At 38.6% G+C, this 576,716-nt stretch overlaps 1 protein-coding gene and 1 pseudogene across 4 annotated transcripts; one reads left to right on the forward strand and one right to left on the reverse strand.

Annotated features, from left to right (window-relative positions):
* Positions 1 to 19,034: 19,034 nt before the first annotated feature.
* CNTNAP4 (contactin associated protein family member 4) lies at positions 19,035 to 288,654 on the forward strand. Of its 4 annotated transcripts, none has more exons than XM_053608592.1 (24): positions 19,035 to 19,063; positions 69,660 to 69,770; positions 113,661 to 113,854; positions 169,439 to 169,586; positions 185,181 to 185,384; positions 185,976 to 186,160; positions 186,907 to 187,050; positions 189,247 to 189,508; positions 196,487 to 196,636; positions 205,212 to 205,383; positions 212,776 to 212,882; positions 216,951 to 217,070; positions 225,716 to 225,913; positions 228,214 to 228,370; positions 232,612 to 232,739; positions 250,314 to 250,484; positions 251,518 to 251,736; positions 262,803 to 263,042; positions 265,227 to 265,451; positions 266,800 to 266,933; positions 267,737 to 267,824; positions 280,768 to 280,986; positions 281,323 to 281,394; positions 283,752 to 288,654. In XM_053608592.1, exons 3-24 carry the CDS (start codon positions 113,729 to 113,731, stop codon positions 283,943 to 283,945), a joined length of 3,663 nt encoding a protein of 1,220 aa, XP_053464567.1. In that variant the 5' UTR covers positions 19,035 to 19,063; positions 69,660 to 69,770; positions 113,661 to 113,728; the 3' UTR covers positions 283,946 to 288,654. The 4 variants fall into 4 exon arrangements, with proteins under 4 accessions (XP_053464567.1, XP_053464559.1, XP_053464576.1 ...); XM_053608584.1 differs by lacking the exon at positions 19,035 to 19,063 and adding an exon at positions 21,696 to 22,048; XM_053608601.1 differs by lacking the exons at positions 19,035 to 19,063; positions 113,661 to 113,854 and having other exon boundaries at positions 69,717 to 69,770.
* A 26,954-nt stretch (positions 288,655 to 315,608) lies between these two features.
* On the reverse strand, positions 315,609 to 316,190 carry LOC128579785 (rRNA-processing protein FCF1 homolog; annotated as a pseudogene).
* Positions 316,191 to 576,716: the final 260,526 nt, after the last annotated feature.

The following is a 576,716-nucleotide window of genomic DNA, read 5'->3' on the forward strand; positions in this document are numbered from 1 at the left end:
GAGAGTTAAAGGACAGAAATTTAGCAAATAACCTGGTGGATTAGATCTGCACCAAGAGAGAAGGTTGAAGAATGCACATCAACCCCCTGAGGTGAGCTACGACCCCAAGGATACAAACAAAAGTGTATGGTCCTACAAAATCCATCACCAAGCAGACGGGAGTCCCCTCCCCCATGAGAATGGCTCAGAGTGCCTCACAAACAAACGAGCAGAGTTCAAAGGTCCTCCGAATACAATCCACGGGAGAGACCCTCTAAAAACTGGACCTACCTCCCCTCTAGGGTGCCATGGCGTTCTCCTGCCAGGCGTAAAAACTGAATAAAACTGTATATATTCTCTACCTTCAATTCTGAGCTCCTAGCACTCCCCTCCACTCTCACTCTGAGGTCTGGAGACCTGTCCCCAAGGAGTCCAGATTCTTGGGTGATTTGTCAAGGGGCGTAGACAGGGTCTAGAGTGCAGCCTGTCAGTGCTGATTCTGCAGCACGGGAGTGAGGCAACGATGGTCGCCTGAGAGGGAACCACACTGGAGCAGCGATGCCCCGAGGTGCAGAGCAGGAGCCATTTTTGGCAACAATAGGGCTCACTCCTGGATATTCTGAAGCCACACCCACTGTCTCCCTGGGCAACCAGAGGAGGCCGGGCATCTTCTCAGGTGGCAACCACTTGGGAACAGATCTGGGATGGAAACACAGGCTCCCTGAGTAAAGGGTTTGCCTGAGGCAGTACTGGCCTGGGTGGAGCACAGGGACTAGAAAACACACGTGCAGAGCTGGGAAAAACCCAGGGCGAGGCTGACCCAGAGGACCACTTTACTGAGTCTAAGACGCACCCGGCCCTCAGGGGATTGTCAACCTAAAGACAAGGGAAGGCAGGAGGCTAGAACTGACAGCTAACCAAATACAAACCTGTAGGAGCAAAGACAGGACCTGAGGCACAGGCTCTGGGAACTCAAAACAGCTTCTCTTCTGCAGGGGAATTTAGCAGGGACAGAAACAATTTCCCGCAAAGCTGTTCTGTTCTGTTCTGCCAGTAACATCAATCAGGGGTGGGGCTGGAACTGAGTGAACACCCCCCAGCCTCCATCAAGCTCCCGAGGTTGTCAGGCCTGACAACCCCTGCTGGATAGAGGCAGAGCACAGTGGCCTGGCTGAGCAGATATAGATTTCCTTGAGATTCAGGCAGGTGCAAACTCCTAGAGTATCTGTTCACTAGAGGCAACTGGGTCACAGCCCTGTAGGGCTATCAGTGATTGGTTTGACAGAGGTACAAGGTGGGGATGGAGGCATCAACCTTCCCAGACTAATTTATTTGCTGGGTGGGTCCTCCTGACTTCACGGAGCACCGGAGCAAGTCATATCTGAGTTGACACCAGACCCCTGTGATCCTGTTGCCAGAAACCTTTTAAACTCTCCCACCTGAGACAGGTGCTGACTGAGAAAATTGATTTGGACCTTTGAAACTGAGCCAATCACATGAGGAGTATTCAAGTGGTGCCCTGGGTGCGTGGTTGTAAGAAAGTTTGATTTTCCTTTTCCAATGTTTCCTGTGGGGGGCAGGGTGACTTTATTGCTGGTATTTCTCCACAGCTGAGACTTCAACCCAGAGTAACTGTCTCACTAGGGTGGAACAGAGATCAGCTGAAAACAAGAAAGAACCACTTAGCCCAACCACACCAGACAGGTCCCCAGGTTCTCAGCCATAGCACTGTATGGGTCCTCGACAAAGCTCCAGGGGGAAAATCAAACGGTGTAAAACAATCATGGGGCGGAATCAGTGGAAAAACTCTGGTAACAAAAATAACCAGAATAGATCAACTCGCCCAAGGAAAGATATGGCAGATGTAACTGACGATCCCATTCATAAACAGCTGGCCAAGATGACAGAAATCGAATTCAGAATTTGGATTGCAAACAAGATTAATAGAATGGAGGAAAATTTGGAATTAGAAGTTCAAGGAGCAATTCAAAAGTCGGAATGAGAAATTTGAGGAGAAATTCAAAAGTTGTCTCAAGAATTTAACAAATTAAAACACAAAACCACCAAAGATTTTGATGCACTGAAGGAAGAATTTGCAGCCCTCAAAGATCTGAAAAATTCAGTAGAATACCTCAGTAACAGAGTGGAGCAAGCAGAAGAAATGATTTGTGACATTGAAGACAAAGCCTTTGATCGCTCCCAAACACTCAAAGAGGAAGAGAAATGGAGAGAAAAAATGGATCATTCTCTCAGAGAACTCTGGGATAATTCGAAGAAGGCTAATATCCACCTCATTGGAATCCCTGAAAGTGATGAAGTAACTTCACATGTCACAGAGGCCCTTCTCCATGAAATTATGAAAGAGAATTTTCCAGACATGCCAAGAGATTCTGAAATTCAGATAGCAGACAGATTCAGAACCCCAGCACGACTCAACCTGAATAAGACATCCCCTAGGCATATCATAATTAACTTCACTAAAGTTAATATGAAGGAAAAAATTCTGAAAACAGCCAGACACAAGAAATCCATTACCTACAAAGGGAAGAATATTAGAATGACTGCTGATCTCTGTGCTGAAACTTTTCAAGCCAGAAGAGGGTGGTCGACTTTTAATCTCCTAAAGCAAAATGACTTTCAATCCCGGATCCTGTATCCAGGTAAACTGAGTTTCATTTATGATGGAGAAAGTAAATACTTTAATGACATTCATATGTTGAAGAAATTAGCCATAACCAAACAAGCTCTTCAGGATATTCTCAGACCTATCCTCCATAATGACCAGCCCAATTCTCTACCGTAAAAGTAAACTCACTCAGAAACTTTTGATCAAACTCCAACTTCCACAGTGCCAAAAGGATTAAAAATGTCCACTGGACTTTTGAAAAACTCGATACCCAAAATTTTACCAGACTTATCAATATTCTGCATTAATGTGAACGGCTTAAACTGTCCTGTAAAGAGGCATAGGTTAGCTGACTGGATACAAAAACTCAGGCCAGATATTTGCTGCATACAAGAGGCACATCTTACCTTAAAAGATAAATATAGACTCAGGGTGAAAGGATGGTCGTCCATATTTCAGGGAAATGGTATTTAGAAAAAAGAAAGTGTTGCAATTCTATTTGCAGATACAATAGGCTTTAAACTAACAAAAGTAAGGAAGGATAAGAATGGTCACCTCATATTTGTTAAGGGTAATACTCAATATGATGAGATTTCAATTATTAATATCTATGCACCCAACCAGAATGCACCTCAATTTATAAGAGAAACTCTAACAGACATGAGCAACTTGATTTCCTCCAGCTCCCTAATAGTTGGAGATTTCAACACTCCTTTGGAAGTGTTGGATAGATCCTCCAATAAGAAACTGAGCAAAGAAATTTTAGATTTAAACCTAACCATCCAACATTTGGATTTAGCAGACATCTACAGAACATTTCATCCCGAAAAAACTGAATACACATACTTCTCATCATCACATGGAACATACTCCAAAATCGATCACGTCTTAGGTCACAAGTCTAACCTCAGTAAATTTAAAGGTAGAAATTATTCCTTGCATCTTCTCGGACCACCATGGAATAAAAGTTGAACTCAGTAACAACAGGAATCTGCATTATCATACAAAAACATGCAAGTTAAATAACCTTATGCTGAATGATAGCTGGGTTAGAGATGAGATTAAGAAGGAAATTGCCAAATTTTTGGAACAAAACGACAATGAAGACACAAATTATCAGAACCTCTGGGATACCACAAAGGCAGTCTTAAGAGGGAAATTTATAGTACTGCAAGCCTTCCTCAAGAGAACGGAAAGAGAGTAAGTTAACAACCTAATAGGATATCTCAAGCAACTGGAAAAGGAAGAACATTCCAACCCCAAACCCAGTAGAAGGAAAGAAATAACCAAAATTAGAGCAGAATTAAATGAAAGTGAAAACAAAAGAATTATACAACAGATCAATAAATCAAAAAGTTGGTTTTTTGAAAAGGTCAACAAAATACATAAACCTTTGGTTAACCTAACCAGGAAAAAAAGAGTAAAATCTCTAATCTCATCAATCAGAAACGACAAAGATGAAATTACAACAGACTCCTCAGAAATTCAAAAAATCCGTAATGAACATTACAAGAAACTTTATTGTCAGAAATATGAAAATCTGAAGGAAATTGACCAATACTTGGAAGCACGTCACCTTCCAAGACTTAGCCAGAATCAAGTGGAAATGTTGAACAGGCCGATATCAAGTTCTGAAATAGCATCAACCATACAAAATCTTCCTTAAAAGAAAAGCCTGGGACCAGATGGCTTCATGACAGAATTCTACCAAACCTTTAAAGTGGAAATAGTACCTATATTACTGAACCTGTTCCAAAATGTAGAAAAAGAAGGAAGACTACTCAACACGTTCTATGAAGCAAACATCACCCTGATCCCCAAACCAAGAAAAGACACAACAAGAAAAGAAAAGTATAGACCAATATCACTAATGAATGTAGATGCAAAAATATTCAACAAGATCCTAACAAACAGAATCCAGCAACACATCAAAGAAATTATGCATCATGACCAAGTTGGTTTTATCCCTGGGTTTCAAGGCTGGTTCAATATACGTAAACCTATAATACAGCACATAAACAAATTAAAACCAAAGACCATATGATTCTCTCGATTGATGCAGAAAAAGCTTTGATAATATCCAGCATCCCTTCATAATCAGAACACTTAAGAAAATTGGTGTAGAAGGGACATTTCTTAAACGGATAGAGGCCATCTACAGCAAACTCACAGCCAATATCGTATTGAATGGAGTTAAATTGAAATCATTTCCACTCAGATCAAGAACCAGACAAGGCTGCCCATTGTCTCCACTGCTTTTTAAAATTATAATGGAAGTTTTAGCCACAGCAATTAGGGAAGAAAAGGCAATCAAGGGTATCCATACAGGGTCAGAAGAGATCAAACTTTGGCTCTTCGCAGATGATATGATTGTATATCTGGAAAACACCAGGGATTCTACTACAAAACTCTTAGAAGTGATTAAGGAATACAGCAGTGTCTCAGGTTACAAAATCAACATTCATAAATTGGTAGCCTTTATATATACCAACAATAGTCAAGCTGAAAAAACGGTTAAGGACTCTATTCCATTCACAGTAGTGCCAAAGAAGATGAAATATTTGTGAGTTTAACAAAGGATGTGAAAGATCTCTATAAAGAGAGCTATGAAACTCTAAGAAAAGAAATAGCTGAAAGTGTTAACAAATGGAAATACATACCATGCTCATGGCTGGGAAGAATCAACATTGTTAAAATGTCCATATTACCGAAAGCAATATACAATTTTAATGCAATCCCCTTTAAAGCTCCACTATCATACTTTAAAGATCTTGAAAAAATAGTATTTCTTTTTATATGGAATCTGAAAAAACCTCCAATAGCCAAGACATTACCTGGAAATAAAAAAAAAGCAGGAGGAATCACGCTACTGGACCTCAGACTATACTATAAATTGATAGTGATCAAAACAGTATGGTACTGGCACAAAAACAGAGAGGTAGATGTATGGAACAGAATAGAGAATCAAGAAATGAACCCAGCTACTTAACGTTATTTGATCTTTGACAAGCCAATTAAAAACATTCAGTGGGGAAAAGATTCCCTGTTTAACAAATGATGGTGTGGGTGAACTGGCTGGCAACCTGTAGAAGACTGAAACTGGACCCACACCTTTCACAATTAATTAAGATAGACTCTCACTGGATTAAAGACTTAAACTTAAGACATGAAACTATAAAAATACTAGAAGAGAGTGCAGGGAAAACTCTTGAAGAAATCGGTCTGTGTGAGTATTTTATGAGGAGGACCCCCGGGGCAATTGAAGCAGCTTCAAAAATACACTACTGGGACCTGATCGAACTAGAAAGCTTCTGCACAGCCAAGAACACAGTAACTAAAGCAAGCAAACAGCCATCAGAATGGGAGAAGACATTTGCCAGTTATGTCTCTGAAAAGGGTTTAATAACCAGAATCCACAGAGAACTCAAACGTATAAGCAAGAAAAGAACAAGTGATCCCATCGCAGGCTGGGCAAGGGACTTAAAGAGAAACTTCTCTGAAGAAGACAGGCGCACAGCCTACAGACATATGAAAAAAATCCTCATCATCTTTAATCATCAGAGAAATGCAAATCAAAACTACTTTGAGATATCATCTAACTCCAGTAAGATCAGCCCATATTACAAAATCCCAAGACCAGAGATATTGGCGTGGATGTGGAGAAAAGGGAACACTTCTGCACTGCTGTGGGAATGCAAATTAATACCTTCCTTTTGGAAAGATGTTTGGAGAACACTTAGAGATCTAAAAGTAGACCTGCCATTCAATCCTATAATTCCTCTACTAGGCATATACCCAGAAGACCAAAAATCACATTATAACAAATATATTTGTATCAGAATGTTTATTGCAGCCCAATTCATAATTGCTAAGTCATGGAAAAAGCCCAAGTGCCCATCGATCCACGAATGGATCAATAAACTGTGGTATATGTACACCATGGAATATTATACAGCCTTAAAGAAAGATGGAGACTTTACCTCTTTTATGTTTACATGGATGAAGCTGGAACATATTCTTCTTAGTAAAGTATCTCAAGAATGAAAGAAAAGGTATCCAATGTACTCAGCCCTACTATGAAACTAATTTATGGCTTTGACATGAAAGCTATAACCCAGTTATAACCTAAGAATAGGGGGAAGAGGAAAGGGAGGGGAGGGTAGGGGTGGTGGGTGGAGGGAGGGTGATTGGTGGGATCTTACAAGGGTACATGCGAAACTTAGTAAATGTAGAATGTAAACGTCTTAACAGAATAACTAAGAAAATGCCAGGGAGTCTATGTTAACCAGTGTGATGAAAATGTGTCAAATGGTCTATAAAACCAGTGTATGGTGCCCCATGATCTCATTAATGTACACAGCTATGATTTAATAATAAAAAAAAAATAACATGTTCATTGATATAAAAAAAAAAGAAAATGAATGAACTACTTACCAAGGGCAACAGGACAAAATATATTATTCTTAGTTAACATGCTGTTAAGTGAAAATTTGAAACACCAGACTGTGTTCAGTATGGTTTGTTTTATAACTTCAAAAACAAGAGGGCAAAAGGAATGTTGGTATTCCTTATATTTACAATTTTATATTCATCACTTTTTGAAAATTAAGAAATAAAAATTAATGACCGTCATACATAAACTCTTGTTGATGGAGAATTACGAACCAAAGATTATGACTGATCCCATTTTACGTATCAGATAAAAGAAGAAACTAAAGGTCAAGAAAGTTAGTTTATGTGTCCTATGTGGTACAAACAGAAAGGTGGAGAGACTGACGTTATTCGTCCCTTCACCATGTCCGTGTGCCACAGAGAGCTGTGGACAGGAAAGAGGAGCTCTTCAAGATCACTTTGCATGCAGGTTCCAAAATCATGGCAGGTGCTCGTCCCTGGCAGCTATTTAGTGTTACCGTTCTCTAAGACCCACAGGTTTAACTTCCATAAGAATGATTTGTGTGCTTTAACTTTTTTTTTTTTTTGCAGTTTTTGACAGGGCCAGTTTTGAACCCGCCCCTTCCGGTATATGGGGCCGGTGCTCTTTGAGCCACAGGCGCCGCCCTCCTGTAACATCTTTATAGCTTCCATTGGAAAATTAATAAGAGAACAGATAATGCCAAAATGCACAGAAGTAGTGACATTTTTATATATTTGGAATAAACCGAGAGCAAATTCTACATGCATTCTCCCTTGTGCTTTGATTCAAACATCTTTAAAGCTTTTTCATAACATTTTTACTTTATCAGAGTTGAAAGGAGCATTGGAGATCATCTATTCAAATCTTCTTATTTCACAGATAAAGTTCCCAAGGTTACAACGTTCATAGTCCAGCCTGGACACAAGGTCACTTCTTCTGGTATCTAAATTCTGAGGCGGTTTCCAGCCCTGGTCCAGTGACCTGAGAGATTTCTGTCATTCTGGACAGAATAATGCTTTTAGAAGCTACTTAAGAAAGAGAAAGTGAATGCCAAATATTCTAGTGTATTCCTCACAGGGGAGATAACTGTACCACAAATTTATTTTGCTTCTATAAAGTGCAGTCTTAGTGGAACTTGGCAGCTGCTCCACTGAGCCAATGCCCTGTGCTTCAGGTAAACTCTCTTAAAACTTAGGGAGGTCAGGAATATAATTAGTGGGAACTACTACGAAACATGGAAACGTGTTGAGTTCTTGCTTGTTTTTTAAATAGGGAAAAGTTTAAAATGTTTTGTTGATACTTGAAAAGAGATGCTGCCTTTCATGAAAATCCAAATTAGATTGAACTTCAACTTCTTAACGAAAATTTCTTATTCCTATTAATAGCAAGCCCTTTGAAGGCTATTCCACCCAAGAAACATCAGCTTTTCAAATTTCCATTTTAGACTTTCCTATAAACAAAGTCATTTCCTCTCTCTGGAAATATCTTCCCCTGCCCAGATAGTGACTGCCTAACATTCAAAGTGCAGTTTTTTTAACCTCCTCTGATTTCCCAACTGATCGTACGTCTTTCTCAGACTCAGACTGAGTCCACCTCGTTTTTGCTTGATGACTGTACTCACTACAACAGAACTTGCTTGCGAGTTGCTCACATACAGGCCCCCTGCTGCCTGTGAGTCCCGGCCCCCAAGGCAGGTACTCTGGCAAATGCTCACAGTGATAAGACAATCTAAGAGCCTGAGCTGCTTTTTTTGCCTCTCCTGTTCCACCCTGTATCGTAGGAGTCTGGAAACTTGTAAACTACATTTTCCAGAACACTGTACCCTGTAGTCCCTGGTGGGTCCAGCTACCAGGGAGTAGAAAAGTGGGGGGAAGTGGCTGCTTCCTTGGATTTTCTTGTAGGAGGAGCACAGGACTGCCAGCAGTGCTGGAGGCTGCAGTGACCGTGGACTGGCTGGGGAAGGCAGTGCTCTGGGCGTCTGCTCAGGCAGCTCGGTTCAACCTGTGGATCCTGGGAGCACAGGGCTCTGGGCTCTGGGTAACATTGCTGACACCTTTGCTTCTCCAGTACAAGGATGGCAATGTCTTCCTGCAGTTACTAGTCTTTGAATAATCTTCCCTTCTGGTCCCATGGCCCTTTCAATACCCATCTAAAACAATTCTGTATTATGTTCCCTGTGTTTGAAATTCATGGAATGGTTCTGCTTATCCATATTTGAACCTAGTGCAATAGTGTAATGTTGAATACAAAATGAGGAATTAAAAAATAATTTGGATGAGAAAAGTCCTTATTCACTAACGATGACTCCAGGTCTACAATTATAAGACTTTGTAGAGACACAAAATTCTCAACAGCAAAACAGCTATTAAAAAATTTATTATTTATAAAATTAGGCCCCTTTCAACTGCCATTCTTGCTTAACACCTGCACAGATCCCCTCACTCCTGTGTCAGGTCATTTCTTAAGTTAGTTCATTGTTGAGTATAAGATCTTAACATTATATATACACAGAAAATTAAATGCAAATTTATTTCAAATCTCAAAAGATAATGATTTGAATATCAAAAGATTAAGAAAGGCCCTTGGAAAAATTGATTAAGACCAAATGTACTTTTGCCAAATTTACCTTTTGTATTTATGTTGTTAAAGTCATACAGATCCAAATAATGTCTCATCAAGTTGTCATATAAATTTGTCAGAAAAATAATGAAAAGATGAAAACAAGACTCAGCATGGTCTGGATAGTTTAATGACTACAAATTCTTCAACTCCCAGTGTATACCTCTCTCTGTTACATGAGGCTGCTGCTCTTCTCATCCTGATGTAGACTCTGTTTCTCCATCCTTGTAAATCTGGGCTGGACTTGTAACTTGAGGAATAGAATGCAGTGGCATAGGTATCCACACCTACCCTTCTGCCCAAAGTCCTCAACCAATTAATCAGTTGACCAATTAATCAGTTGAATAGAATGCAATGCATAGAATGCATACATAGTATGACCAGAGATTAGGTTTCAAAAATATACCTTCATCATCCTTGACCATTGCCAGGAAGGCCACTATGTAAAAGAGACAGCCCAGCCACGTCAGGGAGACCCGAAGTGCTACTTATGGCACCCAACCACCGAATGCGAGAGAGAGGATTTGGATTTTCTAGTCCAGTTAACCATCAGAAGTATGAGAAATAATAAATCATTGAATAATAAATCATGACATTTTGAGGTGATTTTTGTTCAGCAAAATTTGATTGAAATAAAATACTTGCTTTCATTTGAGAGTATTTTAATAACCAGTGAAGAATTATAATGAAAAGAAGATTCAGCATGAGATAAATTGTTTAATGGCTATACATTCTTCCCATCACCGTGTACAAGGACTGTGCTGAAAGTATCCAGCCATGTAATGTGAATAATACTATTAACAGTGTCTAGTTATACATTCTGGACAGCACTTGTATACCTCTTTTTGCACCATGACATTGCAAATTCAGTTCTCATACTGAAGTCAAATCCCTTTTTCCATCTAGCAAGTTATAAGCACAGCTCATATTTAAGAAGAGGGGGAAACAGATTACATTTTAGTATGAGAACCAAGTGAAATATGCAAATGTATAGTGTCATGAGATATTTTCAAGGGAATCTATGAATTTCTTAAAATTTCCCTTTATCTGTTTAATTAAATTTAGAGAGTCACTGATTAAAATGAGTCAAGTACAGAGACAGTATCTATAAAACTACATCTCCAGGATCTGACGTCCTTGAAATACTGCTAAATATATAACTATATATAAGGATATAGATATACATATATCTGTGATTATATAGATATGTAATGTAACAGATATATGCAGTGTTTCACTGTTATAAGAAGTAAAGAGTTAAGCAGAAGCACAACCATATGAAATAGAATAAGTAATAACGCTAATCTGACAGTGGACCTGTATTCACTGGTATTTAAATAGAGGTTTTTCATTTATTAAGTTTCAAATTTAATCTGAACATTCAATGAAGTAAAATAATTTTGGAAAGATGTAGTTGAAAATGCTCACACTGTTTTGTGAGTAGTTCTTTCAATGAAGTAAGTATCAATATAATGGATTTCAATAATATAAAGTTTCAGTGCTAAAATTGACCTGGGGTGACATCATTCAAAAATATAACAAATACACATAGTACTACAGGAACTCAAAAAGGTCAAATTTAACATTACACCACACTGACCTCTTGCAAATAAAGTGTAAGGGTGAGCATATTAAACATTCCATTTGGACTAAATTTAGTGACATCAATACATTTATCATTATAATTATTAGTGCACTTGAAAGTTTTAAAAAAAATTTTCTTGGGTTTATTTTTACACTAATGATGGGATCCATTTATCAAATCCTCATGTATTATAGGACCCAGGCAGATGCTTAGCATTAATTATTCTCAAGTAATATTCACAGCCAACCTGAAAGGGTTGTGGAAATACAAAGGGTTAGAAAGAGTCAATGATTTGCCGCAGTGGGTGAAAGGAACTAAAATTCAGGGCTCTTGCTCTTGCTCTCATTTTCTTCACCATCTTTCCTCACCTTGATTACAGTTTTCTCTAAATCTTAATTACAGTTATTTTTGTTCTATTTTTTGCTCTTATTTTGTTAGATTTTTAAATTTTTTACGTCTAAGCCACTTAATTTTAAAATTCGAACCAGAGTGTATGCACTAGTTAGGCTTTTTTTATTTACTAATTTAATTTGCAAGTAAAAATTATATATGTTTTTCATGTACAGCATGATGTTTTAGAATAATTAAATCAAACCAATTAACATATACATAGTGGACTAGTTAAGCCGATTAACATATATATTACCTCACAAATTGTCAGCTTTTCATGGTAAGAACACTTTTAAAAAATTTTATTTTTAGAGACAGGGTCTTACTCTCACCCAGGCTGGAATGCAGTGGCACAATCATAGCCCACGGTAGCCTCAAACTCCTGGGATCAAGCAATCCTCTCACTCAGCCTCCTGAGTAGCTGAGACTACAGGCAGGTGCTACCATATCTGGTTAATTTTTAAAAACAATTTTTGTAAAGACGGGGATCTTGCCATGTTCATTCCCAGGCTCATCTCAAATGTCTGGCTTCAAATGCTCCTCCTGGCTCAGCCTCTCAAAGTGCTGGGATTACAGGAATTAAGCACCATGCTTAGACAAGAACACTGAAAATCTGCCCTCTGAGTGGTTTTTAAGAATACAATACAATTGTTATTAATTACAGTCACCCTATTGCATAATTGATCTCTTAAATTTATTCTGCCTAACTAAAGTTTTGTTTCCTTTGACCAACATTTCCCTTCCCAATGTCCCCCCAGCCTCTGATAAACACCATTCTACTCTCTCCATGAGTTCAGCTTCTTTAGATTCCAAATAAGTGAAATCACGTGGTATTTGTCTTTCTGTGCTTGACATATTTCATGTAACATAATATCTTTCAGGCTCATTGTAAATTCCAGGATTTCCTTCTATTTAAGACTAAATAGTATTGTGTATATATGCCACATTTAAAAAAAATCCTTTATTTGTTGTTGGTTACTTCAACAAATGAAGGGTTGATTCTGTATCATAGCTGTTGTGAATAAACTGCAGTGAACATGGGGAGTGTGTGCACCAGTTTGTGTTCAGAGGACTATTCATTGTAAGCTCTTAAGAAGTTACCCCTTGTGTAATTTTTTACTTTTATTTATCACCTTAGTGAGAGTATTCGACACCACCAAAAGACTAACTATGGGTAGTCCAGGTGTTTTATTTCAGTCAATTGAGTTTACTTTTCATCCATAAAGATCAAAGAGATGTTTTTTCTCTTTCGAGACTTTACAATCTGAAATTTTAATGTGCGTAATTTCAGTAACTTTGGGAGGAAGCTTGCTATTAAATACTTTTCATGAAACTTTGGCATATTATAAAACTTTACCCAGCTTTGCAAACATCTAGTGCAGCACTTTCTGCTGTAATGGAATTGTTCTATATCTGCTTTATTTAATGTGGTAACTACTGGCCACATGTACTATTAATATTATTTTTTGGAGACAGAATCTCACTCTGTTGCCTTGGGTAGAGTGCTGTGGCATCATAGCTCACAGCAACCTCAAACTCTTGGGCTCAAACAATCCTCTTGCCTCAGCCTCCTGAGTAGCTTGACTCCCGGCACCTGACACAACACCTGGCCAAGTTTTTCTATTTTCAGTAGATACAGGGTCTCTTGCTCGGTCTGGTCTCAGACTCCTGAGCTTAGGCAATCCACCTGCCTCGGCATCACAGAGTGCTAGGATTACAGGTGTAAGCCACCATGCCCGGCCCACATGTGCTATTAACAAGCACTTGAAATACGGCCAGAAGGAATGAACAGTTGACTCTAATTTTTATATGGCTAGGGGCTACCATATTGAATGGTGGGTCAAGTTGTAATGACTTCATGCTTATGTCCACCTGATAAGGCTGACTCCACAGCCTATAACTGAGAAGTACTTGGGACATGGAAAATGACCTAAAAAACTTAGGTGAACCCTGTAACTACACTCTTTCTTCCCCTGCTACTGTAAAAATGACACCATTACCATGTTAGCAAAAGTAACAACCAGTTTTACTTACAGGAGATTAACCCCTTACTCTTCTATAACAGTAGTTTTCTACTGGAGAGTTGGAGAATTGCTCCCTTAAGGCAACATATGCTGCAAGGCATGAAACTTGCTGTGTATTGTGGCTCTGAAGATCTAGGTAGTAGGTGGATTTGATTTTCCTGGACCTGCCTGAGGCCAAAATTGTTTCTGCTTCATTATTCTGAGAAATGGAAACTTTCCACGAGGCAGTTTGAAGTTGTAAAACATAAATGCTGGTAGATATGAAAAATTTTCAGTGTTCTTATCTACTAAATTCTTTGTTTTGTACAGTAACCGTGTTCCCTTAAGCTTAAATCACTTCACTATAAAGACATCACAAATCTAAGCATGATATTTTCTAATACTATGCATCCCTACTGGGAGAAGCTTTTTGTATCAGGGAAGTGGAATTCTGAATGCTGCAGTCACAGGCTTTCACAGAGACAAGACTGTATAGGAGGCACATCTGTCTTGGACACTCTAATTATCCCTTTCTTCATAGCCCTAATCCCTCACCACACTCTACCCTAGGTCCCTTTGTGATTTTTTTATTTTTTTGTCCAGCCCTCTTGAACCAGATAATCTTTGCCCTCGCATAAATCATGGTCAGTTCCTAGGAAAATGGCTGAAATTCCTGAGCTTCAGACAAGGTTTGATCTAAGACAATCTCCCCCTTTCAAGTGCATTTGAATTTTAAGCATATTATTATCTCTGTTTAAGGAGTTAAGTGTTTTGTTTTATGCCAAATATATTTTTTAAAATTTGATGAAATCAAAGATTATTTTCTCACTCCTGAAATCTCACCCTAATTTTATGTACCTGTTGTTCTTATGTGTAAAGTTTAACCCTTGATTTAGGGTCAGACTTACTTTCTATATCAAAGAAGCATCTAAATCAAGAATGATCACATACAGAAACCTGTTTCTCAGTGAATATGGGTGTTCTGATGCCTCGTGATGTTGAATTGGAGAGTAGTGCACTCACATTGTGCTGACCTTAAAGAAACATTGAAGCAAATTGTTTTTTAAAAGACAAATTGTTTTTAATGGTTTTAGACAAAATGTTAAACTCTGTGTTCTCCTCTTCTAACCTCCCATTTCAGCAAAGGCAGTGAAAACTCTTCATATTGTATCATCTTATGGATAAATATAAGTATATGAAACTGTCATTTTTAATACGTCCACTCAATGTAGAGGAACAGGTATCCAATTTATCCTCTTAATTGAACCAACCAAAATAAATAGACCCAAAATACATAAAACAATGAGTTTTAAGGTACCAGATACAAGTGACAGGGGACAATGATCCCTGAAGGATGAGGACCCACCAATGTGATCCCTGTGGTTGCCTGGCTCACAGCCTATGCAAAGTTTCCAGACCTGGTGTGGGGAGCAGGGTGGGTTTTATGAATTGAGGAGATGGATCTGAGAGTTTGGCAGCTATAATTCATTGAAGAGAGTACAAAGAGAGGAGAGAAGGGACTTGCACAGAGAGGATACCTTGTACATGTGTGGAGGGTCCCTCTTGAGCATTCAGCAACATGCTAATCGGCATGTGTATCTGAAGAGCCTGTCTGATACTAGGAACAAGCATTAAAAACTATTAGGGAAGACTCTTGTTACCTTCACAAGGGTGAGAATTGTGTTTATTCCTGACAGCCAGACAATAAAAAATTCGTAATTTACAGGGAATTAGATAGAATACTCAGAAAAGTCTTGCCTTAGTGGAGAGGAATAATTAGCCCTAGGTTAAGGATTACCTTATAACCACCTAAAAAATTATGAAAGCAAAATCTAAATAGGTAAAATTATTTTTAAATACCTGTAGACCAGAGAAAAACTCAAAATTTACAGGAATACAAGAATCTAGCAATCAATATCATAGATTTCACATGGTGTCTGGTGTCCAATTATATATTACTAGGCATGCAAAGATGAATAAAATGCAGCCCATAATGAAGATGATAATCAAAAGTAGTCTAATTTTATTTTTGTAATCCAACACAGATGCTAGAATGAGCAAATAAGGACATTAACTCAATATAATTTTGTTCTATAGGCTAAAAAGTTTAAGTAGTACCAAGGAAGAAATAAAAAGGATGTGAATTGAGATTTTAAAGCTATGAGTTAGAATACCTGAGATGAAAAATACTCTGGATGTAACAACATATTAAATATGGCAGTCCAAGGTGTTAGTAAACTTGTATATATGTAAATATGTATACCTATTTTATATGTATGTGTTCATATACACACAAACATACACATGTATGTGTATAATTTGTTTAGTTAAGCAAAAATTACAAAGTTTCTTTAATAATAAGGGAAAAAGGAAATAAATTTGCAATTCCATATAACAAACTGCACATCTTTTTCATTATTACTGTATTTCTAAGGAGAATATCCAGTATTACCTATAATTTTTATCCTAATTTGCTAAGCAAATTTTTATTATGGCAGAGTTGTGTCAAGTGAGATGTTAATAGCAAAAGCGTTCTGCTAAAGTTTTGGGTGTTTGTAAAGTTGCAAAACTCAATATATGTGTTATTATCGAAGTCATCAATTACACTATCTGTAGCACACTGATTAAAAAAGGAAAATAAAACAGTAGCACTTAGGGCAATATACAATGAAAATGTACTCATGTTACAGAGTGTCAAATCCCTTAAGTAAAAATGCAATAAAGAAATAAATACTATTCATAATATATTAACCTTACAAAGGTTCAAACCCTACAGTGACTATTTTTGTATGTTTACTGGCCAGAGTATACAAAACATTATTTATACTATTCAGAATAAATATATTTGAGAGGGATTTTGACAAAAAAATTACAACTTTATTATATTTTAGTTTTAAAAAAATATCAATCTGGGGGAGTGACATTGGCAAGATGTGGAATAGAAAACCTCAGGTGCTCCTGCACTCATGGGGACATCAACTTAACAACAGTACATGCCCAATTGCATCTATGTAAAATCTAAAAACCAGGTAAGAATATCCTGTACCCCAGGCAAGCATGAGGCCAACTGTATGGATTCCTGGTAGGAAAATTCATTCCCTAGCACCCTTCCCCTGGTACAGTGCAGTGTGGTTAGTAGAAACTCTCAACCTCTCTTGGGCAAGATAAGTAGATGAGTGAAATGTACATTCAACATCCTGTCTTTTCATGGGTGTGCCTGTGGAACTGATTTCTACAGGGAGCTCGGTTGGGGCTGCTGAGAACCAAGGTCATCAACATGGTTTTTCTACCACCAAAGTCTGCAGTACCACACAAAGACACGAGGAGGGAGCTTCTGAGTAGGAACTGGTAGACCTCTTTAATGAGGTGACACGCACAAGCCCAGAGGAGAGCATGTCCTCAGGAAAGGCTCGAAAGGGCTCCAGAGTCTCTAGCCTGTCTGAATGTTGAAAGTCTTCCCTATACAAAACTGGATCACAAAGACTGAGCGAGATGGCTGGTTTTTGCCTATATCTTAACAGGAGATAAGGAAGCATGCAAAAAAGCAGTGGGAAATGTTAGTTCTTCGGAAATCAACTCTAAAGAAACAGAGATACCTGAATTGCCAGCCAAAGAATTAAAAATAATTTTCAACAATGAAATTAGGAAAACACTCTATGAACCAAATGAGAATATCTACAAAGGGAAGAACTATGAAGGAGAACTGAACAGAGATACTGGAAGTGAAAGGATATAATAGCTGAGTTGAAAAATTCACCAGAAGGACTCAGCAGCAGACTTGACCAGTGGAAGGAAGAACCAGTGGATTTGAAGACAGTGCATTCAAAATTACTGGAGCAGAGGACTAAAAAGAAGAAAAATGAAGAAAAATAAAGACACTGAGAGATTTATGGGACACCATCAACAGAAGTATTTGAAATGAAGAAAGAGAAGAAGAGAAGAAGCAGAGCAATTACTTGAAGAAAGAGTGATCTTAAACTTCCCAAGTCTAAAGGAGAAATGGACACACAAATTCTAGTGTTTAAAGAACTCCATCTAGGTTAACTCTGGAGAGGTATCACCAAAAGACATAATAAAATGTTGAAAATTACAAAGAGAGAACTTAGAAAGAAATAAGAGAAAAACGATTCATTATATAAAAGAGAGCTCCCATTACATCATCAGCACATTTCTCACAGAAACCCTGTAGGCAAGAAGGAAGTGGGCTGCTACCTATAAGGTACTGGAAGAGAAATACTGCCAACTGAGAGTGCTATAACCAGCAAAACTGTCCTTTTGAAAAGGAAAAATAAATCAAATCTTTGCCAGAGAAGCATCTGAGGGAATTTGTCACAACCAGATCTACCTTAAAAAAAAATGCTGAAGGGACTTTTTCAAGTTTAAGTGAAAGGATGGTAAGTAGCAACAGGAAACCATATAAAAATATAATGCTCTCTGCTAAGGGTAAATATATGGCATTATGCATGTATATGATGCTATAGTATTGTAACATCAAATAATTTTTCAAAAAATTTTGATTACTTTTTGATTCTTAAAAAGGCAGAATCACAAGGGAATTTAGAAAATGTCTGGAGATGAATGACACAACATTCCCAAATTTGTGGGATACAGTAAAAGCAGTACAGAAAAGATTCGTAGTGGCAAACACATTAAAAAAATAAGAAAAAAACTTGGGTGGCGCCTGTGGCTCAGTGAGTAGGATGCCAGCCCCATATACCAAGGGTGGTGTGTTCAAACACGGCCCCAGCCAAACTGCAACAAAAAAAAAATAGCCGGGTGTTGTGGCGGGAGCCTGTAGTCCCAGCTACTCGGGAGGCTGAGGCAAGAGAATCACCTAAGCCCAAGAGCTGGAGGTTGCTGTGAGCTGTGATGCCACTGCACTCTACTGAGGGTGACAAAGTGAGACTCTGTCTCTAAAAAAAAAAAAAAAGAAAGAAAAAAATTCAAATTAACAACTTTACACCTCAAGGAACTAGAAAAAGAAGAACAAACTAAACCAACATTTAGCTGAAGGAAGGAAATAAGAATTAGAGCAGAGATAAATGAAATAGAATAAAAAATAGACAAAAATCATTAAAACCAACAGTTGATTTTTTGAGAACATCAACAAAATTGACAAATCCTTATCAAGACTAACAGAGAAAAAAGAAGACCCAAATAACTAAAATTACAAATGAAAGAGGAGATGTTATAATTGTCACAGATTAAAAGGACACAAAGGAATTCCGTGTAAATCTCTTTCAAGTCTGTGGATGTGACAGTGTTCCATTCTGACCTGGTGATTCTTTTCTGGTTTAACCTACAGTTGAGGATCCTTCATGTATCAGGGTGATGAAACTTACAGCTTTCTGGCAAGTTGTACCAAGAGGACATTGCAAGCCAGATTTACCAGTTCCAACATTTTGCTTTGATATACAGTGCTGTCTCAGTCAGCGTCTGACCCACAGGTATGCAGATGCCAACCCCTAAGCACCAGCAGTTGTTTCTTTCACTTGGTGGAAAATATAACCACAAAAACAAACACAGGGAGAAGTGATTCAAAGAGTCTGAATCAGCAATATAGAAATGTGCAAAATTTATTTTCTGTACTTTCTGATTTTGTCCCTTATTTTTTCTGATGTTAGGCACAACCCTGGTAGGAGTGGAGAGATGAACACAAGTCTTGATGACCGACTCTTTTCTGTCACCAGTGGGTGATGCCTTCTGGCAAATTGTGATTCCTCTCCTCATCAGAGTGAGAGCTGAGGGAGCTGTAGCATTAGAATGATTACAAAGCAACATTGATTGTGTGCCTGCAAGGGATGTTCATTTTATAGGTCATTGTCTCAGCCAGGAGGTTGATCCTGTGCTTATCCTTGGTGTGCAGATGAGGAAACTGAGCATTAGGGATGCTTACCCAGCTGCGGTTGCCTGGGAGCGTGCAGCTGGTGGATGATGGAGCGGGGTAGACGCTGAACTGGACTGCCTGCTTAAACAGTTCTAATGCAGAGATCTAAGGCTAGGAAGTAATCGAGGGTCACTGTGTGTTAGGCACTTAGTAATTGTCACACAATGACTCTTTGGTCATTATTCTCTTATTTTTAAAAATAAATAAAACAGGCCGGGCATGTTTTAATTGCCTCTAATTCCAGCACCCAGCACTCTGGGAGGCCAAGGAGGGTAGACTGCTTGAGCTCAGGAGTTCAAGATGAACCTGAGCAAGAGCAAGACCCTGTCTCTAAAAAAAAAAAATGCATGAAACAAAAGGCCAGTATTATCAAGTTGTTTAATCAAGACAACAATAAAAGCCGAGTTCATACCTAGGCTTCTGTGTTGAGCATGTCCACACTCTCTCCACTGTTTGACCTGTCCCTGTCACCATTTCCCACCCGCAGCCACCAGTCAGGGGCAGGGCGTGCAGGCTGTCTTCTGGAGAGCCTGGAATTATTCCTAGGCACAATGTTTTCCTCAAAGGATCGCTATCAAATATAATTATTTAATTCAGTAACAAATGCCATATAGTATGTGTTCAATAAAATTTAAGATGCTTCAATGATTATTTAACATCAATTATTAGTTTAAATCTACTTTTGCTCAACCTGTTATAATTGAGAAGAATCAGGAATGTAGGTCTAGGAATACAGAGTAAAGACTCAAGCCTTGACTTTTCTCTGCTGCATTTTTCTAGGGCCTCAGGATTTTGCTACTACTGACGGGTCAGGGAAAAGTATACTCTTGATCTGAGGGGCATTGAGTCCTAGGGTATGAGCAATAAAGCTTGAGTCAGAAAAACAAAGCTCAGTCCTCAGCATTTGCTTACTAACTCTATGACCTCTTCAAATCATTTAAATTCCCTGTGTTTGTTTTCTCACCTATAAACTGGGAAAAACAAAAATATCCAATTGTTTTGTTTGCAGGCATGAGCCAAGCAAGTATATTTGGCTCTTACGGTCTGCTGTCATCCTCCCACCCCCGTTCATTCATTCCATGGCAAGGTTGTTGGTGCTAAAGGCTATGTTTCTTCCAATTTTTAGTCACCGAGAAAAATTTCCATTTTTATAAAATCGAACGCATTATCAGTAAAAATGTTGCCTTTATTTTAAATAGATTATTTATCCTCTATAACACCATGTGATGTGCGTCTTGTTAAGTGATGTTAATGCTATTATTTAAATATTTTAATGCCCCATTCAAGAACTATTAGTATCTATGCATGGATCAGCCATTAGAAGAGCAATTTTTCTGTAATCAATGATCTTCTGAATTCAACTTTATATTCCTTTCTCCTTTAAACTATTTAAATTATATCTCAACATTGTTTGGCGTTGGTGTGAACATTTGCGTGTATGTATGTGTGTAGGGTCCCTTTCTTCCATTTTCTATCATTTTCCATTTTGGGCCTTTGGGAATTGTTATTAAATAATTTGATTGTAGAATGTTACTGGATATGCATGGCATGATGCATTAATTAAAATAAATCTATCCAAAGACTTTCATTTGTGGATTTGTACTCCTAAAGCACTAAAATAAGAAATGTTTATTTGTTGCAGACTATTACCAGATGATTTTAAATACCTGCCAAGCAGGATGCAGGTTCCCATGTGAGGAATTTCCATAATAAAATCTAGCACCTTAGCTAAAGAGGATAGTTTTACAGAAACAGAGAAAAAACAATAGCAAGTATTTCCCCTGTGGATAGTTTTAGCTATGATCTATCAATGTAGCTTATTTATTTCTGTCTTATTTTGTGCTTTTGTTTGGAAACGTAATGCAATTTTACCTGGATGCACTCCTGGATAATCAGGAATAGCTCAGTATGTTGGCTGGCTCTGCCAGAGGCAAGACCTCCACTGCCTCAGCCCTCCCCGCACCCACCTCTCCAGCAGACAGAAAAGGGTTAAGGACTGTTGAGAAATAGAGGCGAGGGGAGGGAGCCCCCTGGAAGCCATCCCATGATCAGGAGGCCGTTTGTCCGGCTCTCATCACCTGCTCGGGCACAGCACAGCGCGTGGTGCAGCTCGCTGCACTGCTGTGTGTTTGGAAGGAGGGATGCTGCTGTCAATTTCTGGGACCGCTGCTGCGAGGAGTGGGCGTGGCTTTGGCGGTGTGGATGCTTGTTAGGAAAGATGCTGAGTGCTTTTCCGTGAGGAGTCAGGGCTGGGTGTGTAAGAGAGAGGGAGGGAGAAAGAGAGGGAGGGGGAGAGAGAGAGAAGAGGGAAAGAGAAAAGACAGAGGGAGGGAAGGAGAGAGAGACAGAGAGACTTAGAGGTGCTGAAAACCCAGACAGATCTGGGAGAGGACTGAGAACAGACCTGGAGCGCCCAGAGAACCTCTCGAGATCTTTTGGGGGAGCCTAATAAATGTGAACATGAGGTCTGTCACTGGAGCTGTCCTTAAGATGCTACTTCTGTTATCTACTCAAAATTGGAACAGAGTCGAAGCTGGGAATTCCTGTAAGTATACAGCAAATGATTTAAAACTTGTAAGGGGGCTCTCTGTAAAACTTTGATTCTGTCATTTTTATGATTATTATTTGCGACTGGAATTGCTGCAGAGCATATTGCTATAAATGAAGCATCGTTCAAAATTCTGCCAATATGACTGGCTTACTGTTGTCTTTCCTCTGGGTCTGGTCAAAATAGGCAAAGTATCATTTCTCCTTTTGTATAGGAGTAGAATCTTACTCTCTTGTCTTTGAATATTCATTAAGCAGGCTTAAGTTCTCGTAAAACAGCAGATTAGCATCTTAACCAGGGAATAGTCTCAAATGTCTTCTTTTTTCCTTTTTGAAGGATTATTGAATTTTAGTGGAATTATGTCAAACAGAAAAACAATAGGCAGACGGACTTGACATTATGCTGCATAAGCTTAGATTTCTGAAGTTTGCGATTTGGCAGAACAGTAGCTGGCTGTATCTTTAAAATGATGCAGGCTAATAACTGAAATGTACTGCAGACTTCAGGAGCAGCAGAACTGTTGGAGGCAAACCTCAGTATTAACAGCTGTGTTTCCAGTGCTGAGGAAATAAGTCTTAGAGCCTTCATGAAAGAGGGGCTGGTTTCTACATTCTGCTTAAGGGAAAACCATTCAGGTGATCTTTCAAAAGTAGTATTCTGTAGTGGTTGAATTGTTTAACTTCATAGATTTATGATTGAATATAATCAAGTTTGGGAAGATTTATTACAACCTTATTTCTAATTTAAATATCATCCAAAATAACTTGGTGGACTCCATTCATCTACACTTTTTTAGAGAAAGAAAAAAGTTTTAAAAGTTACAATTCACTAAATGAAAGAAATTTCCCTTCCCAATGAATGATAAACAAGTTTAGCAAATACAAATTTTTATATCTTTCTTGGATTTTAAAGGACTGGGAGGACTTTAAAACAGGGCTGTGAGGCCTGTCCAGAAATTTATGTCACTTTTGTGTCTCAGGTTTAGTTTGGGAAGAAGCAGGTCAGTAGTGAGACTTTTGCTAGGGGTTCTGATGTAGGAAACGTGAACTTACTAGCAAAAGCCAAACGTTCTTTCACACAGCATGGATGCTGCAATTCTGTGTTTCCGTTTAAAATGAGCTCCTTTAATGTCGTGCTGTATCTATCATTCCGAAAAGAAGAGAACTTCATTCCTGGTGGTGCACTGTATTTAAGATTCAGTTTTAATTTGGGCTTATGAAAATCTCATAAGTCAATAAGATTTGCATAATTTCACTCAGTGAAAATCTTGGAATTTTGTAATGTAGCACTTTGCAAACATTGCAACAAGCAACAACAATACAGATGCCTACATGCAAACCAAGTTTTGTAGAAAAGGCTTAAGTAAGTCATCTTCCAACTACTGAAGTTCAACCAAAAAGAAAGGCACTAGAGGTCACTCTTACAATGTAAAGCACATCACCCCGAGCATCCTTCCTTAAGAAAAGCAGAGCTTACATCTGGCCTGCACTCAGTCCTGGCTTTCCAAATGCTACCTCTAGTTGGATTTATAACATGTTAATGTAATTAACTGGGCTACTAGTTGTTCATGTTTGTTTGTTTTATTGAAGCCTAGTAAAAAGCATAAGATGAAGACCAACTTGAAATAGCTTTCTTTTGTAATGTGTCTTCTCAGGAGAGGGAAGGTGAGCTGCTGTGGAGATCTGAGCAAAGTCTGTCCTGACTGGGCTGCTTGCTGACCCTTAAAATTTCAGTTCTTATTCTCCATTCATTCAGCTTTGCTTTGTTTAAGAAGTCGTTTAATGCCCTTCTAATCATTTGATGAACTTACAGAAACTATAAAAATTTAAATCATAAGGAACATTTATATATTGAAGTTGGAGTTCTTGGTTACCATGCATACATGTCAAAAGTTGACTGTTGAAGTGTCAAAAATGTAATTAAATGGCCTTATGTAATTAAAGTTGCAGTTAATGATTTCTTGTTTATATTTTGACAGTATGATTTGTAGCAGTATATATAAAAGAAAATATTTTATTTCCTGATTTTTATTTTATTCCTCAATATCTAGATAGTATCTTTTTTTTTTTGAAAAAGGAAGATATACTTGTAACCAAGCCATGGTTGAAAGTATTTCACATGTTTTATCTTTTTTGAAAAAACAAATATTTTTTCCCCAGCAAGGTTGGAATTTGGTTATGGACCAAGCAATCGTCAACCAGCATAAGCATTTTTGAAGCATTGTAATCAGTCCAATAATCAGGGTAGGACTTTATATTAACAAAAACTGAATCAATTTTGAATACCAATACTAAAATTGGGAAGGGATAGATAGAAATAAAGAAAATGAAAGGTCTGTCTTTCAGGGGAACACAAAGACTTTTTCCCTTTATTTACAGAAGATGCACCAGAAGCAAATCCTGCATCCACTGAGTCAGCCCAAGGCTGCCAGTGTGGAAGCTGTCGAGGGACAGAACTCTGTAAACCCAGGACAGCTCAGGGATTAGGCAGACTGTAATTAAAAGGATTCTATGCAAACACATACATATGCACATGCAGGCTCGCATGCATGTATAGTTCCTGTGTGTATATAAACATGTATAACCTCCTAGACTCATGTGCTTGCGTGCTTTGTTGGCCGTGTTAAGGACCCGTATGTCTAAAGATGAAATACGTTGAATGGGGAGCATTCTCTGCCTACTGGTGCCTGTGTGACATTTCACAGGTACTGAACCAGCCCCACTTCTTTTCTCTCTGTTTTGCTCCAGAGGAATTTGTTATTATATTGAGGTGTCCTTTTCATGAAAGTTGAGAGACAGATTCTTGTAGAAAGGCTTGCTCTTTGAGAACTGTACCGGCTGTTGTTGGTTCCTTTACTTGGTACCGAGAGGTAGCCACTGAAAGGGAGGCATCTCATAATCGCTCTTAGGAATCTACAGTCTCTGAATGTTCAGACATTCTTGAGGGAAGGGTCAACTCACCAGAAAAGAAGGAACAGGGGTAAGTACTAAGGCTAGGAAGAGTTTTGCCTTTATTTTTACTCTTGAGGTCGTGTGGTGGGGCTTTCTAGCCTCAGGTAGTCTGAGCCTTACTCTGAGAATAATTAACGCTCACCACGCAGCTTACCAATGATTTAATTAGAATTTAACTTCTCACTGTGTTCTTTCTTTTCTTTAATTGAAATAAAGGAAAGAAAGATGTATGTACTTCGACTCCCATTTCTAATAGCAGTGTTGCTTTATTGTCATTCTTTTGGTGTGTTCTTCCCACTTTTTCACATGAATCCCAAATAATGTCTGATGAGGGCACCTTCTAGCTCTAGGATAAGATAGCTCATGGGCTAATACGGCATCAAATTCCCATAATACTTAGTTCTAATTCAAAGAAATAAATATAATTATTGTCTTATGGAATTAATTTTGGAATTTATATCGCATATGAACAATTTTTATATTGGAGTTAATCTGTATATCAAGATTAAATTGGCTTACTTTTTTAATGAAAATGGATTAATACAATTATATAGCATCAACTATAAGATGATGTACTATTTAACTCAGAGTTTGGCAAACTATGGCCCATAGCTGAATCTGGCCTGTTGCCTGTGTTTGTATGGTCCATGAGGTAAGAATAATTTTTCCATTTTTAATTGGAAAAAATTAAAAGAAGGATTTTTCATAGTGCAAAATAATTGTATGAAACTCAAATTTTAGTCATCCATTCATATTAGTAGGCCTGTATGACAAAAATTTTACTCTTTTATTAGTATTACATTTCAAATGTTATCAGTAAAATTTTGTTAAAATTGTTTTCCTTCTTGTTCTATAACTACCATGCCTACACAATATTCTTTACTATCTAGCCCTTTACAATAGAAGTTAGTTGGCCCTTGACTTGAATAATATACGATATGATATGGTGAGACACAGGTAGTGTATAAATTACTCTGTTCTCATAAAATTTAGTCTTAATTATTTAGCATACAGATACATCACTGTAGAGTTATGGTACTGAAGGTAATGCCATTATTACCAGGACCTGTAACAGAGAAGATCTTTGAGTTAGTATTTTTCTTATTTTCTTTTTCGTTTTTTTTGCAGTTTTTGGCCGGGGCTGGGTTTGAACTCGCCACCTCCGGTATATGGGGCCGGCGCCCTACTCCTTTGAGCCACAGGTGCTGCCGTCTTGTTTTCTTTTTAAAGACTTTATTCACGTGTTTTAATATCTCAGTTGGTATGAATTATTTGTAATTATTTGTAAAGTTTCCACAGTGTTGGTTACTAAGAGGGCATATTTAATCTCAGGTAATTCTATCTGTATAAGATGTTCAATAAAGTACATAAGTAATTCCATCTTACATATTTTGAATAAAATTTTTGCTGATATTTTACATTTTCCTCAGTGTAAAATATTCTACTCTATACCAGTCAGATTTTGATATACAGACTACCATTTGGAATCGCTGATTACATGAAGGAAACATTCTGTTTTTTTTTTTTTTTTTGTACTTTATTAAAAGTTTTTTAGTTGCCTTTACAAGACATTTTTTAACATTCCCAGTTACTGTGAGGGTACATACAATTGGGTGACAGTGATTGTGTTTGTAAGGTGAGGTGTCAGTTGTGGTTGCGTCCCTCACCCAGGAAATGTGCCGTACACCTGCGCATTGTTCTCACCAGAGAGGAACCCACCGACCCCGTCACAGCTCCCCCCTTCTTGGATCTAACTGAGTTGTTCTCTCAGCATGCTCACACGACGGAAACATTCTTAACAGAAGAGTGATATTGCCCCTGTGACTTTTTTTTTTTTTTTTTTTTTTGTGGTTTTTGGCCGGGGCTGGGTTTGAACCCACCACCTCCGGTATATGGGGCCATTGCCCTACTCCTTTGAGCTACAGGCGCCACCCCCCTATGACTTTTTAAGAGGCAACTTTCTTGAATCATTGGAAAGTTGATTTTCATGTAAATACTGTCCATTACCTGTGGCTCAGTGAGTAGGGCGCCGGCCCCATATGCCGAGGGTGGCGGGTTCAGGCCCAGCCCCGGCCAAACTGCAACAACAAAAAAATAGCCGGGCGTTGTGGCGGGCGCCTGTAGTCCCAGCTACTCGGGAGGCTGAGGCAAGAGAATCGCGTAAGCCCAGGAGTTGGAGGTTGCTGTGAGCTGTGTGAGGCCATGGCACTCTACCGAGGGCCATAAAGTGAGACTCTGTCTCTACAAAAAAAAAAAAGAAAAAAAAAAAAAGAATTCAAAATAATTAAGTGCCTTTCACCCACCTATATACCATTATAATTAATTTTATGCAAATGCCTTGTCCATTTGGAATTGTATTTACTTTTTTGATTTCCAGGAATAGATCTTTGGTCTCATTTTATTTATGTTACACTGTTTACTGCAGTTTAAAAAAATGAATTTAAAATCCGATTGGGTAAATATTTAAAAAAGCATTTTCTTTGAAATTCTACTGTAGCATTATTTTCAAAATAAATGGCCATTTGTTAAAATAGTTTATTTTTCATAACACTGTTTTTAATGGTTCACTTCTAAATAAAGATTTGTATGTCTCATCAAAACACTTTCAAACTAAAGAAAACTTAGGCCAGTGTCAGAACTTAACTGGTGACTGACTCTGGGTGTAAACAAGAATTGTGACAAGATTTCATGGCCCTCTGTTAAGTAGTTGATTAGAAATGATGAAGTTGGCATTGTGTGGCTTTGATTTTTTTTTTATTTTATCATGGAATATCAGTCACGTTTACCAATACTCATTTTTGTAAATTTAATACTATGTTTAGAATTCAAATCTTTTATAACTCAGATAATCAATATTGGAGCCTCAATACTGTAAAGTAATGAATCATTTGACCTTCACTTGAAGAAGTCCTTCACTATTCTTTTTAAAACCTTTTCCTTTCCTCCATGGTAATTAAAAGTTTATGGAATGTTCTTGTCCCTGAAGGCAGTAGGAAGAGTAAGAAAAAAATGTATCCAACTTTGTTACATAAATCTTAGATATGCATATTCAGATTGGTAGCTGAGTATGTGAGTGTTTCTGGTGAAATATTAAATAATAAAGACTTTGCTGTGATTTGTTTCAATGGCCTAGGGTTTCAATTATTGCTTATAGCGTATTTTTTCATTTTTATTGACTCATAAATTTTGGACTCAACTTATTTAGAATTTATCTACAATCATTGCCGTTTTTCAAGTTAACTAGTACAGTAGGGAAGAGTGGATAGGAGATGTATCTTGAAGTAGCCAGTCATGAGATGAGGGGAGCTGTGTTACTGCTGGTGCCTGTGGTAGGGTGAATTCTTATAGAATATGTCCATGATTGTTTCAATGGGTATTTTAGTTAGAAATGTTTAGGAATTTTCTTAAACAGACATCTTCAAGAACAGGTCTTGAATTTTAGCATCAAATGCTAAGACCAGTTTGATTTTAGTCACTTAGAAAAGAGAAATATCAGAAAGAAATAAACATCCCAAGCTACATGCAGAAAACATTATGAAACTTTTGAGACCCTCTGGTTATCACTAAAAATCCTTTTTAAGGGAAGAATTAACTCATGAAAACCCCAATTAACTGAAAATACTGGAATAAAACAATTTATTTCTAATATTTTTATTTTGTTTTGTTTTTTGAGACAGAGTCTTGCTATATTGCCTTGGGTAGAGTGCAGTGGCCTGATCATAACTCACTGCAACCTTGAACTCCTGGGCTCAAGTGTTCTTCCTTCCTCAGCCTCCTGAGTTGCTCGGACTACAGGTGCCTCCACCACACTTGGCTAATTTTTTATAGAGTTGGGGGTCTCATTCTTGCTTAGGCTGGTGTCAAATTCCTGACCTGAGCCTCCCAGAATGCTAGGATTACAGGCATGAGTCACTGTGCGTGGGCAAATTTACCCTTAAGATTGACATTGTAATTTAAAGACTTTGAGGTTTAAGAAAAAGTTTAAAATTTTTTTGAGAATTAATAAATAGTTTATCTATAATTCTAAGTTATAATCAATTATATTTCTAAATAACAAATATATCACTGACCATTCAGATTGTCTTCTTAATTACTTTTTTGAGAAATCTTTGGTGTCTGAGATTTCAACATGTTACTTTCTAGGGTAAGTTCTAAGGCTGTAGCCGTTTGAGTGCTTCACCTAGGGGTGCACACATGACTTATGTATGGTACGTGTATTTATTTGACTTCTGAAACTAGGCTTTCTTCTTTTTAATTTATGATTTAAGCTTTTTTAGAGTGCTGGCTACTTCAGGGGCCTAGTGGCTCTATGTTAGTAAAGACCAAATCTGGTATGTTCTGTGTACAAACAAAGAAACTTTTGTTTCCTAATTGACTTTTGGAGTATACAATTCTGTCAAAGTACCTCTTGGCAGGGTCTTCACATCTGTGGTACCTGAAACTACAGAATTGTGTGATGATGAAGAATGTACACAATCCACTGTACGTTCTCATTATTTCTTCAGTTTGCCTGTGGACCATGTGTATTTGGGGGAGGAAGAGTGTGTAATTGAGGTTTCTTTTTTTTCCTTTCAATGAACTTTCATCATGGTTCATGGAAAAGTGGTACTCTGGTAATAAAATTGGGGAAATGGCATAACAGGAGGTAAAAAAGAGCCTGTTTATGTTACAGTTAATGAGTCATTCCAGTGTAATAATTGGAAAAGTGAGTGAAGCCTGAAAACATTTGACATTTTAAGTAGTTCAGAATTAGTAACTATAAAATTTTTTAATGCCATAAGTGTTTAATAGAACAGGGATGAAATTTATCTCTACGGTTTTTAAATCACAAAGGAAAAAAATGGTATGATATTATCAGTTGGCCTATAGCTCTAATTACTTTTTTTATTAAGTACCTCTCATTACTTGGCAGTGCTCTAGAATAAGATATTAAGTCCTTCTAAATTGTAAAAGACATATTTGTTTCTGTAACCATTTTGTTCCTACGAGCAATTACGGTACTCACAAATGGGGTCATAGGTTTATATTAGTTTAAAGCAGCAGGTAAATAAATAAATTCACCTGCCTTCCTAAATTACATTTATTGTATAATTTTTAGAAAAAATTATAACTTGTAATTTTGGTACTTAACTCTGCAGATATAACTTATAGAGTTTTTTTAAATGTCCTTTGAGTAAGGACACTGATGAACACTCCTAGGAACTGGTTGTAAGCTTTGGAATTGGTAGTTGCCCAGATGACCTTGAATGGATATTTGATTCCCTTGGGCCATACAGAGATCCCCATGTTTTCCCGTCAGTATAAATCAGTTGCTTTTGCTACACCAGACCCCACAGGGGGATTTCTTAGAAGATTTGAGAAAGCTAAATTTCTGGGCTAAGAGCTTTGCGCTGAAAGATTGGAGACATATTCAGATCTTCAAGACTTATCTTTAGTTTTTAAGACATTAACATGTGTTTGTGTTTTAAAGTTCATTGATCAGCAGATGACCAAGGAGAAGAAAGAAGATAAACTAAAAATAGTTTGCAAAGGAAATGAGTTGCTGAAATGAAATTACCATTGTGTGTGTATTTAGGAAGATACTGTGAGTGGGCTTTTGAGGACAGGCCATATTGGTAGGGGAAATGGAAAACCTTGCCCCTTGGTGGCACCTTTTGAATGAAGTAATGCTAGAACATAGCATAAGGTTGTTTCTTATTTGCTGTACATACCAAGACAGTCTCCAGTGTGCTTTCAGAACAGTATGTGTGATTAAACATTCTCAAGAGGTTTTCTTGGATCAAGTTCAAATTCATCCCAAACAGGGAACAATGTTGATTTTTCGTAATTTAAAAGTTCTTTGTTTTCTAGGATAAGATAGGAAGACATCAGGACCCCCAACATTTAATTCAGCTTCTTTTCAGACCCTGTGGGTGGTAGTCTTTCTGAACATGGCCATGAAGGCAGACTATGGCAGGAGAGATTTTGACTTGTAAACCACTAGATAAATTTGAAGCATAATTCAGCTCTCGAAGACAATGCAGTAAAGTGATACTGGTACCCCGAGAAGGGCCCTGTAAACAAAAGTTTAACACTTTCCACATCATTCACTTTTATCTCTTGATTTTGGGCTGATTTCAAACAAAAAGAATCTCTCTTCGAGGCAGAAAGCTGCATGAATGGTTAGTGATCCTCATAATTAAGGATTTATAATACATATTTACATTTGCCATGTTTTAGATGTTTAGGACTTAATTAAAAGAACATTGCTAAAATAAAAGCAATTCTTTCTAAATTGGTGATGAGGGAATTCTGTGTGCAAGGTTATAAAGCTGCTCATTAGACTCTTTTGTTCCAGAGTGTGTATGATTTCTGTGCTTATTTGAAATGCTATACTTTAGCATGGTGTCCGTATTACAATCCATGCACCTGTACAGTGTCACAACACAACCTCTTATATAGCATAAGATGTGCAGTCTTTCATAAAACAAACAAAAAATAGAGATAATGTGGGAAAAGAGCTAGGATAGGTATAAGAAAGCAAAGAGCAAATACTGAAAAGAACATTTGGTTACTTAAACTCACAGCATCGTTTATGACAAAATGAAACATGATAAAATAAAACATTTCATTGTCACATATCTCCTAGAGGAATAGAAAAGTAGGCTAATAAAATATGATCCAGAAAGTTGGGTATCAAAAAATCAAATGGTGATCTCAATAATGTGCTATGCCTAACATGTAAAATTGGTTCAAACTCGTTTTTTACTTGTTCTCCTTATAAATGACCACACTCATTTCTTGGAAGCCTCGCTGTGTGCTGGCCTATGGAGTGGTTTCTCTACCTGTGTGTAACTGCAACATGAAACAGATTAGCATGGAAGAATGTAGGTAGCCTCATTAATCACCGAAACATTCTCTAGAGAAGATGCCAAGAAGTTCTCTATTTTTCTGAGTTAGCAAAATCGAGCCTCCTGTGATCATTTTCCGCTTTCATTTTCCTGGATAGGAGGATGATCTGGCTGTGACATCTGTCATGTTAGCGATGGCCAGGGTTGGTTTGGCTAGTTCAGCTGACGAGACAGCTGTTCCCTTTTTCTTTTTTTCTTCCTTATTGCTCCCTGTGACTCCCATTCCCTTAATTCCATGTCATGCAGTATTTTTAACTACTACACGTATTCTTGTATTACTAGGTGAGCCTGACATAATACATTATATATTTAATCATGTTAAGGTTTTTTATTTAAAAGAAATACATAGCAAGTTCTGCCTTGCAGCTATATTTCATTGTTAGGCATTTTCAACATTAAGTTCAGACTTATTTGCATACCAAACAGATGCCTTCCTACTCTGCATTTGCTGATCTTTCTACTTCTTTCTGTCTTCACTGCTTTCTCTTCCTCAAAATAAATCTCGGTGCCTCCAGTGCCATCTAGCCTCCATCTTTTGGCCTTTACATCTGTCATTCCCTTTACTTGGATTACCCTCAAATACTTGCCTCGGAATCTGCCTGGAAAAATGACTACTCATCTCCGTCCTCTCTGTGGATTCTTACCACCTCCATGTTCTTCATTCTTTAGCTGGAATTCTACAGCAGTTCAAGTGTTGCTCGACTCCTGCTCTGATCATAGAGTCCCAAAATGGACTTTTAAGAAAGTTTCTTTTATGAAATTATAAAATCTTTGAAAGGCAAAAGTATTATTCTAATCACTTCTGTATCTGTAACCCTTAGCACAGTGTCTAGAATAAAGAGGCTACTTGGTAAATGTGGTAAGAATACATCAATGGATAGTTTGCCTTTTTTTTTTTTAGTGCAACATTAAAAACAGGAGATGAACAGAATCAGGCTAGACAAATTGGAGCACTGTGTTATTTTAATGATTAAAGAAGTCATTTTTATTTAGAAGACTTTTCATTTTTTGCTGTACTTCTAAAACTTTGACTTTATATTTCTCTCCATTCCAGTTGGTTAGGTTGAGTCCTTTATTCTAGTCTGTCGTTACCTGTTGTGATGCATATTCTCTGAGCCCACCTATTCTTGCTGTTTCTTCACTGTTTCTCTTCACACACCCCTTGCCTTTTTTTATTTATGGCAAATGTAATTTGATAGGCCACTATATCAAATTATTTTAGATTGAGCATTCTCAATGGATGGGCAAATAACAACAACAAAAATACATTATGATTATAAAGTTAGAATAGCACCTGCCACTTCCAGCCCATTTTTGTGTTTTTCCATCTCTGTTAACACCCTGCCTGATCATCTGCCGTTTGGAATGGTACCGCTGGGTAATCTCCACCTTCCGGAAGAAGACACTTTTCACTCCTTCATCCATCTTGGACTTCAGTTCCTCTGTATTGGCCTTTATTTTCCATTTTCCTGTTTAAAGACCTTCTTTACCAAGAGTAGAAGAAAAATAAAATTCTTTCTTTATTTTTTTTCATCAAAATAGCAACATTATTCAGTGTGTACCACAGTTTTCTTGCCCTTCTTTTGCCTGTAAGCATAGCCAAGATATTTTCATTGCTGTTAGCACATTTCACCAGCCTTAATGAGTTATAAGCTTTTATTTTCTTCTATTACACATTCTTTTGAAAATATTTTTCCTGAGTAACTCCACTTTTTTTGATTCCTGTGACGTTTCTTCCTTCTCATAGAATGTATTTGTGATTTTTATTGTTAGAATGTTATAGTTCATAGCTTTCCATATATGTTATTAATAATAACATATCTTATTAATAATGACAAGTATTCATTTTGCACTGGGCTCTGTGGACTCTAAGGAGGTGGAGCATGCCCTTTTACATTTCCTTCTTGCACAGGCCTGATGTTATCATGACTACTTTATAAACTAGGAAATCTAAGATGCCGAGTAAGGAGGACTAGAGCTGAGACTTGGACCCAAGGGTGATGACTCAAATTATTTGAAGTGGAATATCCCCATCTTATCCGTGAACCTTTGAAATCACCTCCCATGGTTGTTGGAACCCACACATGCCCATCCTCAGGGTTCTCTCTGTGGCCTGATAAATTCTAAGGTCATACTTCTTCCTTCTTTCAAGGGTTCTGTTGCTTTTGTTTTAACAAGTTCTTCATTACTAGGCAAAGTGAAGTGGCAGACATAAATGTAATATTTCCTTCTCTGCATTAACACTAATTTTCTTGTTTCCTGGTTTCCAAAGACCTATTCACTCCCCCTGAATTCTTTCTCTGAGTTAACAGTCCTAAGAACAGCATGTAAGGGGGTGAAATAGCCTCCATCACAAAGAAATGTCAGCTCCTTTCTGCAAGACGGCTGCACTGCCTGCCCAGGCGCTCTGGGTGTGACACTGGTCTCCTAGGGCTGACATAACAAAATACCAAAGACGAAGGCTTAAACAACAGAAATTTATTTTTTTTACAATTTTGTAAACTACAAGTCCAAATCAAGGTGTAGTCAGGGTTGGGTTCTGCTGAGGCCTCTCCTACTGGCTTGCAGACAGCCTTATTGGCACCTGACCTTTCTCCTGTGCACGTTGTCACTTACACTTCTTATAAAGACACCAGTCCCACTGCATTAGGGACCTACCCTCACGACCTTACTTAACCCTAATTGAGGCCTTCTTAAGGCCTTCTTGATAAATATAGTCACATTAGGGTTTCAACACGTAAATTTTAGGGGGACATAATTGAGTCCATAACAAGTGCTCTCAGTGTGGTGACTGCCTAAATAAAGTGACATTGTTCTTGGTATTTGGAAGAAATCTTCTAAATTCAACAGCTGATACAGTGCTTTTATCTTTTGAAACTTAATTGAGTAAAGTCAGTTCCCCTGCTCAGTGCCATGGTCAGGGTCACTGGCATGATGTGCTCATCCATCAGCTACCCCCACCTTGTTGACAGGGGCTACTACCACTCCCCGTCCCTGCTCCTCTGCTTTCCTTTTACTTGTACCCAGTGTTCTGTAGCTGCCTCCACAACCCAAGAGTCTCTGATACCAAGTAGAGGTATGTATCTTAATGATACCAAAAAAATGCCATTCCATCATTTCCTAACAGTTTCCTATCTTTGAAGTAAGTCATCTCTTTTGAGTGCATGATTCTGTTCCAAATTCTTCTTCCAACATGTCTTAGAGATACATAGCATGATAATTTACCACCCTTTATTAAAATCTCTGCTTTATTTATCACCGCCATTTCCATAGTTGTTGTCACAAGTATTATCTTCTTCCCCTCCAAATTACTTGCTTCTTTGTGAGACTGAGCTACAGTCTCGTGATCTGCTCTGTTTTTCCTATGTTCTCCCCAAAAGCTGATCATGCAGTTTGTGTTATATGCCACTTTCCCCTTTCCTAAACCGTAAATCTCAGAGCCCACGGTTTCCTCCTCCTTTGTCTTCTGATATACACTGTACAACTAGCCCAGAACACACAAATAGAAAATGAATAAGACAAGCAATCAACAGCCTGGTAACTTTTTAACAGTCAATTTAAAATTTGTCATCTGATTTTAAATTTGTAGAATGCCCTCCAAGTACTGGGAACTGGGACAGATGCTCGCCACACATTATGTCACTCAGTCTTCACTCGGCATCTGTTAAATCTTTTCTCGTGCGCGCATTTTCCCGTCCTCTCCAGTGCACTTCTCTTGGGGCTAAAGAGTCTTTGTATTTATCTTTTTAAAGGCTTCCTACTACGTAGTAACCCATCAAGTGGATGTGCTCTTATTTAAACATGCTTCTATTTTGAACCAACTGGTTTGTTGATTTATTTTTGAATTCTCTTAGTCTATCAGTGTCTGCTTCTAGGACATGGCTCCCTTAAGATTCTTGTAATTATCTAACATCACAGTATCTTAAGCTGTTTGCAAATGTCAATGTCATGAACGGTTCAGTGTCATTGTCCCACTTTATCTTGCAAAAATCCAAATTTCTTTTGGAAAGAGAAATGTAAAGTCACAGCTGTGTCCTTCTACTCTTCCCCTTCCTGCTCAAGAATTTATAGCACTTAAGATGGTTCTGTGTCCCTTCTAGCAGTATCTTTGGTTCAAACATGGATCAGAGGCGGTGGGTAGAGACTGTCATGTTTGGCAGGTCTCAGAAGTGCATCTGTCGCCCTCTAGGAAACCTCCTCACCTATCAGTTGGTCTTGTCAGTTATATGCCCAGCCATCTCTCTGGCCCTTGGTGGCACCACCCATCTTCCCTGCATGTATCCTTCTTGGGAGCCTGGTGCCTGTGGCCTCTGACAGGCTGCTGCAAATGCAGGTTTCTTTGTCACCCTCAGCTGAGAGCCTTCTCCAGAAGTCGTGAGTCACTATTCATGCGACGGACCTCCTCACGCTGTATCACTCCTTCCTTGCTACTCATTTTGATTTCCTTCTGGAATCATAGAGCTTTCTGTCTTCTTTATTGAAAGTCTTTTCCATCTCTTTCGAGAAAAAATTCAAAATTTTTAGAAAAAAGATTGGAATTTCTTACTACTTTTGCTTCCTCCTTAATCTGGGAAGGCAGCCTATGTTTAATGAACATCAAAATGAAAAAGAGGACCCTTCAGATTTAGAATTTTGAATGAGAACTGTTTCCACTGCTAAACAGCCCTGATACTACTTGAGCCAGTCTCCTGAAGGGTAGATAGGATTCTGTGTGATATCTGATGTGCCTTTGAGTGGGGTTACTCATTAATTCTAACCACTTTCTAAGAAAGAAAACTATCAGAGACGCCCAGGGCATGTTGTGCCTGGTGCTTTCTTTGACTGTTTAACCCCGATGCATCCAGCCCAGTTCTCTTTATAGTTGTGCCTGAAGCTCTTAATATTTCTGTCTCACTACTCACAAGCAATACACTATGTATTTTTTTATTTTTTATTTTTTTAAGATTTTTAGGCCTTCATTTTTCTTCACTCACTCTGAAAGAATTAATTCAGTAAATGTTAATACACTGTATCTTTAAATATTTGCTTTACCAAAGCAATGAGGTTATCATTTTCATAGTATTTTCTTTAATACAACAATAGGTTTGAGCTGTTTTGCTGGTTTCCTTCCTGGCTTTTCATTTGTGTACCTATTACATAAGTAAGAAAAAAATTAAGAGCAAGTGATATCATAGGGCATTAATTATTTGGTTCTAAAATGAAATTCTCTTTTAATTGTAAAATAGAATTTTTAGGTGGACTTCTATGACTTTGCATTTAAGGCATTCCCTTACAAATTGTTCCTTCAGAACTCTCCAGCTATTTCCTTAGAACTAGTTGAATATTGTTGAAAATAAATACATTTAATCACACAGTTCATAGGTAAAATACCTGGTGAAATATTACAGTAGAACGGCTTATTCCTAGAGTTGTGAATCATTGCATCCCTTAGAACAGTGTGTTTGTTTTAATTAAAGGACACGACTGATGCTCAGGACTGAGTGTAGCATTTCTGTGGGGCGGTTTGCACTGAGAATTGAGTTCAGCTTTTCTCTTCATGTTCTGTAGTCATTTCAGGTAATCAGGTCAGTCAGGCAACTGTCTACCCCACTGCCATTCAGGGGCTTTTCAGATTTTCTAAGCAAGATGATAATGTGATATCCAGAAAAAGAAGTGTCAGAAATTTTGGAGGGGCGGGGCTAAGGAAATAATTCTATTCTGCCTGTGAAGCTGCTGTACGTGAGCTTCTGTTGGAAGTCAGAGTATTGAGGTGAAGTCATAAATGCTTAACAATCCGTGCCATTCAGTAGCCCAAAGTCAAATGAAGAAAATGGAAAAACATGCCTTAAATTAACTCTGATGTGCCTAAAAAGCCAACTGTAATCCATACTTTACTTCAATATTAATTCTTCTTTTTTTTTTTTTTTTTGTAGAGACAGAGTCTCACTTTACTGCCCTCGGTAGAGTGCCGTGGTGTCACATGGCTCACAGCAACCTCCAGCTCTTGGGCTTAAGTGATTCTCTTGCCTCAGCCTCCCAAGCAGCTGGGACTACAGGCACCCGCCACAATGCCCAGCTATTTTTTTGTTGCAGTTCGCCGGGGCTGGGTTTGAACCCACCACCCTCGGTATATGGGGCCGGCACCCTACTCACTGAGCCACAGGTTTTTTTTCTTTTTAGTTTTTGGCCAGGGCTGGGTTTGAACCTGCCACCTCCGGTATATGGGGCCGGTGCTCTACACCTTTGAGCCACAGGCACCACCCACAATATTAATTCTTGATCTAATACCATTCTGATTTATTTGGTAACCTACGTGTTTCTTCTCATTTCTTTTAAAAATTGTTCAATGGCCAGTACTGTTACTAGAATTGATATCAGAGGAGTCTGTTTCCTGCCTGGCTATGAATTGATAGTTTGAAAATACATCCCTAAGAATTATGCTGGGTGAGCATGCTGGGTGAGTATGTTCCAATGAGCACTATAATAGCATGCTTTGGGACTTCGGTTATTTTTTGGTAGATGTCAGTGATTCAGAGAATTACACTAAGAAAGAAAGAAAGAAAGAAAGACTGTGTTATAACAATTTTTAGTGGAATATATTTTACATTCCCTGATTGTTTTTGATTTTGTAGGAATAATCACTCTTCTCTATGTTGAACTTTTGTTCATTTGGTCCTAACTTTTATAGTTTCTAAGGCTTATTGGGATTTTGTCTTACTCTGCTCACTTCATCCATTTATTCACTCAGCGAGGATTTAGCGGGCCTCCACGGCGTGGTGTCTGTCATTACACAAGTCTTCAGCATTAGTGGTTTTGAAATGTTATAATGGTCTGAATCAGTAACTTCTTGCCAGCAATTGAGAACATAAGTTTTGACTCTGAGATCCGCAGCGCTTTATGTTCATCCTTCATGCCTAAGGTTTTCCTTTTTTTTTAATTGAAGTGTATGGCATTGCTCAGAGTGCTTATGGGGCCCAGTGTAATTGCAGGCAGTGTGCTCAGAGGGTGTTTTACCCAGCTCTTCACCAGCTCACCCAGGCTGAAAGCTCAGCTTTGTCCCTTCCTGGTTCTGTGGAAAGCACAGCACAGTGTGATCAGCACGATGAGAGCTGAGAGAGGCACACGAGACACTGGGTGGCCGCAGGCAGAGCACCAGGGCGGGCGGTGGGAGTCAGTGGGAACTGTTTATGGAAGGTTGGACAGGAGGGCCAGAGAGGAGAGAGGAGGGAAGCTTGTGCCAGCCGGAACAAAAGCACGAGGCATCTGAATATACCACAAATAGTTCAGAAAGACAGGAGATGAAGATGAAAATTGCCAGAAGTGCCTCGGTCATGAGGAGTAATCCTGTATGTAAAGCTAAGAACTAAGCATTTTACCCAGAATCTCAAGGAGTCATTTAAATATCATAAGTATTATGTGTATACACATGATATTGATTAGTTTTGCATTTTATAAAGGTAAACTCTTGATAGTGTGAAAGATGAGAATGGTAAGGGAAAGAGATTGTAGTCTAACTTGGGAACCTAGATACTAGATAATGAGTTGGTGAATTAACTCATGTAAAAAGTATTAAGAAGTACAGATAACTGAGTCAGTGACAGGGTCAACAAAGAGTGGGCAACAGACGACCCCACATGAGCACGTGGGACTGACAGAAGGCTATGGCTACTGAAAGAAGAGATACACATCTGAGGGCTGGTACGTTTGAGCGGGTGGCTTTTGATTTTGTTGTATCGTCCGAAAAACGGAATATGCTTTCTATATGTAACTGCTTTCCTTCTGAATAAGAGATTTTAAATATTGTATTTTTGTAAATTCTCTTCTGAAACTTCTGTACAAAGAATAATTATTATTTAAAATTTGTTTGAGGTTGTATGTGATAAATGTGATATTTTAGGAAGAATTATTCCATTGATGATGCCTTGGTAAAATCTTCCTGAAATAAGGCTTACATAGAATAGATTCTGGCATCACGTGTTGTTGCATTTTGAAGACATCTCTTGTTTTGGCATGAGCAAGAATCTATGCTGAATGGAGGGTTTCATAGGCAGTTGCTCCCCATCACTGAACGCTGTGGTGTTGTCCTGTCTCCCAGTCTGCCCATCTGGCTTAAATAGTAAAGATTAAATACTTGACCATTGTGACAAAAGACTGAATTCCTATAGCTGAGTTGTTTAAATGCTTCAGGCCAAATGTAATTAGGGCTGACATATTTATCATTGGATGTGCAGAAAGAGACTTGGAAAAAATGGAAAACAAAAGTTGTTTAAAATTTTACAATGTGTTCTTCAACTTATATTCAGTTTAACTAAACAAACATTTATCAAGAGAAGGAGAGAAAAAAAATGGTACAGTTAGTTCATCCTGATGGTGCAATTTGTACTATTTTTGGAAATACCACACCACATTGAATCTATTTCTTTTTCTGTATTAAGGATCCAGCAGCCAAAGGTGAATGCTATTGAATTATTGACCATATTTGATACCCCAAGCATTGAGAAGAGCTCAGGTAATTGCTCCTCCAGAGAGCTTTAATTCTCCATAGTGTTCTGTAGCATTATATAATCTTGTGAGACTTAAAAATCTGTGGCAGGCAACATTTGAGGCTTCTGGTTGCTCTCCATTGGCAACCGTTACATTTTAAAATATGCCCTTGGACATACCCAGCTGTGAAGAAAAACCCAGAAGGCTTTTATTCAACAAAGTTATAAAGAAATAACCTTTACTAATTTATAAGTGAACTCAGAGAACTTATGAAAAATAAGAGGGAAATGTCTTTTTTCAAAAGAGTTTTAGCATTTTGAACATCAGAATTTCAAGTACAACAAAACCAACTAGTGCTTAGAAAGCTGTTTTAATTGATGATACTATTTAGCAAACTCTTTTTGCCATTTATATTTCAACATTGTAAAACACTATTATTTATTTAAATTTTGCATAAACCAGCAAACATATAATCAAAATCCTCTTAGCTAGGATTTGAACCCTACCAATATAAATTCTTTGCATCACAGAGTACTTGAGATGTTGAATAAATTCAAAGACAATTATAGTAGAACCTCACTAAGTTGACCATGCAAGGGCCTGTAGCAAACTGGTCAACATACGAAGTGGTCAGCATAAGGAACGAGGCCTTCTGTACATTGAGTATATATGGTGCATGTCCAGTCTATGAAAATTAACTCAATTAAGATAGTGGTCACGGGCAGTGCCTGTGGCTCACTATATGGGGTGCTGGCCCCATATACCGAGGGTGGTGGGTTCGAACCCGGCCCTGGCCAGTTAAAATACCAGTGAGAATTGCAACAACAAAAAATATAGCCAGGCGTGTGGCAGGCCCTGTAGTCCCAGCTACTCGGGAGACTGAGGCAAGAGAATTGCTTAAGCCCAAGAGTTGGAGGTTGCTGTGAGCTGTAACGTCATGGCACTCTACCAAGGGTGACAAAGTGAAACTCTGTCTGAAAAAACAAAACAAACAAATAAAAAAAGATAGTTGGTCATGTAGGGAGGTGGTCTGCTACTGTATTTTTATTTATTTTTGTTCTACTATAATAATATATTTAACTTATGTTATAGTTCTTAATTTAAAAAAAGAACTGTTCTTTCCAATGTGCATATTATGAGTTGATTTATAGTGAAAATTAAATCCCTAGTACTGAGAAATAAAATAATTTTATTTGATTTAGTTGATTTTATTTGATTCTAATTATCACTAATTTCCCACCCCCCCCAAGTTCATTGAAATACATATTTTCAGACTATGAGGTAATCTGTTATCTTTGAAATTTGTCACAATTTACTACACAAAAAGAAGCCCAGATAATCTTTCACTTTGCTATTGGTTATATGTTAATCCTTTAGCATGCTGTTTTCAGGCTGCTTTATCCAATAACCTCCCAAAACTTCTCCTTTTAGATTTTATTCATCATCTACAGAATAGAAAAACTTCCGTTAAAACTTTTATTTTTTTTATTCATTAACTAAGACCTGAGTGTGAAATCATCTCTGCTCCTTCCCCTAGTTCATTAACTAAGATCTGAGTGGGAAGTCATCTCTGCTCCTCTGCCCCTTCCCCTCCTTTTCTTGATCTGAAATGTGTCATCGTTTTCTGATCACCCATAGTCAGAAACCCTAAGAGAAACTTTCCTTTCCCTTCTGCCTCCACCTATCTCTATTCACCTAGTCACGTGCTTTCTTTACAGTATCCCCATTGCCTCCACTACACACATAAGCCCAGAATTTTAATGCACTAATTACTGTGCAAGAGTGTTACATGGGGTGATGTGAGGACAAGGAGGACACTTAAGTCTAAGGAGGTTAGCCCATGGGTTTTCGTCTGGAGGCCACTGGTCTCCACAGTGGCTCAGAGCAGTGAACCTGAACAACACTGTTAGTTTAATCAAAATGTAAGAATGAAAAAGTAATACTCCTGAAGCAGCCATATGAAGGGTCGATTGGGTGGGAGAGAGTAAAATTGAAGATAAGTTTAGAATTAACGCTTCTGATTTTAAGGATGGCAATTAGATGGATTGGACTACCCTGTTTGTGTGTGTGAATGTTGTGTGTCTATGTGTGAACGTGTGTATGTGCATGTGGGGTGGGGGGAGCACGTAACATTGATATTTATTATCCAGGCATCTCACTTACCCTACATCATGTCCACAAAGACAGTGTCCTCAAATAATTGCTCAAATAACTCTTCAAAAGTTAGTATCTGATAAACCAGTTTAGCGTATGGTTTGTATCTTTAGAAAGCTATTTTAACTGATGATTCAATTCAGCTAATTCTTTTTTGGCTATTTAGATTTCAGCATATAGAACACTATTATTTAACTTAACTTTTGCTTAAAGACAAAAAAGTCTATTAAAAACCACCTTCACACCACACTCTTATTTAATTTATGTAATGAACCAAAAAAATGTGTGTGTAGTAGGGATGTAATTGGCAACAGGGAGTTGGGCAGGGACAGGTGGGGCACGGATGATGGGCCAGAAGCAGTGGGAGTGAACCTCTGGGGAGTTGGGCAGGGGCAGGTGGGGCACAGATGATGGGCCAGAAGCAGTGGGAGTGAACCTCTGGGGAGTTGGGCAGGGGCAGGTGGGGCACGGATGATGGGCCAGAAGCAGTGGGAGTGAACCTCTGGGGAGTTGGGCAGGGGCAGGTGGGGCACGGATGATGGGCCAGAAGCAGTGGGAGTGAACCTCTGGGGAGTTGGGCAGGGGCAGGTGGGGCACGGATGATGGGCCAGAAGCAGTGGGAGTGAACCTCTGGGGAGTTGGGCAGGGGCAGGTGGGGCACGGATGATGGGCCAGAAGCAGTGGGAGTGAACCTCTGGGGAGTTGGGCAGGGGCAGGTGGGGCACGGATGATGGGCCAGAAGCAGTGGGAGTGAACCTCTGGGGAGTTGGGCAGGGGCAGGTGGGGCACGGATGATGGGCCAGAAGCAGTGGGAGTGAACCTCTGGGGAGTTGGGCAGGGGCAGGTGGGGCACGGATGATGGGCCAGAAGCAGTGGGAGTGAACCTCTGGGGAGTTGGGCAGGGGCAGGTGGGGCACGGATGATGGGCCAGAAGCAGTGGGAGTGAACCTCTGGGGAGTTGGGCAGGGGCAGGTGGGGCACGGATGATGGGCCAGAAGCAGTGGGAGTGAACCTCTGGGGAGTTGGGCAGGGGCAGGTGGGGCACGGATGATGGGCCAGAAGCAGTGGGAGTGAACCTCTGGGGAGTTGGGCAGGGGCAGGTGGGGCACGGATGATGGGCCAGAAGCAGTGGGAGTGAACCTCTGGGGAGTTGGGCAGGGGCAGGTGGGGCACGGATGATGGGCCAGAAGCAGTGGGAGTGAACCTCTGGGGAGTTGGGCAGGGGCAGGTGGGGCACGGATGATGGGCCAGAAGCAGTGGGAGTGAACCTCTGGGGAGTTGGGCAGGGGCAGGTGGGGCACGGATGATGGGCCAGAAGCAGTGGGAGTGAACCTCTGGGGAGTTGGGCAGGGGCAGGTGGGGCACGGATGATGGGCCAGAAGCAGTGGGAGGGAGCCTCTGGTGCCAGCCACGCTTGCTCCTTGCTTGGTTATGAAAGCAAACACAATAATCTTAGCTAATGAAATGGCAACATTCTGTATCTAATCTCATGTTATTGCCCAGAGAAGCTTACTGTTTCTAGTTGGCTTGATTATTTCCCCTTAGTGAGAAATAGCTGTTTATTAAAATAGCTTTATGGGCTTTCCTATTAAAATGCATTTATTTGGGCTGGCAGGACAACAGTCATTAATTAAAAGTACAGATGTTGAATGGGGAAGAAAATAAGCCCAAAATCTTAGCAAGAAATTTAAATATTCTGACCTTCAGTTTCCCTTCTAGAAAATAAAGGTAATACTTTTTTCACAGGTTGCTGTGAGGATTTAACACGGCTGGGCTGTTGCATGCAAAACATGTAACTGTTACCATTACTTGCATTTTTCTCAGTGAAAACATCATTCATACATTGGTATGCATCAGTTCATCCTGCTAATGCCTTCACTGCTAAACATGATGTCAGTTTACAGACTAAAACTGTGACTTAAGTCAGGGAAGAACCTGGATGTCAAAGAGGGGGTGTCTTTCATAATAGAGTGTCTGGACAGTTAACAAGGAAACACTTGGCTAGCTGAGGAGCATTTTGTAGGAACTATGTGACAGGGATAACTTATCAACGTAAAGACAAAGTAAAAACGATACAACAGTCTTCCTCATTCCAGGGAAGTGTAATTAAGAGTAGTATATAAAAAAATAGCACCAAAAAAAAAGAACATTTTTGAATGAGACTGTTAGCCTCATCTTTGCCTATGAGAATTAATCATTTTCAAGCCTGGTGTTTTAATAAACAAAATGACATATAGCAGCTACTTTTAGTATCATCATCATATTAAAAGATTTAGGGATGTTTTTAAAATAATGATTTTAAATTCTGAAGTCAAATGATAAATATTAAAAAAAAAGTTTTAAATTGTGTTTTGAGGCCAAAAGTGGATCAAAATGTATACTTTCTATTTTAACATAAAATAACCAGGCAAGATGGTGGGTACCTATAAAGTCCCAGCTACTTGGGAGGCTAACATAGGAGGATTGCTTAAGCCCAGGTGTCTGAGGCCAGCCTGGGCAACATAGTGAGACCCTATCTTTAAAAAAAAAAAAACTAAACAAAAACTAAAATAACTTATGATCTAATTGAAGACATAGTACATATCTCTAAGACAACATTAATAATTAATAACAAGCACCACACATACTCAGTTCTTAATTAGAGCCAGTAGATTAACACATGTTCATTCCAGAGAAAAACTCAATTAAATTCAAGTAAGGGAGAGGGAGAAAAGGGGATGGGTAAACTCCACCCAAAGGGTCCATCACAAGGGGGTAATGCACACTCTCTGGGTGAAGGGAACCACTGCACCCTGGACTTTAACCTTACAAAAGAAAACTGTGTAACCTAATTGTGTGTACCCCTATATTCCAAAATTTAAAAAAATAATGGTATTGGCCAATAATACGTGAACTCATATATGCTGAAATACCTGGAAGTAAATGAGTTACCAATACTTGGTTTAGTTACAAAAGAATGTTATCAGGACCTTGGGAGAGTTACAAAAGTTTTAAAGAGATAATGGACCTGGAAACGTTAAGGGCACACCCTATGATCTTATCGGAGGCTTCAGGTCCTCTCTCGGCTCACATATTTGTCAGCAGAATTCATTTTCCTGCAGCTAAGATCTCTCTTGCTTGCTCACAGTCAACCTGGGTCATTCTCAGGCAGGTCCTGGAGGCTGCCCATGTGGCTTTCTCTACAGCATGGCAAGTAGGAGAAATTGACTCATACTTTGAGTTCCTGGTATTGCTGACCTTTAGACCTTGTGGAGGGCTCCCTGGATTACATCAGCCCACCAAGGATAATCAGTAGCCCTTTTAAGTAACTAAAAGTCAACTCACTTTAAGACCATAATTAATTAATTACATCTGCAAAATTCCTTGTGTCATAAAATGTAACATCACAGGACTGACATCCCTTCGTGTTCACAAGTACTGTCTGTGTTCAGGGGAAGTGGGTTATACCAGGTCTGTAACAAGGACCTGGAATCATGGAGGCCATTGTAGAATTCTGCCTCCTGAGGGGCTCACACGTCTGTCTATCTTTCTAGCAGAGAGGAGTCTATTCCATGATGCTTCTTATGTTTAGGGAGAGCAGGAGCTGGGAATATCTCAGCATCATTGTAATACTGGCCTTGTCGGAAAGGGAGTGGTTCCAGGGGAGCTGGACAGGGTCAGTTCTGCCATTGAGCAAACGGGCACCCACTCAGCCAGCTTTTAGCTAAGTTTCCAGAAGCAATGGAAGTGAACCTCTGAGGCCAGCCACACTTATCTGTCCCTTGATTATGAAATCAAACACAATAATCTTAGCTAATGAAATGGAAATATCTTCCACCTAATCTCATGTTATTGCCCAGAGAAGCTTATTGTTTCTAGTTGGCTTGATTTTTCCCCCCTTAGTGAGAAATAGCTGTTTATTAAAATAGCTTTATGGGCTTTCCTATTAAAATGCATTTATCTGCAGAAAAATTCCTTATCACTGTGAAATATTTCAGTCTTCATTTTTAAGTGTGATATTGTGAAGTACAAATAACTCTCAAAATAATTTAGTAATAAAATGGAGTATTTGTTCACTGATGTTGAAATCTCATATAATACGACTAGAATAAGAATTGAATTGAAGCTTACCCAATTTTCCCTCCAGGAATCAAAGTCTAAATGGCAATTTCAGGTAGAACATATCAGTTAATGGAAATAGCATGTACTTAGGAGGACGTCTTGGCTGTGCTTTGTGTACTTGTGGCTCAGTCGGCAGGGTGTGAAGGTTCTCACCGCAACACCGAAGGTGTCCACATGAAGAGCTGCCCATGTCTTCTGAATTCATTTCCATCTTCCTCACAAACTCTGGCTGCTTATTTCTGCATCATATGCAGCTTAAAATTGGATTTTTATTTTTCTGGATTAAATGAAACAACTCTAAAGCTTGATGGACACAGAAAAATGTGGACTTCTGGAACATTAAAAATTGTTCCATAATAGGAAGTAAATACATCATAAGGGCAGTTTTACTTTCTGTGTAGGTAATAATTCTGTAAAATCCCCTCTTTTAAGAGGAAGGATAACAGTGTGGTTAGGGGTGTTGAGTGCTGTCCTTTCCTTTTCCTTCTTGAGGAATAATTCTTATAAGATTTTGTAGGTGATATCTAACTGAATTTTATATAATTCCAAATCTTGATCCTGTAGCTCAAAGAAGTAGGGCACCAGCCCCATATATCAGAGGTGGCAGGTTCAAACCTGGCCCTGGCTGAAAACTGAGAAAAAAAAAATTAAAATAATAAACACTTGAAGTAGAAACCGGAAACACTCAGTATAGTACCGTACATGGGTACCAAGTGCTCTTTTATCTGCTGACTCAATTCTCAGAAGTCCCTGTTTACCTTAGAATATAGATCATTATCCACATTTAGAGATGGTGGAAGCCAGTTTAAATGAAATGCCTAAGATCAGGTAGTAACTTGTAGGGGCAGCCCTTGAACCCAGGGAGGATGGTTCTGGAAGCGGTACTTTTAATCACGGTGCTTCGCTGTATTCTGGCTTCTGTGCGCAGTGACAGGTAACATGATGCTGACTTTCTAGATGTTTTCCCTCACAAAGGGAGACCCAGACCACCAGAGAAGTGCCAGACTGGAAGCCTGTTCAAGCTCTGGAGGGACTTTGTAGTGGGGTGGGAGGGGTAGGAACTCTCAGAGGAGGTGTCAGAAAGAAGGGGTTACTTAGGACTGAGCTTGGGGCATCCCCAGAGCCCCCAAAGGAAGGAAGAATGTTGCTGAGCTACATGCATTGAGGAGGGATTGGGTTATTCTTCCCAGTGACTTCGTGAATGGCACAGTCTTATCTCTCTCAAAGTATAATTACACGTGTGAATTCCATTGTTAACTCAAAAGCTACCTCAAAACCTGAAGTCTAATCGTTAAAGTAATATGTGTGTGTCGCTATATCAGCCTTCAACACTGTACTTGACAAATCAGTCATCAATAAAATCTAAAAAGAAAATTGCTTGCTTCTGCACCTGGAGTTTGACAATGATGGTAAGCAGAATAATGGTCTCTCAAGGATGTCCACAGCTGAAGTCAGAGAATCATGTAGTTTGTAACATCAACCTCAGTTCTTGGGGATTCATCCAAGTTGTAATACAATCAGTTGTCTGTTCCTTTTATTGTTGAGCAGTATTCTGTGATATGCACGTAGCACAGTTGTTTAGGTGTGGACCACTATGAGAATCTGTGTACAGCTGGATGTGGTGGTTCACACCTGTCATCCCAGCACTCTGGGAGGCCAAGGTGGGTGGATTGCTTGAGCTCAGGAGTTTGAGACCAGCCTGAGCAAGAGCAAGACCCCATCTCTGGGAAAAAAAAAAAAAAAAAAAAACTAGCTGGGTATTGTGACGGGTGCCTCTAGTCCCAGCTAGTCAGGAGGCTGAGGCAAGAGGATCACTTGAGCCCAAGAGTTTGAGGTTGCTTTGAGCTATGACGCCATGGCACTTCACCAAGGGAGACAAAGAAAGACTCTGTCTCAAAAAAAAAAAAAAAAAAAAAAAGAGGAAAGAAAGAAAATTTGTGTACAGGTTTTTGTGTGAACATAAATTTTAATTTCTCTGGAATCAGTGCCCAAGAGTACAATCTCTGTGTCAGATGGCAGTTGCATGTTTAGTTTCATGACAAATTACTAAATTGTTTTCCTCTAAATTTGTGAATTGATTTTTGTGTATTTGAGAAAAGTGACTACAGAATTTTTAAAAAATTTTCCCTGTATCTGTGATAATTTCCTAATTTAATTCCAATTTTACATATTTATACTGTCTACATATTTTGCTTCCTAAGAATAATGTTTTTGTGTGTGGGTTTTTTTTTTTTGTTGTTTGTTTGTTTTGTTTTGGTGTAATTCATTGTGTTTTTTCCCTAAAGCAAGACTTGAATTTATTTATTTTATTGTTATTGTGTTTTCTAATTGACTGGCTTTCATTTTTACCAATTCCTTCCTGTGTTTCCTATGTTTATGTCATTGTTTTTTCTAGGTTGAGTGCTTATTTATTTTCATTGCCTATGTTTAATAAAGTATTTAAGGCTTTTGAATTTAGCCTCTAAATTCCTCCTCTTTAGTTTAGTGTCATTACTGGGCCATGCCTGACCATGGAAAGTGGGTTGACCTGGTTTAGTAGCAGGGAATAAACAGTGAGATTCCAAGGCTGCTGGTAAGACAAAGCCCACTATTCTTAATGGGGTCGTCAACTTTCATTTTGAAGCAGTTCGTTGGTCTCGCTTCTCCTTCTGAGCAATGGTTTTCTTTTATAATTATTTTCCACTGCCTATCAACAGTGCGTTCTTAAGGGCCACTGTGAAATATATCCTTTCCTGACCTCTCTGATTTTTATAAAATGAACAAACAGACAAAATCCTAAGTCCTGAAACTTTTTGGCCTCAGGGCCTAGTTTCATGGAAGACAATATTTCCACAGACTGAGGTGGGGAAGATGGTTTTGGAATGATTCGTGTGCATTATTACTAAATTTCTATTATTACATTGTGATATATAATGAAATAATTATCTAAGTTATAATGCAAAAGCAGTGGGAGCCTTAGCTTGTCTTCCTGCAACTAGACGGTTCCTTCTTGGAGTGATGGGAGATAGTGACAGATGAGGCTTTTCTTGCCCACCGCTCACCGCCTGCTGTGTGGTTTGGTTCCTGTTAGGCAAACGACTGGTACCAGCAATGTTGAAAGCATAATGTGAGAGAAATCTGAGTGGTGCTCAAGTCAGGGGATTTGGATGTGGGATGTCTGAGGCAGGAGTCAAGATTATTCTCATACCTCTAGTGACTGGTACAGTGCTTGATAGGAATATATATATATTTTTTATTAAATCATACCTGTGTACATTAATGTGGTCATGGGGCACCATACACTGGTTTTATAGACTGTTTGACACATTTTCATCCCACTGGTTAATGTAGCCTTCCTGGCATTTTCTTAGTTATTGTGTTAAGACATTTACATTCTACATTTACTAAGTTTTACATATGCCCTTGTAAGATGCACCGCAGGTGTAATCCCATCAATCACCCTCCCTCCTCCCACTACCCCCCTCCCTCCCCTCCCTTCCCCCTTCCCCCTATTCTTAGGTTGTAACTGGGTTATAGCTTTCATGCGAAAGCCATAAATTAGTTTCGTAGTAGGGCTGAGTACATTGGATACTTTTTCTTCCATCCTTGAGACATTTCGTTAAGAAGAATATGTTCCAGCTCCATCCATGTAAACATGAGAGGTAAAGTCTCCATCTTTCTTTAAGGCTGCATAATATTCCATGGTGTACACATACCACAATTTATTAATCCATTCGTGGATCGATGGGCACTTGGGTTTTTTCCATGACTTAGCAATTATGAATTGGGCTGCAATAAACATTCTGGTACAAATATCTTTGTTATGATGTGATTTTTGGTCTTCTGGGTATATGCCTAGTAGAGGAATTATAGGATTGAATGGCAGATCTATTTTTAGACCTCTAAGTGTTCTCCAAACATCTTTCCAAAAGGAATGTATTAATTTGCATTCCCACCAGCAGTGTAGAAGTGTTCCCTTTTCTCCACATCCAGGCCAACATCTCTGGTCTTGGGATTTTGTAATATGGGCTGATCTTACTAGAGGTAGATGATATCTCAAAGTAGTTTTGATTTGCATTTCTCTGATGATTAAAGATGATGAGGATTTTTTCATATGTCTGTAGGCCGTGCGCCTGTCTTCTTCAGAGAAGTTTCTCTTCATGTCCCTTGCCCAGCCTGCGATGGGATCACTTGTTCTTCTCTTGCTTATATGTTTGAGTTCTCTATGGATTCTGGTTATTAAACCTTTGTTGGAGACATAACCTGCAAATATCTTCTCCCACTCTGATGGCTGTTTGCTTGCTTTGTTTACTGTGTTCTTGGCTGTGCAGAAGCTTTTTAGTTTGATCAGGTCCCAGTAGTGTATTTTTGAAGCTGCTTCAATTGCCCCGGGGGTCCTCCTCATAAAATACTCGCCCAGGCCTATTTCTTCAAGGGTTTTCCCTGCACTCTCTTCTAGTATTTTTATAGTTTCATGTCTTAAGTTTAAATCTTTAATCCAGTGAGAGTCTATCTTAGTTAATGGTGAAAGGTGTGGGTCCAGATTCAGTCTTGTACAGGTTGCCAGCCAGTTCACCCAGCACCATTTGTTTTTTTTTTCCTTTTTTTTTTTTTTTATTGTTGGGGATTCATTGAGGGTACAGTAAGCCAGGTTACACTGATTGCAATTGTTAGGTAAAGTCCCTCTTGCAATCATGTCTTGCCCCCATAAAGTGTGACACACACCAAGGCCCCACCCACCTTCCTCCTTCCCTCTTTGTTTCCCCCCCATAACCATAATTGTCATTAATTGTCCTCATATCAAAACTGAGTACATAGGATTCATGCTTCTCCATTCTTGTGATGCTTTACTAAGAATAATGTCTTCCACGTCCATCCAGGTTAATACGAAGGATGTAAAGTCTCCATTTTTTTTAATGGCTGAATTAAAAAGTTTTCCATGGTATACATATATCACAGCTTGGTAATCCATTCCTGGGTTGGTGGGCATTTAGGCTGTTTCCACATTTTGGCGATTGTAAATTGAGCTGCAATAAACAGTCTAGTACAAGTGTCCTTATGATAAAAGGATTTCTTTCCTTCTGACCATTTGTTAAATAGGGAATCTTTTCCCCACTGAATGTTTTTAATTGGCTTGTCAAAGATCAAATAACGGTAAGTAGCTGGATTCATCTCTTGGTTCTCTATTCTGTTCCAGACATCTACTTTTTTGTTTTTGTGCCCGTACTATGCTGTTTTCATCACTATCGATTTATAGTATAGTCTGAGGTCTGGTAGTGTGATTCCTCCTGCTTTGTTTTTATTTCTGAGTAATGTCTTGGCTATTCGAGGTTTTTTTCTGATTCCATATAAAACCAAGTATTATTTTTTTAAGATCTTTAAAGTATGATAGTGGAGCTTTAATAGGGATTGCATTAAAATTGTATATTGCTTTGGGTAGTATGGACATTTTAACAATGTTGATTCTTCCCAGCCATGAGCATGGTATGGTTTTCCATTTGTTAACATTTTCAGCTATTTCTTTTCGTAAGAGTTTCATAGTTCTCTTTATAGAGATCTTTCACGTCCTTTGTTAGATAAACTCCCAAATATTGCATCTTCTTTGGCACTACTGTGAATGGAATAGAGTCCTTAACTGTTTTTTCAGCTTGACTATTGTTGGTATATATAAAGGCTACCGATTTATGAATGTTGATTTAGTAACCTGAGATGCTGCTGTATTCCTTGATTACTTCTAAGAGTTTTGTAGTAGAATCCCTGGTGTTTTCCAGATATACAATCATATAATCTGCGAAGAGCCAAAGTTTGATCTCTTCTCACCCTATATGGATACCCTGGGTCTCCTTTTCTTCCCTAATTGCGATGGCTAAAACTTCCATTACAATGTTAAAGAGCAGTGGAGACAATGGGCAGCCGTGTCTGATTCCTGATCTGAGTGGAAATGATTTCAATTTAACTCCTTTCAATACGATATTGGCTGTGGGTTTGCTATAGATGGCCTCTATCAGTTTAAGAAGCCAGTAGGGCGCCGGCCCCATATGCCGAGGGTGGCGGGTTCAAACCTGGCCCCGGCCAAACTGCACCCAAAAAATAGCCGGGCATTGTGGCAGGCGCCTGTAGTCCCAACTACTCGGGAGGCTGAGGCAGGAGAATTGCTTAAGCCCAGGAGTTGGAGGTTGCCGTGAGCTGTGTGAGGCCACAGCACTCTACCGAGGGCCATAAAGTGAGACTCTGTCTCTAAAAAAAAAAAAAAAGAAATGTCCCTTCTATACCAATTTTCTTCCTTGCTTTTTTTTTTTTTTTTTTTTTTTTTTGTAGAGACAAAGTCTCACTTTATGGCCCTCGGTAGAGTGCCGTGGCCTCACACAGCTCACAGCAACCTCCAACTCCTGGGCTTAAGTGATTCTCTTGCCTCAGCCTCCCGAGTAGCTGGGATTACAGGCGCCCGCCACAACGCCCAGCTATTTTTTGGTTGCAGTTTGGCCGGGGCCGGGCTTGAACCCGCCACCCTCGGTATATGGGGCCGGCGCCCTACTGACTGAGCCACAGGCGCCGCCCTATAAAACAAAGTTTTTTGTTTTTTTTTGTAGAGACAGAGTCTCACTTTATGGCCCTCGGTAGAGTGCCGTGGCCTCACACAGCTCAGAGCAACCTCCAACTCCTGGGCTGAAGCAATTCTCTTGCCTCAGCCTTCCGAGTAGCTGAGACTACAGGCGCCCGCCAGAGCTATTTTTTGGTTTGCAGTTCAGCCGGGGCCGGGTTTGAACCCGCCACCCTCCGTATATGGGGCCGGCGCCTTACCGACTGAGCCACAGGCGCCGCCCTATACCAATTTTCTTAAGTGTTCTGATCATGCTGGATATTATTCAAAGCTTTTTCTGCATCAGTTGAGATATTTGTTTTTTAATTTATTTATGTGCCTAATTATACTTATAGATTGATGGATATTGAACCAGTCTTGAGTCCCTGGGATAAAACCGAGTTGGTCATGATGCATAATTTATTTGATATGGTGCTGGATTCTGTTTGTTAGGATCTTGTTGAATATTTTTGCATCTATATTCATTAGTGATATTTGTGTATAATTTTCTTTTCTTGTTTGGTCTTTTCCTGGTTTTGGGATCAGGGTGATGTTTACTTCATAGAACGTGTTGGATGGTCTTCCTTCTTTTTCTACATTTTGGAATAGGTTAAGTAATATAGGTACTAATTCCTCTTTAAAGGTTTGGAAGAATTCTGACATGAAGCCATCTGGTCCCGGGCTTTTCTTTTTAGGGAGGTTTTGTATGGATGATGCTATTTCAGAACTTGATATGGGCCTGTTCAACATTTCCACTTGATTCTGGCTAAGTCTTGGAAGGTGGTGTGCTTTCAAGTATTAGTCACTTTCTTTCAGATTTTCGTATTTCTGAGAATAAAGTTTCTTATAATATTCATTAAGGATTTTTTGTATTTCTGTGGAGTCTGTTATTTTGTCTTTGTCTTTATGATTGATGAGATTAGAGATTTTACTCTTTTTTTCCTGGTTAGGTTACCCAAAGGTTTATGTATTTTATTGACCTTTTCTAAAAACCAACTTTTTGATTTATTGATCTGTTGTGTAATTCTTTTGTTTTCCATTTCATTTAATTCTGCTCTAATTTTAGTTATTTCTTTCCTTCTACTGGGTTTGGGGTTGGAACGTTCTTCCTTTTCCAGTTGCTTGAGATGTCCCATTAAGTTATTAACTTCCTCTCTTTCTGTTCTCCTGAGGAAGGCTTGCAGTACTATAAATTTCCCTCTTAGGACTGCCTTTGCGGTATCCCAGAGGTTCTGATAATTCGTGTCTTCATTGTGATTTTGTTCCAAAAATTTGGCAAGTTCCTCTTAATCTCATCCCTGACCCAGTTATCATTAAGCATAAGGTCATTTAACTTTCACGTTTTTGTATGAGTCTGCAGGTTCCTGTTGTTACTGAGCTCAACTTTTATTCCATGGTGGTCCGAGAAGATGCAAGGAATAATTTCTATCCTTTAAATTTACTGAGGTTAGACTTGTGACCTAAGATGTGATCAATTTTGGAGTATGTTCTGTGGGCTGATGAGAAGTATGTGTATTCAGTTTTTTGGGGACGAAATGTTCTGTAGATATCTGCTAAATCCAAATGTTGGATGGTTAGGTTTAAATCTAAAATTTCTTTCCTCAGCTTCTTATTGGAGGATCAATCCAACACTGCCAAAGGAGTGTTGAAATCCCTGACTATTATGGAGCTGGAGGAAATCAGGTTGCTCATGTCTGTTAGAGTTTCTCTTATAAATTGAGTTGCATTGGTTGGGTGCATAGATATTAATAATGAAAATCTCATCATATTGATTATCACCTTTAACAAATATGAAGTGACCATTCTTATCCTTCCTTACTTTTGTTGGTTTAAAGCCTATTGTATGTGCAAATAAAATTGCCACACCTGCTTTTTTCTGGTTACCATTTGCCTGAAATATGGATGACCATCCTTTCACCCTGAGTCTATATTTGTCTTTTAAGGTAAGATGTGACTCTTTTATGCAGCAAATATTTGGCCTGAGTTTTTGTATCCAGTCAGCTAACCTGTGCCTCTTCACAGGACAGTTTAAGCCGTTCACATTAATGGAGAATATTGGTAAGTCTGATAAAATTTTGGGTATTGAGTTTTTCAAAAGTCCAGTGGACAAATATTTTTAATCCTTTCACCACTGTGGAAGTTGGAGTTTGCTCAAAAGTTTCTGAGTGAGTTTACTTTTGTGGTAGAAGATTGGGCTGGTCATTATGGAGGATAGGTCTGAGAATATCCTGAAGAGCTGGTTTGGTTATGGCAAATTTCTTCAACATATGAATGTCATTAAAGTATTTAATTTCTCCATCATAAATGAAAGTCAGTTTAGCTGGATACAGGATCCGGGGTTGAATGTTATTTTGCTTTAGGAGATTAAAAGTCAATGTCCACCCTCTTCTGGCTTCAAAAGTTTCAGCAGAGAGATCAGCAGTCATTCTAATATTCTTCCCTTTGTAGGTAATGGCTTTCTTATGTCTGGCTGCTTTCAGAATTTTCTCCTTCATATTAACTTTAGTGAAGTTAATTGTGATATGCCTGGGGGATGTCTTATTCTGATTGAGTCGTGCTGGGTTTCTGAAACTGTCTGCTATCTGAATTTCAGAATCTCTTGGCATGTCTGGAAAATTCTCTTTCATAATTTCATGGAGAAGGTCCTCTGTGCCTAGCGAGGCCACTTCATCACTTTCAGGGATTCCAGTGAGGTGGATATTAGCCTTCTTCGAGTTATCCCAAAGCTCTCTGAGAGAATGATCCATTTTTGCTCTCCATTTCTCTTCCTCTTTGAGAGTTTTGGAGCGTTCAAAGGCTTCATCTTCAATGTCAGATATCCTTTCTTTTGCTTGCTCCACTATGTTACTGAGGGATTCGACTGTATTTTTCAAATCTTAGAGGGCTGCAAATTATTGCTTCATTGCATCAAAATCTTTGGTGGTTTTGTCTTTAAATTAGTTAAATTCTTGAAACAACTTTTGAATTTCTCCTCAAATTTCTAATTCCGACTTTTGAATTGCTGCTCGAATTTCTAATTCCAAATTTTCTTCCATTTTATTAATCTTGTTTGCAATCCACAGTCTTTATTATTTCTGACATCTTGGCCAGCTGTTTATGAATGGGATCTTCAGTTACATCTGCCATATCTTTTCCTTTGGTGGGGTTGATCTATTCTTGTTATTCATGTTTACCAGAGTTTTTCCGCGGATTCTGCCCCATGATTGTTTTACTCTGTTTGATTTTTCCCCTGGAGCTTTGTTGAGTACCCATACAGTGCAATGTCCTGAGAAACTGGGTACCCGTTTGGTGTGGTGGGGCTAAGTGGTTCTATCTTGTTTTCAGCTGGTCTCTGTTCGACCCTAGTGAGACAGTTACTCTGGTTGAAGTCTCAGCTGTGGAGAAATACCAGAAATTATGTCACCCCGTCCCGACAGGCAACAATTCGAAAAGGAAAATCAAACCTTCCTACAACCACACACCTAGGGCATCACATGAATAGTCCTCGGGCGATTGACTCAGTTGAAAAGGTCTAAATTAATTGTTTTAGTCAGCACCTGTCTCAGGTGCGAGAGTTTAAAAGGTCTCTGGCAACTGGATCACAGCAGTCTGGTGACTACTCTGATATGGCTTGTGATAGGAATATTTTTTTTGCACAAGTATTCCAAATTAATTTGTCACAATAACTTATTTTTCAAGGTGGCGTATTAAAGACAGGTATATGATTAATGCGTTATAAGAACACATTTTTCTGTGCTCAGTACTGTTGGGAAGTAGAATATAAAAAGGGATGAATTATTTAGCATGCCTATTCTTTAATGTTTAAATATTGTATATATGTTGCTATAGCATGCAGTGGTGCTTTGTGTTGAAGCACCATTTTCAGACCCGGGAGCTATCAGAGCAAGAATTTGAGGACAGGCCTGTCTGGACCCAAAGACTTTGTTTTTATAATACTGTTTCATAATACTTTATCATTTCTTAAATAGATCATTAAAAAAGAGGTGAATGTTTCATTATAATAAATTATGTACACACCCAGAGCCTAAGAACAACAAAAATACTTCACTGAATAATAAAAACAATGTGAACAAAATTAAAGATGGACATCAGAGGAAAAGAATTAAAAAGAAATGTTTGGCCGACAATATATACAATATTATAATTGATTTATATTATGTTTCTAAGGAAAAATGGAGGGTAATTACAGACAGTTTGCAGAAACTGAGAATGGATAACAACATATGGAAAACATTGACTGTGTTAGTCAAAGTGATGATGTGAACACAAAGCAGTTACAGTTTTGTTCACTTGTCAAATGGGAAAATCTAGCTGAGGTGTGTGATGAAATGAGTGGAGAATAAATTGATACTATCATTCTAGGAAATAATGCCTGTATATTTTGGCATCCTCAGATATAGTTTAAAAATTACCTTTTGATGAGGTAATTTTGATCACTAATTCTCTTGAATATCTGTAAGATATTCTTTTGTTATGCCTGATATCAGATTAGAGACGTGGTGTAACATGTGGCCACATTATCTGTCAATAAAAGTCCGCAACATGCGTAGGTTTCTAGAGCTCTGATGCTCCCTTTACATTTAAAAAAATTATTTCTTTTACCCCTTCATCTTTGATTGGCTTTGGTGGATTTTCAGGTGTTAATATCTGGACTTTAAATAGTTGTTATTAAACCTCTAAAATCAGTCAGCCTCTGGCGGTTCTGTCATTAAAAGTTAACTGCCTTCCCATTAATCCGTTAATTGTGAAGATTAATTGGGAAAATATTCAAATTAAGGCTATAACTTGGAACACATAAGCCACTGTTTGGCCCCAAATGAAAGTTTACCTCCGTAGGCCTGATGCACACCTGTAGTCCTAGCGTTGTGGGAGGCCAGGTGGTGGATTGCTTGAGCACAGGAGTGAGCTTGAGACGAGCTGAGGCCAGCTTGAGTAAGAGTGAGACTCCATCTCTACTAAAAATAGAAAAATCACCCAGGTTTGGTGGTGCATGCCTGTAGTCTCAGTTACTTGTGAGGCTGAGGCAGGATGATCGCTTGAGCACAAGATTTGAGGTTGCTGTGAGTTCTGATAATGCCATGACACTCTACCCAGGAGGACATCTGTCTCCAAAAAAAAAAAAAAAAAAGTAAAAAAAGAAAGGAAGGAAGAAAAAGAAAAAACGAAAAAAGAAAGTAATTTCTTTTACTTTAAGAAAAGATGTTAAGATCTTATTAACATCACAGAGCATTAACAGTTATATTTATAATGTGTTCACCCATGGCTTACATAGGAGAAAATGCATAGAAACATAGCAGTTGCTGCCTAAATGAATTACATGACAACTGGAAATCATCCCTGTCTTTAGGTGAGCTCCAGGGGACATACTGATAGGGATTTGCTTATTTTAAATTGCAGCAGTGTGTTCTTTTTTAGATTGAAGTCACTGAATGACAGACTTAGGATCTCATGTTTGTCTTATTTAATATATCTAAAACTAGTATCTGGAAGTAAATGTTAATTTTCATGTTAAAGTCAAATTGATACTTAAAGAACCAAAGAATTTAGGAGTAGGCTACACTCAGTGGTATTTAATTGAGTTGAAATGTTACTTTTAGTAATGATGAGAGAATGAGAGATGAAACCAGGGTAGGCCCGCATTTTGTCACCTGCTCTTATGAAAATTACATTTTATTCAAGGTATATTGTCACATTCTCTAAAACTTACTTACTTACTTTTTTTTTTTTTCTCACCAGAATATGAGTGTATTGCAGCTGCCTTCACACACTGTCAGTTGAGACAGCTACATAGGGAGAGAGGGGTAGGATTAGATACCATAAGCATTTCTTCAGTCTTTAAACAGCCCCTATTAAACAGTATGAAGAACATAAAGACATTATGAAAGTAACAAAACTCTCCATGGGATAGGAATTAATTTTCAGCTCTTTAATAGTGGCTTCCAAACTAGGAAGGTTCTGGCTGTGAGGCATAGTCCTGGGACGTTTTGCATCTCCCCAGGTGTGCTTCTACTGTAAAGCTGGGGTGAGTCACTACAGGTGCATCCTCCACAGAGGAGACAAACTGAACTTTCTGGGTGAAAACTTGCCTTCTACACAATATTTTTTGATGTATGTGAACAATTCCATATCTAGATTTGTTGATGATTTCCAATTTTCACTGGATGGCAATTTTAACAATACAGATTTTAATAAAACATTTTGTTCAAGGAAATAGATTTCTTGAAGGAATGCCATTCCTTAATCCTCAGTCAGTCAATGGAATATTTGGACTAGGTCTCTCAGTAAACTGTTTCTAGTTTCCATGTTTTTGTATGAGTATGCAGATTCCTGTTGTTACTGAGTTCAACTTTTATTTCATGATGATCAGAGAAAATACAAGGAATGATTTCTATTCTTTTAAATTTGCTGAGGTTAGTCTTGTGACCTAAGATGTGATCAGTTTTGGAGGATGATCCATGGGCTGATGGGAAGAATATATATTCAGTTTTGTTAGGATGGAATGTTCTGTAGATGTCTGCTAAATGCAAATGTTGAATGGTTAAATTTAAGTCTAAAATTTCTTTGCTTAGCTTCTTATTGGAAGATCTATCCAACACTGCCAAAGGGGTGTCAAAATCTCTGAGTATTATGGTGCTGGAGGAAATCACATTGCTAAATCACATTGTATGTTAGAGACTCTCTTATAAACTGAGGCTTGTCTGGTTGGGTGCATAAATGTTGATAATTGAAATCTCATCATGTTGAGTGTTGCCCTTAACAAATATGAAGTGACCAATGATCCTTATCTTTCCTACTTTTGCTGGTTTAAAGCCTCTTGTATCTGTGAATAAAATTGCAACACCTGCTTTTTTCTGCTTTCCATTTGCCTGAATTATAGATGACCATCCGTCACCCTGAGTCTATGTTTATCTTGTAAGGTAAGATGAGATTCTTGAATACAGCAGATGTCTGGCCTGAGTTTTTATATCCAGTCAGCCAACCTGTGTCTCTTTAGAGGATAATTTAAGCCATTCACGTTAATTGAGAGTATTGATAAGCCAGATAGTATTTTGGGTATTGAGTTTTTTGAAAGTCCAGTGGACATTTTTAATCTTTTTGCCACTGTTGAAGTTGGAATTTGATCAAATGTTTCCGAGTGAGTTAAGTTTGGTGGTGGAGGATTATGCTGTTCATTGTGGAGGATAGGTCTGAGAATATCCTGGAGAGCTGGTTTAGTTATGGCACATTTCTTCAACATTTGCATGTCATTAAAGTATTGAATGTCTTCATCATAGATGAAACTCAGTTTAGCTGGATACAGGATCCTGGGTTGAAAGTTATTTTGTTTAAGGAGATTAAAGGTCGATGACCACTCTCTTCTAGCTTGAAAGGTTTCAGCAGAGAGATCTGTAGTTGTTCTGATGTTCTTCCCTTGTAGGTTATGGTTTTCTTATGTCTGGCTGCTTGCAGAATTGTCTCCTTCATAACTTTGGCGAAGCTAATTATAAAGTGTCTATGAGAATTTTTATTTGGGTTGAGTCATGCCGGTGTTCTGAAACTGTCTGCTATCTGAATTTCAGAATCTCTTGGCATGTCTGGAAAATTCTCTTTGATTATCTCATGAAGTAAAGTATCTGTATCCTTTGCAGCAACCTCATCACCTTCAGGAATTCCTATAAGGCGAATATTAGAGCTCTTCGAATTATCCCAGAGGTCTCTGAGAGAATGATGCATTTTTGTTCTCCACTTTTTTTCCTTTTTGAGTGTTTGGGAGCTTTCAAAAGCTTTGTCTTCAATGGCAGAGATTGTTTCTTCTGCCTGTTCCATTCTGTTACTGACGGGTTTTATTTCTCAGATCTTTGAGGGCTCCACGTTCTTGCCTCAATATATCAAAATCTTTGGTCATTTTGTCTTTGAATTCATTGAATTCTTGAGATATCTTTAGAATTACTCCTTGAAATTCTAATTCCATCTTTACCTCCATTCTGTTGATCTTATTTGCTATCCAAATTCTGAACTCAATTTCTGACATCTCAGCCATTTGTTTATGAATGGGATCTTGTTCTGTGTCTGCCATATCGTTCCTTGGGGGAGTTGATCTACTCTGATTATGCATGTTGCCAGAGTTTTCCCGCTGATTCTGCCTCATGATTGTTTTTCACCGTTGGCTAGATGGGCAGGTAAGGTGAAATTGGAGTGGGAGTTCCTGGAGCTGTTGTTAACCAGCCCTTTGTCAAGGATCTGGGACTGGTGACTGCAGCTTTTTCCCCTATAGCTTTGCAAAGGACCCGTACAGTATTATAGTCTGAGGCTTAGGAAACCTGCTTGGTGTGGTGGGGTGAGGTGGCTCTGTCTTGTATTTAGCTGGTTCTTGTCTGATCCTAGTGGATCAGTGACTCGGGTGAAGTCTTAGCTGTGGATAAATATAAGCAACTAAGATATCCCATCCCCCACAGACAAAATCTGGAAGAGGAAAATCAATCCTTCCTGTTACCACACAACTGGGGTGCCACCCAAACCAATTGACCCAATCAGTATGAACTCTCAAGTGGGAGAGTTTGAAAGGTCTCCAGCAACTAGATGGCTGAGGCCTAGTGGCTGTTCAAATTTCGCTCGCTCAGTGCTCTGTGGAGTCAGAAAGGCCTGCCTGATAACAGAGTTGGACTAGGGGGCTGTGTCTCTTTCTCCACTTTGCTCCCCTTTCATGCCCAGTCAGTGGTGACCCCACAGGACTGAGGTCCTGCTCCCTCCAATAAGCAGATATGCTGGGGCTTTGCACCTGTCAGAGTCAAAGGAAGGTCAATGCCCCTGAGCCCGGCCACTACCATCTGCCACAAGCTGGCTGATGGAGCTGAGGCCTGCCTGCCTCGGGTACTCAGTAGCCACTGGCAAGTGTTCCATGTGGACTCAGTCTAATCATGAGGGTAACAAGTCAGCAAATGCTTTTCTCCCTCAGCACCCACACCTTTTCCCCTGCTGCTCTGCAGCTCCTGTATCCCTATAGAGTGATTTCTGGTTTCTTCTGTCAGTCCTCAGAGTTGGGGAGGTGTCTCTCCAAGATTAGACCCCAGTGGAATTGCTCTGTTGTTGCTGAATCTTCATGGGAAGTGACCCTGCACAGCTACAAGGTGATTGCCACATCCAGGGAGTTCTGGCTGTAGGAGCAGCTCTGGGAGCATAGGGCACACGGATCCAGCAGCAAGGTGGGGGATGCTGCACACGGTTCTGTCAGTGCCTGGACCCTGATGACTTTGGCAAGGAGAGATCTGGGCTCAAGACTCTGGCCGGGTGGGACACCGCGTGGAGGCTCCCTCAGGGTGGAGTGGGGCGGGGCAGGGGACTCTCGGCTTTAGCAGCGTGGGACCCTAGGCTCTGGCTGGGCAGAGCTCAATGTGCTTGGTTGGGCAGAGCAGGAGGCACTGCTCATGAGCCTCCTCCCACAGTCTCTGCAGGGGTTAGGCTTCTGGTTTGTCAGGCAAGTTGGGAAAGGTGGACTATAAGTTCAGAATGGCAGGGCAAACAGTTCAATTTTTCTGCCTGGCAAGAGAGTGAACAGGGTTACAACAGGGTCGCTCTGGGGAAGTAGGCCCCACTTCCTACAGCTCTCACCCATGGGGTGAGACAAAGGTCCTCAGTTCACTGCTCGCCTGTTGAAAACCTGCAGGAGCAAACGAAGAGAAAAAGGAAATAAAAGAAACACACACACACAACTTTCTTGGGGAGGGGATGGACACTTTTCCTTTGGGATGAATTTTGTACCTGAAGTTTGCTTACTTGGAGTCGCAGCTTACTTCAGCTGAGGTGACCTGCAGTTATCACTCTTCTCTCTCGGCTCGGCTCCCAGTCTTCAGCTTAGTTGGGTACTTTCTGGACATTATCCTTCCTTCTGGATGGGAGCTTCTGTTGGAGGCTGGCTCCAGTCAGCCATCTTGCCCCTCCCCTCTTCAGTAAACTCTTTCTGACAGGAATAAGATTCCGATGTTTCTAAAAGCTCCCTCTAAATGATCCCAATCCTGCCTCTAGTAGTGAATGGGAATTTTTGAATATTTTCAGCATATTTGCATTCCATTCCATTCCATCCCATCCATTATATCCCATCCATTCCATCCATCCCATTCCATTCTCCAATGCATATTCTTGTGGGGAATTTGATTTATTAACAGGCATGCAAATGATTTTTGGCAAGTCTTCCAAATAATAGATAAAATGTTTATTCAGTGGCAACTAAACTGAATGCTGCTAAAAAATCAGCCCTATTTTTTTCTAAGTATATTTTAGGTCACCAATACTTGTTTCAACAATGTACTAGCTCAAAATAGGCAATCTGGCACCATAAGGCCTGAGTTTAAACGCTGTTTCTACCACCTATTAGCCATGTTTCATTGGGTAAATTATTTAATTATTGTGCTCCTTTTTCCTCAATTGATCCCAGAGTTAATAGTATCAAATAGTATAGGAAACTGGGAGTGATGACTCATGTCCGTAATCTTAGCACTTTGAGAGGCTGAAGCTGAGGATTGCTTGAGGCTGGAATTCAAGATCAACCTGATTAAGAGTGAAATCCTATCTCTCAAAAAAATATTAAAAAAAAAAAAGGAAAAATTGGTTAAATGTGCTGGTGCACGCCTGCAGTCCTAGCTACTCAGGAGGCAGGATGGCTTGAGCCCAGGAGTTGGAGGTTGCTCTGAACTATGATCACATTGTTGCACTCAAGCTCTGGGTAACAGAGTGAGACCATGTTTCAAAGAAAAGAAAGTACAGAATATTTTTCAGGATCAAATGAATTAATACGTGTAAAGCACTGAGAACATAAGCACCCAATAACGTACATCTGTTATCTTAGTACAAGTGGTGTTGCACACAGTTTAACAGAAGTGAATTACTTTTATTAAAAAACTGAGCAGCTTTTACTTGCTTATGAGAATTATGTATTAAGGCCTTTTAAAATTAAATTACTTTCTATCAATCTATTAAAATAGCTTGCATCTTTATTTGTAAGAGGCTATTGAGTCATTTTATGTGTACAATTTGCCAGAGAACTAATTTGTCATTGTCTTCTTAATGACAATGGTAAATTTTTCTCTCATATGAAGAGTAAATGGTGACTTTTCTGAGATTTTGATTCAAAAGGTATACATTTGTGTATGTGTGTATGTGTATGAAAGTGACCGAACCATTTTATTTTCTGATTACAGATATTCTAACAGAATTAATTAAACCTCTTTAGAGGTAATCAGTGTATAGGAAATTTTTAACCAAAAAAAGACTAATCTATAGTTTACTATTTCCAACTGCTGTCAAGGTGTCAAGGTTAATGTCTAAATTATAGTATGACTGAAAAAGTCAAATAAAATGTAATATAATTTTGGATAAGCAGAGAGTAATGGGAGTGATGTTCATTTCTTCTCTAAAAAAAAGGGAACAATAATTAACCCAATATGCCTTCCTATCATCTTTAATTGTACAAGCTTCTATAAAATGTTTGGTGATTGTATTATTAAATTTCATGAATAGAGTTTTCGTGTTATTTGTTCTGTGCCCCTTTAACCAGAATGTTACCTGTGGTCCAGTGGGGAAGAGACCAGAAAAAACCGACAATTTAACATAGAATTTAATTAAAAAATACAATTATGTTTTGAGCTGAAATGTTATTTCAGATTTGCAAAGCACCTTAAGTGACTACATGTTTATCTGTATTTGCATCTGAAAATTAACTATGAGCAAGAGCTAATAATCATTGATTTGTAGGAGGAATCTGGAAGGTTCTAGCTTGAGAGATTACTTCAGGAGACTAGTTTGCTGGGTTGAGGCCAGAATAGTGTTTCTGAATCTTGGAGCTATTGAAATTTGAGACCAGATCATTTTGGTCATGAAGGGCTACCCTGTGCATTATTAAATGTTTAATATCATCTTTGGACTTAACCCACTAGATCCAGAAGTAACTCCTTCCCAGTTGTAGTGACTGAAATGTCTTCAGATACAGCTAATGTTTCCATCTGTATGTGTATGTGTGTGTGTGTATATATGCACAAAATTACGTCTGGTTGAGAACGTCTGAGCTGGAATCTGGTCCTTAACTTTGCAAATTAAGAAACTGTCTTTTTCTTGGGCAATATCCACTTTACTGCAGACTCATTATTGTTGTTTGTGGTCCCTTTCCTCTGGTGTCAAGGCTATTGAAGGTCAAATAAATAGCAAGACAAACCTGAAACTGGAATACACAACTCCTTGAGGGATGGCTTATTTATGCCATTATGATGTCTAAAAAATTCCTGTACTCCAAAGCTGCAGAAATAAAAATTATAGTCATAGTGTTCTTACATTCTGAACTCTGGACCCCAACTTGCTTTGTGAATATCATGGTTTTTTATTTTTATTTATTTATTTTATTAAATCATAGCTGTGTACATTAATGCGATCATGGGGCACCATGCACTGTTTTTATAGAACATTTGACACATTTTCATCACACTGGTTAACATACCCTTCCTGGCATTTTCTTAGTTATTGTGTTAAGACATTTACATTCTACATTTACTAAGTTTCACCTATACCCTTGTAAGATGCACCACAGGTGTAATCCAACCAATCGCTCTCCCTTTGCCCCCCTCCTTCCCCTCCCTCTCCTCCTTCCCCATATACTTAGGTTATAACTGGGTTATAGCTTTCATGTGAAATCCATAAATTAGTTTTATAGTAGGGCTCAGTACATTGGATACTTTTTCTTCCATTCTTGAGATACGAATATCATGGTTTTACCACAATGACCAAATTAATCAAAGTCTGCGCTTCAACAACCTCATCCGTAAGATAACAATATTAGTACATCAACAAGGTAGGGGTAAAGATTAGTTACTCTGTGTGGAATTATTATTTTTTTATTTTTTTATTTTTTAAAGTTTGAACACAAAGAAATAAATTTTATTTCTTTTTTTTTTTATTGTTGGGGATTCATTGAAGGTACAATAAGCCAGCTTACACTGATTGCAATTGTTAGGTAAAGTCCCTTTTGCAATCATGTCTTGCCCCCATAAAGTGTGACACACACCAAGGCCCCACCCACCTCCCTCCTTCCCTCTTTCTGTTTCCCCCCCCATAACCATAATTGTCATTAATTGTCCTCATATCAAAATTGAGTACATAGGATTCATGCTTCTCCATTCTTGTGATGCTTCCATCATTTCTTTCATTGTTTTGTTCATGTGTATTCTAAATTCCCTTTCTGTCATTCCTAACATTTCTTTATAGGTGGAATCATTTGCAGTAGCTACCTCATGGTCCCTTGGCGGGGTTGTTCTGGACTGGTTCTTCATGTTGCCTGGAGTTTTCTGCTGATTCTTCCTCATGAGTGATTTCTTTTATCTGTTTCCTTGCCCTAATTTTCCTTTCACTTCCTCTTGCTCTTTAAGTTCTCGTGCCTGTGGACTAAGGGTTACAGGACCAGAAGGGTGAGAAGGTTGAAGAGCAAAGAAGGGATGAAAGAAAGGAGGACCGAGTGATAAGAAAAAAAAAAAGAAAAATAGAGAAAGGAGAGGGGGTGGGTATAAGGAATATTGACAAAAAGAAGAGAGGCACAGAAAGAGGGAGACAGAGCAATATAGTGTACAGTAGTGTACTTTGATACAACCTTAAAAAAAAAACCCACCTTCTGGGGGTGCCCAGTTGGGTGGTTCCCTTGAGGTCAGCAGCTCTTTGCTAACCTGATCAGACACAGTACCCCACCTCCACCAAATAGAGAGGAAAGACAAAAATGCTATAAATCAAACCAAAACAAGGAAACAGAAAACTTTACAGGATAGAATTGGATTGAAAAACCAAATAATAGCGGTAGAAACACTAACAAAAATGAAGTTCTAATTATTGAAATAGGCAGCAATGGGAAATTATAATTAAACTAGAAAAATTGAGAAAGAAAAAGGATCTGTATGGAAAAGGTTGAACTTAAAAAACAAAGCAACAATCAAGAACATCAAAATAAACAAAAAAAACAACCAAACCAAAAAAAAACACAACCAAAAACAAAGCAGTATGTATATGTTATTGAGTATTGTCTGGGCAACACGTGGTCTTCTGGGGTATGAGATGTTAATCACAGCTCTGATACGACTGGAGGCTGCTAGTTTCTCAAACCCCAGCAGGTAGACACCCTAAATGTCTCTTCAGCCCACTTAAAAGGCACTTTGAACTTGTTCATTGGCTGAGCAGAAGCTTTCCCAGGGAAGTGCTTGTCGCTGGAATCACTGCTGAAGTGGCTATCCACTTACCCTGTGTGCCAAAACTGGTCTCTCTCTGCCCCCGAGGGTTAGGGCTGCAAGGCGGCTCAGACCCCGCCCTTAGGCTACTTGGTCGCTGGGTTACCAGCTCCCACCCAATTCCAGCTCTGCGACCCTGAGGGCGGAGCTTGCCGTGGCAGATGGCTCACAATGGCTGCCTGTAACCCAGACCCAAACACTATTAGCTCCGTCTGACTCAGTGGCTCAGACTGGGACCCTAGACAAAGGCCAAAGTTCTCCACACTCCCGCTCAGGCTCTCCCCAAGGCAGTTCAGCTAAGTGCCAAGTCCAAAGACACCAAAACAGTTCACAGGTAAGGCCTTTCTGGTTTGCAGTCTCTCTGCTACTGAACTTACAGTTGCGGGCGGGTTTAGACGGATTGAACACTCGCGACCACTTGCCGGTTTTCCACTGTTTTAGTCCTCCTCTTGGGGTCCCGAAGTCTCTTGCTGACTCCCTGTATCCTCTCAGGGGTGATGATAGGCAGATCCCACCAGCCAGAGATGCCTGGAGTCCTATCTCCCCAGACTCACGGTGCCCAGATGCAAGGAAGCTGTTACTCGGCTGCCGTCTTGCTCCACCTTCTCTGTGTGGAATTATTATAAGTTCTCAGCATGGAGTATTTTCTACATATGTGTTATTTATTTTGTACAGGAATCACTAAAATGTTTTATTACAAAATAGACATAGAGTAAGTTATAGGGTAATGTATATATTTATAGTAAATGACCATGAAAAATAATGTCTTATAACCCCAAGGCCAACAACTAGAACTTTATAAAATGTCATGCAGTTCCTATGTCCCTCTCCCCACACATGGAAATAAGTATTCCTTCTTTTATTTTAATTCCATACTTTTAAAGTTAAAAGTGAAGAATATTGATTCTCAATTTATAATTGGCAAAAACAAATGAACAATAAATATATGCTCTCTAGAGTGACTGCACTAGAGAGGCACTTTACATCCAAAATATCGATTGGAGTCTGCATAATTAATTGTGAATTGCAGTTAAACACCCTTTTCGTCACACACCTGCATACTGATAATGATTTAAAAATCTCTATAGTTCGAGTAAATAACCACCCACACATTCTCTCTCCCCCATATATGTCATGCACTCATTTGTGTGTGCAGACACACACACACACACACACACACACCAGTAGTTTATGGAGCACTGTAAAGCATTCTGGTTGTTGTCTGCAGTAAGTATCAGGGTACTATATATTCTATTATAACTTGATTTTTTTCTCAAACATTTGGCTGTTAGGAGCCAACCATTTTGTTTTGTGTTGGTGTGGTTATTTGTACTGTTGTAAATAATCATATTGTGATAAGTGCTAAAGTTGATCTCTTCTTTGGTCATTGGATGTATGGGTTGTTAATAGTTTTTTGACACTCTAAGCGATGTTGCTAGAAACTACATGTTTCTTGGTGCACAAATGCGCATTTCTCTAGCCCAGTACTTTTTTCTTTTCATGGGACGCAAAGCATCCTAGTATTTTTATATTGCCCTTGGGTGAGAAGACAGATCTCCTTGGAGCCAGTGGTTTATCATAGAGAGGCTTTCACTAGGAGGACCTGTGTATCACGAAAACTGGTAATATGTGGGTATGTGAAAGTGCAAATATACAACTAATGCCAGCATTCTCTGGATGGTCTGATGTTACTAAACATATGTCTTGCTGATCTACTGTTTATGAATTGTACCTGTTGCTGTCCTGACTTACATTTCTTTCTCCTGATAAGTTTGAGCATCAATTTATATAGGTTGTGTGCTGTGGAGTCTCTGGTTGTACCGTGTACCATTTCTTTCTGGTGCATTTTCTGATTTAAAGGTGGTTTTTGTTTTCCTTTATTTGGAATGCTAATGTATACTTGTTTCTGTATTTTGGAAGTACTTCCTAAATTTTGTGGTTTCCCTTTTTATTTTGTGTTGTCTTTGGAAACACTAAGTTCTTAATTTTAATATAGTTAGATTTATAAATCTTTTAATGATGAGGTATAATAAACTTTTTTTTACCTAGGATATTTTGTTATTTTATGGCATCTGTGATGCTTCTTTTTTGTTTCTATAGTTTCTTCTTATTAAAATTACTAGACTTGCAATAGAAAACTGTATGTAAGTAATGGGCATATTTTCAGAGATCCTAGATTCTAGTTTTTGATGTTTTATTTGTTTGTTGATTCCTGTTAGCACTGTACTCACCCTGATGTGGCATTTTTCCTCCTGCCAGACGATTGTGATGAGCCTCTTGTGTCTGCCTTGCCTCCAGCGTCATTCAGTAGTTCTTCGGAGCTTTCTAGCAGTCATGGTCCAGGATTTGCAAGGCTAAATCGAAGAGATGGTAAGTCTGTTTTTTTTTTTTTTTTTTCCTCTGAATGTTTCCTGACAAATCTCACTGGTTTTCCATTCTCCTTTAATAACATTATGTAAGTTACACATCATAAAAGGAAATACATTTCTAAATAAGCAAATAGCTAAAAATTCATAGATATATATGACATCTAGTTTATGTTTAGAATGGCAAAGAGATATATTCTATTTGAAAATCCTATATCATCATTTCAAAGTTTAAAGATTTGAATTCCTTCAATCTGGCAAGCTTTTTGCATATCTTATAAAAGCAAATTTTCTACAATAATATGTAATCGTTATACATGTAGTAGTGATGAATACTTAATTGGCTTAATTCTTAATACTTAATTCTATTTCAAATTAAGCAAAGAAGTTTGCAAGAAGTAATTTAAAAAGATGCTAGTTGCTCAAAACTAATAATTCTTCAATTTATTTAATTCCCAAAGTGGTGGGCATTATTTTCTTGCCTGTAGAGGAATGGGAGCGTAATGAGGCTTTCATACTCCATTAGATTTGAAACAGTTCATAGTGTTTCCTACCTCTCAGGTAGGTTGTGTTTGATCCCTTGAATATGTTTAAAGGAAAGTGAAGATAATTAGATAGCAACTCGAGGTGGAAATAAGAAAGACTTTGAAAACACTTTGTATCAATGTGGTCACTTTTTACAATGTGGGAAAAACTATCTGCCCTGAGGGAAACAGGCTAGACGACAGAGCTACCACAGAAAACACACTAACAACCATGAAAGATAGATACTGAGATCACATATTATTATGTTATTTTATATTATTAAAATCATGCTTCGCCCATTTATCGTCCTCTTCTTTCAAGCCACATCAGTCAGCTGTTTATTTCAGTGTTACTCCCTGATGTGCTGTTTTTTAATGTTTGAGCACAATGAACGTTGGACATGGCCAATAGTGTGTGTGTGTGTGTGTGTCTGTCTGGCCATCTGTCACACATTATGTCATAGATAGTTGTAATTACAGTGCAGATGTTTGTGTAACACCTTGACATAATTTTATTTTAAAACTTCAACTCATATTACTTGAAATGTCCACTAATGTGTGCTTCTCGAATGAAGATGTTAATAGAGAGTAAGAACTGAGATTCTTGTATCAAATGGGAAATTGGGGAGTACTTGAATGTATTCGTACAGAAAATGCTAGTTTAATTCCTTTTAAGTGCCTTATAGTGAAAGCTACTAGTCACGCCAGACCATCTCTCCCTAATTTATAATTCTGAATTCCCTTATTGAGAAGTGGGCTCTCTCTTGGCTTCTCTGAGGGCCGGTTCAGATCCTGCCCCGGGGGCTCTCTGAGCTGGAATGCTGTTGTCACACCCTGATCTTAGAGTCAGGTTTCCATCTTGTACTTCTTTTTAAAGTAGGGCAGAGTCTAACATGTAACATCACTTCATTTGAATAAAAGAAGATTTTATAGAATGTAGTCCACTGAAAGAGACAATATTTAATGTACCTATTTATTTTGTTTGTTCAGGTTCAATAAATCACAAAAAATATGTTATTAAGTGGATCAAATCATATTTTTCATTAATTTATATATTCATCAAGAGCCTCCATCACTGGGGCTCATTTTCATTCTTAATTCATTTCTATGGCTCTTGGTAAAACACATTATCAAACTTCATGAATCTCATTTGCATGTTAATGAAACTGAGAAACAAAACAGGACCATTTTAATTATCTTTTGCTGGTTGTCAACCCACTTGATTACATTTTTCTTTTTTATTTAGTTTTTCTTTTTTCCCTACTGATTACACGCAGTTTTCACAAAGGAACATCCAATTCTGATTGATTTATTAAAGGCTATAGTTTGTTTCTAGTATTGAAATATTCCTTATAGTATTTTGATCAGGTTTGGAAATGACATTAAGCCAAGTTAGCAGGTCATATATAAAGAAACTAAACCAGCAAATAAATACCCTAGAATCCCAGTCCAGATACGGTGACTTCTTTACTTAAAGTCAAAGAATGGATAGAAAGAAAATGAGGGAATTACTCACTCGTTTTCCATCCGTAGACTACAAGTGCTGTGGGCAAGACCATGAAAATGACTCGGGGCCCAGGAGTCAGGGAAGAGAATCAGGAAAACGCTACTCTTAACCAGTGATTCTATTTATACTGGTAGGGAGGAAGACACAAGTCACTTTTTTTGAGGTCTACTAATTTAATTCTGCTACATGAGTGCTGCTGTGGGTTGAATTGTGTCCTCCAAAAGGATATGTTTGAGTCCAAACCCAGATACCTGTGAATAGGACCTTATTTAAACACAGGGTCTTGTTAGATGTCATCGAGTTGAGTTACATTAGATTGGGGTGGGCCCTACATCTACTGACTGAAGTCCTTACAAGGCAAGTGAGATTTGGGGATACCCAGACACACAGAGGATACAGAGAGAAGACCACGTGGAGATGGAAGCAGAAACTGGAGTCTTGCAGCTACAGACCAAGAAATGTCAAGGACCAGAAGCAGGGAAGAGGGTGCAGAGGATTCTCCTCTAAAGCCCTCAGAGGGCCTCGAACACCTCCCAGCCTCACATCTAGCCAGAATGAGAGAATTAATTGCTCTTCTTTTAAGTTGCCTGGTTTGTGATACTTCTTATGGTGGCCCTAGGAAATTAAAATAAGTGCCATTGGGTAAATGACTTCTTTTTTATTTAATGATACACCAGAGGACTGTTTAAATCATTTTCAAGAACGAATGATACACTACCTTTGTGCTGTAAAGATCCATATCAGTTTGAACCTGACAGATTTCATGGCTCAGAGAAATATCATCCAAATTTAATTCTAGACAACACAAACAAAACCCAATTGCTGCTAATATTGGTAATATGATGGAATCAACTATCTCTCATTTTTAAGTAATATTTTTATTGCTGGAGTTCGAGTACAGTTTGAATTTTAATGGACAACTTAAAGTGAAGAATATGTTGATATTTGCTATTTTTAATGCACAGTTCAAATGGGTTTAGTGTGTCATTTGATAGTCTAAATGTATTCTTAGGACAGAATATAAAGAAGTGTCATCTTGTAGAACTGTTCTTGAGGTTTTAATTTCATCCAAATGAAAGTCTTTATTTTCACATACTTAGGAAATCTTGGAAATAGATTGTTGCAAAGCAAAACACTTGTATATACAAGTAAAATCATACAACATCAAACAAAATTATCTCCATAATAAAATGAAATGCTTTATGTGTGAGTATAAATGTGTCTACACACATTTATTTAATTACATAGAAGATTGTATTGCTTCCAGAGCTGACAAATACTGTGAGTTTCTCTCAATGTATTCTGGAAGGTCAGAATATTTCGTCTTGCTAAAAAGTGGAATATTTATCTATATTTTCTAAACTACAACTGCACACTTCTACTCCAAATACTTTTTAAGCAATGTTTTCTCCATAGCTACGAAATTTACTCTTAAAATCTAAAAGCATCTGTCTGCAGAGAAATTAACTTGCTTGGTTAATTGACAGACATTATGCCTCTAATAAGAATAATTATGGCTGAGCATGGTGGCTCATGTCTGTAGTCCCTGCACTTTGGAAGACTGAGGTGGGACGATAGCTTGAGGCCAGGAATTTGAGACCAGCTTAAGCAACACATATCACTACAAAAATTTAAAAAAATTTATCCAGACAGAGTGGTATGAGCCCATAGTCCCAGCTATTCTGGAGACTGAGTAGGATCAAGTGAGCCTAGAAATCCACGGCTCCAATGAGCTCTGATCATGCACTGCATCACTCCAGCCTGTGTAAGAGTGAGATCCTATCTCTAAAAAAATTAATAATAGTTATAAAATTCTATACGTACTTGTTTGACAGTTCTTATTGTCCTAAATTATTGTGCTTATTTGCATACAACTATTACGTTTGAATAAAATGCCCAAGCTCCATTTCCAAGGCACGCATGTTGCATGTCAGTGCGTAGGAGGACAGATCCCCAGAGACAGGTAATAGGTGCTTCTGTTGAGGTGGATGCTTCCTGGTAGTAGACATGTTATATAAAATACCTCATAATACTTATATTTTAAAAATCATATGGCTAATGTATGTAATAAACAGTACTTTCTGTTTAGAGAATGAGAGAGAACTTTTGTATAGGACTAAAAAGTCTCCTGCCTTTGGAAAGGGGAGCCTCCCTGGCACAGCTGGTGGGATTTGGAAATGTGCCTGAGAGGTGCTGTGACTGGGTTGGGGTGAAGGAGCTTCTGACTGAGATGGCTGCATCCGGGATGTACTGAACATGTGAAGTTTGTTGGAGAAGAAAAGATGCTACCAATTTATTTCCTTCTTTGCCGAATGCTTTTCCATCACCTTGGTAACTGAGGTGCCAAGTACGACCCTGCCACTTGAGTTGCCAGCATCCCCTGTCTTCCTGCTGATGGAGGTCTATGCCCTCATTTAGCTCCAGGATTGGACTCTATCTTCAATCCAAAGATGTACAGTCTTAACATTGAGATGGAAGTGCTGAAACCTGCCTCAGCCCTGAGTAGTCACCCCTGTAGTCATAGAAGACGAGCTTCCTGGACACGCCTGAACTTCAAGTCCTCCACTCTGCTTCATGCTTGAGTCTTTTGGGCTCTCTCCCGTGGGTCATAACATTTTAGGTGTTAGATATGTCTGGGATCAGTTCACTGTTCTTGGGTTTTAATTATTGCTACCTCTTCCTCCCTTAAGGATGGACAAGATATTTAAACTCTGTGCTTTAATTTCCTATTGGAAGAATAGGGATAATAGTGAGATAGTATTGGCCTTCTGAAGATGACTAAAAGGCTACATGAATTACAGATGGTGTGGTCACAGGAGTTACAAACACATAAATGTTAACCAGTTTCAAAGTGTGTCCTGCCAACTAACCCTGTTTTAGCCGACCTCACAGAACCAAATATATATACAAAGAAAATGAATTTATACAAAGAAAATCTCAGGGAATCTAGGCCCTATTTTACTATGTATAATGTGTACTTTTTGTCTAAATTTTTCAGAGAAAAATAAGGATGTGCAGTATACACGAGTAGTAATAATTCCATATCTGTGCTGATGCATTGAAAGTGTAACTCTGGAAAACAATAATATCTGTAGGCAAAATAACACCCTGGAATATGACAATCAGTTCTGTTGAACTTATGATGACCTTGCAATAAAAGCCCATGTTATATAAAGTGCAAAAGCAATCACAGCAGACTTGAAAACCCAACTTGTTGTGATACCTGATAGACTAACCAGCCAACTGCACCCTCTGATGTGTCAGTAAACAAGCCCTTTAATGGGAGTGGATGTCATGGATGTAATCAGCTGATAATAATTTAACACCTACAAGCAGAATCAAAAAAGCATTCATTGCCCAGGTTTGTGACAGGGTCCTCAGATCGTGAAATGTTGTCAAGAAGAAAGTGGTTGTGCAATTGGGGAGGCTGAGGCAAAGAATCACCTAAGCCCAGGAGCTGAAGGTTGCTGTGAGCTGTGATGCCACGACACTCTACCAAGGGCGATAAAGTGAGACTCTGTCTCTACAAAAACATAAGTAAATAAAAAAATAATGCGGCATCCCCAATGCAATGGATGGAACTGAGGGTGATGAAATTTATGGAGATGAGGAAAGTGACTCTTCAGAAGATTCGAGTAATTAAGAAATTGGAGAAGATGATACTTCTGATGTTGACAGTGCTGAAGAGCACTTCCCCTTCTGCGATGCATAAATATCATAAATTTGCTACTGATACATCACATTTCTTATACCTTGTATCTGTTCTTATTCTTTGTACCAAATTTCTTATACCAAAATATGTTAAAAGATAAATGCTAAAATTACTTTATGATATAAAAAACAAGCACCTAAATGTAAACAAGTGGAAATTTGATTTAAAGAATTAAAATGAAAGGTTTATTTTCTGTAGTTTGGGCTAAAGATGTATCTGCATACTATCTACAAGATGTATCTGCATACTATCTACAAGATGTATCTGCATACTATCTACAGAAAAATATAGTAACTATGCCAGGAAGAGCCACTTTATTCCTGATTAATTATAAAGCAAAATAAAGTCAAAGATTTATAGTTATATTTTACATGTTTATTATTAGATTGAAGTAAAGTTAAAACATTCTCCTATGTTTTAGTTGAAGTTTGTGAACTAGAGTGATATGATGCTTTTATTTCCAATATTTTACTTTTTCTTGTTTTGTTTTAGAAACTGGAAATTGGTTTATGAAATTAAGATAAAAACCTTACTAAGAGATTAATGTTTTCATTAAGGTTTGGAAAATGAAGTTCCAGATCTACTTTGTGATCAGGGGTGTGTCACTTGTGCTAATAGGTTATGTTTTGTCTATTGGCCTTGAGAAGGTGAAATAGCAATGAGTGAAGATTTACATATTTATTTTTTATTTTTTTTTATTTTTTTATTGTTGGGGATTCATTGAGGGTACAATAAGCCAGGTTACACTGATTGCAATTGTTAGGTAAAGTCCCTCTTGCAATCATGTCTTGCCCTCATAAAGTGTGACACACACTAAGGCCCTACCCTCCTCCCTCCGTCCATCTTCCTGCTTCCCACCCCCATAACCTTAATTGTCATTAATTGTCCTCATATCAAAATTGAGTACATAGGATTCATGCTTCTCCATTCTTGTGATGCTTTACTAAGAATGATGTCTTCCACTTCCATCCAGGTTAATACGAAGGATGTAAAGTCTCCATTTTTTTTAATGGCTGAATAGTATTCCACGGTATACATATACCACAGCTTGTTAATCCATTCCTGGGTTGGTGGGCATTTAGGCTGTTTCCACATTTTGGCGATTGTAAATGGAGCTGCAATAAACACTCTAGTACAAGTGTCCTTATGGTAAAAGGATTTTTTTCCTTCTGGGTAGATGCCTAGTAATGGGATTACAGGATCAAATGGGAGGTCTATCTTGAGTGCTTTGAGGTTTTTCCATACTTCCTTCCAGAAAGGTTGTACTAGTTTGCAGTCCCACCAGCAGTGTAAAAGTGTTCCCTTCTCTCCACATTCACGCCAGCATCTACAGTTTTGAGATTTTGTGATGTGGGTCATTCTTACTGGGGTGAGATGATATCTCAGGGTTGTTTTGATTTGCATTTCTCTAATATATAGAGATGATGAACATTTTTTCATGTGTTAGCCATTCATCTGTCATCTTTAGAGAAGGTTCTATTCATGTCTCTTGCCCATTGATATATGGGGTTGTTGGCTTTTTTTCATGTGGATTAATTGAGCTCTCTATAAATCCTAGTTATCAAGTTTTTGTCTGATTGAAAATATGCAAATATCCTTTCCCATTGTGTAGGTTGTCTCTTTGCTTTGGTTATTGTCTCCTTAGCTGTACAGAAGCTTTTCAGTTTAATGAAGTCCCATTTGTTTATTTTTGTTGTTGTTGCAGTTGCCATGGCAGTCTTCTTCATGAAGTCTTTCCCCAGGCCAATATCTTCCAGTGTTTTTCCTATGCTTTCTTTGAGGATTTTTATTGTTTCATGCCTTAAATTTAAGTCCTTTATCCATCTTGAATCAATTTTTGTGAGTGGGGAAAGGTATGGGTCCAGTTTCAGTCTTTTACATGTAGACATCCAGTTCTCCCAACACCATTTATTGAATAGGGAGTTTTTCCCCCAAGGTATGTTCTTGTTTGGTTTATCAAAGATTAGGTGGTTGTAAGATGTTAGTTTCATTTCTTGGTTTTCAATTCGATTCCAAGTGTCTATGTCTGTTTTTGTGCCAGTACCATGCTGTCTTGAGCACTATGGCTTTGTAGTACAGACTAAAATCTGGTATGCTGATACCCCCAGCTTTATTTTTATTACTAAGAACTGCCTTCGCTATACAGGTTTTTTTCCGGTTCCATACAAAACGCAGAATCATTTTCTCTAAATCTTGAAAGTACGATGTTGGTATTTTGATAGGAATGGCATTGAATAGGTAGATTGCTTTGGGAAGTATAGACATTTTAACAATGTTGATTCTTCCCATCCATGAGCATGGTATATTCTTCCATTTGTTAATATCCTCTGCTATTTCCTTTCTGAAGATTTCATAATTTTCTTTATAGAGGTCCTTTACCTCCTTCGTTAGGTATATTCCTAGGTATTTCATTTTCTTTGAAACTATGGTGAAGGGAGTTGTGTCCTTAATTAGCTTCTCATCTTGACTGTTATTGGTGTATACAAAGGCTACTGACTTGTGGACATTGATTTTGTATCCTGAAACATTACTGTATTTTTTGATGACTTCTAGGAGTCTTGTGGTTGAGTCTTTGGGGTTCTCTAAGTATAAGATCATGTCGTCAGCAAAGAGGGAAAGTTTGACCTTCTCTGCTCCCATTTGGATTCCATTTATTTCCTTGTCTTGCCTAATTGTATTGGCTAGAACTTCCAGCACCATGTTGAATAGTAAAGGTGACAGAGGACAACCTTGTCTGGTTCCAGTTCTAAGAGGAAAAGCTTTCAGTTTTACTCCATTCAGTAAAATATTGGCTGTGGGTTTGTCATAGATAGCTTCAATCAGTTTTAGAAATGTGCCACCTATGCCTATACTCTTCAGTGTTCTAATTAGAAAAGGATGCTGGATTTTATCCAATGCTTTTTCTGCATCTATTGAGAGGATCATGTGATCTTTATTTTTGCCTCTGTTAATATGGTGGATAATGTTTATGGACTTGTGTATGTTAAACCAGCCTTGCATCCCTGGGATGAAGCCTACTTGATCATGATGAATGACTTTTTTGATGAAAAGCTGTAATCTATTGGCTATGATTTTGTTGCGGATTTTTGCTTCTATATTCATGAGTGAGATTGGTCTGAAATTCTCCTTTTTGTTTGGGTCTTTGGTTAGGGTGATGTTTGCTTCATAGAATGTGTTGGGGAGGATTCCTTCTTCCTCAATTTTTTGGAATAATTTCTGCAGTACAGGAATAAACTCTTCCTTGAAGGTTTGATAGAATTCTGGTGTGAAGCCATCTGGACCAGGGCATTTTTTGATTGGAAGATTTTTTATTGTTTCTTTGATCTCAGTGCTTGAAATTGGTCTGTTCAGGAGCTCTATTTCTTTCTGGCTAAGTCTAGGGAGAAGGTGTGATTCCAAATATTGATCCATTTCCTTCACATTGTCAAATATCTGGGCATTGAGTTTCTGGTAGTATTCAGAGATGATCTCTTGTATCTCTGTGGGATCAGTTGTTATTTCCCCTTTATCATTTCTGATAGAGGTTACTAGAGATTTTACTTTTCTATTTCTCGTTAGTCTGGCCAATGGTTTATCAATTTTATTTATTTTTTGAAAAAACCAACTGCTTGTTTCATTAATTTTCTGAATGATTCTTTTGTTTTCAATTTCATTGATCTCTGATTTGATTTTGGATATTTCTTTTCTTCTACTGAGTAGGCTTAGGTTGTTCTTCTTTTTCGAATTCCATAAAATGGCTTGTGAGATTGTTGATGCGCTCTCTTTCTGTTTTTCGAATGTAGGCATCTAAAGCGATGAATTTTCCTCTCAAAACTGCTTTTGCAGATTCCCACAGATTTTGGAAGCTTGTGTCTTCATTGTTGTTATGCTCAAGGAAGTTAATGATTTCCTGTTTTATTTCTTCCTGCACCTTCTGTTATTCAACAGAAGATTTTTTAATTTCCATGCCTTTGTGTGGGGTCGAGCGTTTTTGTTAGAGTAAGTTCCACCTTTAGTGCTTTATGGTCTAAGAAGACACAAGGTAAAATTTCAATTCTTTTGATTCTGTTGATTTTGTTTTGTGTCCCAGGATATGATCAATTTTGGAGAATGTTCCATGGGGTGATGAGAAGAATGTATATTCTTTATCTTTGGGATGGAGTGTTCTATATGCGTCTATCAAGCACAGTTGTTCTAGGGTCTCATTTAAGTCTCTTATATCCTTGTTTAATTTCTGTTTAGAGGATCTGTCCAGCTCTGTAAGAGGAGTGTTAAGGTCCCCTGTTATGATGGTATTATCAGATATCATATTGCTCAGACTGAGTAAGGTCTGTTTCAAGAATCTGGGAGCATTTAAATTGGGTGCATAGATATTTAGAATTGAAATGTCTTCTTGTTGTATTTTTCCCTTGACCAATATAAAGTGACCATCTTTGTCTTTTTTGACTTTAGTTGCTTTAAATCCACATGTATCTGAAAATAAGATTGCAACTCCTCTTTTCTTCTGAATTCCATTTGCCTGAAAAATTGTCTTCCAACCCTTGACTCGGAGCTTTAATTTGTCTTTTGAAGGCAGGTGTGTTTCTTGCAGACAGCAAATGGATGGCTTGTGTTTTTTAATCCAGTCAACCAATCTATGACTCTTCAGTGGGGAATTCAAGCCATTAACATCTATTGAGATAATTGATAAGTGTGGTAGTATTCTATTCGTCTTATTTTGTGAGAGTCCATTGCTTAGCTTTATCTTTTGCATCAGTGTGGAGGTTAGGTTCTGTCCTTTAATTTCTGAGTTCTTACTTTGCTGCTGATCCATTGTGGTGGTCAGTGTGCAGCACAGGTTGAAGTATTTCCTGTAGAGCTGGTCTTGTTGTGGCAAAGTTCCTCAAAGTTTGTATATCCGTAAATGATTTGATTTCTCCATCAATTTTGAAGCTTAGCTTAGCAGGGTACAGAATTCTGGGCTGGAAATTGTTCTGTTTAAGTAGATTAAAGGTAGATGACCATTGTCTTCTTGGTTGGAAAGTTTCATTAGAGAAGTCTGCGGTCACTCTGATGGATTTGCCCCTGTAGGTCAACTGGCGCTTACTCCTGGCAGCTTGCAGAATCTTTTCTTTTGTCTTGACTTTGGACAGGTTCATCACAATGTGTCTTGGAGAAGCTCGGTTAGAGTTTAGGCAACCTGAGGTCTGATATCCTCTGAAAGGAGTGTGTCAGAATCTTTGGTGATATTTGGGAAATTTTCTTTTATAATATTCTCTAGTATGGCTTCCATTCCTCTGGGGCATTCTTCTTCGCCTTCTGGAATTCCTATAACTCATATGTTGGAACGCTTCATAAAGTCCCATAATTCTGACAGTGAATGTTCCACTTTCTCTCTCTTCTTTTCTGCCTCTTTTACTATCTGAGTTATCTCCAGAACTTTGTCTTCTACCTCTGAAATTCTTTCTTCTGCATGGTCTAACCTGTTGGTGATACTTTCCATTGCATCTTTAAGTTCCCTAATTGACTGTTTCAGTTCCTTCAGCTCTGCTGTATCCTTTTTATATTCTTCATATTGTTCATCTGTTATTCGATTCTGTTTTTGGATTTCCTTTTGGTTATTTTCTACTTTATTAGCAGTTTCCTTCATTGTTTCCATCATTTCTTTCATTGTTTTCATCATGTGCATTCTAAATTCCCTTTATGTAATTCCTAACATTTCTTTATAGGTGGAATTTTCTGTAGTAGCTACCTCCTTGTCCCTTGGCGGGGTTGTTCTGGACTGGTTCTTCATGTTGCCTGGAGTTTTCTGCTGATTCTTCCTCATGAGTGATTTCTTTTATCTGTTTCCTTGCCCTAATTTTCCTTTTACTTCCTCTTGCTCTTTAAGTTCTCGTGCCTGTGGACTAAGGGTTAGATGAGTCCTTTTGGTACAGGACCGGAAGGGTGAGAAGGTTGAAGAGCAAGAAAGGGATGATAGAAAGGAGGACCAAGTGAAAAGAAAAAAAAAAAATAGAGAAAGGAGAGGGAGTGGGTAAAAGGAATGTTGACAAAAAGAAGAGAGGCACAGAATGTGGGAGACAGAGCAATATAGGTGTACAGTAGGGTACTTTGACACAACCTGAAAAAAAAAAACACCTTCTCGGGGTGCCCAGTTGGGTGATTCCCTTGAGGTCAGCAGCTCTTTGCTAACCTGATCAGACACAGTACCCCACCTCCACCAAGTAGAGAGGAAAGAGAAAAATACTATGAATCAGACCAAAACAAGCAAACAGAAAACTTTAGGGGATAATATTGGGTGGAAAACCAAATAATAGCAGTAGAAACACTAGCAAAAATGAAGTTCTAGTTATTAAAAAAGGCAGCAATGGGAAATTATAATTAAACTAGAAAAATTGAGAAAGAAAAAAGATCTGTATGGAAAAGATTAAAATTAAAAAACAAAACAACATCAACAACATCAAAATAAACAAAAAGACAACCAAAACAAAAAACAAAAAAACAAAACACAACCAAAAACAAAGCAGTATGTATATGTTGTTGAATATTGTCTGTGCAACACGTGGTCTTCTCGGGTATGAGATGTTAATCACAGTTCTAATATGATTGGAGGCTGCTGATTTCTCAAACCCCAGCACGTAGACACCCTAAATCTCTCTTCAGCCCACTTAAAAGGCACTTTGAACTTGTAAACTTGCTGAGCAGAAGCTTTCCCAGGAGAGTGCTTGTCACTGGAATCATTGCTGAAGTGGCTATCCCCTTACCCAGTGTGCCAAAACTGGTCTCACTTTGCCCTTGAGGGTTAGGGCTGCAAGGCGGCTCAGACCCCACCCTTAGGCTACTCGTCGCTGGGTTACCAGCTCACACCCGATTCTAGCTCTGCGACCCTGAGGGCGGAGCTTGCCGGGGCAGATTGCTCACAATGGCTCCCTGTGGCCCACAGCCAAACACTGTTAGCTCTGTCTGGCTCAGTGGCTCAGACTGGGGCCCTAGACAATGGCCAAAGTTCTCTGCATTCCCGGTCAGACTCTCCCCAAGGCAGTTCAACTGGGTGCCAAGTCCACAGACACCAGAACAGTTCACAGGTAATGCCTTTCCGGTTTGCTGTCTCGCTGCTACTGAACTTACAGTTGCAGGCAGGTTTAGACTGATTGAATACACGCAACCGCTTGCCGTTTTTCCACTGTTTTAGTCCTCCTCTTGGGGTCCAGAAGTCTCTCGCTGACTCTCTGTATCCTCACAGGGGTGATGATAGGCAGATCCCACCATCCAGAGATGCCTGGAGTCCTATCTCCCTGGACTCACGGTGCCCAGATGCAAGGAAGCTGTTACTCGGCCACCATCTTGATCTCCTCCCCCAAACTTTAAAGATTTACATATTTTATTTCTCAATATGCTTATCATCTTATGCTCCTTAAAGCTGAGGAGAGTCTGTCACACTTGTGAGTTTAACACAGAATCCTGTTATTCTTATTTTGACACATTTGATTTAACGCCGGGGCTGACTGCCCACCTGTCTTGTGGTTCCCCGTTAACTTTAGATGTCGCTCTTCCTCCTTGGTCCCTTCCTTAAGGATGAGCTACACCCTCATCTGATCTCTTGCCAAGGACTTGGTGCTCCCCTTGACTGCCCTTGGCACACACTCTTCAGCTTCAAATAATTCTGATAATGTTATTTCCTGTGAGTGTACCAAGTAGCCAATCCTAAACAATGTATAGTGATAAAAATTGCTGGTTTGGCAATCAGGAAAACTAGATTATAATACTAAATTATGAATGGTCTTGCGGGACTGTCATTACTTTTCTTTTTCGTTTATTTCCTATAAAAGTATGGGGTTGGATTTGAGGATCTCTAAACCCTATGACAATGTGCTCTTTTTATGTGTAATATTTGTTAGGCAATGTATCTATCTTTTCCTTCTAATTCACCCTAGTCACAGAAATCTTGAAAGCATGTGAATGAGAGGGAAGTTGGAGTCCCTTCAATAAGAAGCTAAGCAGAGTACTTCAAGGCAGATTATCCCTCTCCATCTCCTTAAGTGAGAAGACATAGAATGCCCCTGATGTAGGAAATGTCTTCAACTTTTGTAAGATACGGGAATTCAAGTTGTAGACATAAGACTATTGAAATGGATAAAATGGCTCAAATTTGATCAGTTAAGATGTATTCATAAAACTAAAAATTATTACCAATACATAACTTGCGTTTCTTTGAGTGTACATCGAACATTTTTCACAGGGCTGAGTAGGAGCATTTCACATGTAGGTGCAGTGAATAAACAGTGTGTTAAATAATCAAGAGGTGTCTTGGGTTGAGTTCTCCTAGAAGCACATCTAGAGGCAGTGATTGAGGTGCAAATGATTTATTTAAACTACAGCTGCCTGGAGAAAACAGTAGGGTGTAGAGGAAGCAGGGGAAGGAAAGGGAAGAAGACACCAAATAATTTCAGAAATCGCAGGCACTGACTTATCTCCAGCAAACTCTCCATGATATATTTTACCTAATACTTTGTCTTACCTCAGGGTAAAGGTGCTGAGTCTAGAACAGTGTCTGGTTATCTGAATGATTAATTTAGAAAAGCTAGTATCTTATCTTAGGCCTCTGTGTCAAAATACCAATGACTGGGTGGCTTGAGCAATGGGTATTTATTTCTCACAGTTCTAGAGGCTGGGAAGTACAAGATCAAGATGAATCTGGTGGTAGATTCGGCATCTTGGGAGGACCCTCTTGCTGCCTTCCTGAGGGCTGTCTTCTTGATTTGTGCTGGAATGGCCTCTCCTGGGTGTGTGACTATGAAAAAAATAAATCACTGTTTCCTTTTGTATAAGGGCACTATTCATATCATGAGTATCCCACCCTTACGACATAATCCAAACCTAATCACCTCCCAAAGGCATCATCTCTAGACACCATCAAATTGGGGGTTAGGGCTTCAACATGTGAATTTTTATGGAGATGTAAACCCTCAGAACATATTAATTAGCTACATGTCTAGAAACTAGTCAACCATCAAGAAGGTGTTAATTTCTTGAAGCATTTGAGAGAAATCAGACATTCAGCCTTCAGCTGCAATGATCCTGGAGTGAGCCTGATATTATATCCATCACATAACAAAGCTTCAAAATATATAAAGAAAAATAGACAGAAGTTACAGTAAAAACAGTAAAAAATATACATAGAAATGCCAAATATAGTGGGTTTATTTTTAATGTATTTCTCTCTGTAGCTTATTGAACAAGTAGGCAAAAAAATCAGTGAAAATTGAGATAGATGATTGAATAGCCAAGTTAACAACTTTGAAAGTACACCATGGAGTACTATTCAGCCATTAAAAAGGCAGGGAGTTTGTATCTTTTGTATTAACCTGGATAGAGGTGAAGAATATCCTTCTTAGTAAAGTATCACGAGAATGGTAAAACAAGCATTTTAACACTCAATACTAATATGAAACCGGTAGATAAACAACTATATGCCCACAGGAGAGAAAAACACAATTAAATTCAAGCAGGGAGGGGAGAGGGAGAAGGTAGAGGAGAAGAGGGAGGAGGATTGGTGCGCTCTCACCAAATGGGCACATTTGGGTGAAGGGCTCCACTACAACTTGAACTTTACCTAATAAATGCAAACAATGTAATCTAATCTTTGTACTCTCATATGAATCTGAAATTTAGCAAAAATTTACCAAAAAAAAAAAAAACTTTGAAAAAAATAGGTAAATATGTAATTTACATTTACGTAATGTATAGCATATCTCCAACAGCTGTGCAGTACACGTTCTTATCAAGTGTACCTAGCAAATTTATCTAAATTTATTCTGGGCCATAGAAAGTGTTTTGACAAATCTCAGAGGATTGAAATCATACAGAGTAAGTGCCCTGGCTACAGTGCAACTAAGCTAGAAATCATTAATTAAAAAATACTTAAAAAGCCAGAAAGGTGTAGAATTTAATTAATATACTGCTCAAGAAGAAGTCTCAATGGAAATTAGAAAACACTTTAACTCAGTGATAACAAAATACGATAAATCAAATTGTGAGATGCAGATTAGGCCCTAATTGATAGCCTTAATTGCAAATATTACAAAAGAAAGAAGGCTAAATATGAATGATGCATCCAAGTATTCATCTCAAGAAATTAGAAAAGAATAATCAATTAAACCAAAAGGAAAGGAAAGAAAGGAAAAAAAACCCAAAGTGCATTAATTAATGAAATAGCAAACAAACATGTAATACAAAATTGTAAGGAGCTGTTTTAAAAAACTTCCTGCTGATAATTTTGAGAAAATCTAAATGAATTGAAAAAATGATGAAAAATGCACCTACCTATAAAATTGTACTCAAGAAATAAAAAAGAAAATTATTCTTCTGCCTATAAAAGATAAATCTATAATTAAAATGTTTCAACAAAGAAAACTCCAGGCTAACATAACTTCAAATGTGAATGTTTGGAAGCAAACACCTTTAAGGAAGATATGACTCTAATCTTACAAGTTCCTTCTCACAGAAAAGAAAAACAGTCAAAATACTCCTTAACTCCTTCTAGGAGGCCAGCATAACCTTGATACCAAACCCTGTCAAGAACAAACAAGAAAGGAAAATTAAAAGCCACTCACTGTCATGAATACAAATGCAAAAATACTCTAAACAAAATATTAGCATACATGTGTGAATGGCCTCAGGCCTCGGCCTCTTAATGAGAATACTCCCTCTGGCTGTGTTCGGAATGCTTGGTGGGTTGAAAAACCCAAAGAAAGAAGAAACGATGAAAGCTGGGGCTTAAAGCTTCCCTGCCTGATGCCTTGGCATAAGCAGCCCATGCACCTGCCCCAGTGGGGAAGGAGGAGAGCTCAGGAATGGGAGCAGCTTTGGATATACTCCTAGAAGAGGAACTGCAGGATCAAAGGGCGGGTCTACATTTAGATCCCTGAGTGTTCTCCAAACTTCCTTCCAAAAGGAGCGTACTAGCTTGTATTCCCACCAGCAGTGCAGAAGTGTTGCCTTTTCTCCACATCCATGCCAGCATCTGTAGTTTGGGGATTTTGTGATGTGGGCTACTCTTACTGGAGTTAGATGGTATCTCAGAGTAGTTCTGGTTTGCATTTCTCTGATGATTAAAACTATGTTGAGTAGTGAAAGCTATGTTGATTGGTAGGATGTAAGCACTCCAATTCGTACAAGTAATCAACATATCAAATCCCGTAATGGCATAAATATATTTATGATCTATGTACAAATGACTTAAAAAAAAAAAAAGAATGGGAGCAGCTACCAGGGAAAACCTTTTTTTTTTGGTCTTGTTCACTTGTACTGGAGACTATTAAAATTAAAGATGTGCTGTTGTGTATTAGATACTAAAATTTTCTGAGCCTCACCTCTTTCTCCAGCCAATGTTGTGATGACTAAGACCAGCTTCCCACAGGTGTAACAGGATCTCATCTTGGGCTGCACCACCTACCTGGAGCTTCCTGCCTCGTGGCTCCCCTGATACTGAGGGACAGTCTGCCCCTGGGAGCCCACTGGGCATCATTGTGGTGGTGACAGAGGGGGAGGATCGCCTGCCTGTGAGGCTAACCCTGCCAACAGAAAATGGGAACTGACAGTAAAAGCTTCCCACTTTTGTGGTTAGGATAGAAAGGCCAAGGTGCAGCTTGGAGGGTGCAGCAGGAATGTATGTGGGGTTGGATCCCAGTAGCCTGTAGCATCATCCGGGTCAAATCCCAGCTTTAATTTGGCCTTCCTTCCTTCTTTTACACCCTCCTGCAGGCCAGGCCTGTCCTGTAGGATCACTTCTTTTATTAAGTGCTTAAACTTTTGCCTCAAAGGCACACTTCTCATCACCCAATAAAGTAGAACACAATGCTTACTGATTCTGTTCAGAGGAATTCCAAATAATTTATGTCAGTCCTCCCCCTTCAAGGAAATAGAGCATAAATCTCCACCTCTGAAGTGCGAGAGTATATAGCCACTGCCTTTCAAATTTTAGCTTATGAGAAAAATTTTATTCAGTAGAGAAGTCTAACAAACATGACCTCATCCAGGAGATGGAAGTTAACATCATCACTGATGAACTGTACTGATAGTGTGTACCCTTGATTTAACGTGATGAAAATAGCATTTTACCACTGTGGTCATGATGTCAAAAACCTCTGTGAAAAACATCAGGTATACCTGAAGGGAAGGAAGAACATTCTACACAACACCTGAGCAGCCTTTCCTCACACTGTCACGGTTATCAAAAAACAAGGGAAGTCTGAGAGCTGTCATAGCCAAGAGGAGCCTGATGTGCCCACGGTGACTAAATGTCATATGATTTACACTACTACATGTTAAGTCATAAAATGTAACATGATATGCACTTTATGGGATCCTGGAAAAGAAAAAGGACGTTTGTTAAAAATAAAGGATGTTGAGTCTAAATAAAGTATGGGGTTCAGTTAATAACAATATGCCAATATTTAATCCATGTAGTTGTGACAAATCTACCATACTCAAGTTACGATATTAATAATAGGTAAGACTGTATGTAGGGTACACGAGATCTCTGTAATATTTGCAACTTTTCTATAACTGTAAAGTTTTTGTAAAATAGAAAGCTGATTAAAAGTATGTCTATATACTTTGGCTTTATCAATAAGGAATACAAAGTGAACTCATGGAAATATGAAACGAATTTGTGTGTATGTAACAAAACATGGTAAAAACACATTTGAGGAAGAGAAAAGGGAATAAAAAAATGCAAAGCAAAATAAATGTGGACTGAATGTCATTTTATAGTTTGTGTGATAGGTGTTGGGCAGCCATAATTATCAAAAATTTCAGGAGGTCTGTGAAGTAAACATCAGAGCCTCGGTAGAGGAGTTTGCGTTTTCTCTCTGGTTCTCTCTGTTAGCTAGATTCTGAGGATGGTGCCATGGAAAGAATTGTTTTCTCTGGCAATAGTTATCCTTTCCATTTGTTTACAACTTTACTTTTCATTGTTTTATAATTTGCAATCTGTCCCATGCATTATCTCGCTTGATTTTAACTGTAACCCTTTTAACTGTCTGCAGACGTAGTCCCATGAGAAAGGCGTGGACAAATTACATGATTCTATAAGGTCTTCCCTTGGTTTCTCCTCAAATAGGGCAAAGATTTTATCTCTCAGTGGAAATTTAGTTATTAGCCTTAACTGTTTAATAATTTAAGTGGAAAGCTAGCTTAAAACCACATGTAAGTAATTTAAGGATTATTTGTTGTTTTTCTGCTGCCTTTTCTTTGGTCCTATATGAATGTTTATGAATATGTTTTCTAATGCCCAGCTAATACTCTACAGTGGTTGAACAGATAACTTGATAAGTTCAAGGAAAACAATAGCGAACCATCCAAAAACTGTTCACAGATTAAACTAAAAGGTAATTTTGAATTGGTTACCTTTAGCACTACAGCTTCACTTAGCTGCCCCATCTTTGCTTAATTATCATACTAATTATCGTGTATTCTGTAGAGTTGCTCTTTTTCTGTGAGCACTACATGACGTCAAGTCTATGGCTACTAGTACAAAGAAGTACAGAACTCATTGATACAGAAAAACACAAATGTAATAGAAATGTAAGAAATGGAAATTCAAACCAGTTATCATAAATATTAGGAGTGAAACAACTTCAGGCAAATGACTAAAAGTAGGGTATGTGAATATTTGAATTTTGTGATTTCATATAAGCATCTAAATAATAAAAGTGCTTGGTGGATCTGTAAAAACTGGACTTTATTAAATGAGTGATTGATTCATTCAAATTTTTAAAAATTGAGGTGAAATTCACACATATAAACATAACCGTAGTAAATGTACTGGCCAATGGCATTTAGTACTTTCACAGTATTGTGCAGTCACTAATCTGGCACCAGAATATGTTCAATTAATTTTTTTATGGTCTACCATTTTGAATCCATTCTTATTTATTTTTCTGTGTTTTTTTTTTTTTTTTTTTTTCCTTTTTTTTTTTTTTGTAGAGACAGAGTCTCACTTTGCCGCCTGTAGAGTGCCATGATGTCACATGGCTCACAGCAACCTCCAGCTTTTGGGCTTACGTGTTTCTCTTGCCTCAGCCTCCTGAGCAGCTGGGACTACAGGCTCCAGCCACAACACCCGGCTATTTTTTGGTTGCAGTTTGGCTGAGGCCGGGTTTGAACCCGCTACCCTCGGTATATGGGGCTGGCACCCTACTCACTGAGCCATAGGCACCACCCTTTTTTTTCTTTTTTTAGTTTTTTCTTAGTGATTACCCTGGGTATTACAAGTAATCTCTTAAATTTGTAATAACAGCTTTTAATTAATATTTTTTAACATCAGTGGTATACAAAAAGCTCTGCTCCCATATAACTTTGTGTCTCCTTTTTTTATGCATGGTTTTCAATCACATAGATTTGTAATTATTGTTTTATGCATTTTCCTTTTAAATCTTATTATAAAAAGAAAAATTACAAACAAAAATAACACTTCCCTTTGTGTTTATCTATATAGTCACCATACCCATATCCTTTATTTCTTCATATGGTTTTGTGCTATTATCTGGTACCCTTTCTTTTCCACCCAAAGGACTCCCATTACCATTTCTTGACAGGTAGGTCTACCAGTGACAAGCTCCCTCAGCTTTGTTTATCTAAATGCCATACCTTTCTTGAATTCTAGAAAGATAGCTTTGCCAGATTTAGAACCCTTGATGGATAGTTTTTTTTCTTCCAGCACTTTAAATGTCATTCCACTGCTTTGTGACCACTGTGGTTTCTGCTGAGAAATCAGCTGTTCATCTTACTGAGGCTCTCCTGCATGTGAAATCTTTCCTGATGCTTTTAAGATTTTCTCTTTGTCTTTCACTTTCAGCAGTTTGATTATAATGTGTCTCAGTGGGAAACTTTTTATATTTATCCTTCTTGGTATTTGTTGAACTTCTGGATGTCTTGATTGACACCTTTTATGAAATCTGAGAAGTTTCTGCGATGATCTCTTTTTCTCTGATATTTCACTCTTCTTAATTTTTTTATTCATACATAATAGATGGATGTATCATTTTTTTTAATATTCTTTCTCCCCCCTTTTTTTCCTCTCCTATCTTTCTGAGATCCCTATTATGCATTTGTCCATATGCCTGATAGTATCCCATAGATCTATTAGATTCCATTCATTTTTCCCCCCCAGCCTTTACCTTCATGTCATGTTTGGGGTCTTCTGATGGTCCTAGTTAGCCAGAATCCCTAGGGTGAACTGTTTTGCTTTAGTTTTAATTTAGTTCAAATGGTGAGTCTTAGACACCATGTGATGCTCCAGCAGTTTATTCTGGCAGTTCTCTACCAGACGCAAAGTGGAAGCAGATTGGTGGTTGGGCCAGATACAGTGAAGGGGTCAGATGACCCACCAAAAGGAAGGTCTCCATTTGAGATCATTCTCAGAGTTTAGGAGATCTTTTCACCTTTTTTATACTTGTGTTCAGCCCAGATCAGTTATCATATATTTCTTTCACAAGGGGAGTTTCAGCAATTCTTGTAAGAATAATCTTTGTTTTAAGGTATAAATTGAATCTGCACTGAAGTGGTCCTGTCTCCTGGAAATCCCTAGGCCATGGTTGAAAATCCTTAGGCCAGGTTGCATCATATTGCTAAGTGACATATAGTTCAGGTTTTGTGGGATTGAGGGGGGGGAACCTTATGACTAATACTGATCTTATAGTCATGACATGTCTCTTATAGCAGTGGTCCCAGCCTTTTTGGAACCACTGACAGGTTTCATAAAAGGTAATTTTTCCACAGAGTAGGGTGAGGAGAGTGTTAGATTCTAATAAGGCATACATAAGCTAGAACCCTCACACGTGCAATTTACAGTAGGGTTCATGCTCCTTTGAGAATCTATCACTGTTGCTGATGTGACAGGAGGTGGAACAAGGCAAGTGATAGGAGTGGCTGTAAGGACAGATGAGGCCTTGGCTGCTTGTCTGCCACTCTCCTCCTGCTGTGTGGCCCTGTTCCCAACAGGCTACAGAGTGGTACTGGTCCATGGCCTGGGGTTTGGGGATCTCCTCAAAATGGATAGTCTCAGTTAACCCATTTTCACATCCACTGCTTCTTTCTTCTCTCTGCTCAAATCTGCTGTTGAAATTCTCTAGTGAATTTTATTTCAGTTGTACTTTGCAGCTCTAGAATGTCTTTTTTGTTCCTTTTCATAATTTATATCTCTTTATTGATATTCTTTATTTGTTGAGACTTCATTCTCCTTTGTTCCTTTAGCTCTTTGTTCATGGTTTTCTTTAGCTCTTTGAGCATATTTAAGAGAGTTTATTTAAAGTCCTTGTCTAGTAGGTTCAATGTCTTTGCTTATTCAGGGACAATTCTATTAATTTCTTCTGTACATTGGCTAAACTGTTTTCTTTCTTTGCATGCATCATTTTTTGTTGTTATTGAAAACTGGACATTTAAAATATTATAGTACAGTAATTCTGGAAATCAGCTTATTTCTTTCCCTGCAAAAAGTTTGTTTTTGTTGCTTGTGGGTAGTTGTTTGTTTTTTATTGACTTTTTAATTTTTACTTTTTAAAAAAAGACTAGTATTTGTCATGTGTGGTCTATGAGGTCCATATTCTTTTAGCTTGTGACTACCAAGTATTTTGAGAAAAATTTCCTCAAACATCTTGGGGGAAAAACCAAAATGAAAGAAAATAAAACCTTCTCCAACTTTTTGCAGATTTGCTTTGTATTGGGGCACTACGTAGCCAGACCATAAAATCTCTGCCTTATCTTTCACTTCATGCTCCCAGTCATAATCCTCCAAATTATGTTCCCTCTTAATCCTCCAAATTATTTCTCTTATGAAAGAGCAGACTCTGCCAAGACTTTCAAGTTTTCAACCAAAACCTTGATGATAAAATAGAATTTTTCTGAATAAAGCACAAAATAGTGTTTTAAAGTATGTTACAGTTTTTTTTCTGTAACAGAAAGGCCTAGAACTATATAGGTTTCAGAGTGGCATGCCTAATAACAATAACACATCTTATTAATGTTGTGCTTGGGGAAAAAAGTAGAATATACTGTTTATAAAATTCATCTGTCAAAAGACAGTCAAAAGCCATGTATTTTTTAGTGGCTCTAGATATAGAAGAGTCAGTATTATGAGTAATGTTAGTAGGCATCTGCTTTATTCAATATAGGAACTACTTTTTTAATAAGTTTTAATGCTGTTCTTGTCTATATGAGAGCAGAACTCTCAACCTTTCAATCTGGTTAGCCTTAGTGACCCATGCTGTAGACGAAATCGCTTCGTAGTATCTTAGATCATTCAGTATGCTATGTTGTAGACTGGAAAATGGTATGGATTCAGACTGAGGCAGAGCTCAGTAGGTAGCAGAAGCTTTATTCACAGAGGAGAGTTGGCAGATGGTTACATGTCACTACGTTACTGTCTTAACAAACTGAGGTCACTGGGAGTTGTGGGTGAGTTTTGCAGTTGTATTGTGTGAAGTGGTTTTGCTTTTCTGCATAAACATATGCTGGTTGATATTGTGAAACATGAGTACATAAAGTTCTGAAATGAAGGATGAGATGAAAACATTTTAAATGACAACAGTAATTACTTCCGAGGCTGCCTCTATGTGTGGGATGATTTAGGCAGTAGAAGTGGACATAATATCCCTGCCCGCCTTCATTTCTACCTAGGTCAGATAGCCATGAGTCACCCAATGCTTCAGAGAAAGAAGATCACTGCACAGCTGGGGAAGAAAGCTCAGTGGATACCCTTAAGGTTCAAAACAGAAAAGACCCGAAAAGGGAAATGCTGAAGGAATCCCTTTTATCCCTCTTCTACTGAGGGGATGAGAGGACCTTTTGGAAAAGTTGGAAGAGGGTCAGATTTGAACAAGCAAGTGTGAAGAATCATCTACTCTGAAGCCATGTCTTCAAATAAGTCCATAGCAGTCGAGTCTACAGAAGCCTTTCTTCACATTTAGGTGTCTGAATGTGAAAGATGTACTCAGAGTGGATGCTTTAGAGAGGACACTGCCCACCCTAAGAGAAGTTATGAAATCATCCTGTTGCTGCATTGTAGAGACTCATGTGGCAAAGACTCTGCATGAACTGTGGATGGTATGTGAGGAGAGCTAAGAGCTACTATGAGCACCTCGAGGCACAAGAGCTGTGAGACATTAGAATGTCACAACCAGGTCCACCCAGGAACCTGTAGCTGATCAGTACAGAGCAGAGAGGAAGTTGCCTGACCACTGAGACCCATTCACTGTCCAGGCAGAAGACCAAGAAGTGGGCCCCCTTGTCCTTGTCCCCAGGTCGACAGGAAGGTACACAGATCCTTGTGGGCATTTTGAAGCCGAAGGTGACATAAATATAATTCTGACTTGACTGAGCAATCCATGAACTGGACTGAGTTCCTCTGAAATGATTACGTTGATTTTCTACATGAGAGAGATTAGGAGTTTGAAACAGAAAATTGGATTGAGTTAGAAAAAAATTGCATTTTTCACACTTGTGGGTGTAACTGAGAAATTCATAACTGCAGTATGATTCTAACTGCTTTGCTTAAGTAGCTTATCTCAGAGATATGGAGAATATTCTAGCAGCTCATGAAAGCCTACGGTGATCATCTCTCTGCAGCTCAGTATTATTAGGCTGGTAGCTTGAAATATGCTATGGAAGGAGTGTTTACACCACAGGAATTGACAAGTGCTATAAGGCAGGACTTCCCCCACTTGCTAGCACATCATGGACCTGAACTTGTCACTGGTGAAAAATACACGATGATATTGGAAAAAAGAGATTAGGTTTTCTTTGAAAAATTGGACCGTGATGCAAAAGACCTGAAGCAAGGAGTTTGATGTGCTCCCATTGCTTGATTGTTTGTTGCTTTTAAAAAAAACCTATCAATATGTTATTCACAATGAACATCTAAGTTCTTTAGCATATCTTAAAAAACTTATTTCCAGGTCATACACCGAGTTTACACATGGATTATATATATATATTTTCCTGTATATGCACACAATACACATGTACACACATATATTTCAAGTTAAAACATTTAAGCCTCCACCTTTTGAGCTGACGTGGTTATTGATTAGGTGTTTGATTTTATGTTTAAAGAAGACTATTTCTCCATTCAATATCTATCTTTCATTCAAAATATCCAAAAGTCTCTAATAGAGCCACAGAACCTAATGTTTCTCTCAGAGACTGGTCAATACAAATGAATAGATTTTTTTATTTATTAAATACCAAAACTGAGAACTTTAATTTACTTTCGAAGCCACCCACACAGATCAAACTGTTCACAATCAAGCTGGATGTAGCCTAAAGATTGCAAGTTCTGTATTGTCTGTTCATGAAACAATATGAAATCATGACAGCTAGTATCAGTGATCTTATATTAATTTATTTAAAATTGGCCATCAACATGTGTGCCAAATGCACATACTCCATCATCGCTGGATGCTAAAAATTTGTTAGGTTTCCTTGGCTTCAAGCGAGTAACTTCCCACACTCTGGCTCCACTCTCCTTTCTCGCCTTAATGGCCACTGCCCTGTTCATGCTCCCTTTGCTCCTGCCAGTCCAATTACTACGATTCTGAAAAATGTGTGTTGCGTTGGTTTGCCCTCATGTCATTCCTCTGCTTGGAAGGCTCCAGCCCTTCATTTCATCCTTTCAGATCCCACCCCAGAACCTAAATGAAATGTTCTCCTTCCCCAGTCTCTCATCCTGTTGTGCTTGTTTGTTTCAGTCCCTCACGTAACACGTGTCTCTTGATGATGGGCCATCTTCTTTCCTGAAAGATGAACTCCAGATGGAAGCCACATCACATGAAGAACAGCTCTGGAGTCAGACTGTGTTCGGGGTTTGCCTTCCATCTGGAGCCTTTCCCAAGTGACTGTACATTCTTTGGGCTCATTTTCTTCATATTTAAAAAGGGAAAAAATAACAGTTGTCATCAAATAAGCCTATCATGAAAATCCAGGAAGTCAGGGCAGTGAAGCATTTCATATGTTGTAGAATACATAGGTGGTGTCTGTTTACAGCCAGCAGACCCAGAGTCATTCCTAGCATTTCTTTTGATTATGTATATGTTGATGAATATATTGATCACATTTTGATTCGGGTTTTTAGGATGTAAATGGCAAGAGTGATGGTGTTTAGAATGATATTGATAATCCCTTGAATACAGTAGCTTTCTTTGTCTGAAATCTGTGTGTGATCTGGCCCTGGAAACCATAATCAAGTCTCTGAGATGAGAGAGATAAGTTCTGTATTTTTTGCTCTGAAAGGTGGCATTTAGGTATTCTTTAAAATGTGGTCACATGGTCTTTTATAATTTTCTAGTATCCGGTGTTGCCCAGAGGTCACCGAACATCCATAATTTTTATTAAGAATTAGAAATGCCTTTAATATCTTAGCTACATCCCCATTCAGTTTCTTAGCTACCTCTCTATTCAATATATAACATCTCATTTCTGCCTCCTTCATATTTCTAAAAGGTATTTGGATAGTTTCTAACTTTTTTTTAGATTCCTTAAAAATATAAACTTCAAATACCTTGTAATCTAAACACAAACCACATTAAATTACATTTTGAGGTATTTAGTTTTAAGACACTGTATTACATCAATATTCAGCAAATATTAATTCATTCATTGGAATTCAAAACATATTTCAGGCACTCCTAAAAGATTGATGGGAATTAATCAAAAATATTTCTTATAAAAGAAATGACAAAAAGAATTTAAGATCCTTTGAAATGTCGGCTTTGCTCATTACAAAGGTCTGTCATTTTACTTTGTTACTGGAAACGCAAGCTCTTATAGCCTTTCAAACTTCTGAAGTCATCTCAAATTCTAACTGATTTATTTCAAATGCTCTGAGTTTGACCAGAATAGAACAGTAATAGCTCAACTAATGAGAAACCTAACTTTTATGTTTGACTAATTCACAAGTTTTAGTCAAATTGCATTCAAATATGACAATGGCATTCTTACATGGGATTTGATTCTTAATTGTTAATGAACAAGTATCAATAAACTGTCTTCTTTCATATTGCAGAGTTCTTATATGTAACAAGCTAGATTATGGAAAAGGTGGTGTTTGAACTACAGCTGGGAGAGAGGGAGGAAGTCGCTGAGTGAGTGAGAGGCATAGCAGCACATAAAATTCAAATGAAATTATGGAGAATGGGAACAGGTTTCACAGAAAAATGCAGTTTTCTGAAGCTCCAGTGTCACATTGGGGTTCTATTAAATACTTTGCCCAAAAAGATGCCTTTTGTAATCTATAGAAAGATTACTCAATCTGTTTTCACCAAAACAACACTGGGAACAGTGGTGAGAAAAGATGAGCTGTCTAAGGGACACATGGCCTGTCAGGCAGGGACACAGTTTCCTGTCATCTTCTCCAAAGCCGAGCTCCACGGGCCTAAAGTTGCCCCCATGGTCTAAAGCAGATCACTCCATAGAACTCTAAATCTTGGTGCTTGCTTCAGGCTTCCTGTTGCTTCAGTTTTTCATTTTTTAATTTTCCCTTCTACTAATGACTTTTTACTTTCAGCACAATACTGCAGAATATTTTCCAGACTATCACCCTTGACTTTGCCTTTTTCCTTCCCAACATCTAATAGTGCCTGCAACACCTGATTTCTGTGGACTGTCCACAACTCCCCAGATCCGGCCGATTGTACCTCACTCAGCCTCCCAAGTGCTTCTGTGGTTTCGTTCTTTATCACTCGGTGCAGCTTGGGGAGGAGCTTTAGAGGTGCCCAGAGCTGTTCTAGCAGGCGACCACGAGGAAGGCAGAGACCTTCTACTGTGTTCACCTTCATGGTGAACACAAGCTACGAGAACATTAACCCAATTCAAGCCTCAAAATTTCTAACTCTGATTAGTACAACAACTCCCAAATTACTCTTTCTTTTTGCTATAATTTGACCGAGATTTTACTTCACTGGCAATTGGCAGTTTGCTCATTTCTTAGACTCCTGTAGGCATCCTAATTTTTCTTCCTTCAATGTCTGGAACATCCTTTATAGTTCTTAATATTGGCCTCTCCTTACCATTCCCATCCCATCTCTCTTCATACAGGCTGATCTATTCTTTGCTTCAACTATTTTGGATAATTTGCAGTCCTCAAGCATGAAAAGGCAAACTCTGGAAATGAAACGCCGTTATTCCTTCTTGCCCTCCCAGGAATTCCTGTGAATCCTTCAGATTCCGATTTCAGTGTGTGTGCCAGCTCTCCCTGGATGTCTTCCCTGGCCCTGGGTCATGGGCCTCTTCTCTGTGCCAGCTTACAATCTTAGGTTTGTTATCTCACTTATCGTGAATCTAATTTTCTCAGGTAAACATGTAGTATAGCATCTTTTATTTCAAGATGGTGTCCCGCTGAAATGTACACTCTCAGTGAAAAGACAATTAAGTAGAGAAATTATTATGTTTTAACTGAGTGGTTGAAATGATAAGGGCTCAAACTAAGGTAGGGATAAAGAAAAGGAAAGAGCTACAATAAAAATCACTTTGAAGTAACACGGACCAGATTTGGCAATTTCAATACAGTGTTATTGAATAGGAATTATTAAAAAAGATTTTGAAAAAAAAAAAAAAGATTTTGAGGTTTTTAGTCTGCATGAACGGAAGGTTAGAATTCTATGGCCATCTAGTTTTGACAGAAAGTAAAGTGTCCAGTTTTGAAATGCTGAAATATCTATAGGGCAACCATGAATAGATGTATAGGAAGCATCCAGAATGTAGGATACAGATTTCAAAGGAAAATCAGAGCTAGGAAAAAAGATTTAACCTTCATTAGTCAAAGAAACATTATAGCCACAGGCACGAGAATGGCAGTTCACTGAGAATAGGAAGTAAAAGGACAAGAGAGTTGTGTTAGCTTTTTAGCAAAAGTAAACAAAAGGCGCTCTAGGAAAGATGTTGCAAAACGCTGGTCAGGGAAGTTGGGGAAAAGAAAAAAAACAAGAAGTTACAGCATCACATGGAGCCAAAAAGGGGGAGCTTGCCTTAGTGATAGAGTTTGGTCCTGGTTTCTCGTCTATACACATTTCCCATTGGGTTTTCTTTCAGGTCATTTATTGACTTAGATGGATATTTGACAGATACAGGATGTCAGCATAGCAGAAGCAAAAACTGCTGTTCTTTTGTTTTGAAAATATCATCTCTCAAGAATCATGTAAATCAGAAATTCATGATTGAAACTACTTGTAGATCATTTGGGAATTCCTCTAAATACAATATCCCTGCTGTCATATTGTCCCTCCCATTTCTATAGAAAGGAGAGTAAAATGCTAGGAAGATTGCATCCAAGCTTGAATGTAATTTTACAAAAGAATAGATTTAAAGATTTCACAAAGGGCAATTATGACACAATAGTCTTCTCCTCAGTTGTGCATCTGTTGAAGGGAAAATTGATTCCATTAAATGAAAACATAAATTTCTTGACATTTATGGCTGACTATTGAGCTTGACTGACTGAAAATACTATATTTATATTTCTTAAAATTATAAATTGCTAATTTCTTAAATTAAAAACTAAAATTCTGAACCCTGAAGGTACATTTCAAGCAACAACAAACTGACTTTTATTTTATTATTCTTAAGTAACTGTAGGTTAGACATTTTCAGAGAACAGGTATAATAAAAGCAGTAACAGCTGCAATGCAGTAATTCATGCTGGTAATTGATTCTCCATTTTGCTTATCAGAAGTATTTGCTTTCTATAATTATTGTAGCCCTCGTCGTGAACACGCGTGGAGATGCTTCTGCTGGGATTCTGCTTTTCAGCTGCAACATTCTCCTCTGTGGTAGTGGCATGCGGGAAAATGCAGGGGTGTGGATGAGATTCATAGTATTGTCAGAGCAATTTGAAATTGGCTAGGCAGAAGCACAGCCTTTTTTTGTTTTTGTTTTTTTTTTGTCCATCTTTTCTGATCCAGAAAATGTTTGCATTAACTCTCGTTCCCAGCTGGAAGCACTACTTTATTATGACTCAATGGATCAATATACACTGGGAACCATGAACTACGATGGGTGGCCTGACAATCGTATGAAAGGCCTCGTTGGTTTGAGTGGAAATGAGGTTGCATTGTGAGACTTTCTTTTTATCACAAAGGACAATTTAGAACTTTCCATTATACATTACAAATAGAAATAAGATGGAGATTAAACAGAGCAAAATAATGTTTTTTCTTTTTTTCTGTCTTCTGCTTACACTTCTTCATCTTTCTCATCTTAGCAAACTTGATCACGCCCCCTCAGAACGCTGGCTGATCTTGATCTTGGCAAAACCAGAGAAATATTTGTCTACTTTTTCTAATACCAAATAATTAGTGGCACATAATTTGAAGAAAGTTTTATTTCTTAGTTTAGGCGATACAAAGACAAATACAAGTTTATAACCATAGGTTAAAGTCAGATTAACAGTCAGCTACCAATGAGGGGGTCAGAGACTGTTTTTGAGGTCTCTGACCCCTGCGATTGGTATTAGACTGTTTAATAAATAAAGGAAAAGTGCCTAGATTGAAAAAATCACTCACTGGTGGCTTGTTAAATTTGCTTACATTTACATTTTTCACAATTTTAACACAGTATAATATAAAAAAATCAAATATGTTGAAACTTGACTTATTTAATGAAGTATAACAATCATTTGAAACACATCTAATAATCAAGGATAATTAAAAAAATCTAAGTATATTAGTCCTTGACAAAACTGATCATAATTTTGACATAAGCCTCATAATAATACATTTTTTCACTACATTTTTCATACAATTATAACTCTTGTGTGTTCCTCTCATTTATTCATAGGCCAGGAACCAGATGGAACTGGCTGGGGTGCATGGATGTTATAGGAAGCAATTCATTGTGTCTGCAAAAGGATCTGAGAATTGAAAGCATTTGTAGAATTAAATGTATGTACAGGGGAATAGTGTACCTGCTGCCTTCAAACTCCGAATTCTATTTGCATACCACTTCCTCGTTCTATTGTAGAGCATATCTGTTAAAGCCAGTAGGTAATATATATATTTATGCTATCTCTGTCTAGTTGGTACTAAAGATTGTTGTGATCTGCAAATGAACGTGGAGTGATTCTACTCTTGAGTGTGAACATGACTGTGTCAATGCTGTACGTATGGGAAAATGCTTTGTGAATCAGATCCATTAATCCTGGTTGACCACCTATATATGCATATAAATAGCCATTGTTATTGATAATCTACATACAATTTTATAAAATCATAATTTGTAAAATGCATAATTGGCAGCTAAAGGACATTAGGCACTCATATAAAATGCTTATAGCTATGCTATGAACACCACGTATCTCATAGTAGTATTACAGTACATTAATCATTTGGATCTGAAATACTGGTTGATGTAATTTTCTCAGGACAGTTTCAAATTCCTGAGTCTGAAGGTTAGGTTAGTAGTTGAGGAATAACATGAAAACAACCCATATTTTTCAGTGTTGTCAAACTTTAGCAGTTGTGAATATTGTTAAGGTGGAAGAGATCACATTTTTTATTCAGTCCAGAGACTGTTTCTCATATATGACTGTGTATTAGAGCACCTCAAAATCCCCAGGCTCTGCTGGGTACCAAAGAGAGGATACGCTTTTGATTGTGTCAGTCCCTTCCAGATAAATGCTCAGAATTTCTGATTTTCCAACCTTTCTTATAAACTACACTTTCCCCAAATGGCAGTTGGTATGTGAAGAGCTTAGATGATGTCTTGACACAGTTGGATGGGGGCTTCCCTGGCAAATGTTGGTTGTTGTGCCAGTGACCACCACAAGATTGTTGGTTGGATCCTTGTGCTCAAGAGAGTGATCTCTGCTGAGTGTGGTTGAGTTTTGCTGACAGTGGGTATGTGTTCACATACATGTTAACCATCACCTTTTAGCGGCTGGGACTCATGATATTTCTTGTTGCTATTCTGATTCCCTCAATCTTCGGTTTTATTTATTTATTTAATTTTTTTAAGGCAAATGTGTAACAAAGTTTATTGAGGTTGAGAAAGGTAAGTTTACAGTGTAAGAAAGTTTACAAAGCAGGATATGTTTGCCACAGATAGTAAACGCGCCTGCATTGCCAGGGTGATTAGGCAGAGAGGTAAAGAGGCAAGGATAATGGTGCCACCAGGCTCAGGCCTACCTCCTGGTTCAGAGTCACCTTGGGACCAGGGTCTTACTGCGTAGGCAGACCTCCATGAGCCTTTCTGAGAGCCTACAGAGGAGTGTGCATCACATGATACTTAGTCTTAAGGCTGCTCTAGGTCACCTTTAAGACTTTATTGTACCTGTTCCTTGGCTAAAGAGTCTTCTACATCATTTTGCAGTTGGCACGCTAAGTTCTGATTGGTAGATTGGTAGGGTGGGCTCTCCTCGCCAGGTGTGAGCAATCACTTGGGACAGAATTAAGATGGGTGGCACTGAGATGGGGCCCTGGGTGTTCTCACCTTGTCCTCCTTCCCCGGGAGACCTGTTTCCTAACTTACTACCTAACATTTCTTCACTCTCTAGAGGCCCAAATCATTGAGCAGGGGCCATCAATCAATCTGGCTGCTTCCTGCTGAAAGAAGTTGAAGATTTTTATTAGCGGGGGCTTTGGTGGGTTCTCTAGGGGACTTCGGTATATGCCTTCAGTAGATTGCTGTAGTAGGTCCAAGGAGCGGGTAGGCCCTGGGACTGATAGAAAATGTAGGACCATTTGTAGATCGAAGGCTTCCAGATGAATGAAATAAATTTAGTTAGAAAATTTATGAGAATCAGTCTCAATATCAGAATTCCCAGGATGCAAAGTAATGGGGTGACTGAGATAATTATTTTAGACATCCACCAAGACCTAGGAGTCTTGCCTCGTATCTGAAGATTGGAGGCAGACTCCAGGATGGCACTGACGCTGTCTGAACCTGTTCTGACTTGTCAACATAGAAGCAGCACTGTTCCTTTAACAACAAGCAGATACCCCCTTCTGCTACAGTTTGTGGCTTTCTTTTAGCTAATGCTGCAGTCCTCAGTCCCTGGGCCACACACTGGGACCAGTCCATGGCCTACTAGGAACCATGTGCACAGCAGGAAGTAAGTGGTGGGTTGGGGGGGAGGGGTGAGTAAAGCTTCATCTGTATTTACAGCCACACCCCATCACTGGCATCACCACCTGAGCCTCCCCTCCTGTCATATCAGCCAAGGTATTAGATTCTCATAGGAAGGTGAACCCTTCTGTGAATTGCATGTGTGAGGGATCTGGGTTGCTCACTCCTTATGAGAATCTAATTCACCCTCTCCCTGTACTCTCCACCCCCTAGTCTATGGAAAAATTGTCTTCCATGAAACAATTTGGTCCTTGGTGCCAAAATGGTTGGGGACTGCCCAACTAATGGATGAAGCAGTTGTGCAGTAGCCTTTGAGCCTCGCCACTACCATAAAGAACCCCCCGGCTGCCTCCCAGCCAGACCCTCATTCACTGCTAAGCATTGCTCTTGAGCTTTTTTCTCTTACACTTTGACTATGGGATTGTTAGATTCCCAGGAAATATGATTCATTGGGTAGAAAAATGAAAAACACATAGTTTAAATAAAAACAAAACAATTCTTCTCGTGAAGAAATATTGGATGGAAATAAACAGATAAAGAAGACTTCATTCAAAAGTATTGCATCAGAGGTCAGCACTTCTGCAAGAAGGGAAAAACGATTGAACTCAATTACTCTGAAATAATACCACGGAAGCACTGGGCTGAGCTAGTGGAAATATACTGAGGACGTTATGAGGAAAGTTGGCCATGTGATCGGGCCATCTGTGTTTGCTAATTGCAGCTTATGTAAGTTTAGGCTCCTTCCCTCCTACAGAGACTTGAGGACAGGGGCCCTATCTTTCTTATGATTACATCTCAAAGGGGTGTCTCTCAGGTCCTTGAGAAAGACATCCTGGACTGTAAAACTGGCAAAAGGCTGGATGAAGATTTATACTTCTAGGGGCAGAGAAAGAATTTACAATTACAAATTTTATAAAGCAAATGCTCTGAAAAAAAGAAGGTCAGGAGCTTACATTCAGGAAGAAATTTGTCTCAAGTTTAGTCAAGCTGAGGAGAATGTTAAGGCTGTCATGGTCACATGCATCACTAATAATTTTTTCCTTTGCCTATGAAATAAAAATTACCACAATTGTCTACAAGCCAGGAAGCAAGCCCTCGCCTGCAATCAAATCAACTAGCACCTTGATCTTGGACTCTTCAGCCTCCAGAGCTGTGAACAATAAATTCTGTTGTATATAAAAAAAAAAGGTATAAATCATGTAATTAAATAGGGTGTGTGTAGTCAAGACTGAGTTGAGCAAATACTTAAGCCCAGAGATAAACAGATCTCATTAAGTGGGAACATAATGTTATGCTAATATGTTTTATTATTTTTACAAATTAGGAAAATATTAAATGATTTAATCAATCAAATGCCTGAAGTTGGTTTTGCACTTTCTACCTTTTTGATACACTATGCCCTAGTAATGCTGGCTTTTCCAACCATTAAGTGGAAATGATGTCTGTTGAGTACAGGAGAGTGACTTCAGTTTGTTGACCCAGAAGGAATGATACGAGGATATTTGGCTCATGACAGCTTATCATCTCAGTCTGGCTAGAGAAGATAAAAAAAAAAAAAAAAAGGTAAAAAAGCGAAAAACGTTTTTTAAACCTCTGGGATATTGCCAGTGGGCTCTGTCTGATGCATGATGTCATTTACTGAAATGACCTGCCTTCCTGTAATAGATCTAAATCGAAACTTTAAAAAATATTATAATGGGCTTAGAAAGAAAAACATGGGCAGGTTCTGATTGTCATCTGAATTTCTAAAGATCATGTGCTAAAAATCATTTTTCCAAAACTACATGTTTGAATGAAATGAAACTTGCTGTGGTGGAAGAAATAATTAAGGCAAAGAATTTGATATCTTTTTGCAACTTTATTTTAGCTTTCCAGCGGAAATTTGGCTGTTATAAAATTTGCAAATCAAATATACAAATCAAAATGCCCAGACAGAGAAAGGCTGTAAATGGTTACTTTTCAAACCACTGAATTATTAAAGATTTCAGAAATGTTCCATCTGGCAATACAAGAAGAGGGCTGAAAGTCAGTGTAGCAGTTTGCTGTGAGGGAAAATTGATTGGCAGCACAGAACTGAAACTAAGAGAATTTACTGAGGTGTTAGTAATTTAGAACCTTGCTGGGAGATGAAGTGAAAAAGCATCTCTTTTTCATTGTATCAAAAATTCCAAAACAAAGCAATAAATACATCTTGGAAATGTAGTTTATAATTGATTAAACTGTGTAACTGTGAGGCAATTGGTAGTCCATGTGTACGGGTATCTCAGCTGAGTGCCTGGAATTTCTGTCTGAGAACTCTGGAGAAAATACTGCCTAGCAAAGAAAAATGTTCTATGCTTTTATTTAGTTTGATTCTAGGGCCAGTTTTTCTGCTAGTTGGCATGAATTTGGTAACAAATTTGTTCCAATCTTTTATGCAACAAATAATTTACTTAATACCTATTATGTGTCAGACAGTGTCCTAGATACTGGTGCTATCAGTGAACAAAACAGGTGAAAATCCTGGTTCTTAACAGAGATTATATTCTAATGGAGTTTGATGGAATAAACAACAAATAATAATCAGTAAGAAAATCATATGCTATGTGAAAAGATGGCACTTTCTGTCAAAAAAAAATGAAAAAGTGGTTCAGCATGACAGATGGGAGCGGGATTGCTGGGTGAAAGGAATTTTAAATAGGGGCGGTCAGGAGGTACTAGACTCTTTGAGAAGGTAAGGTTCAAGTAAAGACTTAGAGGCAGCAAAGATGAAGTCTGGGGTATCTCAGAGAAGAGCATTCTAGAAGAAAGAATAGCTTTATTAGCTTCTGGAAAATATAATTGAGCCAGCTGAGCACACACTGTCCTGTAATCCAGTCATCTATTATGAGGGGTGGAGTCACATGTTACCCATGTAACTTGAAGGACTTTGAATGGACAGGAAGAAATAAAAACTGGGCAGGTACCAAAAGTTAACTGTGGGGTACCATCTCCACAACTTCTGGTCAATATCTCTTTCATAGATAACTCTGACATATATGTAAAATTACATGCAAATTTTGCAGGTTATGAGGAAAAGAGAAGAAATGTAAACTATACATTATTTAGAAAAAAGTGTATTTAACTCATCATATAAAATTTTAGGCTGCTGCTCAAACTTGAGGTCAACCAAAGACAAATTCTCATACGTTTTAAACTATTAATGGTAGTACTTTTATTCTAAAATTAGATTATATTTGTAAATAAGATTAACGACTCATGGAGATGCATTTGCAGTTGTGTTTATATGTTCTTTAACAAAGAGTTCCTTTTCATTCTGGAAAGCTTGATGACATATGCTGACATATTTTGTATCCCTATATATTTTGAACATATCTGAGTAAAGTATTTATCTCAGATTATAAAAAAAGAATAGCTTTATAAAGTTCTTGAGATGAAGAAATGACTGATGTTTAGTTCCTTCCAAAAACCACAAGGAGGCCGGGCACAGCGGCTCATGGCTATAATCCTAGCACTCTGGGAGGTCAAGGTGGGTGAATCGCCTGAGCTCAGGAGTTTGAGACCGGCCTGAGCAAGAGCAAGACCCTCATCTCTACTAAAAATAGAAAAACTAGCGAGTGTTGTGGTGGGTACCTATAGTCCCAGCCTCGGGAGGCTGAGGCAAGAGGATCACTTGAGGATCTAACCAGGGAGACAGAGTGAGACTCCATCTCAAAACAAACAAACATAAGGAGGCCATTGTTAATGGATGGGAGTAAGCTGGAGAGAAGAAAGGAATGGAAGCTGAGATGGTGTGGGAGTGGTGAAGGGGCAGGTCATTTGGACCTGGATGTTGTTTTAATAAGAACTTTGTCTTACACTCTTGTGAAGCTGAGAATTATTGCAGTACTTTTGAGCACAGGGATGATATTTTACACCTATTGTGTAGAGAATAGAGTCTCAGAGAGCAGAGGTAGAAAGAGGGAGACTTATTAGATGACTATAGCAAGTATCCAGGGCTTGAATAGTATAATTGGAATAAAATAAATGTTATGAAGATGGAGCAACAGCAGGATTCTTGAGAATAAAATAGCACCAACAGTGTCTTATGGTGCTTTGGTGGGGTGGTAGAGAAAGAAAGGAGTCAGACAAGACTCCAGTTCATTTTTTATCCTGAGAAACCAGAAAAATAGAATTGTCATAAATGGAGCTGGGGAAAAGTAGGATTTGGGGAAAGAATAGAAGATCAGTTTTGGAAATGTTAGAGATATCATGAGGAAAGTAGACTATACAGGTGTGAGGTTTAGGAAAGGGGTATGAGAAGACACATAAACGTAAAGAAGCGTGACACAGAGGTCATGTTTAAATCTACTAGTATAAGGGCAAGAGACATCACCAACGAGTGAGTGCAGAAAGCAGAGAAGCAGGACAGAAGACTGAGACTAGACATGCTCAACGTTGAAAGATGATAAGAGGTCATAGGAGGGACCAAGAAAGTGGAAAGAAAGTTGAGAGAATGTGCTTTTGCAGAAGCCAAGTGAGTAAAGTACTACATATCCAGGCACTGGGAGTGATCAGAAATATTGCCTATCATCAGTAGGTCATGTGATAGGAAGATACAGCTAGACCACTGGAGTTAGCAATGCTGTGTTCGTTGGTGACTTTGACAAGACAAGCTTCGGTTGAGTGGTACAGGGTGAAAGTCTGCTTGGAGTTGACCTAAGACAGAATGGGGTGGGAAAAACCAGAGAGTGATATGCACATTTATTTGAAAAATATTTATATAGAGTGGGGTAAAGAAAAGTTTTTTCTTTTCTACCTTTTCAAATGGGAGAAATAAGAGCATGCTGATATAACTGTATGCTGTTGGGAATCAACCCTCAAAGAGAAAATAAAAATAATGAAGTGGGAGAGAGAGAAGAATGGCTGAAGCAGTGAGCCCAGAATAGGACCAGAGCACATAGGAGGGACTAACTAGTGGCTTATGTAACTCGGAAGCACAGCAGCTGCCCTGCCGCACAGCTGGACGCCGTTCCGGACCGTGTCCTCAGAGCTCGGTCTTTCTCTCCACTCTGCCTCTCCGTGTGCCAGCTCCACTCCGGCAGGCTTTCCACAACAACAGCTCCCTCCATGTGATGCTTACCTCTGTCTGCTCAGCATTCACGGCAGAAATGAGTCTCTTCTCCACTCGTCCCAACAGAATCCTGGCATTGCTTCACTGTCATGGCTGGAGGTCACCGGCCCAATCCCTGAAACATATTGCAGTGATCAGGGTGGAAGGTGCCAAGATTCAGGAGCTAACATGAGAAAGACCAGCAGCAACACACACAGAATCATGTTTTCTTCCAGCAAAAAGAATGAAGCTGGTAAAAATACAAAGCTATGAAAAGGCTCTAAATGGTGGCCCGAGGACACTGCACACCATTTAAGGGAGCCAAGCCAATATTGGCACCATGTTCTTCCTATTTCTTAACATTATTATAATTTAGTGTCAGGATCAAAATGATCCAGGCTAACTTGAAACTCTTGGGGAAATCTGGATGAAATCACATTTGGAAAAAAGTAATTATCTCAGAGGGAAACTTGCCTATGACAATTCTAATTAAGCCAATTATTTTCTAGAAATTTAGATATCCTAATGATGGCTAGAACTCACTCAATTACATTCATTTGTGTTTTGTGTCCTTGAATATCTGTGTCCTTCTGTATTTTGAAATCTCGAGGAAGAAATGTGAATTCCCCTTTTTATGTAGTTCCTGCTTGAATAAAGTCGACACATCACCAGGTGACCACTTAGAATGGCTGTCAGGCCGTTTTTTAATATTACTGGGGGATAGAGGTGATTCTTATCTACATTTTAAGGCTCCGACCAGGAGTATTTTCTTTTCATTGTTTTCCCTTCACTTCCCTAAAATTGTAAGATGCATCTCCATGTACTAAATATTGGCGATATTTAATGGATGAAATATATAAGTCTTGAACAAAACTGAGCTGGCCAGTCTATTTATAAAAAAACACACACACTAAATAAATGATTTGAATATATTTTTGTGATGAAATATACCTCTATGAGGCAATGATAGTTGTAAATACTCCAGGGGTAAAGATTGAAAATGGGGTAATTTTAAAAGTGACATCCTCATGCAGAATAATATAGTTTTAAAAGTAATTTCTCACCTATGCTAAAGTAATATGCATAATATTGGTAAAATTTACTTAGCCTCTGTAAATATTTTTAAGTTTTATTTGAAAAGAAGAGATATTAAAAAATATTTCCTCTAGTTAGATAATTTTAATGATTAAGCTAATCCGTGCATACAATTTTTGGTAGTGTGCACTTGGCAGTGGACAATTTTTACTTTTTGTTCCTTATAATTCATAGCAACATAATATTATAGAAGCAAGTTCCATAGACACCTGATACTTAAAAGTGGTAGGGAACAGATAAAAGAGATTCTGTTCTGTGGTCATTCAGTCACTAAAGTTTTTCAAAGCTCAACTTTTGCTGTGCTCACAATTCTTTTCTTTGGAGTCAACAGCAATAATAATTGTTTTACAGTTCAAAAAGTTAACTATTATATACTTTCATGCTTGTGGAATTTGAAAGATATTAATAGGCACTTAACAAGCTTTTAAAATTTAATTCTCATAACAATACTATCGCATTTGAGAGTCATGGATGGGGTGGATTTTTTATTTTTAAATGTGAGTTTTTAGGCTATAATATGACGAGTTAAGAAATGTTTCTACTTGAAAAAATTATGACATTATTATGCAAGTCTCAGTATCAAGGTCAAGACAGGGGAGAAAATAGGAAAAGGAAAAGTGCAATAGGAGGAAGAAAAGGAATTGGTGGGGCAAGACTCTTGTTTTTGTTTTGTGGGTTAAGTATCTAACTGTGGAATGGATGGGGTTATGAGAAAGCGAGTCTTCAGTATCATGGGTATTGGTTACTGTGACATGGGATACACTGATATATTAAAAGCACATGAAGGACAAGTAGAGAAAAGGCTTAGTTAATAGCAAAATAAAGAATTCATTATATTTTATTTTGTAGCAATTCAGACTTCACGATTTGCTGGAGTTAGCCATAGCTTTCTCCATTACAAAAGTAAGTATGACAGAAGCGTGTCTCCAGAAGGGGGCGCGGCTCGGCATGGCTTACGGCTGGTGGAGTCTAACCCCAGCTGCAGCTGCGTTTGCTTCTCGTGTCTCTCTGGTCCCTCCTGTCACCCAGGCTGCCATACCAGTGTCTACTAAGGTCGGTAGCTATCTCTCATCCGTCTCTCTCTCTTGTATATTTTCCATATTACTCTTTAGCATGTGTCTTAAAATTAGAATGAGCGTAACACTCCGTCACTCACTTACACCGTGTGTGTCTGCAGAGCTGCACAGATCAAAACTCAGTAGGGACATTTGGATTCCCTGTGGCCAACTTATCTTGCTGAAATTACTCGGTAAAGCCTAGGAGCATCTGAATTTCCATTTCTTTATCAGTGTACCTCGTTAATGATATAGCTTAATTTGCATACCAGTAGTACCTTTTCACCACAGGTAAGAAATTGAAATGTTCAAGGTCAATTAACTGCGAATGTTTCAAGTCGGCTGTGCAGCCGTCACTGTGAGCGATGCTGGGAAGAGGAGCGGTCAGTGAAGGGTTCCTCTTGCGATGGGAATTGATAATCCAATTTTAACTCCCTGGAATCATACTGATTCTTTTCTCTTGCTGTGCCTCTGTCGCATGTTCGCTTTTTAAATACTGGTCTATAAAGATGTGCCAAAATGCAAGAGGAATACTGTGAAATTCCAGATTTAAAAAACAGATCCTCATTACTGTCTTTGGACTCTTATGATGAACTGGAAAGAGTAAGAAGCAAAATAATCAGTATTTCCTCAGAGGTATCAGCTGATGTAAGATAATATTCTGAAGGTAGAACTTCCCGGTTGAGATGGTGGCTGGCTGAGGGCACTTCATCACCCTTTCCTAATTGTACATTGTGAAGAAAGATAAAGCTGCAGAGAAATACGCAGCTGCAGCAATAAGAGGACTGAGAATGCTTGGTTAGCATCAGACCACAGAAGACGTCTGACTTCGAAAGTTTTGACTGGCCCTTGGGGGGGATGGGGGAAAATAGTGAGATTAGATAGGTCAGTGGAGGGAAATGTTGACCCACCACCACCTCCGTCACATACCTGTGCTTCAAAGCCATGGTCCATGTTAACCAAAGGGAGGCAAGTTGGCCCTACTGCCTGGAAACTCAATCCTGAGGTTCCCTGATCCCCACTGGCGCCATCTTTTCTGCACTCACTGGGAACTCCCAATTCCCACGTAGGCATCCAGACAATCTGAGAGGTCCTGCTATGTCCTGTTGCAGAACACTGTTCTTGCCTGCTGTAGAGAGGACAACAAGGTGTTCAGACTCTCTGTATCTAAGTCACCCATCTACTAAATAAATTGCTTTGACAACTCATTAACAGTTCCTTCAGAGTGCCTGACAAAAGAACTGACTTGCTCAATAAATATCAAGTACGACTACGATAGAATAAGTAGTAGGATGAGGGCAGAGGGGTGGGTGGTGCATCATCACAGCCTGAGAAATGAAGTATGGGAGAAGCATTGACCCAGACTTAAAAGTAGTGCTGTGGAAGCAGCGCCCACTGAGAGGTCAAGAGCTCTCTGCGGTATTTGTGGCAGGGTACTGTATAAGTGTACTTCAGAATATTCATGAGCAATTCCAGGTAGATAACAGGCTGCAAGGGCCCCTTGTAGACAGCAGAGCTATGCTAAAAAAAATGACACCAAGACACCCCAAATTTAGCCAGCTCCCTAAAGCCCTTTCGTACAAAATAAGCATATGAGACTACTCTGTTCTAAACAAGGTAGATGATGTTGGTGACCAAAGAAATTCCATCCCAAACCACAGGTGCTTCATTGGGAAATATAGAGAAAATTGAAAGTAGAAACACATGAAGAAAATGTAGCAGTATGTAAAAATACTCTGCATCCACAGAGAGGGAGAACATTTGTACTTTTGATGTATGGAGTGAAAGACACTCGTGAACAATGGTTCATTTTAAGAAAAAAAAAAATTGAAAAGATATCTAGTTCTCATGGTAACATAGTAGGTAATGGGAATCATCAATGGGAATGTAAGCAGTAGTTAGTGTGCTGCCATTAAGAGAGGACACTGTTGTCATATAATTTCTTTTTAAATGCCATCTTGACCCGGTTTGGAGGTCCCGCTAGAGCTGGTCAGTTCCCCTTTGTTGAGTGCCTGATTATGTCCATCTGTCAGCCACTTCCTTTATTAGACTCTTTAGTGTATCGTTTCTGGGGCCACGTGCCAGCCCACCAGGGGCATTCCTTATGCCCCAGAGCCTGCTAGTGAAACTATTCAGATTACCCATTTCATAAAGAGCCCTAAAACCCAGCTAGCTGACCCTACCCCACTTGCCAAACAAGTCCCCTCTTGTAGATACTCTGTTACTCTGTCCTGGTGCAGTCTCCTGTGTGACCCTAACTGGCAGCCTTCTCTTTTTTGTAGTTGTAAGTAACAAAGAGTTTTGTTTTTCATTATCAGAGTGTCACTGTGCTGTGTTCCACCATCGAAGGATCTTTAAATCTTAGAAAACACCTGTCCACACAGGTGTGTCCCTCTCGGACTCAACGCTGGCACACGCCCCACTGTAACAGAAACATTTACTGAGCATCACTTTGAACGAAGGCTTGTACTCAAGTTTTCATAAAATAGGTCACAGATGTCAACAATATTCCTGGAATTAAAACTATATAAAAGTAATGATAATCTCTTCTAAAATTTTAGACCTTATTCTCAGAGCCTTAAGATGAGTGGCAAAAGAATAGGGAAAGAAAACATATGCTAACATTCTTCTTTGGGATGGTTTGAAATAGATTTTGCATTTTAATAAATATTGAATATGAGATAAATATGAATTCAAGAATTTCTTTGTTTTCGCAGTGTTAGTCCCTACTTCATGGCTTTTATAACGATGATGTCTTGCTTACATTATCAGTAAGGCAATATTACTTAAAATAAACGAATTCCCCAAATTATTATGTTAAGCTAAAAGAATGAACCAGCTTAAGATACACAGGAGTTACATGGGTAATATTCTCGTGTGTGCTGGATAAAATAACACACAGCCAATTCTGCCCTCCCTGTGCTTCCTTGAACATACAAGTACATCAGGCTTCCATTTCCCCTTCCTAGTGCTCAAGCATAACTGACTCGGGAGTGTTTTCCCCTCCCCCATCTTCTTCCTTCACCAACTTCCTCCCCCTAGAATGGGCCCACGGTGTGTTGGTAAACTGGCTAGGGTGTAGGTGAGTGCTTATTTGCACAGTTTGTAATTTCCATGGTTTAAATACTCCCACTTGGCTAATCACAAAGATGGTTTTGTTTAATAACTTGCTTATAAAATTGAAAATTTAACAGTTGTCTCTCACATATGGTTGTAAAGCACCTCCAGCCCATCACCAGATGGAACGCTCCATCTTTATCAAGCTGTTGGTCCTTGCACATATCTTACCATTACCGTTACCTTTCAGACATGCTTTCAACCTCTGTCCCTCCCATAAGACTGTAAACATCTTGAAGGTAAGGACTATTCCTTGACTTTCTTTGTTTTCGCAGCCTAACAATGCATTTCCTTGTCCAAATGTGATCAGAAATGGTTTTCCAGTTCCACCACATTGTGCAGCTGTCCCCTTAATCCAGTCCTGCTGAGTGGGGTTGAAGGCCGAACCACTGCTCAGTCAGGCAGGAGGGTAGAAGACGTGCCAGTTCCAAGTGTTGATTCGCACGTTCATTTGTCAAATTGAGCACTTCAAAACATTTGGGGAGACCCTTAGTTCTTCCCAGTATCAGCCGGCTATAAACCCTAAAAATGAACATCATTATTAATACCATAGATTTCATCCATTTACACTAAATTCTTGCTTTTCTATGTTTTTCTACAATCATAAGAAATCTTATTATTTGGAAATTGGACTTAAATCTGTGACAGAAATATGGCTTTACTGACATTTCTACTTCTCTAGCATAGATTTTTAACTAACTCTCCTTTCCCAATTTTCTCCTGTTTCCATTTTTACAAAAGGAGCCGGTGGCTGGTCTCCACTTGTGTCAAACAAGTACCAGTGGTTGCAGATTGACCTTGGAGAGAGAATGGAGGTCACTGCCGTGGCCACCCAAGGGGGCTATGGGAGCTCCAACTGGGTAACCAGCTACCTCCTGATGTTCAGTGACAGTGGCAGGAACTGGAAGCAGTATCAGCAAGAGGACAGCATCTGGGTATGTTCTTTGCCAAAAGTCATAGCCTTTTAGAAAAAGAAGTGCAGTCAGTGTTACGTCTTGTTTACTAATCTCTTAAATGAAGTGGAAATACAGAGCCTTCAGAACGACTTTGAGAACATTTTCAAAGAGAAACTATAGTAAATATTTGTTTTCTAATATGTTTTATGGTAAATTTATAAAAATACTAAAGGTAAATTTATTTTACAGAGGCCTCATAAAGTGAAAAAAAGTCCTACTAGTCCATTAGATGGTGTGGGAGTTTAAGAAATAAAAGTCTCATATTAAAAAAATTTACATGTTGCTCAAGAATATGGTAGTTTTGCATTGTGTTTATTTAAAGTTAGCAAAAAAAAGTTCATTCCTTTTATTTCCTCTCATGATTCTGAGATTTCCAAAACATTCTCTGGTATATGGAGGTTTTCACATATAATATTTGGATTTATGTGTGTGTATAAATTCATATGAACATACACATACGTGTGCTTTATATATAAACCTTCCTCTACTCTCTTTAAAGTATGTGGGTGAAATGCTGTGGGTTGTAAGCAGTGGTGCAGCACCTGTGAGAGAGGGACAGGGAATTGGGCAGTTTGTAATAAAGCGGGCGGCATTTGTTGCTGACTGATTGAATATAATCACTGGATGGAAGACGGAAGCTAAAGAAAGTTTGCTTGATGGCAAAAAAAGGACTCCTTTCTGAGTGTATGGCTGTATTTGTTTGCATCTTATGTGGTCCAGGGACAACACATTGCAATCAAAGACCTATTTTTTTTTTTTTCTTCCTCTGGCCGAGCTGCCAGAACCAAAGAAAATGAGTAACTTAATGAAGCATCGTTCTTAGCACACAGATAATTTGGAAGCCTATTTGGGCACATAATGATAATTTTCTTTGACCAGTCAATTGCCTCTTTTTTGAAACTTCTTAGAACTCTGTTGTACACTTTAAACTCATTGAGGAAATGGACTGTGATTTACTCACCTTTGGGTCTCTAAAGCTTTTGAAGGCCATTTAGTCCATGTTTATGGCGAACAACAGTGAGCCTGGAAGAAGCATACTGCCTATAAAAATTTTTAAGAAAACCTTAAAATCCTGTTTAAAATCCAGAGCAAGTTGAAGGGAGAAGAAAAACAACGCTGGGTATTACGGTTGAGTTAATTCCATGAAAACCATTCAAACTAGGGATGAAATAAACAGTAATTATGAACCAATAACAATGAAAGCTTAATGAGGTATTTATTTTAACTAGGAGTTTGGATTATCTTGACTCTTTTTTAAATTAAATATTGGATTTTAAACTACGTGAGTAGTGGCTAATGCATGCTAGTATTTAGCTATGTTGATTAAAATGTATGTTTTTGACACTTTTTAAAGTGATAAATCAACCATGAAAATTATTGTTTTTCTGATCATAGGCTTGGAGAAAGCCCACCTAGGCGTTGCTATTTACCTTTCTTGCTTACTCCTGTGAAAGTGGAGGTGCTCAGGGTGAGATGGTGGAGTGATGGGTATACTGACTAATCCAAAGCAATAAAATAAAGACATGGCGTCTATCACAGTCCCCTTAAGTTAACAATGGTTTTTGAGACTATGCTGTAAATTGTTTCCCCTCTTAAACATGAGCGCTCTGTAAATAAAGATTGTGCCTTCCAGCGGTTCATCTCAGCATCCTGTGTGTAACAGCACCTGGCATGTTAAACTTATTGAATGAATGAGTGAATGAGTGAATGAGTGAGTGTATTTTCTTGTAAGATACTCTGCTGATCGCGCTAACTGAGAGTGACTCCCTCTTGCCTTCATCTGCTCTTCCTGTTAGCACATTGATGTTGTGTGAGTTTAATATACTTGAAGTTTGGATGGCATATTTTTCTCTCATCTAAAATTTTGACCCTTTTTTTTAATAAGAGAATTTTTATGTTTTTCATCTTAATATTCCTGGCGTCCAACATCCTGTGTGGCATGTGACTTTTGCTGAATTAGTGAAATACATGTAACCAATCAATGGATGAATAGATTTGAGTGTATTGATCTCCTAATCTGTGCCTTTGTACAAATATCTAGGAGCTGTTAAAAGAATTCAAGCAAATACAGAGATAATGGTAGACAATCTCTCAAAGAAGTAGGGTTTATGTAGATCCTGAAGAAAGCGTTATAATTTAAATTATGGAGGATTAAAGAAGCTATTTCATGAAGCTGGAAGCGTGCCAACAGAACAGAAGCACGGACATTAGAGATATCCAGAGATATGGTTTCCTAGGTAACTAGTGAGACTGTTGGTCAGCTTAGACTGTTAAATTTGGGAAGGACTGAATGATAATTCTGGCTATGGTAGCAAAAGTTGGTAGATAATTTTGAATGTTAAGATCAAAATTAAGACTAGTGCAATAGTACCATGACCACATGTAACACAGGTAAGTGATGGTATTGGTAAAACAATACCAAATTCTTAAATCTCTGTATCTCTGTGTGTGTATATACATATGTAACGAATCATTACAAAACACGTGCGCATGCGTGTGTGTGTGTGTGTGTGTGTGTAGTAAATATTTCCTGTTCATCCCAGGTAGGCTGCATAGTTCCATTCTACTACATAGTCACTTCAGTTCCACTTTGACTTTTCCACCTGGAAGACCAAAGATCACTTCAATTTAATTAAAAAAATTTTTTTTCTTTTTTCGAGACAGAGTCTCACTCTGTTGCCATGGGTAGAGTGCCATGGCATCATTGTAGCTCCCAGCAACATCAAACTCCCAGGTTCAAGTGATCCTCTTGTCTCAGCCTCTAAGTAGCTGAGACTACACATATGTGACCCAATGCCCGGCTAGTGTTTTCTATTTTTAGTAGAGGCTGGGTTTCACTGTTGCTCAGGCTGGTCTCTAAGTCCTGAGCTCAAATAATCCAACCGCCTCTGCCTCCCATAGTGCTAGGATTATAGGCATGAGCCACTGCACCCAACCCAATTTAATTTTTTTTTTTAGCCCAAAGAAACAATTTCTAATTAATATACATAGTAAGGAATTTAATCCTTCATTACATTTTATAAATATGCATTTCCTAACCTTTTTGCACCCAGTTTCAGTAGATACCATGCAGTACCTCCCAGTTAGACTAAGCATGTCAATTTCCTTTAAATAGCTTCATAATCTGCTCTAGATGATACAAATAAATCTATAAAAGAGAGTTAGGAAACACATAAGGCATTATACAAGGATGTGATAGGGAAAGAAAAGACGAGTGTTACTGGTTTAGAAATAAACACAAGACAAACAATCAACACAGGTTGAAATGCTGTAGGGAAAATTCTTCATTTTCCCTTCTTGTGATCTCATGTCAAGCACCAGAGAGAGAACAGTGACTTCTGTATACCTGAAGGAATTAATAAAATGCTCTGCTGCTACTTACAAATAATCTTTAAGAAGAAAAACAAGCTATTTTATTTATAATCTATATATGAAATTTAGTAGAAGTGTAACCTTGAAAGATATATGATTTTTTAAAAAATTACACATTAAAGCATTTATCCAGAATAAAATTTATAGTCTAGTAAAATGTAATTTATACAGAGTACTCTGCTGGATGGCAAATAAATATTTTATGAAAATTTAGAAAATGCAAGCCACTAAAATTGTTCCTCTCAAATTGAAGACAAAATAAAATCTCACAGAATGTATGATAAAAAGACTCTTTTTAGGCAGTTTATTGTAAGTGGTGGAGAAAGTAAATGTAAGGTGTAATTTTCACTCATTTAAGAACAAGTGCTGAAATAACATGAATCCAGCATCTTAGAAATTATTTTAAGTAGAAAATCTTATGCAGCAACTTTATGGCCAAATTCTCCAAATTCGCTCTGATAAATGCCCAAGATTCATTTTTGCAGTGCAGATTACTAGGCAAGGAATGGGACGATACCAGTCTTATAAATTGACCAAAATTACTGTTAAACAAGAATAGTTTGCTTTTTCATAAATGCGCTTCATTGGAACTTGATTTTTCAAACAAAATCCTTTATTGGTTTTCTGAAGTTAGTATATCTTTGCTTTTGTTTTTTTTTTTTTAATTTTTTTATTAAATCATAACTGTATACAATGATATGATTATGGGGCATCATACACTCACTTCATAAACCATTTGACACATTTTTATCACAGTGGTTAACATAGCCTTTCCGGCGTTATCTCAGTTACTGTGCCAAAACATTTACATTCTACATTTACCAAGTTTGCTTTTGTTTTTTAAGTAGAAGGTTGGCTTAAAACCCTGGGTTTGGCTGGTGAAAGACAGGGAGACCCTGTGACTTAGAATAGGCAATTTGATGGAAGAATACCACTTATCACAAAATATTCAGGTCATTGTTATCACTGTGAATGACTGAATTGTCAACCCTATAAGCCAGACAAGGTATAGAAACACCACCTGCAAAGATTTTAACATGCATTTGTTTCAAGTCAAGTAAAGAAGGGCCTGGAGACTTCAGTAGAAAACCCAGGACACAGGGTCCATGCTGCAATCTAGGTAGACTCCTTGCAAAGGGCATTTTCTCCAGCTCTTTTCCTATCTTAAGCCCTTGTTCTGGTGACCTAAGCCTACAAGCAGCATTTATGGTGGTATAAAGTGGAGCAGTGCTAATGCTGTGTGTGTCAACATGTCAAATTGTCAAGCTAATGCATTGCAACGCTTGCCTCAGTACTTGGCAAATGCCTAGAGAGTGCCTGAAGCTGCTTCTACCTTCCAGGACAATGATCCCCAAAAGGTATTTTTAATTAAAGTCCACATAATTAGTCTATACCTTCAGGAAGTTTCCTGTTCGTATTTCTGTTTAACTATGAGTTCTCTACCTTTTGAAAATGATTAACCCAGCAGTACATGGTTAAAAAGTAGCTTTTTTTTTTTTTTTTATTCTGGTAAGAAAACTTAACTTGAAATCTACCCTCTCAACAAATTTTGTAATGCACAATACAGTATTGTTAATTATAGGCACAGTGTTGTACAGCAAATCTCTAGGACTTAATTATTTTGCTTAACTGGAACATTATATCCATTGAGTAGCAACTCCCCATTTCACATTTTCATGGCTCCCAACAACCACCATTCTGCTCTCTGCTCCTCTGTGACCATTTTAGACACAGTCACCTCATGTGAATGGTAATGTGGACTGTTTGTGACTGGCTTATTTCACTTATTATCACATCCTCAGAGTCCGTTCATGTTGTGCTTGTATGGCAGAATTTTCTTACTTTTGAAAGGCTGAGTAGCATTCCATCCTATGATTATGCCACATTTTCTTTATCCATGCATCTGTGGACATTTTGTTTCTTTATCCATGCATCTGTGGACATTTAGTTTGTTTCTATACCTTGGCTATTGCAGATACGTTGCAATGAATAGGAGAGTGCAAATACCACGTTGAGATCCTGAATTCAATTCCTATGGATGAATACCTGGGATTAGCATTTATGGATCACATAGTATTTCTGTTTTTAATTTTTTGAGGAACTCCCATACTGCATACATACTGTTTTCTACAGTGGTTGCACCATTTTGCATCCCTATCAACAGTGTTCTAGGGTTCCAACTTCTTCACAGTTTCATTAATACTTCGTACTTTTGGATTTTTTGTTTTTTGTTTAATAATAGACACGCTAAAATAGGTGTGATGTAAGGTCTCATTGTGATTTTGATTTGCATTTCTCCGATGATTAGCAATGTTGAGTATCTTTTCATATACCTGTTGGCTCTTTGTGTATCTTCTTTGGAGAAATTTCTGCTCATTTGCCCATTTTAGAATCAGGTGACTTGTTATTTTTGCTATTGAGTTAAAGGATTTCTTTATATTTCTTTATTTCTTTTACTATGTTATTATTATTTCATATATTTCCTTTCTGTATACTAACAATGAACTATCCAAGAAGGAAACTTAAAAAATAACCCATTTACAATAGCATCAAAAACAAATAAATGCTTAGAATAAACTTAGCTATTGCTGGGGGAGAAGGGCAAAAGATCTGAGCTCTGAAAGTACAAAACATTGCTGAAAGAAACTAAAGAAAAGTCCAAGTCAATGGGAACAGTTTCTGTGTTAATAGATTAGAAGACTTAATATTGTTAAAATATCCATACTACTTAAAACAATCTATAGATTCATGCAATCCCTATAAAAATCTCAAAGACATTTTGTTATATAAATATAAAAAAAATCCTAAAACTCCTGTGGAACTACAGGAGACTCCAAATAGCTGAAATAATCTTGAGAAGGAAGAATAAGGCTGGAGTCATCACACATCTGGATTTCAAAATGTATTACAAAGCTATAGTAAATAAAAGAGTATGATGCTGGCATACAGACATATAGAGTAACAACAGAACAGAACAGCGCTCCCCACATGGCTGTGGTCAACTGTCCTTCCATGAGGACATCAAGAATACACGAAGAGGCAAGGATTGTCTCTCCAAAGAATGGTGCTGGAAAACTAGATATCCACATACAAAACAGTAAGATTGGACCCTTATCTTATACCATGTACTTAAAAATCAACTCAAAATGAACTAAAGACTTAAACATAAAACTTGAAACTATAAAAATGCTAGAAGAAAACCTGTGGAGAAACCTTCATGACATTGGTCATGTATTGAATGACTTTTTTTTTTTTTTGATACATCACTTTTTTTTTTTTTTTTGTGGTTTTTGGCCTGGGCTAGGTTTGAACCGGCGACCTCTGGCATATGGGACCGGCGCCCTACTCCTTGAGCCACAGGCACCACCGATACATCACTTAAAGCACAGATACCATAGAAACTACACAAAGAAATAGAAAATACATCAAAATAAAAACTTTTTGCATATCAAAAGAAACAGTTTTTCACTTATAATGTGAGAAAATATTTGGGAACCATATAGCTGATAAACATTTATTCAAAAATATTTGGGCTTTTTAATATTACTCATCAATTACAGGTTATGTTGTTATTACACTTTAGTGGACATTAGAATTCTGATGCTTAGAGAGAATGTCTAGAGGCATAAGCTCAGGTATTGGGATTTTTAAAATATTCCCAGTGATTCCAATTTGCTGCAAACTATGGGGAACATTGGGTTGCTTGATAAACTTGACATCCAGGTGTAGATTCTTAGTTGAGTACAAGACAAACCAACAGGATATTGATTTATCTTAGATCCAGTATACTCCTGTACATTCCTTTAGTTAATGTTACGAGAAGGATCTGGCAAAGGTGAAGGCCAGGAACAGAAGTCATAGACTAGATATTAAGCCAATCTCCCAGTCACAGAGACTTAATACACTTATTATCTAAAGCTGTGCTATTCATTAAGATAGCCACATGCCATGTAGGGGCATTAAAGTTTGAAATTAATTAAGATAAAATTAAATTAAAAATAAAGCTCTTCAGTTTATACTGGTCACATTTGAAATGTACAATAGCTATGTTCGATTAGTAGTTACTGTAGTAAACAAAGGAATTATAAAACATTTCCATCATCATAGGAAATTCTATTATATAGTGCAGGTACAAAACATTTTTTTTTTTTTTATTGTTGGGGATTCATTGAGGGTACAATAAGCCGGGTTACACTGATTGCAATTGTTAGGTAAAGTCCCTCTTACAATCATGTCTTGCCCCCATAAAGTGTGACACACACCAAGGCCCCACCCCCCTCCCTCCTTCCCTCTTTCTGCTTCCCCCCCCATAACCTTAATTGTCATTAATTGTCCTCATATCAAAATTGAGTACATAGGATTCATGCTTCTCCATTCTTGTGATGCTTTACTAAGAATAATGTCTTCCACTTCCATCCAGGTTAATATGAAGGATGTAAAGTCTCCATTTTTTAAAAAACATTCTAAAAAATTAATAACAAAATAAAAACTTAACTTTTTTTTTTTAAAAAGGTGTTATGTAAACAAGAAGTTCATAGAAAAAAATGATGTATAAATATATAAAAGTGTCTTCAACCTCATTTAATAAAATTGATATGACACTTCTCAAAAGATGGAAATGAATGAAAATGTTTGAAACTGTAGTATTATTTATTATTTTCTCAATTGTGCTGTACAACAAAATAACATGTTTTTTAAAGTTATTCATTTAATGCGATGATTTTTCTTTAAAATTGTTAACTCCTACGTCAAACCCAGTGTATTATGGGTACTACTGTTTAACACAAGGTGGGATTTTTGGAGAAACAGAAACGATTGTATATATAACATGCGAATTGGCTCATGCAGTTGTAGAGACAGCTAAGTTCTACCATCTGCTGTCTGCAAGCTGGAGAACCAGGAGAACTGGTGGCATAATTTAGTCTGGGTCTGAGGACTCAGTACCAGGAGCTCAGATGTCTGAAGGCAAGAGAAGGTGGATGCTTCAGCTCACGAAGAGAGGGGGAGAGAGAGAATTTGACTTTCTTCTCACTTTTGCTTCATTCTGTCCTTCAATGGGTGGATGGATTTATACTCATCTACAATGGTGAAGGCTGTTCTTCTTTATTCACCCTACCAATTCAGATAATTATTTCTGGAAACACCCTCCCAGACATACCCGGATATAATATTTTATCTGCTTATCTGGGCATCCCTTAGCCTAGTCAAGTTGACACAGGAAATTAACCATTACTTAAATAATGGATATCTTCTACTTGTTATGTGAGAATATCTTGAAACATCTATTTATAGTATATAGAATATTGTGTTTATCAATACGAAGCATCATATTTCAATTTTAATTTTAGTGTTAGTGTAGATATATATATATATTTATATTTACATAATGTTCAGGTAGCATGCATGTGTGCAGCATGTCACCTAATCTTTGATCATATTATAACATAATAGGACCAAAAAAACCCCCAAACCTCAGTCCTGGTCCTCAATTGTCCTCTTGAGTCAATGCCTAGTCAGGAAAACAGAAATCATCCCAGGGATGTGAGACTGGGAAGTCATTATAGGAAATTGGTTACAGGTGATGGAAAAGCTGAGCAGTCACATGTGAGATGATGAGGCCACTCAGAACTTAGCGACAGTGAGAAAATACTATAACTCCTAGAGCTAAGCATAATGAGAAGATGCTATTTCCAGAGCTTAGAGGCTGGCATTGTCCAGCTGAAGGGAGAACTACAGCAAGCACTTGCCAGTAGGGGATTATGGTGGCAGGGAGTCCACTGGGAGCTACAGCCTTGTAAATGCCTCAGCCACTACCAAGAAGCTGCCAGAGGCAGGGCAGAGTGGGAAGACCTGCCCTGGCTGCTCCCTTCCATTCACCTGCAGATCTCTTTCAAGTGCCCATCTGGAAGCTCCTTAACACAGGAGCCTGGGATACTCTGTCCAATTCACTCAGCCCTCCTGCGTTTCCGATAAGAGCAGGGGTAGGGTGATAATATAGTTCCAGGACAGCCCTAAGAAGGTAGATTGCTAAGGACAAAGTGCCTTTATGAGCTTCTTTTATTATTATTATTATTTTTGCTTATAGAATGACCATATAGGTTGAAAGGTACTTAATGAGTGATCTCTTATGCTCTTTGAGTTTTAAAATAGCATGCTTCCTCATGAACTGGAAAAGAAGATAGATCAATATTTTGATACTGAGAAAATGGAGATTGAAAGGGCTAAGTGCCCTCCACGGGTGGTGGCTCAGGCCTGTAATCCTAGCACTCTGGGAGGCCGAGGTGAGCGAACTGTTGAGCTCAAGAGTTCCAGACTATGCTAGAGTGATATGAGATGCCACCTCTACTAAAAGTAGAAAAATTAGCAGGGCATTGTGATGGGCCTTGTAATCCAAGCTACTCTGGAAGCTGAAGTATAACGATCACATAAACCCAAAGAATTTGAGGTTGTAGGAGGCGCCTGTGGCTCAAGGAGTAGGGCGCTGGCCCCATATACCAGGGGTGGCGGGTTCAAGCCTGGCCCCAGCCAAAACTGCCAAAAAAAAAAAAAAAAAAGAATTTGAGGTTGCTGTGAGCTATGATGACATTAGGACACTCCGAGCCACAGTGTGTGACTCTGTCTCGAAAGAAAGAAAGAAAGCCTAAGTTCACGATAACTAGTGCCACACCACATTTGTAAGGTTTTACATTAGCTCTCTCCTGCTGCTAATGTTCAGGAGTATGCAAAACTAACAAAAACAGACATCCAGCGTACTGAAAGAAGGGAATCCATGAAGACTGTACCATCTGAGGTCATTTTTTACATATACTCTAAATAAATAGAATGATGATATCTGTAATACATTATGGATTCAATCCTTTTTTGTTTATCAAAATGTATATTGTAGTTCAAAGCATAGATTTGCTTTCTATGTGGGAAAAATAGCACTGCTGTTTCCTCTTCATTACACATTTTGCAGATGAGCACCAAGGCTCATTGCAAAGAACTGAGAGGAACAGTCTATATGTGGCTTAAAACGTATCTGTTGTTGATTCTGGGATGGGATTGCTACACACACTTTATGTGAAAAGAACATCACATTACTAGGTTTTATTGAAACATTTTGCTTGGCTGGCAGACCTGATGGCTTTGTCCAAATCCAAACCTGACTTATTTCATTTACAGTTTCCTTGTACACCCACATCTCCAGTCTCATATTCTCAATTCTTGCTCCTACGACATGCATCAAAGTTTCTTGTATTTGCAGGCCTTTAATCCAGGCTGTGCTCTTCATTGATCTATGGCATGCCTGCCAAACAACAGAATTAAGCTGCTTGCTGTCCTATCTCACTCCTACCACCCACTTGCCATCACTTTTCTCATGTTCACGTAACCATCTCTAGGGTCTTCCTTCCAGGGATGTCTGTGATGATGTTATTCCCCGGAGTCTCTTTGGATTGCTTTGCAGGGTTTGTATAACTTTAATCAACTAAATTTCAAACTCATCCAACTATTTTTCTTTTTTTTTTTTTTTTTTATTGTTGGGGATTCATTGAGGGTACAATAAGCCAGTTACACTGATTGCAATTGTTAGGTAAAGTCCCTCTTGCAATCATGTCTTGCCCCCATAAAGTGTGACACACACTAAGGCCCCACCCTCCTCCCTCCATCCCTCTTTCTGCTTCCCCTCCCCATAACCTTAATTGTCATTAATTGTCCTCATATCAAGATTGAGTACATAGGATTCATGCTTCTCCATTTTTGTGATGCTTTACTAAGAATAATGTCTTCCACGTCCATCCAGGTTAATACGAAGGATGTAAAGTCTCCATTTTTTTTAATGGCTGAATAGTATTCCATGGTATACATATACCACAGCTTGTTAATTCATTCCTGGGTTGGTGGGCATTTATCATCCAACTATTTTTCATTTCATTTTACTTATACGTTTCAAATTATATCTTTGACATACATAAATACCCGGTGCTATTGGCTAAAATGCATACTATATATACTGTCTTTATTTAAAAGTATGCCCATTTTTAAAATTAAGTCTGTGAATTTCTGGAGATAGAAATTCATACTTGTTGCTAATGTAGTTCAGAGTGGTTATTAATAATGCTGTCGTAGCTGCTGGATCACACTGTGCATGACTGTGTAAGGTACTGAGATGCTGAGAGCACGCATCTGCTATTTTGTATAGATAGCCAAAGAAACACTCTTAGTCTTAACAACGGGGACTTCAGTTCATGACTTCGTGTATCCGTATCCAAATTGCCTTGATGAGTCAAACCTCTAAGTTGGCGTTGTGTGAAATTTTTCTCTTTGTATCATCACTTGAATCTTACTCCTTTCAGAAATGTTCACAAAGAATAATACTTTGGGTTATGCAAAAGAGCTCTGCTCTAGAAAAGATTCCAGCATTAGGGCAGTGGTCCAGGCGTAGTTATGACTGTGGAAGGAGGACAACAGGAAGCCAGAATACTAGGATGTAGCCTACAGAGCTGTGTTTACAAATTAGAGAGAGAGGCAGTTCAAAGTGAAGCATCTTTGACTGGTATCTGGAAAATGAAATTTTTACTTGGCTTTGAATCCCCCTCTTCCATTTCTATTTCTTCTTATTATTATTAATTTCTCACACTGAAAGTTTATCTCCCTTTTGGAACCTTGAACATTTTAAGTGCTTAATAATAGGATTCTTTTTCAATAAGAGAGAGAGAAGAGAAAAATCGCTGGAGCAGTGAAAAGACACCCTCAGGGGACAATTGCTTTATTATAATATGTCAGAGTCATCATGAATGGGGAGTAGGCAGGGGGATATCAGTTTCAGGAGAAAAATATTGTATTTATTTTAGCACGTTTGTGGAAAGTTGCAGAAAATTATTCCAACAGCTTCAAAGCTATTATGATAATAGTAGTTCCATCTTTATACTGTACATTAAAATAATAAACAGAAAAAAATTCAGTATGTCACTTTGGAAATAGCTTTTTGATCCTTAAATCAGAATAAAAGTGTGAATTAATTAAGCTCACAGTGGTATTTCTGGTTACTTTAAAAATCTTCATGTCAAAGATGATAGGTAAATATTGAAATTTCTCTAAATTACAAAGAAATTGGTCTGTCCAGTTTCCTTGTTCCCACAAAACCAAACCTTCTGGTGGCATGTACATATAAACATTGAATTTCCATATAGACTATTCTGACTTTCTTGGTTTGTGTGTTTTAAAAATTCTTAGCTTTTGCTTTCATATGAAAGCTACAACCCAGTTATAACCTAAGAATTTGGGGAATGGAGAGAGGGAGGGGAGGGAGGGGGGAGGATGGGCGGAGGGAGGGCGATAGATGGGTTTACACCTGCATCTTACAGGTGCATCTTACAAGGGTACATGTGAAACTTAGTAAATGTAGAATATAACTGTCTTAACATAATAACTAAGAAAATTCCAGGAAGGCCATATTAACCAGTGTGATGAAAATGTGTCAAACTGTTTATAACACCAATGTATGGTGCCCCACGATCGCATTAATGTACTCAGCTATGATTTAAAATTTAAAAAAAAAAGAAAAATTCTTTTTTTTTTTTTATTGTTGGGGATTCATTGAGGGTACAATAAGCCAGTTACACTGATTGCAATTGTTAGGTAAAGTCCCTCTTGCAATCATGTCTTGCCCCCATAAAGTGTGACACACACTAAGGCCCCACCCCCCTCCCGCCATCCCTCTTTCTGCTTCCCCCCCCATAACCTTAATTGTCATTAATTGTCCTCATATCAAGATGGAGTACATAGGATTCATGCTTCTCCATTCTTGTGATGCTTTACTAAGAATAATGTCTTCCATGTCCATCCAGGTTAATACGAAGGATGTAAAGTCTCCATTTTTTTTAATGGCTGAATAGTATTCCATGGTATACATATACCACAGCTTGTTAATCCATTCCTGGGTTGGTGGGCATTTAGGCTGTTTCCACATTTTGGCGACTGTAAATTGAGCTGCAGTAAACAGTCTAGTACAAGTGTCCTTATGATAAAAGGATTTTTTTCCTTCTGGGTAGATGCCCAGTAATGGGATTGCTGGATCAAATGGGAGGTCTAGCTTGAATACTTTGAGGTTTCTCCATACTTCCTTCCAGAAAGGTTGTACTAGTTTGCAGTCCCACCAGCAGTGTAAAAGTGTTCCCTTCTCTCCATATCCATGCCAGCATCTGCAGTTTTGAGATTTTGTGATGGGGGCCATTCTCACTGGGGTGAGATGATATCTCAGGGTTGTTTTGATTTGCATTTCTCTAATATATAGAGATGATGAACATTTTTTCATGTGTTTGTTAGCCATTCGTCTGTCATCTTTAGAGAAAGTTCTATTCATGTCTCTTGCCCATTGATATATGGGATTGTTGGCTTTTATGTGGATTAATTTGAGTTCTCTATAGATCCTAGTTATCAAGCTTTTGTCTGATTGAAAATATGCAAATATCCTTTCCCATTGTGTAGGTTGTCTCTTTTCTTTGGTTATTGTCTCCTTAGCTGTACAGAAGCTTTTCAGTTTAATGAAGTCCCATTTGTTTATTTTTGTTGTTGTTGCAATTGCCATGGCAGTCTTCTTCATGAAGTCTTCCCCCAGGCCAATATCTTCCAGTGTTTTTCCTATGCTTTCTTGGAGGATTTTTATTGTTTCATGCCTTAAATTTAAGTCCTTTATCCATCTTGAATCAATTTTTGTGAGTGGGGAAAGGTGTGGGTCGAGTTTCAGTCTTTTACATGTAGACATCCAGTTCTCCCAACACCATTTATTGAATAGGGAGTCTTTCCCCCAAGGTATGTTCTTGTTTGGTTTATCAAAGATTAGGTGGTTGTAAGATGTTAGTTTCATTTCTCGGTTTTCAATTCGATTCCAAGTGTCTATGTCTCTGTTTTTGTGCCAGTACCATGCTGTCTTGAGCACTATGGCTTTGTAGTACAGACTAAAATCTGGTATGCTGTTGCCCCCAGCTTTATTTTTATTACTAAGAACTTCCTTAGCTATACGGGGTTTTTTCCGGTTCCATACAAAACACAGAATCATTTTTTCCAAATCTTGAAAGTACCATGTAGGTACTTTGATAGGAATGGCATTGAATAGGTAGATTGCTTTGGGAAGTATAGACATTTTAACAATGTTGATTCTTCCCATCCATGAGCATGGTATATTCTTCCATTTGTTAATATCCTCTGCTATTTCCTTTCTGAGGATTTCATAGTTTTCTTTATAGAGGTCCTTCACCTCCTTCGTTAGGCATATTCCTAGGTATTTCATTTTCTTTGAAACTATGGTGAAGGGAGTTGTGTCCTTAATTAGCTTCTCATCTTGACTGTTATTGGTGTACACAAAGGCTACTGACTTGTGGACATTGATTTTATATCCTGAAACATCCTGTATTTTTTGATGACTTCTAGGAGTCTTGTGGTTGAGTCTTTGGGGTTCTCTAAGTATAAGATCATGTCGTCAGCAAAGAGGGAGAGTTTGACCTTCTCTGCTTCCATTTGGATTCCCTTTATTTCCTTGTCTTGCCGAATTGTATTGGCTAGAACTTCCAGCACTATGTTGAATAGTAAAGGTGAAAGAGGACACCTTGTCTGGTTCCAGTTCTAAGAGGAAAAGCTTTCAGTTTTACTCCATTCAGTAAAATATTGGCTGTGGGTTTGTCATAGATAGCTTCAATCAGTTTTAGAAATGTGCCACCTATGCCTATACTCTTCAGTGTTCTAATTAGAAAAGGATGCTGGATTTTATCAAATGCTTTTTCTACATCTATTGAGAGGATCATGTGATCTTTATTTTTGCCTCTGTTAATATGGTGGATAATGTTTATGGACTTGCGTATGTTAAACCAGCCATGCATCCTTGGGATGAAACCTACTTGATCATGATAAATGGCTTTTTTGATGATAAGCTGTAATCTATTGGCTAGGATTTTGTTGAGAATTTTTCCATCTATATTCATGAGTGAGATTGGTCTGAAATTCTCCTTTTTGTTTGGGTCTTTTCCTGGTTTTGGTATCAGGGTGATGTTTGCTTCATAGAATGTGTTGGGGAAGATTCCTTCTTCCTCAATTTTTTGGAATAATTTCTGCAGTACAGGAATAAGCTCTTCCTTGAAGGTTTGATAGAATTCTAGAGTGAAGCCATCTGGACCAGGGCATTTTTTGGTTGGAAGCTTTTTTATTGTTTCTTTGATCTCAGTGCTTGAAATTGGTCTGTTCAGGAGGTCTATTTCTTCCTGGCTAAGTCTAGGAAGAGGGTGTGATTCCAAATATTGATCCATTTCCTTCACATTGTCAAATATCTGGGCATAGAGTTTCTGGTAGTATTCAGAGATGGTCTCTTGTATCTCTGTGGGATCAGTTGTTATTTCCCCTTTATCGTTTCTGATTGAGGTTACTAGAGATTTTACTTTTCTATTTCTAGTTAGTCTGGCCAATGGTTTATGTATTTTATTTATTTTTTCAAAAAACCAACTCCTTGTTTCATTAATTTTCTGAATGATTCTTTTGTTTTCAATTTCATTGATCTCTGATTTGATTTTGGATATTTCTTTTCTTCTACTGAGTTTAGGCTTAGATTGTTCTTCTTTTTCCAATTCCTATAAGATCTCTTGTGAGATTGTTGATGTGCTCTCTTTCTGTTTTTCGAATGCAGGCATCTAAAGCGATGAATTTTCCTCTCAAAACTGCTTTTGCAGTATCCCACAGGTTTTGGTAGCTTGTGTCTTCATTGTTGTTATGCTCAAGGAAGTTAATGATTTCCTGTTTTATTTCTTCCTGCACCCATCTGTTATTCAACAGAAGATTGTTTAATTTCCATGCCTTTGGGTGGGGTCGAGCATTTTTGTTAGAGTTGAGTTCCACCTTTAGTGCCTTATGGTCTGAGAAGATACAAGGTAAAATTTCAATTCTTTTGATTCTGTTGATATTTGTTTTGTGTCCCAGGATATGATCAATTTTGGAGAATGTTCCATGGGGTGATGAGAAGAATGTATATTCTTTATCTTTGGGGTGAAGTGTTCTATATGCGTCTATCAAGCACAGTTGTTCTAGGGTCTCATTTAAATCTCTTATATCTTTGTTTAATCTCTGTTTAGAGGATCTGTCCAGCTCTGTAAGAGGAGTGTTAAAGTCCCCTGTTATGATGGTATTATCAGATATCATATTGCTCAGACTGAGTAAGGTCTGCTTCAAGAATCTGGGAGCATTTAAATTGGGTGCATAAATATTTAGAATTGAAATGTCTTCTTGTTGTAGTTTTCCCTTGACCAATATAAAGTGACCGTCTTTGTCTTTTTTGACTTTAGTTGCTTTAAATCCACATGTATTGGAGAATAAGATTGCAACTCTTCTTTTCTTCTGAATTCCATTTGCCTGAAAAATTGTCTTCCAACCCTTGACTCGGAACTTTAATTTGTCTTTTGAAGCCAGATGTGTTTCTTGCAGACAGCAAATGGATGGCTTGTGTTTTTTAATCCAGTTAGCCAATCTATGTCTCTTCAGTGGGGAATTCAAGGCATGAACATTTATTGAGATAATTGATAATTGTGATAGTATTCTATTCGTCTTATTTGGTGAGAGTCCATTGCTTAGTTATATCTTTTGCATCAGTGTGGAGGTTAGGTTCTGTCCTTTGATTTCTGAGTTCTTTCTTTGCTGCTGATCCATTGTGGTGGTCAGTGTGCAGAACAGGTTAAAGTATTTCCTGTAGAGCTGGTCTTGTTGTGGCAAATTTCCTCAATGTTTGTATATCCGTAAATGATTTGATTTCTCCGTCAATTTTGAAGCTTAGCTTAGGAGGGTACAGAATTCTGGGCTGAAAATTTTTCTGTTTAAGTATATTAAAGGTAGATGACCATTGTCTTCTTGCTTGGAAAGTTTCATTAGAGAAGTCTGCAGTCACTCTGATGGATTTGCCCCTGTAGGTCAACTGGCACTTACGCCTGGCAGCTTGCAGAATCTTTTCTTTTGTCTTGACTTTGGACAGGTTCATCACAATGTGTTTTGGAGAAGCTTGGTTAGAGTTGAGGCGACCTGGGGTCCGATAGCCCTCTGAAAGCAGTGTGTCAGAATCTTTGGTGATGTTTGGGAAATTTTCTTTTATAATATTCTCTAGTATGGCTTCCATTCCTCTGGGGCATTCTTCTTCCCCTTCTGGAATTTCTATAACTCGTATGTTGGAACGCTTCATAAAATCCCATAATTCTGACATTGAACGTTCTGCTTTCTCTCTCTTCTTTTCTGCCTCTTTTACTGTCTGAGTTATCTCAAGAACTTTGTCTTCTACCTCTAAAATTCTTTCTTCTGCATGGTCTAACCTGTTGCTGATATTTTCCATTGCATCTTTAAGTTCCCTAATTGACTGTTTCAGTTCCTTCAGCTCTGCTATATCCTTTTTATATTCTTCATATCGTTCATCTCTTATTTGATTCTGTTTTTGGATTTCCTTTTGGTTATTTACCACTTTATTAGCAATTTCCTTCATTGTTTCCATCATTTCTTTCATTGTTTTCAACATGTGTATTCTAAATTCCTTTTCTGTCATTCCTAACATTTCTTTACAGGTGGAATCATCTGCAGTAGCTACCTCATGGTCCCTTGGTGGGGTTGTTCTAGACTGGTTCTTCATGTTGGCTGGAGTTTTCTGGTGATTCTTCCTCATGAGTGATTTCTTTTATCTGTTTCCTTGCCCTAATTTTCCTTTCACTTCCTCTTGCTCTTTAAGTTCTTGTCCCTGTGGACTAAGGGTTATAGGACCAGAAGGGTGAGAAGGTTGAAGAGCAAAAAATGGATCAAAGAAAGGAGGACCAAGTGATAAGATAAAAAAGAAAGATAGAGAAAAGAGAGGGGGTGGGTATAAGGAATATTGACAAAAAGAAGAGAGGCACAGAAAGAGGGAGACAGGGCAATATAGGTGTACAGTAGGGTACTTTGACACAACCTTAAAAAAACCCCACCTTCTGGAGGTGCCCATTTGGGTGGTTCCCTTGAGGTCAGCAGCTCTTTCCTAACCTGATCAGACACAGTACCCCACCTCCACCAAATAGAGAGGAAAGACAAAAATGCTATAAATTAAACCAAAACAAGCAAACAGAAAACTTTGCAGGGATAAAATTGGGTGAAAAACCAAATGATAGTGGTAGAAACACTAACAAAAATGAAGTTCTAGTTATTAAAAAAGGCAGCAATGGGAAATTATAATTAAACTAGAAAAATTGAGAAAGAAAAAGGATCTGTATGGAAAAGATTGAAATTAAAAAACAAAAGAACATCAACAACGTCAAAATAAACAAAAAAAACAACCAAACAAAAAAAAAAGAAAAAAATACACAACCAAAAACAAAGCAGGTTGTATATGTTATTGAATGTTCTCTGGGCAACACGTGGTCTTCTGGGGTATGAGATGTTAATCACAGTTCTTATACGACTGGAGGCTGCTGATTTCTCAAACCCCAGCAGGTAGACACCCTAAATCTCTCTTCAGCCCACCTAAAAGGCACTTTGAACTTGTAAACTTGCTGAGCAGAAGCTTTCCCAGCTTTCTCGCTGGAATCACTGCTGAAGTGGCTATCCACTTACCCAGTGTGCCAAAACGGGTCTCACTCTGCCCCTGAGGGTTAGGGCTGCAAGGCGGCTCAGACCCCACCCTTAGGCTACTTGGTTGCTGGGTTAACAGCTCCCACCCGTTTCTAGCTCTGCGACCCTGAGGGCGGAGCTTGCCGGGGCAGATCACTGACAATGGTTCTGTGTGACCCACTGCCAAACACTATTAGCTCTTTCTGGCTCAGTGGCTCAGACTGGGGCCCTAGACAACGGCCAAAGTTCTCCGCACTCCCACTCAGGCCCTCCCCAAGGCAGTTCAACTCAGTGCCAAGTCCAAGGACACCAAAACAGTTCACAGGTAAGGCCTTTCTGGTTTGCAGTCTCTCTGCTACTGAACTTACAGTTGCGGGCGGGTTTAGATGGATTGAACACACGCGACCACTTGCCGGTTTTCCACTGTTTTAGTCCTCCTCTTGGGGTCCAGAAGTCTCTCGCTGACTCCCTGTATCCTCATAGGAGTGATGATAGGCAGATCCCACCAGCCAGAGATGCCTGGAGTCCTATCTCCCCAGACTCACGGTGCCCAGATGTAAGGAAGCTGTTACTCGGCCGCCATCTTGCTCCGCCTCCAAAAGAAAAATTCTTAGGCTTTGAATATATATAATCCAGTTGAGCTAAATAAGCATATACTGGCTACTCAGTGTTGGCACAATTTTTTTCAAAAGAAATTGTCACCAACAAGGAACTACATTTTATGTGATTTAAACAGGTATAGAGTCATGAAATCAATTCCTTCTATCTCATCTCATCCTACTTTGAACATTGCCCAGGGATTTGCATTGGAGTCTTTTGTCACATGGGAAACTTCAGCAGCACTTTATGCTCGACCACACCAGAGAACCTGTGAATTATCCTCTTTTCTCCTCCGTGGAACTCACCAAACCTGGGGTTCCAAATTGGAAGCAGAGAATCTGGGGGCAAGGGCAGTGGATGCCACCTGCTTACTCTCTCGTTTTCTGTAGGCAGGTTTGCAGTGGCTTTGTGGAAATAGTGAACCTGCTTTTGCTATCTGAGGCAAAAGTGACTTGAATAGTCGTGTTGCCAAATGTAGTTCAGATAAAGGACTGGATAAAAAGGAGGAGATGGAAGACTATGGATAAAAGTTAAAGATGTCATCTCTGTTATCAGATGGCATGCCTTCAAATGCAGGCTCCATCGCATGTAAGAGAGACAAGTTGATAGATTTGAAGGAATTGGCTCATGCAATTGATGCAAGTGTGGACCCAGTTCAGCTGCAAAGGTGGTCGACTGTGGCTCAAGCAAAATTGTTTTTGTCTCCCTGTAAAGTGAGTGTGGCAGTGGTGTACACCTGAAAAACTTTCTGTGAAAGTCAAATACAAAGGAAGATGAGGATGAGGGCAAGAAAGAGAAGGAGTAGAGAGAGGGGAAGGAGGCCGTGAAAGAGGGGACGGTGAGGACCAGAGAGGACCAGAGAGGAGGAGGGAGGGGACAAAAGAAAGAAGGAAGGAGGGAAAATGGAGGGGGAAAAGAGAATGAAAAGTAAGAAAGAATAAAAAAATGGAAAGAAATTTTCTCCAATTGAATACAAAAAAGAAAACTCATGCAAAATTATTAGTAGATTCAAGGTTAGCAGTAGTTCAGCTAAAAGGTCAGAGTAAATGCCTCACTGACGGTTTTTGGAAAGCAAACACGGTACAAAATGGAAAAGAGGAAACGGCAAATACTACTCCCAGACTACGAAGCCTTTTCTGCGTGTTATCCTACATTTCCTTTTTCCAGAAGAAGAAACTGAAGTTCTCAGCAGTCAAAGCCTGAATATAATGTGGTTTCAGAGAGCAGTTGACGGAGCAAGAGTAGCCAGATCATAGTTGGCTTTGAAGAGACGTCATGAAAGAAGAAGGAAAACAGAAAGGACAGGTTTGAACTTGAGTCCGTGGAAAGTGCCCTTCATGTGCCCACATATTTACTTAGACCAAAGAGGAAGAAGTGAAAATTATGCCTGTTTGGAAAAGAAAGCCCACGTAAGACTGAGAACCTAGCCTTGAATGGATGACCATGAACAGGTGCCTGTGTGCACTTCAGTGTGGTTTTCCTCAGATGTATGCAACTGTCCATGGCAGAGATGCTTAGGTTACAGGGTTGGAATCCACAGGGATACTGGGGCAGGAGAGTGCATAGGACTGGCCAGAGTGTGGAGAAAGGAAGAGCCACAGAGTCAGTGCCATGTCGGGAAGAAAGGGATGTCAGGGAGGGTGGAGTTGATGGGGGATTGTATTAGTGAGGATCCTAGAGAAACAGAACCAACAAAATAACAGAGTTAAACTTTAAGGAATTGGCTTATGCAATTGATGAGCAATTGTGGAACCTTGGCATGTCCAAAATCTGCAAGGTAGACTGTCAGTCAGGAGACCTAGGGAAGAGTTGCAGTTCAAATGCAAAGGTGATCTTTTTCCTCTTCTTCTGGGAAGACTGGCCTTTTCTTCTATTAGGACATTCAACTAATTAGACAAGGTCTATCCACATTATGAAAAGTAATCTTATAAAAACAAAACAGGAGGAATCACACTACCAGACCTCAGACTTTACTACAAATCGATAGTGATCAAAACAGCATGGTATTGGCACAAAAACAGAGAAGTAGATATCTGGAATAGAATAGAGAACCAAGAGATGAATCCAGCTACTTACCGCTATTTGATTTTTGACAAGCCAATTAAAAACATTCAGTGGGGAAAAGATTCCCTATTTAACAAATGGTGCTGGGTGAACTGGCTGGCAACCTGCAGAAGACTGAAATTGGACCCACACCTTTCACCATTAACTAAGATAGACTCTCATTGGATTAAAGATTTAACCTTAAGACATGAAACTATAAAAATACTAGACGAGAATGCAGGGAAAACCCTTGAAGAAATTGGTCTGGGTGAGTATTTCATGAGGAGAACCCCCCGGGCAATTGAAGCAGCTTCAAAAATACACTACTGGGACTTGATCAAACTAAAAAGCTTCTGCACAGCTAAGAACACAGTAAGCAGAGCAAGCAGACAGCCCTCAGAATGGGAGAAGATATTTGCAGGGTATAACTCTGACAAAGGTTTAATAACCAGAATCCACAGAGAACTCAAACGCATCAGCAAGAAAAAAACAAGGGATCCCATCGCAGGCTGGGCAAGGGATTTGAAGAGAAACTTCTCTGAAGAAGACAGGCGCACGGCCTTCAGACATATGAAAAAATGCTCATCATCTTTAATCATCAGAGAAATGCAAATCAAAACTACTTTGAGATATCATCTAACTCCAATGAGACTAGCCTATATCACAAAATCTCAAGACCAGAGATGTTGGCGTGGATGCGGAGAAAAGGGAACACTTCTGCACTGCTGGTGGGAATGCAAATTAATACATTCCTTTTGGAAAGATATATGGAGAACACTCAGAGATCTAAAAATAGATCTGCCATTCAATCCTGTAATTCCTCTGCTGGGCATATACCCAGAAGACCAAAAATCACAACATAACAAAGATATTTGTACCAGAATGTTTATTGCAGCCCAATTCATAATAGCTAAGTCATGGAAAAAGCCCAAGTGCCCATCGATCCACGAATGGATTAATAAATTGTGGTATATGTATACCATGGAATACTATGCAGCCTTAAAGAAAGATGGAGACTTTACCTCTTTCATGTTTACATGGATGGAGCTGGAACATATTCTTCTTAGTAAAGTATCCCAAGAATGGAAGAAAAAGTACCCAATGTACACAGCCCTATTATGAAACTAATTTGGGACTCTCACATGAAAGCTATAACCCAGCTACAACTTAACAATAGGGGGAAGTGGGAAAGGGGGTGGGTGGGTAGAGGGAGGGGAATCGGTGGGATCACACCTGTGGTGCATATTACAGGGGTATTTGCGAAACTTGGTAAATGTAGAATGTAAATGTTTTGGCACAGTAACTGAGATAACGCCAGAAAGGCTATGTTAACCACTGTGATAAAAATGTGTCAAATGGTTTATGAAGTGAGTGTATGATGCCCCATAATCATATCATTGTATACAGTTATGATTTAATAAAAAAATTAAAAAAAAAAAAAAAGAAAAGTAATCTTTTCTCATCATCTGTTTGAGTGTTTATCGCATCTAACAATTTCTTCACAGAAATATTGAAGAATAAGTTTGACCAAATGTATGGGAATCACAGCCTCACCCAGTTAACACATGAAATTAAACCATGACAAAGATGGAAGATGTCAAAGCAAGAGTGTAGTTATTGAAGCTGGAAAACAAATGTAAACAGGGAGGACGGAAGTGAGAGAGTTGGAAAGAGCTAGTGGTCTATGACTGAAGAGTAGAGTGTCCACATTTCCAGTTTCAAAGGTGGTACAATGCTAGGAAATGGTTAAGGACCAAGGTGGGGGCAGGGAAGAGGTGAAGAGGAGTATGCCCAGGGTATTTTACAGCTCACCCACAAGGATATTGAAGCAGGGAGTTACTGAGAAGGTGGCAATGAGTGTGAGGAAATGCCCTGCAGTTTGGGGGAAACCCCTGCCTGGAGGGGCATGGTTTGCTGTAACCAGCTGACTGTCATGAAAAAGGAGAGGAAATATTTTCTTTCTCTTCCTTTTTTTTTTTTCTCTCATTGACTTATTTTTACAAGGAAGAAAGAGAAATTGTCTGTCATCGACAAAAGTTCTATAAAAATGCTTACTGACTTCATAGAAATGGAGCCGGTGAGAAAAGTGAGCCAACTGCGCTTTAGAGCCCAGAGAATTCCTTTGGATTTCAGGCGAGCTGGAGTGACAGTGCTTGTGGCTTCATACGAAGCCTTTTCTGTGTGTTATCCTTTTTCCGGAAGAAGAAACTGAAGTTCTCAGGAGTCAAATACCTCTGGTTACCAATCAGGAACTGCTGGAGTCTGAATGAGAAACCCAGGCTACCCAGATCCAGAGATCAAACCCTCAATTCACATTCTGTGGCAATGTTGAGAGAGTCCTTTGTCTAATGAGGGCCTGAGATGGCCCCCAACATGTTTTTAGAAGAAAGGGAAGGCAGCAGAGGGAGAAGAGGCAAGGTACGTAGAAGTATTTGGTTTGGAAGAGGACAGACTAGGCGCCCTTTCTGAGTAGGACCAGGGTGGGGATGGCACGGGCTACCCCTGACCTCGTGGCCCTGGGTGCTCTGTGCATAGTGAGTGCTGTGGATGCAGCGCTGGCCACGGCCCTGCTTTCTAGATGTGTCTCACCTGCTTTCCTCAGGGTCCCCTACCGAACACGACTCCTCAATGACTTTGTGCTTCCATGCAGGACTGAGGGGACAGCCAACCACGGCCATTCTTACCAAGGGTCAGCCACAAGGAGGTCAGTGCTCCAGATGTGGGTTTGCAAAACCCGAGGAGCCTGAGTCATCCTTACGTGGTGACAGGAGCTTCACCTGTGAGAGGGCTTCAGTTCTGTGCCCCGGTGTACAAGTCTTTTGGTCTGTGACTTTAAAAGCTCAAAATATGATTGAGTCTCAGTTTCTTCATCTGTAAACTCAGGGCCCCTGGTTGTGTAAGACCTTTAAGGTCACCCCGGACTTAGAAGTTCCACACTCATGAGATGCCTTTCACTCTGCATCTTAAAGGTCTTACATAACCAGAGGCCCTGAGTTTAATTATACCATTACTTCAGGGATTATGGGATCTGGTTAAATCTGAGCCCTATGTTCCGGTCCTAGCAAATCCTTCCAATTCACAGAACTATGTGGAAGGTGGGAGGAAAGAATCCAGGAGGATCATAGCTTGGGCAGTGGATGTGGAGGCCTCCAGGGAAGTCACACATGCTGAGAGACAGCGAGGTTAACAGGGACTCCTGTACCTTACCTCGGCTCGCCACAGGCTAGAGAGTGGAGAATTTTACTCTATTAATTCTTACTCCATTTGTAATTTTCTCTTTAATCCAAATTTAAGTTGTAAAATTTGTTTTCTCATTTAATCTTCCTTTGGAGTTCAGAGTTGGTGTTGGTTTTACTTTCTACCTTTTTTCCCTTTGGGATTTAGTGGAGTCAAATCAAAAATAAAGCATGCTGTTTCTTACCAAGTTTGTCTTAACATTACCATTCCGCTTTGTGCGTGACAGCCAGAGACCATTGCATAATTACTCCAGTGCTATTTGTGATTCATCTGAGATATGTCCATTAATCACATCCCCCCTCCCCGATGGAATTAGTGATTAAACAAGCTGTGACACCATTTTTTGAGTTACTTTCTCTCTTCTCCTTCTGCTAGTTTGGTGCACATATCAGCTTTAACCTCTACTGACTGACCTTAGCTGGTTCTGAACAGGACAATGGTCCTCATCTTTTCTCCAAATTGATTCACAGACCTGTCATGCTCTGGCTTCCTGTTCTGCATTTGGGTTCATGCTATGTGAAGCATTTCTCTTCTCTTAAGTTCAGGTTTTAGAAGCTGTGCATCTCTGGATAACCAGATTTTTAATGCAAGGGTTTCTCTTTATAGACGTATTCCTGATGACCAAAATAAATAGAAGAGGAATGATAAAATTAGAATATCACCATTTTGTAAATTCCAATAAAATAACGCATGCAGGCAATATTGGTGATGGCTAACATACAAAAACAGAGGCAACCACGTATTATATACTTCTTGATAAAAGCATATAATATGTCCTGTAAAGGATTCCTGTTAAAGACTGAAAACTAAGTCAAATCAAACCTAAAGTCTACTAGCTTCTGAGAAATAGAGGAACAGAAGAACATATCATAGGGAAACAACCAGCAAACTGTGGGAAACCTTATTGGACAAATGGCCTGCTGTCTTCCCTAGACAAATTGAGAGAAAATGAAAGGTAGGCATCCACAAGCACAAAGAGGATTAAGAGAAACTTACGGGCATTTTGGAAATCCTGATTTGAACAATTCTGATACACGTGCATATGCACATCCACTCCACACAGGACGCTGGTAATGTTACAGAACTAGTGTGAAATTTTAGGTGTTACAATCAAATTGTGCTTTTGTTGAAAAATGTATCCTTATCCCTTAAAGATGTATTTTGAGATATTTATGCATGAAATAATACGATGTCTGGGACTGGATTTAAAATAATCTAGTAGTAGGAAAAATAAACAGCAAGTAGCTGAGGGGTAGGTAAGATAAAATTGGCCCTCAGTTAACAGCCTTTTAAACCTGGAAGAATTTGAGCTTTTGATTCTATTCTTTCCAGGTGTAAGTTGAAAACAATAAAGATTTTAATGGAAGATATGTATTTTCACGTTTTAAAATTTTAGGAAAAATTCTCCATTTTAGGCGATAATTTTCCCTGCAGTAATTTAAGGCTGACAGTAATGAACAGCCGAGGATCAAGCTGATCAAAGTATTGAGGTTAATGTGAAATTGGTTACTTTAACCTGGGCTTAGAGGAGGCTGTCCAGACCGCATGAGGACCCAGCCAGTTCTGAGAGAGGGCCATGTGGCTCTGGTAACTGCCTTTTCACCTTCTCACATGTGGTGAGGGTGGGATGGAGTTGGGCTGCTGAGTACATGAATCTCTCTGGTACCTACCTTGAAATAGAGTAGATTTCCCCTGCACACAGGAGCAGCCTTAGTAGGTGATTGGAGCTGTTCATGTCAGCCGTGCTTCATAATGACCTCTAGGTCATCACTGGCATCTGTCCAGGCTTTAAAATTACTTCCTCAAGCCCACATGATAACAGATGTCAAACGAGATTTTATTTTGTTACAGTTAATCGGTATTTATATTTATACTTGTTTTTTTCCTCTAAAATATCTAATATAAGGTACAATTAGAAAATAGGAACAAGGCAAATCCATCTCTCAATAAATGAGCTGTATCTGAAGGATGTATTTACATTTTTTTAAAAAACAACTATTTCGCTGTTCAACCACCTATAATATGTTTTAGAGAAAATAGCCTGAAGCATAAATACAGTGAACATATGCATAAGAATGATTCTGACACCTGACAGGTGCAACTTACAAAGTATGAAACAGTTTGCATGATAGGAACATAATTATAAATATTTAAAGATTTTTTTATCAAATTATAATATAGCATATTGATTTGCCTTGATGCTTACCCTAGATTTTTCTAGATTTACTTAAAGCAGTTAAGAATTCTATGGTGAATATAGCTGATTCTCATTATCCCCGATACTTATGTTTTATAATGTCTCAACTGTTGGACCATGGCTATGCTCTACCATCTCAAGAGTTTATGATATTGGCACTGTCTAGACACTGTTTTATATTTATGATAAATGTACCTTGATTTGTTATTATAGCATTTTGATTTTATCTAAAAACTTGGAAAATACAGAGAAAATATAAAAATGAACAGAACAATACAATTTTGCTTTGTGTCAAAATTATTATTTAGGCCTGGAATAGTAGCTCGCACCCGTAATCATAATATCTGGGAGGCCAATGCAGGAGGATCACTTGAGATCAGGAGTTCAAGACCAGCTTGAGTAAAAAAGAAATCCTGTCTCTACCAAAAGTAGAAAAAAATCAGCTAGGTGTGATGGTTGGCACATACCTTTAGTCCCAGCTTCTCAAGAAGCTGAGGCAGGAGGATCCTTTGAGCCCAGGAGTTTGAGGTTGCTGTGAGCTATGATGATGCCACTGAACTCTAGCCAGGTTGACAGAGCAAGATTCTTTCTCAAAATAATTAAAAAAGAATACTGTTTATGGGCAGCGCCTGGGGCTTAAAGGAGTAGGGCTCTGGCCCCAAAGGTGGCAGGTTCAGACCTGGCTCTGGCCAAAAACTGCAAAAAAAACCCCAAAACAGAAAAGAATACTGTTTATATGTAGGAATATTTTTTTCAGTCCTTTCCTCACTTTTAAATGAATTAAGATTATAATTAGTATTGCACGTAGATGTGTGTATGTATGTATATAAAAAGAGAGAAGGAGAGAGAGAGAGAGGGGATTCTCATTATTTCAGATAGTTAGTTATATTCTATAACGTTCCTGTGAACCCTGAATTAGGGAGCACCGTACCTTATTCCTAGGTTAAATACATGTGTGGTTAGATTCCTATGATCACCAGTGGCTTGTCTTATGTGTCTCTGTTTATAGAGCCCTTATTTGGTATGTATTGTTGATTTACTGACATTGAACTCATGGCCAATGACACTGTAACTCATGACTATTCAAACACAAGCTCCTTCCATTCTGTTACTTTCTCCTGAAGGTCCATCTCACCCTTCCTGTGCTCGGGAACCCCAGGTAGCACTTCCGCACTGTGTTTGGGGGCCATTTTGCATAGAGGAGTCTCCAGGAAAAGTGCAAAAATGCAAGAAGTATATACATAATACTAAACAGACCGTGAAAAGGACACACCTTTAGAGTATGAGAGTTGAAGCAGGAGGCAGAATGTTGCCTTGTTTGAATTTAGTTGGGAACATGTGCCTTGGGCAGTTCAAATTTTCTCTTGCTGTGGGCGTGTCCACAAATGACCACAAAAGAACCTTGAGTACTGATTTTGAGGTTACGAATAAACTTTAGCTAATAGGCAAATTCACAAATACAGAATCTGTGAATAATGAGGATTGATGTAATTTTCTATTTGCCTAAAAAATACTATATGGGTCACTAGCTCTGATTTGTTCTTTGTACAACTTTTATAATCTATTTGCAGAACTAGCCTCAGGCAAAATAGTAAAATGAGCAAATTTTTTATCTTGGAAACTGCTTTTTTCCTTCTCAGTGGTGTACTTTTTTTTTTTTTAATTCAATTTATGCTTGCTCTCAGGAGTTAATAAGACTAAAATTTAAATAGAAGCTTCCAAAGATAAGAATCATGTCTGTCTTATTTCCATTGATTTTCCAGAGCCTAACTTAGTGCTGAAAACATGGTAAGGTGCTCAGAAAATATTTAGACAAAATAAATGAATCCTTGTCATTAGTAATATGCAGTCCTACTGTAGGACCTTACCGTATGGCCCTCCAGAGATGTTCCCATCCTTAATCTCGGGACCTGTGAATGTATTACCTCACATGGAAAAGGGGAATCAAGATTGTAGATGGAATTTTAGAACAGGAAGATTACCCTGGTGGACCCAGTGTAATCACCCAGGGCCTTAAAAGTCAGAGAAGAAGGCTGAAGAGGAGCTTCGTAGGGAGATGAGCCACGGGAAAAGATCAGAGTGATGCAGTCTGGGAATGACTCAACCTGCAGTTGCAGGCTTTGAAGATAACAGATGGGGCCAGGGGCCAAGGAATTTGTGCAGCCTCTACAAGCTGGGAAAGGCAAGGAAATTGTCTCCTAGAATCTAAAAAAAAAAAAAATTTACCTTCCTGACATCTTGATTTTAGCCAGTGAGAACTGTGTCAGATTTTTTGGCCCACAGAACTGTAAGATAATAAATTTGTGTTGTTCTAAGCCACATATTTTTGGCAATTTGGTACATATCCATGCCAAAGAAAATTAATCCACCAAATGGCACTGATAGTCTAATGTGTGATATCACAAATTTGAAAAGCTATGAAAACACAGCAACAACCATTCATATGTCAATGTCTGGCTCAGGATGGGGACTGGAACTAATGTTCTTAGTCTTCAAATCTTGATACATAATTTGGTAACTATTCATGAAATTGATTTTGTGAATCCTTTGGTACCAATAGTCTATCTTGGTTTAGGACTAAAATAATTGACTTTATCTCGTTGGTTTGTCATTATTGAGTGTGGAAAAAATTAATGTTTTATATATTTATAAATCATGTTGCTATAATAAATAATACCTCTATAGTCATAAAATTTTTATAATAAATCTGTATGATAAAATAGGATAAGAATAGTTTCCAGTATTAAACAAAGAAATTGTCCTCTGAAACTTCAGAATTAATGTTCATGAAATAATGTGACAGAAAAAAGTAATGAAAATTAATGTTGCTTTAAAAACTATCGAACGTGGACAACATCTTGATTGCATATTGTCAATGTGATTTAATAGTTTACTTTTGGATGATTGTGTTATTAGGAGAATAAGAAAAGATGATACAGAGAACTTATCCCACTGCCCTGTATACAGGCCGTGCTCAGTAGATGTAAAACAGTTGTTGAAGATGCCATTGTTACTGTGGAAACACAGTAGGGATATATCCCCCTCTTCTTTTGTTTTCCAGAGTAGCAAAAATGTATCTTTTTTTAAAAAGTATTAATTGTTTTTGAAACCCAATACCATATGAATATTTGTTGTTAATAGGTAGGCATTTGCCGGCCTACTTTGCCTCAGAGTTTTGTGTTTTGAGTTTCTGTTTGAAAATAGCCCTTCAGTGTAGGTGGGTGAGACTCACTCTCCAAGTTCCCACTGTGCAGGTTTAGCTTCATCAGCATCTTGTGGTGTTAGAAACATGACGGAGACGTTTTCCCAGAGCCTCCCTACGGCGTTGCCATTCATTTCATCCTTCCTCAGAAAGGCAGCAGCATTGTGCACTGCCAGGAGGTCACTCTCCAGAAAGTCAGCATTTTTCAAGCCTTGTAATAACCAAAATGAAGTGGTGTGGTAAGTGCCTGAGGCGATGGATAACCCAGTTACCTTGATTAGATTAATTCACATCGTACGCCTAGCAAAACATCACACATGCCCTATAAAGATACACAACTATTGTATATTCATAATTAGAAATAAAAAACAAACAAAAACAAACTTTTCCACACAGAGAGGTACCATTCTTTCCTATATGGGACAGTGATGAAGTGGTTCTCTGGAAATGTACATGTGTAGACTATTGATTAAATAGATTTGAATAAAATGAAAGAAACGTATGGACTTGTAGTGCTTTCATAAATATATCAGTAAATTCACAGAAGATAAAATGAACAGAATAAACAGGAAAAACTTAAGGTTGATGAAAGTTATCTCAAGTTTAATACTGTGACTTGTAAATAATTTACCATATGTAATAATATCACTTCCTGTGATATGTAAATATATATCGATTGATGTATTCCCTGTCAAGAAATGTTCTAGCCATTTTATATACATCTATGTATTACTCATTTAAACCTAAATTAACAGAAACTTTATTTATTGACATTTTATATACAAGGACACTGAAATCAGAGACTTTTTCCAAGTAATACAATTTGGGCAGTATCCGACTCCAGGTATGTCCTAATATCTTCTGATTTCCCGTGTAGAATCATTCATTTTGCACTTCAAATTATGACATTTAGTATGCAGTTCTGGGTCCTTTTGAAAAAATGGAAAGTAATTCTCAAAAAAGAAAAAAGCTTACATATAATTTGTAATTGTTACATATGAGTATATAAACCAAAATGTGTGTCATTAAAATAGAATATAAAAATCACTTTCTAGTATAAAATATAAGTATGTACCAATGTATTATCACTGAAGGAAGGAAAGAAAATGGATCTTACTAGGTACTAGAGAGACTCAGATATTAGGAAAGTAGTACCCAGTCGTACTGAGCAGGAAACGCATTTGGGTGTGTGTGGTCAGACAATGCAGATGGTTCCATGGACAGAAGCATGTGTCCCGACTCATACACATACACAGGCACATGGATCAGTCTGGGCCCCACCGGCCGCATATACCAACCCGGGCCCCTGCTGTGTTCTGTGTCTGTGTCTACCTATGAGACGAACCTCAGACCAGTGTCGTGGGTTCCTCCCGCAGCCTCTCTGTGCTGGTTCTTCCATCCAGCCTGTCAACAGTGCTGTTTATGGAAACCTATAACCTGAAAGCAGTGACCTATTCTGTCCCCAAATACTCAAATTCTTCTATCGCATATGTATGCTGCCCAAACTGATGTGTTTTCATTTGCATTCCTCTTGAACAGTGTTTTTCAACCTTTTTTTTTTTTAATCTCAGGGAACACTTGAATCCATAGTTAAACTTCCTCAGCACACTTAAATTATGTTAATCAAAACAAAAAGACTAAAAATAAAAAGAATATATTTACTGTGCTTTGAACGTTGAAAAATAATTTAATTATTGATTTTAAAAATTTTTCGTGGCATACCTAAGACCCTCCCGTGGCACCCAGTGTGTCCTGGGACCCCAGTTGAAAACCACTGCTTTAGAGGAAGACCCGAGACAAGAATGTCACTGCAAGTCATTGGTGTGGATGGTGATTCCAAGAAACAGTAGTCAGGGAGCAGGAAAGAGAGACGGTGAAGGGAAAGCAGCTAGTAAGGGATACAGTTTGACCAACTGGAGCTTACCCACTGGGGGACTTTAGGAGCCCGTGTGCTTTACACACCTCAGCGTTACCCACCCAAAGGAAAGGGAGCTGGGCTATGTATTCACCATTCTCAGCCAGCTATTGGCCGAGGGCTCATCCTTCCTCCCTGGGTGATGGACAGAGCCCTCAGGTAAACCGAGGCAATACGTGATGCTGGACTTCTGCAAGACACGTGTGGACAGGGCACAGGCCTCCGGTATATGGTGAGGAGTGGGTTTCTCTTGCTACTGGGGTCCTCACTTATCTACTGGCTCTACTTTGTTGTGGAAGCCCCCAGTTCTCTTTTTTTTAAATCCTTGCATGTGAAGCATGTGTGGTCTGGGCCACCCTCTGAAGACTGGGGTCTGTCCTGAATCCCTTTACCAGGGCCCTTGCCTCCTCTTCACTCCCACACTCCGTGTGTGATTGCATCCTCTGAGAGAAGCCATGTGCCCTGGCTCATTAGGCCTTCACAGCCCGAGGCTTGTTCCTGAACTGAGCCTCGGCTCTCTGTCTTCAGGCCCCATAAATAATGGGTACGGAACAAGTCCAGTTGTATTAAGCAGACCTTGTTCCTTCTCATCATTGCGTTACCAGAGGCAGTCCAAATAGAAACCCTGAGATGTGGCTCGGCAGGTCACTTACTCACCAAGGCAGTCTCCTCTTATTGTTAGGAACCAGTTTCCTAGGACTGTATTCCAATCTTACTCATCTGTGGCTCTCTCAGCTAACTTGAATTCATCCAACCACCTCTGGGATTCAACTGTAGGACTACCTTTCTGAAGTTTGGAAAGTATGGTGTGTCTGGCATTTCTTTTAACTACCGTTACCTACTTTTGTCTATTGACATGGAAAGTGTAAAGCTTTCCTCTGTGAGACAGCAGAGTTGTGCAGCGGAAGTGTGCTGGCCCGTGAGCACTGCTCCTGCCACTTCACACGTGATGGAGAGCGACTTGTGTAGACACCGCCAGCAGAAACAGACTCGCGTTCACACTGGACATTTCACGACTACTTTCTGCTGGAAAAGTCAACTCACCTCCAGTGTTTTTTTCCCACTAGTGGCAGTTTTTCCTATTTGTATCTGACTTACAGAAATTTCTGGGTTTTATTTTGGGGAGGGGGAGATGTTCTGAAGCATGCTAACATTTATTGATCTAAAAATGCCAGAACTACATTGTTCTCTAAGGAGAGAAGATCTGGCTGGCATTTTATACTCTACCAGATTACCTCTGTATGCAGTTCAAAGTCTGATCCACTAATCGGCAGCATCAATATCACTTTGGAGCTTGTTAGAGATGCAGAATTTAAGACCCCACCGCAGATTGACGTAGTCAGAACCTCTGGTCCAGGAACAGTGTTTTGACAAGCCCTCATGTGATACTTGATGTGCACACCACGCTTGAGTAACACAGTTCTACATCTTTGCTACTTAGACGTGTGATCTGGGACAGGTGCAATGGTATCACCAGAAAAGGAGAGCTTGTTAGAAAACCAGCATCCCAGTCACGCACCAGACCTCCCAAGTCAGAACTGGCATTGTAACAAAATCCGTAGGTAATCTGTGGGAACATCAAAGTTTGATGCCACGGGATTTAGCTTGTATTTTCAGTGTCAATATATCATTAGATGTATCAAATTATTCAATAAAATTAGCACTAGAAAAGGACCCTAATATATTTTAAATGGAAAGTTATATTAAGAAAATGTTCCTAAGGCTGGCTCAGTGGCTCAGGCCTGTAATCCTAACACTCTGGGAGGCCAAGGTGGGTGAATTGCTTGAGCTCAGGAGTTTGAGACCAGCCTGAGCAAGAGCAAGACCCTGTTTCTACTAAAAATAGAAAAAACTAGAGCAGAGGAGAGTGAGAGCAAGCTGAGATGCTCTGTGTCTGCGCATCAGCACAGCTGACTGCGATGATCTTTCAAGAATAAGGACGGCTGCTGCTTCACTCCCTGCCTTTCAGATCTTGTGCAAGTTCCCAGTTTGGCCAACTCTCCCCCAGAGCCATGCAACAGGGGAGTCTGGGAGCAACAGTTACAGCTTGTCTAAGTTGACAGCACAATTATTACAATGCTGGGATGCTGTTTCCTACATTAGGGAAAAACTACAGAGAAAAGAGTTTGGAGTGGAGGAGATGCCTGTTTCAGATGACCCCCCCAGTGATCCCTGGGTCCTGCTATTCACATCCAGGGCAATCCCCTCCCCTTTAGCATGGGCTGAATTTAGTGACTAACTTCTCTTCTTTAAATTTCAGATTGATATGAGAGTACAATGTTTAAGTTACATTGTTTTCATTTTTTTTTTTTTGTAGAGGCCGGGTCTCACTTTATGGCCCTCGGTAGAGTGCCGTGGCCTCACACAGCTCACAGCAACCTCCAACTCCTGGGCTTAAGCGATTCTTTTGCCTCAGCCTCCCGAGTAGCTGGGACTACAGGTGCCCGCCCCAACGCCCGGCTATTTTTTGGTTGCTGTTTGGCCGGGGCCGGGTTTGAACCCGTCACCCTCGGTATATGGGGCCGGCGCCATACCAACTGAGCCACAGGCGCCGCCCACATTGTTTTCATTTTTAACGTAAAGTTCCAGATGTGGTTGAGCCCTTCACCAGGGGCGGGCTGAACACCCTTACACTGTGCACGTTGGATGAAATCATACCAGTTGCCCTCCCTCCTTCTCCCTCCCTCCTCCATTTCCCACCCTCACTACACTACATTTGTGTTTTTTCTTTGCTGTGCATGTGCGGTTGTTTGTGTATTGGTTTCATATTAGCATTGAGTACATTGGATACTTGTTTTCCTTTCTTGTGATGCTTCCCTGGGAGGACTGTGTTTCCGCTCTGTCTAGGTTGGTGCAAGAGATATAATGTCTCCGTCTTTTCTTGTGGCTGAGTGGTGTTCCGTGGTATGCATGTGCCACGGTTTGTTGATCCATTCATGGGTTGATGGGCACTTGGGTTGCTTCCACATCTTGGCAATTGTGAACTGAGCTGCAATAAACATTCTAGGGCAAAAAAAAAAAAAAATAGAAAAAACTGTCAGGTGTAGTAGCAGGTGCCTATAGTCCCAGCTACTTGGGAGGCTGAGGCAAGACAATCACTTAAGCCCAAGAGTGTGAGGTCACTGTGAGCTATGACGCCACAGCACTCTTCCAAGGGTCAGAGAGTGAGACTCCTGTCTCAAAAAAAAAACAAAAAATATTTCTAAACATAACTTGCCCAAAATGAGAACCAATATTAACGCCAAAATCAAAGTTCTCTTTGGAAAGCCATAAGCCAGAATATTAAGTGCTTACAGTGTACGTCCTACAGAAGATAGCTATTAGAGGAATAGGCAAGAGAAAGCCACCTTGCAAACTTACTTTCTATTTCATTATATTTTTAAAGACAATACTATATGACTATTCAAAATGATTGCAACACATCCTTGAGGAAATAGGGAAAACAATGTCTTCTCAGCAGGCGTAGTGCAGAGATTTATTATCTAGCAGCCACTGCCAGCTCTGCTCAAGTATATATTGTCATTTGGGAAATGTGCCGCAGTCAAACCCGAAGAAAACACAATTGTTCTTGAGTGTTGGGTACCTAGGGAGGAACTCTGATTTGAAATAACAAATGGATGTGGAATTTGAATTTTTAAAGCTTGCATATGTACACAGTGTCTGGGCACAGACGTCCCGAGTCTCTAGCTTAGAGGTGCCTGTCACAGGACGGGGCATTGCAGCTGCAGCGGGAAGAGGAAGGAAGGCAAAGTGTTCCCGGCAGAGTCTCCCTGCTGTACCTGGCCCTGTCGTGATCACTGTCATGTCTTTCCTCACCTGAGGAATAAAAGGCTTATCAATTTTATCATAAGGATTTTAATCTTTTTCAGGCTCTGAGACGGCTTTGACAAGCATGATTGTCTAAATCGCATTCTGACATTAAGTTCTTCTTTATTCTTTTGTCCCTGACATGTCACCCTCATAGATTCTCTACCAAATCCACTCTCTTCATCAGCTACTTTACAACTTTCTTCCGTTAGGAAACACATGAACCAACAAATCCCTGGGGATCGTTACCTTCCTGCTGCTGTGTTTATTTTCTGCAATCGAGAACAATTTTAATGACTACTGAGAAGGTGCCGCCTATGCCCTAGATAGTTAGAAATGTGATGAATTGGTGAGTGAAACTCAGAGATAGGGGTGATGGGATCCCCAAAGCCACCCTGCTTGATATATGACTCCACACTTGCATTTACCACAGTGGTAGTGGCCTGCATGGCTTAAGACCATCATTCAGGAGTTCCTACAGTCATTCAGTTGGTCTACCCTGAAGACTGGATAGTCCATCGTGTGTGCCGCTGAGCGTGTGAAGTGAGCGAGACACAGTTCTGGGCCCCATCGTGCTCACAGCTTAGTGGGGCTTAGAGGCCTGCAAAGTAATTGAGATCTCTGTGATATAACAGAGAATGTCGGAACTGCCTGGGACCAGACGAGGCTTCAACGGGGGCCTTGTAGGGAAGAGGAGGAGGGCGAGGGCATTCTTAGCAGAGGGAAAACATATGCAAGGTCCCCATATCTGGGGAAAAAATGGTGCATTCACACAGCAGTGAGAGGCTCCAGGTGGGAGCAGAGAGGCTGGGGACAGGAAGAGACTTTATCCCTTATGCTGTGCCAATGTCTGCTAACGTCTAGAAGCCTTTGGTGCTTCTTCAGAGAACTGTTGGATCTATCAAGTAGCTATAAAATAATTTAAACATTAGGGGAATCAATGAGTGCAGAGAAAAATATAGTCAATATAATTACTTTATTTCATTTTCCCGATGGAAACAAACTCTATTAGACTGTGAGCACTTCAGTGTGTCTAATACTTTCCTGGATTGTTTTTCCTCTGGATATTCGTCTTCAGGGGATGAACAGGCATGCTGAAGAAAAAATCAGAGGGAGCAGGGAGAAAAGCAAGGCCTATTTATTAGGGCAGGCCCCAGCTTCTACAGCAGCTGAAAATTCATGAGAAAATATGTCCCTTTTAAAATTCAACTTATTGTTTGACTTTCATCATGAGAAACTCTGATCTTGGTGGTACAACACAGTTGGTCAGGAATATTTTCTTACTTTGTAAGTTGACCTTGAGCGAGTTATTTAAATAGTATCTATATAAATGGGGTTTATTCTGTAAATCACTGATGCCGTGTCCTTTACTTTCATTGAAATTGGAAAGGTTGGATTTGTAAGAATACACACACGTACCTACTTCACAGCACTTGGAAAATCTAAAAAGAGCAAATATGTCCTCCAGATGCTTATTAATTATAGTAAAAATGGAAGGTATTAAAATTTCTGGTTTTAAATTATCATTATAATTTGAAACAAATTGCAAGAGGAAATTATACCCTAATTTCCACTGATTTTTAGAGTGATGACATTGTAGCCTTCCTTCTCCTTCCCCCAATTCTGTAACACATTTAAATGACTTTTATAATGAAAGTTTTCACTTATTTAAACATGAGTTATACTTTGAAATAAAATAGTTTTGTTGAAATTAAATTTAAATATTTTGGCACCTATTTAAATGTTTATTTAGTTCAATTAAAATATTTATCCTTTCCAAAGAAGCCCTAGGCGTTGTCCACAGTTAGTATGTAAACCTGAGAAGAGATGTAAAAGGAACCCAGCCTCTGCGCCGAGTGACACACCACCCCTCTTCCACCAGGAAAAGTGCCCTACGTGGAAATTATCCTTTCGTGTTTTCCCTCCCAATCAAAACTTAAAGGTCGCAGTCTTCATCTACTGAGGATGGCAGTTGATAACCTGGAGAATAAATTTCTGCTGATGGAGAGTTAATGGAACAACCAGGCAATTCAGTAAGACCAGAGGCCTCAAACATTCCTCTTTTTCAAGGAAAGTTGTATGTTTGAAATTGTTTATTTCTGATGGAAAAGCATGACTCTCCCAGAGGAATGGCCATAATGACAATAAATGCAAGCAAATGGGAAGGCAGTAAGGTGGGGCTTTAGGGGGATCACGACCTTTTACAGTTGCTTAAATCAGATTCATAGGGGGCAGCAGGGGACTTGACATTATTAATTTTTTTTTTTTTTAACTTTCACTACTACCTTTTCAGGCTAAAGGCTCTTAAAATAAGGTGTGATAAATTATTTCACTGGAAGAGAAATCACCTTTTTAAAGTATCTTTAGTAAAAATAAGTATGCAAGAACCTTTGGCAGTTTTGTTTTGGTCACACAAAACAGTAACAGACACTATTTTCCCTGTGGCCCCTGAACAGACCTCTGGAGGGCTTTTATTAACCTGAAAACTGATGGAAAATAAAATAATCTTGATCATAAATGAGGAAGGAACTCAATAGCAACTAAAAAAGAGGTATCTAAAAATGACTTTGCAATGTGGAAGTCATTTACAAATTTTGCTTTGTTACACTTTGATTGTTAACTTCATAGGGGTTTATATATCCATAAAAGAAAAAGGGATGACTTAACTTAAAATGTACATAGAAAGCCATTTAACTCAATAAATAGCAGCAAACTCAGTGCTTGCAGCAATAGCTGCTGCTTGGGCACAGCAGCCAAACACCACTGAAACACAGCTGTTGTCAGACAAAATTAGGCACACTCCCTGGTTCAACAAGGGAAAAGGGACACCGTATTCGGAAATCCTAATTTTTATCTAGGAGTCAGGAGGAGTGGGACAAAACTAAAGCTGTAATTGGCAAAGAGGGAACAATCACTCATGTTGGGCAAAGAGTGACGGTCACTTTGGTGATTTAGACATTATTTTAGTTTTGATCTTCATTTTGGCCTGATTACAGAGTGGTCTTACTTTTGTCTTGCTCCATCCGAGTCAAAGAATGACTTTTTGCCATGTTGGTCCCCTGCAAAATTGTTTAAAAGTAAAACTCCATCCTAGCTCCCAGCTGACAGAAGTCAGGTTACTTCTATCTTTGTCACTGTCCTTCACCTCAGGCCTACTGTGTATTGGTTGGGGCTACCGTGTCCGCAAACGAATCACCGACTGTGCAGCAGGTCCCTGCAAAGAGAGGAGCCGTCCTTCTTCTCAGCTTACACATAGAACATCCACAGCTCTCAGGAGCCCGGCAGCTTGCCCATAGCCACACACCAAAGAACTGAAGCTCTTTATTACAAGAATAGTTAGGTAGGTAAATAGATGCACAAGAAGTAATGAGTCACATTAAAGGAAACAGAGCACAAGTGATTGTGGGGAGCCAGAAAGGCTTGTGGAACTGGAGCATTTGAGATGTGATTTAAGTATTAGATAGAAATGCATGAAGAGGTCACATGGGTAGGTGATATCTGGAAGCATTCCGGGTCCACTGCAAGCAAAGGCAGAGAGGAGGACAAGTGGGAGGGTACACTGAAGGTTCACAGTAGTTGGTGTGACACTTGTAGCCAAAGTATGTTAATGATGGGGACAGGGTAGGGAGAAGACTGGGGAAGCAAGGTGGAGCTGGGATTTGAATAGGAGGTTGGGGAGGGTGAGGCTTAATTTCTCACTGAATGTTTTTGAACTAGGACTAATGATTATTCCAAGCTGGGAGTGGTGTGTGTAGTAAGAAGGAACATTTATTGAGCTTTTAGCATCACACATTCATTCATTTATTCAACAAATATTTAGAATGTCGTACCATAGGCAATTCCCCTGCATATATGTAGGGGAATCAATCATTAATAAGGCTCTTTGCTTTTATAAGGGGACATCACAATCTGATATACAGGACTTTATAATAATAATAAACAGGCCTTTATAATCATCCAGCTAATACTTCAGTCAACATGTAAATGGAAACCCAGGATCTACAGGAGAAGAAACAACAAACCCTTCCCGGCATAAGGGAAAGGTTTATGTGGTAGGTGATATTTGAGCCCAAAGTCCAGAGGATGGGGAACAGTTTCCTAGCGGACAATTTATGAGTACTGCGGAGGGGTGGGGGTTGATGGCAGATAAAGAAATGAACAGTGAGGACTGAGAAAAGTTATTGGATGTGACAGAGAATGCTGCTGAGAGAAGAATGAGCTACCAGTGTCAGGAGAATTATGAAGAAGAAAGGCACAAAGGTTAATCATTAATGAGCGTGGGGCAGGCAGAGGCAGTAGCAGTTTGCCCACTTCTCAAGGACTGTGGGGCGGGGAAGGCAGCTGTGCACTGTGGATACAGCACACATCAGGTATGCAGCTTGGTGGGTTTGTTTTCATTATTATTCATTTCTAGGAATAGAATATATAGCAACTGTTACATACCTAATGGTAACAGTAAATAGCCAGAAATAATAAGGCCAGAACCATAAAATACTAGTGTTACAGTCAATTCATAAATCTGTCATTTCATGAATAAAATTTCATACTTGTAATTGCAGCATTAGAAGTATGGAGGTGCTTACCTATATGGAGAGAGAGGGAGAGAAAGAAAGGATTGCTTGTGTGCTAGAGGAAGCCTCGGAGTTCATGCAGTGCAGAGGGGCTTGGACTTTGTTTAGTGCACGTTGGAATCCTCCAGAGGACTGTTAATTGCTGCACGGTGTGGCGTTTGTGTCTCTGTCTTGCCTTCCCTGTCCACTGTCCCAGCCGTGGACATTCAGGTTGCTTTCACCTCTCGGCTGTAACACTGCATGGGGCATCCGTGTGCATGTCCCTCGCTCACGGGATGAGAATTACTTGGGATATAAAACTAGAGTCAGATTCACCAGCAATAGGGTGAACACCGGTCAGTGCCCACATTACGTAACACAAGGACACTCTCAAGAACAGGTACCTCAGTCCACGCTCCCAGCAGCCGCGCACGACTGCCGCACATCCCACATTCATGCCAACACCCCCGTGGTGTTCAGCTGCCTGGACTTTGCCAGCTTTTTAAACACAAAGTGATGTATTTTTGTCCTTTTATATAGTATTGGGCACATATTCTTATTTGTTTTTCTCTTTCACTTTGTTAACTGTGTAATCTTGGATAAATCACTTCACCTCCCTGAGTTTCCGTTCTCTCATCTGTAAAACGAGGAAAATGAAATACCTCTCATCGACAGGTCACCAAATGGGATGAGGCTGGAAAGTGATTCACACTGGGTCGGCAAAGCAGCACACACTTAGAAGGATTTATTTATATTTGCTTTTATTCTTGGATTTGATAAAAAATGTGATTTCTTGGGCGGTGCCTATGGCTCAGTGGGTGGGGTGCTGGCCCCATAATACTGAGGATGGCGGGTTCAAACCCAGCCTGGCCAAATAGCAACAAAAAAATGGCCAGGCATTGTGGCGGGTGCCTGTAGTCCCAGCTACTCTGGAGGCTGAGGCAAGAGAATGGCCTAAGCCCAAGAGCTGGATGTTACTGTGAGCTGTGACCCGATGGCACTCTACCGAGGCGATAAAGTGAGACTCTGTCTTAACAAAAAAGGGGGGGGGGAGGGGGTATTTCTCAAAAGGCAGATTTAGAAAGTATTTAGAGAATTATCAATAATCATAATTCAGTTTGGGGTATTCTTGTGAGGCCCCTGGAACCCTCAGTGAGGGATCAGGAGCATCTGCAAAACGGATGATGCCCAGGACAGTGATCACGTCCAGGACACAGGAATTTTAGTAATGGAAAGAGACATAGATGAAAATAAATTTTGTGTCCCTTTTTACTTATAGTTTGTTGTATATAAGTATTATAACCACATCATTAAAAACTTCTAAATAAAGGATATTAAAAAAAGAAATGTACAGTATTATCACTTAACGAAACTACCACTGTATGAACACTCTGATGCCTCATCTTTTTTCTTGTGCGTAACTTCAAGTTATAAGTATGGTAATAGCACCATAGTGTATCATACTTAAGTGATGAAGAGACCAGGCTAATTTTTCAGAAGTCTGCAAAAATCAGCATTTTAATTGCTTCATAATATTCCATCAAGCCTGTGTGCTGTGATAATTATATCCCAGTGCTGTGGACTGGAAAATAATTCACTGTCTTTAAAATGTAGCACTAATTATAAATTATTTTAATAAAATGGGTTTAGATGTGCTAACATATCTGAACGTAAGCCAATGTGCTTAATACTTTATATATATATACAGCCCAATAGAGAATAAACACACTCAGTAACGTTATCTTCAAGCATCCTTGTGATCTGGACAGTCTGTGTATTACTACTGTGTTATAAATGAAGAAACCAACCAAGGCTGTGTGTTTAAGAATTTGCTTTATATCTGACCAAGAGCCAATGTTAGGGTACATTGTGATATTTTGATATATATGTGTGTGTGTGCGTGTGTGCGTGTGTGTGTGTGTGTGTGTGTGTGTGTTGTGGAATGACCAAATTGGGCTAGTTAATATATCCATCACCTCATAAGGGAAAATTTGAATACTTATATCATTTAACTTTAAAATAATAAATCCCAATACTGTGTCACTGGAATGCTAAAAAGTTTACTCTTAGTTTTTTTTCATTTTAACTTCTTTATGTATAGGTAGCAAGCAGGTATTTATTTTATCTGTTTTTTTTGCAGAACTTCTTATGGTTATTCTATTATTAGAAATAATATAATTTCTTAAAATTCAAATAAGCAGAGTTTAATTTAAAATACCTATACAGTATCATTAAAATCACATGCAATATAATTTATAAACAGACTTAAGAGGATGTATATAAATATCTATAAAAGGTATCTTATGTTTAAATTTATTACTCACCTTAGAAATATTTTTCAAATGTTAATTAATCAGTCTTGGCTTCATTGAAACAGAAACAATATGGATAGTTTGAAACCTCTTGTTTCTGGATGGTGCTCTGATTACACTGGCTAAAGTATAATTGCCCAAAAATACATGCAAAAACTAGTTAAAAGAAAACTCTAAAGAAATTAAAACTATTTTTGTTTAAATAACCTTCCTAGGAAGAACTTGCTTAACGTCTTTTGTCTTAAGGTCAAAAATATTGTCAAATACATTCAAATAAGTATCGGCTTTATTTCCCAAATGGAGTTGTCACTTTGATTGAAATACATTTAGAGGAGTAGCTATTTCTCTTTTTACTGTCTAGCTGGGCAACTCAGATGTTAAACTCAAATAATGCGATTCAGATTCAGACTAATAAGCTGTCTGTGACAGTGTGCCATCTGTGAAGACTTAATCACGACACAACACAGCACCCACAACTGCATTAGTGAGGCTTGTTATGAAGTAGGCAGATGTTAATGTCTTTATTTTACTTAATTCGGACTTCAAACTTTGGAATTAAGTATTCCTATTTCCAATTTATAGATGAAGAAACTGAGTTTAGGAATTTATCTGATTCAAATTTCTCCATCTGTTAAGTGGTAGATCCCCATCTATTAAGAGGTAGGATTGTCTTTTTTTTTCCAGTTCACACTACAGTCTCCAGTCCACAGATTTGGGTGGGCATTCTTAACATTTCCTTATGGAGAGGGGGTGAAGAGAGTTTACATATTTCACTTGTTGTTGGAATAACGATATAGGGTGCTTGAAGAAAATTGTCTACAAAGATAAAGAAGATATTTGTTTGAACCCGAAATAAATGTGTGTCGTCTGTGTCGAGTAGAGGAGATATTTCCCAAATCTCAGACATCCTATCATTAAAAATAGAGCACATGCATTAAAGCTTTTAAGTTTTCTGTGTTCCTTGTTCCATTTATCTACATCAAGATGCCCAGGGGTATGTGAGCCATTCTCTGGTTTATTTTGTTGTTTTGTTACATCTGGCAGTGTTTCAAAAGGCAATGCAAGTGGGCAGGTGTTATTATTGATTGAAATGAAAAGTTTGCGCCAGCCTCTCTACCCAGTGTCTGCTGCATGCATTTATTCCCCTCCACTCCCAGAGGATAGATGAGCTTGTCTTTCTGTGAAGAATAGGTTAAGAAAGCCTGCACGGTTTTACTCCCTGATTACATTTTACTAAATAAAGTAGTCTCTCTTTTGACTTTCTGTGTAATTAAACTTTAATTGTATGAGCAGACCCGAAGGTCAAACAACCAAAAATAATACACCATTGTATTTTTTTGTCCATGTGTTCTAAAAATATTTGGTAAAATTTAAAGTTGGCAGCAACTTTAAAAGAGTACTATAGAGACCATTAATCTTTGTATCTGATAAATTTCATTGTTACAAATAGGTGCTCCTCCGAGGTGCTGACCTTCTCTATTGTCTAGCTTCCATAGAATTGTAGATTAGGATCTAAAGAAAGACACAGCTAAATAATCTATTTACTATTCATTGTAAATCACAATCTATATTATAGTATAAAATATACATTACTGTACATACAATATATATTAATAATATAGTTTATATACATTAAGTAACGTAGAACTTCTGAGGCCAGGATGAAAGTCATCATTCTAAAACTATAAGAAATAGTGAGGGCTGATTAAACTCTATCCAATTTTTTTAAACAATCTAATTTTTCAAAATAAATATAATGCATATGAAGTGGATGTTTTAATTTGCTTGAAAAAATTGGTTGATTTTTAGTTCCTTTCTAAGACATGTATTTAGATTTCCACTTAGGAAAACAATTAGCAATTCATTTGAGAGATAAATGACATTTTCAAGTAGTTTGAAGACTAATCAATATATCAGAATGACTGTATAAAAACATTATTGGAATGTACAGGTAAGTGAAGAATAATTTACTTTAAATTTCATAATATCCCTACTGGGCAACTCAATAATTTTCTTTCAGCACTGAACAATAGTTATTTTAATGGTAATGGTCATAGGAAGGCCATTATTCTTTGTAATATTAATGGTAAAATGAAAGACGCTAATGGAGCTCTTTATGATATAATGCATGATAAATTATATGATATCTAAAATCTGGAGTTGAAAGGTATTTCTCATGGTGTTCTTAATGATCTATAGAAAAGCACAAAAGTGAAAATAGAATTTAATGAGGGATTCTACAAAATTTCTTCTTGCTTTTAGATAAATACATGTAAAATTTACATGCCTTCTCTGAACTATCTTTTAAAGTGTTAAGGACCATTTTTTTCATAGTTAGCCTGATTATTTTCGTGTAACTTTTTTCATAATAAAGCACACTACATATCCAGAAAAGGGTGAAAATCTTACGTGTACACATTTCATTGAAGTATGTGAATATTGCCTAGGCCAAAAATGTTACGGAACCTTTCCTTTCATACCCTTCTTACTCCATACTGCCTTCCTCTTTCACCAGATAATCACTGCCATGAACTTGATTCCATACATTAGTTTTGCCTGCTTTGAATTATATCAAAATGAACGGTACAGTCTGAACTTCCTTCCATTTGGCTCCTTGGGTTAATACTAGGCATATGGAAAGCATCCAGGGTGTTGTAATATAAATAGACATAACTGATGTATTTTCATTACTTTAAAACATTTCATTGTATGAATATACTCCAGGTCTTTATTAATCCATTCAATAACTAGACATGTGAATTGTACTTTAGGACTATTATGAACAATACTTCAAAAACATTCATGTACACACTTTGGGTACCTGCAAAACTGCCTGATTTTCTGTTTGGTACATTATTTTTTAAGACTAGAATTGCCAACTCCTAAAAACTGTGTATGTTTAACTTCAGTAGAAAATGAAAAATGATTCTTATGGAAATTACGCTAATTTATACTCTTAACAGCAGTGCATTAAAATTCCATTTGTTCCACATTCTTAACAACACTTGGTATTATCAATTTTCTTTTGTTTTAGGTTTTTATTGTTTCCCTCAATTTTAGCTATTCTGGGTGGTGCATGGAACTCGCACACTGTGGTTTTAATTTGCATTGCTCCATGACTAATGAGGTTAGAAACTACTTTATAGATTTGTTAGTCGTTTAGATATTTCTTTTGTCTCTCTTTTTCTTCTTGCTGCGTAGTTGGATAGCATATGGACAAAAATATACTGAACAATAGATTTCTACCCTTCTGAGCCTTCTCTTTCTATTACAACATCGGACATCTTTAGAGGAACAGAGTCTTAAATTGATTCTGACTTGTTTCCTTTTATGGTTAAGAAATCTTTTTTGCTAGAGACAGACTCTTACTTTATTACTCTCAGTAGAGTGCCATGCCGTGGTGTCACACAGCTCACAGCAACCTCCAACTCCTGGGCATCCTTCATCATCAGAGAAATGCAAATCAAAACTACTTTGAGATATCACCTAACCCCAGTAAGGGTAGCCCACATAACAAAATCCCAAAACCGGAGATGTTGACGTAGATGTGGAGAAAAGGGCACACTTCTACACTGCTGGTGGGAATGCACACTAATACGTTCCTTCTGGAAGGATGTTTGGAGAATTTTAAGTCTCTACTTAGAGACCTAAAAATAGACCTGCTATTCGATCCTATAATTCCCTTACTAGGTTTATACCCAGAAGACCAAAAATCACAACATAACAAAGACATCTGTACCAGAATGTTTATTGCAGCCCAATTCACAATTGCTAAGTCATGGAAGAAGCCCAAGTGCCCATCGACCCACGAATGGACTAGCAAATTGTGGTACATGTATACCATGGAATATTATGCAGCCTTAAAGAAAGATAGAGACTTTACCTCTTTCATGTTTACATGGATGGAGCTGGAACATATTCTTCTTAGCAAAGTATCTCAGGAATGGAAGAAAAAGTATCCCATGTACTCAGCCCTACTATGAAGCTAATTTATAGCTTTCACATGAAGGGTATAACCCAACTATAGCACAAGACTATGGGGAAAGGGCCAAGGAAGGGGAAGGGAGGGGGGAGGTTATGGTGGAGGGAGGGAAATGGGTGGGGTCACACCTATGGTGCATCTTATAATGGGTACAGGCAAAACTTATTAAATGCAGAATACAAATGTCTACATGTAATAACTAAGAAAATGCCATGAAGGCTACGTTGAACAGTTTGATGAGAATATTTCAGATTGTATATGAAACCAGCACATTGTACCCCTTGATTGCACTAATGTACACAGCTATGATTTAACAATAAAAAAAAAAAATCTTTTTGCTCCTCATGAAGATATTCAGCTATGTTATCCCCTAGTAAGTATTATTTTGCTTTACATGTATGTCTGCAAACTTCCTGGAATTCACTTCTTCATATGGTTCGTTTAAAATGTGTTTCTTTTCTTTCTTTTATTTCCCCATTATAGACATCCCTCTGATATAGCACCATGTATTTAAAGGAGTTATTTTTCTCCGCACTGCTGTACATTGCAACATTGTCAAAAATCCACTCTCCATACCTATTGAATCTGTTTCCAGATTCTCTATTCTGTTCCAGGGGTCTGTTTAAGAAATCTTTTAATATGACATTCTCTTACTTTTTGTAGTAAGACTTAATATCCAGTAAAAACAAAAAAAAATAAGTAAAAACGAAGAAAAAAACCTCCAACTTTTTTTTTTTTAAGGATTATCTTGGTGATTTCTTTTCCTTTACATTTCCACATAATATTTATTACTAGCTTGTAATTTGTACATGGGTGGTGTGCACACACAAACTCTGCCTCGATTTTGATTGGGCCTCTTTATTAATTGGGGGGGAATTGACATATTTTCAATATTGAATCTTCCACTGTGAGCCTTTTAAAGTTTCAATAAAATTTTCTAATTTTCTATGTAGAGAAACTAAGTACGTTTTATTAGTTTTTTATGGGTAAATAATACAGTTTGATGGTAATGTAAATAGTGTCATTTGGAATTTTCACTTTCTCTTTGCTTGTATATAGGTGTTTCATTCATTTTTATGTAGAGACTTTTATCCAGCAGACTTGCTAAACTAATTTTATAGATTTTTAAACAATTTCTACATACATAATCGTGCAACCTAAAAATAAAGAAAGAGAAGTCTGATCTGTCTTTCTGTTCTCAGAAGGGCACTAATTCCCTCATGAGGGCCCCATCTTCATGACCTTCTCTAAATCTAAATCTCTATTTCTTCCTTTCCAATATTATACTACCTGTTAAATGTTTCTCTAGCCTTATTGCACTTGTTAGAATTTCAGGAGATGTTGAATAAAAGATTCTACAGAACATACTTGTCTCATTCACAAACTTAAAGCAGCTCTCAACATTTCCTATTACTAGTGATGTTTCTTACAAGATTTTTGTAGATACGCTTTATGGATTTAGAAATTGCCTACTTGGCTAAGAGTTTTAATCATGTGGAGATACTAAATTTGATCAAACTTTTCTGTATGTGTTCAAAGACCACACAGTCTTCAGTGTGATGAATTACATTGAACGATTTTGAATATTAAGCAAGACTTGCATTGCTGAAATAAACTTTCTATATTTCTATGTTGTAGAATCATTCTGTAACTATTTTAAAAGAATTTTTGGATTTTAGTTCATGAGTAAGATTGGCTTTTATTTTCCTTCTTGCAAATGCCTTGTCAGTTTTTTGTTTGTTTGTTTTCTTTTTTCTTTAAGAGACAGGGTCTCAGTTTGCCACCCAGGCTGGGATGTGGTGTCTTGATCATTGTTTGCTGTGACCTCAAACTCTCGGGCTCAACTAACCCTCCCACCACAGCCTCTGGGTTGGCTGGGGCTGCAGGTATGCACCACTATGTCTGGCTATTTTTTTTTTTTAATTTTTTGTACATATAGAGTTTTGCTATTGTTGCCTATTCCCAGCCTTAAGTGATCCTCCCCTTTGGCTTCCTAAAGTGCTGGGTTTATAGATGTGAGACAGCATCCAGCCCCTTGTCAGATTTTAATATCAAGGTTACGCTGACCTCACACAATAGGGTGGGAAGCATTCTTGTTTTTCTAGACTTTGGAGATGCCTGCTTAAGATCAGTGTTCTTTTATCCTTAAATGTCTTGAAGAATTCACTGGGGAAGACATCAGGGACTGAAATTTTCTGTGTGGGTGTATTTGTTTAAATTATGTCTTTAATTTCTCTAACAAATATAGGCCAATCAGTTTTTCTATTCTCATTTATTTTGGTAAGTTGTTTGGAATTTGTTCATTTTATCTAAATTTGTAAAATTGTTGGCAAAACCCATTCAGAATATTCTCATTATTATTCTGATGTGTGTTGGAGCATAGTAAGGTGCTCTTTCACATTCCCAATATGGGCTATCTGTGCTTTTTTTTTTTTTTTTTTTCCTTTCTCAAATCAATCCTAGCTGGGTTTCATTAATTTAAATGTCCTTTCCAAAAACCAACTTACGTGTTTTCTTGACTTTGATTTATATTTATTATTTACTTCATTTTTGTTGTTTTCAATCTTGGTGTTCATTGTTTTGCATTCTTGATTTTAATTTACTGTATTTTTTTCTAATGTCTTAACAACTATTCTTCGTTCATTCTTCTGTGGGTATCCTAATGTTTTGTATCAGTAACTTTCTCTTGTGGGATGGATAATCTGGGTCTTTCTCACTCTTTTTTTGGATAGAAGAACTAAATGTTTGTCAATCCGAGTAAATTTAAAGAATATAACTTTTGGTTTTGTTGATTTTACCTAATATTTTCCCATTTTAATTTTGTTAATTTATGCCCTTTCTTTTCTTTCCTTCTGCTTACTTTAGATTTACATTGCTTTATATTCTTTAATGACCTAAGATGGAATTTTAGATTATTAGGATCATCATTTTCTTCTAATATGTCCATGTAATGCTACAGATTTTCCTTAAATACCACCTTTGCTATATTATGAATATTTGGTAAGTTAAATTTTCATTTTTACATAGATACCAATTTTTTTATATAATCTCACAAGAAACTTCTGCTTTTAACTAAGATTATTGTCAAATACATGGAGACTTCCTTAAGTAAAAAGGAGGACCAAATAAATACAATTATATAAACCATGAGGCATTGAAACTAACATGAACTACTCTAAAGACTGGGTGGGTTAAGCAACAGATATTTATTTCTCACAGTTTTGAAGATGAGGAAGTCTAAGATGGAGGAGCTGGTCAGTTCTGTTCCTGGTTAGGGCCCTCTTTGTTGTTAGCAGACAGTTCCTTTCTGTTGTGTCCTCACGTAGTGGACAGAGAAAGAGAAGTCTGATCTCTCTTTCTGTTCTCAGAAGGGCACTAATTCCCTCATGAAGACCCCATCTTCATGACCTTCTCTAAATCTAAATATTTCTGAAAGGCTCCATGTCCTAATACCATGACATTGGGGTTCAGGCTTCAACATGTGAATTTTTAGGGGGCACAATTAATTCCCTAGCACTATGAAAGTACAGTTCTCTGTGGGTCTAAGATAAGCCATTGATTTTTTAGGTTGTTTAGTTTTTTTCTTATACAGTGTAGACTGATGATTTTTCACTGAGATGAGTAGTGTATCCAATATGTGGATATATATTCAAGATTATAAACATTCCTGTGTTTCTGTTTTCTATTGTGCGTAAGACATTGTATAAGAAAAACTAAACTGATAATTTGAAGCCTAGAAAGGTATCTTCAACAGAGTGTAATTTCATTTACTTCTGCAAAGCAACAAGGATGGCTAAATCTCTCTGACTACCTTACTATAATTTTGCAGATTGAAAAGGTGAGAAACTGACCTTTAATTTCTATGAGAGGCTACCTATCTCTCGATTGTCATTTTTCCTGAATTGTAGTTCCTCTAAATTCTGACACAAAATGTGCAGGAGCCTATAATGTATTGTCATTTTTGTGGGATTTGGAATTAAAATGTCCCAAATCCTGTGTAATCTGCTCTGCAAAATCACCTGCTCAGCTCTGTGTCTTGTCTCTAGGAACATGTCTCTCCTCTAAGGAGACAGAGCCTTGAATGCAGGTAATACGTCTCTGGGTTTTCTTCTGCTAGGTCTTGGAGGTTTAATTGTTTTATTGTCTTTTGACCATTTCCATTCCTTTATTTCATTCCAGAAGGAGAGTTGTCCAGTGTTCTAGTTGAGCACTACCATTAAATGACTTTTTATGGTTATAAGTTATTTTCTATTTCAATAAAAATTTACTCTTCCTCAAAATTGTACATAGAATAGTCTAATATGAATGCAGGCTTTATGCCTTGACCATGTGTCTTTCATATAACAACTTATTGCTGGGTGTCAATAACAGTTAACAGACTGCAGCCAAGGTTGCATCTTTCACGTGCTTTTTCTCTTCTTCCCATTTGATATTCCTGTCTTAAGAATTCAGATCATAAATTCTAATAGAATGTCCGACATATAGGTTCTCCCTGAACTGTTATCAATAATTTGATATTCTTTCAAATAAATATTTTTAAAATGATGAACGTTTTTTCTGGAGAGTGATAAGGACTGATTTTCTATTAATAAATTTCTCTTTTATTTTTCAAATTGAGGTTTATAATATACACAGATCAAAACTTAACATTCTAATTTGATTCCTGGATTCTCATTGATAGTTCTCTTTCATAATAAATGAATTACATTCACATTCAAGATCAAATCGACTTTTTAAGATACAGTTGCAGTACCTTGTTCAACAGATGTTTGTGAGGTATTTTAATCTAGGCTTATATTAGCTAATGTCCCACTTTTCAGTAGTTCTTATTTTTATTTGTTTTTCCTTTGTACTTTTCTTTACTAGACAACCTTTTGGGAGGCACACTTACTAAAGATGTATACCTGAGATCATAAAATAAAAAAGTGAATTCTACTTGACAGCAGGTTGCTACTATTTATTTAGTATCTTGGATGTCACTGTGTCAAAATGAGTTGTATGTCACCAGTATTCTTGTAGTAAGAGAGGTCAGTAATGAATAGTAATGAATTTTCATGCTTGCCTGTCTGTTTGTTGTGTTGAATTTTTACTGGTTCTGCTGCTTTTTTTTTGCTGGGGATGGATTGACTTACATGTAATTACAGAGTTTGCTATGTAACAGTGTATAACTGGTCCCATGTTTCTGATTTATTGCAGTGATATTTTAGAGAATATCAGGTAATTAGGTAATTCTTGTGAATTACCATATAGACATCTCCCTTTATACTTCTTGGCTTTCATATGGGAGTTGCTCAATTAATATTTAAAATATAAATTAGTGCTATTATGCTTCTGCATAAACTTTAGAATCACCTTTGAAATATTTAAAATCCTATGAGAAACATTAATTCATTAACTCTATAAATTATTTTAGTTAGAATACATTTCTAAACCATCTATGAACAACACCTCATTGAGTTTGAAAATCATCAAGTACAAAAGAAAAGAAAAATTCAATTAAGGTTGTTTGGTGTTTAGCAGCAAAACTTAAGTTCACTTATAGATATTTAATGTATTTGATAATATGATGACATATTTCTTTATATTCTGTGTATTAAGATGTTACTAATTATATATGAGTCTTATTGATTACTGAACATCCATCATTTATTTTCATTCAGCTCCAATAATTTTCACATAATGTTAAGTTTAAGAGAATAATCTTTTTGTCCATAAAAGTGAACTGGTAGAGCTTGAGTCCCAGTTCAGCAATAACCTAAGTTGCATTATTCTCAAATGTGTAAAAGGTTTTTAATATAAAAAGGGAAAAATCTTCAGATAAAATATTAAATTTCCTCTAGGGCAGGTTGTTTGCTTTCATGTTCTGTTGAAATGATGTCTTTTGATGGCTTAGCTAAATTATGGGCTTTGGAGTTAGAAAAGCCTAGAATTAAATCCTTGCTCTGCCACTTTCTAGCATGTGACTTTAGGCACATAACCTCCAAAATGTTCATTTTCCTAAGTTGTAAAGTGGGTCCAAAAATAACTACTTCACAGGGTTGATACAAATATTAAAGCTACCTAATACATTTCTGCTGTGTCTGACACCGAGCCACAAACTTTCATGTTGAAAACATTTAAACTGATAGCATAGAATTCATTTGCTGCTTGCTATGATCTGAATGTTTGTGTCCCCCGCCCCAAACTTCATGCAGTGAAATCTTACTTAACCCCTAAGGAAATGACAGTGGAAGTGGGGCCTTTGGGGGGTGACTGGGTCAAGAGGGCTTTTTTTGCCAGTGGAATTAGATATCTCATAAAAGAGGCCCAAAGAAGCTCGTTCACCTTCTACAGTGTGAGAGCACAGCAAGCAGGTGGCGTTCTGTGAACAAGGAAGTGGCCTCAGCACACAGTGAGTCTGCCAGCCCCTTCGGTCTCCTGAACTATAAGAAGTACATTTCTGTTGTTTACAAGCTGCTCAATTTATGACACTTTTTAATAAGAGCTCGAATGGACTAAGGTACAAGTTATTTCTCTCTTCGGAGGTTAGTCTTAGTGAAATCTTCTGAAGCCTTTTCCCTCTCTGAAAAGACTTGAAATAAAATAGGGAGTGAAAAAGGATACCCACAAACCAGAGTAATGTAGAAAGAGTGAGACAAAGACACAAAATTAGCTTGGCATGGATTAGAAATGCAAATTCCAGGGCCCCACCCATAGATTTAGTGCATAAGATGGGGAACTCAGAAATGTGCATTTCTAAAAAGCACCTCAAGTAATTCTGACATACACTAAAGTTCAGAATCTTTTAAGTGGAAGACATAAATGTTCATGTAGTAAAATTTTTATTTTTAAAAAAGAGAAAGAAACATTAATATTAATGCATTCCTTTATCAACTATTATGGTAAAAATAAAAAAAATCTCCAGTGCAAGTTGAGGAAAGTTTCCTAAGCAAAGGAATGAGTTTGAAACATGATAGCACATATAAAGAAAAAAAGATAGGCTTATACAATGCGGGGGGTGCCAGGGACAGGTTCACTACTTTAGAAACTGATCAAAAGGGCCTTATCCAAACACACACAGTCTTTGGCAACATCCTCCATTATGGTTGAAGCACGTTAAACCTCTTTGGTGTATTATATACCCAAACCTTGAAATGATAAGATTTGCTGGTTGTGCAAGGATTTGAGGGAAGAACTTTGAGAAGAACTACTGGTTCAAAGGCCCGAAGCAGGACTGAGCTTTGCTGGTTCAAGGAGCTCTAATGTGGTTCAGCTGTAATGGAACATGTTCCCAAAGACTGTGTGTGTTGTTCTCAGAGCTAAAGAAAGTGATGGAACTGCTATAGTTTAATCTGCCTTTAAAAATCATACCGTCTGTTCAAAGTGGAAAATATTGGAGGTCGTGGCAGGGAAAAAAAGAATTAAAAAAAAAAAAAGACCAGGAAGAGGCTTTCAAGGTAGTTCTGTTGAGATCTTTGTTGAACTGGAGTGGGGTGGGGTCATAGTTGAGATGGAGAGAGATGCCCAGATTTGGGGTATAACTTAGAGGTGTAATCACACATGTGCCTCTGTGTGTGAGCCTGAAAATTAGGTGTATTGGGGTAGTGGTAGGGTAGAGGCAAGAGGTGGAGGATTGATTGATGAGGGGAATCAAATTAATTTGCCCATAAAACACCTGATCTTTTAAAAATTAGATTAGAAAATACTTTGCCAAATGCTAGTGAAGGGATATGTGTAAATTAAAAAGAAAAGCAGAGCAGGCAAAGGAACAGATTCTCGGGGTACTGGTGTTGCTAATGTATTTGCCCGCGTGAGGTTGACATTACTGGTTGATCCAGTCATGGCAAAGGAACCTCTCACGACCCTGCACGTGTAGTAGCATCATCCCTGATTTTGAAAGAAAGGAGGAATAGAAGAAGGAGGAGGAGAACAAAAACGTCGTGTGAGTTATTGAGAACAGTTGCTTCAAGCTGACTTCTCCATATACAAAGTCTTACGGTGAGTTGTGGAGGAGGAGATCAAAGCTCATTAGATGTCAGGTGCTGTGGAATGTGGGTTTTGCAGGTCAGCCCTGTGTTAGGGAGACACATTCTGATATTGTGGAAGAAACATAACTCCACTGTGTAATGGTTTTACGAATATCTGCAATTTGACTGTGCTGGTTTAGCATCATTCTCAAGCTCGGTCTAACTTTTGAATTCTATAGTCTGGAAGTCTAATTACGGGTCTTCCCAAATTATTATTGTCTCCAATTCCCCTTAACAATTTCAAACATGTATATCTGGCAATATACTGATGAAGTTTAACAACCTGTTATCAAAGTGTATTTTTGAACTGAATGTTGGGTGGTACTTTTCTTTGTGTTAATGAATGAGTTGAAAAGGTGAAACCACTGAAATGCCATAACTTTACTTATTCATCTGGGATCTGAGAAACTTCTTCGCTGACTCAGTTTTTCAATACTGGAAGGATATTTTCTCAATTTTATTTCGTGCCATTTGCAAGCACAGACACGGCACACTTTTAAGTTTAATCTATGCTGTACAGAAGCCATCTTTATTGGGGGTATCCTAGTTGAACGTTGGCTTAATGGGGATGGTGGAATTTAAACTACTCTTAATAAAGAAAAGTTGAGGCGGCAGTAAGTTTTGTGAATAGAGAAATACTATGAGTTGTTAATGCGTTTTCTTAAAGTAGTATTTTTCATAGTATAAAATCTCATAGATAGTATAGGTGACAAATTAAAAAAAGGTATTCTCCAGATACATTAACTTTTGTCTCTTTTCTTTAGGGTTTTTCAGGAAATGCAAATGCAGACAGTGTTGTGTACTATAGACTCCAGCCTTCTATCAAAGCCAGATTTCTACGCTTCATCCCTGTAGAATGGAACCCCAAGGGCAGAATCGGAATGCGCATCGAGGTGTTTGGATGTGCATATAGTAAGTGTTTGTTTATCCAACACACTGACAGATATCAAAGGAGGTGTTTTAAAAGCCAAACTGCAAACTGAAATTGACTTTTTAGCCATATAAAGAGATAAAAGAGCAAGAATGATTTTGCAAAAAGCTTTTATTTGATGCCTATATATACCAATATTGACTTCAGTGTTTAACTTTAACATTTTAATTCAGAGAAGGAAGCACTTTATATGTAGATAGATATAGAGGTAGATACATATTTATAGATGTATGTTAATGCGTCTATTCCGATCTAATATTATTGACTGGATCCTAACTTTAAATACTAGAGCTTTCACCCCATGGGTTGCATTTAATGATGCTTCATTTAGGCACCCTGAATTTAGTAAAAGAGACAGTGTTCCATTTAGTATAATCAGTCACCTGTTATGAAACCAAAAAAATGTTTTTCTCTCTAACCTAAAAATAATATGCCATGTAATTCACTTTTAAACATGCTATGCTCTCAGCATAAATTAATAGAAAAGGTAAAGACCTCTGCTAGAATATAAAATGTATTTGAAATACTTTCACATAAAGAGATAGAAACCACAGAATTCACTTAGTCTCCTCTTAATGAAGCATTTTATTATATGTTATTGTGGGGAAGGGACACAAGAGTTATAGATAGTCCACCTCAAGCCACATCATCCTGTTAGATACTCTTTTATTTTGTTATAGAATAATGACTTAGTTAATCTGAGCTACAGTTATCATTTGAACAGTCTAAGGTTTGGAGAGATTCAGCAGTCTGCTCTGAGCCTCATGACGAGTACATGGAAAAATCTGAAAAGGAATCAGTACTGTTCAATTTCAGTATACCACTTTTCCTCTAGTAAACATTTATTTTTTTCACACTAGAGCTTTTGTTCACACTTAGTCTATTAACTTTGTGATGAAGCCCAGTTAGGTTCTGGTTTACTTTATTTATGTAAGTGTCATAAAGAGGTCAAGTGGCTTGGTGGAGTTGTCTAGAGTGTCAGGCAGAATGACCATGTTGTGCTGTTTGTAAGGGTCTCCTTGTGTTGTTTAGTGGTGTTCCCAGTACCCATCTCCTTCATTCAACATAATCAAAAAAACCCGTTCCGTCTAGGCCTTAAAGTAATAATAGTATTAATATGATGTTTATAGGAATAGCACTAATATTAATAGCCTTAATTTCTATAACTTTAGAAATAGCATATTTTGCTTATGTGCTTATCATATGTACTATATTAAACATATATTTATGATTCCTCAAAATAGCCCAGCTAAATATTATTAGCTAACTACTTCATTTCTCTGCCTTGTAAATGAGAAAGCTAAAGCTCATAGAGGTTGACTTGCTGAAGCCACACAGGTGGGAAGCGGCAGAGCTGAGTTTGCAGCCAGGTCTGCTGAGCTCCAGGCTCAGGCTCAGGCTCAGGCTCCCTCCAGCTCTTGGATGGCAGTCAGTGAGCAGCTTACTTCTCACCATCTGCCTGGCTAACTGCTGGCCTTCTTGGCCTCAGTGATCAAGCTTAGCTGTTCCGTGTGAGCTGCTTGCTTTACCCTATCCCATTTCACTAAAATCATTATTTAAAAAAAATTCTATGAACCTGGACAGTCAATGTTATTTGTGCTTGGATCAAAGAGTTTAGCAAAACTCATGCCACATGATGGACAATTAGAAACAAAGATTTTAAAATGCTTCCTACTTATTGCTCTAAGGATAGAGTGGAAAGTTCCATTCTCTACTTATTTAGTGCATCCACCTCGCAAATTATTCATCACAGCCTAATAATAACTAACAATCTTAGCATGTGTGCTGTGTATCACATATAGTGTTTTACAGACATAGTCTAATTTTCAAAACTACACATTTATTAGAGAGGAAACTGGATCTTAGAAAAATTAAACTAGTCCAATACCACGCACTTAGTATGCATTTGATCTAGGATGTAAACTCAACATTATTTTAATGAGACTACTGATGTTTTGCTGAAACTAAAGCACCACTTACAATGTCCTTATGGTAGCACTGCTTTGGTCCTGAGTTCTCTTCTGCCATGTGACAACTCAGATGTCTCCTGCTTTTCTGGATCTGCAACTCTGTGGAGCGTTCTTTTTGCTGTGACTTCATTTTCTGTCTTTCGGGTGAGCACACTGTCCACAACTGTCCACATACGTAGTCAGTCTTCTCTTTTCATATGGACTCATAATTGGAGTAGCTGTACTGAAAACTAAAATTATCTTAAACATATAATAAAATGGTATGACTGGAATCAATGTAAAATGATGTAGGCATTATTTTGAATTACTGTTAAAAGAGAAAAGGAATAAACTTAATGGAAAAAATATTCTCATAGATAACCAGAAAATATCACAAGGATGGGTTGGGCATAAGTACCCTGTGGGAATGTATTTGATCAAATTAACTTTAATCCCTCAAATACACCAAGCCATACTCACATTCTCCAGTTATTCATAGCATCTGCCTTGCAAAATATTCATTTATTAGAGCATAATCCCGTATAGCCATCACTTACTGAAAAATCCTTATGAACAGAGACTATAGAGAATGAGCATTTTCTGATTTAGTCCTGAAAGTACAGTGAAGACAGTCCATGACTAATACTGTTGTATGCTGGAGTCAGAGGGCGCGAACGGAATTGTCTGCCAAACGAGCCATATGGCTTGCTCTAGGTTGCCCAGCACGGGAATAGATGGGACCACTGGCTCCCCCACCCTCCACAGGAAGGGCTGCAGTTGCTACCAGCACAAGCATCACCTGCTGCAAGAGGGACTGTGTGGGTGGGTGGCAGGTTCTCTTCCCTGGATTGCAGCCACAGGACATCCAGGTCTAGTGACCTGAGCCCGAGGAAGGCCTGGGGGATTGAACGCAGCCCGCCAGCCTCTCCTGTGTGTGCCTTCACACCTGACCAGGTTCACGTGACTCTTGGGTGGACTTTGCCTGAACCGTTAACTCAGGTGGTGCATGTCAGAACTGTGCTCTGAATCTCCTGACATGGAAGAAAGTGGACCGCAGAGAAATTAAGCACTTTATCCTGATTGAATCAGAGCCATCACTTTTTAGAGCCGGTGTTCTAGACAACTATGTGAATCATCCATGTATTCGCCTTTTAAGTATTTATTGGCTTTTGCTAAAAGAGAACTCTGGTGGGTATGGGTTATAGGGAGAAATTCTGAAATAATATATTTTTAAAATAAAGATAGGCATGGGAAAAATTATACAAACTAAATGCAAAATATTGTAGCAATAGTATAGAGTGTGAGGGATGAAGTGATTAATAAATCAAGATTAGTTTAAGAAAGTTTGCAGCAGTAGGTTTTGAAACTGACTGGCAGATGCGTCATGTGGGAAGCTGAGAGGATAGTCTAGAGAGAAGTGAACCCCAGTCAAGCACAAGGAAGGGGGCGGGTGGAATGGTGTTTGAGTTGGTCATTCAGACTGAAATGAGGGACATAGGTTGGAGGGTTAAATCTGGACACAGTAGCTCATTAGGACGTTTGCTCTTGTCTGTGGAAGTGGCAGCGGAGCCCCAAACTACAGAACAGCTCTCAGTAAAGTGAGGTAGGCCGATTCGAATTATTCTACACATATTGCATTAAGAGATCTCTGTCACTATATCTGATGTTTGAACAACCATCTAGAAGGAGGTATCCTTTACTTGGGTGGGCACTGGAGAATAAATTCCAGAAGGGAACAAAGATATGATTAATCCTATTGTTGACTCATGGGGTTCAAGTGCCTTTGAAATATGGAAGGTGAGGACTCCAAGGCTTTTGGGTTGAAGATATAGAATTAAAACTTATGTAAATATCATCATTCTTAGTAAATCATGAAATGTTCCTCTTATTATACCACTGTAAATTATAAAAGTATAAAGTGAGGTAGCAGGGAGGGGGGAGGAGAGAGGGGACGGGGGTCATGGTGTGACGCACACCTCTTGGGGCAGGACACAAACATAACAGAGTCTTTATTCAACAAATGTAGTCAGTGTAACCAAATTCTTTGTACCTTCAGTGAATCCCAAACAATAAAAAAAAAAGTATCAAGTGTTATGTATGAACAACTATTCACAACTTGAAAAATGGAAATGCATTTTTACCATTATAAAAGCAGGTCTCTTCTTCTATTTTTTAGGTAGTATAAACATTTTTATGCCCGGCCCCCCTCATGCCTAGAACATGTGTTTACTGAAGTTATAGATGCAAGCCAGTCCCCTGATTATTGCAAACAACAACAAAAAAATAGCTATTCTGAGAACCACATGTAATTTTATTGCCCTCTACCCCAGCGAGTTAGAGCCATGTTATGAAGGAACATCAAGTGAATGGAAAATCCATATCAAAATGCATGTTCTACTTTTATGTCAGTAAACTTGAAGGTCTTCCCTGAGTAATGAGAGAAATAGAAGCTAAATTTTATGGGATCAAAGAGAAAGTATAAATTTCAGTTATCTTTGCCATAGAAGCTGTGAACATGTTTATAAATCTAGAGAAGAGATGTCCAGAAAGAAATAACTGGTAGAAGAAAGAAAGGAAAAGAAAATGTTTGATGATAAAGAAATACTACTTTACTGAATGTCTCAAAGAAAAGTAAACAAAGGTAGGGGAAGGAAAATAACTGGGTGAAAGTGAATGTTTCCAAGATGCCCTTAGGAAGTGGCAGTTAAACCACAGGAGATGTTCTTTAATTGCTGATAAGTTGCTGAGGCAGTTGTCCTTAGTATAATCTCTAAATTCCTTTTCTCTAATTCCTGTACAAATACTCTGATTTTGTGATCCATGGTCTACTCGTCCTCATCCCCAGCAGAATAAGAAGAACATCCAACTGTAAAGCCAAACTGAACCAATTTCACTTTCTTTAACATGATTTTAGGATTTTCCTAGGCTGAAGGCATTTGCATGAGGCCTGCAGCAGGCACCAGATATCCAGCCTTCATTCCTGCTGAGGGAGCTCTCTTCCTCATTTTCTTTTCTCCACACAGAAATTACTGGTTTTGACAGCTTCCTTGATATCCCACATTTAGATCAGGGATGATTTCACCCACTCATACAACAACCTAACATTTCTTCTCCTAATTACAGCATGCAATTCAGCCAGATGTCTTTTTTCTGTTATTAGTCTCCTGGACAGAGGAATGGATGAATGAGGAGCCCCAGCAATGCTTTCCTCATCATCCTAGTGGCATATTCAACCTGTTAAAGATCAGGAAGAGGGCACTGGGAGAAGCGAGGAGATTGGGTCCGAGTAAACACACAGGAGTGTCAAACTATTGTGTTTCGTTACTTAAGTGCTTAAGAGAAAATTATGGGTTGTGTTTAATAAATGGGACATACATCAATAATTATAAAACTCAAGTTAACTTTTTAAAAATAAGAATGTATATGTTATAATGTAAAACAATATAGAAAGTTGGACTTATATCTACCATGAGTAGATTTTAGTTCAGAAGATGTATAAATAGGAAATAGAAGAAAGTATCATGAGAAAAATGGATATTTACCTGGGTGAGAAAAAAAAAACAACAACACTGAAAGAATGCTTAATAAGAGTATTTTGTCTATTCAGGATACTGATTTCTCATACAACGTGTCTGATTAGCAGAAAAAAGAAAAGCAGTAAATGTGTTAGATTTACTATGAAGAATAATTATAATTAAATTCAAGATCTATTTACTGAGCAACTCTCATGTGTTAACTGCTAAAAGCTTGACTAAATTGAGACAATTCCTGCATTAGATCATTTATCAGATAATACAGTAGCCAAGGAATCCTATTTTAATGTCAAAGTTTAAAAAGAAGATAGATTCTGATTGCCCTAAAATCTAAGAGGGTACATTCTCTAATTCTTTGCACAGTTTATAGTCTTAAGATCCTAATTTGAGGATAAGTGGAGTTCTATTCAAATTAAAATAAAGTTAGCTAGTATAGTCCCGGCAAATACGGAAACGATGAAAAACCCATGAGTGTCCTGTCAAAAGAATTCAGGGCCAAATGAGGAGGCTCTCCCTGATCCAAAAATGGAAGTGTTTTAGCACCAATAAGGGTGAAAACTGCCAAGTTTTCAAACTAATTAAATATGTTTAAGTAAATGGGTTTATGATAATAATAATAAAAAAATAAAAGCCATATTGGTCACCGATGAGAGACAATCCAGCTCCTCGTTTTGAAAACTGATAATGAAGGAAGAGCATCAAGCGTTCCTCCTCCTTTTCCTGTATGATCAGTAAGTCAGGGTAATCAAGTAGAAGAGAGTGGATTTCTCTCCGAAGAAATACTCACATAATAAATAAGAGGGAATAATAGAATTAGAATGTGTTTATTTCCCCCCACACAAAAAATAAATTAATGGATCAAAGTAACTATAAAAGTTCACAAGAAGATTTCTTTTTGGCTGTCAGTTATGGCAGTGTGGCCTTTGCTGGACTACACTTACAAGTGCTGGATAAAATGTATTTTACAAACCTGCTTCAGAGTTCTGCAGTTCAACTCAAAATCAGGTAGAAACTGGAGAGGGCTTGATTATTCAAAACAGAGGGACAAACCCCATGAGATGCTCATCTAAAATCCCAAGGATAAGCAAAATGTAGCCAGAGTTTACTAGACTGGGGGAGGTCGGAAGTCAGAGTTCAAGGTTGCCAGAGTGACTGGAAATTGAAGAGGGAATATTCAAAAGAAAAAGGTTTGAGAGGGAAGGTCCCTGATCCTACAAATACCTTCCCTTCAAATCCTTGGCTGATTCCTGGATTTAATGCTTACGATGAGATTCCAAGGAGCCTAGGAGATCAGAGGAGCTGGGAGCTGGAAGGGCCCAAGCTACCTACTGGGGGAAGACCTCTGTTAGAGTTCAAGAGCAGCCTGTTTAGAGGGACTTGTTAAATGAAATGCCACATTGCTTTGGAAGTAAAGACTATACCTGAGAAACAATTGTTATATCCCAGGGCTAAGGACAAAACCGAAATAGACTTGTCCCAACAAAATATAGAACCAAGCCTTGACGAGGTCCACCTCCCATGGACCATATCCATTTACTTCCTCCATCAGAATCCACCCTCCACGGTGTTTCCCACTCTTCCAACTGTCCCCATCCTCTCCCATATTCATCACCTTCTTTTCTCACTTTCTCCTCTTTTCCTGACCTCCATTAAACACTAGTCCCCTACTCAGCTTACATATCATTTCCTTAGAGATGGTGTCCCTGATTTAAATCATTCTCTTTAAAACTCTCCTATAACTTTGTCCTTTCCTTTCATGCTTCCCTTACCACGTGTAAAGATATGTGTACACACAGCAGGATTTGAAAGCCATCTTCTTCATATTGGAGGACCCATGAGGACAGATGTATTCACCAACACCTCCCCCCATAGCACTTGGCACAGTCAATCAATAACTCTTTGTTCTGTGGTTGAATCCAGAACAACTCTGATTAGCTATGCAAACTGAATAATAAATAGTAAAAATTACAAATGTATTCCATTCACACACATATAAAATACATAACATATCAAAAATATATAAAATAAATAACAAAATAAACATGAGATTTACAAGTATTGATATAATGAAAATGATAATACTAGTATACAAAATAATAAACGTCAAGAGGCATTTTGATACTTGGCATTTCATCACTTCAGCATTTTTGTGTAGGATGAGAGGCTGGATTTATTCTCAACATATTTCAAATAAGCATTTAAGTGACTTCTGTGACATTATAAAAATTACAAATGAACATTAGAGGTGGAAATACAACTTACGTCCTCCAATGATGCATTCAAGTGCCCTTGACATAGTAGATGTTACTAATTTTAAATCTATTTAAAGGTTAATTTAGGCTGATATTTCAGTGACGGTGATCCTGTCTGTTCTCATAACCCCCTGGTATGTTGTTGTTGACCTTCATTCAGTCTCTTTAAAACCACAGTAGCGAAGTCACCTTTTCCCTGTGGTTATATACAGCACTTGATTTCTGTGCGTTCTTCCTTTTTACTGTATTAATTTTAGTCGTTTTAAACTTAAGAGTCCCTAAATGATCTGTCTTCTTTTATGCTATTATGCAAAAATAGTGCAGCCTATTTCCTGTTGATTTTTTGAGCACTTGGTCTCCCCTTTCCATTTCTTTAAAAACCCAGCAATACAGATCTCAAGTGCTCGTACATCATGCTGTTGCTTTAATAGTTCACTATGTATCAGTTTAACAGGGACTCGGTCTGATTTGTGTTTCTTAGAAGTCAAAATTGGACCTCTGTTTAGCAATTCATGGGCAATAATTTTCAAATAAAGAAACAGTATGATCAGCGTTTAAGGCTGACTTGATGTTTAACCAGGAGGGGTTTGGCACACAGCCCTTTCTCCAGCTGATGAAAGATCTGTATTATTTGTTCTCTGATATTTGAAGGTAACACTCTTGCTCTATTCATATTTTGAGGTGATTCCCAAAGAATTAATAGAACACTCGGTGTCCCTTTTATGACCTTCAAATAAAGTTAACCTTCCATTATTGAAAAACTGGTTTTCCAAGTTCATGAATTTCCTTTTCCAGCTTTTCTCTTTTAAGTTTTTTAGTCATCTGACCTCATCAATAATGCCATGATTCATAGTTTAACTCACAGAACCAATTTTGTTGATTGGGATGTTTCAGGGATAGAGCTCTACCACCTCCACAACTTCCTTTAAGTAATACCCACAGTATAAATAAATAAAACATTCATTTCTCGTGGTACAATTCAATGTGCAGTGAGGTTATTTATTTTCAAAGAGTAGATTTAGGAACTTATTTGTTTTTCTTGTCAAGCAACCTTCATGGTGTCAGGTGCCTCAGAATTAGTCAGGGACCCATATTCCTGGGTTCCAGGTTAAAATTCCAAGCATCTCAAGCCCAGGATGTTAAATGTTTATGGAGATACTAAGAGTTTCTTCTCAGTTGATTATAATATGGCTGGACAGTGGAGCTTAATTTTAGGAATCATGCTCTTGGATATTTTTCTTAGCAATCCACTTGGTAGGTGGGGAGGACATGGCTTTTTCAAGTGACAAGCCCTCAAACTTTGAGTAGCGTCAAATATCCGGAGAGGCACAGGACACAGGGTAAGAGGCAGGTACCAGGTGAGGCGGATTACGGTACAGTGAGCAGCGTGTGTGCATGTGGAATACGCAGAGCAGAAGAACAGGTTGCTGCTCAAGAAGGTAAAGCATTTCCGCAGTTCAGTTGATACCCTGCGTGGAGGCTGAAGCCATCGACTCTTCCTGCACATACGGTAGAAATCAGTCGGGGCCAGCCTGATGCAGAAGCGAAGCTCCAAGCACAGGCACGAATAATCGCATCTCAGGAACGTGTGTGTTCTCCAATTGACTGTAAGCTCTTTAAAAAAACCAGAAAGCATTCTTTGTTTCTATGCACTTCTGTGTCTTCCAGTATATTCATGGAAAGCTCGCCATAAATTTGGTGGTAAGCAGAAGGGAAGAGTACATTTGTTTCAGCAATACTACCTCTGACATAATTCCCTGAAAGATATTTGAATGTTTTCTGTTGCAAAGCTCTTAATTCTATGGGAGATTGTATTTCTGCATCGTGTAAATAAAAGCACACCATATCCAGGGTCACTGGAAGAACGGAAATGAGAGTAGGGCCTGTCATTTCTATGAGTCTCTTTTTTCCTTGATTCTCCTCTAAAGGAGAAGATTTGAGAGGGAGGTATTCACTGAGGAGGAATCAGGTCACAGGCGATGGCTGTGGTGAGTCAGCTCAGGCAGGAGCTGACAGATAGAGAAAAAGCCACAGAACCCACAGATGGCCTCGAAATCATTCTTGCTGCATAGCCTGAGAATGACATTGATGATTAAGGATTTCTTGTGCACTTCAGATTTTCATTATTTTTTATAAAGAGTCACGAATATACCAAAAAGTATTCATTAAACTATTTTTTGCTATTGCTATACCTCTTTTCCTGCCCAATATTCTAACAATAAATAATAGCATTAGTTGTTGTTAACATTTATGAGTTGCTAATTATGTACAAGCTATTATTATTCTCATTGTACAGGGGAAAAGAGGAGAAGTAACTGGGCTGTTATAAAAAAGTGAATAGTGCCTCACCAAGGATCTTAGTCCCCCAAATATATTTACTTACACTATAAATATGCAAAGACACTTTGCAGATGTAATTGAGGATCTTGTGATGGGGAGATTATTCTGGTTTATCCAGGTGGACTCAATGTAATTTCAAGGATCCTTGTAATGGGGAAGTGGGAGGAGGAAAGAAATGTGACTATGAATACAGAAATGGGGGACAGGGTGGAGTAGTGGGGGAGAGAGGTTGATTTGAAGATGCTGACATTGCTCACACGGAGGGAGGTATTATGAGCCAAGTGGTCTCTGGAAGGTAGAAAAGGCAAAGAAAGAGGTTTTTTTTTAAGAGCCTTCAGAAGGCAAGCAGCTCCTGCCAACCCTTGGTTGCAGCACTCCTGGATTTCAGAATTGTAAGATAATAAATTTGTGATGATTTAAGCAACTGCGTTTATGGTTATTATACAGCAATAATAGGTAACCGTCTTAGTCCATTTTGTGTTGCTCTAACGGAATACCCAAGGCTGGGAAACTGATAAAGGAGATTTATTGAGCTTGTGGTTCTGCAGGCTGGCAAGTTCCAGAAGCACAGTGCCTCCATCTGCTGACTTCTGGGGAGAGTTTTAGTGCTGGGTCAAAACATGGCAGAGGAGGCGGAGGGGAAGGAGGCACCTGCAGAGGCAGAGCCTGAGCTGCTGCTTTGTCACAACCTATTTTCCCTCTTAGAGACTGGTCCACTCCTGGGAGAACCAAGCCAGGCCATTAAAGAGAGGGAGAACTCGTTGGGGATCAAGGGAAGAGCAGCCATCCATGCTTAGGGGGCACCCCCAGACACAAGAACACCTCCCACCCGGCTGGCCCCTCCTCCCAACACTACCACTTTGGTATCGAATCTCAGCTGAGTTTTGGTGGAGACAAACAATATCCAAACCACTTGCCCAAGGTAAAGTGAGGTTGCAGACCCATACTGACTAGTTGCCTTAACCACTAGGCTAAACCGGAATATCAGCTACTACAAACGGCCAGAATGGGGGCTAGGCTAAAAAGAGAAGAATGTTTCAACTTCTTCAACAATTTGCCTTGTTACTAGAAAATTAGAGTTCATGTCCTCCCCATGGTGGCCCATTGTATGACAGAGCCACATTATTGATCTCAGTAATTCTATCATTAAAAAGATAACCTCAGCTAATAAGCATACCAATGAGCAAATTCACAGTTAGAAAAATAATTCTTACTTTGAATCAAGCAACAAGTCTCTCCCTATGTCTTTGGATTACATGTGTCCTACTGTTAAAATTTCATTTTCAGATTTCTCATTTTTTCATTCAACTTTCTGATACCTCCACTTCTCCTGTTTATACAACTCAAGTCCGTACACAAGATTCTTTTCCCAAAGGTATTTGGCAAAAGATAGGAACAAATGTGATATTGACTATTAATTTAAATATAATGGTATTTTGGTATTTCTAAACAAATGTTGATTTGGATTAATTTGATTAACTTTATTCATTCGTATTACATCTTTTATGGATTAGTTTTAAGATAAAAAGTGTTGCTATGAATCACCTTGAATTTTTTTTTTATGAGAATGTGTTTGCATAGCCAGTGCTTTTTTAAGACTTCAAAAATCTGAGAATGTTTGCTGAATATCAAAAATAAACTCACCCTGAACATCACTGGTGAAGGATAAGCCTTGAAATACTGCGTTCCTAGTCAGTGAGGTGAAGTTCAAGTGTACTTTTTAAGTTAGTACTGTTAAAGTTTTCAAAAGCATAAACACATGACACTCATTCAAATATAGAATATGTACAGATCAAAGATGTATTTAATTCATTAATGAAGAATCAGAAGGATGGTAAAAGATCAAAGAAGATTCATGAGACCGAGTATATGGGGAATTCAAGGAAAAATGTTGGAATAGTATTATCAGTAGGCGAGTATACAAGAAGTAATGTCTAAAAGGGCCTTCATCCATAACCTTGGGGGAAATATTTTCTGCCAGACAGAGGTTATTTGCATCTCCCCTGGGCAAAAATCTACAAATTAACATGTAGCTTTATATAATCTGGCCTTGATCAATAATAAATAGTAAAATAAGAATTTATTAATTTACCTAGAAGTAAATAATTTTTTTTTTTTTTTTGCAGTTTTTGGCCAGGGCTGGGTTTGAACCTCCGGCATATGGGGCCAGCGCCCTACTCCTTTGAGCCACAGGCACCACCCATTGAAGTAAATAATTTTAACCAGTTAGAAAATATTCCAGTATGATATTGAGAAGATGAGAATAATTTCTTTGCTTTATTTCCAGTTTTCCTAATTTTTCGTAACAGTGATAAGATCACTTTCAAGAGAAACCATTTATCTATCTCCCCCACCAGCAGCCTTAGAGAGATAAGTACTAATGATATTTAGAATTTGAATACTCTCTCTCTCACAAAAGATTAGATTTTTCAGGTTTTTACTTCATTAACTTTATGTGTCATAACTCATTTCTTTGTGATTACTGTGTAAAATGGTATATTTTTTATGTATCAGATGTTTGTGTGAATAACTTTTTATAAAAATGACTTTTAAAAAGTGAACTATCATAAGTGAGTGTTCTATCTAAAATAATAGTGTTAAGAATCATCCAGAATTCTTTTAATTTCACGAGACTCCATGTCTATGTATGATATTGTATGTGTGTTACTTGAAGTTTTTCTATGCTGATGATATATTCACATTCTAATTGTGAATTAGAATTGAGCATTTCTTCTCTGAAGGGTGTTGACACACACATGAAATCTGTGATGTGATGCAGCACTTCAGTCCATGCCCTTCTTCCGCCCGTTCTTCCTTTCAGGACCTTTTTTCAAGGTGAGCCCATCTCACTCCTTCTAAGCATCAGATTATTTCCTGTCACTATAGTTTCTCAGCAATTCTCACAAGAGCTGTCTTTTATAACAGTGAAAGGGAGAGTGTTGGGAAATTTCTAGACCTTTCCAATTATCATAAATATTCATATCATAAAGAGTAATCCCCGTTCATGGGGACAAGTTTTTGGACTTGAAGACTATGGAATGGAAAGACTGACCATTAGGAAATGCCTTTGCCTCAGGTTCCTAGACCTGAGAGCCCTTTCTCAACTATCTTAAGTGATACCAAGTATCTTCCTCTGGATCAGAATGCCTCTTACACTCGGAATGGTGTCATGAACTTATTTGTTCACTTGTTAAATATTGTCTGTCTGCACTAAATATAAGCACCATAAGAGCAGGGGCCATGTTTGTGTTGAATATTCTCTTATCTCAGCATCTGCCACAGTGCCTCAAACACGATGGGTAAAATAAATTATTATTGGATGGATTCATGGAGTTGCACAGTCATGTAGCTGTGAGGCAAGGCAACAGTAGGTAAAAGTGGGAAGAAAATGGCAAATAGCTTCAGTTTAAGAGATAAAACGATATTCCATTAATATAGGCATCAATTCTCTTCTATGTTTTTTACTACTTATTTTGCTGATTGAAGTATTCTAGGCACAAAAGCTTTAGGTGCCACAGAAAATGAATATGACCATTGTAATGTAATAATAACAATAGTGGAAAGGCGGGGAAAGAATTAGTAGGCTAAAGTAACACAGGCTAAACCTTTAATGGAAAATTATCTTGGTAGCTGATTCCAAAAATAGTCTTTATCTAAAATAAAATCATTACTATGGTAGTTGCCTTTAAGCGATACATTAGTGCAGAGCTAACTGCATTGCTCCAAATGTGTCAGTGTTTAAAGTCTGTCTTACTGGAATTTTTCTTAATTTATTGTAATCTAATAAACATAGGACACATTATTTGTATTTGACACAGTTGTGTTTTTACCATGCACATTCATTCAGCTATATAACAAGGAATAATTGTTCAGTTAACATTATTCCTTCTACAGAATACAATGTTTATTCATATATGCTTGGTGAATGAATTCTTGTAAGAACATTAGCAAAATGTGAAAAAAATAAAACTTCTGAATTTTGAAAAGATAGCTGCATAAAATGGTTGAAAACTAATTTGGGAGGTCGTGCATACAGATATTTCACATAAAACATGATGGATAATCTGATGAAATGCATATTTGAGCATACAAGTAGCTGTAATAATTTTGTCTGATGAAACAGGATGAGTAAACTGGAATGTCATTTTGTTGACTGGAAGGAGTCAGCTTATCAGTTGAAAAATAGCTTCATATTTTACTGGGTTTCCCTAGCCTCTCATTTATTGCATAAATGCAGTCTCAAGGGTAATTGCCTTAAAAAAATCTTTGACTTATGAATTATAGAAAATACTGCTAGGATTTCTGAGTTTTATTGGCTCTTTTTTGTGTCTCTTGTTCAGGGTACAACTGGTTTTGACAGATGTATTGTTATGTTATGGGTATAACACGGCATCTTTTTTTCAGAAGAACTGAATAAGAGTGATCTTGACAATGAGTAGATAAGACACTGTCAGAAAGCTGAAAAACATGACAGTGTCCCAGTTATGACACAAATGCAGCAGAACAGACCTTACAATATCATTAAGTCAAGGTCTTTCCTACAACGCCCCTGAGAAGACAGAAAACAGCATTGCCCTTAAATACTACCACTTAGCCACAAACATAATAAAACAAGACAAAGTGGCAAAGCACTCACAGTGGCTTTTGATGAGTCTGGACTGAGCTTATGTTTGTGTGTGGGTCTCTTTAATAGAAGGCATGGATGAAAGAATTTTGAGATATCAGAAACATTCTTTCTGTGACAAAATACCATTTAACTTCAATCTTTGAAGAATACTATTAAAAATATTGATTTAAAAATATGCAAAATGATTTTATGTATACTAATTATAATCTTTTTTTCCTGATTCTCTTTTTTTATGGAATGAGGAGAAATCGGCTTTAATAATAAGAAAAAAATAGGAATACATTTAAAAATGTGTTTCTAGGTCAAAAATTTTGTGAATAGGTAAGTAAAGTCTAAAATGTAATTGCCTCCATGTGTTAGTAGGAAATAGACATTGGGTAGCTTGTATTTTCCCTTATAATGACTGGCCTGGAGATGAACTATACCGACTTATGATGGCTCAATTTACAATTTTTCTGCTTTGTAATGATGCAGAAGAGTTATGCATTAAGTAGAAACCACACTTTGAGTACCCATACAATCATTCTGTTTTCACTTCTAGTATAATATTCAACAAATTATATGAAATGTTCACCACTCTATTATAAGGTAAGGTTTTGTGTTAGATGATTTTTCCAATTGTAGGCTAATGCAAGTGTTCTGAGCATGTTTAAGGTAGCCTAAGCTAAGCTTGATGTTTGATGGGCTAAGTGTATTAAAAGTATTTTTGACTTAGATATTTTCCACTTATGATGGGATGTAACCCCATTACATATTGCGCGCGCTCTCTCTCTCTGTCCATACACACACACACACACTGTTGTGCATTTAAAATGTTTGATTTAATGGGAAATAATTTTACCCTTAGAATGACTTTTAGTATCTTTGTGTCTAGGATCAGAAGTGGTTGATCTTGATGGAAAAAGTTCCCTTCTCTACCGATTTGATCAAAAATCCCTGAGCCCAGTAAAAGATATAATTTCTTTGAAATTTAAAACTGTGCAGAGTGATGGGATTCTACTCCACAGAGAAGGGCCAAGTGGAGATCATATCACACTGCGATTGAGAGGAGGAAAACTCTTTTTGCTTATTAACTCAGGTAAAGCTTTTTGGTGTCGTGCTTGACAGTCTGATCATTTAGAGGTTTCTTAGGTAACATCATGCTCGTATAGTTTTATCTTTTCACAGTTGAGATGCCCTATTCTCAGATTAAGCACTTGCATGTATGCCAATATTGCTCTTTCATGTAAAAAATTGTTTATATTTTGCAAATTGCACAAATCCCTCGCTTGATATATTTTGCACAGTGTTGATAGAACTATGTAGCTATTTTTCTAACGTCATAAAGAAAGGGGACGGATCATTGAAAAAAATGTTAAGGTAGTAAAAATAATGAGGTTGTAGCAAAGGTAAAGTTTACATAGAAAATGAGTGTGCAGCAGATAATAATAATAAAAAGAATTAACAGAGGAAGAAATTAAAACAAGGTTGAGAGACTATTATATCTAAACTTCAGGTTTAAAATGTTTGCTTTAGATCCATAGGCGTGTTTGGAATGAGATGCATGGAAGGAGATTGCAATTATTATGAGAGATGCCAGTTCATAACATGAATTTCTTTTTTTTCTTTCTTTCTTTTTTTAACTGGGAATAATGGTACTGTTATTTGTGGTTATCTTTTCCTCTTTAAGGTGAAGCTAAGCTGACCTCCATTCCTGTTCTGGTCAATCTCACCCTGGGCAGCCTTCTAGATGACCAGCATTGGCATTCTGTGCTCATCCAGCGTTTGGGCAAACAAGTCAACTTTACAGTGGACGAGCACAGGCGTCATTTCCACGCACAGGGAGAATTCAATTACCTGGACCTGGGTTATGAGGTGTGATGGTTATGTTTCAATTAATACAGATCTTATAAGGTATATGTGGTTTAATCTCCCAATGGAAAATACTCTATAGAGAACTCACTTTGGGCGGCAAATCACAGAGCTAATGCAGCATTTCCCACGGTGGCCTCACTCACATAGTGCACAAGGCTTCATCTTTCTCATAATATGCTAATTTATTATCGCACCGTGAGGTCATCTTTTTTACTTGAATGATGCAGTCACAGAAAGTCACATGTAGGAGATTCTTTCCACTAGGAGATGTCACTGCCACAAGTAAATATAGCACGTTTCTGTGATTTCGTTGTGTTATACTGGTGAGCAGTACAGATTTATGGGAGAATATAGTAACAGATTGATTAATTCATTAACAATTGATTAAATGCACAATTGTCAAAGTGTGCCAGAAAATATATAAAATAAAATGTCATCATAGCTTGTTATATTACTAAACAGATCAGGTTTACCATGATAGAAAGGTATATGTTTTAATCAACTAATTAATATCAAAATGAGATGGACGTGATTAGCAGCTTGGAAAAATAAGAATCAAGTCTTAGTGTAAGTGAAAACTAAATGCATATAAGTGTGCTTTGAATCTGTATCTTAATTTTTTGTGTAGGGTAGTGAAAAATTGAGCTGTGTATGATGACTACTGCTGTAGTTGCTAATCACAATTATTTAAGCTGGTCATCAGAAAATCACTAAACAATATTATTGATGCCATTTTTCTTTCTAAGATCAGCTTTGGAGGGATTCCAGCACCTGGAAAATCGGTGTCATTCCCACATAAAAATTTTCATGGATGTTTAGAAAATCTCTACTATAATGGAGTGGATATCATTGATTTGGCCAAGCAACAAAGCCCACAGATCATAGCTCTGGTAAGAGTGAGAGAAGGCATAAAACTTGAGTCTTTTGTGTAATAAACTAGCTCCATTGTAGGTTCCCCCATGATCTAATATTTTAGAGTTTTCTGATTGGCGATGTGTATGTAAAAGATTAATTATATATAAAGGAATTACAATTCCCAGGACATAATTATTCTTATGTGAAATGAAGCAGTTTTTCTTCATGGTTGATATTTTAATTTTGTTGTGAGATTATTATTACCAAGAGTGAATTTTTTTTGTTTTGTTTTTTGCTCTGTAATTTCCTTAATAAGCTATTCCCTGGCAAATTCACTGGATGAGCATACACACTTTTTGGAATCCAATAACATCCATGTATGTTAGGGAGATATTAATATTTGAAAAACTTGTATTTTGCTATGGTCATTCATGAGAAATAAAAGCAACTAGTAGACTGTTAACATCATTGCCATTCTGTCCAAATAGCTGTGTTGGCCGGGCTGTACTCTATTCTAACTATGGAAATATGACATAGTCATATTTAGAAATATTCTAACTATGGAAATATGACTGTTTTGGTTGGGGCTTAGTCAGGAAAGTAGCATCAGTATGAGCGTTATGAACAAAGGATCTATTTTAGGACTGAGATCTCAACAGTTGTCAGAGAAGCTAAAAAGGGAAGGCAGGGAAGTTGGAGGATGAGAGAAGTCTTTAATTCTGCCTGAAGCCATGAAGTATGAGGACAGGTTGGAGTCTGCAGAGCATTTTTGGCCTATGAACGAAGCTCCTGAGACAACCGTGGGAGTTTTTGCCTTTGGGCAGCCGCCACCTCTGGGGACAGGCCAGGCAAGCTGTGGGGAAGAAGAGATGGCGAGGACTGCAGGGTAACAAGCACAGGCCGGAACAAACCACCTCTTTTGTGATCATCCTTCGCTGTACATGATCCCAAAAATCCTTTGGAGCAGAATGTTTTATAGGCATTTTACTTTGGTTGAATATTACCCAAACTCGCTTTGGGGGCTAACTTTTACCCAGAAATACACAAGGAAGGAGATTGTGGGAAACATGGTTTTCAGCTTTATCAGTTTAATAATAAAAAGTAGACACATTGATTAGAATGAATTTCTTTTCATTGCTTAAAATTCAGAGTACATAAATTTAAGCTCACATTGTATCAACAAATCCCAAAGCACATCATGAGAGTATTTATTGTTTACATAGTATTTTTTTGCCCTAATTCTCTGTGTGAATTGGGGTATCTTCATATGATCATAACATCTGGCAAGATTTTTAAATAGTTTTTTCATAATAGAAAAAAAGATTTAAAAGGAAAATAAAAATATTGTAAAGGTGTGTGTGTGTTTCACTTAAAACAAATTTCTAGAAACTGCTCATGCAAGGAATGCCCATTCTTCTTTGACAAGAGAAGCTCTTGCTGTACAGTAGTAGACAGCTGTCCAAATGAAGCATGGAGTCTGCAGGTTAATGGGCACAAAAACATGATTAGAAAGAAGGAGTAAGTTCTAGTGTTTGGTAGCATAGGAGGGCAACTACAGCTAACAAGAATTTATAGTACATTTTAAAATAGCTGGAAGAGTTTGGAATGTTCCCAACACAGAGAAAGGATAAGAGTTCAAGGTGATGGATATCCCAATTACTCTGATTAGGTCAGTACGCGTTGTACGCATGTATCAAAATATCACAAAGCCCCCATAAATATGTATAGCTCTTATGTATCAGTAAGAAAAGTAAGACCAGACTTCAGCTGGTAATATGCTTTCATTTTTACTAGGATGGATAATCTTAGGATTTCCTTTACATCATGAGTTAGTGTATGACTTTGTGTAGTATGCTCGTCAGCATTTGTTTATTAGAACAAGGTATTTATGTATAATAAAAGCTAGTTCTCTTTTTTCAGAATCATAATACCACCAAATGTTTTGTTTGACCAAGACCAAGCGTTTTATTTCTAGTGTGTACCCTTCTAAATCAAGTTGATTTTATCAACTTTTCAAATCTATAGGAAACATGGGGAATGAGAAGGCCACAGAAAATGATTGAACCTTTACGATATATGCAAGGATTTGGATCTTCATTTTGATAGCAGGTTGTTGTTGTTTTAAACCAAGGATAATGTGCGATTGATAAACAGCCTTTGTAAATATTTTAAATTTTAGTACTAATGTGGTATGAATAACGTTCTGAAAGCTTTTTCTTCTTTATTTGCAGGGAAACGTGTCATTCTCTTGTTCACAACCGCAGTCTATGCCCGTGACTTTTCTGAGCTCCAGGAGTTACTTAGCACTGCCAGGTTCTTTCGAAGAGGATGAGGTTTCTGCCACTTTTCAATTTCGAACTTGGAATAAGGCAGGGCTTCTGCTATTCAGTGAACTTCACCTGGTTTCAGGGGGTCTCCTCCTCATTCTTAATGATGGAAAACTTAAGCTGAATCTCTACCAGCCAGGAAAATTACCCACTGACATCACAGCAGGTAATAAATGTATTCCCCGGGGCGGAGCGTATGGATTGGAAAGATTTCATTATCTCTGAGTCCGTTCTCCACAAATTTTATGCATAACCAAAAAATTTAATATTTGTTTAATAAATGAATATTTGACTTAATAAGATGATCAGTACTCTTCCTTAGAGGAACTAGATTCCAATTTTCTTTTAAATATGGTTCTAACACTAGCAGTTCTGATTAACTAAAATGGTAGTTATGGGGGAATAGAAATTTCCTTTCATGACTCTCTCTCACTCCAGATAAGCCAATGTATCTTCATGTAATGTGTTTTAGGAAAAATGTGAAAGACTTTGAAACAGACCAAAAAGTTCCCTGGGTGTCCTTCAATAGAAATCTAGACTCTGCGTATTAGTCTTCTCTGTTTTGTGGGAGGCAGGGAGAGGTCTTTGTGGGAGCTCCATCTATATCTGTGTAACGTGAATGGAAAAATTTACTCCAATTAACTTTACTTAAGAGTTGAATACATTTTGGGGGGATGCAAAGATTTATGCAAAGTTCCTCTTTTGGGTGCCAAAAGAAATTCTGGGCAATGCAGTTTTAATGACTAGAAATAAAATAATTAAGGAGACTATATGAGTGTCTAGACGATGAATGTCCAATTTAGGTCAGTGCTTTGAGTGAGGCATTTTTTTGTTTCTTCATTAGAATGATATCATTCTCAACAAGAGATTTCCATCACATTTTTCTGAATATACATTGAAGCCAAATAAAAAGCTGAATACATTTCGGGGAGTGCAAAAATGTGTGCAAAGTTCCTCTTTGGGTTACCTAATCAAATCCCTCTGCTTCTAGGCAATACAGTGTAGTTTTCATGACCAGACGTAATGAAGACTGTATTGGGCAAATTATTACATTAATTTAAAAAGTGATCTTTCAAAGCAATTTAAAAATGCCATCGTACTACTCTTCTATAACCCGAACTTGTAGAATGTTACTTAGAGAGGGAAAAAAATTAAAATCAGTTGGAAACTAAATATAAGACAGATAAATATAGAAATGGATACACAAGTGCCTATTCTGCATGTATCCTTTTGCTGTTTTTTAATATCAATTTAGATTAAATATGGGACTGAAAATTTAATATTAGTTATAAGTTTTAAAGAGGTATTATGCTGTGGCTTTACATTTCATACTCAAAATGTGGTAGATTTGCAGGCTAGACAAAAGGAAATAAATTAATCAGTGTCATATTAATATTTATAACAGTAGGTACCTAAAATGAAGGTCTGGATATGTAAACTTGCCCTTCCATGCTATTTATTGTGTTGTATTTGATACCTTCTGAAGTGATCATGTGCATATCCGAATTTTCAACATCTTTAAGAAACTGCTTCAGTGCAGTGTTAGCAGCAGTGAGCTCCCTGTAGCCAGCTCACTTTGAACCACTTCAAGGCATATAGGTAATAAATTACTAGATATAAATCTGTATAGAATACTCTGAGCAACTTAAAAATCTCTAAATTAATGTTTAAATTCATATTCAACATAATCCATGATGACAGCCTCTGACTTCATGTGATTATTTTCTTAGGTAACAGCGAGGATCCTAGATTAAATATGAATGTCAACATAGCAAATTGTTACATGACAGATACCACAATTCAGACTTCGCTTATCAACTCTCTTAACTCCTATATTTTTAAGTTTCTTTCAAAATACTATGTTGTTCTAGTTTCTGTGAAGCAAATTCTCTTTCCATTTTTAACTACTTAAATGATAATTGGGTGGGTGATGAGTTTGCTTTTCCATAGGGGAAGACTTTTCATTTGTACAGTGTTCAATAATTAAGCCAATTGTCAGAATCTGTTATAATGACTCTTTTAAGACAACCATATACTTAACAACTGATGGATTGCTAGCGCATTATGCTAAATCTTTCCATTATATAAGAATGGGTTAATTTTTCTTAGCTATTAGAAATATAGACTATAAATCTTCTGAGTTTGAAAAACTTGAAATTTGTATGTCTTCTAAGAGTGGAATTAAAATTAAATTGTATTCAGAAAGACCTGAATTGTGCAAATGTTTGAACTACCAGGCTAAATGTTTAATGTGATGTACAGTTTTACAAATTGTCATTTGGAATTATTCAAAAATATTATGTCAGTTTAAATTGGCTTTTGAAATATTAAAGATACTTTATTAGCCTAAATCATGAAACATATTAGCAGTGCTATAAAATCCCCCATGATACAAAATATTTTTGGTCCTTGTCACCTTCATAGATGTCAAACAAAAAATCATTCAGATAGCCCCAGGACCCAATGAAGTATACAGTTCTATTTTCTTATTTAAAACAAATTTTTTGTATTGTCAAATTTGAGACTGCTGTTCTGATTTCAGCATTTTTGCTGCTGCTTTTGCCTCATGGTGAAAATCGAGTCTATAAACACGCCTTTTGCCCACCGTGGGCAGGGTCTGGCCCAGGCAGGCTTGCGGTATTGACCATGTTTCTGCATTTTTCTTTCCCAGCTGTTCTTCATTCTTGTGCACCTGACAGTGAAGCTGCCCTCTGGATTTGCTTCACCCAGGAGAAGCTATTTTTTAAATTCCCTCTTCCTCCCTTTTACTGTTGAAATATTCCTACCTTTCAGATTGTAAACCTGTCACTACTTAAACTCTTACTCTCCGCCAAAGTGATGGGTACCAACAACCACTATATTTTCATCTTGGCAAGAGCTATCTGGTGATCTGAATCCTTAATTCTGCTTAGTGACTATAGTCAGTGGATATAGGAATGTCTGGCACTTTTGGAGCCCTGAAATACATTTGGAAACAGGCAAAACCTTTCGCTTGCTCCTTGAGTAATAGCCTGCATATAATTGCCTTGCGCATCTCTGCAGAGCACCTGCCCTATACGGCAGGCTGGTGTTTTTCTTTATACATCATACCTTCTGGATGCCTGTTACAGTCTTATGAGAGGATGGTGGCAGATAAGCTGTCATAATGTTTCTGTAGCAATTCAGGACTGGATCCAGAAGATTATATGGAGGGGAACAGATATAAATCTTTTGCCTTCTAATGTATTTTGTGTCTTTATGTGGTTTGGGACAGAAAGGAAAGCGAGAGAAAGAGACAGACAGAGATAGTTCTGGGACATAATCTCATCTTCTCCTGCTACCTTCAATTGCAAATACTTCTATTATTTTATTCTTCCATTTTCCATTTGGAATTGTTGATATTTTCTACCCAAAGACCACAAGGAACATGTCTGGAGTTAAAGAGGTTGAGCTGATTATGACAAAGAGAGCGCACACCTTGGGAACCATGGGGAACATCTCAACACAATGGTGTTAGGGTAACTTGTAGGTTTGGGAGTTTGTTAGCTGATTTGAGAGAGGTTTCAAGGAAGTGAAAAAATGTTGTAGATTAAATGCTACCAGGAAATTGAGAGTAATTCTATGATTAGCTATCTTTGTAAATTTTAAAAGAAGGACAGAGAAATAAAATAAGATTAAAATTGTAGTTGGTTAAAAAAAAAAAGCTTTTATTCATACTATCGGCAGAGGAAGAAGTTTGGTGTTTTTGTGGTTTGCACAGATTGTTGTGACAGAATGACCTTGTGTGATGCTGGTGTTCCGTGAATTGTTGACGTTCAGCAGAAGACCACGGCCTAGCTCTTAGCGCCAGCCCACTTCTTACAACATCAGAGCCACCTTCTAGCTGTTGGGGCTTATTTTTCTCTTTCTCAGAGTTAACTGTTTAACATGAGATAAAAAAATAGAAGGGACCACCTGTCTTCCAGACAGAGAAGAGTGTGGGTTTTGGAGTCAAAGTTGGCTTTTTTGTTACGCTTCTTACCAGCTGGATGCTCCTCTCCTCAACACATCTGGATGAGATTGATAATAGGTGTGATAAACATTAAATGATACAATGCATAGAAGTGCGTAGTACCTATTACTACAATAAAGTTGTTATTATTTACACAACATGCTCCCTTCCCAGACTCAAAGGTGAAGAGTCTGTGCATTATAGGAGTAGAATCTAGAATTATCCTTTGCATAACATCATAACAAGAGAAAGTCAAATTCTGGGATTCCTTCTTGTACTTCTCCTCTTTTCAAAGAAGCGTGGCCCTTTAAAGGGGCTCACCTGCCATCAGTGCTAGACGTGGAAAGTTGTACACTTACTATAAAATAGAATCTAAATTAAAATTAGTTGAAATAAATTAAAGGGGTCCTTCGTGATTTAATTTAATTTAATAAATCCTGTTGACAGGTAATAAGTGCCATCATCATAGGTAAATGATGTCTAGTACAAATGGCACAACTTCATAACCTGCTAGTTAGATGAATGCAGTCAACTTACAATGTGTCAAGTTACAGAGTGGCTTTTGGCCTGGCCGTCTTTTGTTCTTAATCTAATTGTGGCTTCTGTACGGACAGTGGACCTCCCCACACCTTTGACCTACTGCTGAGTGCCTAACCACCAGGTGCCAGAGCACTGCTGCTCCAAGTGTGTTCCCTGGCCCATCCCTGGCTCAGTGAAATGCTTGTTACCCATCCATGATGAGAGGACTGTAAATATCGAGATAAACTCTAAGCAAGTGTTCTAGCAAAAAGGTCTTACTGCAACAACTAAGCAGTAGTAGATGTGTACACTTAACTTTGTAACTTTGTAACTTTTTACTTAACATTTTAATCATATTTTGTAAGTGTCATTTTGTAATAGATTGAAAAATAAAACGTTCCTTCCCACAGGTAGTTTGGGAAGCACTGCCCGAGACTAATGGGAAGCCTAAGATGAGTAACAGAAGTTGAGAGTAGGGCTTGAGAACAAGGTAGGGAGGAGACTCACAGGGACAGGTGGGTAGACAGGGAAGAGCCTGTACACATGACCACTCAGTGTTTACGAGAACTTTCACTCCAAATGCATCCTCTAAAGGAAGCACCGAAAGACAAATCGGGGACATTTGATTTATTTTAGTCCAATCCCATGCCATCAGGGATTATATAACTACTCAGTCGCCTATTTCAGTGTACACTCTTAGAAAATAATGTGTCTAAAAGGATCTAACCCACATTTTTCATATTTTAGCTCCCAAATCTTTCCCATTATTTTTTTACAAACCAATACAGAGTTAAATCTTAGATTTTTTTTTTTCCTCCATGGATGTGATGTAAAAGTGAGCCTCCATGTCCTGGCTAGAATTTGTGTTAGGTGAAATACGTCCAGGGCAAAGAAATGTGATCACTGAAGGAAGCTTGGATGCATTTTCAGTCTGAAAGCATGTGGTAGAAAATAGCTCAGGGGGATAAAAGAAATCACATGTAATATCAGAAAAGAGGTTCATTCACTATTTGAAAAGAAATTGCATATTATAGCAGAAAGGAGGCTCTGTGGGCTTAATGGGGTGCTTATATTTTTGTTTGCTAATGTGATCTACAGCATCATAGAGTTGACCGTTAAAATGGATGTAAACCTGATTGGTAAATCCACATGGAAAGGCTTAGGTTTCACTTCTCTGGTCAGGATTTAACCACAGGGATTCTTACAGAGTTAATTCCCTTTAGGAGGAAAAGGGTATGCGTTCTCCTGGATTTATGATGCTGCAACTGCTTTAGGAAGGACTAGAGATTGTTTTTTAGAGGTAGTATGAATGCTCGGTTTTTCATTACTCGCTTCTGATTATATATGTGTGTGTTTGTTTATGCATATACACACATATATGCAAAAAAATTTAATATACATATATACACACATGTACATATATACGTAAACTTAGAAAATACAGAAAAATATAAAATTAATGGAAAAACACAATTTTACTTCAGGAAAAAAAATCCTGTTTTTTTTGGTGAGACAATATTTCTGCTCCATCCTTTCTCATATTTAGATAAAAATTAAGAATGTAATTAAAATTATATATAAATACACATGGAAGACCGATTTGATTTCTATTACTCACGGGGGGGTTGTTTTGCTAATTAGGGGACACGGAGTGAGTTAGGTGCCCATGAGCCTCTGGTGGCAACGTTTTTGTCAGCCCATCACAGAAGAGTCTTGTTGTATGTGTGTTTCTGTTTAAAGACACCTCATTTACTATATGTTGTTGATGCGTTAGCCCTGGACCATTGGCCAGCAACACTGTAATTCATGCCTGCCTAAAGCTTATCTAGCAACGTACTTTTTCCAAAACAGACATCACAACATTCTTAGGAACACTACATGACGCTTCAGTACCAGGCTTGGGAGCCACTGTAAACAGCAAGATCAAAACTGTCACAAAATCAGAGGAAACGTGTTTACACTAAGCACGCTGACGCAGCAGGGCAGAGTGTGGCCTTGCCACACCTCCCTGGGAAATTGCACACAGAATAACTGCAAGTCTTTGTGATCAGTGCGAGTCCTCGATTGACTGAGAAAGCTCCTCCAAGGACTGATTTGGGGGCTATAAGTCAGTTTTAGCCATTAATCAAATTCTCAAATACAAAATTTACAAAAAATAATGCGGGTTTAGTTTTTAACTTGACGCTATACCTATAAACTTTCACTGTTTATTAATAATCTCTTCAGATGTTTCTGTAATGATTGATCATTTAGCTTGCTACATGTTCTATCAAAATATCATAAACGGTGATTACACCAAAGTGCCAAATGGCAGGTAAGGCATTTCATTGGGTATAATCTAGAATTTTAGGAAATATCTGACTCTTCCTAAACTTCCCCCACCAAGCAGGTAAAATACCTGGATGGGGGCTGAAAATCAATTTATACCAAATAACTGAAAATTTTGAATCATTCAGGATTGTCTAGGGTTGGGAATTTTAGAAGGCATCATTTTCCACATAAAGTATGCTCTTTTTGCCTTTTCTCTCTTTCTTTTTATTAATAAATATAAATACTATAGCTAGTGGAGTGATGTGTATGTTGCTGTTTTTAACCAACTGGTGGTAGTGCCCCACTGTAGACAGGGATTTCTGTAACTGGTTTCCTCTCCCCCAGGTGCTAGATTAAATGATGGACAGTGGCATTCTGTCTCTTTATCTGCTAAAAGGAATCACCTGAGTGTGGCAGTGGATGGCCATGTGACTTCTGCTGTTCCTTCTCTGGGACCTGAGCAGGTTTACTTCGGTGGCACCTATTATTTTGGAGGTAAGAAAAGGGGTGAGGTTATATGGCCATTGACCCATATTTGCATTAGTATCTCTGTGTCTTGGAGGAAGTCCTCATGTTTTAACTCATGCTAATACTGAGGAATAAGTTTTCACTTTCTTTGAACATGGAAATATCGAGTGGATAATGATGAAGAATTATGACCTAATGTGCATTTCTACAAGGTGGACTGACTTATGTTTATAATTTCTGTAACTATATTGATTTTAAGTAGGCCACCCTCATGAGTTCTTGCCTTCAAACCTCGTTATATTTTCCTAGTGTTAATGATCCTTCTATGTCTTCTTTTGATTTTATGGGCTGATTTAATTGCAGTATTTTCCTGATAATGCCTCTTCGCTCCTTCAGAGCATCCCCATTGCTTCCCCACTACCTAATACAGAAGGGCAGTATTATGCCAGTGGACAGATAATTGAACTTGACCAGACATAGCAACCTATTCTGTTTGCTAAGCAATAATGCACTGATACATTTGATGAGATCAGGGCATCAGCCTTGAACACCAGGTCATCTGCCTAAGAGAACAAAAGCAAATGAAGCATTTACCTGCCCAGTGGATGTTTGATTGAAGTAAAAGCTTGCAGAAGAAAACCTGGGAAATGGAAATGAATCTTTATCACTGGAAAATTAAGACAAAATGTTCTTTGCCATTAGAAATACAACGTTGTAAACCTGTCAGTACAAAGACTCACTTCTAATAGTGACTTGAGGTGTTTCTTGTATTAGCTTCTTTTTGTTGTCGTTCTGTTGCATTTTAATAGCTGCTTCTGCCCGGAATCTTATTTGAATTTGGTAGAAATAGCCCAGCCTTTATTATTCACCAGTAAAAAACACGTTCTTTTCTAAGAATTGACAGTGAGCACACAGCCCATGAATCAGTTCATGGGATCTTAAAAGCAAAGGAACAAACAAACCAACCCCCTGCACAATCCATTACCATGGACAGCTGCTTAGGGCCAACAATCCTAAAAGATGTAATTGCTTCCTTTGCTGAGATCTGTTTATTTCAGAACCAGGGTGCTTCTAAAACCTTTTGGAATAAATGATTGATTTTATGGCAATCCATAGGAACACATTCTTTTAATAAATAGTAAGATATAGAGAACAACTTTACCAAGAGCTTTCACTTCAAAGGAAAAGATTTAGAAGCATTAAAAGAGATAAGGGGAAAAAAATATAGGCATATTGTTAAATGATGCAAAATAAAACACTGGATGGAAGTGTTTGTAAATCATGAAAATAGAATTGTCCTTCTTAAAGTATTTTACATCCTTCATGTTCAGGTTTAACAATGCCTTGCTATTTTATGTAAATTTTTACTCTAATGATCACTTTTATTCATATATATCACTATAAAGTAATATTACTTTATAGTGAAATAGATCACATATGTACTCTGTAATTTTGCTTGTTTTTTATTAGGATACATATGATCCACACTATCTGTATTTTTAGAAAATGTTTTTGGATAGTTTAGATGTATGAAGAAGTTGCAGAAACATTTAGAGGTATTTTCTGTGTGCTCTATGCCCAGTGTCCTCTGTCGTGGACATCTTGTCTCATATATACATTTTAAAGATCACAAATGGTTTTTCTTAAGTTCACATCTACACACGCATCCCTCTGCTAATGACAGAGAAGACCATCCAGGCACGTTTGTCCCTCTAGGACCATATCTTTTGATGTTCCAGGTAAGCACTCTCCTGAATTTGAGATTTTTTTCTTCCCTTGATGATCATAATCATTTTACATCTTTTAGGATGTTCCTAAATAATAAACCATGGAAGCCTCCACCATACTATTCCAACTTCAAGAAGACAATAACCAATCTCAGGTTTACTTAGGTAACTCTGTTTATTCAGTCACCTTCTCAGTTGTTTTGCCACGCCAGAAGATGGTGCGTTCTCGTGAAGTTCTGTTGACCATTAAATACATGCTCTGCAAAACCCAGGCCACCCTAAACATTTTGGGGGCCTGAAAGTAAGGGGTCAGATGGAACCCAGAGAATTGCTGCCCAGCTCTTCCCTGCTCTGCCCAGCCATGTGCTTCCAGGAGGCCAAAGGGTGAGGGGGCCATCTTCCTGTGAGCCTGGTCAGGGCCTTTGGCTGTGAATTCTGGATCATGGGAGTGGACTGGAGGGAGAGGGTTCCAGGCAGGTACATTATTTTCCTGTCTAAGGCAGTCTGGGACTGTTGGGAAAAGTAGGCTGGAAGAAGGCTAAATAGGGTCCCCTAAAATGCCTTGCCTGAGTGGTACTGGCAATGGGGTGACCAACTCTTCCCTATTTTGGCTGAAAGTCCTGCGTCTTGGAAACAATTCCTCCAGTCCCACCCTGGGGAAACTGTGGCAGTTCAACCTAGACACTTTTCTTCTATGCAGATGAGAATCCCTCTGTCACTCGGATCTGTTTTATCAGGTTGAAGGCACTTGTTTCTCAGGTAATGAATTCTTTGGCTAGTTTATCTTCAAGTGAAAAATTACCCTGTGCTCTGAGGTTTATCCCATCAGTTTTCCTTCTTTCTAAATTCACCTGCAAGTTTCCAGTTACCTTCCCAGAATCCAGTCAGTCTGACCTGGCTGTCCCAGCACCCTGCGTGATGGCTCCTCCCTGCCAGCCAGGAGAGTGGCTGTCGTGCTGGGAGAAGGGGCTGCTCCTGACCTGGCCGCATTCTGTCTGTGCCACACCACTCCTGCACTGCTCATCCATCACTTTTTACTTTTTTTCCACCCTCAGATGAGTGCTTTTCAGAAAGTAAGGCTGCATTATGGTGTGCTGTGCTCAGCTTTTATCATTTATAAATTATAAATTTTTAATCTGAGTTCTTCAGAATGAGGATGGCTGAGTGTCTGATGCATGCACATTCCCCTGAGGAATCTTTCTGCAGTGCATAACCCACCATGCAGCACAAGCTGGGGACACTGACCGTGAGCAAGGTTCTCACGTCCCCCCTCCCTTGTGTAAAGAAAACATTCTACATCCAGAGAACTGCCTGCACCAACATGCATTCTACCCCGACATCTCACTTCGGCTCCACTGACACACAGTGATAATTTCTCTGCTGTCCTCGGAGGTGCTTGGCTTGCTGGCTGCCTCGAGTAATGGATCCATCCATTAATTCAGCATTAAGTATTCTCCAGAAAGCTTCCCATTTGGGGACTTTCATCTCACATTGGGTTCAGTGCTCCACTTCTCTCTGATACTGCATTATATTAACTGCGGTTGCCTCTTAGCCTAGACTAATGAGACTAACCTGGCTTGAACCCTTCTTTGTTCTTAGAATCTCTTTTTTTTATTGAACGCTGTGGCTAGGATATGATGGTGCGCTGTCTATAAAGTTGCCTGATCTTTCTCTGGGTCTCTGGGTTTCTTAGTCCTGTTCCCTGTAGGCATCCTGCACGATTTATTCAATTCTGAAATAGTTTTGAGATGTGTCAGGAAACACCACCTGGAGGGAAGGAGATTAGCAGAGTTGTTTATATTCCTGGCATATTGTAGTGGCTTCGAAATATTATTGAACTATTACCCTTTCCGTTTTTATCCTAACATTCTTAATTGGTTAATAAGTCATCCAGAATACATATTGAGATTACGGTAACCGTATCTTACACTACAGGAGAAATCTAAGTAGAAATGCGTGTAGTGCCGTGTCCAATAAATTAACACTCAAAAAGCTTTGATCACTTTTTCTTGATCTGTTAAATTTGAAACTTCAAAGTCTCCATTAGGTTAAAATATAATGTTTCATTGTGGCTGGTAATAGTTTTAAATTTGAATCCTGGCCTAGCCTTTATTTGCCATGTAAATGTATTTTATTAGGAAAAAGAAAGTATTTAAGGAAAAATTCTCTGTCAAATGATTTAATTTTAATGGGAATGCCCAAATAGAAAACCAGCATGGATGTACAGGAAGTAGGAAGTCATTTCCTATTCCTTTTTTTCTCCCCAGATAAATGCAAGTCTTCCTTCTATTTCTTTCTTTTTGTATTTCAAAATATTAAGGGGTATAAATGTTTTTGTTATGTAGATACCTTGTGGAATGTTTAAGTCAAAGCTTTTGGTGTGCCTGTCACCAGAACATTGTTCATTGAACACAGGAGGTGTGCTTTTATCCCTCACCCTCTCCCGCTCTCCCCTCTTGATTTCCTGTATCCCGTATATATCTTTGCTCCCACCATTTAGCTCCCACTTATTAGTGAGAACGTACGGTGTTTGTTTTTCTATTTCCGAGATGCTTTACTTAGGATGATAGTTTCCAGTTCCATCTAAGTTGATGCAAAAGACATTATTTCATTCCTTTTTATGGCTAAGTAGTATTCCATGTATATGTTTGGGTATACTATATTATATATTAATCTATAATCTGCAGTTATATTATATACACACACACCTCGCATTTTCTTTATCCATTCATGAATTGGTGGGCATTTAGGTTGATTCCGCATCTTTGCAGTTGTGAATCGTGCTATGATAAACATTCAAGTTCAGGCTTATTTTTTATGAAATGACTTCTTTTCCTTTGGGTAGATACCCAGCATCAGAATTTCTGGATTGAAGTGGATCTACCGATCTACTCTTAGTTCTTTGATGAATCTCCATCCTGTTTTCATAGAGGTTGCACTGATTTGCAGTCCCACCAACGGGGTGTAAGCATACCTTTCTCTCTACATCCACTCCTGCATTTGTTGTTCTTTTGACTTTTTAATAATGGCCATTCTGATGAGGGTAGGTGGTATCTCATTGTCATTTTAATTTGCATTTCCCTGATGATTAGTGATGCTGAGTATCTTTTCATATGTTTGTTAGCCATCTTCTGTCTTCTTTTGAAAAACTTCTGTTCGTGTCTTTTGCCCACTTTTTAATCTGGTTGCTTTTTTGTTTCCTTTTTTTTTCTTTTTCTTGATGATTTGTTTGGGTTTTTCGTGCCTCCGGATTTGTTCTTTTTGTTTATGATCGCTTTGGCTATTTGGGCTTTCTTGTTGGTTCCAAGTGATTATTTTTCCAAGATCCATGTAATACGATATTGTAATGGGAATTGTGTTAAATATATTAATCACTTTGGGCAGTATGGATATTTTCGTGATGTTGATTCTGCTAATCTATGAGCAAGGGATGTTTTTCCATTTATTTGGGTCATCTGTAGTTTCTTTTGTCAGTGTTTTGTGGTTCTCCTGGAAGAATTCTTTCACTTCCTTTGTTAAGTATATACCTAGTTATTTTATTTTCTTAGAACTATTATGAGTAGTCTGAAGCCCTTGATTTGACTCTCACCTTGACTATTATTAGTATATAGAAATGCTACTGATTTGTGTACATTAATTTTGTAATCGGAGCCTTTATTGACTTTATCAATTCCAAGAGTCTTCTGCTGGAGTCTGTAGGTAGATGTTTATCTTTAGATAGAAGGCCATACTTTCAGGAAATACAGTTCATTTGATCTCTTCTTCCCAATTTGGGTGCCCTTTATTTCTTTCTCTTGAGTGATTGCTCTGGCTGGGACTTCCAATGCTGTGATGAACAGAAATGGTGACAGTGGGCACCCTGTCTTGTAGTTCTTAGGGGGAATGCTTTCAACTTTTTCCCCTTCAGGATGATATTGGCTGTGGGTTTGTCATATATGGCTTTTATGATTTGGACATTTATTTCTTATGCCTAGTTTCTTGAGGATTTATATTATGAAAGGATGCAGGATTTTGTCAAATTCTTTTTCTACATCTATTGATATGCTCATGTGGTCTTTGCTTTAGTTTCAGTTTATGTGGTGAATAATGCTTATTGATTGATTCATATATGTTGAACCATTATTGCATCCTTAGGATGAAACCCACTGATCATATTTTTTATTAGTTGTTGAATTTGCTTTATAGTATTTTCTTGAGGACCTTTGCATCTACATCCTTATGGGATATCGGTCTGTACTTTTCTTTTCTTGTTGTTTCCTGTCCTGGTTTTAGTACTAAGGTGACAGTAGCTTCATAGAATGGGTTAGTTAGGATTCCCTCCTTTTCAGTGTTATGGAATAATTTCTGTAAAATGGGTGCCCGTCCCTCCTTGTAAGTCTGGTAGAATCCATGTTCCATGTGCAGTGCACTTCTGAGCATTTCCTGTGGGCATATCTAGTCCTGACGATCCCTTAGTGTCTGCTCGTCTGACATTTCAGCGTTGCCCTTTTGGTTGGGATCCACAGATGTAGACTAAATGTGCTCCTTTGGAGGTGTGAACTAGCTTGTTTTTTCATGCTGCCAAAATTCTTGTATTGGTTCCTTCTCATTTGAAACCTCTTCTCTCAGCTCAGCGATGTTGGGTTTGTGGCACACCTGTTCTTTGCTGGGAACTCTCCTGCTTTGTGAGGAGGGCAGGTGAGAACGTATGATGTAGCTGTTCTCCATGTCACCCTGTGCCTTTGTGGTTGTCACAGGCCAAGGTTGTGTGGGGAATACTCCTTTGGACTGGTAGGTTGGTCCCAGGGGTGGCTTTTAGAAGATCTGGCAGGGACTATGCAAATTTCCTCTTCTTGGAGGTGGGTGACAGGACCTTGGTGGGTGCCTGGGTGCATCATGGGACCTTGGTCAGTGTCTGGGCAGATCATGGGACCTGTGCCAGTGCTGGGGGGCTTTGTGTGGAGTGGTGAGTTGGTCCCTAGCTGGTGGCCGCAGGTGTCAGGTCTGCTAGCGTTCCTCCTCCCAGGTCTAGGTATAATGGAATGGCATGTCTGGCCGAGAGTTGAGAGTGATTTGTGACTGTTGGGTCTTGATGGAGAGCTGGACTGGAGGTGGGGAGCTATGTGGTGCTTTGGGGGCCACCAACCTCTGCACTCTGCACAGTGCAAAGGCTGGAGGGCTCATTCCACTGGTCGGTGTGTGGGGCTGAGGGGGTGTAGTCGGCACCTGGCCATTAAGCTGAGACGTGGCCTGCTACACTGCCTGGAGTTCCACCAGATGTGACTTCTGCATGGTGCACCGGGCTGGGGGCTTATTCCTCGGGTTGGTAAGTGAGATCACAGGGGTGTGGCCCACCGGGAGGGATGTGAGTCTGGGGGTGTGGCCTGGCGGTCCCAGCACCTGCTGCTTGACCGTGGCTCTCGGCTCACACAGGTCCTCCTGGGGCTGCCACGGTGGGGGCTCATCTCCCCGTAGATGCCCACTCTCCCAGAATTCCCCGTGGGAGGGACGCTTGGCTCCCAGCACCGATGTGCGTGAGTATTTGCTGTCCTTGCTCCTTCCCTGGCCAGCAAAGTGGACTCCTGTGAGGACTGCAGGGGCTCCAGATCTGAGGGCTCAGGTACCATCAGCTGCGGCAACAGGGAAGAGGCCACAGTGTCCCTGCTGGGCCCATGCTCGGAGGCAGCGTCACTGTGCCGTTGTCCCCAAGCAGTTCCCGAATCAGCGCCGCTCACTGTGGGGTGGTGGGAGTGCCCGTGTCCTTGCTGGGAGCGAGGGGCCTGGTGTTCGCTCCTTTGTCAGCTCCCTGTCCCGTCTCTTCTCTGATGATCCACAGCGCTCTGTCCCACAGGGCCCATCCTTGGGGAGCATCTTCTGCAGCTTCCAGAGAACAGGGTGTATGTGGTCTGCTTCAGTCCACCATCGAGGCCCCCATACAATTTCTTATGTTTTGAAATTCCGGTAGTGATTGACAACTATAACAGCAAAGGAAGATTAATGAAAAAAATAGAAAAATAATATACTATACATTCCTACTCCATAATTATTCATTTCACTTGGATAGAAAAACACTTAGAAAATCATTAAACTCCAGACAGTAATGGTTAATATTATATTTATTCATTATTTAAATTTAAATAATCTTAAATACATTTTAGGGGAAAAAAACAGTATAAGTCTCTTTTTTTTTGGCTGGGGCTGGGTTTGAACCTGCCACCTCCAGCATATGGGACTGGCGCCCTACTCCTTGAGCCACAGGCACCACCCCAGTATAAGTCTCTTATGAGGCAAAGCATAAAATATAAAAGCGAAATGTTTTTGACATAAAACCATAAGGTCTTATTAAAATACTTGGGTGTGTGTTTTCTTGGTATGTAGGAAAATACTTAATTAAACAGATAGTTGATGAATTTGTTTCATGTCAATATAACTCCTTTTCCAAACAGTTATTTTTATGTACTATAAAGACATTTCACCATTGTTGATTTATCTTTTCTTATCTCTGGTGTACATTTTCTTCCTTTGTGTTCTTAGTTTTAGTCTGAAGGACTAAATTTCTGTTTTCATTTACAGGTGCTTTAATCCTGCTGGCTGGTATGTGTAGGGTTGTGAAGCTAATACGGATATTTTAAAAATTTGCATCAAGCCAGCGTCCTTGCACGTGATACTGTAGCCCCAAAGACTTCCTGTGATTCCTGTGTAAATGAAGAAAATGTCCTTTGCATGAATTGCAATTTGTAATTTAGATTAAACTAACAATGACTACAGTTAGTTTATTTCCCTCCTTTAATATAAAAAATAATCAAATGACTATTTCTTTTCCTTTTTTCAAAAATGAAGTGTTTCATGATACCGAATCCTGATTCATTACAATCCATACTGTTTGTTTTTATCAGGTTGTCCTGACATAAGCTTTAGATCCAAATGTAAAAGCCCCGTGGGTGGATTTCAGGGGTGTCTGAGACTCATCTCCATCGGTGACAGAGTGGTAGACCTCCTCTCAGTTCAGCAGGGGTCCCTCGGGAACTTCAGCGACCTGCAGATAGACTCGTGTGGCATCTCAGATCGGTAAGGACACTTGCACGTCTTTATTTTGACCTATTTTCAAGCTTCTGATAACATGAAAAAATATATCTGTATATGAAACAAGTAATTATTCTCTCCTCTTTACATCCTTTTATTTTCCACAAGAAATAGATTATATTTGTGTTAGAAATAAGAAAAATACATCTTTTGTTTTATGTGTCATAGTTCAAATGATGACATTTAGAAGACAAGTGCTTATGTTGTCTCTACGCATACATCCTACCAAAGATGTTGATGCTGCTAGGATTTTAGATGTGTATGAATGTATCAAAAATGTTATTAAACTCAACAGACTAAGTTACCTGTAGAGTAAAATTGACCAGCACGTGTCAATAAATCAGAGACCTATATGGTCATTTATCAAACTGGCTTTTGCTACCCTGACAGTTGAATAATATTTTTAGGGGCAGGGGAATTTAGCTGGTTGCTGTTCTCCTAACCAATCCATTACCATCTTTTCAGGGAAAATGTGAAGGAAAGCTCAGGGCTATAGTATTGATCAGGTGGAAGCATGGATTGAATAGTTTAATAGGAGCATTAATAAAGGTTGTAGTAAGGCAGGATTTGAGTTAATTGTAGAGGATGAACAACTTGAAAAATAATAATAATTAATAAATGTGTTTCAGCATGGGCAACTATAATGAGTAATCTTGGCAGTCATGCTTTAATATCAAAGTTGTTAATTTTAATTATTGAGTTGAATGGAATGTCATAACCATTACAGATTTAATAATATTTTAAACAGTGTGATAAAATTAGCCTCTTCCTTGTAGCAGTGCCCAATATGTATTTTGAATAAATACATAAATTAGCAGCTTCAAAAGTAACTTTTTACTTGCATGAAACATTTCATCAACATTAAGACATTATCTCTTTGTATCCAATAGATACTTAGTAATGCCTATTGATCCTGTTTTAAACACTAATGCAGACTGTGTTATGGCCCAAAAAAGCAATAATAATCATATTTAGCAATAGATAAGGACATACTTTCCTCTTCACAAATATTTATTTATTTAAAAAAATTTGAAGCAGAAAGAGGGATGGAGGGAGGAGGGTGGGGCCTTAGTGTGTGTCACATTTTATGGGGGCAAGACATGATTGCAAGAGGGACTTTACCTAACAATTGCAATCAGTGTAACTGGCTTATTGTACCCTCAATGAATCCCCAACAATAAAAAAAAAAAAAAAAAATTTTTGTACAGAAAACAATTCTTTCTATAATGAAAGCTGATGTGTCAAGGGAGAATTTAGACGATAAACATCAATTGGTTTGATTTGGGGATTAAATGAGTTCTTGATAACACTCACAGTGACCTCGTCTATAGTTAGCAACCCTGTCAGCTCTGGAACCTAAAACCTGGGCTGGAGCAGGGTGTGTAGCAGGGTTTCCTGGGCCTGGTCTCTCAAGGTGGGGTTGCTGACAGAGGCAGGGGGTCCTCACACCCCTCAGTGGGCATCCAGCAGGGAAACTCTGTCATGCGCAGTACGCAGACAGTGCATATTGATGACCTCAGATGGTAGACAATTCTTTTGGTACAAGTAAATCCATCCTTTTTCCTATGTGGATTTGTTCTGGAGCTGCCATTTTACCCAAGAACTCCTTGCTGACCTCCTGGAGGTACACACCTTGCATAAAATAGAGCAGCACATAGCACAATTGGAGAATACAAATCATTAGTGCCATCCCTCCAAAGTACTTTTCCAAAATAGCAAATTATGGATAGATTTTGACTATAAATGTTTCTTTAAAGAAAGCATTTAGGCTAATAGTAATCCTAGCTATCATATAAAATGTAGCACAAGTCAAAGTAGCATTTGTATACCTTTTAAATTTCCAAATCTATCTCTAAATTCTTTGTCTTAAACTCAGAAGAAAATAAATTATCTATTTACTTTGGTCTTATATGCTACACCTGTATCTACTGACATCAGTTCTAAAGCATTAAATAGAGTATTTTTTTTTTAATCTGTATACAAGGGCCTGTGTTAAGCACTTAACATGAGTTAATGTTTAAATCAATCTTCACAAAACCACTTACAACAAATAGTATTTGTTTCTTATAAATATGCACAGAGAGGTTAAGTGAGTTGGTCAAGATGACATGGCTAAGGAAACGCTGAACTCAGCCTCAAATACAAGCTCTCTGGTTCCTGGACATACTGTGTAGCCTCCTTGGGCACACATCTCTCCCGCATTAACACGGTCATCGCGCGTATCTCTCTCACCCGCATTAACACGGTCATCGCGCGTATCTCTCTCTCCCGCATTAACACGGTCATCGCGCGTATCTCTCTCACTCGCATTAATACGGTCATCGCGCGTATCTCTCTCTCCCGCATTAACATGGTCATCACGCGTATCTCTCTCTTCCGCATTAACACGGTCATCGTGCGTATCTCTCTCTCCCACATTAACACGGCCATCGCACGTATGTCTCTCACCTGCATTACACGGTCATCGCGCGTATCTCTCTCTGACCCGCATTAACACGGTCATTGCGTGTATCTCTCTCTCACCTGCATTAAGACCGTCATCGCGTGTATCTCTCTCACCCGCATTAACACGGTCATCGCGCGTATCTCTCACCTGCATTAAGACCGTCATCGCGTGTATCTCTCTCACCCGCATTAACACGGTCATCGCGCGTATCTCTCACCTGCATTAAGACAGTCATCGCGCGTATCTCTCTCACCCGCATTAACACGGTCATCGCGCGTATCTCTCACCTGCATTAAGACAGTCATCACGCGTATCTCTCTCACCGGCATTAACACGGTCATCGCGCGTATCTCTCTCACCCGCATTAACACGGTCATCGCGCGTATCTCTCTCACCCACATTAACACGGTCATCGCGCTTATCTCTCTCTCCCGCATTAACATGGTCATCGTGTGTGTCTCTCTCTCCCGCATTAACACGGTCATCGCACGTATCTCTCTCACCTGCATTAACACGGTCATCGCGTGTATCTCTCTCACCTGCATTAACATGGTCATCGTGTGTGTCTCTCTCTCCCGCATTAACACGGTCATCGCACGTATCTCTCTCACCCACATTAACACGGTCATCGCGTGTATCTCTCTCACCTGCATTAACATGGTCATCGTGCGTATCTCTCTCCTGCATTAACACGGTCATCACGTGTATTTCTCTCATGTGCTTACCCTCGGATCCAAACACTCTTTACACACTCACACACCATCCTTAGACACATTTACACAGATCCTCACCTGTGAAGCCACATGGATGCATGCTCACACACCACTCCTACAGTGACAAAGTCATCGCCCCCCTCCTCACACACTCAGATCTTCCTGACACACCTGGCCGGGAGCCCTCACCTGTCTTCTGTGGACATGCAGGGGTGCAGCCCTCAGTCCAGGGACTGTAGGTGGGTGAGAGAGGGAAAAACTTCAAGGACAGCAGCTGTCCATGTCCCTGCCTATACCTGGAGCCAAAGTGCTGGTGGGACCAGGCAGGGTGGAGGCAGTTAGGACATCAATACTTACTAAGTTCTTCATCCTAAAGCTCTTATTAAATGAAACCATTAGGTATTATCAATTGATAATCAACTTCTGAAGAACACCAACTGATTTGGGAAGGCCACCATCTCAGTCACCAGTAGACACCACCCTTCCCCACAAAAGCTGAGCCCACTGTGTGACAGTGTCTATCTTGTGACCTTGGCAGGCTTTGCATCCCCGATCTCCTGATATCCTACCACCCTTACTCTTGGCCCTTGCACCTCCATCTCCATCATGCTGTCCCCTCATTCCCTCCCTACCTCCTGGCCCTCAGTTTGAGTCTCCAGCCTCCATCCTGCCCTATTCGCCGCCCCCTCCAGCCTTCCTTCTCTTTCCTGTGGTGGAGTCTTCCTGCCCACAGCCCCCATCCTCCCTCTCCTCTCCTCTGTGAAGCTCCCACGCCTGCCCATATTCCTGCTCCTTCATGCTCACTTTATTGCAGTTTATTTGAAGGTCACAGTATTATTTTGTCTCCTATAATACTAAAGCCATTGCTTTTGGGGGGGAAATTTGTGGATTTCATAGTTTTGAGGCAGGATATGAAAATTGAATTTGATAGTCAACATTATCCTAGCATTTGTAGGCACCCAACTTTGTTTGAGTACCCTAAATGAAATAATGTTGCATAAATTTCACTTTAATATCATTAATTCCAGTCAACCTTTACATTGAATAAAAGGTCTTTTGAGAGTTAATTTGGTATACATAAGGAATCTGGATAAACAAAAATCTGGCATATCATTTCCAGTTTGGGAGTGTTGATGTATGCAATTGTTCAACTTCACAAGTGATGAAAATCTTGATGGAAATGTTTAAGGAAATGCTATAATGGCTGGGGAAAAATGGGTTAATGAATTGTCTCGGTTTGTATTGGAATTACTAGGGAGGAGGAAAGTGTAAAATACAATGGTTTAGAACTTTTGGTGAGAATGAGTTCTTCACTATGTGATTTAAATTGCCCTAGGTTACTAGTAGTCAAATATTACTGTATAATGAATTTAAATAAAATTCACAGTTCAATCTGTACACTTTAATTAAACATGGACAAAGTCTAGTCTTACTAACCAGAATAGAGAAAAATAAATTCAGCCAGTTTTTCAGAATCAGATCAAATAGAAATAGCACATATAGCACAGTAATTAAAAATTTGTTCTTTTGGATTTCAGGCAAAGCCACTTAAATCTCTGTCTTGAAAAAAAAAAAAAGAAAAAAATACACAGTTTGAGGTCTGCTAAAGAATAGCCTACTCTGTCCTTTGTTGGTTTGATTACCAAGTAGCATTGTTACTATTTTAATTTTTTAAAATCTCTTTTGTGGATTGCCTTTGCTTTGAAATGCTTAAAAAATTAAGTAAGTGGGGTGGTGCCTGTGGCTCAAGGAGTAGGGCACCGGTCCCATATGCCAGAGGTGGCGGGTTCAAACCCAGCCCCGGCCAAAAAAAAAAAAAAAATTAAGTAAGTCATGATATGTGCATTGAATGGATTCCCATGAATATATTAAAAATGTTAAAATATATACAAACAATGTACATGAAGAGCTGCTCATTATTAATTTTTGAATCTTTAAAAAACAGATTTTAAAGTAGCGTTTCTTTATGATTTTATTTATGAGTACACATTACCTATAAATTTCTTTTGGTAATTTCTGTAAAATGAGATTGTAACTGATATTTCTTTTATATTTCTTCCTGGATTCTTTGATTATTGGTGTAGTGAGTATCTATTTTTTTTCTTTTGCGGTTTTTGGCTGGGGCCGGATTTGAACCCACCACCTCCGGGATATGGGCTGGTGCCCTACTTCTTGAGCCAGAGGAACATTTTCAGTTAAAGTTGGAAAAATCCTATAGCAAAATATGAAGTTCCTGTTTTTTTCTCTGTGGAAATCCCATCACAAATATATTCTTGTCAGGTTTTTTTTTTTTTTGCAGTTTTTGGCCAGGGCTGGGTTTGAACCCGCCACCTCCTGCATATGGTGCCAGCACCTTACTCCTTTGAGCCACAGGCACTGCCCTTGGCAGGTCTTTTAGTTTATTTTTAATCTGGGATAAATCAAGGCATTTAAAGCTTTGATCTCAATGTATCTTTTACTCTGTATTTTAAAAGGCATCAATGATGTGACTAGAACTATTTGAGTCTTTAGTGGAAGTTCCCAAATTCATTTGTTCAAGGAGTTCTACTTCTCTCAGTAATTTTTTTTTACGGTGCCTCTAAATCAACACTTTGATTTAGAAAGCAGATTAGGTCCAAACAGCTTAATAAGCATTTATTTCCTGACAATTGACTAACAATGTCCAAGTGATTAGGCCAACGCATTTGCTAATTGGCACATAGGGGAGCTAGGTGTCTGCCCTCCCAGGGAGACTGGCAGACAGGGGGGCCCTGTCATCCTAAGGATTACATTCCACAGGAATGGCTCCCAGGTCCTTCAGAAAGACACCTGGGTTGTAAAACTCCCAAGAGGCTGGCGTCTCAAGGGGAAAAGAAAGAATTGACCACTGAAAGTTTCCTGAAGTTTACACTGTCAGAAAAGGGAAATCAGGGGCCTTTAGTCAGCAAGAAGGCTGTCTAAATGTTAGGCAGAATGAGAGGAATGTTAAAGCTGTGTTAGTCCCTGTAATCAGAAGAATTGCATCGTGTTGTTCTCCACTGGAAAAATCCTGTAGCAAAGCATGAGTTCCCATCCTTAGTTTTAATAAAGGGGATGGCAGAAATCCCATCAGGAATATATTCTTGCCAGGTTTCACAGTTTGTTTATTTTTTGATCTGGGATGAATCGAGGTATTTAAAGCCTTGGTCTCCAAGTATCTTTCATTCTATATTCCAAAGTCATTGGTAATCTCATCAACACTATTTGAATCAATAGCAAAAATTCCTAAATGTTTTCATTCATAGTACCCTACATGTCTCAGTAATTTTTTACTGTGCCTCTAAGCCAAAAGATATCCCTAACATTTTCATTTAAAAAGCGGTTCAGATCCAAACAACTTAATAAGTATTTATGTCCTAACAAATTAGTAACCCTTTGAAAAAAGTAATATATATAATTTGAAAAAAAACTTTAATTTTATTTTTAATCAAACACAATTACTTAGTAATTAGACATGTTGGACGCTCCATGTACCTTTTGGATGCTGCATAATATTTTCAAACTTTGGAGTAAGATCAGACTTCAGTAGGGCCATTTGCTGTCCAGTATTAAAAAAATCAATTACTAAAAATCCGGCTTCTCAAAGATGGGATCTGATTAAAGGGAATGCGTTATCATCTAATGCTGAAACTAAATTACTTTGAGCCAGTAAGTCACACGTCTTGTCTGACACATGCCAGATAGTTCTCTTGAAAATTTTAAGATATGCTGGGAGCCCCTGTGGGTGCGATTCTGCTCCTAGAGCACCTCCAGCAGATTGTTTAACATTTTAAGTCTATTCCACCTTCCTGGATGTACACACTGTGTGAATAAAGACAGTCCCCTTCCTCTTTCTTCTTCTTTATTCCTTCTTTAAATGTTTAGTCAATGTAGTAATTCAGTGTGATGAAATGTTCTATCACATAAGCTATTGATGTTTGTGGCAACATACTGAATCATGTTATGTCACTTCGGGGGAATAAAGGGCTCTGTATAGTGAGGCATGATGAAAATTACGCAGTCGCAGTTTCCCAACCACTGTCTGACATCTCATGAATGTAATGATCCGAGGTTTGGTTCAGTGGACTGACCCATTAATCATGTGGAATTTGCTCTTTGTGTTATGGCTCTTTTATTTCTTTCACATGAGCATGTATAAATGATCAATAATTTATGGTATCAAAAGATGAAAATGGCGACTGTGTCTGTACCTTCTTTCAGGTGTTTGCCCAACTACTGTGAACACGGCGGTCAATGCTCTCAGTCCTGGAGCTCCTTTCACTGTGACTGTTCCAACACGGGTTACAAGGGCGCCACCTGCCACAGCTGTAAGCGAGGCACAACTGCTTGTTCTTGTCGCGTGTTGAGTTCTTCATTCCATTTTCCATTTTCCATTTCACTGCTCTGTGTGTATATATGTCTGTGTGCAAACTTAGCAGCCAGTAGTTAATTCACACTTCATTACATAAAGTCAAGGTAGTGTTTAGAAACATATAATACAAAACAAGAGGGCAAAGAGTGGGACAGCTGATGGAGGAAGAATATTTATAGAAAATGAAAGGTGGCTAAGTCTAACAAGTGAAGCAAAGTGCAGAAGGCATTATAATCTTGTTCTGTTACTTGAATTGGGCCAGCATTTCAATTCTAAACCTTCTAGAAGACACAATATAAATGGAAACATGATCTGTTTACCAAATTTTTAACCTTTCAGACAATTAAAGAGATTCTCAGAAACAGCGCTGGTGGACTGGGTAGGTTGGCTTGTGATACGGATATCCAGAAATCACCTAGGGACTGGCTATCTTGGTCTATTTGTGCAGCTGCAACAGAACACCATGGGCTGCGTAGCTCGTAAGCCACAGAAATTTAATTGGCACAGTTCTGGATACTGAGAAGTTCAAGAGGAAGGTGCTGGCAGATTCAGTGAGGGTCCACTTTCTGGTTCACAGACTCCATCCTCTCTGTGTGTCCTCGTGTGGTAAAGACGTGAGGGATCTCTCTGGGGCCTTTTTTTTTTTTTTTTTTTTGGTAGAGACAGAGTCTCACTGTACCGCCCTCCGGTAGAGTGCCGTAGCGTCACATGGCTCACAGCAACCTCTAACTCTTGGGCTTACGTGATTCTCTTGCCTCAGCCTCCCGAGCAGCTGGGACTACAGGCGCCCGCCACAACGCCCGGCTATTTTTTTTTTTTTTTTTTTTTTGGTTGCAGTTTGGCCGGGGCTGGGCTCGAACCCGCCACCCTCGGCATATGGGGCCGGCGCCCTACTCACTGAGCCTTACAATGGCACAAATTCCATTCACAGGGCTGCCACTCTCATGACCTAATCACTTCCCAAAGTACCATCATGTTGGGGGTAAGGGTTCAGCATATGAATTTGAGGGGGGAACACAAACGTTTAGCCGACAGCGCTCAATAATGCTTACATTGTGGTTTAACCCCGTTAAATGAAGATGATAAGGATAAGGGTGGTAGATGCAATTACATTAATCAGAAGTTAACTTTCTTGAGCACGCTGTAAATGCCAGGCACTGGTCCAGTATTTTATAGGCCCTAACTCATTTAACTGTGGTGATCACCCTAGTAGGTGGATACTATTGCCATCCCTAATTTATGTAAGAAGTAATAGGTAATTATCAAGTCGTCCAAGGCTACTTAAAATAGTTGGGGCAGAGTGAGGATGTGAGTGCATGAAGTCATGTTCCAGAGTCCAGGGTCACAGCCTGTCCCCTTTTCCTGTATTGTAAGTTGTGTAATTTTTTCCCCGATAAAATGTTTACATGTATGATGATGCACATGCCACTTTGTTGTCCAATTGTTCTTTTTTGTGGTTTCGTTTTCCTTTTCTTTATGCCTTCATCTGGTGAGGAATCTCCAATTGTTTTGTGTGTGTAATAGGAAGACCAAAATGCTTCTTTTTGGCCTTTCGCATTTTTCTTCACATTATTACTGACGTTTCTGAGCAGCTGAGCACTTACTTCCAACTCCTGTTGCCTTGATTTAAGGCATGGTCTTCGGTGCACTGTTCACTGCTTTGTACTCGGGCCAGAGGTGGCACTGGGTCCCTGGGCTCCCAGCCATGGAGCTAACAGGGGGGCCCCCAGAATTCCTCAGTCAGGAATGGAGAGGCATGATCAAGAAAACCAGCACCATTCCTGGATACCAGTTATACATAGTGAAGGGCCTCACAAGATTTTTCTAAGAATGCTTGCTAGTGACAAAGCCACACCTCGCCTGTACCCAGAGGCTGCGTTACTGGTCCCCAATCACCCAGCTAGTGGAGTGGCATTATATTTTAATATTATGCTTTCCATCTTATTGTAGAAGCTAACTCAAAATAGAAAGCTATTAAATATGTTTAATAGACTAATTATTCATCTTTAATTGTTATCAATGAATTAATCTAAATATAAAGCAAACAACTCTGATGAAAACATTAGAAATAAATTGTTACTTTCATTGGTGGCCCACAACTTGATCCAATAATTGAGTTAATTTATTAATTTCTTGAGCAGGCAGTCCAAATGGAGCTGAAGGTTTTTGTCCTTAACTGTTCTGAGAAATGGGGCCAAAATAAAACAGGCCTGGTTTTAGTGGAGGGGCTGAGAGTGTTTTTTTTTTTTTTTAAAGGAAATACTACATTTAAAGTCCCAGTATGAAAACTGAATCAGTATAATGCAGAAGTCCTTCCATAGTCCTCAGCTGACTGGGTGGCTTTTTCACCACTAGTACCCATCTCAAAGTTACATGTGTATTCTGCCAACTTCTTCCAAGGCAATTATGGACACATGTATGAGAATAGAGAAATTTCCGTGGGTCACTATGATGTTTCGGAGACAGCCTGTGTCCCGGTCCATGGTTTTCTTTCTGATTCTCCTGTGCAGATTTCAACTTGCTCAGACTACGGGTGGTGCTTAGAAGTCTTCCTTTGTTTCTGTCCACGTGGACTTGACCTTTCTTGATTTTTGTGTATCTCAAAACTTTCATAATGGCCTAAAGTAACCGTTGTTACATGTCTTCTTCAGCACACAAACTGGAAGTGTGACTGGAGACAATCCAGGCTTACATTTGTCTGTGGCTCAGTCGGTAAGGCGCCGGCCCCATATACCAAGGGTGGCGGGTTCAAACCCGGCCCCGGCTGAACTGCAACCAAAAAATAGCTGGGCGTTGTGGCAGGCGCCTGTAGTCCCAGCTGCTCGGGAGGCTGAGGCAACAGAATCGCTTAAGCCCAGGAGCTGGAGGTTGCTGTGAGCTGTGTGAGGCCACAGCACTCTACCCGAGGGCCATAAAGTGAGACCCTATCTCTACAGAAAAAAAAAAAAAATGCCCTACAGAGCAGACACAAAATAGAACTGTCAGACTCTGAGAGAGTGGGGAGTAAACTTATAGGGTCTGTGAAATTTTGTAACATTGAACAAATGAACCGCATTATTTCATGTTGTCACATAATTTTAAAAACTAAAATAGATTTAGAGAGGACTATTCAGGAGAGTGTTTATTTATCATTTCACAGTGTAAAAGGCTTAATGAAAGTTATCAGTATTTTTAGCCAAGTGTTCAGTGAGAGGTGTGCATTATATACAGGTATTAATATCAAATCTTTGTACATGGCAAATGCATAATTGTATAATTAAAACATCCAATTATGGATCAAAACAAATTGAGAGCACTTGAGGGCATATTTCATATAAGATTCCTTCTGCTTTGAATTTTAATTATCTTGAATTCTCATTACAGAGAGTTACAGAAAGTTTCTTTTGTGAATTACTTTAAAAATTATTGATGAGAAGCTTTGTGAATGATACTTGTTTTATGAAAAAACAAGTTATCTATAGTTAATTTTCTATGAAAAAGAAGTATAGTTACCACATTATTTAAAATGTGTTTATTGCATAATTATGGGATAACAGCAGGTTATTTAAGGAGATTACCCTATTGTGCTTCAGATGTTAGGTTACTACAAGATGATACTAGAATTAGAAATTCCAAAATAGGTGTCACAGGGTAAGTTACCACATTATAATTATAAGGGTCCTAATATTTAAACACCTACCTTCTCTTTTCTTGTTCTTCCTAATGTAAAAATAAGCTAAATTTCATTTTGACCAAGCAATTTTATTTTCCTTTAGTGATAAAAAGTTCATAAAATATAGCCCCAGTCTTTCTTTTTTTCTATATAATCGGTTTCATCTTATTATTTTTTAAATAATAATAAGTCAGTTTCATCTTATTTTTTAAAAAATAAATGAGTTTTGTTTTAGTGTGAGTTTTGCTCTTTCTCCTGGTCAGTAATGTACATACTAAATTTCAAGACTTAGAGTATTTTATGTACAAATTGAGAGTTAAGAGATTTCTGTCTTATAGTGTATTAACGATGGTCCTTCCCCTTTTTTGGCAGCTGTCTATGAGCAGTCCTGTGAGGCCTACAAGCACGGAGGAAATGCTTCAGGGTTTTACTATATAGATGCAGATGGAAGTGGCCCCCTGGGGCCGTTTCTTCTATACTGCAACATGACTGGTGAGTTAATCAGTTTTTATTTAGTAGTTAAATTTGCCTGAATGCTTTAAATACATAAAATGAAATAAGTAGAAAGTTGGCCTAATTTGCAACTTGGTTAAAATACATGTAATTGTGTTGAGTAGGAGAAGTAAACATAAATCTTAAAAAAGTAGTAAATGTTAAATATTTAAATGTTACTTTTTATTCATGTAGTGTCTATAAAACATCTAATAATAAAAGTTTCCTATTATATCCCCAAACAAAAAGGATAGACTTCATTTCTCAGAGAAGACTGTGCGTGTAAAAGCTTCAAACAATATTTCCTTTTACAGTGTCAGTGTCGTTTATTTATTCTTGAATTCTCTACTTATACAGATGTACATAGACAGTAGTAGTCATGAGCGTGTTTTTGATTAAATTCAACATTCATTCATCATCAAAGAGAAAACTCAATAAATTACTATTAATAGTAGAAGGATCTTTCCTTAACTTGATAGAGGAGCCTACAGCATGTCTAACAGCTTATAGTGAAATAGCGAAAGCTTTCACCTCTTATAAGTGTTAGTATCACTCTGTCCACTGTTATGGTGGAGGTCTGAAACAGAAACGAAGAACTAAACATCAAGAGAAGAAATCTAAGATTACTGTTACTTGTAGATGACAAGGGTTATATTAATATATTAAGAAAATTTTTAAAAATCTACAGATAATCCTAAAATTTAGGATTATCACTGTCTATCAAATTAGCAGAAAATTAACTTTATTTGTAGTGTTTAGAACATGACTTTTTAAAAGACAATATTTTCTATAGCATCAGAAATCTCAAATACATGGTAATAAATCTGATGAAAGATATGCAAGGCTTCTACATGGGTAAGTGTAAAATGCTCTTTAGATAAACTAAAGTCCCAAATAAATGGAGGAATATAGAATGCTCATTGATTAGAAGATTTAGCATTGCATATTTTTAATTCTTGCAAACTAGATATTGATTCAGTGCAAACCTAAATCAAGATTTCAGTGTGGTGTTTGTTTGTAAGTTGATACGATTTTTTTTTTTATTAAAACGAGCCAGTAGATTCTAATTTATGATCAAATATGAAGGGACAATGAGAATCAAATCAATCTTGAAGAACAAGTTGAAGGACTCAGTTCTACCAAACATAGATATCATACTGATAGACAAAGTAAAACAGCGTATAGTTGGCACAAAGCTAAACAAATAGACCAGTAAGAAGAAATAGAGACTTTATAAACAGACTCATTCATATATGGATAACTGATGTATTGCCACGGTGATACCGATGTGTAGTGAAAGAAAGATGGTCTTTTTAATCTGTAGTGCTGGTGGAAATTATACATAAATGTCAGAAAAAAGAACTATTGATCATCAAATACACAGAAAAATACACAGAAAAAATGGACTGTAGATGAACTGTGATGTCCAATATGGCAGCCACCAGCAATGCATACCTATTTAAATTTGAATTTAATTAAAATCAATTATAAAATTAAACAGCTTTTTAAGTACATATTACAAATTCAAACAAATTTAAATAATTTAATTAAAATAAGATTAAATTAAATGTTGATTTTTTTTTTTTTTTTTTTTTTGTTAGTCTCCCTGGGTACTCTGTAGCTAGGAGGGAAATATTTTGATCATCACAGGTGTAGAAACTTCCTATCACTGCAGAAAATTACATGGAAAAGTGCTGTGTTAGGAAGTCATAGCTTTATACAGAAAGACAAGAGGGAAAGGGCAATATTAAACTGAGGCAGGGTGTTGCCGAGGAAGAATTACTGCTTAAAATTGAATAGTGAATATCTGGGGACTGCTTAAAATTGAATAGTGAATATCTGAAGTTGTGCTGTATAAAATATCTGCAAAGACACATTCTATAATAATTTCCCTCCAAACATGAGTGGCCCCAATTTTTCGCCTCCTGCAGTTTTCTGAGCAGTATAAAAGCACTGTTGTGCCCATATCCTAAGGCCTCCTGAGCTGGTCACATACTCATGTTGTGTAAACTTTTGATGCTGATAATTCGATATCTCTATGTTGATAACTATCTCTAGTTTTCGAAGCTTTAAAACACACAACAACACATGTACATTACTGGGAGTAGTTACCTTCTATAAAGTAACCATGAACACTAGATTAGCAAATACTGAACCGTAGCTCCAAGGGGGAAATACAGTAAGATTAGTTTCCTGCAAGCCTCCAGCCACAACATTCTCACCAGCCGATCAATACATAATCTTGTTTTATGTGTGTTTCAGATTAAAGACAACTTATTTAATACATATTGTTGATTCATTAACATTGAACTCGTAGCCAACAGCACTGTAACTCGGGCCTGAACAAAGCTTCTCTCACCCTTGTGTTTCCTTCACGAGGCACGCTGCATGCAGCCTTCTGCACTCAGGAGCACGAGACAGCACTGGAGCACCACGCCAGGCTGCCATTGCAGACAGCAGAATGACAAGGAAAAACACAGACATGTAAAATAGTGGCACCTGGTAGACCACAATAGAACACGATTATAGCATGAAACAAGGAGACAGCGTCCCTCCTTTCACCTTTAACTGTGTGTTAGGCAATCCAAATGTGTTCTGCTCTGTACAGGTTCAGAAAGGACTGACCACAAAAGCATCAGGGTTACCAGTAAATTTTAGCAAGTAGAAAAATTCACAAATAATGAAGATCCAAATGAAATGAATATCAACTATCTATCTATATCTTATGTTTATTATGAATAATAATCCAGTAATTTATAGGCCATTTGTATTTTTATCTAAATAATAGTGAAATTATCAAGTTCATTTTATTGAACGCATTCTTTTTTTCTATTAAATGAACATTTGCATCTTCACAACTTAATGTACCTTATTATGGCAGATATATCTTTGATAAACAAATTCTTGGGGAAAAAAGTTGTAGTCACATCTCCCAGCAAACTGGAGAGTGTGTGTGTGTGTGTGTGTACACAGATAAGGAATGTGCTGCTTATCACATTGATGTATGAATGTATTGATCATCATACATACACACACGGGTAGAGAGAGAGAGCGCAAGAGCAAATTCTACATTTTAGGATTGTAAGATAAGGTCAAATGGTTCATAAATTTCAAAGGGAGGGGAGGCAAAAAAACAAGACTAGATCCCTGAATATCTAAATTATAAAGAAAATAATGAATGAATTAAAGACTGGAGTCATTGGAAACATTCAGAGGTTGAAGATGTTCTAGTAAGATTATCCAGGAGTATTGATGAAAAAGAAGACATTGAAAAAATTTAAATCTCTATGAATAGTAAGATATTGAGGGCAGAGGGACAGATGATGCCCAGTGTTTCCCGAAGCTCTAGACTATGGGAACATATTCAAACAGAGTGACAAGCCCAGAGTGTAACAACCCCAGTGAGAAATACATGTTACCACTTGAAACTCTCCTTATTGATCTGGTTTTGCAAATGAGGAAACCAGGACTCAGAGAGGTTAAGTATAGCAGGCTGAAAAAAAAAAAAAGTATCAGTAGGGATAGAGCAATGCTGAAACCTTGGTTTCTTTTCTCACAGTCTGAATGTTTTCTCCTATGGATAGGTTACCTTCTGCCCACGCCCCATTGCTTATAGCCAACAACATACTGCTAGTTATACAAATCAGGCATTATCAATTGTAAAAACAAGACAAAATGGTGAATTGGTAACTTGCAAATATGTATCTTATTTGAAAATCTAGTTATTTGTCTAGAATGCATCAAATTATTCCACATGTATTAAAACACCTCTAAAATGATTTAATAATAAAAAAAATCTAAAAAAAAAAAAAAACCTCTAAGAATTACAAACTGAAAGATACTAAGAAAAAAATCTTTATTTTGAATGAGTATCTCCTAAATTACATTAAAAACTGAAATTTCTTAATGAAACAAAGAATTCCAAATATAATTTAAAAATTATTAGTCCAGAAAAGGTGAATACCAATGGCTGTCCCTTTGAGATGTACAAGACTGTTCTTTTCCACTCTAAATTTATTGCTTTTTCTATAATAAAATAGTTTTGTATTCAGAATGTTTCTCATCACCAGACATTGCATTGTAAGGACAATTAGTTCAGAGGAGGAAATTGATGAGCTCCAAAACAGCAGCTTTCAAATCTTCTATACATGAAAATTCTATGAGATAAACACCCCCTTTCTGACTACCCCATTACCCAGACTCTTGAGTTTAGTTTCCTTGACTTGGTAAGTTTAGAGACCAAGGTTTGGATCTCTGCATTACTAACAGCACATCATGTAATTCTGAGATAGGCGCTTCTTAGACCATTCCATGGGAAGGCTGGAGAACGCGAGACTTCTAATAGCATAATTATTTCCATTTTAGAGATCTCAATAATAAAGGCCTTCCTAATAGCTATGAGGGTTAATAACTAACTGCTGTTACTCAAACGTAGCCCTATTTGCATTGAGTTTTGCTCTAGAATGCTGTCTGCCCTCTGACCTCCCTGGCTTTCATTAACATAGCACCTCCAACCCTCAGCTGTCAAGCATGAAACAACATAAGCTTTGCGGCCGTGTTGCTTAAACAGCGTGTTTTTTTTTTCTTTATGCTGTTATCACACTAAAAAATAGCAGTCAGCCTAAGGTAAATCAAATTCTTAATTACTCAGTTGCTGTATTTACAATTCATATTATTACAAATGTCTTCAGGGAGAGACACTGGTAGACACAAACTGCCTTCCACTGTTTATAAACTTCTCATACGTTTCTGCCTATTTTAGCTCTCTTCTTACTCATTTCCCTGTTTCGTTACACTGCCACTCTCTCTGTGTTTAGTAAAAGGTCATTCACAACAAAGATATATCATGACTCTCTTGCACATGTAAAAATAAAAGCTCAAAAACACATTTTAAAAGATCATGTGTAATACCTTATTAATGAAGAAATCAGCAAGCTGCTGCAACCAGTTCAAGGGAAAATCCCAAACACCGACACATCCACGTGTCAGAACATTCATATAGATGTGCATATGTGCACTGCCAGCTTCTACCGTGAAGGAGGGAAGGCCATGGAACCTGCATCCCGTGGAAGTTGCTTGTCCGTAGAGGAATTATTTATTGTCAGAAAACAACGTGTTTGCTTCTAAGCAAAGAAAAAAAGTCTGGTGGCCAGGTGCAGTGGCTCACACCTGTGATCCTAGCAGTCTGGGAGGCTGAACTGGGTGGATCACTTGAGCTCAAGAGTTTGAGAGCAGCCTGAGCAAGAGCGAGACCCCATCTCTACTAAAAATAGAAAAACTAGCTGGGCGCTGTGGCGGGTGCCTGTGATGCCTCTTGGGAGGCTCACGAGAGAGGATGGCCTAAGCCCAGGAGTTTGAGGCTGCTATGAGCTCTGACACCACAGCACTCTGCCCAGGGTGACAGAGTAAGACTCTATCTAAAAAAAAAAAAAAAAAAAAAGAAAGAAAGAAAAGAAAGCAAGAAAGAAAAAGTCTGGCAACCTAGACTAAAGAATGATTAAATATGTCTTGGAAGTTAGAGATAGTAAATTGCTCTGAAATGATTGAAAGGCTTCTCTCACTTAGACCCATTTGCTTACTTTCTAAGAATAATAAAAACCTAAAGACTTGTACTTTCTCTCCTCTAAAAAAAATTTGTGACATTCCAGAGCCCAAATGTCTCACTCAGTGGACAGGAGGAAGAGAGATCCTTCCTCTTGGCCACACTCCATCAAGTCTCAGCCCCCTAACCTTGAGGTTCCTTTCTTGGGGTGTCACTCCAGCATGCACAGGTGCACCTGTGTGTGTGCATCAGCGTGTGGGAAACAGGGTGTGAAGATTCTCTGCTAGGAAGTGGTCCCTGCTCCAAAGGTCCTCTGAGTCTGTGAGGGTGGGGGGTGGGGGGTGGAGAGATAGGTGGGAGATCTGTATACGTGGCAAGATGACACATTAACTTGCAAGCAGGGCAATATTTCAGCCCCTTCACACTTTCAGATGCAACTTTATTTTTCAATTTTATTAAATAGCCACAGTTTCCAGAGTTTTATAAAACGGCTCAAAGGCAATCAATGAACATTTCAGAGCTGCCATAGAATCAAATTCAGATAACCTGGAAGGCTGTGCTTTAATCCAGACAATGCATTGTTTTTATTCATTCATTTGTTTGGTTATTCCCCCCATTTCTTCAACAAATACCTCCTTTAACATGTTTGTTATACCACACTCCTGTGCTCTGTGCTGGAAATACTGTGGTTGGCAGATCAGAAACTGTTCCTGTTCTCCCAGAGCAGTGATTCTCGACCTTCCTAATGCCGCAACCCTTTAATACAGTTCCTGTGGGTTGTGACACACAGGTTGAGAACCACTGTCCTAGAGCTACAGACTACTGAGCTTACAGACTGGCCTCCAATAAAATAAATGACAATATCAAACTATAAACTGTGACGAAGCAGAAGTATATGTTTTTCATGGTTTTTCTTTTAAACTAAGTGTAGAAACCTGAGATAACACACTCATGTCTGAAAGAACAGCCGAGGCCCTACAATGAAAATTTTCAGAGATTTCCTGATGAATCAGCACATGGGGTTTGGAACCTGGATGTGGAGACACCCATTTCCACAGCTCATGATCTGCTGTGATGATCCTAGGCTGTCTGGAATCTAGAGGGGCTGATAAGCGTGGCATCTGTTTAACATCATATCTTGTAGTGCTTTTTATTAGAAAATAAAGTTGCCTACAGAAAATATCTCAACGGTGAAATATTTTAGAATTCCAGCATTTCAGCAAGTATCTGAGGTGCCTTTAATGATTGTCCGCCTTATAGCCTTGAATCTCTTACAGCACCTTTCAAGATCTTTAGAATCATGTGTTAATTGTGACCCAGTGGTCGCTAAACTGTAGGGAAGTCTCTCTCAGTGTGATCTGGAAGGCAAAGAGACGAAAGCTTCCAGCATGCTTATTTTGGGCTCTCTTGGCAGCTGGGGTTAAGCTTCCTCATCTGTGCCACTGATTCGCCACAAGAGAAGGGGGATAGTTTTGCTTGACAATAAAAGCAGGGTCACAGATTTACCTGGTTAATAATATCTTCCAACTTCTGATAGCCAAGGATGAGTTAGCTAACATTATAGGATTTCACACCTACTCTGTTGCGTCATTCAGCCAATTTATTTTCCAAATTTGGAAATGGACGCTCAGATTTTACCTGACTTTGATCTGACTCAGATCTGGGACCTTTACTGGATCTGCAACTTAGCTCTCCTGATGGCCTCAACACTGTGCTGCTGGCTGCCCATGATGAATTTCATTAGCTTACATAACAAGTTCGCTTTGAGAAAAGCATTGTTCTGGTAGGGTGAGCTGCAAAGTGAGGGGGGAATAAAAGTAAGAGTTGTTGTTTCACAGATAAATAATAACCCACGTCAGCAAAGTGATGGGCTGTGGTGTTTACCTTGCCTCCTTGAGCCTGCCTCTCTGTGCCAAACTCTAAGGCTTGGGAGAGGGGGTGGGAACGAAACTTTTCAAAGTACATCTCCTTAATCTTATTTTGATTGTTGAGCCATGTGAAAGTATTAGCTAAAAAGGGGCAGGGGAAAAACTATCACTGTTTTCCTCCAATTTAGAATTACTCTGTAATACAGAAGAGTTATGTGACTTAACAGCACATATATAGTGGAGTATTGACAACTTCCAATCCGTTTTTTCCCTATTAAATCAGAGCCTTTTAATTAATCTGTTCCTGTGCCTGCATACATCACAGCATGTTTTAGTATAAAGTCTATTCCGGGCCAGGTAAAGGGTACATGCGCTCTGCTTATCTGCTCTTATAAACATGGTGGGATTTTTATTTCATCTAAGTAATTCTGATAATCGATATGATGGAAATGTTTGCAGACATTCAAGTACTAGTAGTGAAAGGTCTAGTAGATACTCAATGATATTTTATTTTGTGTTAGTTGAGTTGCCAGTGCTGAGTCGAATGTACTCAATTCAAAAGGGTAGCTCCCTTTTGTATGGCTGAACTGTGTAGATCTCAAGGACCAAAATGAATATTTCATTTTGATTTAAGAAGAAATATATGCATAGTCCTAATTAAATGATAACTAAAGAGATGTACCCTGGCTATAACATTTTTACTTTCCTTTTCCTGGTTACACAAGTAAAAAAGTCATTACTTACATTATGCAATATGAATTTTTTCACTAATTGTATCACATTTTTTCATAATGTAGCATCACTAAATTCTGAGTGTGTCAATAAACAATAATGTTTTAAATTATAATAAACATCATTTTTCTGTTTCTTGAAGAAAAATAACATAATGATGCATCTTAAAAAGATGTAATATCAGATTGGATGAAATATGTCCCCCAAATTCTACAATTAGATTTCCTCATATTTTTTATCATAAATATTATCTGGCTAAATTTTATGAAAAGGTAAAATAAAATCCCTATAAATGCATGGGAGTAGTATAGATTCAGAGAAAAGAATCACTTTTAACTTTACAGATTTAAGAATCCATTTGTACTGACTCTACCTCCAAGAGAGGTTTTATAACTAGAAAAATCTGACTCAGATAAAAGGTGATTTTGATTTTCTTTATTTATTTTAACTTTTGCAGACTAGTGATGGTCTCCTCTCTTTCTTCCCCCATTTCTGCATACAAGAAACGGCCTGGACCATCATACAACACAACGGCTCCGACTTAACAAGAGTCAGAAATACTAATCCAGAGAACCCGTACACTGGGGTTTTCGAGTATGTGGCCAGCATGGAGCAACTCCAGGCCACCATTACCCGTGCGGAGCACTGCGAACAGGACCTCACTTACTACTGCAAGAAGTCACGGCTTGTCAGTAAGGAAGGTGAGCAAACTGAGGCGCGTGTCACACATGCTGCGTGGAGAACTTAGCCAGCTCACAAGGTTGGAATTCTGCCCACGTAGTACATGAGGCCACGGAGGATGTGTGATCCCTGCGTATTTTGGTGCCCTTTGGTTTTCATGGAGCTTTATTCAAAGCCTTGATCATGATTCAGTAGCTCAAGTGGGAATCAGAAAATTGTCTTAACGCTTTCTTTTATTCTATTATTAATTGACCAGGCTGCTTCTGGATTCTGATTTTGGTTCCATGTTTCCCCTTCTAGAACATTTCATGATGTCAGAGTAGCTCAGGCCCTGCCACGTCTGCCTTAAGTAGCCTTCAAGACCTAATTCTTGAAGTTATAATAAGAGCTTTCCAGCTGGCCTCCCAGTTTGCCATCTTTTTGGGTCTCTAACCATCCAATATAAAATCTGAAATACTGAAACTTAGGGAAAAAAACCAACCTTTAAGACATGCTGCTTCCATCATGGCACTGTTCTGTTTAAGAAGCTCTAGTGCCTTTGTGTTGTTTGTCCAATAGAGACGCTTCTGCTGGGATCCCAGAACCACGAATTCTGGCTGCTTGGGCAGCCATCACCCCAGCATGCTGGGTCTTCTGGCAGCGCCATGCAGGTGTCTTTTTCTTTAGATGTCAGAGAAGCTCCTAGGACATTTGCACAAGAAAGCCACTCTGTTAACTATTCACTCTGGCTTGTCCCAAAAGGGGTTGACATTCCAGATCGAATGACAAGAATGTGGTAAGAAATATGTTTCTTATGGGAACAGCATATGTCATATGTATAATCCACAAAAATGTTGAACTAACACTTGAACCTTTTGTTCTTAATTAGCATCTCTTTTATTTACTCTCCACTTAATGCAGCCAGATTAATCTGCCCTTTGCCTGAGGTCCCCCCTCCTCCTTTTCCTCTCTTTCAGAACGTTCTCAGTCAGGGTTTTTACTCCTCCAGTAGCATCTTGCTTAGATCTTGTGTCCCCCGAAACCTCAATCCTACCTGTGAATGAGGATCAGTCAGTTGTAGTGTGGAAAGCATCTGATTTACAGGTTCGCAGAGAACTAAGTTCAAGTTTCAGGTCTTCCATTTACATATAGAACTTAGTTAGATGAGTCTTTGGTTCATAAAATGGTTGAATGATGAATCTTAATCTTTGCTTTCTGTTCTCCAACACGGAGCCAACAGTACCAGGCTCCGAGGGACACTAAGGTACTGAACTAAGTGCGTGAAGCCAGCCCCTGTCAGGTGGGAGAGAGGTTGTCAGCATTAGCAGAGCGGCTCTAACAGTGAGCTCAAACGCAGATTGGCATTTATAAATGAGGGCAAAATTGAGAGAAATCCCAGATTCTCAGTGGGGCTAATGGTTACAACATAAAGCTTTGGAAGTCAACAGAAAAAAATCAATCAAGTACCTTTAGGAGTCGACTGATTTGATGTTGCTTACAGTCTTCTCAGGCCCTGATTCTCAAATGACTACAGTTTTTCCTCTGTATCTTTTTTCTTCCAAGACAAATTGCCTACATGCCTCACCTCCTTTTCTAAAAATTCGCACATAGATATTCTGTCTATTCTTTGCTGTAGTTCCTTGGCATCATGTTTAGTCTTAACTCCAAGAGGAGATGCGGCTGAACATTCATTGTAGAGAGAGATGCATTTGGCTAAGGGAAAAAAAATTTTTTTTTTTTTGAGCGTAGTATTTGCTTCAGGCATGAAGATCTTTCATTGTTATTTCTATAGTCTACAAATAAATAGCTAAGCCATTAAATGGAAGAGAGAATACATACTTCCAAATAAATCTTAAATTACGACAAGGGAGTACCATACCATGCCTATTGTTCAATACACAGCTCATGTATTTTTAGACAACAAACATATTGAGATAAATCAGTGACTTTACGTAACATTCCATAATGTTTTAATGGGCATTTCATGATTTCAAATAAATTTTTCCTGGGTATGTTAGTTACTGTTGTTTATATTTTGATGCCAACTGCTTCAAAATTATTTTTAAAGAAATTTTATATATGAACTTCTCTCAATTCATTTTTATTATCATGACTAAATTAAATAGCAACTGCTGGTTTCTTTCTGACTCATAGAAAAATGTATCAATCATTTAAGCTTAGGTAATAAAATATTTTTTAAAAAGCTTTCTTAAGGAAATGCCATCAATTATAGTGTTCAGCATATTTTTAGATCAAATAAATCTTTCCCTCTTTCTCCTTTTATTCTTTTTAATGGTTTTGGAAGAAAGAAAATATCACATTTCTCATCTTTGTCTTTCAGATGGTGCCCCGCTGAGCTGGTGGATTGGAAGAACCAATGAAACACAGACTTACTGGGGAGGTCCTTTGCCTGATTCTCAAAAATGTACTTGTGGATTAGAGGGAAATTGCATTGACTCTCAGTATTACTGCAATTGTGATGCTGATCTGAATGAATGGTGATTTCTATATGATTTCTTTATACAAGACAAAGATTTTTTTTAAATCAATCTGTCAAAAGCATGTATAGCTAGACAGATACTGAACAAGTTAGTGCAGTGGAGAAATTATCTAGAGGTATGTTTTGATGAAACATGGTAAGGGTTAAGATCAGTGCCTTTTTGAGGGTTTTTAATTTTTTATAATGGACCATGAGGCATGTACGTTTTATTTTTATAATATGATGAGATAGAAGAATCTGTTACATGGGAAGTCCTTTATTCTTTTTTAAAATTATATATAAGTAGGCATTCCATTATTTTCAAAATGGATGTATAGCTGGTTAGCAAAGTACATTTCTTTAGTAATATGCCAATAAAAGCTTTGAACATGTAAATATAATTACATGTTCATAATTATAATTTCCCATAATCATTGTAATATGCAGGTTTTAAATCTTTCTTTTAAAAAAACAAACCATGCCCCAAATAACTAATGTTCTGTGGATTATATTTTTTAAGAGGAATCTATAACATTTTAGGAATCTGAAAATTAAATTTAAAATGTTCTTCTAAGCAGAAAAGCCTTATGCACAAGTTCTCCTTTATCTCAAAGGTTAATAAAAGGTGTTCATTGTATTTGAGGCTCGAGCTGGCATGCGTGCTGCTCTTATTTATTATTTGTAAAGTGAAAATATTTTTAAATATTTATATTCACATTTCAGCATAACATATGTATATGTTGCTAAGCAACTGGACCTGCATGGAAAAATTACTTTAAAAATATTAATAGTCAATCTGGCTGTAAATTTGAATGATTCGATTATAGAATGCACATTAATTCCAGTGATCAATCTGCCATTAATTGAGCTCACCACTTGAATTAGATGTTATTTATTTACTTGGCATATATCAATATTATGTTTTATGCATATGCTTATATGTTTATGTAAAGACTGTTTTATATACACAGAGAAAGAGAGAGAGAGAGATGGAGACTCTTCAAGAATACTAAAAAGGGCTCAGTGCCTAAAGCTCAGTGGTTAGGGTTCCAGCCACATACGGCCACATACACTAAGGCAGGTGGGTTCAAGCCTGGCCCAGGCCAGCTAAACAACAATGACAACTGCAACAAAAAAATAGCCGGGCATTTTGGGAGGTGCCTGTAGTCCCAGCTACTTGGGAGACTGAGGCAAGAGAAACCCTTAAGCCCCAGAGTTGAGGTTGCTGTAAGCTGACACCACAGCACTCTACTGAGGGCGACAAAGTGAGAGTCTATCTCAAAAAAAAAAAAACCCGTAGAAGGAGGACTCTGTATAAAAGAGTGTGGAGCCATGATTGCATTTTTAGTGTCACTTGCTTAGTATTCTTGATACTAAGCAAGTGACAAACTTGCTTTTTTACTCAAACTCTCATTTTTCAAAATTTCTACTCCTTTTAGAAGGCACTCTTCTTATTACCTTTACAAAATATCCCTACACAGAAATATTTTAAAATGTGAATATTGTTAATAATAATGCTTAAAAAAGAAATTAACCAAGTCAACAATAACTCTTTAATGACCCCATAACATATTGTTAATTAAAAGTAAGTTACTTCTTATATTAAATTCTGGTTATGGTAAAGTAGTTTGCATAGAACTAACCCTTTTCAGAAAAATTTTGCGAATCCAGGAAAATGTTGTAAAAACAGCTAGTTGTAGTAATTGGAGAGCAACAAAACATAAGCAGAAAGTGCCTGTGGGTCAGGGGTCTTTTACCCCTGAAAGGATGGAGTCCAGCTGGGTCGGATATATTACATTACTGTTCCTTTTTCCCTTGAGCACATAGATCATATGCCCTGGGATGCCTGGGTTTCAAAGGAAATACTAGATTTTTGTTTTGTTTTGTTTAAGGACAGAATTTGGAGATGCTAGAATAACTGGACAGTGAGGGAGAAAGGAATTCCCAGAAAAGAGAGAGCCACCTGGGGGAGGCCATTGTAAAGACTTTCCTTAGATCCTCAGCTGCCCCTGGAACTGCACACACAGAGGGAAGACTTCTAAGCGCCAAGGAGAGAGCTAAACTGGAAAACAAACTGAACGGGTTGCACACGAGTTCAGTGCCTTCTACAAGAGGAGAGTCAGAATGTGGAGTTTAAGACTTACTAATTGAGCTAGGCTTTGTAAACTCCCAGGTTCCATAGAAATGACAGAAGGTCCATGTATTTATAGCAAAGATTATGTCCCAGAACTGAGGGACAGGATGAAAACTTAAGAGCAAAATTGAGCCAGGTCTGCCCTACCGAACTATTAAACTAAGGACACAGAATTTATTGTGATAAAGTAGGGATTTAACTGCCTTGAAGGTAAAAAGGGAATCTTCAGAGAAGAACAAAATCCAAAATCTTTACAATGTATGATTCATATATTTATATATTAATAACAATCACTGAACATTCCAAAATAGAGTAAACTCTGATCTAACATCAAGAAATTAAAAGCAGTTACTATTAATAAATCTCAGAGCACTACTGTTTGAATTAGCAGACAAATATTTCTAGTACCTCTTATAAACATGTTTAAGGACTTAAACATAAAAATAATCACAATGTCTGAGTAGAGGATTTTTTTTTTTTTAACATTTTTTTTTTTTTTTATAGAGACGGAGTCTCACTTTATGGCCCTCGGTAGAGTGCCGTGGCCTCACACAGCTCACAGCAACCTCCAACTCCTGGGCTTAAGCGATTCTCCTGCCTCAGCCTCCCAAGTAGCTGGGATCACAGGTGCCGCCACAATGCCCGGCTATTTTTTGGTTGCAGTTTGGCCGGGGCCGGGTTTGAACCCACCACCCTCGGTATATGGGGCCGGCACCCCACCGACTGAGCCACAGGCGCCGCCCTGAGTAGAGGATGTTTTAAGCAGAACTACATTATACAATGAAATGTGAACTTTAGAATAACAAAGTCCATCCAAAATGAAAAATTTTAACAAATTGTTCAGTAAGAGAAATAACAACAGATGAAAGCTTAGACCTTCAGGAAGAAATGAAGATTGCTAAAAATTGTAAATATGTTGATAAACAGAAAAGCTAATGTTTCATTTTTTTCTTAATTGAAAAAATAAAATTCAGTGTTTAATTATATTATAAAGTTTTAACATGTGGATTTAAAATCTTACAATAGCACAAAAAACAAGTATGTGTATGTGGGGCTGGTGGCATTAAATAAATTATTCTATAGCAAGCTTCTGACATTCTATATTGTTATACAACATAAAATCTAAGTAATCGGTGGGACCTCACCTATGGTGCACATTGCAAGAGTACATGTCAAATCTATGAAGAGTATAGTATAAATGTCTTGACATAATAATTAAGTGAGGTGAAGGCTATGTTGACCAGTTTGATGTGAACATTCCAAATTGTATATAAAATCAGCACATTGTACCCCATAAATACATTAATGTACACAGTTAATAAAAATTTAATTTAATTTAATAATTTAATTTGATTTGATTTAATAAAAAATTGTTAAGAGTAAAAACAAAAACAAAAAAATCTAAGTAGACTGCAATAAATTAAGGGCGCATTTCATAATCTATAAAGCAAAGATTAAGGCACAGTAAACAGAGGCATAGCTAAAGAGTGCCTAGAGAAAAGAAACTTAAATGCACATAAAAGGAATTAACCAAGAGGAGGCAGCAGAGAAGGAGCAGAGGAACAAGCAATCGTACAAGATGAAAAAAGAAACAGATAGCAAAGTGATGGACCTAAAACCTAATCAGTCATTACACTACGTGTTAACGCAGTGGTTCTCAACCTTCCTAATACCGCGGCCCTTTAATATAGTTCCTGTGGGTCGCGACCCACAGGTTGAGAACCGCTGTGTTAAATGGGTTAACCAACCGTTCCCATCAAAAGGTAGAAAATGGTATACTAAGTTAAAAAAAACTCTGATGATATTCTAACTTCAGCATATGCTATATTTTATATTCTCCATTATGTATTTTCCACAAGGGATATTAAAATGTTAACCATATTTTTGTGTGCTCTGATGAGCAGTTAAATCCTTACTCTTTTTTTTTTTTTTTTTTTAATTTGGCCGGGGCTGGGTGTGAACCCGCCACCTCCGGCATATGGGACCGGCGCCCTACCCGCTGAGCCACAGGCGCCACCCAATCCTTACTCTTTTGTGTGTGTGAATTCAGTTCAGAACATCTAGGTTTTGAAATGCAATTAAGAGCTATCAATAATTTTAGCCATCTTCTTATTATTGTCTTTCAGGACCAATGACACTGGATTGCTCTCGTATAAAGAACATTTGCCAGTAACTAAAATAGTGATTTCAGACACAGGCCGACCACATTCAGAAGCAGCTTATAAACTGGGGCCTCTGCTGTGCCGGGGAGACAGTAAGTGGCCACAATGGGTCATAAACGTGTTTGAGAAAAGTCCCATCTCTTTAGCACAATGTTTCTATCACATTAGAATCAATCAGACTTTTATTGTGGAAACTTACAAGGAAGGTCTGAAATATTCTTTTAGTCAGTCAACAAGTAAGTTCTTCTATGAAGTACAAAGCTATGGTGGCAAACGCTATTAAGATTTTGAGAGAAAGAAACCAGTCAGCATCAGAAAGCAATTAGTTCATGAGTGCATTTCAGCATTCCTGTATTTCTGAGTACATGCTGTTATCCACATAGGAAAGCTTCAGTGCTGTACAGAATTGTTCAAGTTTGTATGAACTTCCTACTGTTTGGTCACTCCAGGGTTGGTCACTGGTAAGTTCAGTTTGTTTGCTGAGGTAGTGTCTTCTTGGATGTTCATAAATGTCTGGGCATTGGAGAGTTAGGCACTTATTTTGATCTTCACAGTCTGGGCTTATGGGAACCTGTCCTTCTTCAGAAGGCTTTTCAGATATTCAAAGGGAATTGACTATTATGATCTGTGACTCTTGTAGACTCCTGGTGGTACCACCCTACTGGACTTGGGTAAGATGCAAGAGAATTCTCTGCATTACGAAGTCTCCCTCTCTCCCCTCACTCTCTGTGCTGGGCTGCTGGGGTTGGGAGAGGAGTGATGCGGGGACTTCTTCATGGCCACCATAGCTGGGACTGTGCCAGGTCATACCTGAAGCCAGATGGTCTCACCTGAAGCCAGTGGTGACTGTTGCCTGGCTATCTGTGATAGTTGTTCAGAGGTGGTGGCTACCTGTGATAGTTAGTCAGCAGGTGGTGAATCCTGCCAGGACTTGGTTCTTCCCATCAGTACAGCGTGTTTCCTTCTGGCCCCTGGGTGGGTCTAGAAATGCTGTGCAGGAAATAAGGCCTGGACTCAGGGGCTTCAGGAGTCTGCTGGTGCTTTATTTTACTATGGCTGTTTTGGTCCCAAGTTGCAAAATCAAGTTCTTTGGACTCTTCCCTTTCCTTCCCCCAATTGGAAGAAGACTGTCCTTCAGCTCCAGTGGCTGGAGTTGGGGGACGGGTGACACAGCCACTAGCTTGGGCACCACCACTGGTGTCTCACGGGTCACGTGTTCCCTAAGTCCACAGGCTCCAAGCCAACACAGCTGCAGAAATTCCCCAAGGACTGCAGGCTTTGTGGCCAAACTGCCATTCCAGGACCTGAGCTACTTTTTGTTAGTCACTGGTGGGACTAGCCTGGTTTCAGGATGAGGACAGAAGGGCTGGTTTAAATACTCCCTCTGTGGATACGAGCAGAATTCTTCCCTGGGCTGTGTTCACCTCTGCTAGGGCAGCCCTTCCCCAGCACACAGACTCTCTCCTCTGGCATTGCTGCCTTAATGCCACAGGATCAGGGAGGGGTGGCACGGGCAACGCAGGACTGTCTTTTCGGCCCTCTTCAGTGTTCTTTCCATGATGTAATGTTCAAAGCAGGCACTTTGATCACTTACCGGATTTTGGTTTTTCTGAAGGTGCTTCCTTGCATGGATAGATATTGACTTTGATGTTCGTTCAGAGGGACGATCACTGTGAGTTTCTCTTCCGCTGTCTTGCTGTGCCCCTTCTCCACAACTTCAATCTTAATTTCTTTTTTTTCAGTGCATTAATACTCTAGACCAGACTTTTAAAATTCAAATATAGTTCAGCAGGAATGATATTTGAAATTCGTATCCACTGTCTGTATATATACATACATGTCTGTGTGTGTGTGTCTGTTGATATGTTTTCAGCAGGATGCGCATGTGCAAGTACATCCATTCATAGATCATTTACATCTCTGAACACAGGTCAGAGACAAATGCATTCATTATGTCTGCTTTTAGTATTTCTAGAACGTGAAATGGAAATAGAAGAAATATTTGTTTACGTTGAAAGCTCCCTAGAATAAAATTTAATTCTAGGGGCCCAACAGAAGAAGAGAGAAGCTGACAAGCCAGTGGATTTATAGAGATACCTAGCAGAAGTTGCCTAGTTAAAAAGCAAAGACAATACTGGCCTATAAAAAGTTATATATACTTTGTAAAAACCTGCCTGTCATTATAGCCATCATCTTGATGTGTATCACCTCTACTTCCTGTTCTGCCGGTAAGCCTTACCCAGTCCCGTGAAGATGACATAGAATATTTCATGGAGAGAAAAATTCTGCACAGAGATGAGGCTGTGAATTCGAGATGCCCCCGGGGAAGTGTAGTGATTTTCATGGCCATGAGGAAGTTGTTCTACACATCACGCACCTTCCACTTCTTGCTGTGATCTTAATCCTGCAGCCCCCCCGGCTGCCTTTCTCTGGGATCTGGTGTGCGTTGATTGAGGTCACTGCCAACTCCTTTCCTTAGGGCTTCTTTCTCCCAAACTTTTGCTGCATCTTAAGTGCACATCGTTTTACATAGAGCAGTGACTCTCCCCCTGGAAGATCTTGCCTCCCGGTGGGTATTTGGCAGTGTTTGGAGATATTTTGGGTTGTCACAGTTGTGAGGGGAGGCAGGATGCTACTGAGATGTAGGGAGAGAGGCCAGGGGTGCTCTAAACCTCCCCCGGTACGTGAAACAGCCCTCCACGGCGTAGAATTATCTGGCCGTAAATGTCAATAGCGCTGAGGTTGAGAAAGTACAGCATTGAACTGTTGTGATAATGGGAACGCGGGGGAGGGCAGCAACATTAGCAATAAGAATTTATGGATAGTTGCAAGTTTAGAGACCTGCTAATTAATCTCTGACTTATTAATGAAACAGTAATTGGGTAATTGGTCTTCTTGACTCCTAGGTCTATTTTTAGGGTTGAGGCTGATCCTCACATGAGGTTATAGACTGTTTTCTGCAGGAAGAGGTTTTTTTTTTTTTTTTTTTTTTTCATTTTCTCATTCAAAGGAGCATTGGCTTCGGAACAACAGATGTCCCTTTTACCCATATGGGAAATTTGTACCCCTGAAGGTGCAATGGCCAAGCCACTCTGTTTCTTTCTAAGTGGGGAACTCCGGGCAGACATGAGGAGTAAAGATAAAGGCTCATGCACTGTGGGCCTTATCAGCAGAGAAAAGGTGTGTGGCTGTTACTCAAAGGCATCAGGACTGGGCATTGAGTCATTCAAGGCTGAGAAATAACAAAAGTCTCAGCTGAAAACCTGAAGATCCGTTATAACAATAGCAACAAAAAAACAACCCAGTGAAATGACCTTTGGGGTAAAACAAGGACATGTGGTTGGCATGGAGCTTAGAGAAGGGGATGCCCTGGAGGGTGAGGTTCCAGCAGCGTAGTGTGAAAGGCAGGGGGACCGGCTCCAGCTCTCTGATCCGAATTAAACCGTTACTGCCACTCACTGAGACAAGAGATTAAAGTTTTTTCTTTGGACAGAAAAATGAAAATGCGAGACTAAAAGAAAATAGTATTTTTGTTTTCTGACACAATCTAGAGATGGTAGAAATTTTATCTCTAGCTACTTTTCCTAGGGGAGAAAACAAAAGTTTTGAGAAAGCAGGACAAATAAAGAATGTGAGACCTAATAGTACTAGAAATGAGCTCATCCTTAATGTATGGACGTCCTTTTCCAAATTATTGTTTTAGTTTTGTCTTTAACATAGGTGTGCCTGAAATTTCCTGTTCCTTCTGCTATTATTGTTGATATCGGGGGTCATAGATAACATCGCTAAGTGCTTTAGCAAAAGTACAAAGGATGTGAATGACACAGCTGCCTTTTAAAGTTGTGCTTCTGACATAAAACTTAGTAAATATTACTCTCCTTAATTAATTAGTTTATTTGCGAATTTGGAGATAAATCTTTTGACCTAGAATGTGAAAAGTTAAGTAACAGGATTCAATATCCCATTTACGTTAAAAACTAACCACACTAGGAACTAGAGAGAACTTCCTCCGTGGTATAAAAGGCATCTATAAAAATCTGATAGCTGATACGTATTATACTTCACAGCCAAAGAGTTAAGTGCTTTCTCTTTATATTTAGGATGAAGGCAAGAAGGTCTGCTCTCACTGCTGCTGTTCAATGTAATACTGGTGGTTGTAGCACAGGTAATAACTCAAGTAAAGGAATTCAAGACATACAGATCAGAAAGGAAGATATAAATGGGTCTATTTATAAATGGCATGATTTTCTAAGTAGAAAAACCCAAAGAATTTATTGGTAAAAAATGAGTTTAGCAAGGTTATAGTTTCAGAACAGAAGTCCAGCACTGACACTCGGGGTTCAAAGTGGTCTTTTGAAATGCAGCAGAAAGACACGTGCAGAGACCTTCTGCTACTTCTGAGGCTCTTGCCACACAAAGGAAATTTCTGGGCCATGATGTCATCCAGCTCCAAGTGCTCAATGTTCATTGTCCTTTACAGAATTTTCCTAATTCTTTTACTGAACCCTTCAACACTCAGATTAAAACCTCTCACCATGAAGTATTGCAGAGTTTTCTAGAGGACATGCCCTTCTTCATTCTCAAAAACTGTTGAACGTATTACACACACAAACTCCTCATACTGGCGTTTAATCCTTGTCGAGCCCCTTAAGAGCAGGGTCCATTGATCATTTATTCCTGTGTTCTTGGTACCTAGTATTATACTTTGCCTATTATATAAATGATAATCAATAGATAGTGGTCTGTTGAGGAATGAGAGTGATTTGTTATATGCATGCAAAGAGACCTATAGCTTGTGAATTATTGGGAAGAGACACAATTAAGTTTTGAATTGCATAAGCAATTAAGTGATGAGCAAATGTATACATTGGTGGTTTTTTATGTGCTTGAGAATATTTGTTGCCTATGGATTTGAAAACAAACTTCTCTGGTTTAACTTAAAATACATATATATGTATTTTTTATTTTTTGGTAAGAGCTTTATTAAGATGTAATTCATCCCTTATAATTCACTCTTTTAAAGTGTACAGTTTAATAATATTTTAGTATATTTACCTAGTACAGTGTATTACACAGAATTGAGCAACTGTCACCAATCAGCGTGAGAACATTTTCATCACCCCCAGTAAACTGGTTGCCATTTAGCATTTGCTCCTGTTTCACTCTTATCTCCCTCCGAGCCCTCAGCAACCACCAATCTACTTTATACCCTCTACAGACTTGAGTGTCCTGGATGTTTCTTACAGATGGTAACACAACATACATGATCTTCTGTGACTGGTGTATTTAGCGTAGTATTGCCAAGGTTGATCTGTGGTGTAGAATGTATCAAGACTTTATCCTCTTTAATGACAAAACTATACTCCATTTCTCCATTTGTCACTAGGTGGGCATAGTGGTTCCGCTTTGTGGAGATTATGAATAAGGCAGCTGTGAACAGCAGTATCTAAGTTTTTGTGGGCGTAGGTTTGCATTTCCCTTGCATACATGTATAGAAGTGAAATTTCTGGGTTATGGTGACCCTGAGTTTGCCTCTTCTGGAACTGCTGTGACATTTTTGGGTCATACTTTGGGACTGTCACAGGTTGCACACGTCACCCCGTGGTCTGTGCTGAGGGAGGCCGTCGTCTAGCCTTCCGCAGCTTTTCAGTTTGCCTTCTTGCTTGATTATATTTCACTGTGAGGTAGGTTTTATTTTTGAAATTCCCCACAGCCCCCGCAACACTCTTGTGTGCTTTTCAGAGTTCTTTCAAACTTAAAAATGTTTGCCAGTTACCTTAACACTTAAAAAATGAACTTGGCTGTGTACATTTTCTTTCCCTCAGTAATTTGTAGACAGTGTTCCTGTTCCTTTATCTTCTGGCATTGAAGGCTGTGAAAAAACATGAGGGCAAATTGGTTTTTCTACCTTGTAGGGACTTGCCTTTTTTTCTATGTGAATACTTGAGGAAATAATTATCTTTAAAGGTCAGTAATTTAACAAGAATATATCTGAGTGTTGTGCATTTGGTATTAATTTTTCCTAAAATAGATATACGTGTACTCTAAGTTGTTATAAGAGTTGTTGCAAATGCGATCTAACTTTCTTCTCTCGGTCTGTTAATCTGAACAAGGTAAGATTTTTAACTCTTCGGCTTTTGAATTTTTCAACCCACTTAATTCATTGTATTGAAATTTTATGTTCAATCAAAGCAACCCTAAATCCATAGTTAGAAGAGATGGCTCTGACTTTCTTGATCAAAGAAATTCTTGATTCCCTGAAAGCAGTTTCTTCATTGTGCCTGCATCGATTGGTACAGCTGTCTGAGAAGTCCCTTCTGCTAAGAATACACTGAATAACCAAAGGCGCATGTAGGTAGTAAATAACTTTGCAAAAGTTGGACTCTTCGACTGGAAAAAGATATTGACTAGTAATTTGGTTAATTTCTCTTTCATGTGGCACACTACATATAAACCATTATAAAAAGTGAGGATCAATCCCATTTCAACAGATAATATAATTTTGTTAGCTCCACTATGTCTGATTATTCTCCACCATTAGAAAATTTATTTTTTTATATTTTATTTATTTTATCTTATTTGATTTTCTTCCTTTAATTTTCCTAAAATTTTTCACCCATTTTATCCCTTCTTTTTTGCCATCTTTTACTCCTTCCTCCTCTCTCATCTTTGTCTTTACTTTTTCCATCACTGTTTCTACTTGCTTAACAAAGAATTTGAGTGGATTTAATGGGATTCACATAATATAACAAAGATGGAATTACTCTAAACTTTCTGATGGCTGCCATGGCAAAGGAAGTCTTATAATTTTATTCAACGAATGTTTATCAGTACCCTACATTGAATTGTTCAAGGCCTTTCCCATATCTCCAGAGAGGAAGAGACCAAGAGAACATGAACAAAAGATACCAAAATGTCTGTATTCTTGGTACTTATGTTCCCTTAATGAGAGATAGAAAACAAACAAGAAAAATACACCAAATGATACATAGTAATAAGAACTATGAAGAAAATAAAGTTGAAGTGGGAGTGGGGCAATTTTAATAGGATTTTAATTAAAGGCTCACTAAGAATGTGACATTCGGATAAAGATCTGAAGGGAACAGGGAGCCAGGCATATGTACCTTTGTCAGGGCACTCTGGGCAGAAGGAAAGCCAAAACAACCACACACAAGTGAGAAGGTAGCTAATGTGTTCACAGAACAGCCAAATGTCAAAGTGTTTGCAGCAGCAGAGTGAGCAAGGGCCCAAGTGGCAGAGGTCAGAGAGGAGCCTGGGGTCCAATCATGAAGGGCTATGAATGAGATTGGAGAACTTTGGAGAATGTTGAGTAGAGAGGTGGTACGATGTAATCTATGTTTTAGTGAGATTGAAAAGAAATTTCAAAGCAAGGAAACCATCTAGAAGAATATAGCACTAACCCAGCTGAGAGATTATGGTAACTTGGACCAAGGGGGCCAATGGTGAGAGCTGTGATATTAGTAGAGTTTGGAAGGAGAACCAAGAAATTTGGCCAATGAACTAATGTAAGTTGCAAAAAGAAGAGTTAGGAATAACACCAAGGTGTTTTGTTTAATACCAGTGACTAATTCAGCTAATCCAAGGCTTGCATTTTCCTTCATTCATCATCCATCTTTATTCAATATAACTCCTTGTACTATTGTGATTAATTTTATGTAAGACCAGTTTACTTTTAAAAAAATAGTATGTGCCTATGTAATAAGTCTACACCCTGGCTATCTCTGTAGAGGTGAGGTTTTGTTTTAGTTGTTCTGATTGTAATATGTAATGCCTTTTTTTGAGCTATGAAAATGAACTATTAATAAAAAAAGTTTGAACAGAGAAAAAAAATAAACCAGTTAAATGGATAGACTTGTCATGAAATTGAGATGGGGAAGATTGCTGCTGGGATCAAGGAGTTGTAGAGAAATATAAGGAGTTGGGTTTGGGGACATATTAAGATTGAGATGCCATTGAACATCCAAGTAGAGAAGTGGAAGGGGCTGAGAGTTCCAGGCTTCAGGTATTTGCTTACAAGGCCGTATCATATGTAAAGCTATAAGACAGACCAGCAGGAGTTGTTGCTGAGAAGTGGAGTGACAGTCTTGGGACATTCCGTAGTTTCTGTAAGATGAGACTGAGAGTTGGCAATTTGCTTTAGCAACGAGGAGGACATTAGTGACCTTGGCAATGGCTTGTTTTTGGCAAGTCATCAGGGATAAAAGCTTGAAATAGATTCATGAAACAATGGGAGGAGAAAGAAATGGAGAAATATAATGGTAAATGGAGAGCAACTAAGATGAAAAGAGTGGGATTTCTAAGATGGGAGAATTAATAGCATGTTTGTGCTGACAGGAGTGATTGGGCAGATAAATTCTTATAGTAGGACAGAATGCAGTTCGTAGGAGGCGATGCAGGCGGGTCAGACGGGGTGGTGGGGGAGCTAATAGAAAGTCTCTTCTGCCTTCTTTTTTCTTATAGTCATCAGAGAAGCTGAAGAATACACGTAGACATGGGATGTTGTATTTAGGGAAAGAGGGTGTGAAATAATCCTCTAAAAGCACAGGGAAGTGAAAACATTAGGGAAACACAGTGTGATTGCCGAGCAGTCTGCGTATTCTATGCTCACACTTGGTATCATACTCTGTGTATCTAATGTGTCCTGACACACAGTATTTTTTAAAACTCATTATATACCCAATCACATATAAGGATATAATTCCTATACGCAGGAATCCCTGGATGATAAGTATATTATGAATAATTTGCTAGTATTTATTTTCAGTTATTATGAGATAAAGAAATGTTTTTTGTTTTTCTGGCCAGGCGAGGCGGCTCACACCTCTAATCCTAGCATTCTGGGAGGCCAAGGAGGGTGGATTGCCTGACCTCAGGAGTTCAAGACCAGCCTGAGGAAGAGTGAGACCTCATCTCTAAAAAAAAAAAACAAAAAAAAAAAAAACTGGGCATTATGGTGGGCGCCTATAGTCCTAGCTACTTGGGAGATTGAAGTAAGAGAATCACTTAAGCCCAAGAGTTTGAGGTTGCTGTGAGCTATGAAGCCACGGCACTCTACTCAGGGCAACATAGTGAGTCTCTGTCTCAAAAAAAAAAAATGCTTTTTCTAATTAATTAATTAATTAATAAATATATAATGGTGTTCTCCAGGCATAGAAAAAATTCAACGTGCCAAATTGCAGATTGGCTATATTGGGCTTCTATACAGATATGCTTACTTAAAAATAGGAATGTCTGTCTTGTAAAATTTGTAAGTGTACAAATACAGAAAGATATTTAGAGATCTTCTATTTCTATTTATAGTCAATTCAGTGTTAAAATTACATTTTAAAAAGATAATCTAAACATCAAGTTACTTTTGACTTTAACCGTATGAATAAAAGAGTCCAACTTTCCTTAGTGTATGTTCGGTAAAAGTCTCTGAATTCTAATTGTACACTTATTTATTTTGTTTTGCTCAAGCCAGAATGACTCTGTTTCACATTGTTTAAATAATTAAATTGAGTCAAAGCTGATTTGATGGTTGCTCCTCTTTTTAGATGGGTAAATGGACTCAAATTTTATTGCCTGATTATGTGTGTTAATGGAGGGATTCAATCACGGGTAGACCAGATTTATGTTGAATTTATAATATGCTCCCCTGTATTTATTCAACTCTTGTCATTTATCAGTTCAAAATAGGTTGCTTCAGATAAAATGGGGATGTCATACTTGGAAGGATCTCCTTTCTAGTTCTGAACTCAACTCAGCATCCCTTTCAACTCTCCTCTTAACGTCGTAGGAATGGCAGGGTCAGTGCAATGGTAAACTTAACTAAATCTCACTCATCTGATTTGCTATTTCCATATTACACCTAGACTCACAGTAATTGAATGCTTGCTCCCAATTCTATTCTTCCAGTTTCTTCTAAAATAAGATTTTCTGGAGTGGCGCCTGTGGCTCAGTGGATAGGGCGCCGGTCCCATATACTGAGGGTGGCGGATTCAAACCCTGTCCCGCCAACCCGCAACAAAAAAATAGCCAGGCATTGTGGCAGGCGTTTGTAGTCCCAGCTACTCGGGAGGCTGAGGCAAGAAAATAGCCTAAGCCCAGGAGTTGGAGGTTGCTGTGAGCTGTGACGCCACGGCACTCTACCAAGGGTGATAAAGTGAGACTCTGTCTCTAAAAAAAAAAAAAAAAAAAAAAGATTTTCTCTATGTATCTTTGAATAACTGAAATATATACTCACACATCTGTGCCTTTGCTATTAATATCAAAAGAATTTTGTGCAAAAGTAATATAAGAATGATAAGAAATATGTTCTTCTTCAGAGATTGTTTGTAAAAGCTTTTGATTATAAAAATGATTTCTGTCCTGTGTAAGAGGAACTTTCACTTGCTGTTTGCCACATCAACCTTACTAAGTGTGTGTGGGCAGGGACAGAGAGGATGTTTATTCTATGAAAATATGTATGAATAGCTTTATTCTTTTTTATACCTGTATGTAAATCACAAACTGTAATTATCTCCAGCCAGATTTTATGTTCTTAATTTTAATTTTTTTACATTGATTCTTATTGAGATTCATAAATATTAGTAGTTGAAAATAATAATGGACATGCTAAAAAGAGGAACCAGTGAATTATAAAACCAATACGTAAATTTTTGTTTTCTGACAATGTAACTATAATTAAATGTTAGGATTTTACTTCTGTTAAAAATATATTTTCCAGCTTATTTTTTAATGGTTAATTAATGGTTAGAAGGTGCATTGACTAGTAAACTATTTTTTCACATCAGCATGTCAACATTTGAAACAACTTTACTTTTAAGAAAGAGCCCATTGGAATTTTTATGCATTTTGATCTAGAGCTAAAAAATCTAACCTAAGAAAACTTAAAGTCTTCTGAGATTTGGTGTGATAACCATGGTCCACAGAGGGCAAAATCAATAAATTGGACTTCATCAAAATTAAATTTTACTCTGTGAAGTCCCATGAAAAGGATAGAAAGACAAGCTACCGACTGGTTAAAAATGGTTGCAAACCATGTATCTGACAAAGGACGAATCTCTAAAATATATAAAGCATCCTTAAAAGTCAACTGTAAAAAAAAAAAAGAAAAGAAACAATCCAATTAAAATATAGGCATAAGGACTGAATTATTTTCCTCCAAATGTGTATGTTGAAGCCATAATCCAAGTGCGACTATGTTTGGAGAGAGGGCCTTTTATTTGCGGCGGGAGAGACCACATCTCACTCTGCTGCTCTGGCCCCTCACAGCTCACAGCAACCTCAAACCTGGGGCTCAAGAGATCCTCTTGCCTCAGCCTCCTGAGTAGCTGGGACTATAGGCACATGCCACCATGCCCAGCTAGTTTTTTCTGTTTTTAAGAGAGATAGGATCTCTCTGTCTTGCTCAGGCAGAACTCCAGAGCACTAGGATTACAGGCATGAGCCACACAGGCCTTTTCAAAGGTTAAATTAAGTCACAGAGTGGACCTTAATTCTATAGAACTGATGTGCTTATAAGAACAGGAGAAGACACTAGAAGTCACTTTCTGTGTGCTTTCACAGAGGAAAGGCAGTGACTCCCGTAAGAAGGCAGTCATCTGCAATCCAGGAAGGGAGGTCCACAGGCAGCCCTGCTAGAATCTTGATCTTGGACCTTTAACTTCCAGAACTGTGAGAAAATGTCTTCTTTTTGAAGCTTCCCAGCCTATGGTATCTTGTTAGGCAGCCACAGCAAGCTAGCATAGTAGGCAAAAGACAGGTAGAGAGGTTTCACAGAGAAGGCATGCAGATTGCAGTGAGCACGTACAGTGAGCTCAGTGCCACCAGGTACTAGGCAGCTGACACTGGATCCACCATGAAATACCACTGCACACCGTTCAAAACGGCTCAAATACAAATACAAAAAATTACAACACGTTCTCACTCATCCATTGCTGGTGGGAATGTAAAATGTTACAGCCATTCTGGAAAACAGTTTAGCATTTTCTAACAAAATAAAGTCTGCAACTCTCAGACGCCCTGGACCTAGCGATTGTATTCCTGGGCATTTGCCCCGAGGTACTGAAAACTCACATTCACACAAAAGCTTGCATGTGTATGTTCATAGAAACTTCATTTATAATAGCTGAAACTTGGAAACAACCCAGATGTCCTTCCACGGGCAAATGGTTAAATACATCATGGTCCATCCACGCCATGGAATGCTTCTCAGCACTAAAAAGGAATGAACCACTGATACACAGAACAACATGGGTGAGCCTTCAAAGAGTTTTCCTGAATGGAAAAAAGCAATCTCAAAAGGCTATTATGTACCACTGGCATTTATTTGCAGAACATTCTTGAAATGACAAAACTGTAGACATGGAGAACTCATTAATGGTTGTCTGGGTTAAAGGGTGGGGAAGGATGGGAGAGGAAAGGGTGCTGCTGCAAAGGAGAGCATGAGAAATACGTGATGGCCATGGAAATGTTTTGCACCATGTCTTCAACATCAGCATCCTGGTTTTCACAGTTTTGCAAGATACTCTGGTTTTGCAAGATACTACCATTGGGGGAAACTGGGTGAAGAATACACAATGTCTTCCTGTATTATTTCTTACAACTGCATGAAAGTCTATAATGATCTCAAAATAGTAATTTCCATTTCAAAAGTCTGTATCTTTTAGCTTTTTTCATTATTGTTAATGATATGGAAAAATTCATTGGACTTGTAAGTTATTTCTTTCCTTGGCATTTCTATGTTTCATTTTATTTTGCTTTTACATGCCTTGTGATTTTCAGAATAATATGTATTGCCTCAAAAAGTAATGTATACTGTTCTTTTAGAAACACCCTCATGGAGACAAAATTTGCATAGCATCCTACACTTCACTAAGATAAAGTGACCTATTCAATAGCTTTTGGTATATTTACAGCATTGTTTAACCATTACTACACCCAGTTTTAGAGCATTAGGTCCTGCTGAGACACTGCTCTCTTTTCCTTACCCCATCTCCCCAGCCCTAGAAAACACAAATCTACTTTCTCTCTATATAAGCCTCTTCCTTCAAAAAGGATATCCTGGAAATAAAAGCTTAACAAAACAATTATTGGTAATCATAATCTTGTTTGTAAGTTTCAGATTAATGTGGGGGTACAGATTCCATAGTTTGCACCAGTAAGGTTAAAGTCTGATGTGTAGGTGTGTGCATACCCAAGTAGTGCCATGTACCTGTGTGATGTACCCATTGGGGGGGGATTTAACCAACCCCCAACCCCTCCCCACCCCGTCCCTCTGATTGAATTTCCTTGAATTTCTCTGTGATGTGCACATGTAGGTGTTAATCTATTAGTTCCAATTTAGTACTGGGTAAATGTGATGCTTGTTTTTCCATTCTCGTGATACTTCACTTAGGAAAATGGTCTCCAGTTTTACCAAGGTTGTTGCAAAGTGAGTAATCTCCATCCATTTTTATGGCTGAATAATATTCCATGGTATACATATGCCACAATTTAATAATCCATTGCTGAGTTTAAGAGCACCTGAGCTGTTTCCACATGTTTGCCATTGTGAATTGTGCTGTTATGAACGTTCATGTGCAAGTGTCTTTATGATAGAATCTTTTTTTTTTCCTTTTGGGTAAATACCTAGTAATAACAGCATTGCAGGATCAATTGGCTACTTTTAGCTCTCTGAATAACCTCTGTACTGCCTTCCACGAGGCTGCGTCCGTCTAGTCCCACCAACAGTGTGCACATGCTCCTTTCTCTCTGCAGCCACACCAGCATCTAACCCTTTCTCTGTGGGGTTAGATGATGTCTCAGAATGATTTTTTAACAAAATTAACTAATTTTTTATTTCAGGTTAATATGAAAACATATATTACATCCTTTGCGTTTGTAAGGTATTGTCTAAAGTCCAAGTTGTAGCTGAGTCCTTCACCCGGGAAGTCCTTTCCCCTATATTGTACCTGACAGGTGTGAACTCACTGAGCCCCATCCCTCTTCCCCTTCTTGAACTTAACTGTGTTTTTCTCTTCTGGGGGCCTATAGTTGTTGTTCTACTATTTTCTGATTAGTACTGAGTACATATGATGCTTGCTTTTCCATTCTTGGGATACTTAGGAGAATGGTCTCCAAATCCATCCAAATAAGTACAAAAGATGCAAAATCTCCATCTTTTATGGCATAGTGTTCTCTAGTATTCACAGAGCACAGTTTATTAATCTATTCATCGGTTGGTGGGCACTTGGGTTGTTTCCAGCTCTTTGCGACTGAATTGAGCTGCCATCAATATTTGAGTACAAATGATAAAGTGATTTTTTTTTTTTTTATTCTGGGTAGAAATGGGATTGTGAGGTTAAATGGAAGGTCTACTTTTAGCTCCTTGAAGTTTCTCCATAGTTATTTCCAAAAAGGCAGTGTTAGTTTGCAGTCCCACCAGCAGTGCGTGAGTATTCCCCTCTCTCCGCACTCACACCAGCATCTGCAGCTTTGAGACTTTGTGATGTGGGCTGTTCTCACTGGGGTTAAGTGATATCTCAAGGTGTTTTTTTTTTAATTTTTATTTATTTATTTTTATAGAGACAGAGTCTCACTTTATCACCCTCGGTAGTGTGCTGTGGTGTCACAGCTCACAGCAACCTCCAGCTCTTGGGCTTAGGTGATTCTGTTGCCTTAGTCTCCCAAGCAGCTGGGACAGGTGCCCACCACAATGCCTGGCTATTTTTTTGTTGCAGTTTGGCCAGGGCTACATTCAAACCCACCACCCTTGGTATATGGGGCTGGCACCCTACTAAATGAGCCACAGGTGCCGCCCTCAAGGTGATTTTTGATTTACATTTCTCTGATGATAGTCAAAATCTTAATAGGATACTAAGCTAATTTTCCTAAATGAATTTCTTTTTACTTCATGTATGGCATTAACTACTTATTACATCTGCCTCTCCTATGGAAATAAACTATATGAATCTCAGGATATGTAATTGTTTTTATACTGAAAATATAAAAGGTATTTCTAATATTTTTTTCAAATCTGTAATGCCCTGTATTGAATTTAACCGAAAATGGTGCAACTTAGGAATTATTTTTAGATAGCTGAATGTTTATTTGTTTTAAAATTTATTGATACATAATATTTGTACCTATTTAAGGGAATATGTGGTATTTTGTTACGTGCATCGATGTGTAATGATCAAGTGAGGGTACTGAGGATATCCATTGCCTCCAACATTTATAGTTTCTGTGTATCAAGAACACTTCAAGTCCTCCTCTCTTCTAGCTATTTTGAAATATGCTGTGTATTTTGAAATGCACAGTATCTACAACTGCAGGTACCACGTGCTGCTGTCAAACAGCACCAACCTCTCTTACTCCCACTCCTTCCCCTGACTCTGGTAATGACCACTCTACTTTCTTCTCAGAGATCTGGGAATTTTAAACTGCCTTATTCATGGAATCCTGTCTTTAGAAGACCAGTGGCTTCCGCAGCTACCTGCCTACTGGGTTCTGTCCTCACCCCTCCTTTCTCTAAAGCTGCCAGATCCTTTGGGTACTTCTTAGCACAGTCTGTAAAGAACTGAGATACCATATGCCACAAACATCAGTTCATCGTGGAAACATTGGCCTTCGCTTTCCTTCTAATTGTTTTGAATTAGCAGTAATTACTTAATCCAATAAAATGTCCTTACTTTGTCTTCTACCTATTGTGAATTTGTAAAATAAGGTTGGCTAACTAAACCAAATAGACATTATTAAGGATATGAGAACATGGGAGATGCCTAAAGCAGCAAATTGGTTTCATTTCCATAAAAGCATTCATTGTACAGATAGCGGCAATTCAGAGGATTGTTTATTTGTTTCCACTAGTTCCCTGAAGACATATACGATGTTTTATTGAGCTGGTTATGATATGATATGAAACTAAGGAAATGTTTTGTCTTACCCTAATCTTATGTAATTTAAACCTTTAGGTAATTCTGCATGTTCCTCTTTCTGCAGACAAAAAAAGATTTGATGGTATTTTATCATTTAAAGTTACAGCTTTGCTTTAATTTTTATATATAGCATTTCAACAAAAAGCTATGTAATTCCTTCTAAATAAAGATGAGGTAAGAACTTTGAAGAACACGAATGTGTTGTTTTCCCTGGCTCAATATTTTGTGTTTCCTTGCGTTCATTTCTGGAGCATGTCTAAATGCAGACGTAGCTATAAAGAGGATGTAAGGATAGGGCTTGACTGTGACTGTGACAGCACAGAGTTTCATTTGACTCTGGGGGAGGGAAAACAAACCCTCAATGTAAATACAGCTTTAAAATTGTCCGCATTCAATCTGAGAATTGACTTTTGAATCAGGTCCACAAGAAAAACAGAAAAAAAAATAAAATGGATATAAGTACTGTTTGGTCTACAATTTATAGAAAATAAATTAAAACCTAAGGAGTGTGTACCTGTATAAATAGAGTCAATTTTGCGATTTTTAACTATGGAGCTAGGTATCTTTTCTCTGCTGACATAATGAGCTGTTGTTTTGAAATTGCTGTTTTCCAACTTCAGATAATCAATACTTTTTTTCCTCCAGGAGGGTTATTTAGACAGGAGAATCTTATCCAGTGTTGGGAGTGCATATGGGAGCAGTAGCTGAGAACGAAAGATGGGTAGTATTTATATTTGATGTGCTGAGCTCTTGCTGGTAGCAGCAGGAATGCGTAGCTCATTTTTCTGATTACTCTCATCAACCGCACATATCCCGTGGAATTTCACTCCTGTCAGCTCATGCTGTTGCATTTATATTTCTTTTTCCATACTTTTTGCAATATAAGATTTGTAATTCTTTTCCAAAAGGGAAGCTGATAAATATATATATAAATGAAATATTAAAAAATATATATATATATATATAAAGAATGGGACAGTGAAGAGAAGAAGTTGTATTAGGACGGTAGTTATAATTAATTTTATAGTCTACATAATTTTTTCATATCTCTGAATTTGTATCCCAACCTTGTGAACCTTTTCTGCCTATTTTGAGCATTCATAAACATTCTGAGAACCTTTTTCTCTACTGTTCTCTACTTCATTCTTCCTAACAAAGTAAGAGATAATTCTGAATAAAAAGAGCATTTTCATGAGAAAATCAGTGTAGCGCAGAGTAAGTTGTATCTTGGTTTTTTGTTAAATGAGGATATTCGGCTGCCAGTCTCTGTTTAGAAAATCACAAGGCTCATTAATGAAAACAGTTAACAGTGTAGCTTTGTGAAGTGTGTGTGTTAGAAGTGTTAGAACAAAAATCACTGTAAGCTTCTTCAGGGTTTTTGTTTTTCAAAGCAGTGTAGGTGTCTAAATCTTCAAGTTATAAAAAATTAAGTTTTTTTAATCAGTGTTACACAAATCTTTATAATATTGCTTTGACAAAGGCTACTATTTAGTCTGAGAATATTTTTCTTATTTAAAAGGTAACAAACCATTTCTGATCATTCTTTTTCTAGGTGGGAAGGAATCCAGGATCTCAGTCCCTGTAAAATCTCTAATTACAGGCTCATGTCTCATATACTACATAGGCAATAGATTTGTATAGATGAGGGACCTTTTTAATAATAAAAATGCTAAAAATAATAAAATTCTATTTTGTAAATTTTTGTCCTTTTTCCAATTTCTTTCTTTCTTTTCTTAAAAACAGGATTATTTTGGAATTCTGCTTCTTTTGATACTGAGGCTTCGTACCTTCATTTTCCTACTTTCCATGGAGAACTTAGTGCGGATGTATCTTTCTTTTTTAAGACAACTGCTTCATCTGGAGTATTTTTGGAGAACCTGGGGATTACTGATTTCATAAGGATAGAACTACGTTGTAAGTGTTCTTTCCCAGGGAAGTCTAGGGGTTTCTATTAGAAGTAAATTCTTTAATTTTTAAAATAATCATGTGTCTATTTTATAGCTGAATCTTCTTATTGTATCCCTTTGAAAACATTCTATGATATTAGCTTATACTTTTTGTAAGAAAATAGATATTTTAATATATGCTAATTTGGGAAAGCATTGGTATTCTTTAGGACCAATTTTTATTTATTTATTTGTTTATTTAGAGGCAGAGTCTCACTTTGTCGCCCTTGCTAGAGTACCATGGAGTCATAGCTCACAGCAACCTCCTTCTCTTGGACTCAAGCTATTCTCTTACCTCAGCCACACAGGTGGATGGGACTACAGGCACCTGCCATAATGCCCAGCTATTTTTAGAGATGGGGGTCTCACTCTTGCTCAGACTGGTCTCAAACTCCTGAGCTCTTGCAGCTCAATCCACCGGCCTCGGCCTGCCAAAGTGCTTGGATTACAGGCGTTAACTACCATGCCCAGCCCTAGAACCAATTTTAAAAGTTTTAACTTCAAATAATTAAGCTACCCTCATATTCTGAAATTTTAAAACCTAAACATTTTGAAAAAGAATAAAAAAATACTTAGTTAAAATTATTACTTAAATCAACCACTCGTTTTGATATACTCATACACTGCTATTAATATCTTAATAGCCAATATATACTGCATGCCTTTAAAATTATGTAATCTGAATCATTGTAACAATTACTTTTACATGAAATGCCAGATGCTATTTAATTTTCTTGCCTTGGATAAGTGGCTTTACTCTTTACCAATATGAACATATACTCAGAGGATGAATTTCTTAAAATCTGTTGTTTTCCCTCCAAAATACGAAGGTATTTAGTTTCATCTCACATCCACAGACTTCTGTACGCCTGTCTTTAGTTCCTTCTGTAACATCCACACATTATCTCTCATCTGGTAAGCATACATTCTTAGGTATACTGGAGACTCAGCATGTTGCTGTGTGAACTCACTTGGGCAATATTTGTGTCTAATATCTCCAGCTCTGACAGTAGTGACTTTTTCATTTGATGTGGGGAATGGGCCTTTTGAAATCTCAGTCCAGTCACCGACTCACTTCAATGACAATCAGTGGCACCACGTGAGAGTTGAAAGGAACATGAAGGAAGCTTCCCTGCAAGTGGATCAGCTGCCACCGAAGACACAGCCTGCTCCTGCGGATGGGCACATGCTCTTGCAGCTCAACAGTCAGCTCTTTGTGGGTAAGTCCTTCTTTTAGGCAATTGGTCATTTCATGGTATGATGTCAGTGCAGATATGGGCCGAAATAAAATAATAGCAACAGTAAAAATGATGACAATAACGACAGCACCACCAGCAATGACAAGCCACCGTTCCGTGAGAGCCCGTGTTCCCGACTGTGCCAGGTTTTTGATTGTTCCTCTTAACCAACCTGGGAGGTGGTTGGTGTCCCTGTGTCACCGTGAGAGACCTGTTTTGAGGGCTTGACTCGCCTTTAGAAATCTACCTCTTAAATGAGATTCAAGTTTGTCTTTGACTAATTCCTAGCACCTGCATGCTCGCATTCTTAATATTACAGATTAAGTGGGTCCAGTTTATTTATTCCATCAAAAACAGTTCAAGGGCAGGGGGAAAAAAAGCACTGTGTAGAATGAATGGAATCAATAGTTTGTCCACTTTCCTCAGCTTCTCTGATGCGTCCCTCTGTTCTGCCCGTGTTTCTCCTGTCCTCTGCTGACCAGCTTCAGATCTCTGTGCATGTGTAGACCCGGCACTGGAACCCTTTAGGATGTGCTTGTTTTACTTTGCATCTTCCCTCATTTACAGAATTTATGAACCATAAAGTTCAAAGAATTATTCTTTGCTTGATCATTTCTTATGTATTTTAATGTAAATAAGGACATAATAACACCGTAAAGCAGAATAAGTGAATTGCTAGAAATTATATGTCGGGCATTTTTGAGAGTCATATTTTTGAACAAAATTCATCAGCTCCCCATTGTCCCTTCTGTCGTTGAACAGTCTCTTGTGATTGGTGCTCTCTCTCTGCAGAGGATCGTGCTTATTTGTGACATGGTTGAAGATATATTTAGGATTTATAATAACTTTATGTACTTGTTATTTTTGTCATTTATTCTTTCGCTCAATAAATAACGAGCAGGTTCTCTGAGAAAGGCACTATAATAGACAGTCTAATCATGATCTGTGGCCACTTGGCTGACTTATTTAAGGGCACCAAAATAATGAAGAATATAGGAGAAGAAATATGTAACTTTTCTTTTAATAACATGCTAGAAGCTCAGTGAGGAAATTGACAAAGCTATTTCTTGAATTACAAAAAATGAGAAGCGGCCACAACAAAAGGTCTGGCAATTTAAAACCTGTCAGTAGCTTGGGAATAGCCTGACTATTCTTAGAAACCGAGAGGCCGAAATAGCCCTGGAATTTTTCAGTGAAATATGCTGCTGTTTGCCTGTAGATGACCTTTCATTCTTGGTATGCATTTCAGCTTCATGGAGATGGAGTCTCTGTACCTTGTGTCTGATAGGAATCCTGGCCTTAATTTGATTTCGAGGAGTTATAACGAAGTAAATCAGAAACTGCTTTAAAACAGACTAGGATCTTTTGGCATCAATCATGTGAGAGAATTTTAATGAGGATCTAAGAGATTTCACTTTTACTGAGGTATTTGTTTAGGCCTTTGACATCATTGTATGTGTTCAGATTTAGGGATCGTCCATGTTACTTTAAAATTTTTAAAATGGAATCCTTGATTGTGTTTAAATTAAAGTGAATGAAACTTAAAAAGAAAAGGTAGAAAGCAGACCTCTGGGAAAAAGGTCACATCTACTGTTAATACACGAAAATCTGTTTATACAGTTTCCTCCTTCCTGCTCACAGGTGGCTGTGAGTACACTGGCAGGATTCATGCGACGACACTGAGACTCGTGAGGCGGGGAAGCCCAGCAGCTGTGGGAGGAGAAGCCACAGCGTCAGAAAGCCACACAGGGGTGTGTTCCTGTCTTTGCCTCTACCACAGAGGGGCTATTTTCTTAGGAAAGCGGCTTAATCAAATTAATAGAACAGCGCTTACAAAACAAAATATTAATTTATCAATTTGCAACATTACTATCCAACAAATCAGGTTTTTTTCTACTTGTAAATGAAAATATTTTTCCCCTACAGGAAGACTCAGTGGAAGACAAATTATAATTAAAAAGGTACACTGAATTAGAGCACAGTGGGTGAAAAACTAGTAAGAAATCAGTACTAATTAGACCTAATTCAACGAAGCACTTACTAAGACCTAAAAGTTTTCTGTCTTCCTCAGAGTATATCTCAGTGAACAAGACAAGACACGGCCAATATTAAAAAGGAAAGAAAACCCTATGCACCTAGTGAAACGTGTATATGCAAACACACACGTGTGCACACTTGTCATGGATATAGACACCTATACGCATATGTGAATTTCCAGACAGTGATAAATGCTATAAAGTAAAAAGCAGAGTTAAGAAGTCAGGCAGAGGTGTGGGTTGGACGCTTCTATTTCAGAGAGTGTGTTCATTTGACCAGAGGCCGGATGAAACGGTGAGACACGAAAGAGAGCCCTTTGCACATGTGGAGGAAGGGAATTCCAGATGGAGGGATCACGCTCAGAGTGGTGGGAATGAGCTTTAGGTATTCGAGGAACACGGAGAAACCTGAGGTGGCTGGAGAGAGAATCAGTGTTAGGGAGAGCAAGATGGGGAGCAAGGTCGGCTGTGGACTGGGTCTTGTAAGGGCGTGATGAGGAATTTGGACTTGATTCTAAGAGATCAGAGGAGTGGCATAATTTAGTTTAATTTTCCAAGATCTCTCTTACTGCTGTGAGGGATATGGACAGAGTAGAAGGTAATAGTGTACAGGAGAGAGTAGAAATTTTAAAATAGAAAGTAGGGACGTACTTTGCTCGCAGATAAACACAACTTGCTGACGAATCAGTTATTGCTGCTAGTGCTTTGCTGCTAGACCATGATAACATGCTCGGGCACGGATGTTTCCTGGCAGGTCTCCGAGTTCCTCCCCTCAGTTCCCAGCTTTTATCTGGTGCTTTCCTGCTGGACCGTGATAACATGCTCGGGCACGGATGTTTCCTGGCAGGTCTCCGAGTTCCTCCCCTCAGTTCCCAGCTTTTATCTGGTGCTTTTCTGCTTGACCGTGATAACATGCTCAGGCACGGATGTTTCCTGGCAGGTCTCTGAGTTCCTCCCCTCAGTTCCCAGCTTTTATCTGGTGCTTTCCTGCTAGACCGTGATGACATGCTCGGGCACGGATGTTTCCTGGCAGGTCTCCGAGTTCCTCACCTCAGTTCCCAGCTTTTATCTGGTGCTTTCCTGCTTGACCGTGATAACATGCTCGGGCACGGATGTTTCCTGGCAGGTCTCCGAGTTCCTCCCCTCAGTTCCCAGCTTTGATCTAGTGCTTTTCTGCTTGACCGTGATGACAAGCTCGGGCACGGATGTTTCCTGGCAGGTCTCCGAGTTCCTCCCCTCAGTTCCCAGCTTTTATCTGGTGCTTTCCTGCTAGACCGTGATAACATGCTCGGGCACGGATGTTTCCTGGCAGGTCTCCGAGTTCCTCCCCTCAGTTCCCAGCTTTTATCTGGTGCTTTCCTGCTAGACCGTGATAAGATGCTCGGGCACGGATGTTTCCTGGCAGGTCTCCGAGTTCCTCCCCTCAGTTCCCAGCTTTTATCTGGTGCTTTCCTGCTAGACCGTGATAAGATGCTCGGGCACGGATGTTTCCTGGCAGGTCTCCGAGTTCCTCCCCTCAGTTCCCAGCTTTTATCTGGTGCTTTCCTGCTAGACCGTGATAACATGCTCGGGCACGGATGTTTCCTGGCAGGTCTCCGAGTTCCTCCCCTCAGTTCCCAGCTTTTATCTGGTGCTTTTCTGCTTGACCGTGATGACATGCTCAGGCATGGATGTTTCCTGGCAGGTCTCCGAGTTCCTCACCTTAGTTCCCAGCTTTTATTTGACCTGAAGTTAGCTTCTCTTGTTTTCTTTATTTCTCCTAATACATAGCAGTGTGATTTAGATGTTTTCTGCCCCCACAACCCTAATTATATACACACATTCTTGCCAGGATGCAGAAAGTCTCTGGTCCTTTTTCATAGTGCAGAGAAAATCCCACCACTTCCCCCCCCCACCTGCCCTATAATCGCACTCCTACTGGGAAATGAAACATCTTTGCTCTTTGATTTTGTTCTAGCACATGCATGGATACAAAGACCTTTCTCTGTGAAAATGTTTGCTGACACATTGATATCCTCAGATATGTTAGGGTTGAGTCTTACCTGCTTTCAGAGCTGGTGACTCCATGGGTTACTGGGAATCTCTACTTTAATCCAATATAATTGATTTTCTGGTTAAAGTTTGAAAGGGTAATTTAATTTCCTTTACTTGCAAATTTGTGAGTTTAATTTGTAATTTCTTCATTTATCTTAAAAATAATTATAGCTAATTAGCATTTTCAAGTATCTATGGCAGCTATCATTTGTATTTGGATATCATGACAAGTGAATGAAGTAAATATGATTGTGAAAAGTCAGTATATGGTTTGTAGCATGACTTTATCCTTCTAATAAAAATGTTTTGTTTTTGAGACAGAATCTCAAGCTATTGCTTGAGTAGAGTGCTGTGACGTCACAGCTCACAGCAACGTCAAACTCTTGGACTTAAGCGATTCTCTTGCCTCAGCCTTCCAAGTAGCTGGAACTGCAGGCACCCACTACAATGCCCAGCTATTTTCTTGTTGTTGTTGTTGTTGTTGTTGTTGCAGTTGTCATTGTTGTTCTAGCTAGCCCAGGCTGGGTTCAAACCCGCCTGCCTCGGTGTATGCGGCTGAAGCCCCACCCACTGAGCTACAGGCACCACCAATAAAAATGTTTTAAATCTAGAATCTAATGATAGTTTTAATAATGATGATGTTGGAACAAGTTTATGGATATAATGCACAAGGACTATAGTTAATAAAATTATATATTGGGGGGTTTGTTAAATTGGTAGATTTGGCTGCTCTTGTCATAAGAATGTAGTTGAGTGAGGTTAGATATGTTAACTTGCTTCCCTGTTGTAACCATTTCACCATCTCTATGTATCACATAACATCATGTTGCAAGCTTCAAATATGCATGATAATATTTACTTAAACAATGAATAGATTACATGGAAATACAACTTTTATAATGTAGGACAAAGAGTAAGTTACTCTTAGTCAGTCTTGGATTATGTGACTGTGCCAGCATTTAGTAGCTTTTATCAAAAATGCATATTTTTTTGTATATAAATTTAGCAGAAAACTATTGTTGAATGTTTCAAATGGCAAATAAAGTTATTTTAAAATACAACAGACATGAAGCATCAGAAGTTTCAATAACACAAAAATATGTTAATTTGAGATACTATCTTTGCTACTTTTACTCACAAATACAATTTTGTATCTATTTGAATATATATTAATTTTAATAGATATTAACTCCCGTTTCAAGATTAACAGTTTTGGTAATCTCCCAAAAGTGGCTGCTGTAGTAAGATCTCACAAAAGAGTCCAGTGTATTTCTCCATTGCTTACTTGACCATCTCTGCTAAAGACCAGTCCTTAGGGGATCCCCATAGCATATGAAGCTCTGAAGAAAGAGTAATGCTTTAATTTCTGAGCAAAATCAGTAAAAATGAATAGAAAGCATTAAGAAAAACTGTAATCTGGCTGGGCAGCAGTAATATATGACAACTGAAATAGGACTAAGGGAATGATAAATGGGGTTTCAGTGGCGTCAGCCTCCACCCAAGTAGGAAACAGAAGGGTTTTAACAGTCCCTGAGGTTTCAGATATCCCAACTGTTAACCTTCAACTAATCTAAACTGGAGGATGCCCTGCAAAGTGAAGAAGGAATAAAATAATGAAAAAAAACCTCTTTTATGAGTAACTTAAAAGAGTTAACACCAATGTAATATGATATATTAAAACAATGCATGCCAATTCGATGAACACCTCCTCTTCTCCAAACAGTTTCAGCCATCACATCACATTGCTTTTCATAATAACAGTGATGGTGTACTTTCTATTTGTAGTTTTTTCTTTTTCCATATTGTCCTTAACTGTGACATTGGGTCTTTATTATTATTCACCTTCTTTCACTGTGTCTTTCCTGTGTGTGTGATTTATGCATCTCTTAAATAGTCCTATTCATAGCTGCTACTCATTACCTTGAAGAAATAAGGTTAGTGAGCTGATGCTAATCAGTGTACTGAACATTTGCCCTTGACCTTGTTAGCACGGCGAACTCAGTGTCCAGCACTGCTGTTGCCATAGGCTCACAGACCCTATCTAGCCACAGAAATGATAGAGAGAAAGGAGTCAATCATTTTTTAAGCTGAGATGTGACAGTGGTCATTTTCTATTTTGGTTTGTAAACTCAGCATTTTCCTAGATACTTCTTAAATTAGCCTTGAATTGATTTTCATTCAACCAGCTCTGCAATTTTTGTTTCCAATCTAAATTCTTTTACTGACAGCTTTTTTTAGTGGGGCTAACTTTATTTCAGTACTTATGACTAGAACATGGAGGAGAAGTAAGGACCAATGACATAGTCAGAAGTCATTGGTGTTGCATTTGACTTGCACAAAATCTACAAATATTTATCGAGTGTCTAGAGTGAACAATTTCTAAAAACCACGGACAGAGGTTGATGTTGACGTCTAAGCATGTTGATGCTCTGAGGACACAGTTGTCAATCTCAGCCATTTATTTAATGGACATGCGCTTGTATTTTTGTTCGGTAGGTACAGAGGAGTGGGATTACTAGGTCATAGCTTAGGCGTATGCCAGGCATGAGGAGATACCGCCAGATCTTTACTGGTCATTTGGATATCTGCCTTTACAAAGTGGCTGATCCAGTTCATTGTCCATCTTCTATAAGGTTGCCTCCCTTCTGAAGACAAAAATTACAATAATTCTTTATGTATTTTGGATGAATCCTTTCCATATAAATTTATTACAAAATCTTCTGCCTCTCTGTGAATTGATTGTGCTTTCTTATTGTTAATGATGTCTTTTGATGAAAAGTTCTTAATTATAATATATTCTGGATTTATCCTTTTTTTAATTCTAGCTTTTGATATGTTAAAATATAGCTATGGGAAGAGAATATCAAGCAGGCTTATATTTGAATAATTTTTATTTCAGTCTAATTTTCTTTTGTAGTAAATGTGTTCCCCCATTGTACATTTTATTCGGTACAATAAAGGTCACATTTGTCTTTAAGGTAATCAAATCATTTCTTTTAATTATGGGATTCTTTGCTTCTTGAGTTATCTTTCTTATTATTAGCCTAAGAAACCACCAGTGTGCTGTCCTGTGTCCGGTGGGTAAATCTTAGTGATCATTGACTGAAGTCTGAATTCAGATGGGAAATCTTGAGATAAAATATTATGACTAATACCACCAGCAGATCATTTCTTTCAAACAGACTTTAGTACATTCAAACCAGAGAGCCGCACGGCCTCAACATGTGCAAAGTCTAAAGAGATCCATTCTTCTGGGGTCCCTACCACTGGGATATGTTCTCTGCACTAGTTTGGTTTGGGGGAAGGTGACTGAATTTTCTGCCTGCGACACTATTGCTCGTACCACCTGCCTCTTTAAACTATAATACTTCTTCGAACATGTGAGAGAATAGCCCTTCTCCTTCCTACACTTCCAGGACTTTCTTAATAATAAGGAACATTGCAAAGCAAAATCACAGCTGGGCTTCTGCTTTCATGGACTTCTCCATTAACTGACACCACCATTCCTGCAGGGATAAGTCTTCCTCCAGGATGGCTGATGGGAATTCAAGATCCAGTGCTTGGTCTACAGAAGGCAGCTTTCTCCCTCTCATCTGCTGGCCTGGTCCTGGGCCCCGCCTGCACGCCCTCCACTCTCCTGCCCCAGGTTTGCTTGTGGGTAGGGCCTTCCCTGTCTTTCTTTGCCCCTGTGCCAAGGTCAGGGAGAGCCCCTGTACCCTGCCAGGCAAATTTTTGTAACTTTGAATTTTAAAGAGAAGTGTGGGGATCTTGATTTCCTTCTTGCTCTGTGGCCCCTGGGTGAATTATGCGTTCATTCCTAATTAATCCTCAAAAACATTCAAGCACATCACATGAATAATTTGCCACTAAAAATTTAAAGTGTAATCTCAAAGGTCTTCCTGCCACGAAAGTAGTTGAAAATTGGCATAGGAAAGAGCCAGCTTCTACTCTGTGATAGTAACATCTGTCACTTAGAGTAACTTCCTAAGTTAAGAATAAGGAACGTGATGAAAGGGTCAGGCCGGCGGGTAAAAGCTAACTCAGTCTCTGCTTCCACCCAGCCAAGGCCTCGGTGCTGTTACAGAGGGGGGTAGGTGCAGTTTACTGAATCACATAGGAAGGTTGGGCATTTGTTTCACAAGACACTCGGTGTTTGTGAAGTTCTGAAATTCATTATATCTGGTATAGCCTGGCAGGTAAATTGATAGAAAATTAATTGGAAGATAGTTTCTAACATAATAGCTTAGTGGAAACATCCAGAATCAATTAATCAAACTGCAACTCATTTTAATTGGACATACTCTAACCCTGAAGAGGCAGTAGAATCTTTAATTAAGCTTTCAAGTCCAATTCTATTTACATTAGCAATGCTTTTCAGAAGAGTTACATCTGGAAAAAAAAAAAAAAAGAACAAACTAGAAACCTAGTGGTAAAGTAAAAATTCTCAGCACAAGTATGACACAACTGTTTGTGTCTAATTAGACATTTTTTCCCTAATTTTTCTGATCACTAAGAAATGTAGTTTAAAACTATTTGATTAGGTAAACAACTCTTCAAAAGTAAATAATTAAAGATTATATTTACAAAGTTGGGAGTTGATTTTCTTCTATTACAAACATAATTTTTTTTTTTAATTTTCAAAACAGAGTGTCACCCCTGCTAGAGTGCAGTGGTGTCATCATTGCTCACAGCAATCTCAAATTCCTGAGCTCAAGTAATCCTCCTGCCTTGGTCTCCAAAGTAGATGGGACTACAGGCACATGCCACCAAGCCTGGCTAATTTTTTCTCTTTTTCAGAGAGACAGGATCTTGCTCTTGCTCAGGCTGGTCTCGAACCCCTGAGCTCAATGGATCCTCCCACTTTGGCCTCCCAGAATGCTAGGATTTCAGCTGGGAGCCACTGTGCCTTGCCTTCTATTACAAATACTATTTAAGCATGTCGTTCACACACACATACACATTCTTTTTCTTGCTAATAATCCCATGCTCTGACCTTCTTCTCCATGTTATATTTATTTTACCATCAAAACCATGTAGTAATCTCCTGTTTCCCTGTGTCAGTTTGTTATTAGACTGTGAGGTCTTTGACAGCAAGATTAGTTACGTACATATGATTTCGTATCTCCAGTGTCAGACACAGTGCCCAGCAAAGAGCTACTATGTAAAGCTTGGAGAACTGAAATTCTGTTCACACCAAAAATGATCTGAGGTATAGAAGAAAGTGGAAGAGTTATCTTCTTTGACTGTATTGTGGTGTGACGGGAGAAGGGGCTTCCTTGGGATGAAAGACTACCTGTGTGTTCTAATCCTGCCTCTGCCTCTAGCTATAGGTGTATTCTAATTTTCCTCAGCAGCACCTGCAGGCCAGTCCCTGAAATTGTCTATGCCTCTCTCCCCTGTCATTCATAACAAACTAAACAAGAAAAAACAACGTAGAACAGGTGGAAATAAATGGACTGTAGTCAGTGGTAGGACCTCATGTTGTTTGGTGATTAGTATGCTGCTGGCAGAATAAGGTAAACCCCTGAATCAGGAAGACTGGGGCGGGGGGTTCAGAGGAACAAATGCACAACAGTGTGACTTAATGATTCTGATACTGTAAGCTATATACCATAGTTTAATGTACTGTAACATACAGGGCACCAGTAATACACATCTCATGCAAACTTCACGGCACCTTGCTTCCCCCAAAATGTTCTTGTGCCAAAGCCAAGACTGTATGTTGCCTTACTCAGGAAAGGAATCTCCAGCAAGGATGCCAAAAAAATCTTGCCAAATATTTTGAGCCCTGGGAACTCACTGAGTTGAGTCAGCAGAGTGGGAAGCTGTGACACTGAGGTGAGTAGCAGCTCTGGCGTGCAGGAAGAAAAGAGAAGTCCCAAGAATAATGGCAGAAGAAATTGACTTCAAGAATGGCATGTTCCTCGAAAAAACTACAAATAGAACTACCATGCGATCCAGCAATCCCACGACTGGGCCTCTATCCAAAGGAGAGGAAATTAGTTTACAGAAAAGGCAGCAGCACCTCTACGTGTATTGCAGCCCTGGTCCCAGGAGCCCACGTACGGAATCCACCTAGGTGCCCAGAAACAGACGGATGGATAAAGACAATGTGGTGTATATATGCAATGGAATTCTGTTCAGTAAAAAAGAAGAGAGAGAGAGAGAAAGAAAAAGAAATGTCATTTACACATTTACAGCAGCATGAATGAAACTGAAGGGCATATGTTAAGTGAAAGAGACCAGGAGCATAAAGTGAAATATTCCATGTTCTCACTCACACATACATGCGTGCGGAAGCTAAGGAAAGTTGATCTCATAGAAGTAAACAGTAGAGGAGAGAATACCAGAGGCCGTAAGAGAGGAAAGGGGTTGTAGGAAGAGATTTGTTAAAAGGTACAAATTACAGCTAGATAGGAGAAATAAGTTCTTGTGTTCTATACCACTGGAGGATGACTATGGTTTACAATGATATACACTTTCAAATAGCTAGAAGGAAGGACCTTGTTCTCAACACAAAGAAATGGAGAATGTATGAAACATGGATATGCCCATTACCTTTGATTTGAATACTGTACATTGTATGTTTTATAACATCCCTATTTACCCCATAAATATGTACAATTATCATATGCCTATTAAATTTCTTTAAAAAAACACTAAGAATAAACAACTAGACAGCCATATGGGAAAAGAATGAATGGTGGGAGATTGAGTAAATGTAGGAGGACTTAAACAAGAAGACAAAGAGACTAAAAAAATTAATCTTTCTTAGAAAACAAATATGTAACAAATTCAACTTAAAAAATTAATGTTTTATATTCTTGAAGTCTATATTTGGTGATTAATAGTGTTTCCAAAATTATGTTTGCTTATCTAATTTTTGCTACTCTCTGTAAGGCCTCAGTTTTGTCTGGTCTTTAAATCCTGAATAAAACACCTAGGAACGTGTTTCCATTTGCAGTATTTCCCTTTTAGGTGGGACGGCCACCAGACAGAGGGGCTTTCTGGGCTGCATTCGGGCTCTGCAATTGAATGGAATGACCTTGGATTTGGAAGAAAGAGCCCAGGTGACTCCAGAGGTGCAGCCAGGTTGTAGGGGACATTGCAGCAGCTATGGAAAGTTATGCCGCAATGGAGGGAAATGCAGAGAAAGGCCCAGTGGGTTCCTCTGCGATTGCACTTTCTCTGCATACACAGGGCCATTCTGCTCCAATGGTAAGTGTGACATCAGACACTGTAACAGAAAAATGTGTGCAATCTGAACCAAACAACTAGCAGTTCTGTTCTGTGTAGCTATTTGAAACAAAAATATTTCCATTCCTAAATTTCTTTTGCAGAGTATCTATGTAATGCCAGTCCTATTTCATTACTTAGCTTATTGACTCAATTCTTGAAAACCTAGTGTTTGTTGTATCACTAATAGCCACTTGTAGTGTCTTAGAGCCTTAACTGCTCAGCCTTCTTTCTTCCATCTAATGCTGATGCTCTTTCAATAATATGGCTCTCAGCAACTGGTCCCATGGGACAGTTCTGTATTTTAAAATCATTAAAAGCAGTATCATTGTTTTTGATACTCAGCAATGCAGCGGAATTCAAGAAGCATTGTTTCTGGTTTGTTTTTATTGTTGTTTGTTTGGGATTTTTTTTTCCCCAAACCAATACTTTGGCTTGGAATATAAGTAATTTTTCCATTAACTATTTTTCCATTGATGCATAACAAAATAGACACACTGAGACCTTTTATTTTACATTATATTGATACCTGCAAGAAAAATAAAACTGCAGAACGTTTGTCAGCTTCTCTCACTCACTGATCTGTGCCATGGAAGGAAGAAAGAATGAGTGTGGCTCTGAGTGTTCTGGACAGACTCCTATGAAAGATACAAAATTTATTACACTTTCATAGTTCCTCATAGAAAACTGACATCCAATTTAAATTCAATTTCTTTACTTAAGTGTGTCTGGGCTACTGAACCTTTTTCTGAAAGAGGCTAACAAAAATTGGCTCCATACTGAACCAGCTACTGATTTGCAAAGAAAGCACTGGATGAGTTAAGGAAAAGTTGGCCAAAATACACTTTTCAGTCATCTGCTTTCTTCACAAATAAGCTATTGTTTGCAAATCAACCTGTGACAATAACCACACACGGCTGCCACCGTTCTAGGAGCCTTCCCACATTTAAGGTTAGAATTAATGTTAAGACCTCTTTATAAGGACATGTCTTCATTTTCCAGTTCATCTTGCTCAGTGCAATCAGAAATGTTACTCTGTATACTTAGGTTATATTGGATGTTAAAACTTTATCATAGGTAATAAAAGCAATAAAACAAACAAGCAAAAAATCCCTGAAATGCAAGGGAGTCTAGACATTGCCATATCACCCACTGAGCGCCATCTACGATCCGTACTCAGCAACCAGCCTTTCATAGTAATGGACAGAAACAGGTTCAAAACCAATCATTTTGGGCGGCGCCTGTGGCTCAGTGAGCAGGGCGCCAGCCCCATATACCGAGGGTGGCAGGTTCAAACCCAGCCCCAGCCAAACTGCAACAAAAAATAGCCGGGCGTTGTGGTGGGCGCCTGTAGTCCCAGCTACTCAGGAGGCTGAGGCAGGAGAATCGCTTAAGCCCAGAAGTTGGAGGTTGCTGTGAGCTGTGTGACACCACGGCACTCTACCGAGGGCAATAAAGTGAAACTCTGTCTCTACAAAAAAAACAAAACAAAAACCAATCATTTTGATCGTCATTCTACCATTCTTCCTTTTCATACATATTTGGGGGTGTACATGTGGGCATGCGCGTATGTAAGGGAGAGAGAATTTGGAAAGTGAATCTCATTCGACGGAAATACTATGCGTTGATAAAATGATTAAAAGAAGCTAGACAGTTTATTTTGTTGATTCTGTTTCCCTCTTTCATATCAATTGTCTTTCTTTTCATAGTGGACAATAAATTTGAGAAAAAGTTTAGCTGTAAAGCAAAATTTTCTGCCTGCTGCTCCTAAGAGGGAAGAGAATCCCTCAAACTTTCTTCTTTCCTGACTATTATAGGGAGACTACTGACTCCTATCTGCAAAATAGTAGCTAAAAGTTAAACTTTAAATAAGACAGTGGTGATCAAGGAGGTGAAAGATGAGAATTGTGTCTTATGTCTGAGCTCAGATAAGAAAGCATTTAGCTTTCAGTTGTAAAATTATACTAGTGAGTTTATAATGTGCCATCTTAACAAAAAGCCACTTTAAAGATCATTATGAAAGCTCATGATTTACTGTCATTCTATTTTAGTGTAGGGTTGTTTTTTCTAGCTATGCAATTCATGATTTAAAAGAATTAAAAATCAGTTCAATCGTTAAGACCTGTCCTTGAATTTTCTGAACATAAAATATCCATGTTATTTCAGAGATTTCTGCCTATTTTGAATCTGGCTCATCTGTGATTTACAGTTTTCAAGAAAATTATTTTTTAAGTAAAAACTCCAGCTCCCACGCTGCTTCATTTCATGGTGATATGAAACAGAGCAGAGAAACGATCAAATTTAGCTTCCGAACAGCGCAGACACCAAGCTTGCTGCTTTTCCTGAGCTCTTCTTACAAAGAATACCTTTCTGTTATCATTGCCAAAAATGGTGAGTGTATTTAGATGAGAGACAACGATTGGACTGAAACGTGAGGGAAGCAGTACCATGGATGGTTCCCGCAGTCTTTCTTCTGAAACCACAAGCAGGGAAAGAAGAATGTGTCTGTTTTTGTATTCATTTTGTTTATATGTCCTATAAGTTTAATCTAAAAGGATTATTTAAAATAATTAATATGCCTTTATCTCTCTGTAATTATGATAGTTTTGCATATGCAGTGTAAAATTTTACTTTGTATTTTAGCATTACTAGAAGCTCTTGACCACTCCATGTGGATATTGATATTGGTTTGGGGGTTCATTTTGAAATCAGATGTCTTGTTATACTCGAATCAAAGTAAAGACATATTCAGGGAGTGTTAACAAGCCAGCATTAAGTGTAAGAAGATTCCCGTAAGACAACCTATCAGTTCTAATTTTAGGCAATGACATAATCTTGGAAATAATGGCATATCCATGGAGGGCAAGGGTGTGGAGACTGGGAAATATGTTTGCTACAGAAACTTTGTCACAGAAAGCCACTTACTATTTTTCTCTTTCCTGCATTTGAATGAAAGATAAATATTTTAGAAATAAATTCTCTGAGTGATAAAAAAATAAACAAACGTACAAGCATGTAAATATCATTTCAACTATTGAATTGTGGCCCAAGAACACTGAACACCAAAAAAAGAATAATATTGTTCAATAAATACCTTTATCTACACTATACATTTAAGCTTGAAATTTATCTGTTAGGACATTTTCTTTGTTAAATTGGAGGATAACCTTTGAAATATATTAATCACCATCTCTGAAGGCAATTAAATGAGTAATATTAATTCTGGTGCTAAATTTAGCTTAAAACTTAATTCACTTTGCCCTAATTTCATTTCAAAGTCTATGATTATATCTGCTTGGATATATGTCTTATCTTTAGTAAAAGTATGTTTGCTTTTTAACATTCCATTAATCAATTGTATTTCAGGAGTGTGAAATATATTTTTTAAAGATCATCGAAATAATACAATTACAATATTATGCAATAGTTTGGTATTTCAGAAATACTTAATCGTATTTTTTTTAAGTTAGAGGCTACTCCAGAGATGTGCATATGCTTAGTGTGAGTTCATGTTTAGCAAAGAAAATTAGAAGATTTGCAGGAAAGAGACTATTCATGAGCAGCATGTTTGGTCTTGCTTTTGAAAATATAATACTGCAGTTTTATTTTAAAACTTCTAAGAATTATGATTAGAAGGTATCTTTCAAATGAATAAAAAAAAACAAAAGGACTCTGATTTTTTATAAGTAGTTCTTAAAAAACAATTTTTACTAAAAATATAATTTTTTTTCCACTTTAGGAAGTTTGCAGATACGGTACAAGCTAAATAGATATCAAGAACCTGATGTTGTTAACTTTGACTTTAAAAACATGGCTGATGGACAACTCCACCACGTAGAGATAAACAGAGAAGGAGGAGTGGCCTTTGTAGAGGTAATAAATTCAGCAGAAGCAATGGTTATAATGGTGGCTCCCCAGGACCTGTAGCAGAAATTTGATAATGAGTACAGTAAACAAAGATCCGTTCAGTGGTCCTGTCACAGACAGGCCGTCACATGTGGTCAGGTTTCTTTAAGCAATAAGATCCTATCTAATACATTATTAATATCTGATACTTAACATGCCACCTTTTCTTTTCTTACTTTGCTTAGTAGAGGAATGATGTCACATCACAGTATCCTAATAGTAGGGCCACTGCTATTCTAGTAAAACCAGTTCACTTTAGATGGATATAAATTCAGTAAGGGTTCTATTATAGAAACTAATAATTGCAATATCAGAATAATTTTTTTTAAAACAGTGTGAGCCACAGCAAAGAAAGAGAAATTATGCGCTCAACTTGTTTTGAAGAAAAGCCCACTGTTTTTTGTGCTCCATGTATAAGAAAATTTCTTAGTTGCTTAAGTAAAAATACCATGCTAAGTGAAAGTATTGAGGTGAAAAATAACTCACTGTATTTTTTCTGGCTTATCAATTTTGGATTCCTTATATGGTGGATGAAAGTAAGGTAATAGAAAGACGAGATGGTGGGGTGCAGTGGTCTCTCAGGGTAGAATAGAGATAGTGTAGAGAAACCTTTCTAAATATATAACTCTTTAACATTTGTTATCTTTTCAGCCTTTGGAGCCATGCTCACAATTGCTTAATTTATCATCTTTTTGTTATACTGTGCTTCTTATCTTCTTGACAAAATGGCATCCATTTGGATGTTTATATCTCATGTAATGATTTTGTAGATTGATGAGGATACAAGGAGGCAAGTCCACCTGTCGTCAGGCAGAGAATTCAGTGCAGTCAAATTTCTGGTACTGGGCAGGATTTTAGGTAAGTAAAAGAAACGACCTTTCCTCTAACCATGATGCATGAACATGGATCTGAGGAGTCATATCGCAGACACACATAAGCACATCGTCACCATCATCATCATCGTCATCACCAAAATTCAGACTGTGAAGGGAGTGATGATCAGGGTGCAGGCCTATGTAGTTCTGAGCAGGTGCTCCCTCGGGGGGAGCAGGGCTCTTCCTTCTATGGTATGGTCCACGTAGGAAACTCTGGTCCAAGGAAACTCTGTCAAGTTTCCTTACGTACCCAGCCTAAGGAAACATGATATTCTCACACTTCAGAAATGTCAAGTAATAAAGGCAGAAATAACAAAGTATGTGTCAATCAGGTGCCCCACATACACCTTCGTCTGATGTTAAATCTGAGGTTAGGCCTAAGAAGCAGAAGGAAAATGCAATTGCTCTCCTCCTGGTCAGTGAACGCGCTTGGTGTGCTCCTGTCCTTCTGCCTTACTGTGGTGATGTGCTCTGCGGCGGCGCCTGCCCAGACTCAGTCGACATGCCTGTAATTCTCACCCGTTTCCATCAGTGACTTCTTTTTTTTTTTTTCCTGGCATTTTCTTTTTTTTTTTTTTATTGTTGGGGATTCATTGAGGGTACAATAAGCCAGGTTACATTGATTGCAATTGTTAGGCAAAGTCCCTCTTGCAATCATGTCTTGCCCCCATAAAGTGTGACACACACCAAGGCCCTACCCCCCTCCCTCCGTCCCTCTTTCTGCTTCCCCCCCCCATAACCTTAATTGTCCATCAGTGACTTCTGATCATGGAACTGATGCAGAAATGTGCTGTTGCTATTGTAGCATCAAAATACATTTGCATATTTTTTACATTTACCAACAAGAACTAAATTAAAAACAAGGAAGTAAATTTCGAACGATGTTTTCTTTTTAGTTATAAATAAATTATGAAGAGTCTTGATATTTCACGTTGTTTGGCTGGTGGAGGGGAGCTTCTCGTAGCCTGGTTTTTATTCTTAGTCTGATATTTGACACTAACCTGGAATATTTTGTCCAAGATAGTAAATGGGATCTTATTTTTTTACCTTTTCAGTTATTTGTACCTCTATTAATCGTTCCTTATATCCCCTATACATAATCTCAGAACCTTGAGAATGTTTGATTAAACCCATGGGTGAATGATCAAAATATTGGCGCTTAAATTTATAAATTTAAGTTTATAAATATTTATAGACTTTCAAGTAGTATGATAAGAACTAAGATGTGTATATTCTTATTCTCCAAATAAAAGGGAAATATCATGAATTTTGGGGCAATGCTTTCCCACTATCTATAGTGGATATAAAAATATGTGCAGAGTACTACTTAGATATTTGGAAGCTTAACTTAAATATTCCAACTGAATCTCACAGTGTTAATTGTATGAATCTAGCTGTTTAAGACTGGCATGTGTTTCATTTGCTCTCAGGATGCATATATAGTCAATAACACATTTGGCACGAAATTGTGATTCTATTTTATTTTGTAAAGCTTTGAAGTATATTCACATCTTGTCCCCTGATATCTAATTAACAGATAAGGCTCATGCACACATGAGTATTAGTTTTAGACTAAACTTCAAATATATAGGAAAAAGGGCTAGGCCTTCAGTTAAAACCCAAATAGGAGATATATATATCCCTGCCACAACGCCTGGCTATTTTTTGTTGCAGTTGTCATTGTTTAGCTGGCCCGGGCCAGGTTCGAACCCCCTACCCTCAGTGTATGTGGCTGGCACTGTAACCACTGTGCTACGGGTGCCAAGCCAAGATATATTTTCTTATTTCATTGGGAAATATTTATAGCTGTTTCAGGCTACTGTAGAGGACAGTAGTCTCTATGAATTGGCTATTTAACTTTGGATATGTAACTAAGGTGTTTCTGAACATCATTAAAAAATGTTAGAGGGTTGCATTGCACTGATAACGCCAGCATAATATAGGAAGCCAAGGAAAAAGTAAGAAAATCTAAACAGACACACAGCAGCAATCATAGCCAAACCTAACTATCTTAACTGTGGAGTCTGTCTGCTTCCCTATGGCTCTCAGCCATGGGTGGTGTCTGGGGAAACGATGAGATGAGAGCCCTATGGAGATTCAGGATGAAGCAGAGATGAAGGGACTAGTGAGCCCCGTTCATTGAGATGGAGCGGTCTGCCCGAATACTTCTTTGCTGAACTTTGGGCTAATGGAAGACTCTGCTCCCAATTCTATCCTACATTCAGCCTACGTTTGCACATGACTGTTGTTATTCACAGAATTAAATCATGTGCCACTGATCACGTTGGAGGAGTCTTCAACCCTCCAACTCTGTGTTAGTACAGTAGATGCCGTCAAAGGATGAACCGTGAGCTAGTGGTGCAGTCACAGACATCAAAAGATCGTATTAATTAAGCAGGTTTTATGTGCAAGATATTATGCCATTGTGAGCTGAAATACATTAAATATATTATTAAAAAATTGGGAAACTGATATGTATTCTATAAGGGACATGGTATTAACCCAACAGTGGAGTAACATTCAAAATGTAACTACTCATTTCTTTTTTTGTAAATGAATATGAGATTAATATAGAAATAAAGATGTTAATGTTTTGTTCAAGAGTTTCATGTTATTCACATGAGTATTATTCATGCTGAAAAGTAAGATTAAAATCCAAATGACCAATGGGCTCCATAGTCTTAATCTTCTCATTCTGCTAAAAGGACAGGTGGTAGTTTATTTAGTATGTGCCTAAAGTGTGGATTTCGACCAAAGACTGATCATTTGTAAGTCAAAGGAGGTTAATAACTTTTGTGTGATATAGAAATGTATAGTAAAATGTTATGTAGTATATTAGTATCTTTTAACATAGTATATTAATTTATAATAAAATAGATCAACAACATGGCTAAAATGTGGAGTTGTCAGCATTCCAAAGAGAATTGCTTAGTCTTGAAGTTACTTATTGTGCTAGTCCAGGTCTTCCAAGAAACAGCCAATACAAGGCTAAAGATGTAAGGATTTTATTAAGGGCACCCTTGTGTAACAGCTGCTGAGGCTGCTAGAGCCACTGGATGGCCATACCACTGTGTCTGTAAATGAAAGAGAGAGAGAGGGAAAATCAGATAAAGTATCCTAGACCACTGTGCAGTCCAAGAAGGATTTAGCAAAGTCTTTGGGGGAGCCCTTGAATTAAAGTCAGCCTTCAGAGGAGCTGCTCATTTCCTGGGGATAAACCCACCTCCGAGTGCCTGCTGCCCTCAGCCACTGTCTGGGAGCAGCCCATGGGACAGCATGAGGGTGAATTTCAGAGCCCAGCACCTGATACTTGCCTAATTAATCTCTCTCTATTTGTAGGCCTTCAAGGCACATTTTCATGCCCCCACACTTATAAAATATGTTTTTAATTTTTAGAAGCCCATCGGGTTCCTTGATTCATCTAGTAATTTAGTTTAGTATGTGCCTACCACACATACAGAGACTACCCCTCTGCAAGGTGCACAGCATGTCTGCCCTTACAGACCTTGTGGTGTGGTACACCACATTCCGGTAATCGTTCACAAAGTGATCCTGTGCGTCTGCCTGAGTATCAAGTGCCCCAAGATTGCTTTAGATGCAATAGTTCAAAATCACCCACCAAATTAAAATATATTAAAATGCTTCTACTAGTTTATAATTTTAGGTATTTCTTTTAAGGGAGTAGAAGATAAACATTGACCAGTAGTTGTTTTGAGTTGTCATTTTTCCCACATTTTCACCAAAGACTTAAGGATATAACTAACCCAGACTTTTTCCAGATGGATCCCAGAAATGTAAGAAATGCTTTTCCTCACTCAACTTTCTCCAGTACTCATTTCTTAAACATAGGAAGAATTGTGAGGATAATTTTGAATTACACTGATAACTAATATTACTAGCAGATATTGAGCAAGGTGAGTGAATTTTAAGAAGCGATACTAAACTGCACTAGGATGACATGTTAACAGTTTTTGACTCCCTATTATGCATAGAGTAGGGAAGGACTCTAACTTTGCAATCATAGCCTTCGGGGTCATGGAGGGGGAGACCCAGGTTCTAGCTGAGCAGCTCAATTCAGATCCTTCCACAATCTACAGACTTCGTTGCATTGGCTTTTTTTTTTTTTTGTGGTTTTTGGCCGAGGCTGGGTTTGAACCCACTACCTCCAGCATAAGGGACTGGTGCCCTATCCCTTTGAGCCATAGGCGCCGCCCCTGCATTGGCTTTTAATATCACTACTCCACTGTGAAATTAAGTTCTAAGTACCAAGGCCAGTTACTTTTATATGTTAGAATAAATTATGATTTATTTAAGTAAAAGCTGAATGATTATTTTCACACCTTCTCAGCAGTAGCCTTTGTATATTGGATATGACGTACTACAGTGATCATTTCTCTCTTCTGAAGCTGCAGAGCCAAGAAGTACCATCAGTTACCGCAGTGGAGGTGTAGGCCAGATGTAATAATGTGTGTAGTCAGCAAGGCACAGGAAGTCTATTCAGTCTCCTCTGAAAAGCTTTAAGAGACATCTCCAGGGTGTCAGGAGTTCTTTATGTAAAATTTGTGTCCATGCCAAAAGATGAGAGAAAAGGTGACCTGGGCAGCTTAAGGGTATGGTGATTTTGTGAATCTATTTTGAAATAACTCTCAGGATAATAGATTGTATATTTTAAAAGGGAAGTACAAGTTAGAGCCAGAAAAGTAAACAATATCTCTTATAGTCTTCTTTTAAAATTCATCAGGTGTGTTGATTTTTGAATTTTTTAATGATTAAAATGTCATAGACTGTCTTCCACCCATGCCACAGCTTTATTCTTTGGCAGCCTCTGGTTGATTCCACAGGGTTGCCTCTGGAACTGGCCAAACACAGACTCTTAAAAACACAGACAGCGAAAGCTAATCGTATGTACCCTTAGATTAATCTGAAATTTTAAAAAATAGAAAAAAACCTACCTTTTTACATGTTACATGAACATAGATCAGAAGTGTCATGTCCCAAAGAATATTCATGGCATTGAAAGGAACAGATCATCTGATTTTAATTATAGAGGAAATGACAAGGTAGAAATTGGTATTTTTGTGAGAGGCCCGCGTGGTCCTGAGTATGTGCTTCCTGTGGGGTAGGCGAGCGCATTCGTCTGGCGGCGATATCACACTTGGCTCTTTCATTTGACGGTCAAACCTAACACAGCATAGAGCTCTATTTATACTTCAAAAATTATAAAAGATAAAAGCAAAAATCACCAATCCAAAATCATATATATTTTTAGGCGTCAAATTTAGGAAGAATAATTTCTTGTTTTTGAGGATGTCATGAAAAAGAAAAATGATTGTTTATTTCTTTACTAACATGCTTTAAAATGTGCTTACAACAGGGATAAATAAAAAATAAAGCCATGGTCAGGAGTTTATGCCAATATGTGAGTGAATTTATTAAAGAACAGGCATTTATGGGAAAGAGAGGGTGGGGTAGGGATTAGCTGGTGTGTGAATACAGAGACTTTGGGGGTGGGAGAAGCACAGACCCCCCCGGGGGTGCTGGGTGGGGCAGTGTAGTGATAATCAATAGGACTATTCCCAGTAAGAGCCGTGAAGTCTGAATTCTGCCAGTATTGTCTGTTAAGTGTAATGGAGGGTTAGAGATGGTTTCTATGATATCATAGTACGATTTGATCTTATTACCTAAAAATTAGCCCCCTTGCTTGGTATCTGCTAGTAATGCTTGCTAACGGTGATGGGAGTAAAACGTGTTGCTACGGGCCATTCTCCCTGGTAGACGGAGTACTAGAGGATGCCGAGAAGCAGCCCTTCCTTTCTGGTCTTCCACGGGATAAGGCAGACCGCTGGATGTCACTGCTTATTAAACATACCATTCACAACGCACGTACGTTTGAATGCCAAAGTGGATGATTTGTCAGTCAGTTCTCTTGAAATAAATGTTTACTACAAAATTGTATAAAAGACATCTCTCTAAGATATAATTAATCTAAGGAAAATGCAGGTATAAAGTTGTTCCACTAATTCAATAAGCTTTTGTTGGGTCACAATTCCAGCACATGGGAAAGAAAAGGATCTCAATTAAGATAATTACATAATCTTAACGTTGCACAAAGCCTCTCATGGGAGAATGTGCCCACATTTTGAATAATGATATAATTGAATACATTGTAAAAATGACAGAAAAATCACTACTCAAAAGTTGAATGAAGTACATAATTACTATTTGTTACTTTTTATGTCAAATATATGATGGTATAAGAACATTATTGACAATAATTTGTTGATACTCAGGGTGGTAGTGGGAAGAACCAGGTCGCATCAAATAAACGTGGTTCATATTGCTCCTCCCTAATTAATAGCTTATGTGACATATGATTTGTGTGTCCAAAACTCATTCTAGAGTTCTGAATTCTGTTTGTGGATTATTTTTTATGTTAGGAGGATTTCCCAAAAGCTTTGGCGATGATTTTCCCTCATTCTGAGTAGTAGCTGAGGTATATTTAGAGGTGATGACTTGTAGGGATCATTTATCTCCGCTAAGCCTGCAAGCTCAGGAAGTACACTCAGGTTCTGCAGTGGCGATTTAGGCCAGATGTAAATAAAGTGTGTGGTCAGATAGAAAAGGATGTCTACTTAACCTCCTCAGAAGATCTTTAGCAACAATCTTAAATCTCAGGGCTATTTTCAGTAAAACCAGCTTCAAAGGTAAAAGGGGTACAGAAGAAAGCTTAATGAGATGATTTAAGAACACTGTGATTTTGGGGCGGTGCCTGTGGCTCAGTGAGTAGGGCGCCGGCCCCATATGCCGCTGGTGGCGGGTTCAAACCCAGCCCCGGCCAAACTGCAACAACAAAAAAAATAGCCAGGCGTTGTGGCGGGCACCTGTAGTCCCAGCTGCTAGGAAGGCTGAGGCAAGAGAATCGCTTAAGCCCAAGAGTTAGAGATTGCTGTGAGCCGTGTGACGCCACGGCACTCTACCCGAGGGCGGTACAGTGAGACTCTGTCTCTACAAAAAAAAAAAAAAAAAAGAACACTGTGATTTTGCACATATCTTGGAAAATGATACTTAAGATGAGACAGGTTACACTGAAAGAAAAACAGAGTGCCCGTTATTGTGAATAGCTACCTAAACATAACTTGTGCATTAATTAGGCTTTTTTTTTAAAGGGACATTAAATTTATTAATATTCAGATACAGATGGTATTTTCAAATAGCAAAGATATTGTTTTTGTCATTCCCTTTTCTTTAAGCCCTTGGGTTGATATTGCTGGTTCACTGTGATCTGTCTTCTCCTTCTTGAGCATATAAGCAACTCTACTTTCTAGGCACGGTAGTCAGTGCAAGCCATGTGATCAGTTCTAGTCAATGAAATGCAAGAAGAAAAAATACGCATCAGTTCTGGGCTGAGGCAGTGAAATGCTGGTGTGGCCCTCCTTCCTCTTTTGCCCAGTTTTGGCAAATTTAGAAGACGCTGTGTTGAGATGGTAGAGCCACAGATTGAAGCTGTTTGAATTACTGAATTTCGTAATATAAGAAATCTTATCTAGAGTCTCCCAGAACCTCACTCAGGGCCAGTTTTACAGGTGTATCTCCTATAAGATGAAGGGGGAAAGGGAGGGGAGGGAGGGGGGAGATGGGTAGAGGGAAGGGGATTGGTGGGATTACACCAGCGGTGCATCTTACAAGGGTATATGTGAAACTTGGTAAATGGTCTGTGAAGCTAGTGAATGATGCCCCATGATTATATCAATGTACACAGCTATGATTTACTATTAATTAGGCTTTTAAGCTGGAATCTCAGAGCTGTGGGTTTGGGTGGCAAGTGAAGACCCTTCATGGGAAACCGCTCCTTTATCCAAGTAGTATTCAGCGTCCGCTTCACCACGTTGCTTTTCCACTCAGTCTGTTTGTTGTCTTGAGTCCTCCGTGTAAAGGCATAAAATGGAAAAGCGCGCTGTTTGGTTCTGGCCCTAGCTTCTCCTTTGATTCATGGTGTCATTTCTTTACGTATATCTTCATAGATTAACGATGCTGAGATCCTTTTTCAAATGGCGCCTTTTCATAGGTTTGACATTCTAAACTATTTATGTTTGTTTTCTGCTGTTTATTTTGTGGTTATTTATGAGATCCCCAAGAAATTTCACAAAGCAATTCCTGTGATACTTCTTACATTTTCTGTCGTTTCCTTCTGAAAAGTTATCTCTGTACTAGAAAGGTGCTTCACCGAATTCTAATGTCTTGGGGCCCCATTTTTCTTATAGACCTTTCGTTAGACGGTTTCTTCTATATGAAAGCAGAAGTAATTCCCTTTGTTGGAATACATACCTGAGGCTTATTTTTTAAGACTACTCAAAATTATGAGTCAGTTAAGGGTTGTTATGACCAGTAACATATAAATCATGATGCTTTATCGGGATTCCTATGAAGCAGGAGACATTTGTCTTTCATTCTTCCCCCCATTTTCCCTTTTTCTAATCCCTTACACTGTGTTTGCTTTTCAGGTGTTAGGAAACAAGATACATATTTTTGATCATTGACTTTATTAGCAAATACCCGATTCTGTGTATTTCTAAGGCAAGCTTTGCTTGTGAGCAACTTAATATAGCTAGTGAGCAACTTAATATAGCTATTAAGTTTGTCTGAACTCCATTCTGGGAAGATGGCTGCCAAGTTCCCCTCCACACTCAATTCTAATTCCAAACTTCCTAAAACAAAGAGATGTTGGTCCAGCCAACCAGGCAGGGGGGATACTGAAAGGTGCCAGTGAGGAGGCTACTGTGGGACATGCTACCCTCTGCATTGGAAGAGTCTGGAGCCAGCCCAGAGGAACCTCAAGGGAAGAATTTGATTTGTGTAGATCCTGGGTATTGCTTGCCTTCCAGAGATCCCTGGGTCTTGTGAGCAGAAAGATCAGCATTAGAAAACATTAAGGCCGGCATCTATGGCTCAGTGAGTAGGGCGCCGGCCCCATATGTCAAGGATGGCGGGTTCAAACCCAGCCCCCGCCAAACTGCAACAAAAAAATAGCCGGGCGTTGTGGCGGGCGCCTGTAGTCCCAGCTGCTTGGGAGGCTGAGGCAAGAGAATCGTGTAAGCCCAAGAGTTAAGAGTTAGAGGTTGATGTGAGCCGTGTGACGTCATGGCACTCTACCCGAGGGCGATACAGTGAGACTCTGTCTCTACCAAAAAAAAAAAAGAAAACATTAATATGTCTGTTTTTCCTATTTCCCAAGGAGCTGAGGATGACTTGACATTTGGGCCGTGTCCTCTATCCCAAAGTTGGGTGAGGGGGAGAGATTGCCCCTGGGCGCTTTGGTCTGCGCTGCTCTGCTGGTCCACAGGGACACAGTGCCCTGGAGATGCCACCTGAGGAAGGCAGTGCCTGACACCAGCAAGCAGATTAGAAAACCAGCCAGCTCCATACTTTACAGGATTCAGCATCAATAAAAGGGGAGAAAAACCAAAGCCAGAATGACTCCCTGTCAAAATAAAGCTATCCAGGGAGATAGATACCAATGTGAATGAAACTTAGTGGGAACACTGTCAGGAAATTCTAGTAAAACAACAAAAATACCATAAGAATCTAAAAACTGATGTTTGTTTTTTTTTTTCAAACTGAAAACTGAAAAAGGAAAACATGATCTTTGTTGCTACTTGAATTTGCACCTAGAAAATCAAATGAATGAAACATGTGACCTGCAAAGAAGTAAGTTCTAAGTGATGGAAACAAAATAGATTGAGGGGATATTTAGAGGACACCAAGTGTGAGTAGGCGGCATTGGGAAGGGCAAGACCCGGGAAGGGCAAGCAGTCGTCAAAGGTCAAGTACACGCAATGTATGAAATTCCCCAAGCTAAATAAAAACGTCGGCTCTGCAGATTGGAAGGACTTGTCGTGTTCTGTGCAGAATATTGAGATGAGACACACTCCTAGCGACAATCTGGTGGAAATTTCAAAATCACAGGGAATCTTACAAATTTTGAGAAAGAAGTAATAGAGCCAGAGATACTGGAGTAATATTCACAGTGTACTAAGAAAAGATGGCTGTGAAAAGTGTCGCCCTTAAACTAGACACAAAAAATAACCCGATCCATCGAGATTATTTTCTGTTCCAGGTATATCCATCACATAGTCTGATTTCTTTTTTTTTCTTACCACTATCAACTCTTCAAAATGTTCACTTAGTTTCTGTTTCTCTGTCTTTTGCCTCAGCCCTCCCCCACCAAAACCAAAGGTGGTTGAACTGCAGGGCAGTTTTTTCTGTCTGTTTAGCTCTTACAACAGGACATGGTAGTGGACTAACTGTTCATTTCAAGTTTTAGCGGTTAAAAGGTTTTTGTATAATAATTTTAAAATAGGTAAAATGTTTTTAATTTGTATAAGGCTTTTAAAAGATGCATCAGATCATATTAATATTACCAGAAAAGTGAATCTTGTCTATTTACACTTTTTTTGGCTCAAAAGGAAAGATATTTTTAAAGGGCTGTGGAAATGTCATTCAATATTTTATCCTTGTGAAGAAATGTGAAAAGCACTGTCTTATGTGATGATAAAACTATTGAAGTATATATATTTTCTTTTTAATTTCTCATTAAAATAGAATTTAAAAAACCTCCAAAGCAAAAATCTGCCTTTTAATATATTACATGTGTTTGTATGCGTATACTTAAATCTGGACTTACGATGCGTTTTGTGCACTCACACACGTGTGTGTTTGAAGGAGCACCCATCCGAGTGACGGCTGTGGCAGTGCACTAGGTTGTGTTTTGGTTTTATGCACTTCGATGAGCAGCTTCCTGTGTAACATAACAACGTGATGTTGGGTGTGCAAGGAGCTCGCAGTCTAGCGGGTGAGCAGCAGAGCGAAGCTGTCTCAGTGCTGCCTGGTGGAGTGTAAACAGGTGGCAAGGAAGTGGCTGAGGCGGACAGCCAGATCTGAACTAGAGCTAGGAACCAAATTGCTGCCAGGAACTGTTCTCTAGTTCTCTAGGATCTCCAAGTGATCTTTAATTGACCCGGTGCTCATTAGCAGCTAAGCAGCATAGCATGGGTGAAGTTAGCGTGGTGGTAAGGAAACTGTTACATAACCCGACTGTTATGTAATTTGTTATATAACCCCAACCTGTCAGTTGCCCCCAAGGCAGGAAGTGACAGCCAATCCTGCCAGAGGAACGTAGACAAACTAGTGAGCATATAAAAGGCAGTGTGTGCTCAGATTTGGGGGACTTGGGGAGCCTTTCCCACTGAGGCAGACTTTCACTTTGCAGTAAGTAGTGTGCATGTGGTTGCTTTGCGTTGCGTCTGTGATCACTCCTTCATTGGCTCAGCTCTGTGCCACGGTTCAGTCTGATACTGGGAACCAGGGAAGCAGGGAACATCAAGAACATGGGTAGAATGCTTGGGCCTCCATGCCAGGGCCCACACCAGGGGACTTGCATGATCTCCCTTACTTTCATTTGTCTTTTTATAGAGAATAATACATAATACTAAACATTCAATCATTACTTTTCTTATTAGGTAAAAATATGAATGAAAATGGAGCCAAAAAAGTATTTAAAAGCTTAAATATAATAGGATAAAGCAAAGATGCTCAGGGTTACTTAAAAATTAGCTCTCCAAATAAAAAAGTACTGCAGGAGATATAGTCAGAGCCATAGAAAGAGTATCTCAGTCAGAAAATGCTTCACACACAAAAGAAGCTTGTGAATTGGAGTCCAGGAGGCCTGAGGTCTAGTACGTAATACCAACAACTGGGTGACCTCAGGCTAATCATTAAAATTCTGAACCTGAGAGTTTCAGCTGTGTGATTGGAATAATCCACTCCTGGGGCCACTGTAAGTTTCAATAGTAATATGCAAACCCCTTAGAACAGTGCTCAGCATATAAATAGGTCCTCAATAAATAGTTAATTTCTATTAGTTATTGTTTTTTGAGTAGAGAAACAAAAACGCACATTTTGTCTTTCCCCACATGTGTGCAGGACAGGGGAGAATGGTTATGCTATTTTATGATCATATTGGGTGGATGGATGCTTCATAGTTGGGTAACATTTGAGCCTTAAAACTCTACAACGGATTCCTCTTATTTAGATTTCTTGCTTGCCAAGCAAACTGGTATGTAGATATATTCTTAACTGTAACATTATAAATTAATATTCTGACATTAAAACCAATCTCTCTTTCACACAAGGCCATACTAACTAGATTCTCATTAATCTGGGGAGGGATTATCTGTCTTTGGAGGGCACAGGCATTCCTGTATGAGTGACAGACAGCCACTGAAACAGGGAAAAGGTAGTGAGGTGTGACAGTTCTTACTGCTGTGCATCAGTAATTCGAGAAAAACCCTAATAACTCCGTGATAAGGCCTCCACTGGTGTCATTCTGCTGGCGTGTTTGGGTGAGGTCATGGAGTCTCTGAAAGCTTTCAGCCAGACCAAATTGTCAGGTCAGGAAACTAAGAGAACTCCTGAGGCTCAATTTTCTCTCTAGCTTCTGTTATTTTCATGGTTTAAGACTCAAAAGCTGAACTGGTTCCAAATTCAGCATGTACTGCTTAATATTGACTATACACTCGGTGGTAAATACATTTCAGTAATCACTTTTAAACTTTAACATATTATGATCCTCATTAATTTATAACCTGACCCATTCTTACAACGGCTTTAATAATTCCTGGAGAGTTTACTATGTTATTTTTAATAGCCATACTTAAAAATTCTACTTCATGAACAATGTAGAAAATCTCATCAACAACTGTGAGAAGGCTTTATGCCTGCAGCTCCTTTAGTAAAGACAAAAGATAAAGGAACTTGGAGGCTCTGAGTGTACAGCTGCATTAACAGAGTTAGAGCACCCGCTTTCTGTGGCATTGCCCTTCTGTATTTTCCAGCATTTGTGATACTTTGGTGTCTCTGTGGGTTTACAGAACACAGTGACGTAGACCAGGAGACAGCGCTGGCCGGCACACAGGGCTTCACCGGCTGCCTCTCCGCAGTGCAGCTCAGTCACGTGGCCCCTCTGAAGGCTGCCCTGCACCCCAGCCACCCAGCCCCTGTCACTGTCACAGGACACGTGACCAAGTCCAGCTGTGTGGCCCAGGCTGGCACAGATGCCACATCGAGGGAAAGGCCACACTCATTTGCAGGTAAGCCAGGGCTCTTCCTCTGCCCTGTCACAAGCCCAGCTTGGCTGTTTAGTGTCAAGATCTTCTGATGCTGCTGGCGGGCTGCCTTGTCTGGCTGGTTTCTTTAAGTTGGTTTTGCTTGTTTAACTTTCAGTTCTCTTCCCCATTTCTTTTCTAGATTCTCAATTTCTTATTCCTGTGGGCCATTGCCGTTGACACTGCTTAAATTGAAAATTATAGAGATCTCACATTCACCTCCATCATTCTGTTCTGGTGTACATCATCTATGAATTTCTCAGAATTTCTTCTTTTTACTTGCCTGTATCACCCTCCTCTCTTTTTGTGCTTTAACCATAGATCATTCTGGAACAATAGATGACAAGGAGCCCCTAGCTAATGCAATCAAAAGTGACTCTGCAGTAATTGGAGGTAATGGGAAGCATGAATGATCTATCGTTGCTAATAATGGTGACTATTTAACATGGCAGAAACTACCTGTGAAGAATCTATACATATCCCACACACCAGGCATTGAATCACCAGGACAGTGAGGTGGTTCACTGTTTGCGCTGGATTGTATCTCATGGAATCCTTCTGAATTCCCTGTTTCTTTGGAAATTTTTGGTATAATTAATTGCCAATTTCACTGAAGCACCTCTCTTAAAGAGCAGCTGCGAGGCTGTGTTAATAATGACTGTTTTTTTTTTTGTTTTTTTTTAACTCGAAAACAGTCATCTGCAATCATTGCCCTAGGAAATTCTGAATGTGTCCGAGTGGGTCATTTTGGCGTGGAAAGGTCTCTGCTGAGATTAACATTAGAAACATATATTTTGTGTGGCAGTAATGCTTCATAAAGGGGATGTTTGTGTAGTGTATGTAGGTGCTCCCATCAATAAATATTACACTTTCAGTTGCACTTTTACCAAACATTAGTTTAATGGACTTTTAAGTGATTAGGAGTAACTTTAAATTGTAGAATTAACAGAAAAATTTTTGAAGTGTATCTCTGTGGGCAATGAGACAGCATGTTATCTGAGATGTAATTTATTTAAAACTGATCTCAGAAATAAGGCCTTTTTTCTTCTTGATTAATGCTCTTAAGAATGATATTAATCAGATTATGGAAATGTTAAGTGGTTCACTTTTCTCCACACCCTGAATGTGTTACGGACATAAAAAAGTAAATAATCATTCTATTACATTGCCAGATAACGTGGTTATTTACGTGCTTGAGAAACTAATGTGGACTGTATACTTGATTCCTTTGGTATTATTTTTCATACCTTTACTCACCTATACTTTCTTCAAGTAGTTAAAATTATAAAAATAAATAAGATCCCCTAGCAAGCAAAAATTAATTAAGAAGAAAAAAAGCCCTGTTTGAAGAATATCTAACAACTATAGATCTAAAAGAAATACCTTGTACAGTAAAAACTCATTTAAAGTTATAGCGTTTACAGTGTGCTCGCTGGTTTAAGGTAGAACTAGTCAGACAGATTATCTCAGACTCATAGAAGTGCTTCTTCTAGAACCAGTATAGATACAGGTGAGTAAAGATACAAAGCTAGATACGCATACAGAGTGGTATACAGTCAAGCCAATGTTAGAGCAAAGTATTTACTCTTGGGACTGATGTTGCTTTGGTCAGAGATCATTAGCAAGATACACAAAAGCTAGAAGTTTTCGAAGCGTGTACACAGGTCATTCTAGAAGAGTTATTCCTGAATGGAAACAAATTACTCTTCACCTGTGGAATTCTCACTTTGCTCAGATGCACAGGACAGAGAAAGACAGGGCAGCAGGCCTGCCTCTCAGGGTCTCGCTGGGGTTCGTGAAGCCAGTCTGGATCACGGTGGGGACTGAGCCCCTGGCGCAGAGCAGCTGGTGGTGGCCGTGTAAGCTCGGAAGGCCTTGTCTGAGCTGCATGCAATTTATCTGGTAAATCTCGGTGCAGTCTGCATTCTGCAGTCCGGTAGCATTGTGTTGGCATTCCTTCCTCGTTGTCTGATTACTCATAAATTGCACCTACTATGTAATCATAATTAATCCACTGTAAGATTTCCCAAATGGGCTGGTCTCCCTGTGTTCTTCATTTTAGACAATTGTTTCCTTCACTCATAAGCAATAAGATGGGACAGTTGCTTTAATAAGACATCTGAAAGTATTGACCCCAGATGTTGTAGAGGTTTCCTAGCCAGGATAGCCAGCTGTGGGTGGACAGGTTTAGACAAAGAGAAAGCTATTTTTTCTTCCCGTAAAAGCACCTTCTCGTGGTGTTTCAGAGACAGTGTCGTAGAGTACAGGGGCTAGTCATATTTTATTCATAATGTCTTATTTATTGTTTATTTTTTTGATATAACAGGTGATATCAGAGTTTCTCTTGAGCGAAACAAATTCTGACATAATGCCTTCCACAAATTAAGAGAAAGAAATCAAATACTCTGTAATTTCAAATAATTAAAATGTACCTATATCTTAATATGAAGTAGCCACATGGTTTTAGAGCCATATAGGTAATATCTTATACTAATTATAAATATAAATAGTTACCTAGTAAGTAAATCCAATATAATATGCATTCAGAATAAATAGAGATATACCCACAAGATTGAACTCAGAATAAACTCAAAATATTATGATTCTGTTTGAACCAGAAATAGCTGAAGTTTTCATGTTACTAATTAAGTAGCAAATAATGATATTATGACTTACTAAGCCGTGAAGTCAACACAGTTTCCATTCCGACAAAACTTCTGACTGTATGTTTCTTTTCTCTTCTCTCCCAGGTCTGATAGCTGTTGTGATCTTTATCTTGCTCTGCATCACTGCCATAGCTGCTCGCATTTATCAGCAGAAAAGGTTATACAAAAGAAATGAGGCAAAAAGGTCAGAGAACGTAGACAGTGCCGAGGCTGTTTTGAAAAGTGAGCTTAATATGCAAAATGCAGTGAATGAAAATCAGAAAGAGTTCTTCTTCTGATTGGCAGCTCTGATTTAACTTATAATCCTGACAGTTTGTTTTAATAGCCAGGGGCTCTCAATGGACACACACACACACACACACAAAGTTCGTATACTGAATGTACAGGAAACGGATTTGCAGCACTGCCATCTCGCCATGTCCAGGCTCGGAAGGGCTCCAGGAAGCCTCATCCGGTGACATATTTCTCATAGCAGTCATCCTGTGTGACAGAGAATTAGATATTGCTGTTAATTTCCACCTGTTCTGATGTGACCTACCCAAATTTAACTTGCTTACTGACTACAGTTTTTACGTGTGGAAACTGTAGCCCTGGTCTCTTACCCATGTAGCGCGTACGTTTTGTTGGAGGTAACAATCCAATTTGGGGTGGTAATGCCCTTGCTTTATTGGAGAACATATGCCGTGTTTGCTTCAATGCCCAGGGTGTTACTCACAGACCTGGAAATGCTTCTCAGACCCCGTTTGGCCCACGTTCGCATCTTCAGTGGCCACAAGTCTTTAAAGCCCCTTTGCCTTTCTCTGTGTGACGTTCAATACAATACATCAATAGTCTCGAAAAAAGTCTGGTCGTCCTTGGTTTGTTTGCATTGCTCTTTTTCTATTTGACTCTTAATGATTTTGAATATATTTGGTTTTGAGTGTCAGCCTTCAATTCTGAACATTCAATTCAATGTAAGAAGACTCAGAATGTGCGGTGTTTGTTAGTATGTGATGCCTTGCCTTTTAGGAGTTTGTGGTTTAATCTGCTCTTATTGTTTGATGCTGGTGGTAGTTAAGACCCTGAGTAATGCCCATTTCCCAAAGAAACGTAAAATGTTTTCAACGAAACTTGATATAAAAAAATTCTTGACACAGCGAAATATTATATTTCAATTATAACTGTAATACCTCAAAATGAAATATACTTCTGAAGATATTTTCCCCAAACCCTATGCCAATTTTTTTTTTTTTTATGGGTTTATGTTTCTGTTTTTCTGAAGTTTATCACCAACTTTGCTTTGATCTCCCATTACTATTTTCCATGGAGCATCTTCTTAAGTTAGGAAAAATAGAAACAAATTGATGTATAGATCTCTACTCCCCATTCTAAAATATACCCTCCTTCAGGCATACATTTTGCTGTGCATGAACTTTAATGCACATTTTTTGAAATATGAGCTACTACCATGCTGCCTTTCTGCACAAACAGGAGAGTAATGAAAGGATGGTCCGTCTAAGGGGAGATAGTATGTTACGAGACCTACACTGAGTCTGTCGTTCTGGGCACTTCTCGTCTAGGATGCTGGGGTTAAACCTCATGCATGTAACCCACTGACTAGTACATTCTGATTAGCATGTGTGTGTGTGTATACAGGGACATATATAACTTAGAGATCAAAGAATTATTAATAACCTCATGGAACTGCTAGAGTAATTAATTTTGAGGCCATGTTGACAAGGGGCTTGGATGGAACTATCAGTGAATTCCATGAGCCAATTGTATAATAAAGGCACTTTTCTATCCACATTCACCTTCAAGTGCCTCCCAAGAAAAAATTGGATTTCTTAGTTTGTCCACAGCAGAGCAATTTGGAAATATGTAAATTCAGCATTATTATCAGTTCACTTCCCGTGTTTTCCTTGTTAACTCTCCTTATAAAACTTGCCTGCCTTTTCTCATAGTGCTATATCCATATTGATGTTTCTGGTAAATGTCTGATCAAATCCTAAGGACCTGAATTAACATAGCAGTTTATGAAGTACCTATGTTAGTAAACGGTAACTTTTTTTTTTTAATTGGAGGACCTATGGTTGTAAGGGAAAGATTTAACACAGAAATGTTGGTATTTATTTTCTACAAAGCTGAATGCAAACGTCATCATGGCTCTGAATCTACTGCAAGTGTTCATCTTATTTAGTAGCAATATTGACCTCAGTGGTAGCTGGAACGTAGACAGGTTTAGAGATGGTGAAACCTCATACTCCTGCTTGGTCTGCACTGCCGTAACTATGATTTCCTCGTTTGTAATCTGTTCCTTCTTTTTTTTTTTTTTTTTTTTTAAATAAAATGCATTTCTGAAATAAAATGTAGGATATATTTTAGGAGGTATTTGGTATTTTGTAAAAATTTACAATTAGGAAATTATACTGGATTTCTCTTTCTTAAAATGGTAAAAAATGTGTGGACGTATGCCTTCCTTATCGGTGTGTGTGTTATTAAGCCCTTTAGTAGATTCTGTAATTATTGTGAACTGTTAACAAATGCCAAGCTATCATTTGTATTTTCTTTTAAGTGGACCAAAAGATGAGAGAAAAGTAGAATCATGTCTGTCAATTATACAAGTCAAGTCAAGTTACTCGCAAAGTTGCGTTTTGCTAGAGAACAATGATTTGGCTGTCTGCAGTGATTTGTGGAAACGGGCATGTATTTAAATCGGGTGATGTTTTATCTTTTTCTCTTTGTGTTCAGAGGGGTCAGCGAACATCGTATGAATGCTCAGATGTTATATTGACGTATATAGTGTACTCTTCTCAGATTAAAGCTAAAAGCAAAATCATTTTTGTGATTTAGAGTGAAAAAATGAAAACCATATGCATATAATTCACATTCTCATTTTGAGAAGACTGAACTTTCCTTTTCTCATTTAACTGAAATTTAAAATACGTAAATAGAGTGGAATTAGTGTGGCGTTGAAAGCTCACCTGGATGAAATGAAGATCATCAGGGAGAAATGGCCTCTTAAATTTGTAGAAATCACGCCTCTGAAATGGCCCTTATCCATCCTAGGGGACTGTTCCATAGTTAAAAATCCTTCCTTAAATGCTGCTCTGTAAAACACTTGTAATGAATTCTTTAGATGTTAAGTTAGAAACAGCAGCTTCAAGCAACCAGACAACCAACTGAACAGAAGTCAGTGGTTTAAAATGGCACTTTCAGTGGCTGGCATTGTCCTTCGGAATCGCAGCGCTCCCCGGGGCTGAGAGCGTCAACATCTCTCAGTGTGAACAGGGCAGCGGTACAGTGCAGAGCCCCAGATGCAGATGTCTGAGTCATGCTGCTGAGGGGACGTGCTGAATCTGTGACCACAACCTTCCTTTCCCTCCACATGCCCTGAATCTCAGTGCTCTAAGACCTGGAATTTCGGCAGTTGTTTAGTGGTGTATAAAGATCTGCAGGATCTTGGTGTCCTTTTTGTTCACAGTGATCTCTGATTCCAGATCTTATCTGTTATCTATTATGGATGAACATCAACCTTTATTTTATAGGCCATGGCTATCGGTAGCCTTGGTTTTTTTTCTAAAAATGCTTAGTAAGTTCATGGTCCTGACTCTGGAGTAAACAGTTATAAATGAAGCCCTTTAGCACAGGCTTTTGAAATCTTCCATATGAGTTAGGTCTGAGTGAGTCATGAAACATTGTCCTCCTCACAGAAGGATAAATTAGGCACATCCTAAATCAAATCGTGTTCAGTGATTGTTTGACTTTCAAATTCGTGCTATCAACTAAAGGATGAATTTACTAGATGCCTTCACTACTTCCTGGTTGTTTTCCTCTTCTCTGAAGTCTGGATGATAGAGAGTGGTAATGTGGAGAAATGTTCAGAAGCCAAGTGTCTGTGTGTTGGGGACATGCATGGGAGATCACATCATGTCTGCACGGAAGAATAAGAAGTGTCCACAGAAGGAACAGGGCACAGTTTGCACAGAACATGGTCAGCAAGCTGGATTTTGAGTGTATCAAGAGAATCCCTGGAGCTTGGTTTTGATGATTTGCAAATAAAAATTAAATGTGATAAAACCCAAATCCAACCCATAGTTACAATGCAACCTTTTTCAATAATCTCTTTCTTCTATTTTAAAAGTATGCTTGATTTTTATTACAAATATGTGCACATACACAAAAACCAAATAGGTCAACAAATCTTACAAAAAAAAAAAATAGCTGTCCATTGGCAGTACCGTGGCAAGACCCTGGTCCCATGGCACAGCGCCCTGCCAGAGGGGCTCAATAGACCCTCAGCAGGTTGCTGGCTGATGGCCTGCAGGCAGCAGAGGCAGCCCATACCTCAAACAAGTAATGATTCTAATCGGAATGAGTATCAGTCCCTTTAAGGGTAGAAGGGATCCGATGTCGTCAACTTTCTGGGAAACTTGTCTCCTTAGTGGGGAATCATTTGGGAGAATGAACACTGGTCTCTGTTGCTGGTCACTAGAACATTCAGAAGTGGTTGTAGCTAGATCAGTCGTGATGGGTGGCAGCACACGCCGCCTCGCCGACGCACTGCTTCCCTCCCTGCCTTCCAGCCACTCCTTTCCTATGCTCATTGTCCCAGCACCTGGATGGGAGTGATTGAGGTTGGTTGATATCAACTAGCTAAGGCATTCTGATGACCTGGTTGTCTAGTGATTCTTCCATGGCAGCATATACTTTCTGGTAGGCAAAGACCTTCACATTTCATGCACACTCCGTAGGTCCATCCACATGCTTCTACCTTTGACCTCCTTGTCTCCAGTCTTCCAGATCTCCTTCTAGGTCCTTGACTAACTGGCCAACCTACTGTCCATAAAAGTGTTTGTGTGTGCATGTGTGTGTGTGTACAGTCTTGGTCTCAACTAAACAACTCAGCCATTGTAGCATGAGAGAGCATCTGTAGACAATAAGTAAACAAAATGAGCATTGCTCTGTTCCAATAAAACTTTATTTACGAAACAGATGATGGGCTAGATTGGACCTACGAGCCCTACATTTCTGATGTCTGCCCTAAGCCACTGGTAATATAGTGGACCAAGTTGTTTTGAAGGATTGGCCAGATTACACAGCTATCTTCAGCCTGGATCATGCTAAAGACAGGGACCAAGACTGTTGTCCATTTCACATAAATGGAGACTATTTTGAAATTTCCTTTCTGATGGGTTTGAGAAAGGGCAAAATTGCAGTTACTATATACCCAGACCACATTAATATGCTCTAGCTAAGCACTACATCTGGCACCGCAGCTGCAATTGGGCTCCTCCTGTTTGAATTTGTGGCGTTAATTTTCTCAGCATCCTCTGGTTCCTTCAGGGGCCAGATCAGCAAATCAGCCAGAAATACAATGGGGACCACCAGCCCTGCAGGCTTTATCCTTAAGGGTAGCATTAATCACTGTGACCCAACCCCAACATGCAATTATCCATTTTGGCCAGTGGAGCTGGGGAGGGGACAGTTTTAGAGCCTGGCACTCAACTGTCTTACTATGCCAGCTATTACCTCTCACCTCACCTCATAGGCTGAGGAGCCAAAGTGGGGTTAGTATCAAATTCATTCCAATTATACATTTGGGGCCCAGGGAAATGACCACTACTGAGTCCATTGGCTGAACCTGGGCCAGGATTCTATTTACTGGTCCTGTACTTTTATGGGCATTGGGGAAGACCAGCGTCAGCTCAGATCCTTTGTCCAATTGTTCTTGAACCATTTGTCTATTCCCCCTTCTCCATGTAGTGCATAGTAATTATAGTAAATGGTTGTAGTTCCCTTTGGAAAGGCCTGGGGAATCATTGGTACATACACTCATCACCATGACGCTGCAGGGTCCTTCTTCCTGAAAACATTTTTTACAGGCTTTCCTTTGTTCAGTGAGTTCTACATTTGAAAACTGACTCATGTTTAAAAGCAAGGAATTGTTCTTTTTAAAAATTTTGAAACAATCAAAATATTAAAGAAAATTTGGAAGTATGGCAACGTTGTTACCATCTAATCTCTAGACTCCACAGATACACCCCTTGTCTCAATGATGCCATTGATCTTTCTTTGTGATTTCTTCCATTTTTTTGTTATTAAAAATATTTTTCTTCATTTGAATATTGCAAAATTAACTCTTTATGATGTATAGCTCTGTGAATTTTTATGAATGCATAATCACGTATCACATTCAATTATCCTTTGTTTTTAGTTTTCTGTAGTCTGAAAGAGATGTTCTGACTCTCCCAGACCACGATACCATTGTGAATGTTATAGCCCAGTCACCTAGTAGCGCATTCCTTGCTGTGACCTCGGCTGATTTCTCAAGATTCCGTTCAGGTCATTCATACTTGGCAATGGCAACGGTGAACTGGTGCTGTGTTTTTCTCCTTGCATCCAAGCAAGGGACACACACTTTCGATTTGTCCTATAACTGGCACTTTGATGAAGATGGTCTGCCAGTGTTCTCCGCTGTAAGGTTACTCTACCCCTCCTGCCAGCTGAGACACCAGCACTGACGCCCCTGCACTCGCTCCTGTAGCTACAGCTTCACAGCTGTCAACAAGGCCTCCCTTCCGCTGGTGTTGGGAATTCCCTCCATCTCCTTATCTTTCTCCTTATATCTTTCTCATTTAAAACTGACTCACTCATTTTTATGGAATAATCCTTACAGTTTCTTCCAGAGAAAGAATGTGTGGGAGGAAAGTATTTCAGGAACTCATATGTTCATAAATACATTTGTTTTATTTTCACATTGGACCAACAGATATATGAGATACATAATTTTAAGTTGCAATTAATTTCTCTTTAGAATTTTTATGGCATTGCACCATGCTTTTTATTTATTTATTTATTTATTTATTTATTTATTTAAATTGCAATCATAGTGTTTATTTAAATAGGCTATGGGGACCATTAAAACATATTTTTCCTGAATTTTTTTTTCATATTAATCTGAAATTTTAAAAATCCATTGTTTTATTTTTAATTGGTAGAACTTGTGAATTCTATTGATCTTTGTTTTCTTCTGTTTTTATTTTTTAAAACTATTTCTTCATTTGAATACTGTAAAATTAACTCTTTATGAGGTGTAGATCTGTGAATTTTTATAAATGCATGTAATTATAAAATTATATGGAAATATAATTCTATTCCTTATAACCATAATACAGAACTGTGACGTGACCCCAGGAAATTCCCTTAGGCTCCTTCTTTGCGTTCACCCTCCCACTTCCACCCTCTAGCACTCACTCATCTGTTCCTCAGATCTATAGTTTTGCATTTTCTAGAATATCTTATAAATGGAAACATACAGTATGCAGTCTTTTGAGTTTGGCTTCCTTCATTAAAGAAATACGTTTGAGGTTGATTTTCATTGATGTATACGTCAATAGTCTATTCCATTTTATTGCTGAATAATATTCATTATACACGTATGAAAGTGTCATGGTTTGTTTTTGTAGTCATCAGCTGATGAAAACAGGGTTGTTTCCAACTTTTGCAATTATGAATAAAGCTGCTAAAAACATCCCCCTATCTGTTTTTGTGTGAACACAGTTTTTTATATCTCTTGGGTAAATACCTAGAATTTGAATTCCTGTATCATATGGTAAGAGTGTGAATGACTTTGTGTGAAAATTGCCAAAATGATTTTCAAAATTGCTGTTCCATTTTGCGTTTGTACCAGCAATGAACAACAATTCCTGAGGCTCCACATTCTTAACACTTAATGTCGGGTTTTATGTTTTTGATTATCCTTAAGTCACTCTTATAGGTATGCAGCTGGAGAGTGCTCTGTCACATGGAGACAAGGTGGAATAAAGATCACCTAAGGGTGGAGAGGAACGTGGGGAGAGGGGGAATGAAAGGGGATGGTTAACAGGTGTGTAAATAGAGTTATGAACAATATTCAACAGCAAAATAAGTTGACTATAATTGATTATAAGTTAGGGTAAACTTCAAAATAACCAAAAGAATGGAATTAGAATGTTTCTAACACAAAGAAATGATAAATGCCTGAGTTGACAGATGCCCCGGTTACCCTGATTTGATAAATTCACATTGTATGCCTGTATCAAAAACATCACTCTGCACCCTATAAAGATAGATAACTCTTATGTACCCATAATAATATTTTAAAAATTTTTAAGAAAAGGATCTCCCAAGCCACTCTCAGTTCTAATACCATTTTCTAGTCAGAGGACACCCAAGACCACCCTCAGCTTCAGTAATATGTTAGAATGGTCCATAGAACTCACAGAAAGCTATGATGATCATAATATGGTTTATTACAGCAAAAGGATGCAGTTTAAAATTAGCGTAGGGAAAAGACACAGCATCCAGTCTAGGTCTAAGCATGAACTTCCAGTTGTCCTTCTCCCAGTGGACGTGTGGATATGCTAAATTCTCCCAGCAGCACTGAGTGCAACACACATGGAGTATTGCCAGTCAGGGGAGCTGACATGAGTCTGGATGCCCATGGCTTGGTCACATGGGCATGGTGGATTGCCCATGTGGCTGAAGTTAGCCTCCAAATGCTTCCCCACCATAAATCACATCATATCTGTGATGGCTATCTGGTGTGGCCAAAGTCCCAGCCATAAATCTCATTATGGGCACAGACAATAGCCTGACCTTGGTCCAGGGCTCCAAGGTAAATAAAAACATTCTTATCAGGCAGGATAGCCCAAGACCTTAGAGATTACTTCTCAGGAACTGAGGGCAGAGGCCAGATCTCTCCTTGGGTAAAATTAATCCTTACCACACACTATTTTATTAATTTTTTTCTTTCTAGCAGTTTTATTTTACTTCCTGAGTTTATACTGTTGAGATTTTTTTCTACCTTTATCTAAGCTTTTTTTTCTTTTTTTTTCAATTTTGGAAAATTTATTCCACTTCATTTTTCAGTATCTCTATTGACACTTCTTGATTTCAGATTTTATATTTTATATTTCCAAATTCTATGCATGTAATTTTTTAAAAGTTGCCTGATTCATTTTATCTGTAGCCCAACTTCTGTGATCTCATTTGCCGTATTAATTATAGCTTTAGGAAATGTTCTTTTTCTCCCCACATATCTTTTTCTCCAATCTCCTTATTTTGGGGGGAGGGGGTAGTTACTATTTATTTTTACATATTTCTTTTATGGCAGAGGTGTCTCAGATATTGGATGGTGTTTGTGTATGGAAATGGGGAACTACATATCTGATTGGAAGCTGTATTTTAGATGTAGATTTTTTTTTTTTTGAGATGGACTACTTAAAAAAGAGCTTCTAAATCTCTGTATGTAAGGGGACAAGAGGGTCTCATAATCCTGTTTATAGACTTTCATTGTACTATACCTTTATGTTTTGCTGTCCTAATTATGATAACGTGGGGGCTTAACAGTGTGAAAATTTATTATCTTATAGTTCTGTGGCATAGAATTCCAAAATACGGCTTAACTGGGCTTAACTTAAGGTCTTGGCAGGGTCATCTTCTTTTCCAGTAGCCCTCAGAGAGGACCTGTTTTCTTGTCTTTCCAGCATCTGTCTGTGGCCCACATTCCTTGACTCAAGGTCTCTTTCTTCATTTCTAACACAAATAATGGCAGGTCAGGTCCTTCTCAAACTCAGTCACCCTGACCTCCTCTTCACGGACAACAATGTTTATGATTACATTGGGCTCCCAATCCAGATAATCAAATGGTTCAGAATAATCTACCTATCTCAACACCAACTGATTTGTATCCTTCATTCCATCTCCACGTAAGGCAGTGAATTCCCAGGTTGCAGAGACCGGGGTGGGTACCGCTTTGAGGGGCTTTTGTTCTGCTTATCACACCCACATATTCTTCACTTTGCTTCATCCAGCTCCATCCAGCTCTTCACTCCAGATCCTTATTGTTTGAACTTTTTCAAAGGGAAATTGCATTGAGGTGTCCCTTTATGTTTCTATACATAAAGTAACTGCATGTCCTCTGATTTCCCGAGGCGAGTGCATGGTGTATAGTCCATTTCTTTATATAAGTCTATCTCACTTTTATTAGGTGGGAGGAATGTAAATAGTCAGTGAGTTGTTAGCCAGAGTGGAACGGAGGCTTTTCCTGTGGCTCTGCCTCCCTGCGGAGCCTTCTCTCTAGAAAGGACTAGAAACTCTTTAACATCTTATTTGCTCAATGCCTTCATATTGTTGGTCTAGAAATTAGGAGATCTAACTATTATTTTTTTGAGAAGTCATTAAATCCTTAATATCTGTTGTATCAACCAGAAACTAGTAAGACCAGTTCTCATGATAAATCCTGTGTCATGCTAGTTGAATTTGTGTTTGCTCTTAATAAGATGATTTCTTTGTTTCGTGCACTGATACTGGACATGAATTTATGCCCACTGAAGCCACACATCTGCTTCCAAGCTGCTCCTGTGATAAACTTTCTGGTAAATTATGTTTCTGATGCATTGAATTTTCATTCAATATAAGCTGTTATAAATGATTCATGTCTCCCCTCCATTTTTAACAGGAACAAATTAATTTTTTTAATTGAGCAGTGAAATGACCCGTTCTTCCAAAATACATATTAAAAGACAATTGTTGCAAATTACTATGAGGACTGAAAGACTCTAAAATAATTTGTGTATGTGCAACCTGTGAATTCATTGCCTTACATGGCAAAGACACATGTGTGCCGGACATATTTGATAAATTTTTCTCAGTTGAATGTATAGCACCAAATAAATTATTGGAGAATAGCATCTTCTTGAATGAGATGGTGGTTATATGAAAGAAAATAAGCCAAACGTATACAAAAGCATCATATTTTAGTTTACAAAAAACTCAGAAAATAAAACACCAAACTAATTTCAAATTACGCTGGATCCTGGTGTTCCTGTCGGGGGGTATGTGGACAGTCGTTTTTGAATGACATTACATTTTCTGTCTGCATACCCTTTCTCTAGCTTTGATTTATATGAGAGAAAGAATATCTCTCATTTCTCCTGATGACTTTCTTCGTGGAAATTTAGCACCACTTGACCTTACCATAGTTGAAATTCCATGATGTATGAAATTGATAAAGTGCTGAAATGTCTCTAAACATTTCTTTGTGGCAATTTCTATTTTTCCATTGACTTCTACCATGAAATTGAAGCTTACAATCAGAAGTTAAGCATAAAACATAATGTAAACTTAGAGGTTAATCTTATCGTTTTTATCTTATCACTTTGATCATCTTAAATTATCAAACCATAATTTGAAGGAAAATGGTTTTGTGATATTAATTATAATATACAAAAAAATTGTTCCAAATTTGCCAAAAATGATAGATACGTATTTGCAACTATTTATTTTTTGCCAGATGAATGCTTTTCCTTATAACGAGGGGTTCCAGGAGCAGTCTAGAAGTACCCATGAATTACTGAAACCAAGGCAGACTTTAACCTAATTAATACAGCTTGAAATGCCATCTATTCCTGTAATACCCAAATACGGTGTGAGCTCTTAGGATGACAGGAAGATAGATCTCCTCAGTAGGTACCTTTGCTCTGCAGACTCTTCTCCAGCCTCTAAAGGAATGATGTCATATTCAACAAATCTGTTTTGTTCTTCATAAGTTATAATATTGCAGCCAACTGGCCCATGTTAGACGATTATTCAATGACCAAACTCGAGTTTAGTTTAAACTAAGTAGGGTACCTCTATTACAGTTTGATGACCAGTGTCTTCTGGCTGAAGCTCAAGTGTTCTTCTTAATTCACTAACACAGTGCATATAGCACTACAGTTTTTAGACAAAAATTATAGAAATCTTGGAAATAACAGAAAATAACTATAATGCAGAAAAACTGACTTCAGTTGGGCATCAGTCATCACAGTTCCTGGAGCCACCAATGATGCCCTTCCAGTGGATTCTCCTACTTGGTCTTCTGTGGTGGTGTCCCTCGACCCAAGGTGGGACATTCATCACCCTCCCCAAGCACAAAGGCCACAGTCCAATGGGAAAGGCAGTTTCTTGACAACACCTTGTTTCTTTCTGCTCTCTGGCGAATGACAATCGTATTCTTCTGTGTGTGTGTGTGTGTGTGTGTGTGTGTGTGGTTTTTGGCCGGGGCTGGGTTTGAACCCAGTACCTCCGGCATATGGGACCGGTGCCCTACTCCTTGAGCCACAGGCACCACCTGACAATCGTATTCTTTAGTGGAAACGTTTACCCAGACATAGGATAGGGGCTAGCTCCCAAGTCATTGCTAGAAAAATAAAAATGTTTGACAGAGCATTTCCTAGAGTGTAAAATGTCCATCCATGCAGGGGACCAGACGGAAGACTTTGAAATGCCCTCTTTTTTACATTCTGTAGACTCACCCCTGGGTTGACAAGAATATCAACCTTACTGTCATGCTCTAAGCCTTGTGCCAGCAATAAACCTTCTCCAGCTCTGTGCCGCTGGCCTCTTCCAGCACTTTTTACTTTGTGGAAAAGTGGTGCCGTCCACTTAGCAGTCAGAAGGTGAAATCCAGCATGAGTTAACCCTCCATCACAGTCTGATTAATCTCCCAGATCTGTGTCTTTATTCCTTAAGTATATTATTAATCTATCCCCTTAGCCTCTTTCCCAGAAAACCTCCACTTGAGATAGTCATTTCTTGGGTGTCCCACTGAAGTGGCCTCCTAATTTGCCTATCAGGACTGTCATCCTCCCCGCCACGGCCATTCTCCACTTGCCACGCCTCTATCTCATCTCCCACTTACGTTCCCTCTTTGGCACTCTCCCCTTACTCTCCAGGTGAAGCCACAGTTTTATAACGTGGCTGCGACTGACCTCCCCTGGCCTCAGGTCCTTCTGTGTGTTCCATTCAATCCTCCTCATGAAGCAGAGGCTCCGAGGTTTAACATCACCAAGTGGGATGAATAAACGTCGATCAACTACCTAACGACTAACAATGATTTGGTTCTGTACATGTATAATCAAAGGGCCAATTTTTAGTGGGAAAGGAAGGCTGCTGCAAAGATAAATAATAGATTATCTTCATCTCCAGAACCTGAAGACTCCTAGTAACGTTTAAGGGCAACTTCTGTTCTTAACAAAACAGATTAACCTCTCCCCCACGCTGTTGTATTTGTCAACAAACATATCAATAAAGCTTCTTTAATCAAAGGTTGTCTGGGTAACAAAAAGAGTGGAAAAGGAATGTTCCTAACAGAAACACAAGATAAATGCTTGTAGTGGTGGAGACACCAATTACTCTGATTTGATTATTACACATTGTATGCCTGTATCAAATATCACATGTGTTATGTAAACATGTGCATCTATTATGTACCCATAACAGTTAAAAATAAAAAAAAATTTAAATCGGTGTCTTGTGTATTAGTTACAGCATAATGAATATCAACCTTTTTTTTTAATCTCTCACACACAAAAGGCAAATGTGTACAAAAGCCGAAGGAAAACTTTGTTCCTCAGTTGTAATTCTTATAGTATGTGCTCATATCTCTTTCTTGGTCTTAATGAAATACATTCCTTGTCCATATTTTGTGAATGTGCCACCATAATCAGTCATTTACTTTGGTCCGTCCAGTATTATTCACTGATGGCTTTCATTTAAAAGCCAGTTGCTCAACAGTTACTTGTTTCAAAACCTTTTTTTTTGAGTCCGTGTAAGATATACACGCAGGGGTGTCACAATCGCAAGCACTATTTACAAGTATTTCAATTAATTTTTTTTAAAAAAGGATATGGTCCGAGCATTTCTCAAGCAGTGTATTCAAATTGGGGGAAAAGGGGGAGTTTTCAGTACTGCAGTAGTCTTAGATAATTTGTTGGGTGTATTGTATTTTTGAATACAGTTCTTTTTGGTTTGAAAAGTAATTGACTTGAAATAAATGTGGGTAAATATGAGAGAGAGAGACAGAGAGAGAGAGAGAGAGACTCTGAGACTCTTATTGGACTGAATGCTGGAATTTGCCTCTGTGCTTTGGCTCTGGAGGCCTGCAAGGCATCTCCCCTGCTGGGGCTTCCTTCCGAGCCATGCTGATTCCATTTGGAAGTGACTTTCCCACCTAGGATGACTGAAGATGTCTGTTTTCCCTTACTTGATTAAAAGGAGCAGAAACATAGATGGCCCTTCATTTATTTTTTATGCACCTTGCTGACTGTTGTTTTTCTTTTTAAATGGACATTTGCTAGCTATGTAGAACAATAAAATACCTCCAAGCAACCATTAAGCAAAATATAGCCTGTCTGTCACATGTCCAGCTCTTCTTAGGGTAGTAACTGTGAAAAGAATGCCCATTACATGGTAAATTCTATGTTTTTACAAGTTGCTTTATAGATTCATTTTTGTGATCACTAATAAACCTATTTAGCAAGTATCTAATTAAGGAAACCTTAATAAAAGCCAATTACTCAATGCCCTGAATTTACTAAATTTTATTTTTGAGGCACTAAATGTTTTTCAAATGACTCATTATATATATGAGGGTTAAAAATGTTGCCCACGTGCAAAACCAATTTTCCCACAGTAATACTTAGGGGCAATTAAAAGTTCATTTTGTGTGCTGTGTTCATCAGTAATTTTCTTTTACTTATTGTAATGTCTAAAAAGTGTAACTACATCTATAGCAAATGCATTTTATTAGTAATTGGGCTGGACTTGAACTTGACGACAGACCTGGCAGTTTACATGGGAAGATGTGTCCATTCGTACACCAGGGGCAACTTTCAGAAGAATAAACTCAAATGTTTGCCAGGAGGGGAAGAAAGAAAATGCCCCATTTATGTTTTAGGTTTAATTTGCATATAGCACAAGAGAGAATACACCCACATAAAAAGGCTACATTTCCATCTTTTAAAATATCTTTTTATTTAAAATAATTCTAGATTTATAGAAAAGTTGTAGAACTGGTAAAAAGAATCTACAATAAGCTTCCCTAATCATAGTTCAATTACAAAAACCAGGAAGTAACGTCAGCTACCTACACATTGTACTCAGTGCCCCCCATTTGTGTTCCAGAATGCAGTAGTCCCTGATTGCATGTAGTCCCTGTGTATCTTTAATATCCTTCAATTTGTCACACAGAATTAGTCTTTCTCAATTTTCATGACCTTGACAGTTCCTGTTTTTTAAAATAACTGATCATATCGTGTCATTTTGGGTTGCCTGATTTCTCATGACTAAGTCAAGCTCATGCATTTTTTGGCAAGAATACCACAGCAGTGATGTTGCAGCCTTCTCAGTGTATAATATCATGGGGGACCTAACTCTCGGTGAATGAGGAGGCTGTCAAAGTTCTCCTTTGGAAAGTTACTTTGAACCAACACGGATCACCTGTTTCTCCTCAAAATTTCACCCACTCATTTTAACATCCATCCGTGGACCTTACCACCAATAACTATGGGGGTGTACCCGTAAGAGTGATTTGTATTTCCTTCATTCCTTCCGAATTTATTAATTGTAATTTTCTATAAGGAAAAGCAGCCCCTGTCCACAATTTAAGTAGGTGTTCAATTATTTGTGTATGCGAGTGTGGACAGCCACACAGGTACTTTATTATGAGGGTTAAAACACAACTATTTACTTGGTTGCTCTGCCGGTTCTCAGCCTCCTTGCTGACAGCCCACAGCTGTAGCTTTTGCTTATATACAAGGCTTCCTATCATCAAGCCAGTGGGGTTTCTGTTCAATAAAGTATGGATACTGATGTTGAATTGATTTATTTAACTGCAGTACATTTTTAGAAGGAAAATACCTAATGCAGCAAGAATAAGTAACCCCATTTCTCTAATGCAACATGTTTCTCTCTTCCCTTCAACAGCGTAAACACAGTTTAGTTCCGGTTAAGTCAGATTTCCCTTCTCCCAATTTTAAGAGGGAACCTGTGGCCTTGCCATTGAGTTGGCTAATTAAAATAGCCTGGATCACTGTATCCTTTTGGCTCTTCATCTTTTTGCTGTTGCTAATTGTTTTTCTCTAATTGACAGAAATATAATTACTATTTTATTCTGCAGACACCAGAGCTCTAAAATTTCTGAATGTTTCTAAGAACATCTTTTTTTTTTTTTCCCTGACAAACAGCTTTTTACCTCTTTCTCAGGCAATCTGGACATGTCCTATGAACATGAGTCTGACACCAACAGAGCTCTCTGGCCATGCTCCTGTCTACGGCTACAGCTGCAGTTACCCACAATCTCTTATATTTTCAGAGTGTTTCAGAGGGTACAGTGTATGTTGAGAAGCTAAATTTTTTTAAGGGACATAACATTTTTTCTCTTGGATATTTTAAGATACATTTATATAAAACACCAAATATATATTTATTTAATGATATGTATGTATATATTTGTATGTGTGTGTTTGTATATACTTGTATTTTATGTGTGTGTATGCGTTTTGAGTACAATTTTTTTCTTTTATACTCATTTGTCTGAATCATAAAGGACATTTTTAAAATTCTACTTTGCTAGACATTTATGAGGCTGTTAGATTACTTTCCAAGTAAGACAGTTAAGGGAAACTTTGTCAGTAGCTTTGTGGAGTCATTGGGCCTGCTGAGTTTTCAAAGTCTCTCTCTCTCTTTCAAATTAGCGTTATCTATTTAAAACACAAAGCCTTATCATCATGGCCTCCTGGCTAATCCTATAAATTATAACACTGCAAGTAACTTTCAAGGTATAGAGGAGAACATTAGTTGTTAATAGTGTCCGTACTGTATAAGATCCAAGTGTCTTCTCCCAAGCAGTCTCCAAATCAATCACTTCACAAGTCTGTATAGGGACATTGGCAAATGCTAGAGGCATCCCAGACTTTGATCAGCAATCTGTGTATTAGACGCGATAGTTCCCAAAATTTATTGAAAATAAACGTCATCTCAGGTGTGTATTCTTAGATCTCACATCAAGAGATTCTGAGTACTTGTACAGAAACTTCTCATTTTATAAACAGCATCCACGCTGGTAGAAGAGAGAACTGGAGTCGGTGTCTTAAGAGCTGTTTTTAGGCTTTTCATGCTTGTCCAGAGGAAGGCAAGTGGGAAGGGCTACAGGAAATAGATCTAGACACGTTTACAAAAACCAGCAACCTGTGGGGACAGCAGGTGACTTCCAGGAGGTAACGAGGCAGAATTGCTGTGGGGAAGCTTGGTCAGAGTCCGGGTACTGGTTCTCAGTAAGCGAGAAACTACTCAACCTTATGCTTGACCTCATCTGATTCAGTGTTGTGTTTATTGACGAGGAAGTCATCTCAGTATTGATCTAAGGAAAAGGAATAAATTTTAACTGTGTGTTTTCAAAATATGCACCCACCACACAACACTATCACACCATCTAAAAAAAAGCTACAACATGGACATCTAATTTTTTGTGTGTGTGTGTGTGTGTGTGTGTGTGTGTGTGTGTTTTGGCCGGGGCTGGGTTTGAACCCGCCACCTCCGGCATATGGGAGAGGTGCCCTACTCCTTGAGCCACAGGCGTCACCCTATTTTTTTTTTAATCAATGGCAGTTTTCAACTTAACTTTTCTAAATAAAACTGAACTTTTCTAGTCCTGAATTTTTATAGAGACCATATAATGTTTTTTATGATTGAAAGAATTTTTTGGTACAGTGTTTTCTCACCCTCCTGTTTTTATTTTCAGTCTTGAATCAGGGAGATGCTGTAGCATTCTACTTACACTTCAAACACAATGTAGCACCTTTGAAGTTCATGAGTGAATGCTTAGTGTGCTGAGCAGGCTGATGTCAATTCCAGCTGAGTATCTTCTGAGCTGTGAAATGTATCAGGTTTCCCCAGTCTCTGGGAATTAAACAAAAGTAGCATGAAAGTGAATGCAAACACAGCTTTTCACCTAGGGATATGAACACAAATGTGTAGTAGCAAAATATTTGATTTTTGCTGTTACTAAGAATTTCCAAGTTGCAATTATTTCTGCTAAAAGTAGTTTGGAAAATTTGAATTCCCAATAATATACATTAGAATTTACAGATAAATCTAAATATTTGTTAAACTGTCAATACAAGGTAGCCCTCCTCCCCTAAAAACCCTAACGCTTAGCATTTCAAATACAATTGCAGAGAAATGTATTAAGGTGTAACTTTACACCCAAGACTAATGATATCTTATTTCAAAATGTCGAATGCCTCTTTCAAGGAGAGAAGCAATATTTAATATTCTCTTAGATTTAAATTTTTAAAACTGACATAATCATCAAAATCACATGGACTCTCTTGTTGTAATTATTATTATCATTTTAGCATTTGTAGCAGCAAAAACAAAGCATCTTGAAAGCAAAGGATAATTAGATTTTAGACCAGTATTTTTTTAATTGCTGGGAGCCTGTCATGATGAAGGCATCTAATAAGCATGTTTGGAATCCGAATCGGGATACCAACAAAAGTGAGCGACGTGTTAAAAAAAAAAAAAAAATTGCATAAGAATTATAGGAAAAGCTTTACAGGAATATGCCATAACAAGAAGATAAGACTCAAGATAGCTAAAAAGTCATGCATTTGCTCACCTACTATGAATCTTTTTTCCCAAAATCACTATTTGCGAAATTAAGATTAAACAGTGAAAACAAAAACTTAAAATACCTGAAATGAAAATGGTACATATCCAAAGAAATGTGCAGGACACGTTATTGGAGTCGTAACTGTCGATTTTAACCTACGCACAAATCACCAGGGAGCTTGTTAAAGCCGTTTCTGATTCAGACAGTTCTGGAGTGGCCGGAGGTTCTGCATTTTTTTTTTTTTTTTTTTACCAGAACATCACATAAATTTATTTCAGATGTAACAGCAATGTTAAAATTGACAAGTTCAATTCTTAACTGCACCAAGTAAACTCAGCCATATAATTATTTTTAAAGTTATTCCCTCCAAAAAACTGAGGGAGCTTTTCTTTTCCAGCACCACACACCATTGTTTCCCAGTAGTTCTTTTTGGAGGACTTTCAATTGATAAGTAAACTGCTTTGGAAATAATGCAGAACTTCCTTCCCTAAATGAAAACTAATCTGCACGAAAGGTTCTGCATTTTTAACCAACTTCTAAGAATGCTGATGCTGCTGGTCGGTGGACCTTGATTTGAATAGCGATATTTTTAAACGTAGTGCATACACATCTACAAGGGACTCTATTTTGAACAATTAGTTGGGGAAGGAACACAAAGAGAAATAGGTGAATTGTGTCAATACTGTATGGATAGAGTTTTATTGAAATAAATCCTTTGTGAGTGTTAAATTAAATTTAGCCTATTGCATCCCTCCACAATCTACAATCTAACTTAGTATGTACACAAACTGCAACCCAACTAAACGTGTTCTTTTAAAAAAAAAAAGAATGTATTTAATACTTCATCTTAAGACAATGTGATAGTCATGCAGTTTTTTGTGTGTGTGAGAGGAAAAGGAGAAGTCAATCTATAGTAAAGATCAACAGTGAGGAGGGAATGTGTTCTTGACAAGTAGCTGTGTCTCAGCCAATCACAGCTGGCCATGCTTCAGCCAATCACAGCAGCCATGCTTCAGCCAATCACAGCAGCCATGCTTCAGCCAATCACAGATGGCCAGCTGATTAGCTCCTGTCCAGATGAGGCCAGTGCCAGACCCTAACCACCACCCTTCTGTATGTCTGCCTTTTTCTTTCTATAAGTAACTGCCTGCCTATGTTGCTGAGTGGAACTCTCTGAACTTCTATTGGTTTGGGGTGCTGCCTGATTCATGAATTGTTCCTTGCTCAGATTAACTCTGCTGTAGTTACTCTGTCTAACAAGACTTCATTAATCTTTCATAAGAGATGGCACCACGCTTCCAAAATCCAGAGGACACTGCTCAGCAGAGAAATCTGGGGGGAAAGAAGGTTTAAATTACTTGTATTAAAATATTAAAAGGAATAAAAATCTCTTCAGAATTTTTAGATCTTGAAAATTCCTGGGTGGAATAATTTGGGGGAGTGAGTGTGTATCTTTTTACATAAAGACAAGTTTGATTTGTCTGCCCTTGTTATACATTTTTTTCTCCTTCAAAGGCAGGTCATAAGCAAATTCTATGTTATGATTTAAGCTGATTTTGTGCTTTTGTAATACTTTAAACATTTACTTTTGAAAAGATATGTTTAAGCTTTTTTTTAATTATTAAATCTTAGCTGTGTACATTAATGCGATCATGGGGCACCATACACTGGTTTTATAGACCATTTTATTATCTTTACCATTATAGAATTATACAATTATAATTGTATAATTCACATTCCTATACCATTATACAATTATAGCCTTTCACATTCCTATACCATTATACAATTATAATACCATTCCTTGTATTTTCTTAGTTATTGTGTTAAGACATTTATATTCTACATTTACTAACTTTCACATGTATCCTTGTAAGATGCACTGCAGGTGTAATCCCACCAATCACCCTCCCTCCACCCATCCTCCCACCTCCTTCCCCTCCCTCTCCCCCTTACCAGTATTCTTAGTTTATAACTGGGTTATAGCTTTCATGTGAAAGCCATAAATTAGTTTCAGGGTAGGGCTGAGTACATTGGATACTTTTTCTTCCATTCTTGAGATACTTTACTAAGAAGAACATGTTAAGTATTTTCTGCCTAAACTAAACCCATGTGTCAGTTACAGAGCTTCACTTTCTCTTAGTCGTAGGAGTCAGTTCACGTTGATCATAACTGTCTTTACAAACATTTTTATCTTTTATTGTATGTGAAAACTTCATAGAAATTAATAAATATTCTCATAACAGTCATTTCATTAGGGCAAAGTAGATAGAACAATTTCTTAACATGAAGTGACATTTGTCCCTGTAAAATCCCACCTTTGTATAATATTCCCTATCTGGGTATGACCAGTGTAGTACTCCTTGAATGGGCTTTCAATTTTTCTCTGTAACCTTCAGAAAGTTAAAAAAAAAAAGACAACTTAGACCTTTACAAGCAAACAAGTAGCTGAAAAATGGCCAATAACCTTAGGGCAAATGACAGCTGATGAGTGTATATGGGTAAACTTACTGGTGAACCTGTACAATGTGTTTATATTCTTCAATCTGATAAAAGAGTCACCTTGTGTCCCTCCCTGTGTGAGGGGCTGAGTATAACTTGTAGGTTCTGTTTTGCCAGGGCCTCTTCAAAATTGTCCTCTTCTGTACCTTTGTACATTTCTGGGTAAGTCCCATTCTGGTCCTCAACTCCTAGCCACAGGGTCTTGGACCCCATCTGTGTTGCCGTGAGCTTGGCAGTCACTCTCAGGGGCATGTTATCCCTCTCTTCCCTAGGGTACCTTTTGCCAATTCACGTCTCAATTTTTCAAGCTACTGGGGTTCTTGATTTGTGCTACATTCTCTATGTGTTTATAGCATTTTGAGAGGATTAACTTCCCTTAAAGTCTTGAATCACTGCATCTTTTATGACAGTGGTTCGCAAGCTTTTGAAGACTTTTTTTTGTTTGTTTTTTTGTTTTAACCCCATAGCCTACACTCTACACTAGAGCAATAAAATCAAAATCCCTGGGGTAGGACCACGCACTGGTATTTTTCAAAACTTCCAGGGAGATTTCGACATCTGTCAAATACGAGAGCCCCCTGTTCTAAGGGACTTTTCTCCAAGGCAAGTGCGATAATCGATGTTCCTTCTAGCTACATCCATCATCCTCTGAGGAACCTTTGGCCTAGAGGAGAGGCTGACCACACAGACTGTGCTCTGAGCACCAGGCCTGAAGTCACCTGACTCTGCATGGCCATTATGCGTTGTCTCAACCCCTGACCTCTGCTCATTGAACGCCTTCCTCCCACATTCTTCTTCAAAGTTATTAACTTAATCCCAGAGAGAAGCTGCAAATTTTCCTTTGAAATAATTGTGCTTGGGGACATTTGGATAACTGTTCTTCTAAGATAATAAAACCTAATCTAATGTCTCTGGGTTTGTCATTTTTCTTCAAAACTTTTTCCTTATGTCAAAAACAATCTGATAAACTTACAGCTGGATTTTGTAACCAAAGGTTTTTCCGCTGGAAACAAGAAAACAAGCTGTACTGCTTTCTTTGCCCATTGGAATAAATTGAAATAGTATCATGTTGTGAAGGTCTTCTTTATATTTTTTTCTATCTGTGTTTGTAAGAAACAAAACATTAGATATTTCATTTATTAGATATGGAAGTGTCGTCAAAATCACTTCTTTGAAAGTTTTACCCCCATTGTTTATTGCAGATCCATCTATTATACTGCCTGAGACGCCTGTGTTGGAATTTAATCTACTGCATCCAACTTATCTTTATATCTCCAATGTTTGGCCCCATAGGATAACTCAATAAATACTTTTCACGAGCATTTCCACCAACCCTAAATTTGTTTAGAGATTTGCCTCTTCATTTCAGTATTTTGCAATCATTATTTAGTGAATATTATGGGCTAGACGCTTGCTGGAAGATTAAGGAATTACAGAGCCTTTCACATTCCTAACTAGAGGGCTATGCACAATCTATTAAATATCTGGCAATATCAACATGATGTGTGATGAATACTTAATAAATGTGCTAAGCCAATAGCCAAGAAGAACACAAAATATAGAAGGGATATTTTGATTTCACCCGAGACTGTAATTTCAGCTGGATCTTGAAGGCTGGGTGAGATTTTGACAGGAAGAAAGTAACCAAAAAAGAATCATCACGACTGGGTGTGGAGTGCAAAGGGCGTTGAGTCAGTTCCCTTGTCATTTGATGCAGATGTGGAGAAATTGGATAAATGAAAAGGGAGATTAAAATTGTGCAGTTTCAGTTATTTCCTCAGCAGGCATCTCTCCGAAGGCCAGTTCTGTAGCTGCTGGCAGGTGGCCAACTTGCTAAGTCCTCTTAAATTGACAGAGAAGCCAGATAAATACCCACTCTTGGCAGCACATCCCTGACAGATGGTCCGGCATTCATGGTGTCATCCAGGACAACAATGGCAGAGCTAAACACGCTCTCGCCCAGCGCCTCCTACTCACTACGTGCAGTATGGGACTAGCAGTTTGTGATGGTGGAAACGAGGGAGGTGAAACCGTGGATAATAACCAAGAAATCTGCACCCACATTTAAGAGAATGAGTATCTCTGATAACAGTGCCTTTAAAACTTAAAACGTAAAAATACAAGAAAGGAAACAATCACTTTTCTCCAAATGAGTATCGGTACTACCATTAAGATCATAAACGAAGTGGAAACTGAAGAGCTTTCAAGACATGTCATTCAATAGCATTTCAAGTCGTTTGGTCAGTAGCTTGGATTTTAGTGTCAATAAAAAATTTTGAACAACATGTGTGTGTCCTTGATGGCTATAACTATTTGTATGAGCAAGTTCTGATACTTCTCATGCTGTACACAAGGAAAAGGGCCAATGTGGTGTCCTAACCGCAGGAGAACTGGAAATTAGACAGAGCGCCATCACTTAAACTGGGTCCTGAGGCACATCACGACCACCCAGTTTTAGTTGCCTGTTCCTTTAAAGAACTCGCCCTCCTGCTATTCTGACTTTTATTTTGAAGAAATTTCTGTCATTCACCAAAGCTACACGTTTCTGTTTTCTATAAAATAACCTAGCAACTTAAAAACAAACAAGACCAAGAGACAAGTAGAAAAACAGAACATTAGATAGAGTCATATAGATATTGATGGGATGTAAATAATTACCGTATAATAATGAACTTGTGTTAATGAAAATCTCTGAAGACAGTAGGGTTGGTGTCTACATTAAGATCTTGAGAAAGAAAGTATGAGACTTCATCAGAAATACTGCAGACTCGGGGAAAAGAATTATCGATGCTTTAAAACCCCTTCAGAATCACAGAACCATCTATCACCACAATTGCCAATATTGGCAGAAGAAGCTCTTTGAAACTTGTAGTCTCAGAATAATTACAACCGTATAGTTCCTGTTCTAAAGTAGGTTGTTATCGATGGTGGAATTCTATAACTTCATTTCAGTTTTAGCTGAGAAGTTAATTGTACCTGTTTTGCCCATAGGCCTAATTATTTGTTTATATATATTAAAAAAACTTGCTTCAAATTGATATTTTCTATTATATTGCCTGTTAAGGCACAGTTAAGGAAGAGGTACATTTCTGTATATCCCTGTAACACATTTATACTTAAGAAAAAAATCCAGCCTAGGTTCTCCATTTCTGAGTTACATAATGTGAGGTCACTTAGAAAAGTGACTTTAGAAAAGGCCCTTATGCCAAAGAGGTAAGGGGTCCTCCAAAATCTGTGTGTTCCTGATTATTACAGTTCCCGTTACTGGAGCATAGCTCTGTTTGTTGAGGAAGGAGAGAAAGATCTATTGGGGTAGAGGTGTTTCTTTCAACGGCTTAATAAACTCTTATTGATTGCCTAACCCATGCCAGGCTGTTTTTAGTATTAGAGATAAGATTATGAAGACATACAGCAAAAACTCCCTGCCTTCCCAGACCTTATAATTAACTAATAAATAAATAAGTAGCTATCTTAGTTAATGACAATGTCTTCCAACTAATGAACACCACCAACACAGCCTTAGTGAAACCAAGCTGGGTTTATTACTCACTGCAGTGAAGGATAACATAACGTTAAGGTAACTTGGGGTGACTCAAGTATGGAGGTGTCCCAAGAACAATGCATTAGAAAGAACATCTACAATTTGAGTTTAGTTAAACAATTTGAAAGAGGTTTCTAGAAATGAAGGTTTTGCTCGTGTTGGAGGCTCTGAGGAAATGGGGCTGATTCTATGCTTGTGAGTTTTATTGATTCCCATCTGGGAGTGAAGAGCAGAGTGAGACCCAGGATGGGATTGTTAAACATGCAGTAGTCTATCATGTTGGCTGACAGAGGGAACGTTGGGATATTTCTGGTTTGCACCATGTTTTCTGTCTATTTTTAGGCACAATTAGAAAATATTCTTCTTATTTTATTTGGGGTGGCGGGAGGTCTCATTTCATCATAGTCACAAGGTGGCCCTGAAGTACATTGATGTTCTATGGAATTTTTTATGCAGACAAGAAAACACCAAGGCCCGTATGAGTGCCAGTCTGGTCTTGGGTATCAGCTTTTATTGTTCTCAATAATGATAGGAACAAGGGGGGTCCAACATCTTCTTTTCACTGCCACACATTGGAAGAATAAAGAATTGTCTTGGGCCATATGTTAAATCCACCAACACTAAGGAAAGCTAAATAGCAAAAATAAAGGTCCATGCACACTGAGAAGCAAACAACGCTGTCATGAAACCAGCACGCAGCCCGTGGGCCACAGGTTGGACACCCCTGATACATCCATAAACTATGCAATAAAATGTAGGGGAATGGTATTAGTGTGCCAGTGCTATCGTAGACAGGGTAGACAGAGAAAGCTTCTCTGCAGAGGTGATATTTCACCTGAAATCTGGGCAAAATGAAACAAAGTGCCAGGTAGATACTTGTGGGATGATAATTCCAGGCAATGGAAGAGTCAGTACAAAGACTTTGAAACAGAAATGTGTTTGGTGTGCCCAACAAAATCCTAGCCATAGCCATGATAATCATGGGCATATCTGTTGTAATCTACAGAAGCTGTGGTGGCAGGTGGAGCTTGTAGCAGAGTGAAATCTAACTACAATTGACTCTCGAGCAACGCAGAGTAAAGGACGTCAAACAACAAACCACACACAACTTTTTTTTTAGCATTTCAGAATATTGCATCGGTAACACATTTTGGTGACATACCTTGCATTTGTCCATTTTAGGCCAAAGTTAGTATCTCCCCTGAAACCGAACTACTAATAGCGTGCTGTAGACTGAAAGCCTTGCCGATCATATAAACAGTTGAGTAACAAATATTTTGTATACCCTATGTGTTCTATACTAATTCTTACAATACAGTAAGCTAAAGAAGAGAAAATGTCATTTACAATGTCATAAAGAAGTGAAAGTGTATTTACTATCATTCAGTGGTAGTAAATCATTATAAATATCCCTGTCCTTGTCATCTTCACAATAGTTGGCTGAGGAGGAGGAAGAGGAGGGTCTGGTCTTGCTGTCTAAGGGGGGCAGAGACAGAAGAAAATCCGTGTGAAAGTTGACCCATGCCATTCGAATGTGTGTTGTTCAAGGGTCAATGTACTAATAAAATGACAGTTATTTTATGCTGGATACCTATTTTAAACTCATTTATCTCACCTATGTCACTACTTTATTCTCAATGAATTAGTTAATTAAATAAACAAAGAGGGCGACGCCTGTGGCTCAAGGAGTAGAGCTCTGGTCCCATATGCCGGAGGTGGCGGGTTCAAACCCAGCCCCGGCCAAAAAGCACACACAAAATAAATAAATAAATAAATAAACAAAGTAAGATACAGAAGAATGCATAGAATGTACTCAAATTTCTCTTTAAAAAGCATAAATGTATGCGAATTAGCTATTGCTGTGTAGTAAAATCACCCCCAAACTTAATAGCTTAGAAGGACGATTGTTACCTCGCAGTTGGTGTGAGTCAAGAATGTGGGCATAAATTCTCTGCTTTGGGAGTCTCAGAGCCTGAGGTCAGAGTGTCAACCAGAGCTGGCCTTCCAGCTGAGGCTTACCTGGGTAAGGATCAGCTTCTGAGCTCACCCACACCCTGTGCAGGACTCATCTCCTTGAGGGTTGCTGAGCTCAGCTGCTCAGGTCTTCACCAACTATTGGCCTCACTTCGTTGCAACATGGTATTTCTTTTGTTTTAATTCACCAAGGCCAGCAAGGGGACAGACTGGCTAGCAAAACCCGAGTTGCAGTCTTTGGTAACCTGCTTACAGAGGTGGCAAGTTAGAAGCAAGATAGTTGAAAGGTAGGGATTACCAAAGGCTTTGCATAGAGAAGGTGGGATCATTTGTGACCATCTTAGAAGCTGCCTACTATAATGTGTGTGTGTTTGTGGGTTGTTGCACGCATACACCATCTTCAGAGGGATAAAAATAAAATAGCTCCTAGCGATATAGTAGAACAGTGAAAGGCAATGACTTTACTTCTATGCACATTGGACACGTAAAGCCTGAGTTTGAGATAATGGTTGCAGATGACAGACAGTGAATTTGAAGATAAATGAATCTGGAGTTTAGAGACAGTCTTGAACAGAATCCATAATATCTGGAGCCATGAATCAAGAAATGATATTTGAAGCCATGATTCTGGGTAAGATCACCCAGGAATTCAGGCCCAAAGAGGTCTTTAATCATGTGTGATTAAGCCACAAAATTGCCTGATAAAAATGAGTTTTTTGAAAATATTTAAAAACATAAAATGCTCAAGAAAATAAAAATAGTAAAAATTTATTTTTTTATTACTTTTTTATTTTTACATATACATGTGTTTATTAGGTTTCCATTTCTTGACTTCACAAAATTAAAGAGTCTTAAAATTTAATAACAATAACAATGTTTAAGATAAAGACTAGAAACAAAAACTTCGTAAAGAATGAACGAACATAAATACATTCAGAAAAGAAATCAGAGAATTTCTGCATTGAAATATTAAGCAATAATAATAATAATGATGCAAAGAAAGTAACATTCACGTTGTCAAATAAGAGTATGTCTATGATAGAATGCTTTGACTCTGAGATTCAGTATGGAGTCATCAGTTAACTTCTTAATTATTTTTTTTTAAGTCTCAAAAAATAGACAACTAATATTTATAAATAAAAGTAAAAGATAATTTCAAAAAACAGATCTTGCCAAATCTTATAGACAATAGAAAAAAAAGAAATACTTCAAAATCATTCTACTTCATCTGGGTATATCTGATAATAAAATTGGAGAGAATATATTATTATAAAGGGGAAATTACAAACATATTTCACTTATAAATGAGGATGCAATATCCCAAACAACATATTAACAAGTTGAATTAAAAATTAATGTTTAAGTAATGTACTTTGGTCAAAATTAAATCCAATTTATGTGAGAATTAGTCGCTATTTTCTTGTCTTTTTTTCCCCTCTTTTCCTTTCCCTCACCCCCTCCCTCGTTCTCTGTCTGGTCTTCCCTTCCCCCATTCCCTGCTGTGTCATTACTTGTCAATAATTGTCCTCATATCAAAATCGAGTACATAGGATTCATACTTCTCCATTCCTGTGATGCTTCACTAAGAACAATATGTTCCACCTCCATCCAGGTTAGTACAAATACTGCAAAATCTCCATTTTTTATAGCTGAGTAATATTCCATGGTATACATATACCACAGCTTACCAGTCCATTGCTGGGTTGAAGGATATTTAGGTTGTTTCCACATTTTGGCAATTGTAAATTGGGCTGTGATAAACAGCCTAGTACAAGTGTCTTTATAATAAAATGTTGTTATTTTTTTTTTTCCTGGAAAGATGCTCAATAATGGGATTGCAGGATCAAATGGGAGGTCAAGGTTGAGTTCTTTGAGGATTCTCCAGACTTCCTTCCAAAAAGGTTGTACTAGTTTGCAGTCCCACCAGCAGTGTAAAAGTGTTCTTTTCTCTCCACATCTGTGCCAGCATCTGCAGTTTTGAGATTTTGTGATATAGGCCATTCTTGCTGGGGTTAGATGATATCTCAGGGTGGTTTTAATTTGCATTTCTCTAATAATTAGGGATGAGGAGCATTTTTCATGTGTTTCTAGCCATTCATCTGTCACCTTTAGAGAAGATTCTATTCCTCTCTCTTCCCCATTGATATATGGGATTTTTTGGGTTTTTTTAATGATAAATTTTTTTTGGCCGGGGCTGGGTTTGAACCCACCACCTCCGGCATATGGGACCGGCGCCCTACCCGCTGAGCCACAGGTGCCGCCCTGATAAATTTTTTTTTTAAATTGTATGGAGAGCAATCAGTTATCCTGTGATTAGCCAGGGTTTGGTTTATGCCCAGAGTCCACGGGCCCAGAGAGTATTCAGACTGACAATATACGGTGCAAAGTCAAGATTCCAGAGGAAAGTCGGTGGAAAGGGATAAGAGTTTGAGTCAAAGAAGCTGATATGCTTGATTTAATTCTTGGCAAATCCATCGGATCCTTTTTATCAACAACTGGAAACCACGTCTCCCTTCCAATACATGTGGCGTGACTCTCTCAGATCTGAGAGAGTCTATTCAGCGCCTGTTTCATCCACTTGCTATTGTGGTAGGTTATTTTCCAGGGTTCCTTTTATTCCCCTCTGGAATACAGTCATTTTTATTCCCAAACACCTAGCAGTCAGTGGCCTTGACTGCCGTGACCACACAAAACACAGCACCCGCTCTGTTCTGAAGGGAACAAGAAGTGTTTAATAAACCTGAATTTCTTTGAACTCGATCTCTGCAACTGCCAAATTGGGGGTTTTGAAGTAAATTGCCATAATAATCCCTAAACAGAGGAAAGGTTAGTAGAGCTAAAGCTAAAAGTTAGATTGTAAATTAAGGGAGCACGTAATGCAAAGTGCCAGGCTCAAGCAGAGTTTTGAAGTTGGAATTCTCTTTGGGATCCATTCTTTGCCTTCATCTCCCTCCCACCAGCTATCCCAGGGATAGCTCTCCCCAGCCTGTAACCACTAGAATTCAATAATCACTGCTGAGGCTAAGGCACGCCTGTGTGCACAGCGCTCACGCATCCGCAGATCCAAACACAGCAGATGTTATGCTAAAATGATACGTTCTATAGATCCCACATATTCAATAAAACCAAGGCTCTCCAGTATGCATTTAAATTAACTTTTCAGTTTCACATAAAAACAAGAGCTATGAAACTACCTTGTCAGCCTTGGTTTAATAGAATCTCCTGTCCATATGAAAGTTAAAGTTAATGCTCCTTGAGTTGGCATACGGAGCTAATTTGATGGATGTAAGTTCAAATGAGATATGTCTCCATGATTCAAAGGCTGGGTAACATTGATATACTAGCTAGTTGGATGGTGGTTTTTTTATGTGAATTAAATTATTTTTATGATGTAAGCAAATTACTTAAGGATCAACACTGGGAAAACAGAGAAATTGAGACTGTAAAGATAATGTTTATTTTAAAAGACAAATAGCCCTGCCAGTGTGAATTGCATTTACTAAAATTTACATGACAATATTAGATACACCCATAATTTTGTGTTTGCACCTATTTTAATATGGACGGATGTGTTTATTTTGTGGTAGGAACATGTTATCTATATTAGTTTTTAATGAACAGAGTTTGTCCTGTTCTCTAAGTACCACGTTTACTCCAATTTGCATAAAGCAGAAGTTATGCAGCACATGTATTTTTCCTGAAGATTTTGCCACTTGAAAATTGGAGTTTTTTGAGCAGTAGTCACTCCTGCACAGGACCTAGACATCCTAAAAGTTAATACATGAAGGGTGGCCCCTGTGGCTCAAAGGGGTAGGGTGCTGGCCCCATATGCCAGAGGTGGTGGGTTCAAACCCAGCCCTGGCCAAAAACTGAAAAAAAAAAAAAAAATACACAAAGTAAAATGTCTTTTATTATTTGGAAATTCAAGTGAAATATTAGGAATTAAATCTATTCTGAATGACAATTAATTTCAGGAGATATTTTACTAAACTGTGTCAATATTTTTATGGGAATGATGAAAAACAAAGTGGATGATGGCAGAGTTAATTGAAACCATAGCTATTTATAACTTTAAACAAAATACATCCATGAATGGCCTCATCTCACTTTAGATCGAGTATCTAGACTTTGTTTTCAGAATACTACAGGGTACGCAGTTCTTGGTTACGCAGTTTGCTTTGTGTAGAGTGAACCAAAGTTGTAAGCACGACTTTTACTTGGACATTGTGCTCTGCACCCGCTGGTGGGAGTGTACCCATCCCATTCTCCCCGCTCCTACCTGCTTTATTTTCATCAAGTTTTACTTCCAGATGTGCCCATAAGTTTTGATCGACTAGTTCCAATTTAGTCTCGAGCACATGTGGTGGTTATTTTTCCATTCTTGGGATACTTCACTTAGAGGAATAGTCTCCACTTCCCTCCAGGTTGTTACAAAAGATACTAGACGGCCACTTGTTTATGGCTGAGTAGTACATACACCACATTCTATTGATCCCCTCGTGTATTGGTGGGCACTTGGGTTGTTTCCACATTTTTGTAATTGTGAATTGTGCTGCTCTAAATATTCTAGTGCCCGTGTCTTTTTCATAAAATTACTCCCCCCCACCCCTTTTGGATAAATACCTGGGAATGGGATTGCTGAGTCAAATGGGAGGTTCACTTTCTGTTCTTTGAGGTTGTGGCCACGCACTTTCCGTGGAGGTGGTAGTAGTTCGCAGTTCTACCAGCAGGGTAGAAGAATCCCTTTCTCTCCACAACTGTGTGAGCACCTGTTGTTTGGGGACTTTTTTTTTTTTTTTAATGTGTCCACATTTGCCTCTAGCATTGCTATTTTATTGGATTTTTTTATTTATGTTTTCTCTCCCCCCCACCCCATAATATAAATCTCTTAAAGGCAGAACCACATCTTCTTAAGTACCTAGTATAAACTTAATAAATGTTTGGTGAGTAAATCAGTATAAAACAATGACCATCAAATTATGTAAGTAATCACTGGAACATCTGAATTACAAAAAGATGCAGTAGTTTTATTTTTATTGTAAATCAACAATTTATAATTGTATAAATTTATGAGACACAAAGTGATGTTATAATCCACGAATATCATGTGGAACAATTAAACTAGTCAACAGATCCATCACCTCAAAGAGTTAACATTTTTGTTTTCAGAACATTTGAAATTTACTCTCTAGGCAGTTTTGAAATGTGTATCATGCTAATAATAACTATAATTACCCCATTGTGCAACAGAACTAAAAAAAAAGAAAGAAAAAAAAAAAGCATTCTTCCTGGGATTCTGCACCCTTTGACTATCAATGAGAAAAATATCATTTTCAAAATAGCATTCCAAAGTGAGTGTATTTAACCATATCTAGATCGTAATAAAGCAAGCAGGTGGACATTAACAAACTGTTAATAGAGAAAGTTGGTTAAAGAAAGGCATAGGAAGGCTGTCTTATAAGAATTAGAACAAAAGGGCTCCATAATCATCTGGCATCTGTTCAATATTGTATCTGTGGTTAGAAATGTATATAACATAAGCTCCAGGGATTTTCTGGATTCCTCCTTTAAGGTCAACTGTGGCCACAATGTAACACTTGTGCTGAGTTACTCTCTGTACTAAGCAGTCATCTGCATAGTTCTTTTGTGTGTGCATGGTAATCATTTAAACCTTGGATCTTTGGCAAATCCTGATGGCCCCTTGATAATTCTGCCCCAATTTCTCAGTTTCAGCCATTAAACGGTCAGTTATACAAGGAATACACTTGGCATACAGACAGCCCATCATTGACTGCACTAAGTCCAGTTTGGCATTAAGGGAAAAGTTGGTGTCACCCAAGATGTGGTAAGGTGGGCCCAGTGGTGTATTAAATTGGAAGAATAAGCAGGAAGGGTGCTGGGGGACTTCTCTTTCCTTTGGCATGCTGGGATCTTTCCTTTCTTTCTTTTTAGGTTTCAATCTGTCCCTTTCCTTAAGCCTCTGATCTCTGAGACTAAGCATTTTTTTCCTGGTTGCATACGTCCTTGTTTTCTTTTGTTTCTCCATGCTCACGCTCACTCTTGTTTCTTCCCACTGTTTTGGGACTTTTTGATAACAGCCGTTCTTACTGGAGTTAGATGATACCTCATCGTGGTTTTGATTTTCACTTCCCTGATGATTAGAGATGTTGAGCATTTTTTCATGGGTTTGTTGGCTATTAGTGTATCTTCATTTGAAAAGTTTCTGGTCATGACTTTTGCCTGCCTTTTAATGGGGTTGTTTGATTTTTTTTTCTTGCTGATTTGCTTGAGTTCTTTGTAGGTTTTGGTTATCAGCCCTTTATCAATGTATTGCATGCAAATATTTTCTCCCATTCTATAGGTCGTCTATTTGCTTTATTGTCTGTGTCCTTGGATGTGCGGAAGCTTTTTAATTTACAGATTCAATGCAATCTCCATGAAAACACCAATACCATGTTTTTGCTGATCTAGAAAGAATAGTTCAACACTTTGAATGGAACCAGAAAAGACCCAAATAGCCAATGCAGCCTTACACAATAAGAACAGATTGAGTCCATGTGGTGGCTCACACCCCCTAATCCTGGCCCTCGGGAGGCTGAGGTGGGAGGATCACTTGAGCTCAGGAGTTGGAGACCAACTTGAGCAACAGTGAGACCCTGTATCTACTAAAAGTAGAAAAATTAATTGGGCATTGTGGTGGGTACCTATAGTCCTAGCTACTTGGGAGGCTGAGGCAGGATTGCTGGAACTTGGGAGTTTGAGGTTGTTGTGAGCTAGGCTGATGCCATTGCATTCTAGCTTGGGCAACAGAGACTTTGTCTCAAAAAAAAAAAAAAAAAAAACCCAACAACAAAAACAAATCAGAAGGTATCACTTTTCTAGACTTCAAACTATGCTAAAAGGCCATATTAACCAAAACTGCATGGTAATGGCGCAAAAGTAGAGACATGGACCTATGGAGCAGAGCAGATAACTCAGATGGAAAACCATTCGCATACTTCCATCTGATCTTTCACAAAGCAGACAAAACCATATACTGGGGCAAAGAATATGTTTCCCTATTCAATACATGGTGCTAGGAAAATTGGATAGCCATATGTAGAAGACTGAAACAGAATCTAAACCTCTCACTGTTCACAAAATTAATTCATGATAGATAAAAGACTGAAACCTAAAATTATAAGAATTCTAGAAGAAAATGTTGGGAAAATCTCTATAAGATATCAGCCTAGGCAAAGAATTTATAAAGAAGACCCCAAAAGCAATTACAGCAATAACAAAAATAAATTAACTTTGTTTTTAAAACCTGAATTAATAACTGAAATGTAGCTTTTCCTTTAGTGACAGTTTTTAATAATCAACCATAGTAGTATTAATAGTCCCTGTGATTTCTACTAATAGAAGCCAGGTATTTTTTGTGTCACATTATAGTTATAACAGGTATCTCAAAATCTAATTTATATTCATCTTTAGAAATTATAGCTAAGTCGTTATTAGCCTACCACTAGTGCTTATTATTTAATATAATAAATAAATACATGTTACTATATAATCTTAGAAATGTTTTGATTTTTATATATCAATATTGCTCTAAGTTAGAGTTCATAGACTCCACCAGGTTGTCAAAGGAGTCTGATATTTAAGATGGTTAAGAAGACACACTCTAGATGAATTTTCCAGAAGATGTAGAAATTATATTTATCCAAATAGTATGGGAGAGTCACTTATCATAATTAAAAAATTTCACTGTGGAGAACAGAAGAAATGGATAGAGATAGAAATAATTAATCCCAACATATAAACCACCAATAAGAATTTATACCAGTGAAAGTATCTGTAAGGCTTCAAAGGCTTCTTATTTGAGAAGACCACCAATTGATTGTAAATTATTTGAAATAAGGACGAGAGATTACATATCAAAGTGGAGTCTTAAACAATATCATGTATCATATACATTAAGTGTCTTACCCCAGTCATCACGTAGGCACTATGTAGAAAACACATTGAAATCTAATCTTTGGGAGCGTGTTATTTAACTCACACAGCGCTAAATTGATACGTGATTTTTTTTTTTTACAGAAATTAATTGGCTTCAAGAAAGTCAGTTAATTGAACCAAAGCAGCATGTCCTTTGATCGTGTTATCATTAAACACAGTCAACATTTTTTTATTTATATCACATTTATAGAGTGGTAGTTTATAGATGCATGTGTATGTGTGTGTGCGAAGAGTAGTCATATAACATCAAAGCTCAATATGTTCTTTATTCAAAACGATTTTAAATTGTTATCTTTGTATGTATGTATTCCATTGGCAAGTGTGATAGTCATCCGGGTAGGATTTGTTGCAAGTTTCAAATGCTATACATTCACAATATTAATAAAGTGTTTTGGGGGTGAGACACAATTATAAAAGGGTCCTTATCTAACAAAAGCCATCAGTGTAACCTGGTTCTGTGTACTCTCAATGAATCCCCAACGATAAAAAATAGCCCATTTTCTACAGAAAATGTAAAAGAAGCAATGCTATAAAGAATCCCTGAATTATCCATTATGCCTTTACTTTTGGAAGGTACTCATCTTTATGCACTTAACACATTTGGGAAGCAATTTGTCTATTAATGGGCTTGTGATAATTTAATATAAATTCAATTTATATAAATTGTGTTCAATGTCAATTACTACTAGATTAAATCTGTGATTTGAATGGGAATTAAACATTCACAGTTACATAAATTGTAAAGATAATGGTCTCTCTGACATGCTCCTTCCTTCCTATCACTTACCTCTTTTTCAAGTTTTTATTCTTATGAAAATTTTATATAGAATTGGCCACATTCATCGGTATGTCTGAATGTCTGATGACTGTTATGGTTGTGATAGATATTTAAATTAAAAGATAAAGTTAGGTACATATAGCTTTGTCAAATCTACAGGTGCTTGAAAAATTCTGTAATCATATAGACTCTGCTGAATTAACTAGCTAGATTGTGATTGTCATGTTGATACACTATGAGAGAAATTAGGCCATATGGAGTCTGGTGAAGATGAACAAAGACACACAAAAGACAGAAAGACTTGCTATGTTTGCAAGCTTTGCTTTAAAAAAAAAAAAAAAAAAAGATCAAAACATGTCAAATCTTCTTTCAGAAATCTTATCTCAATTCACCAATTTTCTCCCCTGCACCCTTTTACTCTATATCCCTACTGTGTTTTATGTATCGCAAGCCTTCTCAATTCTTTTATTGCCATATGCATACTTGTCAGTAAAATTCTAGAGTTTCCTGGACGTGATTATGGCTTTACTATGCATTGATTTTTCTCATGGACAAATAGAGGGACTGTTCATGGTGAAAAGGTATGAATGGACAGGTGAAGAACAGAAACCAAGACTGCTTTGGGACGGAACCTTCGTCTGCCTCCTCAGATCCCCTCAAATGCCCTTCTTTCTCTATTTCTTGATTCTTGTATTACCTGTGCCAGACTCCTGGAATTGGGTGAATCATCATACTTCAGACTGTGAGATTTGGCCGTCTGTGTGTCTTTCAAGAGATATAAATGAAAATTCTTCATTAGGAATCAAGTTTGTTATATAACTATACAGAAAATGATTGCCTTTGGATTTGAACTATACAGAAAAGAATAACCTTAACTAAAAATACTTTCAGTAGAATATTAGAAAGAGGAACTAATGAAACAGCTTTACATTAGTGTATAGGATGTCAATGACTGAAATAACTTACATTAATCTAAATATATCTAGAAAATATTTTCTTGACAAATTATGTCAACACTAGTATATATTTTATTTTTTTTAGACTTAAAATTTAATCACAATAACAATGTTTAAGATAAGGACTAGAAACAAAAACCTCATAAAGAATGAACAAACATAAATACATTCAGAAAAGGAATCAGACAATTGCTACATCGAAATATTAATTGATGACTCCATACTGAATCTCAGTCAAAGCATTTTATAATAGACATACTCTTATTTGACAACGTGAATGTTACTTTCTTTGCATTATTATTATTATTAATATTTTGATGGTATATATTTTATTATTTTTGTATATATAAGTACAGATGTGGGATTTAGGAAGTAATTGATCACTTTATACAGAGATGCATATTAACTGGATTCCTATTTTTAGACATTCATTTTCCAGTGTAAGTGATGACAGCATGTTTTAAATATTCTAATCTATACCTCATAAAATAAACATATAAACAAGACCAATAAGTACTTAGCCATCTAAAATTATTGGAGAATACTGGCACTCCAATGTATTAGATAATTCATGTGGTAGTTATTCAAATCCAAAGTCAATCATTTTATTGAAAGATTATTTAACAGTATATGTAGTCTCTGGCACTCTAGTAGAAGTACTAAATTTTTCATAGCATCTATCTTTAGTAGATCAATAACAGCATGAAAGGTAAAAACTAATTGTACTTGAGGGATCATCGAGATTTTCTAATAAAAACACTCAATGACTCAATCCATAGGCTAATATTTCAAAACACATTCTAAAAGTTGATTTTGTCAATTTACTTAGAGAATGACATAATTTTGGCTCTCCTCAGAGGTTTTAGAGACATTTGATTCTGCGACCTGCTTCTCCAACCTAATTTACTAGTGACTGTTAATGACATTTTCAACCCACACAAATAACTTCAACATGAATCATAGTTCATAAATATAATGCTATAGAGAACCTATCAAAAATTATTAAATAGTTTAATCATAACTCATTTTACAAATAAATTGAGTAAAACAATTTGCCTCAAATGACTGAAATTTTTAATGACAGAACCAACACTGGAAATCAAGTATCATGAGTCTTAGTGATGAACTTCAAGAAAACCAATTACTTATATATTCTAATTTTATAACTTGTTTTGCAATTTTCAGTACATTTTCCAATAATTGCTAATTGACTCATGGGTTAGTCTTGGTCATGTCAATCTTCTATCTTTCATATCCCACCTCCAGACGATGTCACCATCTAATTCTGCGTTGAGTATCACTCTTTTGAGTGCAAAATAAAAGAGAGAAAATCACGAAAAGAGTATTTGATGTATCCATCCCTATGTATATCAATAGTATTTGCATTTAGAGGGAATTGGTTGGCAATCTTTTACTTATTTCCTTCCACAAATCATTCAAAGAAAGAGGTCTGCATTGTGAAGCCGGTCATTTATACTTGGTTTTGGAGTTCCAGACTGTACACCATAAATCATCTTAACATGCCTCTTTCCCTGAGCTTTCCAATTTCTTCTTTTCCATACCAAGGTATTTTCACTTCATTTATTTGGTAGACTATCATTTGATGTAGGATACAGAGGGCCATCAAAAAGATATTGGCCCTAGGTGTGTTTACTAAAATGTGAATTCTTGAATTATGGCAGAGTGTGCCCATGTCCTTGGACCCTATCATATCTGGTTTTATATCGCACACATACACATACACACATCGGTCTAAAACCCTCAGATGTACTCCCACCCCCACACCCTTGGTTCCTCGTATGCCATGTTTTTAATTTTAGAGAGTACAAGTGCTTTTTGTTACATGAATGAATTGTATATGAAATGAAGCTGAAATCAGAACTTTCGAGGTACTCAATCAACAGAATAGTGTAAATTATACCCACTAGGTAGAATTTTCTCCCTCACCTCTCTCCAGTCCTCCCTTCTTAGTTGCTAATGTCCATTACACAACTTTATGTTTAGCTTCTACATATAAGTGAAAATATATGGTATTTGGCTTTGTATTCCTGAGATACTTCGCCTAGAACAATGGCCTCTAGTTCTATCAGAGTTGCTGCAAAAGGCGTTATTTGATTTTTTGTGGCTGAGTAGTACTCCACTGTGTGTGAGTGCATGCATGCACAAACACCCTACATTTTCTTTTTTATTTATTTATTTATTTCCTACATTTTCTTTATCACTCATCATGGACACATATGTTGATTCCATATCATGCTGTTGTGAATTATCTTTTTAACAAAATTACTTATTTTCCTTTGTGTAGATGCCCAGTAGTAGAATTCCTAGATCAAATGATAGGTCTGTTTTTAGTTCTTTGAGGAATCTTTAGACTGTTTTCCACAGAAGGCTTACTAGTTTATATTTCCACCGATAGTGCATGAGTGTTCGCTTTTCACTACGTAGGTACCAATATCTATTGTTTCTTGACTTTTAATAATGGCCATTCTGACAGGGGTTAGGTGGTATCTCATTGTGGTGTGAATTTGCATTTCCTTGACAATTAGTGCAGTTGAGAATTTTTTCATGTATTTGCTGGTCAATTATCTTATCTTCTTTTGAAAAAAATCTGCCCATGTCTTTTGACCACATTTTCATGGAGTGGTTGGTTTTTTTTCTTGCTAATTTGTTTGTCTTCTTTATAGATTCAAGATATAGCCCTTTGTTGGATGCAGAGAATGCAAATATTTTCTCCTATTCTGTAGATTGTCTTTTTACATTGTACATTCTGGTACAAATATCTTTGTTATAATGTGATTATAATGTGATTCCCCCCCAGTAGGGGAATTATAGGATCAAATGGCAGGTCTATTTTTAGATCCCTATGTGTTCTCCAAACATCTTTCCAAAAGGAACGTATTAGTTTGCATTCCCACCAGCAGTGTTATGGGTCTTAGAATTAAAGGGATACAGACAATATTATGATTAGTTCTAGGAATTGGAAGGTCCATACACCCTGGAATGTCCAATACAGCCTTGGAGAGTCATCTTAATGTAGGACATGATTCTACTTTGAGATAGAAAATGAGCCTAGGCTGGTCTATATCCTGGCTTAGTGACTTTCTGTCCCAGATAATTCTAGCAGAGTTCTATAGGTTTATCATTCTTTTGGGTCTGACTACCAATCACTGGAACACAGATGCCCATTATGTAAAATAAAATTCCAAATAAATTATTTATCATGGGAATCCAAAGTTTGAGTAATCAGGTCTTGGCCTTTCGCTTTCAAGGGCATCCTTTTCCTGACAGCCAGCTCAGCACTAAACTCAACTTTTGGTGTTGTTCTTTTTTTTTTTTTTTATTAAATCATAGCTGTGTACATTGATATGATCATGGGGCATCATTCACTAGCTTCACAGACCGTTTACCAAGTTTCACATATACCCTTGTAAGATGCACCGCTGGTGTAATCCCACCAATCCCCTTCCCTCTACCGACCTCCCCCCTCCCTCCCCTCCCTTTCCCCCTTCCCCCTATTCTTAGGTTGTAAGTGGGTTATAGCTTTCATGTGAAAACCCTAAATTAATAAATTGTGGTATATGTACACCATGGAATATTATGCAGCCTTAAAGAAAGATGGAGACTTTACCTCTTTCATGTTTACATGGATGGAGCTGGAACATATTCTTCTTAGTAAAGTATCTCAAGAATGGAAGAGAAAGGACCCAAGTACTCAGCCCTACTATGAGACTCAACTTTTAATCAGACTGGCAGTTGAATCAGTTTTGTTGGAAAATTCAACAAAGTCATGCTTAACTCTGGAAAACTATCCAGGACTCAAATTGAAGAGTATATGTTTTTGTGTAAATTCTTGCAACCCCTCCTCTACTCTTTTTCATCTCCTCTGGTTGGTTTCAGGTGTATAGTGTCATACTTGGGCAATCAATCCTCCTAGCTCTGTTTAGATACCCTTAGCATTTGCCTTTTATAGTGCACTAAGGTGGGTTTCAGCCATACTTGGGCATTAACACATTGGCTCGGTCATATCACTAGATATCATGAACTCCAGAGTAATGAGTAACAACTGAGTTCAAATCTCAGTTGTGCTACAGATTCACTATGTGACATCATCAAAAGCCATAAACCCATTTAAATGGGGAATCATTACAGCCCCACAAGGTGTTTAAAAAGATTGATATTAAAAAGTCAAATAAAAGTTTCAAGATTAACCCAGCACAGCAGCAGCATGTGGTTATTATTACTGTGTTGCTATCATCAGTCTTCTCTTATTCTTGTTTCTACCACCACTACTAATTTCCTCACTTATAGTGTGCTAACTTTCTATACATTTGACTCTCAATGAGAAACCTGGTTTCTAACTTCTAGGAAAATCTTAAATATAACATATGTATAGATTATGGGTGTTTATTTAAAGCAAGAGGTAGAAATCACAAAAGGCAGATGAACATTTTTGAAAAAAGATCCCACAACTAAGCATCTGCCTAGAAGAAAAAAAATCATCTTATCATAAGCACATTTACACTAGATTATTTATTGCAGCTCAATTTATAATCTCCAAGACATGGAGACAACCTAAATACCCATCAACTCAGGAATGGATCAACAAATTGTGGTACATGCACACTATGGAATACTATTCAGCCATAAAAAGATGGTAACTTCACATCTTACATCTTTTGCAGTATCAGATGGAGCTGAAACACATTCTTCTTAGTAAAGTATCACAAGAATAGAAGAGCAATTATCCAATGTACTCAATACTAACATGATGCCAGTAGACGATCTGGCCAATGACCACATAGGAGAAAAACTCATTTCAATTCAATTGTGGGGAGGAGTGAGGGAGGCAGTGGGGGGGTCGGGGGTGGGGAGTGGCGAGGTTGGGGTGCTCTCAGTGAATGGGCACAGGGTGGGGGTGTTTGGCACACCTTTTATGTATGTGGGACATAACCACAAGAGGACTCTATCAAACAAATTGAAATATTTTGACTCAGTTATTTGTACCTTTACATTAATCTGAATTAAATTTACTTAAAAAAAGAATGATAAAGTATAAACTGTAAAGGACAACAGAAAATTGTAAAAATAGGATTGAGAGAAAATATCATCTTCAAGAAGTAAATTTTGTAGGTGGTAAGATAATAAGGTGAGAAAGAAATAAAGGAACGAGAAGCAGGGCTTTATTCAGATATTTGTTGCATTTATTGAGACAATTTTTTTAAACCCAAAATATCTTTCTGGGAGTAACTGAGATTTAAGTACATTTAAAATTTGCTTTTTTAAGTAGGTCTGTCTCGGTAAACAGATTCTGAGAGAGAGCAGCAGAGAAAAGAAGGAATAAAGGAAAAACCCAGTTGTAATTTGCAGCTTTTGCTGATGTCAGTGGTGTAAACACTCTCACCACGATCAATTTCAAACTGCTGCCTTGACAGTCACTGCATGAAGAATTGAAAAGAAATTTACAGAACTGACTTTTATGTGAGTGGCCCAGGCTGGCTCCAGCTTACCTTGGTTTCCAAACCTCATCAAAAGAAGAGAGTGAGTTTCTCTAGCATTGGACTTTTAATAGTAACCACAAAATGAGTCTTAATCCACATGGTGGGAGTCTAAGTGGACTCCATGCATACTGTGTTATTGTCTTAAGGCTGCATGTTAGAGATTGCTCATTTCCTTCTGAGTTCCATGCTTGGCTTCAATTATGGTTAATTGTGACCATAAAAACTATTAATCATTTGGCAAAGGCTACTTCTCCGTGTGGGGAAATCAAGAGAATAGATTAACACATTAGGCAGGTAATAATGGCTTTTCCATTATAAAAATTTTATTAGAAATAGCAAAACGTAACATATAACTATCAACTCATTATTTATAGTAACATTAAGCAAATTTCAGAAGTACAAGCTTAGAGGTCCTATTTAGCTCCAGCTTAGGTTTCGAATGCTTAACCTATAAATATTATTGTTATTTCTTCTAAATCTAACTTCTTCCCCCCTTGACAGGCTTTAAAGAAATTTCTTTTTTTCTCCTGGTGGTATTTTGGTGTCAGAAAACCAAGGCTTTGACATTTATATGTGTTTTTCTGAGTTAGCTGTTTATGGTTCTCCTTTTTGCTGTTGTAAATTTCCTCAGTGTTCATTCTGAACACATTTAAGGGAGGACCTGTGGATCTGTGGGAACATGGAAGCTAGCCGGAGGGGTACAGGGTGGCTGTGCACGTGAACACTGAGGTGAGGAGCGCATAGCTCTGATCAGGGCAGTGGTACATGGTCGGGGCCTGCCTAACTGTATTAAGGACCCTGCACCTACCACAGGGTCGGGGCCTGCCTAACTGTATTAGGGACCCTGCACCTACCACAGGGTCGGGGCCTGCCTAACTGTATTAGGGACCCTGCACCTACCACAGGGCCCAGAGAATGGGCAGCAGGGATTCCCTGATGCTTCGGTTGGGTCCCTGAAGGGGCTTTTAAGAAGATAAACCAGGTTTGTAAGAAACAACTTTTGAAGACATCCCAGCATAGAAATGACACCAGTCAACTGTCTTCTGAAAGGTTAACAGGGACTTACTGCTTCTCTTAGAAACCAAACACTTTTGGGGGGATGTGGGACACTAGGTCTTCCAGTAAATCTGTACCATTAGAGGTACCAAGAGCAGTCGCCTTCGTGCGCCAAGGGCTGGTCTGGAGTAAGTTCAGGGAGCTGGTGCTGAGCCGGGAACCAGCATAATCTGCTTATGGAGGTGTAGGTTAATCTTTGGGAAAGTGTTCACGGTGGCTCAGCTATGGTATCACTATTCTCACGGTATGGGCCTCTGCTCTCATTTAACCCTGAATACATGAAGTGATCATTAAAAAATAGTGACTTTTTTCTCTTTTATCATGCTCTTTTTCTCCCTGTCCAGCTCTATTGAGGTGTGACTGACAATTAAAAGTTGTATCTACTTAAGGTGTACCTTGTGATATTTTCATGCATGTCTATGTTGTGAAATGATTACCACAATCAAGCTAATTGGCATGTGAATCCCCTCACATAGTTACCATTTTATTTTACTTTGGGGGGGAAAATATTTGCTATCTCCTCTTTTAGCAAACTTCAAGTATATAATACATCATTATTGTTACTACCTGTAGTCACCATATTGTACACTAGCTTTCCAGAACTTCTTTATCTCAGACCTGAACTTTGTACCCTTTAACCACCATCTCCCCATCTCCCCCTTCCAGTCCTAGGTAACCCCTCTCAGTTTTAAGTGTGCCCATGACCCATACAGCATGCACTGTACCCCTTAGGTGTGATTAAATGAGTGTTATTGAATTTAACGAGTGTTATTTACGTATGTACATGTGTTAAATCAATTAGTTCTAATTTAATAGCAAGTGTACATGTGGTGTTTGTTTTTTAATTTTTGTGATAACTTCACTTAGAAGAATGGTCTCCAGTTACATCCAGGTTGTTACAAAAGGTATTAGTTCACTGTATTTTTATGGCTGAGTAATATTCCATGGTACACATATACAACATTTTGTTAATCCACTCATGTATTTTTTTTTATTAAATCATAGCTGTGTATATTAATGTGATCATGGGGCACCATACAGTAGTTTCATAGACCGTTTGACACATTTTCATCACTCTGGCTAACATAGCCTTCCTGGCATTTTCTTAGTTATTGTGCTAAGACATTTACATTCCACATCTACTAAGTTTCACATATACCCTTGTAAGATGCACCGCAGGTGTAATCCCACCAATTCCACTCCCTCTTCCCACCTCCCCCCTTCCTCCCCTCCCTTTTTCCCTACCCCCTATTCTTAGGTTGTAACTGGGTTTTAGCTTTAATGTGAAAGCCATGAATTAGTTTCATAGTAGGGCTGAGTACATTGGATACTTTTTCTTCCATTCTTGAGATACTTTACTAAGAAAAATATGTTCCAGCTCCATCCATGTAAACATGAAAGAGGTAAAGTCTCCATCTTTCTTTAAGGCTGCACAATATTCCATGGTGTACATATACCACAATTTATTAATCCATTCGTGGATCTATGGGCTCTTGGGTTTTTCCCATGATTTAGCAATTATGAATAGGGCTGCAATAAACATTCTAGTACAAATATCTGTGTTATGGTGAGATTTTTGGTCTTCTGGGTATATGCCCAGTAGAGGGATTACAGGATTGAATGGCAGATCTATTTTTAGATCTCTAAGTGTTCTCCATACATCTTTCCAAAAGGAATGTATTAATTTGCATTCCCACCAGCAGTGTAGAAGTGTTCCCTTTTCTCCACATCTACACCAACATCTCTGGTCTTGGGATTTTGTGATATAGGCTAATCTTACTGGAGTTAGATGATATCTCAAAGTAGTTTTGATTTGCATTTCTCTGATGATTAAAGATGATGAGCATTTTTTCATATGTCTGTAGCCCACACGCCTGTCTTCTTCAGAGAAGTTTCTCCTCAGATCCCTTGCCCAGCCTGCAATGGGATCACTTGTTCTTTTTTTGCTTATACATTTGAGTTCTCTGTGGATTCTGGTTATTAAACCTTTGTTGGATACATAACCTGCAAATATCTTCTCCCATTCAGAAGGCCGTTTGCTTGCTTTACTTACTGTGTTCTTGGCTGTGCAGAAGCTTTTTAGTTTGATCAGGCCCAATAGTGTATGTTTGAAGTTGCTTCAATTGCCTGGGGGGTCCTCCTCATAAAATACTCGCCCAGACCGATTTCTTTAAGGGTTTTCCCTGCCTTCTCTTCTAGTATTTTTATAGTTTCATGTCTTAAGTTTAAATCTTTAATCCAGTGAGAGTCTATCTTCGTTAATGGTGAAAGGTGTGGGTCCAGTTTCAGTCTTGTACAGGTTGCCAGCCAGTTCACCCAGCACCATTTGTTAAATAGGGAATCTTTTCCCCACTGAATGTTTTTAATTGGCTTGTCAAAGATTAAATAACAGTAAGTAGCTGGATTCATCTCTTGGTTCTCTATTCTGTTCCAGACATCTACTTCTCTGTTTTTGTGCCAGTACCATGTTGTTTTGATCACTATCGATTTGTAGTATAGTCTGAAATCTAGTAATGTGATTCCTCCTGCTTTGTTTTTATTTCTGAGTAATGTCTTGGCTATTCAAGGTTTTTTCTGATTCCATATAAAACGAAGTATTGTTTTTTCAAGATCTTTAAAGTATGACAGTGGAGCTTTAATAGGGATTGTGTTAAAATTATATATTGCTTTGGGTAGTATGGACATTTTAACAATGTTGATTATTGTCAGCCATGAGCATGGTATGTTTTTCTATTTGTTAATATTTTCAGCTATTTCTTTTCTTAGAGTTTCATAGTTCTCTTTATAGAGATCTTTCACGTTTTTTGTTAGATAAACTCCCAAATACTTCATCTTCTTTGGCACTACTATGAATGGAATAGAGTCCTTAACTGTTTTTTCAACTTGACTATTGTTGGTATATATAAAGGCTACTGATTTATGAATGTTGATTTTGTTACCTGAGATGCTGCTGTATTCCTTGATCCCTTCTAAGAGGTTTGGAGTAGAATCTCTAGTGTTTTCCAGATATACAATCATATCATCTGCGAAGAGTGAAAGTTTGATCTTTTCTGACCCTATATGGATACCCTTAGCCACTGCAATTAGGGAAGAAAAGGCAATCAAGGGTATCCACTCATGTATTGATGGGCACTTGGGTTGTTTCCACATCTTTGCAATTGTGAATTGTGCTGCTATAAACATTCAAGTGCTGATGTCTTTTTTATAAAATATCTTTTTTTCCTTGGGTAAATAACCAGTAGTGGGATTGTTGGATCAAATGGTAGGTCTACTTTTAGTTCTTTGAGAAATCTCTATTGTACTTTCCATAGAGGTTGTACTAGTTTGCAGTCCCACCAGCAGTGTTCCTGTCTCTCTGCATCCATACCAGCATCTGTTGTTTTGGGACTTTTTGATTAGATTCCTTCTCACTGGAGTTAGGTGATATCTCATTGTGGTTTTGATCTGCATTCCCCTTATGATGAGCCACGCTAAGCATTTTTGTATGTTTTTTGGCTATTAGCCTATCTTCTTTTGAAAACTTTCTTCTCCCGACCTTTGCCCACTTTTTAAATGGGGTTGTTTGGGGTTTTTTTCTTGCTGATTTGCTTGAGTTTTTTGTAGATTCTGGTTATCAGCCCTTTATCAGATGTATAGCATGCAAATTTTTTTTCTCATTTTGTATTTTGTCTATTTGCTCTTTCTGAAGCTTAGACAAAACTAATTTAAACTAAAGAATCCTGAGAGTTATGATGCCTAAAATCTTATTGTAGAGACTCAGCTCAATCACTCATTCAAAGGGGTTGATTTACGTGGTTGGACTCTGCACTATAGAAACTAGTGCTTCAATATTGTAATGAGTTTTCAGCCTTGTCTAGGGTTTGGAAATTAATGAACTCAGCACCTTATAAAAGAATGTTCACATATAGCATATTTGGAAAGAATAATTATCACCTATATCACACTCTTTTTTTCCAGATTCTTGACTTAGAAATCAAAATTCATTCTCCTATTCAAGCCTCACCCTCACAGTGAAATATGTAGAATCATGTCCAAATTAAAGGTGGGAAAACTCAGTTTTAGAGTGAATAAGTATTGTGCCCAAGGATTTATAGTCAAGGAGTGACTTAAATTCAATTACTTCAAACACCTAACAGGCTAATATTTTACTACCTGTGTTACTGAACACATATAAATGTGTTAGACATTTAAGGATATTACCAACTAGATTATTGAGAGAATTTAAAATTTATCAGGTTTGTCTCTATTCTATTTTTGTTTGTAATCTATCAAATGTGGCTATCAGATAATTCTAGATTAGGATCTACACATTTATGATAAAATAAATAAAGGAAGGAATTATCGGGGTAAATCAGACCCGTGGAAATGTCTTCATATAAATAGTTGAATATTTAAAACTAATATTTTTGTTTGTTTTGGCTTTATAGTTTCTTATTTGACTATTTATTAAACACAAAGGGAAAACCTAGGTTTTTAAGTCCGTGATGTGTGGGGTGAGCAGATACTTATGATGCTTTCTAGACCTCCAGGGAAGACATGGAGAAAGGGCAGGGCAGGAAGCTGAAGTGAAGGGGCTTGAATGGAAGCTCATCTGGAAGCAAGTCAATATTTATGGTTTTATATCTTGGAAACCCAGTTTTGAGTGGCTGATTTAGCATTCTACCATCACAGAGAGAATCGATCCTCTTGTCCTTGCCTGAAGTCAGATGTAGTTAGATGAGATGAAGCTGATATTGTTTGTCTGAAAACTCACTTGAGCCAAATGTTAACCAGCTATTAAAAACTGAAATGGAATCTCTTTCCTGTTTTGTAAATGGCAGCCAGAGCCAAGCCACTCAGCATCATTCCAACATTCCCTGCTTCTGGAGTGTTACATTAATTTATTTTAAAAATGTATTTTATACTGTTAAAACCTATAAAAGGGATTATCATAATTGTTTTTGCTTATGGAAAAGCACAAGGAATGGCCAAGCTTGTATGGTCCAGTTACTTTCAGACATGCAAACACAGCAGCTCCTTTTACATTTGACTACCCAGCAATTTCCATAATATCTTCACAATTATATATTGTATAAATTCTTCCACTACATAATGAATATTTTTATTTCTTGATTCAATTTTATGGTAGGAAGATCATAATGGCACTAAAAGTGTGGAAAATTCCTCTTCTTTTTAATGCCATCTGGGTTTCTATAATATATGCCAAATGGATTCTAAAAATCACATAAAATTTCTTACTTAACTTCAATCTTACAATCTTTAGAAGAATTTGATGTGTGATTAGATTCATTCTACTTTACCTTATTGGTTATTTTTAGATATTGATTTTCAAAAAAGTGAAAAAGTTTAAACATTTGAAAACTTTCCATTTAAAGGATGCCCACCATTATTTTTAATGATAAATATGTAAAATTCAAGCCACAAAAAATACACATGTGAAAGAAAAATTTCCACAAATCTCACCATCCAAAAATGATCAGTTTCTATTTGATGAAACTCATTCTGGTTGCTTTTAGAAGCATATACACAGGAAGCAGGATATATAGATGAGATGTATACAGGGGGGAAAAAAGCACATTCAAAGAATAAATTATATTCTGTTTTCTAAATGACATTATTTCAAGGAAAACATATATATATATTATGTAAAATTTAAACTGCACAAATTAGTCTAATACCAAAATCAAAAAATGAGGAACAACTCAAAGAACATGTTAGGAATCAATGAACAAGGAAGAATTTTTAAGATGAGCAATGATGTGAGTATGTGTGTGTGTATGTGAGAGAGAGGAGCTGTCAGTGGGGGTGTGAATGATGGTGTTTCTATATAACCAGAACATTGCGTATGATTTCAAGAAGCTGCAGATGATATGAATCAATTGGTAAATTCCATGCAGTGGTCTAAAAAAGATGTAAAAAAAACAATGCAAGAAACTTAACTAAAGGAAATTAATTTGGTGAGAATATTAATTTTAAGGTAATAGAGGGTGCAGGATGCTTTGAGCCTTGCATGTTCACAAAGGTTGAAGTCATCTTTGTTGATTTTCACATTTTTTTAACATCTTGTTGTTGTTTTTTTAACAAAATCTGCAAGACATGTTCATGCTAGGTCTTGGAAGGCAGCATCATTTGGCCACCTGAAAACTGTTTCTCTTCTGCAGTATTAAAACTGTCAACAGCACCGTGAAATAGTTCTGTGAAGAGACCAACCTTGATCTGTCCGCAGTCATCTTCCGGCACATTCACAACATGAAGTGGAAAATCTTTTTGGCAACATTGGACTTTCTTGACTTCCTATCTTCACCACAAAGTGACTATAAGCACAACTGGAACAATGCCTGGGGGCACGACTGGAGGAGTGCCTGGGGCACGACTGGAACAAGGCCTGAGGGCACGTCTGGAACAAGGCCTGAGGGCACAACTGGAAGATTGCCGGGGGCATGACTGGAACAAGGACTGGGGGCACGACTGGAGGAACGCCTGGGGGCACGACTGGAAGATTGCCTGGGGGCACGACTGGAAGATTGCCTGGGGGGCATGACTGGAACAAGGCCTGGGGGCACGACTGGAACAAGGCCTGGGGGCACTACGGGAAGACCACCTGGGGGCACGACTGGAACAAGGCCTGGGGGCACTACGGGAAGACCGCCTGGGGGCACGACTGGAACAAGGCCTGGGGGCAGGACTGGAACAAGGCCTGGGGGCAGGACTGTAAGAGAGCCTCCAGAGAGGGGCCTATGATCAACAGAAGTGTAAAATAATAAATGTGTGTTGTTTTAAGCCACTAAGTTTGTTTTTTTTATAATACTTGTTTTTTTTGGTTTTTCGGTTTTGTTTTTTTTTGTTTTTTATGACACTAATATAACTAATTCATTGTCATGTAATTGTGACTGATCTTGTAAAAATTTCATTTATCTTGGTGTACTTACAGTAGTCACACTGTTGGTAGGTTCTTTAATTCTTTGGTGTATACGAGATTAAATAAACAAGTGAACAAAATCATAGGACTATACATTTTTACTTACTTAATTCTGACAATTGCCAGAACACTTGGCAGTGCCTCTTACTACCTAACTAAAGACAAATTGAGGGGAGAGAAGGGGAAGAAATGAAAGTAAACTATCTCTTGTAACTAGGTCTTGGCTAAGGAAGAACATGGTCAACAATGAGCTGAGGAAAAGAAAGCATTACTCAAAACTAACTGTGCTGCAATCTTTGCTATCTTGACACAGTCATTGCTGGAGATAAATTTTATGAATAACAGTACATGTGTGGAACCAAAACACATAGTTGCATTCATTGTTGATATTATTATAGATTAGAAATTATTATTTCCCTCTCATTCCACTCAGTAAGGCTTAGTAGAAAAGATGAACAAGCAACAGTAAGAATAACTCTTTGATTTCCTCTGTAAATTTCTTACCAGTCAGTATTAAAACCATTCCAAAGTTAAGCCTGTTTGTGCTACCACATACACAGAATACTCACAGGGGTTATACCAAAGAATATGAAAATAGAGGTTTTAAGAAGCTGAACTGAATTATGAGACATCCTGTTACTAAGACACATTTTTTTCTCTAAGCTTCTATTTTCTTTGCTCATAATAACATCTCCAAAGCTGTAGCAGCACAATTTTCACTGCTTTGGAAAACGATGCATTTTCTGTGAGTCAACTAGGTTTGGATAATTACTTAGAAGAAGTTTACAAACATAACTTTTGATATATTGAAAAGAGAACATGGGAGACAAGTAAAGACAAGAAAGATATGTTTGCAATATACTTTTGTTTTACTCCAGGTATAATTTTATCCTTAAATGCTTGGAACACCTCAAAGGCCATCTACAGAGGTGATAAGTCCAGGAGTCCAGGGAGAAGTTCTAGCATACTATTGGGGCAAGAAATTTGAGACTCAATCCTTTGAAAAGAGTAAGAAAAAACCCATATTACTTTACCTGCATTCTCTCTCCACAAAGATGGCATAGCTCAGTTCCAAGATAGATCCCACTGGCTGGCTGTTTTGCCCACAAGAGCATAGCAAGCTGAGCACCTGCCTTCCCCAGCCATGTGCAACATGGCCAGGAGGCCCCCTGGTTCATCACCACACCCAGAACACTGAGGTAATCAACATGGCTGAATGACAGGGAAAGTGGGAGCAGAGGAGAAGCTTCAGACCCTACTAACCACTCCACAGGCTCCATCAGGAGGACCACCCTTGAGTCACTTGGCAGGCTTCTAACGAGTGGCCTGAGGTCTCCTCGAATGCCCTTTGTGCCTCACTCCCTCACCCAGTGCCAGCTCACCAAATAACACCCCCCAGTGATGGCAAAGCCAAGCATCTTGCACAACCAGACTCTAGACTCTGCAGGATGGGAAGAAAGCACTCAAATGTGGGCATTTCAGAGTGCCATTCCACAAACAGGCAGGAGGCTGTTTCCCCCAGCCCATTGTTACAGGATCAAGAGAAGGCACACAATATCAAGAAATTCCCCATCAGAGAAAACAAAAGGTATGAGGCAGGAACATGTATAGAAAAGGTCTGAGAGAGGCTCAGAATCTCTTGCTGGGTTGTTTGGTGAATGAGTTTTTCTTCTGAATTATGAGACATCCTGTTCATCCCGTATGAAGTCATCCAGTAGAGATGGGAGGAGGTGACTTTTTGCTTCTTCTTTAAATGTGAATGACAATTAAGGTTATGGTGGGGGAGGGGGAGGAAAAGCAGAGAGAGGGAAGGAGGGAGAGAGGTGGGGCCCTGGTGTGTTCCACACCTTCTGGGGGCAAGACATGATTGCAAGAGGGACTTTACCTAACAAATGCAATCAGTGTAACCTGGCTTATTGTACCCTCAATGAATCCCCAACAATAAAAAGTTTAAAAAAAATGTGAACGAAGCAATATAGGACTTCAAAAAGTATATACCTTCTGAGAATCAGGCTATCATAGAGCATGAACGATCCTTAGACACACTCCCTCATTTCCTGTGTGAAGAATGTGAAGTTACAATCTGAAACAGGCCTTCCTTCTCTTCCTCCCAGTCCAGAGAAGTTTCCAGTACACCAGTGTGGTTTCCAGGGAAGTGAGCACACTAGAGTCTGGAAAATATTGTGAGTGATTACAGACCCTGCTATAGAAATGATGAGAGAAAATAAGGCAATTTACATGCACACAACAGAGACATGCAAATACGTGTGTGTGCAAAATTGCTGTATTATTTATTTATATAGCACATCTATGTTTATATCTGTATGTGCTGTAAAAGTTATAAGGAGAAATAAATTCTCACACACATTCAATTGCTTTGTACCATTTTCAGTCCTTTTTTTCCTCTAAGATCCCTTTATTCTGCAAAACACAGGGGGTAGCTCTTAAGATCTATTGCCAAATCATTAATTTACATGCACATAAGTCCATTTCACTCTAGCATGTCATCATCACATTATTTTATTGATAATTCTTCTTGGCTGTAAGCAATAGAAAACAACTCTAGATAACTCAAGTGATAAAAGAATGGTTAGGAGGGACATCTGAACACCTACGAAAATAGCCAGAAGGCTGGAGAGCAAGGCTTAGTAAACCGGCAGGAACTTGAAGAGGGGAAAGGCAGCAAGCAGCATGACGGAGGCTACTCTGTGGATCCCGAAACCCTCCCTCCGCTGAATAATTAATGAGTCGATGTTTCACTGGATGTCTGTCCCTTGAATCCTATGTGGGAGTATTTAACTGATGGACTCCAGCAATATTTGCCTATGCCCTTGTCACTACAAGAGGGTCAAGCTGACACCTTATGTATTGGGAGGCCCCTGTCCACCACCAGCACTCACGGAATAGGGCCTGTTACAGACCTGAGAAGGGTGTTCAGATTCTGGGTAATATTTCTAATGACAAATATTCTTACAAATCCCTCCAAAATATTACTTCTGTGACATCTAACAACACATCATGAGATTGGCAATAGGATTTACGCAGAAATTAGAAATGTATACTATTAAATGAAAAGATGCTAGTATATTAAATGCAATCATTTTAAATGGATCAGCCTATTTTAAAAAAAATCCTTGTGATATGGCAAAAATTTCCTGTGCTTTCCATAATTTAATTATCTCTCCCAATGTGTCTCTAATGAGGATTGAATCTTAGTTTCAGAACCATTCCATTTTTTCCATCTACAGACATTTATCGACCTATTAGTCTTACTTCGGCCTCTAAGAATAAAAGATGAAAGAACAGAAAATAATTGCATATAGGCATTCCCATTAGAGTGGACCGTGTAGATATTTCGCGGTTGTTAATGGTCTGTTGACACTCACTGCAAGAGTAACTCATTATATTTCTGACTTTATATATAGCTGTGCATATAATTAGCTATTCATAGCTTCGAGTACTCATTTAATTGCCATTATCAAATTTAGACTCCCCTTTTATTTACTTAAAATACATATCCATCAAAGCCGTGCATGCACATCTAAAAAAATAAATAATGCCAAAGGGTTTATCACAACAAGTGAAACTTCTCTATCTTTCTTGCCCTCAATCTCACCTATTTTACCATTTTTTGGTTCAATTATTTTGAACTATTTTGAATTATTTTGAGGCTACACCGACAACTTTAAATGAACTGTTCATACCCGGGGCACTGAATGACAAATTCCCACTTTGTGGTTCACGGTCCATCGAGGCCATATCATCATGGACAACGGTGACTGGTGGAGACGATGTGAAAGTAGTTAGAAGTGTCACAAGGGAAGAACGAAATGAACTGAATCAGAAGCTTTCCAGCGACTGTACTGTAGGCTGTCTCTCAGTGAGAGGGAACAATCTCGGGTAGAGTGTTAACACACCTGGACATTTCCTATTTGAGTCATTTGAGAAGGGGGAGAATCACACTCATACTCCCACACAGGTGATACGGAGGCCTTGAGCTTGTGTGTGGCCTGGGGCTCTTGCGCCATCCTTATATAACCCCTGGAGCAAGTGCCTCCTTGCCTCTCAGTCGTGGAATACAGTTTGTCTTAGTTCTGTTGGCAGCAGCAGCAGCCAGACTGTAGCTGCTATTTGTAACTTGGTTGTTTTCCCTTATAAAACTCACGCCAAGAGAAAAATGTTAAAGAAGCAGGATATCTGTGTTGGGCGCTTATTCATACGTTCAATATTTTAATGTTAGAAGTTAGAAGAATAGGAATGACAGACCATACCAAGCACCCTGGTCTAGACGTCAAAAATAAAATCAGGGGGAAAGTCATCTATTCTTTGAAGAGAAAACAAACTTCTCTAATTTGAGTGCTTCTTGTTTTTGCATGCGTATGTGTTCTGTTTTCACACACACGTTATTACTGCCAGAGATTGCCTTCTAATTAAATAAGTTTGGCAATGGTATTTAAAAAAACACAGACATGAATATGATTTCCACATTTTAGATCACCTACTTAGTCATCCATGGGATGAAGGTTGGATGCTGGTAAGAATTCTCTTTAACCCAAAACCTGATTTCTTGCGGCCAGTCTCATCTTTGTAAAGGATAATGTCATCCTTTCCGTTGCTCTAGCTGAACACTTGAAATTATCACGTAGATTTCATTTTTGTTCTATTTGTCACAAGTCACAACCAGTCCATCAATAAAAATGCTCAGCTGTCCATGCATAATTTGAAGTAAAGTTTGAAGAAAATGTTTCACAGTGTAACCAAGATCAACATCCACTGGACTCTGTTCTTAGGTTGTACAAGAGAGAAGAACAGTCGATCGTGTTGTAGTTTTACTTAAGAATGAAAAAAAGTGATGAACAAAGAGTAGGTAGAACTTCAGCATATTAATATTTATGAACAAACTTCAGCAGTTCTCAACCTGTGGGTCGCGACCCCTTTTTAACAATGAAAATACCTTGCGGCATTAGGAAGGTTGAGAACCACTGAATTATAGTTTCAATATATTTATGTGTGTTTATGAAGAATATGTATGTCAGAGTCCAGAAATCTACGTTTGATTTGTCATACAACATAATACCTTAATACTGGGAAAAAGAAAAAGAAAGAAAATATATTTTCTAGGTGCTTAGTTTGATCACTTTGTGACCATCTAGAATGCTGTCTACACACGACTATAAATACACTTTGAGCAATTCTAATTGTATCTTTGGTTAAAGAAACAAGGCACGGTTTCTTAATCTAGTACATATTTGACTAGAACCATAACTGATCATAGTACTTTCTTTGTGAATGGATATTACGAGATTAAAACATTTCTCAGAGTTATTCTTACATGTGCTCACGCTGGCATATCTCATGAGCTTAGGGAAAGCTTAGCTCACTGCATAAAACAATGCAATTTTAAAACTTGAAAGATTTCCTAATAAGTAAAGATAGTGCTTTAAATATTCACAGTAATCCCACAACAGATTCAGTGTACAGGACAAGTCTTTGTTCTCAGCACAGTAATATCAAAGTGCAGGGAAATATAAAAAAAAAAAGGTGTTCCAGGAAAACAATTGCCATGAAACATAAACTCTGATTACCCCTTTTAGTTGACGTCCTTCCTTTGTTAATTCTTTCACCTATTTTTACAAATTTTCCTGTAATTTGTACAGGAAATTTGGAGTACACCTACGGCGGGTTGGGCATTTAAAAGTGCCTGAAGAACTTACAGATATATTAAATAAATATCTGGTGAATCAATACTGGATAAATGGAAGAACAAAACACAGTATTTCTTCTCTAGGCTCCTAAGTCCAGAGAAAAGTTGCTGGAATCAATTGTTTCTCATCTGAGACCTGAAAGATAAACAGCGAGACGAAGTCAGGCCCTGGTCTGTTTCTCAGGGAGCTCCCGGAGGTTGGTCATCACTTACCCCCCCACCCCCCAGCCCCGTGATTGTCTTATAAACGCTGTGCCTGTTAGCTGAGTGGTCTCTGTGCCATCTTCCAGTTCAGGTGACAACAGGGAGTATGGGTGACTGTACTCATAGTCAGGAAGACGTGAGGCCACACTGTGGGAAATTTCAACCCTCACTTGCTGTATCTACAACTCGGGACTCATTTCTGGAGCCTCAAATGATGGCGGCTGGAGAGCAAGTTCAGGCTTCGGGTCATTTGTCTATCTGTTCAGCATCTTTTATCTTTCTTCAGAATCATTCCCATCAGTGTTCTAAAGCGCTTTATGATTTCTATTTTATTTTATTTTTTTTTGGTGGAAATTTTTTCATTAAATCATAGCTGGGTACATTAATGCAATCATGGGGTACAATGTGCTGGTTTTATATACCATTTAAAATATTTTCATCAAACTGGCTAACATAGCCTTCACTGCATTTCCTTTGTTATTGTGTTAAGATATTTATACTCCACACTTAGTAAATTTAACATGTACCCTTGTAAAATGCACTGTAGGTGTGTTCCCACAAATTACCCTCCCTCCACCCATCCTCCCCTCTCACCTTCCTTCCCTCTCCTCCCTCCCCTTCTTCTTGGGCTATAGTTGGGTTATAGCTTTCATCTCAAAGCTATAAATTGGGCTGAGTACATTGGATACTTTTTCTTCCATACTTGAGATACTTTGCTAAGAAAAATATGTTCCAGCTCCATCCGTGTAAACATGAAAGAGGTAAAGTCTCCATCTTTTTAAGGCTGCATAATATTCCATGGTGTACATATACCACAATTTGTTAATCCATTCATAGGTCGATGGGCATTTGGGCTTCTTTCATGACTTAACACTTATGAATTGGGCTGCAATAAACATTCTGGTGCAAGTATCTTTGTTACAAAGTGATTTTTGATCTTCTGGATATATACCTAGCAGGGGAATTGAAGGATCAATAGTCAGGTCTGTTTTTGGATCCATAAGTGATCTCCAAACATCTTTACAAAAGGAACATATTAGTTTTAATTTCCACTAGCAGTGCAGTAGTGTTCCTTTTTATCCACATCCATGCCAACATCTCTGGTTTTGAGATTTTGTGATGTAGGCTAATCTTACTGGAGTTAGATGATATTTCAAAGTGGTTTTGTTTTGCATTTCTCTGATGATTAAAGATGATGAGCATCTTTCCATGTGTCTGTAGACCATGCACCTGTCTTCTTCAGAGAAGTTTCTGTTCATGTCTCTTGGCCACAATGAAATGGGATCACTTGTTCTTTTCTTATTAATAAGTTTGCGTTCTCTGTGGATTCTGGTTATTAAACCCTTGTCAGAGACATAACCTGCAAATATCTTCTCCCATTCTGAGGGCTGTCTGCTTGCTTTACTTACTGTGTATTTTTTGGCAGTGCAGAAGCCTTTTAGTTTGATCAGATCCCAGTAATGTATTTTTGGCATTGCTTCAATTGCCCTGGGGGTCTTCCTCATAAAATATTCACTTAGGCCGATTTCTTCAAGACTTTTCCCTGCACTTTCTTCTAGTATTTTTATATTTTCATGTGTTAAGTTTAAATCTTTAATCCAGTGAGAGTCTATCTTAGTTAATGGTGAAAGGTGTGGGTCCAGTTTCAGTCTTCTTTAGGACGCCAGCCAGTTCACCCAGCACCATTTGTTAAATAGGGAATCTTTTCCCCACTGAATGTTTTTAATTGGCTTGTCAAAGATCAAATAACGGTAAGTAGCTGGATTCATCTCTTGGTTCTCTATTCTGTTCCATACATCTACCACTCTGTTTCATGATTTCTATTTTATTTTTATTTTTATTTTTTTTATTAAATCATAACTGTATACATTGATATGATCATGGGGCATCATACACTCGCTTCATAGACCATTTGACACATTTTTGTTTGTTTGTTTATTTGTTTTTGTGGTTTTCGGCCAGGGCTGGGCTTGAACCCGCCACCTCCGGCATATGGGACTGGCGCCCTACCCCTTTGAGCCACAGGCGCCACCCCAATTGACACATTTTTATCACAATGGTTAACATAGCCTTTCCGGCGTTATCTCAGTTACTGTGCCAAAACATTTACATTCTACATTTACCAAGTTTCTCAAATACCCCTGTAAGATGCACCACAGGTGTGATCCCACCGATCCCCCTCCCTCTACCCACCACCCCCCCTTTCCCACTTCCCCCTATTGTTAGGTTGTAACTGGGTTATAGCTTTCATGTGAGAGCCCCAAATTAGTTTCATAGTAGGGCTGAGTACATTGGGTACTTTTTCTTCCATTCTTGAGATACTTTAAAGAAATCTACATTCTGGGCGGCGCCTGTGGCTCAGTGAGTAGGGCGCTGGTCCCATATGCCGGAGGTGGCGGGTTCAAACCCAGCCCCGGCCAAAAAAAAAAAAAAAAAGAAATCTACATTCCTCCAGTTCCCTCTCTGCCCTCTGCTTTCTTTCATTGAAAAGTAAGAGCAGTGTATACACGGCATCTCCACTTCCCCTCATCACCCATGTCCCACTCAATCTGGCTGCCAAACTCATACTCAGATACCAATCTTGCATTTTTCAGTTCTTCTATTCCACACATCTCAACAGCATTTGACTCAGCGGCTCCCGTTGTGCTCCTTCAACACCACCCCAACCATTGTTTCTCCTGTACTTTGGAAATACTTCTCTGGGTCCATCTCAAGTTTCCCTTTTCATGTGCTCCCTTAAATACTGAATTTCTTTTAAAGCTCAGTTGAGGATAGTCCCTTTTAATTCTCTATTCCTGTCCTAGATGACATTGGCCATTCCCCATGGTTTTAAATACCATCTACTCACCATGGCTCCCAATTTTACATTTCTGGCCTTTATGAGCATCAGGTTAACTCAGCCAAAGGCCTCGACAACAGCAAGAGAGCTTCCCATATAGCTCAGACTTGGCGTGCCCAGCATGGACACCTCAATCCTAATATTCTGATATTCAATTTAAAGAACTTCCATCTATCCAGTTGGAACATGTTTTTGAATCACTCAACTCTCAAAGCCACCTTCTAAGTTGCTTCCATCTCTTACCATTGCTCTATGAGGCTACGCTGTGCCTCACTTCTGTCCCTTTCCCACCCATCACACAGATCAGGACTTAACACATGAATCAGGTATACCACTTAATTGCATAAACCCTTTTATGAACATCCTATTTCATCAATAGTAGAATGGCTATGTCTTTTATTCATATACATGCAAAGTCATGTTACAGAGGAATAAAGGTAAATCAATTAACGTCATGTGTAACAGCATGGATATATCTCAGAAATATAATGTTGAGTGAAAACAAAACAAAACAAAAGAGCTCTTACCTTATGATTTTATCCATATAATGCTAATGAAAGAAATAAAAGTGATGAATGGTGGTAGAAGTTAGCATTGAGATGGCACGTGGATGGGTAATCACGGGGAAGAAATTGCTCTGGTAATGTCCCGTGGCAGCTCCCTGGGTGTCTTCACTTTGAACATTCATTGAACTGTGTGGTTATGATTTGCGCATTTTTCTTTATGTGGGTTATGCCTCAGTAGAAAGCTTGTGTTAAAACCCTAATAAAGAGTGTTTCGGTCTTTCACTTTTGTTGTTGTTACTAAGCGTTCTGGGTATGTGAAAACCAAGAAGTAGAAATGGTAGCATTTTCTGCTGAGTAATTATTGTGTTATTTAGAAAAATGCCTAATTATACATTCAACTGATACATGGGAATAATTTCAGAAAGGCTTGGCTCACATGAAAAGTATGTGTTCTGAATAAATAATATCCTGTTGTCAGAAAAGTAAACACCCCGGCCTAGATTAAATAATGCTAACATGACTATGGCAAAGAAAATAAATTAAAGACATAAACAAAGTCTACAAATACAACATTACAAGTGCTATTCTAACTGCTAGTTTGACAGGAAAAGAAACATTATTCTGGGGTGGCGCCTGTGGCTCAGCGGGTAGGGCGCCGGTCCCATATGCCGGAGGTGGCGGGTTCAAACCCAGCCCCGGCCAAATAAAAAAAAAAAAAAAAAAAAAAAAAGAAACATTATTCTGTTTGGGAAAAGCAATACAAAGAAAGTATGAGAATTCACATTTTACAAATCAAATTTATAATAGGAATGCTGTTCTTCTATAACTGTGAAATTTATTAGTAATTACTGAGTTAGAATTTTTGTCTTAGGTATCAAGATAAAAGAACTATAGCACTGATTTCAGTATTAGACCATGGAGTTACTTATACACACGTTTCTTATTTCTTTAATTTCATGGTCTTTTTTGAGAATAACAATAACAAGCCTTTTTGAGTGAAAAACTATCAAAACCAGTAAATAGGGCATATTCTGTTTCTAATAACACACACGAATAAACTCATTTTGAATTTGCAAGACAACATGATAATGTTAACTTTCAGAACAAATTCTATCCCTTGAAACTTCTCAATCAAGAATAAAATATAAGGTGAAATATAAAATAGAAATAACAGTTTAAAAACTAATGTAAATTATAGCATCTGTCACTTTCATTCAATTTCAGAGTTATATTTACCTGAACTCAAACACTAAAGACTATCATTTAGGAATACAATGTGAAAATTGTTGATCCGATTAGGCAGTTCATTTGAAACAAATGATTCGCTACCCTTGAAAACTCAGGTTTACTAACTCCTTAAAAGTTACATACATTAAAGTTACAAATAAAATTATGAATATATGTATTATATATGTTTCTGTCTTGTCATCTTTATTATTAAAATAAAAAAGATTTTTATACTAATATGGTTACCCTCTCGTTCCTTTTTTCTTTTATTATTTTTCATAAACTTTTATCACAACTGTAGCAGGAAATCAGAATTTTCGCTGTTTCTGTCTATAAACTTAGGCATTCAAGCATATTCCCGAGATATATTTGCAAATGGTTTGTATTGGGTAAGATTTTGTGATATTTTAACATTCCTGATGGGGGATAAAAAACCTCTAAAACAAATAGGAGTTTCATTATTGGTCGAAAGACAACTTCATTTTTCTGTTCTCGAATGATTAGCTCCATTTCACAGCAGCTGATAAGCATCTGCCTGAGTGATACCTTCTGCACCAGGAAGGGCCCCGGTAGAGAGCCCGGCAGGGGGTGTTTCAGTTAGTCACAAGAACGGAGCACAACCCCTTCAAATTCCATTTCACGACTCACTTCATGTTCAGAGCTGAATCTGCATGAAAATCAAATTCATAAATTCAGCCACAGCTTTGATCAGGAATTTTGCGGTTGTTATTGTTCTTTTTGAATTGTTGTAAAAGTCACGGCAGATGGAAATGTTTCTTGAAATGTCTGTCAATACTCATCACCCACTTTTCTCACCACAGCTCAGGACAAGAAAATTGTTAGTACCTTCCCAGAATCGGGCCACGTTTCTTAGCACATGAGTGATCCTTAGACATACTCCCTCATTCCTGTGTGAAGAACGTGAAGTTGCAACCTGAAATTGGCCTTGTTTCTCTTCGTCCCGGTTCAGGAGACTTCCGAGCACTCCAGGTGTGGTCTTCAGGAAAGCGAGCACTCAAGTCTGAGCAACATTGTGAGTAATTACAAACCCTGCTGTAGAAATGCCCAAGGGAAAAGAAAGCAGTTTACATAGCCATACAGATACATGTACACACACCTGCACACACAGAAATGGCAATTGCTATAAGCACAACGGCCTGTACATGTACCAGGAAATGGGCCGATAACTTTCTTTTTTTTTTTTGCAGTTTTTGGCCAGGGCTGGGTTTGAACCTGCCACCTCCGGCATATGGGGCTGGCGCCCACTTGTGCGTGCATCTCTCACATTCACCATTTAAAGCTGGTACCACTGTGACTGATCAACGCCACGTGTACAGCTGAAGGCACAAATCCACGGAGGGGTAAAACAGCTGGGCTGACATCCCTGACAGTAACTGGTACAGCTCCTATCTATCTCAACAAGCAGATGGAAAGGTAATTTCAATTTAAGCTACACAAAAAGCTCTAATTCAAGAACCGCAATTGCGTTTGTCTCAATAGCCCATTTCTAAAACTAACCTCATTCTTATAATTTCCATTTACCGGAAGCATTAGAACACATTTCAATAAGATATCACAATTTTTGCTCCAATACTCTTTGCCAAAATCTGTATAATATAGTCGTGCAATTATACAAAGATTCTTTACCTTCCAGTCTTTTTTTGTCTTACCTACGGCATAATCTATAGACAGGTCTTTGAATAATGATCACCTCCACAAGAAAGAGAAATTAGACACCTGTTGGTTGCAACTTTAACCACACACCAGGTTGTGATCTGATATCTCCATAACCATTAATTCTAGGCTAAGACCCAAGATTCTATTTAGTACTATGATTTAAAAAGCATCTTTTCTGTATTCAACATATAGGCAACATGCCAAGAAAAGGAACGAAAATTGTCTTGATTTGTTTGCCAGCTGGCACTTGGGGCTGAATGTCCAAATACCAAAGAGCTGCCATTCCGCAGTCACACGGGAAAACAAAATGAATTTCTTGCTAAGTATACATACTTCTTACTGTTGAAAAACTATCCTAAAAATAAACTAATTGCCACTGTAAAATAGAATTTTTATCTCATCCAGAATCCATCTGGAAATGCTGAGAGAGACGAATATAAAACTGCTGGCAGAAGGGATTTGGGGTTTAATACAACTATTAATAGTTAATAACATTTTCTTTTTAAAATTTTATCAGTAGAGTTAGTATCCCATTTTCACTGTAAATAATTGCTTTTATTTGTGAATATTATTCATGAAAGGGGGAAATATTCTTTTTTATAGCTGTGTGATATATATTGCATGTAACATAAAGCATTTGTATATATATAATGTAATAGGCATCTAAATATCTATATATATAAAACTACTTAAAAGCTCAAAGTAGTCTTCTTCATGCAATTATAATAAATAATTACTGGTCATTTTTATTGAATTATTTATTAGCATCAGAGATATTTAGAACCACAAGAAGCTTGCTGTTCAAAGTGGGATTTGAGATTAAAGTATATAAAACACTGAATTTCAGTTGTATGCAAAACATTTAAACCTTAAGGAATTTTTGGTGGATACCGCTGGTGACTCAATTGCCATTTCACATATTTAGCATGTATTTTTTCCTCTGGAAGATGTGCCAATTTGCAATTTCTTATCCCTTTCTACTGCCCATGTCAGTTTTCAAAAAAGGGCACAAATATAGACCATTCCACACCAGTAGAAATCTTTAAATGGGTGCGATCTTGCGAGATAGCTTTAGTGCTTTTCAAACACATTAGAAACTATTCTAAGATTTGGGACCACGATATCCATTACACGGAAACCTCACGTCTTAACATTCTCAGCTAATTTCCTTACAACATCCACTGAACACTTAATTAATCTCTTGAGCTGTAAAGAGGTCCAACTCCAAATATTTCACTTTATGATAACCTCAGTGGTACATCGTGGGGGGAAATCTGTGAAAATATCGAATTTTAGAAGAAAAAATAAAACTTGGAAATATCTAATAAAAATACAAACACTTGCACATACAGGCATAATTTTGTATTCAAGCTTCTTTACGATTGGTTATTACTTAATCAGCTTGACACTGTAAGGACCTGGCTGAAATCAGGAATCAGTCAGTGGCTCATTAAACTTGTATTTCGTTCAGCTACAACTTCCCCACTAGCAAGTGCTGTAGTTTGGGCGAGCATCAGGTTAGTGGGTATGTTATTAACACTGATTATAACCAAATCTGACAGGTTATGCTGACCTATGGAGATAAAATCAGCAAACTTCCATTTGATTCCTTCCAAAGGAATTGAAACCCTAATTTGAAGAAATGTCCCCATTTGCATCTGCAGGCGGCGTTATGATTGATGACAGGGAGAGTTTTCAGCTCAGATAGAGAGTTGACGCTCTAGGAGTTATTATTTAGTGGAAATGAAATTTCCTAACCTATTTAGATGGACCGGGTTGTGCGTTATCTTTCACACTGATTATCTCCTCTCTGCCTTCATGTCAGTAACTACTGCTGCCATTCTCTGTGTACTGAGGGAAGAAGAAGATAAAAAATATATGTTTACCCATGAGAATGGCAAAATACCTCATATTTATTATATTCAGATAAGAATCTGCTTGAAGAAGAGTAATTTAAAATCATATAACAATTCTATTCCTGAATTATCTTGTATTTTTACAATATACAGAAGACTGTATATTGACGGTGGTCACTTTCATTAGCAACATTTCCATACACATTAACTGAGAGAAAAGAAAGAAAAAGAGGATTTTCTTATTGATGATTTTCTCTAAGTTTCTAAACAGCCTACCAATATTTATGAGAATTCTCTTGATGAGCAAACTACTTCACATATAAAAATGCCACGATTCTGCATTTTTTCCCTTTGCTGCTTCTGTACTGTTATTTTTTTGAAATTTTATTTACCTATGATAATGGGGATTCCAACCAAAGATAAGTAAACGAGGGTGTCAAATAATAAAACCTTGGAAATGTTATCTCGAATGACATTAATGATTCATTTTTTTCCTTTGGATTTCCAAGTTCCTGTTCAGACTGGAAAATGAAAAATAACTCACATTGTAAAACTCTCTCTCTTAGCGGCAAACTCTCCTTGCCATAAATCATGAAGCTGCCTGTAGATGCAAATGGAGCATTGCTTCAAATTAGGATTTCAATTCCTTTCGCATTATAGCACTTGCCCATGCATAACCTTCAAAGATAGTTCTTTTCAAGAATTTCCAAATGTGACAGGCAGAGCAATATCAAAGAGAAGCCGTGTATGGATGTTCTCTAAGAATGTGTCAGTCAGCTGAGTGCTTATGATCATCAAGTCTCAAGGTTAAAAGAGAACGTAAAACTCACTTAGTTCAGCCATATGTTCTGATGCTTGAAGCGTTTTCAGAGCGAGGCTCATCTGGAGTTGGCTGCATGGGTTTTAATCCCAAATCCTAGCTTTCAGCATGGGTCCAGTTATGTGAACAGTTAGTGCTTCATTTTTCTCACTTATAAAATGGGGGCAAAGTAATAATAGTAATAGGACCTGTTATAGCATCATCGTAAGGGATGGATGAGACATTTGGAAACATCCCACCAGTGGAGAGAGTCTAGTCTTGCCTGGGTCTCCTCAAAGGAGCCTGCTGTACAGCACGGATTGTTGATGATGTCTTTCTTCTGCTGACTCCAAATCCATCTGCTTATAATTTCTTCTCACTGTTCTCATTCCATTCCTTGGAATCAGACAGCAAAATGGCTTAATGTCAACACTCCTTGAGTATCTTCAAGGGATCTTCAAATGTGAATGCAGCACATACTCCAAAATCAGAGTGATTGGGGGTGGGGACTAGGTGGGGGGTTACTTGGGAAATTATGGGACTAGTGAACCTAAATCATTTAATACCGTGTTTTTTTCATGGGCGAGAGAGAGAGAGAGAGAGAGAGAGACGCTGTGATAGTGCCAATTTCTTGGAGGTGTTGTAGAGTCAGCTGTAGAGCCAGGCATTCCTCCAGGCACTCCACCAAGCACGCCCCCAGGCATGCCTCTCCAGGTGTCCCTCCAGTCATGCCCCCAGGCAATCTTCCAGTCATGCCCCCAGGCAACTTCCAGTCCTGACCCCAGGCATTCTTCCAGTCATGCCTCCAGGCAATCTTCCTGTCGTGCCCCCAGGCAATCTTCCCATTGTGCCCCCAGGCAACTTCCAGTCCTGCCCCCCCAGGCATTCTTCCAGTCATGCCCCCAGGCAATCTTCCTTTCGTGCCCCCAGGCAACTTCCAGTCCTGCCCCCCCCAGGCATTCTTCCAGTCATGCCCCCAGGCAATCTTCCAGTAATGCCCCCAGGTAAACCAAGTTGATTGATGTATAATTTACATAAAATGAAAAGAACAGAGTTTAAGTGTAAGGTTAGGTGAGTTTTGACAAATTTATGTAACCTTGTGACCATTGTCACTGTCAAAGTATAGAACATTTCTATCATTCCAAATGTTTCTTCATGCCCTTTACAAAGTCATCCCCTTACTATAGGTTAGTTTATCTTAGTCTAGATTTTTATATGGATAGAACCAAAAGATGGACTTTCATGTTTGCCTTCATATTCCAGAAAAATGTTTTTGAATTGGTTCATATATTGTACCAGTGGTCCATTTCTTTTTATTGCTAAATAGTATTTGATTCCATAGATAAACTAGAATTTGTATATTGACTAAGTGATGGGTTGGGTCTATTATGAATAAAACTACTGTTAATAATTTACTGAGCCTATGTTTATGTGTATATACACGGGGCACTATGAAAGTTTAAAGTTTTGAGACAGACTTAGGGTCCATTATTTCACTGGCATTATAAAATGTGTTAAAAGTAGAAGAGAAAAATACACAGAAAAGATTATAAGTAGAACAATAAGTATGTGGTGCATAGATAAGTTAAATATGGAAAGGCTCTGTAGGTGAGGGGAAGAGAAAGCACAAAATGTATTTTAATAGCACAGGCTAATAGGTTTCTTCATGTAGAAATGCAGACAGATATATAAATATAGATTTGTATAAAAATGTATATCTGTATCTATATACATACATGTAGATATTTAATGCATTTTTAATCTACCCAGTAATTGTGAATAATGATGAAAGTATCAATGTAATTATTGTAGAGTGAATTAATCTAAAATAGCCTTCTAAACAGAAAAATTCTGAGGACGAGCTTTGGAATACATGAACTTTGCAATAATTCTCTGACTTACGATGTTCCCAGCATCCTTCCCATATCTGGGAAATCAGATGATCTACCTGTACTCAGTTTTGTTCCCAGTCAGGCACTTATCATGTGGGTAGTTGCACCTGCTGTTATCCATCTTCCTGTCTAATGATGAGACCAGTAACCTCTCAGCCATGAGAATATTATTATAAATTTAAAATCCCTTGAAAACAGGCAGCCCCCCCCTCAATCCAGTTGTTTATTTTTTCAATAATCCCTTGAGTTTTTGATGTCATTATTATCTGGAAAAATGTTTAGGAATACTTCAGAAGACCTTCTATGTTATCTTACATTCAAATGAAGGGCCATTATGGATATTTTTATGGGGATTCAAAAATGATCCAAGGAAGTTTTACCTCTACACCAATTATCTTAAAACGTTCCTTCATATGTCCACAAGCCTGTTTCTCCAGAGTCCCTCTGTGTGCTCACACTCGTGTGTGTGCACCTACATGCAAGTGTGTGTTCATGCACATTAAGGAGGAACTCTGGTCCCATCTGTAAAGCCCGCCCCAATGTCATGTTTGAAACTGATGATATTTGACAAATCTTTTCTTTAAAATACTACCTTACTTGATAGCACTATATCTTGGGTTTTTACTTTTCTTTAGTGAATCTCTTCCTTCAACTGGGAAACTCTTTATTGATTTTTTTCACCACAAATGGATTCATTGATTTTATTAAGAAACCAAAATTTTGCCATGTGTGTAACTAAAATGGATGTCTCTTTGAGACAAATGGATGTGTATGTGGCTGATTCTTTAAGTCTATTAAAATAACTGTGTGTATTACATGATTGGATAAATATGGTAATTATAACAGGAAGAACATAGTGTAAACATTAGAAATCTTCTCTCATATTTTCCTTAATTCCACTGGTCAGCAGTAACAGTTGGTAACAACTCGAGTCCTTCCAGATATAAAGGGCTAGAATATATATGATAATAGTAGATAGGAAGATAGACACACAGATAAATGAAGAGTGACATGAGACAGTTTATTAACTTGTTTTATTTCTAACTTCCTTCCTCCATGGAATTTTAATAATACCAAGATTTATATATATATATATGTGTGTGTGTGTGTGTATCTATACTTTATACAAAAGAAGAATAAGCTTCTTTTATCCTCATGAACCATTCTTAAAATTTTTTATATTCAACTTTTATGAGTACATAGTAATTGTATTTATATGGTACATGTGATGCTTTGATACAGGCACATGATGTGAATTAATCAAATCAGGGTAACTGGGGTATCCACCACCTCCAGCCATTTATCATTTCTTTGTGTTAGAGGCAATTCCATTCCTCTCTTACCATTATTTTTAAGTATAGCCTACCTTACTGTTGCTTATAGTCACTTTGTGGTGAAGATAGGAAGTCAAGAAAGTCCAATGTTGCCAAAAAGATTTTCCACTTCATGTTGTGAATGTGCCGGAAGACGACTGCAGACAGATCAAGGTTGGTCTCTTTACAGACCTATTTCACGGTGCTGTCGACAGTTTTAATACTGCAGAAGAGAAACAGTTTTCAGGTGGCCAAATGATGCTGCCTTCCAAGACCTAGCATGAACATGTCTTGAAGATTTTGTTAAAAAAAAAACAAGATGTTAAAAAAATGTGAAAATCAACAAAGATGACTTCAACCTTTGTGAACATGCAAGGCTCAAATTGTCCATTGGATTCATGTGCAGCGTACCTGGTAAGCTTTGCTCGTGATGAAGAAGGGACGGGGGCGGGGGCACTGCATTCTCCATCTCAATATCTCTCACAGGGTTCCTCAAACTGTGGCCCGCGGGCCGCATGAGGCGGTGTGATTGTATTTTTTCCCAATTTGTTTTTTTACTTCAAAATAAGGTATGTGCAGTGTGCATAGGAACTTGTTCATAGTTTTTTTTTTTAACTATAGTCTGGCCCTCCAACGGTCTGAGGGACAGTGAACTGGCCTGGCCCCCTGTTTAAAAAGTTTGAGGACCCCTGCAAGCCTCTGGGCCTGAAAACCTCTCCACGGCCCCCCTTCCTCATTGGGCAACATTTTGGTTTTGTAGTGACAAAAACTGAGCATGTATGTGCAGAACAAGTTACATAGAGAAGTGCGGAAAGTTTGGAGTCTGTCTGTTTACATTATCTTCATACTTTTGTAACCCTGTCTTGGCTCTGCAATTATCTTCTATAATTCAAGCCAACTCTACATTACAGGGTTATTTACGCTAAGTGATCCAGAGGACCACCGTTTAGGAGAAACACAATACACATTTATTAATTGTAAATTTCTGAAAGCACATTAAAGAAACAGGTGAAAATTAATTAATTAATTTTAACAGTAATATTTTATTTATCCAGATATATCTAAAATAATATTGATTTAGCACTTAATCAAATACAATTATTAATGAAACATTTCACCCTTTTTCGGTACTGTCTTTCAAATGCCATGTGCATTTTACACATATGACATGTCTCATTTGCACTGGCTACATTTCAAAGGCTCAACGGCCATATGTAGCTTGCCTTATGGGACTGCACAGTTTCTAGTGACATCTTGCCACTAGCACCAATGTCTGTTAAATATATCTGATTTCATTATTATTAAGATGTCCCCTGAGTAAAGGCAGATGCTCTTTCGCAGAGTTGCTGGCAAGCTTGATGTTTGATGAGTCTGATAATAACAGGGTCCGTCCCCAGCCCTGGCCGTACTCCTGAAAGACAGCGCCCTCTAGTGTTACCACTTGGGTCGGAGAGTCATTTTCAGGATGATTGTAAAGCTTCCCAGCAAGGTTATTTCAGCGTTTTTCCTTTTCCCATTAAGGATTTACCATTTACCATATGCAGAACAGGTAACAGGTGATTTCCAAACAGCTTCATGAAATCCAATCAGTAAACTTTGCAGGTATTTTGCATGGCCAGGAGAGAAGTAAAGTGTTTAGGTAATTTGACAGCTACCCGGGGAAGAAGCCTGCTCTGGGGTTAGGGTGGAATGAGGAGGGTTTGAAGGGGATATGTTACTGGCTCAGAATGCAGTGAAGATAATCTGTGCATAAACTTTGGAACATCCATCTAAAGTGTCATCTTGAGTATTCCATTTCCACTCATCAAGCTCTGTTGAGGCGTTGCCTCAATTTTGATGTTTCTTGGACACCACCCACGTCATGATAGGTGTTTCTGGTTTCAGGACTGTTTGGTTTCCCTGAGGTATGAGCAATTTCTGCCAGTTCCCAACTACAAGCTCACAATCGTGCTTCTAAAGGGTTGTATAGAGCAGCTGCACTGGACCACTTTCAAGTCCAAAATCTCTGCCATCTCCACTGAGCAGTAATATTGATTTGCCAAAGGCTCCAGTCTGTGTGTGTTCCAGCTATTGACACTCCCAGGTCGTCTGTGCATTCGGGTCATGAGGCTCAGGAGGACCGCCTGATTGACAGCCCTTTATAAATCTTTTATTTGCTTGTTTCTGTCGGGGCACAATTCAATCTCAGATTTCTTTCTAGTGACTTTGTGAAAAGGACTAACACTATCCCCAAGTGGAAGATGTGATTTTTACCATAACTCAAACAGCTTCTCCAAATCTCTGGGCTGTTTAGTGCCAGGGTCAAGATCATGTTATAAATTATTTCCAATGGTATAAGGAAAGCCTCTTGTGTTTCTGGCAAATGTTCTTTTCCAAAATTTGAGAAACTGGGGCAAGTTTGAATTGTGCTAGGGTGCATCTGCCATACTCTGTGGACAGACGGGTGACCACCACCTCTTCCTCTGAGGAGGCAATTAAGATATCACTGATGTCAGCTTATTCCTACCCATTACCAAGGCCAAGCGCAGCGACTCTAGATTGTGGCAGTATACCAGTTAATTTAAATGTCTTTTTGGTCTTTTCAAATTTAATTTGGAGGCAGTCAAATTCATAATTGACTTCTAAAATAAGTACAGGAGATAAAGCATGAGATACAGTTTATATTAAATACTAGTCTCTGGGACATCGCCCATCAGTGTAGCTGTTTTCATTGTTTGTTTAAAATCATGTCTACAGCATATCGGAGGCTATTGGTGGAACTACCTAAATGGATTCCCAGGAATCTGTTTTGCCTTTTGGCTATAAAGGGCTATTAAAAAGAGAGTTAATGGCCTTCCTAAATTTTAAAGGCTGAACAGTATTCCACTGTGTATGTATACTAATATTCTTTATCCATTTTTCTGTTAATGGACATGGGTTAATTCCATGTCCCGTATCTTGATTATTGTTAATAATGCTGTGGTGAACAGGAGAGTACAGAAATCCTTTTGACAAACTGATTTCATTTCCTTTAAATATTTCCCCAAAATGGGATTGCTGGATTCTATTTAGGGCAGTTCTATTTTTAGCTTTTTGAAGAATCCTACACTGCCCTTCATGTTGGCTATCTTAGCCATATTGACATTCAAACATATATCAAAACATCACTTTGTATATGATAAATCTATATAGTTTTTAATTTTTCCATTAAGAAAAGAATATGGAGATCAGCCCTATTTCGTTAATGCTAATTAAAGCAATGATATCGTCCTTTACTCCAGAAATTCTGTATTATTTAATATTTCCTACTGAAGAGGGCTCAGGCAATTGCAAGAGATTCTCAGTTAGCATTTAACTGAAAGCAGGTGAAGGATGCCTGTGGCACATGAACACAGACAATTTAAGAACAAAGGGGCCCAGTCTCCTGTTCACACATGACGTCTGTCGCAATTATGCACTCAGGTAAAGGAGATGAAAGACAAGAACACGTTCTCTAGTTACATTTTCCAAATTAGAGTTTAACTGTGACATCATTGTTGTCCACCACAGCATCTCGACGCCCTCCACTTTTCACCTGCAGGAGCGCCTGCTCAGCTCCCCTGTGGGTGACAGTGCTCTGACTGCTAAGAGTTAATCATTGTAAATATTTTAGTTATCACCCACAGGCCATTCCACCCACCCACACCATTTCCTAGTTCTTGGAATTCCCTTACTGAGGGCTTGGGTGGACGGATCTCAAACCCTTTTTTAATTTATATAAAAATAGTTAATGTATGCTTTCAATGGAGTGATCAAATTCATCTTAGGTATTTTCCATTCCAAATCATGATCATTATAATTTAATTTGTCCTCATCCATGGTAGGTTATTTGAAATCACATTAAGGGGGCTTCTTAAGGTTTGTGGGTATCAGACCTGGAGATGAAGCTGGTTTTTCACTTCTCAAGCATCAATATTGTGCCTCTAACACCCTCCCAGTTATCCTATCCATTCCTCCTTTCTCATTTGGCTTTTCGACAGCAATGGAATAATTATAGCAGACCAAGTCACTTCTTTCTTCTCTATAATTTCCCTCCTTACTCTCACTTTTCTGTTGAACAGTGTGAACATTTCTGCTGCCAGTTGATCTCATGCCTAATAATTTACAGTCTCTTGAGTATTTTCTCGACCTTTAGATAGCAGTATAAAACATAAGGAGACCAAATTTATGGTTCACCCTAAATCACAGAATTTCCTCTGGTTTGGGTCAGCAGTATTCATTATTTTGATTGTGGTTATAGTTTTAGGGGTATACATATATATATGCCAAAACTTTAAATATGTGCAACTTATTGTATGTCAATTATATCTCAATTAAAGCTGTGAAAAATGTGCATGTATTACCCCAACTTAGCTAGTACCGAGCTTATGCATAATTATCCATGGGAAGAACAACATCTTATTGTCCCAGCTTGCAAATACATCTCTCTAAGCTTCCTTGTCCCCATCAGACATATTTTTGTTTTGGAGTATGTCAAGCCTATGGGAAGAGGCTGATGAATTCTGGAGTTTCACTAGATACATGAGACCTTGTTCTAACTTGCCTGCTTCAGCACAGCTTCCCAAGATTTGCAGGATAATTTAATACAAACACTCTAAATGGGCCAGGATATAATGTTGAAATCATTTCTAGATCAGTAATCAGGGCATAGAAGACCCTTTCAGAACCCTCATTTATCTTTTAGTTAGTATATTCCATCAGTCGATAGTTGCAAGGAATTCTGGTCAGGGTCAAAACTTCTTAAGGGGTCCCTGAGGAGGGAGGAATAAATTACAGGCCCACAGTTACCCTTTAATATAATATCTAAAAAGCCATTATGTGAAAAGATTCTCTCTGAAACCTAATTCTTGCCTCAGCCAGGTCAATTTAGGAAAACTGCACTGGCAGCAGCCAGCTCTGTAATGCTGTCCAAGTAGATAAAAGCTTGTGGTTTTGAGTGAGGCCCAGACTGTGCTTACTGCCTGGACTGAAACAGATGTTTTCCTGGTGGAAACAGCCATTTTCCCATGGATGAAGCTGCTATAAGCTTGTAGTGGGCATGGATGTCTTATTTTTTTCCTATAAGGATACTGCAGTAAATAGATTCTAAGATGGTTTCAAATGTCCCTCCTCCACATGCAAGTCTTTGTATAATCCCTTCCCTGGGAGTATGGGCTGACCTACTAATTTGCTTTGAACCAACAGAAGATGACCAAGGTGATGGTTGGTCACTGCCATGATTAGGTTATGTGATAGAGCAACTTCCATCTTACCAGCTGATGCGTTCTTTGCTGGCTTTACCAAGCATGGTGCTTTGTTGGGGTGGTCCACATGGCAAGGAAGTGAGGGCAACCTCTGGCCAGCACCCAGCTCAAACTGAAGCTCAAGGGGATGGAATCCTGCACATGTAAGTGAAGTTGGAAGCTGATCTTTTCCTGGCCAAGGCTTCAGATAAGACCCCAGCCTAGGCTGTGAGGAGAGAGCCCAGTTAAGCTGTGCCCAGATTCCTGACTCATAAAAACTGTAGACAATAAATGTGTGGGGATTTTTTAGTTACTAGTAAATGTCTCATCATAAGTCATTATACAGCAATAAGTAAGACAGTTGCGGTCTCCAACAAAGTATAAGGACAAAGGATATACAGTCTGACTTTTGTCCTCTGCTCATTCTGAGGACTATTTTCTATTTGACTTGAAAGATGAAAGTCATGATTTGAGGCAAATAATATAAACAGTAGGACTGGTTCCCAGGTCAAGAAAACAGAAAGTGAGATCACACAAAGAGTCGAGATTCCTATTGAGGCCAGCCCCCAGTGACTAGACCAGTGAATGTGACCTGGGTCTGTCCATAGGATTAAACTTTCCTGGTCTGTAGTGATCAAAGCCCCGCTGGTCCTGCCTGAGATTGGTATTGGGCAGGGAATCTATGGAGGAAGGACAGACACACAGTGACCAAAGTGGTGATGGACTCTTTGCAATGTTGCAAGGTGTGTTGAATGACTGAGGGGAAGGGAATGTAGGCTAAATCCTGGAGGGAAGTTAGCTCATTGGAAGGATTTGAAGTTTATAATTAAATGCATAAATTCCATAACCTCAGCAATTTAAAAATACCAGTTCTTATATTGTGAGCAGGAGGGGATGGATTCAGGACCCCTAAACCCCTATATGTCCAGGAAATGAGTAAGAAAACATTCCTAAAATGAATTCAAAAAATATATATTCGGTAGACAAAGATATCTTGGAAAAACATGACTATATTTTGGCTTACTGGCTCTTTCTATATTTCATCTTTTATTAATTTTATAAGGAATAACACAATAGCCGTCTCTTGGAAAACAAACAAATCCCTCAAAACTGAAAGCATCAGTTATTCAGATTATCATCTTCATTGCTAAGTATAGAGAGATAGCTACAGAGCTCACTAAATTCACCTTCTGACATTAGATTACTTTTATATTAAACTTTGAAATCCACCGAGCTTATAAATTTTAAAGATACTAAAATCTGAAATTAATCTGTCATTTTAAATGTGAATATTTTTGTTTAATTATATTCTTTTGTGGAGTTTTTGGAGCGATAGCTAGCTAACATGAGAATCTAATCTCCTCTCTACCTTTTTACTACTTCCCGTATTCTGAGGGATATTACTGAAACTAACTTCAGAATGTGGTCAGAATATACCTATATGTATATGTACATCAGGACTACTTACATCCAGAAAAAAAATAATATAATGTTGAGCATTTTCTGCTAGATATCATAGAGACAGGATCATTTTGAATAGAGAATATAAGGGTAACATAGCAATTCTCCTTTTTTTAAATGAAACCATGCCATGCCACTCTGTTGGATATAACTGGAGAGTGTTCTTTAAGGTATTTAGTGAGAAAAAAAGGAAATGTATAGCTTGGCACCTAAGGCAGACAAATAACAAACATTCCATCTAGATTTCTGTTTGTCACTGAAGAGCAAAGGCATGTGGAACACGTAGGAATGTCCCAGGAACACAGTAGATAATCAATAACTTTGTTTTAATGAATTGTGAAATTCAGAAGTCCAAGAGCTACAGACCTAAGATATGTTTTCTATAAAGTTAATCTTGAATGCACACTGCAATGCGTGTTTGTTATTCAAAGAATGAATTCTGCCCATGGTTGATTGGTACTTACAAATGGTAAAATATTGATGGAACACCTGCGCTTCAATAATTATGAGTGATTATAATTTAATTCATTAAAACTTAACAACTTCTAGTTGTGTGAAGTGACACGTTTCTAGCTGAAGTGATTTAGTCTGATTGTTTCACCAGAGGCCCTAACTTCCCTCCCCCTGTCAATCCAGAGGAGGAATGTACCAGGAACACAGCATTCCGATACCACTGTGGGGTCATTTGCACCCTAAACACCGTTTCCCATGATTGTCATTGCAATTTTGAGAGGGGCTTTAACACACACAATGAAACCTCTGTAATTTAGTATAAGGTGCTGTTGAAAAATTAAGTGCTTTACATGGAATCTGTTTTGTGATACCCATAGTGGGGACGGGGTTTTCTGAGCAGATTTAGGAATAATTGTGTTCCTCTGAGTATCGCCTGGAACAGCATCTTCAGGACAGGGCCGAGAAGCTGGTGAATGCGCCATCACTGGGCCCAATGATGAAGAAAGTGAAGTCAGTTTAACCACCCTTTCTGGTACCTGTATATGGACCAAGTTTCATCTGGTATTTTGTTCTTTCCTTTTACCTTTACCTAATCTTTACTGGTTAGGTTTTTGTTAATAGTTTAATAAATAATAATAGTTACCCTCATTAATCTCATTATACTCCTACTATAAATACAGTTAATATCATTATACTCTCTGTATTTTGAAAGTTCATTTGAATCTTCTTTGAGAGGAACTAGGAAAAAGTATTACATTTTGGAATATATATGTGTGTTCAATACTTAAGGTGGGGCGCCAGCCACATACACCCAGGCTGGCTGGTTCGAACCCAACCCGGGCCAGCTAAAAAAACAACAATGACAACTGCAACCAAAAAATAGCCGGGCGTTGTGGCCGGCGCCTGTAGTCCCAGCTACTTGGGAGGCTGAGGCAAGAGAATCGCTTAAGCCCAAGAGTTTGAGGTTGCTGTGAGCTGTGACACCATTGCACTGTACTGAGGGCAACAGCTTGAGACTCGGTCTCAAAAATAATAATAAAGAAAAAGGTATGTGCACTTGAAATATAAAGATATATTTCTTTTTATAGGTAATAAACTATATATGATGCCTTATACTATATGAATATAATTTCTGAGAAATTAATATATTCAAAATGCAATAAATATGCATACATTTTTTAAGCATCACACACAACTGTTAAGATATTTATAAAGTGGTCGCAGAGACAAAGTTGGAGAGTTAGGATTATGAAGAGGTTATTAAAATAACATATTACCTGGGAAGGAAGAGGTATCATTTTATTAGAGGAATAACAGGTAAACTTTCAGGCAGACGAGAATAACTGAGGTATTTACAGATGTCTCTTCTGCTTGTACTCCTGTGATTTTTCTATAAACTCTGAATACACTAAGGATAAATATTATTGAGGATAATGACTTGCCTTGGGAAATACCGTGGGTGTTTTTACCCCTTAAACACAAACAGACTGTTCTATTCACTCACATACCTTCTAAAATCTCATTCTGATGTTTTTTCCAAATGGTTCAAAATCTTGCAAGAAGATATCCTAGTCTTCAGAAGGAAGTTCAGGATGCAGGTGTCTGACAAATTAAGCCTCAAGATGCCTAGAGAGAAAATGATCCTGGGAGGCGAAAACCAAGAAGGTCAGTATCTTTTGCATATTTCTGAAATAGAAAAATCCTTCCCAAGGAATGACTTATTTCCCTCACAACAAGGAAAATGTGGATCTGGTTACATGGTAAATATTTTCATCCCTGATACATGTACCTCTTGTAATTATGGCTGTTTCTATGACAACTTTCATCTCTCCAGAGAACAAGACACTCCCTCAATGCAGATTTTTAAAGGTAAAACTATTGCCCTCTCTTCTGAAAGAAAACAAAAAACGAAATGAAAGCACTTGTAAATCCTATAGTGCAAAGGTAAATTATTTTTCTCAGTGATGTTGCAGAATTATCTTTAGGCTTTCAAGGTGGTTTGTATACAAATTATGGATCTGTGGATGGCAGGGGGAGGTCAGGGGAGCTGAATTATTTGGAATGATCCATAGATATGAGGCTTCGTATGGTGTTACAAATAAACACATATGATCATAATAGGCAAGTAACATTGCTTGAAGATGGTGCGAGTATTTATTTAAAGACACTTGCAAAACCAACAGTGAAAAAGTCTTGATACTTTAGATATTGATTCATTTTCCTAGATTTTATTAAAATATAAGTCTCCTTTAACATCTCAAGAGTGACATTTAAAAAGGTAACAGTCATTGGTAAATAGAACTACATTGGACTGAGAATTTCTGTTCATCACAGATAGTGCTAGAATAGCATATTAAAAATTGAGCAAAACAGGTGTTTCTAAGGATGTGGAGCCACAGGAACTCTTGTCCACTGCTCATAGGAAGTGTTTATTCAGATGACCATTTAAAAAATTTCAACAACATGAGATTAAAGAAAAAGTGTTTTTCTGCTCATACTTCAGAAAATAAAGGTGAAAGACTGAGAAATAGTATTTGTTCATTATTATTTTCTACGTCACTAGTCTGCTTGGAGAAATAGCTTTGAATTATATAGACACAGGAAGAGACTGACGTGATCATTTCAAATTTCTTCATGCTGGAATAGAGCAAAGTATTAAGTAGCATTTTGACACATTGAATATTATTTTAGTCTTTAGGATATGAAGCTTTAGGTAGAGAGAAAAGGATTAGAAGATAGAACTAGACATCAACCGTTATCAGGAAAGAATTACAACATAGTCTTTTATAATGTAGAAAAGAGATCTTTGATTAACAGCAAAAAAATAAATTAAGCAATAAAAAAGTATTTTGGGCTCAGAATTTCCAGTGACAGAAGTCAAAGCTAAAATATGAGAATGTGTAAAAGCTAACTTGTGTGGCTACATTTTTAATATAATACTTACATTTCTTGAGAAAAAGACACGTTCTGAGAGCAAAAGGGATTGTAACAAATTAAAATTATGAATACTTTTTTTTATAAGAATGACCACTTTCTTAATTGAATTTAGAAAAAATTAAAAAATAAATATATCTAGTGATCGATCAATTATAAAATAGTTTTTATTCTAACAAAGAAAAAATTTCGAAATAGAGTTTGAAGAAGAACTTTTGGAAGTTTTTCGAGAAATTTAGACGGGAAATTACATAATGCCATGACCCAGAAAGTCGGTTAAATTAAGTATCGATGATGAAAGCTAACAACACACAACATTCACTGGAAACCATAGTGAGCTATTCACTTGTAAGATCATGTGAGAAAGGAAAAAAGGATAATGTTAAGTATCAAAACGAAAAGCACACTCTTGTCAGTGAAATAAACCAATATTGTATGTGATATTGGGGACAGTGAAGGCCACATCAGCGGGATAAGTCTAGGATGAAATTTCTTCAGGTACGTGCGAGGTTTAGAAGATCACTGAATTGGTTTGAGACCACACGTCTGGGTTGACTGACACTCAGTGGTCCAGTAATCCCCGGAAAGAGCGAGGTGACTAGCTCTGTAGTAGGAGAAGTTGTTTCAGGAAGATGCAAATAACAGGCTCTTTCTCACGCAGACACTCCTGAGGGAGACTCCTGTTGATCTCACCTGTGTCCGTGCCATCCTCGAGGGAACATCTTGGTCCATTCACAGGTAGCGCTGCTATGTGAAGACCCTGACCTCCCATAATCGTTTTGGGAACACAGTGGGGGGTGGCGGTGGAGGCAGGCTGAATGTATCGTGAGTGGTGGATCATTTCTGAAGACAGCACCTATTATTCCTTGCCGGCACCCACATGCTGCTGCTCCTCTTAGAAGATGTCTAATTCACTTCTGGACCTCTCAAATCTGAGCTGCTCTTACCCAGCTGCTTAACTGTTAGAACGCAACGGAGTTGATCTCCTGGGATTGGGCAGGCTGTTCATAAGAGGCAGGAAGAGTCACCTTAGTCTTGCTCTGGGAAAACTAGGTCACGTAAGAAGTGTGATAACCCTGAGACCATCACGTTATGGAGAAGTACACACCAGCCTCGTGGAAAGGCCGTCTGGAGGCAGAGAGAAGATTCCCGTTCAGCCCTCACTGTCCCAGCCGTCCTAGCAGAGGTGCCTGATAGGTGAGTCTCGAGCTGCAGCCACCATCTGCTGGCAACGCCTGTAAAAAGACCTCAGATGCAAACTATCTAGTTAAGCCCTGTCAACCTACATAACGATGACTAATAAAAATAAATGATTGTGTAAGCCCTTACGCTGGGAGTGGGAGGTTGTGCAGAAATATAGAACCAAACATCTTGACATCAAATGGGGGATATTTAGCATTTTATCCTTCCCAGTCTGCATTTTAAAAATCTCCAAAAGTATCTCCTTGGCGTGTTTCTTATTGTTGTTCATCTAATTAGCACCCTGATAAATTATCTGCCAAGAGTGTCTTTACTTTGGGCTACATTTCCTGTGTAGGTGTGTGCTTTCCACAGGGCTGTCAACTCAATGATGCTCCAAGCCTCTCAATTCTGTTAAGACGACTGCACACGTTATTTTTTCAGTGTGCTTTGATTATATCCCCTTTGCTGTCTGTCCCTGAACTATTTATGGTAAAAATTGATACTGCGAAGGAAGCCGAAAAAAGAGCCTCCAAATAATATGAAAGCAAAATATGTCTTTATCTCTCTTGTCATATCAGCCATTAACAACACAGTCCGTTGATTTTTTTTCTTAAGAGCAATTTCCTCAAAATATACTACTGTTTCTCCCGTGTAAGGCTGAAATATTGCCTTCCATTTGCATTTTTCCTGATTACCGGTGAGGGCGAACGTTTTCTTGCCACGTGTTTATTGCTTTTCAGGTGAATTGCTCATACATATTTTGTGCATTATTGATTTTTAGGATTCCTTTATCCTGGCTGCCTGAATAAGCTATAAACATATTCCTCGTCGAGGTCTTGTGTTTTGGATCTGTTTATGATTTATTTTATTGCATAGATGTAGCTGTATTTCCTTTATGATTGCCCTGCTTTGTTAAAGAAAACCTTCTTTAGCCTATTTTCCTAAGGATAATGACCTATATGTTTTCTAGACGTTTTAGGTCAGCTTTACTCATTGGGGTATTTAGTGTATTTGGGCTTGATTTCAGCACGTAATATGAGCTGGAGATATATTTTTCCTATGTTTGTTCAATTTTCCCATTAGCAGTTAATAAAAAGCCATCATTTCCCAATGATTTGTAACGCCCACCTTTTTTTACAAAGATCTCCACACACACCTAAATATGTGTCCGAGCCTAGTTTTCTCTTACTTTGTCTCTTGGACCATCTCTGTATTCATACACTACTTGATACATGGTAGGCAATATTTCAAATGTTTGTTTTTAGTTGCCTCACAGCATTGTTTATTTTCTTATTAGAAATGAAAATCTTTCTAAAATTTATCTTGTAATTAATCACAGCTCTGGATCTTCATAGAGAAGAGGGAATACACATGTAACCAAAGGGGTTGAGGCAGATGGTGGGATGCCCGATTTTTAACCCCAGCGCTACCCCTAGGAGTGACCCAGGATTCTGCCGATTTTTGCCTTATTTGAGGGTAAGTTAATAAAAATGACAACACAATGGGTTATACGGCAAAATGACTTTTAGCTTTATGATTTGCTAATTCTCTGTGTGGCAGGTGTGGCAAACTGGAGGTAGCAAGAATTGCAGTTAAATGGAAAGAAAATGTTATGATTCATCTTGAATCTTGAAGAGGAGTTTTGCTAAATGACGTAACCTGTTATTGTATTGTGATGTGTCCATCAGAGGGACTTGGAGAAATAGTATGTTGAAATAGAAATAGAAATATACGTATTTCTCCCACGGTGCTGTGTCCTTCCATTTCGGTGCAATTTCAGCATCTACAGTATTTTTGTCATGCTGTAAGTGTCTGAACACATTTTCGCCCGATACTCTTTGCTTTTATAAGAACAAAAAAAGATTTTCCAATTGAATCATTATTTCTGAAATCCTGGTGACTATTTTTATGATAATCCTTAATACTGCTCACAAACTATTTCTGGCTTTTCCCCTTCAGGGCACACAGAAGGATCTCATTTTCTGAAACTCTTGTGGTTTACTGAAATCACGTGACTTGTGATGACCTCTGAAAGCGGAAGGGAGCAGCCGCTCTTTGGTCAGAGCATTTAATTGTTAGTCTGAGATCCCGCAGAGATCTTTTGCCCCTTTGTTAAAGCTTGAAATGATGGCTGCCCTATCGGCCTGTATCCCTGGGTGACAGTGAGGAGCAGAGCCGTCTCCTGCTGGTGACAGGGGGAAAATAGAACTCTGCTGCTCCAAGCACCAAGATTTGGGGTGATTTATGACCACACCTGGCCCATCATGACTGTTATAAATAATGATATCTAGAAAAAGAGGCAACTATAATGAAAACTAATACATGTAGCGTTAGTGCAATGGTTAATTGGCAGACTGGAAGTAAGCAGATATTGAAGGCTCTACCAATGGGTATTCATCATAATCTGTAATGCAAATTTTTGGTAGAACTATGGCCTAGAATAATTTTAGAGGCAAAAGAGTACAGGGACTGTACAGGCCATGTAGGGTTGGAAGAGGCAGCCGCTTCTTTTGTCACTAAGTAATGAAAGACAAAACTCCAAAGGCTTTTGTTCTAGGAAGGACAATGGAACTGGAGCAGGAAGGATCCAATCAAAGGTATGATTTTCACCCACGTCACAACCTTTAAATTATAAACACAACTTTTGAATTTTTCAGGTTCAAAAAAATCTAAATGCTTTTAAGATGAATTTATTTCTTTTAGATGACAACTGATTTGGTGACATCTATAGCACATTCCTTTAGCAAATGTGCACTGATGAAATGCATATCTGAGAGGCCTGAAAAAAAAAAAAAAACTTACATGCTTAATTGAGTTTTCTTGCTCTTGAACATGCAATCTTTGTTTACTGTTGTAAATAATTCTGTTAATTTTTCTTCCAAACTTGTTCAATTCCTTCTGGCAACAAATTGATTTTATTCAGTAGTTATCCAGAATTTTTCACATAGAAGACACCAATTTTGCATCATCTTCATGACAAAAATCTATATTTAAACAATTATTTTTGCTACATTGTAAGCCTAGAGGCTACTCATATTGGATATTGCGATTTCCTGTAGTGTCCTGAGTGAATATATTTTGTCACCTTCTTTGCCTAGAAACTTTTAGCAAGACTCAAGAACAGCTGTATAATGGAAATAACACTCAGGGTCTATTTTTGTATTCGCTGTGGTCTTTGGACCTTAAAGTGACACTCAATGACTTGTGCCCAATTGCATCTATGACCTATATAGTTTGCACCCCTTGAGTGTGGCAGGGTCTGTGATTTGACTCTAGTCAGTAGAGTTTGGCAAGATTAAGGGGACTTTGCAGATGTAATCGAAGTCCCAATCTTAATGGGGAATAACTCAGAATCAATTGCATTGGAAGATGGAAAAGGAAGATGATACTGGGTGGGCTGACTTAAGAAGAGGAAATCTTAAAACAGAGCTTTTCTTGGTGGCCTGTGGAAGTGTGCCATCCTGCTGTGAAGAATTGTGTGATAAAGAACTGTGGTTGTCATCTAGAAGGCGAGAGCAGTCCCCAGCTGATAGGCTGCAGGAAAGGGAAGAGCTCAGTCTTTTTTTTTTGTAGAGACAGAGTCTCACTGTACTGCCCTCGGGTAGAGTGCCATGACGTCACACGGCTCACAGCAACCTCTAACTCTTGGGCTTACGTGATTCTCTTGCCTCAGCCTCCCGAGCAGCTGCGACTACAGGTGCCCGCCACAACGCCTGGCTATTTTTTGGTTGCAGTTTGGCCGGGGCTGGGTTTGAACCCACCACCCTCGGAATATGGGCTGGAGCCTTACTCACTGAGCCACAGGCGCCGCCCCACAGCTCAGTCTTAACAATCACAGAAAGTAGATTCAACCACCAAACACATTATCTTGGAAGGGGACTCTGAGCTCCAGAAACAACGGCTGCCTACTCAGAGCCTGTGCAGAAGACCCACTAAGTAGAGCCCAGACTCCTGATGTGTGGAAACTGTGTGATAATAAGATAATATGTATATGTTGTTTTTTAAAAACTGTATTTTATTTTAAATTGGCAAAAACTAATTGTATATATTTTTGAAATGTTCTCATCACAAAGAAGTGGTAAGTATTTGAGGTGACAGGTATGTTAATTAGCTTGACTAACTTATTCCACAACATGTCTGTATGTCATCATCTGTAGTAGGTTGTTTTAAGCCAATAAGTTTGTGATATTTTGTTAAACAGCACAAAAACAAATACAGTTTATTATTTTTTATTGTTAAACCTCTATATTAGTGTCAGTATAGAATAAAGTTTACCTCTCTAAAGTACATAATTCAAAGTGCATATTCAGAGTTAACATTGAATATGTTACATACTATAACAGCCTAAGTTTAGAACATTTAAACCTTCAAAGTACCTCTTTCCCCATTAGCAGTCTGTTCCTGACCCTATCCTTAGAACTAAGCACACAACAATCCACTTTCTAACTCTGTAGATTGATTTTGAACTCTCATGTAAATAGAATCATGTAATGCCTAGACTATTATGACTGGCTTCTTTTACTTAGTATGGTATTTTCAAGGTTCATTCATGTTGTAGCAGGTATCACTACTTCTTTCTTTTTTATTGTCCACATCAGTAGAGTCTCTGTGAGTTGACCACCCAAGGGACTGAAACAAACTGGCCAACATATGGGGTGGTCAACATATGGAGGCAGTCAACACACAGTGGTGGTCAACATAAGGAACTTCCACTGAGAACAGGTGGTGCATGTCTGGTCTATGAAAATTAGGTGACAGGTGGTGGTAAATGTAGGGAGGTGGTCAACTATGGAGGTTCTATTGTATTTTCTTGCTTGGTTATGTAATACTTACATACTCATCAATTTGTAGACACTTGTTCTGTTCCAATGTTTTGAGTGTTATAAATAACGCTGTTCCAAACATTTGTGTGCAAACTTGTAAGAGTGGGTCTTCTGGGCTCTGCCATTCTAGAAGTCACTACCTTTTATTATGTTTTGTGTTCATAATCATTTCGCATTTATACTGCAAACATTCTATTAGCCGTCTGTGATCCAGTTTCCAGTAAGATGTATAACTAAATCTTATTACACCTACAAAGTATGAAGAATTATGTTAAAAAAATCAGGGGTGAGTTTTAAACATTATCACATTAAAGAGATAGTCATCAGACTCAGAGACATTGTAAGAAATTGTAAGAAATTCACTGACTCAATGAAGTATGACAAGCAAGTGCCCTGCAGTTTTGGAAACTGGTATTTTCTGGGTGTGGTATTTGTGTATGAGAGATTAATTATTATTAATTAATCTGAACACGCAAACAAAGGAAATTCCAACTATGCAGATGGCCTCATACCCAGTCATGCTCAATGAAAATTGGAGGAATTGATAAGGATTCATGACTTTTTTATATAGAGACACAGGCCTACTATATCTGCTGCTTATTTTTTTATATTTATAGTTTTTGTATTCTACTGGTCAGACTTAAAAAGCACTGTCATCTTGTGATGAGCACAGCTAGCCCCTGACCTTGGTTTCTACATACCATGCCCACTAAAGGAATCAGGGATTCTTGGGACAAAGGCTGATTTCAGGATGTGTGGAGGGAATGTCCAAGGTAAGCCTGGAACATCTTATTGTGCCAAAAAAAAAAAAAAAAATAGAACGGTATTTAAAATATTATGAGAACATGTCCAAATCAGCTTGACAGGGTTCCCTCTGGCAATATCTGTGACAATCTGAACATCAAAATAAAAATAGTCACAGGATATTTACAGAACAAATTAAACAAGTGTGAATCTATACTGACATAAATAATTTAGTGGTGGAAAATAGTGAGCTCTTCCACACACTGAAAGTCCACGTAGTGAAAACATAACGAATGATTTTGTGTAAAATAACCTTCCTACAACTATTGCAGTAAAGCTTGATTCAGGCAAAGATTGTTAGTTAATAGGTGCTAAAAATAGTGGGTAAAATTTTAATGAGGAGCAAAATATTTACATAACTTCAAAGTATCTCCTTTGTGATAAATACTTACTTATCACAAAAGAAAAACAGTCACCAAGGGAGCAACCCAATAGACAAGAATCTAATGAAGAGTCCAACTTAACATCATTACTAAAAGGGCAGAGTGACATTTGTATGTCTCCTGATATCACACCATGGGTCATACTGTGGGCAGCATCAAGTCCATGGTCTTCCTACTAAAAATGTGCAGCGTGGATCCAACCATAAGGACACACCAGGGAAATATAAATTGAAGGACATTTTACAAAATAATTGGCTTGCGCTCTTCAAAAATCTTGAGGTCACAAGAAACAAAATAAGAGCTGAAAATTGTTTCCGATTAAAAGAGAATAAAGATGCATGGTAATTAAATGTGATTCTTCATTGGACTGTGACGGTGGGGGGGGGCGGGTAGAAATACCATAAAGGACATTAATAGGAAAAATGGTAAAATTTGACCAGGAACTGTAGAATAGTTAATACTGTTGTAGCAATGTTAAACACAGTAGAACCTCCATCGTTGGAGGTTGACCACCTGCTTAAGTTGACCTAATTGTCATAGACCAGACATGCACCACATGTACGTATCCGTACAGTAGGCCTAGTTCCTTACGTTGACCACCTCTGTCAAACAAACAAGGGTGGGTTTTAAACATTATCAAATTAAAGAGATAGTCATTACACTCAGAACCATTGTAAGAAATTGTAAACTCAATGTTGACCAGTCTGTTACAGTCCCTTGGATGGTTCTGTCATATATTAATTTTGATAAATATGCTGTGATTACCTAAGGAAAAATCAAATTTTTAGAAAATAGTCCTTGAATTTATTGTGGAAAAAGGAATATGATTATCTATAAGTTATACTCAAATCACTTTGAAAGAGATATATTTTTGAAAACTTACAAGAGTCGTCAGAATAGTACATAGTATTTGACCCGGAAATGCCACCATATGAAATTTATTTGTTGTAAATGACAATGCAGAAAAATATATTTGCAGGACTATAAAATTACAGGTTAATTTTCATCATTTGTTTTAAGTAGGAAAAGCTTACATTTCCCACAAAAAAAAAGATTGATAAAGAAAACTAGGTTTAATCAAGTTTATGTAGTAATATTACATTTCCACTAAATACCATTGTAAAAAAAATATATGGTGCTGGTAAAAATGCTCAGGTGTTAACATAACCATGTAAAAATATTGACGATAGCTGTATCAAATTGGTATGTGAGCTTAGAGTGGCAAGAAATTTAAAAATAATGTAACTTGTAATGGAATTCTGAATAACTCTCTTCACTTTCTTTGTTTCTGCATAAATTTTCTGTAATAAAATGTAAATACAACAAAGTGAAGTGATCAGTCTTAAAGTCCTGCAGAATTACACTGCAAGTATTCGGAGCCTGTATAGCCTTTACATTCAAGTGAATTCTTTTTTTATGGGCATTAAAAGAAACGGGAACAGTGATGTTTGTAATGTTCAACCAGTGTGGATCAAGGATGGATGGCCAGTTTAAGAAAATCTAACTTGGGCGGCACCTGTGGCTCGGAGGAGTAGGGCGCCGGCCCCATATACGGGAGGTGGTGGGTTCAAACCCAGCCCTGGCCAAAAACTGCAAAAAAAGAATCTAACTTAAATCCTCGGTTTAGCGCATTCTCACACCCCCCCGACCACGCCCACAGGGAGTCCATGAGAAGACTATTCCAATTTCTTTTCTCTTTCTTTCTTTCTTCATTTTTGGAGGGAGACAGGCAAATAGAAAAATACTTACCGAGTTCCACATGCTTTATTTGATATAATTGAGCTCAGCTGGATATATTCATGAATTGCGTGTGCTCTTTGCAGTGGAAGATGAAACAAGTATGATGTCAATTTTTTTTCTTTAAAGCTCAAACAAAAACAAGCCACACCTGAGAACAACCAGTGCTGTGGTCGTGAGCACAAAAAAGGAAGGGGAGCTAAATAAAGGGGAGAATTTCAGTTCTGAATTCATTACAACATAAAAATATCAAAGATGGGGCAATTTACCTAACTGCAAAAGACAATAACAGCAATTTTGTAATCAAGTAGAGACTTAAGATTGGATAAAATATTTGGCTAAACATAACTTTAACTCTATTGTCTTGTTTCTGTTCACATCTAAGTGAATCATGAATTAAATCAATATCCTAAATACAAATTTCAAAAGTATCCAGGGCCGGTATAAAACAAACCAAAACAAATATGGGGGGGGGGGTTTGTTTGTTCATTTTGTGTTTAAAGCTGGGTTTATTTACTTGTCAGCTTTAAGAATATGGCGGGGTAGCTTTAAGAAGGATTTCAGGTGTCATTAGAGGAGGGGAAGGTTATAGGTTTCAGCTGTCAAGGAGGGAATCTCACCGTGGTTCTGATTCAGGATGGAAAGCTAGCTCTCTGGAGGAGGGAGGGCGCTTCCATAGAGCTGTTCCTGGTGCCAGTCTGAAATAATCCAAAAGATCACAATCCGAAATGACCGTTCAGGAACACGGACAGACGCCAGGGACATCGGGTGAGTGCTCCAAAGTTAACGTTTTGCTTATATAGGCAGAGAAGAAACAAAGGAGCTTTGCATTGTAACATTTTCTATACAAGGCTTATGAGTTGCGCCCATTTAATTAGCGGTAACTTGTTTTCTTTACTTTATAGTTTGTTTTTATTTTCTTTCCAGTTTAAAAGAACGTATTTAACATTCCGTCTCAGGCAATAGGATAGCTGTGAAGTTTTTGTGCAAGAAAAGATAGAGGGAAATTAATCTCTAGTGAAGATTGGCAATGAGTAGGGAAGGAGCCTTCTCTGGTGTGCTTTAGTCATTTATAATATTTTACAAAACGATGTAAGAGGCAAAAAGCTAATCTATAATCAAAACGAAAGGTTATAGCCTCCTAGGTTAGAACTGCCAGGTGAAGGAACTCAAGTCCCATAATCACATACCCTTGAAGCTCAAGGTGTTCTTTTAAAGTTTCAGCAGCTTAGATTTTAAATTACTTATTTTCACAAAGATTAGTTAAAATAAATCCTATTTTTCCAGGGCCAGGAAAGAGCCTGAAGTTAGGTTAGCGTAGCACAGGGGTTGGGGGTGTGGTGTGGTGTGTAAAATAGGAAAAAACAAACTCTCTTTTTACCTGCTAGACTCTCAACACACAACATTTCTGTGAACAGGTGTGTGTGTTTCCCGCCCCCCCCACCCCCAGCCAGCCAATTCTCTGGCAATGGCCGGATGTTCTATCATTCCACTCAACGGTGACATGACCTGCCTAGGATTTGTGTCCCACAGTTAAGGGCTCAGTCCCACAAGGCTTCCTCCTATTTCAGGTGCCAGCTGCAAGGCGGGGTGTCCAGTATTTCTGACCTACCAGCTATAAATTGGGGGTTCTCCCAACCCCTTTCTCAGGTTAAATTGTTTGCTAGAATAGCTCACATAACTCAGAAACACTTGGCTTTCTATTCCACTGACAACTTATTAGAAAAGATAATTTAAGGACATAAATGAACAGCCAGATGAAGAGAGGTTCATAGGTGAGATGGGGAAGGGTCCTGAGAGCAGCAGCCCCAGTCATCTCTGTATAAGAAAACACTTATCCCTGCCAAGATCTCCAGGAGGCTCTTTGCCAGGATAGAGAGCACATATATATTCTCATTGTTTCACAGGAAGTCATTCAAAGTTTAAGATTCTTTAACAGTGCTAGCCGATTAGAATAATTTCAGCGATTGTGTTTTCATTTAACAACTCCCAGAAAGTGCTGTTGCAAGGGAAATATTTTTTTTCACATTTATACAATTATAATTTGAAGAAACATCTCTAGTAGATCTTGGAGAAGTAATACCATGTAATATTGTCAGAAGTGTTTATTCTCAACAAAATTAAGTTGGAGAAAGTCTATTTGACAAGCAATTCAATCCAAGAGTTACATAAAAAAAGTGGTTAAAAAAAGTGATGTTAAGCGGAGTAATACAGTAATAATCCACGTACCATATAAATAAGCCATCCCAAATTGATATCTGTACAGGTTATGTATACAAATCTGTATATATACACATTTACATCACATGTACAAATAATGAACATATATGTGTAAATATACAAAGCAGTATATTTTATGTCTATAAATATACTTAACGTATTTGTAAAGTATAGAGATATAGTGATCATACAAAACCCTAGGTATCACCCTACCTTGTTCAGGAAATTAAACCGCGCTGGTACCTTTGAAGTCTACTCACCCCATTGACAACTTCAGTTATTAACTTGCCTTATCCCAGAGTTTTATCTTATATGACCTAGGTACAAATTGTATTTAGTTTTGATGTTTTTGAAATTCATAGAAATAAAACCTAAGGTGTATTTTTTTGTGACTTGCCATTTGGACGATTGCGAAGCTTTATTCCTGCACAGTATTTGTTCATTTTTGGTTTTCTAAACTTCCGATTATTGACATTTGAGTTGTTCTCAGTATTTTCTATTACTGAAGTTGCTGCACTGGACTTTTTTTTGCATGTTTTGGGTTGCCAGTGTGTAAGAGGAACATTGTTCAGCTCACACAATGCAGGATTCAAAGTTGGCATGATTTGGAACTTTTGTTAATTAAGCATTTTAGGATTCCTAAGGAACAAATTATTTTTGTCAAGATCAAATGACTGGAAAGTAAGTGATCAAAAGTCTCAAACATCCATGAATGCTGTACTGAGTTGAAAGGCAGCTCTGTCAGAAAGATGTGTCCACATTTTAAGGCCCAGAAATTGTAAATGTGGCTTTGAGAAAAGGGTCTTTGAATGTCCTTATCTGAAACACCAAGAGAAGAGACACAGGAATTAGGAAAGGGCCATGTTAGAAAGGGTGCGAACAGTCAAATTCATGCAGCCCTGAGCCACGGTAAGGCCTGGAGCTGCCAGAAGGTGGAGGAGGCAGGAAGGGTTTCCCACAAGAGTGTCTGGAGTGAACTCCACCCTGCCAACCCTTCCATTGTGAAACTGTAGGAGGATAAATTTCCGTTGTGTTAAGTCCACTAGTTGGCGGTGTTTGTTACAGCAGCCACCAGAAAAGAAAGTGCCTCTTGATTACAGCAGTCATTGAAGGGAGAAGGATGAGGAAAGAAAATAATTTTAAAATGACATAAGACATTTTTAATTAGAGAATATGTTAGAACTCACTTTGAGTATAGAGCTCTGTTCCCCCTGAACCCAAGGTCCCACTCCTCACAGAGACAAGGCAGGTTGTGGAGCTCCGGGAGAAAGGCTGTGAAGGACGGGCCCTTCCGGAACTCCTCATCCAGCTGAGGCCACCTCGGCCTCGGGAGCCAGCCCAGACCTGCCCCCCGCCCAGGGTGGCCCCAGGGCTCCTGATTACTCCAAGAACTTGGAAATCTGGGTTTATATGCAATTTCCTGATTTCTTTACAAGCTACACATTCCAGAACAACCATATCCTCCTCGCTGGGTTTTATGACCCTGAAATCAGATTTGATCCTATCATTTATTTTCATGTGATAGTTTATTTTCTGAAATATAATTAAGTCTATGAAGTGACATACTATGGATGAACTCAGAATCTAGAAAATACAGCAAACTAGCCATTCGTATGGCAGAAGTTGTCAATATGAAAATGGAGTCACTATGTCAAACCTTAGGGAAGGTGCGGGATCTGTGACAGAGGAGGCCTCACACATCCTGGCCTGTAACTTAGGACAACCATGTCCTGCGATGCCCATGCTGGGAGCCATGTGGGGAACTCCTAACAAATATCTCTTACACAGAGACACTGGCCTGACAATGGCTTTCCTCGCCAGTGAGCCAACACCAGCTCCTGCAAGAAGCTCACATGAGTGATAGTCTTTGTTTCAAAGCAGCTTACATAGATTTCTCCTTGTAGTCTGTAAAACTTTCCCTTACCCAGACTCTTCAGGCATGCCTGTGATTCCCCCACAGCATGCACCATCTAGAGTGCAGTTGCCTGCAAGTCCTCAGTAAACCCTTTCTTGGGAGATCCTGTCTCTTTGTGGTTATTTTAACATGATAAACTTAGGGAGCTAAACGTTTAGTATTCTGAGTGGATAAAGAACAATGAATGTCATATTTATGAAAGTGAGCTTACTATTAAGTAAAAATAACAGCCTGAGCAAGAATGAGATCCTGTCTCGACTAAAAATGGGGAAAAAAATGAGCTGGGTGTGGTGGCAGGTGCCTGGAGTCCCAGCTACACGGGAGCTGAGGCAGGAGGATCACTTGCGCCCAGGAGTCTGAGGTTGCTGTGAGCTGTGATGACGCAGCACTCTACCCAGGACAAGAGTGAGAGTGTCTCAAAAAACAAGAAAAGGAAGAAGAAGGGTGAAGTATGACAAAGGGAATTGTGATATAGGCTCTGACAACAAAAGTGATCATTCCCCATAATAATGCAGATTATTGATCTTTGAAAAATGATTAAATCGCTAGCCAATATGTTTCTGTGGATCTGTGTCCTAGATTGGTTTAATTTCCTCAGTTTTAGACTCATTACAGGCAGACTCTTTAGAGCTAAATGGAATAGAATAATAGAGACTCCCCAAACAGAGCATCTTATGGGAAAAGATTGAAATCTCTTTACCTATAAAGGACTTTGGAAGTTGAAAAACAGGAACCTGGGTGTAGAGCCAAAATTATCTCCAGTCCCCTGAACAGAAGGGGGAAAAAATGCCAATATCTGGAAAGAAGCAATTTACATTTGAAGGTGTATCAAATGATGTGAGAGATAGCTACGCATCGGGTGAGTAATAACTTCATCTGCTGTGAGCTCTCTTAACATCTCTATTTAGTGCTTGAATGCATCTTCCATTTTATTCTCTCATCTTCTCCTCTCCCAAAGTACCGAGCAGTACACAGTATCCAAAGTTATCATTTCTAAGGCTAACTATATCTAATTTTTATCACAGGTTGTAGTTTTCCTATGTACTCTAAGAAAAGCTGTATTTCAACATCTTATTATTTTTTTCTTTTTTTGCCACATGACAGTGCAAATGTAAATTATGAATCTCTTTGCCTCGGAGACTGTGTACCTGGTCCCCTGCAGTTACAGAAATAATACTTCTGTTATCTTCAGAAGGTCAGAGTGTTCTTACCTACATGGCCAGGGAAAGTAGTTTCCTGCTTCCCAAATTGGAGTCTTTTATTATAAGCAGTATCTTGTTTGCCTCGGGGTACGCTTTTGATATTCACATATTTCAAAACAAGCTTCATTAGCCAGATAAGGAAAAATTATGATTGTTTCCATTTCACTGAAAGTGTAAAAATTTACAAGAACCTAGTGTATGTCAAGATCTCTGGATTTTCCTCCATCAAATAACTGATTTGTTCAATAAAAGCAGCATGGGAGTGTTTCTCAGAGACGACTTTCCAGAAGGAGATCGTCAGAATTCCGTAATGCCTTTTACAGGATTCTTCTTTTTCCAAGGCTCAATGCCTGTCATAGTCCATTTGGCTAGGGAAGTGGTTCTCAACCTTTCTAATGCCATGACCTTTAATACAGTTCCTCATGTTGTGGTGACCCCCAACCATAAAATTATTTTCATTGAGAACCACTGGGCTAGGGCGTGGTATCCAGATATTGGCTAAACACCAGTCTAGGTGGTGCTGTGAAGGTAATTCCTAGATGAAATTAATGTTTAATTCAGTAGCATTGAAGGAAACAGTTCACCCTCCATATGGGAAAGGGCCTTGTCCAATCATCTGAAGGCCTTAGAACTGAGGACTCCAAGGAAGAGGCAATTTTTCTTCCTCCAGAATCAAGCTGTAACATCAACTCTCCCCTGGTCTCCAGCCATCCAGCCTTCCCTGAAAATTTCAGACTTCTAAACCAATTCTGTTAAATAAATGTCTCTAAGGACCAGGTGTGGTGGCTCATGCCACCGTAATCCTAGCACTCTGGGAGGCTGAGGCAGGTGGATTGCTGGAGCTCGGGGGTTCGAGACCAGCCTGCACAAGACCGAGATTCTTATCTCTAAAAATAGCCAGGCATTGTTGTGGGCACCTGTGGTCCCAGCTACTGGAAGACTGAGGAAGGAGGATCACTTAAGCGCAGGAGTTTGGGGTTGCGGTGATGCTATGCCACTCAACCCCAGAGTGACTGAATGGGATTCTCTCTCAAAAAAACAATAAATAAATAAATAATAAATATCTCTATTTCCGCCTCTGTCTTAGATCTATCTGCATCAACAGACTTACAGGTACAGATAAATCTATAGATAAGAGATATTGATATGGATGACACAGATACAGTTCAGACATCCTATTGGCTCCATTTTCCAGGAGAACTCTTGTACACTGCCCTCCCAGTACGGTTGTGTCAGTATGTTTTAAGATACTTAAATATGTTATTAACCAAGTGGGCCTTACCATTACCCTTAGCTTGACTCAGCTTTACACAAGTTTCTTCCTAACTCTAGTGCTCTGACCTCCGTTTTCTCATAGCATTTACTTTAGAAAACTTCTAATGGTAAATTTTTTCCTGCCTCTCTGAGATGTGAAACTTTGGAGAAGTGTCTGGCCAGTTTTACAACCTCTTTGAGTGTAAACATCAAGGGAAATGACACAGTTTCTGTGGGAGTGCGGGAGCCTAACTTGGGTGGGTGTCTTGTTCCTCATTGTAAAACCATCTTCAGTCATGAAAACAGGAGGCAGTTTGCCTTTCCTTGGGGTTAAGCCAGGGATGGGGAACCTGCAGCCTTAAGGCCCCATGTGCCCTTCTGGGACCTAAATTGAGACCTTTTGGCTGAATCCAAATTTTGCAGAACAAATGTGTTTATTTTTATGAATACATTTTTATTCATCTTTTATATATATATTTTAATTTAGTTTTTATTAAATCATAGCTGTATATGTTTATGGGGTACAATGTGATGATTTGATATGCAATGTGGAATGCTTAAATCAAACTGATTAACATAACCATACCTCATTTACTTATTTTATTTTTAAAATGCACGTATTTAAAAGACGAAAGAATAAGTCTCAACAAAATAATCCTCCCAGAGTGACCAGCACAAGGATAACATTATTAGTGAGCAGTAAGGGCTCCACGGAGGGCTGCTGTGCTCAGGATTTGGTTATAACTTCCTCCACCTGACGGGGGTGCCCCACATGTGTGAGGCTGGCCGGCGAGCATTTATGGGGGTTGAATTGCCAGTCTGTTACCAGCTTTTGACAACGGTGCACTGTGTGTATGCTTGAAGTGGAATTTGTGAATAGTTGCACAGTTCTCCAGTGTTTTTTTAATTTTGTCTGCCCAACAGCCCATCATGTCCAGGAAGAGGAAGAGAAGGCTGGGAGTGTATGCCTTTAGCAACATACCTGAAAAATGCTTTCTAGCTTTTCAACCACTTCTTGGTGTAAATCTAAATTCTCCTCAACCCAACTCAAATCAAGAGGATCAGCCAGAGGATCAGCTGAAAGTGGGGACCACCACGCTGGAGGCAACATTCAAATTCAACATTCAAGGTCAAGTACAAGCAGACTCAACCGAGTCATTAAAAGGTTAGTTAAATTCACAATTAACAAATGGTTTTCTTTCTTTTTGAAATTATCAAGTACATAGTAGTTAGATTTTTACACAATGATGTACCTTTTTTTTTTTTATTGTTGGGGATTCATTGAGGGTACAATAAGCCAGGTTACACTGATTGCAATTGTTAGGTAAAGTCCCTCTTGCAATCATGTCTTGCCCCCATAAAGTGTGACACACACTAAGGCCCCACCCCCCTCCCTCCTTCCCTCTTTCTGTTTCCCCCCCCCATAACCATAATTGTCATTAATTGTCCTCATATCAAAATTGAGTACATAGGATTCATGCTTCTCCATTCTTGTGATGTTTTACTAAGAATAATGTCTTCCACATCCATCCAGGTTAATACGAAGGATGTAAAGTCTCCATTTTTTTTAATGGCGGAATAGTATTCCATGGTATACATATACCACAGCTTGTTAATCCATTCCTGGGTTGGTGGGCATTTAGGCTGTTTCCACATTTTGGCGATTGTAAATTGAGCTGCAATAAACAGTCTAGTACAAGTGTCCTTATGATAAAAGGATTTCTTTCCTTCTGGGTAGATGCCCAGTAATGGGATTGCAGGATCAAATGGGAGGTCTAGCTTGAGTGCTTTGAGGTTTCTCCATACTTCCTTCCAGAAAGGTTGTACTAGTTTGCAGTCCCACCAGCAGTGTAAAAGTGTTCCCTTCTCTCCACATCCACGCCAGCATCTGCAGTTTTGAGATTTTGTGATGTGGGCCATTCTCACTGGGGTTAGATGATATCTCAGGGTTGTTTCAATTTGCATTTCTCTAATATATAGAGATGATGAACATTTTTTCAAGTGTTTGTTAGCCATTCGTCTGTCATCTCTAGAGAAAGTTCTATTCATGTCTCTTGCCCATTGATGTAAGGGATTGTTGTCTTTTTTCATGTGGATTAATTTGAGTACTCTATAAATCCTAGTTATCAAGCTTTTGTCTGATTGAAAATATGCAAATATCCTTTCCCATTGTGTAGGTTGTCTCTTTGCTTTGGTTATTGTCTCCTTAGCTGTACAGAAGCTTTTCAGTTTAATGAAGTCCCATTTGTTTATTTTTGTTGTTGTTGCAATTGCCATGGCAGTCTTCTTCATGAAGTCTTTCCCCAGGCCAATACCTTCCAGTGTTTTTCCTATGCTTTCTTGGAGGATTTTTATTGTTTCATGCCTTAAGTTTAAGTCCTTTATCCATTTTGAATCAATTTTTGTGAGTGGGGAAAGGTGTGGGTCCAGTTTCAGTCTTTTACATGTAGACATCCAGTTCTCCCAACACCATTTATTGAATAGGGAGTCTTTCCCCCAAGGTATGTTCTAAATCAAAGATTAGATGGTTGTAAAATGTTAGTTTCATTTCTTGGTTTTCAGTTCGATTCCAAGTGTCTAAGTCTGTTTTTGTGCCAGTACCATGCTGTCTTGACCACTATGGCTTTGTAGTACAGACTAAAATCTGGTATGCTGATGCCCCCAGCTTTATTTTTGTTACAGAGAACTGCCTTAGCTATACGGGGTTTTTCCGGTTCCATACAAAACGCAGAATCATTTTTTCCAAATCTTGAAAGTACGATGTTGGTATTTTGATAGGAATGGCATTGAATAGGTAGATTGCATTGGGAAGTATAGACTTTTTAACAATGTTGATTCTTCCCATCCATGAGCATGGTATGTTCTTCCATTTGTTAATATCCTCTGCTATTTCCTTTCTGAGGATTTCATAGTTTTCTTTATAGAGGTCCTTCACCTCCTTCGTTAGGTATATTCCTAGGTATTTCATTTTCTTTGAAACTATGGTAAAGGGAGTTGTGTCCTTAATTAGCTTCTCATCTTGACTGTTATTGGTGTATACAAAGGCTACTGACTTGTGGACATTGATTTTATATCCAGAAACATGACTGTATTTTTTGATGACTTCTAGGAGTCTTGTGGTTGAGTCTTTGGGGTTCTCTAAGTATAAGATCATGTCGTCAGCAAAGAGGGAGAGTTTGACCTCCTCTGCTCCCATTTGGATTCCCTTTATTTCCTTGTCTTGCCTAATTGTATTGGCTAGAACTTCCAGCACTACGTTGAATAGTAAAGGTGACAGAGGACAACCTTGTCTGGTTCCAGTTCTAAGAGGAAAAGCTTTGAGTTTTACTCCATTCAGTAAAATATTGGCTGTGGGTTTGTCATAGATAGCTTCAATCCGTTTTAGAAATGTGCCACCTATGCCTATACTCTTCAGTGTTCTAATTAGAAAAGGATGCTGGATTTTATCAAATGCTTTTTCTGCATCTGTTGAGAGGATCATGTAATCTTTATTTTTGCCTCTGTTAATATGGTGGATAACGTTTATAGACTTGCGTATGTTAAACCAGCCTTGCATCCCTGGGATGAAGCCTACTTGATCATGATGAATGACTTTTTTGATGATAAGCTGTAATCTATTGGCTAGGATTTTGTTGAGAATGTTTGCGTCTATATTCATGAGTGAGATTGGTCTGAAATTCTCCTTTTTGTTTGGGTCTTTTCCTGGTTTTGGTATCAGGGTGATGTTTGCTTCATAGAATGTGTTGGGGAAGATTCCTTCTTCCTCAATTTTTTGGAATACTTTCTGCAGTACAGGAATAAGCTCTTCCTTGAAGGTTTGATAGAATTCTGGAGTGAAGCCATCTGGACCAGGGCATTTTTTGGTTGGAAGATTTTTTATTGTTTCTTTGATCTCAGTGCTTGAAATTGGTCTGTTCAGGAGCTCTATTTCTTCCTGGCTGAGTCTAGGGAGAGGGTGTGACTCCAAATATTGATCCATCTGTTTCACATTGTCAAATTTCTGGGCATAGAGTTTCTGGTAGTATTCAGAGATGATCTCTTGTATCTCTGTGGGATCAGTTGTTATTTCCCCTTTATCATTTCTGATTGAGGTTACTAGAGATTTTACTTTTCTATTCCTCATTAGTCTGGCCAATGGTTTATCTATTTTATTTATTTTTTCAAAAAACCAACTCCTTGTTTCATTAATTTTCTGAATGATTCTTTTGTTTTCAATTTCATTGATTTCTGATTTGATTTTGGATATTTCTTTTCTTCTACTGAGTTTAGGTTTAGATTGTTCTTCTTTTTCCAGTTGCATAAGATCTCTTGTGAGATTGTTGATGTGCTCTCTTTCTGTTTTTCGAGCGTAGGCATCTAAAGTGATGAATTTTCCTCTCAAAACTGCTTTTGCAGTATCCCACAGTTTTGGTAGCTTGTGTCTTCATTGTTGTTATGCTCAAGGAAGTTAAGGATTTCCTGTTTTATTTCTTCCTTCGCCCATCTGTTATTCAACAGAAGATTGTTTAGTTTCCATGCCTTTGGGTGGGGTCGAGCATTTTTTTAGAGTTGAGTTCCACCTTTAGTGCCTTATGGTCTGAGAAGATACAAGGTAAAATTTCAATTCTTTTGATTCTGTTGATATTTTTTTTGTGTCCCAGGATATGATCAATTTTGGAGAATGTTCCATGGGGTGATGAGAAGAATGTATGTTCTTTATCTTTGGGATGGAGTGTTCTATATGCATCTATCAAGCACAGTTGTTCTAGGGTCTCATTTAAGTCTCTTATATCCTTGTTTAATTTCTGTTTAGAGGATCTGTCCAGCTCTGTAAGAGGAGTGTTAAGGTCCCCTGTTATTATGGTATTGTCAGATATCATATTGCTCAGACTGAGTAAGGTCTGTTTCAAGAATCTGGGAGCATTTAAATTGGGTGCATAGATATTTAGAATTGAAATGTCTTCTTGTTGTATTTTTCCCTTGACCAATATAAAGTGACCATCTTTGTCTTTTTTGACTTTAGTTGCTTTAAATCCACATGTATCTGAAAATAAGATTGCAACTCCTCTTTTCTTCTGAATTCCATTTGCCTGAAAAATTGTCTTCCAACCCTTGACTCAGAGCTTTAATTTGTCTTTTGAAGCCAGGTGTGTTTCTTGCAGACAGCAAATGGATGGCTTGTGTTTTTTAATCCAGTCAGCCAATCTATGTCTCTTCAGTGGGGAATTCAAGCCATTAACATTTATTGAGATAATTGATAAGTGTGGTAGTATTCTATTCGTCTTATTTGGTGAGAGTCCATTGCTTAGTTTTATCTTTTGCATCAGTGTGGAGGTTAGGTTCTGTCCTTTAATTTCTGAGTTCTTACTTTGCTGCTGATCCATTGTGGTGGTCAGTGTGCAGAACAGGTTGAAGTATTTCCTGTACAGCTGGTCTTGTTGTGGCGAATTTCCTCAGTGTTTGTATATCCGTAAATGATTTGATTACTCCGTCAATTTTGAAGCTTAGCTTAGCAGGGTACAGAATTCTGGGCTGGAAATTGTTCTGTTGAAGTAGATTAAAGGTAGATGACCATTGTCTTCTTGCTTGGAAAGTTTCATTAGAGAAGTCTGCGGTCACTCTGATGGATTTGCCCCTGTAGGTGAACTGGCGCTTACTCCTGGCAGCTTGCAGAATCTTTTCTTTTGTCTTGACTTTGGACAGGTTCATCACAATGTGTCTTGGAGAAGCTCGGTTAGAGTTGAGGCGACCTGGGGTCTGATAGCCCTCTGAAAGCAGTGTGTCAGAATCTTTGGTGATATTTGGGACATTTTCTTTTATAATATTCTCTAGTATGGCTTCCATTCCTCTGGGGCATTCTTCTTCCCCTTCTGGAATTCCTATAACTTGTATGTTGGAACGCTTCATGAAGTCCCATAATTCTGACAGTGAATGTTCTGCTTTCTCTCTCTTCTTTTCTGCCTCTTTTACTATCTGAGTTATCTCAAGAACTTTGTCTTCTACCTCTGAAATTCTTTCTTCTGCATGGTCTAACCTGTTGCTGATACTTTCCATTGCATCTTTAAGTTCCCTGATTGACTGTTTCATTTCCTTCAACTCTGCTATATCCTTTTTATATTCTTCATATCGTTCATCTCTGATTTGATTCTGTTTTTGGATTTCCTTTTGGTTATTTTCCACTTTATTAGCAGTTTCCTTCATTGTTTCCATCATTTCTTCCATTGTTTTCATCATGTGTATTCTAAATTCCCTTTCTGTCATTCCTAACATTTCTGTATAGGTGGAATCCTGTGCAGTAGCTACCTCATGGTCCCTTGGCGGGGTTGTTCTGGACTGGTTCTTCATGTTGCCTGGAGTTTTCTGCTGATTCTTCCTCATGGGTGATTTCTTTTATCTGTTTCCTTGCCCTAATTTTCCTTTCACTTCCTCTTGCTCTTTAAGTTCTCGTGCCTGTGGATGAGCAGAAGCTTTCTCAGGGAAGTGCTTGTCGCTGGAATCACTGCTGAAGTGGCTATCCACTTACCCTGTGTGCCAAAACCGGTCTCACTCTGCCCCTGAGGGTTAGGGCTGCAAGGTGGCTCAGACCCCGCCCTTAGGCTACTTGGTCGCTGGGTTACCAGCTCCCACCCAATTCCAGCTCTGCGACCCTGAGGGCGGAGCTTGCCGGGGCAGATCACTCACAATGTCTGCTTGTGACCCAGAGCCAAACACTATTAGCTCTGTCTGGCTCAGGGGCTCAGACTGGGGCCCTAGACAAAGGCCAAAGTTCTCCGCACTCCCACTCAGGCTCTCCCCAAGGCAGTTCAGCTGAGTGCCAAGTCCAAAGACACCAAAACAGTTCAGGTAAGGCCTTTCTGGTTTGCAGTCTCGCTGCTACTGAACTTACAGTTGCAGGCGGGTTTAGACGGATTGAACACATGCGACCACTTGCTGGTTTTCCACTGTTTTAGTCCTCCTCTTGGGGTCCAGAAGTCTCTCGCTGACTCCCTGTATCCTCTCAGGGGTGATGATAGGCAGATCCCACCAGCAGAGATGCCTGGAGTCCTAGATCCCCAGACTCACGGTGCCCAGATGCAAGGAAGCTGTTACTCGGCTGCCATCTTGCTCCGCCTCCACGATGTACCTTTTTAAGTGTATCTAATTGGACTTTCTTTAATGCAGGCTTCGTTGACTATAGCTAGATTAATGCAGCCTTCCAACAGATAAACTATGCTCACTGTCTCACCCCAGCACTTAAAATTTTTCCCATTCTTTAAGTGGAGTTGAGCTCAGATTGGAATGTTATAGCCTGCCTCCTTTTTTGCAGTACTCTTGAAAAAGTGTTCCTTGCCTTTTCAATTTTGCCTCATGAAAATTCTAACATGAAGAGACTCTTCTCTCCTGAGTTTGATATCGAAGTTGTTAATAGTCGGCCCAAATCCTCAAACGATGAGGTTTATATAAAATATTCAGATTTCTTTAATTATTCAGAAATGATTTACCTGCCTGAAAATAAACATGAACTCTCTTATTAAAATGAAAATGTTAAAGTACACTGTGTGAGGAAGAAGTAGATAGTGTAATCCCGGGAGTTAAAAAAGAAAGTTTACAGTAGAACGACGAAGTTAGATAATGTCTAGTAGTCACACTAGTGAACTTCAGCTGCTTCTCTTTGGTCTGTCTACCTCAGTCCATCTGCTTATTTTTAACCCAATTGCACCACTTTCTCCTCTTAGATAAATCTTCACTCCCCGCCCCCGTGAGTGAGGATTAATAGCTAACACAGCCAGGCATCCAAAGTCCAATCAAATTTTTATCTTAATTCTATTTTTCTAAGTCATATATACTTCTAGGAAATGAAGGCTACATTTTGAAATTGGAAAATATTTTGTTTGTGAATGTTTATTGCCAAACGCCTAACATTAGTTTCCTCAGATTTTTATCGTCTTCTGATAATCAAATTCTGCAGTGATGAATACTGCCTTAAATCTTTTCTCTGTTGAGTCCAAGCCTTATAAATTAAAGACATAAATTTACAGATTAGAGCCCCCCCTCACATTGTGAGATAAGAAAATGCAAATCCTACTTGGAGTTGCTGCTCCAGCCACGCTCCTCCTTACCCATCCTGTTAATTAATCTGGTAAGAGGCACCAATGCCCGTTGTCTAGACCACATGCTGGAGAATCAATTTGCCCTGGCTTGCTTTAAATCTGAAAATTACTGTGCTGGAGAATGTTGTTTTCTGTGGTGAAAGTGGCACTTGTGTGCAGAGTGAGATTGCCATTGCTCAGTAAGGATGTTCTGGAATCTTCCCAAATGGATGGCGTTAGCGAGTGGCCACCACAATTGGCTGATGTTCCTAGAATTTACACTTCCAGGGTGATTTACTCCAAGGGCTAGTTGTAAGACTCAGGTTAAAATCAGTACATTTGTTTGTTCAACAAGTGATGTCCAGATTCTTGGAATTTGCCAAGCATTGCTATGTATGCTGAGATTCAGAGGCAGGAAGATACTTTCCCAGCTCCAAAACGAGTTAAAAAGGACTTGAAAAAAGATACTTAGATTACACGTTATTTTTTTTTTTTTAAAGACTTTAGTTTTCAAAGCAAAGTTTTTACTACATATTTGTTTAAGTTCATGTATTTTAAGTCATATATTTATGTTTTACAAGAAGGCATACTAGGCCCAGAATTTCATGGTTAGGAATATAGTAGATTTCATTTGATAACAGGATTTCATGATGGGCACAAAAGAACAGATCTTGCTGCTCGGTTGGTGTCACAGGGGCTTCTGATCAGATCAGGGGACACTGGGCATGTTCGGCAAGGGCAGGAGAAATTGCCAACAAGCAGGAAGCAGTCCTTGGGGTCCTAATTTCTAGAAAACGGATTAAGAACACTGACTTATGACGCACGTCTTAGGAATCTATTTTGTGTATTTGAAACTTCAACGCTAACTTTTCAGCCATTTATTGTTCACTTCTTCCTACTCCTTTATTTGTTTTGGCCTTGAAGACTTTTGTTTTTACACTTTAATGAAGAACAATTCATCATTATTCTGAACTTCGTCATTGTTTATTTACATCTGCCTTCCCCCAAAGAGGTTTCAAGAGGCTGCATAATAAGAAACTTTTATATAATTATGCTATTAAAACCAGGTTTGAAATGGTAAGAGACCACAAGTGAATAAGGTAGAAATTATCTCTGTAAGAAAATTTAGACTAAGTTAAAAACTAAATTTACCTTAGAGATTTCTTTTAGTGGCTTTAGAATCACATACATAAATGAGAGAGCCTCCTATTCCTAGTAATAAACATCTTAATATCCATTTTTTAACAAAGCTTTGAGGCCCACTGGGTAATGTTCTTATTTTTTACAATTGCCTAATTTTGTACATGTATGCCTGTTTCTCTTTATACCACTTATTCTATGGTGATTATTTTTTCAACATGACATCTATATTAATTTTGATGAGTAACATTTATGATGTAAAATGATAAACATTACATATGCTCTAGACTAGTAATAACAAATAATAAACAGAATTTAATCCTAATATTAATTTAGTAATTTTTGCCTTGTACTCTGTGTAACACTGTTTGCTTAATTTGGTTACTCTTTGTTTTAATAATTCATTACTCCCTCAGCTTGTCAGTTGAAAGGTATTTTTGCATCATTATTTTCTTTTCCTGAATGACGGTTAAACTTATTTAAAAGTCTCCCACATATTCACAAAAAAAGTACGAAGATTTTTGTCTCTCTGTTTTTACCTGTGCACCTGCTCCTGGCTTTGATCTAACATTTTGGCCACATTTCCATTAACTTTTTGCATGAGAGGCTGGATGGTTGAATCTGTATCTTCTTCCTTATCTTTAGTTGCATATCTTCATATTTTTGTATATTAAAGTCCAATTAATAGTAGAATCACTCATGTAATGTTTTGCTTCAACACCACTGAAAAGTAATGCTGACACTAACTACTACTCAGAGTTAGCATCAGACTGCATGGATTTTCTGGGTTTTCTTTCTTTAATTGTTTTTAAGCTAGTTTATAACTCTAAGTTGTGGGAAATGTATGTTGCTGTAAATTATTTTTTTTCCTAGCAACACTGATACATTTAATCTTGTGGAATGCAACTTATCATTGATCATGTTGGTGTGAGAGAATGGATACAGAAAATCTTTTAGAAAGCAACGTTTTTATAAATTGATTTTAGCATTTCTGATTGCTTGCTTATGGGTATATTTGAATTCTCCTTTGAACCAGTCAAACATTTTTACTGGTTTGCTAAATGAGGAATGTGTTACATAAATTTTTGGCGTGTGTTCTGTTGATATTTATATGAAGTTTATGACTTTGGATTCACAAATAGACATCATCTGCCACCACTGAAAATAAATGCTACAATAGTCACAGAATCATTTGCAGAGCACATGGGAGGGAAGGGTTAGCAGCGGATCTGTAACTCTGCTTTGTCCTCCCCGGGGACGCTTTAGAACTCCTTTAAACACACTAAAGGAATTTACTAGCTGGAGAATAAATTAAGGTCTTCTGGGAGCTACTATATTCTGATTTCTTACCTAAGAAATCCTTTTACTATGCCATACTTGGTGTGTCTGGGTTGTACATTGTAAATAAACCTCCGATTAGTATGTGCAGAAGATTGGAGTTACCATTTCATTCCTCTGAACCCCCAAAACATCCTGGTATAAAAAACAAGGGGACCTGTGGACCTGCATCTACAGGTAAAATAATGATTGCTTTGATAGTATGTTGGAGAATTTCATAAAATTTCTCCTTGACTCTCGTCTAATATTCTTAGAGGTGTAACTTTGTGGTCACAGTACATTTGACCAACAGTCCATAATTGATAAATGTACAAGTAGTTTATAGTTCTTTAAAGTTGGAGGTTAACCAGAATATATTGATAATATAATTTATTGCACTTTAGGTAGCCAGTCTAATACATAATTTAGCAATTTTATTTAGACATATTTAGACATTTCTTTCTTGACTGACGAAACAAATCCCCTTGTTTCTCAGTTCCTTAAGTGAGTTTTCTTGTGTTTTTAATATTCTCTCAGTGGTAGATTAAATGAATTTGTGAGAATTGTGATTTATATTCTATTATCATCAAGAGCTAACCCTCCCCCCCCAAGACATTCTAATACAATCTTCCAAAAATGGAGGTCCTGGGCGGCACCCATAGCTCAGTGGTAAGGGCGCTGTCCACATACACCAAGACTGGTGGGTTCGAACCCAGCCTGGGCCTGCTAAACAATGACAACTACAACAAAAAAATAGCCAGGCATCATGGTTGGTGCCTGTAGTCCCAGCTACTTGGGAGGCTGAGGCAAGAGAATTACTTAAGCTCAAGAGTTTGAGGTTGCTGTGAGATGCCATAGCATTCTACCCAGGATGATGGCTTAGGACTCTGTCTCAAAAAAAAAAAAAAAAATGGAGGTCCTGTATTTCATTACATAGTCTTAAATATTATTTAAATTTCACTGTTTTTAAATAGTTCATGCAATAGTTTTTCGATTGAAAAAGCTTACCAAGCTAAGAATTATTCTTATAAGAAGACAGGTTCAATATTTATCCCCACAAAAGTCATTTAATAGTTAGATTTTTATGATATTTATGGTTAGGATGTGTGAGTATGTTTTTGCCTTTCTCATTTATGGTCACAGTGGTGGGAAAAATTACTTTCTAAAAGGTTTTCTGTATCCATTCTCTCATACCAACAGGAGTATTTCCCTTAACAGAACTCTATGTCATCATGGAGGCCAACATTTTAATAAGCTTTTTTGGGTTTGTTTTATGAAAGGAAAAACTTGGATGAGAGAGAAGTAAAGAAAATGTAGCACTAAATTGCTCCCCAAAATTAAATATAAAATGAAATTCTGGAGGAAAAAAAGTTCAATTTTGGTTTCACTTTTAATCTCACAGTGTAATCCTGTTAGTTACAATATGAGCTGTGTTTGTGGACTCTGAATTTGTTTTAATGCCTTGTAATAAAAAGTAGTCAATGCAGTTTCAGTTTCCAATATGGCATATAAGGAGCTCAAAATTCAACACTCCATCTGAACTACAAGGAAAATACTGACAAACGTGAAAAATAGGAAGTTCATGTTGGCTGTATCAGAGATGTGAGATCTCAAGACAAACTTCTGTCCCACAAATTGTAGGGTAAGACTGATGAACACAGAGAACCCCAACTTAGTAGAACAGAAGTTGACGAGCAGGAACCTTCACTGTAACAAAATCCAGGTTCCATCTACTCAGAGCATCACATCCATCAGAAAAAAGTTACAAGGCGTACTAAAAGGCACAACCCCCAAACAAAACCCACATGAGAGCTAGATTCAGATATGACAAGGATGTTGGAATTAGCAAAACCAGGAATCTAAGGACTCTAATGGATAAAATATATAGCAATTAAGAAGAGTTGGGCAGTGTGACAGCAATGAAGAATGCCTGGATGGGATCATTAGTAGACTGGTCACAGTGGTAAGAATCTCTAAGCTTGAGGGAAAAAAACTAAAAACTATCCCAGAGCAGAATATCTGAGAATGGCCAGACAACCATACATGGTGTAACCGACACATAATGGGACTCCCAGAAGGAGAAAAAAGTAAGGGACAGAGAAATGTTTGAAGCAATAATGACTGATAATTTTCCAAAATTAATGTCATAGAAAAACCATAGATCCAGAAAGCTTAGAAAACACCAAACAGGATAAATGCCCAAAAGAACTACACTACAACATTATCAGATTCAAACTTCATAAACAAACAAAATTTCTGAGTCTCCATCAAGTAAAAAATTTAAATATGTAGTTAAAAACAATCACCTAGGAAAAACTTCAGAGGGCTCTTCTTGGGGAATTCTATAAAATGTTTAAGGAATAAATACGACCTTTTGTACACCAACTATTTCAGAAAAATGGGAAGGCAGGAATACCTTCGATCTAATCTTATGAAGCCAAAATTACTTCTGTACTGAAACCTGATAAGGACATTCAACAAATAAAACTCTTAAATGGTATCCTTCATGAACAGATGAGCAAAAATCCTTAATGAGAGTATTAACAAAATAAATCTACTCATATATTAAAAGGACAATACACAATGAGTAAGAGCAGTATATGCCAGAAATGCAAGGTTGGTTTAACATCCAAAAATCTTTCAAACCATGTAAGTAAAACAAAAGTTCTTCATGATGGCAAACAAAACAAAAAGCATTTCCACATCTGTACGTGATAAAATGAGCAAGTGAGGAATAGAAATTGTGTTGGCCTTATGATGTTAGCTTGACTATATCCAATAATGTTTTCTCAATTTCTTTCTTCTATATTTCCAGTTACGTTGTGCCCAGAAGAGACATGTAGGTGTTCATGAGATTGGAAGGTAAGGGGTGAAATACCCACATTTTTAAAATTTACAGTAGGAAGGTGGGAATAGCCACTTTCCTAGTTTACACCACTTGTTGCTCTATTGATTGACATCATTCAAGGGGGCAGCAGGCAGACCTGCAATGACCTTTCCCTGAATCCCACCATCAAGTTCATTGCCTCCTGGATCAGGTGTATGTTTAGTTTTGTATTGAAGAGCATCAGTTTCTCCTGAAACACACACAATAATTAAGGTTGAGAAAAAAGAAAAAATACACAGGTTCCTCATCTTTTTTTTTTTTTTTGAATGGAGAAAAAAATCTTTATTTTTTTATTTTATTTTATTTTATTTTTTATTAAACCACAGCTGTGTACATTAGCATGATCGTGGGGCACCATACACTTGGTTAGGTTCCTGATCTTCCTCAGAGATTCCAGCTCATGTTTGTGGGTTGCAGCTCATCTACGATCACCCTGTATTATGTTCTTCTTCTCCCTCTGTCTGTCCTGTTTGCTTCAATATCCAGTGACAGATAACAAAGGGATGGCCTTACAGAGATTGCTGAGCCAGCTCTCACAGTTGCATAAGGTCAGATGTCTGAGATAGGTACATAGACACTGGGTATCCCAAAAGTCATACCTAGGGAAATACTGGCGCCATACCTAGGGAAAATGGGAAATCATAGCTAAATATACCATTATTTACAAAATATTCATTACAAAATTTTAAAAAATATTTCCATGTCTTTGCCATCTGTTTGTAAAATTTTGTAACTAATATTTTGTAAATATCATAAAGGTACTTTTAGCTACAATTTCTCATTTTCCTTATGTATGGTGACTTAGGGACAACTTTTGGGACACCCTGTAAATAGGCAGACAACTTATAGCTAGCTTCATGCTTAATGATGAAGATTCATATTCTGCTCTCAGTTCAAGGAAAAAACAAGATGTTCACTCTTAACTTCCATTCAATATTGCCAGGGAAATTCTAGCCAAATAAGTAAGGCTAGATTAAAAAAAAGGCAGGGTGATTATACTTACATTTTATGAAGATATAAAAATGCCTGTAATCACAAATGGCATGATTTTCCATATAATTCAATATAATAAAAAGCTTCCTTAAGAAATACATGAACTTAACAATTATACAAAATTTAAATAAGATAATAAAGAGTACATTAAATATATGTGACTCATTTGAGTTCTAGAAAAGAGCAATGTCTATCCTGACAGAGCAGATTTGTGGTCTCCTGAGGCTGGATCTTGCCCAGGTTTGATGGGGAAGGGTCACAAAAATATACACACACGGTTGGTTATACACATGACGAGATTTCTTCAAATTGAGACTTGTTTTCTTTCATGTTATATAAGTTTGAATTAGTCACTTGATGTCTTTGAAGGGGAGAATTTTAGCTATTTTATCTTCACGTACTTGGGATCTAAATAAACTAAGGATTGCAAAATCTATGGGGTGGTCCAGCACTCTTTCTGATAATGTGAATGGTATATTTGCATCATCAGATACAGTAACCACAAGCTCCATGTGATAGCTGCACATTTAAGAGGTGGCCATCACAACTGAGGAAGGGATATTTAGCATTATTTAATTCTAATTAATTTAAATTTAAATAGTCATGTGTGGCTAGTGGCTACCAGAGCGAACAAATTTGTTTTCACCTGAATCTATTCTCTAGCTATACCCAGTAATAAAAGCTCCTTCTGAAGTAAGTATCCCCAAAGTTGACTTATGTTCAGCTTGAGTTAATAGTCTATGATGCAGCGTGAAAGAAAGACTGTAAATATATTCACTATAAATTAGTGGTTTTAATTGCTATGTTTGTGTTTGATTTCTAACTCAATGTGTATGTTATTTACACGCACAATGTGCTGGGTAGATCAACTTCACGTATAATCTGAAGGAATGAAAACGACTTGGGTGTATTTTAAATGGTAATCAGTGCAAGTAAATGCTAACAACCATTATGAAATTATTTTCGGAGAGACAAAATACACAATAACTTGGATTTGCAGAATGCACCTGTTTTGCTTAGTGGCAGAGTTTTTGACGGTTCTCTAGAATTTGCTTATTCCTGAAAGTTGGATTGTTAAGATTATTCCCCCCCCCGCCAAGTTTATCCCTCTTATACAGTTTCTAAAGATGTGCACAGTGTTCTTAAAAGTAAATAGAAAATTTAGTATTTTCAAGAAACAATACTAGAAGATAATATTCTGCTTTTTCTTATAAGTGTGAAATCGAGACATGAATACAAGTGATTAATTAAACTTGAACAACCTGTCGATCTTCATCTTGTAAATAGGGGGGACAGTGATGTTATAGGAGTCCCTGGAATAATCTGCAATGTTTTCCTATCATTTATAATCTACTTCACCCTTAAAAAATGTCTGTCGTGTATGTAGGGAAAATCAAAATCACATTTTCACTGTAAAGGTAATTCTAGACTCACAGAGTTTGTCACTATTGAAGAAAATGAAGATTCTATCTACAAACTGTATTGAAATATATATATAATGTATTATATGTTTCATACACATATTGCATATTTCACATCCACTAAAGTCATTCAAGTGCCCCTCTTATGAAGTTAAATGCACACACTACATATGACACGTAATAAATGATAGCTGTGCACAGTAATGTAAAACAGTATCTTGAACAGATCTTACAAGGAACGTAATTCTTGAGATGTTTTCCCCACGGCCATATGGGATGGGGGAAAGCTGTCCATCTTCTCTTTGGAGGGGGACATTGACCCTATCTGTACACTAAAGCATCCAAATTAATATACAACAGTGGGATTTGAATGATGTTGTCAAACTAAGTAATTAACAAATGTATTTGAAAAGAGTGTCTTCTTCCATTGAAACATTTGTTAATAAACTACTCCAAAACTAATGGTGCAAAAGAACACAAGTTAGAATAAACCATCATAGAAGACCCCATCTGTTTTCAAGGTAGATTACAGTATTCATCTGAGTACCTACTCCAGTTTAATTGATATATTGATCGATCTATTTTCCTGTTTTTAGTAGCCTCACATGGGAGTTTTCTTTCCATTTTTATTCATAATGAATTTCAACATCATGTATGCATTTCTTTCTATGAAAATTTTATTTTATTATGAATATGCATATAGATTTATACATATAGCATGGTACATCCTGTGTTAAAACATATTTTTGTATTGTTCTATAGATGAAAAGTTTTATGCATTGCCAATTGACTGACATGTCAAAACTAATAAAAGACAAACTATACAAAAAGCCCAGTCCTCAGGGGCTTACCCTAATTTTGGACAGTCTAGTTAATGTGCTCTGCTGAGCCAGATGACCACTCTGAGCTTTATTTTAACAAACAAAAGAGGGAAAAAAGACAAATTAATTTGTATTTTCTTCTGTTCTAAAAAGATTCTCAGATACTATCTTTTAGGTAATATGTATAACCATATATTTCTTATATGTAAGACTAATTTAAATCTATAAAGGGAAAGTATTAGTACAAAGATTTAAAAATGAAGGGAGGTTAATTCTTAAATACACTTTTTGCTCCAATATCTTGGGATTCTATATGTGAAGATAAGTGTATCATTTATTTGAGTTTTATTGGCTTTCTACTTTCATGCTTTCCAAGTACAACATGTAGTGACTAAATAAATATGCTGTAAAAATGCATCTTTAAGGGAAATCATATTCTGAATTTCTTTAAAACATACTGTATTTTACAAGAATTGTTTGCAAGACTTGAGAAAAAATTAAATAAAACTGCAATATTTAGGAATTTACTTTGTATCTTTTACTATTAATGTTGAGTCTGCCCTGGTTGTAAATTTACATGCACATTCAAATTCTGTATTTGATTAACATGCATTTTAGAGCCTTTGTTACTTCATAATTATTCTGTTTTGCCAAAAATTATTCTTTGGAAACGTAGATTTATGAAATAAGTTCAATATCTCATTTATTTTTTAGCCACCTTTCTTCTCCGTATTGACTATTCATTTCAGGGGTGTTTTCCTGAAGCTGTTTCCGTCATAGGGAACTTCTGTGGTTTATTCCTTATTGCTTTTATTATGTTTATTCAGAGGAAATATATTTTTTGACCATCTTCGTGGTTTTTGTGAACATCTCTTTATTATCTGAAGGCAGGGGCAGTAAAACAGGGCGCATCTTGTGTGCATTTCTGGTTGGCATGGTGGTGGCTGCCTGGAGTGTTCTCTGGACTCACAGGGTAATTCAGCATGTTCAAAAAGAAGAGTGTGACCAATTAGTAACGTCTCCTGGGTGTGCTGGACAGGGAAGTCGTAGTTCTTACACCACGTGGTATTCTAGTTCTGTCTAATCTCGTGTTCCAGAAATGTCCTATTTGCTCCATAGAATTTTTTGTGCATTGATATTACTTGGTTTGGATTGTATATTCTGTGATCATACAATGAGAATGATCAAGCACTTTCATGAATTTTTAACATTTCATTAAACGAAATAGAAAGTAGGAATACTTAGTTCCAAGTTACCCTCTTTCAATAAAGACAATACCTGATATTTATAAAATATGTATAGATAAATACATATAATTTGGAACTGTGTGCTAAGTGTTTACTTCTTGGGATGACACAGAGAACGCAACCAGTTCAATATTATCAATTGCAGTTTACTGTTTGTGTGTACTAGGTGCTGTACCAGGTGATTTAACATATGAACTATATAATTGAACTCTCCTAAAACATTTCAGAGATTCTTAAAACAGTGTTACATAGAGACTATTTAATTTGTCCACACTGTAGTCACAGAGAGGCACAAAAACACACATGTGTACACATACACTACGAAAAGATCCAAATACTCATGCTCTTTAGTTATTCTGTGATTTTCCCCCCCTCATCATCTCTAGCCTCGTATAACTAAAAGCAAACGTAAAAAGGTTATAGAAATTGAGGTGTGGGAGTTTTGAGCCAGTAGATTTCCATGAGTAGAAGACATTCATCTTATTTGAGAAAGTAGAGTGGGTTGGAAACTAATTGATAGAAAAAAGAGCATGGAATTCCCCCAAGAGGTATAGATTTGTACAGCAGTGAACAGGTGCCCTGGTTTTCAAATGTGTTCCCATGTGCTCACTTTTTGATAATACAAATATCAGGTTAAAAGCAGTTGAGTTTGTTGAAATGCAGAGAATCATATGGAGGTTCCCCCCCGCCCCCAGGTCTTTGTAATGAAAATGAGCAGAAATTAGGAATAGGCTTAACTCAATTTTAGGTGAATTGTACAAATATTTTAAGTCTAGTCCATAAAACAGGAGATTACTGTAGTATTTCCTCAGACACTTTGATGTCAATTTTTAGAATTAGAGTTATTCCTAGAGATTATTTAGTGAAGTAGATTTTAGTGATTTTTGTTTACTAATGTATTATAGGGCAAACAAAACAAAACACTATGTTCTTGTGTAAAATATGAGCAAACTAAATTAGGCCACTTTCCTTTTACTTCTTTTCCCCATCCCTGTTTCTACGCCAGGGCTGCCCCACAGGGATCACATGTGGTTTGAAAACCGCCAATCTTCTCCCCTGGTCCTGTTCACAGTAAGCAAACAGTGGCCCAAGGAAGTTAATGATTTATCAAAGGCTGTAAAACCAGGTGGTGCTGCGGCAGGACGAGAATTCATGTGGTGTCTCTGCTGGGGACGGCCTTCTGGTCCAGGAGCAGGAACTTTCCAGAAGGGGGAACATGGGGAGTAATTGCTCATAGCTCAGTGCTTCACTCATCTCCAAGATCATTAATAAAAACAAACAACAAAAGAGAAGAAACATCAAACATGTTACAAAGTCTAACAAAAAAAGGTGTGCTGTCTGGAGCTTGTACAGAAAGCTTTAAAACTACTGAGGTACCTCGGGAACATAAAACAGATTCTCAAATGGTGGAAAGACATCTCTTCTTCCTGGAGATGTATGTTAAAAATCACAGAAATGTAATGTTTCTGAATTAAACTGTATTGTATCACATCAGCGGGAAAAAAATATATATATACACACACACGTATATAGTATGTATATACATTTATGCATTCATAAAAACACCTGGAAAGTTACACACCAAGTATTATACTAATGACAACTATATTTAAGAATTGGGACTGAGGGCGGTGCCTGTGGCTCAAAAGTGTAGGGCGCTGGCCCCATATGCTGGAGGTGGCAGGTTCAAACCCAGCCCGGGCCAAAAACTGCAAAGAAAAAAAAGAATTGGGACTGAAGTAGGGTGATGTGGAGCACTTGTGAACTATTATTTAACACACCCTGTTTAATTTTCAAAACCATTGTAAACTGTTTCTTACCTTGTCACTCCACATGGAAGTGAGTGGCAGATTTCAGTACAGATGTACTACCTTTATCCCCTTTTATTTTCTCTCTCTTTTTCTTGTCCTGTTTTGATTGACTTCATTGGGAACCTAGAAGCTGATTTTTTTTTTCTGGTAAGAATTATGGCTAGGGAAGAAAGATGTAAGGCTTGCAGATGAACATTAATAGGATATGAACCAAATCTGTGTAGCCAAAATGAAATCATTTTTCAATTTCTTCCTTTTATTTTGCAAATAATCAGATGATTGGATGATTTTGTTACACCCTGTGACCCTCACAAAAATAAGCAAGGATGCATTTTGGTAATACTAACTTATTTGGGATAATTTAGGCAAGTAGCCTGGGAAATTCTTGTTATATAGACTTTGCTGGTGGCGTGTGTGATCTTATTTTGTATTTATATATGTTAAATATAAAACATGGGGGGGGGGGGGTTTAATTTTTTTTATTAAATCATAACTGTATACAATGATATGATTATGGGGCATCATACACTCACTTCATAAACCATTTGACACATTTTTATCACAGTGGTTAACATAGCCTTTCCGGCGTTATCTCAGTTACTGTGCCAAAACATTTACATTCTACATTTACCAAGTTTCGCAAATACCCCTATAATATGCACCACAGGTGTGATCCCACCGATTCCCCTCCCTCTACCCACCCCCCCCTTTCCCACTTCCCCCTATTGTTAAGTTGTAGCTGGGTTATAGCTTTCATGTGAGAGTCCCAAATTAGTTTCATAGTAGGGCTGTGTACATTGGGTATTTTTTCTTCCATTCTTGGGATACTTTACTAAGAAGAATATGTTCCAGCTCCATCCATGTAAACATGAAAGAGGTAAAGTCTCCATCTTTCTTTAAGGCTGCATAGTATTCCATGGTATACATATACCACAATTTATTAATCCATTCGTGGATCGATGGACACTTGGGCTTTTTCCATGACTTAGCTATTATGAATTGGGCTGCAATAAACATTCTGGTACAAATATCTTTGTTATGTTGTGATTTTTGGTCTTCTGGGTATATGCCCAGCAGAGGAATTACAGGATTGAATGGCAGATCTATTTTTAGATCTCTGAGTGTTCTCCATATATCTTTCCAAAAGGAATGTATTAATTTGCATTCCCACCAGCAGTGCAGAAGTGTTCCCTTTTCTCCGCATCCACGCCAGCATCTCTGGTCTTGAGATTTTGTGATATAGGCTAGTCTCATTGGAGTTAGATGATATCTCTGGGGCCGGGTTTGAACCCGCCACCTCCAATATGTGGGGCTGGCACCCTACTCCTTTGAGCCACAGGTGCTGCCCCCAAAATATAAAGCATTTTAAATCCTCAGTGCTGCATTCCTTATTTTCTCTATTTTGTACTTTAGATTAATATATAGCTTTTAATGGTAGGCAGAATGAAGACCTTTCCATAGGTGACCATCTCCTAATCCCCAGAACCTGTGAATATGTTACCTTTCATGACAAAAGAGCAAGGTAAATTGCAGATGACCTTAGGATATGGAGATTATCCTGGATTATTCAGGTAGGACCAATGTAATAACAAGGGAAGATAAATAAAATAAAATTGAAAGCTAGATACCGAAAGTAGGAAAACATAGTGCAGTGTGATATGAGAAGGATTCTACCAACCTACCCTCACTGGTTTTGAACATGGAAAATGGAGTCGTAAGCCAAGGAACATAGTTGGTCTCTAACCTGGAAAAAACAAGGATGTAGTTTCTCTCCGTGAGACCCTACAGAAGAAGCATAGGCCTATGGACGTTTGAGTTGGGTCCATTAACCCATTTCAGATTTCTGACTTCTGCAACTCTAAGACAATACATTCATACTGTTTTAAACATTGAGTTTGTGGAAACTTGTTATACCAGTGAGAGAAAACTAATATATCAACTTAGAAAACCTAGCCAGCAGTTGTCTCCCCATTTCATCTTCCTCTGATCACCCCAGCCCGGCACACTAGTTTGCCTGTGCTCCTTTGAGCCCTGAGACCTCCACCCCTACCCTGGGTTGAGTTCTGTCGTTGTAGTGCTTAGAGAGGAAGGTCAGGGTAGGTGCTCACCTGTCTGATCTCCAACTTCAATCTCTTCAACCTCTGTGATCACTTTCTCTAGTTCAAGGGTGTTGCAACATGCATTGAGTTATGGCTATTGTTTACTAAAGTTATATTGCAAATATATTAAACTACAGCACACACACGTATATATAGGGTATCTACCTAGGGTATTCTAGCAGCTAATGTGTGTTACACAGGTTAATTTCATGTAGTATTGGAAACAACACTATGAGATAGGTCCTATAATTGTTACTATCACCACCAACCTCACCATCATTCTTTTTTTTTTTTTTGAGTTTTGAAAAATACTATTTATTTTGTTTTTATTAAATCATAACTGTGTACATTGATGCATTTATGGGGTTCAGTGTACTGATTTGTTATACGACGTGAAATGCTTACATTGACCTGATCAACACGTCCATCACCTCACTTACCTATTTGTTGTGGTAAGACAATTATACTCTTAATAGTTTTGAAATGTACCATTGTGTCATGCACATTAGGTGAGATTCCCCCAAATACCCTCCCTCCTCCCACCTCCTTCCCTCCCTTCTCTCTCCTCTTGCCTTCGACTTTCTGGACTATAGTTATGTTTTACCATTCGTATGAATGTATAGGTGATTATATATTGATTTCATAGTAGTATTGAGTAACATAGGATACTTCTTTTTCCATTCTTGAGATAATTCTTATTTTATTTACTTAGAAACTAAATGAAAGCACTCAGAAGTTGGTAAATTGTTGAGCAAACTCCAAGATGGTGTGCTTTACTGTACTGTTTTCAACCTTGGCAGTTTGCCTCTCGGGCCTGAGTACTTAATCAACGCAATCTGACAGCTCTTCAGTATGTCCATATAAAAAAAAGTCTGTCCTCATAAATCACCTGTGATGCTACAAGAGAAGGCTTTAGCTAAAAACGTTAAGGCTATCATACTGAAAATGACAGAGCCAGCCAGGGGAGTGCAGGAAAGCTGAAGTCCAGGCACTGCAAGCTGGACAAACTTCAGAATATCCTCTAACCTGAAACTTTATGGGACCCTTTCCTTCTGCAAGAGACACACTGGTCTGTTAACAAAGACAAGTAATCTTACCACACCCTCCTAATTTCGTTTACTGGGGGTCTAAAAGTTCACTGTGTCTCATCTTAGGGAAGCATTTAATGATGTAGAGGAAGGTGAACTTGATCTTGGTTATTACGTGCTGCAGAGTCATGGAAATAGAAGGACTCACCCATTGTGGTTATGGTAGGTAGCATGATGGTCCAAGCGGATGCTTGTTAAAGAGACCAGCACCAGACCTCAGCCACTGGAAATCCTCCCTGTTGGCCGTTCTCAGCACACCCCTCACTGGAGTCTGTCTCCCTGGGCTCAGGCTCTGATACCCAGAGTCAGTGGTGAGTGGGACACAAGGGTATCCCATTTTGCCTCCTGCGTGAAACTGTCCTTGAAATCAGTTTGCAGGGAATCCTGCAATCCTGCAAAGTTGTATGCTGTCGTCTTTCTTTTAATTGTATTTTGTTGTAGTAAAAACATTTAATACGACTTTCTACTCTCAGCAAAATTTTGAGTGTAGAATACATTATTTTAAGGGTATGATAAATTATTGTTGACTATAGATACTATGCTATACAGCAGATCTTTAGAGCTTATTCTAATTGCTTAACTGAAATACACAATCAGTAACTTCCAAATTTCCCCTCCCCTAACCTCTGGCAGCCACCATTGATTCTATGAACTTGACTATTTTAGGTACCTCAAGTAAGTAGGATCCTGAAGCATTTGATTTTCTTGCTACCGAACAAGAATCTAACTCCCTGAGAGACATCATGACATTTTCAAATTTAACAAAACCAAAATCGTAACCCAGAACTCTGATCTTTTGGGTAAATACTTACAACGATTCTTATTCGAAAGCTTGTAGATGCTCACAATATTGAAATGAAAAAGAAACAGCTCCAATTTTTTAACCACTAAATGATTCACAGTGTTGAATGATTTTGTGTAGTCATATATTTATTTAAATAGACTTACTATATATTAAAAATTGCAATTTAAAAAAAGAAGCGCAGGGCAATACTGCGCAGACATAATAGAGATGGTCGTCTTTTATCAAGCCTAGTTAAAACTTTTGAATTGTTTTGTCAGCATTCTCCTCCCTCATCTGTTGTAGAGCAAATCCAGAGAAAACGGAATGAAAATGATTTATATTTTAATAACAACGTAACCTCCTGGGAAGAATCCATCTAATGCAGTAGAAAGGGCATATGGTTTGGTAAGATGGGTCAAGTTACTCAGCCTTGGGAAGGTTCAGCCTCTTCACATCTAAACCTACAGTAGTTATACAGATAGCACAGGGTTAACTTCAGATACAAGTCAGATAAATCGTGCAACAACATTTGGGGCTCACTCCTAACAAATTGGAACGTTTATTGAATGATTACTTTGCGCAAGGCACAAAAGTACCAGGTTTACTGAATCGCATGCGTTACTTTATTAAACTTTCATCCTTAATTATTTTTAAAATTTATATTAAAATAAAGATTTTATTGCCATCTCTAAACTCCTAAAATGTTACCACATTCACTATGATGTGAATAGAATTTACTCCTCAACATAAACCTTTCACGTATGTTTCGTCTTGCGATTTTTAATATGCTATATTTTAACTTCATAGCATTTAGACTTCTATTTCCCCCTATTAATTGATTTATTCAGACATTTGTTTATGTCTGCATAAAATGGATATTTATTTTATTACTTTGGATTATAATCTAATACTCAACTAATCACTTTATTGCTCTAATGATTCCAGTTTTGGCCCCTGGGAACTCTTTCCCATCAGCTTCTGTATCTTTTGACACAGCTCATTTTCGATTGTTCGAGCATTTTCCTATGTTCTGGTACTGTGACGTGTTCTAGACTATTTTGCATACTTCCTGATTCAGCTCTGGAGTCAACTTTTTCTCCCAGAAAACTTGGGTCTTTTTATTGTCAGAAATGTTGGCCAAGATTTGAGTGTTCGCGGTTCTCAATCTGTTAAAATTTCATCGATTCTTTGCCTTCTCAACAAATAGAGGTAGATAACATACACATATTAAACACTGCATTCACACATACCTACAATTATTCCTGTATCTGTGTGTGTAGGTTTGTGTGTTAACATTGAATTCTTGCTGAGTTTTCCTACTTTTCAAACTTGCCCTTTTTTTTTACAGAGAATAGTTTCTTCTTAGAAGTCTTTGGTTTCCTTATGTTTTTGTTTAAGATTTTCTCCTTGCCATTATTTTTCTGCAATGTAATATTATGTGTTCTGGCGTGGTTTTCATTACAGTTGTCTTTTTATTATCATTTTCATTTACACTCTTGGAATTCTGAGGTTAGAGTTTTATTAAGTTTGAAAAAAATCATCTCTATTTTTAAGAAGGTGGGAAGGACTTGTTTGAAGAAATATTTTTTTATAGTTTCTAAGTCTCTGTTTTCACTTGGTTTTATCTTCCTGTAATTCATTTTGAATCGATTCTATTATTAAACCCTAAGTTCACTGATCTTTTTTTTTCTGCAATTATCTCTAACAGTTACAACTTAAAAAAATTTTTTTCATTTCTTTCATCCTTTCCTTTAAATATATGAAAATTGTTAAAATACTTATCAACTCATGTCATCATTTCTGTCATTTGTGTGTTTATATTGACTGCCTCTTAGCTTAGATATGGAACATATTAGCCCGGTTCTTCAGATGTCTAATAATTTTTCTGATACAGAGTCTTAGTCTGTCCTGCTGGGTAGAGCACTGTGGCATCATAGCTCACAGCACCCTCAAACTCCTGGGCTCACCTCTTGCCTCAGCCTCCTGAGTAGCTGAGACTACAGGCACCTGCCATGATGCCCAGCTAATTTTTCTACTTTTTAAAAATAGAAACAGGGTCTTACTCTTGCTCAGGCTGGTCTCAAACTTCTGAGCTCAAGTGATTCACCTGCACTGGCCTCAATGCTGGGATTACAGGCGTGAGCCACCAGGCCCAGCAGTGTCTAATGATTTTTTAATGGACATCATATACTGTGAATGCTATCTTGTTGAGTGACCTTAATTTTGTTATCTTTATCTGAAGAATATCAGTTGGTATTTAAGTTACTTTTGGATCATCAGATCCATCTAAGGTTTTTTTTTTTTTTTTTTCAGGTTTTGGCCCGGGGCCAGGTTTGAACCCACCACTTCCAGTATAAGGGGTCAGCTCACTCCTCCCTGAGCCACAGGTGCTGCCCCATCTAAGGTCTGTTTTTAAGATCAGCTAGGGCAGTTCTACTTTATACTGTAATCTGAGGATAGTCCACACCTACTGTAATCTTACTGATTATCTCTGGCTGTTCTAGTTTATACTGTGATCCGAGGATAATCCACGCCTGTATTAATCTTACTGACTATCCCTGGCAGTGACCACTGGCTTCAGTCTGATTGGTTGGACCTTGAACCCCTTCCTGTGCTATGCTGTGGTGGTTCTCATCACCCCAGAGTTCAGGCATTCCCCTTCATGCACATGAGGCCTTTACATACCTCTATATACCTCAGCAACGCTAAGATTTCCTATTATGTTTGGAGATTTTTTTTCTCCATGGCTCCTCCTTTTTGGGATCTTGCCTTACAATAGCCAGAAATCTAAAGCTCCCCAATCTCTGCTTTTGGTCTCTTCATCAAAGGGACGTTGCTCAATATATATTCATGATTTAGAAATTGCCTTCTGGCAGACATTTGATACCATTGCATAACTCACCTTATTTTTTTCCTCTTTGTTCAAATAGTATAGTCTTGCACAGCTTGTTGTGATATCTAGAAATAGTCGCTTCATATGTTGTAATGTTGATCAGCCGTCGGCAACCATTTTTCCTGACTTTATGCTTAGCAGTTATGGACATTGCCCTCAAATGACAGCAAGAGTTTGGGAAAGATTTCTCCAGCCATAAGAAACATTCTCATGTTGTTTAGCCCTAGATTTAACAACACATTCTAACCTATGAATATTCTCTGATTTCAATTTATAAATTCATTTTTTTTGGGGGTGGGGGGGCAGAGTCTCACTTTCACAGAGCTCACAGCAAACTCAAACTCTTGGACTCACATGATCCCCTTGTCTCAACCTCCCGAGTAGCTGTGACTACAGGCATCTGCTACAATGTCCAGCTGTTTTTAGAGACAGGATCTTGCTCTTGCTCAGGCTGGTCTGGAACTCCTAAACTCAGACAATCCACCTGCCTTAGCCTCCCAGAGTGCTAGGATTACAGGCATGAGCCACCACGCCCAGCTAATTTCTAAATTCAAATGTTTAATTTAATGTACTAATGTTATTTTTATTCAGTTATTAATAATTGACAAAAATACTCTTAATTTTTTCTTTTTATTAAATCATAGCTGTGTATATTAATGTGATCATGGGTCACCATACACTGGTTTTATAGACCATTTGACACATTTTCATCACACTGGTTAATATAGCCTTCCTGGAAATTTCTTAGTTATTGTGTTAAGACATTTACATTCTACATTTACTAAGTTTCACAAATACCCTTGTAAGATGCACCTCAGGTGTAATCCCAGCAATCACTCTCCCTCCGCCCACGTTCCCCCTCCCCCCATTCCTAGGTTATAACTGGGTTATAGCTTTCATGTGAAAGCCATAAATTAGTTTCATAGTAGGGCTGAGTACATTGTATACTTTTTCTTCCATTCTTGAGATACTTTACTAAGAAGAGTATGTTCCAGCTCCATCCATGTAAACATGAAAGAGGTAAAGTCTCCATCTTTCTTTAAGGCTGTATAATGTTCCATGGTGTACATATACCACAACTTGTTAATCCATTCGTGGATTGATGGGCACTTGGGCTTTTTCTATGAATTGGCAATTATGAATTGGGCTGCAATAAACCATTCTGGTACAAATATCTTTGTTATAATGTGATTCTTGGTCTTCTGGATATATACCTAGTAGAGGAATTATAGGATTGAATGGCAGATCTATTTTTAGATCTCTAAGTGTTCTCCAAACATCTTTCCACAAGGAATGTATTAACTTCCATTCCCACCAGGAGTGTAGAAGTGTTTCCTTTTCTCCACGTCCACGCCAACATCTCTGGTCTTGAGATTTTGTAATATGGGCTAATCTTACTGGAGTTAGATGATATCTCAAAGTAGTTTTGATTTGCATTTCTCTGATGATTAAAGATGATGAGCATTTTTTCATATGTCTGTAGGCCATGTGGCTGTCTTCTTCAGAGAAGTTTCTCTTCAAGTCCCTTGCCCAGCCTGCGATGGGATCACTTGTTCTTTTCTTGCTTATAGGTTTGAGTTCTCTATGGATTCTGGTTATTAAACCTTTTTTGGAGACATAATCTGCAAATATCTTCTCCCATTCTGAGGGCTATTTGCTTGCTTTACTTACTGTGTTCTTGGCTGTGCAGAAGATTTTTAGTTTGATCAGGTCCCAGTAGTGTATTTTTGAAGCTGCTTCAATTGCCCGGGGGGTCATCCTCATAAAATACTTGCCCAGACCGATTTCTTCAAGGGTTTTCCTTGCACTCTCTTCTAGTATTTTTATAGTTTCATGTCTTAAGTTTAAATCTTTAATCCAGTGAGAGTTTATCTCAGTTAATGGTGAAAGGTGTGGGTCCAGTTTCAGTCTTACACAGGTTGTCAGCCAGTTCACCCAGCACCATTTGTTAAATAGGGAATCTTTTCCCCACTGAATGTTTTTAATTGGCTTGTCAAAGGTCATGTCCTTTGTTAGATAATCTTCAAATATTTCATCTTCTTTGGCACTACTGTGAATGGAATAGAGTCCTTAACTGTTTTTTCACCTTGACTATTGTTGGTATATATAAAGGCTACCGATTTATGAATGTTGATTTTGTAACCTGAGACGCTGCTGTGTTCCTTGATCACTTCTAAGAGTTTTGTAGTAGAATCCGTACTATTATGGAGCTGGAGGAAATCAAGTTGCTCATGTCTGTTAGAGTTTCTGTTACAAATTGAGGTGCATTCTGGTTGGGTGCATAGATATTAATGATTGAAATCTCATCATATTGAGTATTACCCTTAGCAAATATGAAGTGACTGTTCTTTTTTTTTTTTATTAAATCATAACTGTATACAATGATATGATTATGGGGCATCATACACTCACTTCATAAACCATTTGACACATTTTTATCACAGTGGTTAACATAGCCTTTCCGGCGTTATCTCAGTTACTGTGCCAAAACATTTACATTCTACATTTACCAAGTTTCGCAAATACCCCTGTAATATGCACCACAGGTGTGATCCCACCGATTCCCCTCCCTCTACCCACCTTCCCCCCCTTTCCCACTTCCCCCTATTGTTAAGTTGTAGCTGGGTTATAGCTTTCATGTGAGAGTCCCAATTTAGTTTCATAGTAGGGCTGTGTACATTGGGTATTTTTTCTTCCATTCTTGGGATACTTTACTAAGAAGAATATGTTCCAGCTCCATCCATGTAAACATGAAAGAGGTAAAGTCTCCATCTTTCTTTAAGGCTGCATAGTATTCCATGGTATACATATACCACAATTTATTAATCCATTCGTGGATCGATGGGCACTTGGGCTTTTTCCATGACTTAGCTATTATGAATTGGGCTGCAATAAACATTCTGGTACAAATATCTTTGTTATGTTGTGATTTTTGGTCTTCTGGGTATATGCCCAGCAGAGGAATTACAGGATTGAATGGCAGATCTATTTTTAGATCTCTGAGTGTTCTCCATATATCTTTCCAAAAGGAATGTATTAATTTGCATTCCCACCAGCAGTGCAGAAGTGTTCCCTTTTCTCCGCATCCACGCCAACATCTCTGGTCTTGAGATTTTGTGATATAGGCTAGTCTCATTGGAGTTAGATGATATCTCAAAGTAGTTTTGATTTGCATTTCTCTGATGATTAAAGATGATGAGCATTTTTTCATATGTCTGAAGGCCGTGCGCCTGTCTTCTTCAGAGAAGTTTCTCTTCAAATCCCTTGCCCAGCCTGCGATGGGATCCCTTGTTTTTTTTCTTGCTGATGCGTTTGAGTTCTCTGTGGATTCTGGTTATTAAACCTTTGTCAGAGATATACCCTGCAAATATCTTCTCCCATTCTGAGGGCTGTCTGCTTGCTCTGCTTACTGTGTTCTTAGCTGTGCAGAAGCTTTTTAGTTTGATCAAGTCCCAGTAGTGTATTTTTGAAGCTGCTTCAATTGCCCGGGGGGTTCTCCTCATGAAATACTCACCCAGACCAATTTCTTCAAGGGTTTTCCCTGCATTCTCCTCTAGTATTTTTATAGTTTCATGTCTTAAGTTTAAATCTTTAATCCAATGAGAGTCTATCTTAGTTAATGGTGAAAGTTGTGGGTCCAATTTCAGTCTTCTGCAGGTTGCCAGCCAGTTCACCCAGCACCATTTGTTAAATAGGGAATCTTTTCCCCACTGAATGTTTTTAATTGGCTTGTCAAAAATCAAATAGCGGTAAGTAGCTGGATTCATCTCTTGGTTCTCTATTCTGTTCCAGATATCTACTTCTCTGTTTTTGTGCCAATACCATGCTGTTTTGATCACTATCGATTTGTAGTAAAGTCTGAGGTCTGGTAGTGTGATTCCTCCTGTTTTGTTTTTATTTCTGAGTAATGTCTTGGCTATTTGAGGTTTTTTCTGATTCCATGTAAAACGAAGTAATGTTTTTTCAAGATCTTTAAAATATGACAGTGGAGCTTTAATAGGGGGTGCGTTGAAATTATATATTGCTTTGGGTAGTATGGACATTTTGATAATGTTGATTCTTCCTAGCCATGAGCATGGTATGTTTTTCCATTTGTTAACATTTTCAGCTATTTCTTTTCTTAGAGTTTCATAGTTCTCTTTATAGAGATCTTTCACGTCTTTTGTTAGGTAAATTCCCAAATATTTCACCTTCTTTGGCACTACCGTGAATGGGATAGAGTCCTTAACTGCTTTTTCAACTTGACTGTTGTTGGTGTATATAAAGGCTACCAATTTATGAATGTTGATTTTGTAACCTGAGACGCTGCTGTATTCCTTGATCACTTCTAGGAGTTTTGTAGTAGAGTCCCTAGTGTTTTCCAGATACACAATCATATCATCTGTGAAGAGCGAGAGTTTGATCTCTTCTGACCCTATATGGATACCCTTGATCGCCTTTTCTTCCCTAATTGCGGTGGCTAAAACTTCCATTACAATGTTGAAAAGCAATGGAGACAATGGGCAGCCTTGTCTGGTTCCTGATCTGAGTGGAAATGATTCCAATTTAACTCCATTCAATATGATATTGGCTGTGGGTTTGCTGTAGATAGCATCTATCAGTTTAAGAAAAGTCCCTTCTAGACCAATTTTCTTGAGTGTTCTGATCATGAAGGGATGCTGGATATTATCAAAAGCTTTTTCTGCATCAATTGAGAGAATCATATGGTCTTTGTTTTTTAATTTGTTTATGTGCTGAATTACATTTATAGATTTACGTATATTGAACCAGCCTTGAGACCCTAGGATAAAACCAACTTGGTCATGATGTATAATTTGTTTGATGTGTTGCTGGATTCTGTTTGTTAGGATCTTGTTGAATATTTTTGCATCTATATTCATTAGTGATATTGGTCTATAATTTTCTTTTCTTGTTGGGTCTTTTCCTGGTTTGGGGATCAGGGTGATGTTTGCTTCATAGAACGTGTTGGGTAGTCTTCCTTCTTTTTCTACATTTTGGAACAGGTTGAGTAATATAGGTACTAATTCCTCTTTAAAGGTTTGGTAGAATTCTGACGTGAAACCATCTGGTCCCGGGCTTTTCTTTTTAGGGAGGTTTTGTATAGTTGATGCTATTTCTGAACTTGATATGGGTCTGTTCAACATTTCCACTTGATTCTGGTTAAATCTTGGAAGGTGGCGTGCTTCCAAGTATCGGTCTATTTCCTTCAGATTTTCATATTTCTGAGAATAAAGTTTCTTGTAATATTCATTAAGGATTTTTTGGATTTCTGATGAGTCTGTGGTTATTTCGTCTCTGTTGTTTCTGATTGATGATATTAGAGATTTTACTCTTTTTTTCCTGATTAGGTTGGCCAGAGGTTTATCTATTTTATTGACCTTTTCAAAAAACCAGCTTTTTGATTTATTGATCTGTTGTATTATTCTTTTGTTTTCAATTTCATTTAATTCTGCTCTAATTTTGGTTATTTCTTTTCTTCTACTGGGTTTGGGGTTGGAATGTTCTTCCTTTTCCAGTTGCGTGAGATGTCCCATTAAGTTGTTAACTTCCTCTCTTTCCGTTCTCTTGAGGAAGGCTTGCAGTGCTATAAATTTCCCTCTTAGAACTGCCTTTGCAGTGTCTCAGAGGTTCTGATAGTTTGTGTCTTCATTGTCGTTTTGTTCCAAAAAATTGGTGATTTCTTTCTTAATCTCATCTCTGACCCAGCTATCATTCAGCATAAGGTTATTTAACTTCCATGTTTTTGTATGGGTATGCAGATTCCTGTTGTTACTCAATTCAAGTTTTATTCCATGATGGTCCGAGAAGATGCATGGAATAATTTCTATTCCTTTAAATTTACTGAGGTTAGACTTGTGACCTAAAATGTGATCAATTTTGGAGTAAGTTCCGTGGGCTGCTGAGAAGTATGTGTATTCAGTTTTGTTGGGATGAAATGTTCTGTAGATGTCTGCTAAATCTAAATATTGGATGGTTAGGTTTAAATCTAAGATTTCTTTGCTCAGCTTCTTTCTGGAGGATCGATCCAACACTGCCAAGGGAGTGTTGAAATCTCCAACGATTATGGAGCTGGAGGAAATCAAGTTACTCATGTCTGTTAGAGTTTCTCTTACAAATCGAGGTGCATTCTGGTTGGGTGCATAGATATTAATAATTGAGATCTCGTCATATTGAGTATTACCCTTAACAAATATGAAGTGACCATTCTTGTCCTTCCTTACTTTTGATGGTTTAAAGCCTACTGTATCTGCAAATAAAATTGCAACACCTGCTTTTTTCTGATTACCATTTGCCTGAAATATGGATGACCATCCTTTCACCCTGAGTCTGTATTTGTCTTTTAAGTTGAGATGTGACTCTTGTATGCAACAAATATCTGGCTTGAGTTTTTGTATCCAGTCAGCTAACCTATGCCTCTTTAGAGGACAGTTTAAGCCATTCACATTGATGGAGAGTATTGATAAGTCTGGTGGAATTTTGGGTATCGAGTTTTTCAAAGGTCCAGTGGACATTTTTAATGCTTTCGCCAGTGTGGAAGTTGGAGTTTGATCCGAAGTTTCTGAGTGAGTTTACTTTTGTGGTATAGGATTGGGTTGGTCATTGTGGAGGATAGGTCTGAGAACATCCTGAAGAGCTGGTTTACTTATGGCAAATTTTTTCAACATATGAATGTCATTGAAGTATTTAATTTCTCCATCATAGATGAAACTCAGTTTAGCTGGATACAAGATCCTGGGTTGAAAGTTTTTTTGCTTTAGGAGATTAAAAGTTGATGACCAGCCTCTTCTTGCTTGAAAAGTTTCAGCAGAGAGATCTGCAGTTATTCTAATATTCTTACCTTTGTACGTTATAGTTTTCTTTCGCCGGGCTGCTTTGAGAATCTTCTCTTTCATGTTAACTTTAGTGAAGCTAATTATGGTATGTCTGGGAGATGGCTTATTGGGGTTGAATCGTGCTGGGGTTCTGAAGCTGTCTGCTGTCTGAATTTCAGATTCTCTAGGCATGTCTGGAAAATTTTCTTTCATAATTTCATGTAGAAGGGCCTCTGTGCCCTTGGCAGCCACTTCATCGTTCTCCGAAATTCCTATAACCCTTATGTTGTTTTTTTTCGAATTATCTGAGAGTTCTCTGAGTGAGTGATCCGTTTTTGCTCTCCATTTCTCTTCCTCTTTGAGAGATTGGGAGCGTTCGAAGACTTTATCTTCAATGTCAGAAATCCTTTCTTCTGCTTGCTCCATTCTGTTACTGAGGGATTCTACTGTATTTTTCATATCTTTGAGGGCTGTAAGTTCTTGTTTCAGTGTGTCTAAGTCTTTGGTGGTTTTGTCTTTAAATTCGTTAAATTCTTGAGACAATTTTTGAACTTCTCCTCGAATTCCTAATTCCAGTTTATTAATCTTGTCTGCCCAAATTCTGAATTCGACTTCTGACATCTCAGCCAGTTGTTTATGAATGGGATCTTCAATCACATCTGCCGTATCTTTTCTTGGGGGGGTTGATCTATTCTGGTTATTCATGTTACCAGAGTTTTTCCGCTGATTCCGCCCCATGGTTTACTCCCTTTGGTTTTTCCCCTGGGGTTTTATCGAGGGCCCGTACAGTGTTGTGGCCTGAGAAACTGGGGCCCTGTCTGGTGTGGTGGAGCAAAGTGGTTCTGTCTTGTTTTCAGCTGGTTTCTGTTTGATCCTATTGCAACTTCTACTCTGGCTTGAAGTCTCAGCTGTGTGGAAAAATCAGCAATTAAGTCACGCCGCCTGCCCACCTCTGGCCCCAGTTGGAAAAGGAGAATCAAACCTTCCTACAATCGCACACCCAGGGCACCACCTGAAAAGTCCTCAGTCTATTAGCCCAGTTCAAAAAGTCCAAATCAACTGTGTCAATCGGCACTTGTCTCGGGTGGAAGGGTTCAAGAGGCCTCTGGGAACTGGATCACAGGGGCCTGGTGACTCCTCTGACACAGCTCACCCCAGTGCAGCGTGGAGTCAGGAGGAGCCACCCAGCAAACAGAGCAGTCTGGGAAGGTTGACGTCTCCTTCCCCACTTTGCCCCTCCGTCAGACCCAGTCACTGGTATCTCTGCAGATGGCTAACCCAGTTGCCTGCAGTGAACAGACACTCCAGGGGTTTGCACCTGCCTGAATCGCAAGGAAGTCTGCCAGGCCCCCGCAGACTGCCGCTATCTAGCAGGAGGAGATGGGGCCTGACATCTTTGAGTGTTTGATGCAGGTGATGGGAAGGAGGTGTTCACTCAGGCTTAGCCCCATCCCTGATGGATGCTGCTAACAGAACAGAACAGAACAGACAACTTTGTGAGGTTCTGTCTCTGTTCCTGTTGTCGCCTACAGAAGACGGGCTGTTTTGAGTTCAAACGTCTTTGCTGTTGGAGAATTGTGTCTGAACACCTCTCTGGGTTGGCCCCGCCCTGGAAGCTTCCCGGGTTTGTGAGCCGTGTGGCCGGTGGCCTCCTCTGGTTGCCCAGGGAGACAGGGGATGTGGCCTCAGAATATCCAGAAGTGAGCGTTCTGCCGTTAAAGAAAAAACGGCTGTTGATCTACCTCCAGGGAACTGCTGCTCTGGTGTGGGCACTCAGGCGACCCTTTTCTCCTCTGTCCCGCGCCCCAGAGTCAGCACTGAGCGGCTGCAGTTTGTGCTGGGTCCACACCCCTTAAGAGATCCCCCAAGGATCAGAACTCTTGGGGGATGGGCCCCCAGACCCCGATTGGGGGGGGGGGGAAGCTAGAGTTTCTTTCAGTTTTACGCAATACTATGGTCCGGGGACGGCTCCTGCACTGCACCGCAGGGAAGTGCCGCCAAGGCTTGATTTCTCCTCAGCAGAGTGCCCTCTCCTCGCTCACGTATCCCAGAGTCAGCGCTGACCTGACGCAGCTCAGGCACTGTGCACTCCCCTCGAGAAATCACCCAAGGAGCCGAACTCCTGGGGGATAGGCCCTCAGACCCCGAGTGAGAGTAGGGGTTCTCAGCTCTCAGCAGGGAGGCCAGAGTCTTATTCAGTCTTGGGCCCCGTATGCCCGGGGAGGGTTGCTGCACTGCACCGCAGGGAAGTGCCGTGAGGCGTGACTCCCCCTCAGCCCGGTGCCCTCTCCTCACTTGCGCGCCTCAGAGTCAATGCTGACCAGTCGCAACTCGGGGACTGTCCACTCCCCTTGAGAAATCACCCACGGATCCGAAGTCCTGGGGGACAGGCCTCCAGACCTCAGTGGGCGGGAGGGGAGCGCCGGGGATTCAGGGTTGCCGGCAAAGGATTCCCAAAGTTTTTTTCAGCCCTATGTCCGGCAGGAGAACGCCATGGCACCCCAGTAGGGGAGGTAGGTCCAGTTTTTAGAAGGTCTCTCCCGTGGAGTGTAGTGGGAGGGCCTTTAATTTCTGCCCGCTTGTTCAATTGTGGGGCTCTTGAGCCGGTCTCATGGGGGAGGGGGACTCCCGTCCGCTTGGTGGTGGATTTTGTACCTTTTGTTTGTGTCCTTGTGATCACAACTTGCCTCAGCGGTGTTGATGTGCGTTCTTCAGCCTTCTCTCTTGGTGAGGCTCAAGTCCACCAGGATACTTACTAAATTCCTGTCCCTTAACTCTCCTTCTGGACGGGAGCCTTTGTTGAAAGCTGGCTTCAGTCCGCCATCTTGTCTCCCCTCGGATCAGTCATTTTTAATGTGAAGTGACTGTTCTTATCCTTCCTTACTTTTTTTGGTTTAAAGCCTATTGTATCTGCAAATAGAATTTCAACACCTGGTTTTTTCTGATTACCATTTGCCTGAAATATGGGCAACCATCCTTTCACCTTGAGTCTATATTTGTCTTTTAAGGTAAGATGTGACTCTTGTATGCAGCAAATATCTGGCCTGAGTTTGTATCCAGTCAGCTAACCTGTGCCTATTTAGAGGAGGTTTTAAGCCATTCACATTAATGGAGAATATTGATAAGTCTGGTAAAATTTTGGGTATCGAGTTTTTCGAACGTCCAGTGGACATTTTTTTTTTTTTTTTGTAGAGACAGAGTCTCACTTTATCACCCTCGATAGAGTGCCATGGAATCACACAGCTCACAGCAACCTCCAACTCCTGGGCTTAAGCGATTCTCTTGCCTCAGCCTCCCGAGTAGCTGGGACTACAGGCGCCCGCCACAACGCCCAGCTATTTTTTGGTTTGCAGTTCAGCTGGGGCTGGGTTTGAACCCGCCACCCTCGGTATATGGGGCCGGCGCCCTACCGACTGAGCCACAGGAGCCGCCCATCCAGTGGACATTTTTAATCCTTTCACCACTGTGGAAGTTGGAGTTTGATCAAAAGTTTCTGAGTGAGTTTACTTTTGTGGTAGAGGATTGGGCTGGTCATTATGAAGGATAGGTCTGAGAATATCCTGAAGAGCTGGTTTGGTTATGGCAATTTCTTCAACATATGAATGTCATTAAAGTATTTCATTTCTCCATCATAAGTGAAACTCAGTTTAGTTGGATACAGGATCCGGGGTTGAAAGTTATTTTGCTTTAGGAGATTAAAAGTCGATGACCACCCTCTTCTGGCTTTAAAAGTTTCAGCAGAGAGCTCTGCAGTCATTCTAATATTCTTCACCTTGTAGGTAATGGATTTCTTACGTCTGGCTGCTTTCAGAATTTTCTCCTTCATATTAACTTTAGTGAAGTTAATTGTGATATGCCTGGGGGATGTCTTATTCAGATAGAGTTGTGCTGGAGTTCTGAAACTGTCTGCTATCTGAATTTCAGAATCTCTTGGCATGTCTGGAAAATTCTCTTTCATAATTTCATAGAGAAGGGCCTCTGCGCCTTGTGAGACCACTTCATCACTTTCAGGGATTCCAATGAGGCGGATATTAGCCTTCTTCGAATTATCTCAGAGCTCTCTGAGAGAATGATCCGTTTTTGCTCTCCATTTCTCTTCCTCTTTGAGAGTTTGAGAGCGTTCAAAGACTTTGTCTTCAATGTCAGAAATCCTTTCTTCTGCTTGCTCCACTCTGTTACTGAGGGATTCTACTGTATTTTTCAGATCTTTGAGGGCTACAAATTCTTGTTTCATTGTGTCAAAATCTTTGGTTGTTTTGTCTTTAAATTTGTTAAATTCTTGAGACAACTTTTGAATTTCTCCTCGAATTTCTAATTCCGACTTTAAAATTGGTCCTTGAACTTCTAATTCCAAATTTTCCTCCACTCTATTAATCTTGTTTGCAGTCCAAATTCTGAATTTGATTTCTGACATCTTGGCCTGCTGTTTATGAATGAGATCTTCAGTTACATGTGGCATATCTTTCCTTGGGGTGGGGGTGGGGTTTGACCTATTCTGGTTATTCATGTTACCAGAGTTTTTCCACTGATTCCGCCCCATGATTGTTTTGCTCCATTTGATTTTTCCCCTGGAGCTTTGTCGAGGACCTGTACAGTGCTATGGCCTTGGAAACTGGGTACCTGTTTGGTGTGGTGGGGCTAAGTGGTTCTGTCTTGTTTTCAGCTGGTCTCTGTTAGACCCTAGTGAGAAAGTTACTCTGGGTTGAAGCCTCAGCTGTGGAGAAATACCAGCAATTAAGTTACCCTGCCCCCCACAAGCAACCATTGGAAAAGGAAAATGAAACCTTCCTACAACCACACACCCAGGGCACCACCTGAATAGTCCTCGGGCGATTTTCTCAGTCAAAAGGTCCAAATCAATTGCCTCAGTCAGCACTTGTCTCAGGTGGGAGAGTTTAAAAGGTCTCTGGCAACTGGATCACAGGGGTCTGGTGACAACTCAGATATGGCTTGCTTCAGTGCTCCGTGTAGTCAGGAGGACCCACCTAGCAAATATATCAGTCTGGGAAGGTTGATGCCTCCTTCCCCACCTTGCACCTCTGTCACACCCAGTCACTGATAGCCCTGCAGGGCTTTGACCCAGTTGCTTGTAGTGAACAGATACTCCAGAGGTTTGCACCTGCCTGAATCACAAGGAAATCTTTTTCTGCTCAGCCAGGCTGCTGTGCTCTGCCTCTGTCTAGGAGGGGGAGGTGAGGCCTGACAACCTCGGGTGCTTGATGGAGGCTGGGGGGTGTTCACTCTGTTCTAGCCCCACCCCTGATTGATGTTACTGACAGAACAGGAAAGAACAACTTTGTGGGAATTTGTTTCTGTCCCTGCTAAATTCCCCTGCAGAAGAGAAGCTGTTTTGAGTTCCCAGAGCCTGTGCCTCAGGCCCTGTCTTTGCTCCTGCAGGTTTGTATCCGGTTAGCTGTCAGTCGTAGCCTCCTGTCTTCCTTTGTCTATAGGCTGACGATACCCTGAGGGCTGGTTGCATCTTAGGCTCAATAAAGTGGTCCTCTGGGTCAGCCCTACCCTGGGAACTTCCTGGCTCTGCACATGCATTTCTAGTCCCCACGCTCCACCCAGGCTGGTACCGCCTCAGGCAAATCCTTTATTCACAGGGCTTGCGTTTCCGTCCCAGATCTGTTCTTGTGGTTGCCACCTGAGTAGATGCCCGGCCTCCTCTGGTTGCCCAGGGAGACAGGGGGTGTGGCTTCAGAATATCCAAGAGTGAGCCCTATTGTTGCCAAAAGACAGCTGCTGCTCTGCATCTCGGGGCCACATCACTCCGGAGTGGTTCCCTTTTAGCTGACTGGCCTCTCCTCACTCCCATGCTGCAGAGTCAGCACAGACCAGCTGCAGTTTAGGCCCTGTCCGCACCCCTCGAGAAATCACCCAAGTATCTGGACTCCTGGGGGACAGGTCTCCAGACCTCAGAGTGAGAGTCTGGAGGGGAGTGCTGGGAGCTCAGAATTGCAGGTAGATAATATACACAGTTTTATACAGTTTTATGCCTGGCAGGAGAACACTGTGGCACCCTAGTAGAGAAGGTAGGTCCAGTTTTTAGAGGGTCTCTCCCGTGGAGTGTAGTAGGAAGACCTTTGAACTCTGCTTGTTTGTTTGTGGGGCACTCCAAGCCATTCTCATGGGGGAGGGGACTCCCATCTGCTTGGTGATTGATTTTGTACCTTTTGTTTGTATCCTTGGGGTTGTAGCTTGCCTCAGCGGGGTTGATGTGTGTTCTTCAACCTTCTCTCTTGGTGCAGCTCTAATCCACCAGGTTACTTTCTAAATTTCTGTCCTTTAACTCTCCTTCTGGATGGAAGCCTCTGTATTGTCTCCGCCCCTCCCTCTTATGTTTTTTATGTAAAATATTTAAACGATTTGGAAAGTGTAAATGGTCACATCAGCTAACTGGCAATAAAATTTTAAATGTACTGTTAATCACGGAAGATAATTATAATGCATGTAATATACAAAAATGTTTTGGTGAGAAAACAGTAGAATTATCTATTCTGATACTCAAACCTATCCAACCTGCCTTTGAAATATGAACACAGGAAATATTTTGCTTGTAATATACTAAAAAAAGAAAAAGCACAAAGTTCCCATAAAGGTCATAAGTTTTGTGTTTTGCTTTTCCTTCTGAGAAATTCAACCATTGAATATGCATTTTCATGAGATAAATTCATGGAAGAAGTCTCCACATGTGAGAGGGAAGGTTGTCTCAGCTCACTGAATGAGAACAGAGAACTGTTACAATATTCATAAGCCAAAGTTACTCTGAAAAAAGATTTTTTTTCAAAAAAGCCGAGCATGACATTTTATAATGCATCAAACTATAGAATTTATTCATATTCAATAAGCTTTGTTGTGTTTTTTTGATTTAGGGTCTTACACAAATGACATTCTTGATGTACTTGAAGAAAATAAATGTTTAATGTTAGGAAAGCATAAGAGCAGAGTTTTTAAAAGCTGTACTTAAAAATGAGCTCAAATTTACTATTACAAAAAATAGTACTGTTAGGCAGGTGAAGAGTTTGAAATTTGACAATTTAACGTCAGTCATCTGTTTGGTGAAATAAGCCTGAGTCTTCTGAGAGGTTGAGGAAAGCAGTGTCTCCGTGATCAGATTGTAATCACTAATACAACTTGAAGGGATGGAGGGGTAAGTCTCCAGGCCGTCCAGGGACTGGACCTTCTTACCCAATCAGAGAGGAATTAGACAGCTGTCACAAAGAATGTAACTTTCAGCTATAAAAACGTAGTACTTTTAGCTAAAACAATGACTCACACATCCAATTGAACTGAATCCATACAGACATGAACACCTGTATCTGTATTTATGTCTATAGTACATGTCTGTATGTATCTATACAAGAAATTGGGGGGGTAGTTCATATAAAAGGAAATTAATTCCTACAGAAGTTCTTATTTAATCTGAAATTTGGGCCTCTTAGTGGAAGTAGAATAAAGAGTATTTATTAAAATTGAGTATTAAGCAAGTGGTATAGAAAGCTTCCTTAAACTCACTTACATTGTCTCCAAATATACACATTATGGTATTGATATATATAAACGGAACACACTGGGAAGTCTAAACTATGTGGATGTGAGTGAGTAGGTGGGATGTAGTCAGATTCCGTGCTAACTCAGATTTCAAGGTTTTTTATTATCTCAATAGTGAATAGAATATGGTATCTTACTATCCATGGTAATCAAAGTATAGCTAGTTCAATGGTTAAATTGGCCCTGACCACAGCCTGTGGTTTGTCTGTTCATAAACTTGCACAACGCTGAAGACAAGGCACCAGATGGCCTTAGTTCATTCCCACCATCCTTTCTTCTCATTGTCCTTTGACTTAAAAAGCAGAGTTTGGTGTGATGGTTCATAGGAAAATTGTTCGTGAGCAAATATCCTGCCTGATAGCAACACAGACACAGACAAATCAGTCTCAGGACACACCAGCTTGATGTTTCTCATAATTAACAGAGTGCATATTGTCAGGAAGAGACTGTCATGGAAGGTTTTCTTTAGTTATAGGCTGATTTATAACAAAGCGTGAGGCATCATAGTGTTTGGGTTACTATATAGCTTGTCCTATAATTTGAAGTTTGGTAATGTGATGCCTTCAGATTTGTTCATTGTACTTAGGATTTCTTTGGCCTTTTAGGTTCATTTTTGTTCCAAATGAAGTGTAGAATTACTTTTTTTGAGATCTGTGAAAGGTGACACTGGCATTTTGGTGAGATTATGCTGAATCTGTAAATCACTTGGGCATTATGGGCATTTTAACAGCATTGATTCTACCAGTCCATAAGCACGAGCTGTTTTTTTCGTATGTGATTTCTTTATCAGTGTGGTACTGGTATAAAAGTAGTGACATAGACCAATGGAACAGAATAGAGAACTCAGATATAAAACCATCTACCCACACCTAACTAATCTTAGCCAACGCAGATAACAACATACACTGGGGAAAGGAAGCCTATTCAATAAATGGTACTGGGAAAAATGGAGAGCCACACAGAGAAGAAATAAGTAGGACCCTTATCTCTCGAACCTATGCAAAAATTAATTCAAGATGTACAAAAGGCTTCTATGTAAGACATGTAACCATAAAAATTCTGAAAGAAAATGTAGGAAAAATTTCATAGACATCATCTTGGGGAAAAAAATTTATGACTAAGACCTCAGCAGCAAATACAACAACAACAAAAATAAATAAATGAGACTTGATTGAATTAAAAAAGCTTGTGCACAGCAAAGAAAATAATCAGATTAAATAGACCACCTACAGGATGAGAGAAAAATATAGGCTATTCATGCTCTAAAGACCAGAATCTACCAAGAACTCAAACCAACCACAAAGAAAGAAACCATCATTAAAAAGTGAGCAAAAGGCATGAACAGGAGTTTTCCAAAAGAAGATAGACTAATGGCCAAGAAACATATGAAGAAATGCTCAGCATCATTAATCATTAAGTAAATCCACATCTAACCACAAGGAGATGTCACCTTTTCCCTTTTTAATTCCGGTCAGAATGGCCATTACTAAAAAGTCAAACAACAGTAGGTGCTGGAGTGGATGCAGAGAAAAAGGACCATGTATACACCATTGATGGGATTGCAAATTAGTACAACCTTTAAGGGGAACAATATGGAGATTCCTTAAAGAAATAAATGTAGCGTTACCATTCAACCCAGCACTCCCGCTACTGGGAAGAAGTCGTTTTATCAAAAAAGAGACCAGCACTCAAATGTTTATCACAGCACAATTTACAATTGCAAGGATGTGGAATCAGTCTGAGTGTCCACTCATTCATGAGGGGGTTAAGAAAATGTGTTAAAGATTTAGTTGCCGAGTACTACTCAGCCATGAGAAGGAATGAAATAATGTCTCTTGCAGCAGCTTGGATGAAATGGGAGACCGTTATGCAGTGAAGTTATCTCAGGAATGGAAAAATAAGCATCACATGTGCTCCCTAGTAGCTGGGAACTAATCAGTGGGCACACACAGGCACAAAGAAGTGTAAAGGTCATTGGAAATCAAGAAGTGCAGAGTGGGGCAGGAGGGGAGTGGTAAAGACTTACCAGTCAGGTACGATGAACAGGATTCTGGTGATTGGTGTACTAAAAGCTCCAACTTAAGCATTATAAAAGGTATTCATGTAATAAAAACATTTGTACTCCCTTACTATTTTGAAATAAAAATGCAAATGAAATATAAGTAACTTCACCTATAGTGAAGTACACATTGAAATGCAAAGAAAAAAAAAAGAAAATTGAGGCATCATGTAGGCAGTGGTTGATAAAGCACCACCCATGGTTGGAGACAGTAGAGTCATCACCTGGGCTGATGTTTATGTGATCCATACACTAGATCCATACACCAGACATGGGTGACAGTGGGTCTTGCCATTATGTATTGGTTTCTGCTACCTTTGGAAATCAATCAATCTGGCCCGTCCATTTCCCAGAGCAAATATGTAAACAACATCATCAACATCTCAAGTGTAAGAGTTTGAACAAGGCACATGATGTGCGTTCGAGTGGTGTTTCATTTATGCGATACTACTGAGGTACATCAGGGGCCTCGGTAAGTGATGAATAACAAAGGTAATGACACTCAGAGAAATTTACAAATAGTCCCTCTCTCAGTTTTGTTCCTCTTGACAAGTTTGTGCCTGTCAAATGATACAGCAGCAACACCCATTCACTGCGTTTCGCTTTGTGCGACACTCACTAGCAAAGGTTCAGTTTTTTTTTTCTCCTTGGATGATATTTCTAGATGAAGCAAAGTGCCTGAAAATTTCTTTTAATTTATTTGCAAAGCTGAATTCAGCACCATGATTCATTGTAACTGCTTGAGAACACCATGTGAGCATAAAAAATAAAAACTCTGTAGAAAGGAAAATTCAAAGCACACTATTTGTTAGAATAAATTTCTTCTTCTTTTTTTTTTTTTTTTGCAAGCAAGCACTTCAATCTCAACAGTGTTTCAAAGCCTCCAAAGCTTATAATGGTGGTGATACACGTATTTTTCTCTCTGAAAAAACAGGCCAAGAGATAATGAAACCATAATTTCAAAATATTGCAACTGATATAAAATGGTCACATGTGTGGTTCTGAAACCTCTGTACGAGTACTTTCTGTAAAATAACCATATATTAAACACAAGGAGTAAGGAAAAAGAATAAAAAAAAAAAGAGAAAGCAAAGCTAGGAAATACTCAATATTGTTGGATAACACTCTATTCAAATCAGCATTTCATTAATCCAGCTTGAATAAACTTAATTCCCTCCTACATCCTAATCAAGAAAGGCTTGAAATGATAAAAACGTCGAGATGGAGTTTAAAAGTCAGTGAATTCAGCATAGCCAATTTGCTCCTTTATCTAAATAATTACATCAGTATCAGAGGCCTTTTCTGGTTGTCACACAGGTGTGCAATTTAAAACATTTTTAAGATAGTCATTAGATGATTTTGGAAAAGCAGCATCTATCAATTTATACATGCATACTCATAAGCACATTATACGCTATATTTACTTGCAGCTGGCTCACATTGGGTGAAAAGAGAACATCTAACATTTGGAAATTTGGTTTTGTGCCTCAGCTTTCAAAGAGTTAAATGAGGTTCCAGTGGAAGGTCTGGTTGAACACAGTTTATTTTCTTGCTTCACAGATCCTTTTCAGTATTTTTCTAAGCTCCCGGGAGTCTTCTAAACATTGGTTGGAAACCAATAAGATAATCCTCCTTTCTTGTTTTATTAACAGGAAAACTAACCACCAGAGAGGTTGTGACTTACTCGGTACTGTGTAATTAGTAGCTGAACTTCTGAGAACAGATTCCTGCTTTGCTCTACTATAAAGAAAACATATTTTGACCTTTATTTTTGTGTCAGCAAGCATTTCACTATTTTTACATTTATTGTTAAAATATTTACCTTTTTATGATATGGATATAATTCGCTATGCAACAGACTTTGTGATATAAAACAGAAAATGAAAATGTGTACTTCTAAAATCAGTATCTTTATGGGTCTGGGGCTTTTGTTTTTTCCCCCTTTTTAATACTTTCAATACTCATTTCAGAGCAGGGATTTCAAGCTATTGCAAAACTATAATTACATAATTGTTTTATAAATTTAGATTTGCTCAAAATCCTAAAACCTTAAGGAGTATGTCAAAGCCACACTCAGGGTCTGTTGTAGTAGCTCATGCCTATAATCCAGCACTTTGGGAGGCAGAGGTGGGAAGGATTGATTTAGGCCAGGAATTTGAGGCCAGCCTGAGCAACATAGTGAGACCCTTTCTCTATAGAAATATAGAAAAATTAGCCAGGTGTGATGGTGCATGGCTGTAGTCCCAGCTGCTACTCAGGAAGCTGAGGCAGGAAAGTCCCTTGAGCTTAGCAGTTTGATGTTGCAGTGAGCTATGATGACACCACTGCACACCCCAACTTGGGCAATAGAGTGAGACCCTGTCTTGACTAACAAATGTATACTTGCTATTAAATTCAAACCAACCAAACAGCACTTGTGCACAGATGGAAGTAAAACTCAACAGAAATCTGGGAGGTGGGAGGGTGAAATCGTACCCAGTGGGCACACCAGCCCATCACCATAACTTTGTCTCCAGCAATGCAAAAGCAATTTACGTAACCAAAACATTTTTAACCCCTGTAATATTCTGAAATAAAAAACGAGCACACAGATGACAGTCACTATGCATAAAATATTTTTAAAAACTTAAATCTATTTTTTATTTTACATACATTCACACATATAATGTCAAACTACAAACTAGAAAAATGTAAGTTAAATGATAAATAATAAGTGAGAAAAATTTCCAACACATACGAAGATTTATTGATGTGCAAAGGGCTTAAAGCAATAATATTGCTTTAATAGTATTTATATTGGCAAATACTAAAAAGCCTTGTTTCCAAAATTATTGCAGAACCACGTTAAGTGCCACAGGGGTATAGTATATGCTCAGTGCCACTTAACACGGTTCTGCAATAATTTTGGAAACAGGGCTTTTTAATTCGCTTGAAAATTTTTGTTATAAATTTGAATCGCTATGCAAAGAAGATGTACATAAGGTCTCTGAACTTCTCTGAGCTCAATAATATGAAAATTAGGACAGCTAAGAGTTCCTGTTGACTTTAAGGGTGAGTGTGTCCATTGTCGTTCTAGATTAGAATATTTCTGCATTAGAATCTAGCTCTTCAAAGATTTTCATGAGCAATTTGTGGTCCATAAATCACAAGCAATAGTTTTTTATTTAAACATGGTGTCAATACTTAGAGTTCTTTAAATAAACTACAATCAATCATAGTGAACCTTGATTTATGAAGTAGTTAATTTGGTGATCTCATAAGCTCTCAAGTAAACATGAGAAAAATGTTCTTTTTTAATTACTGAAATGGTAAATACTATGATTGATGGCATTTGAAATTTAATAAGAGGATTTCTATAAAATATCTTAAAGCCTTAACATATGTTCTCTATCATTGTTCTCTGAGGGTAGAAATTTTAGAGGTTTTGTGATAGTTGTTGCTTTTGATCGTTTTAATGGCTATATATGATATTTTCTATTATATGTTCTGAGAATGAAGACATTTAAATGACTCTGTATAAATCCAAATCATTTATATTCACATTTAAAACTTTCAGTGAAATGACCCGTCTATTTTCTAGACTTTTCTAAATAATTACTTTCTTACTACTTGCTGTTGCTGCGTGATCATTTGTACCATTTAATTTATTCACCTTGGTTAATGGCAATTCCACCCTTCCCGTAGCTCAGGTCAAAATTCTTGTGATGTCCTTGATGCTTGTTTGCTCTTATGCTCTATGTTCAAATTGTCTGTGTAGTGTGTCAGCAACGTTTTAAACCCTCTAGAAACAACATGGTCACACGTGGAAACAGACCGTCCTTGCCTGTTGCCACAGATGTACCCTCCTCTTTTGCTGCAAAGGTCTTGCTTTGCTCAGTTGACTCTCCAGAGCCCTGCAGTGGCTCTCAAGAGTGCCCCCAAGGCCATGTCTCCCTTCATTTTGGCTCCTCCACCTTCTTACCGTGCTCCCACCTGAGACCCTTGGACCTGGCTGTCGCTTGGCTGGAATGCTTTTTCCCAGAAGGTATAACTGGGATATACCAATATGTCCTTCTGTGTCTAAAATATCTAGAATTTTAGCATTCACTTCCAAGACTCCCACCCCAGTCTTGAAATACCTGACTCTGTTGTACTGTTCTTATCATTCACACATCATTGAATGTGTGAATGTGCTATATATGTCTAATGTCCTATATATTTATTTACTATATTTTTTCCGAGTCTGTTTTTCTCTTTGGTGATATATGGTACCAGGAAGTAAGGAATGACTAGTCCACCCAAAGCACAGGGCCAGGGGTGTAGTATGTGCTCAGTAGACATTTAAATAAGTAAATCTAATTGACCTTATCTTAATAATGATAAGAAATCCTACTTAGTAATAACATGCTTGATTTCATCATAAGACTCAGTAAACCTAAATGACTTTGGATGTTAAATAGAAAAGTCCTCGTCTCTCAATTGAACTTTGACAGAGTAATTATTTAATATCAACTGCAGTGTTAAGGGCAGCCTTCAGCTTATGGTCACTTACACAATGAGTAGCCTTGTTTTACAGACTGCAGGGGGTAATAAGTCCCAGGAGAAGAGACAGAAAGGTTTACCAACGTGAACTAGGAATAGTATGTTGAAGCTTTCATAAAGATATGGGTTTGGCCACAGAAGAATTCTTATACCTTTAGATCAACCTTTCAGTTAATTATGACATTACTTCACATTTTCTGGAATGGATGTGATTTACAGAATAATTTATGTGATTCTTTCAGCCGGGGGCTAGATGTTCTGGAAAAGTACAAAAATTATAAGTATAAATATCTTCATGGACTAAAAGACATGTATTAGTGAGAAATGAAAAATGAGTGTCCTTACAGCAAAAACAGTCAATTTTGGGGTGGTGCCTGTGGCTCAAAGGAGTAGGGCACCAGCCCCATATGCCAAAGGTGGTAGGTTCAAACCCAGCCCCGGCCAAAAACTGCAAAAAAAAAAAAAAGGGGGGGTGTCAATTTTGTGATACACTTTTTCAGCCAGGAATTTTCCCAGATGTGTTTAAAAATCATAAACTTTGAAAAGTTAAGATATAGTTCCTAAGTAAAAAACAAATTAAAAAAAAAAAAAACCAAACCTATTTCTTAGTTGTAATTATACTATAATTTTTAACACGTTTCTGACCCAAATTCATATTTGTGATTAAAAATGCCATCATTGGAGACATAATTTATTATACTATGTATTTTGATATACTCGAGTTAAAATACTATACTTTCAAAATAAACAATCTTCTTGCACAACATTTACTAAAGTTAGAATTATGTATGTAGGTTAATAAGAAAGAATTAGTATTTGTGGCAATTAAAGCATTTATATGTCATTTTATATTAGTGACAAGTCTAGTCCTAAGTAAAATAATTTCAAATGAAAGTAAAATTATTCTACTTGTAATTCCAAGTTTAAGTTAAACTTACAGGAAAGCAAATGTCATTTGTAGTTGGTTTGGGATACGTAATTTGAGGTAGATGCAAACATCTAGGGATGACACATTTGTCATATGTGAGACAAGTTAATCAATGCCTTTACAGTTCATAGGCCATAACAGGAACTATTGTGGTAAAAGGAAAAATGTGGCTCATACTTTTAATCCTAGTGCAAGAGAGGCCAAGGCGAGTGGATCGCTTGAGCTCAGGAGTTTGAGACTAGCCTGAACAAGAGCAAGACCCCGTCTCTATTAAACATAGAAAAACTAGCTGGGCATTGTGTTGGGTACCTGTCATCTCTGATCTTTCGGAGGCTGAGGCAGGAGGATCACCTGAGTCTAGGAGTTTGAGGTTGCTGTGAGCTATCACGCCAAGGCCTTCTATCCAGGGTGACAGAGTGAGACTCTGTCTCAGAAAAAGAAAAAGAATATTAGAAACAGTTAAGTGTTATATTTCTTTCTGTGCCTACGATAGGAAGAGTTTCAGTCAATGGAAGGAATTTCTATTTGAAACAAACAGCCAAAGGTAAAATCGTATATTAACCCTGTCATCTTTAAAAACTGGGCTATTTTGCAGAGATTATCAGATGTTAAGATGACATAACACAAAATAGACAAATTGCCTAGTGCAAATATAACTACAGTTCCAGCTGTTATCTTTGTCTTTTGTGGCTTAGTTTGGTGAATTTTCTCTTTTGCTTTTGAGGGAATTTGAAAGTTTAAAATTAGCTTCCATAAATAGTTTTCAATAGAAGCCAGAACAACATATGGATACGATTAGTATTAGATAATCAATGAAAATGATGATGAATGGATTTGCCCCCAGGAAAAGATCAACATATAGAATGAGAAAAAGGCAAAGCAACACAAAATTTTAGGCATTTTATTCAAAATTGAAATTGCAAAACAATTAAACAGAAATTCAATTAAATACGTAGTCTTGGGCCTTTTTAGGTCCACTCTGATAACGTTGCTCTTAAAAAGTAATGGCTCGGGTTTGATTTTTTAAATGAGGTTAGGCTTGGTATTCAGAATTTCATTCTATGGTAATTCAATTACTAAGATAAGCTGATGTCAGCCTTGGGATACATTTTTATGCTATTTATTACTAAAATAAATAATTTTGCTTATGTATTGTTTTCCTAAAACTTATTTGAAAACAAAATACTGCTTTGCCCTAGCCTGTTACTTTCTCAAAAACCTCTCGTCCTTTGTCATTCCTACATTTAAGGCTAAATAACACCTGAAAGTTTCCCGGAAAAACTTACTTTTCTGCAATTACTAAGGGGGATTTTAAAAAATTCTTTATTAAATCGTAACTGTGTACATTAATGCATTTATGGGGTACAGTGTGCTGATTTGATGTACAATGTGGAAGGCTTACGTCTAATTGATTAACATAACCGTCTCCTCGCTTACTTATTTGTTGTGGTAAAAACATTCATATTCTATTCTTTTTTTTTTTTTTTGTAGAGACAGAGTCTCACTTTATGGCCCTCGGTAGAGTGCCGTGGCATCACACAGCTCACAGCAACCTCCAACTCCTGGGCTTAAGCGATTCTCTTGCCTCAGCCTCCCGAGTAGCTGGGACTACAGGCGCCTGCCACAACGCCCGGCTGTTTTTTGGTTGCAGTTCAGCCGGGACCGGGTTTGAACCCGCCACCCTCGGTATATGGGGCCGGCGCCTTGCTGACTGAGCCACAGGCGCCGCCCCTCATATTCTATTCTTAATGGTGTAAAAATGTGTCATTGCATTATGCAGGTTGGATCCCCCCAAACCATCCCTCCTCCGGGCCTCCCCTCTGTTCCCCTCTCTTTCCTGTTCCCTCCTTCTTTCCGGACTATAGTTATGTTTTACCATTCCTATGAATGTGTAGGTGACTGTATACTGATTTCATAGTAGTGTTAAATACATTGAGTAGTTTTTTTTCCATTCTTGAGATACTTTACTAAGAAGAAAGACATTCACACCAGAATGTTTATTGCAGCCCAATTCATAATTGCCAAGTCACGGAAGCAACGCAAGTGCCCATTGATCCATGAATGGATTAACCAATTGTGGTATATGTACACCATGGAATACTAAGGGGGGATTTTAATTGTCCAGGATTCTCAAAGCCAATTCTTCTCCAGGAAGGGGCAGGAAGAATAAGAGGAAGGCAGTTAGGTCACTAAAACTGATTTTATTACTATTTGTTTATTCATTATTACGATTTTATTTGCCATTTGTTTCTGGCAGTGGGTGCTTGAGTTGTTTTGTACTTTTCCTCAGATGTAAATATTAATTTAATGGAATAGAATATCAATCTATTAGCTATACATTTATAATTTGATTAATTAATGGTTGTCTCTTTTTCATCCCTTGGTGGTTGATTAATCCATGTTAATATACTGCGGGCCATCAAGTATGCATTTAAAAGTTGGATGCTATAAACTGTATAAGTTGGATGGAGAAAAACTGGACGACATATAAATTTAGCTAGTGGAAATTGATGCGAGAGTAGTATAAAAACTCTGGCAGCTGTAATAAACTAGGTACCCATCAACCACAATGACATCTTCTCCTGGAGGCCCAAGGTAATAATCTTGCAGGTGCGCACACTAGAGTTGAGCTGCCAGTGTACAAATTTCAAGTTTTTACAGACACCTGTTTTCAAGCTGATGGTCACCCCACATTTTTCAGTTAAGATCAAGTAGTTATAAAGGACTGACTTCTAAAAATAAGTAGTCTTGTCTGGGAAATCTTTTAAAAAGCCAAAGAAGGAAAACATTTATATGTTGGTGATTAATATTACAGATTGAGTTGACTTGAAATTCCATTCATTGCTCATTTTTTTAAAGTGATACTTAAGTACTACCATGTCCTATAAGTTACCGTTAGCCCAAATATTGCTTATAAATGTGTCTTTAGCAGGAAAAATGGCGACATATTCAAAGTAATTGACTGAAAAGTGACTAACAAAAACATACCCAGACATGAGCAGACTTAAAGGACTCCTACAAAAGACACTAACACACTTTAGGGTACGAGAGAACTTAATTCCATATGATGCTGGTGAATGTTTAAATACCCGCTCTAGTGACAGGCAGCAGGACTCAGCTTTGTAAAATCTGCCAATTTCTGACAAGCAAATCTGCTATGGCAGATTTTAGACTAATTATGTTTAATAACTACCTCACAACATTCCTGGTAATCTTCCTGCCTCAGCCTCCTGAGTAGCTGGGACTACAGGCAAGCACCACATTGCCCAGGCAGTTTTAGATTTTTTTTAGAGAGAGCCAGCGCCAGCACACCGTTGGCCAGAAGGGGCAGAGGGAGGGGCACGTCCAGTGATTCCTGACACAGGCTTTGCAGTTAGAAAGCCAAGTTTCCATTCCAGTTTTTTGCAAATGGTTTGCTTTAACCCTTCGGACAAGTTTGGCACATTGACTACATTTCAGTTTTGTTGCTTGTGAAATGGTACTAACGACATTACCAACATCATAAAGTTAGCGTGATGATTAAATAATCATTTACAGGACGCACGTAAAACATTTAGAAGAATGTCTGAAGAGTCATTTCCTAACAAGTACTGCCCATTTACTGCTCGGATGTGTAAGGCTCTGTTTATAACCAGGAGAATTACAGCTATTACTTCTTTTGTTTTTTTCTTGAGGTGTGCCTATAATTTTATTTCTGTTAATCATAGACTGCTCTTAAAAATAAATCCTCACTGACTCAAAGGTGAAATACAGATCAAGTGTAGTTTTCCAAAGCTCGGATAGCACAGTGTTATAATTTTTAACCATCTTCCTGCACATGAAAACAAACTTTAACACTCTGTTTTTTAAAATACTGTAATGATTTGTGACAGCCGGTGACATATCTCACTGTTTTTGATTTACACTGATTATCAAATATTTTCTTTCTATTGTCAACGTACAATAGAAAGATACAATTGTCATTCCTATATGCCACAATTTCGGGTTTCTGTCTTCTCCGGTTTGGCTTTATTTTATAGGATCCCCAATTAATTATAACGTGTCGGCAAATAACGTTCACTTACAATATGCACTTTAATGCTCACAACTGTCCTGCAGAATTCAGCACTGTACTTTATATGGGTATTGAGGTTCACAGACATTAAGTAATTTGCCCCAAATTATACAGGTGATAGTGACAAACCTAGAATCTGAACTCAGTTCCCTTGAATATCAAATTAGTGGTATAATCAGTGGGGAGAATTAAATCAGGGAAGAGAGAACCTTTCTAGAGCACCACTTGCTCAGAAAGCAGACATCGAGGCAGAGATTATCTCTACAGCCTGGAGGAGACTCACTTGATCTCATTTGTAACAAGAAAAACTTCAACTCTAAGAGCAAATCATTGGACCTACAAACGGCTGGTCCCAGGACGGTGAGGGATAGCTTTTTCTTTTTTTGAGACACAGTCTTGCTCTGTTGCCTGGTGTGGTGCAGTGGCATCCTCACAGCTCATGGCAACCTCAAACTCTTGGGCTTAAGCCATCTTCCTGCCCCAGCCTCCCAAGTGGCTGAGATTTCAGGCATATACCACAATGTCTAGCTAATTTTTGGAAAAAAAAATTTTTTTTTTATCTGTAGAGACAGGATCTTGCTATTATTACCCAGGCTGGTCTCAAATTCCTGGCGTCTTGTGAGCTCCCTGGATTGGCCTCCCAAATTGCTAGGATTACAGACATGAACCACTGTGCCCAGCAAGATAGCTTTTTTGTTTGTTTGTTTGCTTGCTTGTCAAGGAGAACTTCCAAAGCAGATATAAAAAGGTCATGACCCCATTGAAATGGTCTTTGGTGAAAGGTTTCCTTTTTGTTGTTGTCGTTGTTGCAGTTTGACCGGGGCCACGTTCGAAGCCGCCACCCTCGCTATATGGGGCGGTGCCCTACTCACTGGGCCACAGGTGCCACCCAGAAAGGTTTCCTTTCTAAACATCTCTTCTCTTCTTAGAATAAATGCAGAGACCGGTTATATTAGGTAGTTTTGCTAAGAGGCTTCTACTGGGACCTGTGATAGGGAGAAGAAATTGGGTTGGGTCAGGAAAGGATGAAGGTTTATTTCATACTGTTTGGTAGGAAAATCAGTGTTTCCCAGTAATAGACCAGTTCTAATATTTGAGGTCCAACCAGTTCCTTTCCTCCAGTTTAGATAAGCTTTATTGTTCCCCGTGGAGAATGTTGATAGAAAGTTTTTTAGCCTGTGTGAGATGATATCTAATTTGAACTTGGCAAAAACTGCTTCAAAGCCTAAATTGTTAGACATTTGCCACATGCTTCTCAGGAGAGTGATTCACAAATGGCATGGAGGGGTTTAATAACAGTGGATAAAATCAGAGGATTCTTTACATTTCTCCATACTAATACATTTTTTAAAAAACACAGTGATGCTTAGAAAATGATATGTGCATTTCATTATATTGATCCACCTTAACAAATCAAAGATAAGATGGATCCATTTAAGGCAAACCCAAATTAAACATAATCTCACACCGTGTGGTCAGTGTTGGAATGTATGGATGGTTATATTTTTAATATTTAGCACTAACAAGTTTTGGTGCAGACTCTTATTCCGTCCTAAGGTATCAAGTTCATATTACCCCTCAGTTGATGACCTTGAAAAACAGCCATTAGAAGTTCAGCCAAAGGATTTTACTGCCTGCATCAGTTCAATAATTGAGATAGTGTGCCTCTAGATATAAAAGAAGTTCAGTGTAATAACACAGTATTGAAAAGCGAAAAATAATGAATCCTGCTGGGCACACAAATAAAAAATCTGACCCTTCTTGGAAACCATAAAATTTAACCATTTTACCTTCTTGTAAGTGGAACTAATAACGACACATAAGATCTTGGTTAGGCTAATGGCTAGTTGGCTACAGGGAGTTTATCTCTCTTTAGTTTATTTTCCTTCACAATGGTGGCAATATTGAAACTTCTCTGATAGGGTTAAGGAATAGATTAAATGAGATAATACGTATGTTGCATTCAGAACAATTGGTGTGTGCCCAAAAAATGTCATTATCATTTTTAAATGTCATTATCATTATTAAATGCTTGCTTTCTTAATTATCATTAAGAAATGCTTGCTTTTAGAGGCATTTTCTAAGACATGTCTTAGCTATTCGTGGAAATTTCACACAATGATTTAAGTGTGGTTAAGTGTATGCAATATTTTACTTTTTTCACCATTTGCTTATGAAGCACATTCATTTTATTCATAGGCTATGACTAAGTTTTAAAATTGAAGTGGTGGGCTGGGCGTGGTGGCTGATGCCTGTAATCCCAGCACTCTGGGAGGTTGAGATGGATGGGTTGCTTCAGCTCAGGAGTTCGAGACCAGACTGAACAGGCGCATAGACCCTGTCTCTAAAAAATAGCCGAGCACTGTGATGGGCACCTGTAATCCCAGCTACTTGGGAGGCTGATTGCTTGAGCACAGGAGTTTGAGGTTGCTGTGAGCTATGATGCCGCGGTGCTCTACCAAGGGTGATAAAGTGAGACTCTGTCTCAAAATAAATAAATAAGATTGAAGGGGTGTGTTATGAGTTACTCCACTGAATAAGTGCAAGAGAGCCCATAAAAAGAAACAGAAGAATTGATCTGTAACACTAATTGTTATATACAAACTACTGTGGGAAGCTCTCTCATACTCTGAGGCCACACTTTTTTCTGTCATTTATCTGGGACCTGTTTTACAGTTGGTGACCTTCTGTTTCCCTGTAACCTACTATGCAATAGCGGGTTATGATCATTATGTGATTAGACTTTGACTGTATGATTAGACCAACCAGACAGCCTCAGAGATGCTATGGCAGCAATGATTAAAAGTAATTTTCTTGATGGTAAGAAATAAAAATCATTTCTGATTTCTCTTGTAATTGGAAAGCATGAGATGGCAATTTGTGTGAATTATTATATCATACTAATGAGAAAATATATATTTACATATTTTTTAAAAAGACACTATCCATCTATCTTATTTTCTCTAATCATAGGGAGAAATACCAGCTTTTAGTCTTTATGTAGATACATGCTGATAGTTTGCAAAATCTGATAGGAAGGAGCTTAGTCTCAGGAAGATTACCTCTCTGGGAACCATTAAATGCAGGGTCTTGGGGTCTGCTCTCTTTCTGGAAGCCTCTGTCTCTGCACAGGACATGAGCAAGCTCCCCGGCTCACTCCAGGCAACCTTATTCTCAGCCATCAATAGTCTCTCATTGTGTGTCAGCACATTTGACTCTAAACTCTGTTATTTCTCCAACTATTCAAAAAGTGCCATGAAATTAAAGAAAAAGTAGATATAAAAAAGCCAGCCTGAAAAATAAGTGTTCGTAATAATGTTTGCAATAAAACCCTGCCAGCTAAGTAATGATGAGCTCAACTCATTAGCAGTTAAGAGACTCAAGATTGCCCTGTGACCTGTGTTCTTGGGGCTGCTCTTGGGGATGCTGTAATTCTTCCGATGTGGCTGCTATAGCATGGCTCCATTATAGGGAATAATTCTCAGCCCAACTCTCTCAACCCCGGGCCCCTGGAGTTGTATAGGAGTTATAATTGTGCCCCTTTTTTTCTACCCCAACTCCCAATCTCTCAACTCGGAACCAAACCGGTTATCCACTCTTGTGCTCCATACTGGGACTCCTGCAGGCTGTTAGATTAAATCACACATTTGAGAAGATTGGTGTCATCACACTTCGCAGGAACCCAGTGGCAGCTGGACTCCAGAGCTGGTCAGCAGTGTTGCCAAGCCCGTTGGTCAACTACTACCTGTCCTGTGTTTTAATTCTTCATAATTCCCCTCACAAAGTCTCCATCTTTTCTCTGCAGATAATTTCTCTTCTGTCTTCGCAGAGAAAATTGAGTCTTTTAACCTCTGTTTAAAATGTTTGTCTTTCTACTGATTCCCACACAGCCTCCAACTATGCTCCAGAATCCCCTATTAAAAATACAAATATATCTCTCTTCCAACCTAATGTCTCTCTTTAGCTACTGCTGTGTCTTTCTTGTTGATTTTATGGCCATGCTCTTTAGAAATAGGGCTTAAATTCACTAACATATTTAGCTTCTCATTTAAAATTTTAATCTATAGTAAACTGACTTCAACCCTCATCAGTTCCATCGGAAATGTTCTGGCTAAGTTCTTCAATTACCTTCTAAATGCCAAACACCAAGAAAATCTCTCCACTACTCCGCGTACTTGAAGTTCCATAGCACTTGTGTAACTAGTTAATGATTTGTGTTTCTGCTATAAAGATTAATACTTGTAGAGACACTTGACTAACATAAAAAGGGGGAAAAAGAAAAACATGTACATATCCTCACCACCCAACTTAAAGCCGTGTTTAACATTTTCATTGATTTCTTTTAATGAGTTTTTCTAGGCATAGATAAGCATTTTGTACATGTGAACATTTTGCTTTTTATTTAACATAATATCAAAAATGTATCCCCATATTATTAAATCTTCAACAATGAGATTTTAAAATCTGCACGATATTCTGTTATATAAGAAAACATAATTTATTTATATCTTTCATAGTTATGATACATCTCTGTTTTACTTTATTTTTTTCCCTTTATAGTTGTATAATAATAGGTTTTTAAACGAATATGCTTATTTTCCTTTAGCTTCTGTGGCAAACGGAGCTCTGGTAAATCGTCTCCAAAGAAAACAAAAAAGTCCTCCTTTGAAGCATTTGCCGATTTCCCTGTTGTGCTTAATTTCACCCTGGTCAATTTCAGGCTACCAAGAGCATGTCACTAAATGCAGGGTTGGAAGGATCTACTAAGAAAATGCCAATAAAAGCCAGCCCATCACTGCCAGGGCTCTTCTTACCTTATTAACGCACTAAACCTTTCTGTGTTTACTGCCTCAAAATCGGGACCAAACCACCGACCCCTCCCTGTCCCCCAAATCAGGACCAAACCACCCACCCCTCCCACCCTTCTCAAGCCCAAGAAATGTTGACCTTGAGACTCTACAGCTTAGTACCTGGTCAAAAATGATCAAGTCTCTAAGAACCAGACGTGGTACCATGGTCAAGTTGGGTGTATGTTCTCTGGGCTGCCTAGAGCTTTATATTATAGATTTTCTATCAGCCCAGCATGAATAAGTAGCAGCACTGAAATGACCCTTGTGGGACTTCCAAAAATAGCAACGCTCTAGACCAGTAGCTGCAGGTAGGCGGGAAGTAGGTTCATCTCAGAAGACACTGGCGGGAATAGATGATAGTAACTCCGGACAGAGAGCTTCTCTTTTCAACATCTTGGTGAATAAAGCTTAGATGTATCACTAGGGAAGCTACAGGTGTGTGAGCTGAGGGAACGTGGGATGAAATCAAATTAACTTTGCAATGCCTGGAAGAACAGGAGCTCAAAAACAGTTTGATTCCAGAAAAAATAAAGTTGAATTGCTGGTGCACCTGAGTATGAATCAGCTTTCTACTCACAAATTTCTGTAAGTAATGCCTTTATATAGACACAGGTAAATAAGTTTTTCTTCTGCATCTCTAATTAAAAAAAATAAATTCCTAGCAAAACAGCTTGTAAGGTCAAAGGAAATGAATAATTTTAAGCCACCATCTTCCAGAAGGCTGACATTTAAAATTACGTATCCACATGGAGTTGGAACTTACTTAACTACATTACTTTCTTGAACAAATAATAAAAATTCTCTTTGCTAGAGCTGTCTTTCTATTGGATATCTCTTTTGGCAATAACTGTTAATTTTAATTTATAGTCCAGGATTTCTCCTAACTCACGAACCAGGTGGGCAGCGGTAGCTCCTGACACAGGGGAGGTGCCTGGGACAATTTTGGCAGGGAAGAGTTCAACGAAGTTCTCAGCCCTCGGGTGTAGCTTCAGGAACCTATGGGCTGCAGAGAGTCTTCCCAGGTGGGGATTAATACAGGCACGGAGTGGTCTCCCAAAAAGGCTGAGCAGAGTCTGCTGTTTCTGGCAAATTGCAGACTGTCACAGACTTTTATCTAATGAACAGCCCTAAGCCTCATGCTGCTAAGAATTTGGGCTTTTATTCAAAGTGCAATGGGGAACCTCTGTAAGGTTTGAAAAGGGGAAAGGACATTGTGGGATTTGTGTTTTAAAATACAATTCCAGCTGTTCTTCAGAGAACAGAATGGGAAACTGTCAAGGGCAGAAGGAGACCCAGTGGGGAGCCTCTTGCTGATGAGAGAGGATGGTAGCAGGGTGGGGTGCTGCTCAAAATGAAATCTACCCTGGGATAGTTTCAGTATCTTTTAACATTTGACTGATGAAAGGTCCTTTAAATAATTTCACAGAATTAGTTTCCAATGTGGCTACAACTTTGCAATTCAGAAATTTCCAGGCACAATCTACTAGTTTTAATTGTACACTTTCTTTTTGGTATTTCATTTATTTTAAATGATTCTTCCAGCTGGAATCAAATTTGTAGCGTGTCCTTGGTAGGGAACTTCAAGAGTGTCCCTCAAGAGAAATTCCCCCAGTAGTAAAATTTCAAGTTGTAACTAAGCAAGAATTGGTTTATCTAACTAAAAGAGCACCAGGATTGGGAAAGGTAGTAATTTTTTTAAGAGACATAACTGGTCCAGAGGGACTGTTTTGTTTTTATTTTTTTAAATAATTGGTTATGGTGATCAAATACATACAACATAGAATTTGCCATTTTAACTATTTTTTCCTCTCTTTCTTCAAAGAAGGGGTTTATTTTTTAATTCTTTATTAAATCATAACTGTAATCATAACACTAATGCATTTATGGGGTACAATGTGGTGATTTATATACAATTTAGCAGCATTAGTTATCGTCACAATATTGTACAACCATCATGACTATATACAGCATTTTTCAGCACCCCCCTCCTCCCCCCAATATCTCTGTGCCTATTAAGCAATGCTCTACTTTCCCTCTTCTCCCCATCTATTCTTTATTTTTGAGAATTTGCTTATTTGAGATATTTCACAGGAGTGCAGTCATATGTGTTATTTTGTTTCTGGCTTATTTTGGCTGCATGTTTTCAAGATTGTAGCATTCATCAGAACAATATTCCTTTTATGGCTGAATAATATTCCATTGTATCCATACACCCCATTTTGTTGATCCATTCATCTGTTCATGGCTATTTGGATTATTTCTACCTTCTAGCCATCACAAATAATGCTGCAATGAACATTCACATACAAGGATTTGTTTCCAGTCCCTGTTTTCGATTATTTGGGGCCTATATCTGGTAGAATTGCTAGGTCACATGGTAACTTTGGGTTTAAGTTTTGGAGGGACTGTCAAACTCTTTTCCACAGGCTCAGCCTTTTGCATTCTCACCAGCAATGTGCAAGGGTTCCATTTCCTTCATATCTTGGCCAACAATTATTATTTTCCATTTTTATTAGTAGTAGCCATCCTTGTGGGCAGGAAGTGGAATCTCGTGGCTTAGATTTGAATTTCCATAATGAGAAATGATTTTGAGCATAATTTCATGTGCTGATTTGGATTTTATTTTTGGAATCATCTATTGAAGTGCTTTGCCCATTTTAATTCAGATGTTTGTCTTGTGGAGTTGAAGATTTTTTTTATTTATGCTAGATATTAAAGCATTACTGTTTAGAAGGCTTACAAATATCTTCTAGTATGGAAGATGACTTTTTACTTTCTTGATAATATTCTTTGCACATAAAAGTTTTTAATGAGCATGGATTCCAATTTATTTTTTTGTTGTTGTTCCTAATACTTTTGTGAAACATTCACCACATCTAAGGTCATGAGAATTTAACTTTGTTTTCTTCTAAGAGTTTTATGGCTTTCGCACTTATGTTTAGACTGTTATCTAATTCGAGTTAATTTTTGAATAGGCAGGGATAAAATCTCATTCTTCCATATTTGGAATTCCAGTTGTTACATAGCACCCTCTGTTGAGAAACTATTCGTTCTGCATTGAGAGACTTAGCCCCCTTTTTAAAAAATCAATCGACCATAAATATATGGACTTTACTTCTGGATTCTCAATTCTATTAAATTATTTGTTTACATTTATGACAGCACCTCACTGTAGAGCTCCTTGAATATATAAATTTATTTACTTCATCAAAGTTTACAAGTATATGTCAATTGATTATTAAGAAGTTATTTTGTCCATTTTTCTGTTCTTCTGAGATTACCATAATGTGTATGATGGTCTGCTGGACAAGGTCCTGTAGCTCCCTTCAGCTTTGTTAATTCTTTTTTCTTTCTGCTTTGCAGACTAGATATTGTTACTTAGTTTGTCTTCAAGATGGCTGATCTTCTCTTTTGTCTGTTTAAATATGTTGAACCTCTCACAGGAATTTTTAATTTCAGTTGTACTTTACAGCTTCAGAATTTCCATTGGGTTCCTTTTTAGAATTTCTGTTTCTTGACTGGCATTTTCTTTTTGTTCCTACCTCATTTTCTTTAATTCTTTGTGCATGTTTTCCTTTTACTTTCTGAGCCTAAGACAATTGTTTCAAAGTTTTTTCTAGTTATTCCAATGTCTAGGCTTCTTCTGGTATGTCAGTTTTCGTTTCTTTAAATGGGTCATACTTTTCTATTTCTTTGCGTAACTTGAATTGTTGTTTTTTTTTTTTTTTTTTTAATTGGAAACATGTGAAAAGAAAACCAGGATTTTCCTTTTCTTTTCTTTTCTTTTTTTCCCTGTGATTGTCAAAGGCACATCTACTTAGTAACGTTTCCAAACTATTTTGGCAGCGACTGACCCCATAGGTCATATTCAGATAGTGTATTGACAGGCACAACCTTGAATTAAAAAACGAAAATTACAAAAGAAGAAACAGGTAAAATCTCTCCCAGGCTATAGCTTGGATCTCTGCTGGGTTCTTTCGCAGCTTAGTGGGTCTTGGCTTGAGCCAAGGGTTCAGCAGATGTGAAAGCTGTGTGTCCCCTGAGACCTTTTCTAAACACGGGTCTTTCCCTGACACGTGTGTGGGCTTCAGCATGACCCCTCACATAGCAGTGCTTTAGAATTCCCTAATTTTCCACAGAATATCTGCGCAGCTTTTCCTCTTGGATGTTAGAGGTTTTCTGGTCAGTCTCACCCCATTTTTTTTTGTCCTAGCTGTCCATAGTTTGTTTGCCTTACAATGTTTTGAAGACAGTCCCTTCACTCTCCTAGCCTCAGCGAGTTTCACCCTCAGAAAGACAGGGGTGAAAACCTTCTGTTGTACCCAGACCTGGGAGAACAGACCTACATAGTAATTTGTGAATAGGATCAGCTCTGTTCTGCCCAGCACTGGAAGCACTGGCCGCTGTCCCTTACACTGCCACAACTGGGGAGGGGTTGGGCAAGGACAAGGAAAAATAGCACATTTTTAAGTTGCCTTTTTCCTGATCCAGCCTTTATGCACATTTTGCAAATCTTCGCCTGTTTTCCAGAGTTGTTACAATGTTTTAATTCCTGACAGGTTCTGCTTGTTTTTTATTTGTTTGTTTGTTTGTTTGAGACAGAGTCTTAACTTTGTCACCCTCAGTAAAGTGCTGTGGCCTCACAGCTCATAGCAACCTCAAAGTACTGGGCTCAATTGATTCTTTTGTCTCAGCCTCCCAAATAGCTGGACTACAGGCGCCCTCTATAACACCCAGCTAGTTTTATAGACGGGGTCTCGCTCTTGCTTACACTGGTCCCAAACTCCTGAGCTCAGGCAATCCACCTGCCTCGGCCTCCCAGAGTGCCAGGATTGTAGGTGTGAGCTACCACACCTGGCCTTGCTTATTTTTCAGTGTTTCTCTGGGAGACCAGGAGCTTGGAGCCGTCTACTCCATCAATTTACTGAGATCATTCCCATTAATATTTTACTGTACATATATTTATGAGCACAAGAACAGGATCCCACAGCTGCTGTTCTGAGAGGCTGAGATCCATGGTTCAAGCAATCCTCCTGCCTCAGCCTCCCAAAGATCAGGGACTACAGGTCCCACCACATGCCCAGATAGTTTTTCTAATTTTATTGGAGCCGAGGTCTCATCTCGCTCTTGCTTAGGCTGGTTTGAACTCCTGAGCTCAAACCATATTTTTAGATTTTGAGGACTGCTGAGACATTTTATTATATAAACAGAGTTTTGCATTTGAATTGTTTTACCTATAGCTAAGGATCACTGGTGATAGTATCTTAAGATAAATTAGTTTAGATTGAGGAGAAAATAGGAAAATCCTGAATACATTTTTTAAAAAACCCCTTCACTAGCTTAAGTTACTACAGAAGAAAACTGTTTTTTAAAATGAATCTTTTAAAGATCCACAAAAGACTAAGACTGACTGTTTTGCTTAGTATTGTATTTGACTTCTACTAATGAAATCCACTTTTTCTACTTAGCATGAAGATGCTATGGAGAAAGCTGATTGTCAAGGGTACATAGAGATAGCAGATGACTTCGTCTTGCTCTGAATCTTATCCAAATATGTAAGAGTCTCTGTGGATGGAGACGAACAAAGAGTCCCTGTCAGTGCGTGTGGACAAGAAAGATGGGGACGTGGGGGGCGGGGGGGAAGAGCGTCTTATTTGAACACAAGTAAAAATCTATACATGATCCAGCTCCTACAATTCTGAGTTGTTAAAAAGTATGACAAAGAGCAAGTTTTAATTTTTACTTGTGTATAAGATGATACTATAGAAAGAAAAAGTCTTTTAATTGATTTAATGATCTCAACATCATAACTATGTTTTTAAGTTCAATCATGGGTGCAAGTTCAGTTTTGATCTATCAGGGTCTACATGTTTAAAAATATTTTCCATTCATACGGAAAGAATTTCCAAACTAATTATGTATAATTAGGTATCCAGGTTCCCCCTTCCCCAAATAAATGGAATTATGTTGAAAGTTTTGATAAAGATATTTAGATATAAAAGAAATTGCATAATAAAGTGTGTTCTGAGGCTGATCAAAATGTAGATACTCAACAGAAATGCTAAGAACTCACCCACAGGCTCGGTCCCCATAGCTCAGTGGTTAGGGCACCGGCCACATAGACCAGGGCTGGAGGGTTCGAACCTGGCCTGGGCCTGGTAAACAACAACAATGACAACTACAACAAAAAATAACCATGTGTTGTGGCCGGCACCTGTAGTCCCAGCTACTTGGGAGGTTGAGCAAGAATATCGCTTGAACCCAAGAGTTTCAGGTTGCAGTGAGCTGTTATGCCACGGCACTCTACCAAGGGCCATAAAGTGAGACTCTGTCTCAAACAAACAAACAAAAAACTGATCCTCGCTTTTTTTGAAGTTAGAAATGGTTAGGATTTTTGGTAATAAAGAAAAGGATTTTATGAAGACCTGGGCTATTTGCCACCCCCATCAACACACAAGAGGAAGGAGTGTGTGAGTTAGTAAACGTGAGCGTGAGTGGGGGTAGCCAGGGTTGTCCACCTCCTTTGCCTCTTGGGTAGAAGGCAAGATTGCCATAGAGCCACCTAGAAGGATAGCTTCGTGATCCCTGAAAGTGGGGAAAAGGGTAGGGGGGGGGGGAGAGAAAGAACAATCTGCTGTGAAGGCTGCCAGTGCTGGAAGGGAGGGAGGGAGGTCAAAAAAGTGGCTACATAGGAATTGTTCTGCATTTTTGCTAAGTGGGGACAAAGGACATGTGAGTATGTGAGTGTTTTTTTATGAACCAGATGTGGTCTTTAGGTAGGAAAAGTCTGCCTCGGTCCGTTTTGACCCCAGAACAAGTACGCCTCCTGGGAGGAAGATGGAATTCCAATAGTAAGTCTGTGTGGCTTGAAATATGTGCAAACGAGGGGTTAAGAGAGGGGTGGCCAAGGACGCCCCAGAAAACACAGGCCAGGTTAGGGTCGGATGAGACTAGCAGATTGACAGGTGGGAAGAGCCCTGATGAAGTCACGGGAGTGCTCAGGAAAGAGAATCTGCTTTCATATCTTCCCGGTGGAGGGTGAGTGAAGCCAGTTTCCGGCAGTTTCAGCTCAGTAACTGTCTCCTGCTGGTCGCTCTGCACTCTCTCCGTCTTTCATCAAATCTGGTGGAATCAGAGGCCGTGGCCTGTGTGGGGTGGAGAGGTGAGTGACTTCAACAGAACTTCTTGCTCGACCTTCCCAGACAGATCTCATTTCTGTCAGCCCACCTGGGGACAGGAGTCAGCCAGGGTGCAAATGTCAATCAGGGTTCCAGCTAGAGTCTTTCAACCTCTGGATTGAGATGATCCTTTATGCCTTAAGGGGGCCACAGGAGGTCCTGTTATCTAAGGGTGAGAGGGAAAGTCTGGGGTCAACGCTTAAATATAACTAAGCTTTCAAATGCCTTAGCTGCAAAGGTGGCTTTTTAGGCCCTAGAAGTTATCTGAGATAATTATGTTTCTGTAAAATTTGTAAAAGTAAGGCATTTTCATCTTAATTACTTAAGATTGGTTTCTTTCTCCAGTTCAATTTTTCCTCTTATTTTGATCCTCTTTGAAGGTACTATAGGCATTTTGAGGGGTTCTTAACTTTCAGGTGAATATCAGATTCATATTTTTCAACGTGTATAATTGTATTAAAGTTTAAAAAGGATAGTTAAGGGAAAACACTAAAGAAAGATAGGGTTGACTTAAAGCTGTTATATAAAAAAACTACTTCTTCAAAATGATGTTCCCACTAATATTTATAGACTATCAAAGAGAATTACAATAGATAAAAGAGTTTTCTTTTTTCCAGATCTTTTGTGAACAATGTTTTTGAAAACTCACATTGTTATGAGATTCTGACTATCCTGTTTCATGTCTAACAGCTTTAAATAATATTTTTTATAAAGTGAGAAATCCTTTACATCATGTGGGTTCTAAAACAGGGTGCCTAGGATGAGAACATTTGAAAGCCACGAACATTTCAGAGATTAAAAGTCAGGTTTACTTGGTTTGCACGTAAGTAAACATGCATTTATTGGACCCATGTTTCTAACTGAAGACTGGAGGAAACATTCAGCATTATTTTGAGATGCTAAAAGATTAATCATAGTCATTCAGTTCTCAGGGAAAGATGTTTCCCCTTTAGCAGTCTCATCGCTGAGTATGATTTCTAAGGAAGGACCAGAGGCCTTCATGAAATACTAGAAATGCCACAAGAATCATGAAACTAATCACAAAATTTGATTCATTTTTGCACTAGCACTTAGAAAAAAAAATGAAAGCAAGACACGACCAATCAGACTTATTTATCAAAAGTATTTTATAAATACTTAATACAAAAAAAGAGAAAACCTGTACAAATTGAGATGCTGTGCCCACTAAGAAAATACCAAAGGCAAATCCTACACTATCGTTAAAGATCTTTCATCACATGAGACAAATATTGAACAGCTGGAGATTATTGTATGCTACTGTTACAAGCAAAACACTATGCATTTATTTTAGCTTTTTTTTTTTGTTGTTTTGTTTTAACAAACAAAACCATCTGTCACGTTATTCAACAAAGTGGAATAGTGTGGGCAATTATAACCTTTGGCTGAATATCCAATAACTCTAAGAAAAGCAGGTAAGGAAGATAGCAGTCTTGCTTTAAATAACACCAGTCTGTGACCTGAGGTGACAGCAGCAGGGACGGCGATGTAAGACCATTAAAAATCCCCCTCTCAGTAAAACAGTAAGAACGCTCACCATAATTGACAAAATTATGTTTTCCAGAACTCTAGAAATTTACCAGAATGGTTAACACGGGGGAAATTTATTCAAGAAAAACAGGTGTGTCTCAGAAAGAACAGTCAGCTTTGTCACACTTTAACTTTCCCTATTCCCACACTCCTCTCCCAAATAACATGGTAGCCAACAGTCCTGTAATCACAGTGGAAAACAGCAGACACCAGAGGTGGCCGGGTAAGTTTAGAACTTCCCCAAATCCTCCTTTTCAGAGATCGGCCATTATTCCGCCTGCCTGGCTGATCTGTGGAAACGCCCACTATAGATCTTTGTTCGTTTAAATTAGACCTGACTTGGGTCATCTTTCACATGAGGATATTTTGATTGATCGATCAAGAGATAGGTAGGTAGGTACGTAGATAGATAGAAAGAAGAAAAGAAAAAAAAAAAAAAAAAAGGACCCAGCAGCAATTGTTCAAGATTACAAAGGACTGATACAGCGATAACAGCTAGGTCCATGAGTTGCTTTGAAAAACTATGTCACATTGCTGAGAATCCAGATCTTCACACACATGCCCAGGATGGAGAGTGTGCTAGGAAAGGCCTGAGAAGCTACCAAGTGACTACCAGTAGGTGACCTTGAGCTTCTCCGCAAGCAGGAAGTGAAGACAGCACAGAGTTACAGGCTGCTCTCCCGAGTGAGGATGGCATTTCTGAATACACATACAGATGCTCTCCACAAAGGCCAGAGGACTTACCTGGCTCCCTGCACGGAAGCAAAACCCTGGAACATCATTTAGTGACCACTGGGTCTACGGAGGAGGGACATCTGTGGCCACGTATGACAAAAGAATACAGACTGTGCAGAATCAGTTGGGAGACACAATAAATAAGGAAACAATGTCTACACCATCTAGACGAGAAAGAATCCATTTTGGAATCGGTGCATTATACTTTCAAAATATCCAGGTTTAGAAATTATGAGACATGTAAAGAAACAAGGAAAGTATCTGTGATGTGTCAAAAGGAATCAAACTATTGTCTCTGTGATTTTGCTGTTTAGGGAGTCAAGTTGAATGAGCCACAGACTCAAAATCATGGGTTTCCTGAACTGAGCGCAGGGAAGGGAGAAAAGTCTGGGATTGAATTTTAGGTTTTAGGATTGGAACTTTACAGGGAGCAGGCTTGCTTCACCTTTGTTGTTGTTGTTGTTGTTGTTAATAATGTTGTGGTTGAATTGTAACACACATTCAGACAAAAACACAATGCAACTGGATGATTTTCAGAAAGTAAACATCCCCCTGAAATCAGAACCTGGATTAGGAAACAAACAAACCTTGTTCCAAAATCCTCCTCCCCACTTCCCTTCTAGTTTCTACTTCCTGGTGTTGGTTTTTTACTACATAAATTAACGTTCCCATCTTTGAGCTCCATACAATCAGATTACACACTATATACTCCTTTGCGTCTGTCTTTTCTTCCATATTATGTCTGAAAGATTCATTACCATTACACATTTCTTTATAGCTTGTTTATTCTCATTGTCCAATGGCGTGTATTATATAAACATAATTTATTTACTCTTTGCACTCTTGATGTTTTTGGTGATTACCTAGGCGGTGGCCGATGACTTTATTTATTAACAAAGAAGCAAACAAACATCACTCTCTGAACCAAGCTCAGAGGGAAAAACAAAACAAGCAAAACCCCCAGCTGCCTGTAGAGATTTATCAGCAGAGAAAACCCATACGGTGGCTACTTTTTTGATTCAGTGGGGTTTCTTAGGCTGTGGGCTGCAGTTTGAATCTGCGTGTTTTTTTGCAGGCCTGAGGCCCCAGATCCACATCCAGTAAGGACTAGCCAACTCTGTTTAAATCACGTAAGTGTTTACTTCAGAAGATCCCTGAACACACCAGCCTATTGCCCATCCAGGCCTTCCGAGCTGGTGTCAATTTGTCACTTTCCACATGGGTGAGCCACCTGTCTTATAAAGGCTTTTCTTTTTAATCAGTTAAGTTAAACATATGCCCTAAAACCTCTCATCTAACGAGATGTCAGGGCACCAGAAGTTGTTTTCAGCACTCTGCAAGAGGGAGATGCCTGTACCGTGTAGTGATAGTCTGTAACAATCGCAAATCAAAGAGCTTCCTTCCTGGGGGCACGTTGGCCCCACTGTCCATGCAGTGGGAGTGCGGGGTTCCCCATCTAAGCACCCCTGTTGCTGGGAGGGTGGTATGTGAGGTCATCTCCACACAGGGGCTTCTGGATGTCAGCTGGATGAGCTGCCGAAGGGGGAGAGGCAGGGGGTCCCCGAGGTGCTCCAGGAGGGGAGGCTGCAGAGCAGCAGAAAGTGAGAGACCAGGAACCCACCTCCCCCAAGAGATAAAGAAGCAGGCCCTGCCTCTGAGGCCTCCAAGGGCCCTGAATGAACCCTCGGTGGAATGAGGGAAGCAAAGCCTCAGGCCACTAGCAGCCCCACACGCAGCCTCTGAAGCTTCAGCCATGTCTGACAAGTTCTGACTGGTTGTTCTGCCAGAAAGGAAGCCACCCACCTGAGGTGGCCACCCACCCACTTTGTGCTCTACAAGAACGAGTCCTGAACTTTCACCCTCCGGGGCACAGTCAGAGCAGAGTGTCACTCTTCCCACCCCATAGATCTGTCACTCAGAATCTTTTACGTAGGTCATTTGGGAAGGGGATCCAGTTAGGGTCAGTGGTCTGAATTCCAAGTCTCCCTGTGATGTCTGGGTGTGTGACATCTTGGGTGTAATGCACGTCTCTCTCTGGGGGCACTTACCTCTGAGGGTCTCCCATGCAGAGAACCACTGCCTCATTTGCCCTCCAGAACCAGAGTACTCCAGCCCCAGCTCCACCACAAGGCTTAAAGCTGGAGGCCACTAGGCCTCTGCCTCGGGCCAGCTCACAGCATAAAGCCCCATGTGGGCTAGACCCAGTCTGCAAACACGGGCTGCTTGGCCATGCTTTAGCATGACTGTGATACTACACAAAGCCCCTACGAGCAAATAATTCTCTACAGCTAGGAGGATGTTTTAAGAGAACTGGAATAATTTGAAAATGGGTATATACATAGCAAGCACATATTGTTCCTCCATTTATTATTAAGTTGTGTCTTATATAAATATGGGTAAATACTTGCTCAGGAATAAAAATATGCCTTATAAAGAATTTGTCTGCTCCTGGTACATTTTTTTGTTTGTTTGAAAACACACCCTTCTGTGCACGACAAAATATCCATTTTTCTCAGCAACATCACCTTCCCACAAACCCGCGTCAGAGGGTAGGAATGGAATACAGCGATGATGGCTTCCTAGATGGGGCTAAAAGCATCCCTGCTAGTTGGCTTTGCAGGAAGAGCTGCTGTTCCCTCACCCTGCTTCTGTGATTTATATGCTCTCTATGTTTGCAAAGGGGATTACCGTTCCTGCTCGCCCAGTGTCTCTCAGACAAACCATCTTTGGCGTACAAAGTAAAATTCCATCATCGCCCCCATCTAACCAATTGAAAAGTCTGGCTTAGTGGGATTTGCTCAAGGTTGTAGGATATGTAAATGGCATGTTTGGGGATAAAACCCCCCTGTCTCATTCTTCTAGGTGTTGTAGGTATAGAGGGCTGTGCATACTGGAAAGTGGAAGAGCAGGATGTTTGAGTGGACGGCCTCATCACACCTAAGAGGAAATAAATAAGGATCAGTTTAATTTGTGATGTAAATGGCGTCTATATCATCTCAGTGTCAACAAGAAGAAGTGTACTGTTGGTTCATGTTATTTGGGGGCGTGTATTCATTACCTGCCAAATAAGAAACCAAGATGGGGCTCTCCACCAGGATCCTATGTCCCGAGACTAGAAACAGGCCAAGTCACAGGCCTGGCCTTGTCACGGCTAGTGACCCGGGAGAGGCCTGTGTTTACATTCTGTCTTTGGCTGAAAATCATATGACGTTTTCTCAGTTTATTTTATACCATCCTATACAGGAAAGCCAGGTTTGCAGACTTAGATTATATTTGAAATGACATATTCATATTTTATTATATTAATTGACACTCAGAAGATGAATATCTTTAAGAAACCACGGTATCCCGCAAAAGTGATACCCGGGGACACATTTTAATATATTCCAATAATATCTCACTCTTCGAATCTGGTATCTCTCTTTAATGATTTCCATAATGATTGGCTTATGTCATCTAGACTCACGTGAATTCTAAAGTATTTCAGGGAACTAGGCAATGAACATTTGACTAATTTAAGACAGAAGGGGCACCATTGATTTTTTAAAATGCTATTTTCAAGGATTTTCTGACAGTTTTAGTGGTGGTTGGAAGAATGTCAAATTTACCTCTTCATAAAAGAAAGGATTAGAGGCAAGAGGGCAGAGCAAGGCTGGTTGCTTTGTTCCCAAACTCATTCTGAGCTCTTATGTTTTTTTCTCTAAACTTCTCTTAAGTATTTAAGAAGGAAGGGATAAACAGGCATCGCCACATTTTCCCTGCATTTTCCTTACTCTGTGTGGTGTACAAGATAAAATATGATTCACCCTGTTCCAAATCAAGTGGCTTCTGTAATAGTTAGCAGACTACATTAAGTAATTAAATACAGGGCTTTGATTTTTTTGCTGTGGAGTTTTCTTGATTTAACTTTCCAGCTGTTCTGCTTTCAATTTTAGGCCTCTGTTAATGAGATGCAGTGCATGCCAAAGAGTAGAATATTGGTATGAGAAAGAGAAAAAATTAAAATGTATGTTCTTATTTTCCGAAGGGAATATTATTATTTTATAAGATTTAAGGAATGTATATGATCATCTCATTTCATCACAGCTTCTACTACCTATTATGGGCAAGATTGAAATTATATATTCTTTTACCACTCATCACAGCTACTTACTACTTATTAGATTCTAAAAATATGAAGAAATCAAGGTGTTTCCTTGTAGTGGAAATCATACTTTTATATGGCTGAATATACTACTATATGATGGGTTTTTTGTTGGTTTGTTTTTTGTTGAGACAGAGCCCCACCCTGTGCCTCTGAGCAGAGTGCAGTGGCGTCCTAGCTCACTGCAACCTCAGACTCGGGCTGTGGGCATCCTGCTGCCTCAGCCTCTGGGAGCTGCTGGGATTACAGGAGCTCCACGCGGCACCCAGCTGGGTTTTCCATTTTTTTCATGAGTCAGGGTCTCACTCTCACTCAGGTGAGTCTCGAACTCCTGAGCTCAAGCAATTCTCCCTCCTCAACCTCCCACAGTGCTGGGATTGCAGGTGTGAGTCACTGTACCCAGCTATACGATGGTTTCTATGCATCAACATTGAAATAATTTGTATTTCTGGTTGGTATTGATATGTTGTATCACGTTTCTAGGTATAAAGGAGGATCTTGGGCTTTATGTGATGTTTACACTTGCTGCATCCCCTGAGTAATTCTAGAATGGAAGCATATTCTGTAGCTTTCTTAGACTGTGTTTATTTCCAGCTTTGTGTCTTCTGAGTAAGCTACCTGGGGCTGAGGGGCAAAAATAACCTTCACTCCATACGGTGTGAATGGGGGAACTGCCAATATTTAGTGAGCATAGTATATTTTAAGCTTTTTGTTTTTTTTTTTTCTTAATTTTCTTCAGTTAAATTCAAAAACAGCCTTGCTTGCAAAATTAAGAATTTCAGAAAAGAAATATGGAACACCATGTGCTCTAAATAAAAGACATTCGGCTTGATAATGCAGATCATATGATAATAATGAGATCTTGATCCTTTTTATGGTTTTCTTAGATATGAGGGTCAGAAATATTTCTGCTTCTCATGCCTTTTTCCCTTAGTGCCTCCAGATTTGTTTGATTGCTATATGATGCATATATAACCTCCTTAAGGGATGATTTATTTTAAATTTAGAAATGCTAGTTCCTTTAAAAAAACGCTTCTTAGATGGGGTACTGTTAGATGTACAGAAAATTGCAAAGGTAGCACGGACAATTCTCATGAATCACCTCGTTTTCCTCATTGTTATTAATGTCTTACCCTATCGTGACATGTTTGTCAAATCCAAGGGGTTGACATGAGAACATCCGTGTCAAGTGAAGCCCTGACTTCTCTCCCGTCAATGCCCACTTTCTGTTTCAGGATCCAATCGCAGTTAACACATTCTATTTAGTCGTATCTCCCAGTTTTCTCTGCTCCATGACGGTTTCTCAATTTTTCTGTTTTTCACGGCTGTCTCGGCTTTTCAGGGCACTGCCAGGTGTCCTGAAGTATATCCCCAGGTCTGGGGTGGTCTGATATTTTTCTCGTGATTCTACGGGGGTCACGGATTTGGGGGAGACAACCACAGACACTGAGTGCTCTTCTCATCAGCTAATACGTGTCACAGACAGTACATGGCATCAACATGGCCCCATGAATGTTGTTAACCACCATCACTTGGTCCAGGCTTACCGGATTTTTCCACATTAAAGTTGTTTTTATCTTTTCCTACTGTCTTTGTCTGCAAGGGACGACGTCCCATCCACAGTCAGTAGATGTGAGGGTAGAAAGAACAAATTTCACCTCCAAGAATGGGCCTTATCTCTCAATATATTACTTAGAGTATTTTAGTAAGGAAATTTCTTTTAGCACGTTACTTTATTCAAATATTTATTCATATCAATACGACACGTCTACTTTAGATGTGGGGTTATAATCCATGCTGCTGTTATTTCACTCTGGTTTTATGACAGTTCCAAGTTGGCTTATTTACCCCTTTGGCATACGTGGTCCTATTGTTTTATCAAATACTTCCTCACTTTCTGGTATTAAAAGATCCTTAAGATCCGTCTTGTATCTTCTCTGCCTCCCTTAAATTGGTTATTTCTCCAAGCAACTCCGTCTCCTTACAACAGAGAATGGTATTGTGAGGCCAAAATTGAGAGACTTGGAGAAGGTTTCCGAATTTCCGTGGCTACTCAGTGTAATTCCTTCCTCGCCATCTCAGAAGAGAAATCTAGGTAACATATATACGGATACTAACCCTCAGAGAGGCACGTGTTTGTCATTTCTGTCGCTATTCATCTGTGTATACATGAAACTCAAATGAGTTCATCTTGATGTCTCTGTCTTTGACCCCAGGGTCAAAGCTACATGTTCCAGTGTAGCTTTTCCTAATTATAATCTGTGATTTCACTCTCCTAGCAGAAAAACCTGGCTATTACCATCCACTACCCATTTATATGTTTAATTCCAGTGCATGTAAGCATTTTCTTTTGAGACCGAGTCTCACTATGTCACCCTGGGTAGAGTGCCGTGGCGTCACAGCTCACAGCAACCTCAAAATTTTGGGCTCAAGTGATTCTCTTGCCTCAGTCTCCCAAGTAGCTGGGACTACAGGCACCCACCACAACACTCGGCTATTTTTTTGCTGCACTTGTCATTGTTGTTTAGCTGGCCCGGGCTGGGTTCGAATCCACCAGCTTCGGTACATGTGGCTGGTGTTGTAACCACTGTGCTACAGGTGCCGAGTCAGCATGTAAGTATTTTCAAAATTAGTATCTAATCTTATGTGCAAATATTTATCATTTGGCATACAGTGTTTCTGTATATAGCTCCTTTTGTCTCGGGCTTTATGATCTTTAGTCAAAACTATTTCCCAAAGTTTACCTAGGTTAGATGATTGTTTTTACATCAGTTTCACTGAGGTTATTTCATTCTTTTGTGATACCAGGAGAGCCACTGGTCACAGTCTGCATTCTTTCCTGTGGTCCTAAGTAAGCTGATGGATTTATTTTCTGTTTGCATGATGTAAAGGTCACTCTTTGTGGTTTGCAGTTTATGAATTTGACAAATACCTTGTATTATGTATCTACAACTAAAAAATCCTAAAGATTAGTTCTACTAATTATTGTCTCCTACCCCAACAGCTGACAATCCTTGATGGGTTTTCTGTCTGATGGGTGTCCTTTTCCAGAATGTCACAGGGATATAACCGCACAATATAGAGTTAGAGTCTTTTAAGTCTGCCTTATCTCCCTTGGCAAAGTGCATTTGAGATTCATTCGTATTTTTGTTTAATCAATGCCCATTTATTTTCACTGCTGAATAATATTTCGTTATATGGATATACTACAATTTTTTACTGTTTACCTGTAGAAAGACTTCTTACTTTCAGTTTCTTTTAGCAATTATGGACAACTTCATAACATCACATGGAGTGTTTTTTTGTGTGCACGTTAGATATCTAGGAACCTGACTGCTCTCTCAGATGGTAAGTCTATTTTTAACTTTTTAAGAAACTGCCAAATGGCAAAGAAGCTATAATATTTTGCATTTCTACCAGTAATAAACGAGGGAGCTGTGTGTGTGCATCTGTGCCAGCTTGTGTCAGTTCAGAGGTGATATCACGCTATGCTTTTAATTCACAATTCACTAGTAATATAAGATGTTGACAATTTTTAGGTGCATTTCCCTGCCACCCACATACCATCTTTGGTAAGAGTCTCTTCATATTTTTTTCTCATTTCATAGCTAGGTGGTTGGCTTCTTAATGGTGAGTGTTAAGAATTTTTTATACATTGGGTACCAGTCTTTTATCAGGTATGAAAAATGATTTTTTTCCCCCTCAGTTGGAGGCTTGTAGTTTTATTTTTTGAAGTGTGTCTTTTACATATTTTCAAAAAAATGTTTGGTCAAGTCCAACTTACCAATATTCTTTTGTGGGTTGTGATTTTGGTGCAGTCTCTAAAATGCAGCACCCAATAGCTACCTACTCATTGCAGAACAATTTGCTGAAAAAAAAAAATCTTTCTCCATTTAGTTATTTTTGCCTCTTTAACAAAAAGTAGTTAAATGTACTTGTGTGGTTCTGTTTCTGAGCTCTGTATTCTGTTCCAAATATCTATGTATCTTTTCATCAATAGCCCACTGTTCGCTAATTTTGACTTTATAATAGGTCTTGAAATGAGGAAATGTGTTTTTTTTTAAGAATTGTTTTAGTTATTCTAGAGATAGACTGATTTTTCAACTAGTGTGTTTATTACCTCAAAAGAAAATAAAATTTGTATAGTCATACAATTCTAGGAAGGAAATACTTTTAATTTCGAAGAGTTTTAATATTTATTACTTTTTCTGATGTTAAAAGTAATAGTGGTATAGCTATGTTCAGACAAACCAGACTTTAGGGTAAGGATAAATATCAGGAACAAAGAGAGACCTTGCACAAAGATAAATGGGTTAATTTTTCAGGAAGATGTAACAATCCTTCACATGTGCGCACTTAACCAAAAAGCATCAAAAAAAAAAATGGACCAAGCGCAGTGACTCACACTGTAATCTTAGCTCTCTGGGAGGCTGAGGTGGCTGGATTGCTTGCACTCAGAAGTTCAAGATAAGCCTGAACAAGAGTGAGACCCCATTTCTAAAAATAAATAGGAAGGCATTGTGGCAGATGCCTGTAGTCCTAGCTGCTTGGAAGGCTGCAGCAAGAGGATTGATTGAGCCCAAGAGTTTGAAGTTCCCATGAGCTGTGATGCCACGGCACTCTACCCAGGGTGATAGAATGAGACTCTGTCTCAAAAAAAAAAAAAAGCATCAAAATATGTGAAGCAAAAGCTGATGGAACTGTAAGAAAATATAGACAAATCCACTATTAAAGTTGGAGGTATTAATAACGCCTCTCTTTCAGTAATTAATAAATCAACCAGGCAAAAAAAGTCAGGGTATAGTTGAACTGATAGCACTATCGATCACTTTGATCTAATTTTGGCATTTATAAAATGCACCATTAACATATGCAGAATACACATTTTTGTGACAGTCACATGCAGTATTCACCAAGATTGACTGTGTTATAAATCGCAAAACATACCATAACCATTAAAAAATTTAGAAGTTTTGCAAGGTACATTCTAGAACATAACTGATTAAACTAGAAAAAAAAAATCACTGAAAGCTGACTGGAAAATCTCTAAGCACATGGAAATAAAGCAATGTGCTTCTTCATAAATCATGAATCAAAGTCTCAAGTGATGTTAAAATTATTTTGAACTTTTAGTGAGAGTGAAAATATAACTTACGATTATTTGCAGGCTATAGCAAAAGGCAGAGCTTAAAGGGAAATGTATTAATATACTCATATAGCATTAAATAAATAAGTCAGAAAAGAAGAAAGATCTAACTGAAATCGATAATCTAAGTTTCCTCCTTAGTACACCAAAGAAAAAAGATCAATTTAAGACTACAGCAGAAGATAATATATAACAATTAGGGCAGAAATCATTGATACTGAAAACAGAAAACCAACAGAGAAAATCAATAAAACCAAGAGCTGGTCCCTTAAAATTATCAATGAACTCACCATATAAATTACCATATAAACCTCTAGGGAGGCTACTCAAAGAAAGGAAGGAGAGAGAGAGAGGGGAAGGGAGGGAAAGAGAAAGAAGAGGTATCACAATGAAAAAGAGATCATCACTACCGATCTTACAGATGTTAAAAGTTTAAAAAAATACCACGAGCAATTCTATGCCACAAATTCTATAGCCTAGATAAAATGGACCAATCTGTTGAAAACAGCAAACTATTAAAATTTACCAAAGGAGAAATAGATCATCTGAATAGGTCTCTATTTATTAAAGAAATTGAATCAGTGGTTGATCATACTTTAAAAAATAAAGCACCAGGCCTAGAGGGTTTCCCTGTGAATTCTTCCAAGCATTTAAGGAAGAAACGAAGCTAATTCTGCATGATCTCATTAAGGAAATAAGAGCAGTGACATCACTTTATAATTGATTCTATGAGGCAAGCATTATCTTAATAATAAAACTAGATACAAATAGTGCAAGAAAGGAAAACGACAGATCGATATTCTTCATGAATATAGATGCAGCCATCCTCAAAAATGTATTACCTATTCTAATCCAAGAATATATAAAAAATAATAATTGCAACCACAACTAAGTGGAATTCATTCTAGGTTTGTAAGGTTTCCCACTTCTCAAAAATCGTTGTAATTGGCAACAGCAAGAGGGTAAAGAATAAAAATCATACGATTATCAGTTGATGCAGAAAAAAAATCATTTGATAAAATCTGACATGATAAAAACTTCCAGAAAAATAGGAATAAAGGCAAACTTCCTTAAGGATAAAGTGTTTCTATACAAAATAAAACTGGACCACATTTGCAGCTAACATCACACTTAGTGGTGAGAAAATCAGTGCTTTCCCCCGAGAATGAAAACAAGGCAAACACGCCCTCGCTGTCTACTCTTACTCAACATTGTACGAAAAATCCCAGCTAGCTCAGTAATATAAGAAAAGGAGATAAAATATATACAGATTTAGAAGGAAGAAATATCTTTTTCTTTCAAATGACTTGATTGTTAACGTCATCTTAGGAAACTCCTAAAATTAATAAGCAGTCATAGCAAGGTTGCAGGATACAAAATTAATATACAGAAATCATTTATTGTCCCATAGACCAGAAGTAAGCAACCAAAATTTGAATTTTGAAAAAAGTATACAATTTACAGTAGCACCAGAATGTAAAACACGTACAGTATTTACATACAGATCAGAAAACTCCTATGAAATGAATCCTAGAAGATCAAAATGAATAGTCTTTGTTCATGGATTAGAAGGCTCAGTGTTATTAAGAAACCACTTTTCAACTTGATTTATAGATATAATGCAATGCCAATCAAAACAAATAGACAAACTCATTCTAGAAGTTATATGCAAAAGCAAAAGACCATGAAAAGCCAACAAAATATTGACAAGAAACAAACTCGGAGTACTCACATTACTTGACTTTAAGATGCTTTAAAGCCACAAGAATCCAGACTATGTCTTACTGACAATGAATAGACACCTACGTCAGTAGAAGAGAAAAGAACCCAGAAATAGACCCACGTACATAATCTCTGACAAAACACCAAAGGGAATGCCATGGAGAAAGAATAGTATTTCAGCAGATATTACTGGAACAATTGAATTTCTGTATTTTAAATAAATTGAACTTAGGCTTCACCACTCTCACAAAAAGCCTAACTCAAAATGGATCATGGGCCTAAATGAAAAGGTGGCACTAGGAAACTTCTAAAAGGAGACATAGCCTTCCCCTCATTTCATTATTGTGTTAAGACATTTATACTCTTAATAGATTTGACACGTACCCTTGCAATATGCGTACCCCATACGTGCATTAATGTACACAGTTATGATTTAATAAAAATAAATAAAAGGAAACATGGAAAATGTAGGTGACCTTGTGTTTGGGAAGGAGTTTTTATATACAATGTCAAAAACACAATCCATGAAGGGAAAACGTAGGTAAATAGGATATTATTCAAATTGAAAACTTCTGCTTTGCAAAGACCATGTTAAAAGAATGCACCAAGAAGCCCCAGGCTGACAGAACAGGTTTTGAGAACACATGTGGAATGAAGATTTGTCTCCAAAACGCACAAAATAACTCAAAAATAAAACCCCCAAATAAGCAAACCACAGCGCAGTAAGTGGAGGAAGAATCCAGACATCTCACCAAAAAAATATGTACAGATGGCACGTAAACAGAGAAAAATATTCCCGACATCACTCGCCCTCAGGGAATTGCAAATTGAAACAAAATGTTCTAACACCACACACGTATTAGAAAGGCTAAATTCCAATAATAATAATAATATAAATAAAAACCAAACCAAATTAAAAATCCTTGACAATGCCAGCTGCTAGGAAGGATGAAGAACAGAAACTCTCATTTATTGCCGGTGGGACTGCAGTTTCACTTGGGGAGCAGCTGGACGGTTCCTTACAAAGCTGAGTGTCACCTTACCGTAGGGCCCAGCAGTCACACTCCTAGGTATTTACAAGGCTGTCCACCCAAAACCTGCACAAGAATATTGATAGCCGCTTCATTCCTAATCTCCCCCAAATTGGAAGCAACAAGGGGCCCTTTGTTGAATAAATAAACCATGGTATATCCATACAATAGAAAATTAGCAAAAATAGAGCTCTATCAAGATACAAAAAAGATGTGAATAAGTCTTAACTGCAGATGGTTAAGAGATGGAAGCCAGTCTGGAAAGGGTGAATTCTGTATGATTCTAGGTCTTATTGGTGAGCGCAAGAGAGATTTGAAGGCAGGGAAACTTTTCTGTATAGTACTGTGATTAACACCACTATGCATTTGTCAAAATCTATTGAACTTTACACTGCCGAGTAAAAGCTTTCATACATGCAAATGAAATAAAATCATTTAGGAAAGCCGGGGAATCCCAAGATTGATTACAAACGTGTCAAAGCAATTCAACTGTATTACAAATATACGATGGGACAACTTCATTAAGGGAATGGGGGGAAATCCTGCTGATGTAAGTAGCCTGGATTATAAGAGTATCAATTAAATGCAAAAGAAACTTTGAGAAAGTGTTGTACTCCAGTTAGTAAAGTTGTTCATGAGGACACAGGTTCAGACTTCTGATCCTGCCACATGTGTATACTGAACGCGGACAGTTGAGTGGATGGCAAATGGCGAAATTCAGGTTTTTACTTTTGGGGTGGGGGTGTATGGAAAACAAAGAAGAAGCTAGAATCATCCACATGGTAATGGGTTAGTGTTGGAGACATCAGTGAGAACTCAAACTTAGCTTAATATAGATATGCATGGTCATGTTAGAAATAGTAAATGTGGAATGTAAATGTCTTAGCACAATAACTGAGAGGGTGCCTGGAAGACTATGTTAACCAGTGTGATGAAAATCTGTCAAACAGTCTATGAAACCAGTGTGCCCCATGATCACATTAATGTACACCGCTATGATTTAATAATAATAAAAAATACAGATATGTGTACATATATGAGTTAGCAAAGGGGTGTGGGGTCACCAGATGAGGGGTCTTGGAGCAAGGAACGAAGAGGCTTGACACAAAGTCTGTGCCAGGGGACTGAGGAGCCCTCTTGAGTAAACCTCGGGTCCCTATTTATTACCATAAACTGGGAAGAAGGAGATAAAGGCTGTTTGTCTGACACTCACGCTGTTTAGAGAGCACATGGAGAAGGTCAGACAGAACGTCTTCATCTTGTTTTGCACAGACCTTGAGCACAGTCTCTGCCTCCAGCATCAAGAGACCTTTGGAATCTGGAGAATCTTTACCATAAGCCTGAGGCCTGGTCCTGCCACCCCTCACATCTACACTCCCTCTTGGAGGCCAGTTCTCTGATCTCCAGCACACTCACGATTCACGTGCCGTTCTCGTGATTCTCCAGGTCTCTCAAGCAGGAAGCGAGTCTTATGCTAAGGATCAGGGCTCAGTTTCCTTTGCAATTCGGTGTGTGCTTACATATTGCTATTGTCAGTTCAGAGTATCCAGCAGAAACACTCAGTAGCAAGATGCACACAGATCTTGATTTCTGATATTACTTTCCATAGGGGCTTCTTGGAAGAATGGCTAACTCTAGTACGGAGAAAAAACAAAAACCAATGTTGGAGATGAGCCTGTAACTTTTTGTAGTACCAGAAGGTAAGGAAGTGTTCATAGACACACACACACAGTCATGCCCAGTGCTTGTCACAGTGGACTTAGGAACCAGCCATCCCCAAAGAGTTCTTCATGGCCAAAGCTGGAACAATTTCAGCAATGCAATAAATGAAATAACATAGAATAATCAATCACCCAAGGTACAAAATAAATATCCAAGAGACCCTACTGACATAAATAAACAGTTGAATAAATGGATAAATAGAGGAGAAGGGATAAACAGCCCACGACGAAGAGTTTTGAGTAATTCTATCTCTGGAAGGTGGAGCATAACTCTTCCCAAGTGTGGTCTGTGCACAGACACTGCTCGTAAGGACAGGGTGGGAGGGAGTGTGTGGGGAGGGACTTTGAGTGATGACGTTTGTCAGTGATTTTCTTAGCCAGATGATCAACACCAAGGGATAAGTCACATCGATATATGAACCTCGGCTATGATATGGTGCCAATGGCATCTTCCCTCTGGAGTCTTCCTCTCCAAAACATGTAATATTTGTCTAATCATAGGAAAAACATCAGCTCAACCCCAATGCAGGGACATCTACAAAATACTTGACTTGTGCCTCTAAAACCTTAGTGCTGTCAAGAACCAAAGGTGAGAAGCCATCAGAGGCAAGATAGTTGCCTAAAGAGACGTGACCCTTAGATGGAAGATGGAGTCCTGGGTGGGAACTTGGAACAAAAAAAGGACGTTAGAGACTAACCAGTGGAAACCTAAGAAAGGATGGATTTTAGTGAATCAGACTATATCAACGTTGCTTCGTTTATTATCAAAAATGCACCAGACTAATAAAATATGTTAATTGGAGAAATTGAGCGTCAGCTAACTACAGACCATCTTCACAGTTTTTCTGTACACTTTAGATTTCTCTAATCTAATCTTTTTTCTAAAAGAAAAAAAAACAGAAGAGTGCTATCAATTCTGCTGACTTATTTTTTTCTGAGTTTAGAACAAATGAATGGTATTCAGATACGTCGTGTAGGCACCAGCGCTTGCCAGGCAAGAGTGAACTGCAACAGCGTGGGAGCTCTCATCCCTGCAGAATACTCTGGAAAAACAGGAGGGGACCAGAGTTCTCAGGAGTCAGGTCAGCCCCCGGCACGTGCCCCTATCCCATGCGTGGCTCAGGTGTGTGTGCCTAGGAGCAGACTGAGATCTGGCAACTAAGAAAATGCCGCAAAGTGAAACTATATTTCTAGATGGAAACCACAGCTCACAGCAGGAATAGTTACAGTAAGTCTATTCTTATTAAATATTTCAACCGACTGTGGCTAGAAGACTTTATGCCAGATATTAAATGGGAACAGGATGGCTGTTCCCGTGAAGCCAGGTTGATTAAAGCATATTCATTATGAAGAGGCGGTATTTCATTCATATCAATATATTTACTCTGAAAACTTTTAAGAAACATGATGTCTTTCAAAGTGCCCTGTATTTTAGGGCACACCAGGGGCTTACTGCCTGTTTGCCACAGCAGGTGGGGGGGATGTGCGTGTCCAGAGCCTGCCTTGATGTCACTCATGCCCTGACAGCCGTGCCTCCCTAGACCTTCACTGTTCTCTCATCTGAAGACCCTCACTCTCTGTGGGCCCCACCTGGCTGCCCAGAGCACTTGCCCTGCTCTTCAGAGTGACCTGGGCCAAGTCCTAGAGGCCAGAATCTGGGAAGGGGATGCAGTTAGTTTGACAGAGTCAGCTAGGTAGAGGCTGGATCCCTGGTTCCAAGGATGACTCTGGAAGGCTGTGATAGTTGGAACGCTGTGCCCTGAGAATTCCTTTTTATTCCTTACTTCCTCACCAGGAGGTGGTCTGTGCAACCAAGTAGCACCAGCTACCCATGTGCCTTTTCTGGTTTTAGCCTTGAAGCTTCCTCACTGGACCCCACTAATTATCACATATCATCGAATCTACACTTTTAACCCTTTATCTTCTCCTCCTCTCTCCCTTCCGCTAGAGATAGTCAAAATACGTTCCTTTAGGGGCCCATTCGCCCCAGACTCAGGCTTCCTCCCCTGCCTTTCCTGCTGGTAGTAGAGAGGAGCGTGTCTGATAAAAGGTCTTTGAATCTTGTGAACTCGCAGGGTGGCTGCAGCAGAGACCTCATGCCTGCCACCCAGAGGGCATGGGTTTGACAAGGGGACGGAAAGGGGAAGACCCACTTTCGCTGTCTGTCTCCCTCTGCACCCATCACTGATGCTGCCTGGGTCTCAAAGGACCTTGGGACTGATCTCTGGGCCTGGGGCATGTTCTAAGCCACTAATGAGTCCACATTCTTTTTTTGTGAGATGGAGTTTTGCTTTGTCACCCCCAGTAGAGTGCTGTGCTGTCATAGCTCACAGCAACCTCAAACTCTAGGGCTCAAGTGATTTTCTTGCCTCAGCCTCCCAAGTAGCTGAGACTATATGCACCTGCCACAATGCCCAACTATTTTTACCCCGTCTCACTCTTGCTTAGGCTGGTCTTGAACCTGTGAGCTCAGGCAATCCACCTGTCTTGGCCTCCAAGAGTGCTAGGATTAAAGGGTGACTTCAAATTCTTGGGCCAGAAGTTGGAACGGACCAGCACTTCAGTGCCTAGGGCAGAGGGAAAAAAATCCTAGAACTGACACATCTTAGTCTGAGTAGGTTTAGCCATCAGAGCATGATCCTGGGAGGAAGAGAGAGAACCACAGCCATCCTCTTCCCACAGGGCCAGGACCAGGACCCACGTCTGCTTACTTGTCCCTCTTATCAAAGGGAAGCAGAGAACAGCCCTTTCCCCCAATTGACAGCATGGGCTGTTCTGGTGCAAGGAAGGGCCTCTCTTATGTACAGTGTTAACAGAAATAGTCCCGACACTCGTTAAAATGGCAAGGAAGACTTTCCTTAAGACTATGGCGGTAGGGAAGAGAGAGTGAGTTTCACTGAATACAACAAGAACAAGTGGGGATTTATAGACAACAGAGAGGGGGGTTAGTGGGTGGAAAATGACTACAAAGAGAGAATAAGAGTAGAGGGAACTTTGCCCGGCTAATCTAACAGGATTCTTGCTAAAACAGGCCATGGCTGTGTACGTCAAATGTGGGGGATGAAGAACTTGGGCAGGTATCAGCATTGATCAAAGGTGACAGATGTCCTTGCCAAACTGACTCAGTGGGATTCTTTCTGAGAGTAGATCCTGCAGGCCCAGCAAGGATGGCACAGACACTGAAGCCCAAGGTCAAAGCCTGTAGGGAAGATTGTTCCCTGACCTTGAGACCTCCAGAGCACGAGAGGGGCATGTGAGTTGTGTCTGTGCTGGAGATCAGAAACCTGGCCTGCAATAGAAAGTGTGGCAAGTGTGGTAACAAAGATTCTCTGGATTCCAGAGGTCTCTTGACGCTGGAGGCAAAGCTCAAGGTCTTTACTTTTGCAAAAACAAGGTGGAGACCTTCTATCTGATCTTCTCCCCCATCCTCCCTGTCAGTGCTGGTGTCTGATAAGCAGCTTTTATCTACTTCTTCCTGTTTTATGATCACAGATGTGCCCCAAGGTTTGCTGGAGAGGACTCCTCCCTGAGCGCCTCACTCGTCCGGCACAGACTCTGTGTCCAGCCTCTTCCTTCCCTGCGCCAAACCCCCTTCAAGGGCCTAGCTGAGAATCATATACAAGTATCCAGCTAAAGTTCATCAAGGAGAGAGTTTTTGTCAAGGGTCACTGCTGACTTTGAACTTGTGCCATGAATTTAGTCCCATTGTCAACTGCACCATCTGTGGTTCCTTCCAGGATGGTAGAGACAGGGCTCCACAGGTGTTGCAGGGGAATTAAGTTGGCAGATGTGGGCAGGCGAGTGGGGTGCCTTGCAAAGCAGGACATGTGACTGGACACAGGAAGGGAGTGGACACCACTCACGGAGCAGTCCTCATTTCTCCTAACAACTCCCTAACTCTCTGAGCCCCCAGCCATCTCCTGCCTCCCTCCCACCACAGACTCAGGTCAACTTTCTGGTGTCTTCTTCACCAGGTGGTGGAGATGGGTGGTGACTTCTCACTGTTTGGTGATCCCCTAGCACTGGCTTCTGCTCACCTCCCTTCTGTTCTATAATCTGGGCTGCCAGTAACTGTAGACAGTTTCTCCTTTTAATTTTGATGGCCCCATTTTATCATGTAAACTACCATTCTTCTGTCAACCACTTCCCCTGTCACCTAAATGCCAGCTGGTGCGTTCCTGCCAGAAAAACATGGCAAAACCCAGAAAACTCCATCTTTTTGTACGTTCTGAATACACCCCCAAATGTGTGCTGCTTCCCGAGTAGCAACGAGTGTCTTGGGTACCTCAGGTTCTCGAGTCGTCCTTGAAAGGGGTCAGATCATCCTAGGGGCCTCGCTGTACTGGTTGCTGGTCCACAGGGCAGCAACTCAGAAAACTTCCTCAACTTCTTCACAATCACCAAAACAACCACAAAACCTCGCTTCTAACAATGTTGTATTTATTAGTCGTAAATGAAGATTTAGGGTGGGATACAGACAGGGAGGAAAGGGCACAGAGGAACAATCTGGTGTCAGATCGACCAGGCACCTGCTTTCTTAAAATATCCCGCTAGGAAGGATCCCCAGGATTTTCTCTGCTTTACTCCCCATTGAGTTCCTTGGCTTGTAGGAACTGTAGTCACACGGGGGGTCACTTCCACTCATCATCCTTTACTTCCCCTCACCTTCTAATAACCCCCTTGAATTTCAAATTATTTGTAGTGGCTTAAGGGGTACCATTTTGTGGTCCCCAAACACTGCAGCCCAACTCTGTTACACACTGGTGTGGGAATACAGAATCTTCACGATCACTCTGGGAAAAAAACAGAGCCCTCTGCCCTTAAAAAGAATGGTCACTGTAAATAGGCCTTTTCCCTGACCTTCACACACACTTCCTGCCTTCCTCAGACAAGAAGAAGCATTTGAAACGTTGGGAGGGATTAGATACTACTGCAGGACGGGATGGCAGGAGACCTGTTGAGGGTAGCCATCCTTTTTTGTCATCACAAGGATGTTAAGGTCTTTATGTCATTGAAGACTTTTTAAAATTCTTTCATGTCCAACTCCTCCGATGAAGGTTGAATCCTTCTATTGTCACTAAAAGAATATTAAAAGCTTTATAAGTCTTTGTAGACTCTTTAAATTTCTTTTATGTCTAACTCCTTTTAAAATTTTAGAAATATATATTTGTTGAGGATCTTTTGGTCAGGAGTTGAGAATAAAAATTGTGTGGTGTGAGGAAATTCTGTATGTGGTGGGGGAGAATTTAATATGTGGCAAGTGGAATTTTTCTGGTGCACACACACATAGTATGTCATATAATATTTACTCCCTATATTATCCCAATACCATCCCCATTTTCCAGCGGAGAAAAATCTAGATACCATGTTCTAACTCCACCTTCCTCAAACAATGTCCCTATTATAATTCACTGTTCACTCCTGTTTCTTCCTGTCCCTACTGGATCCTCCTACTTCAGATACATGTGTCAGATGAAGGAGATTAATCACGAGTAAAGAAAGCCAAAGAGAGGAAACACGGAAAAAACATTTCAACTGTAAGATGTTTAAGCCAGTTCTTCACTTTAAAATGTATTCAGATGTTTCTAACACAAAGAAATAAAATGTTGCTAAAATACAAGTCAATTTGTCTTTAGACAGATGATTTATTTTACCCAATATTGGCATTCAGTGGAAAGGGTTTTAGAACACATGTTGCATCTGGAGATAACTAAAGAATTGGTTGACGATTTTTTTTTTTTTTTTTTTTTTACTTGCTATCACAAGGCCCTAGAGTGGTAACATCAATTATGTTGACTGTTTTAGGCCAAATTTCAATGACTCTGATTTCAAAGTAAGTTTTTTTTTTCAGGGCACGAAAAGCTTGTTTACTTTTTTCTGATTGTAGTAGTAGTTCACCATGAACGTTCTACATAATGGACCTACCAACTTCATTGGAAGGGACGGTCAGAAAAATAATGAAAGTGATCGCCACGTAAGTGTGGTGCACAGACAGCTGACTTGAAAGGGACAATTTCTAATATGTTGAGAAGTACTTCTTTTAACTTTTTTTTTTTATTAAATCATAACTGTATACATTGATATGATCATGGGGCATCATACACTCGCTTCATAAACCATTTGACACATTTTTATCACAGTGGTTAACATAGCCTTTCCGGCGTTATCTCAGTTACTGTGCCAAAACTTAACTTTTATACATTGTGTAAAAATGCCATTTTTTAATACTGTGAATAAGCCTTTAAGTAACTGACTCAGGCAATTTTAAGGGCTGTCTTGTATGGATTTTTTCAAGCTAACCTCTCCATTTCTTTTTCTTTTTAATAAGCACATTTCTACTGTTTTGCATTTTAATAGCTCTTTTCTGTATCTATACTCATGCCTTCGTTTTCTATTAATACCTGTTTAGAATTGAGTTTAATGTTGAGTTGAAGAGGAAGAGGATCTGATTTTAAATATATTCATTGTAATATCAAGGTCAATGGGTAAATGTTTAAAATATTGTATAATTCAGAATGCTGCTTGATTTTATCTTTATATCTAAAAATATATGATCCATGTAGTACCTACTGATTGAGAGCTTTGAAAAACAGGTGGAGAGGCCAAGGGGTGGGACTGACTGATAAATCACTTGATTTATCAGGGGACTATAGTTCTCTAACAAAGGGCAGCATATTCACATTTTGAGCCTTCTAATGTACATCCTGGCATATCTGCATTCAACGGAGATAGGTAGTCCTAAGTTGTGAATAAACATAATAATTCAATAAGAAGAATATTTTCTTTTTATTTCTGTTGTAAAATTTTGATTTTTTTCCTTGTCTTACGCCATCCTTTCCAGCTTTGCTTCTTTATATAAAAACGAAAGCAAGGGAATGAGCTGGAATCTTAGAAGAACAGGAAACTTTAGGGAGAGGGGGTGGTTATAGTTACAGGCGAGCCTAGGTAAAATAGAGAGCTTACAATAAATTTAAGCATGGGCTGCTTGTCGGAGTGTGAAATGGGCAAAGTATGAAAACAGAATTGAAGGACATACAATTTTGACACGGCATAGATTGCACAAATAATGATTTAGATGTGAGGAGTAGAGCAACGGCCCCATATACCGGAGGTGGTGGGTTTGAACCTGGCTCTGGCCAAAACCTGCAAAAAAAAAAATAATAATAATAATAACAATAATGATTTAGATGTGAATACCCAAATATCACAGCTTTTAGCACTATTCTGCTGGTCATTTTTTCGATCTGAGCTTTACATCAAGGGCCATAAAGACTCAAGATGAACACATTCGAATCCCTTGATAAAATTTTTTTTCTTCTAAAGACTTTTAATTATTTCTCGAGTAATTACATGCTTGTATCATCAACTGTACATACACACATGCCAGAGAGGAAGAAACACGCAGGGAGATAGACACACAGGAATACGTACACACATCTTCATAGAAACAAAACTGAAAATGTATTTGCAAATCCATAATGAAAACCTCTAAGTAACCTGTTTCCCCGAAAATAAGACAGCGTCTTATTTTAAGGTGTGCTCCCAAAGATGTGCTAGATCTTATTTTCGGGGACGTCTTATCTTTCCTGTAAGTAGGTCTTATTTTCAGAGGATGTCTTATTTTCGGAGAAACAGGGTAGTTCTAGTGAATACTAGAATCTTCATTCAGGTGTAAGAATCTTACCTCAGTTGCAAATATACATACAAACCTTCACTGAAGGTAAATTCCTGCTCCAAAACGCAGTCGTAAAATTCAGTTTGGAAATTCAAGAATCCGGAATGATGATAAGGCAGCTAAAGAACTTTAGTCCAAACGTGCTAAACCATTCCAACATATGAACCATAAATAGGAACCTTATTTTGTGTGCAGGTTGGTACATTCTGCAGCCCATCTTTCCAGGGGGTGGTGACTGATACTCCCTAGAGACCGTTTCCCTGAAAATAATGTTTGGATTATTTATCCTGAAAGCATCTATATTTTTATCCTTGAGCACTCCTCTGCCGGTTCTCTGCCTGTTCACCCAGCCGGGTGCAATCTTCCTGCCGTTTATCCGACGGACTTGGTCTTTTGCTAACTAGAAGTTTTGTGTCCTGTGACACTTTGGAGATTATAAAATTTACGTTCACGATGACCCATGTCTTTGAGATGGCTCCAAGAAACTGCTCCGTCTTAGCAGAGGACGTGCACGGCGCAGGCATGGGGCGCAAGGTGTCTTCCCGGACTTGGACGATCGGGACAGATTTTTGTCTCCAGCCTGAAAATCCCCACTGACTGTGGGAGAACTTCTCTATTTAAAGTCAGCACTATGTCAGGACTTAGATCTTCAAATACCATTTGAAGTGGTATCTCAATGATGTCTGAATGGATGGTAAAAATGCAATACTGCATAGGGGAGAGAGGAATGCAGTCTGGATTGAGGACACGGTCTGTGATGAAGCCCCAAAGGCGTGAAAGAACTTGGTGTGTCCAGAGAACTGAAGGGCAGCACAGGTGCACAGATCGTGCTGGCTCCAGGAGAGCGTGTCAGATCGTGTTGGTTGTATAAGGAGGCTGCTAGTTATGGAATCCGTGACTGTCATGATGTATAACCAAGATTAAAAAAAACAGTTTCACCTGTGCTATTTTAAGATGTAATTAAAAAATGCAAAATTAAGAACAAAACAAAGTGAGTGAGGTCATTCTTACAAAAATTGTTAAGACCTTAGGATCATTAAGTGAGTGACTAAGTCTTATTTTTTAAAATCCCCACCACCACCTCCCCCGCCCCTGACGTGTGGGTGATCTACACTGCTAAGTGTTGTTGCTAGACTTAATTACGAAACATGTTTTTTCTCTCTATTAGTCATTCCCAATATGGGTTCTGTAGAATGCTGAGTTTAAATGTTGTGTACTGGAGATTTTGGAAATAATTCTCAGGCCAAGTTTACTCTATGTGCTGAGTATCCTTAGGTTTTTAAACGTGGAAATATGTATTGTACCTGAGCAATTAAGCTATTTATATGGTAACTGAGTTTTTTTTTTCTTTGCGGAGCATTAGAATCTCAGGAAACAAAATTTGGTAATTGCTGCTACAGGAGATTCTGTGATAATAAATCTCTCCAGATTCTTATTAGTCTATTACAAAATACTCTTTCTTTTATGTATTTTCCATCGAAGTAATTACAAAAGCCTTAAAGAATATATATATATTTTAATTAATATTAAATCATAGCTGTGTACATTAATGCGATCATGGGGCACCGTACACTGGTTTTATAAACAATTTGACACATTTTCATCATACTGGTTAACATAGCCTTCCCTGCATTTTCTTAGTTATTGTGTTAAAACAATTATATTCTACATTTACTAAGTTTTACACGTACCCTTGTAAGACGCACCGCAGGTGTAATCCCACCAATCACCCTCCCTCCGCCGATCCTCCCCCCTCCCTCCCTTCCCCCTGTTCTTAGGTTATAACTGGATTATACCTTTCATGTGAAAGCCATAAATTAGTTTCATAGTAGGGGTAGGCCTTAAAGAATATTAAATGGAAAATTTATTACCTTAGGCAAAGAAGACTAACTAGATAACTTTATTTGGGATTTTATTTGTAGCTGAGCTTTTTATACCTGGATGTTGGAAGACCTAATTCAGCCCAAAGCAGATTAGGAATGTAAACAGTAAAAAAAAAAAAAAAATCTTCTCCAACAACTTTTAGAAGTGCTTCTATGATCGGAGGTTATCTTAATTAATTTTGCATTGACTAATCTAGTATTTACATCAACTATATCAAATTCACTTGGCCTTATTTCATGGAAACAATTACAGTGTAAAATAATCATCAGGATCAGAAAAGAAAATGTAGATAATTCAAATTCTGTCTTGCAATTCTGAAATAGAGGGGTGCATTTTAAGTAACCTTTTATTTTGGAATTGCGTAATACAAGAAGTTGCAAAAGCATCCAAATTTCTATGTGTCGCTCACCCAGTTCCCCCCACTGACAATATATGTATAGCCATCATATAGTGTCGAAACCAGGATTCTGATGGTGTTACAATACTATTTACTCTAGATAAAGACTTTATTTTGAGCGGCAAGATGGCTCATGCCTGTCATCCTAGCACTGAGAGGTTGAGGTGGGTGGGTACCTTAAGCTCAAGAGTTCAAGACCAGCCTGAGCAAAAGCGAGAACCCCGCCTCTCCTAAAAATAGAAAAACTGAGGTAAGAGGATTGCTTGAGCCCAAGAGTTGGAGGTTGCTGTGAGCTATGATGTCATAGCACTCTACCCAGAGCAACAGCTTGAGACTCTGTCTTAAAAAAAAGACTTTATTTTGATTTTACCAACTTTTATATACACTTCTTTTGTGTTCGTGTATGTGGGTAATAGGAATAATGCTTAAGAAAGGATTTTACAGAAGGAGTATTCAAAGAAGATAGCTGCTCTAAGCAAGCTAATTAGACATCCACTGCTAACGATCTTGACCTCAATTAGGTGAAGGATTCCTAATTAAATCGTTACAGGCTTTTGTGTTAAATGGTAATTGACTACCTAGAAGTTCTTCACAATTATGTCATATTAACAAGAATGTATTTGCATTTTTAATGCTTTATTGATTCCTAATTCATTATAGGGTGGTTAGTGTTATTTTGCCATGTCATCGGAAGTTCTGCACGTTGTTCTTCAGGGCTCAGAAGCTTAGGAAACCAGGTTAAAAAACAAGTTGGGCGGCGCCTGTGGCTCAGTGAGTAGGACGCCGGCCCCATATGCCGAGGGTGGCGGGTTCAAACCCAGCCCCGGCCAAACTGCAACAAAAAAATAGCCGGGCGTTGTGGCGGGCGCCTGTAGTCCCAGCTGCTCGGGAGGCTGAGGCAAGAGAATCACGTAAGCCCAGGAGTTGGAGGTTGCTGTGAGCCGTGTGACGCCACGGCACTCTACTGGAGGGCAATAAAGTGAAACTCTGTCTCTACAAAAAAAAAAAAAAAAAAAAAACAAAGTTAGTGACCTACTCAAGTGTTTTGCAAACTGCTACATTTTAGCTACTCCTTTCTATAATTATCAACAACTGGTTCAATATACAACTGCAGGGAGGAAGAAAGAAGATTTAGTAAAATTTGAAACATACAATCTAAGCCAACTCTCTCCCCAGCTGGGCTCAGTGGTTCATATCTGTAATCCCAGCACTCTAGGAGGCCAAGGCAGGTGGATTACTTGAGCTCGGGCGTTGCAGACTAGCCTGAACAAAAGCGAGACCAGTCTCTACTAAAAATAGAAAAATAATTTTTGATCATTTGCACTATAATGTTCATTGCATCCCTACTCATAATAGCCAAGTCATGGAAACAGCCCAAGTGCCCATCAACCCATGAATGGATTAACAAATTGTGGTATATGTACACGGTGGAATACTATGCAGCCAGAAAAAAAGATGGAGACGTCACATCTTTTATGTTTACCTGGATGGAGCTGAAACATATTTTTCTTAGTAAAGTATCTCAAGAATGGAAAAAAAAGTATCCAGTGTACTTAATACTACTGCAAAATCAATATATAACCACCTAGACACTCATACGAATGGTAAAATGTAACTGTAGTCCAGAAAGTAGAAGGGAAGAGGAGAGAGAGGGGAGGGGAGGTGGGGTATGGGAGGAGAGAAGGGTATCTGGGGGGGACCTCACCTCATGTGCATGATGCAATGGTACATTTCAAAACTATTAAGAAATGAGTGTAATTGGGATGGATGTGTTCTTAGTTCAATGTAAGCATTTCACATTGTATATCAAGCAGTATGCTCAACCCCATAAATGCATCAATGTACAAAGTTATGATTTAATAAAAAGCAATTAAAAAAATAAAAGCCATGACTCAACAAAAAAAATAAAACATAAAAACAAAAATAGAAAAGCTAGCCAAGTATTGTAGTGGATGCCTGTAGTCCCAGCTACTTGGAAGGCTGAGGATCTCTTGAGTGCTGTGAGCTATCATGCCCTGGCAACAGAGTGCGACTCTGTCTCAAAAATAAATAAATAAAATAAACTCAGTCTCCTTTTCTTTTTAAAAAATTCTAACTATCATAAAGCATAATTTCTTTTGGTCCAGGCCTAATTTTCAGGGCCTCCTATTAGCTGGCTTTTCTAATTAGTTTGTATACACAACCATTGTAGGTTTCAGCATGGTTCTTACCTATTTATTTAACATGAATTTATAGTCAGTAATATTTATCTGTATTCATAGGGAAGGTATGGAATTTGGTCCCAAATGCCATTTCAATTAGTTTCTCTGAAAAAATTAACTAGACTTGTTAACAATACTTGTTTTTATCTAATGAGTCATCTCTTATACTGTGTTTCCCGACCCATTCGAAAATAAATTATTATGGTGCAGTAAATTCTAGATTTTTTTTTTACCCATGCCCACCTACTTCACAATCAATCATGAGCCTGAGTTGTTTTTGAACTTTAGATTAATAGGTAATTTTAAATGATGGAATTCATTTCGTAAGTCTAGATGAAGTTAAATACATTGGAAAGAAGAAATATATGAGTCATCACCTCATATTTAAAATTTTCACCAGCAATAATTAGTGGTATTTTTTTTTTATTTTAACATGAACAGCAATGTCAGAAAAATATATTTCGTCAAAATATATCTCCCCCCAATAAAACGATCCACCTTGCCCCATTGCCTTCCACCTTCCTGCTGTGTCGCTGCACACTTCTTCCAGCTTCAGAATCTTCCACCTTGATTTTAGAGAGGTTATTTTCACAGGTTATGCATTCAAGAGATGTCACGAGCATTACTTGATATACATGACCCTCTATTATAAATCTGTAAATGACGCTAGTAGAAATTAGATACCTGTGTACTAGAATCCTTGAACAAATGTCAATATTTATTTACATACTTTCCCACTAATGTCTCCTAGTGGGAGACATATACATTGAACATTTATAAGTTCTAATCTGAGCTATTCTTTTTACCTATGTCTAATTTTTATTTTTTCGTATATATTTATTTTATTTCTTTCAAATTATTCTGAGGGTACAAATTTTTAGATTCCATTGCTCTCACTTCCAGGGTAAAGTTCTGGTTGAAAAAGAGCCCCTCACGGGGGAGGGGAGTGTTAGAGACCCTCACAATGTGCACAGTAGGTGAGATCCCACCTCATGTCCTCCCTCCTTCTGCCAATCATTCTCCCCCTCCCCCTCTCCCTCCCCTCCCTCTCACCCCTCCCCCCGTACTAGACTATACTTGTGTTTTATTGTTCATATGAGCATGTAATTGTTTATAGATTGGTTTCATATTAGTATTGAGTACATTGGATATTTATTTTTCACTTTGTATCTTTTACGTTTCCCTGGATGGAACTGAAACACACTCTTTTTAAGCATCACAAGAATAATTTTTATTTTGTCAATTCATCCATTTTGTTTTTAATTTCAGTTATATGGTTCTTTTGATGTATTTTTTTTTCCACTTGTAGAATGTTCATTTTTCTCCAAATTTGTTTTATGTAAGAAATTTTAGTGGTTGTCCTACCATGTGCAACATATAATTACAAGTAACCTAAGTACACTCTCTAATAACACTGTATTGCTTCGCGGCTAATACAGATACTCCTAAAAGTATTTTTAATTCCTCCCTCCTATCCATTTCCTAAAACATTATTGTAATTTATGTGCCTTGTCCTTATTGATCTCATACATCAATTGACAATAAAGGTTTTATTTTATCTTCATTTATTATTTCTCAAATGCTCTAGTACTTTTCTGGTGTAAGTTTCTGAAAAAAATAACATTTTTCACATGGTAGGTCTACTGGCAATAGATTGCCTCAGTTTTAGTTTGAGGAAGTCTTTATTTCTCTTTTACTCTTTAAGGATAATCTCACTGGATATAATATTCTTGATCCGTGAATTTTGTTGTAGTTTTCCTTTCAACGCTAAACATATTAAACTTTCCTCTTCTCTAGTTTCTGAAAAAAAGCCACTGTACGCCTTGTCCTTGTTCCTCTAGAGGGAGGGTCATTTCTTCCTGCCCTCGGCTTCTTTTAAGGTTCTACTTTTGTCTTTGAATTTTGTTTCAGTTTGAATATGATCTGTGTAGGTTTAGATTTCTGGTGTCTATCCTGCTCGGCGTTCTTGGCCTGCCTGCATCTTGGTTTGGTGTCTAATTCATTTTGAACATGCTTTGGCTGTGATGACATCAAATACTTCATTCTACCCTTTCTCCTCTGTCTGGGATTCTCATTACTCATCTCTTACCCTTCTGAGATTGTCCCACAGTTCTTGGGTGTCCAGCTTTGGAGGCCTCTCTTTCCCTGCTGCTTTTCGTTTTGGTGAGTTGAGGCAGACACCTCTTCATGTGAGTGATTCTTTCCTTTGCCACATCTAGTCAGTTGATGAGCCCATCAAAGGCCGTTTTCATTTTTCTTATAGTACTTTCATCTTCTAGCATTTCACTTTGATTCTGCAAGTTGCCACCTCTCTGTTCTCATTACCCACCATCTGTTCCCGCGTGCCATGTTCTTTTCCGTCAGAGCCTAGAATGGGGGTCCTGGGGCTTCCGTTCCAGGTACCCCCATCTCATCTTGACTCCCCATAATGGCTTGGTCTTGAGATTCTGAGGTGACTATTTACCCTGCTGCCACATCAACCCTTCATGTGTCCAACTCACGTTTTTCATCGCTTTTCTATTTTTAGAGACAAAAGTGACAACTTCTAAGTTTTTTATGTGTTAGATCTATAACTATAAACCCACATATATTCTGCTTTATCTTTTTGATAATATCTTGTCTCTTTCTTGTGTTTTAACTCACCATGTGTACAAATTTAACATTTATAAATACTTTGTTTCCAATAATTCCGTAGTCTTTAATTTGGGGGAGTTCTGATTCTATTATTTTTTTCTGGAAACTCTTGCTAATGTGACTTTTTTTCTTCTCATCTGTTTTATAATTCTGAATTATGAGATCATCCTTGGTGGGAAATTTCCCATCCTATCTGGAAAAATTGACTTCTTGGATTGGTGACATACCTTTCTTTGGTAAATATGTTATTACCTCCTTCAAGATAGTAGATACAGTATTTACTGAAAATTTTTAAATTTACCTCTCAGTCTTTGCCAATTATAACAATATTTTAAATTTATTTATCTGAATTTTCCACAATATTCACAAAAATGAATGAGAGCATGCTTGTCCTTATATATATTTAGGAGATTTTTTTTTTTCTGTCTCCAGTCCAAGTTGAAATAGCAAAGTCACCTGGTTGCTTCTGTATTAAAGGGGGTAATTATTTAATGTCTGCCAGGATGTCCCCAAGCATTTCAAATTCCGCATGTCTAAATTTAAACTCCTTTTCTTGTTCCTTAAGCCAGCTTGTATTATGGCATTTCATATGTCATAGATTCTCTGTGTTATGACATGTCAGAAGAGAATGATGACGTATTTTGGGAAGATATAATTGAGGTTAAGGGACTAAAGTTTGAAGGGAAGGACATGGTTCTAGGAATCCAAATGGGAAAAACGGACTGGGGAATGGTACTAGTGAAACTAAAGGTGGAATCATACATGGCGTGTTGAAGCCATGGTAAGTGTGAATCAAAAAGAGACTAGTAACAACGAATAGTTGAAGTTCTGTTTTACAAAAACCAGACAGAAGCTAACTGTGTGGGAACATAAATGACGTGGAACTATAGGTTTACATTACAGGTAAATCTACTAACAGAATAATCTACACAAAGCAGAGTTTAAGGAAATACAGATTATTTCATCAAACTTGATTAGAAAGAGCAATTTAACTAGAATATTGAAGGAGGCCAGGGTGGACTTATTGTTATAATTTAGTATAGTATCATTTGCTGGGACCCTCTGCAAACAACATGTAGTTACAATAAATGAACACGGTTAAGATTTAGTGAGTTAAACATTATGTTTGCTACAGTCATTTAAAACCACAGGTTGTAAACTGCCTAGAGGAATTCTTACTGAGTCCCGTATCAGTCTTATATGTCTCCAGAAAAGAGACTTAAAAAGTAATTACATAAATATATACTTTTAAATTTCATCACAGCACTATGCCAGGATTCCAAAGTAGAATTCTTTGTGGTTTTCTGACCGATCAAATTTTCTAATCCTTTATTTATTTGCTGTGTTGAAATACAGCAATGAGGAAATTGGGTTTTTAAAAAATAATTGCTACCTCTTGATTCCCTCTCCAAACCCACCCACCACAAGCCTACACATCTCCTTTGTTCTCTTTTTACATTACACGACAGTCCTTGAGCCCATCTGGACACTGACTGCTTTTTCTCAAATCCTGTAAGCTCCGTCTTCAAAACATACCCAGAATGCAAGGATCTCTCTCCTGCATGTTTATGACACCCTGCTAACTAATGTGCATGCTCTGCCTTCCCTGTAATAAAGTCTGTACTCCAAGGAGCAACCCAGGTGAGCCTTTATTATTTATTCAGAACACATCATTTTATTTACTGAGTCAGACCACATTGCACCCTGCTCATAACTCTCTGATGATTTCTCATCTCACTCAGAATAAAATTCAAAGTTCCAAAGCAACATGCTCACAAGACCTTTCGTGGTGTGGCCAAAAAGCAGAGCGTCATGCTCTTTCAGGTCACATCAGTCTCTTTTCCAATGTCACTTCCTCAGAGTGACACTCTCAGACCAGGGAATCTAAAACTATATCATGCCCACCTGTCACTCTGTTCCAGATTCTTTATTTTAATGTACTTTCTTTTTAAGCATAGTCTATAGGTCATTATGAAAGTTTTGAGATACACAAAAATCAAAAAATGTAAAATCCGCATGGATGGAAACAGATGAAATCCTCCCAGCAACAGTGATAAGCCGAGCCTGTTGAAACTTGCACAGGTGAATCAGAAAGGACGCTTTCGACTGTGTTTCTTGGAAATGAAATAATGGCCCATAACAAAGTCTGTCTCAAAACTTTTGTGGTGACCCAAGGACTCATCACAATTATATTTCTACAACCTCTTAACATTTGTTAGTTTATTTACTAACAGTCTGTCTCCAAGGAGCTTGCCATTATTTCTAAAGCAGCCAGATCACTGCCAGGAACAAATAGATGCTTTATCATTATCTGTTCATTTGTTAAAAGTATTTACTTTCGCAATGTTTAGGCCTCGGGGTGAAATGTCATTCCAAATTTACCTGTATTCAATGTATTGGTATGTAGTAATAAAAATATGCACTGATATCCCAAAATGTTGTGTATAAACCGGGCCCTGATCTGTTCCTAGGGAACTGTGATTCATTTCTCCCAAGACTTGACCTTTGTGTAGATGTGGGTGGTGTGTGAAAGGCATTTCAGACAGGATCAGCTTGTGCAAAGGCCCAGTGGCAGGGAACAGCAAGGCTCCATCATGTAACTAGAGAAACACAGAGCACGCAGACTGTGAGAGTACACCCGAGATTATGGACAAAGCATGGAAGACTGTCCAAACCTAATAAAAAGCATTCTTTATTCTCTGGACATTTGAGCAGTTCATGCAGTTTTAAGTTAGGGGATAAGGTTTCTACCAAAAGAAGATAATTATGCTTCTCATGCTGAACATTCAGAATCTTTTGCAGCAATTCTCAACTAGGATATGAATGATAGTATAGAGCTGGGAATAGTTTCCTAGACATGTTTGGAGGTCAAATTTGATGAGGCTTGGTGACTGGTGAGACTTGAGGAAAATGGAGAGATATCAAACATGTATCTGGGCTTGCTTAAATGTAAGCAAAGTGATGTCACTCCCTGATTTGGGCAAAAAAGGAAGGTGAGAATACAGGAGTTAGGATTCTCTGTTCTTTCTCTGGCTTTGCCAGTGGTCTTTAGAGACTTGCTATGCATTATGTTTCTGAGGAAAGCTTGGATTCCAAATTATGAAAACTGCATTGGTGAGAAAGTTGCTCCTTTTAAGATGATTCTCGAGTGTGTGAAGGCTCCTTCACTGTGCCGTAGTCCAGCACTGTCCTCACAAATAACTTTCTGTCTCTCTGACCTTTATTTTCTCTTTGTTCTGATGCTCAGGAGAGATTTACTGATGCTTATTTGCAGGGCAAGGTGGAAGAACTTGAACCTAAAGAATATTTTCAAAAGTAATTCTTGTCTCCCAACAATTTAAAGTTTGAACCATGCAGTAAATAATACATACATAATGAAGTATTACATCTTTTTGGAACAGTTCTCTGTGAGAAGCAAGCTTCATGGATTCTCTTCATTACCAACCACCAGAATCTTAAATCAGAGGCAAAATATTAGCCAATGAAATATTAATGTCAGTCAAAAAAGTTAGAGATGGTTCATCTTTGAATGTCTGTAGAAGCTACCTTGGTGTTTTTAAACAGAGGTGTTTTAATGTCTGTAGAAGCTACCTTGGTGTTTTAAAGGAGGAGAAAACTCAGCTGCACATCTTATTAAATTAAAAATCAGTGGTAAGCATGTTTGACGAATATGATTCTGCTTTACTCAACCATGAAAATACATGTCTATAAGGCAATGACTTCGGTTTGAAATATAAAACATTATATCATTACTTCGATGCTTTAACAAAAATCAAAATGCTTGAGTAACTATATATTTTCACTTTCATATAAATGGCTGCTACTCTATAAAAACAAACACAATTGTAAATATATGATTATTAGAAACTGATACAAGATACTAATTTTGCACTGGAGTTCAGATGGTAGTATTGAAAGAAACAAGACCAAAATTTGATCTAAGGCAAAAGGAGATAAATACAAATAATACAGAACCATGCATCTAGCCATTTTTCGATAGTGCAGAGAATTTTCTGACTTAGAAAGTCATAGAAATTCTCACATAAAAGAAAAATCACAAGTAGCTCCCTTTGAAATGTATCTGACTTGAACTACGCAGAGCTGAAAAAGCACATTGGAAAATAATCTTGCTTTTTGTGATTTGAAGAAAGTCATCTCGCTGTTATTTAGGCCATGATTGAATCATTAGAATTGGAATGGAAATCTATAGGGAGGAATTATTTTAAAATAGATTGGTTATTTGTGACCAGGTATAAATAAATAATATGCCTAAATAAAGCATGGACTTATCATCTTTGTGTTTATATGACATTTTCTTGATATTCTGAAAACAATAGACATAGCAAAATTACTAGAAAAATATGGAATAATCATTTCATTATTGAACACAACTTGTGTATAAGAAACTGCTTACCAATTTTCAAGGTTGAGCTCTTAAGAATAAAGGTTCTGTGAACACTTGTTTGTATATCTTCGAGCATATGTTTCTGTATCTTTTGAGTAAACATCTGGGAGTTGAATTGCTGAATCATACAGAAGGTATGCGTTTAACTTTTTGAGTCACTCTCACACCGATTTCCTAAATGGCTTTTTAATTTTACACCCTGTCCAGCAATATAGGGGAGTTCCATTTGCAACATATAAGCTCTGACAAACAAGTTCACTATCTCATCTTAGTAAAAGTACTACATTGCTGAATATCACTATGGTCACCTTTGAAGTACTCCCATCAGAAGCTATACACAGATGCAAGTGCCTAGTGGACCCTTTAAAGCAATTTTGGAAGTCTTTCTTTGGAATGGCTATTAAAACTGTTTTTGTATTACCCTCCATGTCTTGACTGTCCTCAAAATATCTTCCTTTGAATATTTCATTTATCTCCAGGTAAAGAAAAAAGTCTTTGGGGGGACAGATCCGGTGAGCAGGGAGGGTGCTCTGTTTCCTCACAGATAGTGTCCTGTGAGCTGTGCATTGTTGTGAAGCAGGAGCCATGAGTTTTAGGCCAAGATTTTCAGTTAAAATTTTCCTAATAATGTTTATCGGTCTTCTACCCTCTGTTTCTCACAGTCAGTTGTTGAGTTCAACACACAATTCGAAGAATTTTTGCTGTGTTCTCACCAGTTGTGATGCTTTTTCTCTCCTCGTAAAACTGTTTAATGCATTTGTACACTGCTGTTTTCTTCACGGCATTATCCCCATAAACTCGGACTAACATGTCCCTGATTTCACTTCCACTTTTGCCAAGTTTAACAAGAAATTTATGAAAGTTTGTTCATTGCTCTAATGCAAGCTCTGACGTTCTCATGATGGCACACAAAACCACATAACCATAATGAATATCACTCAGTGAGATGCCATTACATGTTGACATGAACATAGCTGTGACCCACTGATAAAGGTTACGATATAAGGTTGTGAAACCTGACAGAGTTGTTCGTACAGTGCTTCCAATGTAAGTGCCTGGTGGCAACTTCACTAACTTGTCAACCTTGTGTGCTCACCATCCTTTGCTATGGTCATGTGCAGTGGAGTTTTATTGTATTGTTTCAGGACAAGCAAATCTAAACCAACAGACGGTCACCAAAGATGATAGGGGAAGGAATTTTATTAGCCAGCGAGACCTCAGCAGGCCATCACCCTTAAAGCCCTGGGTCCCCTGAGCTGTTCTGCAAAACTCTTTTATACTATTCTGGCAAGACATATACAGAGTTACAGTTACAAATGTTAGGTCATGGAAGAACTTTCAGCTAGTAGGCAGAAAAAAAATCATAAAATGCTCAAGATTATGTTTCTCAAGAAACCAGAGTGATTATTATTTGTTACACAGTCTCTTTCAAGGTTATTCCTTTCTAGTGTATCTCTTAAAGTTCTTTTTATCTTTTCAGGCTGATTTTGCACTCTTTGCACCAGGAAGTATAAGATTTATTTTTCCTTCCTTGGTATTAATAGTATTAATTTGCATGTCCCTGATAACTAATGAGGTTGAGCATCTTTTCAGGGGCTTCATTGCAATTTGTATATTTTATTTTGTCAACTGTGTGTTCAAATGTTTTGCCAATGTCTGTCTTTATGTAAGCTTTTAATTTTGGAGTATTAGATTTACACAAAAGTCATGAACACAGTCCACCATGTTCTCATAAACACCGTATCCAGTTTTATCCATCAAGAACATTTTGTGTTGGTGTGGTGCCTCTGTCAAATTGATTGCACCAAGATTGGTCCATATGTTACTATTAACTAAAGTTCATACTTCATTTTCTTTTTTTTTTTTTTAATTTTTTTATTAAATCATAACTGTATACAATGATATGATTATGGGGCATCATACACTCACTTCATAAACCATTTGACACATTTTTATCACAGTGGTTAACATAGCCTTTCCGGCGTTATCTCAGTTACTGTGCCAAAACATTTACATTCTACATTTACCAAGTTTCGCAAATACCCCTGTAATATGCACCACAGGTGTGATCCCACCGATTCCCCTCCCTCTACCTACCCCCCCCTTTCCCACTTCCCCCTATTGTTAAGTTGTAGCTGGGTTATAGCTTTCATGTGAGAGTCCCAAATTAGTTTCATAGTAGGGCTGTGTACATTGGGTATTTTTTCTTCCATTCTTGGGATACTTTACTAAGAAGAATATGTTCCAGCTCCATCCATGTAAACATGAAAGAGGTAAAGTCTCCATCTTTCTTTAAGGCTGCATAGTATTCCATGGTATACATATACCACAATTTATTAATCCATTCGTGGATCGATGGGCACTTGGGCTTTTTCCATGACTTAGCTATTATGAATTGGGCTGCAATAAACATTCTGGTACAAATATCTTTGTTATGTTGTGATTTTTGGTCTTCTGGGTATATACCCAGCAGAGGAATTACAGGATTGAATGGCAGATCTATTTTTAGATCTCTGAGTGTTCTCCATATATCTTTCCAAAAGGAATGTATTAATTTGCATTCCCACCAGCAGTGCAGAAGTGTTCCCTTTTCTCCGCATCCACGCCAACATCTCTGGTCTTGAGATTTTGTGATATAGGCTAGTCTCATTGGAGTTAGATGATATCTCAAAGTAGTTTTGATTTGCATTTCTCTGATGATTAAAGATGATGAGCATTTTTTCATATGTCTGAAGGCCGTGCGCCTGTCTTCTTCAGAGAAGTTTCTCTTCAAATCCCTTGCCCAGCCTGCGATGGGATCCCTTGGTTTTTTTCTTGCTGATGCGTTTGAGTTCTCTGTGGATTCTGGTTATTAAACCTTTGTCAGAGATATACCCTGCAAATATCTTCTCCCATTCTGAGGGCTGTCTGCTTGCTCTGCTTACTGTGTTCTTAGCTGTGCAGAAGCTTTTTAGTTTGATCAAGTCCCAGTAGTGTATTTTTGAAGCTGCTTCAATTGCCTGGGGGGTTCTCCTCATGAAATACTCACCCAGACCGATTTCTTCAAGGGTTTTCCCTGCATTCTCCTCTAGTATTTTTATAGTTTCATGTCTTAAGTTTAAATCTTTAATCCAATGAGAGTCTATCTTAGTTAATGGTGAAAGGTGTGGGTCCAATTTCAGTCTTCTGCAGGTTGCCAGCCAGTTCACCCAGCACCATTTGTTAGCCTCTATCAGTTTAAGAAAAGTCCCTTCTAGACCAATTTTCTTGAGTGTTCTGATCATGAAGGGATGCTGGATATTATCAAAAGCTTTTTCTGCATCAATTGAGAGAATCATATGGTCTTTGTTTTTTAATTTGTTTATGTGCTGAATTACATTTATAGATTTACGTATATTGAACCAGCCTTGAGACCCTGGGATAAAACCAACTTGGTCATGATGTATAATTTGTTTGATGTGTTGTTGGATTCTGTTTGTTAGGATCTTGTTGAATATTTTTGCATCTATATTCATTAGTGATATTGGTCTATAATTTTCTTTTCTTATTGGGTCTTTTCCTGGTTTGGGGATCAGGGTGATATTTGCTTCATAGAACGTGTTGGGTAGTCTTCCTTCTTTTTCTACATTTTGGAACAGGTTGAGTAATATAGGTACTAATTCCTCTTTAAAGGTTTGGTAGAATTCTGACGTGAAACCATCTGGTCCCGGGCTTTTCTTTTTAGGGAGGTTTTGTATAGTTGATGCTATTTCTGAACTTGATATGGGTCTGTTCAACATTTCCACTTGATTCTGGTTAAGTCTTGGAAGGTGGCGTGCTTCCAAGTATGGGTCTATTTCCTTCAGATTTTCATATTTCTGAGAATAAAGTTTCTTGTAATATTCATTAAGGATTTTTTGGATTTCTGATGAGTCTGTGGTTATTTCGTCTTTGTTGTTTCTGATTGATGATATTAGAGATTTTACTCTTTTTTTCCTGATTAGGTTGGCCAAAGGTTTATCTATTTTATTGACCTTTTCAAAAAACCAGCTTTTTGATTTATTGATCTGTTGTATTATTCTTTTGTTTTCCATTTCATTTAATTCTGCTCTAATTTTGGTTATTTCTTTTCTTCTACTGGGTTTGGGGTTGGAATGTTCTTCCTTTTCCAGTTGCGTGAGATGTCCCATTAAGTTGTTAACTTCCTCTCATACTTCATTTTCTTACTTTTTTGCCTTATGTACTTTTTCTACCCCAATCAATACAGGTGACACTTTATAATATGTACATTCTATTTAGTAGTAAGGTCTCCTTATATTACTCTTGGCTGTGACAGTTTCTCAGAATTTTCTTGTTTTGGATATCTTGACACCTTTGAGTAGTAATGGTTAGCAACTGGGATTTATCTAATATGTTTCTTAAAATCAGCTTGAGGTGATAGTTTTTAGAGAGGAGGAACATAGGGGCAGACTCATTTTTATTTTTTGCAGTTTTTGGCCGTGGCTGGGTTTGAACCCGCCACCTCCAGCATATGGGGCTGGCGCCCTACTCCTTGAGCCACAGGCGCCGCCTGGGGCAGACTCATTTTTACTACATCATATCAAGAGTATGCAAATCAATGTGTCCCACTGTTGAAGTAAAACTTGATCTCTTGGCTGAGGTAGTTAGCTTTCTCACTATAAAATTACTCCGTCCACTTTTCTTTGAAAGGAAGTCCCTATGTGCAGCCCACACTTAAGGAGAAGGGATAGTGTTTTATTTTGTTGGAGGCAGAATATTTACATCAAATATTTGGAATTCTTCTGCAGGGCAGGTTGCCCCTACCTCTACCATTCATTTATTCAACCATTTATTAAGATCAGTAGGGATGCAAGAATATTTATTTGATACTTTGCATTGTAACCCAATGCCACTTTAATTTGTTGTTCAAGTCATCCCATCCTTGGCCATTGAGAACTCATTGAGTTGACTCCCATGTCCCTTTGACATATGTTCCCAACACAGCCCCCACCCCCACTCCCCTTAGCAGTCTTTACCTCTGGCATTATAAGACACACCAGGCTTACCTGACAAATTTTCTGTCCGGTCCTGTAATTAGTATTTCTCCAAAAATCCTTGGATCCTTTGATTGGAGAATGGTATTAGAAACCAAGATCTGGGCATAACTGTTGGTACCACAGTGTCCTTGGGTTAGGACTCACCAAGCTGATAGAGCTTGAAAATATGTGTGTATCTTAAACCATGTACATGTGTGTGTCACGTATCTATAAATATTTCTCTGTGTGCTAAACAGGAGTTCATACTGAGGTCTCCAATTGCAATTCATTGTCATAGAGATCATTCTAGCCTCCTCCTCTTGATTTTGGAAACATCTCATTCAATCAGTGAGAAATCTAGCTCCTATCTTCTGCCATTCATTTACTTAATTGTTCTATTCCAGTACATATGTATAGCAGCTGCAGAATTGATAACCCAGACTCCCTGGGGAAACAATTTTATCAACCAGAGTACAGCGCCTCTCCTTTTTTTGTCATCCATCATGTTATTAGATAAACATATTGAATTTACAGTCTAATCCCATGTTATTTTATTGTTCAGTTTCATAATTCTTATTTTTTTATAGCTCTATCATAGTATTTACTCTTTTCCTCTCTTTTTTCAATAGTTGATATTTTTCCCCTTCTTTTATAATTCCAAAGCTTAAATTATTTCAAAGGCATTTTTTTCTCTTGTATTTTTTGTTTTACTTACGTTCGTGTTGTCCATTTTGGCAAACGATTTTAAATTTTATTGACTATTATGCATTATTTATAAAAAGTGCATATAGTTTTAGAGTAGAGTATTTTATTTCTTCCAGAGTGACACGATCCCCCCCCTTCTTGTTTGTTTCCTGGTGTGCAGATATGTTAAACAAGCATATCCCTTTGATCTAAGCTTTATTAGGAAATTTTTTGTCTGATTTTCCCCTTAATCCTAGTCCAAAAATCTTTTGGGATCTTAGAAAAAAATCTGCACTAATTACAAGGGAGTTTCCCTCTCTGCAGTACCCAAAAGTTTATACTTTGCCTCCCCAATATCACCTGGCTTCTGCTCAGCGTTATAAACTGTTTAGGTTGTAGCATTTTAGTTCTTTTTTTTTATTTCTTGGTATCTCATGTGACCTGTACACAGCCTGGTGTCAGCAAGTGTCTTGGAGAGCAAACTGTATCGGGGCAGATACTCCTGCATTTCTCATCCCTAGACCATGTTCCTGTAAGTTCCGGCCACAAAGCAGTTCAGTTTCCACCTTTCTCTTTTCATTGAGTGAGGGTGCAGCAACTCCCAGGCCCCTGGTTTCTGTGGAGCCTTGTTCCCAGCTGACAAGTTAGAAAATACCATGAAGTGAGACCCCCGAGGTAAAGGAAATATCCACTCAGGGGCTTCCTCCCTCGGCAGCTGGTGGCCACTCAGAGGTCTTCAACAATTACTTTACTTCTCACTTCCAGCTTTGAGAGTTATTCTCAGAAGGAAGTTTAGTCTGATACAAGGTTCCTTGTCAGGGACAGAAGTAAAAGTCTACCTTGTTAATCTCAGAGTTCAGCTAGGAATATTTTAGGCTTTCTTGTGAAGAGGCCGATTAGTTTTAGAAGCAGTGATTATTAAAGTTAACTGACGGCAGGGAGGAGGACTTTTATGTGTTGGATTAAAAAAATATGTAAAGTCCTGTGCTTTAACCTCTGTCAGTCTGGTAAAGGAACCCCCGCATTCTTAGTTGGTATCTGAGTAAATAATTAACCAGCAAGTAAAGACTATGAATTCTAACACCCATTTTTCCTCTCTTTAGGAAGGGCTCAAGTCTGGAGTTTGAATTTAACAACTTAAAAAAGGGAGCTATTAAATATGTTGTAAGAGGATTTCCAGGTATACTTTCATTAAAATGGAAGCTCTAAAAACTGAATCCTGAGAGAAATTTTTCTCGTTAGATTGAAGTGAATAGAGGAAAGGTTTTTCACAATAATTTCATAAAGTAGGATAATCCTAATACTGTCTTTATCACATCACTGCTTTATATTTGAATGTAAATTTAATTTTATTTATTTTTGAGACAGAGTATCATTATGCTGCCCTCAGTAGAGTGCCACGGCATCACAGTTCATAGCAACCTCCAACTCTTAGGCTTAACTGATTCTCTTGTATCAGCCTCCCAAGTAGCTGGGACTACAGGTGCCCGCCACAACACCAGGCTATTTTTGTTGCAGTTTTCATCATTGTTGTTTAGCAGGCCCAGGCCAAGTTCGAACCTGCCTGCCTCAGTGTATGTGGCTGGTGCCCTACCCGCTGAACTATGGGTGCCGAGCCTGAATATAAATTTTAAAACCTGTGTGATGCCCTGTATCAAATTTGATAAAAAGTATAATACTTTCTGGGTGTTTTAAATGTAAACAAACTGTTGCAACTGGATATATGACAAGGACAAAATTTACTAAAATGATTCTTTCTAGCTTTTTTTTTTTTTTTTTCTAGCTGTTGCTTTTCGCTTTTACACACTTTAAAACAAAGGAGCATCAGAAGAAAGCCCTTGCTCTGTTTGCATTTTTTCCCAGGTACACAGGGACCTTACTTTCTCAATGGGGAGATGTTAGTAGCACCCTTATTAAAAGCAGGGCAGATTTGTGGGTTAGACATTGATCAACCGGAAGTATAGTTTGAATTCTTCTCCACATTATTTATATGGTATTGTAATTAATCACCTACTATTTCTGGTAAGGAGATTAGATTAGCAAGATTCCTTCATGTTCTGCAATAGTAATGTAGCAAATAATTAAAAGTGATAAGTCCTAAACGTGAACTTAAGCAAGGAGCTGGGTGAATAGAAAGAATGATGTTAGTTGAAACGATGAGGGAGGAAATGACGGAAGATGTGTGACCAAGGATTTCACGTGACGGAAAAATATTGAGTGATTGGATTTATAACAAAAGCCAAACTTTAATCCGGTAAGCCCCTTCTAACTGGTGATCCTCTTTTTCTTTTATTTCATGTGACAGCACTTATGCTAATCTGAGCCACTTTCAATCAAACTGATTAGTGGTTTCATTAAACCGCTTCTTGGTTACTACTGGGCTCAAAATGGAAATGTAGGAAATGCGTCTCATTTGAAAATAAAGCACAGATGCTATTTTAGGCCACAAGTATTTTCAAGAGTAAAATTTCTAATATTTAAGTTGTCGTTTAGTAAGAGTACTAATGAAGTATTTCTAACACCAATGTATATCACTACTAGCTGGGAAACGTATGTGTTTTTGAATGATTTCCCAGATGTGAGGCGTTCTGGTTAAGTGTGCTACTTGATTTATTGCCGCCGGCCCCAGCAGTTGTGTGAATCTCCACCTGCCGTCAGGTAACAGCGGGTAGAAGGAACTGTAGAGCGTGGCAAATAATGTTTGCTGCCAACTGCTGCTCATCATTTTAGTTGACAGATTTGTCTCATCATTAGAGACTAAAGTAAGTTTCCCCGTCGTGTATAGCCATCTACTTCCAGTCATGGGGAAAAATGCACCACATGTAATGATATTAATAAAAGAAACAGAGGTATTTCGTGAACTTAGATCCCATATTTCTAGAGAACAGAGGGATCCAGGTGGTTGAAGGGTTTATTTTGCCTCTTTCCTTTTCTACAAGTAAAAATTCCCAAATTAATAAATTAGACGTGTGTTAGCTACGCTGAGCCCATTTCCACATCATTTAGATGGTCATTGAAAATCAGACTAAAACCTTTTTGTTTTATTAAGAATCTTCTTCTTTTGGTGATTGTTGCATTCTTTTTCAAAATAAATTTTCAGCGGAGTGTGGTGGCTCCTGCCTATTAATTATCTCAGCACTTCGAGAGGCCAAGACAAGAGTATTATTTGAGGCCAAAAGTTTGAACCCAGCCCGAGAAACATAGTAAGACTCCATCTCTACCAAAAATTTAAAATACAGCCAGGGGTTGGACGGAAGTGGAACACATTATTCCTAGTAAAGCATCACAAGAATGGAGAAACAAGAATCCTATGTACTCAATTCTGATATGAGGACAGTTAATGACCTAGTACGTGGCGGGGGGAAGGGGAGAGCAGAAAGATGGAGGGAGAGAGGGGGCGAGGGAGTACCACCTTGTGGGAGCAGGACACATAAATTATAAGAGTGACTTTACCTAACAAATGCAATCAATGTAACCTGGTTCTTTGTACCCTCAATGAATCCCCAACAATTAAAAAAAAAAAGGGGGGAAAAGAAGAAAATTACTAGAACAACAACAAGCGCCAAAAAAAAAAAATAGCCAAGTGTGGGGTTCTGCAACCGTAGTCCCCAGGTACTTGGGAGGCTGAGGTAGGAGGATCCCTGGCGTGTAGGAGTTTGAGGATGCAGTGAGCTGTGACGCCATGATCATACCAGTGCACTCCATCTTGGGCAACAAAGCAAGACTATCAAAAATGAAAACAAGGAGAAAGAAAAAGAGAGAAAAGAGGGGGAGGGAAGGAAAGGAAGGAAGGGAAGGAAGGAAAGAAAGAAGAAAGAAAAATAAACTTCCACTAATTAGCATCATATTACCGTCCTCACATACAGGTTTTACTCTGCCTACTAGGTCAGTAGTTGTTGACTGCAGGGCACCGTTACTGATCTTGGAGTGAAAAATACAAGCAAATGGTATAAAGAAGGCAAGATACAAATGGGATACTAAATAACGCATTTTGTTCTGTTGATTAGATAGAAGCAGAAAGAGCCCACTCCTTGTGGCAAATCAGAAAACCAAGAGTCTTGGCCTTTTCATCCAGACGATGTGGGGATTTCGACAATTCATGTTCTGCGTCAGGATTTTTAGAATGAGTAGCTGGAAAGGACCACCTGCGAGGTTCCCTCCAGACACAAAGAACTGACATTATGTCAGCAAGAACAGTACCGTCAGGGCAGGATCTCCAGATGAAAATCAGACTCTACATTAGTAAAGGAAATAGAAGAAAGGAACAGAAAGTTGCTACATGTAAACATAAAAATCCTTTAAAAAAATCATGTTTATAAGAGGTATTGTAACAAAAATAATAGAATGTTTGCATGTTAAAGTTTGATTTTTATGCTAGAAGTGAGGAATCTGAGGCTCAGGTGAGGGAAGTGTCTAGTTCAAGATCGGCAAGTACGCGTTGAAAGACTGCAAGGCTGAAACCAGAACTGACCACCCCAGGGAAGATGCTCCCAGGGCATCAGGTGCCCAGCCTCCCAGCCACCATGTTTCACTGTCCTCACGCTTCTAATGTCATTATATGTTTTTGCTTTTTTTTTCATCTCCTATGAGGGATTTGATGTCTCTCTCTAATCATACGTTCAGAAAATATTTATGGAGCGGATACCAGGTACTACTCTGGGCAAAGCACAGTTTTCTAGATGATGAGATCATTTTTATTTTTGCCATTCAAAGCACCCAAAATAAACGTAATACAAAAATTTCGTAACTATAATAAAATTCTAGACTTCTCAGTACTTTTATAGTATGAGTAAAACATCAGCTTATATAATCTGCTTATATCTAAATGCGGACAATGCTGATATTTATGTGACTTAAACATCTCCTTCCAAACCGGTACAAATTTAAAATGAAAATAATCATCAAGGCAAATGTTTTCTGTTTTGAAAAAATATTCGGGAAGGTTATTGATCTTAACTTTGTGTATTGAGCATACACAGAATGAAGTCCAAATGAAACAAGAAACACTTGTACTTTTTGGTAACAGTTTCAAATGCTCTCAGCTCATCTATTTAAATATGAAATATGTTGTTATAGTTTACATCTAGGTTAAGTGTTGATGGTCATTCATTACCAGTCCGATGCTCCAAGGAAATTAATTGTTGGTATGCTGCTGTGTAAAGAATACCTATGGGTAATAAAGATAAATAAAAAGTGAAAAATACTGAAAAAGGGCCGTGCCTATGGCTCAAAGGAGTAGGGCACCAGCCCCATATGCTGGAGGTGGTGGGTTCAAACCCAGCCCTGGCCAAAAACTGCAAAAAAAAAAAAAAACTGAAAAGAATGATTTTGAAGCTTTACATGCACTATTCTCCCCCCCCCCCCCCATCCCTGGACTAAATTGACATTTTTGCCGTCTTTGGAAGATGTCAACTTGACTTCTGTAATATTTGTGTAATGGCAGTCAGTCAGTGACTGTACAGGAAATAAACATCAAGGATTTAAAAAAAAAATTCTTCTAGCTCTGGAACAAATGTTACGGGTAGTTTTTGGACGACTTGCAATAATTTGACATGAAAACAAAATGAAGGGCCACTTGGGAAAATGCATTTAGATGCCCAAACCATTGAAGTCACTTAGTAAATAGACAAAATATGAATGCACAAATAACAAGAAAAAAACATGAAACCTTTGTAAAACAATAAGCAAACTGAACAGGTAAATGTGTTAGCACAGATTTCAAGGCTAAAGTGTGGGTGTGGGGGGGGAGAAAGCGTGTCCAATAAATTTGGTTGTTTTATGGATAATTATCAGGAGATTCAAATATAAAATAATTTTTCTAATTTTAATTTTTTTTGAATTTTTATTTGTTTATTTAATTTATTCGTTTATTTGTTTATTTAGCCTTTCTTTTTTCTTTCTTTTTTTTTTTTTTGCAATTTTTGGCTGAGGCTGGGTTTGAACCCGCCACCTCTGGTAGAAGGGGCCGGTGCCCTACTCCTTTGAGCCACAGGTGCCGCCCTATTTATTTAGCAGTTTACCAATTTCAGATTAACATGAGGTGATGATTAGGTTAGGTAAGGTCCCTGTGGTAGTTGTATCCCACACCCGGGAGGTATGTTATATACCCTAACTGCCCTAAGACCTATGAATGGATTAATAAACTGTGGTATATGAATTCCATGGGGTACTGTTCAGCCATAAAAAAGATGGAAACTTTACATCTTGTGTGTTAACCTGGATAGAGTTGGAGAACATTGTTTTAGTGAAGTATCACAAGAATGGAAAAGCAAGTATCCAATGAAATGATTTTTTAAACTCTCTCAGATGGCTAGCGACTGATGCAGAGCAGAAATTAAACCACGTGCAGTCAATTTGATCACTGGCGTTCCCTCCCAAAGCACATCAGCTGCGGGGGCCCAGTATTTTGGTTTGTACCTATGACTTGATTTTCCCTCTGATGTGCTGAATGTACCTTCAGCTGCTGTTACTCTTGCCAAACTTTATCAGATTCAACGAAACCTTCACTGACCTTATCGTTTTCCAGCTGGACAATCCCTCCCCCAGGCCTGAAATTTATTCTAGGGACATCGATTCTAATTTCTCCTCATCACATGTGACAAGTTTGGCTATTTGCTATGGCAAACCACGGGTCATCATTTTTTCCAGCATCCAATACAGTTTTGCTAACCATTTTCTCTGTTTTTCTTAACTATTATCTTGCTCTTTTTTTTTTTTTTTCTTCCAGCTCTGGCTAATATTGTCCTCACAGTTACCTCCCAATGCCACAGATTTTAGATTTTTGCTATGGTAGCAACTGGGTATTACTTTCTATAGCAGGTTCCTGCACAGCAAAACACCTCAAAACTTAATTTAAAACAGCAGTGATTTGCTTGCACTCAGTTTATGGGCCTGTTAGGTACATCACCACTCTCAGCTGAAGGCTCTCAGCTCTCATCTCATCTCAGCTGAGTGCTCTCATCCAGGTCAGGCAGGCAGCTCTCCTCCTGGGCTGTACACTGCAATCCTCCTGCACAGACCCTCTCATTGTCCACAAGCTTAGCTCAGACTCTTTATTAAGGGGAGGAGAGGGGTCTGAGTGAGCCTCCGAGGAAGCAACTGGCACCTTGTCCCTTCCTCTGACGTCTATTGGGCAACAGAAGTCAGAAGACCAGCCCAGGTTCAAGCAATGAGGAAATAACTCTACTTCCCAAGGGGAATAGTGACAGAATTACACTAAAAAAACATGTGGATGTAGTTACATTCTTACGTTTCACAAAAAAACAAAGCAACTTCAAATGTTTTAAGAAATATGGTGGCCTGTATTTGTGATGATACAGTATAACAATTTTGTTCAATATTGATATAAAGGTTTTCAAATTGTGGTTTAAAGGTATGGAAGAGAAATTTGTTGATAAATAGGACATACAGTTTAATATTATGATAATACTAGTTTTAGTTTGAAGCGTGATCTTTATATCTCCTTTGACTTAAAAAAATAAAACCAAAAGAATGTGAGTAAAAGAACGGGGGGGACGGGGAGATTTTTCAGCCACTTCCCCCTCTCCCCCTAGGCATAAAGAAAGGCTTTATTAGAAGAACACAGAGGAGTCTGACCAGGAGTAAGCTCCTTCTTTTATTTTTTGCCACGTTTTAAATCTACCACAGTTCGAGTGTTCTCTTTCATTTGTTTATCCATCAAATTATATATAGATGTAGATATTTTATATGCATGTGGGCCACATGACAGGCAAGCATTCTGTTAGGAACTTAAAGGAGAGCCTGGCAGACAAAATCACCAGCTTCCTCGGAGGCCATGTAGGGGGCGCTAGAGTTCAAACAAGGAAACCCATCTGTAAATGATTAAAACAATTAGTGAGTGGGGCAAAGAAAATTAGAACAGGATGACTTGCTAGAAGGCTGCCCTATAGAGCTCGCCTCTGAGCTGAGACCCAAAATAAGAAGAAGGAAGTAGCCGCGGAGGCACTAGCAGGTTCAAAAGCCCTTGTGCTCGCAGGGCAAAGCTGGCCCTAGTAGTGAAGGAAGGCCAGGAGAGGCCAGACCATCTTAAATAACAACTGCAAGAAAAGAGGTAAGGTCAAGTCAACATTTTACTCTGGCTTTGCAATGCTCTGAGTTAGTTAAGTATAGGGTCAAATGTGTCACAGAGAGCCCATATTGACCCTATGTTGTAAAGGATTTCTCCCAAATGAACAGATGCACTGTTTGTAAGCATTGGTTATTAGGCAATTGCTGAGGGCAAATTATACAGAATATATCTACTTTGCTCACTGTGGTGTGGCTATAGAATAGATATAATGATTCCTTTTCATACCTTCCCCCAAGTAACATGAGTGAAAAAATACCATGAGTATAATTTTCATACCATCCATAGATGTGTTCAACTTTTGTTCTTATTGTGTCTTTAGCATTTTCATAAAATATTCTAAGTACGCCTCTGATTTAAATTCTTCTAAACAATCCTAAATCATAAAATTAAATTGGTTTCCCATGGCAGTCTTCATATTTATAAGTTTATTATAATGAAATGAACAATAAAACCTGGCAAACTTTCTGAAGTTTTGAATAAGCAAACCAACACCTAGGTTTCCTCACCCAGGCGGGTCCCCTGCGGCTGCCTTTAATCAATCTACAGTGGTTATTTCATCTTCTCTCATTTTGACTTCCTCAAGTCCCTTTGTTAAACTCTCACCCTCTGTTTTCTGAGCTAAGACCAATAATAGAGGAATATCACTTTTTGCTTGTATCTAGTATAATTAAAAAAAAATTCTTCCATGAAAAATCATTAGATGAGCTAGAGGCTTATTATGTTTAAATGTCTACAAATGTGTGATATTTGTCTTTGAGTTAAAAACTACCAGGAATGCAGAGACATAAGGATTTTTATAAGAATACTTTTTTTATGCCAGTTTCTTAGGAAACTTTAAAAGTTCATCTTTGTCAAAAGTTGACAGAAGTCTTAAAACTAAATTGGACTCTTACCCGAACACATTAGGTAGACAATCGCGCCAGCAAACATGAATTTAGTTTTTTTCCCTTTACACCTAACCCCAGAGGTATAAGGTTTCTTTTGCTACATAAACTTGGCTATATTATATGTTTTCGTACATTTTATTTTTACTGGATTCCTAAAACTGCTATGCTTATTAGCTTAACCTATCTAGGTCTCTACCTGCGCTACTATTAGAGTCACCTGGGCAGATTTTTAAAGCTTTCACTATGCAAAGATTTTTCTTTCATCCATTCTGATCTAATTGGTGGAAGGTCAGGCTGTTGCTATGTTTTAAAATCATCCCTGGGTCTGTTATTCAGACCAATGGGAGAACTACTATCAGCTGTCCAATAAGTACTTTTATTAAATTGCATTTCGTTTTTAAATAATATTTTGTTTGTGAATGTACTGACATGTCTTGAATCAACATTTCACTGTTCTTGTGAACAGTGAACTCTTGTGAACTCTTTAAGGATAATAGGTTATTAAGTCACGTTATATGAGCTGAACAGCCAAAGACTTACCTCATCTGATAGGATTTGCTTTGCCTACAAATTGCTTCAACTAATCATATTTTAAGAGTGTAATTAATAGCCTGGGGAAATAATAAACAAAGATAGCTCTAGATTCTATTGTAACATCTCCAGGCCTTAATTTCTCTGGTTTGGGAAATCTGAATAAATCTGTGACCCTTTGGGATTGGCCGAATCAGAGAGTGACATATATTATTCAACACCTTTGATGAGTTACAATATTAATTAAATGTTACAGCTAAAGGACATTGTATACTAATTAGGATGTGATTTTTTTTTTTAAAACCTACCATCTAGATAATAAAAAGTAACATTTTTTGGTTTCTATATAGTTCAATGAAACTGCATTTTCTATCAAATAGAACAAGATGTGTCCAAACGTCGCTGAAGCATGCGTTCACCAATGATTGTTAATTCACAATTCATGCTGAGCTCTGATATTGTTGGTCACTGCTAGCTCCAGTGGCATGTCCCTTGGAAAGCTCAAAATACTACTTACAGGTCTCCAGCATTGTTGATTGTAAGGTATATGATTTTGAGAAAGTAAAAAGCTGCTGATTGAAGTTCAGGTGGCCTTTGATTACAAAGAGCTTAGAAGTAGGGAAAGCAGTAAATGATATCAAACATTTACTATGCCACAGATATTGTATCAAATCCTAAACTTCACAACATCACACATATTACAATTCCTAATCTACGGGGGAGGGGAGGAATTAGGTTTAGAGAAGGAAAATTCCTTCCTCAAGGTCACGTAAAGTGTGTTGTTTTGTTTTTGTCTTTTGTCTTTTTTGAGACAGTCTCACTCTGTCACCCTGGGTAGAGTGCCATGGCATCATAGCTCACAGCAACATCAAACTCTTGGGCTCAAGCGATTCTCTTGCCTCAGCCTCCCACATAGCTGGGACTATAGGCATCTGCTACAACACCCAGCTATTTTTAGAGGCAGGGTCTTGCTTTGGCTCAGGCTGGTCTTGAACCTATGAGCTCAGGGCAATCCATCCACCTCGGCCTCCCAGAGTGCTAGGAGTACAGACGTGAGCCACCGCACCTGGCTCTAAGTTGTCTTTTAATAACACAGCACTCTACTACCTAAGGTCTATTAGAGAAAGAACAAACTTGATTTTTAAAATAATGCATACAGAGTTCTGCGTAGGGTTTCATGGTACCTCAAAAAAAAAATTAAAAAAATACACTCAGATCAAATTCTGAATTCTTAGAAAGCATCCTGGAGCAGATGGATATATTTTTTTAAATACCTAAAAAAATAGGCTTTGCCTGAACATAGTGCTAAACTTGTAAAGAGAGTTTGCCAATTTACATGGGTAACTGAGCTATAAGAAGGAATCTGAGAATTTTAGATTGAAGAGAATAATATAAATCATTTAGCCTAGCTTTGGAAGTGAGGAACTAGGAATCCAGGGAGGTCAATGCACTTGCTGAAGGTCAGAGTAGCAATTCATGGCAGAGACAGCACAGACCTAATATCTCAGGACCTGCTCTTGACAATACCATTATTTAAAGTGCAAATTATAAATTCTGTAGATGTGATGACTCAGTAAAAAGTATTTAGGCAAGATTCAGACACTCCTGAAATTTTTATTTTAAAAAGACTTCGTCACTGGCAATGTGACAGCTACTAGGAAGAGGAAGACAGGTGTCAGATGGTCACATTAGTGTGCTGGTTCTCAAGCAGTTTTGATGCCCTTGACGACATCTGGCAACATCTAGAGATATTTTTGATTGTCAGAACTGGGGAGAAGTACGATTGCCATCTAGCGGATAGAGGTCAGGTCAAGGACACAGTTAAAAATCTTACAATGAATGTGATGGGGTTCTACCTTCCACCACCCTGAAATAAATATCTGGCCCAAGTCTCAAGGGTGATGAGGTGATGAGGTTGAGAAACCCTCGAGGGGTGCAATGAAACATCATGAAGATCTGACCGAGGGTTGTTGCTGTGCGTCTGAGCACAAGTTTCTTTTTTTTTGATTGTTGGGGATTCATTGAGGGTACAATAAGCCAGGTTACACTGATTGCATTTGTTAGGTAAAGTCCCTCTTGCAATCATGTCTTGCCCCCAGAACGTGTGGCACACACCAAGGCCCCACCCCCCCTTCCCTCTCTCTGCTTTTCCTTCACCCCCCCCATGATCTTAATTGTCATTAATTGTCCTTATATCAAAATTGAGTACATAGGATTCATGCTTCTCCATTCTTGTGATGCTTTACTAAGAATAATGTCTTCCACTTCCATCCAGGTTAATACGAAGGATGTAAAGTCTCCATTTTTTTTAATGGCTGAATAGTATTCCATGGTGTACATATACTACAGCTTGTTAATCCATTCCTGGGTTGGTGGGCATTTAGGCTGTTTCCACATTTTGGCGATTGTAAATTGAGCTGCAATAAACAGTCTAGAACAAGTGTCCTTATGATAAAAGGATTTTTTTCCTTCTGGGTAGATGCCCAGTAATGGGATTGCAGGATCAAATGGGAGGTCCAACTTGAGTGCTTTGAGGTTTCTCCATACTTCCTTCCAGAAAGGTTGTACTAATTTGCAGTCCCACCAGCAGTATAAAAGTGTTCCCTTCTCTCCACATCCACGCCAGCATCTGCAGTTTTGAGCTTTTGTGATGTGGGCCGTTCTCACTGGGGTTAGATGGTATCTCAGGGTTGTTTTGATTTGCATTTCTCTAATATATAAATTTAAGGTATGAAACAATAAAAATCCTCAAAGACAGCATAGGAAAAACACTGGAAGATACTGGCATGGGGAAAGACTTCATGAAGAAGACTGCCATGGCAATTGCAACAACAACAAAAATAAACAAATGGGACTTCATTAAACTGAAAAGCTTCTGTACAGCTAAGGAGACAATAACCAAAGCAAAGGGACAATCTACACAATGGGAAAGGATATTTGCATATTTTCAATCAGACAAAAGCTTGATAACTAGGATCTATAGAGAACTCAAATTAATCCACATGAAAAAAGCCAACAATCCCATATATCAATGGGCAAGAGACACAAATAGAAACTTCTCTAAAGAAGACAGACGAATGGCTAACAAACACATGAGCACAAGTTTCAATCAGTTGTTAAATATTCATTGTGGGTCTCTTACACTGAAGACCATGATATATTCCTGGGCAAAAGAATGAAGACATGTCCTCACCTGGCTTGCAGCATAGTCCAACATATTGATGGGTACGGAGCTAATTCAATAGACTGTGGAGAGGATTTGGGTGGAAATACCTACAGTTGTGGGAGGACCTGAATGGTGAGTCCCCTGCAAGAGCTTCAGTAAGCTGAAAAATTACACTCAGCCCCATTATGTTCTGTCGGTAGAGGAAGACGTTAAAGTTTCCCAGTTGATTGACGGGTGATCAAAGGTTCTGCCTACCACACAGATGGAGCAATGAGAGCAAATAATGGGGCTGAGGGTAATTTTTCAGCTTAATGAAGAAGCAAACTTCAAGGTAGAATTTTTAAGATAAGAATAAAGAGTCCTTTAGTCTGACAGAGCACCATGTGCAAAAATAGTGAGAAGTGGGAGGGAAGGAAATAGTTGTAATCAGATTATAGAAAACTTTATGGATGGGAAGGGGGAAGATAAGGGGATTTCAGACCAATTGCTGCTTTTATTTTTATTATTATTGTTATTTTTTGTATGAAAGGTTTTTATTGGCGAGGGAGGGATGCTGCAGAGCAGCACCGAGGAGGGGAGAAAAGGGGGGGGGGCGAAGAGAGAGAGAGAGGAAAGGGAAAGAGGGAGAGAGAGGAGAGACCAAGAGAGAGAGGAGGGGAGCTCAATTGCTGCTTTTAATCCAGCCAAGGAGACGAACCTTCTGGAAGTGCTGATACACAATAGAACAATATTTAATGATCATGGTGGAAATTAGTAATGCTGTAAAAATTAAAAATGAAAAGAGAAGAACTAAATGCAGCCATGCTTTCTGAAGGCAGCAGGGGTATGACTAGAGTTTTAGATTAATTTATCTTTTTAGGTCAGTCTTTTTCAACCTTTTTTATCTCTTGGCACACTTGAACCTATAGTAAAACTCTCATGGCACACTTAAATGATGTTGATTAAAAAAAAGTTAAAGGGCCTTGAACTTCTTTAGAAAATAATTTAATTAGTGATCATTAAGATTTTCGTGCACATGCGCCGCTTTCTGTACTATATGAACTCCTCCCCCCTACACATGCAGGTGTACACCCAAGTATGTAACTTACTTAAATCTCAATACATTTTTAGAGAAACTGTTGCAGTGGCTATGAATTTACTTATTAAAAGTCATCAGAATGAAAGAAATAAAGCAACTGTGAATGTGGCATTTCAATGAATTGTGGCCTTTTAGAAAGACATTTTAAATTGCAAATGAAGCTTTGCAGCTTTTTTAAAGAAAAAGATGATACCAACTAAAAGCAAGAAATGAAATGTGGGGACGGGAGGGGTTCAATCTTACATTTTCTCCTTAATGAAAATTTGTTTTGGAGAGCGGTGGCATTCCTCTGACTTCATAGTATTTATATGAAAGATCAGGCCTTTCCCAGGGGTAGTAATTAAACGACTGGAAAAAATTAAGATGATAGGGAATTAGTGGTATACAAAGAATGTAGCTCTTTCTCTGCACCGTGCATTTGTGAGGCTGAATACAGCCACTGTGTGGTAAAAACGCTGAATCTATGTAGTGTTTAAAATATTTAACGCACAATTTACCTGTGACATGATTAAACTCAATAGTGAATTAACAATTTGCATGTAAGAGCAAAATGGCCGAGAAACAAGCTCCTGAAATCTAAACAACCTAATTCCGAATCGGCTCAGCCTCTCCCTTGCCCTTTGCCCACATGGGTTCGTGTGGAAGTTCGATTTAATTGCTATCGCGTTACCTGGTTGCTGTTTGAAAACTGCATATTATTGGAGAAATGATGTCTACAAAATAAAAAGCAAGACACCGTATGATAATTGCATCAGATAGTGTCATTAGAGGGACATTGTTCTCTTCTGGAGTGATAGTCTTATTTTGGGTAACTCTTGATAACATAATGGTAAGGTCCAGACAGCTGATGTATTTTAATACCTTCTATTTTCCTTGATAATATTCATTCAAATCTAGTGCAAGGGAAACGGCAGACTTATATATAAGGATGTAGAAAAATTGGACATGCCTTCAAACCGATGAATTGTTTCTTGGCTGTAGCATTTTAACGATGTAAAGCCATTTGGACGCTGGGGTGACATACTTAGTATTTAAAATAACATTGGCGTGAACAGGAGCATTTTTTTCTTTTTTACACATGGCATATAACTCCTATCATTAATGATAACCAGACATGATAACCACAAAATATTTGCATTTTTAGTTTTAAGAGAGCTGTACTTAGTGAAATGAGTTTAGTGAATATCATCACATTTCCCAGAGGCCTAAAAATAGCAGCTTGTCATAATGTCACTTGCAATTTTAATGAGAGAAAAACAATGGCAGATGATGACTTGTTTGCAGGGAACTTTATTGGCAAATAGGAAAAACGTGAATATTTTCTAGGTTATAAATTGGCTTTAAGTGTGTTTATATACTTGGGATATATCATCAAAGGTTGCAAAATTCTCCTTAACAAATTGAATGATTGTGGTTCCTTGTTTACAACGGGAGACAAGTTGACCTGCTGTTTAAAATGTAAAACAAAATGTCAAAGTGGCCAAAAGCATCTGGAACAGACCGGACAAGGAAGCAAATAATTGAATTCGGGCAGAGCAAGCAATTAATTCCATGGTTCACGAAATCCCTAAATTCCCTTACTATTTTTTTTGGAAGCGTTGCACACAAAAATCCATGATAATCAAAAGGTTTCCTTCTCATGTATGAAGCATATAAGACCACTAATTAATATACTGACTTTTAATTCAATTGGTAAAAGTATAAGCTGGTGGCAGGAGTGAATCGTGTAAGAAAATTCACTGAGTGCTTACTCTGTCTCGCGTATGTGAACTCAGTGCCGAGGACGTATTGGTAAAGAAGACACAGTCGTTGCCTTACAGAGAATGTGGTCTGCCAGTGAGCCGCTGCCTCTGGTTCTGATTTCAGGTTTATCAAGCAGTGAGTATGGGTCAGGGGTAGACACAGAAAAGCAGACAGGGGCCGAAAGGAAAGGGATTTAGTCTGTGGGGCACAGCAGAACACAGGCTGGTACACCATGATGAGTGAGGGCAACACAACAGCCAAACAATGTGCCCTGGGAACAAAGGAAATGTGAGCAGTTGTCGCCCTTAGCACCTACTGCTTCTAAACATCCCTGGGGTTGGGTGACGCCTGTGGCTCAGCCCGTCGTCCCAGCAGTCTGGGAGGCCAAGGTGGGTGGATCGCTTTAGCTCATGAGTTCAAGACCAGCCTGCATAAGAGCAAGACCCTGTCTCTGCTAGAAATAGACAAATAAGCCAGGCATGGTGGCAGGAACCTGCAGTCCCAGCTACTAGGGAGGCTGAAGCAAGAGGATAGCTTGAGCCCAAGAGTTTGACACCGTGGCATCTAGCCTGGGTGACAGAGTGAGACTCTGTCTCAAAAGCAAAACTCCCTGGAGGACTCCAAAAGTGGAGGGAAGAGGAAAGTCACGTGGAAAAAATTACAGCTTGCCTTTAGTGCTAATCACTAGTCTCCCATTAAGTCAAAAACTAAACTGGACAGTCTTGACAACCTCATTTTGACTTTTGCTGTAGGAGATACTGCAGTAATAAAGAGGCCACCCACAGAATCCCAGTAAAAATTAGAGTTCAGAGAGTTGCTTTAGAGGACAAAAAGTGGACCAGACTTTACCCCTCTCCCCCAGGCCTCCCCAGAAATACCCTCCTTATCCTTCCCCACTCCAGCCAGAGCAGCCCATCTTTGGCTTATCCAATTTATTAATGGTATTTCTGCTTTAAAAGTATGATAACCAGGGGATGAATGATTAGTCAATTGCTTAATCCTTTAGTGCATAGTAAATTATGCGTGCGTGTGCGCACACACACTCACATATAGTAGGAAATAAAAATGAAGTCATTTCGGTCTTGGCTAGCTGCTGCTACTGCCCCCTTTCCCAAAAACGCTAGGTCATTCACTTGCTAGATGTGTTCACTTAGCCGAGTTTTCTGACCCATTGAAGCCTCTGCTACCCCTACAGCGTGGGATGCTTGAGAAAATGAACCAAGTCAATATATTAAATGTTTGGAACACAGCCAAGCGCACAGTCACTCCTCAACAGGTGTCATAGCTTATGTGACCAAAGGCATCTGCTGTGTCAAGGAAAACTGGCATTGTTTTAAAAAGGGAGGAAAAAGAACATCTCTGATGGGAACTCCAGTTTTGTCCTATTTTTGCTCCCTGTAGTACGACCACTATTTAGTGAAAGCTGACAATGGGTCCAGAGCCATTTCTTATTTTTCCTTTTGCTCTGAGTCATTAGTCGTTTATTATGAGCATCTAGCTTCCCTTGAGTCAATTCCCCTTGGGGGTTAGGGTGAGTGTTGCAGATCCTTTAAGATTATTTAAAAAGAAAACCAAAAAACGAAAACCCTTAGCAGGTGCACCAAGGGATATGAGGCAGTTCAGAGAGCAAATGACACAGCCTTGGGGCTCCAGCCCAGAGATCCGTGACACACATTTGGGAGTGTAGCCTTGAGGCTTGAAACCTACCAGAGCAACATTTCAGCTGCACTGATTGGGTCCAGCATTCCATGTATAGACTTGGATTATGGAGGTATTACCTGTCAGGCCCTATGGTTTGGGACCAGAATTAAGCACATTTTCTGAGTGCCTGCTTTCTGGAGAAAACAACCACTAGTTATCTGTCCTTGAGTAGAGAGTTGACCCAATTTGGGGCCCTCATGAAAATGTGAAGAATCTGGTTTAGGTTTTGTTCTGAAGAGGGAATGTGATTTGATTCACAGGTTCACCACAAGCAAACCTTATTGCAGAAGGGAAAGTACTTCCAGTTGAGAATGCCTGATTTTATTGGAGTTCGGTGAAAGTAGACGCTATTGATGTAAGAGGTTAATGTCTGTCACAGTCTGGGTATTTTGCAATGACTTTTTTCACAGCGTGTTCATTTTAAGAGTAAAGAGGTCTTTATGGTTAGTGGGAGTTTAATGAGGATTACAATGGCCCCCCAGATGCTTACAACAGCCATTTAAATAACCCGTAACTTCCATGTTTATTGTGAGAGGGAACTTGCCAATTTCAGGTTTTACAAACATTCTTCTGAAAAACTTTATGGTTTCTACAGGCTTATTTGATAATTTTATTTTATCTTCTGCAATTTATAAATTGCAGAGTATGTGTTGAGAGGGGATGGGCTTGCGTTGTTACAGCTCGCTATAACATGAAAGATAAGCCTTGGGCCCTCATATTTACATATATTTGAACACACATACGTATATTCCAACTACAAGATCATGCAATATTTTTCTTTGTCTGGTTTATTTCACTTAGCTTAATGTCTCCATGTCTGTTCATTTTATGGTAAATGGCAAGATTTCCCTTTTTAAGGGAAGAAAAACATTTCATTGTGTATATGTTATAAATTATATATATATATTATATATACAACATTTCCTTATCTATTCATCTGCTGTTGGCGTTTAGGTTGTTTCCACATCTTGGCTGTTATGAAAGGTGCTGCCCTGCACACGGAGTGCAGGTGTTTTCATTAGGTTGCGATTTCATCTCCTTTGGGTCTATGCCCAGAAGAAAGATTGCTGGGCCATGTAGTGATAGCTCTACTTTTTAATTTCTTTAGGAACCTCAATACTGTTTTTCATAATGGCTATAGAAACCTACATTACCACCAACAGTGTACTTGAATTCCCTTTTCTCCACAGTTTTGCCAACATTCATCTCTTGTCTTTTTGATAATAGCCATCCTTAGGTGTGGCGTGTGAGGTGATATCTCATAGTGGTTTTAATTTGCCTGTCCCATAGGACTCATAATCTTGAGAACCTTCACATACAGTATTGGTAATTTTTATATTGTCTTTGGAGAAATGTCTGTTCATGTTGTTTGCCCCTTTTTAAAATGGAGTTATTTGTTTTTCTGCTATTGAGTTGAAAGGGATTTTTTAATACATTTTGGATATTAACCCATCACCAGATATGTGGTTTGCAGTTGTGATTTCTCAGTGCACAAGTCACCTTTTCGTTTTGTTGACTGCTTCCTTTCCCATGCAGAAGCTCTTTAGTTTGAGGCAATAATATTTATGTGTGAATAGTTTTGTTTCTCTAGCCTGAGCTTTTGGCGTGATGTCTAAAACACGTTTGCCAAGGACATTTCCTCCTCTGTTCTCTTCTAGGAGATTTGTGGTTTCAGACCTTACATTTAGGTCTTTTATCCATTTCGAATTGATTTTTCTGTATGGTATAAAATCATGGTCCAATTTCATTCTTTTTGTGTGGAGATCCAGTTTTCCCAGCACCATTTATTGAAGATCAGATGATCTTCTTTCTCTGCTGTGTCCTCTTAGGACCTTTGTCAAATATTAGTTGCATCAATATTGCTTTGGCTATTCAAAGTTTTGGGGGGTTTCATACATATTTTAGGATTTATTTTTCTGTAAAGAATGCCATTGGAATTTTGAAGGAATTGTGTTAAATCTATATGTTGCTTTCAGTAATATGAACATTTTAACACTATTCTTTCTATCTATGAACATGGGATATCTTTCCATTTACTTATGTCTTATTTAATTTATTTTTTATTGCTTGGGATTCATTGAGGGTACAAAGAATTAGGTTACACTGATTGTATTTGCTAGATAAAGTCCCTCTTAGAATTGTGTCCTGCTCCCCAGAGGTGTGTCACACACCGCGACCCTCCATCCCCCTCCATCCCCTCCTCTCCTCTCTCCCTGCTCCCTCATTCCCCTACACCTCTCCTTGTCTTAGCTCATCAACTGTCTTCATATTAGAATTGAGCACATGGGAGTCTTCTCCATTCTTGTGATGCTTTACTAAGAAGAATGTGTTCCACCTCCATCCAGGTTAATACAAAAGATGTAAAGTCTCCATCTTTTTTAATGGCGGACTAGTATTCCATGGTGTACATAGAACACAGCCTGTTAATCCATTCCTCTTTAATTTTTTTTAAATGATGTGTAGTTTTCAGGATTCAAATTCCTAATTTGTATTGCGTTAGGAATTTTTGCTGTTCTTGTCATACACAATAAAATAACTCTATGAGAGGACAGATCTGTTAGTCTGCTCTGCTATAGTAACTACTGTGCTAGCTACATATATACCTGTATGGATCCTATAACAGGGTGTTCTAACCTCAGATACACACTACATTTACTTTGAAAAAATACAAGCTTTGGAGCTATCCCTCTATCAGCAAATAACTTGCTGTACTGTTTATCCCCAAATATCTTCTTCTACTTTTTGGCTATAAGAAATTTTAAGTAGATATTGAAAAGAAAGCAAATGAGGCATTCAGAAAAAATGCAAATGTTTTCTGAGAAATGAATCGAGAGCTTTAAAGACCGTACAAAAGAAAGATGAGTGATGTTTGCTGCTAACTTTTGTCTGCTCCTTACAGTTGTCTCTGCTCATAATGTTTTGTTTTGTTTTGTTTTTTTTTTATTTTAGGTTACTATGAGGGCACACATGATCAGGTCACATAAATTGGTTTTGTAAGGTTAAAATCTGTTTTGTCGTTGTTTTCCTTCACCCAGGAAGTATGTTACACACCTGGGCAATGTACCCTCCCCACCATCTGATATTTTCTTAACTTTAGCTGACATGTGTCTCAGAATCACGTGGTGGGGTTGTTAAACCAGACTGCTGAGCCAGCACCCTTATAGCCTGTGGGTCACTAGGTGTGGGGTGGGATGGGATGGGGTGACCCAAGAATTGGCTTTCCTGACAAGACCCAGGTGCTGCTGCTATTGGCACCAGATTTGGGAACCACTGTTTTCGGCATTACTGTAAGCATCTTTTATTGTGGCAAAATATAGTCACATAACATTTATTATTTTAACCATTTTCAAGGGAGATGTTCACATGGTTGTACAACCACCATCACTAGCCATCTCCAGAATTCTTCAATCATCCAAACAGACCGTGTTCTCACTATCAGTAGATCTCCGCTCTTTATCCCTCTGCCCCCCAGACCCTGGAAACCACCATTCTACTTTTTGTTTCTATGAATTTACCTATTGTCTGTATCTCAAATTCCCATCATACAATAATATGTTCTTTTGTGGTTGGCTTATTTCACTTAACATAAAGCCTCCTCAAGGTTTATACATTTTGTTGCATGAATCAGAATTTCTTTCCTCTTTAAGGCAGAATAATATTCCATTGTAGGTACACATTACGTTTCATTTGTCATCAATGGACATTGGGTCTTTTCTGCCTTTTGGCTATTATGAATAATGCTGCTATAAATACCCGAGTCCGTAATTTAATTCTTTGGGTATATGCCCAGGAGTGGAAGTGCTTATCCAAAACATGTTGCATGCATAATTATACCGCAACTTTTAAAAAAGGTATATTATTCCCGTTTTATTTATGAAGAAATAGACACACCCAGAATTTACCTAATTTTCCTGAGGTCACACAACTGGTAAAGGAGAGTGTTGAATCCAATACAGGCAGGCTGGCTCCCAGGCTCAGCTACCCGTGTAACTGTCTTCTCCACCTAAAGAGAAGAATTTCCCTCCCTCCCTCCCTCCCTTCCTTCTTTCCTCCCTTCCTTATCTGATTCTGTCTTCCTTCCATATCTGGGTAGTGCTCCTTTTTTATCCAAGTTCAAATAACTCTGATCAGGAGCAGTGCTTTCACTGGATGACTCTCTCATAGTTCCCAAAGTCCTTATGATTCTGCTTACATGTTACTTTAAGATCCAGATATTAGTTATAAAGCTACATTCTGTTGTTGTGTGTCTGCTAAGGAATCTTAATTATTTCTTGGCGGTAGGCCTTCAACTATCTGATGCTTTGAAGTCTACGCCTGAATATCTGTAGCATTCCTTTTCCCGTCAGTCCAATTCTTCGTTGCATCCAGGAGACACACATTGGATCACTTACATAAAATAAGGGTCTACTGAAGGAAAATTGGGTAGCTCCCCAGATCTCTGAGGTCTGAAGAATGGGGCTTAGGATTTCTCCAGGAAAAAGATACCAAATCTTATAAGCGAGCCTCTGGCATAGCCGTTCAGAATCTTTCTCTAACTATTGATGGTACAGCTTCAGATGTCACTTCTAGGAAGTCTTGGACCAGATTTCTGCAGGTGCTCTCAGAGGATGCCTTTTCTTGGGACTGTTTACTCCTTACTGCCTAGGAAGAAGCTTCCCTGAAACCACAGGTTGAGACACCTTCAAGAACCCAGGGGTGCAGAGGAATTAATGCCTTGAACAACAGGCAGAAAACAGTTCTGGGTTCCTCCCTCTCATCCCCCAGGCACACAGCTGTGACATTAGTTTTGTTCAGAATCCTCAGACAGGGCTGGTAGAATACATCCTTATAGTCCATCATGGTGGGTAAGTCCATATACATTTCTACATTTCTTTCCTTCCTAGTTTTAATCTCTGCCATGTCTCCCTGCTCCCTGGAATAACATCACCCCCCAAGTCTACCAGTCACAAGTCTTTTTCTGAAAGGTTTTGGGAAAGCTGATAGTAAGAATCTATAGCTTACATGTTACATTTATCTGCTCTGTTAGCTTATTAAGTTAGTGCATTCTCCCATTATATAATTAGAAGTTACTCTAGAGATTGCAGCTTCTGTTTTCCACTAATTAAAGTCTAATGTAGACTAATACTCTTGCCGTATCCCAGGAAATGCAAGGGTGTTAAAGAACTTTTCTCTCTACCCATGGTCAGTTGACCTTGAATATGTTATGTTACTTGAACATTCCACCAAACACCATGATGTGGTGTTCTGGACCATAAATGGTCACTTTGCTTCACTCCAGCATTTACCCACTCCATTTTACTGACTGCTCTTTTGTCTCGACTTTCATTTTCCTTCTGCTGAGAACACTTTTTAGTATTCTTTTTTTTATTAAATTATAGCTGTGTACATTAATGCATTTATGGGGTGCAATGTGCTGGTTTTATATACAATTTGAAATACTTACATCAAACTGGTTAACATAGCTGCACTTTCTTAATTATTGTGTTAAGATATTTATACTCTACACTTAGTAGATTTGACATGTACCCTTGTAAAATGCACCATTAAGGGTGGTCTGACCAATTACGCTCCTTCCACCCATCCTCCCCCCTCCCCCCCCCTTCTTTCCCTTTCATCTTGGGCTGTAGTTGGGTTATAGCTTTCATAATTTCTTTTTAACAAAGACTTGTGATGACAGACAACACTCAAATTTCTTTTCTGTTCATTTAATGTGTTGCCTGTCTTTCGGGAAGAGTACTATGCAGGGTGTAGAATTCTATGTGGACTATTATTTTCTCCTAGCAGTTTTGAAAAATACTGAGAAATAGTTGTTTTGGCTTGTATCACTTCACCTTGAGAAGCTAGCCATCATTAGGGTTTCTGCTAAGAAGGGAATAGTAATATATCTTCTTTTTCTTTTCTGGTTGATTTTTAAGATGTATTATCTCTTTTGGGTTTTAGCATGATTCAGTGTAGTTTTCTAGTAATTATCCTGCTTGGGGTTTGTAGTACTTCTTATGATTATAGTTTAATATATTTTATTAATTTTGGAAAATTACCTGCCCTTATATTTTTAATTATTACTTCTGTCCTGCTGTCTGTTGCCTCTAGTCTGGGACTACAGTTATACCGATGTCAGAATTTTATCTACCTCCGATGTCTCTCAAATTATTTTTAGCATTTGATATCCTTTTTTTAGCTCTCTGCTATATTCCTGTTATTTTATTTTTATCTATCAACCTAAACGCTCTCTCAAACTGTATCTAAACTGCCATCGTATTCAGCCACTCAGCAATTGATTTAATTTTGTAGGGTTTTATTTCTAGAACTTTCATTTGTACACTTTTTTAGAGTTTCTAGTTCTCTGCTAGATTGTCTTTTTATACTTTGGGCATCATTATACTTTCGCTGATCATTATCTTAAGGTACATATCTGCTATTTTCATTGTTTTTCTTCTGCATATTTTTTTTTTGTTCAAAGGTTTTTCTTGGGTTCTTAGTCACATTTTTTCTTCTATATCAAGTTCTATTTTATTGAATGCTGTGTATTTTTCATTAACTATAAGACATAAATATTTATGCTTCAGGCAAGCACTGGTTAGGACTAGATCACCTTAATCGAATTTGGCATTGAGTCAATTTAAAATTGGATGTCTCAGAGTTCGTGGGAGCTGGTTTCTGGTTCACCTAGAACCTTCTGTAGAGATTTTAGGGACCGAGTAAAGAGCCTGATTGGCTTGGTTGGCCCTTCCTTCTGGGTGAAGTCCATTGTTGTTTCTTTTCCCCAGGCCCTGGGCATTTCTCTTCCTCTGGTCTTTGGTCTCTTAGCAGCTGCTCTCAGAATTAGCATTGCTAATTCTGAACAGGACCAAATGCAACAATCGCATATCTTGGCTTTTCTCTTTCCCCAGATCATAGCCCCACAAAACCCCAGTGCCTTAAAGGGAGCTGTCTAATGTCTTCAGACAGTTTTGCTCTTTTGTTTGTAGATTTTTTCCCCCTACTTTCTTTCAGTAGCTCTTGGGGCGCACATTGGTCTGCCACAAACCAGTTTGTTATCATCATAACCTGAGCTCCCCCTCCTGATTTCAAAGGCTAAAAGGGATTTGAAGAGGTGATGAGGGATTTTTTAGACATACTCCGCTTTACGAAGGGAAGAACTCATCAGCTTCCCTGAATCTCTTTCTCCGCAGACGAAACAACCTGCTGGGTTCGTCTGATCTGAGGTAAGAGGCCCCTTGGATATTGACCCCCAGATCGACAAGGTGACAAGTTTCCACCTTCCAGTACTGTTGTCTGACAATTAAAGCCTTAGGTGTTTAGAGTGAAGACTTTTTCCCCCCAAATGTTAGAGGAAAGGTAGATGGTGAAGATAGTAAAAAATTATAAGAATTGCTAAAGCTGCAAAACAAGGGGGTAGATAAAGCATTGTGAGGTTGTCAGAGTGTCTAAAAGATGAGAGATACGATAGAGGATATTAAGTTCCCTTTGCTGAAAAATAGTGTCACCATGTAGAACCAAGGGACTGCTAGCCCTAATAAATACACAACCAATTTAAAAGTGAAGCCGAGCCCAAGCCAGTCTTCTCTGGTGCCACATTTCCCCTGCCTTTACTTTCTCATTTGCTAATTTCTTTTGCCACGAATATTGTTTTAGCTTAAGTTGACTTTGTTGGTAAATGATGGTGAATCCCAAATCTTTAACAAAATAGACAACACACCGCATTCCAGCCTGCATGCCAAGGAGGTCTAGTCTCCAAAAAAAGAAAAAGAAACGTTTAGATTTGAGGAAATCATTGCCCTTGTTAAACTTGTGGTTATGGGGAGAATATGGTCTCTCTGTATGCCTGTACTTCTCCACCGTGGCACATTTCTTCAAGATCTTTGCGAGCAAATAAATTGGCAAAAAAAGAAAGAAAAAAGAAATTGGCAAATGAAAAAGTAGAGGCAGGGGAAAAGCTTCTGGGTAGGACGGCTTAACGCAGCAATGGGAAGAGCCAACGTCATCGCCCCTCACATTCCATCCAGGAGCCCAAGTCCTCTAGTCATTCTTTCATACAACAACGAGTCCTGGAAGCTGAGAAAGATAGAGCCTGTTCAGAAAGAAAGCAAATGCTCTTTATAGGCAAAGACAAGCTACGAAAACTGATGGTTCAGTTGGATTGACTATAATAATAGCCACCAAAGGCAAATTGAAGAGACTGGGGACTCTTGGTTAGATATCCAGAAAACACACGTATCACAAATGTGCAAGCTTCTGCATTCAGGACAAACACATCCATACAACCACTATCTTTGTTAAGAAACAGAATGTCACCAGTGCCATGGAACCCTGCTTAGCTCCTCCTGTTCAAAATTTCTATGAGAAATTAACCATTACTCAGACTTTTAATCTCACTGTTTGAGTGTTTTTGAAGTGTCTCTAAATGTACTAACACAGCATACCCAAACGTGTCTAATTTCTCACTATTAAATGTGTGAGATTATTAATAGTTTGTCCTTCAAGCATAAGTTAAATGATTTGTTTTATATATTCCACTGTATGAATATACCTTAAATTATTTATCCGTCCTAAAGGTGGTGAGTATTTGGAGTTTGGCTTGTTACAAACAATGGTGCCATGAATATTGTTGCATATCTTTTAATATACATAAAAGATATATGTATTATATCTTTTATGCACTGCTGTCAATTACATACCTGGTATTTGGATTATTGGGTCATGAAATAAACATACATTCACATTTAGGACACAGGGCTAAAGAATTGTCCAAAGTGCTAACAACCATTTTCCTCCACTAGCCAAATACCAGTTACATTCATTCTCTCATCTTTTCCAACCTGTGGCCACCCTTTCAATTTTTTTTTTTTTTTTTTTTTTTGTAGAAACAGAGTCTCACTTTATTGCCCTCGGTAGAGTGCCTTGGCTTCACACAGCTTACATCACCCTCCAACTCCTGGGCTTAGGTGATTCTCTTGCCTCAGCCTCCCAAGTAGCTAGGATCACAGGTGCCCGCCACAATGCCCGGCTATTTTTTGGTTGCAATTTGGCCAGGGCTGGGCTTAAACCCACCACCCTCAGTATACGGGGCTGGCGCCCTACCCACAGGCGCCACCTGCCACCCTTTCAATTTTATCCACCCAGGTTGTCGTGTACTTTGTACTTTTGTAGGATTTAGACGAAGAGCATCTTATTTACTAATTGGCTTATTAGACGTTCTCATTTGTGAAGTGTGATTTTTTTTTTTTTTTTAAAGTTGATCTATTCTGGAAATGAATCTGATATTATGTGTATATTGCAAGTAACTTGTCCCACTCTGGTGTCCTTTAACAAATGTTTTTTAATGTTCACAAAATTTTGTCAGGCTTTTCCTGCACAATAACTGCCTTTTGTATCTAGTTTGAGAAAATGTTGCCTACTGCAAGATCATGAAAAATGTTCTGTGGATTCCAGGTCTCTAGTAGACTTCCTCTCTCTTATTAATCAGCTCTTCATATAAATCACTTCTTTTCTGTTCACTCCAAAATACAGATGATCCCTGGGTCTGTTTCTACTGTTATTGATGCTGTTTTCTTGATCTCTTACGATTTTTTTTTTCTTTTTTTTTTTTTTTTGAGACAGAGTCTCACTATGTTGCCCTGAGTAGAGTGCTGGGGTGTCCCCAGCTCACAGCAACCTCCAACTCTTGGGCTTAAGCAAATCTCTTGCCTCAGCCTCCCAAGTAGCTGGGACTACAGGCACCCAGCTGTATTTTGGTTGCAGTTGTCATTGTTATTTAGCAGGCCTGGGCCGGGCTCGAACCCGCCAGCCTCTGTATGTGGCCGGCGCCCTACTCACTGAGCTATGGGTGCCAAGCCTGATCTCTTATGATTTTTATTAAATGATTTCCATTTTTTAAATAAAATCATTATGGGTTCTAGAAGATCCTATATTCCTCTAGGGAAATTAGTTTTAAATTGTTGCATGTGGTTAATTTAGAGCATCATCTTATGTAAGCAGGATTGCTCAGATTTAAGAGTGGGTTTAGAATTTTTATTTTTTTTGTAAAACCTGGTCTATTTTCTGGTTACTGTGCTTTGAGGTCATCTGTCATGATGCCTTTCTTCTTAGGTGAACTAGATTCTAGCTTTTACTGTACGATGAAACTATAAAACTCTCTAATTATTTTCTTAGACATTTCAACTACTCTTAGCTTACCCTCTTACCCTATGATCCCTTTCCACTGACATACAACTTTGAGATGGAAATTGGAGCAGTCAGGTTCACTTCTCACCTCTTCCCCTCACTGCAGGATTTGGCCCATCAAATCCTGGCTGCTTTAAAAGATCTGATAGCCAATCTCTGACTCTCCTGCTGGAAAGACTGTTGAAAACACCCCTTAGCTGCTGCTTTCTGCTCAGCTTTTCTACATCCTGCCCGATGTTATTTAACAATCTGCAAATGTCTTGACTAAAAATATCAAAGGTTGGGCTCATCTCCAATGCGGTCTCCTCCTCTCCAGGTTCTTGTCTCCAGAAGTTCTAACTGCCTGACTCGCTCTCTGGTCCCTTCACAGATGTGTGTTTTATTGTGTTTACCTTTTCTAGCATTCTTGGGATCCATTTGGCTAACTGTAAACTAATCCTTCATTCCCAGAAGCAGAAAGCTTCAGTTGCCACACTCTCAAGCCCCAAAATAAAGCCCTAAAAATGAAAGAACATGATTGATATGAAAAAATTCTCATCAGTAGAAAATATTTAAGTAAATGAGTGACCATGTTGCAAATGAGATTGTTTGCCAATTTGATAATCCAAATGACTCATGGGGTTACATTTGTTTGGCCCTTCAAGATTCTAACCTGTAAGATGTAATTTGGAAAGTACTAGAATATATATAATGCAATAGAATGTATATATATATAGAGAGGGGGATAGAGAGAGAGAGACAGAGTCTCAACCTGTAGTACTTGGTAGAGTACCGTGGTATCACTGCTCACAGCAACCTCAAACTCTTGGGCTTCAGTGATTCTCTTGCCTCAGCCTCCCAAGTAGCTGAGACTACAGGTGCCCACCAACGCCCGGCTGTTTTTTGGTTATAGTTGTGATTATTGTTTGGTGGGCCTGGCCTGGATTTGAACCCACCAGCTCCCGTGTATGTGGCTGGCGCCTTAGACCGCTTGAGTTAACAGGCACCATGCCAGAATGTATAATATATTTATTTCACTTAAAATCTAAGAAATAGCATATTTTTGCCACAGAAAGCACTTTCATGATTAGCTCCAGCACTGGCTGTTTATTGTACACAAGCACTTTAATCCGCATTCTCATTAACTACAACTCATGAAATACACAAAAGGATTATTGCTATTTATATTTTCAAGATTAGGAAACAAACAAAGGAAGAAAGAGAAACTTATTTAAAGGCACAGTGTTGTAGCTAGAGAAGCCAGAATTTCAACTCCAGCGTATTTGAGTCCAAAGCCCAATCTATTATATATACTAATCAATAAATTCAGCCTGGGTAAGATCTGGAGAGAAAATACCAAGTGTGCAGATAATCAGAATGTTCCTCTGAAACTGTCTTCTCAAAAAATGCTAGCATTCCTGTTATTGTGTGTACCGACAAAAAAGACGAATGAAGTTAATGCTTTCACCTCTACTCATCAGATTCACCTAATTTGTGAGAATTTAATAATTTTGAGGGTCCCCACCGGGAAAGTCAGCACTGATTGTGTAAGCTTCCCCGGGAGCTGCACCTGTCCCGGCGTCCCTGCTTGTTAGTTCAATAAGGCGGAAATGAATAGGAAGGCTGTGGGGGCCCCAGTGATGATAATATTGTTGGACTTTAGGATGTTATTAACAATTTGCAATACAAATGAGCCGTCTGCAGGAGGGGAATCACAGTGTGATCATACCTCATCAGCGTAAGAATTAAAAACAGACTAACGTGGGGAGGCACAGATGCCCATCGTAGGAACTAAGTTTTTAGCCTGCCAGTTGAATTCAAGGTCAGAATACGTGAGCTCAGATTTATTATTCTTGTCCACCATTTTCCCTGATCATGGGCAAAGCTGGGAAACCTTCTTGCATGAATGTGGACAGAGGGTCCTTTGTATCCAGATGAAACACACAGTCACGGGCCACTGAGATGCGTGTTAATATCACTCACACAGCACATCAAAGACCAGAAAACATTGTGGGTGGATCGCCATCATATAATCCAGACAATCTCCTTTCAGCTCCTTTAATGTGTTAACTCTGGAGTATTTAATGGACTCCCATTCCCACCGTGTGCTCCCTAATGGAAGCTCTATCTAAAATGGGAGTTAAGTGTTTCTGAACAGTTAGGAGGGCTGAGGGTACATGTGTAAAGACTTACAAAAGTAAACAATTCTGTCTCCAGAGAATACAGACTCTGGTATAAAATGAATGTTGCATTTAGTTGAATTTGTCTCTTTCTCAGGTATAGTTTCAATAGCTTCAATAAGCCCTTTCGGAGGGTCTTAAAATATTTTCATTTTTTTACACGTATTTTCAATTTTCTCTGTTTTGACAACAAATTTTAAAGGTTATTGAAAAAGAATTTCTCGAAAGCAATTAAAATGAATCTTTAAGAATAGCAAACAGTCCCACCCTGAATCGTATGACTTTTTTGCTTGAAAAGATTTTTATTTTATAAAATGAAAAAAAAAAAAAGTTTGAGCCTTACATGGGAAAACAGTCAAATCCTTTATAGAATATCTATAACTATTAAGAAAAGAGTATCATTGTGATGGACGTGTTACTTAGTCCAGTGTAAGCATTTCACATTGTGTATGAAATCAGTACACTGAACCCCATAAATGCATCAATGTACAGTTATGATTTAATAAAAAATTTAAAAATAGAAACTTAAAAAAATCTATAATAAATTTACTTATGAACAATAGATTCTTCCTGTGAATATGTAGTCATGGCAAAAGGTATCCAATTATTTATTTATTTGTTTATTTATTTTTTGTTATTAAACCATAGCTGTGTACATTAGTATGATCGTGGGGCACCATACACTTGGTTCATAGATCGTTTGACACATTTTCATCACATCAGTTAACATAGCTTTTGTAGCATTTTCTTAGTTATTTTGCTAAGACCTTTACATTCCACATTTATCCAATTATTTAGTGATATCCAAGTAATTGATTATTTTCCAATTTTCTTGTTTCTTTATTTTCCTTACAGAGAGTGTAATTACCCCAAAGCACATGATTGGCTGCAGGAATCCAGTGCTAATATTTTATCTTTAATACACTTGGTCTATTCTTACCCTACTATTCTAAGATAAACTTGTATCCAAGCATAATGGGCTCAAAAATTTATTGATCATCTTTATGTAAAATAATAGGATATGAGCATATATATCAAGTCCAGGCTTACATAGATAGATAGAAATTGAATGCTAACAAATTCTGATTGTTTTTCTAACTATGAAAATAAGATACTAATGCCTATTTTACACAACTGCTCTAACAATAGTGGTAATATATTTGATGGATTTTAAACAGAATAGCCTTGAATACTGGAGTTTTCAGATTCAGCAAAGGAGCTGCAGGTACCAGTTCTAGTTGGGGTCTCCTTAATGAATCCTAGAACAATATACAGTTGACCCTCCATATCCATGGGTTTTACTTTGGACTCAACCATGGATCAAAAATATTTGAGAAAACAAAATGGACGGCTGCATTTGACTGAACATGTACAGATGATTTTCTTGTCGTTATTCCCTAAACAATACAGTATAGCAAATATTTAGAAAGCACTTAATTGCATTAGGTATTATAAGTAATTTAGAGATGATTTATATGAGTATGCATAGGTAATTTGCAAATACAATTTTTTTTTTTTTTTTTTGAGACGAAGTCTCACCTTGTTGCCCTAGGTAGAGAGCTCTGCTGTCACAGCTCACAGCAACCTCATACTCTTGGGCTCATACTCTGATCCTCTTGCCTCAGCCTCTCAAGCAGCTGGGACTATAGGCACCCACCAGAGCACCTGGCTAGTTTTAGAAATGGGATCTTGCTCTTGCTCAGGCTGGTCTTGAACCCCTGATCTCAGGCAATCCACCTGCCTTAGCCTCCCAGAGTTCTAGGACTAAAGGCTTGAGCCACCGTGCTTGGCTGCAGCATTTTATATAAAGGATTTGAACATCCTCAGACTTTGGTTTCTATGGGTTGGGGGGTGGGTTGGTTGTGGAAACAATCCTCCCATCCCCGCATAGTAAACATGTGAGTAAAGGCAGTATTTAAAATGAATTTCCATGTGAATCACCTGGCAGGTTTTTATAAAACACAGATTGTGGGTCAAGCCCCAGTTTCTGATTCACTACATCTGGGGTGAGATCAGGAGTGGGCTTTTCTGGCGAGCTCCCGAGTGAAGCTGACCCCACTGGTCATAGGGAGCACGTTTTCAGATGACTGTTCTAGGACCACAACAAGACCTAAACTGGAAGCAAGCAGCTGCAGCTCTATTTACAGTTGCCAGACTGGGGAAACAGCCTAAACGCCCACCAAGCCAGTAGTGGATTAACAAGATGTGGTGCGTGTACACCATGGAATACTATTCAGCCCCTTATCAGGTGGAGACGTTATAGCTTTCACATTAACCTGGATGGATGTGAAACACATTCTTCTTAGTAAAAGCACCACGAGAATGGAGAAGCAAGAATCCAATGTACTCAATTCTGTTATGAGGACGATTGATGCTAGTCCATGGTGGAGGGTGGGAGAAAGGGGGAGCGAGCAGAGAGAGGAAAGGAGGGAGGGAGGTGGGGGTTCACGGCATGTGGCACACCTCTTGGAGGCGGGCCACAATTATAAGAGGGACTTTATCTAACAAATGCAATCAGTGGAACCTGGTTCTCTGTACCCTTAATGAATCCTTCACAATACAAAAAAGAAAAGGCTGTGGTTGCAATTGTCTCTCACACGTGGGCAAGTACAGAAGTGACCTAGGAGATGACATTACAATCTAGAGAAAGCGGGTAAGGAAGGCTGTGTGGCTGCAGCGGCCTCTCACGCTCCAGGGAGCTGTCTGGTGGGCAGTGCAAACCCGTGTTTCCCTGGCCCTGCCAGCTGACAGTCACCTCTCCTTTCTGGAAGTCTCCAAGGGACTCTGAGAAATGTTTTGTGCTTTTAGCTTTATCAGAATCAGGTAGAAGGATACAATAGAGGTTGGGGGACTTACTTCAAATTAACTGGGAAAAGTTATGATGGTAAAAATGTAGGGAGCTTCCAACATGGTAGGCTCTAGAATGGGACATTAACTTATTTTGAATGGCTACATCTCTGACTTCATCTCCTTTCTTCCTCATTGCTTTTTATTATTTGTTTTGATTTAATTAATACTTTTACAGTAGATAAAATTAGACCTGCAGAAAATCTCCTGGACATTTATTTGCCCCCCATCCCCACCCCACATCATGCTTGCCTTCTTGATTCAATTTTATTCTTGTGTTTTTGCTGAACCTTTGAGAGTAAGTGGCAGAGATGATGATCCTTCACCACTAAATGATTCACCATGTTTTGCCAAAGACCAAGGGTAGGTTCTTGTATAAACACAGAGATATTATCAAATATAGAGCAGCTCAGATTCAATCATGTTATTAATCTATTTCCATATTCAATCTTTGCCAGTTAGCTCAATACTATCTATATAATAACTTTTTCCCCTCCCAACTCAAGGTCCTATTGGGTTACACATTACATTTAATTGCCATATTGTTGTCAGGTGCTTTAATTTGGAACAGACATTTTTTGTATTTCATTACATTGAAGGTTTGAAGAGTATAGTCTGATTGTATTGTGATCAGTTTGTCAGAGTTTAGCTGAACCTTCCCTCTCACTCTGAGTGAGAGTCTGTTCTTGGAGAATCACACCCAGATACATCTATTGTTACGTTATCCCATTAATGGTCATGTTCTCTTTGAGCAATTGGTTAAGATGTGTCCATCAAATTTCTTTATCACTAACATGATTTGTTACTTTTGTTATTAGTACGTGTTCTGGGATGAGACGAGTTCTGGGATGAGACGTTTTCACACTGCATAAATACCCTGTTCTAAAATGAACTTTCACCTAATTATTTTGTAATAACATCTATTGATGATTATTTTCTGCATTATGATAGTTCAAAAATAGTGTTTTTCTGTAGTCTTATTTTGTCTTTGGGTTGGAACACCCATATGTAGAGATGACAACTTGTTTTTCTCAGCTGGTGAACCAACATGTTTATTTTTCCGGTTTTGACCAGTTGACTCTATATTTAAAATGTACATAAACATATGCTTCTTAAATATGTTTAACATTTTAAAAATACTTTTTAGTGCTTTGGCCTCTAAGGCTTTGCAGAATTTTTCTGGCTTTATGAACATCTTTCGATTGTGATAACTAAATTAGATAAGCTATAACTAACATCAGTAGCTTACATGTTGTATATTTTTACATGAATTTAGTTGCCTCTAAAATCTAGATGTTGTATCTGGAGACACAGGCATCAAATCTCAACTTACTGAATGATCTGCTACATCTTCAATTTTGCTTATGGAAAATATTTCTCACAAATCAAGAAAGTCATATGTCTTGCCCAAAAGCAACCTAATCTATAAGTACAATAAATATGTAATTTCCATTAAACACATCCAGACTGGATTCTGTTTGGTTTTATCAGTGAAGGGAGATGAAAACAATGCTGAAATCAGCAAGGTAGATTTATTTTCTGGGATTGATTTTTATTTTTACTTTTTGCTATTTTTGTTTCATTTTGGTTTTGGATTATATTTTTTTTCCCAGAGATGATTGTTTAGTAGTCTAGAAATTTGCTACGTAAAAGTCATCCTTATTTAGCGTTGAAACTTCATTAAAGACCCATTGTATGCGTGCAGTCTAAAAATAGTGATTCAGCATGGGAGCAAGCTGAAAGGAACAGCAAGAAATGACCCGAGTCCTGTTCAGAGAGGCCCCCGGAGATGCTGATGGCTTGTGTTAGGAACACAGACTCCCCACCAGCCCCTGATGGGCCACTGTGCTAATGAGTGCTGGGAGTGAATTGTTACCCAAGTCAAAGAGGGCCACGAAGAAATAAGAAGGAAGAACAAGAAGAGATAGTGACTTGTTTGGATAATACTTTTCCTTTCAAGCTACTCGTATGTATTAAGTTCCTTACAGAATACAGAACAATGCGAAGGAGAGGAAAAGGTCATATTTTAGAGGTGTGCAATTAGAGCGCTTTGTCTATGATGGGAATGAAATAAAATGTAGAATGATTACCTGGCATGGTTAAATTTCTTAAGTGATGTGAAACTACCATTTCATCAAGGCGAGTTCATTACAGTGATGCCTCAAAAAGCGGACAGATCATTTGCCATGGCCACATTAGTCACTCTGTAGAAACCCAGCCAAATACTTCACTGTGTGTAAATGAAGTTCTGATCGTGGGGTACGTGTTCATTAGCCACTGAAGGTGACATCCTCTGTCTAATCTCAAGACATACATTAATTTGTCATTTAAAACTGCTCATTGCCAAGTGAAAAAAAAAAGCAAATTAGTTTTGTTAGTTTTCCAAGTATAATATATCGGAACAATAACAATATTCTTTCAAAGTACTGATCGTTTGACGCCCTTGATCCCATGGTAATATGCTGATAGAGTTATTATAATAACAGCAAATGTTGTTAACCATTTTACCATGTACAAGGCTGTGTGCTAAATTTTCTAAACACAGAAATTTGTACATTTCTCCCAACTGTTTTTTGAATCAGGATTTATTTTGCAAGTGAGTAAATTGAGGTTCGAGAAAATCAGATAACAAATCCAAGGTCACTCAGGAAAACTAAATTTGTGTATGTCTAACCTCCAAGGTAACTAATCACGTGATGCGAGCAAGCAGTTGTTCTTTTTTTTTTTTTTTTTTTTTTTTTTGGAGGTCTTTACGCATCTGTCAACATCTACCCATTAAGTTGCATGCAGTCTGGGAAATAAAAACAAAAGTTTATTTTCAACTACAGAGTTCAGTAACATGGGGCCCTGGTCTTTAAAAGTACCGCTTCTGTTGGCAAACGAATGTGCTGGTATTTGTATAAAGAGCTGTTACATTGTAACAGTAGCTGGAGAGTTCATTTTTACCTTCTGTGGTTTTTCAGACAAATCGAACTCCAGATTGCCTTGTAGCATTCACTTCAAGGATTTGGATTTAGTTTTTCATTCTATGACTCTTTAAAGTTGATTTGTGTTGAGGATTATGCAGCACACATTATTTTAGCAACTTTCCTTTCATTTTCTTACAGTGTCCGTGCTGATTTTGCAGATTTTGTGTAAATGTGTGTACGTGTGTACATGCAACTAAATATTTTAAGGCCTCCTTTTTTTAGTGAAATAATATTTAATCCAAAGTTTAAAAAAAAGATTACTTTGATAAAATGTCACCCATTTTAGAAGAGACTAAAAAAGAGAGACTGACGATGTGAATGTTACTTTTTTTGCATTATTATTATTGCTCAATATTTTGTTGCAGCAATTGTCTGATTTCTTTTCCAAATGGATTTATCTTTGTTCATTTTTTATGAGGTTTTTGTTTTTAGTCTATCTTAAACATTGTTATTGCTATTAAATTTTAAGTTGTGTGTGTGTTTGTTTGTTTGGGGTTTTTTTTTGCAGTTTTTGGCCGGGGCTAGGTTTGAACACACTACCTCTGGCATATGCGGCTGGCACCCTACTCTTTTGAGCCACAGGCGCCGCCTAAATTTTAAGCCTTTTTAAAAAAAAAAAACCAGGTCACCCGGAACCTGTCCTACCGTTCCCTGCCACCATACACACACACACACACACACATACACACGTACACACGTATCTACAAAAATATGCACAACAAGGCCCACAAATATAAATGGAAAGTAAACAGATACTTCTCAAGGAAAGACACAAAACATTGTCTGCTCCTGTGTTGTGCAAATCAAAATAAAGTTTTGTAGATGCTGAGATTGATTTGTTTTCACAAAAGAATGTTTGGGAGGTGAATATATTTGTATATGTGTGTTACTAAGTTTTCACAAACTCTTGTTTCATTTGTATAAAATTACTACACTTGCCTTTTCTTGATCAAAAACTAACTTTGAGGTGTTGTTTTGTTTCTTTTCCTGAGCTTTGTTACCACTTAAAAAATTAAGACTTTGATTTAAATGGTGGTGGGGCAGGGTGGGGAAACCTGGGGGAACAGAAAATGCTGTCTTCCAAAGACAAATAATGGGGGAATGGTAGGACAGGTTATGGGTGAAATTTTATCAAACTAACATTTTCTTAAAAGAATGTGTATTAAATATTATTTTACTAATGAGAATGAGACCTTAAAATCTTTAGTTTGATTTCATAAGATGCCCAAGATCAGTAGTGTGGGAAGAGTGATGATGTTCAGAACTTCTCTGGGTTTGAATTTCTTATTGTCTAAAATGGCACGGGGGTGGGGGGTGGCCCCTGTGGCTCAGTGGGTAGGGTGCTGGCCCCATATACCAAGGGTGGCAGGTTCAAACCTGGCCCCGGCAAAACTGCAACAACAACAAAAATAGAGCCGGGCATTGTGGCAGGCGCCTGTAGTCTCAGCTACGTGGAAGGCTGAGACAAGAGAATCGCCTAAGCCCAGGTGAGAATAACAGCTGAGAATCACAGACTTATGTTTTAATATTGTGTCGAAGACTTTGTCAATGAAATTATGCCTTAGGATATTTTCATCCTCAGACCTACCCATAGTTCTTTGTACAGAATATTAATTAGTAGCAGTTTCTTTTTTCTTAAGTCTTTACCTGTGTATTTAAGATGTCAGCATCTACTGATTACCTTGTTAAGAAGAGGCACTCCGATTTTTTCTGTGGTTCTGTCTTCTCTCCAATCCTGGTCATGGATGATGATCACATAGAGATGGGCACTTGATCTGTGGTAGCCAACTCTCTGCCATGGTTTTTTTTGTTGTTGTTCTATAAACCTGCTAGGCAGTAATCATAGCAAATCCACCCACAGAGAAGAAGACTGGAGCAGACACACAGAAGTGCAAGGAAGGGACCTCACAGCTCTGGATGGACTAGGCAGGGAGGCAAAGCTGCCTCAGCCCTGATGTCGTCCCTGTCTGCAGGACCAGACGGCTCAAGGTCAGGAAGTCCTTTGTAGTCTGTCACAAATGCTTCTTCCCATGAAGATTTTCTTCACTGTATAGAATATAGGCGGAATTGCGGTCCCCTTTTAGGGCTAACACAAAACCCTCAAAAAATAATTCATTGGTGAGCACTGTATTCAGTGAGCAAAAATCAATTGTAAAATAAATAGATTAATTCATTTTTTTCAACATGCCGTGAGGACCTCCTATGTCGTAGCCATTTTCTGAGGGTCTGCGCTGAAAACAATAAAGTGGACAAATGTCGTTGTCTTTATGAAACTTAAACTCCAATGGGGGAGCCAGTTAATACATGAGAAGAACAAACAAGTGAGGGATGTTAATGATAATATCTTCTAGAGAAAAAATTAGTATTAGGGAGAGAACAGGAAAAATGGGGGGCAAATTGGGTAGTGTCCAGAGGAGCCTTTAGTTTACAGAACAGCACGGAAGACATGGTGAGTGAACCAAGGTGACGGTTTAGGACAGAAGTGGCACGAGAAGGAACGAGTGAGCAGGATTTTCAGTGGCTGCGTGCCCAGCAGGTGCGTGTGATGGCGAGATGGGACAGTGGCTGGAGTCACGTGAGCGAGTGACAGCAGAGATCACAGATGTAACAGGGAGCCAGGTTATGCAGAACTCTGTTTCTGATTCTCTGAATGAAAAATCACCCCAACTTCTTTGGCAACGAGATTTTGTGCAGACTGGAATTGTCACCCGGTACTGAGCCCTCAGAGGTGACACACATGTTCCTTCCTGCTCCATATGTTTTGGAGACAGCAGAAGAAAATAAAAAATGCTATCGGATTAAATCCTGGTTATGCTACTTACATCGGTCGTGATGAGACAATTGCTTAACTCCACAGGCCTCGAGTTTTTGTTAACGTGAATGATAGTGGATTGCATGACATAGCTTCACTTTCAATATAAGAGTTCATGACGCTTTGGCTTCTGTTAGTGTTTATGAACATGAATCGCTGGGCTATTAGTCAAGGCTCATTTGGTTACCCAAAAGAAGAACAAAACAAAATTCATTTCAAAACAAACTCATAAAATGCAGCCTGTGATAAAGAGGGGACACAGAATTAAGTTCAGTGGCTGCATCATCTGTGTTACGTGCAGGAGGGAAGGGCAGACGTCACATTCTCAGGACTCGGGGGTGCCCGTCTCCACTCTCTGTGAGCCACCCACCTTCTCTCCCTGGATTTTTCTGATCCAGGAAGCTCTGTCATGGGCAGCTTCCAGAATGCATCCCCCAGGCTTTGGAGTTAGAGGTTCCTCTTTTCCTCATTTGTAGTTAGAAGAACCTGGGACTGTATCACTTGATCCCTCTTCTGGCCACCCCCTAGATCCCCCTGCACCCCCCACATCATTGAAGGTGTGATGGAGAGTTCCAGGTTCTCCACAGCCTTGCCAACACTTGTCTCTTACACTTTTTGGTCTTGGTCATCTTGATAGGTATGAGGTTATATCTCACTGTAGTTTTTATTTGCATTTTCCTAATGGTTAATGATGTTGAGTATCTTTTCATGCACCTGTTTGCCATCAGTGTGTCATCTTTGGACAAGTATCTGTTGAAAGTCCTCTGTCCATTTTTAGCCAGGTTATTATTATTACCATTTTGCTATTGCATTACTGTTGAGTTTCTTATATATTTTTGGTATTAAACCATTGTTAGATTAAGGTTTGCAAATATTTTATTCCACATTCTAGGTTGGCTTTTCACTCTGCTGATTTGGCTCCTTTGCAGAATCCTTAATTTTTATAAATCACTGCCTTGCCTTTATCTAGGATCCAGCACTTCCTCTCTGGGTATATATCCAATAGTATTGAAATCAAGATCTTGTAGTTGAATTCCCATTATTCATTACTACACTATTCACAACAGCCAAGATACGAAAACAACCTAATGTCCATCAATAGATGAATTAATAAAAAGAAAAGTGGTATATACTTTCAATGGAATATTTTTTTCAGTTGTAAAAAAGAAGGAAATCTTGCCATATGGTATAACATACACGGCATTACACTAAACAAATAAGCCAGTCGCAAAAGGACAAATACCACGTGGTTCTCATCTAGGTTATCTAAATAGTCAAACTCATAGAAATGGGATAGAATGGTGAAGGTGAGGGTTTGAGACGAGGGAAATTGGAGTCACAAAGTTTCAGTTACGCAAGATGAGTAAGTTCTAAATATCCGCTGTAAATACCTGTAGTTAGCAATAGTGATTGTCACCTTTCAGTAGACCTCCCCCTTTTATTCCCAGGGAGTGTTTCAAGACCCCCCCCCATGGGAGCCTGAAACCATGATTAGTACCAAAACATGCCACAGTTTCTCCTACATATCCATACCACGATGAAGTCTCATCTGTAAATTATGCACAGTGAGAGCTTAACAGTAACTTAAATAGGGAATGACAATGAACAGTAATGGCCCTTACAAGAATGTGGGTCTCTCTCCCCGGTCACCCTCTCCCCCAAGAACATCTTACTGTGCTGTCCCCACCCTTCTCGTGAAGAAGGGACAGAGCCAAATTGTGCAAGATTTTATCACACTACTCAGCATCAAGCAATTTAAAGCTTATGAATCATTCATTTCTGGAGTTTTTCACTTATTTGGGGGGTGTGGTAGACTATCGTTGACTGAAGTGGGAAAGAGAATCTGCTGATGGGGGCTGTCTTTATGTGGCACAATGTGTCCATGCAGATGGGGCCTCACAGCGTGCTTGTGTTGGATATAATTTTATAATTTTGTGTGTCTATGTTTAATTTTATGGAGACATCTTCCCCCCCCCGAAGGAATTGAGATTTTAAAATTCCTGTTTTTTTTTTTTTTGTTTGTTTGTTTTTTTACTGCATGGAATGCAGACAAACCAAACATATGGGGAAAAAAAATCTTTGATTCCCAGAAAGGGAATTTGGAGTCTAGTTCAAACCAAGTACATGACCAGTACGTACTTTTTTTTTTTTTTTTTTTTTTTTTTTTTGACACAGAGTCTCACTCTGTCACCCCTGGTAGAGTGCTGTGGTATCACAGCAAACAGCAACCTCAAACTCTTAGGCTTAAGTGATTCTCTTGCCTCAGCCGCCCAAGTAGCTGGGACTACAGGCACTCACCACAACACCCAGCTATTTTTTCCTTTTTTTTGCAGTTTTTGGCTGGGGCTGGGTTTGAACCTGTCACTTCCAGCATATGGAGCTGGCACCCTACCCCTTTGAGCCACAGGCGCCGCCCACACCCGGCTATTTTTAGAGATGGGGGTCTCGCTCTTGCTCTTGCTCAGGCTGGTCTTGAACTCGTGAGCTCAGGAAATCCATCTGCCTTGGCCTCCCAGAGTGCTGTGATTTTGAGTGTGAACCACCATGCCTAACTTACCAGTAAGTTCTAATGAGCAAGTAATGAACTTCATCTGGGGAAGGGGCAACCTGAAGTCCCCCCAGGCACCAGGCCCTGCTGTAATTTATGGTTTAGGAAGCATTTTTTACATTATATTGCTGGGTCCTCATGGCAACCCAGTGAGGGTACTAGCGGCTAAACTTCAGAAGAAGAAACTAAAGCATAAAATGTTTATTTTTCTCCATGTGAAAAAAATAGTACATGCTCATTATATTTCTATTTATCGTGGTATACAGTATAATTTACATACAAAGTTCACACTTTTTATATATACAGCTATATGAATTATTGCAAACATGGACAGTCATGTAACATCACCACCATCAAGAAATATAACATTTGACATCGTATGTAAAGCTTTCTTCATAGTCCACCATCCTCCCTCCTGTCTGACTGACGTCAGTGAGCTCTCAGTCCTATTCCCGGGGTGTTTGCAGGTGAAAGCAAATAGTATGTCCCACGAGTCTGGCTTTCATTCACCATTATGCCTTTGAAGTCCATCTAAGACAGTTGTGTGTAACCATCTTTTATTCCTACATATTGCCGAGTAGTTTTTGACTGTGTATCTGTCCCGTATCTTGTCCACTCACCCACTGGGTGACTTCTGAGTTATTTCCAGCTTTTTGGAATTTGTGAAAAAAGCAGCAACAAACATTCCTGTAAGGTTTTTATATGGATATATGTCTTCCTTCCTTGTCCTCCTTGGGTGAATACCCAGGCGTGGCATTTCGTGTACCCCACTCTTTTCTAAGGCAGCCTTGTCATTTTGCATTGTTCCAACCAACAACACACGAGCACTTCAGTTGCTCCTTATCTTTTCAGTATTTGGCATTTTTAAAAAAGATTTTTGGAATTAGCTGCAAAAAAAAAAAAAGAAAATTTGAATTCAATCATAAGCCTTTTGAGTCTGGGTGGAATAAATAGGATAATAAGTTTGAAAGTGGTTCTATATTGACAGAGTTATATAAAAAGTTTGTATATTGGATGCCTGGTATCTGGTGATAGATTATAGGTTATCATTCATTTATCAAAATGCAGAAGGTCAGATAGGAAAAGTCACCATATGGGTTGTTTGTGCCGATTTTATTTAATCTGCTGCATCACATCAGAATAAAAATTGTCTTCAATCATTGTCATTATAGGCAGAATTTGGGAAACTTAAGGTTTAAGAATTCAGAAATGAGAAATTTCACTCTGGGTATAATTTGCCCATGTCATCCTTAGAAGAAGGAATGAAAATGCCCGTGCTGGGCGTGGTGGCTCACGCCTGTAATCCCAGCACTGTGGGAGGCTGAGGAGGGAGAATCGCTTAAGCTCAGGAGTTTGAGACTCGCCTGAGCGACAGTGAGACCCCGACATGAAAAAAATGGAAAAACCCAGCTGGGCACCGCGGCGAGCGCCTGTAATCCCAGCGGCTTCCAAGGCTGAGGCAGCGGGGTGCCCGCAGCCCGAGTCTGAGGTTGTGGTGAGCTACCACGCCCACTGCACTCTGCTCAGGGGCATAGGGTGGGACCCTGTCTCAACAACAACAACAACAAAAAGAAAATGAAGCTAGAGGCAGATTTCTCCTGCTTTGGTGATCTTGTACTCAGGACGGAATAAGCTGAGTATATCTGAACATGACCATTTATGGAAGGTCCTGTCTTTTAAGGCACGGTCAGCGTTGCCATGGCAGCAAAGATCTCCTTTCTCCTCCCTGTGGTCACAGATGAGCCCTGGGGAAAACCCTGTTTGGCCCACCATGTAGGATTACTTTTGCCCTTTCTACCTTTTCGGGAAAGAATAATTGATGGCCTTTGCCACTGCAGATCTTGCTGTAAGCAGGAACTATTTTGAAATTCCTTGTTAACAGAAATTCTTCTTTGAGAAGCAGATTATGGTGGAGAATACCAATCAGATACTTGAGGAATGAGCTGCTATCGTGCCTTGTTTTGTCCGGCTGTCGGTGATTTTTATATGTGGTCTCTAAGGAGTTTCATGTTATTCATCTTTTGTCTCCCTTTCTCCTTCAGATTCTTCTTATTCCTTTTAAGTAGTATCCTCTTCTAGCTCAGCCAGAATGGATGGTAACCATTTCCTAAAACATGCTGTGTTTCACATGAGAAAATTATTTCAAAGTAATGATGTATTACCAGGCAGATGAAAGACATACTAAAAAATGTTTTCATTTGTTTCACATTTCTTGTCATTCAAAATGCCTCAGCTTAGTTTTTTAAACAATGCCACATTGTATTTGTTTCCTACTATTTTATGTGTAAAGAAATTGTTATTTACATGTTATATAAACTAAGAGGAAATTCACCATCTCCTCATTTCCCTTTTTTAAAATAAATAAACCTAACATTCTTCAAAGGAAGTAAGTGGACATATAGAATTTTCTAGAATTTTGGTTTTACGTCATATACCAAAGAGGAAAAAAGATACCCAGTTATATATTAGCAATCGATTTCTCTCTCACTTTCATACTTTAATCCCTTCACCTATTAGGTATTTCTTAATACCTAATGACTTTCCCTCTGACTCAGCTCTTGAATGATTTTTCCTGTAGAGATTCCATTTCCATCCCTACTCCAACCTTTTTCTTTTTCTCCTCTTCTTCCTCCTTTTTTTTTTTCCCTTGCAAAAGTCCCACTCAAGAGGAGAAAAATTAAAGATTAATTATTAAGATAATAGTCTCTGCAGTGGGGGGTACCTGGTTCTCAGTTTTGATCTTGCAACGTCTAACTTTATAGAAGGTTATTTAACCTCCCTGTGGTTTTCTAATTTGGAAAATTGGGTTAGTGAAAATGCACCTGCTACATGGGGTATTTGTGGATTCAATGAGATAATAAAGGACAGGGGTCATGGTTCATTTCCTGGGATGTGGTCATTGCCGGCCACTGTCTGTTACCAGTTCAAGTCATGCCCTCAGCAGAGCAATACAGACCTTGCCCTTTGCCTTCTTTAGAGTTCTGTTGACATTTCTTCCCCTAGGTTCTTGTCTTGTATTTAAGAGGGCATGTTAAAGATTGTAGAAACAAAACCAGTTTCTTCTCTCCCCCCACCCCCCAATCCAGTTCATTAAATGTATTTATCACTTTGTGAAGGGTCCGTGTCCTCCACCCTGCTGGCCAAAATCAATGTCAGTGTCTATTATTTGTCCCGTGTTTGTGACCATAGTGAAGAGGCCTAACCCTTAGCGGGAGCTAGCAATTAGGAACCAGGCATTGGAATCAATGATTGACGTATCATGTTTTGGGAGAATATTTTAGAGAACAAAGTAAGGATCACTATTTCCTGCTCTATCTCCTATGTTATGAGGTTTTTGCAAAGTCCCTGTACAAATAAAGATTTCGGTACGTTGGAATCATTACAGAGTCTTTGTGGAGTGATGCGTGGGGATGGTGGGGAACGAGTGGGCTTTGGTGCCAGAGTGTCCTGGGTCTGCAGCTTAGTCCGTCAGTTCCCAGATGGAGACATTTCAGCAGTAACGTAACCTGTTAGAGTTTTTAGTCTTTTCTAGGGTGATAAACCCATGTAAACATTTACGAAAGGGATTCAAATAACCCACAACCAAGGCATTAGAACCCACAACCAAGCATCTTACACAAAGCAGGTTCTCATTAAATGTTATTTCCCAGTCCACGCTCAGGGACAAGGAAATTATTCTTTAGTACCATATTAATTGGATAATTAGCTCAATTCCTTGCTCTGCAACTGATTCTTAGGGAGACTAACAGATAGAAGTTAAACCAGGTTCAGATCCCACTCTTGGGTAGTCAGAAAAGATGGTGGAAAGTAAAGGCTGGAGGTCATTGCACTTCCATGGCGCTGTTGTAGTCTAAGCAGAGGCAGGCTTGAAAGAGAAAGAAAGGGACAAAGGAAATTGAGACTCACAGCAAGGAATCCGTTTGCAGAATGGGCATGGACCAAATAAGTTGATTTGGTTAGTGTTTGCTACATGTAAAATAACCACCAAATTGCAGAGGCGTGCAGAGAGAAGCATGCATTCCATGGATCTGCAGATCAGCTGGGGTCTCGCTGCAGCTGTTGGGGTGGCTCTGCTCCTCATGTCTGCCATCCTCCTTGGATGGTGATAACCACATCATGCTCCTCCTCCTCTCGTGGCAAAGACACACACACAAAAGGACAAGAGGAAATACGTAAAGCCTCTTAAGGTCTAGGCTTGAATTTGCGCCATCTCCCTTCTGCCAACATGGCATAGACCAAAGCTCTTACTACTGTAACCCACCTGTTACAAAAATTTGCAAAGTCTTATGCAACCACTTACAGTGTTGCTCTGCTCCAACAGAGCTTGTATATGCTGTTTAATGAGGATCACTAAAAAAATGGGGCTTCCTCTAAAAATCATCTTTAGCCTTCAAATAACTCAGGGTTCAAATTCTCATTGGGTAGTCAAAGCAGGCTCATTTGGACAGTGACTGTTGTTCTGATCTCTTTCTCAATGCTGTGAATATTTAGGATTTCCAGACAGCTGAGCCTTTCTGCCCCAGCAGTAGTCTTTCTAGTCATGTACTCACCAAAAAAACAAAAACAAAAATTCAGATTAACTATTCCTAATCCAAAAATCTGAAATTTGAAATGCTCCAAAAACCAGAACAACAACAACAAAAAATCTTCTCAGCTGCCATCATGATTTTCAAAGGAAATGTTGAATGTAGCATTTTTGGATTTTAGTTTTTTGGATTAGGAATGAATCCTCAAACACTATATATAATGAACATATTACAAAATTTGAAGAAACAGTCAGAAATCTGAAACACTTTTGCTCCCAAGCAGTTCAGATAAGGATTGCTCAACTTTGTAAAGATTTCTCTCTGGGTTGTATTTGGTATAAACTTGATAAAAGTTTTTTGACCTGGGCATTAGACACTTTAAAACGTGTCTTAATAATATGAATTTATCTTTACAGTAGAATCTCCAAATATGACATGTTTGAAACTAGAACATGAAACCAATTTTTTTTTTTAGATTAAATCATAGCTGTGTACATACACTGGTTTCGTAGACCGTTTGACACATTTTCATCACACTGGCTAACATAGCCTTCCTGGCATTTTCTTAGTTATTGTGTTAAGACGTTTACATTCGACATTTACTAAGTTTCACAAATACCCTTGTAAGATGCACCGCAGGTGTAATCTCACCAATCACCCTCCCTCCACCTTCCTCCCCTCCCTTTCCCCTTTCCCCCTCCCTTTCCCCTTTCCCCCTATTCTTAGGTTATAACTGGGTTATAGCTTTCATGCGAAAGCCATAAATTAGTTTCATAGTAGGGCTGAGTACATTGGATACTTTTTCTTCCATTCTTGAGATACTTTACTAAGAAGAATATGTTCCAGCTCCATCCATGTAAACATGAAAGAGGTAAAGTCTCCATCTTTCTTTAAGGCTGCGTAATATTCCATGGTGTACATATACCACAATTTATTAATCCATTCGTGGATCGATGGGCACTTGGGCTTCTTCCATGACTTAGCAATTATGAATTGGGCTGCAATAAACATTATGGTACAAATATCTTTGTTATAATGTGATTTTTGGTCTTCTGGGTATATAGCTAGTAGAGGAATTATAGGATTGAATGGCAGATCTATTTTTAGATCTCTAAGTGTTCCCCAAACGTCTTTCCAAAAGGAATGTATTAATTTGCATTCCCACCAGCAGTGCGGAAGTGTTCCCTTTTCTCCACATCCATGCCAACATCTCTGGTCTTTGGATTTTGTGATTTGGGCTAATATTACTGGAGTTAGATGATATCCCAAAGTAGTTTTGATTTCCATTTCTCTGATGATTAAAGATGATGAGCATTTTTTCATATGTCTGTAGGCCGTGCACCTGTCTTCTTCAGAGAAGTTTCTCTTCAAGTCCCTTGCCCACCCTGCGATGGGATCACTTGTTCTTTTCTTGCTTATACGTTTGAGTTCTCTGTGAATTCTGAATTCTGGTTATTAAACCTTTGTCGGAAACATAACCTGCAAATATCTTCTCCCATTCTGATGGCTGTTTGCTTGCTTTACTTACTGTGTTCTTGGCTGTGCAGAAGCTTTTTAGTTTGATCAGGTCCCAGTAGTGTATTTTTGAAGCTGCTTCAATTGCCCGGGGGGTCCTCCTCATAAAATACTCACCCAGACCGATTTCCTCAAAGGTTTTCCCTGCACTCTCTTCTAGTATTTTTATAGTTTCATGTCTTAAGTTTAAATCTTTAATCCAGTGAGAGTCTATCTTAGTTAATGGTGAAAGGTGTGGGTCCAGTTTCAGTCTTATACAGGTTGCCAACCAGTTCACCCAGCACCATTTGTTAAATAGGGAATCTTTTCCCCACTGAATGTTTTTAATTGGCTTGTCAAAGATCAAATAACGGTAAATAGCTGGATTCATCTCTTGGTTCTCTATTCTGTTCCAGACATCTACTTCTCTGTTTTTGTGCCAATACCATGCTGTTTTGATCACTATCGATTTATAGTATAGTCTGAGATCTGGTAGCGTGATTCCTCCTGCTTTGTTTTTATTTCTGAGTAATGTGTTGGCTATTCGAGGTTTTTTCTGATTCCATATAAATGAAGTATTTTTTCAAGATTTATAAAGTATGACAGTGGAGCTTTAATAGGGATTGCATTAAAATTGTATACTTCTTTGGGTAGTATGGACATTTTAACTATGTTGATTCTTTCCAGCCATGAGCATGGTATGTTTTTCCATTTGTTAACATTTTCAGCTATTTCTTTTCTTAGAGTTTCATAGTTCTTTTTATAGAGATCTTTGACGTCCTTTGTTAGATAAACTCCCAAATATTTCATCTTCTTTGGCACTACTGTGAATGGAATAGAGTCCTTAACTGTTTTTTCAGCTTGACTATTGTTGGTATATATAAAGGCTACCAATTTATGAATGTTGGTTTTGTAACCTGAGACACTGCTGTATTCCTTGATCACTTCTAAGAGTTTTGTAGTAGAATCCCTGGTGTTTTCCAGGTATACAATCATATCATCTGCGATGAGCGAAAGTTTGATCTCTTCTGACCCTATATGGATACCCTTGATCACCTTTTCTTCCCTAACTGCAGTGGCTAAAACTTCCATTACAATGTTAAAGAGAAGTGGAGACAATGGGCAGCCTTGTCTGGTTCCTGATCTGAGTGGAAATGATTTCAATTTAACTCCATTCAATACGATATTGGCTGTGGGTTTGCTGTAGATGGCCTCTATCAGTTTAAGAAATGTCCCTTCTATACCAATTTCCTTAAGTGTCCTGACCATGAAGGGATGCTGGACATTATCAAAAGCTTTTTCTGCATCAATTGAGAGAATCATATGGTCTTTGGTTTTTAATTTGTTTATGTGCTGAATTATACTTAAAGATTTATGTATATTGAACCAGCCTTGAGACCCTGGGATAAAACCGACTTGGTCATGGTGTATAATTTGTTTGATGTGTTGCTGGATTCTGTTTGTTAGGATCTTGTTGAATACTTTTGCATCTATATTCAATAGTGATATTGGTCTAATTTTCTTGTTGGGTCTTTTCCTGTTTTGGAGATCAGGGTGATGTTTGCTTCACAGAACGTGTTGGGTAGTCTTCCTTCTTTTTCTACATTTTGGAACAGATTGAGTAGTATAGGTACTAATTCCTCTTTAAAGGTTTGGTAGAATTCTGACGTGAAGCCATCTGGTTCTGGACTTTTCTTTTTAGGGAGATTTTATATGGTTGATGCTATTTTTAGAAGTTGATACGGGCCTGTTCAACATTTGTACTTGATTCCGGCTAAGTATTACCCTGTGATGTGCTTCCAAGTATTGGTCAATTTCCTTCAGATTTTCATATTTCTGAGAATAAAGTTTCTTGTAATATTCATTAAGGATTTTTTTGAATTTCTGAGGAGTCTGTTGTTATTTCGTCTTTATCATTCCTGATTGATGAGATTAGAGATTTTACTCTTTTTTTCCCTGGTTAGATTAGCCAAAGGTTTATCTATTTTATTGACCTTTTCGAAAACCAACTTTTTGATTTATTGATCTGTTGTATAATTTTTTTGTTTTCAATTTCATTTAATTCTGCTCTAATTTTGATGATTTCTTTTCTTCTACTGGGTTTGGGGTTGGAATTTTCTTCCTTTTCCAGTTTTTTGAGATGTCCCATTAAGTTTTTAACTTCCTCTCTTTCTGTTCTCTTGAGGAAGGCTTGCAGTGCTATAAATTTCCCTCTTAGGGCTACCTTTGCAGTATCCCAGTGGTTCTGATAATTCATGTCTTCATTGTTGTTTTGTTCCAAAAATTTGGCAATTTCCTTCTTAATCTCATCTCTGACCCAGCTATCGTTTAGCATAAGGTTATTTAACTTCCATGTTTTTGTATGAGTATGCAGATTCCTGTTGTTACTCAGCTCAAGTTTTATTCCATGGTGGTCCGAGAAGATGCATGGAATAATTTCTATTACTTTAAATTTACAGAGGTTCGACTCGTGACCTAAGATGTGATCAATTTTGGAGTAAGTTCCATGGGCTGATGAGAAGTATGTGTATTCAGTTTTGTTGAGATGAAATGTTCTGTAGGTGTCTGCTAAATCCAAATGTTGGATAGTTAGGTTTAAATGTAAGATTTCTTTGCTCAGCTTCTTGTTGGAGGATCGATCCAACACTGCCAAAGGAGTGTTGAAATCTCCGACTATTATGGAGCTGGAGGAAATCAAGTTGCTCATGTCTGTTAGAGTTTCTCTTATAAATTGAGGTGCATTCTGGTTGGGTGCATAGATATTAATAATTGAGATCTGATCATATTGAGTATTACCCTTAACAAATATGAAGTGACCATTCTTTTTTTTTTTGGCCGGGGCTGGGTTTGAACCCGCCACCTCCGGCATATGGGACTGGCGCCCTACTCACTGAGCTACAGGCGCCACCCGAAGTGACCATTCTTGTCCTTCCTTACTTTTGTTGGTTTAAAGCCTATTGTATCTGCAAATTGAATTGCAACACTTGCTTTTTTCTGATTACCATTTGCCTGAAATATGGATGACCATCCTTTCACCCTGAGTCTGTATTTGTCTTTTAAGGTAAGATGTGACTCTTGTGTATAGCAAATATCTGGCCTGAGTTTTTGTATCCAGTAAGCTAACCTGTGCCTCTTTAGAGGACAGTTTAAGCCGTTCACATTAATGGAGAATATTGCTAAGTTTGGTAAAATTTTGGGTATCAAGTTTTTCGAAAGTCCAGTGGACATCGGTTTCAGGAATTCCAATGAGGCGGATATTAGCCTTCTTCGAATTATCCCAGAGCTCTCTGAGAGAATGATCCGTTTTTGCTCTCCATTTCTCTTCCTCTTTGAGAATTTGGGAGTGTTCAAAGGCTTTGTCTTCAATGTCAGAAATTCTTTCTTCTGCTTTCTCCACTCTGTTACTGAGGGATTCTACTGTATTTTACCGATCTTTGAGGGCTACAAATTCTTGTTTCATTGTGTCAAAATCTTTGGTTGTTTTGTCTTTAAATTTGTTAAATTCTTGAGACAACTTTTGAATTTCTCCTCGAATTTCTAATTCCGACTTTAAAATTGGTCCTCAAACTTCTAATTCTAAATTTTCCTCCACTCTATTAATCTTGTTTGCAATCCAAATTCTGAATTTGATTTCTGACATCTTGGCCTGCTGTTTATGAATGGGATCTTCAGTTACATCTGCCATATCTTTCCTTGGGGTGGGGGTGGGGGTTTGATCTATTCTGGTTATTCATGTTACCAGAGTTTTTCTGCAGATTCCACCCCGTAATTGTTTTACACCATTTTATTTTTGCCCTGGAGCTTGTTGAGGACCTGTACAGTGCTATAGCCTGAGAAACTGGGGATCTGTTTGGTGTGGTGGGGCTAAGTGGTTTGTCTTGTTTTCAGCTGGTCTCTGTTCGACCCTAGTGAAACAGTTACTCTGGGTTGAAGTCTCAGCTGTTGAAAAATACTAGCAATTAAGTCACCTGCCCCCCACAGGTGACAATTGGAAAAGGAAAATCAAACCTTCCTATAACCACACACCCAGGGTACCACCTGAATAGTCCTTGGGCGATTGGCTCATTTCAAAAGGTCCAAATCAATTGTCTCAGTCAACACCTGTTTCAGGTGGGAGAGTTTAAAAGGTCTCGGCAACTGGATCACAGGGGTCTGGTGACTACTCAGATATGGCTTGCTGCTGTGCTCTGTGGAGTCAGGAGGACCCACCCACCAAATAGATAAGTCTGGGAAGGTTGATGCCTCCTTCTCTACCTTGCATCTCTGTCACACTGAGTCACTGATAGTCCCACAGGGCTTTGACCCAGTTGCCTGTAGTGAACAGATACTCCAGGGGTTTGCACCTGCCTGAATCACAAGGAAATCTATTTCGGCTCGGCCAGGCCACTGCACTCTGCCTCTATCTAGCAGGGGGAGGTGAGGCCTGACAAACTTGGGTGCTTGATGCAGGCTGGGGGGTGTTAACTCAGTTGCAGCCCCACCCCTAATTGATGTTACTGACAGAACAGAACAGAACAACTTTGCGGGAATTTGTTTCTGTGCCTGCTAAATTCCCCTTCAGAAGGGAAGCAGTTTTGAGTTCCCAGAGCCTGCACCTCAGGCCCTGTCTTTGCTCCTGCAGGTTTGTATTCGGTTACCTGTCAGTTCTAGCCTCCTGTCTTTCTTTGTCTGTAGGCTGACGACCCCCTGAGGGCTGGGTGCATCTTAGGCTCAGTAAAGCAGTCCTCTGGGTCAGTCCCGCCTTGGGAACTTCCTAGCTCTGTGCATGCGTTTCTAGTCCCCGTGTTCCACCCAGGCTGGTACTGCCTCAGGCAAACCCTTTACTCACAGGGCCTGCATTTCCATCCTAGATCTGTTCTGTGGTGGTTGCACCTGAGTAGATGGCTGGCCTCCTCTGGTTGCCCAGGGAGACAGGGAGTGAGCCCTATTGTTGCCAAAAGACGGCTGCTGCTGTGCGCCTTGGGACACCGCCACTCCCGCGTGGTTCCCTCTCAGCCGACTGGCCTCTCCTCACTCCTGTGCCGGAGAGTCAGCACTGGCCAGCTGCAGTTTAGGCCCTGTCCATACCTCTTGAGAAATCACCCAAGAATCTGGACTCCTGGGGGACAGGCCTCCAGACCTCAGAGTGAGAGTGGAGGGGAGTGGTGGGGGCTCAGAGTTGCAGGTGGAGAATATATACGGTTTTATACAGTTTTATGCCTGGCAGGAGAATGCCAGGGCACCCTAGTAGGGGAGGTAGGTCCAGTTTCAGAGGGTCTCTCCTGTGGAGTGTAGTGGGAGGACCTTTGAACTCTGCTCATTTGTTTGTGGGGCACTCTGAGCTGTTCTTATGTGGGAGGGGACTCCCGTCTACTTGGTGATGGATTTTGTATCTTTTGTTTGTATCCTTGAGGTCGTAGCTCACCTCAGTGGGGTCGCTGTGCGTTCTTCAACTTTCTCTCTTGGTGCAGCTCTAATCCACTAGGTTACTTGCTAAATTTCTGTCCTTTAACCATCCTTTTGAACGGGAACCTCTGTGGAAAGCTGGCTTCAATCAGCCATCTTGTCTCCACCCCCCTTGAAACCAATTTTTAAAGCTTCAGTTTCTCTGTCCTGTCTCTGATTTTTTTTTTTTTGTTCCAGTTATTGGCGTTAAAATGATGTCGCACGCAATCCACGTTCTGCAAGTGTAAATATAAATGAAACCTCATGAAATTTATCATGGCTCACTGAGCCACAAGTTAATGTTGTCTCTCTTTTCTGTATCATAACAAATTAATTGTCATTTACTTGCTTAGCTATTCATTTTTTCTTCTTGTCTTTTCCTTTTTTTGTTGTTGTTCATGGTGTTTATAATTGGTGCACCCCTTCCTCCACTCTTGTTTTGGCCCTGTGCTTCAGGCATCCCCACCTCCTCTGTGGGTTTTTTCTTTAGTCGGGAGCTTCCCCTCCCAGGAGGTTAATTCTGCCAGTCTTTATACATCTTTACATATGGATATTATGCTACAGAATGTCCCTTTGGTTCTTTATATTCATGATACCATATTAGTCTGTTGATTGTCACTTTGGTTCATTATATTCATGATACCATATTAATCTGTGGATTAAAAGGAAGCAAACACCCTGGATACATTTCCCATGTCTGATTTTAACTGTTAAGTGGCAGTGATTTCAACCAATATCTGAAAAGTCTTGGTGACAAACGATTCAGTCTTCTCAAGAATAAGGACTTGGGTCACTTGACCAGGCAAGGCACCTAAACTGGTAGACGTGCTCGTTGAGTGAGAGGGGATTTAAAATGTGAAGTAGATGACGAGGTTGCTTTGGGATCAGCTGGAGCAATGGTCCCCGTCATGTGTCCCACTCTCCTTGTGTAAATTTCTGGATCTTAAATACCATGACCAAGTAGGATTTTGGAGAAGCTGTGTCTTGATGACTTAAACTACATGCAAGAGACACAAGAGGAGTGTGGTAGAGCAGGATATGCCCTGTTCAGACCCCTTTTATCATATTGGGAAGCCTTCCACCTGCTGCTTTGAGCGTTGGCTCCTAAGGGCCTCCAGCCACTCCCCTTCTCTGCGGAGTTAATTGTCAGCAGTAGGTGCCATTTTGCCAGAAATGACATGCCCTCCTAGGTGGGGCAATGGCCCATGGCTGCCTACATGATATGGGGTATATGAAAGTCCAGGTCCCTTCAATCAAGGTGGAGGCAGCTATGTGAGGGTGACTTCTGCTCCACAGCCACTGTGATGAGGCCAGGCTGGACTGTCCCTGGGGCCATGTCCTAGCTTGGCCTTTTGCTCTTCCTACTTTGCTGTCCTCACTCCTTGCCCAGCTCAATCTCCAGGGAACCCAAAATAAGCTACTGCTGTGACATTTTTTTATTATCACAAACATCTAACTTTTATAGTTTATACGAGTGGCATGCTTTTAATACAAATTTTCATTTTGTAATAATTTTAGACTTACATAAAAGTTCCAAATAAACTTTCCAGGTACCCTTTATCCAGTTTCCTTGAGTGACACACTGCATAACTGTCGTGTACTTATTAGATCTAGGAGACTACCGTTGGTACAATCCTATTGGCTAGACCACAGACATGATTTGGATTTTGTCATTTTTTTAATGTAATGTCCTCTTTCTGCTGTACCGGGGATTGAACATTACATTTGATCATCATCTTTGCAATCCTCTTGATTCTGGCTTTGTTTTTCATGACCTTGACAATTTCAAAGAGGGAGATATTTTGTAGACTCGTCTTCAGTTTGGACTTTCTGATGTTTTCTTATGAGTATACTGGAGTTGTGGGTTTGTCAAGAAAATATGACAGAGGTGAGATGGCCTGTTCCTTGCATCATCTCACTGTGTACCTGATGGCAACCCGACTTTTAAATTGTAATATGAATTGATCACTGTAATTTGTTATTTTCTTCTCTTATTTTACTCCTTGGAAACTAGTGATTAAATCCAGAACATACTCAGCAGGAGGGGAATTAAGTTACACCCCTGGAGGGCATGAATCTACATATATTATTTGCAATGTTCCTTTTAAAAAGATTCATTCTTTCTCTCAGATTTATTTATCCGGTCACTTATGTATAACTATACTGACTCAGATTTTATTTTTTGAGTTACAATGAAATACTGTCATAGTTTATGTTGTTGCTAAAACTTGTCCAGCTTTGGCCACTGGGAGCTCTTTCAGGTCGACTCCTATGTCCTTTGACATGCCTCATATTTTTATTCTTTAGCAATTTTTTATTTTTACTTTCTGGTACTATTAGAATGCTCCAGGCTCATCTTTATATTTCTCACCCCATGCCTAGAATCAGACATTTCTCCAAGGAGCCATAAGAACCATTTTTAAATGTCTTCTAGAAAATATAATATGCCAAACAAAATGTATATTTCATAGAGTGAGTTTATGTTGGAGTGGCTTTCTGGGAAAATACATATGACACAGGAAAATATCACATTCTGGCATATAATTGGCTTTCTTGGGTCTCCTTTATTTTTATTTTTAGGGGCAATGACTTTCCAACTCTTCCACAAACACATTATTATCTAAAGTGCTTCTGTTGCCCAATAACAAGTTGAGTTTGTGAATCTGTATCATAATCGTGCTTCATCAAAGTTGATGCTTATTGTTCCCTTATGGCTACCAGCTCTGATGGCTAAAAATGAGGATGTGACTTCTTTCTTTTGGATCAGTCAATGGGGAATTGAGTGCCTATCTCTTAAAGTACTGAGCAGAGGGCAAAGAGATGGACACGACATCAGATGGCTCCTCCTTGACCCCTGGTGGACAAGAGGGGACCAGGCTTTCCATGCAAGGCACGGAATTTAGCACTGGAACAAAAGAAGAGAACACGCCTGTTCCCTTTGGGTGAATTTGTTTACTAGCCTTTTGACCCAGGATAACAATTTGTTTACATGTTTGTTTCTTTTTGAGACAGAGTCTCACTTTGTCTCCCTGGCTAAAGTGCTGTGGTGTCACAGCTCATAGCAGCCTCAAACTCTTGGACTCAAGTGATCTCTTGCCTTAGCCTCTCAAATATCTGTGACTACAGGCACCTGCCAAACATCTGGCTATTTTTAGAGACAGGGTCTTGCTCTTGCTCTTGCTCAGGGTGGTCTCGAACTCCTGAGCTCAGGCAATCCACCTGCCTCCCAGAGTGCTGGGATTACAGGTATAAACCACCACGCCCGGCCTTGATTACATGTTTAAGCAGTAGGTAACTGAAAGTACATGGAGGGATGACAGTTCCAATGTTTTCCACTTTTATACAATTTAATGTAAAACATTAAAGTTGATGAACATCCCAAGATAATTTTTTTTTTTTCAATAGAAGACTTCACAATTCATCAAAGACTCCCACCTGTTCTCTGTCCTCTGTCTTCTCTCCAGAAATTGCTTCCCTGTCAAACTGGCACGTTTTCTTGAATACATTATGTAAATGAGGGAACTGATCATTTGTTGACAAGCTTTAGAATGTAGAGGACTTTTGAATATAGCCACTTGGAATTTCCAAATACTTGCAGTAATAATCATTGCATATGGTGATTTATTTCTGAAACAGAGGCTTATGGCATCATCATTATGGATGCAGAGAAAATGCTTCTGTTAAATCAAAACAAGTCAAAATGCAAAGCTTAATTAGCAGAATATATTTACCAGTAAGAAATAATTAAATACACATTAATCAATTAAAATAAATGTAGCGGTTTTCTGCCCTTTCTATAGTTAAATTTATTCTCTCCTATTCCATTAAGATGCCTTCTCTTTATTTTATTCACTGTATGCCCCTGGTTTTGTCTTCCTGTCCATTCCTTGTTACTCTTACTTCCTGGCTGCTTCTCTTCTTATGAGTTCCATGTGCTAGTTTGTCCTAAGGTCTAGGTTCTGTCTTTATTTCATCTATATATTCTCTATAGGAATGAATCAAGCCATATCCAGTCTTTTCTCTCATTAAATGAACTCAACATCTACCTTCTTCCTTCGGTCATACTTTAGAAATTATCCACCTTATTTTCTGTCATCCCCTACATCTAATCTATTGGTTCAGCTCCAAAATATTTCTGGAATTATCCATTCATCTAAATACATGCGACTGATTATTTCAATGTAGCATAATGTGTTTCAGGTTCATTCATACTGTAACATACATCAAGAGTTCATTCCTCTTGATTGCTGGAAAGTATCCTATTGAATAGACATACCACATTTGTTTATCCATTTGGTTGGTGGGCATTTAGAGTATTTCCACTTTGGGGGCTATTCATAAAAATGCTGCTATAAACACATGCTTATAAGTCTTTGTGTGGAAATACTTTTCCTTTTTACTAGGTTAGGCTCTTACAAGTAGAATTCCTAGGTATATAATATATGTTTATATTAAAACTATAACTACCTACGTAGTTCTTGGAAGAAACTACCAAACTGTTCTTCAAAGTGGATATACTGTTTTATAGCGCCATCAGCAAGGTGTGACCTTTATCTTTCCCAATGCTTGCTATTTCTGATTCCAATCATTTTTGCTTTATAAATTTTCAAGTCAGTGAATTCTAATGAAATCATCAATTCACATACCAAGTGAGTATGAATCCCCTGTGTCATGCGTTTCTACCAAGTTAAAGAATTCTGAAAATGTTGTAGTTAATGGGTAAATGGAAAATATAAATGCTAGGTTGTAAGCAAGGACAGTCATTTCCCAGCCTAGCAGGTCAGCTAAATCTTTCTGATCCAGTGAGGTTTACTGAACAAATTAAATGAAAAGGAACCTGCTTTGCTCTTGCAACCACATAAACAGCTAGGTAGGTTTTCCAATAATCAAATGCGACTCATTATATATACAGGGTGGCTATAAAGTTCATATACAGTTTAAAATAGTTTGCAATTTAAAAATGCACATGAACTTTTTGGCTACCCTGTATATCATAGGTAAGAGCAGAATTAACCATTGTAGGGGGAAAGTGTAAGAAGAGAAGCCAATAATACAGGATAATACCAAAAAAATAACATCACAGACCATAAAAGACTACAGTCCCTAAAGAGATTTCATTAGCTTTGGAGGAATAGATAATTCCCCCAAACAATTGTAGAATTCTTTCTGAAAGCAGAAGAAATATTGGAATGAAATGATTATCTGGTAATTCATCAACTGTAGAAGAAGCTAACATTTCAAAGTTGTCCTTTAAAAAATCAAAAGATTTTATAATAAAGTATAGGTATTACGCATGTAGCATTAACAGACTTACTGAACTCTTGTCATTGTAAGTTCAATTTTATCATAATGTCTAAAAGACATAGCTAGTTATCATTTAATGAACTAATGTGTTTTGTATTTTAAATTAATCATTAGTTTGATTTGAGGTCAGTTTATAATCCATAGAAATTAATAAGGTCCTAATTAATTTCTACTCTAATGTTTAAAATATCTGGAATCTAAAATATTTAACTCGAGTCAACCCATGGAGGCTAAACCTTGCTAGGGAATTTGGGAGTATTGTTTTCTTCTGATGACAATGCAAAGCAAGGAGATATCTTCCAGAGTTTTCCAATAGTCATAACATGCACAAATTATATATTAACAGAGAAAATGTTAAGTTCGCCATTGCAGGTACTGTGTAAGACAAATTGAAAGGTCATTTACTTTATATTGGGAATGTTACACTTACACAAAGTTCAGAAGTATGATATGTGAATACAAGGTAATAAATCATTTCTGGCAGAGGGTAATTAAAGAGATTAATAGTATTCCCTTTCACCTTGACGTTGAAAACAAAATGAGATCCACGTCTTTATATATCCTGTTTCTCTCCCCATCACATTTTGTCACCCTCCTTACATACAATAAATATATATTTTAGGATATAAATGTAACACTTTTTAAAGGCTTACCATATCCTAAAAAGCAAATATTTATAATGGTAGTGTAGTCATAGTTTTTTTTTTTTTTTTTTTTTTTAACATCGATTAACCAAACTCATTCATCATGCATCTCTAAAGCCCTATGGAAAATTACTATAATTGTAAACATTTAACAAAGTGTTAAAATATGCAAATAGTCCTTTTTTCAACTGACTACCAATGTGATATCTCCAACAATCCAAATGGTCTCTTAAATAGCTACAGTATTTACTGTTCCTCTTTCACAAATTCTTATTCTATTCCCTGGTCCTGTGCTAAATGCTTTTACATGACCTGATTTAATCCTTCCTACCATTCTATGAATAAATACATTTATTCACTTCTTACAGATAGGGCAACAGAGACTAACTAAGTTTCACTATTTGTTTAAGATCACTTAAAGTGCTCAAAGTGCAAGATCTCAGACTTGAGTCTAGGGATGTCTGATTACATGGCTGAGTGGTAGAGCTATTACGTAATTCTCTCGTCTTCGTAACTCATTATTGGAAGAGGCTATACACCTAGACAGTGAAGTCACATTGTGTCCTCAGCAAGCCAAGGTCACATGGACCTACGTTCTGCCATAGGACCCACTGTTGGGTCCCGTTCTGGCGACAGCATACAAAAAGGGAAGCAAGATGGTTCAAATTAGAAAAGAGAACAGTGGATGAGGACACGTAATAACAAATTGACTCATATGATTGGAAATTTGGACAAGGTATGCCCTAAAAAAGTACTTGCATCTTTTCGGGTGCTTCTGGCCATAGGTTCTTTCCCTTTTTGAATCTATGAGGCCTGATGCACGTCAGAGTAGGGGATGGCTGAGACCATGCTACCACTGAGATCCAGATCCCAGCTGTCTCAGATTCTACTAACATTTTTGTGATTCCCTGGGATGAAACCTACTTGATGATGATGTACCTTTTTATCTTTTTTTTTTTTTTTTTTAATGTGTAGCTGTAATCTTTTGGCTAGGATTTTATTGAGAATTTTTGCCTGTATATTCATAAGTAAAATTGGTCTGACGTTCTCATTTTTAGTTGGGTTTTTTCCTGGTTTTGATATCAGGATCATATTTGCTTCATAGAATGTGTTGGGAAAGAATCCTTCCTTCTCAATTTTTTGAAATAATTTCTGCAGTATGGGTGTTCTTTGAAGATTTGATAGACTTCTGGTGTGAACCCATCTGGATCAGGGCATATTTTTGTTGGGAGGCTTTTTTATTGTTTCTTCAATCACAGCGCTTGAAATTGGTCTATTCAAGAAATCTATTCTTGCTTAAGTCTAGGGAGAGGGTGTGATCCTAGGGGGTGGGGGCAGGAGGCTGCAATCCATATATCAATATTTCATCTAACTTCAGTAAGCCTATACTACCTTGTCTGAGAAAGGGTCATGCAAAAGCACTCTGGATATTGTTCAATATGTGCATATTAGAAAATGAGCAGACAGTGGTTGATAAGTGCTTCAGGTGGCACAGCAGCTCCCAAACTCATGCCCAGAAGACAGACAATAGAGGTCACTGCCAAGGTAGTTAAAACATGTTCATTTTTCTAGAAATCGTGGTGTAGGTATTTGGGTAATGATAGTGGTTCCAACTGTCACCCGTGAAAACACACGTATGAAGTGTAACGTAAACGAGCTCTTCGGGGGGGTCCACTCTCCAGGCACCTTCTGGCTCCCCAGCATCTTTCTGAGGATTATGACAGACAGTATTTAATGATGAATATCACGCATTTTCATTAAAATGTATATTTCAGCAATGTATTATTTGGGTTAATTTTATGTGGCATTTCTATTTGGGATGAATTTGTTTGACTTTGTGGGGTTTCTATGATAGGTAGAAAGGCCAGATAGAAATTGGACCGGAGATTCCACTGTGGTCACAGGTGTCACCGTCACACCCATGAGCTAAAGACAAGTCTGCCACACATTTTCTCTCAGTGAAGCTCTTAGAATGAGACCCCTGGATGAAAGAGAGGAACTCAGAATAGATCTGAGATTTCATTTCTAGAGAATCCTGGTAGGTATGTTCATAGACTGGGTTTTTAAATGATTAGATATAATCACTTGCTCTACACTGTTTGTTACCTTGGAAAAACTTTTTATTAATAAAGACAATTTGTTAAGTGTCAAGGGAGACATTAAAATGTGTTATTTTCAAGGAGCAGCAGTGAAACTCAGCACTGGAAACTGTTATTCCAAGTTCTTTAGTTCTTGTTATGGGCACAATCGCAATTAGGTCAAAAAATATTTGAGCTTTTTTCAGAGCAAGTCACAATTAGTTCCTAATTTGCATCTAAGTATTATCCAGAAAACTGTAATGTTTTCAAGAATGTGTTGCTTGAAGGGAATGTAGATGGATATTGGAACAGAAGATACTGGTGTGTGGGTATGCAGGTAGATAAATATAATCTCCCTTAGCTGTGAAGCATAAAAAGAATGAAAACTGTAATCCTTTTCTCATTGTAGATTTAATACATGACAGGAGAGGAAGTAGTATATTGTAGTATTTATAGCATTTACATTTAACGCAAACCCCTTACAAAAGACATCAGTAGTACGAAGGTTTATACACCTGAAGGATGACAGTCAAAGGCAGTGTTTGAATACCTCTCAAGTTTCTTTGCAGACACAAGAGTGATCCTGCTCCCAGTATGTGACTCGTGGGTTTCACATCTTACTGTATAATTTCCCCCACTGTGATCAGCAACGATAGAACAGGCAGCACCTTAAAACGATATTTAATAGTGTATTATCACTGGTATAAAACTAAATATAAGCTGGAAGTTTCAAGAACGCATTCATCCCATTAATCTTGCCCTAGGACGTGTGCCTGGTCTTTCGGCATCTCTGGGCATTTACTCGGCCTTCACACAGCTAATATTCTGCCTCTGAGCAAGTGTGTGCTCTTGAACTTCTTATAGGTGTGTGCACACACACCTACCTTTAATGATGGAATGGAGAAAGGAGGAGAAAGAAGAGAGACGCTTGCCAAAATGTCACACTGTGTTTCAAATCAGGGAGACACAGATAATGATGCTACTGGCCTGGCCATCTAGGGGGAAAGGCTTCGGAGAACGTTTGCTGTGTCTAATAGCCGTCATTCATTCTCTGGTTACTGTCTTAGATCAAACGGGCACGGAAAGTTAGGAGTTAGATGGACACATCCAAAAAGAAGTAGCAAATTCTTGCCTTTGACTAATTTCCTGGCAAGTTATGTCCTGCTAAAATGCAACCCCCCCTTTCCTAAGCCTCTTTTTTGATTATATAAAAGAAACATTTTATGTTAAGGTCTGCATCTTTCCCCCTCCTAACCTGGATGTAAATTTGAGTCTCCTTGGTGTGTGTATTAAAAAAAAAAAAAAAAAAGATGTCGAGCTCCTGTGAAGTCTGAACATACTTACTCTATTAGTTCAACTTTGAGTCCCAAGTAATTTATGGTCTATCAAGATGCTCAAGGTAAATAGAACAGCTCTTCACATAAGGCAGATTTGTTTGTTTGTTCGGGGTCTGAAGGGAGATGAGACAAATGAAGGATTCCTTTAATTTTATCTGGTGGTTTCTATTTATTTAATCCTTAGCACCCAACATCTTAACAGACAAGCGCAAACACTTCCCTGTTTTCACGCATCTTTGATCTTTCTGCTTCTTATTGTTTTTTTTCCCTCCTCTCCCCATGGGGTCTATAGAGGTTGATAGCAGAATGGGAAGGGGGAGAGAGAGCTGTTGAATAACTCCCAACATCTCCCTAGGTGTGGTTCCAAGGTAGATGTTTTCTTGTCAAAATGGCCACACACACATGCACTCACTAACACACTTGCTAACACACACACACAAATTGTGTGTCTTAACAATTGTGCTCCTTTCAGAGTGACGCTTAGAATATAGAGAGCAACACAATTTATTTTAAAAATCTGATATCTATCTGTTGTCTCTTGTTGCCCACCACATATAAATCATAAAAATCGAAGCAATTGCGTTTGCGAAAAGTATATGACAAGTATTTATGGTTGAATAATAAGCTGATTTCCTCAAGCATAACCTGAATAAATGTAAGATAATGAGTGTTGGAGAAAATAGACGAAATAAGGACAAAAACTTTATATTTATTTATAAACTACACAGTGGAAAAAGATAAGCACATGGGTGTAAAGCTTCGTCTTCACCAACAGACCTCAGTCTCATAGGAAATGTTTTAAATGACCCTACTTATTTTAAGAGCAAAATAAGCCATTTCATCTTTTCCCCCTACTTTCAAAATGCCCAGAGTCTCATTAGTGCTGTTTCGGGTGTGCTATTTTTGGAGCAGTGATGAAAGCTATTTCACATCTCTGAGAAGTGATAGCGCAGAAAAAAACGGGATCTCTGCACCCCAGATAATTTAAAATGGAAATCCCAGTGGCAATTCTGGAAGAAATAGAGAGAAACCATATGCACAGGCATACTCTCTTGAGCCTCAGCAAACTTTTCAGAGTCTTGAAAAACACCAAGAGTAAAATTTCCTCCAGTATAGCTATGATACAGTTTGATCCCATCTAATTTTATTTCAGGACAATGTAAAGGAAACCAGGAAAAAATACGGATGTTCTGGCTTCTGACACTTCCTTGTGACCTGATGGCCTCAGATGAATTATTAAATATGCCCCCCAAATTATTATTCAACTCAGTTCAACTATATTCCAGTAGTAGAAGGGCATAACGGTGGATTTCCCTAAAGGCCTCTGAGGGCTTCATTACCCTGACGACTATTCCAGAATCCTCATCGGCAGCCATGAGCCTTGTCCCAGCTGACCACTGTAGAGGACAGAAGGGACGGCCCAAGACCATTTGTAAGATCTGAGGAATGAGAGGAGCCACTTGTACTTTTCAGCAAAGGAATACCGGGTATCCCAGGTGGGAATGGGGCATAGACACGGGAACTAGCAACCTTTCAAAGTAATATTTGTGTGTCAATTTTGTCCCTTCCAGTAACCCACATCACCACTGGAGGATCCTTCTTAGATACCGGTTGTCCTGGCCTGTCCTTCCCATGTCCTGGCATTTCCAGGACTCATCTTGTTTTCCAGATAACCAAATTCCCATTCTGCCTCCATTCTTCCTTGGTGATATTCCAGGCCTGACTTCCCTAATTTACATGCAACCTTTACATCATGAATCCTACATTAAAACACATAGATACCCATTATTTCTTTCTCTAAGTGTATTCATACCTGTCAACTTGCCTATATTCCTTGAAGGCAGGGCTGTCATCTTATCTATTGATTCTGTTTCCAGTTCCTAGTACAGTATGTGCCAAATTGTGGCTCAATAAATATAACATTGAACAAGTGAATTAATAAAGTAATTTTCAAACATTCCAAAGTTAACGTAAAATCTCTGAAGGCCTTACAGCATTGGGAGGTCAGCATGTTCCTCCGACCGTTCAACAATTATGCCCTGAACCAGACTAGTGGGATTTGGGGACAGGTTTAAGATACAGCTTTGATTATTACTTGATGACTTGGTGTCTGAGGAGGGAAAGAAAGGATTGCAAATAGATTGTATTACTTTGAGCTTTGAATGTTAAAGGAATAAAAAAAAGGACAGCTGGAGTATGAATCATTGAATTAAACCCAACGAGCTTCAAAACCATATCATGTAGTTATGCCATTTTTATCTAAAATGGGTGGGTCCACTAGGAATGTTACTCTGTTGAACACCGTTTCTCACTGGATTTTTCCCTTTGGGGTCAGGAACTCCGTGAAGCTTATCTAGGAAACTGCTCAACTCTCTGCAAAGGATGACTAGGTGGGTAGAAAATCTCTGCTGAGTAAGGGGAAAGCATGAGACTGGCCTAGGAGCCCTTCCCTCCAACCCCCCATAAAAAGCATGGCAGGTTTTGAAACCTAGGCCTGGAACTCAAAGAGAGAGGCTAAGTAAATGTGATTATTTATATATTTTTTCATTCTCTCACCTAAACAGCGGTCACTAGCAAACACATACACAAAATGATTCCACAGTCACAGGTGCTCCCTGACCTTCATGAGACAGATAACCTTCAAAGACATGAATCTATGAACAGCACAACCCTCCTTCACCCATCCATACAGGTCAGATCTAACCCGAGATCAAAGACAAAAGCAAGGCAGAAATCCAAGCTCCAGATTTTGCAGGCTTTGGCTTCAAGGCAGGGGTTAAGGGTTTTCCTTTTATTTCCTCTTTAGTTTGACTGGTTACCTTCTTCAAAGGACTTGGTTACATCAATCTCAAGCTCTGCTATCAACCTACTTCCAGAGAAAAGGGAAAGCTGAGTTAGTGCTAAATTGGCTCTGGTTTAGGCCAGTCAAATAACACAGTTGCTCTTGAAAATTTAATTTCTGAAGCAGCAGGTTGCTGGGCAAGGCTGCTCCAGAGCTGATTCCCTCATGTGGTTCTTATGTTTGTCCTTCAGTTATTTGCTCAAAAAACCTTGATTTGTGGAGAATCATAATGTCACATATTTCAAAGAACCTCAGTTCATCTTAAGAGACTTTATGACAAAAATCTCCCTTGCTGTATAGATTTTTTTTTCCCTATAGGAACACATACAAAAGGCATTCCTACTTTTGCTTTAAAAGCACAAAAATAGAAGTAGCTCAGAATGTTGTAGGTTTAGATGGGAATAAATACAGAAAGTCTTAGTCTTAAAATAATGCTGCTGATGGATAATTAAATTATTTTCAGGTGGACTCTTTAATATTTACCATCCGATGAAGGAAAGCGTGTCTGCTCTTCAAAAGAGACAGATATTTTCCAAGCAGTAAATATTAGGAAAACCATGGATGGAAGTCCTCCAGTGAGCCCATGTTCATGTTCACGCCGTCAAGAAAGAGCAGTGATGAGGGAATTTGGATGTGAGAGAGACCTGAGTTCTCAAACCCGGGGTTGATGGAGGACCTGCCATATTACTACAAGAATGTTCTTTCTTCACCATTCATATTCCCATTTTTCACCCCCGAATGTGCTGTGCTGAATATAAAATAGTAAGTCAATGAGAAAGTTTAGTTCTGAGTAACTAAAAAAATTATAAAAGAACAAATGTAGCCAGAGGGTTTCCTTGTCAGCAAGGAACCCATGTCAAATGGCCTCCCTTCTTTCCCTGAAGGAATCATGAATGATTAGAATCTTGGTAATAAAAAAAAATCAATTATAAAACATAGAAAAGAGAAATGCTAGCTAATACTTACTTCACAATCAGTGACATCAAATACAACAAGTTCTTTATTTAATTCTAATCAGTTTCCCATACCGGGACATGTCTTTGAACGGATCAAAATGTATGTTACAACACGTGTATGTAGGTCCTTTTGGACTCCCTGTTAACTCTGCGTATATAACATCAGGAAAGTTCTTTAATAGAAGGAAAGTACGTGCTAACAGGATATACCGGTAATAGCCTAGTTTTGACCGATGTGGTATCACCACCTTCCTGCTAATCAGTTGTGTGTTCTTTTAATTACATTCACTATCTAAAGAGAACCTAATTAATTGCAATGAGTATTATCTTTAAAGGTTTGTTTATGTAAACAAAATATCTTAGATAATATAACTCCCCTGGATCTCAGGCACACTTAATCGTAATATTGAGGGAAAAAAAAAAAAAAAAAAAAAAAAAAACAGAAGAAGGGGGCGGTGCCTGTGGCTCAAAGGATTAGGGCACCAGTCCCATATACCAGAGGTGGTGGGTTCAAACCCAGCCCTGGCCAAAAAAAAAAAAGGAAGAAGGAAAACAATCACAGGATTGTTTCATAGGCACTATTTGGAAATAAAGTTGACAGCAAAAAAGAAATCTGAGGTATATCAACTTAGAGAGGTTTATAGCTACTTGCTTCTTGCTACATCTTGTCACATACACGAAAGCAAAACTTACGGAAAAATAAGCAATTCTTTAGGAATCTTTTGTATTTAATTTTCCTTTAAAAGTAGTTTTTCTTTTCTCTCCTGGGATAAAATTAGCTGGGAACTCGGCCCTGTTTTTGTGGTTTGAAGTTTTATTCTTGTTTACTCTTGCTCCTTATTGCTGTGATAGTGGTTCCATTCTAGATTTTTCCCTTGAGGGGGAATAAGAAGCAAGTAAACTGAACATGCTAGTAAATAAGTATACACCAGAGACTTAAGTAAGACTTAAGCGCGCGTACAGAATAAGCTCTCTATTTTGAGAGCAAGTTCCTAGCAAAGTGTTCAGCTCATAGGAGGCCTTAGGTAAAACCATTGATATCTCACTTGGTCTGCTCCTTAGAGCAAATATAAGGTGACCAGAAATGATAGCTACTAAATCATCAGACATGCAGTGAAATGTATAGTTTTATCTTTTCTTTCTAGCAGTTTACGAATGAGTATGAAAATGCTAACCAGCATTTGCATAGCAAAATGTAGGTTTTTTTTTTTTTCATATTGTTGGGGATTCATTGAGGGTACAGTAAGCCAGGTTACACTGATTGCAGTTGTTAGGCAAAGTCCCTCTTGCAATCATGTCTTGCCCCCATAAAGTGTGACACACAAGTTTTTAATAGCATAATAAAAGCTTTACAGAGGTTACATTTTGGTACATTCGGGTGAAATGGGGAACAAAGACACTGTCCAGCAACAGCAAATATAGCAGGAAATGCTATTCTCTTATTCTTCCAAGCTTTTCCTGTCCCTCACCCATTTGGGTAATCAATCTATGGTAAAATGCTATTTTTTATACTGTGTGTCTCTTGCCTGGAACTCTGAAGTCCCTGGGCCCTTTTTTATGAAGTCTCAGCTGCATTTTGAGTATAGCAATGTTATTTCTTATTTCAGAAAAGATAAAGCTTTAACTCACTCTTTACCTTTGGGTGTAAAACATCAATAAATGTTCAAAGATCAAACAGAACATCACCCCTCAGGTCTCCCCCAGGAGAGAGTTGGTGGTGCATTCTCCTAGTCACCGATGGCTTTGCATAAGGTCCTCCAGTGACCAAAGAGAAGGAGCATTCATGGAAACATCGTAAATTGTGGGTACAAGTGTGGCTGCTATTATTTTCTCTGAAGGAGCATTTGGTACAAATCTATTCTGGAAACACCTGTCAGAAAAAACTGTCAGAAAGGAGTCAGCAAAGTGGTTTTCAACGTGTCACAGCCAAGCTTCCGTAACACAAATATCTTGGGATGAATTCCCCACTTGCTATAAGTATTAATGTTCTGATGGTTGTTTCCTAACATCAAATCATGAGTAAGATCTGTGTTTCTATGACTTCTAGATTCTTGCCTTCCTCAGTTTCCTATTTCAAAGAATTCTTTGCTGCAGGGCTCCTTTCTGCAGTTTAAAATAGTATTTTCTTTCTTTTTTTTTTGTAGAGACAGAGTCTCACTGTACCGCCCTCGGGTAGAGTGCCGTGGCGTCACACGGCTCACAGCAACCTCTAACTCTTGGGCTTACGCGATTCTCTTGCCTCAGCCTCCCGAGCAGCTGGGACTACAGGCGCCCACCACAACGCTTGGCTATTTTTGGTTGCAGTTTGGCCGGGGCTGGGTTTGAACCCGCCACCCTCGGCATATGGGGCCAGCGCCCTACTCACTGAGCCACAGGCACCGCCCTAAAATAGTATTTTCTTAATAAGAGAGGCTTGAAGGACTATTATATTTTGCCACCCTCTGACCCTATAAAAATATCACTTTAGAGCTCTCCCTCATGTCTGAAAGCTTAGGCACACGTACGCAAGTGAGCAATGCTGGAGAGTTCTAGCACACATGCCTAGGCCTTGCTATTTCAGCGCCTGTTACACTGTGCAGGACCCAAAGGTGTCCGCATGCTGAACCCTGCAACCTGTGTGCATATTATGTTACCGGGAAAAAGGGACTTGGCACATGTAATTAAGATGAATAAACCTTAAAACAAGGAAATTATCCTGGATTATCTGGGTGGGTACAATCTAATCACATGAGCCTTCAAAGACAGACACATTTCTCTAGCTGAAGTTGGAGAGATGGTGACAGAGAGACTGATTGATTCACAGCAGACTGGGGCCCTGCTCACCAGGACTCACCTCACCCTGCTGGTGGGAGCCTCCACGGAAACCATGAGGAGAAACGTGCGGAGTGAAGGAAATCTCAGTCCCACAATGTGAGCAACTGAATTTGGCCAACAACTTGAATGAAGTTGAAAACTTATCCCTAAATCTTCTAGGAAGAAATGAACTGGCTGAAACCTTGATTCCAGCTTTATGAGATTCTCCGTAGAGGACTTAGAGGGCTCACACTGTTTCTGGACTTCTAACTTAGAGAATTGGGATATAATGGGTAGATTAGTTGTTAGCAGCCACTAAAGTTTTAGTTATTTCTTGTAGAAAACTAAAGCACAGACCCATCTCCAATTGCCAGATTTCTCTGAAGGCATTTTTTTTTTTTTGGCTTCCAGAATCCACTGTGCCCCAGCAGGCTGAGGGCCAAAAGTGCTGGACACCTGATAAGGGGTGTCTTTCTCACCCCTATGGGGGCCTCCCAGCAGGGTGAGGTCCAGTGCCCCACAGTAAGACGTGATAGCTAACACCTTTCCTTACTGGAGTTCTTCTCTTCTGTGACTCACTTTCCTGATCTTGTCTGGTGTTTCTTGGTATCAATTTCCAAATACACAACTTGCTCTTACATTTGACTCTCAGCCTCTGCTTCTGGGGCGCCCCACACTAAGACAGCAGTGTTCCTCCTGTCTTGTCTCTTTGGGTAAATTGTACCAGCTGATAATTAGAAGAATAGCAATAACGGTGCTGTTTCTTTGTATATCTTCACTGTCACCAGACCTTTATCTCCATCATCTCATTTAGTCCTCTCCACAAAAGCACGTTGTGGTTGGAAACTGGATGTGGTTGGAAACTGGATGTATTCCTGTTGTGTGGACGAGGAAACTGAGGTTGGAGGGACATTACATGACTTGAGATTTCACATGCAATACACACAGGAAGAGAGATTTACGGGGCATCCATGTGACTCTAAAACCCATGCTGCCCAGCGTTGCCGTTTTGCTTTCTCTTATTGCGTGAGTTTCAGGCGCTGATGAGTCTGCAGGAGACATTTTTATGAAACTCAATCCCAGCATTTAGTACAGGCGTCCTCAAACTTTTTAAACAGGGGGCCAATTCACTGTCCCTCAGACCATTGGAGGGCCGGACAATAGTTTAAAAAAAAAAAAAAACTATGAACAAATTCCTATGCACACTGCACATATCTTATTTTGAAGTAAAAAAAACAAAACGGGAACAAATACAATTCACACTGCTTCATGTGGCCCGTGGGCCGCAGTTTGAGGATGCCTGATTACTACATGAAATAGATTCTGAGAATGCAGCTCTTCCCAGAGTTTCAGGGGGTCCCGCGTGAGAAATGCTGCTTTAGATCACCACTCGGTGGTGGCCCGCTTGTTCCTCTGCTCCGTCCTCAGCACCCAGCCCAGCCCAGCTCTTGACACGACACCAGTGCACGCTTGCCGAATCTAGGGGTGAGTCTCTCCTGTCCTCCACGGAGTACACGTCCATTGCTTGGAGACCCGGTGTAGCTCCCTTCTGTCTCCTCGTTGTGTTTCTTCTTGATGTCTCCTTGAGATGATGCAATTTTAATAAAGGGAATCAATCAGATTCTCAAAAGAGAAAAAGAAATACACGTACACATACCACATTTTACTAACCCACTCAGGTACTACATATTCTTGGGCATTTGGGTTACTTTCACATCTTTACAATTGTGAATTGGCTGCTATAAACATTCAAGTGCAAGTGTCTTTATGATAAATGACTTTTTTTCTCCCTTTGGGTAAATGCCTAGTAATGGAATTGCCACGTCAAATGGTAGGTCCGCTTTTAGTTTTTTCAGGCATCTCCATACTACACAGAGTTTGTGCTACTTTGCAGTCCCACCATGAATGTGTAAGGATATTCCTTTTTCCTTGCAGCCAAGCCAACACTTGCTGTTTTGGAGACTTTTTGATAAAAGCCATTCTCACTGGAGTTAGGTGATACCTCATGTTTTTTTTTTTACACTTAATTTTTGTTAAATCATAACTGCATTGATGGGGTACCATGTGATAATTTGGTATACAATGCGGAATGCTTAAATCAAACTGATGAGTCTCAAATCTCCATAGTCTTTGGCGCTAGGTGGTTAGTTACTTAGCTTTTCTGGGCTGCTAAGCGCTGACCTAAGCTGTCTCTGCTAAGCGTGTGTGCAGGCAAAAGAGAGAGGTGGGGAGTGGCCACAAACAGGGCTCTGCTGTTTCATGCGGACACCCTTTCTTCCCTGGTGTATTCCCCACAGCCTGTTTCCCCACGCTCCTTTAGAGAATCTGCCTAAATATTTATATGCATTATTTCACTCTTTTGTGTAATCTCACAGGAGAAAGCTTCACAGATGGACGGCAGAATTCGGCAACAGCAAAAAAATAAAAGTTACTCAAGATAATACCCTGAAACAGTGATAGTGCTACAATAATAATCTTCCATCTCTCCTAGTTTATACTTAGTCGTACTTGGTAACCACCAAAATGTGCTAAAGCATAGAGTTTTGCTTTTTTTAAAAAAAAAATTGAAGAAATGATATGACCTATGTAAATTCGTAACAGCCACAGAGGGTGTTTTTTCAAAGGAAATCATAATGATATTTGTAGCTTTGAATAAATTGTTTCCTTCCCCATAGACTCTCGTATAATATTCCTCTGGAATGAGACATGAGAAATTACTAAAGGTGTGATTAAGGGGTTATCTTTCAGGACAAAGAAAACAGACAAAAAGTAAAGCAAGAAATTAGCTTACACAAGATGACTTTTATAAAACGTCAAGCACAGTGTGGGCCATCATAGACCCTCCATAAATGGGAGGTTTAATTATCTGTGTTATTATTTTCACAGTGACACTTTAATAGTTTGAGTAGTGACAGGCAGCCAAAACAAATGTTAAAATGGCCTCACAGAACGTGACTTCTAAAGCCCCAGGGATAGACCAGCATGATACACAGAGATTCACCTGTTTGGGGAACTCAGAGCTTATTATCTTGGCAGCTTTGGGAAACTTATTTGACAGATACATTCGTTAGCTACCAACCGTAGCAACATATCGCAGACTGGTTAACTTAAACAACATGAACTTATTTTCTGCCAGTTCTGGAGGCTGGAAATTCAAAATCAGGAAGCCAGCATGGTTGGTTGCTGAAAGGTTTTTGTGAGCAGAGAGAGTGTGCACACTGCTATTCCGCTTTTTATGAGGTCACTAATTCCATCATGAGGACCCTATCCTTATGACCTAATGAACCCTAATGACCTCCCAGTTGCCCCAAATACAATCACATTAGGGGTTAGAAATTCAGCATATGGCTTTTAGAGGGATGCAAGCATTCAATCCATAGCAACAGATTTTCAATGTCAGCTTTTCCACTAAAAATGCAACCTTTAGAACAGAGACACAGAGTCTCTTTCTCTGGATTTTTGTGACAACTGTGTAAGGTGATACATGAGCGTGTGTTCCAAATCGCTCACCCGTAATGGGAGCTGGATAAATGTGAGCCCTCTCCTCCACCTCGGGAGAGCACACCCTTGGATCTAGTCACTTGTCTAAGATAATAGGCCAGTAACATTTAACCTGGAGGAAATACCAACTGAGGGCATATAACTCTGCCATCTGGATCTCTGCTTCACCCCACATATGTACATAACAAGCTCTGATCAGAAGTTCCCTGAAATCCCAACAGTTTTAAAATTCTCTACCAAGGCTCCTTTCATGTTATTAATCAATTTACTTCTTCAAATAATTGGTGTTTTACACAGTCTGCAGAATTTTAGTAACACATACAAAAAAATTAAACTTAATTAAAGATCTGAAAAATATACTTAGGCCCCAATTTGATTAGGCTATTACTTATCATAAATTATAAAATACACATTCTAATATTTCTTACAACTCTTCTGGTAATTTTCATTAGAAACTATCTAGCACTCATTAGAACAGTTCAGTGTTGTCTAATTTCAGAAAGTGAGATAAGTAGCTACAAATTGGATTGAGAGTACTCTTTAAAGTAGATGAGTTGAAGCAAATTGTTGTATTATCCTAAAGAACGTGGTAGGGCTTCTTTATTCAGAAAGTAATTATTAATAATTATTTGTTATCAATTTACTAAGAATGAAAGACTGAAAGAAGAAGGAGCAATGTACTTAATACTTAAAACTTGAATGAGGTTCTCTCCTAAGCTCTGTTACCCCTGGTTTAACGTGGTAAAATTAGCTTCTTGATGGACCAATCTGTTGTCATGAACACTAGTCATAGATCTTTATTAATCATGGCCTTGGTAGTTGTACCCATGACTTAAATTACTAGTTCATAGGATAAGACTTTGAACATAACCTTGAGTAAAAAAGGAAAAGTAAGACAGTGCAAAAACACAGAGACATTGTTGGCTAATTAACACCTTCACAGACTTTTGTTTTCTTTAGCAATACTTCTCAGATACCCTAGTATTAAGTTAGCAAATTAATGCGGGAAGCTGGCAAATGCTTCTTCCCAATTTTACTCCGAATACTTTTCAACTGCTAAAATCTTCTAAGAGTATCTATCCAAGCACAGTTCTTTTTTTCTTTTTTTTTTTTTTTGTGGTGGGGGGGCTAAATAAAAAAAATGCATTAAGCTGCAGACCTCATTTGAATGATTTATTTTAAAACATTCCTGGAGAAAAGAAAGAAAAATTCTTTGGTATACAGAATCTATCTCTGAAATCCTTTGGGAAGATACAAATTTATTTTACTCACATAATCTGGGCAATAAAATTATGGCATAATCATGAAACATTTTGTAAAATAATGCCTGGGACCTGAGTAATGCAAATCACTAGGCAATTTCCAGATATCCATGTTATTTGCATATTTAGAACAGGCTACCTCTAGAAATCTATTTTATAGAAGGACTAGGATGTGAGCACAAAGAAAATAAGGAAGAGTTATTAAGTGATTGCTGTGCTGCTCTTTGTATCTCCATTCACATTGACAGCTTTTTCTACACATTATTTTGCGTCCTATTACCAATGGACCCCCAGCCCCATGGGAGGATTCTCAGTAGAAGCCACTAACAGATGAAAGGGAGACATGGAGTTTACAGCTTACCCTGATCATGATGACTAAGAAATACTGGTGCCATTTACATAGAGACAAAGTTGGTAAGAGTTCTAATTTAAGAGATAATATAACAAATTCATATTTGGAATGCTGTGCAAATTATCCAAAATTCAATTTCTAGAGTTGTTTTTTGTTCTTTAAATTCCTCTCTTAGGGGATATTCTCACCAAGAGACAGAAGGTAACAAAAGGTGAGGGTAAAATCTGGGCACATTTAGTGTCCATAGTTGTAAGGGCAGGATGGGTTTTCTAAAGTTCAGGGCAGTTTCCAACCACTGCTAAAACACACGTGCACAAACTTAGCCCTTAGATCACACAAATCAATAATCTTATAATTCTAGAGAGCAGAACTCTGAAATGGGTCTCATTGGGCTACAATCTAAATGTGAGAAGGGTTTTGTTCCTTCTGGAGGCAGGGAAGAATTCCCCAGGGGAGATTTATTTGCCTTTTCCTACTTCTAGAGGCCACCTGTGTGCCTTGGCTTATGGCCCCTTCCTCTGGTCTCAAACTAACAGATGCATCACTCTAAGTTCTGACTCTGCTGCCCTATCTTATCTCACTGTGACTCTTACCTTGCTCTTCCCTTTCTAGAACCCCTGTTACTAGATTGGCCACATTTAGATGATCCAGCATAGTCTCCCCATTTTAGGATTCTTAATCATATTTTTTTATTTCAAAGTACTATGAGGGCACAAATTTTTAGGTTCTTTCAGGGTAAAGCTCAAGTTGTGAAAGAGACCCTCACCCAGGGGGTGTGCTGAACACCCTGGCAATGTGTACCTTGGGTGAGATTCTGTGAACTGCCCTCCCTCCTCCCACCAATCTTCCTCCCTCTTCCTCCTAACTCTCCCCTATTGTTAAACTGTATTTGTGTTTTATTGTACGTATGAGGGTGTAATTGTTTATATATTGGTTTCATATTAGTATTGAGTACATTGGATATTTTTCCATTCTTGGTACAAATAAGAAGAATGTGTTTCAACTCCATCTGAGTAAACATAAAAGATGTAAAGTCACCATCTTTTTATGAGTTAACACTATTTCATGATATACATATACCACCATTTGTTAATCTGTTCATAGGTTGATGGGTATTTGAGTTGCTCCCATGAGTTAGCAATTATGAACTGAGATGCAATAAACATTCTGGTGCAAATGTCTCTTAATCATATTTTCAAAGTCCCCTTTGCTGTAGAAGATAACATAGTCACAGGCCCTAGGGATTAATTAGCATTTGAGCATACTGCATTGGGAGACGGGGAGGTGTCACCATGCTGCCAACCATACCACAGACAGTTATAAACTCATGGATGTTCATGAGACCTCAAGATGGGGAGGCCTGGAGAGGACATGGAATTAAAGATGGAGAATCTCATTCAAATAGCTTCTCTGCATAAGGGAAAAAGGATGTAAGATGACTGATAGGAGCCATCTCAGTTTCCCCTATTTGATCATGAAAATATTTTTTAGACTTTAAGTTGAAATATACATTACTGGATATGCATTACCGATACTTTTTCTAAGTTGTAATTTTCATCAGCTAAATGCATAGCTTCTACTACATATATAAACTGATGAGATTTGATAAACATACATGTGGTAACCATGCCGGTCAAGACAGAGTAATTTTTCCATCACACCTAAATGCAAATGTTGGCCAAGTTCATACTCAAGCAATAACTTCTTATTCCAAAATGTTCTAAAATTTAAATCATAGCTAATTAATTCACTATTATGTTATAGATTGCAAGAAAAAAATATGTATTTCATTTCCTTACCTTTTCCTGTTTCTAGGGACTGTCTTCTAGCACTCAGCTCAGGTCCCCTTTATCCATTTTCTAGGTGGTAAATCTATTATATTTACTAGCTAGTACAGGATGCATACAAGGGTTGTCCAGAAATAATCCAGCCATGTAATATGAAAAATAGGGACATATGTGGCTCGATTGGACAGGCCTCAGCTTTATCTCAGAGCCTGTAGGGAATAACTGTGGAACGGCAGTTGTTCTGTGATGCCGTGGATATCATGGAACCCTTGCCAATAGGCAAGACTGGGCTAGCGTGGTCCTCGTAATCAGTGTGAGAGACAATGACAGAAAAATGTTCCCAGATAAACCAAGAGAATGGATGGCACCGAAGCATAATGTTGCTGTCATTACTGAGCTAATCGAGAGGAAAGTCAGGGCCAATGTTCTATGTAGACAGGAAAATGAGGCAAAAATCACTGCAAACGACTTAAAGGTTGGATGTCAGAGGCCCTGGCTAAGAAAGCTGAGCATAGCATCCCATGTGGACGAAGATGGCCTCAGATAGAAATGAGGGGGTGTAGGTCAAGCAGGTTGCTCTTGACAGAGGGGTGACCTGCCACGCCTCTCTCTTATCAGCATTTCTTATGGCCTCACACGTGAACAAAGCAGAGAGTTACATCTAACCATTCAAGTCCTGGTCATAGTCACAAGAAGTTATTAAAACAGGAATTCTAAACTATGAACAAACCACTAATCTGTTTCGAGGAAATTACTGTTCATACACTGAAGTTCATAATATGTATAATTTTAAAGTTAGATCAGTACAGGTGTTTGTCAAGGATGTGGGCTTTGGTCTAGGGTTTGAACTTGTGCTTGCCCTACATTAGCTAAATCACACAGGATATGCTACTTAACTTTCCTAGCTTTGATTTTCATGATGTGTAAAATGGGGATGAGGCTCATCTCACTGGGTTTTTATGAAGAGTGAATGTGGTCGTAGATTTAAAATGTGTTGAATGTCTGGCCTTGCCCTGGTCCTGGCTCCCCATCAAGGGTTTTCAGTGTATTAGAGTATATCTTTTCCTTTCCTGTGTGTTATGATTCTTGGTTACTTTTGGGGTCATGGTAACAGGTGTTGGATTGATAGATTGAACTCCAGAAAAGGGAAAACAAATACAGCATGTGGCCTTAAGATTCTTAGAAAAGTAGAGACTTTCTATTGTAATTCTGGATGGTAGACTTGAGGCTTGCTCTACAAAGAGAAGAATAGGAGAATCGTGCCCTACCCAGGAAGAGGGTGTATCTTAAGTAGTTAAGGCGAGCATGAGGGACGGTGTTCTGCTATGTTAGTCTGGAGTCATGGTCAGGAGTGCTATGGACAGTGGGTACCCTCGTGTATCTGGCTGTCTCCATATTGTCTAACTCTGCCAGCAGGATTCTTTTGGAACTAAGAATTCTCTATTCCTTAGGGATGACTGATGCTGTCATCTCAAGGAGATTGGAACACGATATATTCCTATCAGACACAAAAGGCATATATCCTTAGGTGACAATCTCTTCTAGTTGCCTGAGTTTATATCGATGTTCAGAAGATTTGCCATTGCTGCTTTATACAGAAATACTCAAGTGACCTTTTTTCTTGTTTGATTTTTGATCATTTTATCAACTTAGAATACACGCATATGCATACAGGCAGACATATAATGTTTATATGTTTATAACCCCAATTTAAAAGCCATAAAACAGTGGTACTTGAAAATAATTTAGTAAGCCTGAAGCTCTTATAAATATAGCTTAAGCACTTAAAACTTAAAAAAGCCCCATCCTTTGTGAATAAATACTTTTAAAGAAATTTGTAAGAATAAAAATACCTGCATACCGATTTGGGTTATCAGTTCTTGTTTTAATGGAAGAACGTTTTGTCACAATCTGATGGGCATGGTTACTACAGACATTTTAGCATGATGGCATTCTGATTTACTAGAATTTGTGTTTAATTCTTAAATGTATTCAGAAACAGTGCTCAGAGTCCTCTGGGCAATCACAATATGTGCTTCAGATGCACGAGGGAAAGAGAGCAAAGCTATTAGTGTCAGGAATTTCTGGTCATTTAAATTTTTCACACATCAGTGGAAGAATAGATTTCTTAGTACTGAAAAGCACAATGACTGCTTGCGTATTATAGATTTGTCATTAAAACACAACTCTAGATTTCCCTGAAAACTTACATAATTAAAGGCGTTTGCAAATACATAATTTTTATGCATTCAGTAAAACTTTAATTATTTTTTGGTTGAACTTTTTAATGACCTTATTCTAGAACATTAAATGGTATTGAGTTTTGAAATGTCAGCAAAGGAACAAGTCCCTCAAAAATCAATTTGATCGATTTCCATTCACGCAGATGCATTAAGTTTTACATTGCTTCCGAGTGGATTATAGTCAGACTGAAGGCTAACTCTGCAGATTCTATTCCATCCCATTACCCACTCACAGTTTTGCCAAGACTGTATCAGGAACATTCTAGAACAAACAGTATGACAACATGAAGTCTATCAAATGGCTTGTTTTCCTTTTTAAAACATTTAACAGAGACTATACTAGAATGAATCACATTAATGATAAGCTACAAATACAAATGTGGCCCTTCTATTGAACCTAAAACAGTTACTAGGATTTAACATTTAAAACTAGGAGGATACATGCCAACTTCAAATATATCCAGCCAGTGAAGGGGAAATCGAGCTCAGTGCATATATTTACGTATTTTTTTTAACGTTCCTGTAAAGGTAACACCACCTGTCTTGTGCTGAGTTGGTAGTCAAGACAGGAAACCTGAGTGAGGGCAGCCAGCATCCTCACATCCGTGATGGATTGAGTCACAGGAACTCACCTGACTGCTGCCTCCCCAGTCCAAGCCATCCTGTAATTCTGCGACTTCCTATAAAAATGCTCAGGACCTGGAGCTCCCAGCAGTGGGATGCTGTCATCCAGAGCAGGCACCTGGGGCCTGGCCTGTGTCTGCAGTGACGCCTTGGGAGCCCCAAGACCTCTTCGGAGAAGCATTGAACTCCTACTGCCTAAGCCACAAACATTCCAGGGACTTGGCTGGAAAGAAACATTCTGGGAAAACCAAGGAGATACCAGGAGCCACGGGAGGGTGCTGTATGGCATGAGCTTGCTGAGGGAACACACCTGCTGGGCGAATCCGGGCTTTGAAGAGCAGCTGGCCTTTGGGATGGACACAGGTGTGTCCAAGAAAGAAGCAGAGCAGAAGGTCCAGTGTGCATTCCAGACCTCCAAGGAAGCCCACGTGGCTCCGGCTGCCCCGGCCCTCTGGCCCATCATGGGGGCTCCCTGTGTCGACCCCTCCTGCTTGGGGCTTTCCCTACGAGCTTCCCTAGCCCCTCAGCCTCGCCCGTGGATGCCCTTTGGTGGGTATCTCTGGACGGGGTATCTGTCTCCAGCCACCTTGAAGCATTGGATTTGGTCGAAGGGCGTGCCCGGCTTCTGTTCCCTTGTGGGCAGTGAGCACCCAGCCCCCACGGCCTCCAGTCTGTTTCATCACCTGATGAGTCCGACTCTTCCATACTCCTCTGCCACCCCCAGCAGCTTCCCCCAGACTCCAGCCAGCTCAGCCTCCTGGGCCGCGGTGGGGGGGGGCCGACCGGAGGGGCTCCCTACTTAAAGAGGCGCAGGGCCTCTCCCTCAGAATGGGCCTCCAGGTTCAGTATCTGGGCACCCTTGCTGCCCTGCAGCTCAGAGCTCCGCCCTCTGCCCCCCCTCCCCCATTGAAGACCCTCAGCCAGACCCCCACTGTCCCCGACCCTCCCGGCCACCCTGCAGAGCCTGCCACTGCCTCTTTGAGCCCTGATCGCCACACCCCTGCCTTAGTCACTGTCACCTTCCCCAGCAATCAGAGACAGGTGGCATGGACCCCAGAGAGCTGAGGGCCCTGCCTGGGGGCTCCCTTTGTTTAAAGGGTCTCAAGTGTAGCTGCCCACTGTCCTCAGTGCTCCCTGCACACACTCCTGGCAAGGCTCCTCGATTTGGTATCTTTCTTTATTTTTTTCTTTTACCCCCAAACTCTGGTACCCTCATGTAATGTAAAACCACAAAGTACACAGAACTCATTTTACGAGGTTGTATGCGTGGGTATTTGAGGGCCCACAGCAGACCCACAAGGGTGCCTCCGTTCTGTCTCCCGTGGTGGCTGTACCCCCACTCTTCTGTCCTAATATTGTGTATATTAAAGTAAAATTTTTTTTAAAAAGGATACTGAGTTGAGACATTGACCAATATCATCTTTTGGCTTTATTCACTGCTACATCCTGATGACTTTAAAATTTCCTATCCCAGACATTTCTTCTAGGCAGCAAATCTGCTTATCGAAATAATTTTTAAACAATTTTTCTTTCCCGGGGGCTTCCATACTCACCTCTTTGTCAACAGATCATTTAACGTGTCACTTTCCCCGAAGTCCTTAGGCTGACACCAATTCTCATCATGTGACAACTGGCCTCACCACTTGCCTCTTCAATCTCCGTCTCACTTCTTCCTCCTACTCCAACCCCATCCCATTTCTCCACTTTCTGTATTGTTTTTATTAGAGGGAGGATCTCTGTCACCTATGCTGGAGGGTGCTGCAGCCTTTAACTCCTAGACTCAACTGATACTCTTATCTCAGCCTCCCAAATAGCACACTCATACCACCTCAACTGGATAATTCTTATTTTTTTGAAGAGCTGGAGTCTGACTTTGGTGTCCAGGCTGGTCTCAAACTCTTGGCCTCAAGAAGTCCTCCCTCCTCAGCTTCCCAAAGTTCAGGGATTACGGATGTGAGCCTGTACCTGGCCCACCTTCCATATTTGACTAATGGCCAAGACCCATACATTCTACTTCTGCACTAACTTCTCAATCTGTTTCTTTTCTCCATTTATCCTGTGCCTGCTTGATAAGTAATCCATCACTTATCTGGATTACTCTAAAGAATTTATAACGGATGTCTCTTCAGTCCTGTCTCCCCCCAACTTTCTCCATGGGGTTATTACTAAAATCTTAGAAAATAAAAACTGAGCCACATTACCTACCTCTCCCCCCTTGATTAAAGTCCTTGACTGACTTCTCTTAGATTTCAAAATCAATTTCCTTTTTTCATTGTTTGGCAGGCCCGGGCTGGGTTTGAACCTGCCAGCTCTGGTGTATGTGGCTGACGTCCTACCTGCTGAGCTATAGGCTAAGAGCCTCAAAATCAATTTTTAAGATAAAATAAGAACTAAGCTATTAAATTTTGACTGAAATAAAAGGGAAGCTGGACTTCATTTTCCTCACCCACACAAAGCTAAGATTTAATCTGATTAACTCTAAGAACCATTTAGTCCAGTGGTTCTCAACCTTCCTAATGCCTGTGTTGTTCCCAAATGAACATAGCGGTGACGACCCACAGGTTGAGAACTTACGATTTAGTCTCTCCAAGTTCTATCACCATAGATAAAGAGTCTACACCTTCTATTATGGGCACCAGGAACCTGTCTCTCCACCACCACAACTGTCTCCATCTCTTAAACTCTCAGCTTATAATGGAAGAGACAGACCAAAATAATTATTGAGTCTTAAGATAATTCTATGAGACTAATAATATCCAGGGAAAACCAAGAAAGTAGGATGCCCTATCTCAAGGCTGACTCCGGAGAGAGGCCTTGGTCACGGTTTTACAGAGGACCTCAGGCCACGTTAGTGCATTCCAAGCTCCCTTTATATTCAGCTATTTCACATCATCATAACAACTCAGACGTGGTGACCAATGACTGGCACTCTAAAAGAAGCAATAAGGTATTTTATCCTTGTCTTTTCAAAGTATTTATATTCTTGACATTTCAGCTTATACATAATAATACTATCAGCCGAGCAAAGTTCCCCAACCATGCTAACGTGTATGTCCATGTGATTCAAATCAACTCAAATCTCTGTTTGCCCAGGACACAGCAGATACGAATCTTTGACTTGAGGGATTGACTTGCATTTAGGAAAAAGGAGAAGATAGGAGACCTGTGAAACTAGACAAAAGGGCAACACAGACGTCGGAGGGGAGCCATTAGCATTCTGATAATCGAAATTATTCTGAACATACTTATGTTCAATATGTCTTCAGTATACCTTTTCATTTTTAAAATATAGTCATCAAAACTGGAGAAATTTATTCAGAGTTTCTCTAAAGTAACCATAAGTTACACAGATGATACGTGTATGTCAGAGTTTCTTGACTATCAACTTCTTGGGCAGGATCATTCTTTGTTCTGAGGGGGCTGTCCTGTGCCTTGGAAGGCATTTGGCAGATTCTCTAGCCTCTACCTACTAGCACCTTCCCCCTCGTCCTGACAATCAGCAATTTCTGCATCTATTGCCAAACGTCCCCTTGGAGTAGTGTAGCAAAATTACCTCTGAGAACTATAGCAGATGGGGAGAAGTGATCGCTTCGGGGCAAGTGACATATTGTTGAGCTATTTTTTTTTTTTTATAGCTTTCTTTTTTTTTTTTATTGTTGGGGATTCATTGAAGGTACAATAAGCCAGGTTACACTGATTGCAATTATTAGGTAAAGTCCCTCTTGCAGTCACACTTTATGGGGGCAAGACATGACTGCATGAGCTATTTTTTTAATAGTAAAGAAATTCGCATTTATTCTTTTCCCAAAGCATGAGAGTAGTCTTTATATTTCTACAGAAAATTTAAAAAACAATATATATATATATAAACAGTGATATTCTCAACTCCATGAAAAAATATTTTCTATTAGATCTTTGAGTAGGAATGTTTCAATAGAAAATGTTTATTCCTATTGCTTGGCCCTCCATGGTAATCAAAGGGAAGTATAATGTAAAGGTATTAGCTGAATTTCAAGGACTAATGATAAAAACATACAAAGAGAAATAGGAAATGGATTCTCCCCAAGGCGAAGAGAGATGGGGGAACAGGACAAACCAAACAGGAAAATTAGATTCCTTCTACTCTCTTTCATTCATTTAATTAAGCCATTATATTTCTTACTATGGTCTAGGACATTCCTAGATTATTTTTAAATCTTAAATCATATGCTCTTCCTTATAATTCAGTGAGCTAGATGATATGAAATTTCTATTTCGCAGTTGTGGAAACTGAGGTTAATAAAGGTTAAGTGAGCTAGAATAAAATCACACAGCTAATAATCGGCAGAGCCGGGCTATGGCTATAGAGTCTGTGTTCTTAACAACTTTGCCTTAAAAATGTGATGTAGCATATACATTGCTGAGATGTCACCTTTAGCCCCTACACTCAACCTCCCTACCCCAGTCCATCTGCGCTTCCTGCCTGTCTGAGGTCAGACTCCCTGGCATGCGTACTCTGAGACTGAGCTGTGACTATATGAACTTACTGGTGTGGATTCCTGATATCCAAACCTGTGGGAGGGGAAGAAAGGAAGACAGGGAAAGAGAGAAATTGAGTTATGATGCGTTCCCAAGGAAAACCTCAGCTGATCTCGTTAGTGCATCTGCAGGAAGGTTCTTCATGGAGTTTTCCCCCCCTTGTATCTCCAAATAAGCCTTTTTATCAGCTCATACAGCAGTCACTGCATGGAGGCTGTTCCCCAAAGGAGGTGTCATTTTGGACAAGGCAGCACTTTTCAGCCAAGGGTACTGCTTAGAGACTCCACTGAGAGGTCAGGTTCAGTGAAACTACTAACTCTGCCCTGGCCCCTGCAAGACAAACAGAAAGGCATTGTATTTGTAGCACGTACTGGGGAAATGAAAAGAGCTGGTGGGAGGCAGAGGAGACCACCCTAGGACTCCTACCCTCACTGAGTCCTGCTGATCTTACAAGCACCATAGTGAATCAAAGCAGTGCCAGGCCGTCACTCACTGTCCGGAGGTGAGTGTGTCAGGGCAGATTTGTGGGCATGTGCTGCCGTAAAGGACCCCTGTGCTCATGTCCCTGGATGTGACACTTTCTGCTTCTGATTTAGTTCCCTTCTTCATCTCAGAAGCCTACCCCTGGCTACAGAGGTCACAGGAACAGCCATTCCTTGAAGTTTCTGTCCTTCCATGGCCAGGCAGTGGCCTGCTGACCTGGATTTCAATTGTAGGAATTTGGGACAAATCAACCAGAACTAGCATTGTCTCAGAATTTCACAGCTTTCCCCCAGAACCTGTTCAGACCAAGTGCTCTGGGATGGGTGCACTGTCCTCCAGGGCTGGTGTGGTGACCTGAGGGCTCTCTGTCGTGTAGCCCTGCTGTCTTTAGCACGAGGGCCCCAGGTCTGCTCGAGGACAGTCTTCGGTTCACAGTGTCATCTTCAGAAGTGTGGTTGCCCCTGCAGAGGAAGCAGGTCTTGCGGCTGAACTTGGTTCCCTTTATTTCTTTAAATAAAACTGCATTGTACCAGCTTCCCTCTGGCAGTTCAGGTCCTCAGGCCCTCTTGGATCGTCACTGTGGACTCTGTGACACTGGCTGCCTCTGCAGTGTCTTCACCCACAAGTGGAATGAAAGAACCCACCACGGGGGCTGACCTGGGGTCCCGCTGGGTGCCAGCATTAAGACCACAAGTCTTCCCCATAAACGCAGAGTAGTAGCAGGGCTTGGACCAGGCCTACTGCTGGGGTGAGGAGGGGGCCATGTTTATAAACCATGTATGTGTTTGACAGGGACAGTGGCATTTACAAGTTCACAACCTGTTTTGCAACATACATGACTGGCGTCTCTGGGGGTGTGTGGAAGATAAGAAAAGGATCCCATCTGGGAAGAGTGAATGCTCACCTCTCAGGTCCAGAGAGCTCAGGTCGCAGCAAGGATGGACGCTTGTCTAAGGGCCGTGATGCATCGTGGGACTTGCAGAGGGACTGCTCAGACTGGTGGCTGCCGGTTCGCTAAAAGGCTATAGATGCAAGATGCGGAGTGATTATCATAGCAGAAAGAAAGAAGAGTGGGGAGGGCGTACAAGACGAGTGGTATCAACAAAGACAGCTCTACTTGAGGCTTGCCAGACTCCTGTGATCCTAGGATCACAGAAGAAGCCCCTGTCTTTCTCTGAACAACAGGAAATCGCAACCAACCTTGCGCCTGGGCTTGGGGCATCAGTAGCAGCTCCCTCATAATTTTTACATGGTTCATAGTAAAATCAACCGCAAAGGAAGTAATAATTCAGTTTAAGTATACTTTAATATATTTGTTGAAAATGCTTGCCTCAAACAGAAAAATTAGCCACCTGTGGTGGTGGGCACCTGTAATCCCAGCTACTCAGGAGGCTGAGGCAGGAGGATCATTTGGAGCCCAGGAGTTTGAGGTTGCTGTGAGCTATGATGCCATGACATGCTAGCCTCGGTGACAGAGTAAGCTCTGTTTCAAAAAAGAAAAGACATTTTTATGCCAGTGTCTGTATCGTGTATATACTCACACAAGCATGTTTTTTTACCTCAATAATTCCTCTTTGTTCATTTTGCTGACATTCTCTAAGTGGGAAAGAAAGTTCATTGCATTACAGCAGAATCCCTACTGTATTATAGTTGAAGCAAAAAAAAAAAAAAAAGTTATACTTTTAAAAAGTTTGGTTTTAGGTTTGAATGTTTAGACCCAAGATAAAGCAGAATGAACATTAAAATGTGTTGTAACTGTGATCTATCTTTCATAAGGAAGTGTGAGTAAATATAAATTGGTTTCATAGAAGTACTGAGCACATTGGATACTTTTTCTTCCATTTTTGAGATATTTTACATAGATCACAACAGTAGCCCAAGATGAAGAAGAGAAATGGAGTGGGAAGGGCGGGGATGGGGGACGGTTTCATAGAGGGAGGGTAAACAGTGGGATCACACCCACGGAGCTTATTGCAAGGGTACAAGTCAAATCTATCAGATATAGGCTATAAATATCTTAACACAATAATCAAGTAAATGAGGCAAAAGCTATATTAATTAGTCTGATGTTAGTACTCCAAATTATATAAAAAAATCAACACATTGTACCCCACATATGCATAAATGTATTCATGATCTATGTGTATATAACTTAATAAAAAATGTTATATATGGTGATTTTAGCTAAAGTTACAATAATTATTAAAGAAACAGTTCCTATCTTGCTTTTAAAGGAACAAATATAAAATTACCTGTGGACAGTTGAACTTGAGTGCTTACCCTGGCAAACATCTATATCAAATGTTGGGGAAGAGAAATAATAAACTGGGTCATATTGGTGAACTTGGAGTAAAGACTGCTAAGTGACTGAGGCCTGTTGCGTTTTCTTCATTCATTCACTTATTCATTCAACAGTAGTTGATCTGGTGTGTGCAGGACACTGTGTTAAACATAGTAGGAGACACAGGCCTAAAAATGAAAGGTCAGATTTGCTTTTTGAAATATACATGAATGTTAGTTCTAAGCTAATGCAAAGATACTGTGGATTATAATATGATCTCATAAATATTATCAACCTGCAAGATTCGTTAAGTGTTCCTTCCTCCTGTTATGGACAATCATACCTGCAGTTAGGAAAATTTAATACTTTAACTTGAAACTGAAAAAAATCAATCACAATTAAATAGGTGTTTGAATGTTAAAAAACCACATCGTTTTGTTTTTCTGGCAACTCTTAAAGCATTAATATCATGTGTTAAATCAGAACACAAAATAGTTGTCTTGCTTTTTTCATGTATTAAATACATGATATTAATTTCCTAAGGCTTATCAGAAAAATAAAACTATTCTCAATAATCAGCAGATATTAATTTATCTCACAAAAAATTAAGTACACGGGTAGCGCCTGTGGCTCAGTCAGTAAGGCGCCGGCCCCATATACTGAGGGTGGCGGGTTGAAACCCGGCCCCGGCTGAACTGCAACCAAAAAATAGCCGGGCGTTGTGGCGGGCACCTGTAGTCCCAGCTGCTCGGGAGGCTGAGGCAAGAGAATCGCTTAAGCCCAGGAGTTGGAGGTTGCTGTGAGCTGTGTGAGGCCCTACTGAGGGCCATAAAGTGAGACTCTGTCTCTACAAAAAAAAAAAATAAAAAAGAAGGCACATGATGCCTCAAAAAATAAATAAATAAATAAATAAAAAATTAAGTACACTTAAAAATTCTTTACTATCTTCTACTTTTGTTTTGCAAAGAAAATAAAGAATGACAAGAAATATTTATGAATTGTTTTCAGTATCAGTATTCCACCATGGGGGATGGTGGTGTTTATTAAGATAACATCTCAACTCATTAATTAAAAAAAGTAAGGTGAGCAATTGCATTTGTCAGTGGAAAAGTTAATTTTAGTGCTAAGTGGAATAAATTATTGCTCTAAAACAAAAGGGTATAGAGAGGAGGTTCTAAGCATTTATAAGGTAGAACACATCATTGCAAGGAAAAAATGCAAGGGATGAAAATTATACTGGTTCAACATTTTGCTTGGATGTAGACGTTCTGGTGAAGTCTATGGAAGCCCAGATTGGTTTGCCCAAGTTATTTCTGGCAGTGTTTCCTTTTGAAAGTTTAACATTTACTTTACCTAACAAATGGAATGAGTGTAACCTGGATGAATCCCCAAAAATTAAAAAAAAAAAAAAAAAAAAAGTTAACATTTGACATCTACAGTAAGGGTCACAGAAGTTCAGTTTTTTTGTTGTTAACTGTTGATGATAGTCTTTTTTTTTTTTATTGTATTTTATTCATTTTCTAGAGAAATTTTTATTTTATGTAAAAAAAAAAAAGCCATGCTGGGCCTTTTAGGAAAAATATGTAAGAATAGCATTTGTTCCTAATCACAGTATGTTTTTTATGGGTTTATATAAACTGGTCCATCTGTCCATGGAGCAGAGCAAGAGAAATCACGTCACTGAATAATTTATTTATTTGGCACACGTGCTCCGCAGCAACTGTATGACTGCTATTCAGTTGGCAAATAATTAGTTTTTGACTTTTTGTGATATTTCGGATCATTAAGGAATCTATTCAACATTTTCCCTGGGTAACAGAATACTATGTATCTTATTTAGTCTGTGTGACTATGTGAACATGTAAGTGCCTCACAGAAAAAGGATAATTCAAAAGCCAGATTTAAACATTGCTTAATGTTCTAATACTGGGCAGAAGAGTCATTTCACTAGAGCATCAGCTATTTGTGACTGCAGTGGTGTGGCGTGGTACAAGATTCATCACAACTGCATTCACCGTGTGGTCATAAAAATAACATATTAATATTTAATTGAAAGTTACCTGAAACTGTGTAATCTGTGCCTTTTATTTAACCTGACTGTATTGTCAGTTCCTAATGATAGTTTAGAGTGAAGTAAACATTGTCATGATGGAAAGTGGCCCACATATCAAAGTTTTACATTACAAACACAAATTTTGAGACTTACATACTGACAGGTAATGACAGAATTGACAAATGTTCAGGAGATGAGGAGGATACCTGGAGAAGGATTGGAAATCCCAAGTAGAATTAACAAAGCGGCTATTCTAAAAGGCGCTAAGGTAGATGAGATGCTTCACATAAATTGCTGCTGCGATCCCATGCTGGTCCTTAAAAATGAAACATTTTAATTCTCATATTAAGGGTGGAAAAAAAATAAGTCTAGAAGATAAGTAACCAAATCCAGATTATAAAGCAACAAATTACAAGATTATAATTCAAACCTGAATCCGTCTCATTCAAAAGCTCATCATATCTCCATGCTGTCTCTTATTTGATCAGAATAAGTGTAATAGATCCTTTAAAAAAATGCTTTTAGAATCTATGCAGTTTCTAAAACCTAAGTTAAAAGGATTCACTTTCTTTAAATTAAATACTATAGACTGTTTGGAATTCAGTCTGTAACTTAATAGTTGGTATTACAAACCTGCACATCTGTGATTTATAACAACCATAGGGAGTCTCTAGGTGCTAGGTGGGGTTTATTCATACATTCTTTAAGTACTGGAAGTCCACCCGACATTGCATACCATGCCAGGTCTTGGGACGTAGAGTCTACTGGGACAAAACAAGGTCAGGGTTTTCAGGGGCTATAAGCAATGTCTTGGCAGTGAAGTGGGCTCTCCAAAGGGGATCCAAACAATGGCAATAGTAAGACCAAGTTAAAGCAGCAAGACTGGGCTGATATTGACGACACCCTGGTGATGCTGGATGTTATCATTTTCTCCATTGTCAGTCTTGGGAGCACAAAGCCATGTCACAATTCCATTCCCATATCCTTACTAGCTGTGCAAGTAAGACACGTTTTCATAGGTGTATTGCCATTGTATATGTTTATTTTTAAAAAATGTCTCTTTATGTCCTTTATCTTTTCTATCATTTTTTTTTAAATTTAAAAACCCATTATAACTGGAGAATATTCATCATTTGTCTAATCTATAACTACCGGGATGCCAAACAAGATGCACACATTTTAAGAGATGTTATCGATATATTTCCCAAGTAATCTTTTTTGAAATATGCAAATTTGAATTTGTATTTCTCACTTTGCATTATAATCAATGGTGAAATGATAAAATAATAATGCTTTAAAAAAAAAAAACTGGCCTAGACAGATAACAGGTGAATATTTTTAGACTCTTGGGTTGGTGGTAGACTTCCTAAAGATGACCTGAGGTTGAAACCACAAATAGAATGACTTTGATTTTGTACAAACTAAAAAGATCTATATGAAGAAAACAAAACATCATGAAGCTGTAGGACATGCCTAAAACCAGGAAAGATACAGAGGGTGCCAAAAGATGTATACCCCTTTTAAGAGAAAAAGCTGTCATATTCTTGCCTGTCTGAGGTGACCCTGGCATTCATGTGATTAACTCCATCTTCTGAGCAAATGTCATACTACATGTTACTACCATGGTTCAATTTGACTTCGAAAATCATACTTAAATAACATCTCTTAAATGTGTATACTGTTTTGGCATCCTGGTAGTTACAACTTCTATATTAGACAGATGGATTCATATTCTCCATTTCTGAAGGGTTCTTAAATTAAAAAAAAAAATGGTAGGAAAGGTAAAGGACATAGGAGATACTTTTAAAAATCAACATAAGGCTCAGTGCCTGTGGCTCAAGCGTCTAGGGCGCCAGCCACATACACCTGAGCTGGTGGGTTCGAATCCAGCCCGGGCCCACCAAACAACAATAACAACTACAACCCCCAAATAGCTGGGTATTGTGGTGGGCACCTATAGTCCCAGTTACTTGGGAGGCTGAGAATCGCTTGAGCCCAGGAATCGGAGGTTGCTGTGAGCTGTCCTGCCATGGTACTCTATCCAGGGCAACAGCTTGAGGCTGTGTCTCAAAAAAAAAAAAAAAAAAAGAAACTGCAGACTACTAGACACAGTATAATTAATTTATGTAGAACATGTGGCTGGCTCAGTGACCATAGTACAGTGGCAATAAGCCTCCATGAAAATATGTCCTATGTCCTGCTTGAACAGCTAACAAGATTATGGGAAGGAAATCTGGGTGATTTGACTTTGTCCTCCTTACGTGACGATAGAGAAGCAGCCGCATCATCCCGTCGTCAATCTCAGCCCAGTCTCACCACTTTAACTTGGTCTCATCATCGCCATTTTTTTTTTTTTTTTTTTATTGAGATAAAGTCTCACTTTGTCATCCTGGGTAGAGTGTCGTGGCTTCACAGCTCACAGCAACCTCCAACTCCTGGGCTCAAATTCTCCTGCCTCTGCCTACCAAGTAGCTGGGACTGTAGGCGCCTGCCACAATGCCCGGCTATTTTTTGGTTGCAGCTGTCATTGCTGTTTGGCAGGCCCAGGCTTGATTGGAACCCACCAGCTCAAGTGTATGTGGCTGGTGCCTTAGCCGCTTGAGCCACAGGCGCCGATCCATCATTGTCATTTTTGGATCCCCATTCAAGAGCCCGTTTCACTGTCAAGACCTTGCTCTGTAGTGCCCTGAAAACCTTGACCTTGTTTTGTCCTAGTAGAATAAATTCTCAAAGGGGAAGAAATTCAGTGGTGGGAACCATTTTCCTCTTTGCTAATCATATCATAACTCTTTTATTTGTTCCTTTCTGGAACTGACATGTTGATAGAGATAAGGAAACAGAGAAGTATACAATGATACTTGTGCTTACATCAGCTAATAATTCAGAGCCGCCATTCTTACCTTCTCTCATTCACTCATCCCCGAATCTTCTGGTTATAAGGACTTACTTACAAACAACATCTTGCAAATAAACATTGTTTAAGATGGTCAATTATAAACTACCTTGGATGGTAACTTCTGTTAACTTTTTAAAGATGCTTCTGTTATGTTCTTCATCCAACAGAAATCGTTCCTATAAGTGGCTTTCATTGGTATCATGCAACTGTTACATTTCCAAACACTATCATGGTATTTTGAAATACTTTTCCTTTTTTTTTTTTTTCTTATGCTGTGAAAAGCACAGTTCTATTTATCACAGTCTGGGGTCACACAAATTGAGGAACTATTCACTATATTTTGATCATTTCAGCCAGAGGGGGCAAAGGCTTCTGTCAATTTACCTGCTACTCACATGTTCAAAGTTGTAATTAATTAGGAGGAAAGAAGGAAGAGACAATGCATTTCAGAGATAAATCTAGTCACCAAGCATTTCAGCCTGTCGTATAATTTTCCTATTTCTATAGCAACTGACAAATTTCATGTCTGCCTACAAGTTCAGGAACAGAAGAAATCATAGAATGGATTTTAAAAATATGACAGCCAAAAAGAATGTCTGACGTGCATATTTTGTTGTGTCAAAAAGCTTCTACAATACTGTTGGACTCAAGAGTGTTGAAAAGTATTGAATTCCTGAATATTTGTTCCACTTTATTCTTTTCTGAGTGACCAGGGGAACTTAACATGATGACGCCTTTATTGTCCCAGAGCCCATTGTAAGTTTAAAATCAGTCATAGAATCATGGCACTTTTTATCTAGAAAGACAACCTAGTTGTTCACCCTCCAGTCTTTCTCATGACTTTTAATATAACCATCACTTACTCAGGTGCTTAGGAACAAAACCCTGGAAATAAGTGTCCTAGATAAAACCTAGATTCAACCACCATCTCTACTGTCATTCAGAATGGCCCATTTCAAGCCACCAGCATATCTTCAATTCTTTCAATTATTAATGACCATGACCCATTGACTGGACTCACCACTTCTTCTCCTAATCCCCCAGACAAGTACTTTCAAAAGATGTTTTACAAGCATCCATGGGTCGTACTGTCCCCATGCTTAAAACTATCCAATTAGTGTCTTTATCTCATGATGGCCCCATCAGCTCCCAGGAACAAATTTCTGCTTCTCTTCTCTTTATTCATTATGGTTTAAACCAGTGTTTTTCAACCTTTTTAAAAGGCACCCTTGAACCTACAGTTAAATTTCCTTGGCACACTTAAATTATGTTGATCAAAAAAGAGTAAAAATAAGAATATACTTACTATGCTTGAAATTTCTTTCAAAAATAGTTCAATTAATCTTCCAAAAATTTTATGGAACACCTAAGATCCTCTCAAGACAAGCCAGTGTGCCACAGCGCACCATTTGAAAATCACTGGTTTAAAGACGTGATTCTAATCCTTAAACAAGCCCAGCTTCTACCCAACCTAGTGCTTCTGGCACTTAACTAACTTTCCTTCATCATTGAGGTCTCAGCTCAAACTTATGTCCTTGAAAGAGACCTCCCTCACAAACCCCGTTAAACAGTCCTCAGCATGCCCTCACCCGTAAAGTATTCTCACTTCACTGTTTCAGTGTCTTCATAGCACTTATCACTATAGAAATGGCCCTGTTGGCTTATTTTATTTAACTTTAACTTTCCTTGCTGGTCTCCCTTATGTGAGAGTGAAACCTCCGGGAGAGAACAAGCCTCTTTCCCTCAGCCTCCTGGCTATATTCCATCTCTACCACTTGCCTGGGATATACTAGTTGCTCAGTAAATACTGATAGACTAAAATATACTCCTTATTTCACAGATACGAAATTCCCAGACTCACGGAGTTTAGATAAAGTCACTAGGATTTTTATCCCAATAAGTAGACATAGGAAAGAAATCCAGACCCTTGGAGTCACAGTCCAGTGCACTCACGGTCAGCCACACTGCCTTTTTCTTTTATTACTTGAGTCCTCTGGGCATTTATATTTGGTGGAGAATTGGGGAGCTATAGAAACTGCCCAAAGGACAAGAAGGAAATGAAAAAAGGTAGCCTTAAGCTGACCAATCATTCCTGAACTTTTGACTCCAGGTTTTGATTTGAGGATAAAAGACGGTAGGCAAAATCTTTTGTCCACATTCATTTACCCTGGAAAGAATCTAAAGAAATGGAAAGTAAAACCTCTACTTTGGAAGAGAGACTCCTGTATTCTGGGCTATGGTTGGTCTATACAATTACAGGCTATCCAAGGGCCAGACTCGGGTTGCTTCAGCCAAGGATGACTTAGTCTAATAGTGTATGTTTAGAAGGAGAATGTTAATAGCAAACAAAGTAGTGACTATCCTCCAGCCTCTTTATAAAGACTGCACATGGGGTGGAGCGGTTATGTCTTATTACTTTCTGGCCAGGACCCATCTCTCAACTGGACATCTCACCATTCTTTATCTCATATGACCCAAGTGGTATTGTTAGCTACAGTGCCTTTTCTGCCCTCTGGCAAAAGCACGGTCTCCTACCCAGGTTTAATCCACCGTCTTTGCTTGTTTTCCCATCAATAGTGAGTGGTCACGTGCCTCCCCCCCCCCCCATGAGGCTACATTGGGCCAAACAGAACTCATGAGGTTTTAACAGATTATAGAGGAAGAATGCTGCTCTATTTTTTAGTCCTTAAAATCCGTGAAAACATGAGACTGGATCCTCTTTCAGTTGTCATGGAGGAAACCTCAAAAATGAGGCCAGGAACTTAAAAGCAGGGCTCAACTGTGACTCCAGGGGTCTGGATTTCTTTCTTATGTCTACTTATTGGGATAAAAATCCTTGTGAGTTTATCTAAACTGTACGAGTCTGGGAATTTCGTATCTGTGAAATTAAGGGGTGTATTTTATTCTATTCTTAAACAGAAAGAAATGAAGAAATACTTACAGGGTCTAAATGGCTGGATGCCATTCATCCAAAAGCCAATATTGCTTTAGACCAACTATGCAAATAAGAATTTTTTTTTTTTTTTGCCTAATCTATGTTTTGTTTGGTTTCTGTTGCTTACAGGCAAAACATTTTGACCCTACATTTAATGTTAATAAATATGAGGATATCGAGAAAGTTCCATTATGGAACATCAAAATGTTATCCCAATGAAATTCCATATAGTATGATTTACTGTGATTTAACATATTATTAGTCCTTGGCATTTATTTCTAGATGATTTTGTTTGATTCAAGTTATTGACTGGCTATTTAAAGTACTTATTCATTCATCAGAAAATCCTAAGCTGAAATCAACTCAGGTAAATTAGTATATGAGCAATCATTGTATTTACAAGAAATGTATGTTCTATCTCACCAATGGAAAATGTGCAAAAAGAAATCACACTAACTGCTGTCATTCCTGTTCTAAATATTCTCTTCAAAAATATATTTTCATGGTTAGAGGACTCAAGAAAGTTGATCTTTACTTTAATTCTAGCAGACAAAGCTCAGTTTCATGTGGAAAATAATTGTAATCCTGATGATAAATTTTTCAGAGGAGTCTGCTGATTCAATACTTTGAGGCAACTATTGTTCTGCCCTCAGTTTTCTTGTTACTGTTTTTGAATGATTAATATACAGTCATTGACTAATAATTTCTTTAGCGGAATTGGATTGCACTGTTATTGATAGATTTAGAAATGGGACTTGAAGATATAGTATCATAACAGTAGAGCTTAGGACATTAAGCCAATGGGGCCAAAGGAGAAAAAACATGTATGTAAATCTACGGCTCAACCTCAAAATAAAAATTATGCGTGACTGACGAAATAGTCAAAATGACAAATCCTTATTGGTAGCAGGGCTCAGATATTTATAAAAGTCTCATCCAACTGGAAAAATGAAAGGAGAGATATAAACTACATCCAGACTCTCTCTTATGGGCTCTCAAATTTCCAAACAAATTGGGTATAAGGCAAATTACGAGATTAATATTGCTTCTAACAAATATTGATTTTTAAATGGATTTTTTGGTACATTTCCAAGAAGAAAATGTGCACCATTGAGACCAAAGAGACTCAAGTCCTTTGGACTCTAAAGCAATTGTTGAACACTGTGGACATAAGCCAAATAATATTTTTTAAAATGATTGCTATTACATTAGAGATTTTCCTAAAGATGATGGAAGTTGAGATGACTTATATCTACCTGGAGAGATTCATTAGGATTTTATATGATGAC

Source organism: Nycticebus coucang, chromosome 2 (genome assembly GCF_027406575.1).
Source record: "Nycticebus coucang isolate mNycCou1 chromosome 2, mNycCou1.pri, whole genome shotgun sequence".
Classification (NCBI taxonomy): domain Eukaryota; kingdom Metazoa; phylum Chordata; class Mammalia; order Primates; family Lorisidae; genus Nycticebus; species Nycticebus coucang.

Coding starts and splice junctions, on each gene's coding strand:
- CNTNAP4 (XM_053608584.1), top strand. CDS start 21,964: ATGAGGTCTGTCACTGGAGCTGTCCTTAAGATGCTACTTCTGTTATCT. Junction 196,637..205,211: donor TGGCACCTATTATTTTGGAG/GTAAGAAAAGGG, acceptor TGTTTTTATCAG/GTTGTCCTGACATAAGCTTT. Junction 250,485..251,517: donor CATAAGGATAGAACTACGTT/GTAAGTGTTCTT, acceptor TAATATCTCCAG/CTCTGACAGTAGTGACTTTT.